Source organism: Alligator mississippiensis, chromosome 4 (genome assembly GCF_030867095.1).
Source record: "Alligator mississippiensis isolate rAllMis1 chromosome 4, rAllMis1, whole genome shotgun sequence".
In the NCBI taxonomy this organism is placed as follows: domain Eukaryota; kingdom Metazoa; phylum Chordata; order Crocodylia; family Alligatoridae; genus Alligator; species Alligator mississippiensis.
Window position 1 is genome coordinate 250,090,841 of NC_081827.1, and position 576,716 is coordinate 250,667,556.

General features: G+C 43.4%; 1 protein-coding gene across 1 annotated transcript; it reads left to right on the plus strand.

Annotated features, from left to right (window-relative positions):
• Positions 1–8,707: 8,707 nt before the first annotated feature.
• On the plus strand, positions 8,708–470,781 carry CNTNAP5 (contactin associated protein family member 5). Its single transcript, XM_019480590.2, has 24 exons — positions 8,708–8,999; positions 137,340–137,450; positions 149,955–150,148; positions 232,239–232,386; positions 249,138–249,341; positions 252,288–252,472; positions 258,723–258,866; positions 273,931–274,195; positions 276,139–276,288; positions 278,100–278,271; positions 301,498–301,604; positions 326,439–326,558; positions 346,198–346,398; positions 384,317–384,473; positions 391,258–391,385; positions 391,539–391,709; positions 394,004–394,222; positions 408,772–409,011; positions 411,442–411,666; positions 431,465–431,595; positions 433,384–433,468; positions 449,213–449,431; positions 457,147–457,218; positions 458,049–470,781. Exons 1-24 carry the CDS (start codon positions 8,918–8,920, stop codon positions 458,243–458,245), a joined length of 3,927 nt encoding a protein of 1,308 aa, XP_019336135.2. The 5' UTR covers positions 8,708–8,917; the 3' UTR covers positions 458,246–470,781.
• Positions 470,782–576,716: the final 105,935 nt, after the last annotated feature.

Consider the following 576,716-nt stretch of genomic DNA (forward strand, 5'->3'; position numbering starts at 1 on the left):
TCCTCTACCATGAGGGATCGCTGCTGCTGCTGATGGTTGAATGAATGCAAAAAACCTCAGTTTCCTGTTTCTTCTCTAAGTGCCCTTGCCACAGGGCTAAAAGGTAAGAAGGCCTCCCTCCTTTTCATCCAAACCATCCTTAGTCACATGTTATCTGTGACTAGCATTATGTAGCCAGGCTGCAGCCTTCTGTGTGTGCCCAGCAGGGAAGAGCAGGGCAGACAGAGCTACAGAGGGGCAGATAGAGTACAAAACGGGCCTGAACGCCAAAAATGCACTTACACGGCTCTGTAAACGTTCCTTAGGCACATAAAGGTGAAACTGGACTTGTTCTCAGGGACTCCCTCTGTGTCTCGGTTCTCCATCTGTAATGCAGAGATAACATTGCTCCTTTTCTCTTATCATTTGAGGTGACAAGGAGCTCAATCCAGGGACTGTCAAGTCAGCAGTGTTTGTATAGCAGCAAGCACAACGGTGGCCTCAGCAGGGCTGCGGTGCCCTAGGAATGCCAGAACCAAATGATACCATAATTGTAATCTCCCTAACAACACAGGGTGGATCTTTCTCTTATAGTACATTTGCCACTATAAAAAATAAATAAAAACATTGACATTCAATGCATCTTCTTGCTTAGGAAACGAGGAGACCGCTCATGCTGCTAGCATGCACTCCTTTTCCACAGAGGTACCTTGGATGAGTAGAATAAAGTCATTATTTCTGACCCGATTTAAAAACAATTAAGGTCAGGGGATGACTTTAAAGGAATTAGCACTTAAAACAATGTGAATGGGATTGGAATCAGGCCTGGCTCCCTTCTGTCTGCTCCCTGTTGGCATCTTAATAAATCTAGGCAGGGTGGGTGGCACCTTAGAGACTAACTGGTTCAGATGGACAAAACCTTGTGTAGGCAACAGCCTACTTTGATATAGACTATTGCCTATGAATGCTCATGCTTCTCTGAATCAATTAGTCTGAAGTCAGGGCAGTGTCTAACATAGCTAACTACACCTCTCTCAATCAAATCTTAAGAAGGGAGGAAGCTCTAATTACCCTCCACTGCACTGAGGGCTGCTGAAATCACCCAAGCCTTTCTCCCATCCCCACTTCATTTCCACCGCCTGCAACCTTTATATACATTTTTCTTTCCTTGTGGTTCTTCATGATGCATCTCTACATTGGGGAAGGTCAGAGGACTGCAGGGGAGGACATGCAGGACCTTGGGAGTCTTTCTTCTCTTTCCAGTTTCTCTCTCTCCTCCTAGCAATGCCATTTCCTAACGTGTATCTGAACAATACGCACTGTGTACAAGCGCCCGTAATGTCGGAAGGACTCTGTATCTGTGCCTCGACACTGACTTCACAAATTAACAAAGAGCTAGGATGGGATTTTATTTCCCTTTTTAAGAAAACCTAGACGGATTTGTTTGCTCCAGTTTAAATCTCTAGTATAAGAATTCATGGTAGTTCTTTTCTGTTTTTTGGTTTTTGTTTTTTTTAATCTTCTCTCCTATTGTGGTGGGGAAGAGCTTTCAAACTCGGGTAATTACATTTAAAAAGCAAACCACGGTGCCAAGATAAAAAAAAAAAAAATGAGACGGGATTATGTTGGTGGTGGTTGTTTTGAAATCCTCATGGAGGGGGGGATGCTTGTTTGAAGTCAAAACAAGAAAATTGAATGTGGGGGAGCACCACAACTGCCTACCGAGTGCCGAGCCACAGAGTGTTAACATTTTTCTCCTGTCAGTTGAGCTTTAACAAGTACAAGAAATTCATTAACCTGAGTGTAATCTTCAGACCAAACCGTGGCAGAGAGCTGCAGCCCCGATACACTTCAAGCCGGTTCTTGTCAGAGGTGACTGGAGTGGATCTAACTCAACTGTGGATGGATGTAATGAGTTGCATGTCACAGGACTGAAATCCCTTTATTCCCAAGAGGCAGGGCAATGACCACACGGGGCCATTTCATTATCATGTAAATTAATCTTATTCTCAGGGGAAACAATCTCTTTAAGGTCAGCAAGTATAAAGTAAACACCTCCTACAATGACAGTCAGTCTCTCTTGCCTAATTCCAGTTGGACTAGAAAAAACTTTTGTTCTTTATTTAAGGTTTGACTGTCCCTTCCAGCCCAGCCCTGCACAAGGAGGTGGGGCAAAGCCTGCATCACCCCATAAGTATGTCCAGGAGGTGCTGTGACTCCAATACCCCTCTGAGTCACACCTCCTCTTTTTGCTCCTGAGAGGAGTCATTCCTACCAGCAGCAAACTGACTTGCCACTTATATCAGAGCATGTGGGGCTTGATGCCGAGGCTCTGAAAATTAGCTGTTGGGGTAGGGTAGAATAAATGAGTGCTCAGAGCCTGCTTCTTTCTGCATGGCTAAACTGAAGCTCATAGAAAATGAGGGTGGGAAGGGACCTCAGGAGGTCACAATGTAGTCCAACCCCCTGCTCAAGGCAGGGCCATCCCCAACTACATCATTCCATCCCAATTTCAAAATTGAAATTTTGCATCTCCAACTGGAGCTGCACTCTGGTCAATGGGGAGCCAGGTCTTCTCGTGTCCTGCCATCATGTTTGTACCTGAATCTAAAACAGGCATATATGATTGCTTGATCTGTAATTTTCTCCTTCCTCTTTTCCTTCTCCTTCTTCTCTTTCTTCTTCTCCTTCCTCTTTAATCCCTTGCCCTCAAGGATGATTGTCTTCCATGACTGTCTTATTTATGGCTGATGAGGCCTATCCATAACTTTAGTTAGGTATTCAATGATGCATGGTTCCCCAATACATGAGCAGGCTACCTAGGTGGTCTGTAGTCTGAAAGCTTCCTCCACATTTGTACATGGTGTTTGCATCATTACAGTATCTCCCATGGTTGCATGTTAACCTTAGTCTTACTGACTCCTATTTGGAGATGGTTTGGGATTATCTATTTCACCCAGTCAAGCTATGACCTGAAGGAAGATATGTGTCCAGGCTAGAAAGTGAAGTATCATTGTCTCATGTGTCCAATAACTTGTGAATACTGAATACAAGTGGCTGAGTATATGGCCTGCCTTGTCTTTGGAAAAGTTTATCCCGAGTGTAATTCCATTAGCCCACAGCATTTTGTGGTATATGTAGGGACTTCAAGGGGAATAGAGCAGGGCCGTAGTAGGTTCAGGTCTAAACTATTTTACATCACTACCAGGGTTATTGCCCTATGCCACCAGAGAGCCACATTTAGCAGTGAATGGCACATGATATTTCTGAGGGAGACAAAACAAAGTTTTGAGAAGCAACAATGCCAGAAGATAGAGGGTTTAGTTGAGGATATACGCCCTGCATCTCCCAGAGATCCCTCTACTCTCTAATATAATGAATGTCAGGTCCTAGATATTTCAATTATACTCAACCATAAACATTAATGACCATTGAATTAGCCTCATGGCCATTGGCACAGAGGGTTAAAGCAGGGGTTGGCAACCTACAGCCCGTGTTGCATGGAGACGAGTAGTGGCAGCAGCCAGGTCCTTGCATGTGTCTACGTCTGACCTGGGGCCAGTCACTCCAGCCCACAAACAGAAAAGGTTGCCTATCCCTGGGATAAAGAGTTAAGCAATGCATCTGCCAGCTGCATGTGGGCCTGGCCAAGGATGACGAGTGTCTCCCATGAAGACTGATGGATATGCTCATTTCCCCACCTCCCCCTGGGATCAGGGTCGTCTGTGCCTGGTGAAGAGGCATTTCCTCCCATGCAGATCTGCAATTTTTTCTTAATAAATGAATTATTTTAATCTTGTAGGGGACATGCTCATCTTACCCCTCAAAAAATATTCCAGAAGGGGAGAATGACTTCAATAATTTCTGTCTTGGGTTTTTGAAAAGAAAGCACCATGTTTGCCAATCTGAACCATTGATTATCAGTAGTGGGGTGGGTGGTGAGAAGGGGGTTGTAGGATCCAAAGGAGTTACGTAGAGCTAAATCTCTAGTGACTTGCCCTAACCAAAACCTATGGAACTTGATATTGGCTTGTTGGGCTCTCTCCATAGTCTTGCAGTGAAGGGGTAATGTTGGGCTTGTACCCATGGCTTCCAAAAACTATTCACTCTACAACTGCATTCATCTAAACCACTGTTGACATGACATTGCTCCCAGGCTAAATTGATATTTCTTGTGGAATAACTTGACACGGCGATAATGCACCAGATGACACAAGAAAACAAGTCACCAATGAGATAAGCGCATTGAATATGCATTTAAAATAAGAGAGACGCTTGTTAACCTGATGGTATTGGCACTTAATATCCACTCTCACCATTGCCCTTTCCATTATGTACCCTTTCTCCCTCGTTCCAGGTTTCATGCTCGCTCTAGATTTGCAGTTTGATATTCATGAAACCTTCTGCTCTCATAGGGATCCCATTTGCCATGAGCAAGCCTCCACGTAGGGGCTGGCTTTAATGAGCAAGGGTAGTGTTGGGGAAGAAATTAATCTATGATGCTAAATTCTTGGGTGTGTTTTACTTGCTTCTTACAAATGATATCAACTGCTCTGAGATTTGACTCCTCTCTTTCTAAGACAAGCCTCCATGCCATGATGGGTCTGGTTGTAGAAGCTACATACCCTGTGCATTCAGATGTCACGGTGAAGAGAATGACATGACAACCTAGATAGAGAAAAATATAACACAGCTTCACATAGCATAGGTGGAATTTCATGCTACGTTTCACCATGATTTACATCTCTCTCCCTCATAAGTAAAGGAACTTTGCAGCCCCCATGACTGCAGTATCTTCACGGCATCTGTGACTTTACAGATGTTAATGAATGCATTCCCCGATCGTCCCTATGAGATAGGAAGGTATCGTTAACCCAGTGGGGAGACTGTGAGAAGGTCACAACATGTGGCAGAGCCAAGAACTGAAAAGCGATGTCTTAGCTCAGTGACTTAACCACACCACCAGCTTTTTGTTCACTTGTGGAGGACAGAGTATGGCTCAGAGTATATGGGGCCATTAAAAATAAGTCTGTGCTACACTCTTCACTGTACTGTAATTCATTTTGGATTTGCAGTCTGTTTAGTGGTATCCCTTGCATATCAATCTTGTTTTGATCTATGTCAATACTCAATCCACATGTGAATTTTCACCAAATCCAGGGTTGCATTAGTGCTGTATTTCCAGATAGGGCCCATCTCATTCTAAATAGCTTTAATGGTGATTAATAATTTTGCTGCTAATAAATCTTGTTGGCAAAAAGGCACTCAAAATATGTCATTATTTACATATTTGTCTGCAAGGAACAGCTGCTTGGGCCTCAACTGCAGTCATAACTTCATAATTGAGTATTCCTCTACCCAAACATTCACGCGTCTTTGGGCATGCGTCTGTGGCTCAAGATCCAAAGTTGCTTAGGGAGCAGGTACGCTGATAAGAAAACAGCAAGCTGTAAGTAGTATTTGAAAACTGATGTAAAAGCAGAGGTCCCAATCGGTCCTGATCCTGCAATCAAACTGGCCTTCGTGATGACTGAAACCCACCTGCAAGCCATCACAGAATTGGGTCCAAATTTACCAATAGTTCTTAATTAAACTGCACAGTTCAGTTCCACAGCTGCTTTCCTATAAACAACGCACTAATTAGTTCAGTGAGTCAGTTAAAACTTGTACCACATTGCCAGATAATTTAAAGGGAAATTATGAATTTTGAAATCCTTCCTCTGAAAGAAAAGAGCCATTTGGGTCGATTGTGTGCTTTGTCCCCTTGCTCACATCTTTGGGGTTATAATCACATTTTTTCTAATATATTTTTTCAAAGACTGAAACAACAGGGGAAACTGTCTCAGGTTTTAATGCTACATATATTTTCCTGTTGGCTTAACTTTGCTCACCGTGGGGATCCTGGCTGCTAGAAGCAAATGGGGTTATTCACCTAAGTAAAGTTCAGCCCATAAGAAAGTTTTGGCAGCATCTAGGTTTAGGGGACAGATCTAGACTCTGCAATGCATAAATTTGGGGTGCTTGTCTCCCCTCTCCCTGGAGTGCAGCCCAGAACCTCTCCCTGCCCATGGGGAGAATTGGAAGTCAATGAAATGGGTTCACAAACCCAGCCTGCTAAGCAGGGAGAAGTGTGGTGAGCCAGAAGTAAATGCTGGGCCCTGGGGGTTTCTTAAACTCCCCCTTTCAGGCATCTCTTGCTCCAAACCCTCTTCCAAGTGTAGGTCTTTGGAAAGCACTAAGCTTTCTCTCCAGGTGTAGCTGCTAGAAGGGGTGGCTATGGTACCCCCGGTTATATCATGGCCATCTGGGTTAGAGCACCTTCCCAGGAAATGGGAGACCCACACCTAATGCTCTGCCCAGTCTGAGGGGACTCAGACCCACAGGAGAGCATCCTAACCCCTGGATCAAAAGGTATTTTGGGTAGGGGCACCTTCCACCCTTCCTGCTCAAGCTCCGCAATGTGTAGAAAAGAATTTGAGTCACGGGGCCAAAGCAATCGCAACTTGCAGCCTTGCGCTATGTCTCCCTGTGAGGTGCAAAGGGAAAGGATGTTCAATTCAGGTTGCTTTTTGCATTTTGTTGAATGTCTGCTTAAGGCAAAATACAGGACAAGCTTTACTAGGGGATTTGAAGGCTGCCCTCCCCAGAACAACTGATATACTGGTGGAAAATGAGCTTCCTGGGGCATGGAAGAGGAGGTATGGGCTCCCTCGGGGAATGGAGAGAATTCGAGGCACTTCCTGGGCCGTGCATTTCCATCCCCCTGCCCTCTCCCTCTGGCTGTGCTTGAAAAAATAGCGCTGGCTAGAACTGGATGATGTGCTGGGCCCAGTCCTGCCAGCACTAGGCTTACTCCAGTACCTCCCAGACTGAGGCACTTCATGGTCTAGGCAAGGGAAGGCCCAGTAGGGCAGAGGTATAGGTGCTCAGCCCCACTAAGACTAGGGCACTTCTGAGTTTGTGTACAGGGGAGACGCCAGGGGCACATCTACACGTGCATTAATGTGCTTTATTTAATGTGCATTAAATCTAGTACCTCCATTGTGACGTCCTAACAAAATGTGCACTAGCACTTTTTATGCACGTCGACTAAAGAGTGCAGTTTTTAAGTGATGCTTCATGTGCATTAGCCTATATTAATGTGCATTAACTAAATAGCGCACTTTTTCAGGGACGATTTAATGTGCATTAAAATAGGCTACTGCACATTAAAGTGCACGTGTAGATGTGCCCCAGGTGTCTGGGGGTCGGGGCATTCGAGTGACAAGTGATGTAGTTGTGGAGTTAGTCACCTCCAGCCTTAAGCACCAGTTGAATGGGGGAACATTTTGGACTTAGGTGCCTCAGTTGCATCTGTACCCAAGCTTCAGGCATCAAGGCTTTTGTTGAAATCTGGCCTTAAATGACTGACCAAGGAGGAGATGAAAGGGATTGCACTCACTGCAAACAACAGGCATCATCTTCCCCCGCAAAAACCACTTTTAGCCATTTCAGCCTTCACATATACCAGACCTAGGTTAGAAATAAAAATGGAGAGGCAGTTTGATTTCCATTCTGTGGAGCTGACTGTCCCTGGGCAGCGGCACGTTCTGGTGGTGCTTTAATTGGATTTGGGGTCTTGGCCCTAAGCAAGGTGCCTTTCCTTCCACCTCCTTGCTTTGATAGGGTTTTGCAGTGTGCCACCAATTCAGAAAGGCAGTTCTCCCTTTGCAAATCCTCCGTGCTGTGGCAACTGGTCTAAACCCCCTCGTTGAGGAGCTGTTCAGGATAGCAATGAAGACCCCAGTGCTCCAGAGATGCTCCTGGAGGATTCAAGTGGGTCACTCGTGCAGCTGCGAGTCCACGGGGCTGTCAGGGCTCCTTCAGGTGAGCTTCTCCACTGGACATCAGTGCAAGCAGGGCTCTCGGCAGTGTCGGTTTGTGCCTCCTTTTAAGGCTGCTTGCCCTCCCACCCCCCCATGCACCGTGCTTTCTGCTTCTCGCCAAGCCAGATGCTCCCCTCCATCAATCCCTTGGGCAAGCAGCTGCACTTCCAAGAAGGGAGCTGATATCTGAGATTGCTGCCTCTGCCCTCCGGTTTGCTTTGGGGCTTGTTTCCACCTGCTTCCAGACCAGGACCGGAGCAGCTCCCACCCACCCAGTTCACTGCATCCCCCCCGCCACCCTCCAGCTCCCCAGCACCCAGCTCCCACCCGCTTTTTGTGCCTGTCTGCCCACTGACACAGGGAAATGCAGCCCAAGCCTCCTCCTCGGATCTTTTCCATGCAAAGCTGAGCATGCAAAGCTGCCTGAGGGAGGGCAAGGAGCAGGGCTCCCAGCCAGCCCCCGCAACAGCCTTGCTTGGCATTGCAGTGCAAGCCCAGCCAGCTTGGCATTGCAATGCAAGCCTGGGGTTAGGGATACCCACCTCTCTCTCTGTCTGCAGGGGAGAGGATGCACTAGATCTGTTTCCAGTCCCACCTCCCTTGGTGTTGGGTTTTTGGGGTTTTGTTTTGTTTTTTTGTTGCAGTGAGGGTGGTTTGCAAGCTGGTCCAGCCCTAGCAATGCCTGGGGAAGAGAGAGGGAGCGAGGACCTGCTCCAGGCGGCTGGTTTCCACTGTGCCTCTGATGCCCATCAGCAGATTGCAAGCAGGATCCACCCTGGCAGGCTGGAGGTGTGACTTCCAAGGGGGGCCGGGCGGAGGTGGGGAGCTGGCGCCTATAAGGAGCTGCCCAGCACCCGGCTGGCTGCTGGGGAAGCCGGATCGCAGGGGGGAGGCAGGCAGAGCCCGGCCCTGGCTCCTTTAAGAAGATCCGGGGAGGAGTGTCTGTGTCCCCAGCTTTTATCCGGAGCGTCTGGATGCTGGATGGAGTAAATGAGCGCAGGGAAGGGAAGGGAGGAGAGCCCTGAACCCGGGGCTGGGGGAGCCTGCTGCTGCCTGCCGGGGCTGGGAGGAAGATGGATGCTGCCCCCAAACTCTTCAGCGCTTTGACTTTGCTCCTGGTCGGCTCCTGGCACCTGGGATCGACAGCCAGCAACTGTAAGCAGCCCGCACCGGGGCAGGGGGAGGATGCTGCATCCCAGGGATGGAGGGATGCTGCTTCCCACGGGCTGGGGGGATGCTGCTTCCCACGGGTTAGGGGGATGCTGCTTCCCAGGGGCTGGAGGGATGCACGGGCTAGGGGGATGCTGCATCCCAGGAGCAGGAGGGATGCACAAGCTGGAGGGATGCTGCTTCCTACGGGCTAAGGGGATGCTGCATCCCACGGGCTGGAGGGATGCTGCATCCCACGGGTTAGGGGGATGCTGCATCCCACGGGCTGGAGGGATGCTGCATCCCACGGGCTAGGGGGATGCTGCATCCCATGGGCTAGGGGGATGCTGCATCCCACGGGTTAGGGGGATGCTGCATCCCACGGGCTGGAGGGATGCTGCATCCCACGGGCTAGGGGGATGCTGCATCCCACGGGCTGGAGGGATGCTGCATCCCACGGGCTAGGGGGATGCTGCATCCCACGGGCTGGAGGGATGCTGTGACCTCTAGGAAAGTTAGCCCTGTCGCTGGCTGCACACATGGAGCACTTGGTGCCCACGCAAACTTGCAGCAGGCTGGAGCTGGCTGGGCTGCGGGGGGCAGCTCGGCTCTGTCCAGCTGGTGCAGCTGCAAGGCTGCCTCGACTGGCATGGCACGGGCATCCCCATGGCAGTGGTGCTTCGGAGCCGGGTTGCATGGGCAGGGGGTTTTGTGTGCCCACCTGCCTGGAGTCTCCCCTGGGGCAACTCCGGCTGGGGCCCCTGAGCTACCCCTTGCCAGGCCAGACATGGCCAAACTTGCTCCCGCTTTTCCTTCCCAATCAGGGGTGAGGGGAGAACTGGAGGACTTGCCCAGCCCTCTTGCCATTTTCCAGCCCTGGAGAATCAATAATAATCATAATAATCGCCATCACTTTAATCTTAATAATAATCATAATAAGAATAGTCATCATCATCATCATCCATCAGAGCATCATCCCCTGAAAGTTGTTGGGTTTTTTTTCCTCTTCCATTCCCCCTTCTTTTATTCCCCCCTCATTACCCTTAAGGCACTGCTGTCTGCGACTGTCACTGCAGACTGTGAAACACATGCTTTGCAATGTCGCAATGAAAGGCCGTCCACATGCCGTGTGCTGGTATTATTCTAACCCCTTGGTGCAGGTCCCATTGGGAATATAGGACCTGATCTCCCTGGTAATGAGTAGGGGGGGAAAACGCGGGGGGTGTGCTTCTCCAGGGTGTCAACCTAGCAAGGCACAGTGGCAAGGATTCAGACAAATCCAGGCTAGCTGAGTCTTTGCGGCCCGTGCACAAGGCATCGCCTGGATTGTAACTGGGAGAAGTTCTGGCTGGTGTTGGAGGTCATTTGAGCAAGAGCTAGGAAAGATCTGGGAAATGTGGAATAAGTCAGTGAATTTCTGCAGCTCGGGAAGGGCTTGGTTAGGTTTGGAAATGGAGTTTCGTGCTGTAATCATGGTGGCTACCTAAGAGAGAGAGAGGGAGAAAAGAAATCTCCCCCGAATGAAAATTTTTGGTTATAGTAAATCAGAGGAATTCAATGTTGCCTGGATCTCGACATAGTTGTGGACGCTAGAGGTCAGTCTTGCCTTATTGATTCAGCGTTTTGGAAGGACATATTTCCACATGTTTACATAGCCGAAGCAATAGAAGAGTTTCAATAACCAGAGAAAACATCAATTTAATAAACCTCATAAAAACATTAGCAGGTGCATTGTTTCCGCCCTCCCACCCCTTTCTGGGGGGAAAGGGAAATTTGCTTTTAAGTAAACCCCAGTGCAAGAGGAAAGAGCTTTATTTATTTTTTTCCTTGGGGCTGAACGAATGATGGTGAATATGTTTTAATAATGTTCACCAATTGTAAGTGGCAAGCAATTTAAGACTGAGGCTTGCCATTACTGTTGCAGTAATAAAGTTAATTCCTAACACTTAAAAAGAAACTCTGTGTTAATGAGTTTACTATTTCACGGGTGACAGTTTAATTTCCCAATGCCAATAAACATTTCCATTGCATACACACTGCTTCCTAAATATTTAGGAGTCAATCTTTTTAAGGCATAATGATCAATGGTTTTATTATACAGTACAGATTTTACTTATTCATTGAGCAGTGAATTAGCATGGAGTAGGCTGTAAGTGTTTTTCCCAGGAGTTAAGCAAAGGAGTGTGTGAATCTGTAATAGCTTCAAGTTCCCTAGAAACCCAGTAAAAAAAAATCTCATATTAAGAAACTTACACACACACGCATGTGAGCCACAGACATTTTAACTATGAAAACTCCCCTTGTAAAAAATCTCTATACATTGGGTCACTGATTTCAGCGGGGCTTAGGTAGCTACACCACTTCAGAATCGGTCTCAGTAGTGAAAAACCAAAATAGTCATCTATATGTGCCTAGTAGAAGACACCTAAATCTATATATTTTTAGACATCTAAATACTTCTGGAGATGTTGGACCTGCTACTAAAGTCCCTGTGAGCCACACAGCCTCGGTGCTTCCAAAAACTGGGAAATTGGTGTTAAAAGATCACATGGATTTTGAAGCATTCACTTTTGAAGTTCCCAGGTCTTTTGTCCAAAGAACCGGCTTCTGGTATTGCTTACCTGGTATAATTCAGTAGTCTTCTATAAACCAGGAAAACCAGAAGAGAACAGAATCTCATGTTTTTAGTAGGAAAAAAAAAAGTATTTTGAGTAGGAAAAATCAGCCTCTCTTGTGCTGGCCTACATAGCATTAATCTATTTTTTGGTGTGATTAAATTAAGAGAATCTTTTTTTTTTCTTAATGTCTGTATCTCTTCTACCTCCCACTGTCGTCCCTTTCTTTTTAATGGGAAATCGTGGGGAAGTTAACGGTTGCTACACCTCCGGTTTGAGTTGTTGTTTGTTTCATGATTTCCTCTTAGGTATGCTGTGCAATTAAAGAGAGACCTGCTAAAAAATCTGCTTTGAAATGCAGCTACAGGCTAGGGGTCAGTAGACATCATTAGAGAGATCAGAATTACCTAATGCTAAAACAAGTTGAGAAATTCCTGAAGCTTACTTCATTGCAGTGCTTTATTACATTAAATAACTACAGGGGCAACAAGATTTCTCCCTGGGATACTAATTACTGGAAAATAGACACACGCAACATTGAAAGCCCTGTTGCATACATAGTCTTGTGGCATTTTAATTTGTGCGTTCATGAAGTGCTAAGGAGAGACCAAAAAAAAATTGCATGAAGTAAATTAAATGCATTTTTACATGGTTTTTGTTTGTTTGTTTGTTTGTTTGAGATGCTAGTTGGGGCTAAAATGTTTGGGAATATTATGTACATACATATTTCAAAAAAAGACTCCAAAAATAATGCAACCTAAGGGAGAGAAAAGACTTTATACTCCTTTCCTCTTGCTGTTAAGTTAGACCAGCCTATCAGTCACATCCCATCAGGTAGCTCTTTCTTCTGTACTGAAAAGCAAAGCACTGAAAGCTAAAACTTCATATTTATGGGTTAATTTAGCTCCATGCAGAGGCAGCAATTCTACCGTGGCGGTCATCTCTTCCATGCTGTGTAGTCTGTCCCCTGCCGGGTGGGTTTTGTGCTTTCTTTCCCCTCAAATGTGTATGGTTTACTTGACTGTGGTCTCCTTCATAGGTATGAAGGTTTGGGAGGTGAAGCACATCATTTTGGAAAGCGGGGTCCTTCCAATTCCCTTTGCAAAAAAATATTTTTGTAATATTGCCGCGTTTCCATTTCTGCACGCTTCCTCCTTCTGCAAGGTAATCGATCCATTAGCATACCTTGCCTGATCCTAAGAAATCCTAACAGACATCCCTTTCTCCCAGGCAATCTGAAGGGTATTCAACACCTCTTAATCAGGTCCTTAAACTAATATTGTGCAATGGATCCTGCTCTCCTTGAAATAAATTGCTAAACTCTCACTGACTACAGTGACTAAACCTGGCTCCATCAGAGGGTCTTGATATTTCTATTTAGCTCTAGTGTGCAATTAAAATGCGTTTATTCTGGATCAGTGGTGTGTGTTTGAATAAAACTGAATGAAGCATGAAAGATGAGTTTAGCCACAGGGAAACGTGAGAAAACCAAACATGTCTTGTAGAGTTTCTTCTGGGAGCCTATTCTAACCTGGCTTTGCAATGAATTGGAAGCACTGAGGTTGATGGAGATAGATTTAAAAGTGGTGCAAATCTAAGAGATTTTTGGATCTCTGAGGCCATTGAGACACATGGGATTAATTGGGACTTGTACCTGTATTGAGGAGAGCACGTTCTGCCTATTGATCAGCAAAGAAACAGCAGCAGAGGTGCCAAAGGACACATTTTTTCCCCTCTATAGGATTATAAGAAGAAAAAGCTTAGAGACCAGTTGAGTTGGGTAGTTTAATGATTCTCCAGTGGTGGCCTTTAGAGCATTTACTAGTAGATGATGTGATGAAGGATGGCTCTTCTTCTTCTGCTAGGTAAAAGAAACAAGCATTCATGGACACTTTCCCCCTCTTCTCAGTTACTGATGGAGTAACAGGAGAGGATATGGGATAGTAAAAGGAAGGGGAGGGTCTCAGTCACCAATGGGAGGGGATCACAGGCTCGCAAATACAAGGGTTTATATCGGTGGTCCATGCAGTGATTAAGTCAAAGACGCTTGCCCTTCAATACCTTGCATCATATCACTGCCACTACTATTAATGACTTAAAATTCAGTTGATTTTGCTTGTAAATCCAAGCCAAAGGAGGACACTGGGAGACTTTCCATTTACTATGATGGGCAGTGGACCTTGCTCACGCTGATCAGATGGCAGTGCTCGATGCACACGGACCAAAACAAGGGCGTTACTATCTCTGTATCATACGTGTTATGTGTCTCCACCTTTGCTGGTTTAATGTGACACACATTAGTAGGAAAACAAAATACCTTGAAAATGTGATCAGTTCTTGGATAATGTAAAATATTGACTTCAGAGCGGGACTCTGGCTATGCCACTCCTGACGGAGGCTGCCCATGCATAATGCAAGCGTACACTAATTTTATCTTACAAACATCCCCATTACGGAGATCGACTTCTACCATTTTCATTGTGTTAATGTGGAAACTGAGGTACCGACTCATACAGCAAGCAAGTTGGAAAGAGCAGCTGAGTCCAGGAGCTTGACTCTAATTTCAGTTGTGGCATTACGAGTAACTGCAGGAGGGTCAACTGAGTGACCTTGCTGTCAACTGAAACCATGTCCCCTCCTCTGTCCTGGAACCACATTCATCCTCTCCCTGATGTACATAGTCCTTTCCAAATCTGGATACTCTTTTTTCGCTGCTTGTAGATTTAAAAAAGTCTCATTGAAGATGACATTTAATCTGCATACTCTTCTTTCACTGCTTGTAGATTCAAAAAGTCCCACTGAAGATTGTATTTAAGGAAGCATAAATCAAGAGAGAGTACCAAAGGGAATGAGAGATGGGGGTACATGATGCACATGGGATGAAATCCTTATCTATATATTTACGCAAAGAACCTTGTCTCCATGTGTGTGTGTGTGTGTGTGTATATATATATATATATATATATATATATATATATATATATATAATATGTGTGTGTATATTTATTTACACGTGTGTGTGTGTATATATATATATATATTACGTGTCATATCACGTGTTATTTACACGTTATATATATATATAAAACGTGTCATATCTATGGGAAGAAAATAAGTTTCCATATATATATATATATATATATATATATATATATATATATATATATGTGGAAGTATGAAATGTGAAATATTATATCTATAAATATATATGCATATGTATGTATATGGAAAATGAGTTCCATATATATATATATATATATATATATATATATATATATATGGAACATAATATTATATGGAAACCTATTTTCTTTCCATGGATGTGACATGTTTCAGCTCATTTTAGCATATTTTAATGACCACCTTACACCCCAGCAGAGAAAAAGGAGAGGACTGGAAAACAGGGAGCTTTGGTCAGAGCTCTAGTTAAAAGTCTGTGGCTCTGCTACTTCTAATATTCATATTTTGTGTCCTCTGGAGTATCCCACGGTGCTGTAGAAAACAGCTGGGCTACGTATGAGACACCAAACTCACTAAAGGTACCCCAGTGTGTTTTTAAAGCTTGTCATTACTGTCACTTTGTTTTGCCACCGAGCTGTAGTCACTGCTCATGGGGGAAAAATGCACAGTGCTGTAAAATTACTTCGGTTTTACTGATGTGATATTCATAGTTGGCCTTGTATAGCGCATGGTACCTGGTGGAGAAAGTGTATAAAAGCTGCGTGTCTTAGTATGGAGGCATGAGCATCCTCTCATTTCCCCAGGTGTCATGAAAATGGTTAAGAAACAGCACAGTTTTGTGACCTTAACTCGGGTAAAACCTCCCATTGAATCCAAGGCTGAGAGTGGAGCACAACAGGGTTTAGACCTCATTATAATTAAGTTTTAAATTGACAGTTAATGTTCAGAGGCTTCAGCTGGATCAGTGGGTAAAGCAGGAAGCATGGTTGCAGTTATCATCCTGTCTGTCTGGTGTCAGAGGAACAGGAGAATTTTGGTACACAGTTCTGGTTTGATGTCATTGATAATTAATTTCCTTGTATTAATTTTGTCTCTGTATTTTTCTAATTGCCCTGTGCAGATTCTAGTGGGTTGATAATACCATCTGTTCGGTGGATCAGCAGAATTGATGGAGTTTTAAGTGATGACAACAGTGCAATATAGAATCCAGAGAAGAAAGTAGATGCCAAAACATTGATGTATTTTATTTTTAACTATCTACCCTTTTAGGCAGTAAAGAGAGAGCGAGGGAGAGCTTTCAGAATTGGAATAAGAAAATTGCCCTGACAGACAGATGTTCAGTAGGCGTCTCAATTCTCAGCCAGGATTTGCTGCAAAAATATAAGCATGTAATTTAGTAAAAGAGAATGCATGTAGCCATTTGTATTTTGTATGTGTCAGGAGGGACCTTGCCTAATATTTTTACCAGAAGTAAAGGAAAAAATTCCCTCTTGGCTCTAAGTGTTGCCTCTCTAAAATGCTACCATCTTTTCTCTAGCATTGCTAATGTACTGTAGAACATCATGGCATTTGGAAAATTCCCTGCAGAAACTCAAGCTCAGTGTATCTGGATAACATAATGAAATATCCTTCACCAACTCTACTTCCAGACTTAATATAGGTCGTCCATCACCTAATATGTCATCAGTGGGAATGAATTAATATCGCCAAAGCTAACACTACTCAGCCAGGGTAGTGAAGCACCCCAGTGTGCTGTGAGATCCTGAAGTGTGCCATGGGGTGATGCACAATATTAGCCGTGTTAGATGTGCAAACACCTACACATGATTCACAAGAGAAACCCAGATTTCCAAACAGAAAGCTATAGCATTAAAAATATTCTGAACTTTGGTACCTTTTCTGAGTTCTTTGGAATGACAGCACTCATATTTTTCCCCGTATTCAATATACACATGAATGCTAAGAGCTGGCACTTTCTGAGGGGTGCTTTGAGCCTATCATGGAGAGCCTTGGGTCTAAAGAGGTGGAGAACCATTGGCCTAATCAACTCTAGGAGTCAAAAGTCTAAGGAGATCTTCCTCATTATATGGGCAGAATGATCTTGGACTGCTGGGAATTGTGTGGATGTCTGAGCAAGGTGGAATGACTCAAACTTTTTGGGATCTGCTTTTCCTCTACGCTTAGCTGAGACGCTATAGATCTACCCTTGAAGGATTCCCAGGTCATGAGTACTGAATCTGTCCATCCGAATGTCCAAGAGGTCATAACAGAAGAAGTGCAGTTGAATGATTAGCACAGAGGACTGCGAGTCAGTCGAAGAAAGGTTTACCCAGTGCAAGCTCTTGGGAAATATCCCTTGTGAGAATGACTGAAGAATAACCGTTGCATTTGGTGGTGGACTTCGAAGTTTCCATTTGCATATTTTTTTGCATTTTCCATGCAAAAATGCATTTGCATTCTTATTTCTGTTCTGACAGAGAGACATTGCAAAAGAGTTCATGAGCAATGCTGTCCCAACTGGTCAATAGCCTAGTGGTTATCACTCACCTAGCATGTAGAAGCCACTAATTCTCAGCCCTCACTCAGCTATTTTGTGGTCACTTTTTTACTCTCTGGGACCTGAGACATGCCTTCAATGGGAAAATGGTTGGTTTGTTTGTAAGCTCTATCACACGACTTCTCTGTGCATCGTATTCGCTAGTTTTACAACCAGTCCTTTTTTTTTTTTCAGTAGCCTTCTGGGAAGATGGAAAGACATATACAGTTATAACATATTTGGTCAGAGATGGAAGTAAAAGTAGGATCCTATTCTATAAAGAGTTAGTACCTCATTTCAGATGTAAGGAGAAATCAGAGGTGGGGTTCAAGCTCAGATGTAGATGCCACAAGGCCTCACTAATGAGATTTCTGCCAACCTTGGGTCTAATCTAAAGTCGTTTTGGAGAACAGATGCTGGATGACTTTGTGATTTCTCAGTGGCACCAGGAGAATATAATGGCTGGTGAAAAAAACCCAGATGAAATGCAATGACTGCTGGATTTTCCTTTGGAGACTTCTAGGGGTGTTGTACCAGCTCTATTTGGGGAACCAGAAGTTTCTGTTTAGGGGTGTGGAAGGGAGACAATTAATTTTGTTAAATATGTTTTCGGGATGATCTGGGGGGAAAAGTAAAAAAAAAAACCAAAAAAACCCCAAACCTCAGAATTGCATCTTACTTGATGGGGACCTTTAATTCTATGTTTTTGCATCATTTAATTTTTGGACTTAAGACAGATGGTGCACTGTTGAACTGTTCTGTTTCTTAAAATTATTAATAGCAGCTCCTACTATTGCTAACAGAAACATCTAATGTTTTCTAGGTCAAAGTGTCTGTATAATCATAAAACAGTTTGCTTTGACACAGGAGTAAAAATATTTCAGCTATAATGTCACGTAATTACAACAACAACAAAAATAACAGCAGCCGAATGAAATACATTTTTAGTGTTGAAATCTTTCATTTTGGAGTCTGTCAAAATGAATATGAGTTTGATGAACAATCCCGCTTGTGTCAAAACTTAGTAAAAAAAAATAAAAAAGAGAGACCTATTTTTTGACAGAAAAAAATCCAACCGGATTCTCTCTCCGATAATAGATATGAATTTATGGATGTGAATTTTGAATGGATTTGGATTTGCAGGAAGTGTTTACATGGCCCCCTACAGAAAGATAGCTGCATTTTGTAACAGCGCTGTTAGGGATGCTGTCAAACTGATTTTTTGTCCTTTTTCCAGCCTTCTTTTCATTCGAAGTCATCAGAAAATTTCCACCGAACACAGGGAAAATGTCTGTTAATGACTCCAACACTAACCACCTCATATATGGAGGCTCACAGTAGCATATACAGGGAGACCATTTAACCATAGCCTCGTGGCTTTAGGTTCCTGTGTGCCACTCCCGGGCCATGTCAGTGGTCTCTGCTTTGCAACGTATCCTTCTGTCCTTCCAAAGAAACGAGGGCAGGATACCCCATGATAAGCAGAAAGCCTAGATCCCATCAGTGGGTCCCACCAATCTCGCCACGTTGTTCCATAAGACAGTGTTGTCTCTACTCTTATCATGCCTCCCTTGCTCGATGGTTGTCCCATAATACACAGAATTGCTGGATGTTTCCTATTCAAAGGCTGTTTCTGGATGTTTCCTTTTCAAAAGCTATTTTTCTTACTGGATGTGTAATGCCTGTATGGTCCTGTATGGTGTCTAAGTCCAATATTACTTATCCACAGCTTATTAATTGGCTGTTGTGCACAGCCTGCATGAGCCTTAGCAGTGAAGTGGGTGAACACTGCCAGTACCCATTTTTTCAGGATGAACCCAGCACTGGATACCTCTGGGAAGCCTAAGAGGGGAAAGCTTTCTCTTAGCCCCCAGTTGTTAGAGATTATCCTAATCTCAAAAGCATGATGTAAATTAGGGTTGTGTACAGAAGTGGAGTCTCCAAACAAAGATGTTTGGGGGGTTGGGATGTCCTGGAAATGTTCGCTCAAATGTATTCTTCTGAATATTCAGGAACCAAAGGATATTACCCTCCTGTTCATTATTCCTTTGTTCAAAGTTCTGGATATCCAATGAGGGAGTAGAAAGAATACCATGTGACTTAGGTTACCAACCACAGGCCAGTACTCAGCACTTGACTGTTCATTGACTTCTTCATGAGTCATGTGGGGGGGGCTCAGCTGGTCCCTGATCTGATATGAAGTAGGGTCCTTTTCCCGCTGTGGGTCTCCACACAGTAGTGGTGAAGACCTGCAGTCCCTGAGGTCACAAGGGCCCCTGACACATATTCAAGGTGAGATGGGATCCGATGCAGGATCCCAACAGCTGTGCTTCCTGTCATGCCACATGTGCATGGAAGGAGGTGCGATTGTAGGATCCCACTTTAGATCTTATTGTGCCATATTGCTGGTGCAGGGGGAGCCTGATGCCAGGGGAGCCTGATCCTGGGCTCCCTCTGCATCAGCAGGAAGCAAGCTTGGCAGAGCTGGGTGGGTGATTTGGGTGACCACCCAGGGCACTGTGGTTGGGGGGTGCCCCCTATGCACACACGGGCACTACGAGTGGCAGGTAGTGGTGCCAGCGTAGGGTGTTGCTCAGGGCCCTGTGCAACATCAGGTCAAGAGAAGGAAGGGGCCTTGGTGGGGCTTCCTGGGAGTCTGCATGGTGGGGCAGCGTGGTACAATGCACGTAGGGAGCCCCAGGCTGGGGCCAGCAGCCTGTGGAGGGGAGCAGGGGAGGGCTCCACTCAAGTTTCATCTGCATGCAGCCAGTTGTGTGTTGGGCTCTGGTGCCCTCATCTATACCAGCACTCACCACCCACTCATTGCAGGCTCCTGCTCCCCCCATTTTGGCTCTATGGGTTGCAGCTGGTGGTCCCTGCTGCAGGTGGATGCCCTGCCCAGCTCCCTGGCCCATGGGACACAGCCCTTCTGTAGCAGGGCAGCAGTGCCAGTGACTGGGGAGAGGGGGTGGCTGGGGGGAAGGCACTGGGGGGGCGCATTGGGGAGGGTGCCAAAATATAAGTTCACCTCGGGTGCCATTTTACCTAAGTCCGACTCTGAAGCTTGAGCACGTGGTATGTTCCCCAGGCTGGAAGCCAGGATCAACTGATGGGGTTTCTAGCCTAGGAAGCCCTGATCCTACCTCTGGAGCACATGAGAGGCTTGAGAGGCTCCATGCGCTGCTCCAAAGGTGGAAGAACAACCCAACCAGGTGGGAAGTCTGAGAACTGAAGAGAAACCGTGACCCTGGCTCATCCCTAGCCAAGTGCACTAAAGGAATATATCAGCACACTGAATGCAGGGAAGCTCCAAGGAAAAAAAAATCTGGTGGATTTCCCTTGCCACCCACATCCGCTGCTACTGGTAGTTTCACAGTGCTCTTAATAAAGGCCATTGTCTTCATGGCAGAAGTGAGCTGTGAGTGATTGTTTTATGAACAATACGCCTCTGTAGAAATCAGGATTGACTTGTAAGCAGGGTGAAAGGGCTAAACAGACAATGAAAAAATATACTTTTTTGGCAATGAATAATTCATCCAGCTTTTGCAACCACGAAAACAAAAACACTGTGCACATAAGAACTCATTAGGCCAGTTAATCCCACAAATGGCTGAACATGGAGAAAATCAGCTTTTATTTTAAAAGGCATATTTACTCAAATCTTCCCTAATTCGATTTGCTAGCGGGGTATAATTTAAGTCAAACAAGTCAGGAGCTTTACTGAATGGATGAAGGCCTAAATATTTAATAGAGGATGAGGACAACCTGTCACACTGGGGACAAAGCAAGGGAGAACTCATTTGCCAGAGCACTAATGGCAGAGGGTAAGAGACAAAGAATAAAAATAGTCAAGAAAACAGGATGTGAGCCCTAAATCACAGCAGGTGGTTTTCTGACTCAGGTCCTTGGAGTGCACCAGATATTACCCCAGCAGGGCCTGAGTGATATCCCCCTTGCTTAAGTACTTTGGTGGTCCCCATCTTCACAGAAATTCAGTGCTTCACAGTCTTTATGTGCTTTAAATATGTCTGTGATGTGGAATAGTGTTGCTGTGACAATGAGGCAGGGTCAACCAGAAGGGCAGCAGACTTGAGGAGCCCAGGTCCAATTCTTTCCGCTAATACGTTTCCCTCATGCAGTTGGTCCTATGGACAGAAAGCAAAGCAGTGGAAATGATGAGCAGCTTTCTTGCCTTGAGGGTAGGACGCATCCTGACTTAGGCTGTGAGAGGGAGACATCATTCCTCATGGAGAACGCTGCTTCAGGGATGCTATATCAGGGAAGGAGCAGACCTTTATTATATCTTTGCCTCTCTTCCCTTCATATCCCCTATCTTTAAAAAAAAATGCAACAGAAATGGAAACCTGGGTGCGTCAAATTTCTTCGAATCATATACCAGTAGGGCTGGGAGGTCATCTAGTCCACTCCTCGCTCAAGTCAGGATCATCCTATTTTTAATTTCCCATGCTGGCGTTTCACAGCCTCTCGAGGTAGTCTGCACCAGTGCTAAGCCAACCTCATAGTTAATCAAATTCACCCAAGGAACCTTGTCTGCCTGTGTCCTTAGACCAACACGGCTACAACCTACACCCCTGCAACCTCATACTCAGAAACTTCTTTCCAATATCCAATCTAAATTTTCCCTTCCTGCAATTCAAGAAGACTATGGCTTGCCATCTCCTCTGTGGTCATGGAGAATAGTCTATCGCCATCCTCTTCAGAACAACCTTTTTTTTCTCTATTTGAAGAAAATTTGAAGAAGAATTTCTATTTTCTATTTTTTTCCTATTTGATTTATTATAAAAATCTCAACTCAGCCTGTTTTTCTCTAGAGTAAATAATCCTAGTCCTTCCAACCTCTTATAAATCATGTTTTCTGGTTTTATAATCATTTCTGTTGCTCCCCATTGGATTTCTAATTTGTCCAAAATTTAAAAAAAAGGGGGGCCCCAAAATGGACAGAGTAGTCTAGATGAGGCCTCACCAGACATGGACAATACAATGGAAGAATCTCTTCTTTTCTTCTGACTTGAATGTGATACTCTGCTAATACGTTGTATTGTATTGACCTTTTTGTTGTTGTTGCAATGAGCATAGTATCAGCTCCTATTCATCTTATAGTCACTATAACTCCCAGGTCCTTCTCTGGCCTGTTGCAGCCTAGGCCAGTCATTCCCCAGTTTACATTTGCGCACGTGATTGTTTCATCCTAAATGTAGGGCTTTGCACTTCTTCATACTGAATTGCATTTGATTGATTTTTTCTGTGCGACTGTTTCTCCAGTTTAACAAGGTCATTCTGAGCCCTAATCTTATCTTCCAGAGTATCTTTTACATCACCCAGCTTGGTGTCATCTGCAAACTTGCTAAGTCTGCTCTCAATTTTGTCTTCCGAGTCACTCAAAAAGACAAAACAGTACTGGACCCAGGACAGATCTTTAAGGGCCAGGTACAGACATGACACTTTTACTGGTGTAAGTGATCATAATCTGGTTTATACCCATAACAACACACGAGTTTGGCACACATAAACTTCTTTAAAAATGGTAGAAACTGGTGTAAGGTATGCCCCCTCCCCCTGCCACCAAAGGGTGAACGTGTGTTGTGTTTGCTACCAGTCTAAACTATGCCTCTCACAGAATACCACATACTAAATTAACCTAGGACACCCCATTTGATACCTCTTTATGCAGTTTGCAAAAGATAGAGGTGATCTAAATTGAATACCTGATTCCAAGAATGTTTTTCATTTGGGTCTTCTATATTTTTAGTTCTCCTCGGGCCCGATTCAAAAACGACTTGAAGACAATGGAAAGGCTCCCATTGGGTTTTGGATGATCCTTCTGCCACAGTTTAATCTCTCCAGATGCAATTTGCATTATTACTTTATTGTCACTCTTCTTTGAATTCTTATTGGCTTATCAGTGCTTTTCTGATAAGGTCCAAATATTGCAATATTTCAGATGTGCTTACCACAGTCCATATCAAGAGAGGTCATTAACTAATCAATGCTGCTACTTTATGTATGCCACTTAAATTTGGCCAGGTTTCTTCTTGTTGATTTGTGTTTTGCTATATGGCATGTACTTAGCTTATTGTCTGACAGATATCCTTGGGAGAGACGCGGATATCTGAGCGGGTATCAGGTCTGCTCAGACCTGATGAAGAATGCCTTGCATTTGAAATCTTATGTAAGTCAATCCCAACTATTCAGTTGGTCCAACATAAGATATTACCTTCAGAAATCTTTCCTTCTAACATCATTCCTGGACTATCATGGTCACAACATCACTCTGACACTACCCTTTGGATATCTTGGGTCATTCTTAGCAGTTGCATGGATTCTTATATGCCTTCGTCCCACACTTGCTATAATGCCCTGCGTGAGGACGAAGACCCATTGTGAATGACACTATAGAAACACATAACAGCCACTTTCTATGCCGTAACGGAGCATCCACATAGAGTTTCCTCTCCTTTCCCTAAGATGCTTGCAGTGTGTTTACAATTTCCACACTGCAGACTCTATTAACCAGGCTTTCGCTGGGCTTTGTGCATATTCCAAGGGGAAATGTTGATAGGTATTCGTACAGATCACACACTAAGACTCTTAGTCGTTCTTATTTTTTTCCCCTACCCTTGTGTCTACACTGACCCCTTTGTCCAACGAAAACTACAAAGCTGCAAAATCATTTTACAGATGGATATAACTGGAAATCTGCTCAAGAGAGCAGTGAACGTGTGCCACAGCTCTGAGATCAGCAGCTGCAGGGAGGAACCGAGCACAGAGCCTAGCTGAGCTGTGCCTAGCTCTAGAGAGTGTTAGTCACCTTCCTGAGCACCACATTTCCCTTAAAGGACTGTAAGATTAGACGTTTTAACTATAACATTAGATTTGTTTGCAAATTATATACTGTTTTCCTACTGAAGTCTGCAGCTAGTAGCTGGTACAGGTCCCCAGGGCCTCCTTCAGCAAGGCTGCACATCAGCTGAAGTAATCTATTTACCGTATCATTATTGGTTCAGATTACAATATCCCTTACACACCCCCATTCATCAGTTAGTATCTGCAGAAGCCTGGGACCTTTCTTAAGAAACCAACAAAGAGGTGTTTTTTGTTTTTTTCTGTGGGAATCAGGGATCTTCACAGTACGTGTTCAACCTCCGTGGCTGAGGCCAATGGCAAGAACTGCACTGGCTTCAAGAGGGCAAGATTCAACAAGATGGGGGCAACTGGGTTTGTCTGAACAGCAAAAGATGGGCTGGCAAAAAGTATGTGTGTTTGTGTAGATATATATGTATATATATGCATGTATGTATGTATATATATGTGTATATATACATATGTGTGTATGTATGTATATATGTATGTATATATGTGTATATATACATATGTGTGTATGCATGTATATGTGTGTGTGTGTGTGTATGTATATCCATTAAACCTTTCACTGCCAACTTTGCTTCAACCTCTGTAACACCATCATGTACAATTTTTAGTTTGGCAACAATTGGGAATATTTCATCTTGCTTTCATAGGCTACATAGAGACATTCAAAAAGGCAGACTCAATCTAAGTCATGCGGTTTTCTATAAATGGCATAGTTTAAATCAGTATAGTGAATAGAACACACATTTGTCTTTGATAGGAGGGAGGAAATCTTAGACTGGATTTCACCATGTTTATACCAGTCTGTGTGTACCGAACTTCTGTTCTGTTACAGGTATAGATCAGTTTTGGGTGTTGAACTTCTGTTCTGTTACGGGTATAGACCAGTTTCCAGTCACTTATACAAGTAAAAGTGTCATGTCTGTACCTGGCTATGAAGTGTGAACCAAATCCACTGAAGTCAGAATCTTCCTATTGACTGCCAAGTGCTTAGGTTTACACCCACAGTGACTCAATGGGAATAAATCCCAGGAGTTCAGACTCTTATGGAAAGCCTGTAGCAGCTGAGGACTGTGCTAGGAAGTGCTGGAGTAGAGCTACCACATCCTCAAACAGATGTAATACAAGCACATTAATATGGCATGGGGCATATGCCCATGAGTTTATGGGCATGTGCCCAGCAAGTGAGTTTATGTCAACCACTGCACTAATATCATTACATTTCATCCTTTTAGGGAGATAACGTATGGAATGGGTACACCATGCTTCCCATGCAGCCAGTGTTGACATGCCCTTAGTTCCAGTTCTTAGTACAAGAAAAGACTGCAATTTGGGTTGGTTTTAATTGTCAGAACTGCCCCCCCCCCCACCCCCCACCAACCTATGACTATAGAAATGTGTGAATTCTGAGGCCTGTTTTATTTCAATATATTTATTTTCAATATAATCAGCAAAACATCAGGGACAGTTGCTGTTATATGTCCAGTTTGGACTAGGTTTTATGGTATTTATTAAGCATCTGAAGCTTCCTTGCAAGAATGTTGTGTGAGACTGTATCAAAAGCCTAGCTAAAGTCCAAGTATGTCATTTCCGCTGCTCTCCCCACACCCACAGAGCCAGTCATCTCATCATAGAAGGCAATCGGGTTGGTCAAACATGAATTGCCCTTATTGAATCCATGCTGTCTGTTCCTAATCACCTCCTTTTCCTCCAAGTGCTTAGAAATGGATTCCTTGAGGACTTGCTCCATGACTTTTCGAGGGATTGAAGTGAGGATGACTGGTCTGTAGTTCCCCAGATCATTCTTGTTCCCTTTTTTTTTTAATATGGGAACTATATTTGCCCTTTTCCAATCATCCAGGACCTCTCCTGATGACCATGAGTTTTCAAAGATGATGGCCAGTGGCTCTGCAATCACATCAGCCAACTCCCTCAGCACCCTCGGGTGCACCATGTCTGGCCCCATGGACTTGTACATGTCCAGGTTTTCTGCATAGTCCCTAAACTGTTCTTTCACCAATGTTGGCTGCTCACTTTCTCCCCAAACTGTGGTGCCTGGTGCAACAGTCTGAGAGTTGACCTTGCCTGTGAAGACTGAGGTGAAAAAGGCATTGAGTACTCCAGCTTTTTCCTCTTCATCTATCACTAGGTTGCCTCCCCCATTCAGTAAGGGACCCACGCTTTCCCTGATCTTCCTCTTGTTGCTGATATACTTGTAGAAACCCTTCTTGTTATGCTTCATGTCCTTTGCTAGCTGCAACTCCAAATGCACTTTGGCCTTCCTGACTTCACCCTTGCATGCCTGAGAAATACTTTTATACTCCTCCTCATTTGTCCAAATGTACCCTTCTTGTGAGCTTCCTTTTTCTGTTTTAGTGAACCAAAGAGTTCTCTGCTTAGCCAAACTGGTCCTCTTCCATACTTGCTAGTCTTTCTGCGCATCAGGATGGTTGATTCCTGTGCCCTCAGTAGGGTTTCTTGAAAATACAACCAGCTGCCATGGACTCCCTTCCTCCGAACGCTGGCCTCCCAGGGGATCCTGCCCATGAATTCCTTGAGTGAGTCCAAGTCTGCTTTTCAGAAGTCCAGGGTCCTTACCCTGCTGCTCTCCCTCCTTCCTTTCCTCAAGATCCTGAACTCAATCATCTCATGGTTGCTGCTTGCCAAGTTGTCATCTACTTATACATCCCCCACCAATTCTTCCCTGTTTGTGAGCAGCAGGTAGAGAAGAGCGTAGCCCCTAGTTGGCCTCTCCAATACTTGCACCAGGAAGTTGTCCTTAGCACTCTCCAAAACCTTCCTAGATTGTCTGTGCACTGCTGTATTGCCCTCCCAGCAGATGTCAGGGTGATTGAAGTCCCCCATGAGAGCCAGGGCCTGTGGTCAGGAAACTTCCACTAGCTATCTGAAGAAAGCCCCATTGGCAGGGGCCTGATCCTGAACAACAACCCTTGGGGTACTCCTCTGCAAACAGGGGAACCCCAGGGTTCCCTGCTTGCTGAAGCATGCTGGGGGATTGCAACTTGGGGCATGCCTCAGCAAATGGGCAAACCTGGGCGGGTGCTTCAGGGGCCCAATCTGCAAGTCTCAGGGATTTCTTCTGCAGAGGAATGCTCAGAGCACACAAGATTGAGCCTTGGGCTTAAGCCATGGGAGTGCCTGCATGGGCTGCTGGAGAGCGCTCGGCACTGCCCAGGCTCTCTGGCCTTAAAACAAACTGACACCCACCGTGAAATAGCAGCATGCATAGATACTACCATTTGTCAAGCCTCAGGTTTGGAGACCTGTGCCATGACAAAGGACATGGATGTCTGTTTGTTTTCACTTTGCACCACCATAACAATTTTTATGGCAGCACAAAAGCAACGTCTGTTTGCAGTCTTAGGTACTTAGTAGACAGAATAGGCTCTGTCCCTTAGATTTCAACTTTCCGGCAATGCTGAAAATATTCTCTTTGACAATTAACCTACAAAGATTGAAGTGATTAGGGGGAAGGCTCTGCAAGAACAAAGGTTATTTCATAGATTCATAGATTCATAGATGTTAGGGTCGGAAGGGACCTCAATAGATCATCGAGTCCGACCCCCTGCATAGGCAGGAAAGAGTGCTGGGTCTAGATGACCCCAGCTAGATGGTTATCTAACCTCCTCTTGAAGACCCCCAGGGTAGGGGAGAGCACCACCTCCCTTGGGAGCCCGTTCCAGACCTTGGCCACTCGAACTGTGAAGAAGTTCTTCCTAATGTCCAGTCTAAATCTGCTCTCTGCTAGCTTGTGGCCATTGTTTCTTGTAACCCCCGGGGGCGCCTTGGTGAATATTTCCTTTTGTTATTTCCTTTTGTATCCTGAATAAAAGAAAAATATAACCCTGGTCAGGACAAAACGTAGATCAAGGTTAAGAGCGAATGCTCAAAACAACCTTTGTAAATTTGAAGACTGGCATTTTATTTGCTGTTCCTGAGGGAAAGCAACCACACAAATGAAATTGTCTGTCCTTCCTCTTGCACGCAATGTAAGGAGCAAAGCCTTTTATTAAGAATGTTATATAGTTTTTTGAGAGAGCAAGGACTTTTTTTTTCTCCCTTCTTTTTGTGAGTGCCAAATCCAACAGGGTGATTGGAGCTTCTGAGCTCTGCTATAAAGTAAGTGCTGATCATCCTGGGGTCTCCAGGACCTCTTCTGGAATGGATGATCAGAAAACTGGATGAACTGTGGTTAGTGCTCCTTGATCTTTCCAAAAGTGCCTGTGACTCTGAGCAAGCGAGCCTTCACTGTCATGTTCTACCTTGATGAAAAGGAACAAGATCCCCCTTCACTGGCCTTCAGAGACTAATAACTCGAAGCCGTAAGGAATGAAAATCAGTCTGCTGGTAACTGCCTTAAGGAAAGAAACAGTAAACCTTATTCATACATAATTCTGAAAGTAGATAAGCATAAAAAGGCCTCCCCTATAATAGCAAAGCAATGACGACACATAGCCTCTACTCTAACTGGTGTTGTCGGCACTAAATGGAAAACTAAAACATTTGGGAATGTTTTGTCTCCCTTAATATGAACCCGAATTTGTCTCACACATCCTTTTAAAGCTGTACATTAGTTAATGAGGAGGTGCACTGATTTCACTGAAACTCCTCGTGGAGAAAGGTTGACATCATTTGAATTGGAAAGGTTGGACAGCTGAACTTGATATATCGTTTCAAGCAAAACTGCATGATATAAGTCTCTTACCTTTACAGAGAGAACTAATCCTTAAAACTATAAGACATCTCTGCCAGTAAGCAGGGCCTTGAAGGCAAGCTCCTAGTTAGCTGTGAGCTTGATACCCTTGTATTGCCCTGACACACACTGGGATGTGTTGTACTCCAGCCTTTTGCTTAACTTGCTGTGCTGTAAACAGCTGATGGCACCTAATATAGCATTCAGAGCATCGCGCCATCCATTGTAGTTAGCAAGCAGATCAAAAGGAAATGGGACAATTGTCAACTAAGAATAGCACATGCTCCCATTAAGTTAGTCATTTGGTTTTTAATTAAACTTCCCTGGGAAACAAAAATCTTTTAATTATAGAAGGGAAAATGTTCTATGAGGCTCCAGAAAATTTAGAACAAGTAGCTAGAGAGTCTGCAAAACTGAATAGCACCAAGTTTCTCTTTATATCTTTTCCCAGGGTGCTGTTTTAAGACTATAGAGTCAGCAGAATTAGTGCTGGCTGACACGAGAAGTACAGGTAGTATTGCCATATGCCATACTGTTGGGTTCCCACATGTTCCTGCTGAGACCAGAAAGCTATTGTTTTAAAGAATATCTCCCTATTATGAAATGAGATGCTTTCTTTTATTATTTTCATAGCTTAGGGCTGTCTAGAAAAGAGACTGCGCCTTACAGATGTGAAGACAGTGGCATAGGGAAAATAAGACATAATATTCTCTGGGGTAACAACTAGGTCTGTGTGAAGCTTTGGGTGGTGATTCAATTCGGAGATTTGGCCCAATTTGGTGGCCGAATCTCCGAACCTGAGTCGAATCAGGGGACCAGTTTAAAGGTCTGAATCAATTCAAAGCTGTCCGAATCTTCGGCAAAGATTTGGAGAGCTTTGATGATTCAGGCAGCCCCTGGTGGCTGCAGAAGGGAGCTGCAGCCAATCTGAGCTGATAAGTACTAGGGGTTGAGGGGGGGGCTGGGGGACGGGACCATGGGGGAACCCCTGCTAGCCCCCCTGACCCCCCCCTGCTCCCCCATGGGTGCCCCTGCCCGCCCCAGCTTGGTACTTAAAAAAAGAGCCCTGGTGCTCATTGGGTGCTGCTGGGCAGGGGGCAATCCCTGCTGCCCCCCACTGCCCCACGCTACATGGGGGGCTCTGCCATGAGCCCTCTGACCCCCTCACTCCCCCAGCCCCCTACAGGTGCCCTGCCCAGGCCAGCTCTGGCCTTTTTAGAAAAAAAAAAAAAGGAAAGCCCAGGACTCACTGGTACTGCAGTGACCTCGGGGCTTCAGGGGGCTCATGCAGAGCCCCCCACATGGCGCGGGGCAGTGGGGGGCAGTGGGGATAGCCCCCTGCCAACAGGGGTCTGGGGGTTTTTAGATTCTTTTTTCCTTAAAGGGCCAGAGCTGGCTTGGGCGGGGTACCCATGGGAGGGGCTGGGGGAGTGGGAAAGGGGTTAGGGGGTTCATGCAGAGTTCCCAGTGCAGCATGGGGAAGTGGGGGGATCGCCCCCCTGCTCGGCAGCACCCGCTGAGTTGGGGCTTTTTTTAACAAGTGCGGGAGCTGGGGAGGGCAGGGCAGCCATTGCTGGGCTGGGAGAGTGGGCGGGGGATGGGCCTGGCATCGCTGATTCGAGGATTCGGCAGCAGCCAAATCGCAGAATCAGACTTGGCCAAATCAATTTGGGACAGTGACTGGAATCACCAGATCGAATCACTGTCCCCCGAATCTGCCGAATCCGGATCCAAAGCGAATACTAGCCACTTCGCACAGGTCTAGTAACAACCTTCTCCAAATAGGACACTAAGACTACGAAAGATCTCCTATGTTATTGAATCCTATCACCAGCTATTATAGGTGACCACATAATATAGCCCCTTTTATAAACTGGTCAAGTTCCACCTTAGAGTTATTTATAATTTTTTTTTCCATTTATGTTTCTTGTTCCTATTCTTGTTCCCAGATAAAAAAAAAAAAAAAAATCCACTCCGAATTATGAAAGCACGGTCAAGTTCCCAGCTCTAATCCTATATGTGTCAAATGACTGAGATGCAGAATAGACCACTTAGAATATGGACCTGCATTTTTTTGCAGACCGAAGCAGCCTTTCATAGATTCATAGATTCATAGATGTTAGGGTCAGAAGGGACCTCAATAGATCATCGAGTCCGACCCCCTGCATAAGCAGGAAAGAGTGCTGGGTCTAGATAACCCCAGCCAGATACTCATCTAACCTCCTCTTGAAGACCCCCAGGGTAGGGGAGAGCACCACCTCCCTTGGGAGCCCGTTCCAGACCTTGGCCACTCGAACTGTGAAGAAGTTCTTCCTAATGTCCAATCTAAATCTGCTCTCTGCTAGCTTGTGGCCATTGTTTCTTGTAACCCCGGGGGCGCCTTGGTGAATAAATATTCACCAATTCCCTTCTGTGCCCCCGTGATGAACTTATAGGCAGCCACAAGGTCGCCTCTCAACCTTCTCTTGCGGAGGCTGAAAAGGTCCAGTTTCTCTAGTCTCTCCTCGTAGGGCTTGGTCTGCAGGCCCTTGACCATACGAGTGGCCCTTCTCTGGACCCTCTCCTTTCTTTTTGCTCCATGTCTTATAGAGACGATTGAATTAATTTTCAACTTATATTGGTGGATTTTTGACAAAATATGCCTTCTAAGAAGTGTTCAGAAAAGCTAAACTTTTTCAACGTACCAGATGTAGCCCAGCTGTGCCTAGGGTCTACAAAGGGCTTTTGACAACTTCACCTGTAATTCTGAGAGTATTTAATGAAATGCAATATTGCACGGATTTGTTCATGCTTCTTTGTTCCTTTAATGAAACAAACCATATCACTGGCAGGAACGGTCATCAAAGGAGCTGCGTTTTGACAAATCCTGAAAAAGATTAGCGTGGAGAGAATCTTGAATTACTAATAATTGGTAACCTATTCAAATCTAAATATTATGTTATTTTAATCAGGTAACACACATATACCCTCTGGCCTATGTGTGTAGCTAATCACGATAATGTCATAAAAAGTCTTGAAAAATATTGTGTCATTTTCCTCCAATGATGTCAGGGGCCTCTGATTTTTGTACAGACCTTCACCTACCTCTGCAGATAGGTGTGTAGCCCTGTTAACTTTTTTATACAGGGGAAAAAGTGAAGGTACATGTAACAGGCTACCAGATTAGGAGAAAGGTCTTGTTCGTATTGCAGAATCCTAAATGTATCATAGTCGTTTGGCCCTTTCCTGCCCTGGAATGAAATCTTAAATGTTGCTACTTTTAAAAGAAACCCTATTATTTGATTCCCCCCCACCCCTTTAAACTTCTCCTGACAATTAATAGTGAAAAAAAAAAATATCCTGTTTCATTTCAACATCTTATTATTCACTTCATTATAATCTTTCCTTGCAGTGGGGAAAACCATTTTCTAAGGGGTCTAAGATTGCTTCAGTATTCTGTTTAATCTGTCACCTAATACGTGTTCTTTTCCTGAGGATAAGTCATTAAGAGTTTGTTCCTAGCCTTTAGGAAGAGGCCTGTAATCCCTTCAGAATATGCCTCTAACCTTTGATTTTTTTTAACATCTTTTGTCTAATAATCACCTGTTAAATCTCCATTCCCCTGTAATACCAAGAAAAGCACATTGTGATGAGCTAGATAGTTTTTTTGGTGATAGAGATCCACAAACCTCTGTGTATAATTCATGGAAATCTTATGCGAAAAGGGGCTAAACCATTTGTACCGGATTGTGAACACATGGGACATTGCCCAAAAAGTGGGCTGGCACAGGTGCATTCTGCTTTTTCCACAAGTCTCACATAATTATTTCATTTCTTCCTTATAATTATTTTATTATCTGAGTTCTCTCACTAATGCTGCACCTGCTTTGGGAACCCTGTCCCAGTTCCTCACCGATCCTTTCCTCTGCTTGCTCCTTCTCTGGTTCTTTCCTCTCTGTTGACAAACTCATTTGAATTTCCTGCTCTTATTTCTTCCTTCTTAGCTACTTCAATGAGAAATGTTCAAATATTGCCTCTCTTTTCCCCATCTTCTAGCCAACCCTCATACCGGTGAAGCTGCTCTACTGATATGTTGCTTTCCTGCTTTGAGCTTAGATTTGCTGCCCTGATGTCTTCCCTTGCCTTTCCTTTGGCTTTCAGTCTGGTTTTTTAGGAGTAGTGATGCATCATAAAGCATAATGATGCATTCTTGACAATCTTCTCTAAGCATCTTATAGATTTCATAGACATTAGGGCTGGAAGGGACCTCGTGAGATCATCGGGTCCAGCCCCCTGCCCCAAGGGGCAGGAGGTCAGCTGGGGTCAGGACACCCCAGGAGGATAAGCATCCAAACATTTTTTGAAGGTATCCAGGTTGGTGCTTGTACCACTTCTGCGGAGAGTCCATTCCAGACTCTGGAGACTTGGATGGGAAAGAAGTTTTTCCTAATGTCCGGTCTAAAACGGTCTTCCAGCAATTTGTGACCATTAGACCTTGTCTTCCCTCAGGGTGCCCTGGTGAACAGACGTCTTGAATGGCTTCTTCTTAAATGGCTTTTCCTTCTGCCGTTCACCTACCCCCAGGACCCCATGTAATGCCTTCCCAGTTTCTCTTTCAAACCTTATTATCATCAGGTGACAACATCTGTCTTTAACAATATCCCTTATGCTCATTAATCTCTGCATCTCCATTTCGTATCCCATAGTTCTCCATCTAGCCTTGTTGTATCTTCCTGACACATTTTCCTGGATGGCTTGAGCTCAAAGAAGCACAAAATCAAGCTAGCTAGTAGAGATGTTTGGAAAGAGAAGAGTCTTTTTTTTTTTCCTGAAAGATTAATAATTTTTTTTCTTTTTGAATTTTCCCTAAAATTGAAGAGTCTCCACTGTAATGTCTTCCTTTTTTTTTTTTGCTTTTTGGTTTTGTTTTCTTTTCATTTCGCTACTGGAAAGAAAAAGAGGAAAGGAAAAATAAAAACACGAATGGAATGAGGGCTGAAATCCTGGTGTGGGGGGGAACAGCTTTTCAGGGGAGAAACGTTTTTTTTTTTTCTTTTTCCCTGGTGAAATCTCACAGTTTTATAGTTTCATAGATGTTAGGGTTGGAAGGGACCTATTAGATCATCGAGTCTGACCCCCTGCCCTGGGCAGGAATGAGTGCTGGAGTCAGGTGACCCTAGCCAGGTGTCTGTCCAATCTCCTTTTAAACACCTCTAAGGAAGGGGACAGGACTAACTCCCTTGGAAGCTTATTCCACATTTTGGCAACCCTCACTGTAAAGAATTTTTACCTGATGTCCAATCTGAATTTGCTCTCTTCCAGTTAGTGGCCATTATTTCTAGTTACCTCAAGAGGCACCCTGCTAAACATTGTATCCCCTATTTCTTGCTGGCCCCCCCAATGGGTTTGTAGGCGGCCATGAGATCACCTCTTAGCCACCTGTTGCGGAGGCTGAAGAGGTTCACGTCTCCCAATCGGTCCACATAGGATTTTTTCTGTAGGCCTCTAGCCAGACAAGTGGCCCTCCTCTGAACCCTCTCCAGGCCATCCACATCCCTCCTGAAGTGCGGTGCCCAAAACTGGATGCAGTACTCCAACTGCGGTCTGACCAGTGCTGCATAGAGGGGAAGTATCACCTCCCTGGACCTGTTTGTGATGCACCTATTTATACAAGAAAGGGTGCAGTTAGCTTTACTTATTACTTCATCACACTGGTGACTCATGTTCATTTTGGAGCCGACTACGACTCCGAGTTCCCTTTCCTCAGTTGTGCTATTTAGAGTGGTGCCTCCCAGGCTGTAGGAGTGCTGATGATTCTTCCTCCCCAGGTGCAACACATGGCACTTGTCTTTGTTAAACTGCATCCTATTCTGGTCGGCCCACTTCCCCAGCCTGTCCAAATCAGCCTCGATTCACTCCCTGCCGTCTAGTTTGTGTATCTCCCCCCATAGTTTGGTGTCATCAGCAAACTTGGACAAGGTGCTTTCTACTCCCTTGTCCAAGTCACTAATGAAGGTATTGAACAGTACCGGTCCCAGGACAGAGCCTTGGGGGACTCTGCTGCCCACATTCCTCCAGGTAGAAATCGACCCATCCACCAGCACTCTCTGGGTACGTCCCATAAGCCAATTTTCTACCCACCAGACTGTGTAATAATCTACATTGCAACAGTTTAGTTTATTTATAAGAATTGGGTGTGACACTCTCTCAAAGGTCTTTCTGAAATCCAAGTAAATAACATCTACCTCTATTCCTTCATCCAAGCATTTTGTGACCGAATGGTAAAATGAAACCAGGTTAGTCAGGCAGGATCTGCCTGCTGTGAACCCATGCTGATTGCCTCCTAGCATCATTTTACCTGCTGGTCCCCTACAAATGTGATCCTTAACAATTTTCTCAAAGGTCTTGCCCAGGATAGAGGTGAGACTAACTGGCGTATAGTTACCCAGGTCCTCCTTCCTCCCCTTCTTGAAAATAGGGAGCACACTGGCTCTTTTCCAATCCTTTGGGACCTGTCCTAAGCAGCACGAGTGCTCAAACAGTTGTGCCAGCGGCTCTGCTATGACTCCAGCTAATTCTCTAAGTACCCTCAGATGAAGATCATCAGGACCTGTTGACTTAAATACATTCAACCCCACCAGGTGCCTCTTTATTAGGTCAGCTCAAACAGTTGGTGGGCTGGTATCTATACTGGGCTTACCTAAGGCCCCCATGGGATGTGTATTTCTGTTCGTGTCCAGGAACACGGATGCAAAGACATCATTTAGAAGCTCTGCTTTGGCCATCCTATCTGTTACCAGTTGCCCTAGTTCATCCTGAAGGGTCCCTAAGTTACCCGGTACCTTCTTTTGCTTCCTATGTACTTAAATAATGACTTTTTGTTATCCTTAACTTTTGCTGCCAACCTAAGCTCCATTTCCGCTTTAGCTCTCCTCATTGTTTCCTGCAAGCTTGAGCCAAGCAGGTATACTCCTCCTTGGTGGCAGCCCCCTGCTTCCATAGCCTGTAGGCCTCTGTTTTTCCCTCTAGGCTCTCCTGGATTTCCCTGCTCAACCAAGAGGGTTTCTTGTTTTTTTTGCCCCCTTTTATGTGTCCTGGGATGGTCCTTTCCTGTGCTTGCAGGATTAGAAACATCCCTTGAGAAATGCTCACCCTTCCTGGACTCCCATCTCTCCAAGGCTTTTACCAGTCAGTCCCTCCCTAACCAATCTCCTGAGCTTGTTGAAGTTGGCCTTCCTGAAGTTTAGCACTTCTGCCCTACTAGTTATCTTCCCCACCTTTCTCTGCATAGTGAACCCTATCAATAGGTGGTCACTATCCCCTAGGGTGCCTTGCACCTGCAGATCCCCCACCAAGTCATCCCTCGTGGCCAGTACCAAGTCTAGTAAGGCACTTCTCCTAGTGGGAACACGTACCTCCTGTGATAGGTGAAGGTCCTGTAAGGAGGTTAGAAACTTTCATGAATGGGCAGACCTGACTGTACAGCCTGTAGCCCTCAATGTCCACTGCCCAGTCGTGGGTAGGATCCCACCAAGTTTCTGCTAGCCCAACCAGGTCGAATTCTTTGTTTTCAGGCAGGAGTGCAAGTTCCTTCTGCTTGTTCCCCGTGCTTCTAGCATTAGTATGGAGGCATCTAAGCCCCCCCCAATAGGTGCCTTTGCTACTTCCCCATCCTGATGCTTAGCAGGGCCCTTGGTCCTTAACTGAACTGTTCCAGCACCTGTGGAGGAAAAAAATGTCAGTTTTACTAAACCAGTCATGACAAATCCTTTCATGACATCTCATTTGTGGAGGAAAAAAATGTCAGTTTTACTAAACTAGTCATGACAAATCCTAGCATCTATGAATCTATGAAACTCTTTCTCTCATTTCAGCTACATCCTCTAAGCTACTTAAAATCCTGCTATCAAAACAATTTTCCTTTCTGCATGATCAGAGCATGTGTCTTTGCCCATTTGTTTCCCAAGTCATCTCCTTTGATTTCCATTTGACTTCCTATTGCTCACCTTACCTAGCTTAAACCTTTCATTCTTGCCTTTTGGGTGTGCCCCCTTACTGGCCTGCATCTTGTTTAATGTTTTCTCCTGTGCTTCTCCCCATGATTTGATCGACCAGCCTGATTATCCTCTGTAATTCCTTCAGCCACTCATATCTGTGTCTGCTTCCCTGTCATTTCCCTTAACACTCAATCCATCTTTTGTTCAAATCCTTCCTTCCAGATTGCAAGAGCTGATCTTTGCTGAATCCGAATCGAATGTCCTCCCCACATCACACTTACGTTAGTTGTAAGACGGGGCCCACACATATGAGGTCACTTACATTTTGAGCTGTCTCCATCTTACAGTGCAAGTCATCTTCTCTGGGTCTCCTTTTAGATGGAGGTGGGGCTTGTCCTCCATCTGTCGGTGTCTATTCTGCTGTCTCATCTCAAAAGTTCATTGGAAGCTCTGTGAGGAGGGCGTCTGTTTTGTGTCCATACAAGCTGCACCCTAATGGGATTGTGGTCCATGCCTATGGCTTCTAGGTGCTCGAGCAGTGGTTCTCAACTTGCGGCCCAATTAGCACACTGCTGCGGCCCATGTGACATCCTGTTAAATGGATACACAGGAAGTAAATTGTCTGGGTGTGGCCACATAACACATTGATTGCTGCAGGCATGGCCCACTATTGCAAATAGGTTGAGAACCACTGTGCTAGAGTAATATAAACATTTTAATGTTGTTTAGGTTAGCACGTTGTCCTATACGGATTCTGTGGAAAGCAAGGACAATGTCAAAGAAATTTGTTAAAGATGATCAGTTTCCAAAAAGGATTATTAAATGGAAAGTACATTGTTCTGACTGGATATGCAATTTATATTCCTGGTATGTCCCTTATTAAGAAAGGAGAAGGACTTGGCTTGGCAGAAACAACCAGGTTTCCTTTGCTGGCGTCTAGGTCTCATTGATCTTTCCTACATCCAGAGATGGTTGCCTGGGTCTTTAAAGCTGTTTCTGCTAAACACCAGGAGATCCCAAATCTTTCTAAAGCAAGTTGCTTTTGAAATTCATACTCACAATCCTCTGACCGATGGTCTACCTCTGTAATATGGCTCCTTTTCAGAAATGCATTCAAAGGCCTGATGAAATGCATGGAGCTCTTGCAGAAGAGACATTCCTTCCTTTATGCTGACCTTTTCCACTTCTCTTCTTTGGTTCCCAGAACAACCAAACAAAAGATTGCAAGCCTTCCAAGGGACATACAACCCTCAGATTCTTCACTGATGACATCTTGAGATACTGGGCCTTAAAATCATGGGGTTGTTGTGTTTAGCAAGACATCATTGATTCCAGATATTTAAAAATATGCTACTTGAACATTTCCCTTTGTTCTGAGGCATACCTAACTCTTTGTATACTGCAGAGCTGAGTAACTAAACTATTAGCATTATTAAAAATTGTGCTGAACATAGTTGAAAAGAAAGGATTCACTTTTTTGTTTAGCCTTGAGCATGAAGCCTATTCTCTGGGTGCTTCAGTCTGAGTGGGCCTTCCAAGTGGTTCCATAATCATTTTGTATCAAAATGCCAAATTGTTTTAAGTACATACCAACAAATGCCAAATTAATCAAAACCAATCTTTTTTTGTACAAGGCATTTGTTCAGGTTTCTTGGGAAAAAAATGATCAGGTCAAAATATTTTGATTGTCCTGAACCAAATTTGCCAGGAAATCGAAGATTTGAACTTTTCTTGTGATCTGGAATGGCCAACACTTCCAAACATTTCAAAGGTCCATGGGCTAGGAAATATTTTGCACCCAACTTTGAGTATACAATTCACTGTTTGTTTTTCTGTAAAGCATATATACACACACTATTTTTGTGTCATAACGTTTTTTTGGCACTCATATGGTGTCATCTGACTCACAAATGGAGAATGGTACCAGTAAACCTCTTACCCTCTCCTCCCATTTCCTGGCTTTCATCTAGGTGTATATCAATAGTAAGTTGCTTGATCTATCTTTGAAGTGCATTAATTAAGGAAAAGCATTTGGCCAGTTGATATGTCACGTTGTAAAATAAATAAAGGTTTGCCCCCCGCTCCCCCGTCTTTCATCTTCTGCCTGAATCATGGGAAATCAGTTATTTTTCTTGAGCGCACACATCGTGCATCATTGCCATACTCTACATAACACTGGAGAGCAAGCAGAAGCCCTAAAATAGCACGTTGAGATACCATGTCAAAGAGATTCCTGTCTCTACATCCACGTTGGCTGTAAATATCCCAAGGCTTTCTGTAGTCATTCTTATTGGCAAATACGTAGTTTACAGGAAATGATCCACATCTACCCTCCGGTCTGCCTCATGCTAGCTTTTCTGGGCTTAGCCAGTATTGTCTTTGTCATTGCTAACCTCATTACTTTGCATTTTCAACAGGGAAGTAACACAAGACTGTTATCTGCCAGTAAGACAAATCCACTATCGTCCGTCTGGTTTTGATCAGAGTGCTCTTTTTCCCCCAACACTACGTGTACATGTTTCAGCAAGAAAAACACCAGTATAGGATGAACTGGCACACACTTACATTTAGCATATAGCAGCTGCTTCCATTAATTCCACTTGTTATAGAATGCTTGCTGCTTCGTAAATCTGTCTTGTTGCATCATTTCCTGTTATGACCCTTCTGTTCCTTTATCATGTAATACACCAGAGAGACTCTGCAAGCAATGAATGAAAGGTATTGCGGTGACTTTTCTCTCTCAATTCCTGGCAAGGAAAACAGCAATGTTGCAGAGAATCTAAAATATTGTTTCTAATAAGTCAGCCAGCCAAATAGGAATCCCAAAGTAGGTCAGCTGTTTGCTATCTGAATTATGGAAGGCAATTACCGTGAAACCTGGAGTGCTGTTCCTTAGTACTTTATTTAACCTCTGCCTTCTGTGCTTTCATGATGAAAATCAAACTAATGTTGCAATATCTCTTCAGAACCGGGATGCCCTTGGAGGGATGGGAATCAACTCCTGTTAGAATAAAGCAAGCGGATTTGTTCAAACAAGAGGAGTAAAAATTACGGATGGCTCCCAGCTGCAGAATTCACATCTGGATTCTGAGCGGAGATTGCCCAAACGTTAGGAAATGTTCAGATCTCACCCATCATATAGTTAAGGAAAAGGTGTGAAGTGCTGCTCTGAATCTGAATTGGGATTTTATTCTGACCCAAAGCATTCCAAGGAAAACGACCTGAGGGATTTCAAGCCCCTACCTTGCATATGGAGGTACCTCCACAACCCCCAGAGAAGAGAAAGCAGCAAGGAAAGAAATAATATTTTCTTTAAACATGTAGTTAACACAGGCAGAGCCAAATTTTAAACAGTTTGTCTAGGTGTCTATTAGAGTCCACACACACACACACACACACACACACACACACACACACACACACACACTCTTATATAAATGGATGCTTGGAAGTTTGACTGCAAAAATTCCCACTGAAAAAAAATGGGGTTCCATGTGAAAACTGATGGAAATCAATTTGTCAATAGAAATATATATAGATGTTCTCATTTAATTTTCAACTGAAATTGTGTTTTCAGTTTTTAAAATGAAAAAGTCAGATTAAGCCTTTTTAACCCTCTCCTCCCCCTCCCACTCCCTTTTTGAGAACTGAATGCAAATAGTTTTTCACCTTCTGCTCTAAGTTTTCAAAAGTTAGAGCCTGAGTATGTGTGTGGGGCTGAGTGGTGAAAGGTGGTACTTAAACATTAATTTACTGAAAAAAAAGTAGATGGGAAGCTCACAGGTTTTTCTTGGAAACTTACAGGTGCTTTTTCATTTTACTTGAAATTCAGGTTGCAATGTCTCTTTCAAAAGCCGTTGTGAGACAGGAAAAATATTTTTGTTTTTCTTTTCTAATTCCCTCTTCTCTTCAACACCTCTTTTATCCCCACCCCTCCCATGCTTTATCCTGAACCATTAAAGTTAACAGGATTTTTGCCACTTAAAGTGCTAATAGCAGCAAAATCAGACCCCCTTTTCAGAGACGGAAAAAAATCTCATAAAAGGGACTACAATTCTAGCACAATCAAAGTTTCTATGATTAACATGTCAGCTTGATCAGGCACAGTCTTATGCTACTTTTCATTATCTTGCATGTCTTATCATTTGTGCTATTGGTTATAAATTGCCTCGAATGATGGGATTCAAAGCTATATTTCCAAATTCGAAGAAGCCGCTAAATTATGGGGAATAGTAAATAATGAGGCCCACAGACGTCTAAAGAGTATGGGATCTTGTGAGTACCTAAGGCTAACAGATACCTAATGAATGGCAAATGCAGCTCAGTGCAGCTAAATGTTGAATAATGAGATCTGAAACAAAGATGAAAGTGCGTATGTCTGATGAACAGAGAGTGGAACAGCGAGTGGGGAAGAAATGTGGGAGCTAATAAAGCAATATCTTTTCAAGCATTTCAGCAGCAATTTGGGTTTACAGTAAACAGCAGCTGCCAGAATATTTTGGCGAGGTAAGGACATTCAAGAAACCCGAGGCGGCATTGATCTGAGCGACGCGGTTTTCTGTACATGGCATAATGCGGATCAGTAACGAACAGAACACATATTTGGTGTAAAGGGGCAAATCTTAGACCAGGTTCTGCCATTTTATAAACCAGTCTATGCGTGTCGAACTTCTGTTCTGTTATGGGTATAAACCGTTTTACCATTACTTATACCAGTAAAAGTGAAATGTCTGTACCCGGCCATAATGCCAATCTAGAGGAAGGCAATCTAGACTATGGAGGATCTGTTTATTTAGATTTCTTCAGCCATGAATTAGGGACATTTTCCTTCCCTAGGTATACAAGATCCCATAAGTAAGAGACTAAGGAAATCTTTATTTACCTCCTTTAATTAAAGGTGTTCTAGGTCTAAGGATGAAAAGCAATGACCCCTTCATCTCACAAATGTGCATTATCCACTTATGCCCACACACACACATGCACACACGCACAGCGCTGCTTTGAGGAACAGATGTGCTGTTCTCCTATTTTATGAAGGAGAGTGAGCCACAGAAAAAAATTAAGTGATTCAAGATCATATAGAAAGGTGCGGCAGAGGTAGGAAATGAGCACTGGTCTCCTGTGTACCAGTCCAGTAAAGCGGAGAGAAGAATAACAAGTTCCCATGTGACAATGGAGTGACATCAAAAATAGAAGAAAATTCTGCACTGCACAGATCAAAAATGCAATCCTTCGAGAAAATATTGTAGAGACAAAACCACTGTAATGTCTTTTCCTTTGCTCAGATTAATGATTCTGTGATGCTGAAGTTTCTGTAAAAGAAATCATAATATAACATTGCATTTGATCCATGGGTTATCCATATCCTGCACAGTGTGCTTAAGGTTCGTTGGAATTTCATACTTCTTAGAAACTCATCTATTGCTTCATTCGATTAATTGATTATAGTCTCTGTGTTAGGGAAATTACAATGCAAATCTTCACCCCCAGGAAGGGATATGGCGGCGTGCTCTCTGTACTTTGGAAATTAGAGATATCAGAAATGGTGGTCCCATTTGAATCTGTATGCAGTGCCCTTAGAAACCTGACATAAGAAAACCAGAGTGGCTCTGGCTTTGCAAATCTCTTGCTTGTCTTCTAAATGAATGGACTGGGGCAGGGGGAAATACTATCTACCCCAAACATCATTTGCTCAGCATGACACTGTCTGTATAATTTAAGTTTCAGAAATGTTTGGGTAGGAAATGTTAAGCACTGATCAGATGCCCACTATTGCTGGGAGGGGAGACAGTCAGACCTGAACTGCACTTTAAACAGGCCCCAAAGGGCAGCGGAAGAAACCGAAGCTGTTGATGGCTCTATCCCTTCTGGCAATAGATTTCCTCCCGTGTCAACAGGATGCGATTAAGATGACAACACTTGGCAAAAGGGTACAGGCAGTCAGTCTTAGAGTAAAATGATTTTAAGTCCTTTTTATCTCTTATATTTAGCATTCCTTTGTGCATATCAAATTGCAGGTCATTTGCTCAATACAGTTTGAATTGTGTGTGAGGAGAGTCATGACATTGTTGGAGGGATGGCTTATATTTATCAATGCTGGGACAATATTTTGGCCAGTTGCGCTATGTATTCTAAAAATGCACGGCACATAAAATTATTGATCCTTCTAGGAGACCCAAATGATTTTACCGTAGCCTTAGGCTCTATTAGCAATGTGGAAAATTGAAAAGGGCTCTCAAGAAGGAGCCAGCATAAGATTGAAACTGTAACTGAAGGGCTGTCAAGAGGAGAAATACTGATGAATTATAATGAGCATCGTCTAAAGCACGCTCTAAAGATGGAATTACACATTGGGACTTCGATGAAATCCTCTCCGATACTGCTGGCCCAGCAAACTTCCCTAAAAAATGAAATAAATAAACAGAGTGAGGGCATGTATTGAGATGTGGTATACATGTACCACACAAGCTCACCAGGGGCTTCTGAAATGAGATTGCTCTGGACTGTGGGTGAACAGCTGAAGAAATGCTGAACTGAAGCACTAATCCAGGATACATTCTTCAATGGAAACTTTATTCATATGAGAATAGAGAAAAAAACCAACTTGTTACCTTTGAATACACAAATTAATTGTCCCCACCAAAATACCTCTGAATTTTATGTTCACTATGCTCAGTCCAGCTTGCATATGACATCCTAAGGACCCCTAATTTATATTCCTTAATGAAAGGACTACTATAAAAATATAGTTTGACCTCCTATATTCTATAGACCAAGGAAATTTACCCAGTATTTCCTCAAATATTTGTTCTTCTCAGAAGGGGTATACATGTATTCAGAGTGGTAGCAGTTAAATATGGCACCCGGGGCAAAGCTGGCAGCAGCAGCCTGCCCTTGACTCATGCACAGATTGGGGGGGGGGTCATATGCCCCCCCCATGCTTGCTCAGGAGTGCAGACATCGGCAGGAGCCACCCTTCCCCCATCCCTCTGCCCCTGTGGCCCCCCCTCCCCCCCCAAATGAGCCACTTGTGGCTCCATCCTGCACCCCGCCCTGGGCAGCTCCTGTTGGTGCACCTTTGCTTTGGCACCCAGGACGGTTGCCCTGCTCAACCCCCGCATCCTATGGCACCGCATGTATGCCAGATATTCTGAGTGGTTTTCATACAATACCTATTACACAAAAAAATACTGAGGCAGTAGATTTAGAAAAAAAGGGAAGGATTTCATTTGCCTTGGAGACCCAGAAAGAATAGCTTTCCCTCCGAATAAATAGGCGTGTCTACATGAGTCGCTTACTGCGCATTAGCCTAACACTGAGCAGTGGTGCATCACAGCACAAACCGTGCTAATAGCCTACGGCGCTGTGTTATTAGGCTAATGTGCAGTAAGCATCACTAAATAACCGTACGGCAGCACTACTGCAGAGTAACTCTAGGTACTGCTGATTTACTTTGTACTTTATTAAGTGAGTACTAAACTAAATGTGCAGTATTTAAGGCAATCGGGACTCGTATTAGAGATGATATCTTTTATTAGACCAACAATTACCTCAGAGTCCTGATTGCCTTTTTCTCTAGACCAATACGGCTACAACCTGTATACCTGACAGTATTTAAGATGCGTTAATGAACGTGTAGACGCGCCCAATAAGTGGTATTTTTAAATTGCTTCCATGTTGACAGAATGGATAAGAATTGCATAGAAAAGCAGGTGATTCAAAAAGTGTGATTAGGATCAAAAGAATGACTACCAAAGCAACAACCTCAGTCCCTATAATATCAGCCCCATGCACATCTTCCAAGTCATATCTGTTGCTGCCAAAAGACATTATTTCATTGTACTGTAGTCAGCAGTATAGAGAGGATGTAGTTAGAGAAGGACAAGCTATATTCTACTTGGCTTTCCATGCCATTAGCAACCCCTCCAGACACCTCACCACTGGCAATGAGGTATATACAAAACAGAAGAAGCCCAATCTTATTTTCAAATTCCAGTTTGACCTTGTTGTTGAGCTACCAAATATATGTATAAATATTCTCTTAACTTGTGAAATTCACTAAGGAAGAATAAATACAGAAAATGAAGACATCTTTATGATCTCTTATATCGGGGGGTCAGACTCAAGGATCTACTGAGGTCCCTTCTGACCCCAACATGTGTGAATCACTTTCCTGAGTGCATTTTGAGAGGTGAGCCAATAATCTACCTTTAATAGCTCTGTCTTACTTGGAGATAGTCCATTCCCCCTACTGCAAATACACACCCTCTTTGTGAGTGAGTAATAATACATGAACCCTTGATGCATCTATATTTAAACAGCTGTAAATCGAATTAACTGAAACATGATTGATTTACCCTTAGCCTGGATAAATGATATTACTAATTAAACTGTGAAACATTAGACGTGCTTTAAAGCAATGTTATTTCACACCGTGAAATATCTTAAGCCAAATTCCTAGCTGTGTTTGCTTACAGATGCTTGGAAATATATCCATATTCTTGATTATCCCTTTAAATTGTTTCATTTTCACGTTGGACTTATACATGGCCCAGATTGACAGGCTGTGCCTGAATGGAAGTTGTCCATTATGGAAGTGGTCCATTTAGAGCTAGACCTGGGTTGGAGAAGGATTCTTTTCCCACAGTGCAGGAGGATCTCAATCACTCTGCAACTACTGCAGCAGATGGCAGGAGCTCTCACATGGCAAAAAGGAGTTCAATTTGATTCCATTAGCCATTGTTTGGACAGAACTACTATATTTTGGTTGACGGGATTTTGTGCTTTATTGGTAACGCATGTTTCTCTCTCTAAACATTCAGAGACCAGAAAGCTGGTGTTGACTTGTGTGCATAGAAAGATATTTTGTTTTAAAATAAATATTTGGGTGGGAGTTTAATAACCAGCATCCCAGTGGGTGGAAATGAGAGGAATCAGGCATTTCATCTGCTTTATTTGAGAATGGTTCTGGCAGTTAGAAACAAATCTACCGCTATTCACTCCCACATTATATGGTACCCACAAGCCATGACATAATTTTATATACACACATAGAAACAAAATCAGTTAGAGATTGTTGGGGACTTTCTTAGATGACTGGCATTCTATACTTCTTGAGAAGTCCCTCGCAATCAAGAATAATTGTCTTCCGTGATTGTCTCATCTGTGGGTCCAAAGATGGCTCACAAGCCTGTTCCAGGATTGATAGATTGTGTTGCAACTCGGTATGTGTTTCCATGCAGGGTGGGGGGCTGCAGATTCTTGATTAAGCCATTACACACAGTTTCTGTCACTCCTGTTTTTCCAACTCCTGTTGTCATCATAAGGTTTCCAAGTACTGAAGTCCTCGCAGCGGACTCTTCCTCCACTTGGGGCAGTCCTGGGTGATAGTCTCCTATGAGTTGATGTTGCATTTTTTCAAGTTGGCCTTGAGGACATCCTTGAATTGCTTTCTCTGCCCTCTCTTGAGTGTACGCCTTGACTGAGCTGGGAGAATAAAACTTGCTTCGGGAGTCTGGTGTGGTCCTCCAGATGCTGTGTCTGCCGCAAAGAAGTTGATGTCATTGCTTTGACACTCACGGTGTTTGCTTGTGAGAGGATACTAATGCTGTCTGTCTTCCCACTGGATTCGAAAGGATCTTCCACAGACAGCACTGATAATACTGACTGCTCCACCAATGACTTGAGTTGTTTCCTGTACTTTGTCCATATTTCAACTCTGTACAGTAAGATGGGGATCACAGCTGCTTGATAAACCATGAGCTTGGTTTCGGATATGACGTCATGATCTTTGAACACCCATTTTCTCAGGTATCTGAAGGTTGCACCTGCACATTTGTAGTCATGTTGGATCTCTTCATCAGTGTCAGCCTTCTGTGAAAGATGGCTTCTGAGGTATAGGAACTACTCAATATTCTCCAATCTCACCATGAATCTGAATTACCGGAGCTGGGGACTTCTCATTAAGAGATTGTTGATGGAGGTCCTTAGTCTTCTGAACGTTAAATGCCGGTCCCATTTTCTTGTATGCTTCAGTAACGATGTTGGTAATTGCCAGAAGGTCTGCTTCTGAGCAAGCACACACTACAGCGTCATCAGTGTACTGGAGCTTGATGACTGAGGTTGGGGTGGTCTTGGGTTTGGCTCAAAGTCAGCTGAGATCAAGGTGCTTACCATCCATTCGGTAGTTTAGCTCTACACCTACTGGAAGCTTATTGGTGGTCAGCTGTAGCATTGCGGTAAGGAATATCAAGAAGAGTGTTGGAGCAATGATACCACCTTGTTTAACTGGCAATATTATTATTACTGAAATCCTTCTCTAAAATCCTAACAATACTCAAGTCTCATTGACTTGATTTCAGTGGTTTAAGTAAAGCCCTTGTTTTGTTTTGTTTTCTGAATTGTGAAAACCTTCTTTAAGTACTGCATTCACCAGCAGGATTTTTGTTTTCTTACATATTTCATCATACTCTGATATGTGTAAGTGCTGTTGCCCCAAAATGCATTGTCTGCTTTCAGAGGGCAACAAGAACCCCATCTCCTATTCACAGAGCTCAATAAAGCATCTTCTTCAGGCATTACAATCTACAGTAGGACATAATCTCAAGCTTTGGTAAGAATGAGGTCTTCTTGCCAGGTTCCGTCTTATCATTCAGGAAGCCTTTATCAGGGTAAATGGATAGCGTTGTAATTACATTTCTGAAACCTTTCCCCGACAGAAAATTATTTTTTCCTGATTAAGACCTGGTTCTCCTGATATAGGCTTGATGCTTAAAAGTAATTTTGAAACAGCTGCCAGCACTTGTATCATTTCATCTTTCATTTTCTGCCCATTTTAAATTGCGTGCACTTGTTAAGGGTTTTTCAATTCATTTTTATATTGTCTAAAACAATGAACTTCTCTATCTTGAATGATCAGCACTGAGGGCTTTCTCAGTGAACTTTTCTATACTGATAATGAGTTGCGTTTGTTCATTTTCTGTACATGCACAAAGCTGGGGGGACAGATATGGGCTAGATCTAAACAAAGCCTTCATGACCAACTATTAAATGAAGTAATGCTGTCTTTAGACTGTTGCATAATTAGATTCTATTCACTGTTGCTTTTACTAAGTCGCTGGCGAGACTTAGGCTTCAGTAGTATTTGCCATTCAAATATGACAGAAATGTGTAATGGAAGAATCACAGAAAATAGGGCTGGAAGGACTCTCAAAAAGTTATCTAGTCCAGGGGTGGCCAACCTGTGGTATGCATGCCATAAATGGCATATGTGTCTGTGTGTGGCGTGTGACAGATTGCGAAGAGGGCAGAGGATGCAATGGTAGATAGAGAAGGGAGCAGAAAGCACAGCAGCGGGTTGGGTAGAGAGCAGGAAGCAGAACAGCAGATCAGGTAGGAGAAGGGGATTGGAGTGGAGGCTTTGGGGCTAATTTGTGGCATGACCCCTAGTCGATTTAGTCTATCCTCTTGTCTCACATCAAGATGAACTATACCTAAACCGTTCCTACAAGATGTTATTGTAACCTACTCTTGAAAACCTCATGATAGAGATTTCACTGCCCGCTCAGGTAAGGAGTCCACAGGCTACTGCTTCACTGCATAGCTATCCTTACAGTTACTAAGTCTTATCCTGGTACTTAGTAGGGGTGTGCAAAGTGGGCAGTATCCTATTTGGATTTGGATTTGATCTGATTTGGGGGACAGTGATTCGATTAGCTGATTTGGATCACTCTCCCGATTCGATTCAGCCAAATCTGAATCTGAAGGTTCGATTCTAATTCAGAGAATCAGCGATTCAGCCATAGACACAGCTTTATATGTTTTTTCTATGTACCCTGAGGTACCAGGTGTGCTCGTGAACGCTGAGATGGTGGAACGGATGTGGCGTCCCACAGGAATGCAGAGGGGGTCCCCTGCATGCCCCTGGCTCAGTGATTGGCCATGGGTGGACTCTGGGTCCCCCCACCAGACCCATGAGGCACCAGTTGCTGAGCCAGGGGGCGAGGGGGGTAGGGGGTCCCCTGCATGCTCCACTGCAGACCCTGAAGTGTACCGAGAGTACTTCTGGTTCACTTCTGGATCCATCACCAAGTGCATGGGGGACCCCCCCACCACCCTCCCATGGGACGCCCCATCCACCCCACCATCTCAGCATTCATGAGCTGCCTGGTACCTCGAGGTACATAGAAAAAACATATAAAGCTGTGTCTATGGCCAAATTGTTGAATCTCTCTTCATTTGAAAGAACTGGATGCCTTTAAATCGGCAGGCCCGGATGGGCTCCATCCGAGGGTGCTGAAGGCACTGGCCGACATCATTGCAGAGCCACTGGAGGGAATATTCGAATGCTCGTGGCGCACGGGCCAAGTCCCAAAAGACAGGAAAAGGGCTAATGTGGTCCCCATTTTCAAAAAGGGGAGGAAGGAGGACACGGGCAACTATAGGCCAGTCAGTCTCACCTCCATCCTAGGCAAAGTCTTCGAAAAAATTATCAAGGCTCACATTTGTGAGAGCCCGGCAGGGCAAATTATGCAGAGGGGAAACCAGCATGGGTTTGTGGCAGGCAGATCGTGCCTGACCAAACTAGTCTCTTTCTATGACCAGGTTACAAAACGCCTGGACACAGGAGGAGGGGTGGATGTCGTATACTTAGACTTCAGGAAGGCCTTCGATACGGTATCCCACCCCATACTGGTGAACAAGCTAAGAGGCTGTGATGTGGATGACTGCACAGTCCGGTGGGTGGCGAATTGGCTAGAGGGTCGCACCCAAAGAGTCATGGTAGATGGGTCGGTCTCAACCTGGAAGGGTGTGGGCAGTGGGGTCCCGCAGGGTTCGGTCCTTGGACCGATACTCTTTAATGTCTTCATCAGCGACTTGGACGAGGGAGTCAAATGTACTTTGTCCAAGTTTGCAGATGACACAAAGCTATGGGGAGAAGTGGACACGCCGGAGGGCAGGGAACAGCTGCAGGCAGACCTGGATAGGCTGGACAAGTGGGCAGAAAACAACAGGATGCAGTTCAACAAGGAGAAACGCAAAGTGCTGCACCTAGGGAGGAAAAATGTCCAGCACACCTACAGCCTAGGGAATGACCTGCTGGGTGGCACGGAGGTGGAAAGGGATGTTGGAGTCCTAGTGGACTCCAAGATGAACATGAGTCGGCAGTGTGATGAAGCCATCAGAAAAGCCAATGGCACTTTATCGTGCATCAGCAGATGCATGACGAATAGGTCCAGGGAGGTGATACTTCCCCTCTATAGGGCGCTGGTCAGACCGCAGTTGGAGTACTGCATGCAATTCTGGGCGCCACACTTCAAGAAGGAGGCGGATAACCTGGAGAGGGTCCAGAGAAGGGCAGCTCGTATGGTCAAGGGCCTGCAGACCAAGCCCTACGAGGAGAGACTAGAGAAACTGGACCTGTTCAGCCTCCGCAAGAGAAGGTTGAGAGGCGACCTTGTGGCTGCCTATAAGTTCATCACGGGGGCACAGAAGGGAATTGGTGAGTATTTATTCACCAAGGCGCCCCCGGGGGTTACAAGAAATAATGGCCACAAGCTAGCAGAGAGCAGATTTAGACTGGACATTAGGAAGAACTTCTTCACAGTTCGAGTGGCCAAGGTCTGGAACGGGCTCCCAAGGGAGGTGGTGCTCTCCCCTACCCTGGGGGTCTTCAAGAGGAGGTTAGATGAGCATCTAGCTGGGGTCATCTAGACCCAGCACTCTTTCCTGCTTATGCAGGGGGTCGGACTCGATGATCTATTGAGGTCCCTTCCGACCCTAACATCTATGAATCTATGAATCAATTTAGAGGTTTCTGATTCAATTCAGAGTGATTAAAGGGTCTTCTGATTCAATTTGGATTCAGAGATTCGGCTGCCAAATCAGGCTGAATCTCCTCCGAATTGAATCAGCGACCGAAGTTTTGCACAGCCCTAGTACCCAGTCCAGATCTCATAGATTCATAGATTCATAGATGTTAGGGTCGGAAGGGACCTCAATAGATCATCGAGTCCGACCCCCTGCATAAGCAGGAAAGAGTGCTGGGTCTAGATGACCCCAGCTAGATACTCATCTAACCTCCTCTTGAAGACCCCCAGGGCAGGAGAGAGCACCACCTCCCTTGGGAGCCCGTTCCAGACCTTGGCCACTTGAACTGTGAAGAAGTTCTTCATAATGTCCAATCTGAATCTGCTCTCTGCTAGCTTGTGGCCATTGTTTCTTGTAACCCCCGGGGGCGCCTTGGTGAATAAATCCTCACCAATTCCCTTCTGTGCCCCCGTGATGAACTTATAGGCAGCCACAAGGTCGCCTCTCAACCTTCCCTTGCGGAGGCTGAAAAGGTCCAGTTTCTCTAGTCTCTCCTCGTAGGGCTTGGTCTGCAGGCCCTTGACCATATGAGTTGCCCTTCTCTGTACCCTCTCCAGGTTATCCGCATCCTTCTTGAAGTGTGGCGCCCAGAATTGCACGCAGTACTCCAACTGCGGTCTGACCAACGCCCTATAGAGGGGAAGTATCACCTCCCTGGACCTATTTGTCATGCATCTGCTGATGCACGATAAAGTGCCATTGGCTTTTCTGATGGCTGCGTCACACTGCCGGCTCATGTTCAACTTGGAGTCCACTAGGACTCCAAGATCCCTTTCCACCTCCGTGCCACCCAGCAGGTCATTCCCTAGGCTGTAGGTGTGCTGGACATTTTTCCTCCCTAGGTGCAGCACTTTGCATTTCTCCTTGTTGAACTGCACCCTGTTGTTTTCTGCCCACTTGTCCAACCTATCCAGATCTGCCTGCAGCTGTTCCCTGCCCTCCGGCGTGTCCATTTCTCCCCATAGCTTTGTGTCATCTGCAAACTTGGACAGAGTACATTTCACTCCCACGTCCAAGTCGCCGATGAAGACATTAAAGAGTATCGGTCCAATGACCGAACCCTGCGGGACCCCACTGCCCACACCCTTCCAGGTCGAGACCGACCCATCTACCACGACTCTTTGGGTGCGACCCTCTAGCCAATTTGCCACCCACCGGACTGTGTAGTCATCTACATCACAACCTCTTAACTTGTTCACCAGTATGGGGTGGGATACCGTATCGAAGGCCTTCCTGAAGTCCAGGTATACGACATCCTCCCCTCCTCCTGTGTCCAGGCGTTTCGTAACCTGGTCATAGAAAGAGACTAGGTTGGTCAGGCACGATCTGCCTGCCATGAACCCGTGCTGGTTTCCCCTCAGCATAACTTGTCCTGCCGGGCTCTCACAAATGTGAGCCTTGATAATTTTTTCAAATACTTTACCAAGGATGGAGGTGAGACTGACCGGCCTATAGTTGCCCGGGTCCTCCTTCCTCCCCTTTTTGAAAATGGGGACCACGTTAGCCCTTTTCCAGTCCCCCGGGACTTGGCCTGTGCGCCACGAGCATTCGAATATTCCCGCCAGTGGCTCTGCAATGACGTCGGCCAGTGCCTTCAGCACCCTCGGATGGAGCCCATCAGGGCCTGCCGACTTAAAGGCATCCAGTTCTTCCAAGTGACTCTGCATCACCTCAGGATCTACTCATGGCAGTCTGGCGCCTTGCTGCTGCCTCTCTACAACCCCAGTGAGAGACTTGTCGTGCCCCTCGCTTAGGAACACTGAGGCAAAGAACTCGTTGAGGAGTTCAGCCTTGTCCCCCCTGTCTGTCACCAATTGCTTCTGCCCATTTAGCAGGGGTCCTATTCCTCCCTGGGCCTTCCTTTTACTCCCTATGTATCTAAAAAACAATTTCTTGTTGTCCTTTACTTGGGTTGCCATCCTCAGCTCCATGGTAGCTTTGGCCCGCCTAACTGCCTCCCTACAAGCACGAGCAGAGGAGGTATATTCATCTTTAGTGATCTCACCCTGTTTCCACTTTTTATGTGCTCCCCTTTTGGCCCTTAGGCTGCCCTGGATTTCTCTGGTCAGCCATGGAAGCCTCCTGGCCCCTTTCCCTCTTTTGCCTCGCTCGGGGATCGTCTTGCTTTGTGCCCAAAGGATCGTTTCCTTTAGGCACAGCCACCCTTCTTGGGCACCCATCCCATCAAAACTCCTACTCTGCAGTGCTTCCTTGACTAATCGCCTGAGTGCAATGAGATCAGCTTTCCTAAAGTCTAGCACTTTCACCCTACTAGTTACCTTACCCACTTCCCGTCTTATGTTGAATTCTATTATTAGGTGATCACTGTCTCCCAGATAGTTACTGATCTGGAGGTCCCCTATCATGTCATCTCCCGTTGCCAATACCAGATCCAGTATGGCATTCCCCCTAGTGGGACCGTGCACCTCCTGTGTCAGGTGGAGGTCCTGTACACAAGTTAGAAACCTGCGTGAGCGATGGGACCTTGCTGTCTGCGTCTCCCAGCAGATGTCCGGGTAGTTTAGGTCCCCCATGACTACCGCCTCTTTAGCTTTTATGGTCTCTGAGAGTTGCCTCAGGAGCCCCGCATCTATTTCTTCCCCTTGGTGTGGGGGTCTGTGACAGACCCCTACCACCAAATCCCTTTCTCCTTGCCCCCCATGTAGCCTAACCCACAATCCTTCTACTTCCTCAGCCTCGGATTCTTTCTTGATGAGGGTTGATGTATATTGCTCACTGACATAAAGTGCAACCCCCCCCCCCCTTTCTTCCCCAACCTGTCCTTTCTATACAATCTATAGCCCTCAATATGTACCACCTAGTCATGGGATGAATCCCACCAGGTCTCTGTTAGCCCCACTAAGTCATAGGTGTTTAGTGCAAGCAGGAGCGCTAGTTCATCCTGCTTGTTCCCCATGCTCCTAGCATTAGTGTATAGGCACTTGAGCCTGCGACTGGCGCCTTTGCTGCCCCCCCGCTCCCAGTCCCATGGGGCCCATTGTTTCTTACCTTCTTGTTCCTTACCTGTTCTGTTGTGCTGGCCTCCCCATGGCTTTCATCTCCTATAGCTGTCCATTACTTCTTGTACCGTTTTTCATGTAGAAACGAAAGCCAGTTGCTACCTTTAATCTGTTCAGTAGATTTTTATATATTGAAGATTATCATCAGTATATTTCATATATTTGAAAATTATCATCTGTCCCCCCCCCCGCCTTATCTTCTTTAGAATAAAGTAGCCCAATTACTTCAATCTCATCTATTTTTGGCAAGGCGCTGTCTATTTCTATTTGTTCATGCACATATAAAATAAAGATTATGTCCTTATATCACAGTTCATCCCTGCAGCATCTGAAACACCCAACTTCTCCTAGCAGTGAAGAAAAGCTGACTGCCCTTTCTCATAATTAAGTGTTGTGACTGGCTTGTTGCTGTTTCTGCAATGGTCTCAATAAGCAAAATGTTGCTGTACAAATTGGTTGCTGCTAGACCCTTTAAGAATTTGCCATTTTCAAGCAATTAGCATTGCTTTGGTATTTAGAGAATACTATTTACCTAGCAACATACACCACAAGGTGATTAGTTAGCACCTGCGAGAGAAGACAAACTAAGAAAATTGTTATACATAGGGACACTTGTTGCAAGAAGGAATAAGTAGCTGCTGAAGGAAAAAACTGGAGACTGGAAAATGTATTTAGTTCTGAAAAATGAACTCCTGGGCTTTCAGTAAAGTGGGCCAATTGAACATCTTCATTTCTAATTAGAGATGTGCTCTCTAACGTGGTGCGCATGGTTCATAATGCACCTGGCAGGCCTGCAAATTGCTTTTCAAAGTAACTCGGTGGACTTAAACTTTAAAACGACATGCTAAAGTCAGAGGCTGAAGTGCTGCCAGGATTGGAAAGAAGTTTTAGGTCAGGGTTTAGACTTTAGAGAGGAGATCAAGTCGATACTCTAGTTGAATGCTTGGGCACGTGCGGCCACACAATTCACCTTGCATAGCATGGGGTGCGGGGGGAAACCACTAGAAAAATACGATTTCTGAGCTGCCACGGCAGCTATTCGCTTTTCTCTATTCTCCTTGGTTTGTCCTGGTCTACCTCTTCTCAGACACGGTTTGTTATTAAAGGGGAAGCTCACAGAAAAGAATACCGCCGCTGTTTGTACACCAGGTTTCACTGCAAAGGGTCTGCTCGCTCCGCAGATGCTAAGCCATTTCAACAACACCCTTTGATTTGTTGATAAGAAGGAAGCTCCCCTTTCCCCCATCCCGTATGCCTTACAAGGCTCCCATGAATGCGAAGGCTCCCATTAATGTGAAGAAGCATGTCATTTGGTTGAATTATAACTATAGGCTCTGTTCCTATAGCCGATTTTGCTTTCATGGACTTTCAAACCTTCCAAATTTCTTTCTTCAAAAGTGCCGCAATATCGAGAGGATTTATATTACACAGTTTCCATTTAATGGGATTTGAAACTGTTGGTACAGTACTCTTAAAATAGAGGTTGATATTGTGTGGTAGCAAAAATGCTTTTCTGGAAAACAGCTGCTGCTGAGATGTTCTTCTCCGAAACGCTTAAATCCCCGCATTGCAAATGATGGGGGGTGGGGGGAGTTGCAATGGATTTTGCTAATTTGTAAAGGCAAGAGGATAGCTGCTCTTCAGCTCTCGTTGCAATGCCTCAGCAAGTTCTTGGGGATGTTCAATCGAAAGGCTCATTAGGGGCCTAATCCATCTCTCATGCTGATGTTGTAATGAAAGTAAGAATTACAAGGACAATGTGATTTTCTTCATGTAGGGGAAAGAGGTGCAGCACTATTAAAGCACTCACCATCCTAATTAACTTGTGGAGAAAATATGGGCATAGCCTTCATGCCATTTACATTAATTGGACTTGGTCTGTGGCTAGTAATAACTGTTTCATTAATGAAAAAGCAATTGTAGAGAAATATTTAGTAGGTTTCTATCCTCTGGGAAACCCCAGCATCTTTCCTTTCCTTTCCTTTCCTTTCCTTTCCTTTCCTTTCCTTTCCTTTTCCTGATTATCAATAAACTTAAGTGTGTAAATGCAATTCAGAGACACTAATTTGATCCCAGTGGAAGTGACAGTGTCAAAAAGTACACGTTTTCTGTCTGATATTTACTGCACTGCAAAAAATTAATGGCTTTAGTTTATTGTTTTTAATATATATTTTTTCCAATTCTACAAAGAAGCCATTCAGTAAAAGGAGAAGACTGTGAATAAAGAACTAATCTTCAGCGTGGAGGTATTAATGGTTAAAAAGCCGGACAGAATTATCATTTATTTCCTTGCTTCCATTCAATTTAAGGACAAAAGCAATGACTTTCAGGGGAATCTTCAACTCAGAGGCATCAAATTTGACTTCGATCTCCATGTTTACGGGCTTTGAATCATTTGGTTATATGGTTGACAGTGATCTACAAGATTTTTTTTTCTTGAAGCCTTTGCTGCTAGACAAAAGAAGAATCAATTTATGAAGAAAGACTGCAAGTGTTAAATGCATGTCTGCTTCATCAAAGGGGCTGTAAATCCTTGCGCTAGGAAATTAGCAGTTAGTATTTTTAGAGCCTTTTCCTATATTCATTGTACTGCAAAGATGTCGGGAAGAAGGGGTGGCAGAAGAATTAAAGCATCTTGCTGTTGCTCTGGAGGCCGGCTCTGGACTCATGCCATAAACTGCCTCCCATGAGCCCAGCTGTACACGAATACTTGGCCATTTGGGCTGAAGGGTCAGATGCCATGTTGGCCACATGACTCTCGTGTGCCAGAAAGTTGCACACCTGAGAGACACACACTTATTTTGTGATCTGTTAGGCTTGGGAGATTTTTGGTCTTATTTATTTATTTCACTGTACAGGTATTGACAAATTATCACCCGGATTGTGAGAAAAACTGGTAAATACAATTCTACCCATTTTACAGAGGAGGAATTGAGGCAGAATGGTAAAATGCCCTCTTAGCACATCTGGGTTGGAGGTCGAATCACAACCAGGAATAGAGAATCCCAAGAAGCTAACACATGGGCAAGATAGTCCAAAAACCACTTTGACACCTGACTGCTCCCAATGAAGCAAAAATAACTCTGCCGTTGACTTCAGTGGATGGACGATCTCTCTTCTTTCTTGATTTTTGATATCGCTCAGTCCTAGACAAGGAGCATCCAGATGCAATCTGAGAGTATCCAGGCCAAATGGCAATGTGGTTCTTTGCAGCTCTGAGCATGCTTCGCTTTAGTTTTGCACTAGACCCTGAGCACATATACATGTTTCCTTCCCTCCTGGGTTCACAATTTAAGGGCTCAGGCCTTTAAAGCCTATGGCAGTGTTGTCCACTGAATTCCAGCTGATTTGCATCCAGCCCTCAGAGGACAAATAATCATCCCATTAGGAATGAATCCAAGAAGTGGACAGACAGATTAGCCCTCAGCTGGCCCTGGATCTTTCCAAGTTGCCTAGCTAGCTCCAGCTGAGCATGGCTGTGGCAGCCTGGATGTAACCAGCCACCTTCCACTATTCCTCGGCTACTCAATTGCTCCAGATGTGGTTCTCTGTATAGCCCCAAGGCTTGCTTGCCTCCCCTTGCTTGCCTAGTTCCTACCTGCACTTTTATCTTACCTAAACCTCTGCTTAGGTTGCCCTCTTGCCTACCCTGAACCCTGTCCAGAAGCCGTGGGTGTGAGGTCTCTTCCAATCCTATCATTATATGATTTATGACCCTTATAGCACCTCGCCGTGAACCCCCCCACATTTGGGTCATGCTTATGACATGCAATGGGGAAAAGGAAGGACGACTAGACAAAAAGAGAGTGCCAATATACATTTCTTGTTTGGTCGGATTTCTAGTCCTCCTTTCCCTCACAAGACTACCCATCACTTGGCAGGACATTTCTCAGCAGAAGGGTAGGAGGACACAGCGGTGGCATGACAGTGCCGCTCGCTCAGCTATAGCAAGCGACAATCTTTGCATGCAGTTCTGTGTTCGTCTCTTAAGGCAGCAATATGTTTGGGATCACTTCTGAAGCACACACCTGTTCTTTCAGCACAAGGAGCTCCTATCCCGTGAACAGATGGCTTATTTATTTTTTGTTCTGCTGTAGCCAGGCAATAAATATGACCCTGCTTTAGTAAGTGTTTGACTTGCTTATTTTTGAGGCACCTGCACAATCAAATCATTTGTCGATAAGTGCAATTCCCTCCTAATGAGTTCTTGAAAACTTCTCATCACCTGTAATTAAGAAAACCGATTAACAGGCACAATTGTTGCAACAGTCAGCCTATTAAGTGCAAAAAGACAGTACTCGGGGAGCATCTGGTTTCATTTCCCTTCCTAACTTTGTTGCAGAATGACACCAGCTCCCCATTCACTTCAGTGGGAGTCTGCATCGTTTTTAACAGGAGCAGTGTAAGGTAATGTACCCGGGAAGAGCAGATGGTGTTTCTAAAAGCTGCCGACATGACACAGTTAATTATAATTAAATAGAGAGGTCTCAGGAGGACAATGGGTTCACTCCTGGCCCTTCTATGGGTATCACGTGTTTAAGTTATGGAGTCAGTTGTCTGGAATGAAAATGATTGTGAACTGAACTCAGACAATTTGTTTTTATTGGTGAGGTTTGTGTTTGCTTTTTTTTTACTTTTTTCATCCCGAGAGGTAATTTAGGAACTGTGTAAAATATGCATTGTGATAGCGTCCATTCCTGGTGACATCAATGACCTTCTGCCTCATCTTGAGGATGGGTTATTAACATGGAAACTTTCCTCTTAAAGGCATAAACTTGAATGGATTCCACATTCACGGATGAAAATCTGGTTCCACAAGCTCTTCCAGACTCAGACAAACCCTTGCTTTCCACAGTGGCTACATATTCATTGCTAGGGGCTTCAACATGGAAGCAAATCAAATCAGCAGCCATCTTCCTGCACCATCAGGTGCAAAGGCAGAAGTCAACATTAATTATCCTTCCCTTTGCTCTTCTACCTAAGTATTACATGGTTAGATGCAATAATACCTTTGGGGACATGTTATGGAGCATGCCTGTAGGTCAGCCTCATTGTGTGTTACCTTGTGCACCATGTATGGCATATATTGTGGTAGGTGGCTTTTGCCCATTCCGGTATTTCTTCCTTGCTGATTCTATCAGTCCATTGTACTTTGACTATCACATGCAGACATAGCCATGAAAGCTGTTTGGAATAAATGGGAAAGATTTCTTACTTTTTCCAGGACTCTCCTTTCTACTTAAAGCAACATTTAAGATGTCAGTTCTAGTGATCTTATACTGGGTGTTCTCCCTCATCACACTGTGGACACATCTATGAGACAATTAATGCCCAGAAGACTAATTCTACTGTGCATTAGTGCAGCTGGCAAAAACCATGCTAATGCACAGCAGATTTAGTCTAATGCGCATTAATGTCACTTTAAAAATGTTCATCTGCGCTAATGCGCAGTAGTGCCAGTTACAGCACATTAAGTTAGCACTTGTTATTAAAGGCACTAAACTTAATGCACTGTACTTGTGGCTTATTAATGAACATATAGATATGCCTAGTGATTGTGGGCCCAAGCCTAATCCCTCAGAAATCCTGGCTTTTAAAAGGGATACCCCAAACTGTCACATGAAGTCCATGGAAGTCTTTCATGACTAATTTGGGCTCTGGATCCTACCTTAAACCTCTGTATACTGTTTTTTTTTTTTTTTTTTTCCTCCCATGTGAAAAGTGAGAAAAAAATTTCCTTGTCTGGCTAATTTGCATGACTTGTTTCCAAGAAGCCCCGAGGACTGTAGGAGGAAATTCATTCTATATGCATTCACTATTAGTCATAGTAGATTTTTCAAAAATCACTCCAAAATAGGTCGTAATTGTACACTATATGTTAACAAAATCATTAGCAAGAACGCTTTACCATCTCCCACCGGAGCTATATTTCACCTCTGTTTCTGTGCTAGAGTGGAAGCAGATCTAAACATAGTGTATCCATCCCTCAGGACCGCTGTTCTTCTGTATAAATGAGCCTCTGCCATAGCAGGATTGGTAAAAGTCAAAGAAACGTGGCATGTGAGTGAAGTGGGCATGGCCAGAGCCAAAGGGGTTGTGGACACAGCTCTTGATATCTGGCTTATCCCATACTGGGCCAGATAGTCTGCTGCACAGCATGGGACTGGTCAGGCGCACAGCTGGCCTAACATCAGGAAAGGCCAGAGGTGAGCCTTAAATGACAGTACCTACAGCCTAAGGCTTCAAGCTGAGTTTGCTGCAAAACTCTCAAGCAGTAAATTAGACTTGAAAAATGCTATTATTGCTGTTGAAAAATGCTGAGGGCTCCTGTTACTTGAAGGCAGAAGCAGCAGCAGGGAGGTCCTCAGGTGAGGGGGTGGCTGCTTAGGATGGGCTGGCTGCAGGGAAGTAGAGATCCAGGGACTCTTGCCCCTATGGTCCTACTGTTGGGTAGCTAGCCCAGCAATAGGCATCCAGGCAACAGACACCGTGACAGCAGCCAGGGTAGCAAGAGTCAGCTGCCCATTTGAATGAAAGAGATGCAGCTGTGCCAGGGCTAGTAAGCCACCTGATGGGAAGGCAGCAGGGCTTAAGAGGTATCTAAACTCAGGGCCTGAGCCTAAACAGTCAGTTTGGCCCTGCAGGTAGTAGGGAGAGGAGCTTCTGAACACGATGGCTACAGGAGAGGAATGGTAAGTAAGAGGCTTATAGCTTGCAGAGAGCAAAACCAAGCTCTAGCTGTTGGGCTTATGCTTTTTTTTAAGCTCTAGACTGGTGGCCCAGGTATGGTGTGGATATAAGGGGTAATGAGAAGGAGTGTCTGAGGGATGCACCATGTTTTAATCCTCAGTGGGGTATCTGAGGGGCACAACATGTGCATGTTGGTGCCTGAAGAGCATGCGTAGTTTTGGAGCCCTGCCAGGGGCTGGGGCTCAAGACCCAGCAGGCAGAAAGTAGAAAAGCTTGTAGGCCCAGAATGGGCCCACAGTCCAAGGTGGAGGCAAGACTGGGGCTGGAGCCTGGTAGCCCAGTCTGGCACAGTGGACCTAGCTGGAGAGGGCCCAGCTAAATAAACGGGGCCAAAGATGGGAAGAGAGAAGCCCCAACAAGGGCATAGAGGCTTGATGAGATTTGAACTGATACCTGGAAAGAGGCCATGAATAACCAACCCTTAAGGCAACATGTGCCCTTGGGCATGGACAGGACAGAAACACCTACCTAGTGCTTGAAGGGCACGACTGGGACCAGCAGGGTCCAGGAGGGCTCTGCTGGCCAACAGACAGATGAAAGCTCGCTATGGGACCCTAGAGCAGCCTCCATTTATTTATTTGTTTATTAACTTATTACAAATTAACTAATTGCATCAAAGCATGTCAGGCAAAAGAAAACGGAAGATACCCAAAGAGCCAGAGCCAGGTGGCTACCAGAGCATCACTGCCACACTGGGGGACTGAAGCTGCTACAGTTACCAGCAAAGAAGCAAGACAAATTACACAAATATAAGATACTTATCTCAAGTGTATTAACTGTGTTTTTATTTCAAGATGCAAGTGAATTCATTTTGAGTATCAACTGGGAAGGAACTTGATTTTTGTTTTGTGGTATGGCTCTAGAGTCGGGCAGGAGGAGTTGCACAGTTGAAGCTTGAACAGTTTTCCAGAGACTTCCTCTGTGCTGCTGTACCTGGAAGTGAGGGAGGGGGTACAAATGATACAAAATGAGAAACATGTTAGTAGGGCTTCCAGAGAAGAGCTATGCTATTTTGCAATGACTTCTGGATCTGGAACAGAAGTTCAATAAACTGATTGAACTTAAATCAGTTGAGTCTGGTGCATCCATCCAGGTTTATCTTGAACTGGTTTTGGCCATTTGGAAAGTTGTTTATATGCACCCAACTTCTGTTGTGTTACAGATTTGAACCAGTTTCCAATTATTTGTACTAGTTTGTGTAATTTCTGTTCCTAACCCTAAAGTTTCAGTGGAGCCAGGAATATACCAGCCCTGACAACTGAAGTCCATAGGTGCTCACGTACTGTGATGGATGCATAAAAATCTACCTTAGTGCCTTGCCACAAATGTAGTAATGCTTACTGTGATCTAAATAAAACATATACAAGTTAGATGGCTTTCAGAGCAGTGGTACAGTGACCCTTACTATAGTCCAATTTACAAATATCCTACGTGCTGGAGCCACTGTATCTGGTGCATTAGTGTGGTATGGGGGCTGGAACCAACAAACAGCTGTTTGTCGGTCCCAGCATCCACACTGCAACGAAGTCCCTTGATCGTATGAACTCTGTGGAGCAGTTGGTATTAGCTCAATGCACATTAGGTAGTATGATCTGGAGATACTCCCCATTGGAGAAGTCCTAACTTTACTATGCTACGATGGCACTTGGCACATCATTTTGCAGCTTGAACTTTGGGACACTAGTCTTTTAAATTATAGTTAATGTGTCCAACACGTGACAAGCCCCTTAGGTGCATTTATTACTGTCGTACAGCTTATCTCAGGAGCACAAGTTTCCTCCCGCCCCCCCCCCCCCCCCCATTGCTCTCCCAAACATTCAACCTCTGTCTGAGAATGAGTTTTTTCACCTTAGTGGTGTCTTCCTTCACCATAAGACTCCCATTATTTTACTTTTGACTACATTATTGACAATCCACCATAACCTCTGAAAAACCTATTGCTTGTGGGTAGAATTTGTTCAGGGAATTTTAAAATGGATCCATTTCATATAAGTCCATATGACAAGTGCTGTGGCAATCGCAATAAATCACTTGGCTGAGTAAATGGGACCCATTTCCAATGCTTCTCATGCTGGTGTTTCTTGGGAGCAATTACTGTCTGTCAAATGGTTCCACATGTATTCATGTTCTTTTGAATGCCTTGGATAAATTCCCACCATGGTTTTAGGAGGAACGAGCCCTTCTCTTACAGTTCTGTCAACCAATGTTGTTGTACTCCCAAGTCGAATAATGCATCACGTTAATTATTCACGTGTGGAGTGGCGTGTTGAAGGAGTGACAGATGAGCGCGTGACTGACTGACATAGCATGGAGCAGGAATATTTTGGGATTGCTGTACTAGTCATTGTTTGACCACTAGAATTCAGGAAGCATCTGCAAATTCACAATGCTTCAGTGTTTTGCTGGGTGTTATTTATGTTCACTCTTCAACAGTGAGACATCAAATAATGTGAAGGGGGAGATTGTATTGAGCATATCATGACACCAAGTGCACAAGGTCAATGTGAGCAATCCTTGACTGCAATTGGTCACCATGCCTCTTTTTCATCCGGTGCTTACAAATAATAAGTGTGCTACAAAAGATGTGTGAACCCCAAAGTCCTTCATTTTATTGGTTGCTTTTTTGTTTTAGAAATGTCTAAATGTTGTTTATTTTAACATAACTGCCTCAAAGGCCAGTACTCTGGTTGCATAACTAGTGGTAGAGGCAGGCCCACCAAAAGGATTAGAAAGTGGAAATGCATTGAAAGCACTTCACATCTTCTGCTTCTTCATGCACCATTTCTTGAAACTGTCATGAATTTTCAAGCCAAGTTCAATAACTAGCACCATGTGTGTTCATGCCTGGCACAAAGATGTTTTATTTTAAATGTATGTTATAGCCAAGCACATGAAGGAAGCTATGGGTACTAGCAGTTTCTTCCAATTTAAAAAAAAAAAAAAATATATATATATATATATATATATATATACTGATTTTTATCTTTTACAAATCAAACAACTTTAATTGCTTAAATAAGAAAAAAAGTGTGCTGCCATTTTTCTCTCTCAAAATTATTGGGTACAGAGATGCAACAGGGCAGCCTCACCTCACTAGTAGAGGAAACAGTGATGACTCTTGCCCTGCAAACTTCTAGATGAATGAATATAGTGATTCTCCTTTACAAAACCAGATCCATCCATACTGATGTGTAAAACAAACTGCCTACATGTGATGTACATCATATGCTGCCCTTTGAGTGTGTAACTAAAAGTGTTGTTTCACCTGATTTGCTTTTCTCTAAGCAAATGTCAGAACTGAGCATCAGTTCAATATGGTTAAGCTTGTTCTGAATTTTCCACTGAAGAAGAAGAAAAATTATGTACTGGGGGGGGGGGCAAAAATCAATTTAAGTGAAGCATCTCAGACTTTTTTTTCCTGCTGTCTAATGGTGACTCGGGAAATGCTTATTGGAACAGAAATCTAGAAAGTGGTCACATTATGCTGCCGCGCCTCTCCCCCCCATCATACTTTCCCGGTTGAGATTTATGAATGTATCCAAGGTAGGCAGTGATGGAGTCCAGATTGCATTACTAAACCGGGATCCTTACAAGTACGGTTTAGGAATAAAAATATTGTCTTCCAAACTCCGTTCCTAACCAGAATGTTGCCACAGTTTTATGGCTGCTGTTAGAAATTGCAGGGACAATTCGGCTCTCGGCTTTGTAAGTAGGGCTCCTTTTGACTTCACTTAGGTGATTTGGGCAGATGTACCGTCAACAGGGGGAAGAGTGAAGACAGTTGGAAATCCTAAATTACAGAACAATGTAGTTGGAAGGGGGAATTGACCACAATGATTATATTTGAGGTAAAGAAAATAATTGGATGATTTTAAAGCAGGTAGGGTGTAATCAAGTATCTATCTGGTAGGAGACGTGCAGCTGCATTATGAAGCTATATCTCTCAGGTTCACTGAGGAAGAACATAATGTGGGATTCTGGAGGTTGAAGAGGTACATAAAGCTTCCTGCATCACGGCTTCAGTGGAGCTGCTGAAATAAAATATCATGGCTGGTGTATAACTATTGCTTTGGTCTTTCCTGCACCCTATGAAACTCAGTGTAAGAAGTCATGTCCCACACCCCCATCCTGATTGCCAAGATTCAGAGATTAATAGTTTCCCCAATATGCATATAAATCCAGATGCATTTTAGGAGTCTTCTACCTCTGAAATGTCAACTGTTCATTAGTTAGGGATTTTGCACCTATAGGAACCCAATGTATTGACTTACCATCGTGCATCTAAATAATGTATCCCTACTGGCATCCTAGAAACCTGAGGATAATTGGGTGTTGATGCAGCCTGAAAGCTGAATAGCTGCATGTGTGAAGAAATACCTCGAAGGAAAAGTCAGAGATGGGGAACAGGGGTCATGCACTGAATTGGAAGTATTGTCACACAAAGAAAGAAGACTCCTAAAACTTAAACCAGTGGTTAGTCAACACTTTCCATCAAGCAAAATCCTGCATAAAGATCCTAGTTGTGAGTGGTAGGGGGACAACTATGGCAATTAGTAGTGTAACTGAGATGGAGTGACCAGGGCAGTAGCCCCAGGCACTGCCTCTGGGGGAGGATTGCAGAAATGACTGTCGCAGTTTGTGGCTAGCTGTGGTGTCATTGGTGGCAGTGCAAGAGTCACCACTGTTTCCTCCACCAATACTACCAGGGCATGAGGCTGCCCTGTTGTATTTCTGTATCCAATAACTTTGAGAGAGGAAAAATGGAGGCACACTTTATTTTCTTATTTAAGCAATTAAAAGGTTTTGTTTTTTTTTTTCCACATTTAACAAAAACCCAAAAAGAAATGTATATATTTATTTTTATTTTTTTTTACATCAGAAGAAACTGCTGGTATCCATGGCTTTCTTCAAATGCTTGGCTGTGTCATAAAATCTAAAATAAAATATCTTTTGTGCCAGGCATGGGCACACATGCTGCTAGTTATTGTACTTGGTTTGAAACCTCATGGCAGTCTTAAGAAACGGTGCATGAAGGAGCAGAAGTTATGTAGTGGTTTCAATGCATTCCCACTTTCCAATCCTTTCGTTAGTCAAGGTCCACATCTTTCTTTGGAGCAGGGAAGGGGGGAAAAGATTTCTTAACCAGACCCTCATTGTTTCCTGATTTACTGAACTGTTTCAGTTACTGTTTTGTTCCTTAGAAATCCTGCCAGGTAGTAGCACTCTTAGGGCAATTAGAGCTGGTTAGGAATTTAATGAAATGTTTTCAGTGGGAGTTGCAGTTTCTGCACATCCTAAATTTGCTTGAATTTTTAAAATACTTTAAAATTGAATAGAAACTTGAAATATTTAAAAGTCAGTTCTATATTGATCTGATTCTCCTTGAGATGCCCCGGGGCCTCATGGATGCTGGAAATCCAGGTTCCTCCTGCCCTCACTTTTTTTTTTTTTCTTCTTTTTGTGGCATAAGCTATTTGTCTAGACCAGAGCTCCCATGAGCCACTACATCTCTATTGAGGCTGAACCTCCACAGTGCATTACGGGAAACACCATTTGTACAGAAAGCATACCTTGGGGGACACTGAAAGTAAAGTACAAATTCTGTGAATGCCAAAGATGCTCCACTTCACTGCAAAGAGGATCAAAGATTATTTGTCCTTTTATAGTTTTTAAAAAAATTCTGAATATTTTTTTTTTTATGGAGGGGATGGGGGGGGAGGGGAGAAGATTGCTATTTTCACCTTGATTTAAGATGAAACAAGACATTTTGGCCATTTCAAGTATTTAAAAAAAAAAATTACAATGTGTTGACAGCTGTAACATTTTCCTCCCCAACAACAAATGGTAATGTGGGCTGTGTGCAGATGGAGAAGTAGGTGCTAGCCCGGGGAATGTAAGTGTACCAGAGGTGTGTGGGGGGCAGAAGGATGGAGAGACACATTTTCAAAATATGACTCTATACCCAGCATGTGTGAAGTCAAGGAGGAAGTGGGCGCATATTTGTTCATTTTGGGCAGTAAAAGCAGTAAATACGGAGCACTGGGTAAGACCCTGTGTTTCATATGGCAGTGTCCAAAGCATGAAGCAAGGGCTGTGCAAACAAGATGTAAAGGAGCAGAGGTGAGTGCGGCTGGATGTGGCATGTGGAGATGCAGATCTGGGTATACCATATAGGCAGCAGCTCATCAAAACATAATTATCAAAAAATACATCTCACATGCATGGTCCTATGTACCCAAAAACTCTTGAGGAAGAGGCAATATCTTTTATTAGGCCAACTGGTTAGGTGCCTGGTCCTATGTACTGAACTCCTTCCCCAGCAGGCAGCCATTTGCTATAGCACTGGCTCCACAGCCAAGATTTTTATTTAAAAAAAAAAAAAAAAAAAAAAAATGCTACCAGAGGGAAAGCTACAGCTAAAGAACTTCAAGACTGTTAATTGTATTGCTGATTACATTATCTGACCCCCCTGCCCCCCACCAACAGACCTTACCTCCTAACCCTCCACAATCCTGCAGGAGCCAAAAGCCCAGCTGCTCCCTTCCCACCTGCCTGAATATCCATTTTCCATTGTGATAACTTCTACGATACACTTATACATTGTTAATACAAAACCTCTGGCATGCTGAAAAGACAAGGCTGGCTTGTGCCTTGAAGCTCCATACCAGTGCTCTTGACAGAGTAAATTGCAGGGAGGCTGCACAGTTTGACACATGTAGAAGGGGTAAAAAATTAATACATTCACAAAAAAGGATATGTCGAGGTAGGGTGGTAGGTTGGAGAATAATGAAATGAGGCGTTGCAAACAGCAAAGAACAAGGCACGGTAGAGTTCAGCGGTGGGAAGCAGGCATCCCACACGAGCGCTCCAGAAGGGGTTAACGAAGGGCCTAATTACCTCCCGAGCTGCAAGGGAGCAGCCAAGTAGAAACAACTGCTGTAAAAGACTGCAGACAAAGCAGAACAGGGTAGCAGGTGGGAGACTGGGACCCGCTAGATGGTCTGAACACACTTGAGGCATGAGAAACGGGAGAGCAATGTGAGGACTGGGCATGCCAATGACGGCAGGTAGGAAAGAGTGGTAGCTATGCGGGGAAGTGATGAGAAATGAGAAGATGGTGCTGGGGCCTGTTGTCTAGGTTGCCCTTGCCCCCCACCCCTTTCTTTTGGAAGGGGAAGAGAAGACGATGAAAGGAAGTAAAGAAGCCAGGGGCTAATGAACCTATTTTTTGTAGAGGGAAAGAGGGTGTCCACTAGAGCCCAGAGTTGTACCATTTTGGCCTCCCATTCCTTGAGAGGGGTGAGTCCCAACTAGGCAGAAAGCATAAGGAAGGCCACACCTGGCCACAAAGAGGGGCCATAGACACTGCAAGAGCCTCTTGATGGCCTGATCTGTCAAAGACACTATTGTTCTCTGACTTTCTGAACAAACCAGCAGCACTTTGGCATCTACATCTGATCTGTGCACCCAAAAAGGTCATTGGGGCATGATGGTTATGAAGCTGCTATGGGCAGTAGTGGTATGGGTATGCAAATAACCTACCAGCAAGTTGCACCGTACCTGGCAGCCCCAGGCAAACTTTTAATATCAGAGGGCCCCGCTTTGCCAGAGATGATGATGATGATGATGATCATTACTTTCACCATTTTTTTTTTTTTTTGGGTCCCCTTTCTGTCCAGACCCCAGGCAGCCACTCAGTTTGCCTATGCCTGTGTCCAGGCCGGCCGGTAAGGTTGAGTTGATGCCCAAGAGTGAAGGGCTCTTTGTCTTTCCTGTATAAACACTGAGGTATAATAATGTATTGCTCTTTAAATAAAAGGCTGTGGGAAGTGCAAACAGGACAGCCACATGATGCGCTTCAGTAATGATATCCCACTACTTGAAAGACAACAGGGCAAGCTGTTAATTTAAGGCTCTAGGCCTTATGTTGCAGAAGTTGGGAGATCAAAAAAGCACTAAAGACTTAAAATGCCTTTCTTCAGGTGAAAAGGAAGGGTCTTTTCTCTGATGTTTTCTGGGGGACCTGCAGAGGATGGGAAGCCTTCAGGAACAGCTAGATAAACCTGCTGGTTTGTTGTGGTTTTTCTGACATACGTGCGCTCCAAATGATACTGGAAGAGGTTGCTTTGTTTCTGCCCTCACTGCAAAACGAACAGAAGTCTTGTATCTGCCCTATATTCACCAGAAATGTCCAACATTGAACTTAAAACTAAAATTATATATGTATTATTTTATTAATTGAATACAATAATGTTAATTATATATATGCAGGGGTGTAGGTTGTTTATATATACGAGCATTAATAATTAATTAACATTATTGTATTCAATTAATAAAATAATACATATGCATAAGAAGCTGTCTTTGCCAACATGTTTTCTTAACGCACGTGTGTCTCGATTTACTTTTGTTGCTCTTCTTCTACCGTTTTTCTTTCTTCCCCCCCCCGCTGCCCTAATAAAACAATGTAATACCTCTTTTTCTTTTCTCCTGTTCTCACTCCAAATCTCCTACTCTCATTATGAGCCTGATCCAAAACTGGGCTTGCTGAACTAATAACGGGTAATACATAAGGAACTGCAAGCCAGGGACCAATCTGAGAATTAGGGGATCAACAAGTGATGCCTCCAGACCTGATGCTCGGGAGGGCATTTCCTCAGGGAGATCAGGAGAGGTTAGGAGTGGTTCTGATGAGGTGTGAGAGCCTTGAAATATTTGGAGGAGCAGACTGTACCCCTGAAGTTTGGAGGCTAAGATACAGGGAAGCTGAACATTTGGACTTGAGAGGCGTGCTAAATGTCATGTGCAAGAGGCTGCGTACTGAAATAAAAATCACATGTCATAAGTAGAACAAAGTGGGGAGGGAATTGTGTGCTTTGCTGAGGCATTTGACAGCTTGTGATGGTGTGAGAGAGACTTCCTGTGTCTCAAAAGGCATTCAGGTTAGCTGGCTGTATTGGCTTGCAATGAACTTGGCTGCCCATTCAGTCTTGCGGTTGTGAAATGGTGGGCCCCATCATGTCACCCTCTGAGGGCCTTGAGAGAGGAGTGGACATAGCAGAAATAATGCCTGAGAAGACAAGTGAATTGCTTCTGGTAGCAAATAGTCTATGCTACTACCTTGAGCCGATGGGTGAGATGTGTGAATCATGGGAAAATCAATGGCTTGCGTTAGGTAGGAGGTCAGGCTGGATGATGACCTAGGCTGCTTTTTGTTTAAGCCAGAAAGGGCATTAAACATCAGGGAAATGAGCACCTATCAAACCCTTCCTGAGTCTGGGACCGATCTCAGATTAATGAAACTACGGTTGAAGAAAATAGGAGTCTTGCGTCATGGAGGAACGTGGGATAGGGCTGGTGAGTTGTTGCATAATCTGTGGCTTTCAGCATCTCCAGGAACTTATGAAGCTGTCAGGTTTATTCATAAAAGCTGTGAAGCGGGACTTGCCTACACGTAACAGGCACAGCAGTTGTGCCAGGACCCTGTGTTTGCAGATAACACCAGGCAATTTTGACTCTGCGCACCACAGGCTTCGTAAATTTATATTGCACCAAATATAGCAAGACCTTATTTCTCTCTGATAGCGTGGCATGAGCTTGGCACCCTGACTGCACTTCAATTTTGTCTGCTGCAGAGGGGCTGAGCTCTTTATGAAATGTTTAAATAATAAAATGCACTTTAAATATTTTAAATTGTTCAACCTGTCTTTCGTAATTACTCAGAGGCTGGGCGTGTATTTTGGTGATTGCAGGAAGAACAGCAGGTATTCTTTTGCCCCTGCATGTCACTCTTGCTTTTGATGTATGAATCTTACAAAGATTGAGGTGCAAGAACTACAGTCCAAGGAAGCTTGAAAAGTACAGTGCCACAAATAAAATAAAAGCACCAGGAGCATAGACTGGCAGGTGTTTGTTTTCTGCATACATTCTTATGCAGTGGCATGATGGGATAAATGTTGAAAAATAACCCCCTAGAAAGCATATGCCTGAGATGAACCAGAGTGTCTGGGGGTGGGAATGAAGGGAATTACAGAAGTATCAGCTTTTGATCATCCCACATGATAATTAGAAAGTGGGATGTATGGTTAAAGCAAGAAAGAAGTCTGATAAGATTTATTTTTTGTAGTAATTGTCAGTAAAAGTTGTGTAAAGATGATTAAAAAGGGAACCATTAGTTACTTGTGTGGAAGTTTTCTTTTAACAGAGATGGATCCAAGAGTGAGAAATGAGATGCCAAAAAAAAATTGGAAGGGGAGAGATGTGCTGACAATACTGGTCTGTAGCCTAGTGCCATTGCAGCTGTTTCTCTTGGATGACAAGATGGAGCTCGACTTAAATAGTTGGTGTCTAGCTGCACCTGTTACTAGTTTGCTAGCGCCAGTGCAAGGACCAGTGTTTGTTTGCTGGTCCTTGCTAGCTGGTTTGTTAGTATGGAGTCTGTGTTTCAAATACTTTAATGTAATGAAGCCCTTTAATTGACTCTCTTGCAAACAGGCTAGTTGCTAATGAGACTGATATTATGTAAATTTTGCCTCTCCAATGGGATTGTTCATTGCTTACATGGCTGTCTATGGATTCTTCTGAGAATTACCAGTCTCTTTCCTGTTGTTCAAAAACCTCAAATGTCAGCGTATTAGGGATCAGAACTCGTGGTAGAGGTGATATCTTTTATTAGATGAACTAGATTTATGCAACAAAAAAAAATATATCTTTAATTGCAAGCTTTTGGGTACAAACACCCTTCATCAGGCATTGGAGAGAAGTTTGTGAAAGTTTTCCTGGGTAGAAATGAAAGTTCATGTTTCATAAAAGAGTTGAAGGTGTGATAAAATCTCCTGTTTGGAACCGTTCATTTTATATGCAGATTATTAGGCTCAGAGAAAATTAGGGAGCATTGTGGCTGGCTAGTGCATACAGCATAATCAAGTCAGAGAGCCCTTTGCTTTGTGCCTTGCAAGGTTCTTCGAGTAGACCTCGCTGCAGTAGGTAGTAGACTGACCTCGACACACAGACGAGCCAAACCGTGGAGAACTGCATGAGATCCACTGGCATTGTTTTCAAAGGTGGTGATCGGGAGCTTCCTTTGCAGAGCACTTTAGTTTTTCCGTTGCAGCGTCAGAACAAGTCAATAAAGTTTTCATACATTTTTATCATAGATTGAAGACTGTGATTCTGAATCGGCAAATCATCTTGCCTTATCACTTGAACTTCCTAAAAATAAAATTAATCTTATCAAAACATTAGCTCTACTTCTAACAGAATACTGTAAAACTCACGACAATTGATTTGAGAGCTTCGGGGGTGGAGCGGGGGGGCATGGACCTATAGTTATGAGCAGGGATCCTTGCTTTTGTTGATTTTTAAAAAAGAAATTGCAAACGCTCTGATTTTTAACCCCCCATCCGTTATTTAAAATGGAAGGTTCCCCTCTGGCCCGCCCAGCCTTGCTGGAGGGGGCCCCCAGCTGCCAGGGCTGTGGGACCCAGGGACCCAGGTGCACAGCCCCCTGCCCCCAGCAGGACTTGGCAGCTGCTGCAGTGGAGTAGAGCCAAGCTTCCCGCCCTACTCCCTGCCTGCTGTGGGTTTGGGTTGGTGGAGGGTAGCTCCCCATTGCTGCATGCACTCCCAGGCGGGTAAGGGAGACCTGTCCCTTACAAATTTTTTGTACATGCACATGGCCCCAGACAGCCTGGAGAGCAGCTCCTCTGGGTAAGTGGTTGGGGGATTAAGGCCGCCGTAGGGAGGGAGTTGGGCAGGGATGGAGCTGGGGCTGCTGCCCAGCCGGGCAGTGTGAGGCTTGGGGCAGGGGGCTGCAATGCTTGGCCACAGGGTCCCAGCAGGAAGTGGAACTCCCATCCTGCATCTCCCCATCCCAGGGCCTCTGCAGCCTAGTGGGTGCAACCTGGCACTGCACCGCAGAGCAGAGCCATGCAAGAAAGCTGCTAGCTGCTGCAAGCTCCATTCTGCCCTGGTGACATGGACCCTGTGCACAACCCTGTGGCACTGCCATGCAGGGGGGGATGCATTGTCTGGGCAGTGCAGAGCTTGCAGTGAGAAGCTGCTTTCCTATGTGACCCCACTCTGCCCTGGAGCACTGGATCGCATCCACCGGACTGCGGAGGCCATGATGGAGGACAGCAATGTGTGGGAGCCCAAGCGTCGTGCACAATCTGGGGGGGCACAGGTCTCCCTTACCCGCCTGGGAGTGCATGCAGTTCTCGTGATCTGTTATTACTGTGTTCTTACTTTTACATGCATCCATGCATCCTTGAGGTTTGTTGTTTTTTTTCAGCTGCTGTTTTCTTACTCCCTTCTTTTGAATCGGTGTCTTTTTGCTCATAAGTTTGTTTTTATTTATTGAGTTTTTTGCTCTCTTAGGTTGTGGAGCAGTGTTCCCTCTAAGCTGCACAGTGTGTGGCCATGCAAGCACGCTCCTACTGCGCTGCCAAGCTCACCTGCACAGCCATGCATGCTGCGCATCTTGGAGGGAACACTGGTTATAAAGCCCATTCCTCCCAGGCCGCTTTTTGGCAACTTGGCGTACTATGGTTTAGCATCACCCACAGAAGCTACAAGAAAATTATTCAGTGTTCCCTACTTCTTTATCTTAAAAACAAAACAGTATTCCTTGTCTCCTTTTCTATTATTATTATACATTAATAAAATGGTTATTAATGATAACACTATAAAGCTGGAGAGCTTTTTAGGCAGTGGGCATATATGTACAGGACTTCAGCAGGATGATTCTTTAATGGTTAAAGCCAGCTAATGCTTCCAATAATTGAAGTTAAACCCTGCTACCATCTGTTCTGTTTCTAATGCAGTCAAATATGCTTGCAATAAGTCCACTAGGCTTCCCTGTCCGTGCCAGAACTTGAGTATTGGTAGGGATGTTGTCTGGATTTGGCAAAGTAATTCCTGCATCTGTCACCTCCTGAATGGATTATTGCAAATAGACCTGGACTGCAGGATGACTCCATGAGCATTTGCTGCCAGTGAACCCCATCTTGTACTGGGTTTTAATGTCCACAGCTCAGGACTAAACCAGAGTGAAACTGGAACAGTGCATTTGTTAAAAAGGGATGAAAAGTATTGAAAAACTGACCCCATCTCGGTGATCAGCGTTTTTCCTGGAAAAGGGGGTAGGGGGATGTCCAAAGACACTAAAGTTTGCCCTGACCACCACCTTTTTTTTTTTTTTTTTTGTTATTTGCAAGATGACATTTAAAAAAAAAAAAATTGTAGGTTTTTTTTTTTTGTTTTTTTTTAAATAACTTGCAACAATCAGGAAAACATATGTCAACTGTATATGTAAAACTGAACTGTAACAATAAGCAAAATAAGGGGGAGGGGGGGAGAAAGCGAAAAAGGGGCAGGGCTGGAAGAAGAAAAGTATGCAAGAATCAAGCTTCGGAAGTAATCCAAGATTTCCTTCCAACTTGCACTAAACTTTCCAAAGCGGTTAAGTCTGCTAACCACAACACTCTCCATAGTTGCCAGCTGCATCGTCTCATTGTGCCGGATTTCAACCTCTGGAGATGTCATACTTTTCCAATACAGCAATATAAGCCTGCAAGTCACTAGTAAGGCCCAGTGTAAGACTGCAATGTGGGAAGGATACAGGTTGTAGCTGTGTTGGTCTAAGGACACAGGCAAACAAGGTTCTTCAGGTAAATCCGATCTCTTTTATTATACCAGCTCAAATAGTTGGAAAAGGTCTTCCAGCTATTTTTCCTGCTATTTGAGTCAGTCTAATAAAAGATATTGGATTGACACAAAGAATCTTGTCTGTGATTTGGGAAGGATTCAGTTTGAACTCTTTGGGGAGTTCACAACATTTGCCACAGGTATCGGTGCTGTGTAGAAAACTGTTAAGTCTAGTTATGATTTCTTTCCCCAAAGAATTGAATAGGTCAGCGGTATCCAACCTTTTTGAATGGAGGGCCGGATCATGAACTTTCTATCACCCAGTGGGCCAGCGAGCCATATTCAAAGACCTCACAGGAAGTGGTATCACATCACCTTCCCACCCCCGAAACAAAAGTACAGTGTTTACTTTCGTTCCTCATCGCAGCACCTTGGGCCTCAGAAAACAGCTTGGCGGGCTGCATGACGGCCTGCAGGCCATATGTTGGACAAGCCTGGAATAAGGCATGACTAAAACATGTGATCAAGTATTGGCTGCAACGCTTCAGATCTCCAACATGTATCTACTGGGAGGATATTTAATTTTAATTTAGTTTTAATTTTAGAGGGAGCCCAGTGCAGATGAAAACTGATCTTTTGTTGTATAAGGTGAAGTGTAAGGTCAGCGGTCAATGTTCAAATATTATGAATTGAGGATGTCCCTCTATCATCTGGATAACTAGTTCTCCATTCCTAGAGACTAGAGAACTTGGACCTTTTCAGCCTCCGCAAGAGAAGGTTGAGAGGCGACCTTGTGGCTGCCTATAAGTTCATCACGGGGGCACAGAAGGGAATTGGTGAGGATTTATTCACCAAGGCACCCCCGGGGGTTACAAGAAACAATGGCCACAAGCTAGCAGAGAGCAGATTTAGACTGGACATTAGGAAGAACTTCTTCACAGTTCGAGTGGCCAAGGTCTGGAACGGGCTCCCAAGGGAGGTGGTGCTCTCCCCTGTCTCTAGTGGGTTATGGAATAGAGAAAATCCCACACAATTTACTGATTTGTTTTGATGCACTGGCTGGGGGAGTAGTTAGCTGATTGCACGATTTCACAATGATTGCACACTTAATTTATACAACACTATTTTATTTTAAAACTCTTTGCTACGTATATAACACTGCTTAGCTTTAAGAAACACCCCAAACATTAAGAACACAAGAACTACATATATCAGAAACAATGCTCCGAATGCACTTCCTTCCCAAACAATGCTATAAGAATTAGTATTACAAAAAACAACTACAATTACAACTAAAAGTTAAATTTGAATCAATACTATTATTTTCATAATATACTTAGAATCCTAGAATTCCGAGAAGCCAAATACCAAAATATGGTTTCATTTCTCAGTAGTACAATTTAATGGGTTGGCCTCAGTAGTACGGTTCAATGGGCTCTCCTCAGCAATACAATTCAACGAGCTGGGCTCAGCAGTGATAGGACTAAGTCCCCTTCCTTCAGTCCCTTTTGGGCGCTCTGCAGCTTCAGCGTGAACTAAGAGATTCGTGTTCACGGAGAGGGTGGTTCAGGTGATCAGTCTGATCCGGCCTACACTTGCGATTCTTCCTTCGTTGTTCTACAAGTATAGTCACCTCCAAATTGGGGCAGTAAGTTACAGTTTTTATTGAGTGAGCTGCCGTCTTGGGCCACTCCTACACAAGCCTGTCATTGCCCCCAAATTTGGGCTCGGATCTTACTCAACAGATTCTTTTGCTTAGTAATTAGTTTCTTTGGTTAATCATTTTACTTTGGGGAACTTCCATACCACTACAAGTGCCCTTTTCTTACCAATCTGTCAAAAGGCTCTAGGGTTTGATCTCTCCGAACGCAGGATATTTGCTCTTTGTAAAAGACTTCTAAAGATAAAATTCAAATTAAGACTTTAAGCAAAGTCAGGACCTTTTGCACGTAGTCCAAAACAATGAGCTAGATAAGGAGATGCATCTTATCTTCTTCCTGAAACTGGCTAATGGGCAACCGTTACAAACATTCAAACTATTTCATTCAATATGACATCCCCTACCCTGGGGGTCTTCAAGAGGAGGTTAAATAAGCATCTAGATGGGGTCATCTAGACCCAGCACTCTTTTCTGCCTATGCAGGGGGTCGGACTCGATGATCTATTGAGGTCCCTTCCGACCCTAGCATCTATGAATCTATGAATTCCATTTCAGTCTTAAATACCCTGTATCAGGTCTGTTTGTTAGCCCTTGACTGCATGCATCATCTCCCTAGTCGTTGGGTGCCAATCCAGTTGCTCATGGATCCTGTTACTCATTAGCCAGAGCAAGCAGGGAGCGAACACCAGCACGCGTTGCTCGCAACAGCTTTATTCAGAACAGAGAGAGCTTCAGACTAGCTCCCAACAAACTGGGGAGCTGCAGTGAACATTAGTTCTTTTCCCATCTTATACACCTTGGTTCATACAATTAACATTCACTCCACCTATGGCCCTTCTCTTATTCCACCCATACCTCCTCCTATCTTGAGCTCTGCCTCGGTTTACTGTTTACTTCATTAGCATGGAATTGCCTATTCATTTTATTCATTTACATGCCTCTCTGCTAAGAATGCATGCATATGACTTTGACCCCGGCTTCTTAATTGCTGGTTCTTTCTGCTTTTTTTGCTGACTCCTTCTTCATCTCCAAGGTCTTGCTTCTGTTTTATCTCCTGCCGATAGCTGGTGGGCTGCATCTTGTTCTTCTTGCACAATAAATCATGCATCCTGCACACTATCCCATTGTTAGAAAACTGTTTGCTTAAGCATTTGCAAAGTTACTGACTTTTCATATATCATCCTGCCTTGTGGTTAGCAACTTTTGCTGAGACACCAGATTAAAGCCTTGTTTCAGCTGCACATCCAGTGCTCCCCAAAATCCAAATATTGTCACCCTAACACTGGTATGTGATATTCATAGAGTGATGGCAAAGGATGGGGAAGAGAAGTGTATTTCAAGGTCAAAATAACATCGCTGGGGTATTTCCTGTACAAACTAGATGTTCAAAGTGAAGAGTTTCATTTGTAACTAGCATGTTGATTGGAGGAGGGGAGTGTGGTGTTTAACTCTCTCTTTCAATAGTAAACCTCTTATTTCAGGCTATTCATTCAACTCTAGTCAGGGCTCTGATGCACTAAGCTTAGCCTTTCTTTGGTGACTTGGTGAGAATGACTCATGCCAGTGGGACGAGAGAGCTAACAAAGCTGACGGTCAAATTCACAAAACTTTCCGTGCCATCCTTGTCTATACTGTTCTCTGTTGCGCATGCAAGAGTGCATGTGCCGCAACTCGGCCATATAGTCCTACAATCCCTTAGCAGGACTGTGATTCATGCATAAATACAATGTTTATCCTCGTTAACATGGCCACCTATCCTCTTCCTTTTGAAGAAGGAACTGAATAAAGCAGGGATGATTAGTAATGTCGAGGGCACTTCAGAATCATATTCAAATTTTGCACTTGTTTCATAGTAAGTCTCTGAATGTACAGACAGAAAGTGTCTTTAAACTTCAGCAAGCCTTGAGGACTTCACTATGTGAATCCCGTCTTGTAGTTCAACGCAACTGTTAAAAGTTTGTATTTGAATTCCCTTGGCCAAGACTTTTATTTAAGGCACCATTTTAAAATTGATTGGACTGCTAGAGCTGTTTGCAGCAAGGACTGATGTTTGATTAACTTTCTAATAGGATAATAGAAATTCTGGCTAGTCTAATCCAAATTAGTTCATATCTATTCACACATGCATGCATACTTATCCCCTTTTAATGGCACCGTCCATCTCTACCACTTAACATCTGTTGAGATTTTAACTTCTGTCAGATCATCAGAGGTGGAATAAGTTTCAGAAGAAGAGTCTGATTCGGGGGCAAACAGTTTACTGGCAACAGAGAAATGTGTATTGGTGTCTGGTGCTGCTGGAGTGATGCTGGAGCCTGATGGTCCAGGAACTATGCAAGAAGCAAGGGTTTTTGTGCAGTGATGTATTTTAAGGGACCAACTGTATAGTTGCGAGAGATCTTCGGCTAACTTCTTGGCACCACATACCCAGCAGACACCACTTGAGCTAAGCAATAGATAGAATAATGGCTTGTACATAACCCCATATGGAAAGAGAAACAGTCTGAGCAGAGTAGAGATGCATCTTATAGATGAACTGAATTGGAGTCTGTTTAACTACTGCTGATAAGTTCGCTTTGCTCCTATTTTACAGCCTCCTCCTTTCCTTTAAAGACCATTCAAGAGTGAAGAGGGTCATTATCACTTTAGGAATGCACGGAGATTATCCGAGATCTTAGGTAGACTGTAATGAGCTGTAAAGTCAAGGTCTGTGGTCCCTAGTTTTTGGTATCCAGTAAGGTTATGAATTTTTGTTTTGTTTGGGCGCTTCTTCTCAAGGTGTTTTGTAGATAAATTAATTTAAAAAATTTATTTACTTATCTTTTTACTATGAGGAAGAAATACTATCAATACTGTCATATTGATGGTAGGGTTGCAGTGTTGCCATTACCATGGCAGTCCAGGAACTGTATGAAGGGCAAAGATTTTCTATGATGTGTCTTCTTGGACCAGATGTATAGTTGGGGGAGCTTTGGGGCAAAATTTTGGGCACTGGACCCTAAAGAAAGGGCACATGATGTCTGAAGGCTTGTTCAACAGTCCCCGATATACAGCTGGGCCCAATAAAGGATATTGCAGAACATCTTGTCCCATAGGTGTCTGTCAGTCCCCAGCCAGAGCTGCTGCTTCAGTTATTCTGTCTTCCTTGCAAATTCTTGCCTACCTCTATAGGGCTGGGAGGACAGAAGACCCTGGATAGCTGTGATGTCTCCAATGTGAGGTTTATCTTTTGTATTTATGGGGAGTTAACAGCATGGTGTGGCCCTAGTTAACTCTCTTCTTTTACCTTTTCCTTCCACCTGTTGCAGCACTCTGCTCTTGTTGCTTCTGCAGTTTCTCTAATATGATGGAGTTGCACGTTGGTAGCAAACTAAGGCTAATGGCCAAGTTGAATACCTGTAGGTGGTTACCTGGAAAGAGCTATTTGACAGAGTTCAGTGCAGTGCAGATAACATAATGGTAACGCAAGCATAACTAGCAGCTCTCCTGAATTCTGATTTCTATCTGCATTTTTTTGTTTCAGAGCAAGCTCATGCTCTCTGGAGTATGCTCCAGTAGACAGAATCTGCTGTGTCAGATTTCCCTGCTCGTGCTCGGGCTGACCTCATGGAGGAATGGGGCTGCTTTTGTATTGCAGACTTAAATTGCATGCAAGGTATTGAGCAGATTTTCCAAGGAGTTAAGCAGTTTTCTCCCTACCATAATCAGCTGCTGATGTGAACAGTAAACATTCATTTTAACTTCACCTCTTAATTTCTGGCAGCTGCAAATGTGCTCACCCTGCATTGTTCATTAATAGTGCGTTTTGGCTACATTAAGGACTGGTTATTTAACCCTAATTGGCTCCAAACACCCAGTGACTTCACTCTACTTCCTCCCTTACACGCTGCAAAGTATAGTCCAAAGGCGCTATTGAGGCTGACATGTGTTGGAGTTCAAGAGAATGACATGTTAGTGCCTTATAACATTTTCTGAGCAGTGGCAAAAACTCCTTGGGAGGGGAGGACTGTATGGCATGCAAGAACACCAGCTCTGCCAACTCTATGATAAATCATCTACATTATTTTTGTGGATATAATCTGTGCTTATCACATGGAGCAAAGTAACAGCTCTGGTCAATGTGCACCTATCGGAGTGGTAAAGGTTTGCACGTCTATTCCTATCTAACCTACCTTCTCTTAGAGCTAAGGATGAGGAGATGGCTCATGAGTCCTTTAACCCCATTGGGGCAGTAGGACTGACCAGAACGAGACTACTTCACTGCCTGGCCACCTCAGTTTTGAAGCATGTTTTACATAGGAACAAAAGAAAAAACTTTTGAACATGTTTGTGGAAAAAGATGATGATATGTGTGTACATATGCATGAATTCATCTCCCAGGTTGGAAGGTGGATGGCAGGTTTAAGAGCTGCCTAACACAGCTACGCTACAGAGTGAGGAAGCGTAATCAAAACCAATCTAACTTCAACACATTTTGCTTGGTCAAAGGAAGACATGACAACCAACTTCACTGTACAGTTTCATAGGTGAACAATCCCACTAGCTTCTTTGAGAGAGATCCCCAAGCCCTCCTCCCCCTCCCCTCTCACTGCAATGAACTGGAAGCCAGTTAGCATGATCGTCACCTTTTTATGATCATATGAGACTTTTTTTTCTGCACAGCCTGAATCACCTTTTTCTTTTCTTTTCTTTTAATCAATGCATCAGGCAGCGGGAACATTACCTTTTTTCTGGTTGTCATGATTCATCCTTCCCTGCAAATTGAGGATACCCAGGGAAGTAATTGCATCATCTCTCTGGGCTCTCTCGTGCTGCCCTGTGTGTGTGTTGCAATTATCTTGCACCTCGTCTCCTGGTTGAAGTTCGAACAGGATGAGAAAGTATTTATCCAAGTGCAAATAGTGGTTCAGCTTTTTGAAACCATACCTTTACAATTCTGGAATTAATTTCATGGTTTAAATCAGAAGGAGGAAAAACTATCAGTTATTCACTCCACATGTTTTCTTGAGGGTAGTTTTTTTTTTCTTTCTGTTTTGTTCTCCTTGATGGTGATGATGTCTCTTCAAGACGAAACAAGCCGTACTCAGATGAGCTCCTGGCATGTGAAGAGATCTGTTCTACATTAGCCTGCTGCTAGTAATCATCTGGAAGTGCCAACGGTATGAGAGGATTTGGAGAGCTGCAGCTACTTATCTTTTGATGGAACGACTCTTCATTTGCTTTGCTCCTAAATGCCAGAGAGGCTTTATTATATTTTGGGGAATAAAAGCCTATATTCTGCTGAACTCACTCTGAATGCATTTGCAGCAAGCAGCTTGTTTGGAGCAGGAGGGGGCAATGAGGACCAGTCATTTTCAGGCGAATTTTAAAATATTCTGTATGTGTCATCTAATCATTGAACAAATCGACATGGCTTTCAGTGGCCTTTGGTTGGGGATTTTGAAGGCATAGCTACTGGTATGAAGTGCACTTCAGGACATGAAAACTGCATAAGAACAAGTTGCAAGTCACCTGTGAGTTCGTCTAAGCCTTTCCTCCCTGACTTCAACACTTTTGAAGCTCTTTGTTTTCTGGGTTTGTTAGGAAAATAATTATTTTAATATGACTTCCAGTCCAGCTTCCCCTCTGGACTCTGCTGCAAAATATGTATCTGGATATCAAAGAAGGCCCTGCAGAGATCACACATGTTTATGGTTTTGGTTACTGGGGAAGAGACTTTCTGATGGAGGCTTTTGCACCGCTGTCCTAATACATGGGTATGTCTGAGCTAGAGAGTGGTCTGGGCCCAGTTCTACCCAAAACCAATGCACAACTCTATACAACCTGGATGAAAACCTAAATAGGTAGGCTGTATAGCTCTGCTGTAAGCTGCTATTCATCCCCAATGCAGATAGACAAACCTGTCACTAAAGTGTTTTTAATCTGTATGGGACCAAACCCAGATGCAGAGTTTTCTGTGAATACAGGTCCTATTTCTTCTTCTTTTTCAGGATACAAGTAATCGCATCATCATTTTTTAGCATCTGGACCACACTTAGGTAGAACCTGGCTTGTTCTGAGGTTGAATCAAAGCCTGTATAATTGATGAGAAGCATTTTGGCTTAATTACATTAGCTCGGTCAGTGATGCCATTGTTTAATGAGGACGCTGCTGGTACCTGACCTTCATAATACAGAGTATTATGTTATCGTTCAGTTTAGTGCAATGTCTGGGACTCGAGAATGGACATTTCAGGAACTGCTTGATAGGAGAGACGGCATATGTAGTGTAAAGTTTAAAGTCCGTACAGAGTTGGTTTTATGTGCAAGCATGAAGGTACCATACCTTTTGATCATTTTGAATCTGGCTCTATCAAGCCAATGGTCTCAAGAAGCTGTTATCAACTTATTGAATCTCTAATTTATTAATAATACTTCTTTATTATGTATTGGTACATGGAAGTTTATGTAACTGTAGTGCTCTGGCCTACAGAATCATAAATGTGGGTGTAGATGCAGGACTGGATATCTTGACTGAAAACTGTGTGGTGGCCAACAGTTAACTAAGGTGTTTGAGGCCAATAAACTAAAAATATTAGCTAGGCAAGGTTTAAAGACTTATGTGATGCAAAATGCAGGGAGATTCTTCCGTGACTTACTGGTGATATATACAATAGAGTTAAAAAAAGAAATCACCACCAAATGAAAAATTGTAATGTATTGATAGTATAGTATGAGTATAATGAGCCCTATGGGTTACTAGATGTTGCCCTGCCTATGGGGTGTATACTACATTATGTACACTGTTTAGTTTAAAAGAATAACATGCTATGATCTTCATTAAAAGTGTTGTGTGTGAGATTTTAATGCAGTTGTTATACTATTTTCATTAAGGCAAATTGCATTTTACTCGTCTAGTCTACTGTAGTGTTTCATATATTTACATTAGAATGGTCTTGGCTCAGTTTCAGTAACTTCATATATGAAAAAAAAATAGGTTAAAATGTTATTGGGACATTGCTTTGATTTTAATCAGTTGGGTTTTTTTAGATTTGGTTATTCGTATTCCAAGTAATCCTGTGGTTCAGAGTTGGCCTTCCTGGGATCAGACTAAAACCCCTTGGCTGGCCAGGCTCTTATGGTAAAATCTGGTTGGTCTAATAAAATAAATCACCTCTCCCATAAGCCCTGATAACACCTCCTCAAAAGGCACTGAGTGAACATAGATTCATAGATGTTAGGGTCGGAAGGGACCTCAATAGATCATTGAGTCCGACCCCCTGCATAGGCAGGAAAGAGTGCTGGGTCTAGAGGACCCCAGCTAGATGCCTATCTAACCTCCTCTTGAAGACCCCCAGGGTAGGGGACAGCACCACCTCCCTTGGGAGCCCGTTCCAGACCTTGGCCACTCGAACTGTGAAGAAGTTCTTCCTAATGTCCAATCTAAATCTGCTCTCTGCTAGCTTGTGGCCATTGTTTCTTGTAACCCCCGGGGGCGCCTTGGTGAATAAATACTCACCAATTCCCTTCTGTGCCCCCGTGGTGAACTTATAGGCAGCCACAAGGTCGTCTCTCAACCTTCTCTTGCGGAGGCTGAAAAGGTCCAGTTTCTCTAGTCCCTCCTCGTAGGGCTTGGTCTGCAGGCCCTTGACCATACGAGTGGCCCTTCTCTGGACCCTCTCCAGGTTATCCGCATCCCTCTTGAATTGCGGCACCCAAAATTGCACGCAGTACTCCAACTGCGGTCTGACCAGAGCCCCATAGAGGGGAAATATCGCCTCCCTGGACCTATTCGTCATGCATCTGCTGATGCACAATAAAGTGCCATTGGCTTTTCTGATGGCTTCGTCACACTGCCGACTCATGTTCACCTTGGAGTCCACTAGGACTCCAAGATCCCTTTCCACTTCCGTGCCACCCAGCAGGTCATTCCCTAGGCTGTAGGTGTGCTGGACATTTTTCCTCCCTAGGTGCAGCACTTTGCATTTCTCCTTGTTGAACGGCATCCTGTTGTTTTCTGCCCACTTGTCCAACCTATCCAGGTCTGCCTGCAGCTGTTCCCTGCCCTCCGGCGTGTCCACTTCTCCCCATAGCTTTGTGTCATCTGCAAACTTGGACAGAGTACATTTGACTCCCACGTCCAAGTCGCTGATGAAGACATTAAAGAGTATCGGTCCGAGGACCGAGCCCTGTGGGACCCCACTGCCCACACCCTTCCAGGTCAAAACCGACCCATCCACCACGACTCTCTGGGTGCGACCCTCTAGCCAATTCGCCACCCACTGGACTGTGCAGTCATCCACATCACAGCCTCTTAACTTGTTCATCAGTATGGGGTGGGATACTGTATCGAAGGCCTTCCTGAAGTCCAAGTATACGACATCCACTTCTCCTCCTGTGTCCAGGTGTTTGAGATGTGTCCAGACATTTCAGACTCCAACCCAAATGTTGCCATGCTTATGCTCTGTTCATGGTTGTACACCATTAGTAGCATGTATAGACTTCTGAAGAGGCGATATAAAATCACGAGATACCCCTGCCCATGGTGGGTACGTGCTTGGGATTTTTGAGGTATTCTGTGGCCCTTGAGCAAATGGTGGTCTGGGACACCTGCCCCTCCTGTCTTCCCTATGTCTGTCCTTAAACATCATAGTTCTATATTTTAATAGACATATCATACCCATAATCCTGCATAATAACAGATCCCACAACTTGCATATCACTTTCAATGATATCTATACCAATGGGCAGGTCAATGCTTTTTACGCTTTGTAAGTCGAGAAGAACTTTTGTTTGGTTGTGCGTAACATTGCAGCACAAAGGGAGTTTCCCTCCAGGATGTGTATAAAGGAACTGTAACTTTGGTGCACATAAAAGAGAAAGCACCAATGAACTGCCGCAATCATAAATGTATATGCTTGATATAAATGGGTCAACAATAATATTTTCCTGCAAATTGCAGAGCACTGTGATAGGTGCTGAATATTTTAACTATATGGAAGTTATCTTTCGTGCATGCTAATTGCAATGGGTCTGAAGATAAATAAGTATATCAAAAAGCAAACGTACAAGGTGGCTGAGATTTCCTTAAATGTCTTTATGGTTTTTGCAGCCACAGATGCATCCTGTGTACCGTTGCATGGAAAAAAAAATAATGGTGGCAGTGGCCAATATCCTTGTTCTTAGCTGCCCTTTGTGACTTTAGAATAGTTTTTACTGAAAACAAGGGCACTTCTCATATCTTTCATGTGCCATTTCCCTAGCCATGGCAGACTCAATTATATCACTGTGTTTTTTTTTTTTTAATTAACTGAGAATATTCTGCTCCATATGATCTCTAACCTCTCATGGGTCCATAATTCAGTAATGGACAGTTAAGTCTATCTCAGTATAGGACATACTCCTTGTTCAGAGTTACCCAAAGGTCCAGGGGCAATTTTGCTAAATGTCAAATGAAAACTCTTAAGAAGCAGTTTTACAAATGACTCATTTATGTTGACTCCTCTGCCTTCATTAGCACCCTTCTGATTTTTGTCAGTGTTAGTTAAGAGGCTTATCTTAATGGAAGGAAGGGCTCTTGGTACGTGACTTGAGAACTCATCACTCCATGCTGAAGACCAAAAAAGTTTGGTTCTTTCTTGCAAATTGACCTTGGACAAACTGTAAATTCATGTAGCTGAATAAGGGAACTGGGATGGACAAGTGAATAGCCAAGAGGGACAAGGTGATTTATGGTACTCGTTAACAGAAGACAATCTTCTTCCTCTAGGTTACCAATTTAAAATTTTGTCCTTGCCATCTCAATGACAGCTTGAGGATCTAAAACTGTAATCTACCTTTTGGGCAATAAGAGAAAAGGGGAAAAATTGACTGCAATTCCATTGCATCTGGGGGAAAATGGACTAAACGGTTTTGCATGACCTTGAGTTTACAACAGGTCAGTAGTGACTATATGTGTATGCACATGTCTGTACTTTTGCAAACAAGAGCAGTCCCAACAATGTGAATAATATATGAATTTATTATTTATAATATATTTATTATTCAGATTGTCATTTAACCATACTCTCAAGTCTAGAAGCTGCAACCTTTGCAAACAAGAGCAGTCCCAACAATGTCCATGTTTTTGGGGGTTTTTTTGTTTTTTTTTTAAATGGGCAGCTGTAAGAATAATATAAGCCAGCAGCATACATGATACTTAATCTTTGGCCATAGACTCTAGTGATTCAGTATCACCTGGATACCAGATTCCCATCTCTTCTCAGCTTGAAACCTCCCTGCAAAGCAGTCTAAGTATGCTAGCAGGAATATTCAGTGTCTGTTTTTTCTCCTGCTCTCTTATGCTGCACTTCTTACAGTGATAAATAGTTTGAAAAAGTAGTAAACTACATCCCAAATAGCTTGTTTTCTGAGGACAGTATCTGTGTACTTTGCATTCACTCTCCTGGCATACTATTTCTGTTGTTTGAAAATGGCTGTCTAACAGCTGCTGGGAAGAGGTTTTTGTTGGCTTTTCATTGTAATAGCCTTTTTAAGTTCCTTTCCGTGAAATACTCTGCTAGATATGCCTCTTTATAGAGATTTTGAAAGTGGGGGCGGGGGGGGAGGGGGAGGACTTAGATTTTCCTCAAATCCTTATAGAAAACGGAATTGGGCGTATGTGTGAGTTTTTTTTTTGTTTTCAAAGACCACACAAATCCACAATGCTTTCATAGGAAAAAATAAATTTCTTTTTGATAAGATTATTTGCCATAGAAAAGTGGTGGAGGAAAAAATCAACTTGCTGTAGCTCTAGGTTTTTCTCCTATGTTTGTTACACTGTGCACACATCTACATGAGATGCTCAATGCGCAGAAGACTAAGTCTGCCGCACATTGGCGCGGCGGGCAAAACCCATGGTAATACACAGTAGAATAAATCTACTGCGCATTAACATCACCAAAAACCCATGCAACTGTGCTAATGTGCAGTAGCGCCAATTATGGCATATTAAATTCGTACGTGTCGTTAGAGGTACCAAACTTAATGTGCTGTAATTACGTAATAAATGTGTAGACTTGCCCACTATTATCAGGGCTAAGTCTTCAACTGTTTTGTGTGCAATGCCAATTTTAACAGGAGATTCTTAAATTTAAGGTAGCCTCTTAGAAATAATAATAATAAAAAAAAAAAAAAACAACACTCCACTTCTGCTGTAAACAGGGTCCTGTTCTGCTACACAAAACTAGTTAGAATTGAGAGGAACTTGGACTTCTGATGGTTTTTTATGCCCCCCCCCCCCCCCCCAATCTATTTTGGTCCTAAATCAAGATTAAGTTTTGTCCCTCTAACTTATTTTTTTAAATCATGAAAAAAAAAAATAAAATTAAATGGCACTATTATGAGTGATCAATTTGATATTCTTTGGTTTCTTTGGTCTGTTTTGTTTGTCTGAGACTTGCTGTCCCGTCAAAGCAGTTGGAAGGTATTGTGTAGCTTTCCTTTTGAGAACAAGGATTGTGAGGCCAGAGATAGAGTGGTCATTTTAACAAAGAAATCAACAGGGAGAAAATAGAATATTTCTAGTTCATATGGGAGTTTACTCCAGAGCTGAGTGAGGTGTATCTCATGGCGTAGGCATGTGTAGGACTATGAGAACTTTGCTGCGTTTCCCTTTTCTGGTGTGCTGCCTCACGTAGCTTATGGTCTGAGAGCCTGGGATTGGGCGTTTCCTCTGTAGACTTAGTTCTCCTAACAGTACGTACCTCTCATGAGTCACCCGCTCTTACGTGACTGTGTCATGAGACCCTTCTTGGATTGGTTGTCATAAGAGAATCTACGTCACATCGTAGGAGATGCAACTCTGCCAGGGAAAAACGGAGCCTGAATTAGAACTCCCAATATAACACAACAGGAAAAATTAGATTTGTGATTTGAGGCTTCTGTCTCTCTTGGACCAATGTATGGGTGAGAGTTATGTGCAACAAATTTGGGGGCATCAAGTGCCCTTTCGTGCATCTAGGAAACTAGAGTAAAAATTTTGAACACATTTTTATCTTGACTAAATTATGTTTAAAAAAAAAAAAATACTAGAATCACAGACAACGAGGGTTGGAAGGGATCTCAGGAGGTCACATCTAGTCCAACCCCCTGCTCAAAGCAGGTGCATTTGCAAATATATCTTCCCAGCCAAGGCATTGTCTACCTAGGTCTTGAAAAGCTCCAAGGATGGAGATTCCACCACATCTCTGGGTAACCTCTTCCAGTGCTTCACCACCCTCCTAGTGAGAGGATTTCCCTCCCCCCCCCCCCCCAATAGCCAACCAAATCTCCCTTTCTACAGCTTGAGCCCATTGCTCCTTGTTCTGTTATCTGCCCCCACTGAAAACAGTTCAGCTCCATCCTCTTTATTGTAAGTGATACCTTCTATTGGACCAACCATATAGTTGGGAGGGACATAGACCAGTGTACCATTCCTGAAAGCTTCCCTATGTCCCTCCCAATGATGAGAAGTTAGAGACCACAAAAATCTTTGCTTCTCACATTTTTGCTGGACCATCACAGCTACACCATCACTCCAGCACTACCAGAACATGGAGGATGTATAAAAGTTGGCCCCCTTCAAGAAAGCAAAATTCACCTGAAATTAAATAACGCTTTCATTTTTTCCAGAGAGAAAATGAGAATTTTAATTATAATTGTAATTCTCAGGTGCAGAAATTTTAATTTAGCAGATAGTGCATTTTTCAGGAGAAAATAACTCCAACAGAAAGCGTCCAGCCATGTCTAGAAAGGTTTGTAGAATGTGGCCACTAAAATATGCTATTACTATAGACTCTTTTAAATTACCTAAATGAAGCAAATCCAGATGATTAAAAAATCAATAAAATAAAACCTACTTGTATGTTACCAAACTTAATGTGCTGTTAATTATCTTCAGGCTTAATCACTTCCTTGATCCAGATGTAATGCACAAACTGGTTTAAGTGATTGGAAATCGGCTTAAACCTATAACAGAATGGAAGCTCAGTGCACATAAACCAGTTTCAAAATCAGTTTCAGCCATCTAAAATAAACCTGGCTGAATGTAGTATCAGACTTAACTTATTTGAGTCAAACTGGTTTATGAAACTTCTGTACCAGACCCCTTCCTGGCTCAAGTTAAATCATAGTCCCCCAGCATCCTAGTATGCTTTGCAGCTCTGGCATAGGCTGTGCTGTCTGCTTCAGAGAGCAGGGCTGGCCCTGCCCCTGTGCTCTCTACCTGGAGCATTGAGGGCTGGCTAACAATGGGGTGGGGGGGGGGGACACCAAGCCTGGCTGGGGATGTGATCTCATCTGCAAGTGGGGGACTGCCCCCCTCCTCACCCCCCCCAGAAAACCTGGGGCCAAGGAGAGGAGTTAAACACCACTGCCCTTGCTCAAATGTACTGCTGGCTGCAACTGTAGACTACAAATCCCAGAGGCACCTGCAAGCAGGAAGAGGAAGTGATGAGCAACCCAGCAGAGTCCTGCTGCTGTGATTCTGGACTGCAAATCCCAGAGACCTTGGGGGCACCAGGAAGAGGAAGTAAATACACAGCCAGATAGCTGTGCTCTAGCGGCTCATGGCTTCTGGCCTGAGCCACTGCAGGCATGTGGCTGCTTTTTCTGAATCAAAGGTAGATGTCTGTTCACTTCTGTTTCAATTTAAGCTGTGCAGCTTACACTAACCTACAAAGACTAAATCAATTTGGCCTCAGTCTTTCTGAGTGTCTGTATCTAGCCTAAGAGCAAAATCCATCATTAAATCCATTTAGTCTGACCTGCAGCTTATCCCACTTGGGCAAACCATGGGGTTATGGCTATTTTTTAGCTAGATCAGGATCTGTTCCATTGTGTAAGAAAAGAGAGAAGATCTTACTTTTAATGCACATATTTACAGATCATTTGTTCTTAGTTCATGCTGTTAACAGGTCCACATAGTAGCACACTTTTTTTGAAAGCAGTCAAAGAAATAATGGCCTTTGCATCTCGCTCTCACCTGTCCTGTACTTCCAGATCCAATAGAAACAATATCTTAAAAGGTCTTGAAAAAATCTTCTGTACTTGGTTGGGATAGGACCTAGTATTGTGGAAGTACTGTGACAGAACCTTTTTCTTGTGCACTTTCCAGCTTAGGCCAGACATCACAGAGATCTATGACTAATTTGTTCCTCTTGGCACACTTTATTTGCAGCCAGGGTGAAATTAAAGAAAAGCATAATGTAGGCCTTAAGTGAGACATAAACTGAGACTTTGTGGTTGTTCTGTACAAGGATAAATTTCAAGCTAGAGGAGTGTGGGGATAATAGTTACAAGGGCGAGGCCGGCAGTCTCACTGTTAGGCAACCTCTTATGTGAAAAGATTGCTCCAGAGCATTCCCAGGCCTGTTATTATAATTCTCCTTCAGCTGCACAAGAAAATTGCCACCAGAGAATTGCTCTTATAAGTACCTGGTTACAGTGCATAGTTAAACTTGCCCAAAAGCACCATTTCCGGCAGGCATTGAGTGAATGACTTTGGTGATTAAAACACTGCTTTTGAACTTGAATAAGATAAAGTAGTACGAATATGAAGCCAGACGAGCAGAAGGGAGAGTTTTTTATCCCAGGTTTCCTAAAGATAGAAGCACTCCAATTTCCCTTCTGCTAAAATCCCAACTCTCATGGCTTTTGAAGGATTAATAGAACTTCAATGCTGCCGTATAAATTTGACTTTTAGATCTCGACAGCTCGCTCAGTACCTTAGATTGGCTGTGCTCGTCTTCCCTACTCCCCCTTCTCCCCCCTTGAGGTCATGGGCTGTTATGGAATATTCATTTTGGATTTTCATCCAGAGCAGGTAGACTGTAGCAAAGAAATAAACTGAAATCCACCTCTCTGCCACTGATGTGATTTTAGGAGATGATATATTTATTGAGGAGCTTCACTGAGTTGTTTTTTTCTCTCTTATTCCTATATCAATAAAGACTGCAAGAAAACTAGTCCTTTTGTTTTTGTTTTTTTTTGTTTTTAAGTATTCTCCTCCTTTTTGTTGTTCACCAGTGGATGTAATTCTAATTCTGTCAGCATATGACATCATAGCATAACAGGCTCTGGGCACCGCTGTCCTCACCACTCCAGTGGCTGCAGCCAGTGTCTGCAGGGTCCCCCTTCCTCCTCTAGCTTTTGTTTCCTGAGGATGAAGTGGAAAGAGCCCCAAAACAAGTGGCTTTGGGGGAACGGGGACTGCATGCAATGTAGGGATGCCAGCATAATACAGTGGGGTGGCATGTGCTGGCATGAGTGGGAGCATATGGCACATCACACAGGGGTATTGGATGCACATACTGCAGCATGGCCTGGCATGTAGACCAAGCATCAAGTGCCTGGGGGCTTGCATCTCCCAGGTTCTCTACAGTTGGGCAGCTCAGAACTAAGTCACTTAAAATAATTGGAGGTTATGTGAGGAATTATAAAGTGAAAAACAGGTGCTAAAGAACAGAAGCCCAGAGACATGGTTGTATTGCTTATTGGATGTTGCTTAGTTGGATGTGCATATTTTAGCCTTATGTTTCAGTATTCCTGGGTTGGAAAGGGGGTAGTTTGGTCACCCCTGAGATTAAAGCAGTCTTAAAGATAGTCTAAAGTTCACCAGGATGCCCTCTATGCTCCTGGAACAATCTCTGTGCAGACTGAGACTAAGATTTACCTACCAAAGTCTGCTGAAAAGGACCTGGGGTTGACAGTGGACAAGAAGCTGAATATGAGTCAGCAGTCTGCCCTTGTTGCCAGAAAGGCCAACGGCATCCTGTTCTGCGTTGGTAGGAACATTGCCAGCATGTCAGGGGAAGTGTTCAATAGAGGGGAATAATCACTGGTGAGGCCACATCTGGAGTCCTGTGTCCAGTTTCAGGCCCCCCACTATAGAAAGGATGTGGACACATTGGAAAGAGTCCAGTAGATGGAAATGAAAATAGTTTGGGGACTGGGTCACATGACTGGTGAGGAGAGCCTGAGAGAACTGGGATTATTTAATCTGCAGAAGAGAGGACTGAGACGGGAGTTGATAGCAACCTGCAACCTCCCTGCAGGATGCTTGCAGAGAGGATGGAGCTGGACTGTTCTTAGTGGTGACAGAACACGGAGCAATGGGATCAAGTTGGAGCAAGGGAAGTTTAGGTTAGATATTGGGAAGAATTTTCTCACTAGGAAGATAGTAAAGCGGTGGAACAGGTTACTGAGAGAGGCAGTAGCATCTCCATCCTTGGAGGTTTCTAAGACCTAGGTAGACAAAGCCTTGTCTGGGATGATGTATTTGGGGATGGTCCTGACTTGAACAGGTAGTTAGACTAGATCACCTCCTGAAATCCCTTCCAATCTTAAGTTTCTGTGATTCTATGAACATCATTCTAAGTGAATCCCATATAACCAGTTGCACCAGCTTTCAGTGTCTTTTTCACTGCCAGGTGGGTGTGGAGCAGGTATAGGGCTGTGCAAAGATCTGACAGAACATTTCTAAAGGAGCTTCAGGAATGAGCCTCTAAAAGCAGACCCTTGCACTCATAAACAGCTTGCAGTTTATTTCATAGTTTCATAGTAGGTCGGGTCAGAAGGGACCTGAGCAGATCATCAAGTCTGACCCCCTGCCATGGGCAGGAAAGGATGCTGGGGTCAAATGACCCTGGCTAGGTGATTGTCTAGCCTACTTTTGAAGACCCCCAGGGTAGGAGCGAACACCACTTCCCTTGGAAGTTGGTTCCTAATCCTAGCTGCCCTGACTGTGAAGTAGCGCCTCCTGATCTATAGCCTGAATCTACTCTCAGTCAACTTATGGCTGTTATTCTTCGTTACTCCTGGTAGTGCTCAGGGGAACAAGGACTCTCCCATAGCCTGCTCATCCCCCTTGGCCAGTTTATAGATGATCACCAGGTCCACCCTCAGCCTTCTCTTGTGGAGGCTGAACAGGTTCAGGTCCCTTAGCCTCTCCTCGTAGGGCCTGCCCTGCTGCCCCCTGATGATGCAGGTGGCCCTCCTCTGGACACTCTCCATGCTGGCCACATCCCTATTGAAGTGCGGTGCCCAGAACTGGATGCAGTACTTCAACTGCGGCCTGACCAGTGTCGCACAGAGGGGGAGGATTACCGCCTTGGACCTGCTCAAGATGCACCTGTGGATGCATGACAAGGTGCAGCTGGCCTTCCTGACCGTGTCCCCACACTGTCGGCCTGTGTTCATTTTGGCATCAATAATGACTCCCAGATGCTTTTCTGCCTCTGCACTGACAAGAAGGGAGTTCCCCAGCCTGTAGGTGTGCTGCTGGTTCTTCCTCCCCAGGTCCAGCACCTTGCACTGGTCAGTGCTGAATCCCATCGTGTTCTCATCTGCCCACCCCTGTAACCTGTCTAGATCTAGTTACAGCCTGTCCCTCTCCTCCAGCGTGCCCATTTCTCCCCACATTTTAGTGTCATCCGCGAATTTGAAAAAGTTGCTTTCCACCCCCTCGCCCAAGTCGCTGATGAAGATGTTGAACAGCGCGGGCCTGAGGACCGAGCCCTGGGGAACCCCACTGCCTACATCCCTCCAGGTCGAAAAAGACCCGTCCACCACCACTCTCTGGGTGCGGCTCTCTATCCAATTTGCGACCCATCTGACTGTAGGCATCGACAACACAGTCGCCTAATTTCTTAATGAGAATGGGGTGTTTGCTTGTTAGATTTTTATATCAAGCACTTTCAAGTTGGGAAGTACCAGAGTTCACACCTCTCTGTCCCTTTTGCATGTATGGTTAATGGTAGGGTCTTTATTCATGTGTGAAACTGTCAACATCTAAAAAGTTTTGGTGTGAGTGAGTTGCCTGGCATCACAGAGGAAGTAAGTGGCAGAGCCATGGATAAATGCTTGCTTAGAGTGGCGTGGCCTTGAACATGAGACCACATGGCACAAGTTAAGGATGACGTGATTAAGGATACAGATACCTTCAGTGCACTGCTTTTAAAAAATGACATGGACATTAAAGCCAGCGTGAGCAATATTGATTATGCCATTTCCAAACTTTTTCACCTGCTTTGACTATACAACCTGTTGATCCTTTATTTCATGTTTATTTCTTGTATTTCCTTTTCTTAAAATAGCTTGAGGAATAGTCTTAACATTGTTAAATGAAGTTGAAATTTCTGGATGGTTGTGGGATTTTATAATTTAAAAACTAGCAAAACGCTTGTCATGAATGTGGGTCCAGCCCCACCTCCCCTCCCGCTGCCACTCTGGGTTCTGCCCCACTTCCTGTGCCGCTGCTGCCACTCCAGCTTCTGTCCTGATTTCCACCCCCCACACCCATCCTGCCACTGTTCTGGGTCATGATGCACTCCCCCTGCCACTCTTGGTCCAGCCCAGCTTCCCTCACCTCCCCACTGCTCTGTGCATGGGGGGTCATGGCATGTGGCCACAGCATGGGGAATGACCACAGGCTGTGCCTGCATGGCACAGGGATTGGCCCCAGGGTGTGGCACTGGGGGCAAGGTGCATGGCAGCGCCAGGTGGTGCGGTGCAGAAGGCATGGTGCATACTTCCTCAGGGTGTGGGGCATGGAGCAGAAAGTGGCTACAGTGCAAGGATGTGGAGAATGCTTGCTGGCTGTGGCCACATGGTATAAGCAATGGCCTTGGGATGTGGCCTTGGTATGCAGCCACAGGGCAGTGCATGAGGAGCAGCTGCAGGCTGTGCCTGTTTGGCACAGGGAGCAGCCCCATGGTGTGGCACAGGGCACATAGGGGGGTGGCATGGTGTGGGGGGGGCATGCCATGTTGGCTTGTAGAGGGGGTGGTGCACGGCTGCAGGGCATAGTTGAGGGAGCAGCCCCAGGCGTGGCATGGGGGTTGTGGAATGAGGCGGGGACATGCTATTTGGGTGTGTGGCCTCAGGGCATCATGCAGGGAATGTCTGCCAGTTGCGGCCACGTGGCACAAGGAGCAGCCCTGGGGTGTGGTATGAAGCATGTGGGTAGTGGGGTGGAACATACAGCTGGAAGTGGAGTGGCTAAGGTGGGGGGAGCACCTGCCAGCTGTATGGCATGGGATGGGGCCCTGGGGTATAGTGCAGGGTGGGCGTGAGGGAGGCATGCCACCCCCCCCCATGTGCCACCATGCCACCCCCACCATGTGCAGGGTGGGCATGGCTGCAGGGTGCCACATGGGAAGCGGGTGCAGCATGCTGCATCCAGTGGGAGCTCCCGTGCTGGTTTCCCATGCAGCACCTTGTGGCTGCCCTACGTGCCCTGTGGCTACAGCCCATGAGTGCTCCTTGTGTGGGGAGGCATGGTGCAGAGCCACGGGGTGCTGTGTGGGGAGCATGCCCTGCCCCATGTGCTACAGCTCCTCACATGGCATGGTGTGCTGGGCATGTGTGGGGCATGGCACGGCGCGTGGCCTCAGGGTGCCATGTGGGGGGTGTGCCACAGTCACGTGCAGCAGACAGTGGGTTCTCTGGTGCCTGCTCCCCGTGTGGCACTGTTCAGCCATGCACCATACCCAGTGCTCCCTGTGGTCACAGCTGGCAGTCCCTCCCTGTGGAGGAAGTGGGGGTGTGGCCCCAGGGTGCCACATGGGGAGTGGGTGTGGGAGGTGTGTGCCTCCCTACAGCCACATGCTGCAGCCAGCAGGGACTTCCTGTGTGGGGAGGGAGCGGGGTGTGGCATGCGGGCACAGAGTGCTGCATGGGGAGTGGTCGTGGGGGGGGGGTATGCTGCAGCCAGCGGGCAGTACTTGTAGCCGCCCCCTGTGGCATGCCCTCCTATGCGCCTTTACAGCTGTAGCCAGTGGGTGATCCCTGCATGGTGGGGGCATAGCACACAGGGTGTTGGGTCATGCAGGGACCAGGCACATGGGGTGCACCCCGCCGCGCTCCCTGGCCTCATGCTGAAGCTGAAGGGCTCTGCCTGTGCACCCCGTGCCTGCTCCTTGTGCAGTACCCTGCCACCACATGCCATGCTTCTCATGTGCCACGCTCCCACACAGCCATGCGCCATGCCCCATCTCCCCTCGCCTCCCCTTTCCTTGTGCTGCGGAGCCCCGACCGCTTCCACCTGTCTGTCTGTCCGCCTGTAAGGCTCCAGGCGGTGCATGCGCAGTTGGCCCGGAGTGTTATGGACAGACAGCCGGAAATGGCAAGACTTTTTTTATATTGGAGCAGACTGAAGGAAGGGTACAGTGGATGCATCTACATGTGACGCTATGTTGCTGTAGCAATGTGCTATGGCATCGTAGCATCGGCGGGCACAAACCGTGATGCCACAGTTATGTCACCATAGCAACGCACTCTTTTACTATAGCATGTTGCTGTGGTGATATGGCAGCTAAAATTAACCATGCATTGCCGGCATGGTGCGGTACGGGCTGTTACTGTGCTGTCATTTAGGACTTCCAAAAGGAAGTACTAAATGATGGTGCAGTAACAATGGCGCTGTAGGGGCATGTATTGACATACTCAGTAATATCCAAAAGCTTGTCCATGTTTATCCCAGTCATGCTGTTTTCCAATAAAAGGTATTCCCGACTAAAATGCTTGGCTTGCCTCTTGCACATTTCCTAGGCCATCTTGGCAACAATGGCACTTCAACACAACCAAAACAGAGTAAAAATAGCAAATTCATAGAATTTTCCATTTAAGGCACTTGCATGCTTCTTTTCTTTAATATATATTTCATCACCACTGTGGGGTTTTGTTTTTTTTTACTTCAAATTTCACCACTCAATACCTTGATTGCCATTCTACTGCAATTAATTAAATGAAACCATATAAAAAGATCCTCTGGGCTTCTATGAGTGAACAAGGTGATTTCTAAAGAGAACAAATAAAGTTTTGTAACTGCACAATGGACAAAGTTAAAAGGCTTTTTGATTTTTGAGTATACCTTTCATTGGTTACTGCAACATTGAACGATATATTAGGAACATAAACCTTTAAAATATAATCAGGTGTATGTGTGTGTTTTAAGACACAACTTTTCACACAAGCACTGGAAATATTCCATGTAGTTAATATGATGTTGTAGGAACTAACTTTTGTTAACTTGGTGATTCCAGTTGTATCTTGGCTCTTTAAATATTTAGCTGGTCGAGATTTCTTAGTTACTGTTGGCAATAACATTCATACCAGGAGTGTGCTACCTTAGTATTAGTGCTTCGTGTGTTCTCCGTTGAACAATAGTTATTATGTTCAGGACCACTTATCAGTATTTACTCTTGTATTTATGAAATCTGTGATAGAAATCTCTCATCTTTTTTGAAAAATCTCTTTTTCATATAATATCCCTCTCAAAGATCGGGGGCTATAATCTGAATATATAGGCTGAAAAGTGCTGTAATTTCTGCGTCTTTATTCTCAGGGAGCCATTTCAGAGGAAAGTAACGAACAATTTCCCTTGACAAAAGAAATAGTGTCACTGACCACAGTGAAAACCCAAAAGAAGCATTGCTGGAGCCCATCAAAATGGATTATGCTTTCATTAGAGGTTCTCCAGTGACCCTTCTTTGTCATGTAATGTTATGGTAGTGGGAGGCAGATCAGTTATCAAAGGTAAGCATTGCCATGGCAACTAAGGTAATAGTGAGTTTCCAAGTACACATGTGAGCAGGATGCAAGGAGTCACTGATGGTTTGCAATGTCACAATACAGCATAGTTTCATAGTTGTTAGCATATGTGAACTGTGTGCAAATAGGACCTTTTTTGGTATTCCTATCTTCTGAACCTTCCTTCAAGCCAAATGAGACTGTATATGTATATGCATATGTGTGTATATGTGTATAACTAAAAAATAATTGGCTAAAATTTGGTTCAGGTTCCCTGGGACTCGATCCATAAAAGTTAACGAGACACGGCATAAAACAGCAATTTTGGATGCCACCATGATTGGACTTGCTGATAGCTCTTGATAAAGTTGCTTGTTTTCTCTTAAAAACAGGTTACCAACTAATAGTAGGACTCTAGGCATTGAGGCCACAAAAGAAACTGCTTTGGCACTGCAAAGCTCTTTGACTGGTGTCGCAGGGCACTTCGGTGCTCCTGCTCCTAGAGAGGAGAAACTGCCAGGGAGCGCGCCCTGGCAGGACAATAACGAGCACAGCTGCGGGTTGCCGGGACAACTAAGGAGAGCCAGCTGCCTGTAGGAGGCAGGGCCTGGCCCTTATAAAGCCCAGGGCTGAGGCCAGGCTGGCAGTTCCCTGCCAGCAGCCGGAGGAGTTGGAGCTCCTGCAGTTAGGCTTCTCCTCGCATCCTAACAGCAAGTATAGCTCGCGAGAGCTCCAGAGGCTGGAGCAATGATTGAGTTACAGCCAGGAGGCTTATGTTGTTATGGCCCAGTGCCTTATGTTTGAGTTATAGCCAGGAGGCTCGAGTTTATTTGGCTTCGATATTACACCGGTGGTTTGGGTGAGGCTATAGGGGTTGGAGGAGGCCCCATAGGGACCCACAGGGGGTGGGGCCCTAGCGCCAGTGAGGGCGCAGTATTCTCAGGGGGAACCCCAGTGGTATGGGAACCCCAGCACCAGTGAAGGCGTAGCGCCAGTGAGGGCACAGCTTGCGGGGCATAGACCCCAGCCCCGGAGAGGGGTGGCTTTGAGAAGCCCCAGCGTGGGCACAACGAGCCCCAGAGAGGGGGCAGTGTTATTAGGAGCCCAGTAGGGGCACAGCAAGCCCCAGAGAGGGGGCAGTATTATTAGGAGGCCCAGTGCGGGCGCGGTGAACCACTGAAGAAGGGCTAGTGCTGCGACAAACTCCGGAGCAGGGTAGAGTGCTGTGGTTGCCCTGGCGAGAGGGGGGTAGTGGCGCGGTGAGCCCTGGGAGAAGAGGGCAGCAGCGCGGTGGGCCTGAGAGTCAGGGGGCATTGCCGAGAAGTCCCCAGAGTGGGCGCAGAGAGCCCCAGATGGGGGGCAGTATTTTAGAAGCCTGAGTTTGGGCGACATTGCAGGGAAAGCCCCAGGAGGGGCACTAATGTAAAGGCCCCAGACGGGGTGACACTATAGAGAAGGCCCCAGAAAGGGGCAACATTACAGGGAGGCCCCGAGTGGGCTCGGAGAGCTCAAGGGAGGGCAGTACAGCAGAGGAGGCCCCAAAAAGTGGGTGAGAGTACGTAGAGGAGGCCCTAGAGATGGGCAGTATATATATAGAGAGACATACCAGCGTCTATCCCATCAGCGAGGCTTGGGGCGTGGTATTAGGGGTTTGTAGGAGCCATGCGTAGCCCATAAGGCTAGGGTGCCTGGGGAGCACCCATCCTACCGGGAGACCCCCAGGGGGTCCGGGAACACACGGGGACAGAGGTCCCAGCTAACCGTGCCCAGGCAGTCGTTAGGCAGCCTCTCAACTTTATCTAACCATCAAAGACGTGGCGGGTGAGAATTTGAGGTTGCCCTTGGGCTGACTTGGCATGGTGAGGGGGCCGTAAGGAGATCCCGGTGACAACCGGGATTTGCTGTCGAGTTTCTGCCCATAATAAAATGCTTAGAGCAATATGAAAACCTCTGATAAATGGAAATGAACAGCAACAATGTAGACTTGGCCTTAATTTAATTATAAGGGTGCTGAAAAACAAATTCATTGCAAATTCATAGGCATGGCACTCTTGTAGTGCTACCTGTAAGGATGCCTTGATTCTTTCTTAACGATGATTCTGTACGGTTTTCAAGAGACCCCAAATTATACATCTTAATTCTTAAAATCCCTATCTCATGTTCTTATGGGCTTCTATTTAATCCTGCTATGGTAGGTCTTGGAAGAGAAAGAGAGAAGATGGGAATTACATAATTTAGCTGCACACTAAGTCAGTGGAGAGGCACCAATTTATGCTTTTCCTTTCTTGAAAATTTAGGAAGTTCAGAAAATTCCACAACTCCACTAATGCACAAGTGTGAAACTTCAGCACTGGCATTAGTGAATGAGCTCTGCAGAACTTGCATAGGCCACTCTAGCTATGCCATTGGTTAGAAACTTAGACTGACTGACTTTGTATTTCTCACTATGAACATTAATATTCTTGGGTCTATAAGTAAAGCATGTCCAGACTCCCAGGTTTGAAACTCAAACAGGCAAAAGTTGGTGGTAAGGATGATTTAGGTTGGCTGTAGATGTTACAATTACAGAATTACACAGTTACACCTCTATCTTCTTCTGGTCTCCATGTATGCACCTTGTGATTCATCCAAGGCCTTGTGTTTTTACATTTCCTAGGTTGGAAACTTGCCTTTCTCCTGCTCCTAGATTGAATCCTATAGTACTCTGTATCTAGACCACAATACTCTGTTAAGCCTGATCAGATTTGGTATCTGCAGTTCTTCCTTCAGAAGCTTGTAGCAGATGTGAAATACTTGTGTTGGGACAATTCTCTCAACACAGCATTGTTGTGATTAAACTGTAAGGGGAAAAGTCATTTGTCAAGTGCATGTAGATGCCATGTAGCCTTGCTGCTTCAGGTCCCATGGTGGGTATTGGTCCTTTGTTCCCCAAATGACTTCCTCAACAATTACATTGTTTTTGAGGGGAGGGGGTTCTTTTTAACGTTGTATAGTTCTTAGTCCCTGACACTGGCAAATGAGGTGTTTTTAATTTGGCTGGACTCCACAAGTTACGATCTATATAGCTAATAGCTCAAGTAGGATCTGATCCCTGCTCCCTAAGTGTGCAAGAAAACTTGTGTTACTGCCTTGCAGGCTGGTTGTGCATCCCCTGATACTAAACTAAAAATCCCTATGTTGTAAACATCCATTGTAACAGTCAAATATAGAGCGTATAGTAGTAGTCATAAGACAAAGTCAGTACACCTCCAGTCCCTTCAATAGGCTATGATGTTTTTCATTGATGCCAAGTGCCTTAATTGGAGTTTGCTGTGCTTAATTGGAGTTATAGATCCTAGTACTACCACTGTCTTCACTGAAGCTATTCTGACTTTCATCAGTCGATGATGAACCAGTCCTCGAGTTCTCTTGTGCTGCAGTAAACATTTGAATACTGCCATTGTGTGGGAGTTTGTGTGAAAGGTCTACCGTTTTTTTGAAAGCATGGGGCTATATTCAACCTGCATTCATCCTGTTGGCATTTTACTGTGCCCACTGTTGATGACAGTCTCTACTTGGCTTGTGCAGCAAAACTATGGAAGAGCATGCTTGGCAATTCAACTGGAATATTCCTGAAGGAAGGCAAGGAGGAGAGTTATTTCTGCAGCTGTTGTGGGGTTGCTAATTGCATCAGAGTGTAGATGACTTAAACAAACTTGAAGTCACTGGTCTTCCAAGGGCACCTTTAAAAGCTTTGCTATTCCCATTAGTGACCTGGTTACTGCTTTATCTATATTCCCTGAGATTCTGACTTCCCTGGGGTTGCCTAGGTTTAATTATCAACACAATTATGCCTGAAATCTACCCCCAAATGATGTCTGATCATATTCTCTTTAGTTGTCATTTGTGTAGGCAGGGTAGAAATGTGTTGCAAGTATTCTGGATGGTAATTTGAGAGACCTTTTTAAACAGGGTAGATTTGGAAGGTGTAACGGAGTATGGGTTGTACTCTGTTACTCACAAGGCCATAGGGCAGCAGCAAAGCAGCCTGCAAGCCCAATCAGGCACAACTGCCTGATTTAGGAACAGGTTCAGCTGTTCTCTATAAGAGCAGGGCTCTGAGCAGTAAGGCCAGCAGTTTGTTGCTAGCAGCCGGGAGAAGACCACCACCTGGCTGGAGCTGCTCATACCATCTTGGAGGTTCAAGGTGGGAGCTACGAGGAAGATGGAGGATCCTGGTCCTGGGGCATGACCTAAAACTACATTGTGCTAGGGTAGGATGGTGTGGTGGGGCAGTATCCAGGAAATACCACATCTGTGCCTCCTCAGTGAAGAACAAGTAAGGGGCACTGGAAAGCCTTGGTCCCTGCTACCTTGTGGGTGGCCCTATGGAGGGGAAGGGCTAGGGGAGCACACCCCTCAGAACAAAGAAGCAGCCCAGGTTCACAGTGAGTCCTGAGGCAGGGTCCAGGTCAGGAAAGGACCTGAGGCAGCTTTCAGGCTCACTGTGAGATCTGAGTGGCATTAAGGATTTGGATATGAGACTCCAGGGGAATGAGGCCCTAAGCCTAGGGAGTGAGATGTGAAGCTCCTCAGGCAAGGGGATTGTTGAGGACCAGTGTGGGGCACAGGGAATGAACTTGGGAATTGGGAAGCCCAGTGTGGGGCATGTGGGATGAGGCCCCAGAGTGTGGCAATAAGGGGACCAAAAGGGTCCTGAGCCAGGCTTGGAACCTGAGAAAAGGTAGGGGCTGATAGCCCTGAGTAGGTAGGGACTGGGAGCCCTGAGTGGGAGTGATTATGAGTCCCAGTGTGAAGGCATAGGGATCAAGAGTCCTGATTTAAGGCACTGGGATTGCAGGCTCCAGTACGAGGGCACAGGAGTGAAAGTCCTGATGTGTGACACTGGAGTGAGAGTGTGCGGGCACTGGAGTAATGTAGATGCTATCTGTGAGCCATGGGACATGGTATAGGGAGGGTCAGAGCTGTGTATATAGTCCCCTGGCATTAGGGCAAGTAAATGGACAGCCTCCTGCCTGGGTATCCTCTTCTGATCGGTATCATCTAGGCATGGCAGGAGAGGTAAGCAGGTGGTTAGCACTTAGGCAAGTGCAGGGCTAATGATTCGACCGGCCCCGGGACGCCCGCTTGTTACGGAAGGGTACTTAGCACTATATTAAAATTGGACTTCTTTATGATGCCTCAAACAGAATCCAGTAATTTATTTGTTGCTTTCAAAAAACCTTTTCAGGGCTGTTATATCGCTCAATTGCTAGCATAAAACCTCTTAAGTTTAATGTGACTTACATTAAACTACAAACTGGTAAAGCAAAACCTGTGTTAAGGTATGTGTCTCTCAAATTGATCTTCCCTGATCTAAAACAGCATATTAGTATTATGGTGACACTTAGAACCTCAACTAAGGTATATAATGTTGGGGTTTGTTTTGTTTTTTGGTTTGTTTTTTTTTTCTTTTCAGGGCACTATACAAATAAGTGACTAAAGACAGTCTCTCTCCAAGAGAGTCAATATACATCAGCTGAGTTTCAGGCCAAGGATTGGGACATCTGGTTTTATGATGAAGTTGCACGTTATACTTAGACCGTAATAAACCTGTGGAATATTAACTAGCATTAAAAAAGAAATTTTAAAGAAACCTTACGGAGGGCACAAGTACAAACCATCCTGATATGCGACCAGCCTGGCTTAATAGAGAACTCTTCAGTTCTCTATTACAAGAGAACAAAAGCTTACAAGAAGTGGAAGCTCAGACGGATAACTAGGGAGGAGTATAAGAATATTGCTTGGGCATGCAAGGATGAAGTCAGGAACAGTGCTGTAGCAAGGGGTGGGGTTGGGGGGGTTAGTTGGGTGAGCGGGGCTACTGTCCTGGATGCCAAAGTGAAGGGGCACCAGCAGGTGCTGCCCAGCCAGGGTCCCTTACTAAATGGGGGAGGCAACTCAGTGAGAGATGATGTGGAAAAGGCTGAAGTGCTCAATACCTTTTTTACCTTGGTCTTCACAAACAAGGTCAGCTTTCAGACTACTAGACTGGGCAGCATAATTTGGGGAGAAGCTGAGCAGCCCCCAGTGGGGAAAGAAAAGGTTAGGGACTACTTAGATATGCTGGATGTGTACAAGTACATGGGACTGGAGCACCCCCCCCCCCCCCCCCCCATACTCTGGGACCTAGTTGCGGGGTAGGGAGGCATTGCTGACCTGGCAATTATTGCCATTGATGCTGCCCCATTCAGTAGTATTGCCCTGGGAATGGAAGGGCCCAGATATGCCTCTGTTCTTGGGTGGCTGCCTCCACCTTCTTACTCCTTTCTTTTTCTCTCAATTGAGCATTGTAGTTTTCAGATAAACCACCCTCCACTCACGTTAATGTGGATAATTGGGAGTTGGTTGAACAAAAAGAAACTTTTTTTAAAAAAACTTTTCCCAAAGCAAATTTGAATGTTTCCATATTGAAGGGGTCTTGGAACCCAAGGGATCTTAAGCACTGACTTACTAGAGGTTTAGCAAGCAGGGTCATAGTTGGAAGCCCACACACCTGTGCTGTATCCCTGCTGTAAGTGGTGGTGAAGGGGCCTGGGATTGGTCCATGCTGGGATGGTAGATGACTGAAAGTTTGATCTCTGTGGAGCACAATGAAGTTACCCTAACACAAGTTGGGTAGCATGGTCCAGAGCAACCCTCACCTCAAGTGACTTAATTTTGGGATGCTCAGCTGGTACTTAAAATTTGTTAAGGGCACTCGCATGTTATGTGCCCTTATTATGGTATAGGCTTAACATTACACTTTACCCATAACCTCGTCCTGGCCTTGACCAAGCTGTCTGCCTGCCAGACCAGGAAGGAGGTACTATGGCTGGGAAGAACCTGAGCAGCCACATGTCCTTGCATGTCTCAGAGTGGAGATTCCCTGCATGGTGTCTGCAGTCTCCTTGGATATATTCAAGGGGCAGTGGGCAGCAGATTGAGGGAAATGGTTATTCCCCTCTATTCTTCAAGGGTGAGGGGCAGTGGGCACTCACTGGTTTTGTTTACTCGGTGTCCTCACTTGACCTGCCATTTGCAATCCCTTTACTGTTTTATCATCTTTTACTTTTTGTAATTGTTATATATTTTAGTGGCTCCATCTAGCCATTCAGGGAAATTTGTAGTTACTAGGCCTCTGTGAAGCGGTGAGTATTTGCTTTGGATTCAAATTCAGCCAATTCGGAGGGACAGTGATTTGATTTGGAGATTTGAACCTCTGTTCTGATTTGATTCAGCCAGAAAGGATCCAAAGATTTGGCGCTACTTCAGAGATTCAGCCATAGGCTAAACAGGCAGCAGTCCTCACCATGCTGGATGTAGCTGCCTCCAGCTAGTAAGTATGTGGTGGGAAGAGGCATGGGGGAGGGAGGGAGGGTTTGGGGCTGGAACTAGGACTGGGACAACCTGCCCAGGAAGGGCAGGGGGCGTGGGACTTGGAGAGGGGCACGGGGGTGGGGAGTGGGATGCAGGTGGGGCAGCGCTCGGAGTGGGGGCTGTACCTTGCTGCTGCTTGCCCAATCGGGGTGGAAGGGGGCAAGCAGCTGCAGGGCATAGCCCCCACTCAGCACTGCCATGCCTGCATCCGGAAGCCCCCTCTGCCACAGCTGGGCAAGTGGTGGCAGTGCCTGCCCCCCTGTGCTCTTCCACACTGCCCGGGCAAGCAGCAGCAGCAGCAACTGTCCCCCTGCGTGCTCCCACACCGACTGGGCAAACAGCGGCACGGCAGAGTCCCTGTTCCCAGCGCTGATGCCGAGGTGGAGGGTGGGGGTGGGATGTGTCTGGCAGCAATGGGAGCGGGGGCTACGGATGGACTAAAAATTATAACTCTGCTCCAAAGCTGTCATTAGATGTATGGCATTTTTATTGCAGTGGTTGGAAAAATGTTCTGTTCAGAAAGTATTGGTGCCCCAAAAATGCAGGCTTTATTTTTTTCATTTTGTACTTTTTTTTTTTTTTTCCATGTTCCTTTCTAGTTTGTCACTAGAAAAACAGGATTTTCATCTTTTATTTGCTGTGTCTTCACTGTAAAGTTCTGCTGGAACAAACAGCACGCAAAAAGGACCCACTCTTGACTTTTAATACCTTTGGGGAGGTCTAGAGAATGGGTTCTTTCCTAGGTGGCTGCTTCTATAGGCTATCTATGTTCTCGGACCATCACCTGTTCTCTCTCTGGGCATGGGCCTTACAGACCACAGATACTCTGGGGTCAAACAGTGGGTGCTATTGCAACAAAAGTGTCGTTGCATTGTGATATCTGGGTTTGAGCTGTACTTTGTGGCTAGAACTCAAATCAGAAGCCAGGTTGTTTGGTTGAAGTTACTTTTAAGTGAAGATCTGGTCACACAAGGTTGCATCTTTCTCTTGATGTCAGGGATTTTAGTTCAGAAACTGTATTTGATTTTTAAAATCTTGGTGGGGGGAGGGGGTTGAGTCTTGGTGTATTGAACAAACAAATACCATCCATGTGGAAGGGGAGGGGTACAGCTGTAAAAAGAATTAGCTCAGCCTCACATGACACATACACTGAGTTTTTATTTTTCTTCCCAAAATAGTAATGCAATACAATATCAACTCTATTAATATTAAACTCCTTCACCTTCTTGGCACCAGCTGTCCAGATCTCCTATACAAGTAGAAACATGAATGATTGCTGGGAGACCCTGACTTCTGTGGATGGTGTCTAGGAAGTATAATGAGATTCATGAAGATTTGCATTTTTTTCCCCCTCTTTCCATGAAAGATGTAAAGGGATGAATCACATATGAGCTGGTTCTTCTTGTCATCTTCTTATCAGGACTGCTTTACCTTTGCTCATTTACATAGCAATGTTCCTCGGAGCCGAGGCGGAATCTTTTAATAACACCTTTGTTCGTTGCTTTTGCAGGAAGGAACACTTTTCAGAACTGCCTTTAGGGAGGTAGCAACAGCCAGTGCTGACCCTGCAAATGTTCAGAGGCTAAAATAATGGCTGGGTTACAGCAATTCGCAGTACAGGAAGAAATACAAAATCATACATTAAAAACGTGCCTTATGCATAAAAAGTACCAATTTTTTTTCTGCATTGGTAATTTTGTTCTCTCCCTTTTAATTTCCTTTTCATTTAAAAAGTGAATGTAGGAGATTCCATTAGAAAGACAGAGTCAGACGGTCTCCATCGGAAAACAGGAGGTAGCCAAATGCAAGTTGTTGGCCTCAGTACAGTAGATCTGTGTTATGCAGGTCAGTTTAGACAATATAATAGATAGCATAGATTTCATAGACATTAGAACTGGAAGGGACCTCAGAAAATCAACAAGTCCAGCCCTCTGCCCCAAGGGCAGGAAGTCACTGAGGGTCAAAGGATCCCAGCAAGATTAGCATCCAAATGCTTCTTAAAGCAGTCCAGAGTAGGTGCCTGCACCACCTCTGGAGGCAGCCTATTCCAGACCTTGGGGGCTCAGACAGGAAAGAAGTTTTTCCTTATGTCCAGCCTAAAATGAATGGTCTTGGAGGAGTTTGTGGCCATTGGGCCTTGTCTTCCCCTGGGGTGCTTCTGGTGAGCAGTTGTTTCCCCAGATCCTGATGCACTTATAGGCTGCCACCAGGTCCCCCTTGAGCCTCTTCTTCATAAGGCCTGTTCTCCTGACCTCTGATCATGCACATGGCTCTCCTCTGGACTCTCTAAAGCTTCTTCACATCCTTCCTGAATTGTGGATGGTCTCTTGAATGGTCTCTTCTGGCATCAAAATGTATGGTTCCATCTGCAGAGCAGGCTGAGAAATGGGTTGTATCAATAGAAACGTATTTCTATATGGCTTAAATGATCAAAGAAGGCCTTCAGGATGAAGGAAGGTTGGAAAGCAGTTAGGCTCATTTAATCCTTCATATCCCAAATAATACGGGTAGTAATACTGTTTTTGTCTCATGGGCATTAGTGTGAGGGGTTGAGACCCTGCATATCTCTGTAATATCTTGTGTTTTCAGTTTGGGATTTTGTGAACCTGAATTCCTCCTGTAGTATCCTCTCTAGGAGCTCAGTAATAAGTCAACATCCTAGAGCGATCCTCTACATTTCAGGATGTCTGAAATGTATATATGCCGTGAAAAGGATCCTCTATACTTTAAAATTAAAAAGGGGAGGAGGTCATCTCTGGGAAATCTGGTGATCTGAGTTTCACGTTCCCTGCTACTAGAGTGGAAAGCCTTTCTAAAATTGAAGTCAGTTCTCTGGGGATAGAAAATATGGAAGACTTTAGATTGTATCTGTTCTTGATGTAATATTATATTATATTGGTGCAACTATATATTGGATTCAGCCAAACTGTGGAAAGGATGGCTAAATTACTTTCCCTTGGAGCTAAATTAATCACTGTGAGCCTCTTTATTTATTTATTTTTTACATGTTTAGTTTTTTGGATGATGTTGTAGAATGAATAGGTAGCCATAAACCTGAAAGCATAAGAGTGTATGGCTTAACCTATATATATTAAAATCAAGGGTCGTGTATAGACAAAACGAGGGGCATGTCTGCACAACACTTTAAAGTAGGCTAAATGCTTTTGCACCACTTGAATGGTGTCAGTGTTTGCATGCCTTGGCAGCGTGTTGCGCATTAATTCCAGTCCCTGTAGGAAACTTTGCTGCACCCCAAGTCATTTAAGGCTCATTGAGCTGCCAACTAAAACTCCTTCAAGGAGTTTTAGCTTGCTCCACGGCTGTAGGGGCAGCAAAGCACCGGGCTCTGTGCAGCTCCATGACTCTGCAGGAAGCCCATGCAGGCAGCCTGGGAGGAGCCTGGAAAGGCAGGCTCCACCCAAGAAAAGTGGCAAGTCTGATCTCTCTTTCTCCCCCCCCCCACCCTCCCCTGAGCCTGCCTGAGAGCTCTGTGTGTGTGTGTGTGTGTGTGTGTGTGTGTGCGCGTGCGTGCGTGCGTGTGGGGGGGGGCGGTGTTTCCCTTCGCAGCTGTGGTGCCCCCTGGGACCACCTGAGTTAGGTGCCTGCAGGTGGGTGCCACCTGCGGGGGGGGGGGAGGGGAGGTGGGTAACACACCACCCCCCCCTTCCCCTCAGCCCAGGGACCACTCTACTCACCTACAGCTAGCACTCCCCTACCTGCTGGAGAGGCAGGTAAGTCAGTGGGGCATGTGCACAACATGGGGATTTAAAGGGCCCTAAATTGAAGGGGTATTTTTAAAAACCCACTGGTTCAATTTGGGCCGCTGTTTCATCTACGCACGCCCAAGAGCTAGTTTTTTTTAGTTCTGCTAAAATCCTATGCTCTTTGGATTGGACACAAAGGAAAAATAATGCTCACTAACCAGCAGCTATCTAGCAATCATTACCAAACATTTGATTGCTAAATATGTCCTCATCCTGTATATAAACAGTACTCAAAGACTGGTGACAGAACTAGGACTGTAGCATAACACTTTGGCCGAAAAAGTGAGCAAGAAGTTTTTTGGTCCTGACTTAGCCAAGTGTATAAAGTTAAAACAACATGTTTTGTGGCTCCTTAAATGAGTGTCTACATAAACCCATTAAAAACTAGTCATAATGCAACCTCGTATCATCAAAATTGATATAGGTTTGGAGAATAAGAGAAATGAATAGAAACAAAGGCGCTGTACTCCAGACAACAGAAAACATGATGGGAGATATGGCTGGCCTATAAATACCTTCAAGATAACACCATATAAATGAGGGGAATTATTCACAGTCTTGGAAAATAGTAGGAACAATGGCTTGAAGCAAAGGAAAAGTGGAAGCTAATGAACACTTATTAAAGTTAAGACTCAACATGACCTGAAATAAGTACCTACACTTCAGGTATGTGAGAGCAGGCAAGATTATTCATTAATGGTAATGAAATATCATCCAATCTTACAGACTCTAAAAAGAGCTGTACAAATAATTTACCTTTTTTTTTTTTTTTGCTTTGGGAGTGAGATGTCTGTCATCTGCAAGACTAGTCTGTTTTACATCTCTCTTTTTTAAGATTGTCAAACAATCCTGTAAATGGCCCCAGGTTGTTCAAATTATTTACAACTAAAATGAAAAGTTTCGTACATGTGAGCGACAGCTTGTTTTCTAAATGAAAATAATTGAATGTATCGGCACTTTCCCATTTTCTGTGGTGATTTAAATACAGCTACAACCTTCTACAAAAATGTTCAAACATTTCTTTAAGCATTTTTTCCTCTTTTTTTGTTAAGGAATGGGGGAGTCTTAAATGCAAATGACTTGAAAGGAAATCAGTATAAGTTCGATTCAACCCTAGGCCCATTTGCAAAAGCTGGAAAACTGATCTCCTTGGACCCCTTCAATATAGAAACATACACATTTGTTTTGGCAAAAGTTAAAAAAAGTTCCTTTTTGTTCAACCGACTCCCAATTATCCACATTAACTTGAGGGGAGGGTGGTTCATCTGAAAACTACAATGCTTAATTGAGAGAGAAAGAAAGGAGTAAAAAGGTGGAAACAGTCGCCCAGGAACAGAGGCATACCTGGACCCTTCGTGCCCAGGGCAACCGTACTGCATGGGGCAGCATCAGTGGCAGTAGTGGCCATGTCAGCAATGCCTCCCTCCCCACAACTAGGTCCTGGGGTGGGGGGCTCCAGTCTCTCCACTGTGAGCCATGCTACCACCCAGGAATACAAAAAGAATTGATACAAAAAAACAAATCTCAAGAATGAAACTCATGGATGAACAGAAACTCAAGCATGAAACTAGCTATCAGCTTTATAATCAGATACTATATCTCTGTCCAGTGTATCCGTGATTCACTTGTTCTCAGAAGGAAAGTCTGAAACAACGAACCTTGCTGGAAATCCAATTGGAAACATGCTGCAAAAAATGTACCTTGTGAGGTTTCAGCTGCTGGTTGAAAATCTGATCGCGCTGAAGCCAATGGCAAAATTCCTATGCGGGGGTGGCCAGCCTGGAGCCACAAGCAGCTCTTCAGAAGCTAATATGCGTCTCCTTGAATATTTGCACAAGCACATGGTGACCAGCTTTCACTGTGTGCTCATGCAAAGATTCAAGGAGATGTATTTTAACTTCAGAGCCACATGCAGCTATTCAGGAGTCCCAGGTTGGCCACCTCCTGATGGTGGAAGTTCATGAACTCTTGGATCAGGGGTCATCTGGTCCACTTCCCTGCATGAATACAGGAATGCTTTTGCTAAATTATTCTCCAGCTTCTTTTTGAAAATCTCCAGTGAAGGAGTTTCTACAACTTTCCTGGGCAGTCTAGCCTTAATGTTCCAACAGGAAGGAAGTTTTTCCTGAAATGTAATCTTAATTTTACCCGCTATTTGATTAAAGGAGTATTATAAGTGAATTTACTTAGCTTTTATAACCTGGTTGTATTTTTGGGTTTGTTTTGTTTTTGTTTTGTGGCTAAACTCCAGCAAGGACTATTCTGGTGTGAAACCATGATTCAAGACTATGGACCTAATCCTGCAATGAGTTCTTCACAGGGCTGTGTTGAAATGACTGGAGCACAAGGCAGCACCATGGGTCTTCCTGCTTATAGTTCATAGCAGAAATTGGGGCCTGGGTGAACCTAGGTAGAAAACAGAACTGTACATTTCTGATTTACCTTACCTGGCAAACTCATGCTCAGTGCAGGCAAGCAGAACTAGATGAGCCAATGTATCTGGAAGGGGGAAGGAAGAGTAGAAACCAATGGTCTTAGCTCAGCAAAAGAATCTAACAGATAAAGAGGTCTTCAATAGAATTGGAAATAGTTGTATCTGACGCCTCAAGCAAATGGGCCTTTCAACCTATCTGACCATAAGTAGTCTTTGTGGCTGATCTGGTCCACATCTACGACTCTGTTGAAGCTTATGAAAGAAATGAAATATTTTAGGACCTAATCTTTTGCCTCCTCTTTACTACGGTAGCAACAGAAGTCACTTTCAAAACGTGGCCAGTGACCCACAATCGTTCGGAGCCTGGAAGAGTGGCTCGATGACACGGCGAATGGGAATCTGCTGCCTGAAGAAATAAATGAAACTCCTTTGACATAACCAGCAATGTTATGAGTTCTTCATGGTTAATTAATCTAGGAAACCTCAACTTTTTTTGTTTCTTTCAAAGGCAAGATGCAAGAAAAGTCAGAAAGCTGTCTCTTGTGGTAGATACATTAGTGGAAAGACCGGTGTAAAGGGACATGCAATTGCTTGAAAACCAAAAAATGGCCCACTGAATTTAACTTCCATATTGATTCAGGTGGCTGTAGGAACAGATCCCATATGAGACCTAATAGTAATATATGCTTTTCCTGCATATAAGAAGCCTGCAGCAGACTTGCGTATCCTGCCAAAGTCATGTTGAAATCGGTGCAGCTTTGTGCAGTTGCAAGAGTTTTTCTGGCAGCGTGTCACGGTTGGCTCACATCCTTAGTGAATTCAGAGCACATTGCTAAAGCTGTCTAAGGACCACCACAGTTATTAGGTGTTGTGTTTGCTGCTATGAATGACAAAGAGTGTAGCGGGTAGTGCAATGGATTGCATTTTCCCCAGTGAAGCATCCTGACTCTGCAATGTGTTCATAAACTTGAAGACATGCTTCTAATTTTATCTCTTCCATCAAATCTTCCAAATTTCAGACATTAATCTTCAGCAAATGGTTAAAAATGAAATGCTCCTTGGGAGAATGGAGACCTGTTTATGGGACTAATTCTAGTCATGGTCCAGATTGACAGAAGTAAGACACAGCAGGAACAGTCAGGAATTGGCTTTATTACAGCTTAAAAGGCTTGAGGCTATGAATCACCTGATCAACCAAAGTTGAGCACACATACCTAAATTAGCTTCCACTATGCCTCTCTGAAAGTGTCCACATTGCCTTAATCAAATGCTCCACTTAACTTGTAAATAGGGACTTATCAATTTACAAGATACAGTATTGCTGTGGTTTTTACTTCATTTCATACTAATTCTAGTATTTATTATTTCCTCTTGCCTTTCAGCGTGTCTGTAATCTTGCAAATCTTGATGCGTCCTGACAATTTATTTACTTTTTTTTTGCGCTGCTGTGAGGATGGCAGCATGCAATTAGAGTGGAGAAGATACAGGTAGCAGATGCTCTATAAGGCAGTCCAGGGCACTATCCTGGGATATGAGAGATCTAGGTACAGTTCAAAGCTTTGTATCTTGCTCTGCAACTTCTTTGATCTCCCCTCCATGCATCTTTTTTTTTTATTTTGTAACATGGAAATGAAACAACAGTTCCTTTCTTCCAGAGACTGAGCATTTGATGCCTGCCTCTTGCTACTTATTTATACAGCAGTGGGAGTCCTCTGTGGACTACAAATGGGAAAATGCCAGAGTTTCCACTAATTTTTTCCCCCCTTTTTCTTCTGGAATTTTTTTATGTTTAGGGCTAATATTCCCAGAAAAAACTACAATGTGAAAATTTTCCCTGGAGAAAGGCTTGTGTTACCAGGGAAATGTGGGATTGTGACTCTGAGCAGACCAGATTTAGGATGAGTTGGTTCATGACATAATGCCGTTACTTCCCCCACATGTTGAAGCACATTTTATTTTGCTTTTAAGTAACATTTAGGAAGTGAAACATGTACTGGCAGCCTGTTTCTTATTCATCCATTTGGCAACAACTGTGTTTTTTCCAGGCTATAGAACTGCTATTTTGTCCGACAATAAAAGATGTGCTGATGTGGTAACGGGAAGCTGGGATTGCAGCACAACTATACTCTTAATTCTGCTATTGTGGCTACCAGTACCATCGATGAAGATATTAAATTCAATATACGGATAACAAGCAGAAGCCCCGATGCTGTATCTTCATTACTCAGCCTAAAAAAAGCTTATGCATCCCTGATGTAGTCTATAAGGTGCATCTCTACCCTTCCTTCTGCCTGGCTTCAGACTAACATGGCTAACTACCTCTTTCTTCCCTGCTACTGTTATTTCTTTGAGCTAGATTAAGGCTAGCACAGGTTTACCTATCTGTGGTGTACCCATCCTATGGTTTTGCAGAACAATTCAGTTGCTTCTGATGGATGCCATTGTGCTTGAACCACTTAATGCTACACAGAGATTTGATTGTATAAAGCATAGCCCTTCATTGAGAAGGGATGGACCAGATGATATGCTACTGTGAATCCTGACCACTTCTGAGTTAGGATATCAAGCATTTTGATTATTATCCCGTGCAAGTTTATTCTGTCAACGGAGCTTTGATGCTAAGAGTTGAGTGTTTAAAACCGGTCCGTATAAATTGTGTTGGAACTGAGAAACGGTGAGGGTCTCTCGTTATTAGTTGTTGCTTGGATATGCAATGAGATATTTGGACTTCAGCAATCATTTCTGACGTGCTTTTCTTAACCCAATGTAAGAAACGACTTGCTCATTTTTAGAATGACGATTTGTACAGACGGGGAGAGCAGTCATGCTGGTGGTATGCAACTCCAGTGGCGGGACACCAGATGTGAGTGGCAGAATTAGCCAATACCATTCTGCTTCTAGGGGCATGTGGTTCCCATTGATGCTATGTAATTTAATTCAGGTTTGCAGTAATGAAAGCAAAACCAGGTTTAGTGGGTCCCACTCCCAGCCCATTGAAGCTTAGGAAATGATTCCTATCAGCTTGAGTTGGCACTGACTTATTTTCTCTGTGGTCAGGGTTGATGGTCCAACCAAAAATCACTTAAAGTCTTGGAGAAAGAAAGCATGAAATTGTGTTGTATAGGTCACTCCATAGCCTCTTGGATTTGAGAGGAGGAGTATGAGAGCTGCTTGTTACCTGTTCCTTTACTATCATTCTGGGTCAAAAGGAACAATTTGAAAAATGGGAATCGCCGACGTCACATCTATTATCTGCTTCAGATAACGCACTGAAGCTTCAGTGCGTTATGGATAGCATGGAATTGAATGGTTATTTTGGAATTTGCTTTCATTGTGCCTATATCCTCTCCCAGTGCATCTGTTTGGCCCAGGAGGAGAAACTCTAGGAGTGACAGGAACCTGAGTGAATGATTTGAACCAAATTATTTGGTTCAATTTTTACCCCTTCCTTACTCAATGTTAGGCTTTTACAGGGCAATCAATGGCTGAAATAAATGTACATGCTGAGTCCTAAATGTGCTTTGGCTATATGACATTTTTGTTTCTGATTTCTGCCCCTGTAATAGGCCAGTAGAAATATGTTTTTTAAAAGCTGCTTTCTCCTTGGATTTCATAAAACTGATATCATTAACTATTAGATTCTTGTTAACAGAATAGCAAGAGGTGTGCTATTTTCAACAAGCTTTACAGTCTCTATTAAGGACACAAGGTGCTGACGTAAGCATCTGCTTTGCTTAATTAAAATCTGAATTGATGCCTTTTACTACTTCTAGGTGAGGTGGATTGCCTCAGCTGGCCACTGTCTGGAGAGATCTCTGCCACCCTGGTGCTTTGTCTGGGAGCAGTAACATGAAGCATGCACCACTGATCTTCTTTCTTTTTTGCATGTGACAAATCCTGGGGAAAAAAAAAAAAAAAACTTGTTTAGGAGCACACTGGGCATATGCCAAGCAAACACCTTATTTCCTGTGTTCTGGAGCAGTGCTGCATTTTCAGAGTCATTTGCCCCTTGCATGAACTAAACTCTGTATGGGAACAAAGACTAAGGTGGGTTCCACGTAGGCAGTGAGCACAGGTAGCTAATGAACACGAAAGCTGTAATATTTTCAGTTGAGTACTAGAACAGCATGCCAGAAGATAGTAGATTGCTTAAGCCTTTCTGTTGGGTGGCATAAAAGACAAGGATGCCACCTGCAGAGTGTTGCTTGTGAGACGCCTAGAAATCATGTTTCCAGAGACTTCTTGGTAACACATATATTTTGGTCCCTTTTGATCAGTGCTGAAGCTGCCTGGTTGCTCCATTCAGGGGTATATATTCAAAAGGATATGCAGGGTTTCAGACCCTGGGACTCCATTAAATGTTAATGCACATTTTCAAGTGACAAGCCTCAAGGCTAGAGGCAACTCTTTGATCTTTAAAAGGCTTGCCAAGTAGGGGAGTATGTCTGAATGGTATACTTCTATGTGCAAACATTTGCAGGTAATTAGATTTTTGGTTTCAGGGCTGAGGGAGTTTGCAGAAATGATTCACATTTCAAAGGGCTCAAAATAAACACCGGTTCTTATTTACCTCCAGAGATTTAGAGGAGCATGAACTAAGCCATTAATGATTTGAACCAAGCTTTATTAATTGTTTAGCCAAGGAGCTAAATCCTGTGGGAGATCATGTTTTGAAATAGGATAAGGACTAGAGGTAAACCATGGAGGATCTGAAATTGTTCTAAAGAGACTGAAAAATAGACACAATTTAGGGTTTCATCAGTACTTTAAAGACTGTTACCCTACTGCAATTTTAAATGTTTTAAATAAGCATACATGATTCATCTATAGCATGATCATTAAACACAAACATTTTTGAGTGGAGAATAGAGGTTATGGGATCTTGTGACAGGACCCAGCCCCCAAGGGTGGCCATAACACCCTGGCAGCCACAGAGCCCCTGCCCTGCTCTGGCTGCTTAGAGTACTCTTCCTTTTTACTTCTCCTGCCATGCCTTAATGTTTCTTGTAGTATGCAGGGAGGCTGCCACCAGGGCCCTTAAGTGAGCCTCTGTTCCTCAACCAGATGGTCCTCCCCATTCCTAGCCAACCTCAGCCTTGCCCCTAGGATGCTAAGCTGTGGCCCTCTTGGCCCCATCACTGTACCTAGTCTCTTGGCGACCGTGGAGTAACTTTTAGTATTGGACCCCCCTTTGCCAGAGATAACAATATTAATAATACAAATTGCCCCCTTTCTGTCTGGGTCCCGGGCAGCCACCCAGTTTGCCCATGCCTGTGTCCAGCCCTGCTTGGCCCCATCAGTGCCTCGGGGCACCAGCTGCCTTGGAAGCTATATTCATGGTTTCTGTCCACCCCTTTAGCCATGCCCATGTTTCACTGATGTTACTCTTGCTCTGCACACCAGTTTGTACAGACTTCAGCCCTGTCAGTGTTGGTCCACTGGTTCCTCTAGCTGTGGACTGCTAAGCCTAGGCCCATTTGCACTGGCCTGCCTCGTCAGTCCTAGACTTGCTCTCCCAGGGCACAGGCTCTGGCTCTCTTGGCTGTTACCAAACACAAGCTCTGGGCCTGTTCCCCCACCTCTCACTAACCCTTTCTTCCTCCCAGAAGCTCCACTCCCTGTAACACACAGGACCAGGTTGCCTGCCTTGCTTCAGGCACTGGGTTTATATGCCCTGGAGCACTGCCCCTTCTAGCCAGGTGACTCCCTAGTCAGGCACTCTGGATCCGTTACACATCTGTCCATATCAAGTGACAAGCAATTGGGAAACCTGTAAGAAACAGTCTATTTGTCACACCTGAAAATTGTCTTGGAACAGTTTTGATAACTGGATAAACCCACCAGTCATTTACAAAAGATCTTGCCACAGCTTTGCAAAAGTGCTTTGGATAAATTTGACTTCATTATCTGTGCTAAAATGGAGCCCTTGAACTCATTTTCTGTATCACATTACTGGCCTAGGCAGACATTTTTTTTCACATAATTTTCTATTGAAAAATGGCCTCGTTTTTCAAAATTGTTTGGAGAAAATTTGGCTATCCATTTTCTGCTGCTTTTTCAATTTAAATTTTAATCATCATTGTAAATGGACACTATTTTTTTTTTTTTCCCCGCTAGCCTTTATTTTGCGCTGTTCTACCTTTCACTTCCTCCTTTTTAAAGTAAGGAATGCATGGTTACATTTAGTCCCATTTAAAACATGTCTTTGCTGTTTTGACGGCCCCCATATTGAGCATTGCAATCTTCTGGTACCTTGTCATCCATACTTTGAAATTTATTGCACGGCAATTGAACTTTTTGTGACCTTCTTCTAGCAGGATAGTCGCAAAGCAAAACCTGTGATCTTATTGCTGTAACCTTCATCCCTCCTGTACCTTCCTCTGTGTGTCTCATGTGTTATTTAGATTGCAAAGACTTGATTTGTTTCTCGGCATTTTTTGACTCCCGTTGCAATCAAAGAGCTTGCAGCTGCTTTGCCTCCCTGAAAAATCCAATGTAAGGTGTTTTGAGGCAGGGCGCATGTGAAGTTAGAAATGGTCAGGTTAGTCTGGTGATTGGAGGGTGAGTTGTGTTTGGGAGGTAGCAAATAGTGCTCTCTGAAGCTTTTGTCAGGTTTGGGCTAGTGTAATTGGTGCCCCACTCACAGTAAGTAGGAAACGGTGAATGGATGCATTGGCCTTGGAACTGCTAGACATTATGCTGCTTCCAAGGTTTTCAGTGATTTTTTTTTTTTCTTTTTTTTTTTTTTAATGTTTATAGTCAGGCCTGCAAACAAAAGCTCACTCATAAACGTTCATGGACACTAAATAAAGCAAGGCCATGAATGTGGAGGAAGGGAATGCATGCATTTTTGAACAATATCTTGTGGATGCTCTTTCTGTAATATGCATCTAGTTCTCTTCCTCTGGAAAGATGAACTGTTGTTTGGTTTTGCTGCTGCTTCTTGCAGGCTGTTTCATTTAGAGTCCCAGGGAAGCACATGGCTATTTTTTGGTTTTTGTGATACAGTGGTGCTTGCAATCCCCCAGATGATATTGGGACAAGTGATGTACATACCTAGAATTAAAGCCCCTACTTTAAAAAACCTCATATTCAAAGAGAAGAGGCCAGGAGTTCTCTTAGTTTTACAGGGGGTAGGAGGGAGAACATGGCACAGAGATCCTATAGGAACTGTTCTCAGAGCTGGTGTTGGGAACAGTGATTTCCCCAGCTGAGCAGCTGCACCATAAAGGCATCTTTTCTTTCTAGCTTGCATCTCAAATTAAGTGTGATGGTGACAGAAGCAGCAGTGTAGGGGAAGCTGGCAGTGCTATTGCCTCTAGCACGTTATCCTTCAACAAGGACAAATGCAAAGCCCTGCACTTGGGACAAAATGATTGGATGCACCGATTATAAATTGGGCAATGACTGATAGGCTGCAGTAGTGCAGAGAAGGATCTTGAGGTTGCAGTGGATCATAGGCTATCTAAGAGCCAATAGCATGCTCTTGTTGCAAAAAAGGACAAAAGTATATTGTATTAATAAGAGCATCACTTGCAGATCAAGAGACGTGATTCTTCCGTTCTATTCAGCATTGGTGAGGCTTCACCTGGAGTACTGTGTCCAGTTTTGGGCCCCATACTTCAAGAAGGATGTGGAGGTTGGAGACGGTTCAGCAGGTAGCAACAAATGATTAGAGACCTGGAAAGCAAGACTTATGAGGAGAGGCTGAAAGAGAGAGGGTTTAGTCTGGAGAAGAGAAGCCTGAGGAGAGAGTTGATAACCTTCTTCAAATCCCCTGAAGGTTGATTTACAGAGAGGATGGAGGTGGGCTTTTCTCCATAACTGCAGGGGACAAAACTAGGAGCAATGGCCTCAAGCTTCAGCAGAAGAAAGTTAGATTGGCAATTTAAGAGGACTTCTGGACTACGAGGGTTGTCAAGCATTAGAGAAATGCTGCCTAGAGGAATTGTGGAATCTCCATCCCTAGACATTTTTCAAGAGCATGTTAAACAGAGACTTGCTTGGGAGCTGCTCAGCTAGGGAGGATCCTGGTTTGAGTTGAGGGCTGGACTACATGACCTTGGGAGGTCCTTTCCTTTCCATCCCTGCCTTCCTTTGATCCTATATTTAGTTCCAGAGGGTCCTAAACAGCGCCATCCATTCTACATTTCTTCCAAAATATGCTACTAGTTGACACCGGCTTCAAGTCGGTGAGTGTGACGGTGTGAAGCAGCTTGAAGAGCTGGGTCCTAAGTCTCCCTTAAAAGATAAAATGCATCAATACAACTATTAAGATAATTAATAGTCAAATGAGGGGAGCAGGCTCTCTGCTTGAGGTTCTTAACATGACCTGGACAAGGAGACTGGAGTGTGATATGTTGTATTTCATAGCTTACTTAGGAGCAAAAACCAGCACATAGCATATTCCCATTGTTTGCCCCCAATCAACTTTGATCTTGTCTCAGTAATTACTAGTTGAGTGATTGGACTCAGAGGAAAGTAATCAATGGCTTGATGTCTCCCTAGACAAAGTCTTGTCTGGGATGAAGTATTTGAGGATGGTCCTGGTTTGAACAGGTGGTTGGACTAGGTGACCTGCTGAGGGCCCTTACAACCCTAATTTTCTATGATTTCAATGATCTGTGTTCATCAGCTCCTTTGCCTATTTGTCATCCCATTCATAGACTTTTTTTCTTTGTAGCTCTAAAGATGGCAAAGTGACAGAGACAGACAAAAAAGAGCACTCTGCCCTGAAAGTGCCTGGTGGACAACTTTTTTTTTTATTCTTTTTTTATTTCTTAAGGTGACATCAAAGTGGCATTAGCTTTAAGAACATTCCTAACATGTTTTTACTGTAATTCTGCTCCTTATCTAAACTATTAAATTACATAAGGTGGTTTAAAAAAATGGATTTTGGGGTGTAATAACTAAGGTGTTTTTGTTAGAAGTCACTGAGGCATAAAATGATTACTTATCCCTTGGAATGACATTACATTTAAATGCAATGGGACATGGGCACTTACCACTCCCTCCATCTCTGTTTAAACCTTGCTCGCAGGCTGCAAATTGAACAGTCTCTCAGTCTTCCTGGCTGCACAGAAACTCTGTCTAGATTATAATTGCTTTTCAATATGTCTTTCTACATGTTGTTTGATTTGAAAAGATTCCCTGCCAAATAGAAAATATTTAGTGAGTGCTGCACACTGCATTTCTCTATGTTTTTGTAATCTGCTTCATCCACGATTTGAGAGGCTGAGCAAAGCAGCCAAGAAAAGTGAAAATTGAACTCGTTTGACCATGATCAATTTGAAAATTCAGAGCATAACTCAGATTTCATTGATGGCTTTTAAATGACTGCACATAATACCTGGATGTGTCTGTAAAATGCCATAAGCACTCAGCATTTTTTTTTTTTTTTGCGATTTCCAATATTTGCTTAGGAGTGAGGGTGGTACATTTAGATGGGCAGGAAATAACTTGTTCTACCCTTCCCTCTTCAGATTGATACATTCATTATAGAGGCCTTTGCAGCATCTGTCTGAAGGAACTGAGATGTCCTTTCACAAAGGACTTGCAGGGAAAAGATCAGAGTTCAGGACTGAGAGGGTGGGAATCATCAATGGTACCCCACCAGAGAAACCAGTTCTCCATTGAAAGCTGTATTTTCCCTCCATATGTTGCTGCTACTACTTGCTACATGGTCAAAAAAAAACTTTGTTGAAGTTTTCCACTGACCTACTCCCAGCCATGGCACCAAGTTTTTCATATAAGAGATGATTTGAAGGTGTTGGTATATAAGTTTGTAAGTTCTGACTTAAAATGCCTGAATACCAGGTTCTCCATTGTTGTCACCTAAGGTATCTGTGTTACTGAAGTTTTGTAACAGGTTGGGGGAACCCTTCTGAAGCATGGCACTCCCCTGCTGTGTTCAGACACACAGTGCAGGGGGGCTGGCACCTGGTTGCCCCCCCCCCCCCCCAATGCAGAGGAACAGCAAAGGGTTGGGGGGGGGTGTTGGGCAAGCAACTAGGGATGGCCCCCGCTGGGCTGGGCTGGGCTCGACAATGGCCGGCAGGCTGGGAGGTGTGCTCAAGCACCCCTCACCTCCTGCCTGGGCCAATGCAAGCCTCTACCTGCATTTCATAGTTTGTAAGGGGCTGGAAGGGACCTTGCAAGATCATTGGGTCCAACCCCCATGCACTAGGCAGGAAAGACAACTGAGGTCAAATTTCCCACGTGAAAATTGAACATGAGTTCAGTTTGTCAATTGGTTTAATCTGCACAGCTTAGAGGAAACGGTTTACCAAAGGCCATGCTATATGGGGAACTGAGGATGGGGAAGTGTGACAGAGGGGCCCCATGCAAGCACTTCAAGGACTTTTTAAGAGGTCCTTATCTGCCGAGCATATTGACCACAAACTGTGGGAAACACGGGCTGCAGATCATGATGCCTGGTGGCTCCAAATCAAAAAGACAACCTTCTTTGAATGTCAGTGCAGAGCGAGCATCAAGGAGTTGGAGGATAGATGCACCCTCATCTAGTAGCTATCAGCCATACACATGTAACCATTGCAGCAGGATTCACATCTCTGCAATTGGTCACCACTAGGCCTGTAACTGGCATGGGAAATTATCTTCCTAACATCTTCAATTCTGAAGAGGAGAAAACTGCATAGATTGGATCTATTCTACCTCAAGCTTTATAACTATCTGAACTTAGTCTTAGAAAACACACGGTCTAGTATTGGATAATTTTGCTGGGGCACTCAGCTGTATTGCTATCTTTCCTCCTGAGTTGGAATACGTAGCGTAGACATCTTTTGGTGCCTGGATGGTACACCATGGCTGTATTTTCTGCCTGTCCTTTGTAGAGTTTGGAACTGCACCAGGTAAGGTCCAAGGGACACAGCTTCCAGTTATCAAGGCCAGCAGCAGAAGATTCATTGGTCTCAGAAGATTGAGCATCAATTGGGTTTATGCAAGTGGTGAGTGTGTGCTGGTGCCATTGTGGGAATTGCCTAGTTCTGAAATGCACACTGATACACTCGCATCATAGAAAAGATAAGAAAGAGAAATGCTTACAACTAATTTATGGATGATGCATGGCTGTGAGAAAGGGCACCTCGGGCTATGCTTCTCGCAACACAATAAAGGCTGCACCATGGTGATAAAAGCACGCTCCCTGTGCATTCTCTTATGGGGAGGCTGTGCCTCTGATATACTGTTGATCCATGAATTTAAAGAGAAAGAGCCTTATGTATTCTGCTCGCTAAACAATCCGGCAAATTTCAGAGCTAGAAGCTGTTTCATCTGCTGCTTCAGTTTTGATCTTAGATTGGATAAGGTTACTGATGAAGCCAAGGAGAGATCTAAAAGTGCAGCAGTGCCTTATAAACATGGATTGCAAAGACTATTAAGCCTGAAAGAACCTTTTTTTCATGAGGAAATTAGGAAGGTTTTGTGCAGCACCCTTGGTAATCTTGGGAACAAACAAGGACTTCATTGAGTTGCAACTGCAATCCAGTGGAGCTTCTGTTCCCCAGAACTTGGGAGCTGCCGGGGAGAACAGTCTCCTTTGACTATTTAGACGTGTCGTCTTGTCCCTGTAAGGATAATGAATGTGAATTCAGCAATTTAATGAAACTCAGATCTTGTTTTCATTCAACAGGTTGCGATGGTGGGTTACAGGTAGTTGGCACTGAGGTATTATATGAATTAGTTTTCTTTGGACTTCCATATGCTGGTTCAGGTGTTTGTCTTGAGTAGTGCTAACCATCCCAAACAAAATCAGGGCCCTATCATGCCAGGCTTGTACACACATAGTAAAGGGGAGTTTTTGATGGTGTAAGGGACCAAGAGAATGTTTATCATGTTTGTTTTACGAGATGAAGTTAATTGTCTGAGGCCACAAAACAAGTTTGGCACAGCTGGGAGCTGATGAAGACCACCCAAGACTCATCCTAGTACCTTACGTACAAGACTATCCTTTCTCTGGGTTTATAGGCCTTCCATGCTGCTTCAAAGCATTTGATCCTTTTTGCTCTTAAAAACCCAGTGCTTTTGCGTTGCTACTTGTGAGTAGTCCAAGGCCAAGATCCAGCTGAACAGCTTCAGTTTCTAAGAACATGCATCATGCAATAGCTGTCCCTCAACTTGACTGATGTGCCATTCTATGAATATTTTATTGACAACTGTAGTATTTTTGCAGCAAAATTAAGATAATTTCTAAATGAGACTACTTTGGGGAGGGGGCTCAGATGGCACCAGTCTTAGGCGTCTGACCATTTTTATAGAAATCACAGGAAATTAGTTTTGGAAGGGACCTTGGCATGTCATCTAGTCCAACCTCCTGCTCAAAGCAAGACCATCCCCAACTAGATCATCCCAGTCAAGGCTTTGTCTAGCTGGGCCTTAAAAAGCTCCAAAGATGGTGATTCCACAACCTCTAGGTATCCTGGTTCAGTGCCTCACCACCCTCCTACTGAGAGAGTTTTTCCTAATATCTAACCTAAATTTCCCTTGCTGCAACTTGATCCCATTGCTCCTTGTTCTGTCATCTGTCCCCACTGAGTGGTCCAGTTCCATCCTCTTTGCAACCCCCCTTCAGGTGGTTCAGAGCTACTGCTAAATCCCCCCCCACAGTCATCTCTTCTGCAGAGTCAAAGACTACATGGTGCAGATTTTGCTCATCATGAGTATGCTGATCCACAAAGAAGATGCTATGTGAACCTAACTGATTGAGTTACACAGACAATGGAAACATTGACACACAAGAAACACTTGTGCAATTCAAAGTCCTCTGGTAAGTCATCATGGCTAGCTAATTTTTGGCAGTTACCTGTGTGCTCATAAGGAGAAGAGGGAACGTGGCATTAGGTACGCTCACTATTGCCTTTATCTTGAAAAATGTGTTGTTCCTGTTCACGAACAGACTGATTATGCAGCTATGTCACTGTGGGCATCGCCAGTTTTTGGAAAAGGGATGGGATTTTATTGTAGGAAAATAGAACTTTTTTCCCTCTGATCCCTTAGCTATTTTTATTTATTTATTTATTTATTTATTTATTTTACTATGTTGAATAACAGAGGTGGATCCACTGAGGCACACTGTGGTGGGGAGTTCCCGGTGAGGGAAATAACAGGTCCTGTTTTCCAAGATGTTCCCATAAGATTTGTGTGTGTTCTGTATTTCTTGAGCCTCATTCCTTGAGTATGATGAAAGCTGCTTTTTTGCCTGCTTAGATGGCACTGTAGAGGTGGAGGGTCAATTTAAAGAGTAATATCTAGGTATTTATTTCCATTCTTTGCAAAGTGAAATTATAGGTACTGGGTGGGGGGGCAAATGAAACTAAAAGCATGAATTATTGCTTTTAAGCATTATTGTAGGCATTGCAAAAAACACATGCTTAATGTCTTTGAAACAAAGTGTGCCATTAAGTATGCAATGCTAAGAGCAAATTTATGTCACCTATAAATACAAGTGGATCTTTTCAACTTCATATCCCAGTATGGAGACAATTTACTGTTGCAATCAAAGTGATGTACACAATTTACCTTCAGTACCATCTGTAACTATATTGGTATTTTAATAATGAATAAAATCATGCTGGCAACACAATCCCAACTTCAGTCGGATACTTTTAAATCCCAGCCAGGATTTCCAAGAGGCAACTAGAAAGAATCGAAGGATCTCTCAGTTTTTAGGTTGATGCTTTAATTTTTCATTTCTGACGTCCTCTTAAGGATGTTAACAAGATCCTGCAAATGAAGGGCTTGATGCTATAAGGTACCAAGGGCCAGGCTCTATATTGTCCCTCTCAAAATGGGTGAAACCAAAGGGGGCTTTCGATTTGACTCTTGAGCCTTGGGAACTCTGGATCGGTCAAGGAGCTGGCATGGCTGCTTTTAGCTTATAACAGCTGACCTTATTGCTGTTAGGGGATTGCTTTACAGCTGAGCGGGGAAAGAGAGAAGATAAGAGAATATATCCTCAAATGCTTTGGACATGGTCCCTCTACCGCAGTTGCAGGGCAAGGTGGGTCAGTCAGTCAGCACGTGCATAATTGCCGAGACATGTGATAACATCCTTGGTGGCAGAGGAAGGGCACCTAGGCCTATGCAGTAAGTCCTCTGTTAGCAGGGCAACTCTTGTGGAGGTTTCCCTTGCGGGTATTTCTGCCTTCTCAATGGCCCCTAGATGAAATGCCAAGCATCTCAAAAGCCAAGGACATCATTGGTCTAATATGGGTGAGGCGTAGCAGTTACCCTCGACTCCCAACTGAGGTGACCAGGAACCTATTTATAGCTGGGTCAATGAGAGTTGGCCATTGGCACAAGGGCAGAATGGGACTCGTATCCATGTCCCTGGACCTGTAGTGAGATACCTTAGTTGATCTGCCACAGCAACATTAGAATGACATTAGAGGCATCCTTTATTTTCCCCTCTTTTTTTTAAGACATAAGGCAAGATTTAAGCCTACAAAACCCAGCCAGTTGAGTGAACCTATATGGTTGATGCCCCGTGACTAGTCTGTTCACCTTTTAATTTTCCCTCAACCTTTCTCCCCACTCTAACAAAAAAAAAAAAAAATGCTAAGAAAACTGGGTCCGCTCTTTGCTTTTTTTCATTGTTTGGCATTCAGTTGTCATTCTTTGCCCTCCGTCCTTTTGTTGCAATGCCTATTTCAAAGGGCTTACAGTCTGTATTTCACATTTCTCAGTCTCCGGTGTCAGTAGGATTCCATGTTTACTATTTATCACTATTGACAATGCAGCCATAGCATGGGCCACGGTCTTGCCACACAAACCCTATGTGACTTGCTTGACTCCCACCAGAATTAAGGTATTGGCAGAGCAAGGGCCTTGTTGCATGGTAATGTTGGGCACCTCCTGGAGTTCTTACCACATGGAGTGTCCCCAAATTAACACCTGAAACTAGTTTTAAACACTCATTATGTGGCTCGGTGATGCCACTCCAGGGCAGGGTTATCTTTTGATCTGTCATTCAGCTCATGTTATACTAAGGTGTAGCCACCTAGGCTACATCTCGGTGTAAATACCCCCCCTCTTCCAGTGACCCAGATCTGTCCTGCTGCCCCCCGCCACCTTACATGCTGTCTGTCTCAGGCAAGGAAAGGTTAACCTGCTGCACCACTGCTGCCCTCTGGGTCAGCTCAGCTCGGAGAAGAGCAGCAGACCGAAGAAGGCAGGTTAACTCTTCCCTTACTTGTGGCTGTCTGTCCCAGGGACACGGGAAGTGGAGTTGGGGGGAGCAGGGAAGGCAGAGGGAGCCCCAGCACGGGGGGGCAGGAGGGGAAGAGGAAAGCCCAGAATGGGAGGGACTGGTTACCCTTCAGTCCTCCAGGGCCCTGCTGACCTGAACATGTGACTGCTCCAAACTCAAACTAGCACTAACATCCATCAACGTTTGTGTGGCTCACAGTGTAAGGTGTGACAAGACCCTAAAAGACTATTGAGTGCACAAACAAAAGAGCAGGACCTTAACTAATGCAATTATCCTTTGTGCAGAAACGTCTTAGCATGACCATCCTATGCCACCCAACACTGACATCTGCAGTGTAACACCTGGTTAATGCATGTTAACCATATTGGACTGAAACTTTCACGTTGGGATCTGGAGTCAAGTATATTAGGGCTGTGTGACATTTCACCGGCTGTTTCATTTCAATGCTGTCTCAACTCATTTCGAGCTCAAAACAGTAAAATCAAAATGAAATGAAGGGCTTCAAAACATTTCAAAACTCAAGCAGGGTTTGCTTACAGGGAAACAAGGTAAGGGGGGAAGGACTGTTCTCATATTGACTGTATAGCTGGCTAGTGACTGTGGTCCTTCCCCGAGGTCCCTTCCAATCCCAGTGCTCTGGGGGAGGGATGGAAAAACAGCATAGAAGGCAGCATCATTTGAGCTGGCCTGCTTTCTATCACCCATGTCACAAGTTTTGCCTATCAGCAGCCTGAGGTTCAGTTTCCCAGAAACCCCTGCATCTATCTCCTTGAAACTTGGCAGGCTTCATGGCCTGAGAAAGAGCTACCCTCCCTGCAAGTTCCTTCCAAATCCAGAATGAACTGACAAAGTTATAGGCAGCTTCATGCTTCCCCACTATAGCCTATGGGCGAAACTTCGAAACAGTGTCAAAACAGGGCACCAGTTTCGACGAAATGAAACAGAACATTGGTTTCAAAATGGAACAAAACTTGAAACAAAACACTGTCCTGTCGAAACATCAAAATGGAAGTCGAAACAAAAAAGTTCTGTTTCGCACAGCCCTAAAATATATCGCCTGGGAGTACGTAACCAGCTATGCTTCAGAGGTTCTGTGTTCTTCTGAAGAACTGTGAATCCTGCTTGTCTAAATATGAGCCAGTTTCTCCCTTAGTGACTTTTTTTTTTGAAGGTCCAATAGATGCTGGAGGCCCATTTACAGCAAATTCATCACTGAAGTTTTGATTAAGGTTTGAATTAAGGTTCTAAATGGTGCTCTGGGTCTTTTACACATCTTATGCCAAGACTTCCGCTTTTGGCTAATACCAACTGGGATTTAAAAAAAAAAAAAAAAGGAGAATTTGCCAAGTTAGAGCCTCCCACCTTCATGATTTCTTTGTTTGAACACTTTTTTTTGTTTGTTTGTTTAAATGCCTTTTGGGTCAAACTGAAAACTTATGAAGAACATTTTTCAGTTTGGGGTGTTCTATTAAAAAATTAATCGATCAAAAACTATGCTTAAAGGAGAACCTTTTTTATTTTTGTTCGGTTTTCGTTTTGAAAACTTTGGACATCTGGTTTTTGAAAACCTTCACTAAGAAATGCAGAAAGAAGAACTAGAAAATGAAGAGCTTGAACTCATATTTTGGAGAATACTTCCATTGTTAGGAAGTATTAACAGTAACCTACCCCCACCCCCCACAAACTAGCTATAACGATGTTATCAGCCTGTCTGTGCTGTGCACAGTGGGCCAGGCTTTCACAGGCTCAACACTCTCAAATCAAGCATGCAGGGGGGAGAACTCTTTTGAAACTCTGACCTGTCATAACACCATCGGACCTATACATATGTCTACACCTGTGTGTTCTAGTTATGAAATAGGAAGCATATACCTAAAGTGTATTCACAAGTACAATGGGGGATCCTATTCTGCTAAATAAATCCATTACCGTCAGTTCTGGTCAGTGGGCAGGTTCAATGTGATTACTTTAAGGGCTTCTTCTTCTTCCTTCCTGTTAAATATACCAAGATATAACAGAGACTCCCAAGCTCTCTGTTACTTTAAGATAAAGGCAGCCCAGCCATGGAGCATGGCAGGGCAGGCAGGGCGCAGCAGCTGCCAGTTTGCCAGGGCAAGTGAGGCAGTCAGCAGACAACTGCAAGCGGTCAGCTGGCCAGGGCTCGGTGAGCATATAAGCCCAAGGCTGGGGTTGACAGGGGAGTCTCTCCCTGGCAGATGCCAGGGGAAGGAGCTCCTGCCCAGCAGAGAGACTTTGGGATGCTTGTCTGCTTTGCTCCCTGCAGGAATAGCGAGGCTGCCGGAGATCACAAGGTCCCCTGGCTGGGGGGCACGCTGTACTAGGGGTAAATTTGCCTTCTTAAAGGGGCAGAGGGCTGTTGTCATGGTTATTATTATGTTATAACCCAGGGTCTTATGTTTCTGTTGCTGTTTGTGCCAGAGGTTTGGGATGAGGCTGAAAGGGGAGGTTTGGACAGTGCCCCAGAGGGATATAATTGCCTTGAGCCCTGCCAGGGGCAGGCGCAAGGCTTTGGTGAGTATTGAGCTTGTAGTGGGCTGATGGTGCACGGTGCAGTCATGCTGGGGCCTGGCCAATGGTGCACAGTGGTCTAAGGTCATGGTAGACAGACCCTGATTGCTTAGGGGAAGAGTTCCTTTAAACAATGGAGTCTGGCAGCCGCAGGAATAAAGAACAGTAGGTCTGGAAAGACCTACTGCGAGATTTGCCATGAGAGGAACCTCCCTTACTCCTTCCCCTCCCTCTCATTGGGCAAGGTAAAGTATGGCCTGGAGTGGATGGAACAATGCCTGGGGTTCAACAAGTGTGAATTTTATTTCTAGCCCTGCCGCAGGGCCACTTAGTGGCCTTGAGCGATTTGCATAGCCACTCCAGTGCCCCCTCTGTACCATGGGAGCAATACTTGACCCTTTGCATTGAGTGCTCTGACATCTGCTGCTGAACAAAGCAGGGTATTATCATTTATTAATGGTAATTCATTAATAATGGTTATCATTATTATCAAACATTACCATTATTAATAGTTACTTTTTTAATAAAGGGGTCAAAGCCTGAGCTTTGAGATTCAGTCAGGGAAGCTCCCATTGAAGCTTTTTAATTTCTCGCTGAGGAACATCTACAAGAGAGTCTGGACCTTAATACTGTAATGGGGCTTCCATTGCCATAGCTGGATCACAGATGAGAGTGACTCCAGGGAGAGATGAGGGGAGTGGAAGTATAAACCAAGTGTTGTGTGGGAGGAGAAATCTGCCTCCAGATGAAGAATGGTTGCATTAGAAAGGGGTTGCTCAATGCACCAACTTGTTTGCCTTCGATTATGTCCGAAGCTAATAGTGGAGGGCCCGTAATGCTAAATATTGAAGAGATGAACACTATGACGATGACAGGCAAATGTGGTGAATCTGCTGAACAGCTATAAAGTGAGGAAGCTGGCATGGTAGTTGTGATAATGGTTGCTATTTGGGGTGTCTGATGCTTGTGGAGGAATGGGCCAGAGCCTTTATTGGGACAGAGCTAATGGTGCCTAGGGTTGTACACTCAAAGCACCATTAAATACTCGCACCTCTAGGCTACAGCATACTTTGGGAGCTACTGGAAGGGCTGGGACACCATAGCTCTGGGGACACTGCAAGGGGGCTGTGAATACACCTGCCCCCATGCAGCATTCAGTTCAGAATGTGCCAATAGAGAATAGGGCTTGTGAAGTGTGGAGGGAGAGGGTTGGGATCCATGTGGCCATTATCAGCCCAACAATCATTTAAATTGGCAAGGGAAGTACTTCACCTATTTGGCTACCACTCCTGTTTTTGCTCCTACATTGAATTCCATTCAGCCTCTGTTTTCCAATTATGCTGGATAAGGTGGATAATAATGACTTGAATATCTCCTGTTATAGAAAATCAGTATGCGTAACTGTGATATAATTTGGATATTTATGAGGTGCCAGGTTTTTATGTCTACACATATAGCGTAAACTATTGAGAACATTACCACGAGCTCTTGTCAACTGTGTTCTTGCCCTGCCCTATCCCAAGGTATTTTTCAGAGTTACTCCCTGAAGTTCATAACAAATGAAAGGTACCAGCGAATTCCTACTTATGCAGCCTTCGGACTTCAAGCAGATTTAAAAATGTAATTATACAGTACATTAAAAAAAAAAGAGTCTTTTCATTTCCTGTCCTTCAGTAGATTCTAAATTTAAATGATCTTGATTTTGAATTGCAACTGAAAGATGATTTTTTTTCCCCTTTCCTTCTATCTGCTAATCATGCAAATCAAGGTCAGGCTCTGAACCCCTCAGTGCTTCATTGGTAATAAAGGTCTTGTGACACTGCCAAATCTGTTAGTGACATTTTTGGCAGCTCTATTGCTACTGCTAGGTTTGGATGGGCAACTACCTGCTAGCATTTAGTAACAAGTCCTTTGACAAAGCAAAAAGTGCACTAGAATCCATCTTTGTCTTTGCTGTGTTGGCGCTGAAGAATTAACAGGAGTAAAAAAACCCAGTGATTTTGGTAAATGCATACCAATCTGTAGAACCAGGTGTTGTTTTTAAAAGAGGCCTATCCTGTAGAAGTCTGCAGTACTGCTTGTCTGGGGAAATCCTGTTGCAGTATCCTTAGGGTAGCACTTGCATGGAGTCGACCATTTTCTACTCCCCTGGAATACCACATGAAGCTTGCCGAGGTGTAGCTCCTACAGTGGATGAATCTTGGCTTCTTGGACTCTGAGGGCTCCTATACACATGCAGGGAAGCTGGTCCAATTCACTGTAATTATAGCATGTTGGACCACACTTGATTAATCCAGTCTGCTGGAGCGTGGTAATTACTGTGCTCCAGCAGACTCCAGCATCACATGCATCAGCATCTCCATGCTGAAAAATGGTGGCAGGGGTGCTTTAGTTGAAGTTTGTTGAATGAGCTTTAATTAAAGCACCTCTACCACCATTTTGCAGCATGGGGATGCTCTGGGTGCTTTAATTAGCCTGATTCCGAGAGTCGGGCTAATTAAAGTGCCTCCTCTCATCTCCCATAGCATGTCTATAAATGCCGAGACCCGGTCTTTTGGCTGTGACCCCAGGTAATCTATAGGCCACTTGGTGAGCTACCTTTTAGCTTAACTCCTGGGCTAGCAACAGAAATTACACACAAACTTGTATAAATGATAGGAAAGGAATTCAAATCTGTAATGCAATAGAAGTTCAGCCCACATTAACCGCTTTCAAAATGGCCAAAACTGGTTTAAAATAAACCTGGATGGATGTAGTATCAGACTTCACTGATTTAGTTTAAATCAGTTTGTTGAACTGCTGTCCCAGATCCCTTCCAGATTCAAGTTTAATTCACAGTCCCTCAGCATCCCAGGATGCTTTGTACCTCCCCTTCAAATCCCCCACTCCCCTCATAGGGTGGGTGGGTTAGCCTTGGCCCAAGTTGTCTGCTCCAGCCAAGCAGGGAGGCATGCTCTAATGCCCCTTGGCCCTGGCCTGGGCCACTGCAGGCATGTGGCTGCATTTCCAGAATCAAAAGTGAATGTCTGTTCACTTGCTTATTGGTTCAGTCTATGCAGTTTAGACTAACTGGTGAAGATTGAATCAATTCAGGCTTGGGATTTTTGATTATCTATACTTAGCCCTGAAGACACACTTTACTTCTTTGAAGGGATGTAGGACACATGAAATCACATGCAGCAAAAGCAATTAGTTCTGCTGAGGCTAAAATAGTGTGGTGCTATGAAAACTGGTTCATTGCTTGCTTGATGGCCCATTCTCGACTGGTAGAGCAGGTCACCAGGTTCCCAAAGGGTGCCTGTAGATACAGTTAAACCCTTTCTTTCCCCCATGTCCAAGCTAGTCAGAGAAACTGAAGCAAACACATTTTAATCCTGAAATATTATTAGCCAACATAATCTGTCACAACACCTTCCACTTTTGCAGGTGTTGACCCTCTAGAAAGAGGCAAGTGTGCACTGCTGAGTTACTTGGGTAGAGGCGTACCCTTCACAGGTAATGTTCTTGGAGGCATAGGGACAGGTTGTCTTTAAAGGAAGCATGGCTGAGTAATTGGAAGGGATGACCCCAAGGAGAAACTAAGTCAGACTTGAACTTCTATCTTGTGGATTTAATTTAATAAAACTGATAGCAAGGTAAGTAGGTAGGTGTTAAGTTTAGTGACAGAAGGTCTATTTGTTAGTGAACCTTTATGAAGGCAGGCACTTGGCTTTAGGAAACACAGCCAAATAATGCACTGGCTTAACGTACTTACATTTTGAGGTCTCTGTTTGAGACAATGAATTTAACAGTCTCATTCTAATTCACAAATTGTATTTTTTTTTTTTTTTAATCCAGAAGGAGCTATTATGATCAATTAATCTGACTTTATGTATAATGTTAAGCTGCACCTCACAGATAATTTCTGCATCAGATCCATAAGTTATGCTTGAGCCATAGCATATCTTTTGGAAAGATGTCCAGTCTCGATTTAAAGACTCCAAAGTACAGGTGAATGGATGTGTCCCTTGGTAAGATGTTCCAGTGTTTAATTACCTCACCCTTAAAACTCAGTGACTTGGGTCTAGTGTGAACATAGCTAACTATATCTTACAACCACTGGCTCTTATGTCTCTTTCTTCTGGAAATACATGTGGAAACTATATTGATTTTCATATACGGCCAATGCTATCCAGATTTCATATAGGATGAAGTAAAGTACATTATAGGATTCTAAATATATTTGATTAATAAAAATATCTAAAGCATAATTTGCTGGATTTTTTTTCCCCCTGAGATCTGTTCTCCACAAAGCCTTGTTGAGTAGTATTAATTATGCTACTATCTTCAAGTCTTTATTGAGTGTGCACGAGATCAGATCCGGGGTTGCTGACCTACATGGAATAACTTGCTCTGCTTACCATTTTAAAATGTTGCCCCAGTTTTAGCTTTTCTCCTGTTCTCTGGAGCTTCTCCAGTGCTCCAAGATATGTTTAAAATCTACATTAGTGATTCAGACATGTCCTTGGCCAATTATTTAAATGCACTTGTGTGCAGGTTATCAAACTCCACTGACTTAAAAAGTGTAATTATGGCTGTCTTAACATCCCCACCACCCTCCCCCCTAGTTCTGGTGGAATAGAAGGAGTTTCCTTATCACTTTAAGATATGATTGCATTATTTGGCTGCTTTCAGGCTATGTAGCAGAAATATTTCATGTCCTCCACTGTAATTGCCAGTTTTACTATCCCTTCTAATCCAATGTTTAAATCTATACCATTGTGAGGATATTGTGTGTTTGTGAAATACTTTCTCTTTTATTACCCTTAACCCTCTTGGTCTACATGTTTCATGGAGACCTTTATCAGCTGTTATCAATTATCTGCATTGCCTAACTGCCTTTTTATTTTGATGGCTATTGATTTTTGCCATTTTATGATATATGCTATTGTATCAGTTTTTAAAATGCTACTTTCCTCTTTTCACCAGGATTTTTTTTTTCCTTGCTTTAACAAATTAAGCCTTCCTGTGTAGTTATAGGATTGTATATTTTAGGGCATCTAACAAAGCTTTTTTTTTATGGCTCCAAATTAATATTCACATTTGCACATTTACAATGTTTGCTCAACTTTTGCTCAAACCAATTTTAATCTTTTGGCTAATTTAACGTTATGTTTAAACACTGGGAGTGGGTGGGAAGGTGGTGGTGTGTGTATTGTGCATATGAGATACAGAATAGTTATCGGAATAGTTTTTATTGCAACCAGGATTGAATGATGCACCGAGCTTTCGCATAGCCTCGTTCATCCATGTATCTCAACATACCTTAGGAGTTCAGCATCATTTATCCTCAATATGTGTATAGGGGAAGGGAGATGCAGAGAGAGAATGGCCCAAGGTAACCTGCCAAACTAGTGGCATAAATACAACCCAGGCAGACACGTTTCTTTGGGTATATCCTACATCTTTCATTAGACCAACTCAAAGAGTTGGAAAAACCCAGTTCTCCTGAGTCCCAGTCCAGTGCTCTGTGAACTAGGCCACATCACCTCATTACTCGTGGAGTAATGGCATGCTCACCTGCTGTTGAGCAGTCATGGATATACTTTGCAAAGTAATTTCATTAAAGCAAGGTACCCCAGGCTGAGTGTTGCACTGGGGGCAGGGAAGAGGGGCAGCCATGTCTGGCAGAGCAGAGAGATCCTGATTGCCAATCCTGACGTGAGGTTCTGATGGCTGTGATGGTGAAATTAGGATCAGGCTTGGTTCTCTATAGTAAGTACCTCGTCTTTTGACTTGAGCATGTCCCATTAGTTTCACTGCTCATTTCAAGCAGTTTTGAGGAAACGGTAAGGGTGATTTCTGGATCCTGCCGTTTTCACTTGGGCTACTGGAAGCAGGGTCTGTAACAGAAGCAGAGAACAGTATATGGAGTTTGTTCCTATATAGTGCAGTGAAGGCAGATGGTAACACCAGCATCACCCCTTTTAATCTCTGCTCGAAGAGTGCACCCCTCCTTCCTCTTCCTCCTTTAAACCTCTTAGGTCAGAAACCATTTTGCCACTGTAAATACTTTATGGGGGGTCTCAAAGCCCAAGCAAACAGGTGTTCATGTCCCTTGTCATGCCAGCTGTGCCCCAAAGTGGCAGTAGATATTACAAATTGTTGTGCCACTGTTTTGCAGAGAACATTTGTTGGCTTTATGTAGAGAGAGCATGAGCAGCCCGTAGATGCTTACTCTTCCTAGTCATTGTGAGATTTCTCAGGGCATGCAGGATTGGGCCCCTGAAGCCCTGCAAATACCTGCCCAGGTTCTCTGCTTTCAAAGGGGCTCCCCGGCATGTACCGTACCAGTGAGCCCGGAGTCAGTTTGCATCTGAAGCACCAGGAGTGGCAGGGGCCTGAACCTGTTGGACAACAAACAATGTCTGTGTGGCTCGGTGAAGCAAATCAGTTGTGCCAGGACACATCCTGGTATAGCTGATCCCATTCTAAGGATGATATCTGTTTCAAGCCTTACAGAAAAAAGTAACAACCACAACCTACTATTGGTTTCTAGTATAAAAGTGTGGTTTTCTTCTGAGATGAGAGGCTATGAGAATATAAATCTTGCCTACTAGAAAAAATGACTATTCTTTTGGAAGCTACCCTCTCGCTTACAAGGTTTGGACCAAAATCTGTGCCCCATTATACTGGCAGTATGGAGTTATTCCTGACTTACAGTGCTCTAAGAGCAGAATTCAACACTGTATCTACTTGTTACCAACAAGTTTCCACTTGCCTGACCTGCTGTTTAGGTGACACACTTCTACACATGCACTTTAATGCGCATTACCCTATTTTCATGTGCATTAAAGCATCACAAAAATGGTGCTCTTTTGGTAATGAGCATTAAAATAGATTAAGGCACCTTTTTCCAGTACCTTGCAGTGGCGGTACCAAATGTAATGTACGTTAGCAAAAGCGCATTAATGAACATGTAGACATGCCCAGTAAGTACATGTTAATAATTTAAATGAAACATGTAGACATGTCTCTGCATTTTAAATGCAATAATCTGCACTTACTTGATTTTTTTTATTTTATTTTTTTAACATCCACAGAGCTCTAGCGTTTAGGTTTGTACCTGAGCCTACTTAATACTGAAAGCAGGATAGCTTTGAGTTATATCTGTTTGTTGTATGCATGTGCATGAGATTTGGTTTATTTTATGTTATCTGTCTGTGGGGCATAAAGTCCTTGTTTTGGCGTGAATTGGGGACTGTTGTTTTTTTTCTTTGTGTCCTTAGCTACAAATTAAGGGTTGGGGGAGACTAGAGAAGAGCTCTATAACCCATTTAATGAAGTAGCGCTGGTGATAGCAAATAACTTGACTGCCTGAAGAGGCAATCGCCCATTGGACTTCCCCCTAGAAGTTAAGAGAAATCAAGAGGGATTCTGAGCACAGCAACAGCTGAGCCACCTGGAGGGGACAACGTTGTGTCCCAGGAATGGACCAGCAGCTCAGTACACACACACAATCCAACACTTCATAGACCTCAGTCGTGTATGAATCAACGCTAAACTTACAGTATGGCTGAGTTAACATTACTGTAACATTTGTTAATTCTTTCTTGGCTCTCATAACGTTAAAGCATCATTAACACGCTGTTTTGTTTCTTTTTTTTTTCTTGCAAAATGATATATTTATTCTAGGGATGTAGGACCCTTATGGAGTCCGAGATCTTGCTAACCTGCGCTACTTCTCTAGTAATTAGATTCCTTCCTGGGTGATTCAATTAAAAATGAATGGTTTTATGCTCCTAATGAAAGCTTTCACTGTATTCTTAGATCTGTATGTGACAGAATTGATGAAGAGCAAGCTTGCTTCATCTAATTTAACCCTTATTTGAACATTAGGGTCTCATAAGTTTAGTGTTATCACACTGAAGGTGTGATCCTTAGTTCTGTTTTATGGCATAGGATTCTCTTTTCAGTGCAAGAAGTTTTCATCCCCATGTCCAAGTCCCATTATTGTGCTCTATTAGTCTTCTGACTTGCACGGAGGTAAGGAGCTGTGTTGCTTAATCTTCCTGAAGACGCACGAATCTCGGAAATGCATCTTGCTAAAAGGGAAACCTAGTGTTGTCCTCTGTGTATTGGGCCAAAGACTGGAAGGGATGCTATGGTGTCCTGGTAGCCCTGCTCGGAGACTTCCTGCATTTCACGAGCTATGTTGGGGGTATTCTTGTTGCCTTTCCACAGAAAAAGGCCGTGTTTTGAGAAGTATTTGCATTGTTTGATATCTGAGCAAAACACGAAGGAGTTGCCTTCACACTATCCAGTACATCACGCTGGATTGATGGTGTTGGGGAGCCTGTTGGCAGTGTTTATCGTGGGTATTGTGCCCATCACCAACCAGCAGTAGTGTGTTCCTTACTAGCCAGTTGTCATCCATAGCAAGGTCGACGTGGAAGAAACCTGATCTCAAAATGCCCTACTTTTGCCCACTGTAGGGGACTGGCCCTGATAGTTTCATAGGTGCTGAATACCTGCCACTTCCATTGAGTTCTGGCTCTAACTGGACCTTGAAATAGAGGCCAATAAGGGGAAATAAAGCTTAGACAATTTGCTGCCTTTTAATATTTGTCTAACTGAAGTGACTGCTTGTTCACACTTTTCTAATCCCCTTGTCGATGTCCTGCTTACAACATGGATTCAGGTTATTAAATAGTGAGCATCAGGTTATTAAAGATCCTGCTGTTTTCCATGTTTAAAAAAAAAAAAATGCACAGAATCAACAGAGCAAAGTTCTTCCTGCTTCTTACGTGATTTTTTTCTCATGTTCTCTTTTGTTTCTCTTGTTTTTTTTAGATAATTGTGATGATGCGTTAGTATCTTCGTTACCTCCGACAGCTTTTGACAGCTCCTCAGAGTTCCTGAACGCTCACAGCCCCAGCTTTGCAAAGCTCAACAGAAGGGATGGTAAGATCGCTGGGTGAAATGCCCATGACAGTTTTTTATTACAGCTCTAATGAATAATTCATTTTGGTAGATGCCTGTGGAGTACTCAACAGCCTGACTAACTGAAAGCATCCCTTTATGCACCAGTGATGGTGCCAGTTCAAAACAGCTCATTACTTTATTGCAGAAAGGAGCGTGACATTTCATCATATTTGCACTGATCCTATAGTGGCCACCCAACTGGAAGGTCAAGTAGACCATATTGGTATCTCTTGCTTTCTACAGGAAATCCTGCAATTCCAGAATGAGTAGCCCATTAGCACTTCTGCTCTGGTGACAATTGGAAGCCAGCAGGAGCTAGGTTTCAAAAGCTCTGTTAGGTTTTTCAGTGCTGAAGAAGAACTTCACAGCTCTTCTCCTTGCAAGGGAGGCTTTCACTTCTGCTCTCTGACTTGTGAAAGAGGAAGCGAGGATTGTCTCAGATGTGGACAATGAGTCCATAGGGAAAAAGCCTGATGCTTGCGTGGACAAATTGGAGAGAGTCCAGTGGAGGGCAGCAGAAAAGGTGAGGGGGCTTATTTAGTCTACAGAAGAGAAGACTGGGGTGAGGGGATTTAATAGCAGGCTTCAACTCCCTGCAGGGGGTTGGAAAGAGGATGTAGCTGGACTGGTCTCAGTGGGGGCAGATGATAGGACAAGGAGCAATGGGCTCAAGTTGAAGCAAGGAAAGTTGAGGTTGGATATTAGGAAAAACTCTCTCACTTGGGGGTGGTGAAGCACTGGAAGAGGCTCCCCAGAGCGGTGGTGGCATCTCCATCCTTGGAGGTTTTTGAAGACCCAGGTAGACAAAGCCTTGGTTAGGATGATGTAGTTGGGAATGGTCCTGCTTTGAGCAGGGGGTTGGACTGGATGTGACCTCCTGAGGTCCCTTCAACCCTTACTTTCTATGCTTCTGGGCTGAAGGGCAGCGGTGGGGCATAGATTCTCCAATATGAGTTATTGTTGTCCATATCTTATGTTCATGCTGTGGGCTACTGCAACCCAACTGCCCATGGAGAGAAGGAAGAGCACTGATGTGTTTTGGGTTTTAATTTTGGGGGACTTAATCTTAGAACAGAACAGGTTTTTTTGTCAATGAAAGTAAATGCGTTATATTTTCCTCAGGGCTAGAAGAAAGTAAGAAAGAGGGAGGGAAAAAAAAATCACACCTCCGTTTCTTTTTCTCATTTAAAATGTTGAGCCTGAGATTTCTGACTTCTAGCAGATAATTAGCTGGCTGCATTCAGTTTAACTTGAAAGAGTGCTCTTCAGATTCACTGGATTCTTCGCAAGAAGCATTTTTGCAGTGTCGAGCACTCTTCGGAAATCGGAGAGGTGTCAGATGGAAGTTGAATATCTCGTCTTTTGACTTTGAGTCGGAGTCTTTCACTGAGCAGCCTGAAAAGGAGCCGGCATGGCAATTGCCCAACCCACGGAAGGTTGAAAAATGAACTCAGTTAAAAGACAACGGGATGACTCGAGTGTCGAGTAATTTATTACCTCAGTTATTCACGACCCGCTACTACTGTTACTTTAATCCAGGGCTCAGTTGTCACTATCTTTGCTTGGCCACTCTTACAAAAGTTAAGAAGTCCCCTTCTCCTTTCTTACCGTGTTCTTTCCAGATCCAGACTCTGGAAGGGGTGGGGAGAGCAAAGCCTAGTTACCTGACTTTTTTCAGGGATGAAAGCAAGCCTGGTTGGGAGTAGGATGAAAGGCATTGTGATGTGGGAGGCTCCTTATCTCCACTTCCCTTTCCCACTCACTAGCCAGAGTAAATGGCTATTTCCCAGGAGCACTGGGCAATAAGCAGGTCCATGTAATGCAGTGAAGTAGTGAACTGCTGCCCTGGCGCAAGAGGACAATGGGGTCGGGCTTGTTGGTCTCTTAGCTGTAAGCTTTTCTGATTTTTGCAGCTACACCAGAGCTGAGATTTTAAAGTTTATTTTCATAGATTGTAAGGGGCTGGAAGGGACCTTGGAAGATCATCGGGTCCAGTCCTCTGCACCAGGCAGGAAAGACAACTGGGGGTCAGGAGACCCCAGCAAGGTGGCCGTCCAGTCTTCTCTTGAAGATTTCCAGGGTAGGCGACTGCACCAGCTCTGGAAGGAGCTTATTCCACAGTCTGGACACTAACCGTGAAGAAGTTTTTCGTAATGTTGAGCCTGAATTGATCTTCCAGGAGTTTGTGGCCATTACTCCTGGTTTTCCCCTCAGGTGTCCTGGTGAACAGTTGCTCACCAAGCCCTTGATGTGCTCCCCTAGTGTAGTGGTGAGCTGCTACCAGGTCCCGTCTCAGCCTTCTTTTCCTCGGGTTGAAGAGTCCCAGATCCCTCAGCCTTTCCTCGTAAGGCTTGCCATGCAAGACTGATCATACGGGTAGCTCTTCTTTGGACTATTTCAAGCTTGTCCACGTCCTTGTTGAAGTGCAGCACCCAGGACTGGATGCAGTCCTCCAGCTGCGGTCTCACCAGTGCTGAGAAGAGCGGAAGAATCACCTCTTTGGCTTTGCTGGAGATGCATCGATTGATGAATGCCGGGGTATTGTTTGCCCCGTTGGCTACAGCATCGTACTGCCGGCTCATATTCATATTGTGGTCTATTATTACCCACAGGTCCCTTTCATTCATGGTGCTAGCCAGCTTGGTGCTGCCAAGGCTGTAGATAAGTTGGGGGTTGCTTGTCCTGAGGTGGAGCACTTTACATTTCCCGACGTTGAACTTCATAGTTTCATAGTTGGTCAGGTCGGAAGGGACCTGAGCAGATCATGAAGTCTGACCCCCTGCCATGGCAGGAAAAAGTACTGGGGTCAAATTATTTCATCAGGTTACAATCCACCCAACTTGCTAGCCTGTCCAAGCCTGCCTGTATCTGTAGCCTATCTCCAAGTCTGACCATGCATGACAATTTTAACAGTCTTTAAAAGAAGCTAACATGACTGGATAAAGTTTAAGGCAAGGAATATGTCTGTATTTAAAATATATGCTGAATGCTCATTAGCACAGTGTGCACCATAGCCTAGCATCACCAGAGTTACACTTCCTATTGGCGTGACTCTTGGTGACGGCAAGACGGGAAAAACGTGAAATTGGCTATTCGGTTGAAAAGGTGTTTGAAGCCAAGCAGAACTTCATCAGAGCCTCAAGTAAGACTTGAGAGTTAGGCCTTGAGCAATGTAGGGGTATGAATTGCACCCAAGCAGGACTGTAGAGACCGGTTTCTGTCCCTGAGTACATCTATGCTATTTCATTGATTTCCATGGGATTGAACTTGTTTAAATTCAAGGGCAAAATCTGGCAAAGAGACTGAACAAAATTCTCATTCTGTGATTAAAAAACTTTGGTGGAGTGGTAGGTGGGGAAACTTGTCCCACTGGTGCACAAAACTGCTGGATGCCATACAAAAATAGCAGTCACCATTAGGTATAATGGTATGAGCTCCAAATGTTGGGAGAGAACTTCACCTGGCGTAAACTGGTTTGGCTCCATCATAACTGGTGCTGAACTAACGTCAGCAGCCAATCTGGTTCCTGATACAGAGGACGGAGAGCTCTTTCTTCTGACATCTGAGCTACCTTGGGTGGTAACTTCTGGTGAAAGTTGTCTTTGCAGCAGTGACTACTGAAGTTATCTGTGAAGAGCAATACATGCCAACATTTCCTGGAGCTTTGAATAAATTGAATTTACCCTAAAATATCTTTTTTTTTGGTGAAACACATCTGTATTATAAAGGATTAAATGGACTTCTAATGCTTTTTCAGTTCTATAAAAAGAAGCGTTTGCACACACTTGAAAATACCAGGAAAGAACCGCACCTAGCTAGAAGTGGGCATATAGTAGCAGCTTGATGGCTGTATTTATTTGAGTACAAACCGGCATGCAACAGTTGATGACAAACTAATAAAGCACAACCCGTCTTCACCGGCAGACATTTCTTAACAGTTGTATGAATACTGTTAGTCAGAACAATAAACTAAAGGCTGCTGAAGATGCAGTGAAAGGTGGTTGTTAGAGATTTGCAAACCTCTAGATGATGATGATGGAGTTGGGGCTGTCCTGCTTGGGGCGGGGGGTTGGACTAGATGTGACCTCCTGACATCCCCTCCCACCGTCATTGTCTGTGATTCTAGGAACTGCAACTTGGAGTAAATATGGCTGAAAACATTTGGGCATAACCCACTGAAGGACTAGCTGAAAATGCTGCTACAACTACTCTGGATCTCCTAAAGAGGTCAATTGGATTCTGATTAAATACAACGCCAGTCAATCTGATCCTATTTACAGCAGTGATTTACCAAATTTAATTTTTGTTTCCTCTTTTTTTTTTTTTAATTTATGTATTTATAATGCTAATTGCTGTAATTAGATTATATTTTCTGGGCATTCTCTGATCCCCATTAACTCTCAGCCTGAGCAGTCAATATAGTTAATTGTGGCTTAGAAGAAACCTCTCTTTCTTTGTCAACTGCTATTTGTGCTATGGTACAAAAGTGTTTGATCTCTGCATTAAAGTATGGCATGCATTAGAGTGCAGCAGGGAAGCACTTGCTTTCAGCGGGAAGCCCAAGAGCTTGGAACATAAGATAAAGCCAACTGAGCTGCTAGCAAGATACTCGAGAGCGAGGGCAAGCATTTATATTATTTCATACTAACAAAACACAAACAAGCATAGGCATTTTCTGAACCCCTGTGCAATTTCAAAGCACGTTGATGGTACGACAGAGTTTCCTTAAGTGCTGTGTTTCACATGCATACAAAAAAGGGAAAAAAATGTGCATACATTTATAGAAAAGTGGCAGGGGGCAGGGATGAGTGGAAGGAGACAGGGTCAGGGAAGAAAAAATAAGAGGCACTTGATCATTTTTTCTCTTTCAGTTATTTTAGGGCATTCAACTTGGGAACCATATGCTCTTAGAGCCTTTAAGGCTCAAGCATTCCCACTGGTTGCCATGGAGAGATCAGCTCGCATATCAGTTACTCTGGGCACAGAGTCCAACAAGAGACCCTTTTCTCCCCTAACTAGCGTGACCCCCAACTTTCTACGACCTACCGAGACACAGCACCAGAACTAGGAGAAAATGCCAACCAAACTGAAATGCCACCTTTTTTTTTTTTTTTTTCTTCTTCGGCACAGAAGCATCGCACTCCCACGAATGCTAATAAGAGTTTGGCAGAAAGAATATACCCCTTAGACAATGTTTTAAACTATAAAGCACACAAAAATTTTATCAATTAGCTCCTCTCTCTAATTTTAATATAAGCAACTTGGTGACCATGCCCATATTTTACAACTTTATAGATTGTTTAGACTTTTTTTTTTTAATGACAGAACAGCTGTAATAAATGCCGTGTTCTCTCTGTTTTGTAATTACCCAACACTTATTAATGAGACAATCATCAAAACTGTTTTCCAGCACAGTTTACTCCTCTTTAGGCACGTCTACACATGCTTTTACATGTGCTTAAACTTAATGCACATTTGCCTAATGTGAATTAAAGTGATTTAGGCTACACATGCATGTGCTAAGGTACATTAATGTGGTGTGAGGATTGACTTGGGACTAAAGTTAGTCCTAAGTCAGTCGACCTACACAACATGAATGTGCCTTAGTGTGTCTACATGTGATTTAAGGTGGTTTCACTATTCCCACATACATTTGATACCTGCATTTGCTGGTATTAAATTTAGGCATGAATAGCCTAAAATTGCCATTTTTAAGGTGCATTAAGGGCAAGCACATGTAGACCCATAGTTTCATAGTAGGTAGGGTCAGAAGCAACCTGAGCAGGTCATCCAGTCCGAACCCCTGCCATGGCAAGAAAAAGTACCCATGCCCTTAATAAGCCTTAAAATGCACAGATGGCTAATGCACCTTAAATCAGCACATGTAGACACACCCTGTGTGGAGTTTTAATCTGCTTTCTGTGTGTGTGTATATGTGTGCATTTGTGTGTATATATCTCAATCTCTATGCTGCAGTGGAGGCTATACAATCTTCTGTACTGTTCCTGCCTGCAACTGCTGGTATATATTCCCAGGAGTGTACTTGTCCCAAGAGGGTAGTGAAACAGAGGGCAGAAGAAGATCCACACTCCAAAGCCTTATTCCTTACTTCTTTAAAATGGATTTTGAGGAGGGAGGAGAATGTGGGGAATCTACAGTAAATAATATGTGGGAATGGGTTGTCCATGTATAGACTTCCCAGCCATAAATGGATGCTTCTTTTCTGGATATTTAGCACCATTTGAACACATAAAATTCTTGCGCACAGAAAAAGGGGGGGAATGTACATTTTGTCAAGTATTGCAACAGCTTGCTGGTAAAGTTTCATAGATTTCATAGACATTAGGGCTGGAAGGGACCTCGGAAGATCTTCGAGTCCAGCCCCCTGCCCAAAGGGCAGGAAGTCAGCTGGGGTCATAGGATCCCAGCGAGATAAGCATCCAGTTTGCTCTTGAAGGTGTTCAATGTAGGTGCTTGAACGACCTCCGGTGGCAGGCTGTTCCAGACCTTGGGGGCTCGGACAGTAAAGAAATTCTTCCTTATGTCCAGCCTGAAATGATCTTGTAGTAGTTTATGAACGTTCGACCTAGTCATCATCCCTTGGGGCGCTCTGGTGAACAAACGTTCCCCCAGATACTGGTGGTCACCCCTGATAAACTTGTAGGTGGCCATCAGATCACCCTGAGCCTGCGCTTTTTCAGGCTAAAGAGCCCCAGGACTCTCAGCCTGTCATCATAGGGTCTGCTTCCCTGACCTCTGATCATGCACATGGCTCTTCTCTGGACTCTCTCAAGCTTCTCCACATCCTTTTTGAATTGTGGAGCCCAAAACTGGACGCAGTACTCCAGCTGCGGCCTCACTAGGGCCGAGTACAAGGGGAGAATGATGTCCCGGGATTTGCTTGAGAAGCATCTATGGATGCAAGCCAGTGTTTTGGTCGCTTTACTAGCCGCAACATCGCACTGCAGGCTCATGTTCATCTTGTGGTCAATGATGACCCCCAAGTCTCTTTCTTGAGTAGTGCTAGCCAACATAGCACTGCCAAGCCTATAAGGATGCTGCGGATTTTTCTTCCCAAGGTGGAGAACCTTGCATTTATCGGCGTTGAACACCATCAGATTCTCGTCCGCCCACTTGCTGAGCCTGTCCAGGTCAGCCTGGATCACCTGCCTGTCTTCTGGTGTGGATGCTTTGCCCCAAAGCTTGGTGTCATCGGCGAACTTGGCCAGTCCACTTCTGACTCCAGTGTCCACATCATTAATGAAGTTGTTGAACAGTATGGGTCCAAGGACAGAGCCTTGGGGGACCCCACTGCTCACAGGACACCATGATGAGTGACTTCCATCAATTACTACCCTCTGGGTCCGACCACGGAGCCAATTTGCCTGCCAGCGGATCGTGGAGGACCCAAGGCGACAATTGGCCAGTTTCTCCAAGAGGTGATCAAAAAAGCCTTTGATCTGGTTTCCCATGAAGTCAAGATATATGACATCAATCTCTTCTCCCTTGTCCAGGTGATAGGTCACCTGGTCGTAGAAGGAAATGAGATTGGTCAAGCAAGACCTACCCGCAACAAACCCGTGCTGGCTATCCCTTAAGATGTTGGCGTCGGCCAGTCCATTAAGGATGGCCTCTTTAATAAACTTTTCTAAGATCTTCCCCGGGATAGAAGTCAGGCTGATGGGCCTATAGTTAGCTGGATCCACATTCTGCCCTTTCTTGAAGATAGGCACCACATTGGCCTTCTTCCAGTCTTCAGGCACTACACCAGAGCGCCAAGAGTTTTCAAAGATCCGCGCTAGAGGCTGGGCTATGATGCTTGCCAGCTCCTTGAGTACCCTGGGGTGAAGATTGTCAGGGCCGGCTGACTTGAAGGTATCCAGCTTCTCAAGATGTTCCTTCACGAAGTCAGTATCAATGGAGGGCAGGGGATCGCCCTCACCTGGACTTCCCTGTCCTGTAGTGGGCATGGGCGTCCCATGGGGCTGATGAAAGACCGACGCAAAGTACCTATTTAATAGGTTGGCTTTTTCCTGGGCGTCAGTTGTCAGTTGCCCCATCTGGTTCAGCAGGGGTCCAACGTTGCCCCTGGTTTTCCTCCGGCTCCCCACGTATCTGAAAAAGGACTTTTTATTGTCCTTGATGCTCAAAGCTAGTTGGAGTTCAGTTGCAGCCTTGGCTTTCCTGGTCTGCTCCCTACAGAACCGGACCAGTGCAGAATAATCTTCCTTGGAGGTGACTCCCATCCCCCATCCTTTGTAGGCCTTTCTTTTTAGCCTCAGGAGGTCTGCAGAAGTTAAGCGATCCAGATTCAGACTGAAGCCATGCAGCAGTAAGCAGGTGCTGTGGGCATTGCAGTTTTCTCATTGGAGCAAGAGAATGGAAAGCAGTAAGGGAAAGTGTGGATCTCTGCCTCTAATTAACCAGATATTGCATTGGTAGAGAAGTGTCCTCATTTGTGCTGCTATAAGCCAATGGCAGCATGGCTGGAATGAGGGAGGGAACTGGGAAGGGATTCCTTTTCTAAGCTGTTCAGTAGCAAGACAGGATGCAGCTGCTGGGACCACTTTTGGATGTGATTAGAACAAGCTATAGAAAGCTGGAGCAGAGGGTGAGCTGTGATTGCTGTATCATGCTCTGTTTTAAATGCAAATAATGTAATTAGTAAATACAAGTTGCCTTTACCTTCTTCCAAAAACAGCAGAAGGTAGTGGGCAATGTAGACACTATTTGAAAGCGTTAGTTTGAGAGCTAAAGCCCATTGCAAACTTCCCCAACTGTCACTCCAAGTGCAAGGTGTCATTCCATACTAGCTTTCTCTACTATAAACACATAGTTGGGAATACAGATTAAATAGATTGCTAACCTTTCCAAAGAAAACTCTGCTGTGCTCTCAATTTTCCCCTGAGAAGTGGGTGGGAGAAAGAATGAACGCCGTATGATAGATATGAACACATTGTTAAATAAACTCTTGGGAAATGCTCAGTTATGATGATGCTTAGGGTAGTATAACAGTAGAAAGAATTGTGATTTCTATGAGGACAGCTCATCAACAAATGGTTGGGCTACCTCTGATTTGGCGTTATGTAGAGTGATCTACCCTAACGGCTGTCAGATAGATGGATTGATGAAGCCGTGAGGCTAAGGCAAGAGAAATCCAGCTTTAGTAATTTTTCACCAAAGGCAGACAGCACGAACCTCCTAGGATGGTGATGTCAGTGACATCATGCTACAAATGCAATGAATACCTTAAAATTGGATTTGCATTGTCCAACAGTCCCTGGGATTTCTCTACTACTTTTTTTTTTACTTTCTTGCTAATAAAAACTCAGGTGTTATTGCCTTCTGTTTTGGAATCTGATCTGTCAAAGTACGTTCAACTCTCAAATTGTTCAAAGGTCTTTTCCTCGTATCCCTTTAAGAGTTATTTTTTAAGTCTAGTGAAAGTATCTGATATCCATGCAAGGAACGGCTGACAGATATGAGACTCCAGCCTAGAAAAGAGAAGATTTTGGGGGGATTTGGTGTCAGCTTACAAATATATCGGGGGAGAGCATCAGGGGATAGGTGAACAACTATTCACCAAAGCACCGTAGGGAAAAAAAAAAAACAAAAACAGGAGCAATGGGCGTAAACTCCTAAAATAAGGTTTCAGAGTGGATATAAGGAAAAATGTCTTCACGGGTCGTGAGACCAGACTCTGGAATAGATGCCCAGCGGGGGTGGTGCAGGTGCCTACCCTGGAGATCTGCAAAAAGAGACTGGACGCACACCTTGCTGGGGTTATTTGACCCCAGCAGTCTTCCCTGCCCAGAGCAGGCAGGCTGGACCAAATGATGTTATGAGGTCCCTCCAGCCCTAAACTTCTGTGAATCTGTGATAAGGGGTAGAAAGGATATTTTTATTTATTTTTTAAAGATCTGGAGCACCAAAGAATATTACTTCTCAAATGGCTGAAAAAGTTATTGCCTGGAGAGACAGAAGACATGGGACAAATCTTAATTGAAAGGTGGGAGTCTTGTTGTTTTAGTTTCATAAGGCTCTTGCCTTGAGCAAGGAGATACCCCAATTAAAAAACAAGTGTTCAGAATAATAACTATTTTATTACAATGGAAAAGAAAGACAACACAAAGCAGGCCACAAACAAATTGTAAGCATCAGCTCAGTTACAATCTCTTTTTGTATGGTTCTTTGCAGAAAACTTGTTAAAAGTTTGCAAGTTTGCCTTACTCTATTGGGACTCTCTAGGTACCATATAGCCCAGGATATTATTCCCCAAATAAGCAGAAAGTCTTGATATAGTGAATCATTAATAAAAGAGCTTACAGGTAGGGAAAAGAAATTTGGTTTTGGTGAATTCTGTTTGTTTTATTCCAGATAACCAAAATAGTTCATAAACGGGTGGAGTGTCATGTCTTAGGAACCCAAGGGATTTGGGGAGTTGTTGGTTTTGTGTTTTTGTTTTTACATTTCTTTTTCAGTTACTCACTTAAAAACAAAATCAAGGACTACCTTAGTGTGTTGTTCATCCTTTATGGGCAAAAACAACTGCATCCAGTGTGGGGAGGGGAGGAAAGAAGTGGGAAAGGAGAAAAGGGGAAAGGAAGAAAAAAAGGGAAAGGGAAGAGAACAAAGTGGGGTGAGGGCTAGGTCACGTGAGTACGTAGGTGACTTAGAAGTCCAATGCTTGCCTTGAACAATTTGCTGCAGCAGGGGCAGGAGAGCAATGAGGACTGGATATGGGAGGTTTTCGTTTTCCTGGACTCGTGTTTCTTCATTGCTTCTGCCGTGCGTTGCTGTTCAAAGGTTGACGATCCATTCTGGATTTGGGACCTCCAGGATGGACGTTCGCAAGGAATTTGCTTCCATGACTGGGTTCATGCCAAAACTCTTTAGGGACACTTTTAGGGTTGTCCTTGTAAAGCTTCTTTGCACCGCGAAAGCGTACTGCGTTTGACAGCTCTCCGTAGAAGCCTTGCTTCGGGAGTCAAGTGTCAGGCATTCTTGAGAGGTGGCCGGCCCATCTTAGCTGAGCCAGGTTCAGCAGGGTATGAATACTGGGGAGAGTTGATTTTCCAAGCACCTTGGTGTCAGGAATCTTGTCCTGCCACTTGATCTTCGGCATCTTTCGCAGGCAGCACAGGTGGAAGTAATTTAGTTTCTTGGCACGATGCTGGTAAATGGTCCAGGTTTCACAGGCATCAAGGAGGGTCAGAAGGATGATGGCTTTGTAAAACTTCAGTTTTGTCGACGTTCTGATGCCTCTGCAGTCCCAGACTGACTTACAGGGTCTGCCGAAAGCACACTAGCTTTTCTAGTCTTAAAATGACCTTGTCATCTATGTGGACAGCATGGGAGAGCGTGCTGCCCAGCTAGGCAAACTTATCGACCATCAACAGTTGTTGGCCTTTAACTGAGATGTGTGGATCCTGGGGTGTTGTGCCTGGTGCAGGTTGAAACATCACTTCGGTCTTCTTCATGTTAATAGGGAGTCCGAAGTTGTCACAGGCTGATGAGAGTAGGTCCATGGATCGTTGCATGTCAGCCTGTGACCCTGCACATAATGCACTGTCATTAGTGAAGAGGAAGTCACAAAGCATGTCTGTCTGGACTTCAGAGCTTGCTCGGAGCCTGCACAGGTTGAAGATGCCTCCTTCAAAATGGTACCTGATCCGCATATCAAGGTCACCTTAGTACAGGCAGATTTAATGAACATTCAGTTTCTCAAACTCTAATTCACTGTTTCTCTCTTTATCAAGGTATAGAAATCTCCTCTGCAGGAATATGTTATCTGAATAAAACCAAAAAACAGGTGGTTAGCAGGAAAAGTGGTTTTGTGCCTCATTCACTATGGCATTTCAAGGAAAAATAAACCTAGTCCCTTGGCAGTTCTTTTGCAAACTGCATCTCGCCAACGGTGCTGAAATTTCACGGCTCTTGTTATGTTACAGAGGCATCACGGTGCTGAAAGCCTATTACTTTTCAATGTTGTCTTACGGCATCTTGCAATTAAAGACTCCTGTCAAATATTCTACACGGATCACAATAACGAGCACTTATAAGCATCTTTCAAAACATAACATAAAGGTGGTGGGGGAGGAGGGAGAAGGGTAAAGCAAAATAGAAGGTATAAAACTGCATCCCAGAATCTGTGCAAACAGATGTGGTGGTGATAAATATAGTTTTATAACAGAGAGCTTTCATCCTCTTTGATGTGTGCTTGTCAGTGGTTGGAAACAGAGATTTCCTTGGAATTTCTTTAATTAGATTGAACTTTTACTGTAATTAAATAAGCACAGACACCATAAGCTTGGGTGCTATTGTAATCTCCAAGCATCGCATGCATAAAAATACTCATAGGTATGTCTCCGTGTTTAATGAAGAGGAAGGCAAGTTTGCAGTAATTTATGATTCAAAGGATGTTTCTATCGATACTGAGAAATGCCCTCTTCAAGACCTTTTCTTTTTCCTGATCTCTCCTAGGCGCTGGTGGTTGGTCCCCACTGGAATCTAATCAGCAACAATGGCTCCAGATTGATTTGGGAGACAGACTGGAGATTGCAGGAGTTGCCACCCAAGGGAGGTATGGGAGCTCAGACTGGGTGACAAGCTACACTCTCATGTTCAGTGACACAGGACGCAATTGGAAGCAGTACAGACAAGAAGACAGCATCTGGGTAGGTGGTTGCTTTCCTCCAGATGGATTGCTATCATCACATTGTCAAGTTTGAGGAAGATGTAACTCCTGATGGTTCAGGCTCAGTCTGGGATTTGAATATGTGACTTTTGCTTTAACAAGTTCTTGTTCCAGAGAGAAGAGTAAGTAGCAGGGTCTGGTGGTCATCACCAAGAGCTCAACACAGAAAGACTCTTCCAGTCCCTATTATGGCATTGGTTCTGTGTGTAGCATGGGATGGGACACTGAGAAAGGATGTATTCCTTAAGTCACATGGCTACTTGGGCGGGGGGAGCCACACTTACACTGCAGAGCACAGTAGACTTGAGTTCAGGTGGGTTGGGGTGAATGGAGCTGCTACGTTGTAGGTTCCTTCCCTGAGAACTATGTGAAGCCTTGTTTCCATATCTCTTGTGCACTGGCTGGACAGTGCTGGAAGCCATTTATTCCTGCCGTTGGAGGAGGCAGGGGTGTCTTGGAGACAGTGCCTAGCAGGGTTACTCCTGAACTGGTTTGGGCACAGGATGCTTGGGCTGTGCCAAGCATGTTCAGAGCAGCCCCGAGATGGCAGGCTGATTTTCCACCCCCACAGACCATCTGTCATCCAGGACTTCACTGCCCTGGCTCAGCTTGCAGTGGTCCCAGCTGCACGTGCAAACACAGGAAGTGTATTGCTTTGAATTACTAGCATGTATATATGTGCCCACTGTGCTCAACATGCTTTCTCGAATATTTTCAATGCATTTTAAGATATTGATGAATGTTATTATGATTGCTGTTTTGATGCTACGGTTATATAAAGTACAGCCGGATCAGAAGTACAGTTATGAAGTAAAATGCCCATGGAAAAGTGTAGAACTCCCTTCCTGTTATATGAGTGTTTGTGCTGGACTGGCCATGTCTTCTTTTCCTCTGTTTATTATACTCTTCATAATGGGATGGATGGCCTGCATTGCAATTAATGTACTGTCATGTACTTGTGCGATGTGACTTGATAGTAGTAAATCTACTCTGGTTGAAAATAAGAGAACATAAGGATTCAGCTCCATGCTGAATGAACATCAGGGCCAGGTACAGACGTGACACCTTTTACTGGTATAAGCGGTCAGAAACCAGTCTATACTCATAACAGAAGTTCAGCACACACAGCCCACCAAAGGGCAAATGTGTGTTTTGTTCACTACTGATTTAAACTATGCCACTTACAGAAAACCATGTAACTTGGGTCAACTCCACCTTGGGCTTTTTGAATGTCCGTACCTAGCCCAGAAGTTCAAATATTTATCTTAACCTTGGAATATGTTGGTTCGAGGACCCTGTTGTAAATTTTAAACAGAAGTTTACCATGAGTTGTTTTTTTTTAACTTCAAGTTTATGATGAATATGACTGTGATAATGATAGCAGGTTTTCTGTGTTGCCCTTCCTCTGTGGTGTTCCCCAGTCAAATCTCAGGTCACCCAAAAAGGGGGAACAAACATTATTAAAGAGAGGGAGGAAGGATAATGAAACTGCCTTGCATTTCAGCCTCTGTGGTTATTTTACTATGTGGTAAAGTTGCTTAAAGTTTCTGTACTTTCAGTTAAACTGTATAGGAAAGTGATTTTGTCAAAAATCATGTGGTTTTCCTTGCACTCATAATGTCACGAATCAGGAGGTGTAAAAATGCTTTGAGTTCAAAATTAAATGCACAGAATGCTTGCAAAATCAGCTACACTGCAGAAATTGCCCTCTGGTAAATGAAAGCTAAACCCAAACCTCCTGCCCTATTACCATTGCTTGTATTTATTTGGGGATCATAGTAGAGGCTATTTTACACTTAACAATGATTTTTCAAACCATGATTCAGGACAGGGGTGGCCAACCTGTAGCACGGGTGCCACGAATGGCATGGGCAGCCCCTGTGTTCAAGAACAGAGAGTCAAAAAGCCCAAGGATGAATCAATTCAATTTTTGCAGGTTAGTCTAAGCTGTGTAGATTGAACCAATAAGCAAGTGAACAGACATTTACTTTTGATTCTAGAAACGCAGCCACATGCCTGCAGTGGCCCAGGCCAGGAGCCGGGGGGGGGGGGGGGTGCTAGAGCATGCCTCCCTGCTCAGCTGGAGTAGACAGGTTGGGCCAAGGCTAGTCCGCTCACCCTGTGCGGGAAGTGTAAAGCATCCTGGGAGGCAGGGGGACTGAGAGTTAACTTGAATCTGGAGGGGATCTGAGACAGTTTAATAAACCAATTTAACCTAAATCAGTTAAGTCTGAAACTACATCAGTCCAGGTTTATATCAAACCAGCTTCAGCCATTTTGAAAGTGATTTATGTGTACTGAACTTCTGTTATGTTAGAGATATGAAAAGGTTTCTGATCACTTATACTAATTTATGTATAATTTCTGTCCCTAACCTAAGTGTAGCACAAGCGACACAGTAGCAGGTAGGCCAGAAAGCAGAGCAATAGATGGGGCAGGGAGTATGGAGAAGGGTACAGAAAGCAAAGCAGCAGATTGGGTAGAGAAAGGGAATCAGGGTGGAACTTGGGGAAGGTATGAGTCTAATTTGTGTCCTGCCTGCCAAAAAAGATGGGCCTTGCTGATGGAGCCTATTTTTAGGACACCGATTTGCCACCCTTTCAATTTTTTTTAAACCTTTTTCTTCCCCTTTTTTTAAAGTTTACTTCTAAAAAGGGAACTTGAGAAGACAACTAGTAGAATTTACAGTAGCAAATCTTCATGCCCTAAGGATCCAATTTAGAGAGTTTCTGATCTGGCACCAAATATTGCACACAGCAGTGAGAATATGCCCAGCAGGCATTTAGCAGTGGATCAGGATTTATGAAGAAGCAGAACTCTCCTGCTTTACTACATAATCAGGCGTGAAGGTGCTTCAGGAAAAAGACCTTGTTGCAACTTCCAAAGCCTCAATAGATCTGGGGACTTCTTATTTGAAGGGTAATATTGTAAAGTTCTGTGATGCAAATGTGTCAGAATGAGCAGTATATTCTTTTTCTATGTAATGGAAAAGTGAAATAGAATTAGAGAGAGAAATTGAGTTGGGGGAATGATTTGGGTATACTGCTGCTGTGTGCAGAGTTGCTAAACTAGCGCGTTTCTGATGTGATGCAAGTAATGCAATTCCAACCTAGAAAAGGGCCTAGTAAGAAATTTAGGTTAGGCAGAAAAATGACTGGTTGTTACTGAGCATATTCTAACATGCCCTACAAAAAAAATCCAAACTTATTTGTTTTGACAGAGGTTGTATTTGTCTCAGAATAAACCACTTTGTCCTGGGACAAGATGCCGTCCTTCAGAGGTCCATGTCCATTGTCCTGGGATAAACCCCAAAAGGTTCATGGGTTTAGTTTATTCTGGGACATTGCAAAAGTCATCTAAATGGCCAGGGCCATTCCTGGGGGAGGGAAGGGGGGGAAATTGGGGTTACTGCCCCGGGCCCCCTGCTTTTTGGGGGTCCTGCAGAGCCAGGCTGGCTTCACGTCCAGCTGCTTGCCAGCCCTCACCCTTGCTGTGTCCAGGCCCTGCATAGGCTGATTTGCTCCGGGCCCCACACCCTGCTACGGTCGTCTCTGTGAATGACTATTTTAGGATGGCATGACTAAATCAGTGGCAGAAAAGTGGCAGTACATTGACCTGCTCACTAAACTCTGAATAGAAGGGAGATGTGTGTACGTGCCAATCCTGGGATATTTCTGTTCTGGGACAAACATGTGTACAACACATCCAGGAACATGTGCAATGTCTGTTCCTACTCTTATAGATCAGGCATTCAACCTTGGTTGGTTGAAAACCTTCATGAGAGTCAAGAACTTATGAAACAGTGAAAACCAGTGATATTTCTGTATAATTTTTTATTCGAGGTGAAGTGAAAATTGGTAATTAAGGTTGACTTTTCCTGGAGTTTAGGGGTTTTCTTAAATGAAAAGCTACAAAAAGAGCATAGAACTTATGCAGACTGGCGCCTGAGATGCTTACACATGTGTGAAATGGCACGTTCAAGTCTACACTGGGCGGAGGGAAGACACAGTTCAAACAGTATTTAAAGTGTTGTAGGCAAGCGAGAGTAGCTGGTTGCAGAAACCCAAAGCACCTAGCTTAATAAGTACAAGCAGGATGAAACTCTGCAGGAAAGAACAGCAGCCTTTTTTTCATTTAATAAAGCAGAAAGGGCTTGTTGTTGACCATAATGGTCAGTAAGGGAGTGCTCCCAACCCTCCTTCTTGAAGTCTATTGCACTGGTTTGACTTGTTTTTTTTTCCTTTCTGCCTAAATTATTTAGGTGCAACGTGATAGAAGCCTAATAGATCTCTCTTTCTGAATTTGTGCTAACAGTGCTCATGCTTTGCCTATTCTGTCAGTTAAAACATGTGAGCTGTAGTTGCGGTGAAGAGGAAGGAGAGAGACTTATTCCTGGGAGATTATAAGCAACACATCATTCATTATCAGTGGTTGCATTTCTAGTCCTATCAGGGTTTTTTCTTTCTACTTTGAGATCCTTTCTCTTCTTTTTTTTCCCCTGAACTTTACAGTGGTTGTAAAAACTGCAGTTTTCCTGACCCTAAAACATAAAAAAAAATCCATGTCAGATCCCCAAAGATTTCAGCCTTGTTTGTTTGGTTGGTTGGTTTTGGTTTTTGTTTTTTGGGGGGGCTTTTTTTATTTTTATTTTTTTTAAGCCATGGGTTTTAAACGGACCATCCACTTGAAGAGCTTGTTAGGAATTTTTCAACTACATTTTTTTGGCAAAAGCAAATTTATGCAAACTGCAATATTTTGCAGGAAGCTACTGGGATTGGTGAAAACTTTATTTGGGGAGGATTCTTCAAGGGCACATGGGAAATTGTGCTTGATATCAAAAAGAAGCACAGCTCTCTTTGTCCCTCTCCTCCCATAGTGTAAAAGATCAAATAGTTTAGTCACCAGATGTTTCAGACATAGAGCAGTTGGGTTCATGTCCCTGCTCTCAAACAAACAGAGCCAGGGATATCGTTAGTGGATGTCCAAGCCATCAAGTTGTTGGCAGTTACAGGTCAACCGGGCACTGGAGCTGGGTCTTAGGTGGTGAGGGCTTCGTCTGGGCTGCCCTGCAAATGGGCAGTTGGGTGGCTTGGAGCTTTCCCATGCTGTGCTTCAGACAGGCAGCAGCCAGGTCCTTTTGCTGACCCACCTAGGACCCAAGCTGTGCTGTTCTGGCCCACTGCCACAAAACGTTATTGCCCACTGGTGTCAAGTTATTGGTACAAAATGGGAAAGAAACATTGGAAACCTAAACATTTGCAGGATGGGAAAAAGTGTTTCCTGCCTTGCTGTAGTGTAATTCATAGCCTTTTCCCCCTTGTCTTCTCTTATTAGGGAGAGTTCATTTGTCAGTTCTTCTCTAGAACCACAAAGACTAGAAACCGACCTATGGTTCTCTCTTAAAGTTGCAATTTTCATGACTTTTGACTTTTTAAGGAAAAACATCAAGTATGGCAATGTTGGGCTTCGTCTCTCAATGGAGTGAATTCATTATTACACTGAAATGCTTGGGTGAAATGTTCTACATGAATGTAAAATATAGTTATGTATCAGACCTACTGAGTCTTGTGTTCAGCTCCCAGTTCAGTAAAACTGCCTAGAAGTCTGTGCTTTGTTATATGGGTATTACTGGTTGTCTTGGCAAAAAAAAAGCAGCAGCAGCAAAAAACAAAAACACCTGCTTATTGCTGACAACTGATAGCTCACTTATAGCTACCAGAAAATGGGAGTCTATTTTTGACTTTGAGTTTGATGGAACTTGGTGTTTGGTTGAATTTCTTTGTTCATGTAACTTTTTTCTATGAAATCTGTCTACTACCTAAAAGAAAGAACTACCTAAAAGAAAGGCAATACACTTAATTGGTGAGGAGGTGCAGTAAACCATTTTTCCCACTGGCATTCTGGAAATGCTTCTTTCTGAATGCAAAAAGCCTGGCTTTCTTGCCCCTGCCGTATTGCCCTTCACAGTTCTGAATGTATTTCTTCTCCTCACATCCCTGCTGGGTATAAAGGAGACATTAGCTATATTTTACAGATGTGGAAACTGTGGTTGAAGGAACCTAAGTAACTTGTCAAGGTTACATGGGACGATTGTAGTAAAACAGGGAGTTCATAGGATCATTGGAACGGAGGCCTGGAAGGGAGCTCATGAGGTCATCTAGTCTAGTCTCCTGCTCCAGGAAGGACCATCCCTGACCAAACCACCCCAGCCAAGTGTCTGTCTAACCTGCTTTTGCACATTTCTAGGCATGGTGATTTTCACAGCTTTTCCTGTTCCAATGCCTGATCACTCCCAAAGTTGGAAAGTCCCTCCTAATCTCCAGTCTAAATTTCCCCAGCTGCAGCTTGAGGATGTTGCTCCTAGTCCTCTCCCCTACCGCCACAGAAAGGAGCCCATCTCCATCCTCTCTATATTTGTCATTCAGGTATTTGAAGACTGTTACCAAATCCCCCTTCAGTCTTCTCTTTTCCACATTAAATAATACTAGTTCTTTCAGCCTTTCTTCCTAAGTCTTGTCTCCTAGGCCCATCATCATTTGTGTTGCCTGCACTGGACTCCCAGGTTCCAGAAAGTGCCCAATCACTGGACATCCCCTGCTTTTTTATCACACTAGAGAGGCACATAAAGGGACCTGGGGCCTTTCCCTTCTCTATATTTTGGGGCCATTGAGGTTGTTTTTTTTTAGTTTAGCCTCTTTGGATGAGCCTTAGGTTGCACAAAGCAGGTGCAATGCCACTCATTCCCACTACCCCATCCAAAATGACCTCCCTGATTTGAGTTGGGAGCAAAGGGGTAGTATAAAATGGGGCTGTCCAAAAACCAAGAATCCTAATTCACATAAAATTACGAGATTTCAGATCTTTTTTTTTCCCTTGTATTGGAATGAAAATGGGGCCTTCTGAAATTATTCACAAAAAAAATGGCAGACTCTCTTTTTTCACTGCTTTGCCCAGTTCAGAGGACTTGAAGCTGAGTCTCCTTTACATCCCAGGTGCATGACTTAGTGACCAGGGATTATCAGCTATATTTTGGTGGCTCTCCCTCCCTTTTGAAAAATCCCTATCCAGTTTATGATATCAAAAGGCATTTTTTAACCCTTTCCGAGTCTTTTTAATGGTTCCGGAGTGCATAACCATTTTTTAGCATATCTAAGCATTCAGCCCAAAGATATTTAGTAGCCCACTAAGACGACAGATGTTTATTTACTGGTATATGTATGACCACATCGCCAGTAAAATCCCTTTCTTTTCCTTGCAGTGATTAGAAGGTTTATTATTTTCCTCCCGAGCATGTGTGCAACTGCCATCCACTTTAACGATAATGAGAGAGCTGCAGAGACAGATCGCGAGGAGAATCAGAATACCTCGTCCATTTTCACTCAGCCCACATTTATGATGTTAGTAAATTTTACAGCTGGAGTTGAAGACAAGACAGATTAGCTATTTAAAACCAATTTTCCAATCCCATTTGTATTTAAATAATCTTGTTACAAAAGGACTCTGTGGTTCACAGGAAACTAGGTTTATAATTATATTTTCAGTATGGATAAATCAGCTGTGTGTGGACATACTTGCTATCGATTGGGAGACACAAAGCATAAATCTTATTGCTTGTAACTTGTAAATGATTTTTCAGTGTTTTAAATGTTGAATAATTCAGAATTTACTTTACCTGCATACACAACGCAGCTTGGGGCTGTCCAGATTGCATATATCGCTGGGACGAGAAGTGTGGGTGGCAATAGAGTACCACTTTATTTTTAGATGGTTTTATTTATATAATGTATATGGCAGTTTAGAAGGCTTTTAAAATACAATTATGCACATGTGCATAAAGAGTAGTGGGGGGAGAGAGTCATCCAGGCATTAGGAAGGGAGAAAACAGGTTTTTTTTATGTGAAATTTGAAAGAATATGGAGAGGTCATGTAGAAAAGAAATATGGGGAGTTTTGTTCCAGATGTAAGGGCTGAAAAGTAGAAAGTTCTTCAGAAGCTGGGACGTTTTGTAGAACTCATGAAAAACAGTGATAGAAATAGCAAGGAAGTGAATAGAGAGCTATTCAGATGGCAGTGGTATGCCCATAATAAAAATGAGCATGTGACTTTTCCATTGACTTGAAAGTTGTAGGATGCACAGCACTAAGGATGTGTGAAAGCCTTTGAAGAATGTGTGTCTTGCCAGTGTGGTCTTGAAGAGGGTCATTTTTTGAAGTGGCTTGCAAACCTAGTGGGATGCAGCATAATTTCCACTTCTACTCAAGCTGCTGATGCTTGTGGAAGAGTTTTAGTGAGTAAATTATAGTGAGCGTGTTCATAATCTTAATTTTACTGTTGGACTGATAATTGTGCTAATGTATGCTAAGGCTTTTTCTGCACCATGATTCTAAAACCTGCTTGACAAGGCCAGAAAGTAAGTCCACCTATAGTGAAAAAGAATTAGTCCTGAATTGCTTCAACGTATTTGCAGAATGAATTTTTACTTGGCTTGTCCTGGAGCTTCATGGCACTACACGTGCATTCAGATGTGCCAACCTACTTTGCATACAATAATTATTGCCAATTCAATGGGGTGACACAGGACCTATCTTTGGACTATCACCTTCGTCACCATGCTCCGGTGGGAAGGAGAGAAAGCTGAAAGTTTACAATTTCTCTATTTCTTGCTGGGATTGTAAGTCCAGTCCAGTTCTGATGTGACCATGACTATTGGGGCACCTTAGATGCCGTGCATTACTGGTAATTCTTTGGGCAGAATGACCTGGTGGCACCTATCTCCTTTCCAGGTATGGGTTGCTGTTGGCTGACAGGAAACACACCTGCACTTTAACAGGTGTTGATTTTAGTCCTGTTGGCTGTCCACACACCTGCCTGACACAGGATAGCCTAGGTGGGGACGTCGGTTTAGTTGCCAACAACACAACCATGGAACAGGCTGTACTGGTTAAATGGTACTAGATGTCAGGCCAGGCCTCTCGGTCTGATAGGGAGTGGGATTGCAGCTGCTAAACTATTCTTCACATGGGGTATGGCTTTTTTGAAGCTCCTAGGCTAATGCCTGTTGTATCCAGTATCACTTTTAGATGTGGCAACTTTAATTTAATTCTGGATAGCTGCATGATATGGGTCTGTTTCCATGTTGCTCTTTGACTTAGCTAATTAATTTCTAATGCAGATTCAGATTTGCAAGTCAACTATAAATGTGTCTTTCCTTTTGAACCTGTTTTTGGTAATGCTATGCCTCTTCTACTTATGGTTAGGGACTTTTTTGATTCATGATTTCATGGAGTTCATGGAAACTGCAAAATCTGGGATTGTCTGGTGAATCCTTAAAGTCCTCGAAATCAACCAGAACAAAAATGTAATAAAAATACAAGGCTGGTTCTCCAGTGGAAGACAGTTGTCCTCATTGATGCAAGGGGAAGGCACCATGAAGGGGTGGGGCAACATGAAGGGCAGCAGGCAAGATGGCAGGTACCCCTTCATCCCCCTGCCAGGGCCTCGCCACCAATCAGCACTGAGGGGTGGGGTGGCACAAAGGGTGGCCAGCAATCAAGATGGTAGCTTCCTCCTCCCCCTTCCACCAGGGGATGGGGTCAGTGCATAATGCCTGCAAAAATGGTTCAGCACACTGCAAATAGACCATGAAAAAACCTTTGTCTTGCTGCAATTTAAGTAGGTCCCTACTTATGGCTATGATGATTTTCCTGGGAAAGAAGTGACCTAAAATCCAAACCTTTCTTCATTTATAGTAAATTCCACATGGGACTACATAGGGTATGTCTACTGTTGAACCTGCAAGTAGTAGGTCACTGAACTTGCTTTAAACCAAGTTGTCAAGCTCATCTGGACCTATAGGTCTAGTCCATGGGCCAGACGAATGAGCCAGATCAAGCCCATGGGCTGTATGTTTGACACTTCAGCTTTAAACTACTTCGTTTTCCCAGCCACAGCAACATGGAGTTCAGTAAGCAGTAAGTTAAAGTATCCTTCACTGCCTTCACTGGAGCGATACCCCATGCCAAAGAGCTTGCTTGGGTATCTCTATGCAACACTCCAGTCTTCAGTTTCTGAAGTCATATCTGGATTGAAGCTGGTGTACTTGACATATTCTGCACATTGCCTCTGACAAGGGCTTTCTACATTTTACCCTATAATCAAGGTAGTGGTGCAGCCACAAAAAAAAAAAAAAAAAAAAGACAGCCGAAAAAACCTGCTCAACTGAGACAGCCCAAATCTCCTACTACAAATATCCCAGGCAGGCTGGAAATTCTTTATTTTTCCCTCCAGGCTCCTGTTGAGGAGTTAAAAAGTTGCATAAAAGATGCGGCTATACTAATTGGGGAACAATTATTTTCACTTTCCATATTATTATTATTATTATTATTATTATTATTATTACTATTATTTTCATATATCTATTTGTGGTCTGCATTTAAAGTCTGGCCCATGCATTATATAGTATGGCATGTAACACTGTGAATAGGCACCATTTATATTATAAATAAATACAGAACAAAATAGCCCTTCCACCCATTTGTAGTTTCACCCTTAGCGAGGAAATGACCGTTTGCAAATAGACTCAAATGAAAAAGCAGCATTGAGTAATGCACAAACTGTAAAACCATTTTGCTAGGGGAAAATGCATCATTAATTTTTTTGGTGCAAACACTTTACAAGGATTAGCCAAATAAAAATGTCCTAGGGCTAAGCACTAAAGTTGATCCGCCCACAGCTGAAAAACGTTTGGAAACAATAACAGTTGGATTGACTGCAGGGCAGTGGAGAGAAGTTACCTTAGGCAGTCTGCTCCGCAGATGGATTATAGAGGGATCAACCAGGAGTGAGGGGGAGGGAAGAAGGGACATTTGCAGCATATAAAATGCAAATATTTTCTTCTATGATTTTTCCCAGTGAAATTGGTATTAATTTGTATGGCTCTTCTGGGTCATGTTAATCTCTAGACCTAATGGCTTAGGTTTATAGATTTGAATGGGTAAGGACAAATGCTTGCAGTCTTGGGCATTGTTTTTCCAGGTGAAGGTTATGAGCCCTTGACAAAGCTCCATGCAGGAAGCTCAGAGCTCCTCTGGCCATGCTGTACATCTCCCCTGGGTAAAGGAAAGGCTTCAAATTCTGGTGCCGTTCCTGAATGTTGGATATACTAACTCCCCAGGATTTGATCTTTCAGGGACTTGCACAAAGCCCTGTTGACTTTGATGCAACTCAGTATCCTACTACCAAATCTCATCTGTAGGCTTGCGCAACAACCATTTCCATTGTGAAATCTTTTGGCATGACTGCTGATGAAAGCGAGCTTGTCTTTTCCATTGGGTTTTCTAATACTTTGGATTGCTTGAGCTCAGATGTGAAACATCCCAAATGTATTTGTTTTGGTGCAAGCAAATTTTGTCCCAAATCTTCAGCCAGTGTAAACTGGTATCATTCCACAGGGGTAAAAGATAAGGATCTTGCTGCTCCCTGTTACCTTCCATCATCCAGCCCTTGTCCCTTCTATTTAAAGATGCAAGATAATTAAACATTAGTTAGGGTTTGGCCCATACTATTGAATTTAATGTTCAAGTGAATAAAGGCTTAGAAGCAGAGTATTGCCAGGAGGGAATGCGCAGGGAAGGTCCCTTTGTGCAGGGGCATCCACATGTCCTTCAAGGCTGGTAGGCAACATGCTTGCTATCCTTTCCCAGAAACATAGAGACTATGGGTGAAGTTACATGTTACTTTTAGACTATACTAAGAGCACTTAAAATGAGAGTGTCTGCTTGTTAACTTTTGCTAAGTGCTCTCTGAGTGTCTCAAAGTTGCGCCATTTTAGGTGAGGGTTAACTCTGGGCCATACTGCCTAGTTTGTGTTAGAGTAACTTCAGTCTGCTCCATGGAGATAAAACAATGTGCAGTACTCCAGCATCCCAGGGTGCACTGCTTCCAGCCCCCTCTCTTCCACCCAAAGCAGAGAGAGACTGCCCAGGTGTGCTGGCTTTTAGCCATGCCCCTGCTCACCAGTCCTCTTAGGGCAAGAGAGCTATATGCAGGTAAGAAATGGTATCAACATTAATGTGTGACTGCTCACAGCATATTCTAATTTTTAACACTGTTTAAAATTGCACAGATTCAGTGTGGTCTAAGTACAGTGAGTAACGTCACCATACCAATGCTGCACTCCTTTGAAACCTTAGGATATGCTACTTTCTAAAGTGGTTGCCTTTCCTGGAAGATCATCCTCTCCAGTAATGCAGGTGGAAAGTAAGAGTTACAGTAGATTTGAAGGAGACTGAAGCCATAGCAAATGAGAATATAAAGGATATGTCAGTTTGTTAGGTACCTGGAGCCTGTAGGGAAATTACTAGCGGAAACCTTAAGGACCTATTATGTCAAACCATAATTTCCTCTTTTGATTGGGTAACTACTGTAATTTGGTGGATCCGGGGAATGCAATGGATGTAATATATCTGGATTTTACTAATGCTTTTGACAGCCCCATGGTCCGTTCTCACATTTACGCTAGAGTAATGTGGTGTCCAGGTAACTCCTTTCGTTAGGTGGGTACATAATTGTCTGAATAACCTCAAGCCGCAAGAGACTGTAAATGGATCAATGTCAGCCTGGCAGATGGTGCCAAGTAGAGGTCCACAGGAGTATGTTCTCGGTCCAGTGCTCGTATGACATTTTTGTTTCATAGTTTCATAGTTGGTAGGGTTGGAAGGGACCTAAGCAGGTCATCAATGGCCTGACCTAAGCAGGTCATCAATTGTTAATGGCTTGGATGCAGGGATAAAGATTGTATTGATCATATTTGCACATAAGATCAGCAACAACAGCTAAGGGTCCAGAGATAGACAGGAAAGATGGTAAGGGGGTAGAAAGTGACCCACGTGAGGAAATCATGAAGGAAGTAGGCTTGTGTAGTTTAAAGTTGATGGGAGGTGGGGGGAAAACGATAATAGTTTGATTCAAGAATGTGAAAAACTTTCTCCTCTCTTTCTACAAAGGACAGGCCACGTGCAAGTGCGTTGAGTTGCAGTGGCGCAAGTGTAGATTGGACCTCAGGGGAGGAAAAGAGCTCCTAACTGTAGAAAATAAAGGACAGTGGAGCACACCGTATAGGGAAATTGTGGAACCGCTTTCTGTGGAGGCTTTTGAAATGGACATCTCTCTGGGATAGTTTAAGAATCCTGTATCTGTTCAAGGGGTTGGATTCGATGGCCTTGCGGTCCTTCCCAGCAGCACGTTCCCAAGGTTAGCTTTCAGGAAGGTCACCTCAAACTGCTTCTCTGTAAACTACATTCTGTAAACTTCTCATTTTCCAGGAAGCTTTGTTGTTGTTGTTCTTTGATATTAAAATTGGAGTCTGGTTTGGTGGCACAAGGGGACAAAAATCCATGCAGGCAACTGAATGATTCATGGAGGTGCATCTGATGCATTAAAAACCTCATTTTCCTTAGTTCATTTGTCAAAAGATTACTTAGTGTGTATTTCACATAGAGCTACATAGGTATTCTGCTCCCATTCTCCTTTATGGCATGATCAAAAGCCCACTACGGTCATAGGGAGCCTTTCTGTTGTCTTTAATGAGCTCCACATCAGAACCATAAGGATAAAGACATTTTTCAGCTCAGGTCCACACATTATTCTTTCTTTTCCCCTCTTTTCCTCTACCTGCTCTGGTCTTCATTTTTTACTTACTTTTATGGCTTGCTACTCTTAATAGTAACATACAGATCTCCTTAAAGAGAATAAAAAAAAAAAAAAATCCAGCCAGTCAGCCAGTTAAAATGCATCATTTACATCATCCCAGATCCTCACAGGAGGTGAGAGGTTCCAGATCAGCTATGAACTGCCTGCCCAGAGGAGTTTTCCATCTGTTGACTCCTGTGAAATCCTATGGAAGATGAACTTTCATTTCTCCCCAGGAGAACTTTCACAATCTTTTCTCCAATACCTGATGAAGGGGGTTTGTGCCCGTAAGCTTCCAATTAAAGAATTTTTTATTGTGAAAATCTTGTTATCTTTTATTAGAGCAACATCTCTACTACGACTTCTGAACAGTGATATTTTGTTCTCCTTGTCTCTTAAAAAATTAGGGCTGGAAGGGACCTCTGGAGGTTGTTTAGTTGAACCTCCTGCTCAAACCAGGACCAACCCCAACTGGATCATCCCAGACAAGGCTTTGTCCAGCCGGGTCTTTAAAAACCTCCAAGGATGGCGATGCCACCTCTCTGGGGAGCCTAGTCCAGTGCTTTACTGCCTTCCAGTGAGAGTTTTTCCTAATATTTAATCTAAACTTCCCTTGCTGCAGCTTGAGCCCATTGCTCCTTGTCCCGTCGTCTGCCCCCACTGAGAACAGCCCAGCTCCATCCTCTTTGCAGCCCCCCTGCAGGGAGATGAAGGCTGATGTTCAATCCCCCTCGGTCTTCTTCTCTGGACTCAATCAGCCAACTTCCCTTGGCCTCTCCTCATAAGACATGTGCCCAAGCCCACCAGCCATTGTTGTTCCCTCCACTGGATTTCTCCACATCCTTTCTGTATTGGGCATGGGGCAAAACCAGACACACTACTCCAAATATGGCTTCAACAGTGCTGAATAGAGGGGAATAATGACTTCCCTCAATCTGCTGCTGGCAACGCTTCCTCAAGTGCAGCCCAGGATGCCATTAGCCTTCTTGGCACCAAGGGCACACTGCTGGCTCCTGTTCAGCTTCTTGTCCCCTGTCACCTCCAGGTCCTTTTCTGCAGAGCTGCTGCACAGCCAGCTAGCTGCCAGCCTGTACAGGTACATGGGATTGTTCCCTCCTAAGTGCAAGATTTTGCACTTGTCCTTATTGACCCTCATGAGATTTCTTTTGGCCCAAACCTCCGATTTGTCGAGGTCACTCTGAATCCTAGTCCTGCCCTCCCATGTATCTACTACTCCCCATAGCTTGGTGTCATCTTCAAACTTGCTGAGGGTGCACTGCATCCCACGTTCCAGGTTGTTGATGAAGATATTGAACAAAACTGACCCGAGGCACTCCACTTGAGATCAACTTCCAGCAACACATCAAGCTACTGATTACTACTTGTTGAGTCTGACAATCCAGCCAGTTTCATGTCCACCTTGCAGTCCATTCATCCAGCCCATACTTCCATAGCTTGCTTGCAAGAGTGTTGTGGGCGACCACATCAAAAGCCTTGCTAAAGTCAAGGTACATCATGTCTGTTGCTCTCCCCGCATCCACAGACCCAGTCATCTCATCATACAAAGCTATCAGGTTGGCCAGGCATGACTTACAGGTGAATCCATGCTGACTGTTCCTAATCACCTTTTTCTCCTCCAAGTGCTTAGAAATGGATTCCTTAAGGATCTGCTCCATAATTTTTCCAGGGACTGAGGTGAGACTGACTGGTCTGCAGTTCCCTGGATCCCTTTTCTTCCCTTCCTTAAAGATGGGCTCTACATTTGCCCTTTTCCAAACATCCAGGACCTCTCCTGACTGCCATGAGTTTTCAAAGACAGTGGCCAGTGGCTATGCAATCATATCTGCCAACTCCCTCAGCACCCTCGGGTGCATCACATCTGGCCCCATGGACCTGTACGTGTGCTGGCTGCTCACCTCCTTCTCAAGCTGTGCCAGCAGGTGCAGGAGTCTGGGAGCTGACCTTTCCTGTGAAGAGTACAAGCATTGAGCACTTCACCCTTTTCCACATTATCTGTCACAACGTTGCCTCCCCCATTCAGTAAGGGATCCATACTTTCCCCGAGCCTCCTCTTGTTGCTGCAGAAGGGTTTCTGCTTGTAAAAATCCTTCTTGTTACCCGTCATGTCCCTTGCTAGCTGCAATTTCGTTGTCCTTTGGCTTTCCCGATTTCATCCCTGCATGCCCAAGCAATACTCTTATACTCCTCCCTAGTCGCTTGTCCAAGTGTCCACTGCTTGTAAGCTTCTTTTTTTTAATGTTTTAGCTCAGTGAAGCATTCCCTGCTAAGCTAAGCTGGTCTTCTGCCATACTTGCTACTCTTCCTGTCCATTGGGATGGTTTGTTCCTGCACCTGTAAAATTTCCTTAAAATACAGCCAGCTCTCCTGGACTCCATTCCCCCGCAAACAGAAAAAATGGTTCTTGCAAGCAGTGGATGCTTGGACAGTGGACTAGGGAGGAGTATAAGAGTATTGCTTGGGCAGTACTTGGGAGAAGGCCGCCCCTGTTGCCCCTTCTAGCTCACCTGCTTCCCCACTTACCTCAGGGCTTTGGTGCCCATCCTCCAACTTAGTTTAAAGCCCTCCTCAGTGGGTTAGCCTGCCTGCAAAGATGCTCTTTCCTGTTTTTGTCACGTGGATCTCATCTCTTCCTAGCAATCCTTCTTGGAACAACCTCCCATAGTCAAAGAAGCCAAAGCCCCTACTGGTGCCACCATCTGTGTAGCCATGCACTGATCTGCAGGAAGAGCCTGCTCCTGCCTGGGCCCTTCCCCTTGACTGGAAGGATTGAGGAGAACACCGCCTGAGCCCCTGTCCCCTTCACCCTTGCACTGAGAGCTCCTGGTTGGGGTCACCCCTGGCAGCATCACTGGTGTCCACATGGGGTAGTTGTCAGAGGGCCAGATGAGTCTTGGTAATCCTTTCATGAATAGGGATCTCCAGAATTCACTCTAGAAGTGCACGGTGTGACGGCTTCTTTAAATTTGGAGTTCCCCCATTTGCTCCCCCACCACCAATTGGCAGAGGAGTCCTGTTGCTCTCTGCTAGCCACCCATGTATGATGGTGCGGTTTTCACCTCCTGGTCATCGGGCACATGTGGTGAGCAATGTGTCCCCTCCGCCAATCAGTGGCAAGGGGTGGCACGTGGGGGAAACTCCAGTATTAAAGAAGCGGCCATGCCATGCAGTTCTGGCGTGAATTCAGGAGATCCCTATCCATGACATAATGGACTGAGGCTCTGGGCAAGCAGGAGACCTCCTGAGACAACAGGTCTCTGTCATGGATGTCTCTGTCCCTGCAGAAGGGAGTCTGCAACTACCACCACCCATCGCTTCCTTTTGGTGGTAGTGGTCTCTATCCTTTCCTTGGGGATGCCTGCCTGGCCTCTTCCAACGATGGAATATGCTTCTCCTTCTCTGTTGCTAGGACTCCATATCTATCTTCTAGGCAATCTGCTGCAGGTGGAGATGAAGACTTCCGTTTACCGCTAGAGGTCCATCTTCCACCTTCCTGGGAGTCCGCATCCTCTTCCTTCTCTAGCACTGCCTCCGGCAGCCCTTCCTCGGCAGTCCTAGAGGGCTCCTCCAGCATCTAATCAATTAAGTCCTTATGGCGGAGGATGCTTCAGAGCAATGCCACCTCCTCCAGCTCTTTTGCTTGCTCCCTGAGGGGCACCACGAGGAGGCACCGGTCACACTGCAGGCACCCCCTGCCCCCCAGCTGTCACTGGAAGAAGCCTGCAAGCCGCAACCTCCACAGAGCCAAACCAGGAACTGAGTGCAAGCCTCGATGGGGAGCGGTCCTGCCCGGATAGACACCTGCACTGGATAGATGCAAGCAGAGGCAGAGCTGGCAGTGGCGGTGGCTCTGGCACTGTGACATCCTCCAGCCATTTCTCTGGGCCTCTTAAGCCACCGTCTCTCTCTCTCTTCCTGCCCCTGTTTCCAAGCAGTCCTTCCCTAGCAAACTCCCCTGTAAGCTGCCAAGTTCATTGCTCCTTGGTCCCAAAAGTTCCCTTTTCCCTGCTAACCTGCTCCCTCTCACCCAGGCTTACGGTGAAAGAAGGCGAAAGAGAGTTTCCAGGCAAACTCCCTAGCAAACTCCCCCTCACGCTTAAGGGGACTTAAACAAGGGGCTTAAGTCTTTGTCTAACTGTGGAGTTTTATCGATTTTTAGGTTAAATATATTAATCATTATTTATATTATAAAATATGAGGTGATACTCTCTCCTACCTTGGGGGTCTTCAAGAGGAGGCTGGACAGATATTTGGCTGGGCTAATACGATCCTGACACCTGTTTCTGCCTGGGGCAGGGTGTCAGACCTCATAATCTGTTTAGGTCTCTTCTGACCCTAAGTACTATGATACGTGGGTTAGTTGCTTTTAATTTAAGAAGTTACCTTAAAGGCTCTCCTTCAAAGAGAGGGACTTATGACCAGCTTGTAAATTGTTTGCTCCCCCTGTTCACTTGCTTCCTGGTCGGGGAGTCTCCTTTTATACCCTCTTGATGGATATTGATGGGCCTGGACTGGATCCGCCCCCTTGTTAGGGCTTTTATCAGATGCAGGCAGCAGTTATACAGGACCAGCAATCACTCAGCTAGCAGCATGCCCAGCTGCTCAGATCACGGGTCTTCTGCATTCATGAATTAGGACAGCATTTTGTTTGCCATTTTAAAATCGCATCTACTTCTTATTTTTTTTTTTTTCAAGCTTCAGCATGATATGGATTTATTATTCAATTGAGGGAGGACATTTTAACTTGTGGAACAGGGCTTTAAAATTATTTACTGTTCTCATTATCATCAAGAAGTATTTTTTTTCCAGATCTTTTTAATAATCTAAGACTCTAATATTCCAGCTTTTGAAATATTTTACAGACTAAAAAGTAGTCAAACGATCCAGATAACAGGACATATTTAATAATGCTCCTGTCTGCACAAAAAAGTTAAGGGCACTGAAATATATATATTTTTAAATAAATGCAAATATTATGCTTAGTGCAAAGGACATTGGGTTTTTTGATATGCAGTCTCTACCAAGAGGAATTATCTGTACTCAATGGCTTCTGAATTTATGTAGCATGAAATTTTAAAATAAAAGTCTAGCCATTCACCTTGAGGATCATTGTTCTGATTTTAAGCTTTAAGTGTTATTTTTGCGCAGGCAAAAAGTTCTGCACGTTAAGAAAAAAGAACAAAAAGGAGGGAGGGGGTAGAAAAAAGGAAGAAAAGGCATCAGCCAAACGGATAAACCTGTCAGTGCCTCTTTTGGAACGTAACACGTCTCCTAGTTTGTCACTGAACTGTGAAGTTTTAATATGCATCTGACACATTTGGAAGAGCTAGACATATCAGTCTTTCAGGTTTCAGCTCAGATTTCCAGAGTGATTAATCAAGTTGTGGAGAGGGTGACCAGAACGGTATGAATTGGGTGTAGCGTAAATGCTGATGTTGCATTGTTTGCAAGGAGCTTCCTCGGTTATAGACTACGTTTTCACTGTGGAGGGTGGTGGAAAAAAAAGGCCGATTAAAAGGTTCTGTATATACATTTACGTTCCAGCTCTGAGAGACTGGGGAGAGCCTTGCCTCACTAAGCTACCTCTGCTCAGGAATAAAAACTTGTCAAGCTTTTGAGCCCAGGGAGTGCTTAATGCAAGTTACTTATTTTCACTTTAAAATATGCAGGCTCCCAGGCCAGCTGTGAGAGCAGACAAGGTTTCCCTGGAGAAGGTTCTTGCTTTCCTCAGAGTGAAGCTTGTGGGCTTTGGAGAATTTATGGAGGAAGATTGAATGCTGCTGAGTATTTCACGATGAGGTTCAGTTCTCAAAAATAATGATTTCTTTTACGAGGGGATCAGTTTGGAAATTAGACCTATCAATTTAAAATATGCCTTATGCCTACCTCAAGGGGTCCACGCTCAGTGCTGAAGTCACAAAGGCATCTAAAGCTGGGTTGCATCATTTAACATGGGAGGTCTGAAGACCCCCCCCTCCCCGAGAGTTGTTTTGAGGACTGAAGCAGGTGGCTGGAAAACTGGCAATCTGCCTTAATAAATCCCTCCAAACTCAAGGGCTGAAGTCGGACGTAATGCAAGTTGTTGAAACAACACTGGCAGCAGGTGCTTGTGTCAAGTCTGAATATGGCCTATTAAAGCCTATCTTTTTGTGATGGAGGGTGGGAATGAAAACATCCTTTTGGAGCAGAGATGTAGGACAAAAGCAAAGTCAGAGAAGTGTGAGCCTATGTGTGTGCAAACAAGTAAGTGTATTTACTAGGCCCACTCCGGCACATCAATTCATGGTTTCTTTCTTCATCCTTTCTGCCTCCAATCTACTCTAGTGGACTGTTTAGGGGAAAGACAGATCCCTCAACCAGTATAAAGTCTGAAGACTGGGGAGACAAGAATGGCAAGGTTCTTTGGGTAGATGTGATATCTTTTATTAGACCAACTGAGTAGTTGGAAAAAAGGTTCACAGGCCTCTTGGAAAGTAGTTGCTTTGATTCTATTCCTGTATCAAATATATATAATTATGTATATTTGCAACTGCATAGATTCATAGATTGTCAGGGGCTGGAGAGGACCTTGCAGATCATCGGGTCCAGCCTCCCCTGCTTTAGGCAGGAAGACAACGGGGGTTAGGTGACCCCAGAGAGGTGACTGTCCAGTCTCCTCTTGAAAACCTCCAGGGTAGGTGACTGCACCACCTTTGGAGGGAGTTTATTCCACAGCGTGGACACCCTGATTCTGAAGGAGTTTTTCCTGGTATTTATCCTGAAGTGGCCTTCCAGAAGTTTGTACCCATTGGTCCTGGTTTTCCCTGGGGTGCCCTAGTGAACAGCTGTTCACCGAGCTTCTGATGCACTCCTCTGATATAGCAGTAAGTGCTATCAAGTCCCCTCTTAACCTTCTCTTCTTTAGTCTAAAGAGCCCCAGGTCCCTCAGCCTCTCCTCGTATGTCTTGCCTTGCAAGTCCTGGATCATACGGGGGGGCTCTTCTCTGGACCCTCTCCAGTTTTTCCATATCCTTATTCAAGTGTGTTGCCCAGAACTGGATGCTGTACTCCAGCTGTGGTGTCAACCATGCTGAGTACAGCGGGAGTATCACTTCCTTAGTTTTACGTGAGATACATCGGTTGATGCATGCCAGTGTGTTGTTTGCCCTGCTGACCACCACCTCACACTGGCTCATTCATACGATGGTCAATCATTATCCCTAGGTCCCTTTCAGCCATAGTGCAGGTCAGGCTGTCACCACCAAGCCTGTATGTATGTTGAGGGTTGTTTGCCCCCAGATGGAGCACCTAACACTTGGAAGTATTAAACTTCATCTGGTTCTGGTCTGCCCAACTTTCAAGCCCATCCAGGTCCACCTGTATCTGCAACCTATCTCCTAGTATGGCCACACTGCCCCATAACTTGGTGTCATCCGCGAACTTGGACAGAGAGCTTTTCACTCCCACATCTAAACCATTGATAAAGATGTTGAAAAGCATCGGTCCAAGCACAGACCCCTGAGGGGGACACCGCTTGCCCCTGGCCAGTTCTTTTTTTCCAACTACTTGGTCTACTCAGTCAAGAATGAAATTATTTTACAAAGTCAAGAATGAAATTCTTTCACAAAGAGAAGTTTTAAGGGCAGGATCTGATTCAGAGTTACCTCCCAAACCTGGAGTGTCCCCATGTGTCCTTGGGAAGAAGCATGAGGTCTAGAGAGGTCACCTCCCTAGCCCTAATTGATGCAAATACAGTATGCTTTTCCTCCTTTACCCTTATTTCCAAGAGTGTTGAGGAAAATAAACAGGATAATATTCAAATGAGCCTCATAGTTTACCCACCAATATGAATCTTCAGATTTTCTACAGATGGGCAATTTCTGATTTTATAACTTTGCCACGTTCAAAGAAAATCATCTTCTTTATGCTTGGCTTTATACTTCTAAGCCCTGCCTTGCTGTGTTGTGTAGTATGGATGCTTTCAGGTTGACCCCTAAGGACAACTGACATGTTCCAGAAGTGCAGAAAATCCTACTATAAAACACCAAGTCGTCCACTACAGAAGCACATTTCAGTAAATTAAAATGTTTTTCACTTAGTCCGGAGAAAGGAGCTGAGATCTGACTAAGTCCCCTATTCTGTTCATTCTGAATCATTTTCCGCCATCAAAAAAAGGCAAAGAAAAACTCGGGTTTCTCCCACAACTCCATCAAAGTCTAATTAGTAGCAATTTTGGCCTGCTGCCAACTCGTTCAGTATTTTCTAAACAAACCATTCATATGTTTCTGAAGGGTTGGAGACTAGCCGTTCTGCTGGTAAAAGTCTTCTCCTGTGAGCTCTAAGCTGTATTTTTTCCTTTAACGGAACTGCCATTTAGGTTGATGGCACGTTCGCAACAGCATCATGGAAATCTGCTGTCTAGTTGTTATCTTGGTTCGTAGGATAAACACAGATGGTAGATCCAGGCCCTTATGGGATAATTCCCCAACTAATGCAAATATTTTAGATTCAAATACTTTCTTTTATTAGTGTAGCCTAAGTGAGACCATATCTCCAATTTGGTTTAAATTGGTTTCAGGTTGCCTGAATCCAATCGCATCCAGTGACAATTATCCAGTGACAATATTTCTTTCAAGACTCCATTCATTGTTGGGAACCCAAACTTCAGGCCTTTTGGATTTTATGAACTGAGCAAGACGCAACCCTTTCACAAGTCTTCTAGATTATTTGTCAGTGCAGGATGAGTTGAAGTGAATAGTGGATCACTTTCAAATAGCACATGATTTAGAGCCATCAAACTGGATCAAGGCTCATTCAACTACAGCAGTGGTTTTCAACCTTTTTTTCATTTGTGGACTAACAAAAAAAAATTGAATGGAGGTGTAGATCCCTTTGGACATATCAAATGATGGTGTTAGACCCCTCTGAATTGTAAATGTGGTTATTTTCATACTTTTGATCACAATCCTCTTTCACGGACCCCTTGGACATACTCTATAGACTGCCAGGGGTCCGGGCCCACAGGTTGAAAACCACTGAACTAGAGCACTAGTAGTGTATTCTAGTAGACATTCATTTAGTGAAAATTGTACAGTGACTATATGGTGGAAGATTCACACATTTCATGAATCGCAGTTCATTAGAGGCAGCCTCAAGATTGGAGCTAAATTAGGGAGTGTTTCTTCATTTCTTTGCTTTTTATCCAGGTGAACTTCCAGTCCACTCTTGTCCCATGTGTGGAGTTGAACTTGTAGTTAAATGACATGAGTGGGATCTTTGCCCTACCATGCTTAACCCTCCATGTCTTCACCTGTGATCCCTGGCATCTGCATTCATGGTACCAAAATTGCTGCGTGATGATTGTGGCCACTTTGCATTTCATGCCGTGAGGAGGGGAATGGCAGCCATGTAGGGCTCCTATTGGACTCTAAGTCTCTAATGTACCCTGGTAGTAAATCTGGACCCTGTTTGTAGTAAGTGGGATTCACTGCCCAGACTATAGCAAAGAAAAATGGTACCTGTGAGGCAAGTGACCCTTCTTCTGTTGTTATGAAGTTGCTTATCTATTCATTCTTGTACTGTAGCATTTAGCATTGCTGCATGGGAAAATAGTTCTCATATTTATAAGCACTGCTACTTGTTTCTTCTTCCCAATTCTTTTTTCCCCCTCTCCTTTCTTGTCCCTAGATTCATCTCTCTCATAACTTTTTGTTTACTTCAGTACCTCTCATATGATAGCATCTCTCATGTGCACCGGTTAGACACCTTTCCATTGAGCTAGAGAGAAAACTGAAGAGCTTCAAGGTGAAAGGGGAGCTCATGCTGTACATGCATTCTTTCAGGCTTTCTGAAGATTTGGGGCGGTACCATTCTCTTGCTTTATACTTATTTTATACAGAGAAGGTTTTCTTTATAATCTTAAATGCTAACATGTTTGTTTTTTTAAAGATTAAAGATTGCAGAATCTGTATATGCGGTGATGTCCACTTCAATACATGAAGTAGATCATAGAGGTCACTGGTTTAGGCCATACGTATGACTTTAAACTTAAATTTAAATGCAGCTGCCTTTTTCAGGAAGAGGAAAATGAAGGGACGAATGCAGCTGAAGAGTGAAGATCCTGATTTCTCGAAATGAAGGGTAGGAAGGAAATAGGCTTAGTCATCAATCAAGCTAAGTGTCAGGGAGAGAAGTTCACAAATGTTGAGTTAGCTTTAAATAAAATCCAAAACCAAGCCAGCCCACATTAAGTACAAGTGATGGGCATAGACATCCTATACAACTGGAAGAAAAGGAAATAGAGAAACAGGCTTTCTCAACATCTTCCTTTTGTTCCAGGTGGCTGAACACAGGCCCTTGTGCTGATGGCGAGGATAAACTTCAACATGATGATATAATGCTTTCTTTCAGTACCCTCATCCAAGCCATCCATGATAGTATTAAATTGACTCAGTATTAATGGGCTGTGACTATACCTCCTCAGTGGTACAGAGAATTGCATGACCTAATGTCAATAAAGGAGATTAACCATGAAAAGCATAAAGGAGGATGGAAAATAAGCAGGCTTCTGAAGAGATAAGCAGAAAAGAAAAGAGCAGAAAGCATGACTATCATGCCAGGATGTTAGGTCAAGGAGTAGCAATATGTACCAACTTCCCTAGTGATGAAACTCTCCTGGTAGGGTCATTTAATCTAATGGTATTGGAAACAAACTCTGTGCGAGAAGAGACATGTTTTTTTCCCCCTTCTGTCATATGCCCATGCATGGCATCAAAGCTTCCATAGCATAGAGATCTTCCCTAATATGTTGGGGACACCCCTAGAAGAGGGGAATCAAATAAAGTCCCACTTTTCACTTATCTCTAGATTTGAGAGAGACTGTAATGAAGAGAAGGATGTCAATAGGCATGAATTGCGAGTGGGCCAACTTTCAGAGAATAGTTTCTGCTCCATATTTAACACTTCTCAAATGGAAAAGGCATCTACCCATCATCCCATATAGGCTTTAGAAAGCTGTTGCTACCCTTTTATCATCATTACAATTTCTGTTCATTTTTTTGCCATAATGTAGGACCTTATTGTGTAAGATTTTCCTGACCCAAAATATTTAGGTGCTTAGGTTGACCTCAGTGTGGCCACACCATGTTTCAAGGGTGGGGCCAACAAAGTCTTTGGGAATAAGGGGGATGAATTCTTTACTCCAATGAAGCCCATAGCAAAACTTGTGTATGACTTTCATGCAGCTAGGTTTTCACCCTAGGTGCCTTCCTGTATGTAAGAACATAGCATGCTTAGATGATGGTTGTTCATATAAATAAATAGTAGTAACTGCTAGATGGGGGTGGGAGGGGTAGATCATAGATTAGGTTCTGCTATTTTTAAACCAGTCTGTGAGCTGAACTTCTGTTATGGGTATAGACTGGTTTCCAATCACTTATACCAGTAAAAGTGTAATGTCTGTACCTGGCCTACTTGTGCATCTCTTCCTCTAAGTTCTCTGGCATCTTCTTGAGGAGTGTGTCCGTTTCTTCTCCCTGTTTCATGCCTGGCCAAATTTATCTTGAAACATTATATTCATAAATCAGTTGAAGAGAACTGCAAGCATCCACCCACGTGGCTGATTTAAGAACATCATGACTTAACGCTTCAACGACCCCCATCTTCCTACGCCTTTACTTTAGTACATCATCCAAATCCAATGGCCAGGCCTTAGGGCTCAGCATTAGGAGCTGGCTAAAAGCTTATGGTCATCTATCATTCATTAAGCTGTTTTGCTTTTGATATTGTGAAAGTATGAGTGTGCCCTTCCAGCAGGGGAACGATACCGTTATGCCATGGGGCAGTTCGTTAGGAAGGCTCAGCAACACAAGTGATGACCTGCAGGGAATATTGTTGTCCGATTAAAGACTATCTATGAGATAACTGAAAAAGTTAGCTGTGAACACAGAGGTGTGGGTAATACATGTCTGATACAGTAGGGGAAAGGGAACTGAATTTCAGGATGCTTTAGAACAGCCGTGGCGGAGAAGACAGTGACGACGATGATGATTTATAATTACGGTGATGGAAAATAATGATGATTCTGCTGCCACATTTTACCACAGCCTCAGGGGTATCTTATAAGCAATTATGCTATGATCAGTTGATTCTAGGTATTCACAAATTTAGCTATTTATCATAATTGGCTTAGATCCTTGGATTTATTCCAGGCTATTATTTCACGTGGTTGACTATACAATGGAAAATGCAAGCAAGCAAACCTGCCTCCCAGAACCAGGTGCCAGTTCTTGGTCTGTCTAGGCAATGTCAGTTGTGTTGTAATCTATAGTTCACTGTTCAGTGTGATGTTCATTTTTTTTTTCTTTCAATTAAAAAAGAAATTATGTGGAGTACCTCTAAACATTGGCTCCAGGCACCCTACTAGCCATCAAGGTTTTCAGTTGGGTGCCTTGGTTTAGACTCCAGAATACAAGTCTCATTTTTCAGATTTAAACACTCAGCAGCTCCCATGTGAGATGTTTTGGACTGAAGCTGAATAAAGACCTCAAGCAAATCAACTGAGTGGCTATAGACTTTGGTATCATACCCCATCCCAGATCATTTTTTTTTCTTACAGACCTGTTTCATATATAACAGTTCAAATGGAAAAGGGATCTGCCTATCATCCCATATAGGCATCCTTTTTCTAAAAGGATCTTTAAATGTATTCCACAGACCTTTGAAAGAAGCTGATTAAAAAATAATCAGTTTTTATTTTGAAGGTGAGGACAGGGAAATATTTTTTTGCAATGATTTTTAATGAATAATGCCACCATTTTTTTTTTTTTCTGGATTCTATCAAATTGTTAACAGAGTGATATGGCACTGCTCAGTACTTTGTGTGGTCACTTGCACCTCTTCAGATGGGTTAAAAAAATCCAAAATGTAGTGTCATATTCCCCATTCACTTATGTTTTATATCTTTGGCTGGCTCCATTACAGTCGGTCGTTGTATCAGATTGACAGTAGGGTAAGGGAATGAGCCAGGCCTAAAACTTTCCGAACTTACTGCGTGATGAGTATCGTGTTCTCATTTTACAGGGTGAAATCTGAGTTGATAGTGATTTATGGCAGCTGATCGCTCGGCGATTCAGCAGAGGTCAGAAGCCTTGGCTGTGAGGGTTTCTGCTGTTATCAGAGGAACGGTGGTACACGTAGGCGCAATCCTGATCGTGTTACGCAAACGCGAGTCCCATGGATACCAGGGCTTCCAAGGACTTTCTTATTTTTCAGTGCAGATTTATCTTGGACCATGCTTTGTTCTTGCCAAGTAGCAGCTGGCACATTGTTTCTTCTTTCTAAACCATGAAGTAATTGGCATTGAACTAGGTAGGGAGAAAGAAGCACCTAGGGAGAACTAGAGGTTGTCTGTACACGGGAGCTAAATTCTTGAGGAGCGTTACATAATTGCATTTAAACTGTGGATTGATTTATTCTTTCTCTTTTTGTTTTCTGTCGCGTTAGCGTATACAGTTGCTAGCGTGTCAAGTAGGTAAAACAAACATTGTGTTCAAGATTAGCCACGAACAATTTTCCTGCAAGTCCCACCCACAGCAAATTCTCAGGACTTTTATTTTATTGTTTTTCATTCTCCTTATTTTACAGTGCTGGTGGATTAAAACCCCTATCAGCGTGACTTAGATTGCAACTGTGTGTTGCAGTGTTTTGGTGATGGGAAATGGAAGAAAGGCAGCAAATCAGTACGGTTCTAAGACAAGTCCTAAATTTATGACAATGAGGGCAAAAGCATTGCAGTGTGATGAATATTGACACAAACTCACCATGCACTTAATGTAACCATGGTCCTTTTACTTCCCTTTTTACTCCCCTCGAGTAATCCAGAAGTCAACGAGTGGAAAAATGGCTTTAAGCTACCTCGATTTCCCTTATCACTGATGCAAGGGGCTGCATCTCTACAGCACACAGCATATCAGCTCACCCAGTGTCCTGCTTGAAAGCTTTTGCACACTTTAGGAGAAACGTTAAGAAATTCCTATCACCAAAACGCTGCAATACACAACTGCAGTATAAATCCAGGGCTGTGGGCAGGCCCCAGACACCTGTCACAGAGCCTGGGTTGCTCACAGCAGGAAGCCATGAGCGTGCACGTGGCTGCTCCAGGGTCTGGAGCTTGTTGCCGACCGTGGCTGCATGTGCGCTTAGGGGAGCGTGGCAGGAAAGGGGCCAGGGCTGCCGTGCACCCTGCGGTGCATGCAACCACTACCACCACGGAGCCAGGCCACGGTGCAGCTGTTTGCAGCCTCCCTGCCACTTGCTGTGAGCAGCCCAGTCTCCACAGCCAGTGGCAGCTTCCCAGAGCCCGGGGCAGCTGTGGCACGCCAAGCACAATGTCCTTGTGGGCTATGCCGTGGTACACGTGCTGGGGTTTGCTGACCCTGCTCTAGGGGTTTTCCCTGGCTGCTAATCCGGTTGGTGGGGTCTGTATTTAAGACTGAGTGTCCAGATTCTATATTTATACATTACAAAAAAAAATCTCCGGATTAATAATCGAAATAATAAAATCAGACCTGGAAGAGAAGGACATACTCTAGAACAACCCTCCATCCCCATGCGAGAGAGTGTCCTAAGCGATAGGCTACCCAGTGCCATGCCTCTTCTTCCACTATCAGCTGACTTGCATCCCTTTTTGTGCAGTATAGCAGCTCCAGTGAGTGGGAGAGAGGATGTGTCCTCACCTCTAGCCTGGTGGTTGGGACACTTTTTAGAAAGGTTGGGGAGATGTAGGATGATACTATCATGCTGCAGAAGGTACTGAGTCTGGGGCTGCTTCCTGGATGAAGAAACCTCTACCTCTAACTGCCAGGCTGTGACTGAACTGGTAGACACCACCTCCTCCTTCAAAGGCTGGACTCAGTAAAGGAAACATATATTCATTTTGTATAGGGCCCAGGTTCGCCGGTTGACATGCAGTGTGATGAGAGCACTCCTACCACCTGGGGAGTTAGTCCAAGTGGTGCCGACTCACCTACAGGTTTGGGGCATTTCCACGTTCAGGAAACAGCTGAGCATGGGGTTGGGGGTCATTTGTTTTTAATCGTGACTTTGGGCCTAGGCACTTAAATTCCACCTTCGTCCTGCTCTAGGCCCCTTCGTCCTTATTTTGATCTAACCCGGCGACTGCTGAAATGGCAGGGCAGTGATGAAAGGGGCTCTGTGGCTCCCTATTTCACTGTGAGTGAAGCCTAATGAAATGGTTCGTAGGTGCCAGCAGATCGATATTGCTTTTCTGTACAGTTTTGAAAACCAGAGTTCCAGCAGAAAAGCCAACTATTGCAGTACTGTTTAATTTATTTAGCGATAGGGTACATTGATTGATATTGTCATAAATAACAAAGAGCCTCATCTAGCCCTTCTCATTACCCAATAATATTATGCATACAAGGTGGGGGAAAAAAAGAAAGCCCAGACCCTCTCAAGTCTCAAGCTAACAAGCTTTATTGATTGCACTTGTCATGAGTAATCTAAAGCTAAAGGATAGAAACCCTTAGGAGTCGTATACAACCCCCTGGACCAGGCACGAGTCCACAACGTTTTCAGTATGGATAATGCCTGTAGAAGCAGTGCTGATTACTAAGCAGCTGATGTGTTTGCTCTTGGTTTCCAGTAAAACAAAAGGAGCCTTGTATTCTGAAGCAATGATTGGCAGAATCAATCTTAATTAGGCTCCCCATATTCAAGGTTGTTTCTAAACCCAAACCTTTTTGTTGATCTCTCCTAATTATGCATGCAAATCAAAATGACATCGAGGGCTACTTATCCTTTAGCCAACTTTGCTAAATACACCAGGTCGTTTGTCATCTGAGCAAATGCATCAGTCCCAGCCCAACTTGGGTGAAAAACCTCACGGCCGGGCAGACTGCGGTGCAATCCTTCAAACTTGTATTTTCAAGAGTCCTCTGGGGTATTTCTAACAGGAATTATAAATCCTAGGTGGGTAGAGCATACCTGGGCTGTGTGCTGGACAGTGGCATTTTCCCTGTTACATCCCATGAGCTTTTTATAAATATAAATTTTGGTATGTTTTTGAAGGCTGACTTCTCTACAGGGTCCTAATTCTGTCCTCGGTTCTGAGTACTTGCTTGTGATTTGGGCTCTAACCTACCCAAGGAAACAAGAATTTTCCCCTGATGTGGACTTTGGGGCTACAGATCTGGTATAGGAGCAAGGGAAGCTACTTACTCCCTAGGTTTCTGCCAGAGGACCTGTGGGGTAGACTTTCCTGGCTTTGAGGCAATGAATCCCTTAAAACACTTCCTGTCAGATAAAATCAACTCCAAATGCAGCTCAGTCCTTATGCAGATGCAAGGTGGAAGGAAGAGCAGGCTGCAAAGGATGGGGTTTCTATTTCTTCATTAATACACCCTAATTACTGTGCATTTAGTTCAGTACTTCCTCAATGAAGTACTAACTGAATGTGCAATAACTACATTTACCGTGCAGTAGTGCTGGCACACAGGGTTTTTTAATGTTTAGGGCACATTAGCCTAATAACACTGTGCAGTAGGCTATTAGCATGGTTTTTTACCACCACACTACTGCACAGTGTTATTAAGCTAATGCTCAGTAAGTGTCTTGTGTAGACGCACCCCTTGAGTGGGGGTTTCCTTATCTCCTCACCACCCCACTAGGGTATAAAGAATATGGCGGGGAAAGGCAAGAGTAGGAGGAGTGACAAAGGTTCAGCAAAATGGATATCAGTGGGGGGACAGGGCGGACGGGGCAGAGAGCCCCGCATGTCCCAAACCAGGCCCTACGTGTGACATAGAAGAGGATGAGTTTCCCTTCTCATTGCCCTTTGAGCACTGTAAAGCATGCTGTTTTGAAACAACATTCATAGCATCTGTTTCCTTGGCATTGAGCAACTAAATATTATCATACAAAAATGATCTCATGCTACCAACAGCAAGAAGCAATGGCAGTCCTGTGCTATCAAGGTATATTGTGCAACTACCTCGAATTAAAACAGGAGCAACAACCTGTACTCTAATGCAATGCTCAGTAAATGCATCCCATTTTGTGTTCTGAAAAGCCATCCTATTCTGGAGCTGATGGGTTGCTCTAGGAGTTGGGCACCTTTTGAGAGAGTTTTTCATTTTCCCTTTGACTCCAGAAACAGACTAATGCTTCTGCCAAACCAATGGTCTTACAAATTAAGTTGTACATAAGGCAATTTTTAAATGAGAATTTAAGGCCTGATTCAGTGCCCACTAAAATAAGGTTGCCACTGTTTCATTGGGTATTGAGCTTGGGCCTTTTGCACCTTGGAGCTTTCTAGGAATATTTGGAGTAGTTGCAGACCCATTTGACTTGAGCAGGGGAAAAACAGAGAATTTGGAAAGTCATGCCATATGCTAGCTTCATTTATTACCATGTGATGTTTGGCCCAAGAACCAGCTCCGTTTTCCTTGAAATAGCTATCTGAAAGTTGTAATTGCCTCTTTAACCCATCAGTACCATTCTGGTCTCAGTTACTATTCACATTCATCAATACTGGATGAGTAATGGGCACCTTTAAGGCATGTTGTGACTTTTATCTTTCTGGGATCGTTTGACCCCAGCAGACTTCCTGCCCCTTGGGCCGGGGGAGGGGGGGGGGGGGCAGGACCCGATGATCTTGCAAGGTCCCTTCCAGCCCTAACGTCTATGAAATTTATGAATGCAATTTGGGGTTGCTGGTCATTTCTACATTTTAGCAACTGGAACATGAGCAGATGCAACCATCACCCAGAACCTTGTTTCAAGAATAAAAAGATGATGAGTGAGAGCTGGGAACTGAGAGTCGGGAGAGGGGGAGCATAGTCCTGACTCCAGCAATATGGTTGTGCCTTTATTGGCTCTGAATGGTTTTGGACGCTGCCACTGAGCAAATAAGCTCGTCCCATCCACTCATGTTTGTGATCCTAAAAGGCAAATGTTTCATGGTGCAGGGGCACATGGTGCAGCGGGGACATCTGGGTGGCTTGTATGTCTACACTGGCTACCCTGTATGAATTTAAAAATGTCTCTCAATACACCCGTTCCAAGCATTTTCCTATCTAAAGCTGAAGTTTATATAATGCAATATATTGATTTCAGACCCCCTGGTGCAAAATGTTAGGATTGGATTGTTCATGGTTTCCAGAAATAAATTCAGCCCTGTACATTTAGAAAATCCTGCTAAAGAGATGACCTCTTAACCACTCCTACTTTCTTTACAACATGTGCTCTTTGAAAATGCGTGCATGCATGTAATCCCTTACATGTGCATTAATTCATGTTAAGTCCAGAACCACACTTTGGTCCCATTTTTTTGAATGTATATGCTACCTGATTGCTGTTTATTTTTGGGTGGCAAATCCTTCAGGCATATGTTTAATTTAAAAGTACAGATGTTTTCACTGTAATTAAAAGTGGAATAAAACAAGAATGTATTGGATTATACTTAATCTTTTTTTTTTTTTTTCTACTAAACAGATTAACTAAAATGGGAGATGGAAGGTCCTAAATTATCCAGGGGAGGAGGGGGGGGGGCAGGGAGGGAAGAAGTGAGGAGGTCATCTTTTGAACACCATACTATAGTACTGACCATCCCTTTGTTTTTAACCCTTCTACTCTAGTAGTCAATTATGAATAAAACATTTAAGATGATATTTTATTATCCCCTAGGGAAAATGAATAATGTCAACTATGCTATTAGGATAGCAAAAGAAACCTTTACTTTTCTGATCTGTCATTTTCTTCCAGTTCTTGTATCCTTAGGCTAAATTTTAACTTCTCTTGGAGTGCACAAAAATGAAACAGTTTTCTGCTTTTTGGGCAAAACTATGACCTTCAGCTTCCTTGCATCACTGCTGGCAAATCATTGACTTTCAAGTTAATATTCTTCTATACAAGTGATTACTGCAGTGTGACTTCACAAAGGCTGCTTGAATTTTAGCCCAGACTTATGCAGATCGAGATTTATAATGCATTATTATCAAGCTGTCCAAGACAAATATGTTGCCTCTCTCAGGCTGGCAGGCATCTTCAGAAGTAACATTCACTATCTGTGATATTATTTTTAGTTTTCACGATCAAGCTGCCCTGGAGACGCTCCAGAATGAATAATAATATTTGGGATCGGGGCTGGTATTTAACCTTTCAGTACCCAGGACACAAAGATTGTATAACCTTTTGGCATAACTCACCATAAAAACTGCTGAGGGTTAGCACTGATGTGAGCTATTCCATCCTGAAAAAATAGCCTTGTTTTGGTAGAAGGTCTGTCTTACTAAATTACTAGGACTTTTCCCTCTCTTAAGGTCTTTCCTTCTTCCCATGCCCAAGTCACACTAATCAATCCAGACATTGTCCATAGTTTTAAAAGAATAACTTGCTTAAAGCATTGTAGTTTCTCTTAGACTCAATAGCCAAGCTCTTTCACATATTGGCTTTCTCTTCTTCTTGGGTAGCACCCCATTACCATTTTTTAAAGCGCCACAATTCAGCTTTCGGAGATGATGCTTCTTTTTCTGGGTTGCAGAGATTTGAATCTTTGAAGGAATACAAATCTTCTCATTCAATCTGATATTAATATTAGTAATTTGAGGTCCAGTTTTGCTTTATTGACGCTGCCAATACCAACTCCAGGATCAGAACCCAGGAATTTTACTTCTCAGTACTATACTTGTCAGATAATATGGCCTTGTTGATACCAGCACTATTTCAGTGTTTTTTTTGGTTTCATTGGAAGAGATGCAAAAGAGACTTAGATGTAGGCAAATATTGGCACACAAATGCTTCATCAGGACCTGAAGGAGGAAGGTTCTTTTAGCAATTATGACCGGTAACTTTAAATGTGCCTGCTCCTCCTTGCAGGCTAACGTGTGTGTAGCAAGCTATAAAATCATGCATAAAATTTATGACAATGAAATACGACATTGACATAACACAAAAGTTTGATTTGTTTCAGCAACTGACTGATTCATCGGTGCTTTATGTAAATTGAATGATTTGTTTTCTCTCTGAGACAGTAGAAACAAGACTTAATGATCCAGATAAAATATTCACACATGCAAAAAAATTGCTCATATGGTTTATTTTCTCTCTCTCTCTTTCTCTTTTTGGAGTCCAAACTGAAGGTGATAAAACCAGAAGAATATGCAACCTCTTCCCCCCTCACCAAAAAAACGTGTATCATGTGACTGTTGACTTATGTCAATACTACTGTGTTGGTGTATAATACTGGTTAATAGCATAGCACTGGGGTTGGCAACCTATGGCGCACAGCACAAAAAGAGGTTGGTTTTGGCCCATGGGAACAGGAATCAGCAGCATGGGGCAGTAATGATGATTCTTTATCTCATTAAAGAACAGACAGAGTTTGAGACCAGTTCTTTCACTATAATGAAGTCACCTGACTTTGCAATGGGTGGAATCAATGTGCTCGTCGCTATGTCTTTGAATGAAAGCAAGTCAAATGATAGGTACCTTTACACAATCCCATCTCCCCTCCATAACCCTGTTGTCAGCGGATTATAGTCTCACTGGGCACATTTGCACATACACAATTACTGCGCAGTAACCAAAATTATTGCACAGTAACTGAGAATTATTGCACAGTATGGGTGGCGTCTAAATGTGCACGCCCATACTGAGCAGTAAATATGCTGTTTTGCGCATAAATTTGATACCGGCATTTTGCTGGTATCACATTTATGCCTTATTAGTTACTGTGCGGTAATGCACATGTAGACACCTTACTGCGCAGTAACAGTGTGGGTGTGGACTAATTTGGGACTAGCTTTAGTCCCATGTCAGTCCACACACAACATTACTGTGCTTTAATGCCTGCATGTGGCGATAACCTGCTTACTGCAAAGTAAATTACTGTGCAGTAAATTTAATCAGGGCCAGATTAACACATAGGTAAAGTAGACACGTGCCTAGGGCCTTGGGCTGCAGGAGACCCTGGGCCTTCCCTCTGTGGTGGCAGCACGGATGGGCCCATCTGCCTCCCTTCCCCTCACTTCCCCTCCCCTCCGCTGGCCTCACCACTGCCTTGGCCACCCTGCGCCCTATGGGTGGCAGCACCAGGGTGGGGATGGGGTCTCAACTGGCCCAAGGCCCACAAGTTTGTTTGCCTAGGGACCACTAAGGGATCTGAGTTTAATGAGCAGTAAATACACATGTAGACACTCCCACTGTGGTTCAAATAGTCTGACATGTTGAATAAACTTAGGAAGGAAACCAAACCTTAATTCATTTGAGATATGCTGAGGATTTTGGACTGTCCTCTAAGTAGCAGGATGCCATGACTTCAGTTAAGCCAGAGTGGGCAAATTGTACCACTGGGTGGTAGCAGACACTCCTGAAGTCTTGGACCTAATAGGACTTTTCTGTCTTAAATCAGGGCATGGATCAATTAGAAATAATTATCAGATCTCAGCCACATCTCGGGAGTCTTGCCCGGTTCTCAGCCACAACTCAAGGGTCTGGGTTGGGAACAGGCTAAAAATGGGTGCCTTTTGTTAGGACTGAAGTACAATTGCACCACTAATCATTTTGTACCCTGGGCTTTGAATCAGGCCCGTGGGAAGACTTCATTGGATTTTGGCATACTTTATTTAGGCCCTTTGAGAGAAAGAGTGACATGAACTGTAGGCTTTCCTGCTCTGTCAATTTGCTGAGTGAAAGAGTAAGTGAGCACTCCCCTAGTTGGCATTGCAACAATAATTATTACGTGCCCACACTCCCAAGCTATCTTAAAGGAATGACTTCTGAGGCTGAAAATCCAGCAAGAAGTTAACACAAGTCAGAAGTAACAATGCCTGAGCAGTTATTCCCTCTCCTTTGCATTTAAGCATTTTGGACCTGTCTTTAATCATCTCTATTTCGAATGGAAACCAAGTATGCAAATGGTCCGTTCCAAACTTTGGCAGAGTTTGACAAAAGTTTTAGCAACTGAAAAGAGGGTCTTATAATGGAAAATGTCAGGCAACTGTAATAGTAGACAGTGCTCCTAGCACCACCTGCACTAACCTTCATCTTTCCTGCATAAGAGAATAAAAGGTCAGGATCCACTAGCTACAACCTTCACATTCGATTTAGCTCTTCCTCCATGCTTTATATATATAATATATTATAATGAGTCCTCAGAGACAGTGAGGAAAGAAAACAGACCTCATCAATTTCTCTAATGATTCCTCTGAAAGATACTTTTTTTGGTTTGTATTTTTAGATCATTTTAACAACACCTCTATTACTGGATTGTCAGAAGCCTCATACATAGAATTTATGGTGGCTTTCATAAAGAAAAATTAGATACCATCTCAAGGACAGGGTCTGTGTTTAATGTCATTAAAATTAAATGAGAAATCTTTGATATTTGCCCAGGGACACCAAGTGGAGGCAGGTGGAAAAATACTGGGTGATAAGGAAGACGTGATAGTTTTATCTGCCCACTGTCGAGTAGAAGCAATTTATTAGCATCATACAGGGCTCCTTTTTTAAATGTGTATGAAACCCCTGTACAGCATCTGATTTTATTTATCCAAAGGAAAAGTGTGCTGCAATGTAGAGGAGATATGGACTCCAGTTGGGATATTCTGTATTGCTGCACACATGCAGGATTCAATAGGTGGTTGTGGTTGTTAACAGACCTGCTCAGTAGCTTCTTCTGAAGCTATATAAGAAGGTGTCAATGGGGACAATGTGTCTAGCAGGCCACATCTGGTCATTCTCCAGGTCATGAACTATTGAGAACTAGGGGAAAAGGTTCTATATGTAGGTGTTAAAGATATCCTGGTTGACTCAAGGACTGATCAGCAGGGATCCTGGTTTTCTCTGATTAAAAAAAAAAAAATCACCAATTTTGAGTTAAAAAATGTAACCTCAAATCCACATTTTTCCATAATTAAAATGAAACATCACTAATAGAGATATCTATCTATCTATCTATCTATCTATCTATCTATCTATCTATCTATCTATCTGAGAGATGTGTATATATAAATATATATATCTAGATCTCTCTCTCTCTCTCTCTCTCTCTCTAACACACACACACACACACACACACACACACACACACACACACACACACACACAGAGTTATCCCAAATCTACATTTTTTCATGATTAAAATGAAACATCACTATTGGAGATAGATAGATAGATCTAGATTCTCTCTCTCTCTGGATATATAAATATAGCTCTCTCTTTCTATATCTATATACCTATATATCTATGTCTAGATATATCAATATACCTATATGTAGATTGATCTCTCTCTCTCTAATATATATAGGTATATAGAAGTATCTAGATATAGATATATAGAGATCTAGATATAGATATATAGAGATCTAGATCTATATATCTAGAGAGAGAGAGAGAATCTAGATCTATCTATCACTGATAGTGATGTTTCATTTTAATCATGAAAAAATGTAGATTTGGGATAACTTTTTTAAAAATGAAAATTGGGGATTGTTTTTAAATTGGAGAAAAGCAGGATCCCTCCTTATCAGTGTGGAACCAAGAGAGGTCTGCAATGAGGGATGGAGTCCTAATTCATATACCACGCTGAAGAGAGATGAATGCTCTTCCAGCCGTACTTCTTAGGGAAGCCATTCGTGAATATAGTGTTTTTGAGCCATATTGTTTTCTACAGCTACAGGCAGGTCTTGGGGCCAGAGGAGAGGTAGTGCTTGTTACCACTAGTGCCAAAAACAGTCCTTGGGACTTAGATTTCTTCTGTAAATTCTGTCTGTAGAAGAGGCAAAAGGAGCAAGGAGTGAGACCTTGTATATTCTTATGGACTTAGCAAGGCCTGTAGGAAAAAAGATAGTCCCCTTTAGAGTTGAAGCATTATAGCACTCCAGAATATAGATGCCTTTTATTCTGATCCTAACGTTTTGGGCACATCTATATGTCACCCTATGTCACCATACCATGCGCTATGGCATCATAGCAATGAAGTGAGCCTATACGTAACCAGCAGCTACATTTCCGTAGCAGTGCACTGCCCCATTTTAGTGCACCGTTATAACCATGTAGCAGCTAAAACTAACTGTTCATCACGTACGTGTCCTAGTATGGGTAGTTAATGTGACGTGCTTTAGTACTTCTAAAAGGGAGTACTAAAGCACAGCACAGTAACAAGGTTGCCATGGGGCGATGTGTCGACGTGCCCTTTGAAGCTGATAATTGTTTCGTCAGCAATTTGAGCACCTGTCAGATATGAAATCCAAGCATGGGAATGCGGCTGTGAGAGGATTTTCAAGCTGTTTAATTGACTTCTCAAGTATTTTGGAGGAAAAAAAAAGCCCTAAAATGCTAAGATTTTCCTGAATGTTATGGCCCTGGTGTAAAGATTAAGACATCTTTGAAAGAAGAGGGCAACATGTTTATGAGTGTGTGCTGAAGTATTAATGTTACTGCATGCCCTCGATTCCAAGATGAGGTTTCTTCCCCCATTTAACATCGGGGGGGGGGAGCCCCTCACTTTAGAATCGAGTACAAGGGGGGTGGAGCATGGGTAGCTGCTGTGTCTCAAGCTGTAGCCCCTGCCTGCGGTTAGGGCCCTAGCTGCAGCTGCTGCCTGCATCTCTTCCTCTCCTCCCCACTGCCTCTGCACCCCCCACCCCATCTCCCTCCTACCTGTAACCATGACAGGCAGCCCACACAGCTGCTACCAGGCCAGGGTGGGGTCATGCTCACTGCCCAAGGCTATAAGAGGTGTGGGACCTGCCTGCACAGAGCAAATGCAGAGGGGAAGGAGGAGCGGAGGTGGCAGGGGGGTAGGCACAAGTAGAGGGAAAGCTGCTTGACTTCCCTACACCACTACAGCAGTGGGAAGGATAACTTAAAGAGGACCCTGCAATAATTAAATTATATACATAGAAAATGATAACAAATATATACATTTTCCATGTATAATTTACTTATTGGGGGTTGTCTTAAATTCAGGGTCATCTTAGATTCTAGCAGATATGTTGTATCAGGATGTTTTATTGAAACATTGCAGGCAAAAGAATGGTAATGTGTTTGAGGCTGTGAACTTGTGCCCTCAGAAGTCCACAAAGAGCCAGAATTAAGGTTTCCTCTGCAACATAAATTTGATCTCCTTGAGTATCCATTTCCAGAGTGTTTAATTACAGGATTACATGTTGTTCCTCAGCTCTCTTGCTTTATTCAATGCACAGGATGGATGGTGCTCCATTAGCAAGCTGCTATTCAGTATTTTGTCTTCTTTCCTTTGCTCATTATGCAGCCCCACATCTTATTTAGTGCACACTATTCAAACCCTGCTCTGAAGATAGGTTATTAATTTCCACATGGATTTTCTATGGCTCCATAAATATTACTGACTTTATTTTTACAGCCCCTTTGCAAGATGAAGAGTTATCCTCCTCCCCATTTTATAAGTGGTGAACCAGGGCAGAAAGATATTAGAGTCAAAAGTATCCACTAATTTTGGGAGCCCAATTTAAGATGCTTAGGGCCTTGGGATTTTTTTTCAGAATACTTAGCATCATGCAGCACTGAATTTGTTCAAAGCACAGCTTCTGGTGTTCAATCAGTTGCAGTTGTGACTGCTGTGCAAATCAGACCACAGGATCAGGGCTCCAACAGTGTCGGCTGAAAAACAATAATTGTTTGACATTATTTTTGGCTTTGGAATTTTGTTTTCCATTCCTGTGAAGAAAAAGAAATGAAGATAAATATATTTTATTTTATTTTATTTTTTTTTTTTTTGTGAGAGGGGAATAGCTTTGAGCCAGAAGATGTGAAGAGTCTTGATTCAGTATCTACACAATTAGTTGGCCAACTCTTAAGTTGTCCAACAACTTATCCAGCATCACATAGGGGTTCTAGGACAGACCTAGGGATAGATTCCAGGGCCTTAACCATGAAATCATCCTTTCTGTTCTTGTAATCTTCTGTCTTACTTATACTACATCTTCCAACTTCAGCAGCAAATGAGGAAGAGGTCTTATAGACAGCAGCCTTCTTTACTGCACCGCTTCCATGGATCCTCAGAGCACCTCCCTCCTGCATCCTAAATGAAGGAGAGGTCTTGTGGGGAAAAAACCCCCAATGCAGTCATCGTATGAGAAGCCAACAATGCTTACACTCAATGGATCAAATTAAGGTTGCTGAGGGAATCTTAATTACAACATTTTCTAACTTTTGAGTGTCCGGCACTGCAACCTTAAGAAATGTACAGAGATCATTATCACTGTATTTTTCTTGCATATAGTGTGCTCCTGAATAATATACACACATTGTTTTTGAATGAACAAAAACATGATAATTTCTTGAAAACAGTGGTAAGTAGAAGTAAGTAACTGAGTAGCAGCAGCTAGGGAACCCAACATGCTAATTGTGCTATTCCCCACGGAGCATGTTCACTGTTAACCTGCGAGAAGTTTAAACTGCAAAAATGGCCGTTACGTTATTCCCTTGCTTATAACACATCTCCCAATTTTCAGGAGTTTTGTGGGACAGAGGTTCGTGTTGCATGGCAAAAAACTATGATACGTGCAAACTCTTCTAGGGTGTCTGGAAAAGATCCTGTGGAACAACCGCACAGACCTTACTTGAGAGGTATAACTGATAGAGGTATATCGGTAGAGGTATAACCGATAGCACTAGTATATTGCTGTCATCGGTGGAGCACCACACCAGGTAGAAGAAATGCTTTGTAGGTAGGTTTCTCAGTAGAAGAATAGCAAGACCTCAAAAGTGGCTGTGAAATGTCATTGTCTTCCTCTGACCGCTTGGGTGGGCATTCTCTGTCATCAGCTAGTTGGATAAGCCATTGAAACAACCTGATCAATGTGCTATCCGTGTCCTTCCCATCCTCCCTGGAGAATCTGACCTGAGGGAGTGCTACTTCTCTGAGATCACCCTTTTATCCTCCATGAAGAATATGCTTTCATAATTAAATTGCATTATATGGGGTGAGAATTAAGTGTTTTTGGCAGAGAATAAAGATTCAGCATGCTAATTGCTACTAATTTTCCTTTCAATCAATAGTGCACAGAGTGCCAATGAAAGAGAATAATGACAGTCTTTAAGTGGGCTCTGGTTTACAGTGAAGTCCTCTGAAACAGAGCACTCAAACTTATGTCAGCATTTCTCTTTTAAAGCCCTGGGATCAGGGGGGCTATAGGGCCACTGAGAGAAATTTGGCTCAAAGAATAAATTTGGTATATGAAGATCCAGCCCAGTGCCGTTAAGAGGGGACAGATGAAAACTAGGTTTGAAATATGTCTTAAAAAAAACAAACCAAACATTTTGATGGGAGATGATCTGGAGCTGAAAGTGCCTGCTTTGCCCACCAAATGTGCATCCTATGCAGGAGAGTGCAGTTCAGATCTTAACCTTCGATATTTCCGGTTATTGGAAGATGTTAATATTAAAGCAATGAGACTTGCTAGGCAGGTGCATAAACTATGAGGTTTATTGAAGGCACATCTGAACTGCATAAAGGTTAATTTGCCACCGTTTTAATTCCCAGTGTGCCTTGTTACCATGTATTGGGCACATTGGATTTTTGGGAAGTGTGTTTTGCTGTGTTTTCTCAATTTTTTTATCGGGAAAAGGACAGAGGAGCTCTGTAGCACTGCAATTAATGACATGGCCAGTTCCCCCCGCTCCATTCTTCCAGTTTGTCTCGCTGCACAAATCCATTCCTACTCAAAACATCATTCAGACTCGTGCTTAATTTACAGTACTTGAGGACTTCAGTGAATCTGGTCAAAAGGCTTGATTCAGCTCCAACTGGAAGCAACTGGAGACTGTTGTTGACCTTACTGGAGATTGTAAAGGGCTCTGTGAGATCAGTTGTAACTATGAGCACATGGAGGATGATAGATTGCACAGGTTACCCTCGAAGCAGTTGTGTCTTGAAGCAATCCCTGCTCTTTGCTGCACCTTCAAGAAGAAAAGCAGCCTAAGCTGGAGTGCTGGTGCCATTGGATCGAGGTGACTGTTGATGTACATCTGCTTCCCCTGGAGCCTTTCACCGCTTCAGGATTCGGTACAGGAAACTTTGCAAGGATATGAAATATTTATTATTTTCTGCTCTGCTTAATTCCTCCCTCTCATGATGTGGTAGTAAATAACCCATGTCCTCTCTGCAGTGCCATGGGCACACATTTGCTATTAGCTTCAGTATTGCTGAAAGACCCTGAATCACCCCCCAAAGGCCTCATCTATAAACAGAATATATGACAATCAAGCCCATGCTGAAGTGAAAGATATTCTTTGCTAATTAAAAATCACTTTTCAAACCAAAATATGCTCAGCACATAAACTTCCACTTATCATCCTTTTATGCCTTTTCCATTTTAACATCCCCCAACCATTCCAGCTGCTTATTCTTTTATTCTTACATTATCTGTTGTTGTTGTTGCATGTTGGGACAATATTTGCATATGTTAAACATTAATTTTAGATTACTTTATTGCATAATACTGCCTGTTATGCAAGGATCGCAAGTTTCTAACTGTGTATAATTAGTGAAGATTGCTTGGCAGCCTATGGTTACCAACAGTCCTCTGAGAGGTAAATGTTATCTATTTTTTACATTCTTTAAAGTGCGTGTTATTGCAGTAACATTTAAAAAGTCCTCATTTGAAGTAAAGCTGGGCTGTGCTAGTCACAACCCATATCCATAGAGACAGTCTGTTCTGCAAAGAATTTGTAAGAAAAGTAGCCAGGACAGAAAAAAAAGTGCTATAACTATTTTATAAGAGGAGAGCCGTGGCAGAGGGAAATTCTGATTTGCTCTTTTAAGACATTTGTTTCAAACCTAAGGGACTGTCTTCACCCTGATGCCCCTCATCTCGATCCCTAAGGCTAGCTGAGAATGACCACCTACAAGTACCATCCATGAACTGAGTCTACAGTGAAAGCACATAGGAAATCATCCTCAGTAGTCATTCCTCAGCTTTGATATAACCTCCTTGAGGCCTTCTAGGACCTGAGCCTGACCGTCTTCTGGAAGCATTGTAAGACCTTCTTATTTGGGGAGGAGTTTGGAAAGCACAAAGCTAAGTTGGGATATCACTTAGGGAGTTTATAACACATATTCTACCTGTTTTTATCATTTTTTTTTCCATATTGTAAGCTACCCAGAGCCTTTGTTGGCAAGGACAGCATATACATATAATAAATAAATATATAGATATCAATTCAGATCCCCTAAACCCAAGCTAAGTCCTCAGACCTTTAAGGCATCCAAGGGCCCAGTATTGAACACATGCTGTAAAAGGCACAGCTAAGGATGGAAAAAAATATGGCAATAAAAGATGTGCAATACAGCCTAGCTGGCAGTTTTTTTTAATTTTGATAATAGGGGTAGAACCACCAGGGAAAGATGCTTTTTCATGGTGTGATTTAAAATCAATTAATTCAAAAAGGAAAAAAAAAAATGGGAGAGAAGATAATTCCATCACATACAACAGTAAGATTCTCCCATCTGTGCCCATAGCAAAGATTGAGTTTGGATCTTCAGAAATTCAAGAGATAGCTAACACTTGAGCTAAATGCATACATGTTTTTTTTCATATGGACCAACCCTGATCTAACCTACTTTTCCAGGTAGCTACACATTGGTTTACTAGACAGCAATAAAACACTGAGAATCAGGATCCTCAGGTTGTATTCTTGATGCTTGCTGTGATCTGGTGGCTGGAATAGTGGCTACCGACTGAATAGCCAAAACTATTTGCTATCTGAAAGGCATCGTAGTTGAGTATGTGAGCCTTATCCATGGCCTTCCCTCCTTCTACAGTTGGGGAAGCTCAGAGAAATAGTCCTAATGACTCACAAGGGGTTTCATTTCTACAGGAACATAATGCATCGTTTGTAAGAGCAAGTCTGGTCTAGCATCTCTCCAGGAAACAGAGACCTAGCTTCTGTTCCCCCTTCCACTGCTGGCATTGGCAAGTTACTCAGGGCCTGGTTTTTAGAGGTGCTTAGTACCCACAGATCCCAAGTAATCTGCTTTGGTGCCCATAATCAAGATGCCAGTTATGAAAATATATCTGCCAGTCTCTTGGCCAAGGTCAAGCACATGAAGTTTGTGGGACAGGTTGGTAGAGAACTCCAGTATTCTGTATATTAAGATTTCTGTGTTTGATCTCACAAGGCTTCCTTCCACTCGTATTGTGAGCCAACACAGATGTCTACCAATGTCAGCTTAATACAATAGATGAGTCTGATTTTCTTATACACCATTTAAAAGGAAATTGGAAGTAATTATGAAAGGGTGTATTAGCAGCCTGCCTTTCTATTCATGCTTTAAGAGAATCATTCGATCTAACCGGAATATCATTTTTTTTTTTTTTTTAATTTGCTCTCCGTCTAACAAACCCATCTGTCTGTTTCTAATGTTCCCATCATCACAGTATCTAAGATCAGTTTTAACCGGTATTGTCATTGCTTTTATTAAAATAGAATCCAAAAGCACCTCTCTACTCTTGAGTTATGCAAGATATGTGCTCTGATTAGGAGCTACTTAATTGCAATACCATTTCTTAGGCAGCATGCTACTCTAACCACAAATGTCATGGATAAACTTAATGATTGCAACTGAAGTAGTTCTCTGCCTCTGCTGAATTAATGAGGGGAAAACAGAAATGCTTCGGTGAAAGTTGAGCAAGTCTTTATTTTGCTTTCCTGATGCATGCACAAACTGTCTCAGGAGCATTTTGTGCACCGTGCCAGTCCTCCAGTTTAAGGTCATGCCAAAAATTGAATTAAACTTCTTTCAGTTAAATAAGAGGTTTCTTAATGGAATCCAAAATATGGGGCTTGCAAGGACCCCGTTCTCATTGTATCGGTTATGTTACACAATAATTAATATTTTTGTATCGCAGACTTATCAAAAGTGTCAGATTCCATAGTTTTTATTCCTTCAATTATAGCATGTTAGACAGTGATAGCACTATCGGTAAACAGAATTTTGTTTATAGCTACATTGAGTATGTAGAGAAAGACAGAATCAGGCTGCTGGATATAGGATAACTGGAGCTTTTACTCCGCAGGAAGGTTTGGGACTTTAGAACCAGAAAGATGGCTGCAATCTCTTGAGAGCTGGAAAATAAAAAGTTGATCCTTTCAGGCCTGGGTGAGGTTAGAGATGCCATTTAAAAAGGTTCTGTTCTGCACAAACATCAGCTTGGAAATTGCAATCATTTAAACGCATGGAATTTTACCCAGGTGAACAAGGGTTACATACATGGGTACAAATATGCATGTGGTTTCTTGCTGGGAGCTCTCAAGTCAGTGAGCCGTGGCCTTTTCTTGGGGAGCTTGGAATCTAAAGTCAAGACCTGTCAGGGTAATGTATTTTACCGTGGAGGGGAATCAAAGTAGGAGGGTGGCTGAGTTGCTCCACAATGAGAACAACTTGCTCATTCCAGGGTTAATAAAACTCCTTCTGACTAGTGTACATGGGGTGTTTAGAATGGCTCAGATGCTGAAAACGTCCTAACCCTGGGTGAATCTACATGTGCACTTTGCTTTGGAGTTGAATAATTAGCTCCACAGTAAAATGTCACTGTCTATGCATGCTCCCCTATTAGGGTGCAATAAATTAACTCTGCTGTAGGATAGGAGTCTGGGACAAAAGTGTGATCCTACAGAGGAGTAGTTACAAAATGCATGTGTAGACTGTACTGGGGCTAGTTGTGGCACGAGTGTGCTACAGTATAGGGGTGGCCTGCCGGCTAGCCCCTCGCTGTTGCACCCTCATACCCCAGTCATTCCCCCACAGTGCCTGTTGAATTGGGATAGAGCATCTCTGGGCTGGGAGGCTGACCTCCCAGACCTCTGCCAGCCCAGGGCTGCACTGCTTTATTTCAATGTGCTGCGGTCCCAGGCGCATGTGTAAACACAGTGCCCTGGAGAATAAAGTCCGGTGCACACTGCGTTGGAGTTTATTACTAGATGCCAACTGAACTTGTAGGTGCATCCCCTGAGAAGTAGTTTACTAGGGAACAAGGTGCTATGAACAATGGATATGAGTATTGTGGCAGAAGGCCATCTCTGTCTCTCCCCCAAAACTCTGCTCTGTGACAATTTGGTTAACATGGGCCCTGCAGAGGGCAGACATCCCATCTCTTTAGGTAACCTGAGTTGGATACATTTCTGAGGGAGGGGGGAAACCTCCTTCCTCTGCCTACATGACTGGCATCACACACCTGGATGAGGGGCTTATGCTCCCTATTCTTCTAAGCAAGGCCAACCTGACTGGGAGGGGGCTAGAGACCCTGCCAGTCTACCTGGCAACCAGTGATGCATTTCAGATTGGTTGGCTGGCAGCTGGTGCTGGCCTCCATTGGACCAGGTAAATGAGGTCAGAAGGGCTATATAAGTTAAGGACTGCCCAGAAGGAGGGGCAGTAGCCATGATGAAAACTCATAGAGAGAAGCAGAACCATCTGAAACTTGCTCTCTCACTTGAAACTCAGGATCAATGAACTGCCTGCCTCCAGAGGGACTTTCCACCTGACTTTGGATGATACTCATGAGTAAGCTACCTGAGATCTAACTAGGTATATAGCTTTCAGTAACTCAGATGCGTGATCAAAGGCTACCCAGCCACCCTGTGTGCTCTGTGGGATTTTTCTGATGTTGCTCTACCCTGGACCTATTCCAAACCTACTCCTTGTAACCAATAAAGTTCTCCTTTGTACCTACCATGGGAGACTTATTGGGAATGGGTCTAGATTATGCTTTGTGGTCCCCTTAGTTCGGCTGACTAAGGGAGACCATTATTTGTGCTTCAGACTGAGGGAAGCACCCTAAGTTCTTGAAGTGGGTTGACTACCCTCAAGGACTACTAGGCCTGTGTTTCCCAGTGGGCATAGAGCCAGGATCACTCTAGACCTTGGGTGGTGGCAGCGATAACCCCAGGCTAGTGGGTGTGCTCCAGGAAGGGGGTCAGCCAGATGTGAGGTGCCCCAAGGGAGGCACTCAGGGCCTGGAAGGTGGTCAGGTGCAGTGAGGTGGGTGGCCCAATGCAGGAGCTCTCCCTACTGGCCTGCCACAAGTATGAGGGTAATGGGTTCCACTACAGGACATGTATAGTGATAGTGGCCTTGATCCAAAGCCCTTTGAAACCAGTGGAAAATTTAATTTTGCTCAGTGTCGTTTCATGTCAAATTAATTTCCTAATAGGTACTTTGTCACTTCAAATTCCAGGTCAGTGGAGGCTCCAGAGATCTAATATGGATGATATTGCATACCCTGATACGACTAAAATAAATATTAGTCTTCAGCTTCTGGCTTTACATGGCTTTGAGCTACAGCTTGCCTTATTGGTTTCATCTGCTCAGTCCCAGATATCACTAGCTCCCTCTGCAGCAGTAAATACCATCATTAACACGTGCAGCCAATTTAAGTGGAGTACTAGCATTCTGGAAGCTGTAGCTACTAATGGTGCAGTGAACATCAGCCATGTAAATAGAAAACAAACAGCTCCTGGGAGCTGAGAATACAAGAAAGGCTCCCTTTATTTTCTCTAACTGTAGCAGTCTATTCAAATGTCAATTTAATTGAAGTTCATTTACATCTCCCAAGATTTATTATATACATAGCAATGTCATTCCTTGGATTCTCGCTGAGTTGAGATTGAGAGCGAACTTTTTCCATCTGGCCACCCCACAGAGCCTTGTAGCATTGTCTTTTCTCTCTGGCAACAAGAGTGGAGGACTTGCACTTAGCTCTTCCCAAGAGAGGCAAGTTGGCTCTCTCCTTTTCCAGAATGCATAGTTCTGAGTGTCAAATGCTTCCCCGAAACCATGCTGTAGTATGTGTTAAAACATGGTTTTCAGGTCAGGCTCTAGACACGAGACTTGAAAACATGGGGCACTTCTAAGTCTTGGCATAAACTTCCTTTATAGCCTTAGGCAACACTTATTTTCTTGTGCTTTAGCTCCTAGCTGTAAAATGAGGATGCTAAGTCTTTCTCCCCTCATTTTGTTAGCTAGTCTTTGTGGACTCTGAGTACTTGGGGGTGTGGATGGTCCCTGCATGTATGTATAACAATTGATGCAAAGCCCTGACCTTAACTGAGGCTTCTGGGTCCTACAATACAAATGGCTAACAATAATATAGCTTTTCATTTTCATTCAGAATCAGCAACTGGGTTGCTATGTACACGTGCTGCTGTTTTCCCTACATAAAATCCCTATATTTCTTATTGATTTCTGATTTCCTTTGTTCAAGATTTATACCTCCCAATTATTTAAACAAAATGAACCCAGTCAACTTCCCCTACCAGTTAACCTAACACGGGGGTTTTCAACCTTTTGGGGTCATTGTACCCCTACTGCCTGGTCAAGAAGGCAGGAGTCCCCCAGAGGCCAGACAAGCTGGGGGGGGGTCCCCCCAGCAGCCTATCGGCAACCCAGGGGAGCAAGGGGGTCCCACAGCAGCCAATCAGTGAGTGGGAGGAGTCCCCAATGGCTGATCAGTGAGTGTGGGACTGGCACAGAAGCAGAAGTGCTGGTGGTGACACCTACTGCTGACTATCCCCTGAGGCCATCAGAAGTACCCCCAGTTGAAAACAACTGATGAGCACAATCAAATATCTTTGTATAGCATAAGATATAAGTATCAGGCACAATTCTACACAGCATGACCTCATGCTACATATTTGACTTATCCTGGAACCAGATTGCTTTTTTTTCCTGTCAGGGGGCTTGAAGGAAGAAAGGATATGAATATGGTGGCAACTAAATCCCGTCTTCTGGCACTGGTTGTCAGATACTATGTGTGATACAAAGTTGCAGAATAGAAAGCTGCTCAGAATTGTATAACAACCCAATATAACTTCCCATTTTTTCTCGTGGCCATCGGAAATTAGAAAGTTAAAGTAGAGGTTGAAAGGGAGAGCAAAGAATCATGTTGCTCTTAGTGTGTTACTTGCTCAGTTTGGTTTCCTGTGGGCCAACACAGTTTGGGGACCACTGACCTAGAAGCTAGGGACAGCATAAGCATAACAAGGGGAACATGCAATCAAAAGAATAAGGCTATTTTGAAAATGTGAATACAACACAGACCTAGAGGGAGCACAAGGAAAAAGTGAGGCTGGACTTCTGATTTGCATGAAAGCTGTTAATCGGAGCAAGGCAGCTATCTAACCAGAAACATCAGTTAACTTCAGTAGGAACACTCAAGCATATCTTTTGGATACATGGGAGATTCTGCTAGGATAACTTTGTGATGGGATGACACTGCAGATAGCATCTGAATATCTCCATTGATTAAGTCGAGTAAGTATGTAGGGAATGTATTTGATTTTATTCAGTGAGGAAGAAAGACAACTAGATAGCTTTTATTTTGAGATCCAAAATGAAAGCCCGTTTGTTATGGAAAAGAAATATATTTCATACTACAGCTGGGTAGTAATCACTTTTAGTGATGTTATAGCTTAAAACTAAAGCCATTTTTCATGAAGATCAGTCACAGAAAAAGATTAGCTATCTATTCAGAATCATTTGCAGAGTACTTCAATACTGGTGTCCAAAGTACAATTTTTCTAGGAGCTCTATAAGTCTTGTTCTAAAACCTTTGGGGTTTCTAGCTTTTGGAAGAAACTTCAGCTGCCCTATACGTTATGGGTAGCTGGGAACACACCGGCCGTTTTTAGTGTCAAAATAGGCTATTTGTCTGTAATCGACTTGGCTGCGAGTTATGGCGGAATCCATTCATCCTAATGGCAGAATGTCATTATTTAAAATAAGGTGGATTTCAAAATTAAATACAGGTTTCCCTCACTTTATGAAGGTTTGTGGGAATTCACTCTTATGCAATGACCCTTTTAATACCAAAAATTCGTTATATGCTGGATAAATTCACTGTTATGCAATCAGTGTGGTGGAAGCCTGCAGTCAGCTGCTGTGTGTGGTGCATTGTGGGAGTGACGTACACCAAAATATAGTCTCCTGTGTGGATCTGTGCTCCTCACTCATTGTCTGTGATGTGTTTCTGTAGTTGCCATCCTCATTATGGTAACATTTACCACCACCTTGTGCTTGTGTGTACTGTTGGTGAGTACCAAAATTGTCTTGTAAAAATGGTAGAAATGAGTCTGGGTGTCAGGACAGTCGAGGTATTGGAACGTGTCCTTATTTGTTACATTGTAAAGTGGGTTCCCTTTATGCAAATTCAAGTTATGCACCGTTTTCCAGGAACGCACATACAGCATAAAATGAGGGAAACCTGTAACCCTTTTTCAATCCGCTGCATTTAGCCAGTTGGAGTATGAAGTAGGTGCATTAGTAAATCATCAACCAAATACATAAAAAATATGCCAAGCAACAGTTTTTCAAGAATGGTGAGCCTTTCTCTTACACACATCCTGAGTGAAAAGTGATTAGCTTAATATCTGGAAAGTTACTGGAGCATATCATAAGGAATCATCTAGACAAGGAAAAGCTGATCATGACCAGCCAGCATGGATTTGGGATGAACAAATTGTGCCAAATGGACTCAATCTCCTTTGACAAGATAATTAGTTGGGTGGATGAAGAGGATGCAGTGGACATAGTGTATCTGGACATCAGTGGGGCTTTTAACGAAGTCCCGCATGACCTTACCAGAAATAAATTGGAGAAATGTGGTAGAAGCTAAAATACTACAAGGTGGATAGACAGCTGGCTCAGTAGCCACTAGCCAGAGGTAAATAGATGGATCTATGTCAAATGTCTGGAGGTTTTAAATGGAGTTCCATGAGGGTCTGTCTTGGGCCCTTTACTGTTCAACATGTTTGAATGCTGCAATCGAGCTTCTTGCAAAAATTTGCAAATGGCACAAAACTGAGAAGACTTGCAAACATACTGGAAATTAGGAGTACAATTGAGAAGGAGCTTGATGGATTGGAACACTGGGCTGGATTTAAGAGGATGAAGTTCAGTGCCAACCCAATGCAAGGTCTCACACCTTGGGAAGAATAATCAGACTCAAATAAACAATGGGTGACATCTCAGTGGATGGCGGCACCATGGAAAAGGATCTAGGAATCTTGGTGGATAATGGTGGACTTAATATGAATCTGCAGTGTGACACAGCCCCACAAAAGCAAATGCGGCTGTGGGCTCCATCAGTAGGAGCATTAGGGATAAGACATGGGAGGTAAAAGTACCTCTCTACTTGGCACTGGTTAGGCTTCATCTACAGCACTGTGTGAAATTTTAGGCTCCAGGTTTTTTTTTTAAAGGACAAGGAGAAGCTGGAAGAGGTCCAGAGGAGAGTAATGCAGATAAAGAGCTTGGAAGGCAGGCCATATGAAGAGAGGTTGAAAGAAGTTGGCATGTTCAGCTTGTGGAAAAGGTGATTAAGAAGGGAACACGGTAGCTGACTTCAAATGTCTGAAGGGCTGCCATTAAGAAGAATTATTTCTGTACAGGTCATGGCTTTCATTTTTTTTGTTTTTTGTTTTATTAATTATTATTTATTTATGTATTTGTCTTTCTCAGAAGCATTGGCAATTGACTGCAGTGAAGGCTGGGGATTTTGGCTGGGGTATGCCAGTGCTCCTACTTGGACTAAAATTTGGAGGTTCCTGAGTAAAGGTCTTACCCCTCTGCTCAGGGTCAGACAAGTCACCACATTTGGGGGCAGGAAAGAGTTTTACCCCCCCTGGTGATACTGGTAAGTGGTTTTGCTTTCCTGTGGAGTGGGGGGAATAGCCCTCTTCCTTGCATCTCCCAAGCATATTTTAGCAACCTCTTCAGCATCAGGACATTGACTGCCATTGTCCCCCTGCTTTACCTGTAGCTAAGTCAGGGTGCTACACCTTGTCATTGTGTGATAGGATCTATTGTGTTGTTTAAGTAATAGGTTAGACAAGGACTTTTATGGGATGGATTGGATAGGGATGATCCTGCCTCTAGCAGGAGCTTGGATTGGATGACCTCTACAGGTGCATTTCAGCCCTATTTTTCTCTGATTCTATTCTATTATTCTGTTTCTGCCTGGTTTATATGGTGATAAGCAACATTTGTTTCATTTGAGGGGGTTTGAGAAGTAACCCATAAACAGCCAGATCCTCTGCAGCCTGATAATGGGCATCAATGCAAAATGCAGGTGCATGAGGCATGCATAATTAGGACCAGAGTTTGTAAACTGCTTGCAAGAAAACAATGGGACGCTCATCAAAAATGATACATATTGTTGTTCACGCTTCTTGTTTTGTTTATGAAATGAGTCTTGAAACCCTTCTGGAGCCAGGTGTTGCTGGTTGATTGCATGCAAGAGAGAGAGATTAAATGTATCCTTAATGGATGATTTTGCATTTTATGTGTACCTTAAGATTCACTTTTAGATCAGCTGAATACAAGTCAAGTAGGAAAGAACAGCCTGTTGAAAATGCTCTTTCCATTAAGAAAGTCAAGTGTTGACTTGGCAGCTCAAATAAAAATAATGCAACATGCTGATTTAGCATTTAAGAATGGCCTATTGGGGGCGGCGCGGTCCAGGTGTTGAGGTTGTTACAAAACTCCAACGTCAAAATGATGCTCAAAGGTGTTTACATAGGAAACAATGGTTGTTGCCCAGAGAAACTGCACATCCTGTTCATTTAACAAGGGAGACTCCATCATGTACATTTCTTTTCTCAAAATCTCTTTTTTTTCCTATAGTTAACATTCAGTTTTCAGCTGCTCCTTGTTGTAAATCTGAATGGAGGGGAAAGTGCACTGTGAATCCTTTATTGAGTTATTTAGGGCTTTGTATAGCATTCAAAAAGCAATACAAAAAATCAAACTAAAAAAATAAAGTGTTCTCTTTAAAACGGCCTTCAGCCTACCTCTTTCTTGTTCGCAATGCTGTAGGAAGCAGGTTGGTTCACTCTTTAAGGCAGCAGGTCAGCGTAGGAGACATTTAACAAGGCTCATATGACTTTGACGAAGGGCCTTGTTACAGGGGAATTCAGGGTGGCTCCTGGAGCTTTTAACACCTGGATTATCCACACATTAACACCTGAGGCTGGTTTTTAAATCCTTGTTAGCCAGCTCAACATGATGCTGCTCCAGGGCAGGATTCTCTCTGATCTGTGCTACACAGTTTGTGTTACATGAAGGTGTAGGCACTCTAGCCACCCCCTCTGGCCTGGATCAGGCCCACTGCCCCACTTGCCCTCCCCAGCACCCTAGATCTCCATTCACTGTCCCTCTCCCCATTCCCCCGACCCCCACTTACCTATGGCTGCCCATGCTGTCCATTCCAGAGGAGCAGGCAGGGAAGGGTTAACCTGCCTGCCAGGCCACTGCTGGCTCAGCCCAGAGAAGAGCAGCAGCCTGGCAGCGGTGGCAACTGGTGGTGTTACCAGATTTGCCCATCACTTTGGGGTGTGCTCATTTATTACGGATACATTTCTAGGGTCTTTGTAATTCTATCAATGTGCTGCTTGTATTACTTGTGTTTCTATATGGAGCTGTATCTCTCCCTTCTGCAAGTCCTCACCCCCCATGGAGCTATCTTGCAGGACTCGGTTTCATTGGGGCTGGGTTCCTCCAGCCACTGAATCAGTCAAATACATACAAACTCACACAGATTAATGTGATGCCTGACTCAGCCAGACTGATCGGCATGGACAGGCTGACACCCTCATATGCCAGGAATTGGTTCATTAAGGTAACAATAAAATGCAGGCAGACACAATACCTCTGAATCCGGCTGGGTGTCCAGCTGACACCCTCACAGGCCATCTGAGCCAAACTGGGTCAACCAGCCTGTACATGCTGATCCCCTTATGCGTCATCCTAATCTTTTGCCCTAACTGTCCTAGTAGTGGTAGCCTCTTGATGAGCAAACCCACAGTATTTCTGGCCTTCACAGGGATCTTTGGCTTATGTAAAAGAAGCGTTGTTGCAGAGCAAGTGGGGAAGGAGAAGTAGAGAAGGAAAAATACACCTGGTTACCACCAGTGTGACTATAAAAGTTATTTATTGCTAAGTATATTAAATGTATAATGGTACTAGTAGTAATAGCCATGCAAGGGAAAACAAACAAAACGATTACAATATTACCCTGGTTTCACTGAGTATTTGAGGAAACCTAGCTCAAGTTTAACTAATACAATTCAGGTTCAGAAATCTATGCCTAGAGAGAAAAGGAAAAGAGAGCGAGAAAGAGAGAGAGTGAGAGCTGGGATCTCGCCGTTCCTAGGCACTCGGGTGATTTGTTGACAAGCCAGGTTCTCAGCACGATCCTTGAAGGTTAAACAGATGATGGAAAGAGATGATCTGTTCCTTCCAGCTTCTCGAGAACAACAGCGGATGGTGTCTGAGAGATTTCTCCCTCTTGAAGCACACTGTTTGTGGCTTTTACAGCTTTTTATACCCTTAGTCCAGCTTCTTCAAAGCATTATTTTAATTGTGTAGATAATTATGTTTTCTGTTGACAAGGGGCTACCTGGTTTGGACAGCTCAAGAAACTGATTAACAACCAGGAAAAACATACAGTTTGAAGGAGTAACCAGACACTTAGGAGCCAGCTGGAAATTCTTATGAATAGAAGATATACTGGATGGGATATCACATTGTTTCTTTTCAGATGGTTTAGCTATGCTTGCAGCATCAAGGTTTTGTATTTTTACCTGTTGTGAAGAAGCCTCAGTTTAGCATGACTTCCAGATCTTACTTAAAGGGATTGATTACTTGGAGTGTTCATAAACTTTGTGGGGAGGACTTCCATCAGTCAACCTGGGAAAAGTATGACAGCATTTGTGGTCAGGGCTCCAATGGGTTGGACATTGTGATGAACCCTTAAACGCTGTTCGAATGTTGCCCATACCCGCTCTGACTCTGTTTCTTGCCTCAGCATTCCCTAACCCGGCAACCGAGTTTTAGTCGATCGAGTTTAAATAGGCCTCCCATAGTGGGACTGGGGAATGTATGGCCTGAGATGCCTATTAAACTTTTCTTCTGCTTAATTCTGGTTAGATGAAGTATTTGGGCAGGGTGGGGTGGGGGGAATAGAAAAAGTCCATTGTAAATCCAGCAAACTGGGTGCCAGGCCTCCCTCAGGGACACAGTGCTGACAGGTAACAGTGGGCAATTAGGTTAACCCTTCCTTGCTTGCTCCCCTGGGATAGACAGCTCAGACAGCCACATGTAAGTGGTGGGGGGGGGCAGGAGGGAGCCCCTGGAGATGGGGGTGGGGAACCAGAGGAGACCTGGGGGGGGAAGGGGCAATTCTTACCTTTCAGTCCTCCAGGTCCCTTTTGGCCTGAACATGTGACCGCTCCAAACTCAAGCTACCCCTAACACCCATCAAAGCTTGTGAGACTCGCAGTGTAATGTGAAGCAAGGCCCTAAGAATCCCAAGTTGGGTCAGCCTAGAATTTCAGACCATGTCGACCAAACCAGTCAGTAGGGCTTCTGCCCCTTTCTTTCTTGCCCAGCATCCTTTTGCTTTGTTTTGCAGTTGGGCTCCATACGGCACCACAAGCTGACATCCTAAAAAACCAGGCCTGACACCTGTCCTCTTCAGCATCTGCTGAAGTCTGAAGACATTATCCTGAAAAATGTAATTTTTCTCCTACAATTTAGGTGGCTCCAGGTGAAGCCCAGGCTTGCTGTATTACCCCACTAGTTTTCAAGTCTGCTACCTTATATATATATTTTGTTTCCCTAAGTGTCTGATAGCAGCAAAGTAGTGAAATAACTGTATGTCTTTTTAAACCGTGTATTGTCTAGGTGATCCTGAGTGGATCTAAACAGCTCTTGTTAACATAACATAAAGTCACGTCTGAACAAGAAGTAGAGAATGTAATCAAAAGTAATGGGGGTACAACAGAGAGAGATGAGATGAAACCAGTGAAAGGAAAACTGAAGGTGAGTATCAAGAAAATCACTCCAAGCACAAGGAATGGAAGGGTTTCAAGTCCCCACATCATTGACATAGTTTGTTTTGAAGTCTAAATCCAGTGAGCCCAAACTGGATCCACTCGGTATCTGTGTGAAGAAATGAGGAGCCAAACAGGAGAATAAAGATTTGTGGAAAGAAAGGAGCTTTACTCTCTCAGCCAAGCCTGGTGCCCTGCACACTGTAAACCTTGGCCTAGGGTAGTAGGAGATTTTGTTTCATTATCAAACCTTTACACCGTCTCCCTTTCTGGAGGAAGGACATTTATGAAAGGCCCAAGAGAAGCCTGGGGAGTTCTGATTCAGATGAGAGCTATGACCAGACTAGAGGAGATGTCTATGCCCAGTTATGCATTTCAGTTAATTTTCTGAATGCTGTATTGTATTTCAATCTCCGTTTTTAAATGGAGCCCTTGGTATGGCTTTGAACATCTGTTTTGTAGAAGAAGAAAATCCTTAAGGATTTTGTTGTCCTCAAATCTGTGACATGAGGCTTGTGTATATGGGACTGGGGATAAGAAATTACTCCTGCTTCTTGCTTTGGTGCCATGTGTCACTAGAAACCAGAGCTCCCCATAGCAAAGGGGATACTTGGCAGGAAACAGGATATAAAAAACTTCATGGGTAGGAAGCGGCGGTATTGTCTTTGGGTCTATGTACTCCGACAGGGTCATCCCACTGCTCCAGAAGGATGCGAGATATGGGGTCCTCATCTAGAAATGCTCTTGAGTAACCCAGAACTAGGAACAGGGGTTAATCACTGTCTGCATCCAGGGGATTTAGAAGGATGTGGGATTCAGTGACGGATCTCATTCCTATATTTCCCAGCATATAAAATGCATTGCCCAAAATAAGATCGAATTCGGGGGGGGTCGGGGGGGAATAACACAAATTTGATTGTTTTGTTCCACTTTTATTCTAGTGATTCTCATAATTTTTTGTTATGTAGCTTCACTGCCTAGGACCTGCAATCATTTTTGACATTTTGGAGGGAAGAAAAAACATATCCTATATGCTAGAAAATATCTTAGGCCAGAAGAGAGAAGCTGTAACTTATACAGCTCTAAAGGAAACTGGATGCATGTTGAGAGTCATTTATATGTTCTTGCCTTGACCTCTTTTGGCCACTTCAGGACTCTTGGAAGATGGGGAGCTGAAGGTCATACTTGCTGTCACCTCTACCCTCATACACAGATTTTCTACTCTGGCCCTGTTTCCACTGGCTTCCTCAGTGAGAGTGAATCAAAGCCAGGAGCTGGCAGACCTGAGGATAAAAGCAGAACATTTCCCTTGATATCTGTTCCCATCTGTTTGGAACTGGGATTGCAAACAGCATTTGGAACATGCACCTTGGGCAAGGAAATGAAAATGTCTGAACAGTAAATCCCTGAGAACAGGTCTTGTTTCTTGTGGCTGTTATGAAGCTCTCTGGTTTTTCAGTGACAGAGGGAGGATAAATAAGTGATCTTCATGGGTGAGATGCAGTCCAACACATTTCACCATGGCTAAGCAATGGCAGCAAGATAAAGAAATTAGAGACGTGCCATAAAGGAGTTGCGTTAATGGTTTTGAAAAAACTTTTGGGGACCATAATAAAGCCTTAAGTCCTAGATTTTGTTACCAGGTCTTTAAAAAATTAACACACACGTGCACATGCACACACACACACACACACACACACACACACACACAGAAACAGTGCCTCTTCTCTTCTGTCCAATAATTTCCACATCAAATCATTTAATACTTTCCTGCATAGTGGTGTAGAAAGGAGAAGTTCTCAGCAGAATCACGAGCGTCGTCAGAGAATTTATAGGAGTTGTTGAGAGGAGTTGCTAGATACCAGAGTTTGGCAGTTTCATTTCTTCTTCTTCTCATGTCTGTACGCCACATGTGACAGTTTTGTTACACATGTGCTCATTTATTGTACTTTGCGAGATCTTTCATTGTACATGTGCCTTCAAGCAGCAGACATTATAGCAGGTGGTGCATAGTCTGAGGCTCTGTGCCACAGTCGCAGGTGGTTGAACCAATGGTGTAGCCCCACTTCTTCATTAGTTCCTTGGAGCATTAAACTCTGGTATATAGGCAGTTGAGACATCGCCACTGGGGGTGTGCGAAATGGGCCATATTCGATTCGGATTTGGCCTGAATCGGGGACAGTGATTCGATTTGTTCATTCGACTCAGGACAGCGATCTCATTCGGCCAAATCCAAATCTGAAGATTCGATGCTGATTTGCAAAATCAGCGATTCGGCCTTAGACACAGCTTTAAATGTTTTTTCTACATACCTCGAGGTACTAGCACAGCTTATGAATGCTGCGATGCTGAGGCAGATGGAGTGTCCCACCGGAGCATGGGGGTGCCCCCTGCATGCTTGGCGGCAAACACAGAAGTGGACCAGAAGTACTTCCGGTCCACTTCCGGGCCCACCACTGAGCGTGCAGAGGGCCCCCCCGATCCCCTCAGCGATCAGATGCAGGGGGACCCCGGGTGCCCCCCCCCGGTCCAGGAGGCATCAGTCACTGAGCCAGAGGGGTGAGGGGGGACCCCCCCTTTGCACATTCCTGGTGGACCCTGAAGTGGACTGACAGTGCTTCTGGTCCACTTCTGGGTCTGCTGCTGAGCCCCCGTGCTCCTGCGGGATGCTTCGTCTGCCCCAGCATCTTAGTGTTCATGAGCCATCTGCTACCTACAGGTATGTAGAAAAAATGTTTAAAGCTGTGTCTATGTCCAAATCATCGAATCTTTCTGACTCTCTGAATCGACTTGGAGGATTCCAATGTGATTTAAAGAGATTAAAGGATGTCCTGATTCACTTTGGATTTGGAGATTTGGCCACCTAATCAGGCCTGGTCTCCACCAAATCATATCAGCGACCGAAGCTTCACACAGCCCTAGTCACCGCTTGTGCTATGGTTCATCAGCCCCTGGTGGTAAGGACTCGGATACTGGAATGTCCATTTTTTCACTGTCAGGTATTTTCTTCAGCTTCTCCTTCCACATCTGTAGTCATGTCTCCTTGGGTGTGGTATCAAGAGGTTGGGTCCTGGTGAGGAACCGCCTTGTGACTTAAGACATTTATGTGGCTGTGGGACGGTCATACAGCAGGTGTTTTATATCTTCAGTTTGTCTCAATCACTCTGTGCTGTTGGCCACTGCTCTTCTGACGCTAGGAGAGGCAATGCCAGCCAGCAGGTCCACGCTCTTCAGGGTGGTAGGCTTCAGGTATCCTGTGGTACATTGGCAGCTATCATTCAGTATGGGGTCAGGGCACGTAGCATGTATGGTTCTCTCCCATGCAGGACATGAATGCTTGGCAGAGGAGAAGCTAAGGGCTAGAGCAGTGGTTTGGATGGGTGACGGGCTAGCTCCCCATTTTGAGTTGGCGAGCTTATATAGGAGGTTTATATGAGTGCTCACCTTTGCTTTGTCTTCATGATGTGTTCTTTGTATGAGAGGATTTGATCAAGGGTGAGTCCAAGGTAAACTGGATTTGGACAGTGGGATAGTGGGATCCTGGACCATGTAATATTGAGTGGGCGCTTGGCTTTATGGTATTTCAGATGAAAGGCACGTATTTGTGTTTTTGCTGGGTTGGCACTTAATTGGTTTTCAATGTAATATAAGGTTAGGCCAACTAGTACCTTGCTTAGGGTTTTTTCAACATGGTCAAAGTCAAGTTTTTCGGCTGTTATGCACAGGTTATCTGCATAGATGAAATGTTTTGTTTCCAGATTGATTGGTTGGTCATTCATGTAGATGTTATGTTACAGTGGTGCAAGTATGCTTCCTTGGGCCATTAATGTGTCACCTTCATCTGCTTCACTTTCCATCCAGTTTGACAAAAATCTGTCTGTCTGTTTTCAAGTAGGGTTTCATAGTAGGTGGAGTCAGAAGGGACCTGAGCAGATCATTACGTCCGACCACCAGCCATGGCAAGAAAGAGTACTGGGATCAAACGACTCCGGCTAGATGATTATCTAGCCTCCTTTTGAAGACCCCCAGGGTAGGAGTTGGCACCACTTCCCTTGGAACTTGGTTCCAGATCCTAGCCACCCTGACTGTGAAGTAGCGCCTCCTGATATCTAGCCTGCATCTAATTTTGGTCAACTTATGGCCATTATTCCTCGTTACTCCCGGTAGTGCTTCGGAGGGTGGGGGGGGACAGGGACTCTCCCGTAGCCTGCTGGTCCCCCTTGGCCAGCTTGTAGATGGCCATCAGATCCCCTCTCAGCCTTCTCTTGTGGAGGCTGAACAGGTTCAGGTCTTGTAGCCTCTCCTCGTAGGGCTTGCCCTGCTGCCCCCTGATCATGTGGGTGCCCTCCTCTGGACCCTCTCGATGCTGGCCACATCCCTCTTGAAGTGCGGTGCCCAGAACTGGATGCAGTACTCCAACTGCGGCCTGACCAGTGTCGCATAGAGGGGGAGGATCACCTCCTTGGACCTGCTTGAGATGCATCTGTGGATGCATGACAAGGTGTGGTTAGCCTTCCTGACCATGTCCCCACATTGGCAACCCATGTTCATTTTGGAATTGATAATGACACCAAGATCCTTTTCTGCCTCTGTGCTGATGAGAAGGGAGTTCCCCAGCCTGTAGGTCTGCTGCTGGTCCTTCCTCCCTAGGTGCACTACCTTGCACTTGTCAGTATTGAATCCCATCCTGTTCTCATCCGCCCATCCCTGTAATCTGTCTAGATCTAGTTGCAGCCTGTCCCTCTCCTTTAGTGTGCCCACTTCTCCCCACATCTTAGTGTCATCTGCGAATTTGAACAGGGTGCTTTTCACCCCTTCGTCCAAGTCGCCGATGAAGATGTTGAACATTGCGGGCCCGAGGACTGAGTCCTGGGGGACCCCACTGTCCACATCCCTCCAGGTCAAAAAAGACCCATCCACCACCACTCTCTGGGTGTGGCCCTCCAGCCAATTTGCGACCCATCTGATTGTGTAGGCATCGACACCACAGTCGCCTAATTTCTTAATGAGAATGGGGTGAGAGACGGTGTCGGAGGCCTTCCTAAAATCCAGAAAGACTACATCCATTGCGACACCTGCATCCAAGGATTTTGTGACCTGGTCGTAAAAGTCCACTAGGTTTGTCTGACAGGACCTGCCTTGAATGAATACATGTTGGTTGCCCCTAAGCATGATCTCTCCTGCTCCTCCCTTGCAGATGTGTTCCTGGATAATTTTCTCAAAGAGCTTCCCCAGGACCGAGGTAAGACTAATGGGCCTCTACTTTCCTGGGTCCTCCTTCCTCCCTTTCTTGAAAATGGGGACCTCATTGTGGTTCCACAATGGGGACCACAAATGGGGATCATATAACCTCTGTAAGGTATAGATCTTTTGTCTTTCCAGGGTCTTGTGAAGGAGTTGTCGGTGCTTTACTGTATTGTATTGTATTGTAGGTGGCTGTTAGGTTGACGAACACAGCTCCAGTGATTTGTCCGCTGAGCAGTTCCATGCAGAAATGTTGCTCTTGAGGGAGCATAATAGTTTGGGAAAGAATTACATTAAGGCCTGATGTGCAAAATGTATATCTGGATTCCAAACCATTTGGTATTGAGTATCATTTTTTCCTACTTAAGCTGTTTGCTTTAAAAGATTTCCTGCTGAAAAATGGGTTCTGTCATAAACAAGATTTTTTGCTGGATGAATGATGCCATTTTTGATAAAAAAAAAAAATTTCAGTGGGGAGGATTGAAATGAAAATAAAATTTTCATTTGGTTTCATTTCGGTTGTCAAAAATCAAAGCAATGCAAAGGGGGTTTTATCAGAATTGAAATGAATTTTCGTTTAGTTCAGTGAAAAAATAAAAATAAAATCAAATAAATTTCTGTTAGAGGAGAGTTTTATTTTATCAAGGGAGGGATGATTTTGCAACTACTTCTGTTCTGTAAAGCTCAGGAACACTAAATAATTAGTGAGGTATATGCACATTATTTGTGTATAACTAATTGATGAGATTTCTTTCTCATGGTAGAGAGAGAAGATATCAGCAAAATTTGGCTTGGGGTTTGGGTTACCCCTAGAATCTGGGGTAAAGGCTCTCAGTTTTTTCATCCTGAAAATTGAACTTCCAAGTGCTTAAGTCATTTAACTCTGATGACAATCATAGAATTACAGAAAATTAGGGTTGGAAGGGACCTCAGCAGGTTATCTCATCCAAGCACCCATTCAAACCAGGACCGTCCTCAAATACCTGGCTTCTTTACTTTTCATTCCATCCAGGAAGAGCACACACCAACTGCTGAAACTTCCTTAGCCTGACGAAGGGTTTTTGAACTCGAAAGCTTGCTTAATAACTATTCTCCAACTATTTGGGTTGGTCTAATAAAAGATATCAAATTCACCCAAGGAACCTTGTCTGCCTATCATACCAAACAAGGCTTTGTCTAGGGAGACATGGAGCCATTGATTACTACCCTCTGAGCCCAGTTGCTCAAATAGTAAATAATGACACAAGACCAAAGTTGATTTAGGGGCAAACAATGGCCATTGGTGCTTGTATTTTGGCTCTTTTCCCTAGAATTGGTGCCTGCTTCCAAACCAGGTAGAAAGGTGAACTGGAGAGGGTGCTGTGCTCCCAAGCAGAAGACCCATGTTCAATTCCTTTTTCAGCTATTGGTTTCCTTTTTGACGTAGGACAGCTGACTTTGGTCTTATTATCCCCTGCAACAGTGCTCTCAGATGTGAGGCACTGTAGCTGGGGATGGAGTCATTGCTTTGTCATTCCCTAGAGCTACTTAGCCACGTCTGCATAGCTCCTTGAGTGGGCTACTCTGCTTCTCATTTAGGACAACATGCAGCCTGCTTGAGGGGGCAATAGCTGGGGATGGTATGTTTACCATGTAGACATGGCTTGTATACACCCTGTTTCTCATCTGTAAAGTGAGAAGTTTGAAATGGTGCTATAAGAATGAATAAACGACTGATTGTGAGGTTCCCAGGACTTCACTGACGAGGGCTACGTAATGGCCTAGATAAATTGAAGCAACACCTCCTGGGACTAATAACCTGTAAGCAGCAGTCTGTTGTGGAGGCCTGGAAGTTGACAGACACACTACATGTTCTTGCAGCCAGATTGTGCCATCTGTTTGTTCAGGATACTGTAAACAAATGCCTTCTCGCTGCGATGTTGTCTCTGTATTGACGCCAGTTGCTTCCAAGTGTATGCTAATACTATTATGCTGAAAGCCTAATGACTGTGAGCATGCATCAGACCTGCGTACTGATACCAGATGTCCACGGCAGTTTGTCAATACCACTTATTGTTAGCAGGTGAATACTTCTGTTTTGATGGATACTAAAAGAATTCATCCTTAGCAAGTATTGAACAATGGACAAATAACATGATACCATTTCTTTGTTCTCAAGGTCTACTATATGCTTAAGCCTTGAGGCGAGACCATATAATAGATTAGTTGAACTCTCTATGGGTCATGTTATCAAAGAAATGTAGTGCCTCCAACCATCACTTTCCAAGAGACACTTACTCGTAGAGCATTCAGACGGGCTCCTAAAGGCATTTCCTTCATCCTTTAGGAGTGTAGGTTGTAGCCGTGTTGGTCTAAGGGCATAAGCAGACAAGGTTCTTTGGGTAAATCTGATATCTTTTATTTCACCAACTCAAATCTTTTCAACTATTAGAGTTGGTCTAATAAAAGATATGGGGTTTACCCAAAGAGCCGTGTCTGTCTTTACTTCATCCTGACATTTTCTTCAAATCTTATGCGTGCCTACACTTTCCTTTCTAAATCACACGTTATCTGTGGGCCCACTTCAAGAGTCCCGTCTCTCACTTGCACTTAGAAAAGTAATGAGATGTGGACGAAAGAGTCCTCGGTGCCAGTCGTCACACCTGAGGAGACAGGCTTGTTAAGGACCTATTGATTTTTTTTTTTCTTCCTCCATTCATTTCCTGTATTTAAATAGAAAGTATTGACACCTGTGGATAAGCTTCTCAAGAGGCTTCTGGCTGTTAAGTCTTTGCTTTGTTGTGACTTAAGGTAAAACTTGATGGAATGGAAAAAAGAAACTAGAGCTTAAAAATAAATCTGTCTGATACCAAAACTCTCTGAGGAAGGAGAGTCTCCAATTAAATAGTATAAGAAGAACTTAATTAAAGTTACTGACATAGTATTTTAAGATATATTAATATATTTCACTGGCATCCTGATTTTTAATGTGGGTTTTTATTTTTTACACGTGTTAATATAAGTTTCAGACTGTGTTACCATATAAGAATGTGAAGGGAATTAATCATAGGATCATAGAAAATGAGGGCTGAAAGGGACCTCAGGAGGTCACATCTAGCCCAGCCCCTGCTCAAAGCAGGACCAGCCCCAACTACATCATCCCAGCCAAAGCTTTGTCTATCCGGGTCTTAAAAACCCACCAAGGATGGAGATTGCACCACCTCTGTGGGTAACCCATTCCAGTGCTTTACTACCCTCCTCGTGAGAGTTTTTCCTAATATTTAACGTGTGTTGGTGCCTGTTGTACCTATACTTGGGGTGCTTGGTAACTAAAGAGCAAGTGACAGAGATCAGGGGAAAAGGCAGTAGGGATGCGGCAATAGCAAAGAAACGGGTTTGCAGGCAGAGGGGAGCTCAAGACGGTTGGAGCCACAGGAGCATGGGACAGGTGCTGGAGGTGGCGGTAAGCCAGAAGCAGGAGAGGGAGAAATGAGACAGAAATTAGAGGGGCGAGGAGCAGAGATTGGTGCAGGGCTGGAACCGTAGTAAGGCAAAACCCAACTCAGGGTCTCAAATACCAGTTTTATTAAATGAACACTATATGGTACAAGCTTGGTTCCTGCACACACTCACACGAGCACAATGGCAGCAGGAGAAAGAGACTCAGTGGAAGGGTTGGAGACCAGGTAGGGAAATAGAGTCCAAGTCCTTGATTGAAGAGAGGATATGGGCAATAGCTACCTATCCAGGCTGGGAGGGGGTCCTCGATAGCCAGTCGGGGGTCTTTCTCCAGTAGGTGTTATCCAGATGGGGGTCGCTGGTGGGGCCTCTGGTTTGATAGGCAGTGTGACGTGGAGCAGGTGTGGTCCAGGTGAAAATGGCATCCCAAGGAGTCAGTCTTCACTACCCCTTTTTATGGGGCAGATTACCTCTGATCTCCTCTGGGGAGGGCCTGCCCAGGCAAGGTCAGCCCTGCTCCAGAGGGCTCCAGATGTTCATACTGAGCATGTGCACCTTGGCACAATGGTGGGTTGCCTCGTCTTTTGTGTCTTGAATGCGGAGGGTGGTTTCAATGGCTGGGTTGTTCGTCCAGGTATTGGTTTTGATGGTGGGGTGATATAGTAGGGGATCCTGCTATCATTGTGTTGCACTCATCCATTCACTCTTTTGCTTCAGGCATTCAAGGAAAACCATTTTACATCAGAGAGGTCACAGACTTAAATGTGAATCATAATTGCAGCATACTTACACAACAGGGCATAGGGATAAGATGGGAACAAGACAGGAACTCATCACTCATGCCAACCCACAGGCCTAAATCATACAATGTTAATATGAAACAATAAAAATCAATGGACAAATGATGGGAATACAATATAATACAATATAAATCAATAATAATCAATACAAATGTAACAGAACACTATTTACAATATAAAAAAGGCTATTACAGTAATAGCATACAAGAACTTAGCTTACCTAGTACTACTTGTAATCACTTACAAGGGATAGAGAGGGCAAAGAGAAAGTCAGAAATGGTTGGGGAAGGGGAGTGAATGTATTTTTAAATTTAAAAAAAGAAAAACTAGGGGTTTTGCTACATATTCATCTATCTTAGTCATGCACCTGGTCAAATAAAAGATATCACCCACAAAAATCCTTGCCTCAAGGGAATTAAGGATGTTCCCAGTAACCCTGTTCAGGCCACGTGCCCTTTAGGTTTTGGCATTCAAAGGTTAGAAGATGGCATCTTATTTGTTGCTCCTCACCGAGTAGATTGAAAGGGATAGATGGGGCTTGTGTTCAGCATCTCAAATAGTTTAGGGAAATAATAACTTGAGAGAGCCAATGCACTTCCCTCCTGGAGGACAGCGTAAGCAGGGAGGGATTAATTTTTCAGGCCAAATTTGGAGTGATTAATGAATCTAGGTACCTAAGCATTTTTTGCTGGTGCTGACCAGGGTTTAATAGGATCCCTTTTTGTGACTTAGGCACTGAGGTTCTCCCTATGTGCCCTTGACGTAGGTTAGCATCTGCTTCTAATTATTTACAGAAATATAGACATTTATGTTCTCTTGTTCTTGGACCACTCTTGTAACAGTAAGAGAGGTTGTATGACCATCCCCAGTAGTAAACAGGACAGTTTTATATTTCTTTTCAAATGTCTTCTTATAATTAACAGTCCAGAATTCCCCCACTTTCCTGGTGTTTTTTTGTGGCATATCTATTTTCAGATATATACAACAAGCAAGGATTTTTTTCGGTTATATCTTTTATTGGACCAACTGCAAACCTGGGATAGACTTGGATGAGTTTTCAGATATAATGCATCATTTTTCAGGTCTGAGGGGGGGAGAAAAAAAAAGTAGGCACAGTGAAAGATTTAAAAAACTTTTGGAGTTGCAGAGGCAATAAACAGGGGAAAAGGCTTCTTTCAAAGGATGATAGACAAATCCTAATGAGAAAAATAAAAAGAGCACAAACTCTTGCAAATCAAATATAAAACCATAATATGACAAGCTAAGAAAGAGAATTTTGACCTTTAATGTCTCTAGCAAAGTTTCTCCTCAAATCCTAAGTACATTAGAAGCTGAAGACATGTCAGGTAGTCAGTTTGGCCTTTGGGTGGTCAGGGTATAAAAGGGGCACTAAAGGATGACAAGGTCATTGCCAAGAGACTAAATGCATTCTTTGCACCTGTCTTCACGGTGTAAGATTTTAGGGAGATTTCCTCACCAGATCCACTCCTCTCCAGGGACAGTCAGTGGAAATGCCCCAAGCTGAGGTTTTAGTAGATGAGATTGAAGAGGTAATTGATAAACTTAATTGATAAACTAAACGGTAGCCATATTGATTCCTCCCTAGGAAGTCGTGTTCATCCATAGGCTGAACAATTCAGTGTAGGGAAGTGTAAAGTGATGCACATGGGCAAAAATAACCCAAACTGTACCTATACTATGATGGTCTCTACATTAGCTGTTACCATACAGGAAAGGGATCGTTGCGAGCAGTTTGCTAAGCCAGCACCTCAGTGCTCAGCGGCTGCCAAAAATGCAAAGAATATGTTAGAAATTATTAAGAAGGGGATTTTAAACAAAATCAAAAGTATCATTATGCCCCTTTATAAACCCATGGTGCATTCACACCTTGAGTCCTGCGCACAGTTTCGGTCCCCACACCTCAAAAAGGGTGTAAAAGAACTAGAAAAGGTTCAGAGAAGGGCAACAAGGCCGATTAGTGATATGGAGGGGCTTCCATGTAAAGAGACCGGGTCTATTAAGTTTAGAAAAGAGATTCTTGCGGGGTACATGATAAAGATTTACAAATTCTAAATGGTGAAGAAAAAGTAAATACAGATTTATTACTTACTGTCTGTCACCTGACAAGAGCTAGGGATCACACAATGAAACTAGTTAAGTTTAGAACTAATAAAAAGCAGGATTTTTTTTTTTCCACATAAGTAATTAAAGCGTGCAACTCATTCCCACAAGACGTTGTGGAAGCTGACAGTGTAGCCAGATTCAAAAAGGGATTGCACACATTTTTGGGGGAAAGGTTGGTCAGTAGCTATTGAGTGTCAATTAGGGGTACAGCCCCTGATTCTGGAGGCTACAACCCTAAATTCTGGAGGCTAAAAGTGAGAGAGGAACAGTGGAAAAAAACATTGTTTGTTCTCCCTTTCAGCATCCCCTCTCTAAGACCACTGTGAGACACGGGAATCTGGTCAAGATGGACCCGTGGTCTGACCCAGTCAATGGCAGTTATGTGCTTAAATGTTTGCAAGTGCTTCAGGGCTGCAGAGAAGAGAGAAACTCCCAGGGGTGGCAGACAAGTCAATGACAGAAGAAAAGTTTGTTTGATTAGTGGAAAATCAAGAGGGAAAGCAGGCCATTATCATTTGGAGGGCAAAGAGAGATTATCTGGAGTCAAGTAGATTGTAGTATGCTATGAAGTCAATAGTGTTCAGTCCTTGGTTCTTAGTGTTAAGCTAGCTCATGAACTTTTATTTGCAGGCTTGCCTTTTGAAGATTTTTTTTTTTTTTTTTTAATTTCCATGGGGTATGATGCAACATGATGATTGTGAGGTCAGAAAGTCACGTTTGTTCGGAGAACCCGATTCTCCTCCACGTGTCTCTGTGTTTCTGTCTTTAATTTTTTTGTGATCATTCTGGTGTGCCGTTTTAGCCTGGATTCACCCATATAGTCATGAAGGCATTTGATGTACTATATTGGGGTGGGAAAAATGCGGCCCGTGGGCCAGATGTGGCCCGCCAGGCCATTCTATCTGGCCTGCAGAGCCCCTAAAAAATTTAGAAAATTAATATATATCTGCCCCTGGCTGCCTGTCATGCGGCCCTTAATGGCTTGCCAAAGCTCAGTAAGCGGCCCTTCACCCAAAATAATTGCCTGCCCCTGTGCTATATGAAGTGTATCACATTTTTGGCATGGGTGTGTGTAGGATCCATGGATTCTGATTGGTTCATGTAGAGAACATTGATTGTGGTAGCTGTGATGTGCTTTTCCTCAGATCTGAAGAAGGATGAATTACATTCAAAGCTCATTTAATCTGTCCTAACCATGCAGTTGGTCCAATAAAAGATATCACCCACAACCTTCCTTGCCCCTCACTTATTTCCTGGATCCTAATTGCTACATCGCTACAGCATGACTTATTTCCGGATATACACATTTCAATTGAGGGGCTAAAATATTTAAAACTATTTACCGCATAACTGGCACCTTTTTGGATCTAAAACAGTTCTTTCAGCAGAGAAGCAGAAGATATCGTTCATCCATGAGCAAGATGCTTTGATCTTCCAGCTGGCTGAAACATTCAGATCTAATGTAGCGCACTGAAATAAAAAAGCATGTCCATAGCTTCCTAATGAATGAATGAGGAGACAGACTTTTACTATCATAGTCTTAATCCCTAGCTTGGTACACTTTGTATCAATACTTGAGTTTTCAAAATTTTGTGCTTATATTTTTAGTAGTAGTAGATAGTAGTATGCTTGATATAGTAATATAGTCATGGTAGATGGGTCGGTCTCGACCTGGAAGGGTGTGGGCAGTGGGGTCCCACAGAGTATCAGTCCAAGGACCGATCCCTTTAATGTCTTCATCAGCGACTTGGACGAGGGAGTCAAATGTACTCTGTCCAAGTTTGCAGATGACACAAAGCTATGGGGAGAAGTGGACATGCCGGAAGGCAGGGAACAGCTGCAGGCAGACCTGGATAGGTTGCACAAGTGGGCAGAAAACAACAGGATGCAGTTCAACAAGGAGAAATGCAAAGTGCTGCACCTAGGGAGGAAAAATGTCCAGCACACCTACAGCCTAGGGAATGACCTGCTGGGTGGCACGGAGGTGGAAAGGGATGTTGGAGTCCTAGTGGACTCCAAGATGAACATGAGCCGGCAGTGTGGTGAAGACATCAGAAAACCCAATGGCACTTTATCGTGCATCAGCAGATGCATGACGAATAGGTCCAAGGAGGTGATACTTCCCCTCTATCGGGCGCTGGTCAGACCGCAGTTGGAGTACTGCGTGCAATTCTGGGCGCCGCACTTCAAGAAGGATGCGGATAATCTGGAGAGGGTACAGAGAAGGGCAACTCGTATGGTCAAGGGCCTGCAGACCAAGCCCTACGAGGAGAGACTAGAGAAACTGGACCTTTTCAGCCTCCGCAAGAGAAGGTTGAGAGGCGACCTTGTGGCTGCCTATAAGTTCATCACGGGGGCACAGAAGGGAATTGGTGAGGATTTATTCACCAAGGCGCCCCCGGGGGTTACAAGAAACAATGGCCACAAGCTAGCAGAGAGCAGATTCAGACTGGACATTAGGAAGAACTTCTTCACAGTTCGAGTGGCCAAGGTCTGGAACGGGCTCCCAAGGGAGGTGGTGCTCTCCCCTACCCTGGGGGTCTTCAAGAGGAGGTTAGACGAGTATCTAGCTGGGGTCATCTAGACCCAGCACTCTTTCCTGCTTGTGCAGGGGGTCAGACTTGATGATCTATTGAGGTCCCTTCCGACCCTAACATCTATGAATCTATGAATAAGAAATGTGGTTGAGACTGAAGGATGAAGCCTATATTTCAAAAAAGATGTCCACATTTCCTCTGGCATACTGCAAAACTTGTTTATACTATCTTAGGGTCAGGAAAAGTGGTTTATTCAAGATGCTTTTGTGTTTAAAAGGATGATTTGATCAGTGTGGAAAATGCAATCATTAAAGGATAGAACTGAATGCGAAAACCTGCAAGCTTTTCAGTAAGTCTCTTAGGAAAGAACTGAATAAAAAAAGATAAGTCCTTGATTTAGCTATTGTGTTTTCAAGACAATACCCTAGGAAACTGAAAGGACCAAATCTTCAACTGGCTCTGTTGACTTCACTGGAGCAACATATAGTTACCTAGCTCAGCCCATAGCATTAGTAACACAGCGTTTTCCATTGTGAATAGAAAAGGAAGATTTTTCCTCAATAGAGAGAGTTCTGAGTAAGTAAAAAGTGTCATTTTTTTAATGTTTTTTTTTTTCCTATTTCATTACCTTGATTAAACACTTACACTGTTTTTACAACCTTTATTAAGAATTGACCAGGTTTCACTATCCTCCTTTGTCACAGTAACAATGTGTGTATGGGATTATGTGTTCTGTGATAAAATTTCAGGGGAAATTTAAACAATGTAGTAAGGGCAGTCTTCAGCATATGCTTGTCATGTTCTGGGTTGAATTGTCTACTTTTTATGTTCTGAGCAAAGTTTGCAAAGTTCTGTTGGATAAAAATGGATTTTCTTTTCACTCTTTTGTGAAAGCATTGGAGAAAATTAAGTCTACCTATCCGTCCCTTTCCATAGGACATTATTGTGTGTCTCCAAATGGAAATGCTGTCAGACTATAAAAGAAGGAAATAATGTAAGATAATGAAGTCAAATATTCATTTAAGGTCACTCTTGCATGGAATAACTAACACCTCTCTGGTGTCATCATGCTGGATATGGCTGGCAAATTATAATCAGAGAGAGAGTTACCAAGAGCACAGAGCTAGCTATTTAAACTCACTTTGATGCAGCTAAATGTGGGGAGGCTTGCAAGAGTTGCCCAACATTACTAGATATAAACACATTCACTGCATTGTTAATCCCACTAATTCAATACAAAGCATGCAAGTCTCCAGGAGATTTATGCAAAAGAACAGCTGAAGTGTGTGATTAATGTTGGCAATGGAAAGAGATGTTGCAGTCTATTGAGTAAGGTTAATCTAGTCAAGGTTCTAGGGAAATATTTCTCCTTTGATGTGATGAAGCTTAAAATACCAATATAGAGAGTACTATAATACATCTATATATATGCATTTTTTTTAAAAATAATGTATAGGATATTGAACAGAAACCCAAATTAGTTGCTAACGTTTGCCTTGTATTTTACAATTTTAGCTTTGCTGTAGGCTAAGCTTCCATTATTGTTGTAATTATATTATAATTACGGTTTTCTTTATTATGCCCCATATTCACAGAATGTATCTTTTCATGTACAGAGTACAGTGGGTTGTGGATGGTGACACCATGCTTGCTCACTTGCAGAGAGAAATTTGGGGGTCGTCCATAGGAATACAGTGTTTTTGGATAAACGGGATATTTTGCTCCATTTCCAAATGTTCTTTCCAGTCAACACTGCTGTAACTTCATTCAGTGGCACCATGCTCACTTTGTGAAGTGCCAGAGCACCTTCACTTTTGTAGCCAGGTCAGTGGTACCCGGTTATCTTCTCTTGTGATCAGACATCCTGGTTTTCTCTGATTAAAAAAAAAAAATCCCCAATTTTTGGTTTAAATAAAGCAACTCCAAATCCATCTTTTTGTGATTAAAATGAAACACCACTATCTATCTATCTATCTATCTATCTATCTATCTATCTATCTATCTATCTATCTATCTATCTATCTATACATTAGTGGTATTTCATTGAAATCATGGCAAAATGTAGATTCCAGGTGACCTTTTTTTAACCAAAAATTGGGGAATTTTTAAATCGGAGAAAACCAGGATCCCTGCTTATGATGACTACACATTGTCATCTACATGGGGCGGCAGCATTTGAGTCAAGCTGTCCTGGTCTTCCTTGTGCACAGTGGTGCTGTTTAGTTGGTTATGGGCAGAACTTGATACGTGTTTGTTGTTGTATCCCAATAATAATTGGTTTTGCTATTAGTAATATTACCAGAAATGATAATATTCTATAATCCCATCACTCAAAAAACTCTACAGTTTAAGTTAGTATTAAGCCTGGATGTAGTTATTCCTATAACTGAAATGCAGTTCTGTGTGGGGTGGGCTATTGCATTTATCTGGGTGTATAATGAAAATACACAGACTCTTACTATAGGATTAAAGAAAAAAAAATACTATATCCATTTAAGACTGTTAAGAGAGTGAAAGGAGACGGCAGGTTGGGCAAGACACTGGAGTGAGCAAGGCTTTCTTAACAGCTTCCCTTCTTCCCTTTTCATCATAGTGCCTTCTTCCTGGCTGGCTCTTATTCTTGGAATAGTTTCCCGCGAGGGTGCAAAGTGATACCTTTCCCCCTACTCAAATTGCTTTTTTAAACTACGCTTCATATGAGAAGCATTTCAGTAGCAATCCACCAAAAAGAAAGCAATTATGAGAAATGGATAAATGTACCAGTATAATTTGATCAGCTGTGCATTTTCGGGGCCCGTATTGAAGCATCTGCTTAATATAGTGCCTTCTGCTGCTCCTGCCTTCTGTGGCAAAATTCCCTTTTAACCAAAGGGGCCTGTGAAGTCCTGTGGGAGTTACTCCATTGACTTCATTGGCCTTTGCATCTGTGCCCTGGCTTTGAACACTTGGCTAGTGGGGAAAGAACAAAACAATGGTACTTGCACAGGGATTCCCTCAGGAGTTGATAAACCATCTTTCATGAGATTTAGCTTTGTCTGTTCCTGGAAGGTTCACGTCTGTGATCTACTACTAGCATCCAATACATCTAGATGATTACAATTCCACATAATTTGGTAGATATGCAGACTTTTCAACATTTGTTTTTGACTCAACATTCGAAAAAGTCAAATCTTCAAATACTTTCCTTGTGGAATAGAAATGCTTGGTGTGGGGTGGGGGGAGGGAGGGAACTCATTCGGAAGTGCCAGATTCCTGGTGTGGGAATTTTCTATCTAAATGAGGCATTTCAAGACCCCTGACATCAAAATGCTTTCTTTTATCTTATTTAAAGCTTCATCTTTAGTCAGGTCAATATTAAACTATTGATTCTTTTGTCATATGGGAACTATAGGTCTGGCCTCCATGTGAATTAAAACTTTCACAATGCAATTGGGATTAAACTGACAGAGTTACGGTACTCTTGAGTTATGTCGGTCATGAGTCATGTTGAGGTATAATCCAGGCAAGGAGCATTATAGCCATATTCCCTGCCTAAAGCAGTGGATTTATAAGGAATGAGGTCAATTTAATACAACTAAACAAACCAATTCAAGTAGAACTAATGCCAAACAAAATATATTACTTTAGATTTTTTTCCTGATGGACGTTCTGACATTTTTTGGGTGGAATTAAAATTTCCCTGGAAAATATTTTAACTTTTATTTAAAAATAAATAAATAAAGCCTCGATGTTTCTATTGGAAAAGCATTGTGTTGGAGAATCCTCAAACAGCTGTACTAAACCAAGTCTAATATTATATTTTTATCATAAGGATAATAGATAATGGACTAAAACAGATGACTGTCTGAGACCGAATCCAATCATCTGAGGCTAATTAGATTGTTACCCGTGTTTTTGCTCATGTTTGGAAGGCCACTAACAAAAGGTGGTACGCACAGTCCAATGGGGCAGATCAAATGCATGTCACCTTCTCGCTTGAGCAGATTATGCAATTAATAATGGGCAAAGGTGGAGAGCATGCTACTGGATCCTTTCCCCACTTCACTGCTCCGTATCTTGTGCTTCTGTGCAAAAACTGTCACTACTTGGGATATGGAGGGAGAGAGAACTGAATCAGACACTGCATTATTGAAACAGTCTGCCTTGTATCTCAATAAAAAACAAATGTAATTCCTAGCAATGGACCCAGGGCTCATTACCAAGTGCTGGAGAGATTCATTTTAATCCATGTTGTATGCTAAAATTCAGTTCGTTTTTGGAGCTTTGCATCATATTTTTCCCCCCTCTCTTTTTATATTTGCAAGTGGAGGGAGAGTCTCGTCTTCCTGCATGCAGTATGGGATAGATCATTTTAATTTAGGTCAGGTGGGTGGCAAGTTGGCCTAGGGGTCGCATCCAGAGAGTGGTGGTGGATGGGTCAGTATTGACTTGGAAAGATGTGGGTAGTGGGGTCCCGCAGGGCTCGGTCCTTGCACCAGTGCTATTCAAGGTCGTCTGACCCCAGCGCTCTTTCCTGCCTAGGGCAGGGGGTCAGACTCGATGACCTCCTGAGGTCCCTTCTGACCCTAACATCTATGAATCTATTAATTTTGACAGCCCTCTTTCTTCCCCTCGCCCCAACAGAAAAACAGGCAAGATGCCAGGCCACATGCTGTCTTTACTCCTTGAAGGACAAACACTTTGCAGAAAAATAAAATAGAAGTTATTAGTAAACTGCAGGAAAAAAAAAATGGGGGTGGAGGGAGGCACAGACAAAGGAAGAAACCTGCTCCAGGTCACACAGTAGCAAGAAATAATGCTAGATTCCCTAGACTCCCACATGGTTGCCATTAATGATGGTAGCACACTTCTTCTCTGGCCCCTTGAGCCTGATCCAAGTGCATTGAAATCAATAGAGCAGCCTGTTCTTGACTCCAAAGGGCTTTAGCCACATGGCTAGTGAGAACAAATATCACAACCACCAATCTTTCATCAGCCAAGCAGTCCCCCATTGCTCTGTCTGCCCATTTGAGGTGCAAAGAGATGCTTTTATGATCTTATGCGGAGAGGAGAGGCACCTTCAGGACTTGTTCCTGCCATACCCTCCATGCACATGAAATGCTACCCCCAAGGAGGGTCCAAGTGAAGGCAGAGCTCCTTGTGAAATTGGGGTTTAAATTTGAAGGGTTAAACATTGTGCAGATGGGCTAACTTTATTTATTTATTTTTTTGTAGCTGGGGCAGTTTTGTCTGCTGTAGACACGTGAACAAAGAATTGCTTTTAGCTGTTGCTAAACACACACAGAAGTAGGAGCCCAGAAAAATGCTTGCCCAACAAATCTCCATCTCGACACTTTCCAATACTATCACTATGTGATACTGGGGAAACACCTTTACTTAACTGTCTCCTAAATGTCTCTACTGAAAGATTGTTCCCATCTAAAACTCTTCATAAAATCCCTAAAATTGCCAAAGGTTGCCTATTTTTCCTTGCTCAGATTAAAGGATCTTGTGGTGTGTTCATTGTTAGAAAAGGACCTAGGGGCTGCTGAACACCTGTTCAAATTTATCCTGTCAATAGAAGGCACGGGTGCAATGATAACCATTGCAGGGCAAAGCGGCACTGGCGGGGAGGCGGAGATCCAGCACAGCGTGAATGGGATTTCACGCCTTTCAGCCCATTGCAATCACTATAGATATTGGGAACAGAATCCCAGGACAGCTTTGTTTTGGCCAGTGACTTCTAAAAACTTGACAACCCTTTTCTAGCTTAAAAGAAACCTCTGCCACTTGATTGAATTAAAACTCTAGTTAACTGAAACTTGAGCATGACTGAAGCTTAGCTATATCTCTCTTGATGATGGAGCTATTTCAGGATCAAAGCATCTTTCAGCCTAGACGATCTAAAAGAGACTGGCCGACATTCTTTCCGCTATATATCCAGGGTTGTTTTATGGACTTTTGGGTTCGTTAACAAAAAGCTGCAACTTGAAAGCCATCTTCATCCAGTGATTTCACAAGTTTCCATGAGATGTTTAGATGATGTTCTGAATCATGGCAGCTTTCACTTGTACAGATCGTGATCTTTCCCAGACTAATAGCATAGTTTGAAAGAAAGGGAAAGCACTGTATGCTGCTGCTTTGGTGCTTATGAAGTTGACTTAAATCTTTTTCATTCTCTTAGGTCTAGCTACTAGTTATTTTGAATGAGTCTGCCTTTGTTTGCTTCCTGTTTCTCTTTCTTTGCATGTTAGCGGCGGTCCATAAGAATGACACAGGCAAGATCTTTAAGGGAGAGAGATGCTTCCCTGCCTGCAGTGCCTTAAATTAAGGTCACTGTAATGTAAATTGCAAACATCTGTGTTGAAGGCCCCTGCACGTTCATAATTTGATTTTTAGCTCGGTTCATCAGAGCGGCTTAAGCAGGAAAGAAAGCATTAGACACGTCTGGAAATAACTCCCCTGGAAGACAGTTAACCCCAGGTCTGGCCATGCACCAGGCAGAGTTGATTGGGTCAACACTTCTCTTTCCATTCACAGTTTGAACCCACCTCATTACCTGCTTAATAAAGTGGGAGAGCACATAATCATCAGAGTCATTATGGGAGTCGGCTTCTATAGATTGGTAAATAAGTTGCTGTTTGTGGTCCTGAGTGTGTGTCAGGGGAGGCAGAGGCACAGTCTTGACCTGGTCCTGTCTCTTTAGTTTATTAGGCTTTGATGAATAGACATGTTTTTCTAAGCAAACTTCTTTTCATCATTTCAGATCCAGGAGCAGCTATCACGTTCTCTCTCAATCTTATAGCAAGATGATATAAAAGGATGTTGCATCGGATTTCATATGGTGTAAATCAGCATAGTTATGTCGGCATTAACTGAGCTATTTCAGTTTACTCCGGATTCACAGATGTTCTTTTAATGGAAAGCTCCTCTTAGTTGTTTGTTTGGCTGGGGTTTTCAAAGGGATCTGATGGAGTTATACAGTCAAATCATGGTGATTTCCAATGAGATTTGGGATACTAATGTTCTTTACCCTCACCCCTAATAGGTTTCTTAGCACTAATCTACTGAAGCAAAGGCAGTTCTTTTCTTTTTTCTGGGGAGTTTCATTCTAGCTCAATATAACTCATCAAACTGTTAATGCAAATGCTATTTTGGATAAAATCAACCTGTGTTGAAAGACCACTGCTACATTATGTGGGGAGCCGGAGGAAAAGCAAGGGCAGCATTGGACCCCTGCTAAACTAGATGGGACAACTGACAACCAATGCCCAGGAAAAAGGCAACTTGCTAAATGGGTACTTTGCGTCGGTTTTTCACCAGTCCCATGGGACACCCCTGCCCATTATGGGAAAGGGAGGCTTGCTACATTATGCAAAGGGAAGAATGTAGGGTAGTCTGGCACTGCTATATGAAGGGAGGAAATACATGCCAAACACCCAAATCATAGAATCATAGAAAATGAAAGGACCTCAGGAGGTCATATTTAGTCCAACCTCCTACTTAAAGCGAGACCATCCCCAACTAGATCATCCCAGCCAAAGCTTTTGTCTATCTGGGTCTTGAAAACCTCCAAGGATGGAGATTGCACCACATCTCTGGGTAAAACCTGTTCTAGTGTTTCACTACCCCCATAGTGAGAAAATTCTTCCTAATATCTAACCTAAACTTCCCTTGCTTGAGACTGTTGTTCCTTGGTCTGTCATCTGCCCCCACTGAGAACAGCCCAGCTCCATCCTCAAATGTTACGGCAGGATGGTACATATCACAGCATTATCACATTCCAATGCACGCATAAGGTTGGTTTGAAAGTCATACATTGGGGTTGACACCTTGTCTTCCATTTTCCATTTGCCTTGTATAAATGTAGATAAAATACTCAGTTTTGCCCACAGAAGGGTGGTTAGCCATGTTAGTCTGAAGTCCGATAGAAGGCAGGGCAGGGTGGCACCTTAGAGCCTATCTGGTTCTGAAAGGCATGAGATTTCGTAGGCAACAACCTACCTCCTTCATCAGATGCTACAAATTGGCCTGTTGCCTACAAAATCTCCCTTCATTGACAGTAGGCAGCACACGCCAGTGTAACCGGTGACATGCCACTGTGCATCCAGTGACTCTGGCTTGGGACCTGTTTGATCCCCAGTGGTATTAGAACAATCATTCCCCCAGTGTTTGCCATCTAAGAGTCTCTAAGGAACCAAAGATGCCTAGTTGTGTGCTTCTTCCCAGAGATCAACTGTGTTACACAGGAAATAGCAACTGGGTGTGTTGTTGTTTTCTGCATTGTTTTCTTTGTTTTATTCCTGAGGATTAATCCCAATCAATAACCTGTTGTAATAGTAGCACTTTCTCAAACAGAGCTATTTCTGCCTCCCTCCCTAAGTTTAGTATTGATCAATATTTTAAGCCGTGGGGCTAAGGAATCTGCTGCTACATCCTTATTTCATTTTCTTTAAAGCATTAATTATTTCTTTGCACCTACAGCTGGAAGAGATCAATTAACTGCTGATGACTATGGGGAAAATGCCAGGCTTTTCCTTATGTTTTAGTTTCAGCCTGCAGAGCTGAAGACATTTTCTTTGTGGGAAGGACAGTTCTGTTGTTCAGCATGGAATTAGGAGTCAGATGATTTGGAGTCTGGATTTTGAGTCTGAACAATCCTCCTGTATTGATACTGCAATGCCACTAATGCTAAAAGTTTCAAAGTTGGGTGCTGAAGGGTGGAATCCTAAATCTATACTCGGGAACCTGCAGACAAAAACAACCACCCTGCCTCTCTATCCCCTATACTTCTCCCTCTGTTTTCTACAGTTTGAGTATAAATTCATTAAGGCAAGGCCTGCCTTGCCTTTACAATGCCAAGCACACAGTTGGCTCCGCTTCCAGCTGCTAACTGCATGCACTCCAGTAATAACAAGTGTGCTGTGACTGAAATATGTGGATCTTTTTCTTGAAACCACAGCCAATGATTTGAACAAGAAATAGATGGTATTTGTGAGTAGCTTAGTTTTCAGAACATGCCAGGAGATCATTTCTGCTCTTGACTGTATCTTGTTTCTGGGATTTTTCTTTGTGTGTCTTTCTTAAAAAAATGTCTTTGAAAATATTCATCCAGAAAGCAGTTATTATGTGATGGAAAGTATAGTATTACCAACCCTATACTTTCTAGAATTATAAGTAAAGCACCAAAGTAATCCTGAAATTTCTTTAAAAACATGGATGGAAAAAATGGGGTTCTTTTTTTGTTAGCTTCTGATTATTATACTTTTTTTTTAAGTCTTTTGATTGCTTTCATATCTCGCCAACCGTGATGACTGGAAATGTTTTATTTAAAGGTGACCAACATCATTATGCCATCACAGGATTCCAGGAGGTGGAATTTTGGGGTGGGGGGGGAACAGCAATATCATATTTAACGTTAGAACTGAATTTGAGACTTAGCCTTTGATAGCTTCAAGTGCACAGAAGAGGAAGATAACTTCATTTGCTACAGGGGGAAAAGGAATCTAATATTATCCTCCACTGAATTGGACTTTCCATGCCCAGTGAGATTACAGCATGCCTTAGGCAATTGTTATTACAGGTGCAGAATGTCTTGAAGGCTAGGGACAGACATTAAAAAAGCTTGAGCCTGAATTGATTCGATCTTTACAGGTTAGTCTAACCTGCAAAGCTTGAACCGATTTGGAGATGGAAAGACATTCCCTTTTCATTCCAGAAATGCTGGCACATGCTTGCAGTGGCTCAGGCTAGATGCCAGGGGTGCTAGCACAGCTGTCCCTTCCCTTCCACAGTGCTGAGCTGGGGGGGGGGGAGGGGCATGGTCAGGCCCCAACAGGATTCTCTGAATAGGGAGGGGTTCCCCCACCCCAAGCAGCCCAGCAGGGATGTGATAACACAGTGTTTATCACCCCTAATTCAGTGTTTATCAGACCATCAGAAAAAAAAAACAAAAACAACTCTTTCCATTAGTTCAAGCTCTTCTTAGACAGCTTTTCCATGGAAGGAATGGAGGGACATTACCAGCTACCTGTTGATTAGCTCCAAAAAGCCCTAAGCCGACACTTTCCTGTCTGCCTTTATCATGCCTGCCACAGCCCAGACCATAGCCAGCATGTGGTCTGCTAGCTAATGCTGAGAGGTGTCTCTGTAAGGCAGAGGGGAAGGGAGAGTCCCTGCTTAGCAGTGAGTGGGGAGGGGGAAGCAGGAAGAAGCCAGGCAGACCCTGCTGTGTGTGCAGTCTGTGCCGGAGCTGCAGCCAGGGAACAGAGGGGAAGGGCCAGCTCAGCTCTTTGGAGAAGACAGCCCCACCCAGCGCAGAGAGCATGCTGGGATGCTGGGGAACTCTGATTTAATTTAAACCAGATGGGGTATGGGAGAGACATTGCATAAACCAGTCAGACCCAAATCAGTTAAGATTGATACTACATTCAACCACGTTTATGTGCACTGAACATCTGTTCTGTTACAGGTTTAAAACCATTTTCTGATCACTTAAACCGGTTTATGTGTAATGTCTGTTCCTAGCTGAATGGTCACATGAGGTGCTCTTCAAACTGTGGCCCACTTCCCAAGCTGGAAAGCAGTCCCCTGGTGACTTTTGGTCACTACTTTCTTGACCTAGCTTTGAAACTGGGAGCAACCCCACTCCCCACATACTGAAGGGCTTTAATTACCAAAGAGAGATCATGTTCAGAAGGGTTAATCATTCAGGGAATTGTTTTGTGGGAGGAAAACAAGATCTGTGGTATGTAGAGGTCCAGGACAAGAGGTGAGGGGTGAGTCTGCCTCAAGAACATCCTAGAAGGGCTACTGGAAAGTGGGCTTGTGGCTATGGAGGGCTGTGACCTGCCTCAATATTTGGAGTCCTTGCTGAACATAGCTATGTTCAGAGCGAGCACGGGTTGTAACACACTGCCCTAAGGCACCCTGGGGCTGCCTGACCCACTGCCCCTTTGGCCCACCTCTGCTGGACCTCCACCACCACTACTGCCAGACCTTTGCCACCAACCCCAGGCTGCCACTAGCTCCATGGATCTGGTCCAGGAGGATCCCCATTGTTCTGGATCTTGGTGTAACTTTGACACCCATTTCTTAGAGAGTCCCATGTTTATTCTGCCCGTGATACTTTCTGAACCTATTTGATAAAGCACCCCTGTCCTCATCACATGCCAGTAAACCATCCCGAGAGAATGAGCATTGATTACCAAGGGTCCAGATATTATTTTTTCATGTTGGCCTCATTTATGTAATGGGACACTAATTTGGGTAAAATAGCAACTTTCTGAAAGGGAACTTTCACACAATTGTATCTAGAGTTGGGCTATACCCTCTGGATAAAAATGCAGTTCCTGTTCTGGGGATACCAGTAGCACTCACAAATATCCGTGCCCATATTTTCTGCCCACCCACCCAAAAATAAAAAATAAAAACCCAAAGCCTATATCAGAATTTCCAGGGGTGCCGGCTCTGAGCCCTGTGTCCACATTTGCAGTGTGAGCTCATATTGCACCCAGCATTGAACAGGAGAGCTGTGAAAATCAGATGGAAACAGGGACGGATCCAGGGGGGATGTATGGATGCACTTGCACTCCCCTTTGATTCTTGCTTCACCCAAGGTTTAAAACCAACCGCGCGGCAGTGGCAGCAGCATTTCTAGTCAGGCAGTGCTGAGGGAGTCAATTGACTCCCTGGCTCATTATAATCTACCTGATTCCTTCTAAACTCTTCATTCCAGAGGTGTTAATGAACTGTATTTCTTTTTAATGGTTTTGATGTTCCACCAGTTAAGCTATTCTTTATTCTGCAATTCTGCTGTCTGTTATCTGCTCCTGGCAATGAAACTCCTATTTCACAGCCCTGCAGACTATTTTTAACTCATCCCAATGAAGTTATGTTTTTCTTCAATCTGAAACTGAATAATACAACCATATGCCCCTAGCATAATTGGAAAACTTCTAGTTCATTTTTTAACTGGAGAAAAATAAGTGCTGTTTTATGTGAGAGTCTCCTCTTTTGCATATGTGGCCCTTTTTGAGATTTTTTTTTTTTTTAAGTATCAAACTTTTCATTTTCATTTTCATTTTTGCACAACTTTTTGCTGCAAGTCCCAGTCTTGGATGAGAGAGGAAATTTGCTGGAATACTTGACTAATAATGGAACACTGGAGGAAGAGGGAATGCTACAATATTCCCAGCCCAGACTTGGGAGATGGAGATAATTTGGAGATGCTCCAATTAGGTCCTAAAATCTCGGATGATGACCTCCCCTGAGCCAGGTCTTTGAAATGTTGTAGTCTTTGCTTAGATTATGTTCCTTTACCAGATGAGCTTCACCACTCACTCATGATGACTTTCTTTCCTGGCAGGTCTTCATAGGGAATACCAATGCAGACAGTGTTGTGGAGCACAAATTTCTGCACTCGATGAAGGCCCGCTTTCTGCGCTTCATCCCTCTGAAGTGGAATCCCAATGGAAGAATAGGGCTGAGAGTTGAAGTCTATGGCTGCTCATACAGTAAGTATCCAACATTTCACCCACATTTTGTCAGAAACCATTGTCAGTTTACCAAGATTCTGTGGGAAATGTGTCTAGTAAAATATGTCTTTTAATTTTACATGAACACTCGTGACCCTAATTTCTTCAAGTGTCATCTGCATGTTCCCACATGTGAGATGCCCTGATTGCCACAGCTCAGATGAAGGATCTTTCTCATATCAGTTCCTGTTAGAGCAGCGGTTAAATATGGCCCGTGGGCTGGATCCAGCTTGCCAATTGATTGTATTTGGCCTATGGCTGCCCCGGTGATGCTCTGCATGGGGCCAAGTCTGTCCTGCTTCTGCCCAGGGCAGTCTGCACTGTGCTTCAGCCCACACTCACCCCATACCTGGCCAGCACACACAACTTCCCAGAGGGGCTGATCCACCTGCCGCTGCAGCCTTCTGGGTAGTCCTTGGCTCCCCCCACCTCCAAAAGGTGCCTCCTCCTTTTCCTCCTGCCCCTACTGCACTACTCCAGGCAGCCAGTAGCAGAAGGAAGTGCTGGTGAAAGTGGGGGCACATGCCAAGCACCACATACCCAGCTAGGAGCTCTGGCTCCTGGGTGTCTTGCACCAACTTGGTGACCTGGCACGAAGAGCAGCTGAGTGGGTGTAAGGTGCCTGGAGTGGCACAGCAGGGGCAGGAGAAGCTGCTGGAGATGGGGAGAGCTGAGTAGTACCTGGGGGGCAGTGGGGTGCTGAACAGTACTTGTGTGCACTGACCAGGGCAAGGTGGGTATGGGCGAGAGCATGGTGCTGGCTGCACTGGGCAGGAGTAGGTGGGACTTAGCCCCATGCAGAGCTCTGTGGGGGCAGCCTCAGGCCAGATGGGGGTGGTGGACAACACCTGCAACAGCCCCACACCGCCCAGGTGAGCTCTGCTGCAAGTGCCCCTCTGTCCCCACTCCTTCTCCCCCTTACCCCCACCTCTCACCTGCTTTCGGGACCTAGCCTCCCCCACACTCAAGTTCATGCCCAGCCCCTACATACTCACCCACCCTCCCTCGCACACACACACAATATCCAAGAGTAAGACTTTATTTTGAGCCATTATGCAATCACCTCTATATGCACCAGTCATAAAACATAAATTATTACCAAATTTACTTTTTGCAGTACAATTAAAATATGCTATAGTAGATGTTTGATTTTTAGACTATGGTTTGGTTTTTTTATCTATAGTTTTTTTTTTTAATGAGATCTTCTCAAAGATGTTATGTGTGCGGCCCTCGACAGCTCGCCAAAACTCATTAAGTGGCCTGCCAGCCACTGTAATTGCCCAACCTTGTGTTAGAGCACTCCATCATTGTCATACCCCCTTTGAAGACAAGGGTATAAAAAGTGGCCGAGCAACCTTTTCCATCCCAGTTCCTTTCGGCTACAACATAAATCAAACACGGACCACTTCAGATCCTTTGGACCAATTCTTCAAAGATTAACTGTAATATTGTAGCTTAAGGCTGGGTTATTATTTCATAGTCACTGTTATGCTATTGTAATTTGGCTATTATGGTATGCTTAGAAAAACAGTATAGTTTATACAGATAGATCTTCAGCAACATGGTACAGCAACAGTGGTATGGATCTGCTTATAAGGCATGCCTCTTGTTCAGTGACCCTCCATGCTTCTGTGCCCATACGAAATACTTGATGTGCCCCAATAAGGGCTCCTGAGATGCTAAACCTGCAATACTCATAAACTATGGGTAAGCAAGAAACATTAGAACAGTTCACAAAAAGGTATTGCTTCAACAAGCTTTTGCTAAAAGTGTGGAGGATCTGGCACCATTGAAGGATCTCATTGTCAGGAAAAAAGGCTGGTATTGCTTCTGGTACTTAATAAAAAAAAAACCAAAAACAACACAGGATGCCCTAATTTTGGATCTAGGATCTGTTTCCAGACTACTTGCATTCAGTTCTGAGATCTTTAGACCTGGCTTTGCAGCACTTGCACAGATGCCCATGATCACACTCAATCTTCAAGGAAAGCCAGCGGATCTGCCTGCCCCAGCATTGAAGAAAGGACTATGGGATTGAAATACTTCTGCCATTAAAACTGAACTGGCATCCAGGAGATTCCTTAAGCCTCTCAGACTAAAGCAGATGAGTGGATCTTAATTTCCTTCTTCCCCCCAGCTCACAAGGTCATGCTCGATTCGAAGAAAGATCCAGATCTCCTTGCAACTCCATCATTAGTATGCTCAGCTTCTGATGTCACAGGATTGGTTCCCATGCACCCTTGATCGTATCATTTCTTGGATCTCTAAGACGCATTACCTTGCAGGGAGGCAAAACAGCACTCCGAGGGTCATCCTTTTCATTTATTTCACCTATGGGAACTGCTGTGAGAAATGAAGAAGTTGCACAGACTTGTCCCACCTTTCTCTAAATCAGTGCTTCCTGCACATTTCCTCAGCATAACCCCATTTATGGCATGGTGCCTGGCTTCCCACCCCCCCAACCCCTGTCTTCCCTTACCTCGTGGGCAGCATGGCCAAAACGGACCCATGCAGGGGGAGGACGTGGTCTGTCTGCTGTGGGCTTGGGGCTCCCCACCCTGCTGCCCTTCCCCTGAGCCTCTACAGCCCTGGCAGGACTTGGCACAGCGCTTTCTCCCATGCCACAACCCCATCCGCTGATGTTGTCGCCTTATTTGGGATCGCAACCCATCGTTTGGGAAGCGCTGCTCTAAATGCTTCTCTCAGCCTCGTTTGGCCACCCTCAGATAATTGGAGACTTTACAGAACCAGCCACCTGAAGATCAAAGAGGAGCAAAACAGTTTTATAAGGGAGTCCATAAAATTGGTTTCTGTCTCTTTGTTCTTCAAATGACAGGTTCTATTCGTTCTCTGGTTGTGAATCTGCAATCAAAATTACAGACACCTCTCCAAGATTTCAGTCTCAGAAGGAAATTTATACAACTGCTTTTTGGGTACACAGATAATCCCATCTTGATTGATTCTTAGCCTGTGACATGATTGGCAGGATCTAGGCTGAGCCAAGTATCTGTATCTATTACCTAGGCATCTTTCTTGGCTTCCTTTGGAGGATAAGAGAAACAATTTTACCTTCGATTCACAACTTCTGCATCATGCCACTGGGTGCATACACACACGCACAAACTTTCTGACAGTCAAGTCAAATTAATTTATTAAGTAGAATTAATTATCAGAGCATACACAAGTATGTGGGACACAGTCAACTTAAATGTGGTGCAAGATAATACACTTCTAAGGTGTATTATTTGGAATTGCATCAGTTAAGTCAGCTCTACTGGAGGAGAGGGCTGTCACCATGTCAAGGAGCTGTAAGTGTGTACGCTCTGACATAGGCTTAACTTAAGGCGATTTAGTTACGGCAACTTATTTTAAGTCACCTAAGACATGGGCATGCATCCAGTGTGCCTAACTTCAGAAAGCATCCTTTCTCTGCTTCAGGGAGCATCCTTTCTCTCTAGTGCCTGACTCTCTTTCAGGAGGGGAGATGCAAGTGAAGTCTGTGGTCCAAATAAAATATAAGGAGATAGAGCTATAAATGAGAGCTGAAATGTCTTCAGATGAAAATACTGGTGTTTCTGCTATTTCTTGCTTTGCAATTCTGCAGTCTTGTACTTTCATCAGTCACTTTGAAGGAAACGTCTCACCTTGGATATTAATATTTTGTGTCCCGCTTCAAAGAATAAAGCGTCTCTCCTGAGTACAGAGGAACTTTGTCAACTTCCAAAACAGTCCGGTGTAGTGCTTGTTAAGAAATTGCAAAAATAAATACATAAATAAAAAGGTTGATGCTTTGTTGATGATGAATCCTATACCACATGAGGGATTATCCTACTTTCACAAACATCCATATTCCAGTTCATTAGTTGCAGCACCACTCCAGAGACGGTAATCTTATTCCGCTGCCCTTCTGACAAGGAGAGTAAAAAAAAAAAAGAGACAATCAGAAAAAAAAATCTTTTTCTCCTGCAAAAAAAAAATTGCTTTTGGTTAAGTAAACACTTCCCAAGGAACAAAGTTGGACAGTTTTTTGGCAGCTAAAGACGGGAGTGGAAGAACATGCTTCCAGAGCTTCCTTTTATGCTATAGAGGTAGCAGTGAAACTGGTTCAATCTGTCCTAACATTTCTCAGACATGCATGTTTGAGGTTGCTCCACTTCCTTCTGAAACCAAGCCTAAAGTAGAAGACCTCCCTTGTGAATAGGGCAGGCAGAGAAAGATAATAATATATTGGAAAAGGTCACTGGTTCTTGTTCAATATTCTAGGAGAGCTTTATCATTAATCACACTGGAGGGGAAGTGTTATCCATCAAGCTCATATCTTCCCTATTTCATGCCAAGAGTAAAATAACACTGGTCATCATAGACAACCTGATGACAAGCAGGAGGAGCCTCCCTCTTTTCGGCTGCACAAGAAAGCAACTGAGTTATGGGATGCCTATATTCAGCACAATGTCTATCTAATTGCTTTGCACCTTAGGGGCCAGAACAAAAGCATCGCAGGTCAGATCAGCAGAGCTCTTGCACAGTTACACGAATGCTCACTAAAGGAGTCAGTGATACTAAACTTCCTTGGCCTGTAGGGGTTTGCAGATACAGATCTCTGCCAGCATATGTCATGTAGAAAAGTGTCTCCTCTTTTTTTTTTTTTTTTGAGAGCAGGGCAAAAAACAGCTTGCCCATATAAGGCACTTTTCAATTGAATGAGAGGACAGGTCCATTCCAGGTCTTTCCACAATTTTTTTTTTCTCATACACATGATGATAAAGATAATGCAAGATGTGGCCAGGATAAATTAATTATCCCAACATGGCCAAGGCAAGAGTCATATACAAACTGTCATTTTCTCTCCTAGGAAATCCACAGGCTTCTTCCAATATTACTAAACCTATTATCTGTAGTGTGTGGCATTATTTATGATTCAAGACCCTTATTTTTTTTGTTACTAACCTCCGCTGCTCTAGGATTTTTTAACAGGATTTGAAAAATCTTGTCCTTTCAAAGGTGCAGAAGGCTTTGATTGACCCAAGAAAACAATTGATGTGATTGTTTGTATTTAATAATGATTTGGTATTTTTGTACAGAGGTATAGGTTGTAGCTGTGTTGGTCTATATATATATATATTTATATATTAGGGCTGTGAGAAGCTTTAGCTGCTGATTTGAATTGGAGGAGATTCGGCCCGATTCAGTCAGGAGATCTGACTTTTCAAAAAAGGGAGGAAGGAGGACCCAGGGAACTATAGGCCAGATAGTCTTACCTCGACCCTGGGTAAGCTTTTTGAGAGAATTATCCTGGCGCATGTCTGTGAGGGGCCGGCAGGGGAGATCATGCTTAGGGGCAACCAACACGGGTTCATTTGAGGCAGGTCCTGTCAAACCGACTTGGTGGCCTTCTATGACCAGGTTACAAAATCCTTAGACGCAGGTGTCGTAGTGAACGTAGTCTTTCTGGACTTCAGGAAGGCCTTCGACACCGTCTCTCACCCCATTCTCATTAAAATACTAGGGGACTGTGGCATTGACACCTACATAGTCAGATGGGTCGCTAACTGGCTGGAGGTGCTCTCTTGCTCTGTATATAGAGAGGAGTGAGAGAGAGCACCTTGGTGTATTTGTAAACACTTACTTTATTTAGGCCTTTCAGGTCTTTTTTTTTGTCCCTCTGAGAATATAGCTAGCAGTTAGGGCAGCATATTGTGTCTTCATAGAAACTAAACCATACTTTGCACAATATATAGTTAACAAAGCTTTGCTACCTAATGTCCCTCAATAAAGGACTTATTTGCACCATGGGACATCAGTTTAGTCTTAGTGAAGCTCATGAGTGCTCCATCAGAGCCCAGGGCACATCTTCCTTGTTCTGTTTGATTGCTGAGACAAGACTGATTAGTAACCGTAACATCAGCCAGGTGAGTAACTCATGCCCTAATGGCAGACCCCTCATTCACTGTGTTTCATACAGAGAGGGCAAGGTTTCCACCTAACCCTAGACTCCTTTCCAAGGGATAGCTATACTCTGCATGACTCATACAACAAAGTTGTTAGGTTTTTCTCCTTCCATTTCACACGTCACAAAAAAAATCAAAACAACTAATTTTAGATGCAAACCGAGCTTCCTGTTTGGATTGGATTAAAGAATTTCAGCAGTCTCCTGAATGCTTTGTTTCATGTGTTGTCAGCTATAAATACGATGCTTGTTCCTCAGCTGTTATTGGAGTGAGTTGGATTTGTTTCAGAATATCATTAATTCTTTCCTGCACAAAGGTTGGGGACATGCTAGTAAAGCAATGGCTATATTTTTAGGCTACCAACAGCATCCCAGTTGTCAAGATCTGTGAGCCTACACATAGACCTCCAAGCATAACTTCACAAAACATGTAGATCTGGCCTTAAGATCAGAATCTTGTTGAGTAGGGAAGTACATCTTCTTAAATTTCATCTTTATTGATTTACCTCAATCATGTCTGCAACTGCTGAGCTAGATTCTGAATGGCTGTCAATCAGCATGTCTCCATTGACCTCCTTGGTGATCCAGAGGTGAATATCAGCAAAAGATCTGCCTTTATTTCTGCACTAGGAATATAACAGTGGAATAAAGTGAGTTACAAGAATGGCAGTGATAAGGAGGGGGCTGGAGGGATTGATCTGAATGAAGATTAAAGGGCCATGATGTGTAGCTGTCTTATGAGATGACTGTGCATGTGCATCACAAGCACAAGGAGGGAAGGTGGTTTTGGAGGGACAATACTGTAATGAAGATGTACAAATACATTACATGTGAGGCTGAAGAAGAGCTATATAGTATGTTCTAACTAAGCAAAATGGGAGTGAAAGTAAGGAAAATGTAATGTCTGTAGAGAACCCCATAGCAAACCCGATGGATGGGACCCCTGAGAGGGAAAAACAAGAATCAATGTGCATCCCTTTGCCCCCATTTTCCATATGCTAGATAGGTATATCAGGGGAGATCCAGTCCCAGATCCTTCAGGACCGTGCCTGTGCTTGTGGAGAGGGCACAGGGAATAGCAGATGGAGGTTTCCCATTCAAAAAGGAGTCGTCTTCAGCGTAATTCAGCTCTAACCCCATGCAGCATTGGAAAATGAGACATTTTCATCCCACTCAAATTTCGTCCTTTCCCAAGTGAGGTGACTGGCCTGATGGTGGGTTTAGCATCATTGATTAAGACAGTGAGATACATTACAGTGAGATATAGTGATACTTACCTTCTGCATAGTGCTTTTTAGCAGTAGATAAGAAAGCACTCTCCCAAGGACATCAGTCTAACCATCCCTATTTTACCATCATCCCTTAGAAATATTAAAATCAATGGATGAATGCATTAACAATTAATTGTTTGGGACATTCCTGCCTATTGTGTATGGATGACCTGGAGAACCTCCCACAGGTGAATTTTACTATGCAGCGGAGCCAAGATTTCTCCTGTGATTTTATCATTTGAAGTGAATCCATCCATGTTCACTTCTCCCCCCATAATTTTGTAGGTTACTGCCTGATGTTTCCAGTGCCACATGAACAGGCTTCTCCTTTCTGTTTTTCAAGAGGATGGTGACCTACCATTTACATGAAAACACACCTTGTGTATACTTCCCATACTTAAAAGCATCTTGTCAGCCAGTCTTAATCCAATAGTACATGTGAACACTGAGTCTTTTATGCAGTGGAGATGCTAGTAATACATAACAATAATACTTTCAGCAATTCTTCTCAGCACCCATCAGATATGGGGGTGTCTGTCTCCAGAAGTTGATCTTGCTGAGCATCACTTATGTGACCGGAAGGGAACCAAGTCAAATGTGAACTGTACACCTCGGCGTAGATGCGTAAAATATGAATTGCAACACAACTAGAGGGATAGTGATTACCACTCCCTGCTGTCACATATGAGGTCATTGTGGTATATTCTGTATACTACAGTCAAGGAGCAAGAGTTAGAGATGAAGGATTCAAGACAGAAGGAAAAGGAAGTCATATGACTTCCTGTTCCATTTTCACTAAAAAATAAAGCCTACAATCCACTTGAAAACTATATTTTGAGCTTGCAGTCACCCATGAGAGCAACTGTGTGAATCAAATGAAAAGGAGAATGCTATTTTAGCACAGGAAAGCCAATAACTTTCACTAGTTCACCCTACCTAACATGCACATTAAAACTTAATTGGCAACAGTTTATAGGGTCAGTTAGATAAGTCCGTATGAAGGAAAAGGGACAAATACTTAAGTCTAGACTTCTGAGGAAAAACCTGAAAACCAAGATCTCCTGATTTCCCTGCTGGTTCTGTGTCCAGATTGTCCTGTTGTCCTGGAAAATGTTCTTTATATTTTCTTCAGGATACCTGTTACAAGAGTACTCAAAGCCTATATATAAAGTCATAGGTTAACAAGATAACCTTAGACCACAAGACCTGCCACGCCTGTAGTCAAAGCCCACCGCCCATGTAGTCTTACTCTGTCCTCTTCTCACTTCCCTCAGACCATCTCTGGTGGCTTTTTTCAAGTCTCTGGACAGCTTCATCTCCCTTTTGGCCTATGCCTGCTCCTCTCCCCATCGCTTCTCCACCATTGCCCCATGCATATAAATCTCTGCCCTTCCTAATGTACTAAATGTTTTCATATGCTTTCCACCCACACATTTTAAAACTGTCTTTGATGTTCCCCATCACTGACCTTATTCAGCAGTGGTGTTGTTAATAGCCTGTTGTATGGGGCTTCTAAAAGAGAGAAGTCCCCTGGATTTCCCAGGATGTATGCGATGTTTTCACTCTTTAGCAGTCATCCTAAAATCTTAAAATTGCCAACAGGTGCCAGCTGTAGTTTCTAAAATACCAGAAGTATTTACTATCCCATGCACAAGGTGATACTGTGCATTTAAAGTGCCGCTGCGGGCTTCATCTTATAGGCAAAACATGTTGCCCATACAAGGCCTCATTTTCACTTGCATTAATCTTGCAGTGGGAAGGGGCTGTGACTTAAAGGACTGATGCTGAATTCCACCAAGGCCCCTTTTTATTGCCAAAATGATGTAAAGCAGGGGTGCGAAACAGGCCAGATCCAAGTGGTGTAACCATTCCTGGAAGATCAAGGGTGTGGACCTCAGTGGACGTGGCCCCAGATATAGCCTGCAAGAAGCCCAGGAAGTCAGGATCTAGCCCACAGTCCATGGTGAGGTTGACCTCTCTAACCTGAAGGAATCGTCAAGGTGCACAAGACTCAAGGGTCTGTTCCCAGACCCACTGAAGTTAGTAGGAAACTTTCTGCTTGATTTTAATAAGTTTTGGGTGTCTAGCTCATAGGCAGAGGATACAGGGCAACCAGGTGAATAGGAAACACGGGGCTCATCTTGCACTAACGGGGCTGCCAATTCACTTCCACCTCATGGCTTAGGAGTGCAGCCAGGGAAGGGAGCATGTACCTTGTGAGATTCCCATAAGGCCTGTGGTTTGTCAGGGCATCTCTCCTTCCCTCTGCTTCTTTTTGACCCCCTCCATGGTTAAGAGAAAGAGAAGAGCAGCTACACAAGTGGCTTGAAAGTCATTGCTCCTTAGAGGCTGTATCAATAGCATAGTTAGACAGCTAATCTGAAGAGTGTCACTCTTCTTGCACTTTTATGCTGCACTTGAGCTCCATGCTTTACATTTTGAAGAGCTTCCAGGACCAAGTCTTTTTTATTGTAGCTGCTGGCAAAGGTCTTCTTTCAATGGTGACCACTGTGTAGGCCATAAATTGGAGGAGGCAGTAATTCTAGATCATTTGGTGTTGCCCTTCAGCAGGGTCAGAGATGGCGAAAGGGGTGTTTCACTGTGTTACTTGGTCTATCTATCCATCGTTCTATTGTTCCATCTTTTGCTCTATCGTTCTATCTATTGTTCCATCGTTCTAGCTAATTAAACAATGTATTTCCATTAGGAGAGAAGGGAAGGATGAGTGAATTTAGAGGACAGACACACTTCTGAGAGATGGATGTATAGCTGCTCTTGGCGGGAAAGCAGGGGGTTGGGAAGAGCCCCCCTGGCCCTGAAACAGGGGAGTGGTAATGAGTAGGGATCAGAGAGAATATGGTAGGAGAAGATTGTTTTCTTTTCTGGTGGTACCGAATATAGCTTGGGAAGCAAGGTTGGATTGACCTAAAGGAGATATTGTCTTTAGTCAGAAGCAGGGGAGTAGTTGGGTGAGGATTGCTTTGAAATTTTGATTTTTTTTTAGGGGGTTGTTTTGTTGTACTTATTTTAATATTTAGATTTAATTTGGTTTTGTTTTCCATCTTTGTGTCTGTCTATCTTATTGTAAACTGCCCAGAAGCTTTTCTGAGAATGCCAGCATAGAAAGCTAATATATCAATAAATAAAATGGCCAGTGCTTAGACAATGCCATTTTACCAGGGCTGAAAACAAATATTACATAGAAGTGAAATGGACAGTGGCTGTCCCTGATAAGCCAATATTAATTAAAAATTAGCACTTGATTCTGAGAGCTGTCCTATTAATGCATCATGCTGGTCTTTTCAATGGTGACCAGTGTGCCGCCTTAATTATTATTACCGAGTATGTTTTTAGCATTATGAAATTTGCACAGATAAGTCTACATCTAACAAGCAAACCACTTATCAAACATTTTAAATATAGCTAAGGATCCTTTGTTTTATGTCCTTTTAAATACTGTGAGCACTCAGGGTGCTGATTTTTGCTGGTCCTTTAAAATATCATACAATGAAGTTTATATAGATAGATATAGATACAGATCTCTCTCTCTCTCTCTCTATCTATCTATATCTATATAGGTATATATAAATATCTATACCTATATAGATATTTATAGATAGAGATCTATCTATATCTATCTATCTATCGAGAGAGAGAGAGAGAGAGATTGATCTCTGGAAAATAAATTAGGCTTAAATCACTGGAGCTGTGGAAACTCAAGAACGTGCTCACGTCCTCCTCTCAATGGTACCTGTTTTACCGCTTTCAGAAGGCTGCAAAATCAGGTTAGAATTAATAAATAATACATAAAAGCTGTAAATAGACATCACATTTGACCCAGTCCTGATTGTCTCAAGTTTTGACCCAGATTAAACAAGAACGACAGTGGTTTATACACATAGCCCTTGCAAGGTCCAGTGCTTCTCTTCCACCTGTAGGTGACCAATGAGAGCACCCAGCTGGGCCAGGTTATTAGGGGATGACCCTCAAAAACTTTCCAGGTGCACCCCATGACATTTCACATACTTTGTCAGGACTCAGGGTGGGACACTCGTCTTGTAACATCTGTAGGGTCATCATGAGACAAAATGCTTTTTCTCGAGACAAATACAGCATCTCTTTGCAACTTCAGATGCTTTCTTCTCTTCAAACACACACATGCACACAAACTTTAATGCAAAGAAATTTCTCCTCCTGTTATCTAAAAATAGATGAAGAGACATTTTTACCCAGCATCCTCAGCACCATAATGAAGAAATGACCCAGTTCTGAAGACTGCTGTAAAGTTTCCAGCCTACATAGGAAATGTCACAAGTTAAATGGAAATTTCAATGCTTTGGGGATTATCATGTAAACTCTCATGGACATACTGTTACTAAATCCTTAAGAGTTTTGTGGTTATAACAAACAGCTGTAGTTGTGGCAGGAGACATGTAGACAAATGGTAACTTGATTGTTTGGGATGTTGAGAGGAAAATAGGGGTATCGGTATATTTGAGAAAAGGCGTATTAGGTTAACGTAGGGGAATCCTGCTGAACCATGTATTTCATAGGATAAGATTTATGGTTGCATCGACAACACTGATCAAATTCTACAAAATGGGAAATAGCAAAAAGGCATCGGCAACATGAGCAACAAATTCAGCTAACAGGCCAGGAAGCCATGAGAGAAATGGTATTGGGATGTGAGCCTCCTCTCCTCCTTGGGAGTGACGGTTCCTGTAGTTCAAGGGTCTGTTTTCTCATTTTCAGCAGACAGAGCTGCTGGGAATACAATGGAATATTGTGTTTCTGGAGGCAATTACAATACAAGCCCTTTGCCATACCCTTTTCTTTTAATGCTTTTTTCTTCCTTTATTTTCATTCCTTTGCACCGAGATAAAATTAATGCATCAAAGAGAACAGCCCATGAAGTAAGATGGGGATCGCAGGATTGCTCGGAAATGTTCCTAGCAGTGAACAAAGAGAAATGGCCAAATTATTGCTCCTTAAGAGATGGAGCTCTACTGGTGATGGGGATGAAGCATGTTATCGGAGCACGGGGTTAGGGTAGTGTTCAGATAAATTCATTGTTTGACCTGTGAGCAAGGAAACCTCAAAGGGAATGAGGGAGGAGGCATGTCTGTCCTACAGACCCTTTCTCTCCTGAAGTGTGTGGAGACAACTGGTTTTGCAAAAATGTTGGAGGAAGAGGAAAACCAGAGAAGCCAGCCAGGAGATGAGACTATTGAGAACTGCTGTACTCTGTATTTGAAAGGGTTTGGTGAAGTCACCAAAGGATAAAATTGTTCATCTCCCTGTCCTTATGTGGTGAATGCTTTGTAGATGCTTCTGCAAGATGATGGGGTTGCAAGCCCTCTTTTGTTGGGGATGGACCTTATCATATATGCATTGGAGTTGAAAGGGAGTCTCCTTAAAAAAAGATGTAGTATTTGTCCTCTTCCCTGAACATGGCTGCCTTTGCGCTCTGTACTCTGGAAGGAGAGGTTACTCTTCCCCTAGGTTGGACATCTCTGCTCTAGGCTGGTCAGCGTGTTTGGCACCGCAAGCTGGCAAATCAAATATACTAGTGTGCCGGCAGAAGGATAGTTGTGCATTCTGGGTGCTTTCCCAGTGGAAAATAATCCTTTCTTCAAACTATTCTTCGTGCCAGATGTGGAGTTGCTTTAGTGTTTGAATGCATGATTAGCGCTGAGCAAGCTGATTTAAGGGGGAATAACAGAAAGTCCAGTCCTTGGGCCACAACCTGTACTGAACTACAAAGCTGGGCACATTTTTACTATGTTCATATTTCTTCTGGGTCTGGGACCAGAAACACGTACAGATCACAGCAAAGGAGACTCCTGCCATATTTCCAAGCCAAGAGCAGGAACAATATGTAAGGATTCTTGCAAAAGAAGGTATGGCTTCATTCCAGTTTTGCAGATGGGGATATCTGGAAGGTATGGAAAAGTATGCAGGTGAGCAAGCAACTTGGAGGAGCACAAACTCTACAGTCTTTGAGATTAGCAATCCCTTGTCTAACATGCATGCACCCACAGGCATATGCATAAATCCATGAAGACTCTCTTCTGTCTCAAAGGAAAGGGACTGCCCTTTTGAAGTAAGGCTATCATGTTGGATACTCTTTTCTCTGCCCAGTGTGTGGGGCTAGGAGTAGTGGCCACAAAGTGCAGCAGAGAAAAGTTTGGTCGGAGATGAGGAACCACGTTCTAGCCATGATGGTGGTCGGGCATTGGAATAGGCTACTCGGAGAAGCTGTGAAATCTCCCTCCCTAGAAGTTTTCAAGAGCAGGTTGGACTGACACACAACACACATGGATTTCATAGACATTAGGGACATGGTTTAGTCAGGGTGATCCTGCCTTGAGCAGGTCACTAAATTAAACGACCTCATCGGTTCCCTTCCAGCGCTACTTTTCTAGGATCTTGTGTTGTATTAATATCCATCAATATTTTATAGAGGTCATTAAGAACAAAAAAAGTGTAATCTAATCTATTCAATTGGAGGCCATACCCAATTATTTCCTACATAGTGCTTTTGACTTGTTTCGTTCTAAAGATCTCTTGGTCAAATGCTCTCAAATTCCTGGTCCTTGACTTCCAAATAGATTCTGTGTGTTCCTTATTCCTTAAAAAAGGCAAAGAAACCCACCCACAAACCCTGGAGAAATAATCTTCAAGTGGGTTTTTAGAGTCCCTGCAGAGTTTCTGTGCATCTTGTTATATGTAAATGGTAAGCCAGTGATTTGCTGTCATGCAGACTGCCACTAATGACTTCTGCATGTCAGAGCGTTAGCCTGTATAAGTCACGTTTGTCTTTCATTCTTTATTCCCAAAAAATCTTCGGTTCTTTCATCACTGAGGCAAAGTTTCACTGGACTCACTTTTTTTGCTACTGTGCTTTGCCAATGCCGACACTAGGGAGAAACTGCAAATAGTGGCTAATGCCATTACCTAGTGCAGGCAGTGACTAATGTATGATCCTTAAAAAGGTGAGAGGCATGACAAGTGTTTAAAACTTGGGATGTCTGTCTGAATACCCTTTATTCATCAGAAACCCTTGCACTTAAGCAGTGTCATTGTTTCTTTCTATACTCGCTGTGAAATGCGGTACAAGGTTATGGTAGGATACACAATAGATCCTCCGCTTCATCGATATCTTTTGGATGATCCAGACTCATGTCTGTTCTGTGCTCATCATTTATGATTAGAGATGGTGGGAAAATGTTCATGAATGCAGTGTTAATTTGAAAATATTAATTCAATAAATTTTTTCTTTGTGGAAAGCTGATTTCAGTAGCAATTAGTGTGGGGAAACATTTGTTTTAAAAAAAAAATCAAAACAGTCATTCGTAGTATTGACATGTATTTTTCTACTTTGTATTTATTTTGCATTATTTCATGGTGCCTCTGCAGTTGTAGTGCATAATATTCTCGGTGCCTACTCAAATGTCATCCGTGACATGAAGGCTGAATAGTTTATTTTTATTCTGTCTTAAAATCGGTAAGGGTTGTACTTTGTACTGCTTGAGTAGTGTATTTCTAGAGAAACACATCTTCTGTTTGTAGTGTAATGATACAGTTTGACACCAAGTGTCAAAGTATCAAACTGGTGTAATAAGGCACAAAACTTCGAGTCAGTACCAGCCTCTTCCCTTAAAAGTTTAAATCAAATTTTGTAGGGGTGGTGATGTTGCAGCCATGATGCCCCAGGGATATAAGAGAAGAAATGAAGTGATGACTTTTGTCAGACCAGTTTGTTTAGTTGGGGGAAACAAGAGGCCAGCTTTCGGGCTTCAGTCCTCTTTGAAAAATAAAATTTTGAGTTCCCTAAACCAGATGTTAAAATTCTGAAATAGAATTTGTATAAAACCTGGATTTTCTGTTTCATGAGTTTTTTTTTAAAAAAAATATGGCTTACAATGTCAACATTTCTCATAAAGCAGACATTTTGAGTTCTGTGTGCACAGTATGAAGCATTTATCTGAATGCCTGTTGTTCTACATTTATATAAACCGTGTTGTTTTGACATCCAGAAGTCATCTCTGTTAGTTTCCATGAGAACAAATCCTTGATTTCTATTTTATTTTCAACTTATAATAACTTTTAAAGGCAGGCCTTTTAAAATGTTGGGAGGTAGTTCAGAAACACTCGTGTTTATCTTCTGTAAAGAGGAGACAACATAGATTGCAATAATAGTTAAATAATGTCAACATAATTCCAAATAGAGTCTTTGTGATGGGTAGGTGGATTGATTTGCAAACATATAAATCCTTTGGTACTTTTTGATAAGCAGGAAAGTACACAATATACTCTTACATCTATTCAAATACCTATACAGGTAAACATGCACTTAATTCAGATTCTGAACATTTACATCGTAATGTCCGGGCAATCAGGACTCGTAGTAGAGATGACATCTTTTATTAGACCAAGATTTTTTTCAAAAACATTTTCTTAATTTAAAAAAAAAAAAATCATCTTTGTGTCAGAAAGAGACATTCATTATTTTTGATATTATAGGATAATGTTTTTGTTTTCTCAGGATTTGTGCCAACTTGCATTTGAAAGGGGATTAGAAGTCAATTAAAAATGTGCAGAACCAGCAGTTTTAACTTGCTGGTTTGAAATTTAATTTAAATTTAATTTGAAATTGAATGTTAAATGCATCTAATATGTTAAATAAAACCAGCTTTTTTGGATTTGCACTTAAAGCAACTTTACTGAGCAACAGAAGTATTAACTGTAGTTACTGAAATGACAGATTGGTTTTGGTCATCATGGGACAGATTTGCAATGACCTGAGTATCTAAAAATGGGATTTTCAAGGATACAAAATCGGGTTAGATACCTTAAGTGCCACTGAAATCCCTTTGAAGCTGTTTGAGCTAGAACTAAAATGACTCAGCCAACAATTAGCTTGTGACAGCATGATAGATAAGGTGATTTGAAACCACCATTTAGGTTTGGGTAATATGATACCTATTTGAATGCAATGGTTGATTGATGGAGATGCCATTTGAGTGTCTCCATATAGGACTTACATCTCTATATCTATCTATCTCTATATAAGACCTTATAGGAACTTTTGAATGGGATACAAGAACTAAGGTTGTTTATACATAACAGTGACTAATGTCTTGAGAAGGCTTAGAACAAAAAACAACGGTCAAGAAAAAGGATACGCTCCTGGTGGGGTTGGGAGTCTGATAGGGTTGAAGAAGTAGAGAAATGGAAGCATACAAAAGCTCTATGGCAGGTAAAGGAAAGAAAACTACAAGAGACCAATGAGCTCATCTTGGACACGTTTGGTATCCAAAATGGGATGAAAACTGATGGAAAAAAACAATTATTTGGAAGGCCATGAGTGTAATGTCTGATGGCAGTTATTAGTTTTCTTAGGTGTTTTATCCTCTTAACTTCCAGTGAAATCAAGGAAGACTTTAACATTATTGCACCATTAAAATTCTCCTTTGTCAAACCATTTTCTTTTCCACCTCCCCACCTAGAATCGGATATAGCGGATTTTGATGGCAGGAGTTCCTTACTGTACAGATTCAATCAAAAACTGATGAGCACCTTCAAAGATGTGGTTTCCCTGAAGTTCAAGAGCATGCAGGGAGATGGAGTCCTATTCCATGGAGAAGGACAGCGTGGAGACTACATTACTCTGGAGTTGCAGAAAGGGAAACTCTCCTTACATATTAACCTGGGTAAGACCTGTTTGTGTTTTCTAATATTGTTGTGTTGAGAGTTGTATTTTATTTCTTGGCTTAGTTGCACGTTGTTATTTTTATTAGGGCAGTGTCTAGGAAGCCCAACTGATACCGTAGTAGTTATCCAAATACAAAAAGCCTGTTGGGACCTTTTTTAGTGTATTGCAGTATATTTGCTTCTAGGGTTTGGTTAGAACCAGGAAAAGAAGAGACCCCATCATTGCATGCTCATGAAGGGTGCAGGCATAAGAGAAAGTTTGGCTCGGTTCCTCTTTAGTGGATACCTGCTATACATCTTCATTTGGCTGGAAGAACTATAGCATTGCCTATAAGGAGGTATTATGCACTGCAAAGCAGATCGCCAGCGTGAATAGTCTTCCTCTGTGCAGTATAGGAGCAAGAATAGAAGATAAATGGACTTTCCTTTAACTAGCAGCAGTCAAAACTTGTGGGCAGTTCTACACAGGGGCATCTCTAGCTAAGAGAGAGATTTCCCTAATTTTCAATCTCTCTTTTTGGCTCTACTTCACTGTTTCAATTTTTGCTTGAACAACCCAGTGGCGCCAAGTAATAATTGGGTATTCGTGGGTTTTTTTAACGCTTGCAGTTAAACAGTTTCGTTTGGCAGCGTGTTGGACAATTTCACCTGTGCGCTCTTTCTCAGAGGAAAAAGAGGTGCCTCTAGGATGATGATCTCTTTGGTGGGATGTCAGTATGGACTTTGCCAGCTAAAAGCATGAGCACATACTGGCTGAACAATACCCGTTAACCGAAAGCAGCAACTATAACAAACCTGCCATTCAAACCAACCATTAGAGGGGCCTAAAGACCTAGTGTGAACATGCTTTCCTGTCTGACTTCAGACTAATACAGCTAACTACCTTCTGCTTTGGGTTTTATTGTTCTAAATTCCCCATCACCACTACTCCTGAAGGTAGCAATAAGGTCAGCAGTTGTTTATTTCTCCCCGATGCATTTACTCGATAGTGCTAGAAGCTGATGGTGCCTGTTGTCCTCTGTAGCTTCCAATTTCAGTTGGCAAAGTAGAAAGAGGGGACATATTAGTAAAACTCCCTCGTGCAGACAAAGCCAGTGAGAAATGAAGCGGCATCCTCTGTTTATGTCTGTAGGAATTAGCACTCAGTCATCAGTCGGGACCAACTGAAAGTACTAAAACAGAAGTTGTTAATAAGTCCTTCTGTGTTTCTCCCTTCATGCTTAATTGTGTTTGTGTGAAGTGCCAATAACAATTTTCCACAGCTCCTTGGGATTTTTTATGTAAACTCGTTTTGTAGTTTAAGAGTAGAAGGGATCATCCTGCATTTCTGTTGGTTGTTATTTAAAAAGGCATTGCACATGCTAGTAGCCATTTCACGATGGAGCTGTGAATGCTGGATTCTCCGGTACCGTTGGTTTCTCCTCGTCCTTCAGAGGATACTCAAAATACAGACACCCAACATGCTTATACTGGTATAATCTGATTTTATGCCAGTGTAAGAGGTGGTATACAACCTTATATTACTATAAATATACAGACTTAGCTTAGTGAAAGTCATTGCAATCTGTCACTGTGAAATTTCACGTTGGAAAACCGGTAGTCATGATGCAGTTTTGAGTGACATCAGTGGATGTAGTGTGTGCACCCCAGCTCTAGTTAACTGCAGCTGACTTTTTGGGAATGGCTTTTCGGGAAAATGATGACCTGTTTCTCTGCCACCTACAGTCAAGGTATTATAATGGCAGACTGCTACTCTAAGACAAGCTGATTATCTCACCGCAGACCCTAGTGCAGTTGACATCTGTGAACAAAATCAGTGCAAACTACACAGGTGACCAAATCAATGCAAAAGCAATTCACACTATACTGGTGACCAAGAATTGCCTGTCTGCACCCTCAGGTTTTTACCTTGGGATAGGGACTTGACACCATAGTTATATATTTTGTTTGATTTTTATTTATTTATTTTTTTTTTGGTGAGTAGTTACCTGATTGCTGAGTCTCAAAGATAAAATATTTCATTCAGCAATGCATCTGTGCTGCGAGATTGGAATCTGGATTTCAGCCATCACAAATTTTATGAATGTGTACGTCAGGACCGGGTGTATTTGGAGGCACAGATTTGAATTTATAGGCAGTGTAATTAATCATTTTGGAATGTGCATCATTCCATTGCCATGGAAACTCTGAAGTATTAAGGCATGCGGCTAGTGGGGAAATAGAAGAGGTTTTAGCTCTTTGAGAGCTGAGCTTGATTCTTCTATCATTGGAGTTTTTAGGTGAAGTGGGGTTACTTTACTCACGTTGGTAGCGTTAGTACAGGTATTTTCCAGTGCAGTGAAGACCGAAATCTGGCCCTATCTAAGGATCAGTTTTTGTTTAGATGCATTGGAATTACCTTGCTGAAAATACTCGTGTTCATGGCCGTTGCTTGGCTTGTTGTGTTTTTACTGCAGAGGCTTAGGTATATTTTGTTTGCCAAAATGCAAAAAGTGAGCAGTAAGAACTGAAATGTCAGGGTAATCTGCTACGCTAAAGGGCAGCAGATTGTTATGCAGTCTGGACTGAGCTGTTAAAATGTTAGGTTCTCAAATGCCCGTCCAGGTTAACGGTGATTTTCCTAGCAGTGGTGTAGAGGGCAGTGCGCGCAGTATCCTGGGGCACTTCTTGTTGCCCTTCTTGTTGTCCCTTCTTATTCCTGATCAAGAAGTTTGCAATGCAACTTCACCCCTCAAAAAAATAAAAAAATAAAAAAAAATAAAATAAAAAATGAAGTAGCTACCAAAAATCCAACATGGGTTTTTTGCTGGGTCTGGTTTATTGGGGTGTGAGTGTAAAAGGCTGTTTGGTAGCTCATAAACGATGAGCACTATTGAACCTTCAGCGCTTCCGTTCAAGATCTCTGGACTCATGACAGTGTCCTCTGCCTGTCTCTGCCCCTTCAGGAGATGCCAAGCTGCGTTTCAGCAACAGCCACACGTCCGTCACCCTGGGCAGCCTCCTGGACGACCAGCATTGGCACTCTGTTCTGATTGAGCGATTCAACAAGCAGGTGAACTTCACGGTAGACAAGCACACTCAGCATTTCCGAACCAAGGGGGACTCGGATCACCTGGACATCGACTATGAGGTGCGTCAGGTCTCTTGGGTTATGCCCTCGCAGGAGAGTCTGAGCTTAGGCAAACATACTTGAGCTTCCCCAGCAGCAGAAATCTCTTCTGAGCATGGTTCCCCTTGCCCATAAAACTTCCCTTCATTTTTAACCAGCTCAGGTCGTATCACATCTTTTACCCTGTGAGCATTGCATTAGATCCCAGCTGCAGTCCCAGCTGAGGGTACATCCACACAGCCTCCTGCCGTATCTTTTTTTTTTCTGCATGCACCAAATCCTGAAAATTGGGCAATATAACTGCTTTAGAGAAGTCCTGAGCAAATGGCAATAAGCAGGACTAAGTCTGAGAGCAGGCTTGGATGCATGCTCATATCCAGGATTTGGCACATGCGTCTTGGCAGCTCTCCTTGGCTTGGCCCAGAGGTGTCATACAGCGTTCCAGGAAGAGGAGCGATGCTACAGCAAAATCACCTACATCAGTGGCAGATCTCCAAGGGCCAGGTCCTATTCCAGCTATTAGGCACGTGAGCGGACTTATGCACCTACACGTGATTTGATTCTCTCCTGATCCAGTCCTGAAAATCTATGAGTGCATCAGTGTTTGTACATAGGCAAACAAGGTTCCTTGGGCAAATTTGACATCTTTTATTAGACCAACCCAAATAGTTGGAGAATATTTATTAAGCAAGCTTTCGGGTTCAAACAACACACTCATCTGACCCTTAAGACTGAGTCGCACACAAAAAAAAGCAGGGGACCCACACACCTTTTGCATGAACTGTTTTTCAGGGTTTGACACAGTGGGCAATAGTCTCACCTAGTTGACTACGGCCACTTACACACGTAAGGGGTGGGATAGAATCTGGTTCAACTCCAATGGGTAAATTATTAGTTTTCTTTGTTCCTAACAGGCTCTTTGTGCTCATGGTCCTGCTTTTAATCCACCTTGCCACTGACTGGCAGGTCTGTAGCTGTCCCCAGCTTGAAGATAAAGGCAAGCAACCTTCTCTGTAGAGGCGGCAGGTGTAGGGAACCAGCGAAGCAAAGACCCAAGACAGGGTTTTATCAGGCAGAAACATCCTCTGATGCCCGGTTTGCACTCCATTGTTGAGAATTTCCCTTCCAAGGCAAGAAGCCAGGCTGGCAAAAAAAAGTGTAAATTAGGGATCTTCAATCATCTTCCGTGATGGAGACAGGAAAACTTTGTCAAAACATGCAGCGTGGTCCGAAGAGGTTGGTAGGTGGTTAGAAGTTGAAGCTAAAAAATAGAAATGCTAGCTGGCTCTCAAACAAGCCAACCTAATGGTGAAATGCAATATTTTCTAACTTGCGGGGGGGTCACCTTTGTAGAGAAGAACCATTGGAAAACTAGGAGAATGTCCTTGAAATGAGGAGGGATTGTAAGGATTCGCCCCTCGGTGACTGAGAGATGAACGACCTGGATATTCAGCCCTGCGATTTTCTCACTTTCAGCAAAAATGTGACCCATTACTTCCTGTTGTGCTGTTGATGTTGGAACGGGGTTTTTTTGTTTGTTTTGGGTTTTTTTTTTCGATTTCCTAGGTGGTCTAATAAAAGGTATCATTTCTGACCCAAGAGTTCTAGATTTGTGCATTAATTGATGTTGGAAGGTATTTGTATAAAGTAACACTGATGCTTCAGTGCAGTTTGAGGAAGTGTTGTTAGCTCACACTTTCCAAAAATGTGTCTCACTGAAGATTATGGAAGCTAGTTAGCCTCAGCTGGTACAGATCAGTATACCATCACCTACCTCAATCAGGCACTCCAGTTTACACCAACCAAGGATCTGCCCCCCCCCTCCCCGGCTCAACACTTCCCAGGGTTTGTTTTTTCAATTCACGTTTGAATGACTCAAGCATTTCAAACCTAACATTAGAGACAATGAAGTCTAATGAAAGTTTATCTCAGCACACTTAAGGGATTAAAGATCTAGCTAAGGGTAATAAGACCATTAGTTTGGTAATTACAATTATTACTGATCACTAAGGAAACTGTTTTCTCAATAATGCAGCAGTATAATTGATATTGATTTTTTTTTCCCCTGCTTTCTTTTTTTTTTTTAAACCCAGCGCAATGTCCCTAAGCAGGAGACTTAAAAGAACAGAAAATGAAGGAAAAAGAATGCCAAGTGATTTAAGCAAGAACTAACAATTCTCAGCTCGAAATCAGCTTTGCTATTGCGTGACCCCTTGTGTCAATAACAAACTTGCAAGCGATGTGGTGTTGAAAACGGTTTCCCTCTTTATTGCCATGTAATGATCAATTAATCCAACAGAGGCACAAGTTCGTCAAGTCTCCTTCATTAAGGTTTCATCTTCAAAGCAGGGCTGACGGTTTTATCTCTGCAGTTTCCTTTTATTTATTTTTTGCTTTATTTACTCTGGTCTTACACACGTACACACACACACACAGAGAGTCTTCTCACACCATTGCAGCAATGGGTTTAGACAAACCTTTTAGATAGAAACTGGAATTGCTAAGGGGGGAAAAAAAAGGTTTAAATAGCTTCTAGTATTTCTGCAATGTTAAACAGCCATCCCTTGGTGACCTCGCATCAGTTGTTCTTGTGCAGGACGCAGCACCCTCTGTGCCTTCTATATGTTGTATATTTTTTACATGGCTGTTGACATTGATAAAAGGGGGAAAAAATAAAGTGTGGGGGGAGATGGAAACCTGGAAAGGAAAAAAAACCCCCAAAAACCCACCAAAGCCCCAAAATAGCAACAATAGGAATTTCTTTGTCAAAAAGGCCCACGTAAATGAAGCTTGATTTGGATTTTACACCTACAAATTGAGTATAAGATTTTGAAAATTAACATTTAGTCATAGATTTGAGCTATAAATACCATCTCTGAAAGATTTTTTTTTTAAATTGCATTCCTTAATTCTTTTTTCCTTTGATGTGTCATGTGCAACAGCTTATAGTTGGCATAGATGGCTCAGTTGAAGGTACATTCTCTTGGTATTTTAAGACTGACAGTTTAAAGCAAACCAGCAAAATGATGTCTTCTATTGTTATTAAGTGGTATCATGTATTTATATCACTGCTGTCCAATGAATGTCATTAGAATTGCTGAATGATCTTCTATCCTGTTCTCTGAGCAATGCATTATAGTCAATATTGCTCAGAAAAAGCAGGGATATTCCTTAAGCATATACCATATGGATCATCATTTAGGAGCAGAAAGATATGAGTTCTCCCTTTTCATTGCTCTGAAATTCTGTGGTGCCTTGGTTTATAGCTTGAGGAAAGCAATGGCCATGGACTGGACTTAAAGTTATGATTTTTAGGCTCTAAGGTATCCCAGATGCAGCCTTGCAACCAGGGGTTGGGATACATGGAAGCCCTCAATTGTCATACAAAATAGGGCTGTGCAAATTTTGGTCCCCGATTCAATTCGGTGGAGATTCGGTCCAATTCGGTGGCCGAATCTCTGAATCTGAATCGAATCAGAGGACCCTTCAATCCCTCCGAATTGAATCAGATCCCTCCGAATCGATTCGGAGAGATTCAGAAAGATTCAGTGATTCAGACATAGACACAGCTTTAAATGTTTTTTCTACGTACCTCTAGGTAGCAGGGGCTCGTGAATGCTGCGATGCTGGGGCACGTGGAGTGTCCCACAGGAGCGCGGGGGGCTGCCCAGTGCACTCAGCAGACCTGGAAGTGAACCAGAAGCACTTCTGGGTCTGCTGGGGAGCACGCAGGTAGCCACTCTCCGTACCCCCCTGGGTTGGTGACTGGTGCCTCCTGGGTCTGAAAAGGCACCTGGGGTCCCCCTGTTGCCTATTGCCAAGTTGGGGGGACATGGGGGGACCCCTGTGCACTCCCTGGCATACCCCTAAGCGGACTGGAAGTAGTTCCAGTCCACTTCCAGGTTCACCGCTGAGCACGTGGACGACCCCCACCTCCTGTGGGACGCTCCATGCACCCCAACATCACAACATTCATAAGCTTGCCTGCTACCTTGAGGTATGCAGAAAAAACTTTTAAAGCTGTATCTGGGTCCGAAACACTGATTCTCCGAATCGGCATCGAATCTTCAGGTTCGTATTCGGCCAAAGCGAATCAGGGACAGTGATCTAAATCAACGAATCCAATCAGTGTCCCTGATTCAGGCTGAATCTGAATCCAAATTGAATAGAGCCCACTTTGCATGCCCTTAATACAAAAGCTTTTATCAAATGAACCCACAATGTTATAGTTGCGACTCCAGAATAACCTTTATGTTTCTCATTTTGGCAAACATTTTGGGGAAGTTTTGTATAATTTTGGAGCTGAAAGATCCACCTCCTTCTCCATAGTCTAAAAAAATGTAGCCAGCATTGTACTTGTTCTTAATAGGAACTGTGCCTAAATATTAAGGCAATATCATTTAACAAACCCTGTAGTCCTCCCAGTAAATTATACATTGAACAGTAAAAATTCTAGTGATTTCTAGTTTGCTTGTTTGTTTAAATATATTATGTTAAATGTTTTCTTCTGTGCTCTTTGCACAGAAGACATTGTTATACATTATATTATATATTAGACAATATAATACTATATGTTTATACATATATTATATTATGTTAAATGTTTTCTTCTATGCTTTTTGCTTGTTTGTTTAAATATATTATGTTTTCTGCCTTAACACAACGTAGTGCTTTGTGTGTTGAGGGCAATTTTTCCTCTCAGACCTATTCTTGTGTACTCTGGAGTTTATAATGACTTCAGTGAACAGAGGTCTAGAGAGTTGTTGGCGCTTTGAACTCATGTGGTTCATTTCCATCAGGAATCTCAGTGTACTGCACTATCAAAATGTTTTATGTACCCACTATATGCATGCCACAGAGCCAGAAGAGCATCTCCAAATTAATTGTGAATCTCCAGGCCCAACTTATTTCTGAACTCCCCTGCAGGTAGGGATAATATATGCATTACAGCATCCCTACAGACTGCATCTGAGCCAGCCTGGGGGTGGCTAAAACCTTGCTCTTCCTCCCCTCCATGCTTCCTTTCTGTCTTTTGAGACATTTGTTTCACAGAAGCACTAATATGGAGCAGTCCTTGCAGTTGTGTTTGCCTCCTTGCAAGGATAAATGTCCTCCTGCTCACAAAGTAGCGTAATGCCTTAATGGAGTTAGTCTCACAACGTCCCAGGAATACATTATTATTTACATTCAACACATGCAGAGGAGCCCCTCCAACAACTGCCAATAGCAAAGATATAGACCTTGAGATGATGGTCTAACTGCTAGGTGTGGTACATACAGGTGGTGAGAACCATAGAGTCATAGAAAACGAGGGTTGAAGGGAGCTCAGGAGGTCACATCCAGTGCAACCCCATGCTCAGAGCAGGACCATCCCCAACTACATCATCCCAACCAAGGCTTTGTCTAGCCAGTTCTTAAAAAACCTCCAAGGTAGGAGATGCCACCAGCTCTCTGGGTAACCTGTTCCACTGCTTTACTACCCTGCTAGTGAGAATTTTTTTTCCTAATATCCAACTTTCCTGACTGCAACTTAAATCATCTTGCCTTGATCAGCTCACAGTCTAAATAGATGAGACTAATAAAGGAAAGAGGGGAATCAGAGGTGAAGTGATATGGCCAAGGCTGCAGAGCAGAACAGTGGCAGAGCCAGGCATTAAACCTGGGTTTCAGAGAATCAGAGAAAATGAGGGTTGAAGGGACCTCAGGAGGTCACATCTAGTCCAACCCCCTGCTCCAAGCAGGACCAGCCCCAACTACATCATCCCAGTCAGGGCTTTGTCAAGCCGGGTCTTAAAGACCTCCAAGGATGGAGAGTCCACCACCTCTCTGGGGAGCCTGCTCCAGTGCTTCACCATCCTCTGAGTGAGGAAGTTATTCCTAATATCCAACCTCAACTTCCCTTGCTGCAACTTGAGCCCATTGCTCCTTGTCTGTCATCTGCCCCCACTGAGACCAGTCCAGCTCCATCCTCTTTGCAACCCCCCTGCAGGGAGGTGAAGGCTTCTGTTCAATCCCCCTCGGTCTTCTCTTCTGCAAACTAAATCAACCCAGTTCCCTCAGCCTTTCCTTACAAATCCTGTTCCTCAGCCCCCAAATCATTTCCATTGCCCTGCGCAGGACCTGCCAGCACATAGTACAGCTCTGTCCACTTCCCTACGTGGCAGCCTCCCTTCGCCCAGTCTGACTCCGACCCCATGCTCCACGTGCTGTGCTCATTTCTTTCCCCAACGTGTTTGTCATAACTGAGTGTTGTCTTTGTTCTTTCCCAAAGCTCAGTTTTGGAGGGATCCCGGTCCCAGGAAAGCCAGGAACCTTTCTGAAGAAAAATTTCCATGGATGCACTGAGAACCTGTATTACAACGGCGTCAATATAATTGATCTTGCAAAAAGGCGCAAACCGCAGATCTACACCGTGGTAAGGATTTAATAGTCTGTTTTTCTTCATTTGATTAATTAGCTTCCTATCTGTGCTGTTTACAGGCACTGCCATCATGATCGGTAAACGCACCTCCAATTAACGAGTGCTGCAGGTAGTTAACTGGTTAACAAGATATTTGCTGATGCTCATGTGCTTTCAGCTGAGTCATTAAAAGGTGCAGGTACAACTAAGCAAACTTCACTGATTTTCCACTGGATTGAATCAGTAACTTGTAGCTGAGGCATGCTTAGTTTGGGCAAAACTTTTACCTTCTACTGAGCAAAAATTCCTGGATCTCTGAATAGACTCTCACAGAACATCGAATGCTGTTACTGATGCTGTTTAGGTGTAGGTTTAGATTTATATCCTGCCCTATCCAGGAAAGCTCAGCACGGATTACAATAACAGGCAAACAAATCTGATGATACAAAACAATGCAAATGCTACAGCTAACTCTGATAATCTTCCTGACCTGGAATAAAATCTATTATCTTGGTATCCCCCCACAAGTACTTGGGGTGAATAAAGGTCTCTAAATGTGGCCCTTAGCTTGGGTTTGCATGAAAACTGAGGGGGAAATGCCACAGATTTTTCAAATAATGCTTTCCATTGGTCTCCCCTTCAATTCTCCAAATTCAGAGTATTGGAAATGTATTTGAATAACTCTAACTGGTTGGAAGCAATGGGGAAAAGAAATGCTGTCAACCTTTCATCAAACTTGTGCTTCTTTTTTTTAACTGAAACACTTTACGTGAACTTTTTCAAACATGAAACTTCAGTGAAAATTTCATCTAGATCTGGTTAGTTTTTCTCAGCCAAAAAACTAAGAATATACTTGTGTGCACATACATATGTACATTATATTTATATAATATGCATACATACATATATGCATGCGCATATACACACACACATACATACACACATATATACACATACGTGTATGTGTATATATGTGTGTATGTATGTGTGTGTATATATGTATACATGCATGTATATGTATATAAATGTGTGTGTATATATAAAATAGGGGTGTTTACACATTTTATATATAAAGTTATAGATGTATAACATTGTGTGCATGTGTATACACACACATAGAGTGTGTGTGCGTGTGTGTGTGTGTGTGTGTGCGCGTGCACGCATGCATGCATGCAGATATGAGTGTTGAGTGGGTGGCATGAAGCTTTTTATAAACAGAACGGGAAACCTTGACTTCAGGAGGAAAATGCTGGTGCATTGCATTACAGTATCCAAGATTTAAAAGACCCATTGCACTTGTTTTATATCCTTGCAGATTAGACATGCAGCATATTTAGGTTTCCATTTTTGAAAGAAATGTTGGCCGATTAGAATTCGTAGGACTTTTTACTGTATGTAAAACCATGTATGACCAGCTCCGCACACTGTATGCAGCACACAATTGTGTTGCACGTGACACGTGGGGCTGATCTGAGACCTGCAGGCAGCACCAGGGGCCAAATCATAGGTCTCTGCATGCCGGATCTGATCCATGGGCTGTATCTTTGCCACCCCAACTGTATGTCATTGTAAAAATAGGGCCAGTCATTGAAATAAAACTGCTCTTGATCCCTATATCAGTTTGTGGAGTTTGGTGGCAAAAGATATATTCACCCCATAGTCAGTCCAAATGGAAAAACTCTGCCTTGCTAACTGTGTGCTGACTCAGAGCTCTGGGGTCACAGCTTTAGGAAGTGCTTTAGACTGACTTTGTTCCAATGAAATGTCATTTAGGATTTCACCTAATGCCTCAGATCAAAATAACCTATTCAAGGCTCATATTCATTGTGGTTTCATACATGCCCATAGCATGTTTTTCTCCAGCCCCTCTTGAATACTGTGTGTCAGTAATACAGTCCCAGCCATCAAAAGAGACATTTGTTTGTTCTGGCATTAGGAGGTGATCAGAAGTTGCAATGTTTAGGCCCCTTGAAAGAAGAGGATGTCTCCTCCACTCCTTATTCTTCCACCTACCTGCACCCATTTTCAAAAGCTGGTTCCTAAAGAGCCTCTTGCAAGACTTGCGCTCTTGTGCCATGCATATGTCTGGCAGTTGCACACGTCAAGTATATACCAGTAGTTGGGGTCCATCGTGTGCTGTATTTCAGCTTGCACTGTGCAGACATCCTTGGATAGCCATCTTTTTGTACATGCTTGCATGTGTGCACAGGTCTAACAGTCCCTTGCAGAAGCGTTTCTCCCTCCACCTCTTCTGCTACAGGCTCCCAAGGGTTCCCTCCCCATCTCAATACCTTAGATAACTCCAGGAGTCATCATTTCTCTTGGAGACGCAGTTAAACTAGCCACTGTACTGTGAAAGGTCCTGTGGGACAAAAAGGCGGGTTCTCCAAGCCCATTGATGTTTTCAAGTGATGCTCTCATGCTACCAGGGAGTCGAAAGCTTGCTCCAACTGCTGTCTACCTCCTCAGGCCCACCTGGGTTCTGCTTTGTCCGACTGCTCTTTATGAGATAGTGCTGAAAGGGAAAACTGGATGAAAGGATGTACAAAAGCACACAATGAAGTACATCAAGAAGTTTGACTTTCCACTTCATACAGTCCATTGCCTACTTAATACCTTTTAAAGTTCACACCTGCAGAGGCAATGCTGATAGCATGGTATAAAAAACCCTTCTCTTGGTTCTCCAGGTTACTTCCCCTGCAGTGAGTCGGTCTGCATAGCCACACACGCTGGCCAACAAACAGAAAAGAAATGGCTTTTCCAAGCGACAATAACTCTGTGGCCTCATGCAGGCAGTTTTCATTTGAGTTGAAGTTGAGTCCTGAAGTCATTCGAATGACAAATGTCTGTCTCTTAACCAAAAATCTTAGCCCAGATCCACGTTTTACGCTGGGAAAGCCATAATTCATGAGGGAAACAGCTTGTAGCTCCAGAGCAGAGAGAAATCTCCATGTTATCTTCTACCAAATGACATTAAGTCTGGAGAACAATGTGACATCCAGAAACCTGCACTTAGGGTCTCTCCACAGCCTTTGCAATAGGCAGAGTGATGATATTTCAACTTCAGAAGCACGGGCCTCTGCTGCGGAGGATAGGAAAAAGCCTGCTCCGAGTAATGACCTTAGATGTACTACATTTACAGCAGAGAAGAGACCCTGCAGGTGGGCAGTATTAATGTTTCATCTGCATAGTCTCCTTGCCAGGTGCATTTTAGTATCATTTGACATCTTTGTTTTTCTAACTCTTTTTTTCAGTGCTTAGACATGTAGGAAACCCCCATACAATGATGAGACCTGTCTGTTTTACACTGTTTTGTCTTCAAATGTCATTCCTTCTTCTGCCTAACAGATAGCTGTACTGCCAGCTCTCATCCAATATTTTCATCCAACTTTTTCTCTGAGTTTCCACCCCCACCCCTTTCCATGCTTCTTGAGCATGCCAAACATTGTGTAAGACTCCAGCATTTCCCCTCATCAGCGTGTTGACCAGTTTTGTAGCACAGGGTTGCAAAATATTCTCAAAAATTCATAGCAAGCCTCACCATTGTTCTGCTTGGTGTCTTATTTTCCCCCGAAGTCCCTGGGGGATCTTTTTGAACACTTATACCAAATCTTTCAGTCTCTTCAAATCCATGATGAGACTCTCTGAAGCAGATTGTTCTGCTCTGTTCTCATTTCCTTGATCTTGCTTAGGTAACACAAAAGATGCCAAGATGGATCGGTGTGCATGGGGAGTTTACTGCAAGCAAGGAGCTCATTTCCTCACATGAGTGACTGGGCCCATTGCAAGAGGCTCATGGATAGGGCATAATGCTGTTTTCAGGCCATTCCTACTAGGTGAAGAGTTTGCTTAGTGAACAGCTGGCACAGGGGAAGGTACTCAAGGGTCAGGAAGCTTTAACGCACTCCTGACAGTCCCTGTCTGCTTCATCCAGGAGAAGCCAAAAGAGGATTTGACCTCCTGGCTTCGACTCTGATATTTTTGGCCTAAGGCTCAACATTTAATGAGAAGGTTTTGACCTCTCTGAGCTATGCCCAACACCTCCAGTCATTACATGCCTCTGGGATTTGAAGTATCCACAGCTGTGATCATTACAGAGAAAAGAAGCCGGTGATTAGGGGTAAAAGAAGAGATCCCAGAGAGGCCGACACTTAATGTTTCTTTCACCCTACCGTTGCTTTTATTCACTTAAAATAGGGAGTATTCCTCTCCCCTCCCCTGAGTCTCATAAATATTTGAATTGTATTATTAAATAGCTGAGAGAGGCCTGTGTCTATATGAGATCTGAGAGGAAAGCGTCAGGACTTTCGGCTTCCCATTCTCCGGCAGGTGTTGTCAACCCTTGAACGTGCTGGAAATGCCGTGAAGAATCAGGGAGTGACAGTGCAGCACAATGAGGGACATGATGACATGTAAATGCATCACTGTACTGCCTTGGGAAAATAACCAATTGCCAGCATCAAAAGAGTGAAGAAAGATACGGAGTGACAGGAGAATGTAAACTAATAACCCATTCCCTTTATAGGGAGTGCAAACATGCTATTTTATTTAGTTGATTTGAGGCGCCTTCATCTTGGGAAGAATCTGCTTGTCTACACACGTCATTTAACCAAAGTCTTATCGGAAGCATGGATTGCTACTTCTGAAAGTCAGACTGGTTATTTACAGGGGTAAAGTTTACAAGCCAGGGAGTTAGAAGATACAATATATTTACATATAAACTGAGGAAAACATTGCCTGGGACCATTGAGGGAAAGTCAACGTTGAGTCCCATCATCGTAGCCTGAGCAGCGATCTGTTCGGAATCCCAAGTGCATTGTGCAGAAACGTATGGAGCCATTGGGACGTATTCTGGAGCTGTATCCTGGCTTACCTCAATGCCTGCTGTTATGTATAATTAAGCCATGGCTTCTCCATCATGGTTTTCCATTTGTATTTCTTTCTCTGCATCATCTTTCCAACTCTTTTCACAACCACTTGTAGACTAAATGTGAACAAATAAATGTCTGAGTCAAATGGTGAGTCCCAGAGTATTTAGATGAATAGAAATAAGGCAAAATGAGTCCAGTGACCCTTATGGGTAGCACTCAGAATTTACCTGCAAATTTTGGCTGGGTACCATAAGACTTTTATTCTTTTGCTGTGCTGTCTCCAGTTTCTGGGTCTCATTCATAACCATACACCTGTTCCATACAGCCACCACTTTGAAGTATAAAGGGGCCTTAGATTTGGTATAAATTACCCTTACCTCCATTTTAAAGGCTGATCTTACATAGCCAGAGTCAAGTATTGCATCCTTTGTGTAGTCATTCATGAGACACACTGTACTGACTGACTATTGAAAGACCTGATGCAAAGTGCATTGCCATGAATGAAAACTTGGCCTTAAATACTCAAGGTAATGGAAAAAAAAAAAAAAACCCAAAAAACCACCCTCCTGTTTTATGATATGACCATACCCTTTCTATTTTAAGGTTTCATCCAAATGGCCTGTCTTGTTCTCCATGTATCTGCTGCCAGACCTAAGAGATGAAGTTTATTCTATTCATATTTGAGGTTTAGGCTTCTCATCTTTTCTGTTTGGCTGTACAGGCATCATATTTCTACTGTGAGAATCCCTACTCGGCCAGTAGAAAAATACTAGCAGACAAGCATTTATTTAGTTTCTCCCAAGGAAATCATGTCCCTTCTGGGAGAGGATCTTACCTTCTTCTCCTCTTGAGGCATGTACAAGAATTATATGGAGGATGTAGTTACATCTTACAGTGAGCACGTGCTACTTTTAATTGGTGTTCAAGATAGCACGTGCTTTTTAGGAGTCGCATATTAAGGGTTAATACCCCCTGTCATGTGCACTGTTCCGACCTGCCCTTAAAGTGCTGATGAGCTGGGATATGTCTAGTCTAACCTGCTTGCCTGCTCTCTGGGGTTGGGTAGGTGGCCCATATTGCAGGCAGTCAGGGGCTGGTAGGGTCCCATCAGGCCTTCCAGCTCCTGCCTTGCCTACTAGGCACCTGTTGCCTGGATTGCCTCCACCAGCTTGGATTGCTGCCCCCCCCCCCCCCATGGTCCCCCTGCTTCCCGGGGCTCCCCACCTGTCCTTTGGGAAGCTTCACTGCCCCCCTCATTCCCCTACCCTCAGGGCTCCCCTGGATGCTTTTTGGGGGGGGTCTTTTTCTACCCCCCCACCCCAGGACTCATGGCTTGCCCATGCCTCTTACATTCTCCAGCTCACTTGCAGCTCCCAGCACTTCCCAAGGAAGCAAGCAGGGAAGGGGAATCTGCCTGCCACCACTGCTGTTCTCTGGGCTGGGCTTGGCTAGGAGAGCAGCAGTGGCTAGACAGGTGGGTTCCCCTTCCCTGCTGGCTCCCTTGGGACAGTGCCAGGAGCTGCAGGTGAGCCAGGGGACATGGAGGCAAGGGGAAGCCACGAGGGCCGGTGGGGAAGGGAGGAGAGGATTGGGATCAGGGAGCATGGGCAGGAGAACTTGCACTGGAGATAAGGAGGATGGGAGATACCCCGAGGGGCAGAGGGAGGTGGAGGAGTCCCTCCCAAGGGGTAGGGGGAGGAGGGTATTTTCACATTTAGGTGCTCCTGGCCCCTGCTGTCAGTGTGGGGTAAGATAACATGGCTGAAAGCAGTGTCTCCTGGGATGCTAATGGACCACTCCCATCTGGCTTGGGACATGTGGAGCAATCACATAATACAAGCTGCCCAAAACCAATTAGTGGTAATCCTCGATGAAAGAGGATTACCTCTAAGCCACTCAAAGGGCCCTTAGCATGTGCTTTCATTCCCTAACGTGTGGACACTCCTCGTTTAAGGGCCCTTCACTCATATTTAAGTTACTGTGTAACAACACCCTTAGATCGGCTTAACTGAGGGTAGGTTGATCTAAATGGCTGGTCATGCAAGCGTTCAGAGGGCTTAAATTTCTCTGAATATGGTGCACCTGATCTGAAGTGCGTTCACTTCAGAGGTGAATGTCTGTACATGTTCACAGCACTGCCGTGGGGCCAGGAAAGTGCAGCCACTTGCCACAGCCCCAGCGCTGTGCTGACTACCCCATCCCAATACTGACTGGGCTGACTCCCACCTCCCCGACCTCCCCTGGACTCTCCAGCTTCCCCTGCGAAGTCGCTAGCCCCTTTCCCCAAGATAAAGTATCTGCTCAAAATTAAACCAGGTCCTGTGAGTGTTTTTCTTACCCCTAAAGTGCTGCATGGAGGGGGATACCCTGTTCCCTCCCCCAGCACAGCCCTTTCAAAGCTGGCATCTGCAGCCCACCTACTTTCCCCCAATATGTAGAAGAAGCTGCTGTCCACCTTCAATCCCCAAACCAAGGGTCTGGGAAGTGGGCAGTGGGCTTTGCCTTGCTACTCCAGTCTTCTGGGAGCGGGAGGAGTGGAGCTGGGGCAGGTTGATCCCCAGTCTGGGGAAGCGGTGGAGAGCAGTGGGGAAGGGGCAGCTGAGTGCTTGTACTGCTCCCTCTCCCAGGAAGATTATTAGTGGTGGAAATTTCTCGGAGATACCCATGTCCAGAAACAAGAGCCCATTCAAGACCTTAGATAAATATGCGGATGATTGGACTTTAAAGGCAAAAAATGCAATAAACAAAACTAATATATATATATATATAAAAAAAGAAAAGTTGATCAGAATTGCTTTGCACGCACTATCTGTTTCCAGGTAGATAGAGCTGTGTCTCAATAGAATTAAAAAAAAAAAAAAAAAATCTCTTGGCCATTATTCCAGAGAATAAAATGATTAAGCCTCAGACCAATTTCCTTGAATTGGAAGGAAACACAGAGTGGCTTTCTGCTAATTCTCCAGTTCCAGTGAACTCATCCATCTGGTTCACTCCTGGCAAGGTGAATTTGAAGAGTGGATTCACCCTCCTCTTTCTGTTCATAACAGGGGGAGCTATGAAGCAGCCTGTATTTTGTTTGTATTTTTCCTTGCTGTTTCTTTTTCCCCTTCGCTTACCGTGCCTCCCTTTCCTTGAAGAAATGATTTATGATTTTTCAAATTAGCTTTATAGCTGCTCCCATCTTTCACAGCAGAGTCTCAGCCATTGTACCGCATAATGGAGTGATAATGTTCAGTAACTGCAAATGTAAAGGCTGTAAAATCTTTCGTTACGATATCGGCCAGTGACCTAAAGCTCAGGAGGCTGAGGTAAAGAAAACTCAGAAATGTTTAGTGAAGCATATAATCCCCTGAGTCTCTCGCAGGGATAATGCTGCAGTCTATTGAACACTTTATTTGTATTAAATGAGAGTTTTCCTTGGAGGAGCAGAGTCTTAAAATAAATAAATAAAGCCATTCACTTGTACCCCTTTAGAAGCAGGATGCTGGAAACAGGGTGGACATTTTTTTTTAAGAAGGAAAATGCTGATTGTTTGAAACGTAACTCGGCTAATACCTTATAACCCAGGCTCCTCGCTCCCCATGTGAATGCCCTGACCCCAAAGCCATTGGCTATTTTCTCTTATTTTTCATGAAAATCTCTGAGTGGTCTTGGTTTTGTCTCTTTATGCAAAAGAAAAATGACTTCTGTTCAGAAAAATCTCACTTTTGTGGGCTGGAAACCATGTTTCACATCAACTCCCAGTTTCTTAGGCTTAGGTAGTCTAAACTCCGTTTAGGAACAGAGGGCTTTTGGGATCACTGAGTCCAGTCCCCTGCCGTCACGGGCAACTATGCATCCATGAAGGGTGTCCTAGAACCGAGCTGATAGCGAGAAACCTTCTTCAGATTTTCAAGCTAAATTTATTTGGAGCTAGCTTATATCCATTTGTTCTTGTGTCAATATTGTCATACATTTCACTTAGCCTGCCTTCCGAAATCTCCCCATCTAACTCTCTGCAGACAGACCACATCCCTTCTTTATCAGATACTCTCTACAGAGTGATTCATGAGCAGAACTGGAATTCTTTGCAATGCTGTCCCTGCAGGGGAGTTGATAGCTCCAAAATATGTGTCTGTTCGAACTATTCAAGCTGTGGTCTTGGATGTTGGTGGTTTAAATGATAAACAATGGTTCTCAGTTTTTTTTAGGGTTGCGTCCCCCCCTATTTAATTTTGCATTATTGCTGTGTGCATCTATAATTCTGTTTTCTGAAGAATAAAAAGTAACATTTTACATCACCTCAACAGCACTATACCTTTCCTAATAGCATGGGGTCCCTAGCACATGTTACATTTATGGTACACTTAATGGCTAAGTACAGACAGTCAAAAAGCCCAAGGCTAAATTGATTCAATCTTTGTATGTTAGTCTCTGCTGCATAGATTGAACCGATTGGCAAGTGAACAAACATTCACTTTTGATTCTGGAAATGCAACCACATGCCTGCAATGGCCCAGGCCAGAAGCTGGGGGCGCTAGAGCATGCCTCCTTGCTGGGCTGGATTAGACAGTTTGTGGCAAGGCTAGCTTGCCCATCCTGCAAAGCATCCTGGGATGCTGGTAGACTGTGAGTTAAGGATTTTTGTCTGTACTGAACAGCTTTCCTAGGGATGTCACGTTCCCATGATTTGTATCCTATTGACAGATCAGAGCAGAGGGGATTTAACTGGATCTGGTCCTCTATCCCCATGTCTTATCCTAATATTGCTGTAGCAGTTTCCTTTGTCTTCAAAAGCACTTAAGATCATATAAATGCCAAGAAAAAGCTGAATGGTCCATTAAAATATGTTCTTACCGGGTTTATTTAATACCTACAAAAGTAATTGGAAAGAACCCAGTGGGGCTTTGGATAAGGTGTATAGCCGTTGGGAATCATCTTGTAGAGTGTATGCTATTACACTATCACTTTTTTATCACCATCTATTTAGCCACTATATTCTCAAGTCCCTTCTCTCAGGAAAAAAATGTCCCAACTCTTTCCTGAGTTGCTTCCAAATGCTGTTATCCACTACAATTTCCACTATTCATTCAGTACCTTGCTCAGATTAAGGCAACTTCTACCATTTTTTACTTCTGAAAATAGAAGGTAATAGGACACTTCTCTAAAGGGTGAGGAAGAGGAGAGCCTCTTGGAAATTTTTAAATCTCTTTTTTTTTTTTTTTTTTTCCCCACTATAGCTTTAGAGACTTTCTCCAATCACAAATCAGTCTGGAGGTCTTGGATTCGATGGCATTCTCAAATGCCCCCTGATGGTTAGCTGGAGTTTCTAGCTGCTGTACACAGCTGATCTCCTTCTCCCTCTAGAGACTATAATCATTTTATCACATTTCCCAGCCAGTGGGCATTTACGTTTTAGTTAAACTGGGTCCAAATGTAAAATCAGCTGTTAGCCAAAGGTTTTGTAGGGTCTCTGAGTTCCTGAACTTAAAGTAAAATGCTTCTGACCCAACGCAGCTGTACTGGGAGCTGCTTACTCTTCTGACTAGACCTGGTGAAATACTTCACTGCATTCAATCAGTACAAATTTGACCCCTGTATTATGTCTGTGCATTTCTTTTCCTTTTAGCAAGCATAAGTGTTACCTAATTGTGTGTACTGCCATTATATCATTTCAAATACTAATCTAGGAGGCTAAGGAGGGTTGCTTTGGGTTAATACATGGAAGGAGACTTCAGACAAAATAAGCTGCTATACTTTTTTAAGGCAATAACTATTTTTTTTTTTTTTGCTGTTTTTTTCAGTTGATCCTTCGCCTTAGCCTGCTGCTGCAGGGTGCTCTTCTTTCTTATCAGAGCCAAAATTACACTTGAACCCACTTAAGCTATCCATAACGTGCTTTTCAAAATAAAATGAATTAAGTTAGATTACAAATTGAATAAGAATCGTCCTTTAAATTATTTTAGTGAAATAATGTTTGGTAATCATGCAACAGGTACAGGCTGGGGACTGACTGGCTAAACAGCAGCTCTGCAGAAAAAGGACCTGGGGGTGACAGAAGACAATAAGCTGGATATGAGCCAGCAGCATGCCCTTGTTGCCAAGAAGGCTAACGGCATCCTGGCTGTATCGGTAGGAGCATTGCAAGTAGATTGAGGGAAGTGGTTTTTTCCCTCTATTCAGCACTGATGTGGCCACAGCTGGAGTCCTGTGTCCAGCTGTGGCCCCACACCACAGAAAGGATGTGGACACATTGGAGAGAGTCTAGTGGAGGGCAATGAAAATGGTTGTGGGGCTGGGGGACAGGACTGGTGAGGAGAGGCTGAGGGAAATGGGCTGATTTAGTCTGCAGAAAAGAAAACCGAGGGGGATTGACTAGCAGCCTTCACCTCCCTGCAGGGGGGTTGCAAAGAGGATGGAGCTGGACTGGTCTCAGTGCAGGGCAAACAACAGGTCAAGGAGCAATGGGCTCAAGCTGCAGGAAGGGAAGTTTAAGTTGGATATTAGGAAAAACTTACTCACTTCGAGGGTAGGAAACCACTGGAACAGGCTGCCCAGATAGGTGGTGGGATCTCCATCTTCGGAGGTTTTTAAGACCCAGATAGACAACGCTTTCTCCGGGCTGATCCTGCTTGGAGCAGGGGGTTGGACTATATGTGGCCTTCTGAGGTCCCTTCAACCCTCATTGTCTCTGTTTCTATGATCCTGTGCTCTATGGGGGCAAACATTTCACTGTTGAATGTAGGTGAAAAAACATTGGTGGTAACGAGCCTGCAGTGCTTCATGTTCAAGGTCATTTTGGTGCATCGTGAGCATTTGCTGTGCATTGAGATGCCCTTGCCCTATTTCAGCAACCTGGCATGTTCTAACTCAGTGGTTCTCAACCCTTTTTTGTACCAGGAGCTACTTGTAAACATCGATGGCCAGTCCCAAACTAATCAATAGTTTAAGGAGACAGCCTCCTGCTAGATTGGTTTCTCACATTTTTCACCTTTACAGGAGAAAATCTGTGATTTTTTTCAGATTTTTCTGCACCATGCTGCAGACTCCCCCAGCACTGCAGGCTCCTGTGCCACCCCACCCAGGCATCTGGGGCAGAGGCAGGATGTGACAGCGAGAGAAGGGAAGGGGAGACCGGAGACCCTGGCTGCAACTGCAGCTGGCAGGATGAAAGGGTAGTGGACAGGAGGTGCCGCAAGGCCCGGTCCTAAGTGCATGACATGAGCTCAATGTACTGTCCAGCTACTTACTCATTTGGGACAAAATCTTATCTAAACCTTGTACCCAGTAGGAAATTAAATCTGTCTCTCTGCATGTTCCAGCATGTAAAACTGAGCATTCTTGTATTACCTCTAATGAAGGGGAAATATAGCGTTCTCATTACAAACAGGAATTTAATCTTGGGTAAGATGTGAAAAGCACTGAACCCCCCCCCCCCCCCCCCCAAGTTTAAGCCGATGCATTTTTGGCTGGGGGAAGAGGTGTTGTTAAAGTCTGGCTGGCTTTCTTTTTGCAGAACTGGTTGAAATGATTCAAACATCAGAAATGTCAACAATGGATTTTATTCCCAGTTTTGAGTTGAAAAAAGATTAGAAGGAAAACCACGTTCCCCTTGCCATCGTTAAATCCACTTTATGTATTTGTTCTTGCAATTTTTCACCTTTCTCTTTTTATTCCTCGTGGTTTTGGCTGCAATCAGAACCGGAAATAGCAAAAGAAAAAGCCGTCTTTGTAGTGTCTGCTACTCAGATAAATGTAGGACATAGCAGTAACATTACAAGGTTAGAGGCAAGTTTCCATCCCAGCTTCCAAGTGACTGAGGTTCAGATGAAGTTTCAGATAAGAATATCTAGGTCCTTTTTCCAGAATGACATCCCTTCTGATCCCTTTTCCCTTTGCTAATTCTCATTTATATTGTTTTTGTATCTTGGAAGAAAAACCCATCAAGGTTTATGGTACCCAGTAGGAAATTAAATCCCTCTTTCTGGCACTTCATTTAATTCCTATTTTAAAATAAAGACTAGAAAGGCATTTGAAGATGCTAGGGAGCGGTCCCATCAAGTGCCTTATCACTTCAGTTAGGGATTTCCCCAAGCACCATACAACTTCCTACACATCCATCATCTGTTGTTCATTATAATTATTCTGTTAGAGTGAGATATCATTTCTAATGAAAGACTGAACTGTGAAGAAAGCCTTTCACTTGAATGGTTTCTATCAGATTTAGGTTGTTGGGGGGTTTTTGTGTGTGTGTTTTGCTTTTTTTTTCTTTTTTTAGAGAGCATCTGAGTTCAAAGCAAACCAACTGCATCTTTTCCTGGAGTGCGTTTTGCAGGAAATGTGATATGGTGAACATGTCTCAGCTTCATCCATTGTTAGGCTTTTGTTATCAGGCTCAAATAACCTGGCTGGATAATGCAAAACAGAATATGCCTGAACAAAACATTAGAGAATATCTTCTCTTGCAGGCTACAATAAGATCTTAGATAGCGTTCAGAAAGGGAGAGATCCAGGCGCAATAACTCAAGTACAACAGCGCCTTGCTTCTCAAATAGCACCACTGATTTCAGTGAGACTGCTGCACCAGTGAAGTGCTAATCAGCTTAAGTACACCATTGAAAATGTGTTTGATTTCAGCTTGGTTCTCATCACTTTCTTGTAAATGCAGCATTTTGCTAATTCCCTAGAAACGGTATCTGTTTAGGAAGCAGTGGGAAATAACTCTGGTCACTTCAGGATTATGTTCCCAAAATATTTTCCTTCCCATTGGAAAGTGTCAATGCATTGCAATAGATGTTGTTTGCAGGAGAAGGTTGCATTTTAGCAATTTCTCATTCAAAGAAAATTGGAAAAGCTAAGGTTTCGCTATTCTTGAAACACTTGTTTTGATATTTTTTTAACACACAAAAACCTGGTTTTGATTCAAAATGATTTTTCATTTCCCACACACACATCCCTCCCCATCCCAACATACTTATTTTATTTTTTTTCCCCTCGCTACAGTTGCTTTAAAAACCAAAATCAAACCAAAGAGTTTGGAATTATTTCAGGGCAATGTTTAGAGGGACCCACAGAGCAGTTTTCTTTCAGGTTATTGAAGGCTGTTCCAAAATGATATTTTATTTTTTTTTTTTATCCCAATTTGGGAAGCAGAGAAAACATTTGAAATCTTTTAAGTTTTCCAGGATGGAAAAATAATTAATTTCCACACCAGTGCTTCAGGGGTAATTTCCCAGCCACCTGCTGCACACTACAAATCAACACATGGTGAATATAAACTGGAATAGATTTTATTCACAGGTGGTCAAGCTAACTGAGGGAGGAAATAGGTGTAAGGTGTAGATTCCCCAAGTCTTCCAAAATCATGCATCTCCTATGATTATATTATCCTTGAATCACCCAGCCACAAGTCAATATACATCCAATTGCATAGGTAGATTTTTCTCATTATGCATTTACAAGCCAAAGTATTCCCTGCTTACCAAGTCTGCATCTTTCTCACAGCTAAACCCTTTTCACCTGTGGCTTTTCCATACATCATTAATCGGCTTTGTTTGTTACATTCCTGGATTATCTCGTTTGGTACTGACTCAACCAGATGCACATTAATTAGTTCTTGGCAATTTAATTCCTTTGTGCCACTACAGTGCATGGCATAGCACATTGTATATCAGCGGTGGGGAAAATGCGGCCCACCAGACCACTCTATCCGGCCCCTGGGGCCCCTAAAAAATTTAGAAAAGTAATATTTATCTGCCCCTGGCTGCCTGTCATGCGGCCCTCAATAGTTTGTCAAAACTCAGTAAGCGGCCCTGCACCAAAAATAATTGATGCACTGGAAGTTTGGTTCAGCAATTCAGCTATTGCCTGAATTTTCAGTGCTTTCGGAAGTTAATCCTTTGCAGCATTTTCATTAGGCCTCAGCTTCTAACTTAGCCAACAAGGAAAGGGCATGGCTAAGACTGCTCCTCACCCTGACGAAGGGTATTTGTACCCGAAAGCTTGCAAATATTTTTTTTTCCAACTATTTGAGTTGGTCTAAGAAAAGATAATGGACTTACCCGAAGAACCTTGTCTGCCTATGTCTGTAGACCAACATGGCTACAACCTACACCCTTGTGCTATTCCCCACAGCCGTTGAATAGCAGAATGGGGTTATCCAACCATTCATGGATTTGGAGTCTTCAGCTGAATACGGTCCTCATAAGTTTGCTTCTCATTTCTTTCAGGGCAATGTGACTTTCTCCTGTTCTGAACCACAAATCGTTCCCATCACCTTTGTCAGTTCCAGCAGCAGCTATTTGCTGTTACCCGGCACTCCCCAAATCGACGGGCTGTCGGTCAGCTTCCAGTTTCGAACGTGGAACAAAGACGGCCTGCTCCTATCCACCATGCTGTCTGAAGGGTCTGGAACTCTCCTGCTGTCCCTCCACGACGGCAGATTGATGCTCGTCATTCAGAAAGCGTCCGAAACCTTGGTGGAGATCAATGAAGGTACCCTACTTTAGTTGGCGTCTCTCACCTGTGTCTGTTTTCAAGCTCAGGAGAATGTAGCATGCAAGAAAAAATATCGACATAAAGGAGGATGAGGTCTTCTTTGCCTTATTGAATTGGACTTTTAGCTTGCAACAGCTAAAAAGATGTAAAAAATCCAAAGAAACTTGGATCCAGAGGGGTTAGGTCTAATTCTCCTCAACTTTAAAAAAAAAAAAAATCAGACTCAAGTTGCTTTAGAAACTCAGAGAACAGTAGAAATCCTGTTCTTTGAGTTATTAAAATGGACTGAACCTTTGGTCTAAGCAAACCTCATTCCTCAGTGGACTTAATGGGGCTGGGCAAAGCTGATTTTGCACCACATGAAAGCTTTCCCAACAGCACATGCGCATCGATGCACCAGTGCAGAAGCCATCTCGGAGCCGTTTCAGCTCCTCTCACAACTTAAAGCAGCCTGAGGGCTGCTCTGATTTGTATTTGTCTGTCCCTAAAGACATGCCCTTTCCCCGGTGTCACACCCAACTACCTCTCCTTCATGGAGAGCATTGGAGAGGGAGGTTTTAACCAACAGAAGAGTCTGGGAGGGTCCACTTTAACCAACTTGAAATCTGCTTTCCACAACTGGAATGGTAAAATGCCAATTTAATACAGCTACACCCCTCTCCTAGACTTAAGAATAAAATATACATAAAAGAGAATGCATTGGACAGCTCTTCACTCGCTCCTGTGGCTATGTACTATGCCTTTTCAATTGTCCTCTTAAAATAAAGAGTGGCTAGATAAAAACCATGCAGACTTCTCATGTCTAACCTTGTTTAATCATGATGCGGAGCATCCTACTTGATGTTCTGGGTCATCCCGTTTTGTTCAGTTGCTTTTTATGCTTCTGAAATCCTTAACCTGCGCTCAGTGCTTGGCATTAGCCAAAACAATGCTGAAATGACAGGTTTCTCATGAAAACATGCCAAAAATAAAATTTCATGCACCCTCTACAAAGGGACCTGTGCTCAGAAATGCACCCATGACAAATGGAGGAACTATATTATCTCAATCTTGATTTCCCACCCCCCCGACCTTAGCATCATTTCTCACTAGAAAATAGTCCTATTCTTTGTTGAAAATTGGTCCATTTCCCCAGCAAATTGGCCTGTTTTCCTACGAAAAAAGAGGAAGCTTTTGTGGAAATGGTCTAATTTTGGGGTTCATAATGAAAAGATTTCACACATACATCCAGATGAAGCGTTTGCATTTCATTTTGCACAGATAGTGTGCCCCTTTGTGTCACTAAGTGCTTTTGATTTCCTCTGAAAGCGGTGTTAATGCAAAATTCCCATTAGAGAGGGTAAATATAAAATACCTGACTCGGGACTCACCTGTATGAGTTTCATTCATATCAGAATGAAACTCATATGTCAAGTCTAATGATACGCGCTGCCATGAGTCATATTAGAGCCATGCCCAGGGACTTGGGTATCTCAGAAGAGGTCTCGTGGAGTTTAAGACTGTATTTGGGTAGTGCCATTTAAAGAATCATATCCAACACATGCTTAGAGCAAAGCGGTAAAGGGTCATGTTAGTCCCAGCCTTGCACAGGGATGCAAAAGGGAGAGGCGATACTAACAGCGCAACCCCTTCCCCTCCCCTGAGTTTTCTTTATAGGTGGAACAAAGGAACAAAAGTCCCAGTAAAAGCCAATAGATACTGTGCTTCCTTTACAAGCTCTTGGAAATGTTTTCCCTTTTGTCCCACTGTCTTTTCTATTGCCAGCTGCTTCCAGAGGTAGTAAGCATGTACCAGACTCCAATGCAGATCGTTGCATTTTGGTGTCCTCCAGGTGGTTTTGATGTTCTCTTAAATCAGAGATTGGATCCCATGGACATTTGATAAATGCCCTCACTTTCCTGTCCCTCTCTTCTCTTCCAACATTCGTGTTTGATTTCTAGGCAGCAATCTCCATGATGGGCTGTGGCATTCAGTTAACATCAACGCCAGACGAAATCGCATTACCCTGATGCTGGATAATGATGTTGCTTCTGCGACCCATGCAACCACGGCCTCTCCGATCTTTTCTGGGGACAGCTACTACTTTGGAGGTAGGTGGCTTCAGACTGAAACAAGACGGGTTTCTATGATCCAGCCTGCTGCAGACTGAACTTTGAAAAGATAATTTACCCCTACTTGAAGGAGTCCATGGAGGGGACTGCTGGCAAGTCGATATGGCATGCAACAGCACTGATACTTTGAACTAGCTCCACCTTCAGACCCAGGAGCAGTATAGTGGCATTTGCATTGAATTGGCCAGGGCAGCGTACACACCATTATAGTCTTGAATTGCTTGTTATAGCAAAGAGTTACATTAAAATGCATAAACAGGCTTGGAAAAATGAGACCAAAATCCCAGGTGCCCTCTCCCTGTATCACTGAGCCACAAAGTCATGCTCAAGTTTACTTGCCCCCATGCCTCATACATGCGTGTGCACGCACAGCAGCGTAGTCCCAAAGGAAGGTGTGGAGCGTGCCCCCACACCCAGTCTGTAGCAGCCGATTGGGGCACTCTCCTGGGAAGTGGAATATAAACCCTCAGGCTGAGGAAGGTGTAGACCCAACATGTCCCATTTCATGGAAGATTGCTTTACAGAAAGTGAGAATCACGTTCATCATTGCCAGTCAGAGCTTATGTGAATAAGGTAGGGTGAAACATGTTTTGTTTGGGTTTTTTTTTTTCCTACTGGCTAAGAGCCTTTCTGGGGACTTAGGTGCACATCTGTTTGAATCCCTCTGAGCTTGTGCCTCCAGGACTTGATCATCCAAAATGGAAGTGACAAATACATGTATGCACTTACAAGCTTTGGAGTTGCTGACGTAAGACTCATTTAAGCCTCATTAAGGACTGAGTTGTGCCCTAAGTCAACACTAAGGCTCCTAAATCCCTTAATCATGTTTTGGAAGTATTCATAGAAATCATAGAAAATTCGGGTTGGAAGGGATCTCGGGAGGTCACACCTAGTCCAACCTCCTGCTCCAAGTAGGACCAGCCCCAACTACATCATCCCAGACAAGGCTTTGTCTACCTGGGTCTTCAAAATCTCCAAGGATGGAGACTCCACCTCTTCTCTGGGGAGCCTGTTGCAGTCATCTGCCCCCACTGAGACCAGCCCAGCTCCATCCTCTTTGCAGCCCCCCTGCAGGGAGATGAAGGCTGCATCCAATCCCCCTCAGTTTTCTCTTCTGCAGACTGAATAAGCCCAGTGCCCTCAGCCTCTCCTCATAAGTCATGTACCCCAGGCCCAAACCATGTTTATTACGCTTTGCTGGACTCTCTCCAACTTGTCCACATCCTTCCTGTATTGCCTGATGTCTTTTTGTATTGTAAGCTGTTTGGAAGAGGGACTATTAACTACTGTGCCTCCATAACTCTTGTTTCCTGACATGTTTTAATTCTCCAGTCAAAACAGTAATACAGTAGTCATCCATCTAGACTGTCCAAAACCGGGTGAAACAAGAAGAGACTAATATTTTCCTTCCAAGTGGCCATGGGATTACATCCACGTGCCTATGGGTGTAGACCCAGCAGGATTTTAGCCATTCTGATTTACAATTTGCACAGCTTTTAGTCTGGACAAAACAGCTCCTGCCTGTTGATTTTAAAGAAGATGAAAGTAATTTTACTTTGCTTATCACACCCAAAGTCCTTGCACCTAATTTGCTTCATGGCTTCTCTCCCTTTCGTGATTACTGTGGGATTTATAACACATGGGCTTAAGCAGTAAAAGGAATGAAAACACTAGGAATAATTAGGCCTTAATGTCTTCCTTCAAGAAGTCCCAACAGAAACAAATGATCATCTCAATATTATTCCTCATCTCTCTCTTTTTTTTTTCCCCCTCTCTCCTTTATCCCACAGGGTGCACTGACAATTTCACTGATTCCCAATGTTTAAATCCCATTACTGCGTTTCAAGGCTGCATGAGACTCATCTTTATTGATAACCAGCCCAAGGACCTCATTTTGGTTCAGCAAGGTTCCCTGGGGAATTTCAGTGATTTACACATTGATCTGTGTGGCATCAAAGACAGGTAATTATTGTCTCGCTTTTCTTGTGTTTGTGGGGTGGTTTTTTTTTTCCTGCTGTAGCAGTTTGTAAATACAGGTTGTATTAAGTGAAAATGTTAATCTCCCAACATTATAGATATTAAGCATAATGGAGCTACTAATAGAAAATATTACAGCAAAAATGCAGGGACTGGAGGGGAAATAGTTTAAATTACATGAGGCTCTCTTCACATTGACTCGCAGGAAATAGAGTATGCAAATTCAATCAAACTGCAGATTGGTGAAAGGATTAAATTTTATGCATAAACAACAGTTGATTGCTTTGAAGCATAAAAGGAAAGAGAAGGAGAAGGAGAAATTATTTGATTCATCAAAACATGTCATCTCCTTAATACACTCTGTGTTTTGTTTTAATAGATCGTTTACAGTTTTCGTGTTAGCCTGTACATCACAACACATTTATAAGAGAGATGAGGTACATAGCACCAGTGTATTGCTAATGCTGCAAGACAAAATAATGATAAAATGTCTACATCTGCCAAAGATGGACCTGGACTGAAATGCTGATATGAATCCTTTGTAAGGTGGGATGGGAATCTAGGGTGAATATATATTTAAATAAATAATTAATTAATAATTAAATTATTAATTTAATTTAATGTAATAATTAAATTATTAATTAAATTATTAAATTATTAATTTAATACATAATTACATTAAAAACTATATATATATATATAGTTCCTTTAGTGGTTTTTAATTTTTTTCTAAATGTTGCAAATACTAAACCTGCTCATCAAATTGTTACCATGCTATTAAGCAACATTAGGTGTTTATACATGTGCTCTGAGGTGGGAGGGGGGTGCTTTAATTTGTGCGGCTCTGATAGGCACTCTAATTAAAGTGCCCACCGCGTCATGTGTATTCAGCATCCTGCACTTCAAATGGCAGTGGGGGCACTTTAAAGCTTATTTGACAAACTTCAGTTAAAGCACCCCCGCTGCCATTTTGAAGCACAGGGGTGCTGAAGAGACATGACGCAGAGACGGCTGGAGCATGCTAATTATCATGCTTTAGCAGACTCGATTAATCAAATTTGCTCAAATGCATGCTAATTAGGTACCTAAGTGTCTAGGTGCCATTATTTGGCAACTTGTGGGGTGCCAAAGAGTGATTACCAACCGAGTGTCTAGATGCCCATTATGGCAACGTGTGGGGTGCCAAATAGTGGTTACCAACTGCAGCATATGACTTTCACAGATGCTATAGGGCTACAAAAGGTAGGAAACAAGTGGTTGAGAGAAAATAAAATAATGAAAAGCAAGAATGCTTCTAAAAAAAAAAGCTTCATTTTAAGCTAAGGTGCTAAAAGGAAGGATGTGGAGTTTACAACAACAGATTCTCCATATTGAAATGGATCCTTTCATGAAAGGTTGCTTACGAGAGAAGTAGAGGAGAACTTTGATACCTTGGATAGTTGCTTAGTGTCCAAGGACACAGCTGTACCCGTGGTAAAGCTGTTCTTGGTGCTTTGGTTGTCTGATGGCTATGCCAAAGAATTATTCATGCAGGTTGAATAGGTTAGACCAGGCCTGTAGCATGCATGGATGCTGTAAGTGGCATGGGCAGCCTCTATGTGTGGCATGTGGCAGCCTGGCAAGGCTACAGGCAGCACAGTGGCAGATGGGCAGGAGCAAAGGCCCACCAGCAGAAAGCAGAGCAATCGATCAGGCAGGAAAGCAAAAGGCAGAGAGCAGAAAGTGGAATAGCGGATTGGACAGAGGAAGGGGATCAGGGTGGCATTCAGGGTGGTGTGTGACTAAATGAGGCATGCTTGCCAAGAAGGTTGGAGATGCATGTATAAGATGGTTTAGATAGGAGTGATCCTCTCTAGAGCAGGCTGTTGGACTAGATGACCTCCTGAGGTCCCTTCTGGCCCTACTTTACTATGATTTTGTGCTCTCAACCCATGTTTATCAGCTGCTTTTCTTTCTAACATTGACCATCCTATTCTGAATTCCTTCATTTCTCTCTCTCTCCTGTCCTCCTCCACTTGTCCTCCCCCTTTTTTTTCTTCTTCCACTTCCTTCTAAAATATGACTTTACTAGTGGTTTTTCATCGCCCATTCTTAGCAGATAACCTCTTTACCTCCATCCTCTGCCTTTGATTCTAAAATAATACATTTTTTATTTCTTACTTGGGCCTGCCTTCATGATATCACAGTATTGGTCAGCAAACTTGCAAAATTCATTTGTGGCATCAGTATAGAAAAAAACTGTCTTCTTCCCAAGATTTTTTTTTGCTTTCTTCCAGCTTTTGCTGCCACATAGCCATGCTGATTTTACCTTGCTGCTGAGCAGTTTAATTTTCATTCCAAAGCTGTGCTGCTTTGACCTCCAAATGTTGTTCTGTTGCATAAACAATTGCTCTTGCCTTTTATATATGGTTCTGCATATCTTCATCTGCTCCTTCTGTTTTACTGATTTTTTTTTTTTTATTTAATTTATTTTTTTGCTCCCAGGTACACAAATTTGTCTACTGCTAATGGGCAGTGTTTACAAGTGATTGGTTCTGCTGAGCCTCTGTTAATTCTCATTGTTTGCATTTTCTTGGCATTGATTACTTGTTGTATACACTCTGCAGTCATACTCAGACTATTTCTGTTGCATGTGTGCTTTGCTGTGGGTGAAACGGCAGATACCATCAGCAAAAGCTAATTCTTCCAAATCAGCCACTGCAGTCCTTTCAGGCCCGTGCTTTGCTTCCCTTTAGCAGTTTTGCTTATTATTTACTTTATTGCAAGGCTTCCTTGCTTGATGTCTGCTAAAGCTTTGAAGAAAAGTGATAATTTTCCACCAGCTGTTACACTATAACTGAATCCATGATGCACGGTCCTAATAGTGTCCATTGGTTTATCAGAATTTTTGTAGCTCCACAGTATTTTCTCAAGTGCTTCCCAGATACAGAATCAAAGGTCATTTAAAAGTCTATGAAGATGAGGAATGACATGGAGTCCTTTGTCCTGTTCTGTTTCTAAATGTACAAATTTGATCAGTGCATCCTTTTCCATCTGAATGTTGCAAGCTGTTTTCAATGCCACCATTGTCATTGAGACACAGTCACAATGATAAACTGGTCTTAATCACACCAGCAGTTTCTGTTCATCTTCAGTGCCCAAAAAATGGCAAAGATCAATCTGCTATCATGGCATAAAAAACAATTGAAAAAGCAAAGATGCAAACATGGTCAGAAAGTGTGCAGCTTTTTTGTTTTTGTGTTTTGTTGCTAACATTGCCTTTGACATACCACAAACTCAGCAATTTCAAAAGAAAGGATCGATGAGCTTTTTCTTGGTATACTTAAATTTGTGGACCATTACCAGATGCTACAGGTGAAAGATTAAAAGATGAAAAGGAGGAGGAAAAGAATGATAATTGATCATTAATTCATGATGACTGGTAACACATGAGAGATGCCCCCTTAATGACTACCACTGTCTACAGAGAAAAGAAAAACAACCTTATTTAAGGATATTTAATACTAATGATTAGAACAGGAAAGACAATTAGATAAATGGCATCCAGATTGCTGAAGACACTTTCCAAGATCATAGCAAACGTTATTTGAGGTGTTCTTTGCCATTGACATAGACAATGGAAAATCAGGAGAAAAATTTAGGTGGGGTTATTTTATTTTTCTAAATTATGCTTGTACAGCACCCCATTAATCTCTTTGAGCAAATAAAAGACACATACTGACAAAGTCTTGAAGTTCTTCATGGAAGTTGAGCAATTTTTCTGTATCACTATCAGCAGCATGGGAAGAAGGCTGATAGAGCCACATGGTTGATACAGGTTTCCAGTTTAGTGGAACTCATATTAAGATCGTCTCTCTCTCTTTGTGAGTGCAGCTACTTCAGTAATTGTACTGAAATTTGTCCTGAGGAAGACTTTGATCAGAACTGGAGCCCACGTTTTATGCAACGGAGAGAGACAAAACTTACAAAATCAATTGCAGGTAATTGCAAAAGGACTTGACAGATTGTAGGATGAGAGCGTGGCTGTGGTAGCGTCAGTTGAAATCTGGGATGATCTTATTAACAACGGAGAATTGGAAACCCAGAAAGACAAAATTGAAAAATGATTCAGATAAGCAGCAGACCCTTTCTGTTACTTAGCCGACGCGATTGATCCGGAAGACAAATGCCATAGGTCAAGCCTTGACACGAGAGCTAGCAGGATGGATTGAAATGTGGCTGATGGAACATAATCTTGCATCCTTTCCACTGTTAAAGCAATGAAGATTTCAATCCTGAAAAGAGATGTTGTGTCACTGTTGCTTGCACCAAACTGTGGACAGGAAATCAGTGAAAACAGGAAGATGAAACTCCGAATTTTATCAAATTTAGATGATCCATACTGTAGTCCAGCTAGCACAGCATCAGCTGAGTATGTTTTTAGCACGTTCAAATGGACTGGCTTGCTTTGTAGTCCTTTTGGTACCCCACCCAACACAAATGAATTTGGTGTAATCGTTATAAGAGTGCAGGAGTCTTGCAACCTAGTTAGATAGGTGAATTGAGGAGTGAATAATTACCCCACTGTTGCATTTTTTCTTAAAGAAAGAGAAGTTGTAGATCACTGTCAGGTCTGCATTTTGTGTTTAATTTCAAAATTCCCATTCTTGTATGTGTTTGCTTTGTGCGTGTGTGTGTTGAGGGGGCTTGTTTTCTGTTGGCCTTTTTCATTTCCAAGGAAGAGGCCACCTATGTCAGGATAGTCCGATTATAAAAGTCCTACCTGGATCCCCATTTCTTGTCAGCCCCAAGGTCAGGACTGTGTTACATCTGGATCTGAACTGCAGGGGAGTTTGGGTTTGGCTCTGTATATTGGAACTATATATTTTGGGGGCTGCTTATTTTGTGTCTAATAATAAGATGTAAGTTAAAATGCTGTAATCTCGTCTTGTCTCTGAAAAAAATGATCATCTTATTCTTAATTATAAGAAGTATTGCTGCACGCACTGTAAAGCACGTGTTTTTTCGTAATTTTTAACACATGTGGGAATTGTGCAAGTTAATTAACATGTAAATGGGACATTTGTCTTAGTTATCTAGGCAAAAGCCTCTTCTGAAGAAGATGCCTCTATTTAGAAAGCAATTTATTTGCTATAGGCTTGTAAGCTGGTCTCATTCATTCCTGGGTTCTGGAAACGGGAGACAAACAACTCATTTGTGATAGGGTGAGATCTCTTAGAAAGAGAGTTTCTACACTAAAGTCTAGGAGTGGACTAGCAGGGAATGATGCTCCTTGGTCCATATTTCAGAGTAGCATTTGGTGCTTTGGGATGAGCGTGTTAAAGACTCACCGGGCTAGATCTTCAGGTTGGGCTAAATAGTTTGACTCCATTTATGTCAGGGTGGCCTCTAGGGGAGTGGTCCACAGTCCCATATGTGTGAGGTAGTGGGGGCATCTACATGTGTGCTTTACTGTGGTGTTGACTAAGTAGCTCCACAGTAAAGCATCTCCATTTACATGTGCTATTAGACTGCAGTAAACTAATGAACTCTGCTGTAGGATAGTCCTGCCCAACACAAGTACTATCCTGCAAATGGAGTTATCTAATACACTGCAACACACATGTAGACGGTGGCTGGGGATGCCTGGTGCACAAGGGTGCTGCATTGTGGGGGGCTGCCAGCCAGCTAGCCCCTCCCTGGAGCACCCCCATGCTCCAGCCAGCCCCTCTGCAGCACATTGAGCTGATGCAGAGCAGCTCTGGGCTTGGGACCTCCTGCCAGCTGGGGCTGCTCCAACCCAGCTCAACATGCTGCAGTCCTGGGTACACGTGTAAACATAGCACCCAGGAGCAATAAACTCCAGAGCGAGCTGTGCCAGAGTTTACTGCAGAGCACTAATTCCACACATAGGTGCAACCAGTGTGTTATAAAGTGCTAGTTTAGTTTAGAGATTCTTCTTTAGTCCTGTGGGTTTTGAAATCAGGATCTGGGTTTTATCCCTAATGCTGCCTACATGCATTTAGCTGGTTGATGATCGTTTCTGTTGCCTGCCATACATGAATTTGCTGTAACTGTTCAACTGCAGAGAGCACAGGGATCTCCACAAGTCCTTCTCTATCTATAGTACATATGATATAGCTATGACTAGTACACTGTTGACACTAGTACATAGCGTTTTCCCCTCTTTGAAATTTCTGCTTGGCTAGGAATGCCTGTGTACATCAGGGGATATTTGTCTCATTTTGCAGTGAACAAATGCATTTTCTTGGTCAGTCCAGCCCCACTCTGCTATATGGCATGGAAGGGAGTTTGGGAAAAGGGGGTATAGCAACTGAACTTCATGTCCATCTCTAACTTTCAGAAACCCTAGAATGGTGTTCAGAGTAGGGTTGGGAGAGAGGGAGCTGCCTGCACGTACTTGTTTGCAGAAGAGAGAGATCATTTTGGAGCAGCATTCTCATTGACCCCAAAAGCTTTGAGGTGAAAATACAGCACAGCATATAATGCTGATAGAGGTATCATGACCTCATGGTCTCCAGCCCCTGGTGAGTTTTGACCTCAGCAGGAATAGCAGTGTCTAGAGTTGGAGGAGAGAGAAGAAGGCAGAAAAGGTATACTCCTGGCAGACACCTTAAATTGGGATGGATCTCGATGGTGCAGGGGCTCTGCAGTCTCTTGGTTGCATTGCAAGGTTTCACCCAAATGAAGGTGCATTGGGAGCTCCATGAAGCCTTCTCTGAGTTTTCCTACCCCGTAAGGAAAGAACGTTTAGCTCTTGGACCTAAAGACATTTTAACAGTCATCTGACTCATACACTGTGGCCTTTAGTAATGCCTTCATGCGGCTTATGAAGGATTCTTGACCCTGCCCGTTGATCTGCTGGAAAGGGCTCAGAGGGGTCAGAAAGTCGATAATAGAAACTTCTAACTCAGCAAGATGAGAAATTGCAGCAGCGTCTAGCACAGCAGTAACTCAACTGTGGACCCAGAGGCAGTGGCTGGAGTGACAGGCAGACCTCTCCTTTCATCTTTCTTAACGCTGATGAATGTCATTGGATTGACATCCTCTGGGGGAGTTGGAGACATTTTCTTCTCCAGTGAGCAGTAGAGACAGTTGAAGGTTGTCCTTTGCACTTGCACCTTTTCTGACCCCCGGTCTCCGGCCTGTTCTCCCCTAGGTACCTCAGTCAGCTGTTTTGATTGTTATGACGGGCTCTGGGCTAACTCACCTGGGCCACGGATGTGTGGTGGCCTATATTAAAATGGTTTCCAATCTTCTCAGGCATACAGCCTCCCTCTTGACTGGCATGGTTGTGTATCCTAATAATAATAATGCAATGCCTCCTGCTTCTTGGGGCTTATCTGTGCTAGGCGCTGCACAAAGAACGTACAATCTTGCTTTATGACAAGCTGCAATCTATGGATATCACGGTGAAGTAATGAGTGAGTTGTGCACTGGAGCAAGAGTTGGCAGGCATGTAGTCCTCTGAGCTCCTGTTCTCCACACAACGTTTGCAGCACGAAGGGCTAAAGAAAAAGTTCCTTTAAATGCTTAATTGCCTGGATAGGCAAAAACATGCATAAGAAGCAGATTGCTATGACTTAGCTAGCTGCGTAGCTTGCTGTTGTTTTGGGGGGACTAAAATATGATGACATTTGAAAGCAGAGGAGAGGAAGATGTCAGGCTTAGGTTACAGCTCTTGCAGAAAGTCTGCTGAGAATTGTTGCATCTGACATCCGTGAGAAAGCTCATTGGTAAAATGCATCTTGGTCACTGCCGGGAAGTGTTATGGCCGTGGGGCAGACACCAGCCAGCTCGAGCTTGTTCCCTTGATTTCATGCTCATACCTGGTGGGTCTGGTGGTGGGGGCAGCTCGGAGACCACTGAGATTCTGCTTTTTCACTCGCATGTTTAATCAACTCTGCTGTTTTCCTGACTTGCCTCTGCATTATAAACTCTCCATTTCTACACATGCGATACAAGCCTCATGCTGATCCCTCGGCTGCCTGGATTCAAAAGGCTGCAGGATGAAGTGCACATCCAGTTAGATGTGCTCACTGGCCTGACTGATTCCTTCCAGGTTAATTCCTCAACCGGTCATTAAGATCGGGGATAGAAGTTCAATAAACTAATAACCTAAATCAGTTCAGTCTGATACTACATCTATCCAGATGCATCTTAAACCTGTTCCAGCCATTTTGAAAGCAGTTTATATGCACTGAACTTCTCTTGTGTTAGAGATTTGAACTGGTTTCTGATCACCTATACCGGTTTATGTGTAACTTCTGTCCCTGGCATAAGAGGCAGCTAGGCCTGCTGGACTCAGTTCCTATCCCAGCTACTGACTTTGGGAGCGTCATGAACCTAAGCTGTGCTGGCTGCACGCCTGGCAGATTAGGCGCCTCCATCTTCGGTTATTAAGGACATGCTTTGAGTTTCTGAGAAGGAAAACTCTATATTAGTCAGTATTATTGCCCTCGGTTCCCCTTTACTGACACCAGGAACATTTTTGTTCACATTTTTATGGGAGTGGGAGTTAAAATGTTTTGATGTCTTGAAATGGTGTCGTTTAGAAAAGAATCAGAGTGTAATCAAGAAGGAGCATTTCTCAGTGATTAGTCGAGGTATTGAACTGCGTATCAGGTGCCCTGAGTCCTTGAACTTGGGATGCACCCCGCTGACTTTGTAAATTTGCATTGCTCTCTGTGCCTCAGTTTCCCACCCACCGGGTGTGGGCAGTGATATTTAAGCACATCAGAAAATAATTGCTTTGGGAGTGCTGTTTAAAAGTATCTGTGTAAATGCCAATTTTTTTTTCCCCCCTTATGCATTCCCTTCTCTCACACTGGGGAGCGGGGGAGGAGTGCAGGTGTGCGAGTGCAAACACTGTTGTCCCTTTCTACAGCAGAGACTGAGGCAAATCCAGGCAACTGCTTATTAAAAAATTATAAAATGGCTAGAAAGATAAATATGCAGTGGATGAGAACTTGGCCATACTGCTGAGGAGCTTTGGGATTTCCTCCTCAGCGATTGGCTGGCAGTGCCAGCTAAGGGGACTAGAAACACTAGCATTAGGCCGGAGATGAAGCTGGCCGGCTGCCGCAGCTGGCACCGGATGCAGAGAATCGATGCAGGGATGCGGGCACGGGAGAGGTTGCTGCTGAAGGGTTGCCATGGCTATCCAGAAACCGTGCCATAAAACAGCAAACTTTGGCTCAGAGACGCTGCATCTCTGCAGCCCGGTTGCACATGGTGTGGATGCTCCCTTTAGGATGGGGAAGACCCTATCGGCTCAGACAGTAGATGGACCTTTTGGAAGCCAGGACCGTGGTGCTGCCTGCTGTGCAGATGCACGTGTAGATGAAGGTGGGCAGTTCCCCGTGCCTCTCCTCTTGGACTGACTCAGGGCCAGTGTTACTGGGGAAATTATTGAGCAAAGGACAAACCCTGGCAACTTGAGCACAGAGAGGAATGGGTGGAAGTCGGCAAGGTCTGGAGGTCTCTGCATGGATCCTCTTGCCCTATCCTGCATAACTAAAGCTGAATCCTTAGCTGCTGCTAAAGGCTGGTCTTCATGGGTCTATCCTCTTCACACCCACACTTCAATGGGAAAGCTGCCTAAGAAGTGCTAGAGTCAGCAAATTTAAGTGGCATTTCTTATGTTTCATTGGGATATTTGGCTGGGCATTACTCTGGCTTAGCACCTCCAGGGGTGAATGGCTTCTTCTGACTTGTGCTAGTATTATGGTTGCCAAGCCTGGCTCTGAATGAGGGATTTGCCCCCTGATACAGGATGATGGTGATAACACTCATTTTAAATAGCTTTAAATGGCTTCTTCTGACTTGTGCTAGCATTATGGTTGCCAGGCCTGGCTCTGAATGAGGGATTTGCCCCCTAATACAGGATGATGGTGATAACACTCATTTTAAATAGCTTTAAATGGCTACTTCTGACTTGTGCTAGCATTATGGTTGCCAGGCCTGGCTCTGAATGAGGGATTTGCCCCCTAATACAGGATGATGGTGATAACACTTATTTTAAATGGCTTTTTCTGACTTGTGCTAGCATTATGGTTGCCAGGCCAGGCTCTGAATGAGGGGTTTGCCCCCTGAAACAGGATGATGGTGATAACACTCATTTTAAATAGCTTTGAACCACCCCAGCTTCCAGACATCCTGCCATGATGGGTTGGTTGAGATCAGAGAGGATGTCCATGTTGACTGCTGGCAAAGTCAACTTCATTTCAGGACCGCAGGGCTGCCAGGGGCAACAGATAAATTATGCAGGTCAAAGACTGTGCAAGAGAACTAGTTGTTTGCAGGATGTCTCAGGAGTCCTAGCACCCCCGAGCCTTGTGATCAGAGTAGATGCATCTTCACTTGCCATGTTATCCCTCCTAGTCTTATTAACAAGTCCATCATATTGGTGCTCTGGTATCTTGCTCTGTCGGGCGGCCAGGAAGCTGAAATGAATGTTGCCCTTTTTGTTGAATCAAGGTTTATTTGCACATTGCCCGTCGCCTCACGTATACAAATGGAGACAGCTGTGTGCGGTATAAATAGTACCCAGTGTGATGGAATCGGAGCTAACAGCTTAACTCATTAAGGATGCCCGTGCAGAGCTGATTCATGGGCCCAACTTCCTTCTGCTACTCAGAAGTCCTGCACTAATAAGTGAAAATAAATAGTGTACTCATCCTCCTACCCTCTTCACAAGCTGTTTATTCTCTCTCCCCATCCAAACATCTCACTTCTGTTTTGGAATTTCATTTCCGACTCCCTTCCCCCACCCCCTTCCTCTTTGTGGTGCTGAATTCGTGTTGATTGCATGCATCATCCTGCAAAAAAACAGACCTTGGGGAAATTAGTTGCTACTGCAGGTAAAGGGGATTTAGGAAAAGCTATTAAAAACACAACCCTCTGTACTTTTGTTAAGTCTTCTATAAAATGTAATGTGTGGCCTAAAGCGGGTTCCAAATTGGATGGGGTGTTTGCACTATTATTCTTTTTGTTTCACGTGGCCGTGCAAAGAAGGGAGGAAGGGTCTGGTTAAGTATGCCCAGTGAGTTTTTGCTTTGGAGTGAATTCAGATCCCTGGCTGAGACCTGAAAATGCAAACACTTCATAGTTGATTCACCCGCTCCATAAGTAACTTATGGTGTTTATATGGCATTTAAAAAGGAATCCCATGTGGCATCCACTCTTCTTCTCTGCGGGGTTGTTATGTTCAGAGGTAAGATTATTTTCCAGGTGATGATGTTTCATAGGAGTTAGGGGCTGGAAGGGACCTCCCACATAATCAGGTCCAGCCCCCTGCATGTGGGCAGGAAAGACCGCTGGGATCAGATGACCCCAGCAAGATGAGCGTCAAGACGTTTTTTGAAGATCACCAACATTGGTTGCTTTGTGCTCTGGACTTTTTTTTTCCCCCTCAAGAAAACCCCTTTAACATTATCGCCACTTGTTTTCAATGTTGTTAGTCGGTCCTGTGTAAAACATAACCCTTTAAGATAGGTGTGTGCCTTGCTTCAAATCTGCCTGTTCTTTGAAACGGTACAAATCTGGGTCTGAACAATATAGCTGACCCTCAACCCATGTTGTAAGCAGGACCCACAATCCTGGAGTTGAGCACTCTCAAGCTATGTCCTGTTTAGATCTGGCTGTAGGATGTGCTTCATTTTAAATGTTTTGCAATTTCAACTGAGGTTGCTCTAGCACTGGACCGAGTCAGAAATTCTGGATTGTATTCCTAGCTCTGCTACAGGTTGACTTTGTCACCGTGGGCAAGTCACTTCACCTCTTTGTGCTACTGTTGCCCATCACTTCTGTTGTTTGTCTTGCCTGCTTACATAGTAAACTCTTTGGGAGCAAGGAAGGGGCTGGCTGTGTACGTGTAGCACTTAGCACAAAGGAGCTTGGGAGCTTTAGAGGCTGCTGTAATTCAGCTGAATTGAAAGGATTGTCAACATCTGGTAAATGTGCATTTTTTAAATAATGTTTGTGTTTTAAATGTTTCTAGAATAACTGATTTTTATTTTTTTAATGTTTTTTAAGGGTTGTTTTTTTTTTTTAAATAAAACATTTATGGCTTTATTCTTTTTCCTATTGTTCCAATACTTCTCACCTCTCTTTTGCCCAGTTTTCATTTTTTCCACTGAAAAGGCAGGAGCAAAGGTGAGAAAAATTCAGAAACAAAAAGAAACAAAACAGCATCTGAAGTATTTTAAGTTGGGAATGAAAAAAAATCCAATAACGTTGAAAATGAGATTTTTGTTGACATTTTTATTTGTATTAAAAAGGCCCATTTTCAGCCCTTTAGACTGTGTTCTGCAATAGCTGGTAGCTGGGTTAGTACAATTTAGGACGGCTCTTTTTAAGTCTTGTGAAATAATAGAGACTGACAACCATTTGGTTCCAGCCCTTTCTTCATGAAGACTGCCCTAGAAAAAAGTAGATGGCCCCATGTGGCAGCAGGAATGAAGGAGAAGAAAACTCATTCATTTCTCCCTCTGAACTTGGAAATTCAAGCTCAGCTTTTATTTGCAGCCCTGTGGTTCAGAAGGCCAGACCTACTGTCTTCATCATGTCTACTGTAATATTTAAAACTGGCTTGATAACACAGCTAATGCTCGTGCTGCTCTGTCTGACAACTCAGGGGCTGCCTGGCAAGGAAGCATGATGAAACCCAGTCAAAGCACTGCCAGCTGTTGCAACATTATGGGCTCCTTCTGTGATAATCATTCAGCAAAAATATGTTTGCTTGTAAGAGTAAGGGCACAAAAATTAGACAGCCTGTGCCCCTGCGGCTGAGCTGGGTGAGGAGCAGTCTACTTTTTATCCCCCTCGACACATGAATTGAGGGTGACGTTTGAGTGTCTTTAGGGCATTGCTTGGTTTCTCCACCAAGTCCCTATAGGGTGAATAGCACTTTATATTATTCCTGCCTTTGCTTTATGCAAACACCACAGACATCTAGAGCAGTGACCAAGGACAGTGTATATTGCAATAGTGTATAGCCGTGATTTCAAATGGTATTTCACAGTAGCAGCAGAAACATGCCTTAAAAAACGGTCTGGATCAGGTGGGCTCTTGGTGGCTGGAGAAAGCCCTACCACATGGATGCTGCACAGCTGGATTGGTCCTCTGTCAGGCAGATGTCATGCGGCTGGATCAGCACATTGGCTCTGTGAAGCTAAATGTGTCCTCCACCAGGGTTCAAATTACAGGGACGCTTGAGGTGCTGAGCCCCACCATAAGAGACAACAACCTACCCATAAAAGATGAAAACCATCCCACGGGCCGGTCAGCACCCCCTTCCCCCTCTTCCCTTGCAACAGACTGCAGCCAGTGCTCCACCACGCATACCCCCCATCCTGCCCCGTGCCTTTCTAAGCAGCCCATGCGATGGTAGTGGCAGTGGCTCCTTCTGGCTGATGCCAGCCCTGTGGTACTCATGGGGACCCATGCGCACATCCCTTACCCCGGCCAATTTTTTTGAATACCCCCCTACAAGAGTCGAAGTGTAATTCGAATCCTGTCCCCCACCAAGTGGGTTCCACGTGGAGAGATCAGGCCCCATCTGGGCTAGCACTGTCCATGGGATCAGGCCCATGGACCAGATCTGGCTTGCGATGAGTGAATAAAGAGTACTGCCAGTTTTAATCAAGAAAAAAAAAAAGTCTTCGCCTGTTATCAAAAGTTTGGGAAACACTGGTCTATAGAAATAGTTTAATTCAGAGCAGAATAAAGTCAGGTATTATTACAGCCGAAAATGTCCTGTTCAGGCTTTTAGGCTGCACTTGCATATCACAGTGGTATCTAGACCCCAGCCTGGTTTTTCAACTTTTGTAACAGCCATTGTATTTACCAGACAGATTGGTGGTATATGTCTAATCTGAAGCAAGCAAGATGAATCAATTTACCAAACATAAGGTAGGCAAGGTCCATGCTAGGCTCATGATGACATCTGCTTAACACTTGCTTCTATGGATTATATCCCAGCAGTAGTGTGAACAGAGTGAGCTCCTCCCCAAATTTCATGAACTGGAGACAATTGCATCTCTCTGCTTCTAGTAAGCTTGAGAAGTCAAAGCTGCCCACCTTTTATCATTGGGGAGAAGGTGGAAAGGCCTTCTGAGAGCTACCAACACTTTTACCTCCAAGTGAGGTCCCTGTAGAGAAGGGGCAATGTTGGGAGATCCTAGGACAAACAAATATCACCTTTTTATCAGGACTGATTAATGTTGTGAATGTGTTGGTCAAAGACTGATAGAATCCCAGAGTTAGAAGGGACCTCATTGGTCAGGTAGTCCAACCCCCTGCACAAATGCAGCATACAAAACCATGCCTAACAACTGGCATTAGAGCACTTGAAAACTTCCAATGAAGGAGATTTGATATAAAGCAGTAAAAGTTTCAGAGCTAGGTGGGGACATTTGAACATAAGAGCCATTGACCGACCAACGTTGTTAGCTAGCTTTTCTTCCATCAGTCTTCAGGTGCAAATCAAGATGGCAATTGGCAGCACAGCCTCATGCTAACTAGCAATAGCCCATACTGTTAGCATGCCTTGCAAAGACAATGAGTTCTGGTTGCTGAGAATCGTGTAGTATGGGTAAAATGGCCAGAGCTGGCAATACTAAAGGCCTTGGCAAGTGTGGTTGAGGCAGGAGGCCAAAATCTATCTGCATTGGCCGCAACATGAACTCTGCAAGTATTACAAATGGCACCTTCAGCAAAGGCTTCAAATTAATTAACAGACCCAGCCAAGTAAATGGCAAAGTCCACCATTTAGATAAGCAAGAAAAGGCATAACAGGAAACAGCTTGTTAAAAGGCCTTGCCCTAGACTTTAATTATTAATGGATTATTGGGAAGCCACCAAAATAGTATACAGATTGTAACAGGGCATGCTGTAACTTTAGTTTTACTACTGGTAATTACTGAATTATGTGACCTGGCATGGTTTCTCCATTGCTATAGTGCAACTGTGTGCTTAAATTAAGTTTCCTCAGCCAAACCATTAGAAACTTTAGAAGCAGAGAAGATGGTTGCTTGGTTAGCGTGATAACGAATTAAAGAAAGGAGAACAGGAAAGCCATAAGGAGACGTTCCAGATGCTTAAGAGAGAAACAATCCTCCTTCTCGGAAATGGCAATCTCACAAATACTCTTTTTGTAGTTAGTGGAAACATTTCAGGATCACTGAGGAACTTGCTTTATCTGGTTCTCCCTAAAATTGAATCTAGCCAATCAGAAGAGGCTTTATTAGCTTTAACAGTACACGTATGTGAGCTTAATCAAGGGGTATGGAGGAGAACACAGCAAGCACCAGAATGGACCATTGGCTAATATAGCCACGTCTCCCCCGTGTCAGCTGGCCCTAGCAGGCATACGGGCAAGAACTTGTGCTACTGGGAAGCGAAATAGGCACCGGGATAAATGTTCATCTTGTGCTTTAGACATGAATAATGGAAGTTTGAACTGTAGACCTGTCTCCTCTCCTCTTATCAACAGCCAACCAGTTGGTATACAGGTTTCCCTCGCTTTATGCAGGTTCTGTATGCAAGAATTCACTCGTATGCAATGCCTTTTTATATACCAACAATTCGTTATATTCAAGGTCAATTCACACTGATGAGATCAGTGTGGTGGAAGCCTGAACTCATCTGCTTTGTGTGGTGCATTGTGGGAGCGACGTGCACCAAAATATAGTCTCCTGTGTGAATCTGTGCTCCTCGTTCGTTGTCTGTGACATGTTTCTATAGTTGCCATCCCCATTAGGATAGTGCCCTGTGCTTGCGTGTACTGTTGGTGAGTACCAAAATAGTCTTGTAAAAGAGGTAGAAATGGGTCTGGGAGTCAGGACAGTCAAGGTCTTGGAACGTATCCCTATTTGTTACATTGTAAAGTGGGTTCCCTTTTTGCAAATTTGAGTTGTGCGCCATTTTCCAGGAGTGCATGTACACCGTAAAGCGAGGGATACCTGTACCTATAATCCAGGTAAGAGAAGTAAGTGCTAGAGTGTTTTCATCTGACATTTTCCCAATGCTGTTGCTGGGGATCACTGCAATACTTCCTGAACTCGGTGTTTTCAGGGGCCAGATTCGAGAGGGAATTGGGTGATGTTCCCTTCACCATTCAGCGTTCACGTAAGAAGTCACTTTATGGTATACTGATGACTGCCTATATAGAGATGCCTGTGGTTGTAATAGCCTCAGCTTTCTGCTTAGTGGTTTGATCTTTGCAGATGGATTTGCTGCTTGAGACTGTGTGGAATCGTGAATTCTAATTTAAGTATCCAGCTGGACACTCAATGGTTTATTTATCTTTATCTATTTATTGATGCGACTTCCTTCCCACTGGTGCCCATCGCAAACACTTGGAACATTTACCTCTATTAAAAATGCAAGTAGTTTAACAACAAAGCAATTAAAACTTAAATCCTTGTTTCCCAGCTAATGGGTTGGGTTCCTTTCAACAACACCAGTCCCAGGATGGCCCCATCCCACTACTGTGCCTTAGCAGTCATGATCTACTTGCAGATCACCTGCTTTGTCAACAGAGGTGCCAAGGGTCCTCAATACAATAATGTATAGTAGACAGACAGGTGAGGGTAGAAACTAGAACTAGTTAACAAATGGGAATAACAATCTGATAAAAACATTTCAAAGTTCATGTTTTCTAACCTTTTTCTGACATATATATATTTAATGGTATAAATGCCATTTTTCATTCTTTTATACCAAATGATTTATTTATTTCCATTAAAAATTAAACAGAATAATGATATCCAAGATGGGAATTCACTTATCGTCTCCTGCCTTCCTGTTATTTTACAGATTGTATTGGAAGGAAAAATTCCCAGGTTTTGTTTTAAGCTTTTTTTCCCCCTCCCCTTTTTCATTTTTCTCCTTTGTAACCTCTCACCTGTTGCTGCCCTGCAGCTTTTCAAGATTTCCTCACCTTTTATAAAGTCACAGAGTACCAGAGGTACATTTTCGTTCTGTCTCTGTAAATTGTACTGACCTACCTCCCAAGCATTGTTGGGGGCTTTTGACTCAGAAATGTTTGGGAGCTAATCTAAAATCTGTGGATGGGATAGGATAGAGGAGGAGAAGATTTTTATGTGATGTCCTTTGGCCTAGGTCTGTTGACTTCAATGGAATCACATTAGTTTGTCCCATCTTAGGGATGGCTTGCAATATATACCGATAAACATGGTTACATCTGTGCGGGTGGGTGAGCAAGCTCATGCATACACCAGCTGGTATTAATATTAGTATGCTATATACCAACCTATCAATGAAAAGTCTCTTTCTATATTTTTTTATAATGTGTATATAGTCGTGCTCTTTCTAAACTTGTATATAACATAATATAATTTAAACTACTCTGATTTGGGGTATATTTAACTTCAGGTTTACATTATTCTTCTCAGGTGATTTATATATATGTAGCGGTCAGTGAGTCACTGATTTTAAGCATCTCAAAGTGGTAAGAATCAGTGGAGTCTTTATATTGTGCTGTTCTCTTTCTCCCTATCCATCTTTCTTTTTTATTTGGTTTCCCCCTACAGCTAGGAAAGATGAGAGACCTGTGTGCATGTGATGTGCTGCGATGACTATGGGACACCAACCAGAGCCCATGAAATGCTTAATGAAAGCACTGAACTTATTTCATGCCAAACCTCACATCAAACATGTAGCTCTTCTTCTGCCTTTCCATTCAAGTCATTTTATCTTTGTTATTTTTTGATCACTGATCATTACTATCAAAGGACCACAGCCTGCGCTTAGATGTGTGTGTACTTCTTCCTTTGAAGTCAAAGGGATGAACGCACGTGCGTCTGTACAGCGGGATGTTTCATCCAAAGATGGCGATGGCTTTTGTTTGGGCTCTGCCTGAGGCTCATTCAGATGACTGTATTCCAGCTTGGCTTTTCTTTATGAGGTGCTTCTAAAAAAGGGAAATTGGACCTAGCTAATATGTCACTGTTATAATCAATTGTTATGGGATATGCGATTGTTCAAGAGAGTGGGCCGGTATTTCAGAGCTCAGCGTTCGGTTCCCAGCCCTCTCAAGGACTCCCATAGGTGAGTCACTAGGTATCAACCTATCCCAAGACCTCATGGAAAAAGAAAATCTTTCTTTTGTCTATTTAAATTACAGATGATCTGTGGCAGGACTTGTCTGCTACGATGTACAGTGCCTAGTGCAATGGGATTGTGGTTGGAATTTTAATAATACTAATGATGCTAATACTACTAATAAACAAAGTAATTTAAACCAGGGATCCAGGACATTCATGGACTTAGGCATCCCATAATTTACCCATCTCTTGATTAATTTTCATCATAGCTGTTTCTTAATATTGGCTTTGACAGCAATTAGGATAAATTAAACCTTTAATGAGCACACAACTGCTGGGCTACAATGGGATTATGGTAATTGTCAGAGTGGAGTTGTACACGAATTGGTTTCACAGGCTTTTAGAAGTGTTAGTTATCTGACCAAAAAATGAGATCAATGAAGTTGGTGATAATTAAAACAAATAGTAAGGAATAAAAATGGTCTAATTTTGAATTTATGAAGGTCGTTAAGAGCTTACATGGATAATTTTGCTGGCACTAGGAGCATTATTGGGGGGGTGGTCATGGGGAAATATGTGTTTGGAAAATAAATAGAAACAAGAACTGACCTTCATCTTTCCAGGTCATTTAAAGGAAAGCTGTTTTAATGGAATAAGGGCACCTAAGCATCATTTGTGGACCTTTGCTAACCTCTGATCATTAGTAATTATCTTCATTGCATGGGTTAATTAATAAGAGGTAATTCATAAATAGGTGAAGAACATATCCATCCACTAATGGGATTAATGCTGTGAGTGATGATAATAACACAGTGCAGTGAGTGACAATTTACCTCTTCTAAAAGCTGTTCAAACATCAAGCATTTATTCGCTCCAAGTCCCCTTTGAATTAGGTATAGTTGTGCCTACTTCACCGGTGTCATAACTGAAGCATAGGCCTATGAAATGGGAAGGGGCGCAGGGCATATTCTGGCACAATGGCAAAGGGGGTAGGCTGTATCAAGTGTGGGAGGAGCCATGGCAAAGCAAACCTGATCCCCAACAAAGCTAAACCTCTGCAAGCCCAATAGGAGACATGGAAGCAGTCCTGACATGTAGGATGACCTAAAGGCTGCTCTAGCTTGTGCCAGGGGGCTACACCAGGTCCCAGTGGGAAATAGGAAATGAGGTAAGGCAAGGTATATTTATCTTTATCATTACACCAATGCAGGGCTTAATCTGGCACAGAGATGTTAAGTGTCTTCCATATTTCACATAGATGTTTAAAGTCCCATGGTGATGACTTAAGCATTTGGCATGAACTTAGTGTACTTGGGTAGAGACAGCACTGAAAACACCTGTGCCTCATTCCCAGGTGAAACATATGACCTGGCATGACTTTGAGAAAGACTTGACTTCCTTGGGCTTCAGTTTATTTGCCTGCACATAAGCCATAATGGCCCAGATGGAGGAGTTGCGTGTGTGAAATATTGTTCAAGTGCTTGAAATCTTTCTGGCCAAGGGAACTTGATAAATGCAAAAGTGGCAGCATTGGGTTCTGCCCAAGTCCACCTGGACTAGCCCTGTCAAAGGGATTGGAGGGTGAAAGTCAGATTCTCTTGGTGTTTGGGGTCAACTTTTCCATAATGTTGAAATAAAGTCATCAGATTGGCTTAGGCCCTGTTGACATACGTTATCCATCATCTCTCTTAGGATTTGCCCTGAAAGGGGAGTGAAGTGGTTTGCTCTCTAGAGGCACCGATGGATATCAAGAGATCTGTTGAGTTGCATGGCCTGCTTCCCAAATTTTCTGTGCCTCCTCTATTTCCTACTTCTCCACATTCACCCCTTACGTAGTCTTTTAGCAGTACAATTCCTGCAGTCACTACATGCACTCAGTATTGCCAGCTCTCATGAAGTTTGGCGTTGTTCTTAAAGTCTCCGCTTTGGGAATGTGAAAACTTAGCTTATACCCCAAAGCGTAACTTTAAGAACAACACCAAACATCATGAAAGTTGGCGACACTTTATATTGCTTGGTTCTCCTGAATGCACCGTAAGAGGTATGTTGGCACTGGATTAGGACCCAGCACCTATACTTGTTCTGGGCAGGCACAAATCTCAGACCGACCATGACATCTGCCAGTCGATAAAAGGCGAATTTACTGATACAGAGTAAGAACAAAAAACAGCAATACAAACAATCGAGCAAATCTATATCTACCAATCCTAGGGCTGTTATGAGTTAAAGTACATTTGGTCAGGATGCAGGCTTTACTCTGAGGCTCTCTCTTAGATGTTAGCAGTGTGAAGGTGGGATGCCAAGGCCCACAGCCCCCCTCCAGTGGGGTGTATGAGACAGGCTACTGGTATGCCCTCAGTCCATGGCGATCTCGGGGACCCTTCCTGGCGGGACCCCTCTCAGGGAGCAAAACGGGGAAGGATGAGAGGAAACAGGGAGGAACAGGAGGAATGGACAAGACAAAGGGAGGGATCCTTTCTTACTCCCAAGTCTCTTCTTTTATATTCTCCTCCCCCCTTGATGACTCCTGATGACTCTTCATCCATGGCTATCTCTGATTGGTTGTGTCTCTGTGGTCACATGTCCACGTAGCCTTCTGGGCCATCTCCTAATTTGGTCTCTTCCCCCAAAACCGGGACTTAGGCCCCCCTGCTCTCTGAGGTCTAGTTGCTGGTGTCGCTTATCTCATGTTATTGGACAGTATGGTACATACTTCTTTGGTTCCCAGGCTGTTTCCTAGACTGTGTGTCCTTGTTGGTCTTGTTGTGCTAGACAGCCCATCTATTTCCAGGACTGCGATCTCGTGTTATGGCATGCCCCACTTCATTCTCAGTCTGTGTCCATTTGTTGGCCTTGTTGTGCTGGACAGCCCATCTGTTCTCAGGGCCATGAGAAGTTGTGTGCTTCTCCTAATTTCTTTAGAAATCCAATTAACCCTTGCTGTCCATCTTGACCCCTTAAAATACATATATCTATACCTATAAGCCAATTCCCAACAAACAGAACTTTAAATACCATTTGTAAGCCAACAAGGTACAGCATTGAAGTGTTTGAAGGAGGCAGCATGGTGGACACAGGTTAGTGGAACAACCTTACATAAAGCAGCTGGCCTCACTGCCCCATTCTCTCCTCAATCCTGGGATTGAGTCCTTTGACTTGGGCATCACAAACCCTCCAGGGGACATGTGATGTCAGGCAAGGAGCTTATTGACACAGTTTCTCCCCCTGCATCCAAATGTGGCTTCATGTCACAGAAGTGAAGTGGAGCAGCTTATAGTTCCTTGTTCTTACAGGAAACCGTACATTGGGCCTGGCCTTACTGTTAAGTAGAGCAGTCCAGAGGCTGCTCTAACATATATCCATTCTGCCATTTACCCAATATCAATAGGAAGTTGAAGGGCATTGCTGATTCCCCTTGTTTCATGCCAGCAGGGAATTCTGATCCATGAGAGAAACCACTAACCAGAACCTGAGCTTTTCTTGGACAAGGCTTTTGGGGCTAAGCAAAAGCAAGAATGTGTCCTGCAGTCTTTTCTTTTCTTTTCTTTTCTTTTCTTTTCTTTTCTTTTCTTTTCTTTTCTTTCCAACAGTCACTTAATTCACATAAATGATGCCTTCTGCAAGCACATTAAAAACTTGGGCTTCAGCCAATACTTACCTATTCATTCTCCCCATTGTTGATGAGCTTTAGCATAGCTCAAACCTTACGTTGCGGTTTTCCTTGTGAAACAATGCCCTTGTGCACTAATGCAAAAATGTTTCCACCTAAAAGCTGCCCTTGTAGCTGAGCGAGAGAGTAGTTCTCCCATTTCCAAAAAAAATCTGTACAGGCTGTCACTGCTTGGCAGCTTCCAGTGGCCTTGAACTCGATAAGGGTTGACAGAAACATCAGAGGTGGGGCAGTGTAGATCACAGAGACAGCTGCTGTAGGTCTCCTGCAAGATTTTGCATCTGCTACTTCTATGCTTAATGAGACCCTTGCCAGGCTATGAGCGTACTTGTCAGAGTCCTAGAGCAAGCAAGATTCAGGAGTGCCTCCAACGTGTAGAACGAAATAAAGAATAATGTTGGGATATTAAGTACCTGATGCAAATAAAAGGAAAATGTAGGGCTGGGTCTTCAGATTGGGTACATCTATGGAGAACCATTGGCTTTGGTGCAGATTTGTATCAGCTGAGGGTTAGGGCCAGAGAAATGATTTGAAGCTGGGGAATTATACAAAGGAACTGACAGTGTGGCATGGGTGCACTTGAAGTGGATGCTTTGTCCTGCTGTCCCATCCTCCTACCGCTGCACAACTCACTCTGTATCAACAGGGCCTTGATTTCAAAACCAAGCATACAACATAAGAGAGATGATCTAGGATGTGGTAGGAATAAATACATCAGGGAAGGCTCTGCTTTCTGTTACACTGGGGTAACTCCATTCAAGTCTCTGGAACAACTGTGGATTTACAGCCGTGTAGCTGAGATGAGAATTTAGACTGCTGCACTTTCGATTGGATTTGTCTCCCACAGCTTCTGCTGTTACTCACTTTCCTTGTTGCATGCTGTTATGCCTCTTTCTTCTTTTAATGATTCTTGAGCAATAATACTTTGGAGGAACAGCAACTAAAAGAAGAGAATACAGAATACATAATCAGATTTTTTTTTTCCCCCTTTGCTTTGAGGCTTGCATGTTGTTTGTGCTATCGCAGCTGAAGTACAGCTTGATTTTCTTTTTACAGTAGCAATCCAGAGTTTACCAAAGGAGAAAGTCATATTTTTTTGTGTGCAAGTCTTCTCTTTTGAAACAAGATCTTCTATAGCTTTTTTTCCCCCACCTAGTATGTGGCCTCTTTGACTAAGATGTGAATGAAAAGGATATTTTAATTCCTTAGGCACAGGAGACAAGGTGAGTGTTTTCTATTATTAAGGACTTCCCTATACCACCCAGAATGAATTCATAAGTTTTTATTTTAAATGCTTTTGTTTCAAGTGGATACGAGATCAGAGGAAGAAAATAGTCTTTCAGTCGTTGTGCGGTGATGCAGCCACAGGAAACTGTTGGCTTGGGGAAGGGGGCGGAGAATTTAACATTTCCTTGCATATATTACCTCTACCGAAACACTGACAATTATTTTTTTAATCTTTCCAATTAGATGTTTGCCAAACTACTGTGAACATGGAGGGAAATGCTCTCAGTCCTGGACCACCTTTTACTGTGATTGTAGTGAAACGGGTTACATGGGAGCTACCTGCCATAACTGTAAGTAAACCTGCTAAGGATACTCTGATACAGCCAGTCTATAGGAAATCCAAGTGCAAAAGCAAAACGTGCATGCTGCAAGGAGCCATCTGCTTTACTGGATGCAATAGGCTGCTCTCAGACAGGATAGCAATGGGTCAGCACCTAGACTATTACTAGCAAAGGAGTCTATTGCACAAGCACACAAGTCTCTTGACACACTTAAAGAAGAGTTTCTGGAGCTGAATTAAAAGTCAAAGGACTTTCTCTTGTCCAGCTTTATTGCATTTTCGTATCTCCTCCTTTTCTGCAGCATCCATCAAATTGCATCCCTTTATCTTGAAGCTTCTGGATTTTTCATAAACAATGTGCTCAGCCAGAAGTTTTCCTATAGTAAAACAGACCTTAGTGTTTTTTGGAGTTGCAGTGGTCACTATCACAACTATATCAAATACCCATAATTATAAGCGTGGGGGTGAAGCTGGTGTGTTAAAGAATGATTCTGGAGCATGGTCTATAGTAGTAGTATTGTATGTCTGTGGGCATGTCTACATGAGACACTTATCATGAGGAAGGGGGAAGAAAGGGGGGGAGACGCAGACAGCAAGGTCCCATCGCTCACGCAGGTTTCTAACCTGTGTACAGGAGCTCCACCTGACACAGGAGGTGCATGGTCCCACTAGGGGGAATGCCATACTGGATCTGGTATTGGCAACGGGAGATGACATGATAGGGGACCTCCAGATCGGTAGCCATCTGGGGGACAGTGATCACCTTATAATAGAATTCACCATAAGACGGCGAGTGGGTACGGTAACTAGTAGGGTGAAAGTGCTAGACTTTAGGAAAGCTGATCTCAATGCACTCAGGCGATTAGTCAAGGAAGCACTGCAGAGTAGGAGATTTGAAGGGATGGGAGCCCAAGAAGGGTGGCTGTGCCTAAAGAAAACGATCCTTTGGGCACAAAGCAAGACGATCCCTGAGCGAGGCAAAAGAGGGAAAGGGGCCAGGAGGCTTCCTTGGCTGACCACAGAAATCCAGGGCAGCCTAAGGGCCAAAAGGGGAGCACATAAAAAGTGGAAACAGGGTGAGATCACTAAAGATGAATATACCTCCTCTGCTCGTGCCTTTAGGGAGGCAGTTAGGCGGGACAAAGCTACCATGGAGCTGAGGATGGCAACCCAAGTAAAGGACAACAAGAAATAGTTTTTTAGATATATAGGGAGTAAAAGGAAGGCCCAGGGAGGAATAGGACCGCTGCTAAATGGGCAGAAACAATTGGTGACAGATAGGGGGGACAAGGCTGAACTCCTCAACGAGTTCTTTGCCTCGGTGTTCCTAAGCGAGGGGCACGACAAGTCTCTCACTGGGGTTGTAGAGAGGCAGCAGCAAGGCGCCGGACTTCCATACGTAGATCCTGAGGTGGTGCAGAGTCACTTGGAAGAACTGGATGCCTTTAAGTCGGCAGGCCCGGATGGGCTCCATCCGAGGGTGCTGAAGGCACTGGCCGACATCATTGCAGAGCCACTGGCGGGAATATTCGAACGTTCGTGGTGCACGGGCCAAGTCCCAGAGGACTGGAAAAGGGCTAACGTGGTCCCCATTTTCAAAAAGGGGAGGAAGGAGGACCCGGGCAACTATAGGCCGGTCAGTCTCACCTCCATCCTTGGTAAAGTCTTTGAAAAAATTATCAAGGCTCACATTTGTGAGAGCCCGGCAGGGCAAATTATGCTGAGGGGAAACCAGCATGGGTTTGTGGCGGGCAGATCGTGCCTGACCAACCTAGTCTCTTTCTATGACCAGGTTACGAAACACCTGGACACAAGAGGAGGGGTGGATATCGTATACTTAGACTTCAGGAAGGCCTTCGATACGGTATCCCACCCCATACTGGTGAACAAGTTAAGAGGCTGTGATGTGGATGACTGCACAGTCCGGTGGGTGGCGAATTGGCTAGAGGGTCGCACCTAAAGAGTCGTGGTGGATGGGTCGGTCTCGACCTGGAAGGGTGTGGGCAGTGGGGTCCCGCAGGGCTCGGTCCTTGGACCGATACTCTTTAATGTCTTCATCAGCGACTTGGACGAGGGAGTGAAATGTACTCTGTCCAAGTTTGCAGATGACACAAAGCTATGGGGAGAAGTGGACACGCCGGAGGGCAGGGAACAGCTGCAGGCAGACCTGGACAGGTTGGACAAGTGGGCAGAAAACAACAGGATGCAGTTCAACAAGGAGAAATGCAAAGTGCTGCACCTAGGGAGGAGAAATGTCCAGCACACCTACAGCCTAGGGAATGACCTGCTGGGTGGCACAGAGGTGAAAAGGGATCTTGGAGTCCTAGTGGACTCCAAGATGAACGTGAGCCGGCAGTGTGACGAAGCCATCAGAAAAGCCAATGGCACTTTATCGTGCATCAGCAGATGCATGACAAATAGGTCCAGGGAGGTGATATTTCCCCTCTATAGGGCGCTGGTCAGACCGCAGTTGGAGTACTGTGTGCAATTCTGGGCGCAACACTTCAAGAAGGATGCGGATAACCTGGAGAGGGTCCAGAGAAGGGCAACTCGTACGGTTAAGGGCCTGCAGACCAAGCCCTACGAGGAGAGACTAGAGAAACTGGACCTGTTCAGCCTCCGCAAGAGAAGGTTGAGAGGCGACCTTGTGGCTGCCTATAAGTTCATCACGGGGGCACAGAAGGGAATTGGTGAGGATTTATTCACCAAGGCGCCCCCGGGGGTTACAAGAAACAATGGCCACAAGCTAGCAGAGAGCAGATTTAGACTGGACATTAGGAAGAACTTCTTCACAGTTCGAGTGGCCAAGGTCTGGAACGGGCTCCCAAGGGAGGTGGTGCTCTCCCCTACCCTGGGGGTCTTCAAGAGGAGGTTAGACGAGTATCTAGCTGGGGTCATCTAGACCCAGCACTCTTTCCTGCTTATGCAGGGGGTCGGACTTGATGATCTATTGAGGTCCCTTCCGACCCTAACATCTATGAATCTATGAGCTGCTGAAGTCGCTCCACAGTAAATATCTCGGTGTCTACACATGCAGCCCTATTCAGCTGCAGGAAACTAATAAACACAGCAGGGGAGTTCTTGCATTTATATGTGTAGACACTGATGGGGCTGGCTGGGGTACAAGAGTGCTTCCATGTGAGGCTGCCTGCCGGCTGGCCCCACACAAAAGCACCCTCATGTCCCAACCAGCCCCTTTGCAGCATATTGATCTGGGTCAGAGCAGCCCCGGGCTGGCAGGTTGACCCCTGGAGCCCCCTGCCAGCTGGGGCTACTCTGCACAGCTCAACTCAGCATGCTGGGATCGTGGGCACACAGTCAAACAGCACACCTGGGAGCAGTAAACTTTGGTTTAATAAGTGCTGAAGTTTATTGTTCCACATTAATTGCGTGTGTGGATGCGCCCTGTGAGGTATAAAATATATGTGCTATTAATTTTGTCAAATTGGGTCTGATATATATAAAACAGGGAGAGGTCAGCTTCTTCTTTTAAAGTTATCCTACTTTAACTGCAATAATATCCTGGTTTCAGTTTCATAGAGGTTTGACAAACTCAGTATTTTGGCTGAAGTTTTTTGTGCTGGGGGTTGCCCACATCTGTGCATATGCAAGTGTTATTTGCATTTCTCCTACAATTCATAGATTCATAGATGTTAGGGTTGGAAGAGTCCTTCGTAGATCATTGAGTCCAACCCCCCTGCCCTGGGCAGGAAAGAGTGCTGGGGTCGTTGTTTTGGTGTTTCTAAAAACAAGGCTGAGGGAGGAGAGACGGGGTTGAAGGTGTTGGCTTTTGACAAGGTTTAGTACTTTCTAAAAGGGACTTCTTGATGGTGTAAGGTATGTGTGTTTTGTTGCACATATGATAATCTCCCCAGGTTTTTCACAGTTATAGGGCAAATTATTAGGGCTGTGCAAAACTTCAGTCCCTAATTTGATTCGGCCCAATTCGGTGGCCGAATCTCTGAATCCGAAGCAAATCAGAGGACCCAAATCGAAACCCTCCAAATCGATTCAGAAAGATTCGGAGATGTGGACATAGTTACAGCTTAAATGTTTTTTCTATATACCTCTAGGTACCAGGTGGCTCGCGAATAATGCTATACTGGGGTGCATGTAGCATCCCACAGGAGCACAGGGGGCTCCCCAGTGCGCTCAGCAGCAGACCCGGAAGTGGACCAGAAGCACTTCCAGTTCACTTCCAGGTCCACTGGGGAGTGCGCCGGGGGACGCCCCACACCCCCACCCCCCGGCTCAGCAACGGGTGCCTCCTGGGTCTGGGGTGGCATTTGGGGTCCCCCTGAAGCTAATCACTGTGCTGGGAGGGGCTCAGGGGGCCCCCCAGCATGCTGCCTGGTGGACCCAGAAGTGGACCGGAAAAGTTTCCGGTCCATTTCTGGGTTCACTGCTAAGCGTGTGGGGGTGCCCCCCGCTCTCCTGTGGGATGCTCTATCTGCCCCAGCATCGCAGCGTTCACAAGCCACGCCTGGTACCTCGAGGTATGTAGAAAAAACATTTAAAGCTGTGTCTGTGGCTGAATCGCTGATTCTCCGAATCAGCATCAAATCTTCAGATCTGGATTCAGCCGAATTGAATTGGAGACAGTGATCCAAATCAACTAATCAAATCTCTATCCCCAATTCAGGGCAAATCTAAATCAATTAGGGCCCATTCTGCACACCTCTACAAGTTATATGCCTCTACAGTCACACGTGCTCAATAGTGCCAGGGCTTGAAATCTCAGAAGTCCATATTCACTGCTATTGCATACCTGTTTTTACCCAGAATGCAGTTCATAGGATCAGTGGTCAGCCTAGTAAAACTCATGGCAAGGAAAGGGAGTCTTATTAACAGGCAAACAAAGCAGCCCCTAGAAACAGAGCAAATAGGCAGTTTGTAAGGACTCCGGGTACTGGGAATGACAAAAAGCCTTGCACAAGCATGAAAGCAAAGGAAGCAGTTTGAGTCTGTGTACAGAGATGACCATGGGGAAAAAAGATGAGGAAATGATTGTAAAGGATATTTTTTTCATACCCTCATGTAGGGGAAAGAAGGATGATAAGTGAGAGAGAGGCTGATGTCGGGAATAAAGTCAAGAACACTAAAACATCCATTAAAGGTGTCTGATGAGTATTGTGACTCCATATATGAGACTGTATGGATGTCGAAGTAAAAGATGGTGGTGTTTTGTTTATTTTAATCCAAAACCAAGAAGCAGAAGAGGCAATAGCTACTTAGGTTCAGCTGAAGACTTTGCCACCCCCACATCATTTGGGAGACTTTAATGATTCCCTAATTAAAGACAAGGGCATTTGTGGGATGTGAGGTTCCCATTTGCAGGAGAGAGAGAAAGAGAGGGATCCGTCTATGGAGAAATAGCAAGGGCACCAGAAAAGTTCAGGTAAAAACCTGAAACAAATAGCAGCCAGCATTGAGGAACAAATGCACAGTGTCCAGCTAAAGAAACTCAGGACACAGGACAGATTGAGAGAGATATCTGCAAGCTGATGCCGAAGTATCTCAGTATACAAATAATAAAAAAGGCAGCTGCTGGCTGCTCACTTGCTCTATTTGCAAGTAGGGGGGTTTCAACAATGAATTTAATTTTAGCTGGATGAAAGAGCTAGCAGCTTACCTTCAAGCATAGTGATAAACAGTGATATTAGACTGGAGAAATATGGAAATGTACTGGTGTGATGTACAGTAGGGCTATGCAAAGCTTCAGGTGCTGATTCGATTCGGAGCAGATTCGGCTCGATTTGGTGGCCAAACCTCCAAAACCGAATCGAATCAGGAGACCAATTCAAAGGTCTGAATCAATTTGAATCTCTCTGAATCGGGGTGGGGGGCAGTGGGGATTACCCCCTGCCTGGCAGGAGCTGGTGAACAAAGGCTTTTCTTTTTTTTAAGGGCCGGGAGCTGGGGTGGGCAGGGCAGCCAAGGGGTGTGGGGCTAGGAAAGCAGGTGGGGGTCAGGGGACTCATGGCACAGCCCCCCACGTAGCATGGGGCCGTGGGGATTGCCCCCCTGCCTAGCAGCAGTTGGTGAATGTAGGCTTCTTTTAAAGAGCCAGGAGCTGAAAGAGTGGGTGGGGCAGCCATTGAGAGCGGGCAGGGGATGATGCCGATTCAGAGATTCGGCTGTGGCTAAATCTCCAAATCAGATTCAGCCAAATCAATTCGGGACAGTGATTCGAATCACCAAATCAAATCACCATCACCCAAATCAGCCGAATCTGAATCCGAAGTGAATACTAGCTGCTTTGAACAGGCCTAATGTGCACAGTCTTTAGCACAAAGAGTTGTTCTGTAGCCAGTGGGCCCATGTACCTGTTGATAAGAATCCCGTGAAACAAGAGACATTATTGCTTGTAGTTGATAACAGTTGACACAGTTTCCTGTAGCAAGACACTGAAAGCCATTAAGTCAGTTGTAGTATAACTTCTGCGGAAGAGCAGGTCCTCCATTGGCATAATTCAGCATTGCTCCTTTAAAGTGAAAATATATATTTGTAATGTTTAGCGCATGGTTAAAACAGAACCTGATTTTCACAGGACCTGTGAAGCTGACAGGCCTTTAATTATCTTACCCCACTTCAGAAATGTTTTTTTCTTGTATTGAACTGCACTCCTGATGTTGGAAACGTGCAATACATCCGCATCAAGGTTGAACAGATCTAATTTGCAACCTGCCCAGAGTCATAGTTGAGACTAGTTGGCTTCATGCTGGGCCAGACCTCACAAGGATGAATGTCATTTCTTCCTCCTGTGCTGCTTCTGGGCACCTCTACCCCATTTTCACAGGCAATCAAGTCTGTGACAATGTAGGAGAGAGCTGTTTTCTGAAGCTGAGGTTGGAGCCCTTGTCTAGCATTTCAAGGTTTGAGACCTTGCCTGTAAAATTCCCTGTCTTTGCGGTTGTGGTGAAAAGAACCAGAACAAGTCAGGCTAATATTGTGTCTGCAGTGTTTGTCTGTCCACGACTGAGAAAACTGAAGGTGCAACTCTAGATGACCCTAGCTCAGGCGTGGGCAAAGTTCGGGCTATGGGCTGGATTGGGCCCACAATAGACTCCCATTTCCCAGCAGCCCCTGCCCGTGCCACTTGGGCTGGTCTTCATAGAGACCCCATGAGCGACAGGGCCATGACAGCCCCATGTTCCCGGGGTCTTCATGGAGCCCATGGCACCGGAAGGGCACCATTTGGGTCGGTCTCTGTAGAGACCCTGAGAACATGCACGGGGCTGTTGCAGCCCTCCGCTGTCGCGGCTCCCACCACTCCTGGGGTCTGCATGTAGACCAGTCCAAGAGGTATAGGCAGGGGCTGCTGGGAAATGGATTCCAGACACTGGCCAGATCTGTCGTTTTGCCCACCTCTGCCCTAACTTATACTTATTATTTGTATTATGGGCAGTGCATAAGAGACCCATCCTAGGACCCTAATATACCTAGATGTAGCTAATTAAAAAAACCCAACAAAATAAACAAACACCCAAAACACCTTGTATCCTTGGGCCCTCCAGTTCAAGAAGGATGTGGACAGTTTGGAAAGAGTCCAGTGCAGGGAAACAAAAATATTCAGAGGCTTGAGAGATGAGACTTATGAGGAAAGGATAAAAGAACTAGAGCTATTTTGTCTGGAGAAGAAAAGACTAAGTTGGGGGCAGGGGCTGGATTTGATGAGTCTTCAAGTATCTGAAAGGTGATTATAGAGAGCATGGAGATGGACTTTTCTGTGTGGCTATAAGGGACAGGACTAGAAGCAATGACTTCAAGCTGCACCAGAGGAAATTTAGGCTGGAGATTAGTAGGAACTTCTTGACTCGGGGGTGTTCATGCATTGAAACAGGCTCCCTAGAGGAGTAGCAGATTCTCCATGCCTGGACGTTTTCAAGAGCAGATTGGACAGACACTTGGCTAGGAAGGTTTAGTTAGGGATGATCCTGCCTTGAGCAGGGAGCTGGATGACATAACCCTGTGAGCTCCCTTCCAACCCTAGTTTTCTATGTTTCTATTCCCCATGTAAAGGCATGGACAGATGAACATAAACCCCAGTGTCATTTGTATCTGTAAGCATACTAATACAAATGATATTAGGAGGAGAAAAGGACGGGCAGGCAGCTACCCTGGGTTAGCTCACACAATAACCAGCTATTACTGCCCTTCACTGCTAGGCAGCAATGGGAGCCAATGAAACAAGCAAATTGCAAACCAGTTTTCAAAGGGTTAACTCACAACTTTGTCAGGAACTGGCTTAGAGCAATAAATACAGTGAGAATAAAACCTAATGGCACTTTCCAGTTTTCAGATCCTGTCTGTGCTTTCCAGGCAGGCTGCTGCTTCCCTACGCAGCTTGCTGCCCACCCCCCTGGTTCACTTACCCATGTCCTACCTGCTAGCCTCAGGCATATGCTGCTATACACCATCTTACCAAAGCCTCCGACCCCGCTTTGCCATTGGCCATTGAGCCTGCTTCTTTTTGTTCTAGCTCCTGTTATTCAGTGCAGATCATGTCTCCTGCCAGATACTCAATCGCATGCTATTGATCCATGGCTCTGCTGGCACTAGCGTGGGCAGCCGTGCAGTTCCCCAGCAGCACGTGTGCTGAGAAGCCTTGCACTTACGTGTTCGCACTAAGTGCACTTGCATTTCTAAAGCTGGTGCCCCTGTCCCCAAGGCACTGCTTTGTGGAAGGAGCCCCAGCCTTGTTAGTAACCCTTGGACTGAATTGAGAGCTGTTCTTGTGTGCTCTTGAGCTGTCATCTTATGGGTATTTTTCATTTCTTTCCAGTGGTAGTTGCAGGTAATCCGTGCCTCTGTAAATCAGGTCATTTACAGCATTTCTGTCGGTTTGAATTTCCCCAGCTCTTTACTAAGGACAGGACAGATCTTGCAGAGGCACTGGGAGGTGTGATTGCTTCAGGTCTATGCACTTCTTAGACAGGTAGGGCTGTATCAAGTCTACAGCACAGGGATCTAGAGCTAAATTGGCTGGTATAATCATACCTGCCTATCTCAGAACAAGAATTTGGATGTATGTTGTATGTAGCCTGGCCTGAAAGATAGAAACAGAGAGCCCTGTCTGCAAACTACCGGGTAATTTAATCTCAGTTATTCGGCTATTCTTTCACAGCTCTATTTTGTGGCTTATGCTAAAGCTGGAAAATGCCTATTTTTAGTGTTTCTTTTAAAGAAATGAGCTTTGCGGAAGCCTTTTGTGAACTATTTAAACATAGTTTCCAAGCTGTTTCCAGTGTGTGCGGTATAGAGGGTGTGAAATGGATGTTTAGCTTAATGAGTCATTGGGACAGTGTCTTATGAAATTTTGCCTATCGTCATGTCTGCTTTCCTTGTGTAGGTGTTATGGATGTGCTGTCAGTGTTGAAGTCTCAGGAACCATAGTGCCACCAAAAAGATGTAGCCATCAGATTCCCAATGCCATTTTTCCTCTTTGAGAATGCCACAGGTTTGGTTTGGTAGCAAAGTTTGAGCCAGGTTTAGTATCTAAAAGCACAGCCCTAATATTTTGGCCTAACAAGTATATTGGACCAGGTGTTAATGCATTTATGGCCGTGACGAGGTGTTTGGCACCTCCTTTAGGCCACTACAATTCCCATCATTTTCAACCTTCCTCTTCTGCAACGATTAAAACAAATTACATATTGCATTACACCCGTATTTTGAATATCTTAAGCCATCCTGTACCATGGGCTCTTGATTCACATCCTGATCCGGGTGTTCCCATTCCATCCTTATCCTGGTACTGGACCATCCTACACCTTGTACAGTCGTCTCCCCTTCCCATCTTCTGGTAGGAGCGCACATCTGGCCCACATGCCAAGTTGTGTTTCTGCAAGGGGTTCAGGCATTGCTCAGGTTAGCTGGTAAGGTCTCTGCTTTAACACAGCCTTGTATGAGCCGTATATATTGATCAATGTTTCCGCAACATTGCCGACAGATGGGAGGAGGGCACCCATGATGAAGTATCATTTGTGGATCATGGGATGAATAAATCAGCAAAGTAATGCCTCTGCCATTTGCTTCTTGCTTTTCCAAATAGATGCACTGATGTTGCTAAACAGCTTGGGGAAGGCAAGGAGGGAAAATCCCACTGCATTCTGTATATCTGCTTAGATTAACCATTTTTTTTTTTTTATTACAAGTATTCAGTATGAATCCCTTACATTCCTGTATATCATAGCTTTCACAAAGTCTGTAGTGGTCTTTCTGCAGAGCACTGAATCTGGATGTAAAAGATCATGCAAAATGTCAGAAATGGCTCCATTCTCCTTATTCTGGAGATGGCAACATGTCTAAATGTTCTGGGAGGACATACATTACATTTTGTTAATTATTTCTTGATATTTTCTTCAGTACATGAGCAATCTTGCACATAGAGACTGTCTCATAATGGCCTTTGCAGTTGCAAGAGGGATGATCCCTTCAATGGTGGAAATGTCATATAGCTCTCAGTATAATGTAAATGTAATGTAAGTGAATGGGTGGAAAGAAGATTTTTTTTTTTTGTATTAATAGCCCAGTTACTACTTGTCACACTTTTGATCGGCTATTCTCGACATGCTTAATATGCTTGTAGCCAGTTACACTGCAGCTATATCAATTTAGACCGCTGTGGTCTGGCCCAGTCCCATTAGGGAGTTTAAATAACCTGCCTAATGTTTTACAATATGTCTGATGGAAAAGCTGGAAGCACAGCATACCAACTCCCTGCTTTACCTGCTACATCATGTTGCCCTAGAAGACCCCAGCAGTCTTTCCCACCCAAGCACGGTGGGTTGGACTTGATGATCTCCAGAGGTCCCTTCCTGCCCCTAACATCTATGAAAAAAGAGCATTCTGAAATGCATTGTTAAATATTTGGCCATTTATACTGGAAGTTCAAGATTTAACAGATATTCAAAATCAAGCTTACAATTCTGAAATTACTGTTTTTTGTGTACTTCTCCCCCCATGCCATCTTTCCTATACATGGATTTCCTTTGTCTTTCTGCATCTTAAGTCTGAATCTCATGTTCAGGTAGCATAAAAAATCTAATCGAAACAAAAAAATCCCAAAACCCCTTCTCCCCCACCTAAAAAAAACCCAGCAAACTGCAAGAATTGTTGACACTGGATTTGGACCCAGCACCTGTACCTTTGTTCCGGGTGGGCACAACCCTCCGACTGACCACAACACCTCCCAGTCGATAATAGGCTAATTTACTGATACAAAGTAACAACAAAAAAGCAACAATACAAACAATCAAACAATTTTATATCTACCAATCCTAGAGCTGTCATCAGAGTCGAAGTACATCTGGTCAGGATGCAGGCTCCACTCTGAGGCTCTCTCTTTTAGGTGTCAGCAGTCTGGAGGTGGGGTGCCGAGGCCCACAGCCCCACTCCAGTGGGGTGTATGACACAGACTACTGGTATGCCCTCGGTCCATGGTGACCTCGGGGACCCTTCCCAGGGGACAGGGATGGAGATGGGGACCCCTCTCAGGGAGCAAAACGAGAAGGGACTGGACAAAGAGAGGAACAGCAAAGAAGGATGAAAAGGAACAGGGAGGGACGGGAGGGAAGGACAAGACAAAGGGAGGGACGGGACAAAAGGAGGGACCCTTTGTTACTCTTACGTCTCTTCTTTTATATTCTCCTTCCTCCTTGATGACTCCTGATGACTCTTCATCCATGGCTATCTCTGGTTGGTTGTCTCTCTGTGGTCACATGTCCACGTAGCCTTTCAGGCCTTCTCCTAATTTGGTCTGTTCCCCCAAAACCAGGACTCGGGACCCCTGCTCTCTGAAGTCTTGTTGCTGGTGTCGCTTATCTCATGTTATCGGACAGTATGGTACATACTTCCTTTGGTTCCTAAGCTGTTTCCTAGACTGTGTCCTTGTTGTTCTTGTTGTGTTAGACAGCCCGTCTGCCTTGAAGGCTATACATGTGTCCCAAGCTCTTTAGAAATCCCTTTAACCCCTGCTGCCCATCTTGACCCCTTATAATACATATATCTATACCTATAAGCCAATTCCCAAAAAACAGACCTTTAAATACCATTTTTAAGCCAATAGAACAACTCCTATTCTAATAACACTAATGTGATTCTTTGCATCCTCTTATTCTTTTATCCCTCCTAAATAAAGCAACAGCTTTTTGTATGCAGGTTACTGCTTCTGGTGTTCTAGACCAGAACAAGTAGAGGACTGACTCACTATGCCATTAAAAATATATATTTAATTTAATCTTCCTCTAGATGTTCTACATACCTGCCTCTACCTCTAGCCAGCTAATATGCAGTGCTCCAAAGAACAGCACCCATGTGCTTTGACAAAATGCAAAGGTCCCATATCTCCCCAAATGGCCTTCTCCTTCCTCTTCCTTTACTTCCTCCTTTTCTTGCTCTTCAGCATTGCTCCTGACAGAAACAGGTTAGACCTCCCCTGGTCCCCATTTGCTCTATCTGTGGGGGCCTGCTTATGATCCCAGCCCTAACACAGAGTGCAAGACCGTCTTCAGGCAAGTGATGGACTGTCCTGTTCCCACCATCAATGTGGAATCAACAAAGCAGGATTGGTTGACATGGACATGTCTGTTGACATGGACATGGCAGAGGTCAAGCTTCAATTGTAGGGAATTTGTGTAATCCTAGAGTGTAATAAAAGGATGGCTTGTGAACATCCGTTTATATGACATTGTGGTGAGAACCATTTTAAAGTTCTCCGTGGAAATAACACATTCCTTATCAGATCGGTAAATACATATTTTAAGAACGGAAAATAAGCCATCTGTCAGCGGGCACATCATAGCCAAGGCTACATTAGTCTGTCAACAGCAGAACTGTCAAGCCCAGTTTTCAGGAGTGCAGATTTCATTTTCTGGCATTTAACATGACAATTGTATTATAAGGGTGAGAATGACAGTCGTTCCCAGAGTTCATTGCCTACACTAATTCTGGTGCCGTGAAAGCAAGGACAGGAGAGGAATCTTCCCATTGCATATTGCTTTTATTTGTTGTTTTTTTAAAGGTACTTGATAATTCTGAGTCTGCAAGAGAAAATCTGTCAGACCTGCTATATAGAAGTGCTGGGTTTAAAAAAAAAAAGTCATTTTGAATAGTCATCCTGGGAGCTCAAAGCATTTTAATGAGAATACTTAATTTGTTCTGAGGTAGGTGTAGATATTAAGGTGAATTGGCTTGTACAAGGTCAGTGGCAGAGCTGGAAAGAGGACCCCTGGGAGCTGAAGCCCAATCTACCATTATGGCCACTAGCCATTTTATAATGCTATTTGTTTATTTGCTTTTTTCCTTCTGGAGAGAACATGCAAAAGATCAGAAAGTTATTAAATGAGCCAGAAAGGTTGTAGCTATGTCTCTCAAGCAGCATTTGGCATGCATACACAATTGATTTGTATCAACAACAATCTGTTCAGTTAGGTCGTCTTCACTTTATAGCAGTGCTTTTCAACTTTTCATTTGTAGACTCCTATAAAGTTTCAAATGGAGGTGAGGATCCCTTTGGAAATTTTGAATGGAGGTGCAGACTTTGAATTGTAGGTTTGTGCATTCACATACTTTTGATTCATCATAGTTATCTTTTGCGGACCCCTTAGGCATAGTCTGTAGCCCCCCAGAGATCCACGGGCCACAGGTTGAAAACCACTGCTCTATACCCATCCACTAAGTTTTATAGATTCATAGATGTTAGGGTCGGAAGGGACCTCAATAGATCATCGAGTCTGACCCCCTGCATAAGCAGGAAAGAGTGCTGGGTCTAGATGACCCCAGCTAGATACTCATCTAACCTCCTCTTGAAGACCCCCAGGGTAGGGGAGAGCACCACCTCCCTTGGGAGCCCGTTCCAGACCTTGGCCACTCGAACTGTGAAGAAGTTCTTCCTAATGTCCAATCTAAATCTGCTCTCTGCTAGCTTGTGGCCATTGTTTCTTGTAACCCCCGGGGGCGCCTTGGTGAATAAATACTCACCAATTCCCTTCTGTGCCCCCATGATGAACTTATAGGCAGCCACAAGGTCGTCTCTCAACCTTCTCTTGCGGAGGCTGAAAAGGTCCAGGTTCTCTAGTCTCTCCTCGTAGGGCTTGGCCTGCAAGCCCTTAACCATATGAGTGGCCCTTCTCTGGACCCTCTCCAGGTTATCCGCATCCCTCTTGAAGTGCAGTGCCCAGAATTGCACGCAGTACTCCAACTGCGGTCTGACCAGTGCCCGATAGAGGGGAAGTATCACCTCCTTGGATCTGTTCGTCATGCATCTGCTGATGCACGATAAAGTGCCATTGGCTTTTCTGATGGCTTCGTCACACTGCCGACTCATGTTCATCTTGGAGTCCGCTAGGACTCCAAGATCCCTTTCCGCTTCCATGCCTAGGTAATTTTCTAGGCAGTAGGTGTGCTGGACATTTTTCCTCCCTAGGTGCAGCACTTTGCATTTCTCCTTGTTGAATTGCATTCTGTTGCTTTCTGCCCACTTGTCCAACCTGTCCAGGTCTGCTTGCAGTTGTTCCCTGCCCTCTGGCATGTCCACTTCTCCCCATAGCTTTGTGACATACGCAAACTTGGACAGAGTACACTTCACTCCCTTGTCCGTGTAGCTGATGAAGACATTAAAGAGCACGGGTCCAAGGACTGAGCCCTGTGGGACCCCACTGCCCACACCCTTCCAGGTCGAAACCGACCCATCCACCACAACTCTCTGGGTGCAACCCTTTAGCCAATTTGCCACCCACCGGACTGTGTAGTCATCCAAGTCACAATCTCTTAACTTGTTCACCAGTATGGGGTGGGATACCGTATCAAAGGCCTTCCTAAAGTCTTAGTAAAAGAATTATATCTTGGCAATGCCATTGCACTCCATTAAAAGAATGAGTTAATGGATGTTAGATTCCTTTAGTCTCTGTCACATGACCATAAAGTCTTCCCTTTCTTTGAAAAAAACTAAAATTCTCAGAAGCGGGGATTTTTGTCGGTAATATCTTTAATTGAACTAACTGCATGGTTAGGAGAGACCTAGATAAGCTCAGCCAATTTTGTCTGATTATAGGAAGTTCATGCATCCAGCGAGGGAGAAGGAACAATCTTGATAACTGATCTCACCCCTCGCAAGCAAACAACACAGCTTACATTTTGAATTCACAGGGAGTGAATATTTACAATGAACAGGTTTTGTGTTTTTGTTTGGTTTTTTTTTTTTTTTTGTATTGGTTCACAAAGTAACTGTAAATGTGCAGGGAAACATGCCTTAGAAGTCTGAATGACATTTTAAAAAGTGGATGAATTTGAATAAATGATATGACCACAGTTGCCTATAAAAAGGTGATGGATCATATAAGTCACATCAAACTCTCATGAGGGGCAATGAGGAGCCCATTGTTGTGGTGTATATTGATACCAAGGACAGGTGCCAAGACCAGGAGGATCACTTTAGATTACTAGAAGAATAATTAAAGTCTAGGATTCTCTTGCAGCCTTCTCTGCACTGAGAACAGTTCACCATGGAGCACTGGCTGACCAGTGTTGGCACTGGATTTCTGACCCAGATACCTTGTCCTGTATGAACCCAAACCCTCAGACTGTCCACAACCTCTCCATTCAATGATAGGTGAATTTTATTGATACACAGTGATAAGAGATAAGAATAATGCAAACAATTCTATATCTACCAGTCCCAGGGCTGTCATCAGAGAGAAGGTACATCTGGCCAGTACACAAGCTTCACTCTGAGATTATATCTTGAAAGTCAGATGTCATCAGCCTGGAGACTGAAAGCCAAGACCTACATCCCTTCACCATCTCCAGTGTGGTTCGTCAGATGGGCTGGTCGTATGCCCTCTGTCCATGGTGTCCTTAGGTTCCCCTCTCAGGGATCTTTGCTGCTCTGAAATCCCTCCTTTTGTATTCTTTCCTCTCTTATGATGACTCTTCATCTTTGGGCACCATTGATTGGTTTCCCTATGGTCATCATACTGTCCATGTTCTGTCCTGTCAGCATATTACTTTGTTTCACAAACCCATCACACGCACACATCCTAATTTGGGCTTTCCTGGTTTTCTCCTAATTTGGTCTGTTTCCCAAAACCAGAAATCCCAAAGGCCCTACAGTTGGGCACTGTGACAAGGCCAATGTGCCAGAGTCCTTTATCTCATGTCATGGAACAATGTGGTACATGTCTTCACTTTCCCAGCCTCTGTGTGCGCTTGATGCTTGCTTGTGTCAGACACAGTAGACCTTGAAGGAAACTGTCACAAACAGGCTTTTAGAAATCCGTTAACCCTAGCTGTTGGCCTGGACCATTGTTCTAATACCTATCTACTTTACCTACAAGCCAAATCTCAAAAGCAAACCTCTAAATATCATTTTTAGCCATCAACCAGAGGAAGTAATTTCCATGCTGTAAACTACAGATAAGATGATGGTGCAAAGAGAAGAGGCATTAGTTGCTGAAAAAATGGCTGTAGCTGTTAATGCCTCTGCAGAAGACATAACTTCCCCTTTAAGAATAGTGGAATTACAGTGTGAGCAGAGAAATTAAAATGATTTGGGGCAGATTATTTGAACACAAAGTTTGGAAAAAGGTTGGCAGGCATGAAGATGATGCTGGTAAAAGTCAGATAAAAAAAAAAAAAGATTAGTAAAACCATGAACAATCACAAAGATGAAAACATTTGAACTCAGTTTTATAAACGGTTTTTGATATGCTTAATTATTTCTTCTTAGCTATAAAGAGCACAGCCAGAGCAGATCCAGATGGAGCATGGTGGCATGGTAGCACCCCACTTTGGCTATGATGCACAGGAGCTCTTAGTTTGGGCTTTGGCTGGCACCCTTACTGTTACACCTCTGGAGCCTGGGGTGAGGGGTAAGTGTTGCCACCTCTGTTCATTCCTTCCTTTCTTCATCTGCTGAATTCAGTGGGGATGAAGAGGGAGAGGAATAACAGCAGTATTTACACCATGGCCTCCAGAACCATGCAAATGCTCGGGGTCCAGCCAGACTTTGCTCTGATCTATTAGCGAGCTCAGACCTCACTGTTCATGTGGACTCCAGGTAGAAACCTATACTAATTAGACAGTTTGATCAAAGCTCTATGACCTATGTGTGATTGGCATTATTGGCAGGTGGCTGCCGTATTACCTCTCTTTCTGTGTGCCAGCAGCTGTGAGAACTGCTGGCTCCCACCGGGGAGCTAGCATTTTATTTTCAATATTTTTTTTTTTCTGGTGATTTTGCTGAAAATTGCAGGGAATGCTCCTTTTTTTGCAGAAATCGCATCAAATTGTGTTTTTTGTAAAAAATGGAAAATCACAATTTGAGTAGGTCCCTACATAAAAGATCATAATCTAACCTTGAAATCTAGATTGATAACCTAGGCTGTGATTCATTAGAGGATGTCTTAAATTTCTGTGCAATTAGCTATAGACTCATCTTTGTCGAGTCAAGTGCCTGTCTAACCCGATCCTTAAAACTTCCATCATTTTCATGATTCCCCGTCCTTGGAAGTTTTTAAGAGCAAATACAACAGGCATATCAGGCATCCTTAAGTCAGTAGGATCCTGACTTAAGCGGGGTTTCACCAGTTGGCCTCCCAAGGTCCCTTCGAACCCTACATTTCTATGATTCTATGTTCTTAAAGGGAAAAGCAAAAAACCTAAGGAAACATGTACATGGACCAAAGCCTCACGTGCTGTGACTGCACCTGTATTCATTTCACTGTGGATTGAGAGACATAAGGGAAAATTTAGAATTGGTTCAAGCTACAATGATTGAAGGGCACAGAATATAGAAGTGTGGGGAAGGGCTTGAAAAACAACCATTTCTGAAGCTCACAGAAAGATGAGAATAAGGAACAAAAGGGAGGAGATGGACACTGTGATCAAAAAATGCTGTTCAAAATGAGAACTCTAGTAGAAAATCAAGTTGTTGAACTGAAAAGCGAGTTTATTTTGAGATACGTTAGGCTGAGAGGGGTACCTGAAGGAGAAACGTGGATATATGCGTTTCACAGAGGATTATGAAGGGGCTGGAGGAGGCATCATTTTGAACTCCGTCAATATTGTGCACATTTAAACTCTGTCAGCACCGCTCATCCTATCCTTGAGAACTGCAGTCGGGGAAGCGCCTCTGCAGTGCTTGGGGAAACAAACGGCTCTCAGAATGAAGGATGCAGCTCTTCGGCTATGTCAGTTTAAGTAGCAGAGGGCTAGAAAGATTTTAAATGTCTCAATGAAACACAGCAGCATCCTTTAAAAACTTCCTTGCAGCGCACTCTCTTATTCCGACTGCAAAAAAGTACCCTTCTCCGGCTCTGTGTTTGTTTAAAAATGGATCTCAATAAAATTTTCTCAGTGCAGAGGTGAAATACATGCTTCTGATATCTGTCTTGACCAACTCAACCTGGAATTTCCAAGTCTCAATATATTCCTACCTCGAAAGTGGATTGTTCTCAGTATCAAAGATTCTTCAAGAGAAATTAGTCTGAAAGCTCGAACGATGCTGTGCTAGTCTACTTTCAGATTCTGCCCTCAGTGATGTGCAGTCATGTTCCGTTAAAGGGAATACACAAATATAACGGGTAGCCAAATTTGCCCTACAAGTGGAATGTAATGAGCATGTCTGATGCCTAAGCCCAGCTCACTCTCCAGTGATCTCACAGAGCTCATGGGAAAATAAAATAGTAAACACTGATTTACCACAGAAGTGAGCAAGTATGATGTGAGCATCGAGACACTCAGTGGATATAAATCGATATTGCCATTGAAACCAATGGAGGGATGTTGATTTATGCCAGGGGATGTCCTAGCTTTAGAATAAGAGACAGTCCAAAGAACAAAACAAAACCAGACAAAAAAAGTTGAGCTACTCTAAAAATGAAGGGCTGGTTTTCCAAAACAAATTAAATGAATCTTTAACCTCAACATTTAGAGTTTGCTTTCAGTTTTTAAAGAATTGAAAGAGTCACATTTGTGTGTGCGCAAAAGGTTTAACAACTTTTTTTTCTTTCAATTAAAAAAAAAAACAACTTGTTTTGGGGAAAAAAAATTGTTTTTTTTTTTTCCCTTGCTAAGAAGCAAGCTTTCAACCATTGAAACATTTAGAAATTGTTCCTGATAATAATTTATCATAGCTGGCTTCACTTTTCAAGAATAAGGTCACTTTTCTGTTCCTCAAAGAGTGAAAATGCAAGCAATGCCAATGATGATTCACCGAAATCTTACCACAAAATAGCCTGTTTTAATGAGAAAAAAAAAATGATTGAAAAAATGTTGGCAACCTCTGAAAAGTTGCATTCTGTTCAGTAAAAAAGGCTCAGTTTTTCAAACAGTGGCTAATGTGAAGATGTCAGCATTGATTGACAGTTACATAGCTGCAGTCGTCATTTTGTTTTCGGTACGGTGCTACTGCATAATTAACATTTGGGAAACGGTAACTATTAATGCCCGCTACAGTAATAATTTCCTACTGGATTCAAATTGGTTGAATTGCACTCCTTGTCAGTGAAGTTTGGAACTGTGGTTTTTGAGGGCCCAGTGCCTTATCCTGTACGGTTGGCTGTTGGCCTGTTTTCTGCTTTCACGGGGCTTTTTTGTAACTGTGTAGGTAGAAGAATGAGTATGGAGAGATTTACCATTTAGTCAGTTGTAGAAGAATAGAGAGGGATGTAAACAGCTGGTCTGGACACAAGCATGGGCAAACCGGGCAGCTATCCAGGGCCAGGACAAAAAGAGGGCCTAAAAATGGTAATTTAAAAATTATTATTATCATTATCTCTGGCAAAGCGGGGGCTGATGCTAACAGTTCACCCGGGGCCACCAGGAGTCTGGGTACGGTGCTGGTAAACAGCTTCAGCTCGTAACATCTTCATATATAGATGGCTTCAGTTTGTGAGAGACAATGTTAAGTGGCCTGATCATGACCGCCTAGGAGAAATGTTGAGCAAACATGGCAGACCAATGGAGGAGTCAAAAGACAACCTCTAAAGGTGATCTGCAAACAACAATAAGCTTCGGTGTTTTCTGCCCTTTTCGGGTTTCTAATAATCTATAATCCATCAAATCCTCTCTCTAAACAATGGGAAGGAACTGGTTCTCTTTTGAGCACCTCTCCCCACTCATGTTAAGCCATAATTTCCACCAATGTAGACCTAGGAACTCCTCTTATTTCCCCTATATCACAATGCTAGGAAGATGACCTCTTTGACTTTGTCCTTTCCTATTATGCTCTTCTTTATGATTAAAGTCCATATTACAGATTTGTATTATAACCAAAAGCAAATCACCCTAAAACAGGTTCTCATTCAAAACAAATTAGCATAGCTTGAGCAAAACCAGCGCAGCTATGCTGAGTACTTGGTTTAACGACTGGCTCTTCAGAAGGCGATTTAAAAACTGTGACAGCAGTGTCATCTAGAAGTGAGCAAGCTCTTTCTGTTCGTGGATGCCCACATTACTAGTGGGTCTTCACATCTTCCCTTGTTTTAATTTGGAGAAGAGTCGTCCAGTCTTAAGCCAATGTAGTAGTTGGGATTAAACTAACCACCAAGAGACCTTGTGTGGACAAGGACTTCTTAGCAGCACCAGAGTTGTACCAAGACACAAGAGTTTATCTCTGCTCCTTGCAGCATCTTCTGTACATAAAAAAGTGCAATGGATACAATCAATGCGGTCCCTAATGAGCCAAGATGAATTGTCCTGTAATGATGATGACAGCAAATTCACTAAATGAGCTGCAGTTTTGAGAACCTTGTGTATTCATCAAGGCACGGCTATTTGACCGGTTACTTAATGGCCTGTTATGGTCTCTCCTCCTGCTCCCCCGTGCCCTGGTTGCCTTTGTCAGCAGCAACAGTAATTGAAAGACTCCCAGAAGCCTTTAAAACTGTAAATACATGAGGAATATGGTGTAGCTGATTCGGATATTTTTTTTTTAAATTTGTGCATGTGGTTTGTTATCAGAGAGTGGGTTCTCAGCACTTCTCGGTTCCTACAGTTCATTATACATCAGGATAAAAAGGCACAGGAAGAGATAAGATTAGTCATGTTTTATGGTAGGGTGAACATTAAATATAGGTTTAATCCTGCCGCATGCTGAGCACCTTGAACCACCTCTGAACTCTGGGAATCCTACTCTGAGCATTTGGCTCCTACCAGCCAGCTACCCTAGAGTACGATTTCATCAGACACAAGTGAAGTCCAGTTAGTGAAGGCCAGATCAGAGATCTCAAAGTGGAGGGGGGAAATATCTATCTATCTATCTATCTATCTATCTATCTATCTATCTATCTATCTATCTATCTATCTATCTATCTATCTATCTATCTATCTATCTATCTATCTATCTATCTATCTATCTATCTATCTATCTATCTAACTAGATGTCCCATATTGCTGTAGATATATCTATTTATCTGTCTATCTAGATATAGATGTATCTATATATATTCCCCCCACTTTTGATAGATAGATAGATAGATAAATAGATATAGTCATAGAAAACTAAAAAAAACCACAGTCTGGATGCTAGACCATTTGTGACTGCTGATCTTTTCCATAGCATTTTGGGGAATGCTAGTAGTGGTTGTCTGGTTTTTTATCCAGCCTGTGCTGGCTATTTAATTTTTTCCCCAAGCTTCATTAACTGGAGAAAACATTTTTTTCCCCTTCCCCTGGCAGAGGGGAACCCATATGATCTTGATGATACAGAATTGTTGCAGTGGTCCATGTGACAGGAGAGGGGAGCATGTGGAGGTGACAAGGAGGAGAACTCTTTTGATTTGGGCTGCAGTGCACCTTGAGAGGATGCTGGATGAAAGGCACTATGAACATTGAAGCTTTATTTACAACCTCCACACAGCAAACATTATAGTATATCAAACTTAATGGTATGACTCTGATGGCTGAAAAGTAGTAGGGATTCATGAAGAAATTTATAAAGACTAACAAATGGGATACTTGCATGTTCCCCTGAGTCTTTCTCAATCTATATATGTCCCATATTGCTGTATAATGATCTGTTTGTGTGTGAATAGCTGTTAAATGTGCACATAAAATCAAGGGGCAAGAAAAAGACAGATTTGACCTTGCAGCAGCCAAAGGAGATGCCCAAATATATTGCTGTGTGTTCTGCTATTGTTATCACTAATGAGCTCACTCATTGCAAGGACATTGGTTTTGCAAGGGTATTGCTCTGTTCATTCCCATTTCCAGATCTACCATACCTTCCAAATATTTGCGACTCTTAGAAAAAAATAATAATAATAAAAAACCTCACGAGTCCTGGCCCTTGTGCCAAATGTGGTTAAGAGAAACAGAATATATAAAATCAGTTAATAATAAACAGACCGTTATGGTTAATAAACTCAAATCAATATAACCTGGGAACGGCTTACGTGGAAACAAGATCAATTCCTCTTACAGTGGGAAAAGAAAGCACAGCTAGTCAGAATCCCAGTCGGAAGACGTTCGTCTACGTGACCTTGTGTTACCGCTTAGCTGTCTGTTTCCCGAGAGGTTTCCCCTTTGTCTCCGTCTCATATCGATTTGGGGTATCTCTCTTTTTCTTGTACAATAAGAGCACTAACAATTGTCAACCATAAACCTGAATCTATGACAAGTCCATGTGTGTTTAAACAATTGAACAGATCCCATCATTGCTTCCATCAGATATTTTGGGGTGTAGTTTCCATTCTGAGTCCCCTCCATTACTTCAGGTTTTGCTTTGGGTTGTCTGCCACCATGCTTGCTTCATAAAATCTACTAGTGGCTGCATCTACAGGAAGGGAAGACTACATAGTTGTTACTGCACAGTCATTTAGTACTTGCATAACCAAGTGCTAAATGACTGCTCAGTAACCAGTGTTACTGTGCAGTAGCATCCCTGCACGTTTTTTTTTTCCTGACGGTACTGAGCTGTTTCGACAACCTGCCGTGCAGTAGCTCGTTACTACTGCGCAGTACCGTTGCATCATGGTTACCTCCCCCCAAGGCTACTGAGCAGTAGCAATAGGTCATTGCTACTGCACAGTAGCGTCTAGTATAGACACGGCCACAGTATGGGTTAATGCCATCTCCTGGATGTCGAGGGAGCCTTTTGCAGCTTGTTTAGTGAATTGTAGGGATACTTTTGCATCGGCTGTTTTAAGGAAACTGTCTGGTAAGCACAATAACACACAAAAGCTTTAGCACTTTGGAAGTACACGCGCGTGTGTGTACATAGATAAACATATGTGCATATATGACAAATTTAATGGTGACAAGGTCAATACTAGTGGTAATATAGCACCTAAGGGAAGCATTAGCTATTGAAATTGTGGTGTCTTGCCTGAGGATGTCTATAATCAAAAGAACTGCTTTTACCCTTGGGCAGGTTTTTTCCTGCTTTCTTGTTATTCAGGGTGTCAGTCACAGCTTGTTTTATTAACCCCTTGAATATTTACATTTCAAAGCTTTTTCATGGGCATGAGTTCTTCAGCAAAGGAAAATGTGCAGAAAAAATAAGAGCTCTGTGCATGAAAACAGGATAACCAGCTGGCATAAATCCATGTCTCCCATATAAAGGGAGCTCACTAGTTAGCTCACACCTGCATCTGGGTTGGTACGAGACATTGGAAGAGGCACCAGTCACCTCTTTTCCTTAGGAGAACTCATTAGTTGCTGTAATAATAATAATGGCATCCATTCATCAGCAAGTGACAGTGGATATTACAGCTATTCTACTACTGGTGGTGCATTTTCTCCTATGGTTATAGAGACTGATGTTAGGCTTGCCATAGTGGCCACAGGTATACATAGCATTAGAGGCTACTGTACTGAGAGACTGTTTCCTTTGGCCACATTTCTGTTGTAATTCAAGTAACCATTTCTCATCTTGATGTTGGACTCCATGATTGAGGAGGGAGCACCACATTGCCCTGCCTCCTGCTAAGGCCTCCCAAAGGTTTGGGTCAATTCCAAAAGTTTTCATGTCCTGCTTGCAGATGTCTTTCAAGTGCAATTTTAGGTAACCTACTCTTCTCTCCTCACCTGCAATTTGCCCATATAGGATGTCCTTTGGGATCTGCCCATCTTCCATCCTGCAGAGATGGGCAAGCCAGTGTAGGTGCCACTGTTTGAGTAGTGCAGTGATGGTTGGCTTTGGTGATGACCTCTGTGTTGGTAATTCTGTCTTGCCACTTGATGTCGAGGATGCGGTGTGAGTAGTGTAGGTGGTCACCGGACTGAGTAGGTATCTCCATAACCCTGCCTTCGCCAGGAGGTAACCACGTTAAGCCATGCACCAAATGAATCCTGCTCTTATGACAACCATACTCCTTCTTCAGACCTTAGTCTTACCCTTCAGTTCTTGCCCCTAGTTCCTGCCTCCCCCAGTGCCCTGCCCAGGGTCTTATTTAGCTTTATTTCCAGTTTCCTGAATCCAGTGTGGACTTAGCTCCTGACCTTCAGCTCAACTTTTGGACTTGGATTCTGGTGGCAAACCCACTTGAACTAGTAATCCAGACTAACTCTACCTTGGGTATAGCTGTTGGGCCGGGGAAGGCATACAATAACCATGCTCTGTGATGACCAGCCTTTTGCAGATGTTCATGGAATAAACTGTGTTAAACGGTGCTCTCTAACAAGTGCTGCAATTTCACACATCTAAGGTCGTATCAGCCTTTAAAAGTGTTTACTTAGCTTAGTCAGGAAAATGCCAGCAAATGCTTAAGTATCATTTCCTGAATTGGAGCCTAAAATAAAACCCAGAAATAATCAATGGCAATACATTTGTTTATACAAAAAGGTCTGTCTTTGCCCTCTCTCATACACATGTAATAAGGTGAATCTTTCCTTATTCCAGCCATCTATGAGCAATCCTGTGAAGGCTATCGGCACAAAGGAAAGACATCTGGTTTCTTCCACATTGATTCTGATGGAAGTGGACCACTTGGACCTCTCTGGGTTTACTGCAATATAACAGGTGAGAGCACTGCATAGTCCTTCATGGTGAGCATTATCTCTACATATCTTTTATGAAATATGTTCTGTATTTGTTAGCCACAGAAGAACCGTGGGGTCTGGTGTTGGAAAAAGGCAAAGTTAGCATGCATAATCAATTCTAAAAGATTTGTGTCTATGATTCCTATGACTCAGTTCTGTGATTCTCATGATAGTATGAAACAGTCATCCAAATTTCTGCTAGAGCTAAAAGAGCAAATCGTGTGTCATGGGAGGCTGCTGTCAATATATTCTTCACCAGCATTATACTTTCTGATTCACTCTTCATTATTTTTTACTAAGAATTCAGAAGTTGAAGTTCAAATACATTTGTTAACTCAGTTGCTTCTCTGGTACATTTGTATGTTCATTGATTACTCTAGTGTTCAACTCTGTTTCTGGAGAGAGAGTTACTTAAAACCAGTGGCACCCAACCTTCTGGCCCCGTGGTGCAGGGTCAGTCTATGGGGAGGATCCTTCCCGGGGTTGCCACATGGAATTGGTTCATGTGTACGATCCGGTGCACCCTCCTCCATGTCATGCTCCATCTGGCCACACTCCAGCACTACCTAGCGTTCAGAGCCATGTTATCTAGCCCGTGGGACTCTCCACAGGTTTGGAAATTTGGCAGGAGGGGAATGGAAATTAATGCTGCCTCTCTTTCCCTGCTGTCAGATTTTCAAATCTATGTGGAGCCCCATTGGCTGGATGACATTGCTCCATTGTCTGGGTCTAGGCCTCGAGCTAGAGGTTGAGCACCCCTGTTTTACGTAGATACTCAGCCACACATTTCAGGACAGTCTCTGCTGGCAATATGATCTTGCCTTTATGCAAGCAGTACCTTTGGAAGACGTAGAACAACTCAAAACCTTGCAAAATTAGAACCTCGGGTTGTATGAAAATGCTCTTTCCCATCAAGGACAGACGGACAGTGGCATATTTTAACGTGAGATGAGTGATAGACCACTGTTGAGGCAGGTCACTCTATACCACCACAACCTTTATTCTACTGGGCCAATAAAATGCTCTGCTAATATGGGGAATCCTGAGGACATAGGATATGGGCCAAGAAAAGCTCTATAACTCACTGTCCTTTGACCATTAACCTCCAAGCCTTATGCTTACTGCAAACCATCCCCTGTGACCAAGCCTTCTGACAATGGGACTTTCACTGAGCACTACCATGTATATTTAGAAATTATTTAAAACATTGAAAAATAAGATCCCAAATCTTTCCTTATGCTAACAGGAAAGGGAAGGAGAGAGATCCTTATTATCTCTAATTCTAGAGTCAGCACAGGAACCCAGAACATGGAACATTTCATTTTGACTGCTCAAATGTATATGCTTTTCAAATAAAATGAGACTTTTACATGAAGATCTGGCCAGCAAAGTTTCCCTGCAGACATGTGAAAGACACTCCCAAGAGTTATCCATCTAAACCATATTCTAGAAAGGACCCGGTTAAAAAGGAGAGGAACGGATACCGTGGCCATACTCTTTCCCATTCCAATGGCAATGTTTGCTGGTCAGATACAGAAGAGGTAGCCAGCAATATCCTCTGCTAGGCTGACTGCCAGGCTGAATAAGCCTTGCTGCACATCCCTCCCTACACCTCCCTGAACACCGCAAGCTCCAAACGAGCCTTAGTGCTATTTCCTTAATCTGCTCGAAGCGTTCCAAATTACATTTTCATTTTGGCCTAATTGGACAGCCATTGCATTAATTAAATACACAGCAGTTAAATATTAAGGTTTTTTTTTTTAATTCAGGTGTAACAAATATTTAATAAGAGACGTCTGGCCCTACCGTTGTTGAATCTCCCCAGTACCAAGGTGGAAATTTACCGTTTTCACGTGGATTCCAATATGGAGATGTTACAATTGATATATTTGGTTATTTCACGATAGCTTCTATGCTTTCAAGCTGTATGAAGTGTTTGGATGACACGGTGGAAGCCATTGTTTTTGCATCAATCTAAATAACCAAGAAAAGAAAGGGGTAGGGGAAAAGAGTTGATAAAACCTAAACCTCATCAATGCTGTTTTTTTTTTTTTTAAAGAACAGTCATTTTGGCTAAACTATTTCTACAAAGGGCTTTTAATCAAGGGGAGGAATCCAGAAACCGAAACACCAATTTTCTTAAGGTTTTGATATCTGGGAGAAGCAGGGGCTGGGGGAGGTAGGAAGGACAGCATCTGCTTTTTATGTTCTCTGTTTTTCAACAAAAAACTGAATTGTTGTATGGGGAAATGAAACCATTGTCCATCCATCTCATAATATTCACATTTTTGCGAATGGGGTAGTGAGACCCAAAGTAAAAATAACATTTTATTTTATTTTTAATGATGTGAAGAGCACAAATCCAATTTGGGAAATAAATTTGAATCAATGGAAGTCTACACCACTACCCTAATGGCACGTTTTCACTTTTTGATACTGTTAGCATAGTACTGCTGATAAGCAGACACTTCATATCCTCAGTCTGGAAGATTTAGAAGTGCCATGCAGCCATGGCACATCCAGGTAAAAGAATAGCATGTCTCGTGTAGTAACTAACTACTTGTGGGTCTTACTATGGATTTAACTACTTAACAAGGGCTTTGAATGACAAGAGACTAACCACTGGAGAACTCTGCTGTTAAACATAAAGAACAGAAGTTTTCCCTAGTATTGACCTGGCAATAGTAATAGCTATAACTAACTGCATCTTTTTAGCATAACCAGATTGGGGTCCATAGCCAATGAATTATTAGGACTGAATTATAATAGTTTGACCACATTTGGGTTTCTTATTTGTTAAAAACCCCTTTCAATGCAGGAAGCAGATGGCAAAACTACTAACATGATGCAGCCACAAAGGCAGCAAGTGGGAACTCAGGATGTATCCACTGAGATATTTCTACTAGAGAGGGACGTATTAATGTCATTGTAGAGAGCTTGGGTGTGATCTGCTCTGAAATATTGCATTCCCCAAATATTCTGGTTCCCCATATTTGAGAAAATGAAGTGGAAGAGGTACGGGGAAGAAGGATGAGGATGAGCAAGATGATGGAGAGTCTGTCATATGAGAAGAGACTACAAGTGTGTGGGTTCAGAATACTGAAGGAAAGATAAATGTAAGGGGGAAAGAATTATTTCAGCTAAAATACGATGTTGGCACAAGGGCAAAGAGTATGAACTGGCCAGGAATTAGCTCAGTCTGGGAATTAAAGGAGCAAGTTTTGTGTTGGGGAGCATGTGGGGCATGGCTAGGCATCTGAGAAAAAAATGAGGAGTAAAAAGTTAAGGTCAGGTTTCAACAGAGCAAGTAATTAACAACAGGGTGCCTGTTGGTGCCACCTGAAGCTTAAGTTGTTTTAGTCTATTAATTATTTCTAGAAGAAGCTGAACAGTGCGGTAGCAAAAATGTAGTTGGCACACTCTTACTTAAGTTAGTCAAGAGCTATTTTGAATGGCTTGCAGTGAAGGTTGTATAATTTCTAGTGACTGTTAAAAAAAAAAAAAAGATAATGTTTCAAATAAATGCCATTTAGAAACATCCATATAGTGTATGTGTATACACCATGTCTCTGCAGGTTTACACATACATACATATACACATGGTATATTCTCCTTTGCTCCAGGTCTTAAATTGACTGGCAGGTTAGGAAGAAACTTCCCCTTGAGATGTCATTCAATAATTATCCATTATTACATTCCCTTGGACAATCTCCTGAAGCAGATCCTAAAAGCCACTGTCAGAAACTGGCGAATGAATGAGATGGACTAGTGGATGGGTGCAGTAGTCCGTGTGTTCCTGTGGGCTTGTCTATGCAACAGTGACAGCGAGTCCTAGCATTGAGGGAACCGAGCATCCCTTACCCATGTTACACTTCATGTCGCTCTAAACCCACAGTGACATCAGTGAGGTCAGTACAGTGATAGTAATTATAGAAAAATGAGGGTTGCAAGCGACCTCAGGAAGTCACATTTAGTCCAATCCCCTTCTTAAAGCAAGACCATCCCCGACTACATCAGCCCAGTCAAGGCTTTGCCTAGAAGGGTCTTTAAAACCTCCAAGGATGGAGATGCCACCACCTCTCTGGGTAACCTGTTCCAGTGCTTCACCACCCTCCTAATGGGAAAGTTTTTCCTAATATCCAACCTCAGTGTCCCTTGCTGCAACTTGAGCCCATTGCTCCTTGTCCTGTCGTCTGCCCCCACTGAGAACAGCCCAGCTCCATCCTCTTTGCAACCCCCCTGCAGGTGGTCTAAGGCTGCTATTAAATCTTCCCTCAGTCTTTTCTTCTGCAGACTAAAGAAGCCCAGTTTCCTCAACCTCTCCTCATAAGTCATATGCTTCAGCCCCTCAGCCATTTTTGTTGCTCTCCATTGGACTCTCTCCAATTTGTTCACATCCATTCTGTAGTGGGGGGCTCAAAACTGGATGCAGGACTCCAGATGTGGCCTCCCCAGTGCTGAATAGAGAGGAAGAATTACTTCCCTTGATCTACTGGCAATGCTCCTACCAGTGCAGCCCAGGATGCCGTTAGCCTTCTTGGCAACAAGGGAACACTGCTGGCTCATGTCTGGTTTATTGTCCACTGTCACCCCCAGGTCCTTCTCTGCAGAGCTGCTGCTTTTCCAATTGGTCCCCATCCTGTACAGGTACATGGGATTGTTCCATCCTAAGTGCAGGACTTTGCACATGTCCTTATTGAACCTCATGAGATATCTTTTGGTTCAATCCTCCAATTTGTCTTGGTCACTCTGAATCCTAGCCCTACCATCCCGTATATTTACTACTGCCCCCAGCTCAGTGTCATCTGCAGAAATGCTGAGGGCAGTGGCGTACTGAGGGTCCCCGGCAGCCAGGGACCAATGCCTGCATTTGTACACCCCCAGGATGATCTGAGCATGGTACAGGGCCTGAGGAAAATCAGCCTGTGTGGGGCCCCACAGCATGTCCACAGCAGAATTACCAGCGCGGCACGCTGGCAGCAGGGGAGGGGAGCCGGCTGAAATTTCCAGCTGGAATGGCTGAAGAACACCAAAACCCACCAGGCAGGTGTGTGGACCACACGCAAAATGAGGGAGGTGCTCCGGCCTCTCCGGTCAGTGCCCCCCACCGGCTGGCACTCAGGGGCCATGGTCCCCCTCCCGCCCCCCTGGGCCACCCTTTGATATGCCACTGGCTGAGGATGCACTCTAGTCTCACCTCACTGTCCCTGCTCTCAAGCCCGTACTCTCTGGTGTGCCTGGGAGTGGTAGCCAGACACAAGACCAGGACAGCCTTGTTGTATACTCCTGAGTTTGCATCATAATTGGGCTTTTCAGTGAGCAGGACATGCTTGGTAGCCTCAATGCCAGACTTACTCTTCCTCTTTCTGTGCTGGAATCTCTTAGTTTCACAGTAGGTAGGGTCAGAAGGGACCTGAGCAGATCATCAAGCCTGACCCCCTGCCATGGGCAGGAAAGGATGCTGGGATCAAATGATCCCGGCTAGGTGATTGTCTAGCCTCCTTTTGAAGACCCCCAGGGTAGGAGCCAGCACCGCTTCCCTTGGAAGTTGGTTCCAGCTTCTAGCCACCCTGACAGTGAAGTAGCGCCTCCTTATGTCTAGCCTGAATCTACTCTCCGTCAACTTATGCCCATTATTCCTCGTTACTCCCAGTAGTGCTTGGGGGGAACAAGGACTCTCCCGTAGCCTGCTGGTCCCCCTTGGCCAACTTCTAGATGGCCACCAGAGCCCCTCTCAGCCTTCTCTTGTGGAGGCTGAACAGGTTCAGGTCCCATAGCCTCCGCTTGTAGGGCCTGCCCTGCTGCCCCTGATCATGCAAGTGGCCCTCCTCTGGACCCTCTTGATGCTGTCCACATCCCTCCTGAAGTGCGGCGCCCAAAATTGGACGCCGTACTCCAACTGCAGCCTGACCAGTGTCGCATAGAGGGGGAGGATCACCTCCTTGGACCTGCTTATGATGCATCTGTAGATGCTCGACAAGGTGCTGTTAGCCTTCCTGACCGCCTCCCCACATTGGCGGCCCATGTTCATCTTGGAGTCTGTAATGACTCCAAGATCCTTTTCTGCCTCTGCACTGATGAGAAGGGAGTTCCCCAGCCTGTAGGTCTGCTGCTGGTTCTTCCTCCCCAGGTGCAGCACCTTGCACTTGTCAGTGTTGAAACCCATCCTGTTCTCATCTGCCCGCTCCTGTAACCTGTCTAGATTTAATTGCAGCCTGTCCCTCTCCTCCAGCGTGCCCACTTCTCCCCACATTTCAGTGTCATCAGCAAATTTGAACAAGGTGCTTTTCACCGCCTCATCCAAGTCGCTGATGAAGATGTTGAACAGTGCAGGCCTGAAGACCAAGCCCTGGGGGACCCCACTGCCCACATCCCTTCAGGTCGAAAAAGACCCATCCACCACCACTATCTGGGTGCGGCCCTCCAGCCAATTTGTGACCCATCTGACTGTGTAGGCATTGACACCACAGTCACCTAATTTCTTAATGAGAATGGGGTGATAGACAGTGTTGAAGGCATTCCTGAAGTCCAGAAAGACTACGTCCACCGTGACACCTGCGTCCAGGGATGTGACCTGGTCATAAAAAGCCACCAGGTTGGTCTGACAGGACCTGCCTCGAATAAATCCATGTTGGTTGCCCCTAAGCATGATCTCCCCTGCTGGCCCCTTGCAGATGTGCTCCTGGATAATTTTCTCAAAGAGCTTCCCCAGGACTGAGATAAGACTAATGGGCCTGTAGTTTCCTGGATCCTCCTTCCTCCCTTTTTTGAAAATGGGGATCACATTGGCCCTTTTCCAGTCCTCCGGCACCTCACCAGTGCACCATGAGTTCTTGTAAAGCTGTGCCAGGGTCCCGCAATGACCTCTGCTAATTCCCTCAGCACCCTGGTGTGGAGATCGTCAGGACCTGCTGACTTGAACACGTCTAGACCCAGCAGAAGTTACCTGACTAGGTCCTCACTGACTCTGGGCCTGGCAGTGCCTCCCCTGGGTCCACTGGGGATCCCAGTGAAGAGGATGTCCTGGTCCCTGCTCAAGAAGATGGAGGCAACGAAATTGTTAAAGAGATTAGCTTTGTTATCTGGTGTGACCACTAGATTTCCTAGAGGATCCTGCAAAGGCCCTACGTTACCCAGTACCTTCTTTTTACCCCCTATGTATTTAAAAAAGGCCTTCTTATTGGCCTTGATCCGGGTTGCTAGTCCCAGTTCCATATCCATCTTGGCTATCCTAACAGCCCGCCTACAATCTCAGGCGTTGCAGGTATAATCCTCCTTGGTTATGGCCCCTCCCTTCCATTGGGTGTACACCTCCTTTTTAGATTTGAGATGTTTGTGGATGTTTTTGGTGAGCTGTGGGGGCTTTTGAGCACTCCTGCCCCCTTTGATCCCAACTCCCCTTCACTCTGGGACCTCAGTCCCTCCCTGACTAGTCTCTTTATCTCATTGAAATCCGCCCCCTTGAAGTCTAGGGCTGTTGCCTTGCTGCAGGTCTTTGACACCCTGCGCTGGATGGTGAATTCCAGTAGGCAATGATCACTGTCACCCAGGTGGTCGAAAACCCACAGACCCCTCACCAGGTCATCGCCCGTAGCCAGGACTAGGTCCAACAAGGAATTTCCCCTGGTGGGACTGTGCACCTCCTGGGTTAGATGGAGGTCCTGTAACTCAGCTAGGAACCTATGTGAGCGGTCAGACCTGACTGACTGCTCTTCCCAGCAGATATCTGGATAGTTTAGGTCACCCATGATGACCACGTCCCTTGGTGAGCCTAGTTTAAAGCCCACTGGAGTGGATCGGCCAACCTGAAAAAGAACACATGCTTACCTTTGGGGGAGAGGTGGAGCCCATCCCACCCAAGCATAACTCTTGTCCTGAAGTATGGGTCATGGTTCAAAAAGCCAAAGCCCGCCTTGAGACACCATTTACGAAGCCACAGGTTGACCTCCCTGATGCAGGACTCATGGCATCGTCTGCATCTGCTGACTGGAAGGACAGATGAGAAGACCATCTAAGTCCCTATCTCCTTCAGCTTGGTCCCCAGGGCTTGGTAGTCCATCAGGTGATCAGGGCTGCTCCTGGCCGCATCATTAGTGCCTATGTATTAGGACCATGGGGTAGTAATCGGTGGGCCAGATAATGGCCGGGATCATCTCCGTCACATTCTGAATCCTCACTCCAGACAGACAGTAGACCTCATGTGACATGGGATCCTGGCGACAGATGAGACCCTCTGTACCTCTCAGGATGGAGTCACCTTTGACGAGCACCCGGCGTCTCTTCTTCTGGGTCAGCTTGCCTCCTTCAGCCTGTTCTGCGCGTAGACTGGCCCCCTCTCCAGAGGTGTCCTCCTCTCCTTCCTATTCCTCCAATGCCACCAGGGCCTCATACCAATTCCCCAGCTGGACTGAGAGAACTGGTACTGCACCGCTGTGAGCAGCCCTGGCTCTGGAGGGAACCGTCTGCCAGTCCGCTGTAGAGGGCACCTTCTGGGGCTCTTCTCCCTTTGGTGCTTGGCCCTGCAGGGAAAGGAAATTCCCATCAATTTCATCCTCTGCTTCTCTGATCCCCCTCAGCCAGCTAACCTCTTCCTGGAGCTCCCTCACCTGCCCCTCCAAGGCCCTAAGACAGGCGCCTGCAGAACAGGTCTGGGGCCTCCCATCCCCTGCCCACCCAGCCCCACTGGGCATCCTCTGCAGGCCAGGGGGCAGGGTGACACCAGCCCCCCGGTGGGCTTCATCTGGGTGGAGGCCTCAGAGAAGCCCCAGGTGGGTAGCACCCCCCTGGCAGGGGCCCTAGCTATACTCCATGTCCACGCCATTTTTTTTTTTGGGGTGCAGTGCCTTCACCTTACCCTTGCCGAAGTCTTTCTCTTTTCCTCTCCTACTTGCCTGCCTGCGTGAACGATGGTGCAAACACTGGGGCACTTTGTTCATGCACGGCTCGGGAGAGCAGCTCCCTGCCAGCTCAACTAAAAGGGATCCAGGGAGCTTCCCCTCCAGATCTGCCCCAGCTGCGCCGGTCCCTCTCCCACTTACCTTAGCGGGATCAGCTGCTGCTGCCCCCGCTGCTGGCTCTTGATCTTTCTCAAGTACAGCATTGATCCCGTCTTGATAATATCCAGTACAAAGTCTGTAGATATACGACCCACAGCTAGGTACTTGTCTGGCTGCTTTATGACAGAGTGTGTTTTAAATGACCTTTTCACACCTCTTAGGGAGTCCATTTTAACCTGAGTATCTGAGAGATTGGTTACAATACAGAGATATTCCACTGTTTTATTTCTTGAGTGATGTGGTTTTCTTGTATGCAGTGTCAAAACCATCAAAATCAATAACACTTAGGAGCTGGTATGACAAGATCAATGCTTAATTTTATCATGGCCATGTATTTATCAATTATTCAAAGCTTTCCTTATTTTTTTGTACCATTTCAGAGCAAGGAGAGATGGTTCTCCTAGCTTTCCCAGACCAGCCCTCTTTTTGCACATTGGATTTTGCAATGCAAATATTGACTCACTTATTGAGAAAAGAAAAATGAAGTTTGTTTGGGTTTTTTTTGCCAGTTGGCTTGTTTTTAGTAAGTCTGTGTGTATCCCACAAACCGAAGTACAGTATTGAAGCCACACGCATGATCAGGGATTGTGAAAGGAGCTTACAAGAAGTTGCTCTTAGGCATTTAAAGTATCAGTGTGAAATTTGTGATTCTTTATGAAGACAATTCTGACCTTTTTTTAGCATTCTTCTGACACCACATTCATGCAACAGATCTATTGACCTGTGCCCCAAGATAGCATATATACAGCTGCACAAAGAAAATAAGGCCTTGATCAAGAAAAGCACTTAATGCATGCATGTTTCAGTATCTGAACAGTTGCTTCATCTTTCCTAAGTATATTTAATTAATTTTAGAAACCAGAGTTTAGACGTCAGTGGCAAGATTTTTAGGGTGCCTATAAATGTGCTCATTCACATTGTTATTAGAAAGAGTCGGGGCAGATTCAATTAACTTGTCTGCTCCCATTCCACCGTTGCCTCACCATCACATATATTAAGCCCCTGCATGTTTCAAAATGGCCATGGGGCCACTTTATCTAAACCTAGTTGAATGAGCTTTAGATGGAGCATCCTACAGCTATTTTGAAAGGCACAGGGGCTTAACACACATGGCAGTGAGGTGTTTCAATTAGAGTAGCTGTCCAGGAAACACTCTAATTAAAAGGCCACCCCCTCCCCAGAACAAATTTGGCAGCCTTATTGACTTAAATAGCAACAGAATTAGACCTTAAGAGTTAATATTTTGCTTGAGGAATTTCCGATAGGCATATTTTTCTCTAGACGCTTATCAGCTTTGTATCTAAGAGTGATTCACTTTTCCTTGATATTGATAGTAAAGACTGTGACCCTGAAATATTTCGCCATTATTTAGCATCTTTCATAATAAAAGTGATTTGCAGCAGTTTGAGGCTTGATTTCCACTCTAGACTTTGGATACCATACCAATTCTGATAATGTATTAACTTGTCCTGTGGATTGTCACTAAATACCCAAGATTCTTATTAGAAGGAAAAAAAATACTGCTTGTATGAGGTTTTATGTCAAAATGATTCAGTCGTCAACAGCCGTGTTACAAGTTTTAAGTAATAATAGTTGATAACAAGTCCGGTCTCTTTTGGGGCATTTTTTTCAGGGCGTGCTTAATGCAGGGCATCTGCTACTATGTATATAAGATTTCTTGAGCAAATGATTATTTCTGCAAAGTACAACTTCCTCTTTATATTTTTTCCTCTAACGATCAAGACTTGGGGGTAAAACTATTGTTGTTCTTTTTTTAAAGTTATTCCAGATGTTTCACTCTAGAAATCTGCTGGGGGGAGAGGGGACAGGTTAAGTATCAGGAGTGTAGTGACTGTGTACAGACAGGAGGAACCATTGTTATGCACATAGACAGAGCAGTTGAAAGGGTAATGGTTTGTCATCTCTATGTCATTTCTAAGGGCCAGATTCTAAGTGAGTGACAGGCAGGCTTACAAGAAACAGCTCTTCTCTCAACAGGCAAGAGCAGATCATAATACTTGTTCCCAGGTACAGTAATGGCTTGGAACAAGTCTTCAACTTCATGGAACAGACTGCCTCTGGCATTAGCATAGGAAGCATTGCAAATGCACTGGGGAAAACCTGCCTCAGTTGCCCTAATGATGGCACATTCCTGGTGCCACCCAGTCAAAGTTGGGAGAGATTCAGCTTTGTGTGCATCTCATTGCCTCTCCAGGGAGTTTAAAGCCCCAGGTACTCTCCTGTCAAGTATCACCAGTGAACAGGATCCCTTCGGGGCAGGGTGAAGGATTGCTCCCACTCCAAATTGTTTCCAGGGAAATGAACTGTGATGCACAAACTCTGGCTGGGAGTGTCACCAAGTGAAGCAGGGAGGAGGAGGAGAATGGAGAAAGCTGCTCAGACCCCCACACAGATCATGGCAGTGTGGGGAACATGGAGGCAGAAAAATAACATGCTAGTTTAATAGTGAGTTAGGAAAAAAAAAAGATTTTAAAGCTGAATAACTTGAGGCTGGGATCCTTTTCTATTCTTTCGATAGATAGATAGATAGATAGATAGATAGATAGATAGATAGATAGATAGATAGATAGATAGATAGATAGATAGATAGATAGATAGATAGATAGATAGATAGATAGATAGATAGATAGATAGATAGATAGATAGATAGATAGATAGATAGATAGATAGATAGATAGATAGATAGGCATTAATCTAAATAACCAAGAATAGCAAGGGGTTGGGGAAAAGAGTTGATAAAATAGTGCTCACCTATATATCTATATAGATATAGAGAGAGAGAGATCCCCAAAGGATATAAAAGGACCCCAGCCTCAAGTCATTCATCTTTAAAATTGATTTTTGTTTAAACTCTGGAATATTAGATATGAGTTGAGGCTGAGTTTGTGTGTGTGTGTGTGTGTGTGTGTGTATATATATATATATACCCAAAGAATGTAAAAGGACCCCAGCCTCAAGTCCTATATAATATTTCACAGTTTAACCAGAGCCATAGCTAAAAACAATACTGTATCAAATGGCCAGAGCCTGTTCTTCAGTGTATTCATGTTACTCCTGTAGCTGCAGGTACAGTTGTAAGGGCAAACTTTGGCATTTGTTAAGGGCCACCATGAAACAAATGCATCATATGAGCTCCCAGAGCAATTTTTCTCTTGCTCATGTAACATTTACCGTATGTTTGGCTTGTTGGCAATTTAATCAGTCTGAATAATCTTGTTTTGTGACAAACGTTCTAAATCACAGAGGAGTGATTCAGTTTCCATGGGTGAAATGTGTTCCACGGAGATATTTCAAGCTGAGGAATAAAAATGAGAATTAGACAATACAGAACTCATTGGAAAGCAGTTTTCCAGCTGCTCTAATTCCCCCAATTTAATTTGTGTGCCGTCAAAGGCAACTTGGAGCCTTCCAGCAAGATGATGGAGCTATAGGTGAAACTAGATAGAGGGCCTGAAATGTGCTGAATGCATCGAAGTCCTGTGCTGTAAAAACATCTCCGAGGACTGAATACAGACAGCATAATATCCTAGTAAATTGGACCATTAAATAAAACGGCTAAGTCATAAAGCTGTAGCATTACCCTGAAATTAAAGCATTGTCACCTTTGCATTATGGAACAGTTTAACAAGCATTTAGGAAATCTGCTTTTGAAGACTGAATTTAGCTTTTCCAGGTTATACAGCAGAAGTCGTAGCTACAGTCTAGGAGAGCTTTTATGCCTTTCAGCTTGAGCCTGATACAGATTGTGACTGAGAGGAAAAACAGAATACTATACTAAAGCTGGAAAATGTTAGCAGGGAGGAGGAGGAACAGCAAACTTTGCCAGAAAAGTGGGTGTCTTATTCCCTCGCTTAACCCCAAGCTGAAGAGAGCATCTTAGCGAAATCAGTAGAGGAAAGAAAGATGCAATAAGGACACAAAAGAGATAACGATCATCTGTGTTTGAAGTAAAGGAACAAGAGATGTGTTTACCTACCACAATCTTCTCCACTCATGTGGATGATAGAGGTGAAAAGGTGATAGTCTTCTTAATCTGCACCTATAATTACAGACCAGCTGAATGTTTCTCCTAACACGGTGAGAACATGAGCAGTGTCATACTGGGTCAGAGCAATGAAACATCCAGCTCAGTATTTTGTTTTTGGAAGTGACAGTAATAGATGCTTTAGAGGGAGAGCATCTGAGCAGGGCATATCTAGAGTGACCCGTCCCCTGTCATACCCTTCCTGAGGTTCACCACCATTGGCTTAGGGATGTCAGAGGACACATTCCTACTGTTAGTGGACCTGTCTTCCATGAATTTGTCTAACTCTTTTTTGAGCCTGGCTATACTATCTGCCTCTACAACCTCCTGCGGCAGTGAGTTCCACAAGTTAACTACACATTGCATGAGACATATTTTTGCTTGTTTGATTTGAACCTGTCTCCTGATCATTTCAGTGTGTTTCTACTTCTGCTATTCGGGGACGGGGTAAACAACAGTTCCTGTTCACTTTGTCCACACCCTTCATAACTGTATAGAGCTCTATCATATATACTCTCATCCTACTCTTTTCCAAACTGAAAAGTCCTAGCCTTCTTAGTCTCTCCTGGTATGGCAGATGCTACATGCCCAGGCTCATCTTTGTTGCCGTTTACTTTTTCTAATTCTGCCACAACCTGTTTGAGATGCAGAGACCAAAACTACACATCATCAATTATAGCAAAAGGAAGTGAAGTAGCTCCAGTCGTGGTGATTATAGCCATATTTTAAAAAGACATGGATCTTTGCAGAAGTGTGCCAATGCTAAGTTAAGGAGCTGCATCCAGAACTGCTCCACCTGTATATCCAGATAAGTGTAGAGAGTGGCACACATTTTCACATGTGGAAATCAAACCTCACCGCACCCCCATGCCCACTCTTCCCTTTGGCTTTGTGTCCTCTGAAAAGGAGGTTTTCAAATTGCCATCATGGCTAAATACAGACATTCAAAAAGCCTGAGCCTGAATTGATTCAATGTTTGCAGGTTAGTTTAACCTGCAGAGATTGAACCGATTTGCAAGTGAATAGACATTCACTTTTGATTCAGAAAATACAAGAACATACCTGTAGTGGCTCAGGCTAGAAGCAGTGAGCTGAGGGGTTCGGGGGCATGGCCAGGCCCTGGCAGGCCACTATGGTTAAGGAGGGGTTTAAACCCCGACCCTGGCCTACATGGTTCCCAGCTGGGGTGTGCCTGGAGGGGGAGCCAGGCTTTTCCCCCACTCGCTGCTTGGGGGGAGGGACTTGCCAGACCCCAGTCCCTGGCTAGCACTCTGAGACAAAGGGGCAGGTAGGGAGGAGCTGCTTGTGTGGACTGCATACATCTGTTGATGATACTGGACGAGCATTTCAATCTCCCTCCCTGTTTCTTCATACTGTCTGCAGCTGTGGACAGGAAGCGAGTGGCACCAAAGTGAGAGGCACTCTCCGAAGTGCCTCTGCTGTCTTGTTCTTTGGGGTGTGCGCCGCCATTTCCCGAAGAGTTGATGAGGGCAATGTGACAGTGTGAAGTCATTTGTTCCAGGCAGATCTTCCGCCACCTTCTTATTATCCTGCTAGCTGGTGCTTCATATTTGCCTGAATCTCAAACTGATAGGTCCTTTATGTTGCAAACCAGGTAATTTCTCACACCTCTCTCTGTCCCCTGTTGAACACTGACAGATGCGGGGACTGGCAAGCTGCACTCTCACCAGGCTCAGTAATGGATGTGCAGAAGCCATCACCAGCATGAATTGCTGCATAATGAGACTTCATTTGATATTAGGGTTTCAGGGTGGGGGATGAATTTGGGATGCCTGCACAGTGATGGCTTTGAAGCAAGCCAGCAGAGAACACAAAGCTTATCAGCCCACACTGAGATGCAGGGGACTTTGATTTTTTTTAACAAGGAAGGGGTCTGGAACAGAAGTTCTTTAAACCACATTGACCTGAATCAGTTAAGTCTGATACTACATTCAACCAGGTTTATATTAAACTAGTTTCGGCCATTTTGAAACTGGTGGATATGCACTGAACTTCTGTTCTGGTACAGGTTAAAGTCAGTTTCTAATCACCTGAACTGGTTTATGTGCAACTTCTGTCCCTAGCTCATTAGATTTCAGAATAAGCATTTTGCCTCACTCTGATAGTCATTTTTTGTTCAAGCAGACAGCACTCTTTGCTAAGGTGTGTTTGGAAAGCCAAAGCTGTAGTTATGAAAGAGAGCAAGCTTTTAAAAATAATAATAGTCAAGTTTGAATTGTTCAGGAGCAACCAGGGCAAATAGGTGAGTGTGAGAACAACACACTGTTGCAGAGGGCTAGATATCAAAAGGGGTTAGTCTCATCTACCTGTTTCCTAAATGTCATTGAGAAACCATTGGGTATGTCCTTATGTCAACCTCAAGCCAGATCTATTCCTAACTTCAGACTCCTTAATGTTTCAAAGACATGTCCCTTTATTGATTGCCATTGAATAAGGGTGAAGTTACACTCTACACTTACACCACGCTAAATCTGTGGAAAATTAAGTGGCGTTCAAATTAGAATGTGCTGGGTGCAGTCACGCACTAAGGGTTAATAATGCCTGCACAGCTCTGATGCGGCACTAGAGGTTTCTGGCAAGCAGGGGCATGGCTAGGAGCTAGGACACCTGGGTTCCCTCCCTTCTCTGGCTAGCGGAGGGGTGGTGGGCTCAGAGTGTTGCATCCTGGGATGCTGGAGGGGAGAGCAAATTGTGTATTTTATATCCATGGAGCAGATTCAAGTTTCCCTAATGCAAGCTAGGTAGCCTGGGCCAGAATTAACTGGGGTTGCTTGGAGATGTTCAGAAGGAACCTAGCAGAAGTTAACAAGCTTTCATGTGTGCTTTTTAAATGCCCTTAGCATGGTCTAAATGTAACGTGTAATTTTACTTTAAGACTTCAAGTAAGTCCTCTTGGAGGACTATGACATTATGTGTAAGAGGATGCATGGGATAATTGGCAGGGCACTGGACAAAGGACAGCACCCTGCTTTGTCCCAGATTTCCTATGTGATGCTGCCTCTTTCGGTCTCACTTCTTCATCTACTAGAAACTATAGTATCCCTAACAAAACCCTCTGGTGCAGAGAGAGAGACATTTCAAGATGCTCAGAGACGGGAGCAAGAGCCATTCCCTCCCCGCAAAGCTGTTTCCACCGGGTCTTTTAGCACACATCTGCGGCGTGTCGGAAATGCCCTTCCAGGCTTTCACATAGAATCCACACTTTTTAAAGCCTCTCTTAGCATTTCTTTTTTGCAAAAGGAAGACGAAAAAGGAAGAAACGTAAGTGTATAAAGCCTCATCTGCGGCCTGCTACAGATGCTTTGCAAATACCTCATCAACATACAGCATGAAAACAAGTCCGGGAAATGTTACTGTTGGGTGCTGGTAGGATGCTGCGTTTCATGCCCATCCATAAACACGGTTGCCCCTGTAGCGTGCTTGTTCTTCATCAGTGCCCAGGCCGTCGGCATGTATTTTATGAGCTGTTTTGTGACAAAGAACATGGTGAATATCTGTAATTCCAGCACCACAGTGATCTTGGAAATGTCACAGCAAGGCACAGCTCCTGTTGCTCCAGCATTGAATGGAATAAGAGGAACATTAGCAGACATCTTAAAAGTGAGCGTAATCTCCTCTCTCTCCTCCCCCACGCCCCTTCTTCCTTTCTCTCCCCATTTCTCTCCCTTTCATCTTCTCTAAGGCACAGTGCTGTCAGGCTTGCTGGGTTTTTTTTTTTTTCCCTCTGATCAGAGTATCTGATAGAAAACTAGTGGTTAACTTGCCATATCGTACACATCACAGAGGGACAAGGGAAGGCCTTGGACATCAAAGGTCAGATCTTGGGGGAATAGCTCAGGACAGCTACAGTAATAACAATCCCAATGAGAATTAATGAACACCCGCAAAGGAAGATAAGGGAGAGACCTGCCAGGTCGTCCGTTCAATACACCTGTCAGTGCAGGTTTGTTCCCTGCGGTATGCTCACTCGTGCTTTGTCCCATCTCATTTCAAATGTCTCAGTTGATGGCAATGGCTCCACTTTGTTTCAGAGCGCGCTTTGGAAGCTTTTCCCTGGACTTTTCTTAATTTTTTTTAAACGTGTTACTACTAATTTACCAGTTACCCACAGAGCACAGGGTACGGTGTCACAAAGGTCTGAAAGCCAAGTGATGTTAGCCTGGGCAAATAATGGCTCTCTACATATCGCATTATTATTACCGTTACAATACACATTGTTTTTATTGTCTTTTTATTACACTTGGCTAATGGCTTCCAATCTGTTGTGCTTCTTCTTGCCCAGGCTTCACCACCCAGTAGTTCCCTCCTGTCATAATAGCTCTTTAACATAAATAGCAACATTGCAGGAATAGTCACGGGCATTTCAAAGATAATCAATGCCAATACAACACCATAGGCAATTAAGGCAAATGTACAACTTCCATTGCCTTCAAGTGGAGCAGAGGTAGGTGAGTGCTCAGCTGCTTCTGAAAATCCCCTTTTTGCCTTGTTAGTTTTGGAGACTATGGAGGAAAATCTGAGAGAGACTGGCTGCTATGGATGACTACCTTGAGATGCACCATGAGTATTTTATGACATTTCTCGAGTCTTAGGGTATTATGTTGTATTGCTGCCTTGAATCTGGTCACATGCTTTCTCTCCAACATTAGGGGTCATTTCTGGAAAACACTTAAATTTGTAGCAGCTCTTGCAGCTATAATGTATGTTTTGTTTGTTGCACATTACACTGAAATTTTGATCATTAAAGTTCAAATTCAGCCTCAAGGTTTGGAAAGTAATATCCACAATTCTCTAAGAACCCCTGAATTGAATTAGAGATTTACAAGCAAAACTCTCCCTATCTATCATCAAAGAAATGACCAGAGCCTTCTGAATCATTGTTTGAACTGTTGAATGCTAACTCTTCTTAGACTTTCAGCATTTGAAGGTCTTTCCATTTTGTTGGGAGAGTAATTTCTCCTATACTTGCAATGGGGTTTTGGAATTGACATTCTGCACAACTTCTCCATCACCAGGTATTCATGATTATCTGTCTGTCATCTGAGTGTCTTTGGACAGATAATATTCAAGAGAAGAAAGCTTCCATCCCGTTATGAATATATTTTGCAGAAGTCTTTCTAATCCATCCAGTTATGAATATATTTTGCAGAAATCTCTCTAATCTGTCTTGAATGTATTACAGTTGTTTTTAGTAGCCATAGAGTTGTTAGGCTTGAAGTGTAAATTAGGAGAAGTAACTGCAAAAGTATCATGAATTACAATCAATTTGTAAAGCACCAAATGCAGCCTCAGCCTCGGGTTTCTCTGCATCTATATCTATATATCTATGGCTATGGCTATAGCTATATAGCTATAACTATATCAAAATGGGATACAGCTAAAGCTATAGCTGTATCTATAGCTATCTATACACATACACATTGAAGTATTCTTGATCCTCCTCACAGTTCTCACCTCTCTCAATTACCACGCTCACATTTCTGCAAATAAGACTGAAAATGTACAATTCTTTAGAAATATTAGAACTCGCTAATTTTTTACAGCTTATCCATCAGACTTGCACTGCAATGCATGGGTGACACTCTCTCTATTCAGCAAAGAAGGCATCTACTGCATGGGTGTTAATAAATGTATAGCACAAGGTTGATTTTGCAAATGGCTCGTTCCAGACCTGAGTGTGCCATCCCATTCACATTAATGTGGCATCATGCACAATGCCTAGCAGAAACGTTTGCACGGTTGGTTCCACAGGTTGCACACGTATAAGGCCAGATTTTTAAGTACATGCTTGCTCAGTAGGGAGTTTCAGCAATGAAAAATGGGGTGATTTTCAAGGGGTCCTGATGGACAAAAACTCTTCAATATAAGATTGAGTATAGGTATGTGTGTTGGTACTACCTTGAGCAGGGACTGTTGCAAGGTACCACTTGAGATCAGTGCAGAAGAATGTGAACACTGGGAAATAAAATGCATATTCTGATTTCCTGGAAACACCCACTTGTGTAACACAGCACTATGAATTTCATCTTCATGTTAACCTTCCTGGTGAGCTGGCGGTTTGTGTCAGGTGGTTTGGATAAGTAGCTCAGCAGCGGTTCATTTATTATTATAAAATGACTAGTGCGCTCTCAAATCAAGATACGTTTGCAAAAGGAAGATATTATCACCCCTAGGCCTTACAATGTGCATCCTCCAGTGAGGCCAAAGACTGCTGAAATGCATCTGAATTACTCCAGGTCCCTGGCAAGAGACATCCCTCCGGACCTCCTGCCGTTCCAGAGGCGCTGATGGTTTTTATCTCTGACTCTGCAGGCGGGTTGGTCTGTAACTTGGCAAGGGAGCTTCTAATGTCAATCCAATCCACCTTTTATCACATTTCCAGATCTTGGGTTTTGCTAATTCTATAGGCAACGTAGCAAATACAGTTACTTCTCTGTCCTTTATTGCCTCTTGTTTCTGCTGAGATACCCATTTTGATCGCTCCCTTCCTTTAACAGAAGATAAGATCTGGACTGCAGTGCAACACAACAACACCGAGCTCAACCGAGTCCATGGAGCCAATCCTGAGAAGCCGTATACCATGTATTTAAGCTACAACGGCAGCATGGAGCAGCTTGAAGCCATGATCAACAGTGCCGAACACTGCGAGCAGGAGGCGGCTTACTACTGCAAAAAGTCACGTTTGCTGAACACCCCAAGTAAGTACCACGAACTGAAATCTTTTCTTGTTAACTGTTATTGATTACAGAGTAGACACAGCCCGCACTGCAACTGAAGTGAGAAAAAAATCCAGTTGTGCAGTGCAAAGAGTTTTTTGCTAGCATTTCACAAAGAGTAAGCTCACCTATGAGGCAGAGCACTGTACACTTGTATTCTCCTGTGCACATGCGTACACACACGTGCAAAGAAAAGCTTGACATCCCATTTCTGGAATGCAGGATACCTCTTTTAAATCGCACCAGCTTTTAATTGCTTTTAAATGCATCCCCCTTGAATGTATTTGTGGACCATAACTCAGAATAGAAATTCATTGAACTGTGTGTCCAAGTATTGGAGTGCTTCTAGAGAAGAAGTTTGTAGCCTTTTTGAGTAGCAAAGCCAGCCCTGAAGCACAAGGGACAGGAGTGGCTCTTGGAGGCAAAACTCAGTTCCTTTCCTGGTAGAAGGATCTGATTTCCTAGCCTGATTTATATAGTGGCAGCCAGATGTAGGGCTCAACTTGCCCTTGTAATTGCAAGTCCCTGGAGGATATCCTTCCCACAGACATCCTGTTGTATTCAAGCAGTCACGCTCACTTAGCCAAGGCAAATGAACAGGAATAAGGGTGACTGTTGGAGTCCGTGAAAATTAACTTTTAGTTATTTGCTATACTTGCGATACCCGGTGCTTTGATTTGACTCATTGGATGCCAACAAGAGCAACTCTGTCGACTTGCCAGGTTGCAAAAGCTAATCTAATGGACATGCTGGCAGTGTCTTAAAGGGGCTTCATGTTAAATATGTGCAGAATCATGGGAGGAGATGGCATGGATTTGAAATACTAGATCTGCTCCCACAGGGTTGCCTGCAATGCAGAATACCCACGGGTCCCCTCTTCAGATCACTTGGCTATGAGATGTTTTTAAAAGCTATGAGTTGCTACTTTTGGTTTCAGGGGGAATTTTATAACCAAAAAATGATCTGCTTTTGGTTACGAAAAAAAAAAAGTTGAGGTAAGTATTCAGCACACAAAGTAAGGCACGAAGGAGAAAAAAAAAGCACATAAAGGATATCAGGAAAGAGAAAAATGTGTGGTCTATTTTAGCTGTAGGTTGGATTGTAAGAGGGAAATACAGCTTAAAATAGACATGTAGTGATTTCACAGTGCTGTGTGTGGGCACCGCTCCTGATCTGTTATCAACACATCAGTTAGTGATCTTTTTTTTTAAGTGGCATGCAAGCCGCTATGTGTATGTGCATGTGCAAAGACCTCTGTGTATCTTGACCAATTGTCCATATATTAGATGGGTTTCCTTCTGCAAAAGGAGCCCTATTTTTAATGAACCTATGTAGCTTAACTGTAGAAGATGAACCGTCATGTTTCAAGTCATACACCAGCCATGTACAGACCAGGGTAGGAAGACAATTTACAATAGGCATGTTTTGCTGTGTTTGTCGACAGACTGATTTGCGACATCTATGGGGTACCTGATTTGAGGGGTGGGATTTGGGTGGAAGTGGCATTCAGTAGTGTGGCTGATTTAATGGGGGGCAGGTATCATGGTGAAGGTCATCATCTCTTTGGGACAGCAGACTGTGCAACAGTTGCATTGGCTCATAGTGCTTTAATACAGCTGGGGTCAATGAATCAGAAAAACTGCAGAGCCTGGAAGATAGAGCATGGAGGAGTGGATGTTGCCAGCTTTCTATTCCTTTCCCTTCCCCCCCCCCCTCTGTTTTTTAATTATGTCTGGCATTTGTCATCCTGAGCTTTGTTCATTGCCTAAGGCAGCAACTTTAGCACGATGTGAAACATGAACACAAATAAAATGTGTGAGCTCTCGAAGTGACAGCGTTGCAGGGATAGCCTCTTCTGGCTGCATGCTTGTCAATAATGCAAAAGCAAACCCTGGCTTTCCATAAGCCCCAAATGACCACACATCTGTGGTAGCTGAAGCTCCCTCTGTTGCAAAAATCTCTCTGTTGTTGGTTACGGTGATCATCTGTACTGCAGTGGTATTGCAAGACCATGATTAGGGCTCAGCTCCTGTCATTCTCTTCATTTTACAAATACGATGGGGAGCGGTTGTCCCCATCTCAGACAGCTTCCAGTTTCCATAAATTCAACTCATACACTTTGGGAATGACCTATATATGCCTACAAGTACAAGCGGTACTTGAGCATGTGCCAGCCCATTCTCACATGTCCCAGAAGATCCTTGTCTCTGTAATTTATACTCAGAAGTATTCAGAGTGCACGGTCTTGTGATTAGGGCAAAGCACTGGGAATTAGGACTTGTGCAGTTCTGTTGCTTGCCTCTGCCTAAGTTGCATGACTTTTGGGAGGAACAGGGCTTCTGGCTGTTGCAAAGATGTCGTGAGGCTTAGTTAAGGTTTACAAAACAATTTGAGCTCCTTTCCTACAATACAATCTGTAAATTCAGAGGCCTTCGTTGATAATAGCCCCATTAATAATTGGGTAGATTTGAAGACAGGAAGCCTGCACCCTTCATATTTCTTCTAGTTACCCCTTTTCTCACCATCCAGCAAAACATTTTTTTTCTAGAACAGGGTTTGCAAAATGTCTGTGCCCAATTCAACTCTCATCCTGGTCATTTTTCCTTCTGCACCCCCTCTTTTAAGAGACAGTTCACATAATTAGCATGGTTCATTGATTGCCATTAAAGAAAAGCTGTAGTTTATGTCTCTAAATTCTGGCCTGTTTACAGAGGAGCAATGAGGAGATTTCTCTCTTGCTTTTTGCTTTTACCACTTCACTCAGTGGTGATAATACATGCTGTGGCTTGAAAACCCATTCGTCTAATGCCGAGGCAGTGGTTGCACTAGAAAAGCAGAGCTTGCTAGATTGCATCAGATAGAAACCAAGGGAGACACTTTCCTTCTTTGCAATTCCTCCAGTCTATATCAAGACATTTCTTTTTCTGTTCTCCCCACTCCCTCGCCCTCCTGTGCATGGAGACAAACACTTAGTTGGTGTAACTTGGTGCAAACCTGCCGATTTCAATGGAACCAGTTTTCATCCATTGAGAATGAGACCCACAGTCTGGTGGTTAGTGTATGAGCTTTGTTCTGTCCAGCTCCTATATCCATTCCAGCTCTGTATCATGTTAAGGTGTAGCTGATTATTCATCTTTGACAGCAAGAAATGCATTTCCCATTATTGTATGATTTGCCTGTCTGTGCCACTGGCTTTGATTTCAAGCAGTCTGCGTGCTTCAGAATGGTGTGTATTCATCAAGGAACAACTGATTTTTCACGGTGTTGGACAGAATTAAAACTCATAATTGTTGACCAACAACTGTGACTCCCTTGTGGCTGTTGGTTGGTCTGTGGCAGAGGAATCTAAGTCACAAGAGCCAGCATGATAATTAGTCTTAATTAGTAAAGCCCTTGATAGTCCTAGCAAAGCAATGACACTGGAGACTGAGATGCATTGAGCTAAAGGTTAAGATATGTTACTAAGGCAATGGGGAAGGGGTGATGTTTAATACTCTGTCACGAGCCAAGTTGCTTAGAGAGATAATAGCACCTTTATTCATTTCAAGAGGAGTCTGGACAAATTCATGGAGGAAATGTCCATCCATCATGATAGATAGAGGTGCAGCCTTTGACTTACAACTTCTTAAATGTGTCAACACTGAAAACTGCAATGGTAGAGGAGCAAGGGGTGGAAAATAACGGGCAGGTCTGGTTCACGTCCTCCCTCAGCTTCCACCCTGCCATTGTGTGAGACGGGATACTGGGCTAGATGGGGACAGCCCAGTAAATGGCTGCTTTTATGTTCTGGATGTGCCCTCAGCTTGTTCTCGCTCTATTCAAATTTCTGGAAGCAGAAAATTTCAAAACGGACATGCTTAGAGACTTCCATACATTGCATTGTGGCAGCACTATAGTTCCTGCTAAACTTGTATCTGGATAGCTAACACTGCAACACTTCGGTGGACATTTCTCCAGTGCCAGCATATTCCTTTGTGCCAACTTGTTAGCATATTCCAACATATCCCCATGTTTTAGTGGGAATTGGCTTGTAGGTAAAATAGATATGCATTAGAATAATGATCCAGAGCAGCAGCAAGAGTTAATTGATTTCTAAAAGCCTGGGTCTCGCACAGTTGCATAGCCTTCAAGGCAGGCAGGGTGTCTAACCCACGCAAGGAAAAAGGCCAATGGATATACACATAGTCTGGGAAATTGTGGGCATGTACCACACTGTTCCATAATATGAGATAAAGTGACACCAGCTCACAAGGCCCAAGGGTGGGGGGCCTGAGGGGGTGGGGGGGAGCAGACCAAATTAAGAGAAGACCCAGCAAGCCCAAATTAGGAGGTATGCATGTGATGGGTTTGTGAAACAAAGGAATATGCTGACAGGTTGGTCCATTGCCAGCGCTCACAGCATGCTTACATAGGCTGTGATTTTACAAAGGATCTGTCACAGGGAGCAAAGAATAAAGTTGCAGTTGTGTCTCCTGTCTGCTTCTTCTTGTCTTTCCCTCCTTTGATTTTCCCTTTCATTGACAATGGCTTCTGGTCTTTAGCAAATTAATATCTCTCCTAGGGTAAGTAACCAGGATGGTAGGTGCCTGTTCCAAATGCGGAGGAGAAGTTGCTGATCCAAAAGTGCTTAGTTACTGTGGGGAACAACATTACTTCTTGGATCTCTCTCAGTGTAGACAGATGTTTCATTTCAAGCTGGTGCTGTCTGCCTTAGCACAGTACTCGGATCTACCTTGATTATCCCCTGCGCCCTCCAATTTCAAATGCCTCCACACTCAGTGTCACAGTCTCATGCAATGACCCCTTCAGACTGCACTTCTTCCTCAGATGCAGTCTCTAGGTTCACCTTCATGTGCTCCTCCAGCACTCTTCTGTGACCCTCACTGATGCCCCCTTGTTCCTCCAGCTACATTTCATCGTTCCCACATTTAGTCCTTATTTTTCTGTTTGGTTTTCTTTCTCTAACCCTCATGTTTAGCAGCAGTTTGTGCAAAGCTCTCCAAGTGGAACTCAAATCCAGACTTGACTTCTGTTCCTGAGGCAACGGGTGGGTATTTTTAGCTAGGCACCAGCATTGCTTTAGCTGCTTTTTCAGCTCTTCTAGCCTTTGTCTAATTCCAAAGTAAGTCTTCAATGTCATCGATCTGAGAAGAGAAGCAGGCACCAAACTGGGATCCAACCAACTTTTAACACAAATGTAACAGGAGGCAACGTGAAAAGACCAATAACAAGAAAGCAGCAATTTGCCATCAAGTCTTCCCTCACTATTATCCCTTCCCCTTCACAGATAATTTCCATGTTGCCATTCCAGGTACTTTACATTGTTATTGTGTTATCAAGTGACAGTTTGTCATTGTACCAAACAACGGAGAGCAGGGGAGCCCACACTCGAAGAACGGCTCCTTTTACAGAGAGTGCCTGATGGGTGTCAGGTATAGATTGCATGGTGTAATTATTACTGGGTAATTAGAATCTTCTTCATGGGAATGATTGATTAGCCATCTGTGCAATCCACCATCCCATCTCGTCTCTCCACTCCAGAGTGGCAGTGCTGACAGCCCCTCACAAGCATTGCTCTAAATAAGCCAAGTTATATTTAGAGCATCTGGAACACAGTTCACAGTAGAAATATAGTGTGGAGGTTATCGGCCCCAGAGAGAGATCTGGGGGCCATTTTAAAAAAGATTTTCCATTGTGATCAGCATGCAGGTAGTGAAATGCAAGGAGTCTGCCCGTACCAAGAATAACTGGCGTTGTTGGGATGGTGGATATAAAACATCCTCCCTCTGAAAACCTTGAGGTTCTGTCATATACATGTGACTTAAGCATCATTGCCATTAGCCATCTTTTCACAGTGGGAAGGGTTGGGGCTCACAGAGGTGAATTTCCTTGCAGAAGGTCACACATGGCACTGCTGACTTCAGACGCTTCCTCTGCCTGAAGAAGGGCGTTTGTACCCGAAAGCTTGCAAAGAAGAATTTTTTCTAACTATTTTAGTTGGTCTAATAAAAGAGATCGGATTTACCCAAAGAACCCTTTCTGCCAGAGGCATGAATTCATTCATCCTTCATTCTCTCTCTCCTTCCACCCAGCCACCATCTTTCCTCACCCTTTGGTTTCACAACCACCTCCTTTCCATCAGGCCTTTTCCCTAAGTGTCTGGTTTCCTGCCCACTCCAAACTCTTCCTTCCTTTGAACTTGGCCTCCCCTGGCCCTGTCTACCATGTGACCAATATACACAACATGTTTCTGTCCTCAGTCTTATCCCCTCCATTAGATGCCTGACTCCTTCAGTCATGCATGCTCCCTGTCTTCTGTCTTGGGCGGCAGGGTAGAATAAGTGCCTCCCATTCTTGTCCTAGCCACTGATTTCCCTTTTGAGCTTCACTGTGAGTTACAGAAGCAGCTGTGAGGAAGCATGGGGAGCAGCTGGAAAAAAATAGCCAGGAGAAGAAAGGAAAAGGGAAAGAACTTGATATCTTTGCCTCCTGGCCGGCAGTAGCAGGTCTGCTGGGAAAAGCGACAATGCATCAGCTGTACCCCTGGGGTGGTGGTTTGGCAGGATCTGTGATGCTATGCAGCACCAACTCTGTTGTGGATACTGGTGGGGCATTGTAGTTTACATGAGCACTAGATGGATGTATTACCCAAGGGCACATAAGAAAGTGCCTCCAAAGGCTGTGTTTTCAAAGGCTGGTGAGGAAGGGCTTTTTGGAAGGTTTGGGGGTGTGCCTGTTTGCTCGCTAAGCAAAGCCTCTGGAAAGCATCCTTCATTCCTTTGCAGTGACCGAAGATCCTGCTGCAAAGGTCTCATTTTCTTTTCCTGGTCAATAGTCTCTTCTGGCTTTAAAGATCACTCCAGGGCCCCATGGCTACCTGCTTTGTCCCCTTGCAGCAGATGCTGGAAGAGAGATGCTTCCTTGGTCTGGAATCCATGAGATATTAGGGATTTTGTTCCCAATACCTCTCTCATTCAGAGCCCCTGGCACTCTGTGCCGCTTGTGCCCTGCTACCAGTCATGCGAAACCAATGGGACAATGCAACATTGTGCAGCTTAGCAATCAAGCAGCAGCAAGTACAGCAAGCTAAAAATAGCCATTTGAAAATTGATGGCTTGCGTTGGACAACAATTGCATAAATACACCAGGCAACTAATTTATAAATATGCCAGGCACCCCACCCCCCCCCACCACCCCCATCCTCCTCCCTGTCCTTCCTATTAATGCATCTCTCCTGAGTGACCCAAGTGGGTACTAAGATCGACATGATAAACAGGATATTTTTTGTAATGTCTCTTTCTGCGACTGTTCCTGAATATCATGGTTCTGGCTGTCTTCTAAGTTATAAGCTTTCTTCATAACTGCATATTGTGCAGTACTGAGCACATTGTGAGTCAGGAATGAACAATTAGAAACAAACAGCTAATCCACTGCTTGTTAGAATAGTGCATAATTAGTTATGACAACAACCCACCCGTTGCTCAACAAAGAAATATTCTGAGCTTAAGGGGGAATTATCTCTCTTCCTCACAAGAGCTACGGGGGTGAGGAGAGCATGGGATGGATAATGAACGTATTTGGTGACTGCATGCAGGAGCCCTACTGTGAGTGTCTTGGGCTCATTGAAGTCTGTGTCTGGTCTGCCCCAAACTGGAGAGTTGACAGGTGACATTGGAAGACCCAATGATTAATGAGGCTTATATTTTACAGCTCCATCAACATGTACATTAGACTGCAGTAGGCTCAGTTAGGCTCCATTAGATTCACACCCATTGGCCAGCATTGAGCTGATTCTCCTTAATGGGTCAACTCTGAATTTGGCCACCTGCATTGGTTGAAATATACCCACTCAGGGGGGCCAAATGAAGGTGTAAATTGCAACGGCAAAAATGCCCTCTGATTCACTTCTGAATTTGGCTGGAGAAGCAAAAAAACTGCTGGCGGCACCCGTGAAACAGAAGTGCTCTTCCAAAGCAAATGTGGTGTGACTATAGCAATATTAATGTGCAACTCTGTATCCTCTTTATCAGGCCTTGTCAGACTTCACCCTGTAAAATAAAGAAATTATAATCCCCTCGGTGCAGTTTGATTTAGTGGAGCAGTCTCATGGGCAGCAAAAAACCTGCTCTGACTGCCCCTCACCTGCACAGCTGTGACTTGCCACTCGAGGCCTGGTGAGCAGGGGCAGGACTAAGAGGTAGGGGAAAGGAGCGTCTCACTCTCCCCGCTGAGCAGAGCAAGTGTTGCAGCCCCATGCTGCCACGTGAACAGGCTCTGCTCCCGGTGAGGCTCCGTGTCCTGGATTCTCAGCTCACCCACTGTCTCCTGGGATGCTGGAGGACTTGAACTTGGGCAGAAAAACAGTGGAGAGTGGCCACAAGTTAATGGAACAGGAGCAAAATTAGGCAGATTAAAGATAATCCTACTCTGGAGTGGGGTAACATTAAGCTGAATATGGAGTGCTTTAAGCTACTTCAAAGGTGTTAACATCCAGCCAGTCCAGGGGTCAAGAGCTCCAGAAGCTACCTAAAGTTACCATGTAACAAGGCCCTGAGGGCTTCAGAGGAGTTTAGGTTAATTAATGTTTCCAAGTCTCTCAACCTCTTTATGAGGTTGGTGAGTTTAATCCCTATTTTTAGGGTGGGGGAATTAAGGCGCAAGCATCTGAATACATTTGTCCAGGGGGTGGAGCCCACACACCCTCTGTTGTTGTGACCTCAAGAGCTATCTTCTCTGTAGGAAGCCAGAGCTGTATTTAAGGTGCTTGGAGAAGGTATACAAGGCCATGAACAATGTGATCATCTATTTCCATAGTGAAGCTAGGAGAACCAAAAAGCACTTAGGGCACAGATAACAAAGTGTGGGTCTGACTCCTAGCAGAATTACCTCAGACCAAATTCATCCCTGATCTAATTCTTGAAGACAATGCATTTGACTTGATGTGACCATAAAGAAGGAGTTTCCTATTCTTGCAAGTTGGAAGACTGAGAGAAGAGGGGAAAAAACCCATAAAACCCTACAAAGACCGATAGAGAGATTGTGCTTGCAGATATTTTTGTGGTTTTCAAACAGCAGTAAACTAAGAGGCTTCCTTGACAATTATATGGCTCAGAGTTTTGTTTTTCTGGGACCAATCTAGAAAGAGCCCAAAAGCAATTCTTTTAAGTTGTTCTTTTTTAATATTTGAGGGTAAGCGAACATGGAGACAGTGCCTCTGAGCACTTTTTGAAAACTTGTTGAGTTTTCATTTTTTCTTTTCCTTTCAAGCAGCATCGAAAGAGCAATAGACAAATTGCTTGTCCACAGATTGATTTGGGGATATGATCTGATGGAGACCTGTCAAGGAGGTAAAAAAGACTTGGTGAGCTGAAAGAAAACAAGTCTTCTAAACATTTCCTTGGAGAGGCTGTTTAATGTCTGCAATGCTAGGCAGATTGAGCATGCAAGAGAAAATTAAAGCGTTTGAGTTTGTTTGTTCCAAAATGCTTTGAATCAAAGAGGGCTCGCACACTAATGGAGAAAGGTTTCACCACGGGGTGGCCCATCCTGAATTACTTGCCTTTTGCTATGCAAGTCAGAAGTCCCCAAAACAAAACCACCCAGGTTCATCACTTTCCCCAACTCCCTCGAAATATATAATATAGGTGCCTTTTTCAATTAGCAGTTTACAAAGGTTATCTAATTATTCCATACGGTATCCCTATGGGCCCCTCTACATGTTACAGGTATTAGGGCTGTTCTCAGCTTCAGTCCCTGATTTGATTTGGCAGAGATTCGGCCCAATTCGGTGGCCGAATCTCTGAATTCAAATCGAATCCAAATCGAATCTGAACCCTCCAAATCGATTCAGAGCGATTTGGAAAGATTCAGAGATTTGGACATAGACACAGCTTTAAATGTGTTTTGTATGTTTTTTCTACATACCTCTAGGTAACAGGCAGCTTGTGAATGCTCGGTGACTTTCTCCTGGGTCTGGGGTAGGGGGGCACCCAGGGTCCCCCTGTGGCTGATTGCCGAGCTGGGGGGACATAGGGGCCCCCCAGTGTGCTCCCCAGCAGACCTGGAAGAGGATCGGAAGTACTTCCGGTACTTTTTAAAGCTATGTCTGTGTCCAAATCGCTGATTCTCCAAATCAGCATCGAATCTTCAGATTTGGATTCAGTCAAATCAAATTGGGGACAGTGATCTGAATTACCTAATCAAATCACCGTCCCTGATTTGGGCCAAATCTAAATCCAAACTGAATAAGGCCCAGTTCACACACCCCTAACAGGTATCACACAATTAACTGGTTAATTGTGAAATTAACTTAAGACCAGCTACAGATGCAAAGTAACTATCATGTTATTAAAAGCTCCAGCCAGCTATAAAGTTAGACCTTGAAAATGTGTACTAGCTCAATGGCTGGTTGCTATTGAGCTTTAATTTGTATAATAATTTGTATAATAATTTGAGTTATTTAATTTGGGACCCTTGTCAGCTGGCTATGCCCAACCACAGGGATGCATCATGCCCAGCCGGAGGTAGAAGCCCTACAGCTGAGGGGACTCTTAGCCCCAGCAGCTACCGACTGGGTCCCAGCAGCTGGTAGCTGCTCCAGGGATGTGTGAAACACCTGGGAGTTTGTGGCAGCTGTGATCTCCCAGGCTCGGATATGCGTAAAAATCCTGGGTCTGGGGCATCACAAATTCTGTTATCTCCCAGGTTTTGGGGGTGCATGAAACCCCAAGCCTGGGGCATAGCACCATCCCTCAGCCCCAGGGGTTTCATGCACACCCCAGCCTGGGAGATCGCAGCTGCTGCAATCTCCCAGACCCAGGTTTGTGGGAAACTGGGAGCCTCGCAACTGAGGAGGCTGCCAGCCATGCAAGTTTGCTCCTTGCTGGTGTGGAGGGAGCTTGGGATTAGTTCCCCCTGCACTGGCAATAAAACTCAATGGGATCTAATGTGCAATGGTGTGGATCACACATAAGATCCCACCATGTCTTTACCTGCATGCATAGAGGGGGCTGTGAGCCAGCTTCAGCTTTAGGATGCCCATTTTACAAAGAGGAGATCTGAAAGAGAAAATCATAGAAATTTTCAGTTGAAGAGGAGAATGGATGAGCAGCAAAATGAATACTCCTTAATTCAAAGGGGAGTGGAGTGAGACATCTGTGCCTTCTGGAAAGTGCCATGTTCATACCTACCCCATGTGTCCATCAGTCCAGATAGGGACATTCCTGAACATGCCTTGCCTATTGTCTCCTGCTTGTATGTCAAACTCCACCATAATTGAAAGAAGCCCAGGAGGGTGCCCCAGATTAGCTTCACCGACACATTTTTTGTGTTTGCTGCCAGTAAACAGAGCACTCTTTGGAGCGTTCCTACCTGAACATGCCAAAGATGCAGCACCTAAACATCTCGCCCAAGTTTACACACTGAGCCAATGCCTGTCCCAGAATAAAAACTCATTCTTCCAGATGCCCATCTTTCTTCTGAGACCTTTCTTATATAAAAAAAAAAAAAATCCCCAAAAATAGCCTATCCATGCCCCTACACACAGAGCAGGTGACTGTTAATTTACTTCAGTGTGAGGTTATGAGACCCCCGATGCTCATCTTGGTAATTAAGCAGTCTGAGGCCATCAAGAGAAAATTATCCCAGTGGGACTGTGTGACTGACTTTTTGGGGGAATTAGAAGGAGTAAGAGTGCATAAGTTCTTGAGAGATGATTTCTGCAGGGTGCTACTGCAACGTGGCTTACCACATCCATCCTTGCTCTACTATGGGAGGAGGCCTAACGGTAAAGATAGAGTAGTAGGAGCTTCATTACAAGGTGGCAATTAGCGTCTCTATCCAAGGTCTCCAGCTAGTTTGGACATCCCATTCTAAAGCATAGGTCACCACAGGTTCCTGGTTATTGTTCCTCTGACTTTAAAGCACAGCTATCACTTCCTCTGAGGGGGATCACACCTGGCATTGCAGTGTAGACACACCTCAAGACACCCAGTAATGAATCTGGCATGATTATTACGCAGTGGTCATCAAAATGTCTGAGTTAGTACCTAATGGATTGAAATCTGCTGAGCAGTAAAACATCTACAGCAGATGGAGCACACTGCCATCACCTTGTCCACCAGTGTCCTTTGCCCATGAACTGGAGAAGAACATCTTCAAGGGCAAGGATGAGACTCTCTCTCTCCAAGGTCCATTCAAAGCTCAGGTTCCTCATTGTGACTCGTTTTCTGTGCGCGTGACATTGTGATGGTGGTTGATTTGTTGTGTGTGTTGGTGTTTTTTTTTTGTTTTTTGTTTGTTTTTTGCTTTTGCTTTGTTTTTGGTTTGTGGTTTTTGTTTTTATTTGTAGCGGGTTGAATCTTCCCTGCCAACCCAGATCATTCATTGGATGTTTTCTTTTCTATGGATTTAGAGAGATACATGCACATTCTGCCTATAGGTTCTGACCCAAAGTCCGTACAAGTCTTTCTGTTGACTCTAATAGCCATCAAATTGGGCTCAGAGGCTCCACTATTCCTCCTATTGTTTTGAGGACTCATTCAGATTTGGAAAGCGATGATAAATACTTGCACACAAAGGGCTGCTTCCTCCCTCCTAGGAAATATTAAAGCCCACAACAATAAAGGAAGGGCAGCATGATAAATTCAGAAAAAATATACCCCTCCACATCAGGCAGCAACAAGTAATCTTTCACAGGCCTGTGCTAGCCCTGCTGAGGGCTATGATGGATTGGCTTTCTTCAAAGAGCTTTCTGGTCTGAGCTTTTTTGCTACCTGCTTCTCTTTTCTCTTATTTGGGATTTTAATTTTTCATCCTCATGGTACCTAACCCTCTCGTTTGCCTAAAAGTTAAAAATGATGTGTCTAATTTATAAGATCCAGCAATTTCATTACATCATCATTAATAGTGCATGGATAAAGTGTTCCCAGTCACTTAGTCTGCAGTCAGTAGCTTTTCTGCATCCTTCTTTTTATTCAGGCTTTGTCATTTAATTAGACCAAAATGTTGGCAGTGGCACTGGGGAGATAGAACAGAGAAGGTGATAATTGTTCCTAGTTGCCCCTTTTCCTCAATTTTCTGTTACTAATCATAGTTTCATAGTTGGTAGGGTCAGAAGGGACCTGAGCAGATCATCAAGTCCAACCCCCTGCCATGGCAGGAAAAAGTACTGGGGTCAAATAACCCCAGCAAGGTTTTCGTCTAACCTCCTCTTAATCCTAATGCAGCTCTGGTAAGTTTGTTTTGCTAATGAATTCAAAACCTGGGGCAGGATGTGTTCAGAAATGTAGAGAGAATGGAGGTATAGTGGGGAAGAAAAGGCTTGAATGGTATGTAAGGGTGCATTTTAAATGCCAACTTTTTTCTTTTTGTCCCTTATTTTAATTGTGATTTTGAGAAAGGGACAGAAGCCTATGAAGAATAAATGCACCTCACTGATGAGGACAAACTGATCATTCAGTCCACTAGCAGGACAGAGCCACTTCTCAATTGGCATCTTCTTTGTCAAGACTGTGTTTTTCAGACACTTCCATTCAGTTATCTCTGATCGGTAATACTATGAATTATTGAAGCGAGGCATCCAGATTTTTTCCATTGTTCGCTTGTCAGGATCCTGATGACCATTCCTCCTTTGTGATGCCATTGCCATCAAGTGCTGTTGTCTTAATGGAGCATGGGATGGTAGGGTATGTTGCCAGATCCATGTAGTTGGGTACACAGTGGCCTTCTCTTGGCCCTTTGCATCATTTTACCATCCATACCTGAACTTACTAGGGCCTCTTGTCCATTAGTATCATATAGAGACAGTTTGTTAACCATGTTGCTGCAGCTGCTTCCGATTTCTGGGTATTTCATTCCCAGGGAACATGTAAATCCTCAATTCTGGCAAAGGGAATCAATGTTGCGTTCCATTTACTACATGTACAAGACAGACTGGGGGCTCCAGTCAGTCAGCAGAACAATAGGAGTCTCTGCTAAATAGACCAGGATTTTATTGACTGAATAATCGCCTCCTCTTCTTGGCAGAGTAATCGCTTTATCCACGACTGATGCCTCCAGAGGGGAGATATGTTCCTCCCAAAATGCCACCATGGGCCATTCATCTCACTTCTCTACAAGGCTCAGAGATGTGTCTAGTCATGTTGTACTAAAAAATGATATGTTTTCAAAGGATGAAATTTATATTCCATGAAACGCACCATTGTCAGAATGAATAGATAAAGGAACGAAGTGAAACAGCCCATTAGTCCCATTGTAATACTGTAGTAATTGGGTTGTGGCACGAAAAGAGAAACTAATGGATAAACATAACGGCATAACAATGACATGAGCTGTTATCGATGTGTAGTGTACAACTGTGGTTACTCAAATGAAACCCGTAAACCACAATAAGGTATGATTCAGCACATACAGCCGTTGCAAATAATCTTGATGAAGACAAAACTTTCTTGGGTTGGTTTGAGCTCAAGTGAAGTGATAAACAGCAACAAATTATAGCTCAACTCCATGGGAATCTTTTGAGTGCATTATAAATGGTGTTACTTCAGATAAAGACTTGTGTTTTTTTCTTCCATGGGGAATTTCTGAGAGTGAAAAATAGATGCGAGCGAACATTTCAAAAACTCTATTTCTGGACATTTCGCTGAAAATAAAAGTTCATTTTCACTTTAATGGCAGTCGCAGCCCTCTCTGAACAGTGTTCGTGGACAATCGGAGGAGGGCTATATATGTGTATATGTGTGTGTGTCAAATCCTGTTCATGGATATATATTTGCAGAAGTAGCCAGGGATCTTTCACTTTCTAGGAACCTCTTTAATACGTTATTTATATAATTCATTTAGAAAAAGCATATCATTTGTATGTCTGTGTTATTACAAATGTGTGATTTAAAAAAAATAATATTATGTAATACAGATTTGATATATTAAAGGGCTTCCTGGAAACTGAGAGGTACCTGAACACTTATGCAAAATGGTATCCATGCACAATTAGAGAGGGAAATGCTCAAAGGATGGCAGATCGAGCCTTTGAGGTGTTTCTTTCTATTGTTAATCATCTAATACAAATCAGAGGTGGTGCTTTAGGATCATAGGGACGTAGGGCTGGATGGGACCTCACAAAGTCACCGAGTCAGTCCCCTGCTGAAGGCAGATTAAGTTTCTTATTTTAAGTTACTATTCAAACAACCAGAGCCAAAATAGTTGAAATAGTTCACAGGTGTCATTATGTGTGTATAAATGAATTAAGCAGTTTCAGATAGCTAACATGCTCACTTAGGCCAGTGCTCCATGAAGACTGTAGGATGAGAAGTATATAATGAAATGGTATTAAACTGAAGATTAAATGCTGAACCACATGAAGTGCATTGTGCAGCAAGGAAACAGATGGAGCTAGTGGCTCAGCAATGACTGAATACTGTGCTTACCACCAGAGTTTAAAGACTGGAGCACTCCAGGAATCAAAAGTCCAAAGCCCCAGTGCTCAAGTACATCAGAGAAGTACAGATGAAGGAATGATGGATGCAAAGGTTTCTTTAAAACTGGGATCATCAAGCTGTGGGGGCCAATCCAGTAAATGTGGGACTAGCCAGCTGGAATGGCCTACGGATGCAAGGAGCTGGCATTTGGGAAAGAAATAGTGCATCAGCTTCTAAAACATCTCAACAGCACCTAAGGATTTTCTCTTGCCTGTGGATTCCCTTAGTGCCTGACTAAAATGGATTTAGGGCCAACGCATGTGAGAAACACTAACATTTCTTGGACTCCAGTTGAATTGTTTCTGAAAATATACAGCAGTACGCTTCACTCCGGTAGTCAACTGTAAATGCTAATTGCAGAACTGAAATGTCAAACCTAAAGAAAACCCACAGTCAGCAAACAGAATTTGCACTTGAATGTTTAGTTATCTAAATAAATTGGTTTCATATATCCACACAATTGTGGAACAACCAGCTGGGGTTACAATCAAAGCGGTAAATGTTGGAAAGTTGGCGCAAGAGTTGATTCCTCTGGATGTGTGTTTTATTTTGGGTTTGTGAGTGGGTGCATGTGCATGTCATTTAATTTGGCCTAATTAATTTGCACCTGTAATTTCAAAAGAGTGGCTTGTTAAGACATGACATTACTAGAGGTAATGTAACCCTTTGCAAAAGGGTGAAAACTTGCATGTTCTAAGTGCAGAATTAAGTGACTGGTTGAGCAGTAATAATAATATATTGCCTAACCTAAAGAAAAGTCATTACCTTTAAATAATGGACCGCATCACAGAATTAATTATCCCAAGGAAGGCAGTGGGTGCTTCATGCAGACAAGGTCAATTAGCTTATCGAGAAGAGCCCATTTGAAGTGTGTTATGAATAATTCACAGACGGAGAAAGGAGCTTTGAAAAAAGTGTCCAGCTATAACGTGGTGAAAGCCTTCAATTCCATTCTTAATGTATTTAAGAGAATACCCAGAGGACAATTATGGCTGCTTAACCGCAACATTAATTAAATGACAGGAAATGACAATTGTCTGATCAAAACAGCACAAATGTGTGTTGTTTTTTTTTTTATATGAAAGCATCATTGTCTGCATCCCTATCTCGGAGGAGGGCTATATGCTAACGTTTGTCCTCTTTATGGCAGTTTCTGTTTCTGGCCAGTGTTCTCCATAGGTTTCCTTTGGTCATTGTTTGACCAACTGCTTTCGTCCTCTCCACTGCTGGGAAAGCTAACTATGACAAAGACTATACATTTCTAATATCTTTAGATCTTTCCATGTTGAACATTCCCTTTTAAGGGAAATACGCTCATTAACTCCAACAGGTTTCGAGCAAGGCCCTTGCTGCCGTTGATGTTATGGTTTCACCTAGAGACTCCTGCCAAGAGTGCAGCCTTTTTGGCTAGGTAGAGACATTGCACAGAAACTGGTCTAAGTGATCAGAAACCAGTCTAAACCTGTAACAGAGCAGAAGTTCAGCGCACATAGACAGATTTCAAAACCGTGGAGCCCAGTCAGTCTAAGATAAACCTGGATGTAGTATTAGACTTAATTGGTTTAGATTAGAGCAGTATATTGAATGTCTGTCCCAGATCCCAGGGTTTGATTTTTGTCCAGAGGCATTTCTTACTCTGAAGATATAATCTTACTGAAGATATAATCTTACTGAACAGGGGGAACCGAAGTAAAGTATGTTGCTAACCAAGCACGTGAGGTTGGTACTGGATAGGGTCTCCTGGATTTTGTTTAGCCCCCTATCCGCTATTACACCTAGATTTTTTTTTGGTCACTCTGCCTCCGTGTTTTAAACCTGGTTTAGAGACAGATGTTCTGCCAGGACTTCAGTCAATCTCACTTTAGGGAAAAACACCCCAAAACTTAACTTTTCCTGTTAAGAATTGCTTAAAGTGTGTGTGTATGCATATGTGTGTGCACACGTGTGGGGGGGGGTGTGTGTGTGTGTGTCTGTTTGACAGAGAGAGATGCCTCATGCAATTGCAATGCAAGCTGCTTACTTTGGGGAAGACAGTTTCTTCTCTATTTATTTCTTAGATTTGTATGCTGCCACCCCCAACAGGCTTAGGGAAGCTCACTTTAAAAGACAAAATAACTCATAAAGCCGTATGCTTCAAGAAGGAAAGCAGAAGTGTTAATAGGTGATGGGCACAGGGTAAAAACCGGCATAAAATGGAATAAGAGCAAATGGAAATGACAAGTTATGAAGGGCGGTTGTGCCCGGGAGCTTGCTAAGAAGAATTTTTCCAACTATTCGAGTTGCTTTAATAAAAGATATCACATTTACCCAAAGAACCTGGTCTGTCAAGTTATGAACTTAACTCTCCAGTTACAGTGTGAATGGGAATGTGAGCAAGGGTGATTTCTCTTTTCCTTTCCTATGTTTGCCAGCTTATTTGGAGGTGTCAAGATACGTTGAAATGGGGATGATACCACCATGCCAGCGGGATCAGATTTCTCTAAAACTACTAGAGAAATCCCACAGTACCGCACACTTTGTCCTGTGCCAACTTCAGCTGGATCAAGAAATTGGTTCTGTTGAGTTAACCTGTCCTTTTGGAGTAGACAGGACATATTAATCCCATTTATTTTTCAGATAGAGAAGTTGAGGTCCTGAGAGATTTTAACGGACTTAAATAATTTCCAAGTTTATAACAGAGTTAGGAACAAAACACAAATTTATTTTCTAGCCTGTGCCTTAATTGGTAGACTCTCTCTCTTCTAGGAGTGCTAAATCATACGGCTGGAAATAGGAACTGAAACAATCAAGGAGCGTTTAGGACTTGGACTAGAATGGCGACATGAGCGGTGCTGCAGAAGAACATATTCAATTGACATCTTGTGACCTTAGCTGTGAATTATAAAAACAATAAAGTTGCAAGTCTGGGGAATAATATGCTTTTTCAGCATATTTGGACTTCACACAGAAAACAATAACCTTAGCTTTCTCTTTTTGACTTTGCAATGAGCACGGCTGGCCAAAGGAAATCTCTCAGGGTTGCATTTTTTTTTTATGGATGCCTTTGGAAGAAAGGGCTAATTCGTCAGGTACCTTGGTTTAAGTGTCCACCTTTAATAGTGACATTTCATGGCTTTTGAGTTTACCTGCTGTATTTGCTCAAAAGGGAAAGTTCAGCAGAATCAGAGAAGGTGCTGTAGCTGTGCATCTAATGAGCAAGCCTAATCCTTCACCTATTTGAATCAAAGTCAAGGCTCACCGTGACTCCAGCAGGCTCTACCTAGTACTTCAAAAAAGCAATCAAGTGAGGAAGAAGGAAATCAGCCCGGTAGCCCTTCAAATAACAAGACATAAAAATATGGGGCTTGAGCGAAAGCGGTTGCAAAGAGACAGGCGGGGGGAGCTGAAACATGCAAATTAAATGTGTTTATTTGACATTTTAAAGCTTTTTCCTAGTACCATTTCTCAAGGAAATGTAAAGATATTTTTTTTCCCCCACCTTGTTGTTAGCCTCTTGCCTCAGTGGCACTGGGAAAACTTGATAAAGATTAATCTGAGCCTGAGAGACTTACTAGTGGATGTATTTATTTGCATGCATGAATGTGAACAGATGTTTACATGGTAGCAGTCAGGGGGCCAGCTGTTTGAAAAAAAAATCATTACTTTTATTTAAAAGTAAAGCTGTACACTTGAAACCACATAGGTCTCTGATGCAACACGGATGAAAAGTCAGGCAAGTGTGTTTTCCCAGGTATCTTTCTTTCTTTTTTTTTTTTTTTCATAGTTATCTTTCGAGCAGTTTGCTGAGTGTGTTTTTTGCCTTATGCAGCTGTATCCCACCTGAATTCCTGGGCATCTTGACTTGTTCTTGATTATGCTTAGAAGGGAGCAGATAGTAAACACTACAATTTCACTATAAATTAAGAATAAATGCAAAACCTAGAAAGAACAAAGAAATGTTGACCGTTGAGAGCAGATGCTGTCTCGCCTATTAGGCACCTCAGGGGATTTAGGTGCCTAATTGGGATTCTGTTCCACCCTGATCAGGTCCTTACAATCTATATCCACTTGTGTGACACACATCCATCTTACCCTTCAGACTGAGTCACCAAGAAGCAGCAAGCGTGCCCACCCACCTTTTCCATTAACAAGTCTTCAGGGACTCAAGCACAGGGAAAAGCATCACACTTGCACACCTGCAAGGTTGGGATCGAAGCTGGCCCTGTGTTTTGCTATCGATTTCATGTGCCTGGTGGTTTTTAGCGGTCTGTTCTGGGATGCAAGCAGAAATCAGGAGAGTGTCTGCATTTGTATGCATTCGTTTTACTCTTCAAATGCAAAGGGAAAACAGAACGTATCTACAGTCACGCATGTCCTTGCTTTTATAATATATATGCAAATGTAAAAAATTGTGTATACTGTTTAATGTAAATGATGGACTCAAGCGTGTGTGTACATACAAACGCATATACACACATTCAGGGGAAAGCTCACAGCACACGCGGAGCTGTGCTGGCAGGCAGGGAGCTCCGAGGGCTCCCTGGCATTTAGGATCACAGCGAGAAGTTGAGCCCTCACCCTGTTCAGCTGTGTTGCACCTGTAAAATGAGCAGTCTTCACAGCTTATGCACCATGCAGCTGACAGGAGTGGGGCCAAATCCCCATCACTACAACCCTGGATCTGCCCATGCATTGCAACAGTTCATAGACGCACACGCACACTCTCTCTCTCTCTCTCCTTTTAATCACGGTACATCTAAAAACCCAACAGCAATTCAATAATATAAAAATAAATAATGGTTTTAAAGCTGCAAAACTCGTTGCTCACTGAGTGAGAAAAAGAGCTCAACGTTGATTAAGATGCTTCTTAAAGAAGACGGATTATTGCCACCCTGACCTTTAAAGCTGGTCAGGATGAATCACTAGGAGTCTTTTGAGTACAGTTCTCTATGAATTTTCTCATTTATATTCTTGAGGTTGTTTTTTTTTTTTTTTTTTCCACCCCCCCCTTACATGCTGGCTTATAGCCAGGTCATTTCATGGTGTTGCCTATACATATGTTCTGCTACAGCTGCATTTTTTCCCAAACAGCCCAGTTTCACAGCACTCCAGCATTGCTTAGGATGACAAACGATGCCCCTGCTGCTTTGACCAATGGAGATATAATTGCAGTCTGAGAACAGGACAGCTGAGGCAACACAGAGCTGCAGTTTGTGTACATCTTTAAGTTAAAATTGACTGCATTTGTCTACTGTAGCATAGTTTCCCATTCCACTACTTAGGGCATTAACTGCTGACATTAATTGTTACAGTCAGGGAGGCAGAATTGCTCAGGAGTTGAGAGCAGTGTTGAATCAGCAATCATTTATTTACTGTTGTAGTTTAATGTATTTTAACATTTTGGACTCTAAAGAAGTTTAACATGTGGCATTAATGCTCCTGGTGGCTCGGATAGTGAGACTCAGGTTTATTAGGATGTGTGATGGAAAGCTTGTAGTCGGCTATTTGACGCGTTCTCCGCTCCCAGCACTGGACACCATGGATGGGTGGTGTTTGGGCACAGGAGGCAAAAGTCACTGAGGTGTTTCAGTTGATTTGCCTGCTTTAGTAGCAAGGAGCGATCACACTTCCAGCTTCAATGAGATGGAGAAATTTTGCTTTCAGAGGAGGCTGAGGGTGGAGCAGGAGGACTGGCCAATGCACCTATGCTCACTACTGATCCTCAGCTGCAGTCCGCTATTAGTGAAGGAAGGAGAGAGCAACCTCTGGAAGTAAAAGGGGTCATAGCCATGCCATTGCAAATAGCCCTGTCTTTGCACACTACATATTTAGGCTTCTGTTGTGAGCAAAATACAGTGCCTGTTTGCTCAAAGGAAATATCAAAGCAGGGACTGGTTGCTTCACCTTTCCATTACATTCCTAATTCTTGTACAGCCGCTGTCAGTTGCTTGCAAGTGGATCTGCGGTAACGTTTCCAAGGTCCTTGCCGGGCATTCGGGTAAAGGAGTGATAGGATTGAATGCAAGATCCCCACCAGTGTGCTTTCCACCGTGCCACGTATGCAACAGGTGGGATCCTGCATCAGATCCAGTCACACTGTATTGACAGTAAAGGGGGAGCCCAGGATCATAACTGCCAGGGGCAGATGGTGTCCCTGTCAGCTGACAGGGCTCCCAGCCGTGGGGGAGCCCCTGGCCACACGTTCAGTTAATGACATGATAGGAACAAACCACAACATTACTACACATTGTCTGTGGAATAACTTTGTGGCTTATTCCTCATTTTATCATGCTGTTAATTATCAAAGAGTCACAGACAATGAAGGTTGAAGGGACCTCAGGAGGTCACATTGAGTCCAACCTCCTGCTCAAAGCAGGACCAGCCCAAACTACATCATCCCAGCCAGGGCTTTTGTCTAGCTGGGTCTTAAACACCTCCAAGGATGGAGACTCCACCACCTCTATGGGTAACCTTTTACTACCCTCCTAGTGAGGATTTTTTTTTCTTAATATCCAACCTCAACTTCCCTTGCTGCAGCTTGAGCCCATTGCTCCTTCTGGCATCTGCCCCCCCTGAGACCAGTCCAGCTCCATCCTCTTTGCAGCCCCTCTGCAGGGAGGTGAAGGCTTCATTCAATCGCTCTTGATCATCTCTTCTGCAGACTAAATCAGCGCAGGTCCCTCAACCTCTCCTCACCAGTCTTCCCCTATATGCCTATAGTATTTTCCCATCCTCCTCTTGGGTTCAGAGAGGAGACCATATTTATTCCTGTCTGCAGTGTTTGGCTTCTCCTTGTAATATATTGCAAAATCATTCAGAGCCCTGAATAGATCCTTTCAGCTATTTAATACGTATGAGTAAATAATGTGGAATTTTGATTATTTTTGTAAAGGTTTCGGAGAAAAAAAATGCTCCATTCCTCTCCAACAGAAGGAAGATCATTTGCATCAATTAACATTGTTAATACTATTCTATTTCTATATCTCAGTTCCCACAGGATATTGTCATAGGTATATACACACCATGCCAAAAACAAATTTAGGTTATATAATAACTTTTTTGTCGTGTGCCCTTATTCATTTAATTGGAGATTTTTGCATAAAAATACTGATAATACTAACTCACTGTTACCCTAATAATACTGGTTTATCCGCATCCCTTATTTCTGATGCCACATATACATGTTATTTATGCACTACTGCTAATTTGTGCTTCTATTCATATATATTTTTTATTCCAGTCCAGAAATAGAGCATATCTAATCATGATATATTTAGATTTCTGAAAAACCAGTCTTTGGCACAAAAGTCACTGGCTTTTTAAAAAAAAAAAACATCCATTTGGAGAAATTGTGCAGTTGTACTCTGAAAAAGAGGTGGTAGAAATGACATTGTCTCAATGACTTCCTGATCATTTTTGCCCAGTAAATAAATAGTTTTTGTCTGCCAGCCCTGCAAAATCAACTTAGAAGCAGAAAGTCAAGGTGTGTCATAGCATGTATTTTCAAGAGCACAATAGAAATGGAGTTAATCATTCTTTTTGTGATACCAAGCGAGGAGAAAAATCCAACTCCCACTGCCACAGCTAAGTTCCTGCAGTGGAAGCAGGAGGAATAAATTAGTAAAAAGCACACTTCTGGTATTATTAACAGCAGAAAAAGGTCTTTAGGCAGAAGGAGCAATTCTGTTCTACAATATGAATTTATTTCTATATATACCTCTTTGGAGTAAAAACAGGAAGGACTTTTCTTGGGCTATATAATTTCTCTCAAGGGCCAGCTGTATTTACTGGCTTATTGCTGAGATTATATTTTGTAGTAACTTGTCCAGTCTTTTGTAAGCGACTTGTAGTATTTACCTGTGATGTAGTGTTTCTCATTAGGAAGTGTTTCCTGATATTAAGTAAGTTTTCCCCTACATTTGTCCAGTTGCTCCTTGTTATGGGCATGTAGGAGTGACTATTATTGACCCCATCATTCACTCGGACCAAAACTAACACTGTGCTGCTTATAACTTTCAAATACTTGCATTTAATTACTTTTTTTCTCTTTCTTCCCATCTAGCGTTAAGCCAAGCTATGCATATAATATCTAGTTCTTATCAGTAGCAAGATACTGAAGAAAAGAGGGATTCCCCCCATCCCAACTCTGTCTTGTTGATTCTGAAGGAAAGATGACATGAAAAGAGATGGACTTCTTTTCACGGCTGTGTATAGCACGCTACTGGTTAAATGCAACAAAATGATGCAATGGCCATATCAGGAAAAGAGTTTATTTAACATCTGGATTGCTGTATTTATTTTAGTTTCAGTTATATAGACATCTATTGGTAATTCAAGTTTATTTAAGCAGAAGCATCAAGTGCAGAGCGAGTCATGTGGCAGTGGATAGGTACTATGGTAGAGAGTTAAAGCAATAATGGTTTTATTATCCACCAGACATGATGATTCCTTTTTGCTTACAGAAAGCCAGATCCAAGGTTTAAGTTAGCAACACCCTATTTCTGTTGCTGGGGCCAAGGCTTTTTTTCAGACACTAAAACTGGGCTCAAATTTTCACGTGTGCCAGTCCATAGAAGTCACCAGCACTGTGGGCTGGCGTCTACACATGCATTTATGCTGGCTTAAATTTACTGTGCAGTAATTTACTGCTCAATGAGCAGGAATAGGCTGCTATCTACACATGGAGGCATTAAAGCTAGCCCCAAGTCAGTCCACACACAGTGTTACTGCACAGTAAGGCATCTACACATGTGTTACTGTGCAGTAACTAATTGGGTGTAAATTTGATACCTGCGTGATGCAGGTATCAAATTTATGCTCAAGTTGGCATAAGTCACCATATTTACTGCACAGTACAGGTGTAAGTGTATAGACATGCACCCATACTGCACACTAATTTCAGTTATTGCGCAGTAAATGCGCATGTGTAGATGCACTCTGTGAGGTTGAAAATGAGATTGCTACAGGGGAGAAAAGGATACTAGGAGAAAGGTCAAGCACCCACATCCATGTTTATGAATATCCCTCCAAAAATTGAATCATGAGGCCAGTAAGTAAACAGAAAACTGGACTTCGGATGTCTTCCTGGGGGAACAGTGCAACCCTTGTGCAGTTTGAAGTTCATCTCCACAGTGGGCACCTGCAAACCATACACAAGCCATGGAGAGGATCATAGTCAGAACAGATTAAAGGCCATTTATTGGCAGTGTCATTATTCCAAGATACCATATACACATGGAGTGCATGAGGATATCTTCCCGCTTCCTTCTCCATATGTACTGTATGGACATTAAAAGTATGTGGGCTGCAGATCTTCTACAGAACTATTGAAGACTTGTAATTCCCTTCCTGACTCTCCTTTAAAAGAAAAGAAAAGAAAAAAGCACTTTGTATCACTGATTCCTCTCCTCCATATCTGAAAATACTATGTATGCATTGCTCTCAACAGAAGTGGAAAGGGATCTTGGAGTCCTAGTGGACTCCAAGATGAACATGAGTCGGCAGCGTGACAAAGCCATCAGAAAAGCCAATTGCACTTTATCATGCATCAGCAGATGCATGACGAACAGGTCCAAGGAGGTGATACTTCCCCTCTATCGGGCGCTGGTCAGACCGCAGTTGGAGTACTGCGTGCAATTCTGGGCGCCGCACTTCAAGAGGGATACAGATAACCTGGAGAGGGTCCAGAGAAGGGCAACTCGTATGGTCAAGGGCCTGCAGACCAAGCCCTACGAGGAGAGACTAGAGAAACTGGACCTCTTCAACCTCTGCAAGAGAAGGTTGAGAGGTGACCTTGTGGCTGCCTATAAGTTCATCACGGGGGCACAGAAGGGAATTGGTGAGTATTTATTCACCAAGGCGCCCCCGGGGGTTACAAGAAATAATGGCCACAAGCTAGCAGAGAGCAGATTTAGACTGGACATTAGGAAGAACTTCTTCACAGTTCGAGTGGCCAAGGTCTGGAACGGGCTCCCAAGGGAGGTGGTGCTCTCCCCTACCCTGGGGGTCTTCAAGAGGAGGTCAGATGAGCATCTAGCTGGGGTCATCTAGACCCAGCACTCTTTCCTGCCTATGCAGGGGGTTGGACTCAATGATCTATTGAGGTCCCTTCCGACCCTAACATCTATGAATCTATGAAGCCATATATTCCTTGAAGAGCCCCTATAAGGCAATGAGCCAAATGCTCAGCTAGCATAAATCAGCACAGCTACACAGATTTGAAAGTAGTCAATTTATGCCAGCTGTGTTCTGGCCTTTTATATCCCTAGAACTGGCCTTCATGGAAGATTTTCTTTGAATACCTCAAATATAAAATGTTTCTGGTCCACGGTTTGTTGTAGGGCACTTGTTCATGATATGGAGAGGGAAGTTGGCAGGGTTTTTCTTTTTTTTTTTTTAATAATGGCCCTGAGACCTTTTAAGTCTATAGGTTATTTGGTATTCTGGATTCAGTCCAGTCTATTCAGTAGAAAGGTGAAGTCTTAAAGTTTCTGTCACTTTATAATTTTCTCCAATTGAGTCTATTTTGTGTTCCCACCACCTCGGACCTGTGGGGACATGGAACGGGTCCCAGAGGAAAGCACTTGCAACTTGGTTATGTCTTCTCCAGCACGCACTTCTGCCAGCCCTGAACAATTGCCGCGGGCATACGTGATAGCAGGGGTGGTCACCCTGTGGCTTGTGTGGCAGGCGAGGGAGGAGACAGTCAGCATGGTGGCAGATAAGGTAGGAAGCAGAAAGCAAAGCAGCAGATTGAGCAGTGAGCACAGGGCAGGGAGCAGAAAGCAGAGCAGCAGATTGGACCAAGATCAGAGTGGTACTTGGGGAGGGTATGGGGCTAATTTGTGGCTCCTACTGCACTATAGTGTCAGCATGCCTTTTCCTCTTCGGTCTGTATCTGTGGCTTCACCTGTTTTCAAAACGTGACATCCCAGCCAGCTGGTCTAAAACTCTTGGTGTTATGCAGCTGGAATGAGGGCTTTAGCTGGTTTTCTTTGGGCTTGTTCCTACTTGCTCAGAGGAGGCTTCATCACTCTCCTTAAGCCTTTTTGCTTATTTTCCATGCAAGGGTCTTTGCCTTTCACCTCTTAAGATGATCTTCATGTTCTGCTTGAGTTTCCTTCATGCCTGTTTCCATTTATTCTTGCCTTACCCAATTTAAACTTAATGTAACTCTATCTCTGGGATAAGCACAAAAATGCCCTTGTTGCCAAGAAGGCAACAGTATATTGAGCTGCGTTGGTAGGAGGGTTGCCAGGAGGTCAAGGGAAGTGATTCTTCCCCTCTATTCAGCACTGGGGAGGCCACATCTGGAGTCCTGTGTCTGGTTTTGGGCCCCCACTATAGAAAAGATATGGACAAATTGGAGATAGTTCAGCGGAGGGCAGTGAAAATGGTTAGGGGTTGGGGGACAGGACTTGTCAGGAAAGGCTGAGGGAACTGGTCTGATTTAGTCTGCAAAAGAGAAGACCGAGGGGGATTGAATAGCAGCCTTCACCTCCATCCAGGAGGGTTGCAAAGAGGATGGAGCTGGGCTCTTCTCAGTGGGGGCAGATGACAGGAGAAGGAGCAATGGGCTCAAGCTGCAGCAAGGGATATTGAGGTTAGAGATTAGGAAAAACTGCCTTACTAGGATGGTGGTGAAGCACTGGAACAGGTTATCCAGAGATGTGGTGGTATGTCCATTCTGGGAGGTTTTGAAGACTTGGCTAGACAAAGCCTTGGCTGGGCTGACGTATTTGGGGCTGGTCCTGCTGGGAGCAGGGAGTTAAACTAGATGTGAGCTCCTGAGGTCCCTTCAACCCTCATTGTCTGTGACTCTATGAAAGTATTCCCCTAACACAACACCTCCACACCCCGTCTTCTGTTTACGTGCAGGCAGTCTCTAGACATGTGCCACATCTCAGTGAAGTTGGTGTGGGGGGGGAGGGGGGTCTCGTCTTTTGAAGATAGACTATTTAAGAAAGGATAAGCTACAAGGAAAGAAAAAGGGAGGGGAAAAGGTCTGTGACAGGTGTGAAGACCCCTTGGGAAGCAGAGGGGAGAGTTGGAGCCAAACAGCAATTACCATCCGGCACAGAAAGTCCAGTCCAAGCTATAGTGACCTCTCTGAAGGTCTGAATGTCCCCCGCTTCTTCAGTTGCTCCTACTTACTGCACTCATCACTGCAGTTTCCCCATGGAGTCGCATGGCATGAAAAAGAGGTGAAATGCACCCATATGATCCCTGGCAAGAAATGCTGCTCTGCATTTCATGCTGCAGAGGAATGAGAAAAGGAAAGAACGAGCTATGCCTGATCAGCCTGACCAGAAGAGGGAAGGAGAACAGCTTAAGTTTAAAAAGAAGAAGGGAAAAACACAGGGGAAACTTTGAAGCACAGAAGTAATTAACTATGATATATCTGTATTTAGAAATCTTACTGTGCACCATCAGCAAGGTCAAAAAACCTCTCACTACTAGCCACCTCCCTTGCATGCCAGCAGCCCACACACTGCAATCAAGCCTTCTTTCAGTCACCCCATGGGGATACCAGCAAATTGAACACTTCAGGCCTCATATCACAGGCTTTCATTTCCAGCTCTAGGAGTCATACAATACCTTCCATGAGCTTATTAAATGCCACCTTGAAACAAATTAGGTTCCTTGCCCTTGCTACCCCAAAATTGGAAAGCTGGTTTGAAACTTCACTCCTCAGCTGGGTAGAAACCTTCTCTCAATTTCCTGTCTAAAGTTGGTCATAACTAGCTTATGCCCATTTGATCTTGTCCCGATGCATTTAACTTAAAGAGTTCTCCTATCTGCCCTGCAAGTGTATTGACCCAGCCCTGTTTGTATTAGGCTAAACAAGTCAAGCTCTTGCAATCTCCTGCCAATCTTTCTTGTAGCCCTTCTTTGCAGTTTAAATTACTCCTTTTTTTTTTAACTTAGGTGACCTGAAGAGTACCCAGTATTCCACATGAGGTCTTACCAATGCTTTGTACCAGTGCCCCATCTCTTCTGAAAATGCATTGCCTGATATATATCATTCACCTGTTTCATGGCTACATCTCGTGGGCAGGTCCTGGGAACTGTATTGACACCCGGTTCCCTGTCACCCTCCATCACCTTCAGTGGATGACCCCCAAACTGGGGGAGAAAGTTCTTGGTCTAAGTCACTAAGTGCGAGACTTTGCAGTCTGAATTTTTACATTTCATCTTGTGTTTATTTCTCCACTCTACAAGGTCACCTCCATCTCCTTGTGTGATAGTCTAGCCCTCCTCTGTATCGACAGCATTTCCCAAGCAACCTTATATAATTGGTCCTGTGAAGTCAATGGAACTTGAATGCAGACTGCAGTTGGCAAAGCATTTTTGGCGTGCTCCTGGACAGAAGCCTCTATAAAAATGTGTGATATCTTTGAAAGATTTCTGTATCGACAATATTTCCCAAATTACAGAATTGAGATGCAAACTTTTGTCTTTTAGTTGAGCCTCTGAGAGAGGCCATCCCAGATGATTCAGATCTGTATTTTATTTACTACCCTATCTCTAGCATTATAATATCATGCAACACTTACTGCAGAGCTTCCTAATTAGCTTTGCAGCCAACACCGCAGCATCTATACTTGCGGTTGTATTAGACCACAGTAAAATAATAAACTCCACAGCAGGGTAGTATTTGTAAATGCAAGTACTAGCCTGCCGCACATTTTTTTTAGTGCACAGCAGTGCACGTGTACATGCTGACAGGGCTGGCTGAGACATGAGGATGCTTCAGTTTGGGGGCTGCCTGCTTGCTACCACCCTTGTGCCCCAGCCAGCCCCTCCGTAGCAGGTTAAACCCCCCCAGACCTTCTGTCAACCTGGGCTGCTCTGACCCGGTTCAATGTGCTGCAGTCCCGGGCGCGCATTCAAACGGCGCGCCCGGGAACACGATAAGCACCAGAGTTCCTTGCTTTGTATTAATTGCACGTGTAGATGTGCCCGCTAATGATTTCATTTTCAACAGAGCACTTTGGGCAGCACAGCACATGTTTTCGATTGTCAAACAACTCATCTGTTCTGCTTATTAGGCTGCTCTCAAGCCTAGAAGCGGCAAAGGTCTTGCATTTATTTGCCTTAATTCGGGCCACTCTCTTCTGGGATAATGACATGTTAACAGCTACTACAGTAAGAACAAAGCACTTTGTGATTATAGCTAATCCAGAGGGACATGCACTTTCTCTGCAAAAGAGATAAGTACACAAACAAGCATTAATTCTGTGTATGTTTATCCTCTTTTTTTTTTGTTGTTTTAATGAACAAGATTATTCCAACCTGAGAATATATGTGGCAGGCTTGTCTCTTGTCAGCAAAGCAGGATAATTATACAGATACTATCAGCAAATTAGTATCTCCTTCCCACCCCCTTCCCTTAAAACTGTTTTGATATTGTCAAAAAAATGTTAAAGCTATGGCTAGAGTTTGCTGCTATTGCGCTGAATAGTATCTTGCTCTGTGAATAGCTCCACTGAGATGGCTAGTAGCACTTGTGAATAAAATGCTGCTTCCTGGAAGTAAGGACAGCAGAACCTCACCAGACTTGAAATCAAATTGCCCGGGCACCTTAATAGTGTTGGTAAGCAGCATCATAATGCAAAATATCATTTTGGAGCATCTGCCATTCCTGATGAAGTCAGCGTTGATTATCTCTAAAAATGATGGTGTCGATGTGCATTGTATTTTCAAGGGTGTAGTTTGTAGCCACGTTGGTCTAAAGACATTGACAGGCAAGGTTCTTTGAGTCAATCCAATTTCTTTTATTAGACCCACTCATATAGTTGGAAAAATTCTTCTTAGCAAGCTTTTGGGCACAAATACCCCTCGTCAGGCTGAGGAAGCGTCTGCAGATGGTCCGTGCTCTTCCTCTATTAGTAAAACATACACTGGAATAAGGTACGAGTGCTGTGAAAGAACATGGATTATGGGGCAATTATGCGACCATCAAATGGTTATTATATATATATTTTTTAAAAGGTATAAAGTAGCATAATGTGAAGGAAAATGAGTTGAATAATTTAAATTTTGGCTATTAAAACCACCTTATTTTGTTAAAAGGGACCACACTCTTAGTGATATTTCTTTTCATATTTCAAATTAGTTGTTTTTTTTTTTTGTTTTTTTTTCCAGGACAAGAATGCACTTTGGTTTTTACAAAACTTGTTTCTTGGTGAGGGAACAGCAACTAGGATGTCACATGAGAAATCAGTGTAGCTCTGCCAGCATGACTGGAGACTGGTAATTAGAAGCTTATGCATCTCTGAGCTCGTTAGTCTAAAGTGCAAATTTACCCTGCCTTCAACACGAATGGAGAAAGTCTAGCTGAGGAACTGCCCGCAGAAGTTTCTCCGTTGGGCTGCAGTACTGCCTATGCAGTGTTAGAAGCACAGAAGAGCATCCTTCTTTCTTGTTATACCGCATCATTGACCCCAAGCGGAAAAAAACCAACACCCCCCCAAAAAACAGACATTGGCTAATACAGGAAAATACAGAAAAGCCTAATATTATATTGGTTCTGTTGTTCCTTAAAAGATCTGCCTTGTCATTTAAACCCATAAAAAAAACCACTTGCCCAATACTATACAGCTGGTTGAAATACATATATGTGCAAATAGCAGTGCCATTAAAAATGGCTTTCTTAAAAATGTATCTTTCCTAAAAAGTTGTTGAGAGGATAAGCATTCTCCATGTCATCTCCTTCAATCTCTTTACTGTAACTGTTATTAAAAAATGCAGATATTTTTGTTTTCTGAAAGTTGCCTTTTTCTAACTGAAAGTTGAGATTTGGTGAACAGAAAGTTGCAAAAAGAGTAATTGGGTTTAAAAATAAAAAGCAAAGCAAAACAAAACTTTGGCTAAAAATCTCTCTCTCTCCTCCCCCCACCACAGGCCTATACCCATCTTAACTACAACCATGCATCTTCTCCCCATCTTAAGCACTCTTGTCACGTCTTCACCTTTTCCTTCTAGATCCATTTTTGTGTTATCTTCCCATTCTTGCTTTGGTCTGCCTCGAGGCCTGATACCCATCACTTCAACTTCTAAAATCTGCCTCACATGCCTTCTCTCATCACTTCTTGCGATATGCCCTGCCCGTTTTATTCTCTGCACTCTGACCTTCCTCAAGACATCAGGTCCACCAGCTCTTGATTATGCCTTCTCCAAACTCCATTTTCTTGCAGTGCACCAAAAATATCCTGTAGCACTTTGTTTTCAAATGCTTGCAGCTTTTTTTCCCTTTTTCTGTGTCCTGGATTTGCATCCCTAGCAAAGGACTGGTCGAGCAATTGTACTGTAAAATAGTATATAAAAGAAAGCATTAAAAACTTGGAAAATAAGTCCACGTGAAACCTTGAGGAACAGAGAGAAAGTTGAAATTTCGCAAAATGGTTTCCTGTTTTTGAAGTAGTCGCACAGATTAACTGAACTGAATTTGGCCTCTGGATTCAAGGACGATGCTGTCGCATGTGTTAAAGCATACCAGCTGTTAAATGGCAGCATTGCTCTGTTTTAGCACTTCCTATTCTCTGTAACATCTGGGGGGGTCAGGTGGGTCTTCTCCAGGATTTGATATTGTGTGTTAAAGGTATTAGTAGAAACAGATGTTTTTCAGTGCTTGTCTCTGTACTTTGGCTCAGAATCAGCCCGGTTTGCTTTCTCCAGTTCCAAGATCAGTGTTTCTTATTTGTAGTGTCTATTCTGATACGTGGTCTTCTTATTTAAGTAAGAGAAAAATAATGTAGATTTAAGATATTCTCCTCCCTACCACTTTTTCTTTTTCTTTTTTTTTTTGGATCTTTTTGTTGTATAAGAAATATATATATATATATATATATATATATATATATATATATATATATAGTGTGGTAAGCAGGATGGTGCCTCCTTACTCCTCCCTTCTGGATCCTTTGCCAAAGATCCAGTGGGACCCCAGGATCCACTTCCTCCAGGTCAATGCCACTATTAATTACTCTACTTTTGTTCATTATCAGAACACTGTAATGAAACAAATGCCAGGACAGCATTGTTTCAATGTAGACAGGTCCCCATGTTTGAAAAGACTGCTAATAATAAATTGGCTTTCTGCATTGGTTGGAAGGACCTTTAATTGCTTTCTTCCCATTAATGCAGATAGCCTAGAAGCCTGCCTTTTGTTAACCGTGTACAATTATTGAAGACAAAAAATAGGTTTGAACAGATCAGGAATTTAATGCTGGATTCCATTTATCTTGCTCTGCTTCTATCATTACACTTTGCTTGTAATAGCAATGAGGCGCCCTGACAAATGATGGAAACAAAGCTTGACAAATGTAATACTGTTAAAACTATGTGGCTTCAGTTTAACTCTAGCAGAACAGCCCTAAAAACTGAAGGTAAATTTCTGCCATGGTAAATCTGGTGCTGTTCCATATAAAGCACTCAGATTTACACACATGATAATTTTCCTCTAAATCCAGATGAAATACTCGTTGTTTTTAAGTGAATTTCTGATTGCCTGTAAATGTAATTGCATCAACTGTTTAGTAACTCAGGGCATCTTTAAAGGAAATTCTTGCATTTATATTTGCATAGATACTGGCTGTTGCACCAAATCTGAGTGAACTGTCTATACTTGAGATTTGACCTGACAGAGGCTTTCCTGTAAGCTGATTGTATGGGCATAGGACATGTGTGAAGCCGTTATTATTTCCCAGAAGTACTCCTCCACAAAGAGCCTTTGGGTAACAGTTCACTATCCTACCGAATACATCTCTGTGCTCATCCCTACCCAGGGGTGATTGAAAAGATGCTCCACAGAGCTCTTTTCTATGGTTGGCATCTCCTCCCATTGGCCTCTCTGGCCACGTCCAGACAAGCGTGGACACACAGTATGTGGCACTGCTGACCCATCTACGTGCCACACGCTGCACATGCAGACATTTTCCATACTGCTACCTTGCAGCACGGGGGGGTGGGTGGTTGACCCTGAGAGATCAAAAAAACCCACACCAAAAATAGTAGGGTGGTGCATGTGGCAACGGTGCACACCAACCAAAACCAGTCTGGCCACCTGGAGCCATGCTCCAGCTGCAGGAGCACCATGACTGCATCTCCATGAGGCCCTCAGGACCCCAAATAAAGCTACTGGAGCCAGCGCAGTTGCTGGTCCCAGCCTCCCCTATGCCATCCGGGGTAACCTGCCACATGCCAGAGGGCACGAGGCACAGGTGTTCCCCGGGGACAAGTAGCAGCAGTGCACCTTGTACCGCTGCTGCTGGTCCCCGGGGAAGCAAACGTTTGTGCTCATATGGACACAGCCTCCGTGGCCTGAACTCAGGATTTTTGCCATTTGACTTCTGCTGGCACTGATTTAGTATGGAGAGCTCAGCAGGTAGCAGGTGAGCAACCTCAGTTAGCTCCACCTTGCAATGAGGTGTTGGTCATCCAACCCATAGCAGGCTTGAAGTGGTAGCTGATTGCTCCCAGTAGCTTGCACGCTGCAGAACTAACTGGTATATACAACTGCACGTGCCATGACATTTTGTGGTGGGTTGGTGCATGCTTGCTCATGAGCCTTCAGCCTGTTCTTCCTTTATTCAGGACCATGCTTGGATTTAAATTCACTTTTTGCCATGCAAGTGCTCAACATTTTTCTCTGTTTGAAGATTTGCTACCGTGGGTAAAAACGATAACATAAATCAGACAGCTGTTGGTTAAGGCTCCCAGACAAGAGAAATACAGGCAGGGTTATAGTTACTGCCAGTGCTTTGCTGGAAATGGAAAATCATTGCTTTTTAATGGATTTGTTTAAGCTATGAAGAAAGGGGAGTTGTGCAGATAGTGAAACAGGCTTTTGGAGGAAATTCAATCTCACGCTCCTCTGTTGGTTTTGGTCTTATATTTACTGTCTCCTTCCCATGCTTCTGTTTTTGCCTTCAGCATTACCTATGACAAGAAGCCTTTAATGTGTGCAACATGAGTGAATTCTGTCAGTTATAACCTGAGAAAAAAATGTATTCAGTGCAATACATTTTTTTGTGCAATATGCTTTTGTCCTCTGTTCTGGACTCGGTAAATGCACTACGGAAGTACTGAACGGAGGACTGGTGGTGCTCTGGGGTGAGTAGACTTTTACTCATGAAAATTTAAAGTGGAATTCTGCTCAGCAATGAAACCACAGGCCTGCAGGGACAAATTCATCCCAGGAATAGCACCGTTGGCCTCAGTAGCTGCACCGCAGGAAAGTATTTAGCGTGGTGTTTGCACTGTGTTGAGGGGAGAGATTTGGAGGCTGCTTTTATTATACTAATATACTGTAGACAATAAAGGTGCAATGACTAGGTAATACATGACAGTTATACCACTATGGATATTGAAGCATGGCATTGAAAAAATAATATTTTTGTTACACCTACAGCTAGCTAATCTTTAACCAAGGATGTTTTAGAATGGATTAGAAACGTGTTAAGGTCAGAAACGGCCATGGCCAAAGGAGAGGCTTCATTCTGTCACTGTTGTTGATCATTCATATTCTTGTAAGGCCAAAGGCCCCTGGTCAGCCAAGTTCTTGCTTAAATCCTGTGGACTTAAATGAAGTATAACCACCCACTTAAGTACTGTGTAGAATAGTGTTTTGATTATTCTCATGATTAATATTAGGATTATGCTGAAGGGTTTTGCTAAACTGGGACCTAGAGTTCAGTGCGACTGATGTCTTCTGATCCTGCAATTGACTTTAAAGGGAATACCCCTAAAGTAAATTGTTGTTCATCTTGAACGAGGATACGAGCCCATAAACAGAAAATTTGAAAAGATACTGTGTTTTATAATCCATTCCCTTGCCAATCCCAGAGCGTTTCCTGCAATATATTATGTAGTGCTTAATTTAGTCTACTTTTAAATGACTCAAGCTATGATGTGTCTACCACTTTGAGAGTCTACATCATAAATCTTTTTTTGTTTGGTTGGCTTAGTTCAATAAAATAAATATAGTAGAATGTGAAGAAGATGTTATAAAAATGTTCATTCTTAATGCCCACGGATGGCTGTTTATCACACTATTATGTCTTAGTTTAATGGTACCAGCCAACAAGCAATAAGACACAGATTGACTTTGATTAATGCATACCATTATCTGTTGAAAGCCCAGAGGATTTATTTGTATCTAAATATTTTTTTCCCAGAATGAGCACTTTTTTTTTTTAATTAGATGTAGTACTTCTCTGTGATGTCTGCTTCAGTTGTTAGTCAAATTATCCTTTTATTGAATAAGCATCCCTCTACAAAGCTGTACCAAGTAATTTCCCAGCACACTGGTGGTAGTCCTTTGTCACCTACAATAACTATATCAGCTGTTGTAACATTGTCTAGTTATTATCCAGATTTTCCTAAACCACCTCACCACCAATAACAGAGAGAATCCAAGATGCAAGCTGAAATATGTTGGCAAGAATATATGAGCGCTAAATTAAGTATACACCTTTTAGTAGGATACATCCTCCTCCAATCTTGAGTTTTGTTTTTTTTATAATTAGCACCACTGGGTATTGGTCAAAGTTCTCAGGTCCTGAATGATGGTGTCATGAGACTGGAACTACTCTTGTTAGGTGTTTTTGTTTTTTTTTATTTCCAAGAGTTTACAGTATGCTAGTTGGAGGTTGAGAGAAAAACAAATATGAGTTCAATTTTGCCGACTTAATCTTAAACTTATTTTAATTAGGCCCTAACGTTCTGTAATTAACCTTGGTTGCATTTCATGTTCTGGATGTTCTTGCTTGCATAATTAGGAAAGACTTTATTAATATTTTCATTGAAAGAGAAGAACAGACTAATTTTTCATATTAGTACTGAAGCTTATAATTCCTGAGCTCAGAAGGTTAGGAACACGGTGCTGTTTTTCTAACTTCTGCCATCTACCATTATTTGTAGCTGATTACATTTCTTAATTTAAGGATTAAGAAGTCGACAAAAAGTTGCCTGAGCTGAAAGGCAGGATAATCTCCGGAAGTTTTTAATCCACTGATTTTGTGATGCCTGAATCTTGTTACTGAATCCATTAATACCTAATATTTGATATGTAAAATATGATTAATTTTAAACAAATATAATCTTAGTTTTACCTAGAAAAAATGAGCACAGAGCTCCTTTGGGTAAAAAATATAACTGCACAGAATGAAATTTAGGCTTACTGGAGGATCTTTTCTACAATTTGTATACCGCTTGGTTCCTTACTTAGGGGTTTTCAGTATCTTATGAAGTCTTGCATGGGAACATGTTGCCCATATATAATATATGTAGCTTAATTCTGTTCCATATGGAAGTTGATAGGATTGTTTCTTTTAACTTCAGTAGGAGCAGGATCAAACCCACAACAAGAAGAAACGGCAGATTGAGTGCACTTTCTAGAAGCTTGAATCATCCATTGTTAAGAACTCAGATTTGCTGTATATGGGATGAAATCAGTGTTGCTTTAACTGACCAAAAACTAGTCCATTAGTACAATTGTGCACTGTTACTTATGGTGAGGAAATGTCATCACACCGTTAGTGAACACACCTTATTTTTGATGTAGTGGAACAGTGCTTCCAAAGCTCTTTGGCCCAACAGACCTTTGTCAACCCTCAAAATGTATTGTGAACCACCCTGTTCATCAAACTTTAATTGAAAAGGGGGTGGGGAGCAAAGCAACCTGTAGACTGCTTCCCATAACCTCACTGGCCTCCAATAGGCCCTGAACAAACGTGTACAAACCACTGCCATGGACTATATTAACCTATTGTAATGATGTTCCCACTAACAAGGGAAGCACATGGCTCTATAATTTGAGAAGCAACTGGAACCGTAACTATCTAGCTAACCTGTCATCTTTCCCTCAAACCATTAAGCAAGATCATAAAATGTCCATTTTCTGGTTGTGCTCGGTGTCAGCTTGAGCAAACAGGAAATGAAGTAAGGAGGGCAGCAAAATAAAATAAGTGTATATAGTTCATTTGGCTGTGTCTATCCTACCAAGTATTCTGCAGAAAAGAATAGAGTTACAGCCTTGTTTGTTGAATTTTGTGTAACTTGCATCTTAGTAGAGGGTACCATATGGGGCATTTGGTTACATTTTAACATGGCCACCTGTAGAAACAGGACTTATATTCCTGCTTTGATTCAGTACTGCAGGGGTGACTAACCTGCGACACTGATGCCACAAGTAACATGGGGAGCCTCTGCAGGTGGCATACAGTAGGTTGGGGTGGGAGCAGAAAGCAGGGAGCACAGGGCTGGGAGAAGAAAGCAGAGCAGAAGATCAGGCAGGGGAAGGGGATCAGAATGGCACTTGGGGAGGATGTGGTGCTAATTTATGGCACACCTGCCAAAAAGGTTGACTCCCACTACAATACTATTGGCTTCTCTATGTAATTGCAGTTCTCTTGTCTTTCCTTCTCCCACATTTCATCCAGATGGGATCCCATTTGCTTGGTGGGTTGGCCGTGCCAACATGAAGCATTTTTACTGGGGAGGTTCTCTCCCTGAAGTCCAGCAGTGCGCCTGTGGACTGGAAGAAAGTTGTCTGGATATGAGATATTTTTGCAACTGTGATGCAGATAAAGAAGAATGGTAATTATGTTAATATATGTATAATTGGGTAGATGGGAATAGCGGGAGGAGCAAGAGACATTTGTTGAACTGAAATCTATGTTCCCTGGTACTTTTTGCAGCCTTGTTGGCTTCAGTGCAGTTGAATGGGGTGGAAGTAAGTGCAGGTTTCTGCAATAAAAGTAGAACCCAGTGCAAAATGTTGCTTCTTGTTGTATCTATGTGGCTTCACTGTAATCATCGGGCCAAACCCTGAAGTTTCACTTGTTCTGGCTCCCACTGACTTCTTTTGGAGAATTGCCCATATTAAAACTTAGCGTTTGGTTCACTGGGTATAACTGGGCATGTCTACACGTGCATTTATACCGGCTTAAATTTACTGTGCAGTAAATGGGAATAGGCCAGCGTCTACAGGTACAGGCATTAAAGTGCATTAACACTGTATGTGGACTGACTTGAGACTAAAGTTAGCCCCAAGTCAGCCCACGCACACAGTGTTACTGTGCAATAAGACATCTACATGTGAATTACTGCACAGTAACTAATTGGGAGTAAATTTTAAGCCTGAATGAGGCAGATATTAAATTTACGCTCAAGTTAGAACAAGTTGCCATATTTACTGCACAGTACAGGTATGCACGTGTATCTGTGAGCCCATACTGCACAGTAATTTTGCTTACAGTAAATGCGCACATCCAGTCGCATCCCCGAGAAGTAAAATCAGGTTTTAGTATTCTTAGAATAGGTAGGAGCATCAAGATCATCCTATAAAAGGTGACTGTTTCCTTACAAGCTTATCATTGACATTTGTATAAGTGAGAGGCAAAGCTCATTGAAGCTGGTGGAAAGGTTCCCTTTGACTTCAACAAGCTTTGGCCGCAGTGTTGTATGGGGTTTTATACGTATCCATCTAACATTTTTGTAAACCTTTGTTTTCAGTTTACTGAGGGTACATCCACCCTGCAGACTATACTATAGCACGCTAATACCTGAACCAAGCTGGGTAGTAGGAGCAGTTTAGCTGCAATTGCATAGAGCTCAGAGCAAAACCTACTAGAGAAGGCAGGTAAATCAACGGGCATTGAATACAATAACCTAGGAGGCAATAACAAGACAAAAATCATATAAGCTTGATCAAACATCCTGGAAAAAAAATCTCAAATGAAACTAGAACAGAAATGGAAGGACAAAGGAAGTTTATGAATCAGAATTGTTGAGTTCAATAAGTTTCTGCTGGGTTTGTCTTCCCTGCTTCTTTACATTCAGGGTCAGGTTTTAAAAAAAGATTGTGTGTGAACTATGCAAAAATAGTGCAAAAACAGAAGTATGTATTAAGGCCAAGGTGGAGAAAAATGAAATTTTCCCAAGTTAAATTTGCAAGTTTGAAAGTCCCAAGAATGATTCCTTATATACAGCCTTGGAATAAGTTATATGATCATTCTTTACCATGAAGTTACCATTACTCTTATACATTATTCATCCATTATTTTATTATCCATTCTTTACTGAAGTTACCATTATAACTGAACAACTGCCTAGCTCATCTTTTTTTATTGTTATTGTTTATCACATTTTCAAAGGGGAAAAATGTGTTATGTGAACCTAATGTTTATGATTTCCACTCATTATCAAGAAGGGGTTTTGAGTCGTCAAGAACACTAGCAAGCTAGAAACAAGGGCATAATAAGAATCCACTTTTATTAAGTGCCTGTCCCTTGAATAGTTGAACCGGCACTTAGCTCAGTCATTCGCAGCTCAGATTGTAAGCGGCTGGTGTTTCTTTCCAAGGCCATCTTGGTGATGTTCTGGGATTGCTCATTATATGGGGCTTTGCATGACAACATGTCTTGAGGTTGCACTAGGCAGAACAACGAGAAAATAAGATTCAGACTGAGAAATTGTTTTGATCATGGAAAAGAAACTTTTTTTTTTTTTTCCCCAACCTAATTTCAGTGCAGCAGCCAGGGTAAATGTATACATTTCCAAGGTTAAAGCATGCATTGCTTTTTATCTGCTGGAAAATTGGAGCACATGTCCTGCTCTGAACCCTTCTAAATTAATGTTGCCTGTTTAAGAGCTAAAAGGGCCCTGAGTTTTGCAAAGAGTTTCTGAACACTGGAAATTTCCTGTCTCTTAAAGATTGCTTTTGTACTTCCCCTGACCCCTGATACATAATGAGCATTTGAATCTGAAACCCACCAGGGTCTGAACGGTGAATCGAGCTTCTTGCACATTATGTTGGAAAGGGGACACAGCCTGAGATGCATTTCTTTGCCTTAGCATGACATTAAATGGGAGCTACAAAGTAGAAAGTTGTTCTTGTTCCCTTCAGTTAAACCAGATTCCTGACTTCAGCTTAGGCTTAGAAACCAGCCAAGACTACTATTGTTTCCTTTCAGAAACCAAGCAGGTTTTTTGTTTTGGGTTTTCTTTTTTTCCTCCTTAGCCTCAGGTCTTCACAGTCAAGTAACCTAATGGTTTATCAGAGCAGAGAAACAGAAAGTGAGAGGAAAGGGACATGAAGGAGAATGAAAGCCAAGTGATTGGCAGAAAAAGAATGCTTGCTTTCAGACATGGTGATTTTAAATAATATCCAGCCAGACATCCAAGATAATTGCAACCTCTGGTCTTCTTCTTGACAGTATGCCAAGTTTGTCTCCCTGCTGCTACCCTAGCCAGGTGAACAACTTTGTAATTATGAGTGTCCTGCATTCAGGAGAGCTATTATTTTTCTAACTTCAGCAAGTCACTCTAGAAAGAGGTTTCAGCTACGTTCCAGGCTTTCCACCCCACCGCTGCTGCGGCTATACCATGACAACAGGCAGTCATAGGTTGCTTTCCATCACATTTTCTGAATACAGAACTAACTTCATGGTACTTATGGGGGAATAAAAGAAGCAGATCTCTGCTGGAATGGCAGATTCACAAGCCAGTGTCATCTAGTGATGATAATGACCCAAACCGGTGACCTCAAACCTAGACAATGGATTTATTAAGAGGTTAAAAACATGTGGTCAAACTCAGCCGATTGGATAGATGGATGGATGGATGGAGGGACAGATATTATCATCATTATTATTATTAGCATTAATAATAATAATGTTTTGATTTCATATTAATAATAATAATGATGATGAAGATAAGGATAATTAATCCCTGAAAGAATGTACATTGGAATAGGGTGAATATCCTACCACTTGAAGTCTTTGAAATCCAAACAGGAGATTGTTCTTTACAATATATCCTAACTGACCTAGAAGTCACAAACTTGATGCAGAAACTGGCAGGCAAAATTTATAAATTGAGGTACAGAGAAAAAACATGTTTGAAATTCAGGGTTGTATTCATTTTAGGTTGTTTCTAAGTGCCTTCTTCCTATAATGAATCCATCATGGCCCTACCTGACAATAAATCTGCTGGTTCTCTTTCACTTCAGGATGCCATCCAAAATCATGTCCCATTATATCTCAGAGCCAGTCCAGTTTATTGGAATGCATTCTAGTTATCTCAGCAAAGATATCAATGTAGATGCAGGGATATGTTTTTGTAAGAAGCTGTGATTATCACTGCTGGAGTCTATTTATTACCTCAGTTTCTCTCTGACTAAAATGTCTTTTAAAGCACAACTACAGTCTCCAGGTTAAAACCACTCAAGCAAATGAAGCATTGGGGTCTACATTTCAGAACTTGTTCTCCCCACACTGCTTTGAATTAGGAATGCCTTACTGCTCCCATTTTATGGAGGAGAAAAGTAGGCTAAGGTTATACAGGAAGCCTACAGTAGACTAGCCATAACACCTAGGACATTGGCCAGTGTCTTAGCTCTAAGGCCACCGTTATTTTTCTTTCCACAGTCTTGTTATTTTTGTGCAAGAGCCACCTTCTCTGCTGCCAATGCTATCTTATGCAGCCTTCCTCACAATAGGACCAGGCTCGTGTGACAGTGAGCACTATCAGTGCCTGTTGACAGTACTGAGAACTCGAGCATCTTCTGAATCCTCTGCCCCGTTGTATCAGATCTGATCCAGTTCCTTGTATTTCCTTTCAAATTTCAGCTCTGAATATAACCATTGCATCCAGGCTTCTCCTATTAAATCTGACCTGATTTTTTTCTTCAAATTCCATACTTTTTTTTCAAATTCCATATTACTGTATTTGGAAAAGCATTTTTGATTATTGCTGGTAAGAAAGAAACTAGTTGAGATGTACTTCATCGGATTATTAAACATGGTCCCAGCACTGAGCTCAAAACTTTCTCCGATGAAAATCCATTTTACAGGTTTTTTTCCCTGTGCTGTTTGTGACATCTGCTGATGATAACCCTCTTTTCCCTAACCACACCATATTTATGAAAAACTGCACTGCTTATCGGTATATCTTAAAATAAAAAATAAAAATATATCTTAGGAAGCTTTCAGGTTGAAAAATCCTTTGTGAGACTGAGGAAGTATGTGCAGTTGGTGCATCTCCTGGTCCTGGATGGAAAGGATAGTAAAGAAGCCAAAGGCTGGCCTGGCATGCAATCCAGGCAAGAAAGCCAGTCAGTGAAAATGGAAATGGAGGTATCAGGGGGTGAGGGACAGACTGGGGTGGGCGGAGGTTGTGTAAAAGGAGATGTAGCAGCGCTTTTCCCTGCATTGCGTGCCAGGCTAGCCTCTGGCTTCCTTACTATTCCTTCCACCCAGGACCAGGAGACACACCAACTGCACGTACTTCCTCAGTCTGACAAAGGGTTTTTCAACTCGAAAGCTTCCTAAGAGAGATTTTTCTAACTATTCCTTTTTTTTTTCATAATAAACATATCAGCATAAAAACACAAGATAAGCCATCACCCCACGAGTATCATAGATCCAACACAACATCTTTACTTCTTGCTGTCAATTCCTTTATAAAAAGGAAGACTCTGTGACAGTCCTGTCTGGTACCTTTGAGGCTGCTGGTGCTGTTGGTGTTGAGCCAGCTAAATTATTTTGACCTGCCGTTGTTTACAGTGGTAGACCGGGATGAGGCTGTAGGGAAGGAGGAGGCCTCATGGGAGCACGCTGCTGTGTTGTGCAGAGGTGCCAGCAACAGGAAGGGTGCACCTGAACACACACGCAGTCCCACCAGCGTCCATGTCATGCGTTTTGCCTGCCTGCGGCCAGAGGTGCAGGGCCCCAGGACCCAGACTCCCCTTGCACTGATCTCCTGGACAGCTGGCAGGCTTTGTGGATGAAGCAGGCCCTAGCAGCCCTGCAGTTTTCACCCCCCTGTGCCTTAACACACACACTGTCCCCTATGTCATGAGTTTTGCTTGTCAGCAGTTTGAGGTGCATTTTCCCAGAAACCCCTGTTCCTATCTCCTTGAAACTTGGGAGGCGTGTGACCTCATCAAGAGCTACCGTCCCTGCAGTTTTCATCCCATTGTGGCTTCACACACACACACACACACACACACACACACACACGTGACACAAGTTTTGCTTTCAAGAATTTGGGGTGCAGTTTCCCAGAATCCCCTGTACATATCTCCTTGAAACTTGGCAGGCTTTACGGCCGCAGAAAGAGCTACCATCCCTGCAGTTTTCACCCCACTGGGCTTAACACACACACGTCATGAGTTTTACTTTCAGGAATTTGAGGTGCAGTTTCCCAGAAACCCCTGCACCTATCATCTTGAAACATGGCAGGCTTCATGCCCTCAGCAGAGGCTACCACCCTACAAGTTTCATCCAAATCAGCCAAAAAACAACAAACCTATAGCTATTTCATTGATTCCCCATTATGCTGTAAGGCCGAATCTCTGAAGCTTTCCGAATCGGCTTCAAATCTTTTCTGAATCGATTCGGCCAAATCAAATCAGAAAAGCGATTCAAATCTCTGAATCAGCTGAACCCAAATCAAGTAGTTGCCTATTCGCACAGGCCTACTTATTGGGCATATTCAAATCCCACCAAAGTTTTCATTAATATACATGTAGAAAACATGCCAATAGGGGACCATGTGAAAAGTAATTATACCTAATGGCACCACTGCTCCACCATCTGTTAGAAAAAAAGTGGGTAGTATTACCTTGAGATTACCATTTTATGATGGTTCAGGCTGTTGAGAGACCACAGAATGAGATTTCTGTGAGTAGCCTTTTATTAGTATACAGAAAGGAGAAAAATGATCCCGTAATGTTACCATCAAACTAGCTCTTTGTCATTTATAGGTAAGGCAAAGCTACACTCCGCTTTAAAAACTCTGCTGGAATACCAATAGAGCAGGGATGCTGGGACCCCAAGGCCATATGGACTGTAGGACTCGTGAGCTCGATTGAGTCTTTGGAACGGAGGTGGCCGCCATGTCCACCGTGGCGCTGGCATTGGGAGGTCCTGGCTGCTACTTCTGTTTTTTTTTATTTATTTAGGGGTTTTTTTTAATTCCATCCCAGGATGTACAGGGTACCTGACAGACAGGGAGTGAAATCCTGGCTTCATTAAAATTCATTAAAGGTACATATCTATCCTGCTTCCTTCCATTAAAATCAACAGTAGCTCACCATGATTTCTGTGGGATCATAGTTTTATTCTGAAGTCTCTGCTCCAGAAAGTTTCCAATATGATGGTCTTCTACAACTTGCCCTGCAGTTAACTGTGGCTGCAGGTGCTAAACATTTCTGAGAATTAGATGTAAAGTTTTAGAAAAGTATAATGAGTACCAAGTATTGTACCAAAGCCATTTGAAGATATCTATCTATCTATCTATCTATCTATCTATCTATCTATCTATCTATCTATCTATCTATCTATCTATCTATCTATCTATCTATCTATCTATCTAGGGCCAACGACACCGGCCTCCTTTCCTTCAAAGACCATTTGCCTGTAACTCAGATAGTGATCACTGACACGAACCGGTCAGATTCTGAGGCTGTCTGGAGAATCGGTCCACTGCGTTGTCATGGAGACAGTGAGTACTACCTCCTCTTGATTTCTATAGGTGCACAGTGTCCCGTCTCTCTTTCTCTCTCTCTCCATTCTTTAGCAAAGCTTCTTTGCATGAGCTACTGTCTCTCTCTGCCCTGTGCCAATTAACTATGGAGAAGGGTGTTGTTTTTTGCAGGGCAGTTCTGGAACGCTGCATCCTTCAACACGGAGGCCTCCTACCTGCTCTTCCCCCCGTTCCATGCCGAGTTCAGTGCAGACATTTCCTTCTTCTTCAAAACCACGGCTGTAGCTGGCGTCTTCTTGGAAAACCTTGGGATTAAAGACTTCATTCGAGTTGAAATAAACTGTAAGTGTTGACACTGGAAATCCATGATATTCATTGCATGCTGTTGGTTTGGTAGGGAGTGGGACAGTCAGACAAATTCATCCTTACGTCTTAGTTCTCTAGTGTGATGGCACACAGGGGATAGATGGGAAATTAGAAATCTCTTATGACCTTGGCTGAAATACTTAATATCATTGATTCTCAGTTCCCCAGGTGCAAAAAGGTGATAATACTTGTTTTCTGAAAGCCTTACCTTTTTAAGAGGAGTAGGACACTTCTTCCTTTTAAATCAGTGCCAGTAACACAACATGTTTTCAACTCTTGAATTCAATCTCTTAATGGGTGAGAATTAATTAGATGAGCTCTAATTTTATATCTATATATCTATATCTATATGGATATATCTGTATGGATAGAGATATATGGATAGAGATAGATAGATAGATAGATATTTATACCTATATCTATATAGATATCTCTATCTATAGATATATATGTATATTTATACCTATATCTATATAGCTATATATACAGCTATAGCTATAGATCTATCTTATAGATATCTATATCTAGATATATCAGTTAGCTAATTGTTGCCCACAAGTGACATAAAATTGCCTGGGACAGTGAGAGATCCTGTTGAAGCAGCTGATGCCTTGGGAGGTGAAGACCTACAAAGGCTTTGATGAGAGTCATTAATGGTCCTAGTAGGTCTTGTGAAAATCACAGAGCCGGCGAAGTGGCAAAATTGCAATTACAGCTCAATGCATAAAGAGGGGGGAGGAGAACTAATTGGCAGGTTTAACCTCTCTCTTATTCTGATGATTTAGGCTATTAATATGAGAAAACTGTTTTGGCATTGAAGTGAAATAAGGACCCCTCTGTTCCAAATTGTGTCAGGCTGAGAAAATTCAGAATTGAGTGCTGTCCATTTTATAATATGGTTATAATAACCTCAACATAAAATTTAATAAAATAAGGCCCCAAGGCCCTTCGATTCATTAAACCAGTGGTAAATGTCATGGTGCATTATCACAAGGTAATGAGGTATGATTTAGTGTTAATTGCACATCAAAGTCCAATTTGGTTGTACTTCAATGTACTGCATTTCATTCTCAGGGAATGTTAAAAAAAAATGGCAGTTTGACATTAAGGAGGGCAACATACCGCAAGCTGCGGAGAGGACTATAGCATGTGTTTCAGACAGCGTGGTCCAAAGCGTGTCCTTGCAAAGTAACTAGTTATTTAGTAACTGGTAAAACTTGGAGTGTGTCTTCCCTTTTTCACTTGAGCGTCTCATTATTAGCATCTTGTTGTGCATCTTCCTGCCAGATGGAATTTGCTGCCTAAAGGGCTTATATCAAGGAAGCTCCACAGGCCAGCTGCTTGCAAAGGAAATGGTCTTCTAGCAGATGCAGCGGCTCAGAATAGATTTTTGTCTATCCCCACGGAACATTTCCTATCTTAACTATCTGAGAAACAGCTTCCAAAGGCAGACCTATCCAATTTGTTGGGTTTGAAACAACAGGTTTCTATGACTTTTCAAGCCGTTACCTTCTGATTGGCGTGCAGGCTGGAAAGCCAGTTCTTACAATCTCTGGTGTATGCAGTGTTGTAAGGAGAGGGATATATTCAGTAGCAATAATGTCAGATTCTGCCCCGATCCTGTCTCCACTGGAGTCACTGGGGCTTTATCCTCCCACCACAGCAGTCAACCCCTTTGTGTGACTTTCTTTTCCCATTCTGCTTTTCTCCTTAGGAGCTTTTTGTGTCTCTGACAGGACAGGAGTCAATAACTCTGGTCCGTCACCTCTTTCCTATTGCCAGGATTGAGAATTATGCCTCTGACCACATGTTTTTGGGAACCACCCCACCACGCACAGCCACTCTCTCTTCTGTGCCTATATTCACAAGCACGTCTTTTATAGATTCAGCTGGAAAGGTCACCTTGGCCCTTTTTTAGCTTTCTACCCACACAGGAGAGAAGCTTTAATTGCCAAATCCACACTTATGTGCAATGCTTGACATTCATATGGCTAACCCTCCACAGAGGAGCAAACTCATTTTTCTTGGGTACAGTCAATAATGTAGCAAAAAAGCACGGGTATCCTCAACCATTCATACTCACCACGGGGAGTAAAGCCTGAGCTGTGAGATCAGATTTACATCTAGGCTGCCACGTGGGAGACAGGAGGTCAATGAAGCCATGTTATTTGCTAGCCTAAAAGTTAAAGTTCATTTAGATAACACTTTGATGCCCAAATGAGATATTTAATGACATCTTTTTTTCTTCTTCACACCGTTTTCTATTCCAGCTCCTAAGGAGATCACCTTCTCTATAGATGTTGGAAATGGTCCTACTGGGATCACTGTGCAGTCTCCCACTGCTCTGAATGATAACCAGTGGCACTATGTCCGAGCGGAGAGGAACCTCAAGCAAACGTCTCTTCAAGTAGACAACCTTCCTAAGAAGATTCTTGATGCACCTGCAGGGGGAAATTTCCGTTTGCAGCTCAACAGCCAATTATTTGTAGGTAGGGACCCATCCAGAAATTTTTCAATGTTGGCAATGTTTTTTTTCTGCCGTAAAATAGTCATGTCGTGGTCCCATCCTTGGCCTTTGTTAGCACTGGGCATCTCTGGGTGAAGAGGCTGTGTCACATCATGTCAGGCAATCTGTGCTCTAGGAATTAAGGTGTCCTCAAACATATTTGATGCTGCATTTATCTGTTGAAGGATGTCTGGACATGCTTCCTATGCTGCAGCTCTTGTGGGCAGAAGTCTCTGATGATTAGTGTTTGACCTGTGACCTCTTCGAATTGGACACACAAGTGTCTTGGCATGTTTGTTAAGCCCTATTGGGCAAAGCATAATTCTTTGATGTGCATTTCTGGTGCAGATACTTGCAATTGCAAGTAATCTGGAGTATTTACTCCAAATCTGCTCTTTTTTTTATAGAATAGCCATGTTTTAGGCTTAATATCAGGAAAAAGTCCTTCACAGTCAGGGTGTCCAGACTGTGGAATAAATTCCCTCCAAAGGTGGTGCAGTCAACTGCCCTGAAGGCTTTCAAGAGGAGACTGGACAGTCACCTCACTGGGATCACCTAACCAATGTTGTCTTCCCGCCCGTGTACAGAGGGACTGGACCCACTGATTTGCAAGGTCCCTTCCAGCCCCTATGAATCTATGCAGTTACGAATATATATGTGCTGATATATATTTGATATATGACGACAATGAAAGCAACTACTTTCCAAGAGGCGATCAAATGATTTTTTTGGCAATATGTTTTCTGTTTTTCCACCTCGAATAGATTTCATAGACATTAGGGCTGGAAGGGACCTCGGAAGATCATCGAGTCCAGCCCCCCGCCCAAAGGGCAGGAAGTCAGCTGGGGTCATAGGATTCCAGCAAGATAAGCATCCGGTTTCATCTTGAACGTGTTCAATGAAGGCGCTTGAACCACCTCCGGCGGCAGGCTGTTCCAGACCTTGGGGGCTAGGACAGTAAAGAAATTCTTCCTTATGTCCAGCCTGAAACGATCTTGTAGTAGTTTGTGACTATTCGACCTTGTCATCCCTTGGGGCGCTCTGGTGAACAAACGTTCCCCCAGATACTGGTGGTCACCCCTGATAAACTTGTAGGTGGCCATCAGATCACCCCTGAGCCTGCGCTTTTCCAGGCTAAAGAGCCCCAGGGCTCTCAGCCTGTCATCGTAGGGTCTGCTTCCCTGACCTCTGATCATGCGCGTGGCTCTTCTCTGGACTCTCTCAAGCTTCTCCACATCCTTTTTGAATTGTGGAGCCCAAAACTGGATGCAGTACTCCAGGTGCGGCCTCACTAAGGCCGAGTACAGGGGGAGAATGACGTCCCGGGATTTGCTTGAGAAGCATCTATGGATGCAAGCCAGCGTTTTGGTCGCTTTACTAGCCACAGCATCGCATTGTAGGCTTATGTTCATCTTGTGGTCAATGATGACCCCCAAGTCTCTTTCTTGCATAGTGCTAGCCAGCATAGCACTGCCGAGCCTATAAGGATGCTGCAGGTTTTTTTTCCCAATGTGGAGAACCTTGCATTTATCGGCGTTGAACACCATCCGATTCTCATCCGCCCACTTGCTGAGCCTGTCCAGGTCAGCCTGGATCACCCGCCTGTCTTCTGGTGTGGATGCTTTGCCCCAAAGTTTGGTGTCATCGGCGAACTTGGCCAGTCCACTTCTGACTCCAGTGTCCACATCATTAATGAAGATGTTGAACAGTATGGGTCCAAGGACAGAGCCCTGGGGGACCCCACTGGTCACAGGACACCACGATGAGTGACTTCCATCAATTACTACCCTCTGGGTCCGACCCCGGAGCCAATTTTCCAGCCAGTGGATCGTGGGGGACCCAAGGCGACAATTGGCCAGTTTCTCCAAGAGGCGATCATGGGACACCAGATCGAAGGCTTTTTTGAAGTCAAGATATATGACATCAATCTCATCTCCTTGTCCAGGTGATAGGTCACCTGGTCGTAGAAGGAAATGAGATTGGTCAAGCAAGACCTACCCGCAACAAACCTGTGCTGGCTGTCCCTTAAGATGTTGGCGTCAGCCAGTCCATTAAGGATGGCCTCCTTAATAAACTTTTCTAAGATCTTCCCCGGGATAGAAGTCAGGCTGATGGGCCTATAGTTAGCCGGATCCACTTTCCTCCCTTTCTTGAAGATAGGCACCACATTGGCCTTCTTCCAGTCTTCGGGCACTACACCAGAGTGCCAAGAGTTTTCAAAGATCCGTGCTAGAGGCTGGGCTATGATGCTCGCCAGCTCCTTGAGTACCCTGGGGTGAAGATTGTCAGGGCTGGTTGACTTGAAGGTATCCAGCTTCTCAAGATGTTCCTTCACGAAGTCAGCATTAATGGAGGGCAGGGGATCACCCTCACAAAGGGTTTTGTGTGAACCCCTAATTTTGGCCACATTGGCTCAGAATACAAGGAAACCCCCTCCTTTTCTATCTGTTTTGCAACAACCAGGTCCTAACCCACACCGAGTTCTCTTGTTGGATGAGATGGCTGCATCTGTGTGTGAACGATGAAGTCTTTCCCTTTGAAAAATTATTTTTATCTGAAAGGCCCTGACATCCCTCAGCCTGGGCAAGAGGATATTCTTGGTCTCCTCAAATATAGGAACTTTCAATTTTAAGCAGATTTTGAGTGTCCCCGGTAATATTTATATTTCTGCTTGGATGGAAGGTGTTATAGGGGGGAAAAAAAAACCCAACAACAAACCACACTGTCATCACTCTGCCAGTGTGATTCGGCCTTTATAAGTGTCAGCTCATATCTATGCCAGGCCATGATAGCATTCAATGTTGCGGAGAATTCATTTGAGAACACAGGGCCTATCATGGGGTGGGATGAGTTGGGCTTAGCAATTTCAAGTCAGCTTCCTCCCAGGTGCTCAAAGAAGACACATGCTAAACTCTTTAGGAAGAAAGTAGGCTCCTATCAGATGTCTGGGGTCATGGAAGAGAACCCATTGAATGTGCAACTTCCAGGCAGATGGAAATTTGAGGGTATATGCTTGTTGGGAGTAGAGAATCTTCCTCGGAAGGCTTTAAATACAGTGAACTTATGTTAAACGGTTTTATTTTCAAAAAATAAAACTTCAATCCTAAAGAAAATGGACCAAGGACTTGATACTGATGGGAATGTGGTTTTTGGCTGACCTACAAAAAATCTCACTCAACACCTCTTTGGTCCACCTTGTGAGCTCAAGGTCTGCAGGTTTGTTTCTTGGGCCGTCCTACATAGGGAGATATGCATCACCAGACTAGATCAGGTCTGTGGTCTACCTACCTGAGTATCTTGGGCTGATAATAGCCATCCCCAGGTGCTTCATAGAAAAATACAAGAAACCTTTCAGTAGACCCATATGGGATGATCTGTCTCCTGAGACGGTCTCATCCTAATGCCTGGTAGTTATAGACAGATTTAAGGCTTGGAGCATGTGGAATGAATTTCATCCCATCTGAGAAACAAATTCATAAACAACATTGATTGCAAATGGCAAGAAGCAAAAAAACATCATAATTTCTGCCCCTCTTGTAACCTGCAACAGATTTGTTTCTTCATTTGCAGTGCTCCGCAGGCTGCTGATTAAGGGGCTGCCATGCTTAGTATGTACACGCTTAATTAATAATCCATATCACTGATGTGATTTGGTGTTTAAAAATGTTCCAAATACTTTTAATTGAATCTCCCTATTTTATTCCATTTAAACACAGAACTTCATTGTCATGATGCAGACAGCCAGTCATCAAGATTTAATATGTTATTCCCCCCTTCCTTCAGAATCAATTCTAGTATTTTGCAATTCTCATAAATAAGATTCAATGTCAAAATTTAATTTAGTTTATTTATCTTCTAGGGGGATTTATGGATCCTTCTGGATAGAAGGGGTTATATTAGATAAGATACTATTATGATGATTATCAAAATGGAGATTCAGTGTAGCTTTCAAAATGAAATTTTTCCTGTACTGTTGAAGGTGTTAACAAAGACAAGGACAAATGACACAGCCTTCTGCCTCAATATGTTCAGGTTCAAATGCAGATCACACAAGTAGAATGAGTTTTGATGTCAAAAATGAGTTTCTAATGACTTTGAGAGGATGCATTTGAAAAATGTTGGCAATGGAGAGATACTTGCACAAATATGTTTAATTTCAATGGAGGGGTGCTTACACCTGATCACATTAGCATGTGAATAGCTATTAATGTTAGAAGTTGGATGTGCTCTTACACCTGGTGAACCTGATGGATCTGGCATTGTTAGTAATGGCTGTCAGGGTTGTTGACTTCAGATCAAAGTTATCCGTTACCTCACACTAGTACTCTAACTGTGTTTTCATGGCAATGTGGAGTTGAAGCTGATATCAGAAATGTTAACTAAGTGGCTACAGGGATTTTAACCCTTTGGTTATGCGCCCTACGTACTGCTGCTCTGTTGGCACCGTCTTGTTCTGCAGAACGGACCTTTTAAGACCCAACCAAACTAAAACCAAGTCAGAAAATCATTACATATCTAACCTTTGGATGGAGAAAACCTCCACGCTGCAAGCCAATACAAGGCCATTTTGCCAAGAAAAGTGAACGTTCCCTGTGCGTTCTGATACAGCATCGGCTCTGGAGAATAATGATGACAACCTGCATGTCAACATTGTCAAATGTTTCGCTGATTAAAATCCCCATTAAAAATCCATCCAGGAAGAGCGTAGACCAACTGCAGATGCTTCCTCAGCCTGGCAAAGGGGGTTTGTACCCAAAAGCTTGCAAAGAAGTAGTTTCCAACTATTTGCAATGGTCAAATAAAAGATAACCGGATTGACCCAAAGAACCTTTCCCACGGAAAATCCAGTCACACTGAGATTGTGGGAAGGGAATAACCATTACCATTTATTTTCCATCCCGACTCTTTTTTGCTTTGCATAGTGTCAAACTCCAACCCGTTCATGAGATCTTTAGGGTAGAACTTAACTATCGGCTGCTTTTTGGTAATAAAACAAGTAAAGCTCACTCTTCAAGGCTGTGGCATATATATATGACCACTGGATTTCTCTCATGCCACCCCAGTATTTGGGGTGGCAAGGTAAGATGACTGTAGGCCAACTTTGTGTGTTTAATCTACACCATTGCCTGTCCAACCCTTAAGGCTGCCTCTATGGTTCTGTATAGAAGCAGAAAATAGCCATAATTCAGTAGGAGCCAACAGAAGATGGAAGCTTTATAACTGGGAAGACTTTTTGCCCAGAGGACATACACAAGCAGATATTTCTGACTACTTGTAGACCCTGTCTATGCCCTCAACTCTTTAAAGGGCATTTGGGAGTGATATCACATATTGTAAGTGTTGTAATGTTGTTGTAACCGTGCCAGCACAGGGAACAGGTGGGAAGCAAGATTTATTTGGTAATATCTTACACCCTGCTCTTTACTTAGCCTGTAGCTATTTATCTTTGCTCCACACATTTACTGCCTCCTTTTTAAGCGGTTGGTTTCATTGGTATAATGGATTTAAACTAAACGAATGGTTTTACCTAGCATTTAGCGTAGGCTCTATCCTCTTGTTCCCCAGACCTGATGAAGGGCATTTAGGACCCAAGAACATGTCTACCATCTCTCCCAACTATATAAAAGATATGGCCAAACAATTCTTGCTGCTTGTGTATGACAGGCACGGGTAGAGTTAGGGTTTAGGCAGCAATTCTTCCTTGCCACTTGTCCTCAGTTCAGCTCAGGCCTGTCACCCACCTTTTTGGTCTTTGGTCCTCATGAGCTCATGCAGCTCACCAAAGTGATGTGTGGCAGGAATTCCCTGGGTGCTTCCTTGCGTGTCCTCAGGGGCAATAGTATATATGCATTTGCTTGTCCTGTGAAATATGAAACATCTTAACGAGAAAGAAGCAAAATTCAACATCCTGCTTGCTACCAGAAACCTTTGAGGCAAAAAGACATCTCCAACTTTTATCCGAGACTAATTTGCATAAAATGCACTTCCACCCAGGAGAACGTATACCACCCTCCAGCTCTCGTGTGCAATATGAAGTTTCATTTCATATTGCAATCTTTGCATTCTCCTTTGCCTGAGGAAGGGTGCATGTCCTTGAAAGCTTGCAGATAAAGATTTTTTTTCTTTTTTTTTACAACTATGTAGTTGGTGTAATAAAAGATATTGTCTGTATGACACTGGCTGTTTTCGCTCTATTGGAAATTCCATTCTCACCTATTTCATTTGGCTTTTTGGTGCCTAATGCTGCCCCATGATCTCAGAAAAGCAGCCCCTTTACTCAGAATGAAAAAGAACAGTGTCCAAATGAATGACTGAGCAAAAGGGCAATGCAGAGCTGCTATCATCTGAGAGATGGACCACAGACAGGGGCTAGTTTCAAAGCAAGCTTAAATAAGGTATAATGGTTTGAATTGGAAAATAAATCTGAACTTGCTGCAAATTTGAGACATTTTTGAGTAGGCTTTTTGCTCCCTGTCATGTTCCTGTTCAGGCTGCTGGCGCTTGTGTGCTCCAGGAGGCCGATGCTAGCAAGATGCCTTCTCAAGGTCAGCTGCAACATAGAAGGAATGACTCAAATCCATGATTGTGGGCAAAAGGCTCAGAAAAGGTTTCTTGTCACTTAACAGTGTGCTATCCAGTCTGCTTAGCAGTCAGCCCAACTCCGTATAAATGCCTGGAAGAGTAATAGCAATGCTATGCATGAGGGACACCTCCCCAGGTCACTACAAAAAGCAAGCCTTGCAGCACATCCATATTTATATCCCAAATACCCAAGTTTTCATGCCAAGGTTTATCTGTCCTTTTGCCAAGATATCCATTTCTATTTGTCTCTTTGCCAAGTTCATACCTAACCCTTCAGCTCTTTTTTTTTAATCTCAGCACCTGTCCTCATTAATTTTACTTCACTCTTAATACTCCCGTCTTGTACCAGCCCTCCCCTTGCCACCACCCTCACACACACTCATTGCTGTGTTCTCATTTTTCTATGTCTCTCACCAAGTCAGTCAAAGGTCAATGAGACCTGCTCTTCACAAGGTCCATCTCAATGCCTTAGCACTACTGCAGAACTGGAAGTCCTACACGCACTATAAGGTTGCTGAAATACAGGCTGGGGACTGACTGGATGCACAACAGCTCTGCAGGAAAGGACATGGGCGTGACAGTGGACAAGAAGATGGAGATGAGCCAGCAGTGTACCCTTGGTGCCAAGAAGGTGAATGGCATCCTGGGTTGCATTGGCAGAACCATTGCCAGCAGATCAAGGGAAGTGATTCTTGCCTCTATTCAGCTCTGGTGAGGCCACATCTGTAGTCCTGTGTCCAGCTGTGGACCCCCCACTACAGAAAGGATCTGGACACATTGGAGAGAGTTCAGTGGAGGGTAAGAAAAATGGTTGTGGGGCTGGGGGACAGGACTGGTGAGGAGAGGCAGAGGGAACTGGGCTGATTTAGTCTGCAGAAGAGAAGACCGAGGGGGATTGAATAGCAGCCTTTACCTCCCTGCAGGGGGGCTGCAAAGAGGATGGAGCTGGACTGATCTTAGTGTGAGCAGATGACAGGACAAGGAGCAATGGGCTCAAGTTGCAGCAAGGGAAGTTGAGATTGGATATTAAGAAAAAAGTTCTCACTAGCAGGGTAGTAAAGCACTGGAACAGGCTCCCCAGAGAGGTGGTGGAAGCTCCATCCTTTAGCGTGTTTAAGACCGGGGTAGACAAAATCTTGTATGGGATGTTGTAGTTGGGGCCAGTCCTGCTTTGAGCAGGGGGTTGGACTAGATGTGACCTCCTGAGGTCCCTTCAATCCTCATTTTGTATGATTCTGTGAAATCTTAAGTGCTCTCCTGATGTAGTGTTGGATGCATCCAAAATGGAAATGGCAAACAAATCATAGGGGAGCAGTATTCAAATCTAACCACAATCCTGCTCCCTTACATGGATGTTGAAAGGGTTCAGGTTTGCAGTGTGGGACTTATGTCATACACAGTCTGATGAGGTGCCAGGTGTCTTGCTGCAATACTCTGCACTCAGCTGTAGTTCCTTTGCCATAGGACAACATTTCTTTCAGTTATGTGTACCTGGTGAGATTCGAGGGTGTGAATCTAAACACATGTACGTAGTTACATAGCTTATAAAATCTAATACTGCGCCTTTAGTTTACTCCTTTCTTAATAAAGCACTAACTAAATGAGCAGTACCTAAAGTTACTGTGCAGTAGCACTGATGCATAGTTATTTAGTGATGCTTACTATACATTAGCCTAATAACATTGTGCAGTAACCTGTTAGCATGGTTTTTGCCATGACATGCAGTGTTATTCGGCCAACGAGCAGTAATCATCTCATGTAGATGTGCCCAGTGATCCCTGCTGCACCTGTATATTTGTTTCCTTTTCCTTTTCCGTATGACAATACAGTGCACTGGAGTCATAGTTCACATTGGACAGAGCTGAGCCAGGATTGTGATGGGTTATTGAGCTGGGATTGACGAGAGCCACTTCCATGTAGTGATTGCTGGTAACGTCTCTGATGGCCAAAAGCTCCCGAATCGACAAAAATGCCAAAGTGCACAAAGATACGTTTCATTAAATTGGAGAGATAACTAGGATAAAGAAAGAGCAAGCCTGCATGCCATACTGCACATACTCACCCAGCCGGGCTCCAACGGCCCAACGGGATGACCCTAGTGTAGAGGAAGGTGTCATTCATTTTGAGGTACAACCCCTTCCTAATAGTCAACATACTGTCCGTTTCCATTGTAGTAATCTCTTCTCTCTGGTCTAACCAACTATCTCTTCTGGGCAGTATTAAGGCAGATTGCTTCTGGGGTAGTTGGTGCCTGATGTGGGATTGAAGTCCTGCTTCACTCTGTGGCATAGAGACAACGAACACGGTGTTCACTTGCCCATGATGCACAAGCAACAGGAAGGCCCTTGCACACCCACACACAGGCCGCTCTCTTGCTTTATAACATTGAAGAGGCAAACTAGGAAGCCTGAGAAGTTACTGTCCTATATGAGGATCTCCCAGACCCCTCTTGCACTGCTATTTCAGGAGAGAAACCCAGCACAGTATAGCCAGGAAATGGCAGAAGGCAAAGATGTGTCATTTGCTCCTCCATGTAGAGCCATTTTTTGGCTTTGCCACCATTTGTGGGGAACTTTTTACACCCTAGCCTCCTATGTTTCTGCTTTGGTTACATGTTGGGATGGCCTCCCAGGGTGGAAGGACAGCCTTTGATTTGGTTGCTCTAGGGCAATCTGGAGACATGTTGCGAGGGGATGAGGGTGGGGGTTGTTTATTTTTCGGGCCTAATTCATGGTGCCTCTTCACTGCTTCTTGAATATGCTGCTTAGAGGTTTGCAGCTCTTTTACATAATGTACTTTTTCCCCCCCCTCCTGGGGCTCTTAAGTCCTCCTGTAACTGAGTCATGATAAAAGCCAGGGCAATTTAGAGAGGTATAAGCTTTCACAAGCAACAGCTTGATTCATCAGGTGTGACAAAGCAAGCTGTTACTTATGAAAGCTTATGCCTCTATCAATTAGTCTATAAGGTGTCACTCTGGCATGTCTCTTGCCTAACTTCAAGCTAACACGGCTAACTACCTCTCTCTGAATAATGCTAATCACCCTTGCACATGCATACACACTCGCACACTTTCCTCTTCTATGTATTTTATTTTTAAAAGAGAGATGCAATCCCTGATGGTCCTCCCCTCTACCCCACCTCCCTCACGAAGACAACCTCCATTTGTTTTTTGTTCAAAATCCCAAGTAGCTTCTTGAAAGAATGGAAGTAATTTTGCCCGTTGTGCCACTCAGATCCAGTATTGGTTTGTGTGATAATATTTCTTTTCTGAGTTGTTCCCACTAGTTCCCTCCCATCCTGAAGGCTTCTTTCCCTGCCTGTCTCTGAGCTGCTCAGAAAAAGTCAGCTGCAGAAACCTGTTGTTGTGAACAAAATCACTCATTTGGCCAGCACGTCCTTCAGCAAAGTTTTCCCCCAGGCCTTACTGTTGGATGGCTTGACGTGCATCTTCATATCTTCATCTCTGAAAAAAGATTCAGGTTGTAACACAGGGTCATTCATATCCAATCGCTTCTTAGGATGAGAATAACTTGGAAACTCTTATCTACCTAAGGTTTTATTTGTTGTTGGGTTGTTTTTGTTTTTTTTTCCAGAGGCTCTAACTAATTTTCCCTAACACCCACGAGCATATTGGGAGGTTAATATGAGCCAATTGGATAAAAAACAAATAACAAACAAAACCTTCAGATATTCCTCTGGCTCTGTTTATCTGAGGGTCACATTGCTCCTTTCAGCTAAACACTTAACTCTCCAAATTTCAGAGGCAAAAAAAAAAAAAAAAAATCAGAACTTGATTTTATAGAGCACCTCTCACATGCCAGCTCCCCAAAGCACTTTATAAAGTAATTACAATACGAGCAATGCAGTAAACATGACAGCTGTTCTGCTGCTGGCAGAAGCTTGCAATCGCTCTTTGGATAGTAGAAGAACCTGTGCGTGCGTGCGTGTGTGTGTACGTGGTGTGTGTATGAGCACGAAGATGTGCAATAGCATCCCATCTTCCAATGGTGCCCGACTGATCAGTTTGGTGCTAGGGCAACTTCAACGCGTGAGCAGATTGAAGGAGGTGAGTTCTTTCACCGTTTTCAGCTCACCGATCTTCTCATATTTGAGAACCATATTTGACCATCTTGTTGCACATGCTTGTGTTTGTTCGTTGGATTTTGCAAGATCTTTTGTTGGACATGTGCCTCTGAGCAGAGGGCATTGCAGCGGGTGTATTGTCTGAGGCTCTGTGCCACAGTCACCGTATAACCTCTCTTCTTCATTACTTCCTGGGAACGTTCGATTCTGGAACGGAGGTAGTTGAGACATTGCCACCTTTACCATGGTTTGTCAGCCCCTGGCAGCAAGGACTTGGCTGTTGGAATATGCATTTGGTGTTTTCTTCAGCCTCTCATTCCACATCTGTATTCATTTCTCCTTGAGTGTGGCATCGAGAGATTGGGTCCTGGTGAGGAACCTCCTCATGGCTTCAGGTGTTTGTGAGCTGCGGGATGGTCATACAGCAAGCGTTTCACATCTTCAGTTTGTCTTGATCAAACTATCCTGCTGGCCACTGCTCCTCTGATGTTAGGAGGAGCGATGCCAGCCAACAGGTACACACTCTTTAGGCTGGTAGGCTTCAGACAGCCTGTGACGCTTCGGCACCGATCATTCAGAACGGGGATCAATGCACTTAGCATGTACAGATCTCTCCCATACCAGGCATGCATACTGGGCAGAGGAAAAGCTAAGAGCCAGAGCAATGGTTTGGATGGGTTGAGGAACTAGCTCCCCATTTTGAGCTGGTGAGCTTATATAGGATGTTGTTACAAGTGCTCACTTTGGCTTTTGTCTTCACGATGTGCTCTTTGTATGAAAGGGTTTGATCGAGGGTGAGTCCAAGACCAACTAGATTTGGACAGTGAGAAAGTGGGGTCCTATACCATGTCATGTTGAGTTGGTGGTTGACCTAATGATTTTTCAGATGGAAAGCACATACTTGTGTTTTTGCTGGGTTGGTGCATAATTGGTTTTCCATGTAGTATGAGGTTAGGCCAATTAGTGCCTCACTTAGGGATTTTTCAGTGTGTTTGGAGCTGTTTCACACAGGTCATCTACATAGGTGAAATATTTTGTTTCAAAATCAATTGTTTGGTCATTCATATAGATGTTATGTAACCGCGGTGCAAGTACGCTGCCTTGCGGGAGGCCATTCATCTGTCACCTCCATCTGATTTGCTTCCCATCCAGTTTGACAACAAAAAAAATCTGTTTTCAAGCAGGGTTTGTATCAGCTCTGTAAGGTGTAGATGATTTTTGTCATTCGCAGGGTCCTGCAGCCGAGCCATAAGTGATTAACTGTATTGTAGGTGGCTGTTAGGTTGAGGAACACAACTCCAGTGATTTGGCCTCTTTCAAAGCCATCCTCAATATGTTGAGTTTGATTGAACAGCTGGCTCACTGTTGGTTTTCCAGGGTGAAAGCCATCCTGCTCAGGGATTAGGTGCCTATCCACGTATGGGACAAGCTGCTCCAGTATTTTGTTTGTACAATTTGTATGTGCAGCATAACAGAAAGATAAGTCTGAAGCTCTTGGGTCAGATGGATCTTTCTCTGGCTTTACAAGTGTCACTACCTGAGCATGTCTCCATATCTTACGAATTGTCAGACTGGCTGTGCATGAGTTGTGCAGGCAGAGGAGCCATTCTCGAGTCTGGGGTCCAAAAAAGTATGTCATTAAGGCCAGCTGCTTTTCTTGTCTTCAGTGCATTAATGCCAGCATTCAGCTCCATCATTGAGAAGGGGCTTGTAAAACAGAGGTCTTTGGGATGCTTGTACCTTTCCAGTCTCAGGGTATTTTTATTTGTGTTTGGTTCTTGGGTTTTTTTTCCCATTGAGAAGCATTTAGTGGGCAATTTGGCTAGGGGTGACATTATGATGTTTATCTGTCTTTTGTGGGTTGTCACTTAGTTTACATATGGTTGCTCATGTCTTTTTACTATTGTGTGTCATATTGGTTGACTCAATCAGGGTCTGCCAGGATGTTCTGCATTCTTCTTTGATGGTTAATTTGAGCTCCTCACCCATAGCAATTCTTCTTTCATATGACAGAAATGGTGTCCATATCTTAATTTTTGTGTGCTTTGGCATTTTTGTTAATTTGGGAGCTCTTGGCCATCAGAGACATTACCAGAGATCACTACATGGAACTGGCTGTCGTCGATCCCTGCCTGTAGCAATCACGTTTGCAGAAAAGGGGTCTATCGCCTGTAGTCGTCGTATAGGCCAGTGGTTTGTAGAGTGAAGCCTGGGATGTAATTTTTGTGGCAGCCCCACAGGATGTTCTTTCTTGCAGATTTTTGTGCAGTTTTTATGAATTGGTCATAGATCTCAGGCAATGCTTTGATGGTCTTGACCGTGGCATCAAGGTGTTCTGAAAAGCCTTTCCAATTTGCCTTTTAAAGGTTGAGGTGTGGGCAAAATGGCACTGTTATAAGTATTACTGTGGTTCTGATCTGAATGCCAATTGGTTGATGTTGGGAATGTGCAATGGGGTCTAATACCATTTTATTACTTAACTGAGCAATGGTGTTGCTAATGAATATAAGGTCTGGGTCGTATCCTCGTTTCCAGTGGCTGCTGTTGAATGATTTCAATAGCTTTGGGTCACGAATCAAACTCAGCTGGCATGCGTGCAGATCACAGATGAATTGTCATTTTGCTTTTGAACCAGAATCAGAGGTCAAAGTTTAGGCAAATTGCAGAAGTTTCATGAACAAAACATTGGCAATTATCAAAGAAAGCCCTAGATAATAAATGCAGCGGTATTTTTGAACCATTCTTACCACTGTTGTTGATGATTATTTTCTCAATCCAATTCCAAGGGGATAGATATTTTCATTGCAAATAAGGGTAATTTCAGAGAAATCAAATATTAAGTAGACCATAAAAACTAAACTATCATCTAACTCCCCAGAGCTTGTCTTCACCAAGAAATGTATCCATATTATCAAGATTAAATATGATTACGTTCCTTAGGAAAGACTGGACCAGAAAAGGGGTCCCTTTCGTTCATGAAAAAGACATTTGCAGGCATTTGCACGCATGGGAAGATCCAGGATTTTATAAAGGGGGTATGAGAGCAGCATCCAGCACCATAGGGGTGGCTGCACCCTTGCTCCCAGCTTTCCCCACCCCACCAGAATTGGGAGACTATGCTGCAAGAACCAGTAGCCAGGGACTTTTTTAAAGTCCCCAATCGGGTAAGAATCCCCGCCAACTCTCAGCATCCCCTGCCTTCCCCTCTCTGCTCAATGGCACATCCCTTTGCCTCCCCTCCTACCACTGCCACTGTCTCCAGCTGCCCTTGGGGCAGGAGGAGCTGCAGAGGTTTTCCCATCCTGCTCCAGCCAGGTTGCATGGGAAGCCAGGGAGAAGGTAGCAGTGGCCTAGTACATCACTACCATGAAGCTGGGCTGAGGCTGGATCCTAGTGCAGCCTGGCAGGAATGGCTCTGAAGAGCTGGAGACAGTGGGGACAGGAGAAGTGGTGGAAGGGGAAGGGATGTGCCACTGATCATTGAGGGGGAAAGGAGGGAGGTGTAATTGTTACCTGACTTAGAGATTGAAAAAGTCCCTGGCTGCTGCTCCCATCGCATGGTCTGAAAGTGGAAGGGGACACAATTGTGCAACTGCACCTGCTCTGGATCCATCCCGTCTGCATGGGATTGCCATAGATGATTTGGTTTGAGTCCGGCAGATACACCACAAACTGCAGCCTCCGGTCCTGAAAATCTGGCCCTGTTTGCTACTCCAATAACATACTATAGTATATTATTGCTCTGTGATATATTTTTGGTAGGATCGTCACTGTGTATTGTTAATTGACCTGCTGTTTACATTCATTTTCCAGACTCATCACTGAAAGCAAGTCCTCTGTACTTTCTCTCTCTCTCTCTCTTTCAGGGGCCAGAGCTTCCAGACAAAGGGGCTTTCTAGGTTGCATCCGGTCATTACATTTAAATGGGCAAAAACTTGACCTTGAAGAGAGGGCAAAAATAACCCCTGGTGTCACACCCGGGTGCCCGGGGCACTGCAGCAGTTATGGTAACCTCTGCCACAATGGAGGCAAATGCGTGGAGAAGTACAATGGTTCGTCCTGTGACTGCACCAACTCTGCTTATGAAGGACCTTTCTGCAAGGAAGGTGGGTTGCACGCTTTTGTTTTACTCTCATTCCTTGTCAGCCTCAGGATTTCTGTCTTCCAGCCCCATCACATTTCTCCTTGTGGCCCCTGTATCACAAGGACATCTCTCTACATCAATTCCCATGGCTCAACTTGAGATGTTTTTGCCTCATTTGTAAACGAGGGATCATCTCATTTGTGGACTTCACTAAGGGCCTCGGAAAATATAAGCAGAGCAGCTAACGTGCTTTACACTTGTCATTATTAGACCCCGTTTTAAACTGTTTACATCTATGCCCAACATGAAAACTATGGACTGAAATGTTCAGGTGTGGTGCCTGCCTCAGGTTGAATATTTTGGGAAAATTTCAGCGAGAGCAAGTTAGCCGCTTCTGAGAACAAGGACAGGAAAAATGGGTTTAAAAGTATCGCTTGAAATCTTTTCTTTACACAGCTGTAGGGCCTGATGCTTTGGAACAGGTGCTGGAGATGTAACAGGAAGAGTGGCTTTTTGTGTATTTTATCGTCTCTTTGCAACCAAAATAATACGCCTTTTGTGTGCAGTGCAGATTTGCCACTGAGACCGCTGTAGGTACAATGAGGCAATAAGGGGAAAATAGATTTCAGGGGAGTGTCGGCAAGAAGCTCTTCTCCAGCTCTTGGCAGCTGTTGCCGACTCAATAAAAGGAACAGGAAAAATAGAGGATGTCTCTCTTAGATGAAGTGTTCTTTGGGGAAGGAGGAACGAATAGCTAATATTCACCCTAAGTTTGCTCTAGTTGTAGATCATATACAGGTTCACAGAAGCACATCGCTGCTCCTCTTGGGTTGCGGACGCCACGCCAGTTATCCATGGGGTGGATCATCTGCTGCTAGAGACTCTCCTTGTTCTGTTGGGAGTCAGAATGAAGTTAAATCAACAGAGGAATTGGCATTAATATCACAATGGGTGCTTTGAATATATCCTTGTAATCTATTAGAAAGGGGTTAGAGCTACTAAAGATAGGAGTGTCCTATGGAATCAACATTAACCGGTACCTATAGCCTAGGTTCATGGTATGGACCCTTATATGGCAGTATGGACCCTTATATGGCAGTACCTATAGCCTAGGTTCATGCTATGGACCCTTATATGGCAGTACCTATAGCCTAGGTCCATGCTATGGACCACTTAAGGGTCCATAGCATGAACCTTTGTAGATGTAACCACTAGCTTGGTCAGCAAAATAAAGCAAGCCATTCATATGTCTAACTAAACCACTAATGAGATGCAATTAAACAAATCACAAGGCCTGAAAGGAGAGGTTATAAAGGAAGACCATACATTGAATAATCCAGATACACTTTATGATAGATGTATCTTAAAATACTAGTAGCAGTGATTGATGTAACCGAATGCATTACCTGTTATTTTGCTATATAGATATATTTCTTGTTAAGATCCTGAGATAATTTGTAAAAATAAAACAGCCTTGTCCGACAAGATCATAAGCTAAGGTAAGGAAGAACCAGGCCAGTGGTAAATGGCATTCTACAATGGGGAAGGATAGGAGACAAGGATACAAATCCCAACTAATTGACAGACACCTTCCAAATCCACAAGAGAGGTGGTTCACTCCAGCTCCAAAAGTTTCAGTGAAAAAAAATAAATAAATAAAACCAATCAGAAATCATTTACTAGAATGAGTCATCTATAAATATTGGATATAAGCGGGAGAGAAATTTGGAGAATTGAGTACATTCAAAAAGACCTGCTGCTCATGTATTGTACATACCACCCTCCTCTCACCTCTCAAGTCTCTCCAGTTAGTACGGGTGAGAATCTATGTTGTTCTTTCACGGTTACCCAGATAAACTTTGGGATAAATGTTAGTTTTTGTGTTTTAAAGCGCAAGCAAACAAAAGGTCAGGCTGCAGACCTGTTTCTGCCTCTTTTATTAGGAGCTGCAAAGTTACCCGTAATGTGGGTAATGGAATCACTATAGTTATGATGTGACTACTGGTTAAAGTCATCATAATTAACTATTTTCTCTACCCTAGGCAGTTTGAGAAGGGAAAAATCTCGCTCTAACTGTCTAGGAACAGTCAACATAGAGCAGCCCATTCAAGAAATGTTTTGCTGAATTTTCCCTTCTGGCATATGCTCTTTTGAGGTGGTTTGCCTGCATCTGCCGTGCCCAGGGAGAAGGGCTCCAGCTTCTATACTTGGTTATCTTCTGTGGGTCCATACAGATCTGACCCCTTCCTTACCTAGTGTTTCTTGCAGATGGAAAGACGTGATGTAGCTCACTCCAATAAGATGGACTCAGCGAAGGTCAGATCCAAGACTAGACTTGATTCTGCACTTTTTCTCCAAAGATTTTCCCACATTGAGTTCAGGCCTACATCTAATAGAAAGATTTGTAAATGCAGCATCTGAAATGGATCTCTTGGTTTATATCTGTTTTCAGAGGTTTCGGCGCTGTTTGAAGCTGGCACCTCCATTACCTATGTTTTCCAAGAACCTTATCCAGTGACAAAAAATGCAAGCACTTCATCTTCCGCCATTTATGCAGATGCGGTTATGTCGAAGGAAAACATTGCGCTTAGCTTCCTGACAGCACATGCACCAAGCCTTCTGCTGTACATCAACACCTACTTTCATGAATACTTGGCTGTGATTCTCTCAAAAAATGGTAAGCTCTTATGACATACATCTGGGCTGAGGCCAAGATCACTATCTTGAGAGTTACCAGGGGGATGATAGAGGTTTTGGGTGTAATTTCAGTTGGGCTTTTTTACTGCAACTTTAACAGGTTCCTTGCATTCGATTCATGTAAGTGGCCATCACTCTTGTTTATGTCCCTTTATTTTGTATGCAGCACGGTATTTGCTTATTTGGGCCTTGAATAATCATGTTGCTTGATCTTACCAGCCTCCTGACTTTTGTTTGGCAGGACCATATAGTAGCAATTCCTCACTATTTATTCACGCTGAAATCCATTAGGTGTACAGGATTAAAAAGATGGGAAATTCGATGAAGGTAGATGAATGCCTGGCCCAGGAATATAATATTCTCTTCCACCTCTTTTGTTGGTGTGCGTATAGTTTTTTGGGAGAGGGATGCAGTGCCAGAGAAGATGTGCGAGTTCAAGCGCTGCTCTAGCACTTGGGCACCTGAGGCTTATTTTATTTTTTTAATGCCATCCTAGCTAAATATCACAAGCAAGCAAATGGCATCTTTGGCGTTATACACAGTGAGTTTTGGTACTGGCACATTGAAACTGGTGACTATGTATATTGGTTATTCATTGCTTCCCTGCCTTATCCATGGGTTCCCTTGTTGCTGTGTGATATATGTCATGTGTATACAGTATAGAGGAATAGGACTTTAATGCCATAAGGTTGAAAATATTTATCTAAGCAAATAATCCAGACTGGTTGGATGCTTTGTAAGTTCACATAGAGATTGCTCAGCCCAAACCAGTTTGGGCTCTGATTCTCAGTTAAGTAATTCCCTTTCTTCTACATGGGTCTTACAGTGAATATAGATTTAAATTTCACCTATTTAAGCTCTCCTTTATGCTGCCACGGTGATGGTAAAACCTGTGTTAGTTTAACAAGTCAAGCCTTTGCTCTTCATGAAATGTAGGATTCTGTAGCTTTTATTTTCAGGTCATTAATTTAGGAAAGGAGGGACTATTTTGTAGTGGCTGGAGAAATGAACTGGGTTCATTATCTTTCTCTTTTCTTGTGGTTTTCAGGACAGCATTCTCCAAAGCAGCCTCTCATTTGAGGATGCCTGTCCACCAACAAATCCTATTTGCTCCACTCAGGGTTAGAGATACTCGGTGCCTTTGAAAATTGGGATTGAGGTACCTCAGATTGTGGGCCCAAAAATGCAGACACCAAAATAAGAAGTCAGTTTTGCAAACCCTGTTCATAATCTCACAGTACCTTGGTGTTATTCTTATTCTATCAATGAGTAAACTATTACCCAAGGGACCTGAGACTTAACCGCTCTACTACTCGGATGTAAAACATGGCAATATATGCCATACATTAGCGAGAGAGTTGGTATCATTGACCTTGATCACTCTCTGTCAAGGCCTGTTCACTTTCCCTATTAAATACTTTCTCCTTTACCTCCTCTGGCTCTTATGCCTTATTTCATCAGTTTTTAATTTCATATCCCCCTTTTTTAAGTCTTGTTGAAACTGAAATTATTCCAATGAAAATAATATTCAGATATGTTGCTCTTCCCTCATGCAGGACATTTATGCTTGCTATAAAGCTACTGGACCTATGAATAATAATGCCCTTTGCAGCCATAAAAGTGAATGTGGCTACTTGTATGTTATTGGTTCTTTCTCTGGGCTATTTGCTGAGCACAGCACCATTTGCTAAAACCCTAGGTTGGTAACTGGTGGGTAGATTATTGGTTAAATAACTGTCATGGTCTTTGGTGAGGAGGGAGTGGTCATCTTAAGTGTGACTGAACCATAATGCTCTGGATTTGCAGTAGTCTTTGCACCTGTTAAGAAAGTCATGTATTGGAAGAAAAAATGTGCATATTTAACAGTTCAAAACAATTGCAGTCAATATTTCCAACCTCTCTAGGCTACTGCTAGCTTATCTTGATAGTCTCCATATTCCATAAAATGGCCAGTCAAATCTCTGACCAATAAATATAATGTTATGACAAAAAAGCTGATGATAATTAAGGTGTCCCTGGGGTAGATGTACATTCAAAATAGCTAAAGTATCCAAAAAGGTTGTGGATGCTTATCTGCTATTGAAAGAGATTTTAGGGAGGTTGAACCTGAGTAGATATCATTGGACCAAATCCTATCAAACGTACAGTGTTCGCTGCAGAATCAATGGAATAATTAAAAAAATATATATTCCTAACTACACATCTAGAAAGGAGGTCAGCTACATTCATTAGCATGTAATGATATTGGTATTATTATTACTGACAACAAAATTGGTAGGCTCAGGGAAGCGAAGTGATGTGTCCAAGAATATTCAGTAGACCCGTGTCAGAGCTGGGCGTATAATTTAGGCCTTATTAAGTCTGGTCCAGTGGTCTGTCCATTATCTGACTTTGCCTTCCCCTGGTAAGATCATACTAATGATCAGAATGTAACAAGAAGAGGTACTTAACGAGTAAATTAAAGTTACACGACAGGCTAGGCACCATCTGCAATCAAACACATAGAAATCACCATTCTAGATCACACCAGAGATCTGTCTCTTCCAGTACCTTGTCTCCAGTAGTGGCCAGCACCAAATGCTTCAGTGGAAGGTACCCACAATCCTCAAATAAAAAAATATAGAATAAATTGCTACATTTATATAAAAGGCTTCTTTTTCACCTTTGTCAGTCATTGGCATAGATCCTGAAGCATAAGAGCTTATGCATAAAGTTCATAAAGAAATTGAAGTGACCCAAAAGTTCAAATCACTAATGTGATGCTGTAGTCAACAGAGCTAATAGCATACTGGGATGCATTAGCCGATGCGTCACCAGCATGGCTAAGGAAGTGATACTTGGCGTTGGTGACATGCCAGCTGGAGTATTATATCTAGTTCTGGGCAGTGCAGTTCAAAAAAAATGTGGATAATCTTGAAAGGGTTCAGAGGAGGGCCACAGGAATGATTAAGGGCCTGGAGGACAAACCTTATGTGGAAAGACTAAGAGATCTGGGACTGCTCAGCCTGGAGAAGAAAAGACTGAGGAGGGGCTTGGTGGCTGTCTATAAGTGTGTAAGAGGTGAATATCAGGAGCTAGGAGAAAAACTGTTCACTAGAGCAGCCCAGGGAAGGACAAGGAGAAATGACCATACACTGTTAGAGGATGGTTTCAGGTTGAATGTAAGGAAGAACTTCTTTACCATAAGGGTGACCAGAAAGACTAGACTTCCCAAGGAGGTAGTGCAGTGCCCAACCTTGGGAGTCTTCAAGAGGACACTGGACAGACACCTAGCTGGGATCATTTGATCTCAGCAGCAGTATTCCTACCCAGAGCGGGAGGTTCAACTTGATCTTTTGAGGTCCCTTCCAGCCCTTAATTTTTATGATTCGATGATCGCATTTTCAAAAGTGAGTGTGGAAATTCAGATGCTGCATAATGTGAATTAAAACTTTGGTTTCTAAGTCACATAGGCTCTTTTGGAAGTAGTACATAATGGCTAAGTACAAACAGTCAAAAAGCCCAAGGCTGAATTGATTCAATCTTCGTAGGTTAGTCTAAGCAGCATAGACTGAACTGATAAGCAAGTGAACAGACATTCACTTTTCATTCTGAGGATGCAGCCACCTCCCTACAGTGGCCCAGGCTAGAAGCTGGGGGGCGCTAGAACACGCTTCCCTACTTGGCTGGAGCAGACAGCTTGGGCCAAGGCTAGCCCACCCACTCTGCAAGGGGGTAGGGTGGGGGGTTGCAGGGAAGGCGCAAAGCATCCTGGGATGCAGGGAGACTGTGAGTTTCCTTGAATCTGGAGGGGATCTGGGACAGTTCACTAAACCAATTTCACCTAAATCAGTGAAATCTGATACTACATCCATCCAGGTTTTATCTTAAAATGGGTTTGGCCATTTTAAAAGTGGTTTATGTGCACCGAACTTCTGCTGTGTTCTAGATCTGAACTGGTTTCCAATCACACCAGTTTATGTGTAATTTCTGTCCCTAGCCTATATCTCCTTGTCCTTGCCAACTCAAAAGTCTGTATGATGTAGCTGTGGATATTTTCCCATATTTTTCCCCACATTCTATATAATTTGGTGCATTCCACAATGCAGAATATATAAAAAATAATCTATCCCCTGTGTGTATGTTACTAAGCTCTTGGAATCATTATCTGGGTATCATAGTAAACTTAGTATCTTAGTAATTAGTAACATTGCAGTTGCAATCATCTCAAAGATCACCTTTATTTGGTGATTTTCCAAGGCCTGATTTTTTCAAGCATCTACATTTTGAGACATAAATATGGGAATCAAATAGCAAAATTCCTACCTTAGAAAATGTTAGTGCCTTAGTACAAGTGACAAAATCCAGGCACCACAAATTTATTCTGTTTTATTACGGTATCAAAATCTCTCCTTTGCCTTCCAGAGATCAGATGCATGATCTTTTGACTTTAGGGGAAATTAGGCAATTAGGTTATATTGTTCTGAGAAAGTTTCAGTGTGATTAAATGCATAAGGGCTATTGCTGTAATAGAAGGAAAACAGGCTTACTGATTTTTTTTTCTAACTTCTTCTGTCAGTTTATAAAAAGAGTCATTTATTTAGCTGCAGGGACCATCTTAAAACGAAAACCTATTTCTTGAATCCAGGTCCAAATTTATGATGTAACTTTCTTCTGCAAATTTCAGTGATTTTTATTAAGTAATCATGGCTCTGTGCCCTCCCCTTACTGACAAAACCACTCACTTCAAACAGTTGATGGGGAATAAAAAATGACATAGCCAAAGATTAATTCTGTCAATTCGCTCCCTGAAAAGTGAATTAATAAATATGGTGAAAGTTATTTTAGGAAATGATTTTCCAAACCTTTGATTTCCAATGTCTTTGGCTTTCTCCGTGGGCACTGTGTGATTTCTAATCCAGAAAGACAGCAGATAACTGGCATCAAAGCAAATAGATTTCAAGCTTTCCTAGAATGCCAGAAACTTTATCTGAATCTGTTATCTCATCTCATGAGAAACTAAACAATTTGAGGGGGGGTTCAGCCTATTCTGTACCTTTTGCCTCATAGGGAGTTCTCTTCTCAATTCCTCTTTTAGCAGAAGAGACTCTGAAATTGCACGGGAAAGATTAAAGATAGAAACATATGCCAGTTAAAAGCAGAAGTACAAATGAAACCAACTTGAGTCATTCTCCTACTGGGCCTTTGATTTCCAACTTCCAGCAGCAGTAACTAGGTGAACCCAGCTATCCTGTTGTCTTGGGTCTTGAAATCTGCCAGTCTTTTCAATAAATGCGTAACAAAAGACCAAATCCACAGTAGGAATAGGATAAATTAGCATGCCGTGAAAAAAAGTTTAGGAGATACAAAGCAGACAGTTCACAGGTGAGGTTTTTTTTTTAATATATATATAAATGAATAATCCAGTACAATCTCCCTCCATCTCAGTCAGAGGGAGGCTTTCTATGTGGAGCATTTTAATAGTACCTGTTGCTCTTGCTTGGGAAACATATTCATTTGAACCTGAAATACCCATTCCTCAGTTGGAAGCACAGACTTTTTTCACTTTAAAGCCAGACAAAGACAATAATTTAGAGGGAAAACTCTTTGGAGACAGGTGGTGTCTCCTGAGTCTGTGCTTACACTGTACACGGTGCCCGTTGCTTTCTGTTCACTTGCCACAGTGTAGTCCTAAGCCATGATGGGGGCTTCTTAGGTGGTGCTAGTGGTGGAGATGATGATGCTTATAATAAATCAAAGGCAAGGGTATAATAAGCAATACAAAAGAAAATAATCACCAAAACATATTTACACAGTCCATTAAGCCTTCCTTTTGTGTATATGACCTCAATCCTCTGTTCATATATTAAAGAGCATAGTAATCATATCTAACTGTGAGCCATGAGGTATCATGCCACTGAGGTCTGGTGCCACATGAACGATTGTGCTGTTACGTGACTAATACAGGATGCTTACATTTCTATAGTCTCTGAAAGTTTGGAGTATTGCATTGGTCTTTACAAATGAGGTATGAAGCACTCTTTACCTACCATTGGGATACAGCGTAGGGACATACGTCACTGGGTGCATCTATATGACGCGCTAAGTGTGCAGTAGTGTGCTGGGTGAAACCCCTGCCAATATGCTATTGCACAGTAGTATTAGGCTTCTGCGCAGTAAGCATCTGTAAAAACCCATGCACCAGTGCTACTATGCAAGAGCACCATTTTCTGCGCATTTATATAGTACTGATTTATCCTAGTACTAAACCTAATGTACGGTAACTACGGCACATTAATGAACATGTAGACACAACAAGTGGCATGCAAGTCGGGGACAGAACCACACGGAAGAGGTTGTGTTTAACAGGTGAGCAGTAGGGGAAAGAGGTCAAACCTGGGACTAGGAGGTAAGAATTGGTCTAGGGCAATGGTTCTCAGATAATATCCAGAGGATTTCTGAAGAGCGCTTGCTGGTTTTTCATAGAGAACTGGCTATTCATGGGGCTCTGACTCCTCTTCCTTATTTCTGCCTGCTCTGATGTACGGCATTTGTGAATATTTATCAAATACTGTTTTTGCTGACAAGGGATTGCTGACATTTAGCATGAGGGCTATCACAGGAGGCAGCCAATGCAATTCTCTTTGCAAGGTGAGGTGGTTGATAACGAATGGAAATGCAGGGGAAAAGGACTTCTAAAGCCAGAGATCCACTAGCCAATCTCTCTGCATAAATTTGGTCCATACTGTGAGAAAGCTTAAGTTAGAAAAAGTCTCCCAGCAGCTCAGAGGTTTCCTTATCAAAAAATGGTGGCGTAACATGGAGCTTGTCACGGTAGCTCAGAGAATGACCTTGCATGGGCGAAGAAAATGGAGGAGCTGACGAGGATTTTCTGTTCAAATCCAGCTGTAAAACGTCTTTGAGGCAGTAGGTGGACTCAGCTAGCAGGCATCCAAATGGGCTTTGCTTTAGCATACAGTATGCCAAGCCTCTAGGTCTGAAAGACTTTTTCGGAAGGCGAAACAGCCACAGATGCTCCGCCAAGGACTCTCTTTGGCAGATTTCTTTATCTGCTCTTAAAGGAAGAAACAGAAAGGGCAGGTTCATTAGCTCAATCACAGAGATTTTTATACTCACCGAGAGCACTGCAGGTTACCGGAGGCTCAAGAGATGCACAGGAGACTCAAAAGTGAGCAGATAGGGGAGTGTAATTGGATTTTATAGAGCAGGAAAGGCAGAGCAAGCAGTTTGTAACTGATCTGTGCGCTGCACACACAGACTAACTTTGAACATCTTGGCATCTGAGATAAAACCCAGGTCCGCTGGCTGCAAATAAATAGGCCTCTACCTCTTGAGCTAAAATGAGAATCTTCATTAGCTCCTCCTAAACTTGGCTTTTATCTTCTGGAAATCAGTAGAGGGCAGGTTCCTGCCCACTTCCTGCCCGCTACCAGTAGAGGGCAGCTTCCTGCCCACTTCCTGCCCGCTTCCAGTAGAGGGCAGCTTCCTGCCCACACCCTCCAGCTAACATGTTGCCAATGACAGACCGTTTTTCATCTTGTTCCTAAATTCTTGACGAGTCAACCTCTGCAGGCAGTGCAAAAGCGGTGGTGTGAAAGCTATTATCTTTAAAGTGAAATTCCAGATTTTTTGCAATCTTTCATACTTTGTTATTGGGGGAGTGGTTTGGGAGGGGTTGTTTGTTCTTTTTTTTCCTGAAGAAGAACAAAGCCCTGTGGCTTTGCACCAACATCTTTGTTGCAGAAAACAATAGCTATGCTTTGTGCTTGCTAAAAATAACAAATTCTTAAAACAGATAAGTGCAGTTTGCAAAAATGACTAATTTGGCGGGGGTTGGGTGAGCAATTCTGATGGTCACAAGATCTACTCTGGGGGAGGACATGTACAAGGTGGAGAGAAATGGAAATATTTCCACTAAAGCTATATTGGCATATACTTTTGCTCCAGAACTGTTGTAATAATGAAACCAGTGTATGACTGGCACACTATTATCACTACCTGAAGCCTTCTTAGTCTTGTTATCACTATTAGTCATAGTCTCCCTTAAAAATCATGAGCAAATTATTTTTTGTATGCAATAGATTTGCTATTCTCTGTGAAACTCATACTTCCCCTGAGGCTTCACTAAATATCTGATCTCTGAAAATCAAGATCTGGGCCAGTATTACTGTTGTGAGAATCAACATTTTCCAAGCATGGGAGCCATCAAAGCCAATGAAACATTAGGTAATGATTAGAAGGACCTAACGACAAGAGGAAGAAGGCCTTTCCAGGGGATTAATGACCAGCTGGGCATTGTTGATGGACCATGACACCAGCAAAGACCATTAACCTCAGGCAGTCATTAATCTCCAGGCAGTGTTCTGCACAAAGGTCTTTATTATAAACAAAGACTAAGTGGGAAGTTACAGAAAATAGGCATACAATTTTTTATTTATTTTTTTTTTATTTAAATTTTTTTTTAAAGAAAGACACTTCATTTCTTCTCTCGGCCTAGAGACATAATGCCCTGTACAAATTGGCTGTATCATTTTGCCAACCCACTCAGATCATATTCCATCATGGTCTCATTTTGGAATATTACAGTTATTTGTTAGGGCCGTGTGAGAGACGTCCCTGGTTGAACTAGTAAGTGTCCTTCGGAGCCTGAAACTACACTGGATGAAAGATAATAGAACAAATGTGGAAACAACAGCCCAGAGCCTCAGCTAGGATCATTTGGCATCATTCCTTGAAGGTATTATAGATGAGGAGCTTTTCCCATCTCCCCAAAATTATTCAAAAACAGCGAGTGATAATGCCTAATTTGGGAAATCATGAAAAACTTGAGGAAAGCTTGATTCTCTGTTTGTGTGGAAGACAATGGCGATTCCGCTCGCAAATTTGGCTCCTGTTCAAGAGTCAAAGTTTGAATTTCTGTCTAAGGTCAAAACCCTGCAAGTGGATACCTCTATATGCAAAACTGTGGTAACCCATGAGGGGCAGATATAATTCCAGGTACAGCCCACAGAAGGATTTACTGAATTCAGTATGCGTTCCAAGCAAGTAAGACCATTATATTTTTCTTTTAAACAAAAGGCCATAAATGCAATAAAAAACTTCCCCTAAAGAACGTGCCAATGGAAAGCAGTTGGCTGACGGAGCGTTAGACTTAATCTAAATCACTCCCATTAAGTGCAAGGATGATTCAGTGGTTCCAGAGAGCTTTTACTGGTGAAGCTAATGCCCTCTGTCCTCTTCTGCCTCATCAGACCGAGTCTCCTGCAGGGCAGCATCATTAACGTAGCATCCCTATCTGAGAGCAACAACAGCCCCATTCATTCTTTGGAGAGAAATGGAGAGAGCCGTAGCAATTCAAATATCACCCAGCTTTGTAGAGAGCATTTCATCCATAAATCTTAAAATACTTAATAAAGGATAATATTGCTCTTCTTATTTTACCAATGCATGGGGAAAACGGAGGGGCAGAGGAGCAGGGCATCAATGTGACTTGTTTGATATCATCCAGCAGGTCAGTTGAGAGCTGAAACTAGAATCCAGACCTCAGCTCCTACAAGTAATCTATGCAAGTTATAACACAGCCTCCCCTTGTACTTATGCACACATACGCCTATGCTAAATAGGAGACACGTGATAAAAGTTTATCATCTATTTGCAACTTACCTCCTGTGTCTACCCTCACTCCCTGTCTCTGAACATATTGATCCATCTCCTAGGATTTATTTATTCCAAGTTCCAAGCATGTATTTGACTTGGTCCATGAGTCCAATTGTGCAAGTGTATATAAGCAACTTCACATATGCGGGGGTGGATCTGGGGGGGAGAAGTGGTGTGGTGCACCCCCCCCCCCACCATCCCCCTTCCTTCCCCACCCATTTCCTCCTTGCTTCACCCAAATTTTAAAAGAAACTACCTGGCAGTGGCAGCAGCATTTCTAATCAGACAGCAGCGAGGGAGCAACTTGACTTCATGGCTCATTATAATCTGCTTCAAGCCTTCTGAACTCTTCATTGCACAGGTGTTAATGACCTTTTTAAGGGTCTTACTTTTCCACTATTTAAGCTATTCTTTCTTTTTGCAGTTCTGCTGTCTGTTAGCTACTCCTGGTAATGTAGCTCCCATTTCACACCATTCAGACTTTTTTTTTGGTAACTAGCACTGAATCAAGATGCTCAAGGAGGCTTGATTTTGTTTTCTGGATCTGAAAGAGAGGTATATTTGATTCAAATGACAGCAGGACTAAAGAACCAGCATCTTTTGAATAGTTTTGCCTGGCTTGTTGTCTTGTTAATATATAATATAGCAAACCACATACAGCAAATCAATGCACAGTCCAATAAAATTATATTTATTTTTGCTTCAATCTTAAACTGAATACTATAGTCCTATGCCCCTAGCATATTACTAACACTTCTAGTTTCTTTTTACCTGGGGAAAATATGTATTGTGTTTTATGTGATGGTTCAGCCCACTGTCTTCACCCACTGTTTCAAAATCCTAGACCCATCCATGCACACGTGTAAATACTTTTATTGAAATGGGTAGAGTTGCCCATGTGAAGAATGTCACTTAGTCTTTGCAGGTTGGACTCTGTGGGTGTGATCTATCCAAATGGGGGGTAAAGGGAATATTATTTGGATTCTAGGTTCTTTGCTTACTTATTTTCCAGCTTTGGAGTATGAAGCAACTCCTAGTCCATTCACCCCTCCCCCCCGCATGTGGTAGCATTTTTAATCGGCTAAGATACCTTGGATCCATTGTTTTTTCAATAGAAGCTAGATGCCTATACAGTCTAGGGCTTTTGTAAATCCCAGAAACATCTAAATAACTTTGTCGAAGTGGCTCAAGCTTCAGGATTGTAAGACCGTAGCCTGAATTGGACCCCCTGAGCCTCCTTAGATACTACAGCACAAAATACACATAAGAACGGTGCATTGACATTAGTTTGATAAAATCACCCTAGTCTTTGAGCTGGGTTCATTCAAATAAGGATCCAAGTTCTCCAACTGCATTATTAGTAGCTTCTCTCAATGTAGCTACCTTAAGGTTTAATAAACTGTGTTTTCTTTAAAAATGGTGGAACCCAAGCTAGAGCCCCGCACGGGACAGTGAATTTATTCCTCTTTCTGTCTTACTCTATAAAAGCCCTTTCTGCTTGCGCATCTCTTTTTTTTCTTTATTTCATCCCACTTCCACCTGCTGCAAATTCAGTCCCATTCTGGAAGGGACTTAAGTAAATTAAATAACTAAACAAAGTCTACCCCTGCAAATCTCTGCACCTCAGTTTTTCATGTTCAAAATCTCACTGTAACCAAATATATTTCTCCTATACCTGCAAAGTGGTGGCATGTCCTATGGGTTATGCCAGGGGATTAACTTGGACAAGATAAATAGCTGAGCAATAACTACAGAATAGAACTGGGAAACAGAACTGACTTTTTCTTCTTTCCATTTTTATTTTCTGTGCATAAAACAATCAGCAATACTCATCCTGCTTTGCCCGACAATAATAATAATAATAAAAATAACAAAAAAAACATGATGCAAACACTTTCTTAGTTAAAAGCCACTGGACATTTAATAAGATGCGGCCTGTTGTTTCACAATGCCAGCTGCACTTCCTCTGTAGAGTAAATTTACTGAGTAAATGTCCCTAGGGAGAAGCTGTTAATTAAGGAGCAGGTTTCCTAGCCAGCTGTTACAAATGGTGAGGTAGCTCATTTTTAAATATCCAGGCTATAAAGGAGAGGGACCGTAGCACCAAAGCTGTGCAAGCTGCCAGGGAGATATTTTGTGGTGAACCCTACCCAAAACCAGTCCTCCAGCACTGTGTGACCTGGAACGAAGAGACCAAAACTATCACCTAAATCATTACACGGGGCTTTCTTGGCACCGTGGTTTATAGCTGATGTTGAGAGCACGGTATTATTAATTGCTTCACTAATGTTCTTCTCCCCTTGTTTAATCAACACCTTCCCTAATTATTTTCTCCTCTAACTACCATTTGTGTGTGCTGTGGAAATATTGAGCCACTGTGGTTCCTGTTTTAATGATCTGCCAAATGTGTTCACTTGTAAATGGTTTGTGTCCAGGGAGGGCATGTCAGTATTTTCACACCTTGCCTTTCTGGGAGACAGCAAAGATGACCGATTTAAGCCAGTGGTTCTCCAATCAACCTTATGGCTGGCTCTGCCACCTAATCCTACTCGGTCATGGAAGAACCATGGCTGTCTAGGGGAAGGCAAGAAATAATGGGCACCAAGTGATTGAAAATTGATTCAGACTAAGTGTAAGGAAAAACTTCTTTGCAAGCTGGAGGGACTGGATGTATATAAATCAGCTGGTCCTGACGATCTCCACCCCAGGGTGCTGAGGGAATTGGCAGAGGTCATTGCGGGACCCCTGGCACAGCTTGACGAGCACTCGTGGTGCTCTGGTGTGGTGCCAGAGGACTGGAAAAGGGCCAATGTGGGTCCCATTTTCAAAAAAGGGAGGAAGGAGGACCCAGGAAACTATAGGCCAGTTAGTCTTACCTCGATCCTGGGTAAGCTTTTTGAGAGAGTTATCCTGGCACATGTCCACGAGGGGCCAGCAGGGGAAGTTATACCAGGGGCAACCAACACGGGTTCATTAGAGGCAGGTCCTGTCAGACCAACCTGGTGGCCTGCTATGACCAGGTCACATCCTTGGACACAGGTGTCGCAGTAGATGTAGTCTTTCTGGACTTTAGGAAGGCCTTCGACACTGTCTCTCACCCTATCCTCATTAAAAAACTAGGGGACTGTGGCGTTGACACCTACACAGTCAGATGGGTCACTAACTGGCTGGTGGGCCACACCCAGAGAGTGGTGGTGGACAGGTCCTATTCGACCTGGAGGGACGTGGGCAGTGGGGTCTCCCAGGGCTCGGTCCTCAGACCTGCACTGTTCAACATCTTCATCAGTGACTTGGACGAGGGGGTAAAAAGCACCCTGTTCAAATTCACAGATGACACTAAGATGTGGGGGGATGCGGGCACGTTAGAAGGGAGAAATAGGCTGCAATTGGACCTGGACAGGTTACAGGGGTGGGCAGATGAGAACAGGCTGGGTTTCAACACTGACAAGTGCAAGGTGCTGCACCTGGGGAGCAAGAACCAGCAGCAGACCTACAGGCTGGGGAACTCCCTTCTCGTCAGAGGCGGAAAAGGATCTGGGAGTCATTACTGATGCCAAAATGAACACGGGCCGACAGTGTGGGGACGCGGTCAGGAAGGCCAACCACACCTTGTCATGCATCCACAGATGCATCTCAAGCAGGTCCAAGGAGGTGATCCTCCCCCTCTACGCGACACTGGTCAGGCCGCAGTTGGAGTACTGCGTCCAGTTCTGGGCGCCGCACTTCAGGAGGGATGTGGCCAGCATGGAGAGGGTCCAGAGGAGGGCCACCCGCATGATCGGGGGGCAGCAGGGCAGGGCCTACGAGGAGAGGCGACGGGACCTGAACCTGTTCAGCCTCCACAAGAGAAGGCTGAGGGGAGATCTAGTAGCCATTTACAAACTGATCAGAGAGGACCAGCAGGCATTGGGGGCGCCCCTGTTCCCCTGAGCACTACCGGGAGTGACTAGAAATAACGGTCACAAGCTGGCAAGGGATAGATTCGGACTAGATATCAGGCGGTGCTACTTCACTGTCAGGGCAGTGAGGATCTGGAACCAACTTCCAAGAGAAGTGGTGCTGGCTCCTACCCTGGGGGTCTTTAAGAGGAGGTTAGATAATCACCTTGCTGGGGTCGTTTGACCTCAGTACTTTTTCCTGCCATGGCAGGGGGTCGGACTTGATTATCTGCTTGGGTCCCTTCCTACCCTACCAACTAGGAAACTACCAAGGGGTTGGAACAGGCTCCCCGCAGAGGCAATACAGTCACCACCTTGGTGATCTTCAAAAAACGTCTTGACATCCACATTGCTGGGGTCATCTGATCCCAGCAGGTTTTCCTGCCCAAGTGCAGGGGGCGCTCAACCCGATGATCTGTAAGGTCCCTTCCACCCCTAACAGCTATGAAACTCTGAAACTCTGCTTGCCATAGTGGGTAAATGCAAGAGTTTCCAGCTTTAAGTAGCACACATTTAAAGACCAAGTTAAGGCTCTTTCCAGAGCCTTGCATTCTAGTAGGACCTCATCCTTTCCATATAGTTCAGCGAGCGAGTGAGTGAGTGAGTGAATGAGGAGACCTTAAAAACAAAGGCATGGTTTTAAGACTGCATGAAGTTAGACACTTGGAGCATGTCTAGGGTGCAGATTTACCAACTCTAGCAATAATCTCAAATATGTCATGCTGCTCTGCATGCTCTACCTCTCAAATTGGGTGCAGTGTATATGAGCCTGAGCGCTGCTGAGGGAGGACTAATTCTCACCGATTCCCAGCAGGCTCTGGTGCCACCGCTCCCTTGTGCCTCTACTCAGTGCAGAACCAGAGGTGAGGGTTGGTTTTAAGCCACTGTTACTTTTCCTCCAGTTTTTTGGGCTGTCTGATGCTGTCCCCAGCACAGACTGGAGTCATTCCAGGGGGTCAGGTGTAAGGACACTGGTCTCATCCCCTTTCCCATTGCTACCTACAGGTGTCAGGTATCCTGTACAGGTGTCAGTAAGAGATGGCATAAATGCAGCTGTGCTGGGTCTGGGCTCTCTCCTAGTACAAGAGGCATCCCCCCCAGAATCACTTGAGCCAGTTCTATGGGACCTTTGTACAGATGTAAACTAGCCTTTAATGGGCAAACTGCAGCTTAGTGGTTAAGTTAACTTTAAGCTATGTCACATACCAAATCTAACAGTCACAGCAAAGAGCTCCACAGAGGCTAATTTATCTTGATGAAAAGCAAGGTAAATTAAACCATGGGGAGCTCCATGCTGCCATGGCTGGCCTGTTTCCCATACCTATGCTAGCTCGTTTAAAGCTAGCTCAAGCATTTCAACGTGCCATCTCCTGCAATTTAGACATAGGTTGAAAGGCCAGATGAAGCCCTGAAGATCATTAAGTCTAACATCTCCTGCTACACAGACTATCACCAGTAATCTTCATCAACCAGAGGCAAGAATCTGGCATATAAGACAGAACTGTCCCTTCACTGCATGTAGTTAATAACGGTGGTCTTCGGGAACTCAACATAATTGGCAGTACATTGCTTGAGCACTGTTACAAGTCTGGTGTGCAGTCCCAGGCACTAAGGCTAGGTACAGATATTCAAGAAGCCCAAGGAAGAATCAGTCTAAGTTATGTGGTTTTCTGTAAGCGGCACAGTTAAGATCGGTAGTGAACAGAGCACACATTTGCCCTTTGCAGAGAGAGGGCAAATCTTAGACTGGGTTCTCCCATTTTTAAACCAGTCTATATGTGCCAAACTTCTGTTCTGTTACAGATATAGACCAGTTTCTGATCACTTCTGCTGGTAAAAGTGTCAAGTCTATACCTGGCCTAAGTGAAGACAGGATGGCAGATTGCCCATGAGCATAGTACAGCTCCCAGAAACATAGTACCGTTGGTACATGAATGCCTATGATCAAAAATAAATGATGCAAACATTTCAGAAAATGTAGATTGTTCCCAGGCATTTGTTTGTGGCTGGTGACACGAGCATAATGTGACAAAAGACTCCAACCAACCAGCTAATCCAAATTCAAAGATACACAAAGGACTTCTCAACAAACATCATTAACACTCTATTTCTTTCTTTGTCCTGCTTTTATATAGAACAAAACAATTTGATCAGTGTGGAAAGAATTGGTGCTGAATATGGGCTGAATTCTGCTCTCAGTTCAACGGGTGAAAATCCTAAAGTCACTTTATCAAGATTGGGAAAATGGCTTCAGATGGATATTAGTGTAATTTTCGCCTGAAGCAAAAATGCTTTAGTTTATTCCATTAGTTTTGAGTAGCTGATTTCAAATACCAATCATCTTTCTTATCATCTTTGGAAGCTGGACAGGTATTTTGATAGACAAGGGAATTAAGTGTCTCATCCAAATAAATGGTGTGGCCATGCATAGAAGTTGTGATGTATCCCAGCTCTAATGTCTAGCTCTAATGAGTCTTTCCAGTAGCTCCGTTAGGGCTGTCACAGAGGAACCAGGAGTGGTGGGGTCATTCCCATCTCTGCCGTTGTGTCAACCTGGGTACCACTATATGCCTCTGCGTTGCCTCCCCTGAATTGCTTCCCCTAATGAAATTAGAAGTGTTTTTTTTTTTGTTTTTTGTTTCAAACAGGAATGGTTTTTTTTCTGCATCATCTCTGTAGCCCTCAGTGTAGTAGGTCCATGACCTTTCAGGGGCCCTGGGCAATGGGCATTATGAGAATTACAGAGTTACCATGATCATACAATAATGCCATGATAGTAACGTTCTTGCTTGGTGTCCCATTATAACCTGTGCTCAGCCGTAACTTCATCTTAATGCATGTTTTGACAAAAAATATAAATAATGAATAATAATATCCATTAGAAAGACTGGGAGGGATTGTAGAATAAGGCTCTCTTCAGTGGTAGGTCCAGTACTGACCTACATCTATACACACATTCCCCTCTTAAATTAATGAAACATTTAATGAAAGCAACTTAAATGATTAGGTGCCTCTTAGTTCCTTTATTTTCTCCTTATGGTGAAACCTCAGGTGACTGTGTAGGCCTATGAAATGATCAAAGGCCAGTTCCCGACTCCTTTCTCATTTTTCCTACGCATCTTTGGGAGCTCTGCTAACTCCGAGAAGCTAATCTTCTACTCACACACCCTGGAAAATTAGGAAAATGGCTTACTTTCATTGCAATTCCTTTTTGAAAACTTTTTGGGTTCTGCCATAAAAAGAGACTGAAACTCTCCCTCATGAAGGAGGCACATGTCAGATGCCTGCACCACTTTAAACCTAACTGTAAAGGTGAGTGAGATTGTACTGGGGAATAGGACATCTGCTCAAGGGGGCATTTCATCCAAGGAGAATTTAGATTAATAAATCCATAGATTGTAGGGCTGGAAGGGACCTCAAAAAATCATCGGGTCCAGCCCCCTGCACGAGGCAGGAAAGACAACTGGGGTCAGGCGACCCCAGCAAGGTGACCGTCCAGTCTCCTCTTGCAGATTTCCAGGGCAGGCGATTGTACCACCTCTGGAGGAAGCTTATTCGACAGTCTGGACACCCTCATTGTGAAGTAGTTTTTCCTAATGTTGAGCCTGAATCGGTCTTCCAGCTGTTTGTGGGCATTACTCCCGGTTTTCCCCTCAAGCGCCCTGGTGAACAGTTGCTCACCGAGCCCTTGATGTACTCTAGGGTAGCGATGAGCTGCTACCAGGTCCCCTCTCAGCCTTCTCTTCCTCAGGCTGAAGCATCCCAGATCCCTCAGCCTTTCCTCATATGGTTTGCCATGCAAGACAGTGATCATACAGGTGGCTCTTCTCTGGACCCTCTCAAGCTTGTCCATGTCCTTGTTAAAGTGCAGCACCCAGAACTGGATGTAACGCTCAAGTCTCACCAGTGCTGAGTACAGCGGATGAATTACCTCCTTGGTTTTGCTGGAGATGCGTTGATTGATGCATGCCAGGGTATTATTTGCCCTATTGGCTACAGCATCTCACTGATGGCTCATATTCATACTGTGGCCAGTTATTACCCCCAGGGCCCTTTCATTCACGGTGCTGGTCAGGTTGTCATTGCAAAGCGTGTAGGTGTGTTGGGGGTTGCTCATCCCAAGGTGGAGCACTTTACATTTCTCGATGTTGAACTTCATCTGGTTCTGGTCCACCCAACTTGCTAGCCTGTCTAGGTCCACCTGTATCTCCAGCCTATCTTCAAGTGTGACCACACTTCCCTATAACTTGGTGTTGTCCACGAACTTGGCCAGTGAGCTCTTCACCCCCCCATCCAAATCATTGATGAAGATGTTGAATAGCACTGGACCAAGCACCAACCCCTGCGGGACATCACTGCTCACTTCTTGCCAGGACAACACAGATCCGTTCATTAGGGCTCTCTGGGTCCTACCCCACAGCTAGCATGCCACCCAACTGATTGCCTCGTAGTTAAGCCCACAGTCCTCCCAACTTTCTCATGAGGACATCATGGGATGCTAGATCAAAAGCTTTTTGGAAGTGAAAGTATACAATGTCAACCTCTTCTCTGTTATCCAGGTAGCAAGTTACCTGGTCACAGAAGGAGATGAGGTTGGTAAGACAAGACCTGCCTGCGACAAAGCCATGCTGACCGTCATTCAGAGTCCTACTTTCTGCAAGCGTACCGCACATAGACTCCTTAATGATTTCTTCCAGGATTCTCCCTGGGATAGAAGTTAGGCTAACTGGCCTATAGTTACCCAGGTCCTCCCTCCTCCCCTTCTTGAAGATGGGCACTTGCAAGATTGGGAATGATATCTGCAAATGAGGAAACAAAGCCTAGAAATATAGCAGTGGGAAAACAAATCCCCTAGTGACCATCACTTCCCTACAGTTCAGTGTAGGTACTGTCTGTCTATTAGACTCTCCAAATCAAGGGAGGTTTGAAATTAGCTCAAACAGGAGGAAGGAAGGGCATAGGCATTGCACTGTGTTTTGCTGTAAATAGCAGGAAAAGCATAATGAAGAATTATTGCTCCATAGATTGCAGGATTATGTATGCATTTCTTATCTCCTTTGAGATTCTCATTTAGCGAATGTAACAAAATAGCTTTGCAAAGGCTTTTTAAATGAGTTGAACCAGAATTATTCAGCCTGTTTCCGTTACCGACCTGTAAAAGAGCCCCAGGAGTTCTCGAGAGTTTTGTTTTGTGTACGTGTCATTTCCCCGCATGACGATCTAGCCAGGTTTGTTCTTCTGTGGTCAAAATGTAAGTTTATAAGATCTGCCAATGTCTTTTGTCCCCAAATTTTTCTATTTATATATTTTTTTTTTTCTTTTGGCACACGCTAAAGGATTAACTCTGTTAACCGTTCCCTTTCTTTCTTTGTGCCCTCACAGCTTTGTCACTGTATTGTTGTTTCTTGCAAGCTCAAAGCAGCCACAGCTGATGTTTTGTTATAAAAGAGCATTGAAAGCATCTGCTTTTGTGTGTGACAGAGAGAATTATATAGATTTTTGCAAGCAGGCTAGAAAAGCAAGGTCAAACGATGGTTCTAGCTTCATTTACAATTTATCTTTGACATATGGAGTGTAAATCATAATGTGTTTCTGAAGATACCTGCGACAAAATCATATTTTGAAAAAGAAAAGCCATGACCATTCTCATTTCAAACAATATCCAATATACCATCATCTACATTGGCCATTATATTTTACTTGACTGGCTTCTTGAAGAGCACTAATAAAACCCACAATTATTACTCTTCCAAAACGGTGCTAGATCTGCAGATCTGCATGCCCTCTGGTGGAAATAACCATTCATACAGAATTTAATATCTATCAAATAATGTGCTTCTGTTAAAATGCCGGACCCATGGGTAGACACGCGTTCCTCTAAGACAGCTATTTGCCCAGTTGTTTAAGGTAGGTATCTGGGGACTGGAGTCTGTCCGCTCATGTGAAAAACTTCCAACAAATTAATTTTTCATGCAGTGGTAGCGTTAAAATGATGTTGTAGCCATGATGGTCCATTCTGCTCATTCAAGTTTGATGCTTTCTTATTTCTTCTCAACTTCTCTCTCTTGTACGTGTTACGCTGCTTTTCTAAACGCAATGAATGTCTCATACTGTGTAAACCTATTGAACAGAGCCTCATTACGGACACAAGTCTTATAGCTGGAAATGTGCTCTACTTTTAAGGAAGTTTACAGGTCCGATACAGGCTGAGTAAAGACGGACTCCTCATTTTCACCATTGACTCTGGAAATTTTGCCAATCGAGAAATGCACCATGTGAAGATCAACAGAGAAGGAAAGGAGCTTGTCATCCAGGTATCAGACCTACCCATCACGGCGACCTACATCGCAGCTCAGATTCAGTTGTCCATGCTCAATATTAATTAGTGCTTTTCCATACAGTCAGTCCCCTTGATTTTAGTGGGCCACCTTGTGTTCCTGTTTGCTCGCTAGTGCAAGGTCCCGTGTGTGCAAGACTGACACAAAATCGCTCTTAGCAGAATGATCGTTTACTATGCTTTTTACTCATCGGTGCACTGCCAAGGGCTGGGCTGAGTAGAGATGCAGGAGTCTCATTGTATTCGTGTGTCTGTCCCGAGGCAGAATGTGACCATAGTTGGATAATCCAGGGGGAAGAGGGCTACATTTTGTACTGTCCCATGCAGTGATGAGTACTTGGACACACTGTCTCATTCAAGTCAGCAGGACAGTGGGAATAGGTCTTTATCTTTGCAGAGACCAAAGAACGTAGTCGTTGGTGTGCACGCATCCCATCAACTGTGATCATATTCCACCCGAAGATGAGAACGCCACAGGCTCTTTATTGCGTGCTTTCCAACTACATCGTTCCTGCTGTCTCTTTGAGAAACAATGCTCCATCTAGGACCTGTTCAATTGCTGAGGGGCTAACTAGAAACCTTTTGCTCTCCTGCTTGTCGAAGCCAGGAAGGGGCATGCACTCACAGCTTCCCCTTTTGGTTTCATTCCTAAGGGAATTGTACCAGCTTTTTGGCAAGCATCTGCTTATTTGCAAAGAGTGAGATTTTGTGACAGTTATTAATTAGCATAGGGAGACAGCAGAGGAGGAGTGTGCTTTGAAATATGCAGGATGAAAGAGAGAGTTTTGCACTGCACGTGCATGTTTTGTTTTAACTTCAGGTTTCTTAGCACAGAAGTCTATACAGATGTGGCCAAAAATGAATACAGCACTTAATAGAGGTGTGTCTGAGCCTGCAGCAAGCAAGTGATATGACCAGTAAGGAGGAGTTATCCCATATGATGATCTTATCTTATTGCCCAATTAGGGGTGTAGTTACACTTAGATCATACTAAATCTGTGGGATGCTAAGCAGCGTTAAAGCTAGAACGAGCAGTGAGCAGCTGCACATTAAGGATTAGTACCATTCATTGTCTGCCTTTCTACTAGAGGGCTAGCAAGCAGGGACATGGATAGGAGCATGGATACCTGGGCTCTTTTGGTCTGGGTAAGGAATGGGAGATGGTGCATTCGGGGATGTTGGAGGACTGCAAATTGCTCATTTTATCTCTGAAGTGATCAGACTGAAGTGACCCTAACACAAGCTAAGTAGTCCCACCCAGAGTTAGCCCTCGCTTGAAATGGCATAACTTTGAGACACTCAGAAGGCACTTAGCATGAGTAAATGAGCTTTAATGTGCGGACTCTCAAATTTGAAGTATGGTCTAAGTATAACGTGCAACCCCCCAATCACTTCCCCCATGCGGCACTGATCCTTGGCCATCCATTTACAGCCAGGCTTCATTTGGTTACCGCAGTAGAAGATGAGTAGGCGAGAACTCTCTGGCAGGACATAAGCACTTTGCAAATATTTTATACTTGCAGAAAAGGTTTCTTAAAAGTCCTGTTATATGAAGACTCTGATGCACCTTTTAGCTTCTCCTACCAAATTCATGCACATTCCTCATGCCATGCTTAGAAATATAAGCCCAGTTGAAACCAAGTATTATTTGCTTTTGGCAAGTAGCTCTATAGAGGCTAAATTCTTCCCCAAGCTGGCTCTGTAATGTGTTTTGGAGAGGCTGTGCATGCTGTCGTAATGGACTTATTTTATTGACCTATTTCAGGTGGATCAAGTTCTCAAAGTCAAGCACAACTTCTCGGAGATTGACTTCAGGGCCATCAAATCACTCAGCTTGGGCAAGGTCACCGGTAAGTTCCACTTATGGTTTCTTAAGTTGTCCTTGATTACATGATAAAGCCTCCATAATTATCTGCACAGAGCAGTGTGTGTGTGCGTGTTTGTGTGTTTTCAGTCTGCAAGGGCTGACCTTAAAATAGCACAGCTGTTACTTATACCAGTGCAAAAGCAAAATTAAAGTCTTGTTAGTGGGATTGTCAGCGATGTTGTTTATTTGCACTGATAGCAATATTAACCTCTCTCCTTGCTCGCTGCAGCGTAGGATGCTGGGGTTTCACAAGGCACCTTTCTTTGAAGGCTCGTAGGCACAGTGTCGCTGCAGTTCGTTCACCATTTCCCAGTATGCACCCATGTGTCTAGCCAGACCTGCCCTCTCATACTGGGGGAGGACAGAGACATGCCCCCCTCATCCCTTCTTCTACCCCCTCCCCATTCCGGTTGAGTACTGCAGGACACGAACCTTAAACTCTCATATGATGAAGGGCTTACAGTTATGCCTGCTGTGCATACAGGCCAGTCATTTTTAACATGGCTTCCCTCCCACATTGCATGGCCATCTCAAAGCCAGAATCAATCTGTCAGCAATTTAGAGAGCATCCCCCACAAACACACACTTTTTTATTCCCCGGTAGTCAAAATAGTCTCCCTTTGTTCTTTAAGTGCTCCATTCATTCCCGCTAAGAGATGAAGTGCCTATTTATTATGACAAAAGAACAGGGAGAATACTATTGCTGATCCCATATTAGAACTGGACATTCAAACGAAGTGTGCCATCTGGGAGGCACTTACAGTGTAAGCCTGTTTTATTGCTGCAATTCAAATGCTTCCTTAATGGAACCCAAAGCCTGTGCATCTGAAAGCTGTTTTGCCAGACCTGGACAATAGATGCCCACTAGTGTCCACTTATGAGCTATTAATTATACCTAATAGCATCAGTGCACTTTGCATCCTTCTTTGCTAAACAGCACATGAAAAGGTCCAGCTTCTGCCCCCAACTCAAATTTGCTATTATAAAGAGCCTTCCAAGAGCAACCCCAGTCTCTTGGGCACTGGTGTGTCAGTACTTGGCACTTTCCCATCCAAGTCAAGACTGAGATAATGTCCCAATTAATTCAAGGGCCTGTTGGGTTGCTGACACTGTCTGCTTCAGGCCATGTTATAGAATAGAGTTCTTCACCGTGAGCAGTCCCTGAGGAGCTTCATGCATTTGTTACAAGAACGATGGTTTCAGACAGCTGGTAATGGGCAAATCCCTCTTCTCTTTATCTCAATTGCCTTGTAGTTGTAGTTTGATAAGACTGCTCTACAGTGCCGCTATTGCTAGAAAACTTCTTACCCCTGTGGTGAAGAAGAGATCACTGTATGCAGAATATACTGGATTTGGACCGTGGCACCCTAAAAGTCAGTGAGACTAAAGGATCTCTAAATTATCGTTTTTAACCTACCTATCCCTTCTGTTTTAGTAATATGTGTCGATGCACTTCACTTCATGTCCTAAAATAGCTGAATAATGAGTGTTACTGGGCACTGTTAAACAGCTGCCCTGTTTCTTGCTGGAGGTAGCTACATTTCAGCAGGGATAACAGAAGGTGCAGCCTTAATCCTATCGGCATTCATTAGAAAGTTTGCCTCCGTGAATTTTCCAATGTCAGGCCTTGTATGAATCACAAAACCATTATTATAATTATAGGAATGGCATACACATATTTATGTGCTCATTTAATGGTAATCTACCAATGGATGAACACTTTTGCACCACAATAATGACCTCCAAAGTATTTTTTTTCCTCTCCTATTATTTGCATGTGTTTGGTCGGTCTTATTTATCAGCGGCCAGATTTCCGAAGAGGAACCAATTGCTCATAAGTAGTCTTTGATTGTCAAAAGGGATCAAGCTCATATTTTTAAAGGATTAAGGTTTTGATTTCAATGGGGCCAAGATACCTTTACAGGTCTGGGCTTTAGTTATGAACAGAAGCAGCCAGATGTTTGGAAGAGTTTGTTGCCGTCCTTGTCTAGTTAATTAAGACTACACCAGTGCCTGGATGGAGACGGGGCCCTTCAAAACATCTGCCCATTCTCTGATTCTGCAAAACTACCTCCTCACCTGTCCTGCTTTTCTGCCCAGTCTTAACCTTTCATTTCATCCCAACTCTTTTCCAGCTTTCTGATCCTCTGATGCATCAGCAGGAACTTATGTCCCCTCTCTTTTCTTAGGCCCTTCACTCAGCTCCTCTTAGCATGGCCATCTCGATGAGAGCTGTCAGGAGAATGTCATAAAAGAATAAAGCAATCTTCTTGTCAGATTCCCTTCTGATAACCAGATAAACACAGCTATAACTCTGAGAAATAACCGTTTTGTGGAAGAACAGATTTTTTTAAATGACAGTGCATCTTCTCCAGATGCACGTTCTTTACTTTAAAGCTGCTTAGGATTATTGATTTCTGTATTGCTCTCACATGCATTGGCTTCCCGTAGCTTTGGTCTTGTATTCTCTGCAGGAAACTGTCCCTATTTAAGTCAAAGGGTGCTATTTTGGGCCCGAAAAGGCTGGGGTTCAGTTCCTGGCTTTACCACAGACTTCTTGTGTGGCCATGAGCAAGTCAAATAAGCCCAGCGCTGTAAGGTATGTAAATGCCTACCTTCAAATGAGATCAATCTAAGCCTTGGTCTTTGTGGGCCCTTGTACACGATGTGTATTGTTTAGATGCATGTTACGAAACAGCCCCAAAAATCCCTGTTTTGCTAGGTCAGTCGACTATTTTCATGTTGATTTTTTTTTTTTCTCGTGGTAGGTTTCGATTTATCGTGGCAAGTTAAACCACCTCCGACAAGTTTTGTTTTAACCGTGGCTAATTGTTCCACCGGGTTTAATTTTATCGTGAAACTTTTGCTACGGATATTCTCGCACACCGCTAAAATCGCCATTTTCCCTGTTCTGACACGATTTGCCCACCAGGTGCCCTCTAGCATTTTTTTTTTTTTTTACTAGTTATAGCACATTCATCAATTATGAGCATTTAACTTGTTACATGCAAAATAATAACGGGAGTCATCGTGGTACATTGCCAGAGTGAAATAAACCTAGAGATGATCTTTAGCTAGAAAAAGCCAGCGTTGTGTACGGGCGCCCTGTATCCCTGTTCCACCATGGGGGTTAGGAATAATAGCCTTTTCCTACATTGCAGGAGTTGTGTGATGATAAATGCATTAAAGCTTGTGAGACACTCAGACCTGACTGTAGTGGGGGCTGTGTAAGTATCTGAGATGGATCTAAATTTAAACTTATCTTTCAAGGAGAGAAAATACAGTGGAGAACTAGTCAAGTGCCTCCCAAACATCTATTGAATTTATCCTCACAGAATCCCTCTGCTGAAGGGAAGTGTTGTTATTTCTACATTTCATTGTATCATTTACAGACACAAGGCTGAAGTTACAGGAGGACCCAGATGAATCATACTGATGTCCGTAAAAGTCCCTTCATATCTACTGTATTCAGATCCCAAGCAGCTTGCGCATAGGGTCACAGAGGAGGGTCTTTGGCAAAGAGTTGAACATAAATCAGTTCTCCCTCCGGCTTAGTGCCTTATAAACGGCACCGCCTCTCTTGGTGCTCGTGCCCTGGTGCTTTTAACTAGATCACATGCATTGCAGTTTGCATAGAGTCTCTATAGAGTAACCCTAAGCATAAGTGCATGCATACAGGTCCATCTATAAAGGGATGATACCATGCAGCCCAGTGGAAGATGTTGAATTGATTTGCTTGGGTTGGTTTTGACCTTACCATTTTACACATCTCTAAATATATTTTGTTTTCATCCATGCAATGCCTGGTCTTTTCCTGGTAGCTGCTTCAATTTCATTTAACAGACTTATGAAAATTCTTCATTCATTCCCAGAAAACCCTAGTCCTTGTGCTCATATTTATTGTCAATGCATCTGACTTATTGGGATAACAGCATCTAGCTTCCTACTTATCGCTTCTTTGGAGACAGGCATGGTAGCAGTGGTAGAGTGGTACCAGAGTAGGGAAAAAATGTTTAGGGGCTTAAGACTTTCTTGAGGATGCATAGCATAAAGCTTTTTTTGACCTCTAATTTACATGTGTCTTCTCCAGTCATGAGTAATCAGAGTGTCCTGGATTTGGGCTAGAAAAATCTATACCCAATACTACATCTTCATGGACCACCTTCTTTCCATGAAAGCTTGGTCCAGACACATTAGAGTCTCTCCACTTACCTCCATGATGGAGGAATCAGGCCACATATGTGTAATACATTGAAAAATACGTTTATTGGGAAAGCATTGTACAGAGAGAAAATGTATACAGTGCTGTAACTAAACAGTAAAACATAGATCTTGTGCTAGAAATGATAAATGTGCCCACCCTCAAACCATTACAGACTAATACATAAAAGTATGATATTGGTGGGGAAAATACATCAGGTTTATTTCAGGTATCGTCAATGGGAGGAAGGGTGTAGGGAAGCTGCACTAAAGGCATGCCTCTTTAAGGAGAGGTTTGAAGCAGAAGATGGAGTAAGAGGAGGAGTGAAGTCAACATTATGTATGAGATATCACCTTTTCTGTAATGTAATAGGTTTCCTACTGAATGAAAAGCTTCAGTCATTGCATATGAACTTACAGCTTTTAAAGACCAAACAGAACGGTGACTCCATCACTTGCCCCGTCAGCCACCACTCCCCTGCCTCCATCTATTTATTTGTCATGTTGTCACCTCTTCAAAACTGCCCTTGTTACTTTATTCCCTCCCTCTTCTGCTTTCTCAACCTCCTTAGATGGGCCACGACCACCAGGACAAACAGATCTCCAGGGTGCAACTTATGCACATGCTCTGGGGTTTGGGGGGTGGAGGGGGTGTTATAATTAGAGCAACTCCCAGACAGCTGCTCTAATTAAAACACTGCAGTGCCACATTTATTCAGCATCCCATTTTTCCAAATGGTCACAGGGTGGTTTAGCTAAAGTTTGTTCGACAAGTTTTAGTTAAAGCGCCCCTGCCACCCTTTTGAAATGTGGGGCACTGAATACATTGAGATGGTGAGACACGGTGGGGCATTAATCAGTCTAATCAAGATTAGATTAATCAGGTCTGCTCTGGTTCACTCTAATTAGAAAGTGTTGGAGCATACGTATAGGCACCTGAAGCTGCTTTGCTCCAAGCAAAGTATCTTTGGTGATGATGCTAAGAGACTAGGTAGGAGAGGGGAGGAGAAGGTGATTTCCTACAGGTTACACCTGTGGTTCTGCAACGGATAATTCAAGGGTTGACACAAGTTATCTATTGTTGCCGATGTTTTATATATAATCCTGAAAGCGAATCTTTCTGTTTCCCTAAATATAGAACTGCCCAAAAGAAGGGTCTGCAGATAATTTCCTGCTCTCCATCATCTTTTATCTAGGAGCTTTATTTTTACTCTGAGTAGTTGCTACTTGAATTGATTGCAGCTGTCTCTTTTCAAAAGAACCCATGTATTCTTCTTTTATCGGCTATATCTCTTTATTTTTCTTGCATCAATTGCATCTTATAGTATGACTGTATTGTACTGTATAATGTACTGTATTGTGAGCGCTGGTAGAAATCAAACAGGGGTGGCTGTGTTATGACATGTTAGGATTCACGTCACAGAGCTTCTGACACCTAACATATGTCACAATGCAACCTGAAGCAAAGTCTGCTTTTAGCTGATAGATGATCTTTGGAGTGAGGAGGGGGCCATGTGTAAAATTAGCTTGAGTGACTCAGAATGAGCTCAGGGGTGTACTATGGGGACTTTTTACCATCTTGTAGCATCTGTGCTTTTCCCAGAGCCTGATGAAGGAACTTTGAGCCTGAAAGCTTGCAGAAAAGGATTTTTTTTTGCAATTTCCCATTTGGTCTAATAAAAGGTATCATTTTGGAACCAAGAGTTCTACTTCTTCATATGTCATAATGAGCTCAGTCCTCAAGTATTTCACATTATATGAAATGATCTGTAATTTTGCCACAATGGAAGATGTAGCATGTCCATCTGTGTCCCAGAAGAGCTTGGGAATACATGTCTTTTAGTCCTATCTGCCACTCCTCTCCCACACCAGTATCCAAGGGCTCCTCTAAACTACACAGAGGGAGCATCTATATGAGACATTTATTGCAGAGCTGCTAATTAGTGCCACACTAAAGTCATAGCATCTATACATGTGACCCTATTAGGCCATAGAAAACTAATTAACTCTACCGTAGGTTAGTACTTGTAAACACAAGTCCTGTCTTTTGGTGTCGTTCTTTATTGTGCAGCAACACACGTGTAGACATTTGCAGGGCTGACTGTGGCACAGGGATGCTGCCAGCCAGCTAGCCCCTCACTGGAGTACCCTGGTGCCCCAGCCAGCACCTCCAAAGCACAGTAAGCTGGGTCGGAGCAGCCCCAGGATGGCAGGCAGACTCCCCAGACTCCCTGCCAGCTAGAGCTCAAAATGCTGCATTCCCAGATGCACTTGCAAACACAGTGCCTAGGAGCAATATGCACCAGAGCTTATTGCTCCATGCTAATAGCATGTGTAGATGCAGCTAGAGTACCTTGCATTCTCCATAGGAGAAACTAGACTAGGTGGCATAGGAGCCGCTGTAGTGGAGCTGTACCATCCCAGGGCAAACTTGAGCAAGAGAAATCCTGACAAGGTCCAGGGCTTCATCTGTTGGCTTTGGGATATATTTGTGCTAGGAACCCAGGCATGCCCGAAGCTGCCCTAATGCACATCAGGAATCAGCTTCACGTGTGCCTTCTGTTTCTTCCCACTTATAGCTCAGAAGCAGCAAAGCGTCTCAGTTTTGTGGCAGGTTGCAGCCGGATATTGATGCGGTGAGCTAGAAAGTTTGGTGGTCAACTCTGCATTTCAATAATAGATGCAGAACTGAGACTGAAAGAGTCTTTTACTTCTAGGTCACTAAATCAAAGCCAGCCCCTGGTTTACTGGCCAAAAAATAACCATGCAAGGTTGTCTAGCCACTTTGGGATGTTTCTAGTTTGTCTGTCAGGCTTAGTAAAGAACCCAACCATTGCTTCTGCTGGGGGATTACACCCTTGCTGCATCCTAGCAGCGGTCCGTTTAAAAGAGAGATAAATGGCAACACGGAAACACTTAACGGGTACTGCATCTTCTCCCAATGAAATTGGTGTCCCCAGCAGTAAAGTCTATGGCAGGTCTTCCGGCGCTGTCATGTTGATGTTTGTCAGGAGCATGAAATAGACTTTTAAACGTAGCTTGGGAGGAAAAGGAGGACGCTGGAGAACATCCATGGTTGAGATTTCCCTTAGTCTCACCTTCAAAAGAGAGTCCCTTTGATCCAGCATCTCCCCCTCGCTAACAGCGTGAGGTGTGAGAGAGGAAGGATTCCAGCCTTTCAAAGGGACAGAGAATAAATGGGGAAACTTTTCAAGTCTTTAAAGATTGCCGTAGCCCTTTGAATATTGTTATTTTAGCCGGTAAAGCAAGATAAATCAGCCTCTTAGCTTCTGAAGTGCAGTTTGTAATTGCAGGTGTATTTCTGGCAAGGCTTTGAGAGCCCGCTTCTCCATTTTCGAGTGCCTCGGCTAGGAAACGGGCACGCCTGGGTGTGCTGTTTTGCCTGTCTTCGGTGCCAAAACGTACTGCCAATTCCTCCGCTATTCACTTGTGTCCAAGCAGTGATAGTGTCAGGCAGGGCTCTGCAAGTCTAAATGTAAGAAGATGGGTGTGAAGCCTTCCTGTTTGTGGTTATTAATTTGTCTGACCATAGGAGCGCTGGCCCGACTGTACTAAGCCCGGCACAACCCAGACATCCCCCACTGCAAAGATGATTCAGCTTTTGCAACAAACTGGGTGAAAGGCCCCATCAGCAAGCTCGGTGCTTTTTAATACGAGAAATCATGAATTGCCTTGAGAATTGCCAGCCCAGACAGATGTTTCTGATCAACTTGTTTGCAATATTTCTGCAGTTTTCCTCCTGCCTACAGAGCTGCTGCTGTCAGATTAAGTCCCGTTCAGCTTCACCAGAGACTGGGAAGTAGGAAGAGTCGAAAGGGACCCCAAGTGTCTCTGATTGGATTCAAGTGTCCCCACAGCTTTCCCAAAAGCCTCACCATAAACCTTGGGGAATGCATTAAGGGCCATTATGGGCTGCCTGCTCTGTGATATCACAGAGGCGTCGTTTCTAATGCTCTCCCTCCTGTGATACTGTTTGCATACTGAACAGTACTTTAACAAAGTCAGCAGAAACCAGCTGGAAACTGCCACATTTTGACAAGCATCTAGAAGAAAAGGCAGGTTTTCCCTTTCAGTGAGTCAAGAACGGCTGAATCACTTGTAGAAATTAAGAGAATTGTACAGATGATATAAAAGTGACCCTGATTTGACTTGGCTCCACCACTTTCAGGCCATAGAAAGACAGTGATGTTGGGCTCATTGGATGATTGGTTAGGAGGCCAGGGTATAAAACCCAAGAGTCTTGGACAAGTGATGCTGGTGACTTAGGAAGTGGAATTTATACCCCCCCGAGTCCAAGTTAGGATAATACTCCTGCCTAATGCTGCAGGAGATGTGATTTCTACTTTAATGCTAAGAAGCCAAGCCCTAAAAATGTGGTCATTTAGGACACTCCACTGTCAAAGTTCAGATCAATAATCTCAGTGTCCCACTGAAATGCTCATTGCATAATCAGCTTACACCTGCAAAGCTCCCACAGGTATTTTCAATTAGCCATAATATTCATATTGTCCTGTATTGCTTTTTAATTTGCTTTGCACTGAGAAGCAGCTCAGACGTTGTACCCTACAGGTGACTGGATTTCACTTACAGGTAAAGTGACCCCCATCATGGAGGCATTTGGACTTCAAACTGCTTTGTATATTGAAGGGGTGTAGGCTGTAGCCATGTTGGTCGAACAACATAGGCAGATAAGGTTCTGTGGGTGAATCTCATATCTCTTATTAGACCAACTTAAAAAGTTGGAAAAAAAAATTTTAGGAAGCTTTCAGGATTAAAAACCTTTCGTTAGGCTGAGGAAGTCTCTGCAGTTGGTGTGTGCACTTCCTATTTCGGGTTTTACTTCAGGTGGGTAATACGCGGAAGGAACGTACAAAGCGGCTGCTTTGTTATAATGCAGATGAAAATGCAAATCGTGTATGGTTCGGCACATAAAAGGTGCTGAAATCATTGTAAGAATCCTAAAAATCAGTAACTGAATATTAAAAGCAAATCCCCAGTTTCAAAGGAAGTCCTTGTAAATACACAGAAGTCAGAATGGCAAGAGAGCAAGAACAACACGAGCTTATGGGAGCGGCGAATTGCTGAATTGCGTTCAAAGAGTGAACACCAGGATCCAGCTAGAAGCCAGCCACTTTAATCCATAATCAGAAGAACGAATGCACAGACCAACTAATGTGCAAGCCAACAAAAATTGCGCATTTTAAATGTAAGGGACAAGTCAAGTTGATGAGAGAGAACAGCCAAGTTACTTATAAGCTGAGCAAGGCAAATCGAAGATGAACATCTCTTCCTCCTCTACCCCCCGACTCAGGAGTCGTACCGCACGACTTAATTTGAGGGCCTGAGAACAAATGTGCAGCACAGGAATGGCAGAAGACGAGAATGGAGCGCTGCGTTCGGATGGGCATAATTTACCGAATCAAACAAATGCTTTGAAGGATTCACAGATTTTAAGGTCAGAAGGGGCAGTTTTAATCCTGTCATCTGAAGTCCCCCATTGCACAAGCCTTAGTATTATAGAGTAATTGAGTCTAGTAACTTTTGCTGGAATGTCCTTTAGCAAGCCAGCTGTTCCTGATTTCAAGTGGTGGAGAGTCCATTGCAACCCTCAATCAGCTGTGTTCATAGCTAAATACCTTGACTGTGTGCATATGTGCTGGGCTGGATCTAAAGTGAGCGCAGGGGCATGACCAGACTGCCGCATTTTGGAGCATGGGAGCAGCATCGGGGACTTTAAGTCCCCGAAGCAAATTAACTGCCCCCCTCCCCTTTGAAATTCATATGAATTTCAAAATAAGTAATAAACCTGCCATGTAGCATCTCCTAAGTTTTTCAAGTTACCATGAAAAAGAAATTTTGGGTTATCCCTTTGATACCAGGGAAACGAAGTAAACACACTGACTATTTTGGTGCTGAAAGATAAGATATATCCATCTCCTACGTCAGAGGCGGTAAAGAAGCAAGAAACGCTAAAGTTGGCAATTTTACTGAGGGGTTTTTTCTGACTTCTGCGAAGGTGGAAAATGCTCTGAATCAATATTTCTCTATTTCTTTTGGAAGTTTTCTTCAGAAGTATCAAACCAGTGCTGTATTTTGTTAACGACCTACCTTGTTTAATTCCTTCATCTTCCGGATCTCTTTCTGCACACGGACGGTTTCAGAAAGGCCAGAGTCCGTTCCCGAAGGCCAGGCGTGTTTCCAGCATTGAAGACGAACATGCTTCCCTTGAGAACTCCTTTCCCAATCCTTTTTTGGAGAAAAATACTAGCATTTTCAGGTGTGAGAGCCTGAAAGCTGGAAGAAAAAGACAGGTTTTGGGGGGGTGGGGGTTGCTATTTCTTAGTTGGTTTAATAAAAGGTATCATCTTTGAACCAAGAGTTCTAGATTTTTGCATATACTTTTTCTTGGTGATTATGACTAAGTTTTACATATGCTTGTTTTTGCACCTATAGTTTGGCCACGTGACAATTGCTATAGTGGCACCCTTTACAGATTGAGCCGTTATGGCATGCTTCCTTCCAGCAAAGCCCTCCGAGTGAGATCTCACACTTACACATGGAGTTGCTAAGAAACAGCCACAGTTAGGTGTCATGTGTTCTCAAGCAGAAACTCAAAAGCTAATTACTAAGCTTTTCTCCTCAAAATCCATCTTTGACTGGCATGCAATGATCGGCATCCATAAGTGCCAAATGGTAACATGGGATGTATCTGGTAGCTGTGTTGGTCTGAGACAAAATGAAATGCAAAACTCTGTAACTCTTGCTTCAGAGATGATACCATTACTTAGACCAACTAATAAATCATACCAAAAAAATTGTTTCTTTGCAAGCTATTGGGCATATGCACCCTTCCTCAGGCTCAGGGAAAAGTAAAGATAGTTAAAAAGTCCCCATAGGTAGAAAAGAAACTTGATTTTGTACAAGGTAATGTGGAATTCAGTTTTGAGCCATTTCAACTCTGTAGTAAACCAAAAAAAATGCATACTTAAAAACTTCATCAAAATGTTTTTAGGTAGCATACTCAAGTGCATAAAATTAAGAGACATTAGATTGACCCTTGCCACTGGAACAGATTCTGTCACCTTTTTCTTCCATCCTCGGTACTAAATGAGGGGGTTTTTTTTCTGGAAACAATAATGTGAGATGGTGAAATTAAAGCCACCTCATAATACACGTACATAAGAATATATCATCCTATAAAGAAGTGCTTTTTATCAATGGCTAATATTAAACTTTGTTGACCACAAGAATTTGGGCAATTCAACTCGTTGCAAATCGTGCACAATAGCATCTAATGTTCAAGAGCCAAACACGTTGAGATGATGACTTCCCAGACTTCCACTCAGTGTTGTTTTATAAGCTCTCAGACATTTTCACGACATGTGTATAAAACAGGAGAGTGCAAAAACGAGGAAGGGATCAATATTTTCCTACTCACTACTCGCAGTCACTGGTTCAGTCACTTGGGGATCCATAACTGATTCAAGGAGGCTTTCCCAATAATGTATCTCTTCCAGTCTGATTAGGAAGGACTTTCAACACCTTCTAGGGTGACTAGAAAGGGGGCTCGCAGTGAGGAGAGGGAGAATGGGGGTCCCCGGTTGATCAAGCTAGCTATGACTGAGGGAGGTTGACCCCAGAAGATTTTCATAGGAGTTCACAGCAAGATTTCCACAGCCCTATAAGGTTTCTGGATGTAGGGTATGGATTTTATCAGTTTTGTTTTACCATACTCTGTTGTCAAAGCATTTGATCACTTTTGCTTTTTGATACCCTTTGCCATTTTTATACCATGTTTCCTTTTCCTTTTTTTTTTTCTGTTTAATACCATTTTCTTTTTTATACCATATTTCCTTGTAATACAGAATTGCCTTTTATTTAGACCCAATTTCCTTTGATTCTTCTGCTGTTTGGCCAAACTGTCTGTGGCAAATCATAATTTCTGGGCAAGTTAATAACCCGGGTGAACCCATTCAACAGAGTCAGGGGTCAGTAGGCTTGCACAAACTCAGGGTGTGCATCTGAGAGCACCATTTTGTCACACAGCTGTCTTACAATTTGAATGTGTCATAATTTGCCTTGCAATTCGAATGCATCATAACAAACTGGAGAACAGGGAAAGAATCCAGATTTCCAGTGCTATAAAACATGAGTTTCTAACTGCCTGCAGGTAAGATTTCTAACCTTGAACAATCATTGGGCCTTTGCTCAACAACTATTTTTGCTCTTCTTTGCTTTGTTTCTGATTTACCTTGATATATGAAGTATATACTGAGTCACAGACCTCTAAGCAGAGTGAACTGCAGCGCTTGGAAAGTAAACAAAAAGGGAATCCAAGAAAGAGAACGCAGCTTCGCTATTCTTCACTGATTTTCTGAAATGCCCCCGAGCCTCCCTGCATTGTGTGACTTTGTGTAGACTTTGAACTGCCTTTTTCTGACTAAAGTTTAAACAGAAATGCATGGATTAGTTGAGTTATTTCTCCTGCAGCTTGAGAAAGAGCACAGAAATTGATATCTCACTTGTAGATACCTCAGCGGCTCTCAGATAGGTGGTGCAGCTCCCAGGACAGTGGAGCCTAGGCCCCCTGACCTGAGCTTTTAGGAATAACCAATAAAACAAACAATAATGGTGATATGTGAGTAGGTTGAACAACCTCCTAGACTGTAGAAGCATTGTCTAATGGTAGTGTTAGAAGCTCAAGCATGCAAAATAGTCAACATGAGATGATACAACGTATTAAATAATATACATTAGGGGATAAGTCACTGTTGGATCAGTAAGCAGAGCAGATGATCTAATAGGTCTTGTGCATTTTTGTCAAACTGAACACTGCTGGCAAAATATATTGTAAGTAATAAGAATTTTTAAAATTGTATATAAGGACATAAAAAATGACCATATTGCACCAGATCATAGGCCCATGTAGCACAGTCTTCTCGTTTTCACAGTGGCAGAGTGGATGTTAATGGGATAATATTTAAGTAGGGTATATCCAGGATGATTTATTCCCTGCCCCTCTCTTCCTACAGCTTCCAGCAGTCAGGACCCTATGGTAAGCATCATTGCTCAACTATTACTCACGGTGTTTTTAGTTGCTTCCCAGATAGGCAAGAAAAAATGGTAGGAGGAAGGAGAAGGAAGCAATTTATGCATGAGCCAACTTCATTCATTATTCAGTGAGACCCTAAGGGACCGTGACCACAGGGAGAGGGGAGTTCAAGAAGAGTGGTTGCTCCTCAAGGGAGCGATCCTCAATGAACAAACTAAGTCTATTCCATCTCGGAGGAAAGGCAGCAAGAGGGCACAGCAGTCCCCCTGGTTCTCTAGGGACCTAGCAGACCTCCTGAGGCTAAAAAGAAAGGCCTACAAAGGATGGAGGATGGGAGTAACCTCCAAGGAGGATTTTCTGCACTGGTCCGGTCCTGTAGGGAGCTGACCAGGAAAGCCAAGGCTGCAACTGAACTCCAACTAGCTTTGAGCATCAAGGACAATAAAAAGTCCTTTTTCAGATATGTGGGGAGCCGGAGGAAAAGCAGGGGCAACATTGGACCCCTGCTAAACCAGATGGGGCAACTGACAACTGACGCCCAGGAAAAAGCCAACCTATTAAATAGGTACTTCGTGTCAGTCTTTCATCAGCCCCATGGGATGCCCATGCCCGCTACAGGGCCAGGAAGTCCAGGTGAGGGTGATCCCCTGCCCTCCATTAATGCTGACTTTCTGAAGGAACATCTTGAGAAGCTGGATACCTTCAAGTCAGCCGGCCCTGACAATCTTCACCCCAGGGTACTCAAGGAGCTGGCGAGCATCATAGCCCAGCCTCTAGCGCGGATCTTTGAAAACTCTTGGCGCTCTGGTGTAGTGCCCGAAGACTGGAAGAAGGCCAATGTGGTGCCTATCTTCAAGAAAGGGAGGATTGTGGATCCGGCTAACTATAGGCCCATCAGCCTGACTTCTATCCCGGGGAAGATCTTAGAAAAGTTTATTAAGGAGGCCATCCTTAATGGACTGGCCGACGCCAACATCTTAAGGGATAGCCAGCACGGGTTTGTTGCGGGTAGGTCTTGCTTGACCAATCTCATTTCCTTCTACGACCAGGTGACCTATCACCTAGACAAGGGAGAAGAGATTGATATCACATATCTTGACTTCAAAAAAGCCTTCGATCTGGTGTCCTATGATCGTCTCTTGGAGAAACTGGCCAATTGTCGTCTTGGGTCCCCCACGATCCACTGGCTGGAAAATTGGCTCCGGGGTCAGACCCAGAGGGTAGTAATTGATGGAAGTCACTCATCGTGGTGTCCTGTGACCAGTGGGGTCCCCCAGGGCTCTGTCCTTGGACCCATACTGTTCAACATCTTCATTAATGATGTGGACACTGGAGTCAGAAGCGGACTGGCCAAGTTCGCCGATGACACCAAACTTTGGGGCAAAGCATCCACACCAGAAGACAGGCGGGTGATCCAGGCTGACCAGGACAGGCTCAGCAAGTGGGCGGATGAGAATCTGATGGTGTTCAACGCCGATAAATGCAAGGTTCTCCACCTTGGGAAGAAAAACCCGCAGCATCCTTATAGGCTCGGCAGTGCTATGTTGGCTGCCACTATGGAAGAAAGAGACTTGGGGGTCATCATTGACCACAAGATGAACATGAGCCTGCAATGCGATGCTGCAGCTAGTAAAGCGACCAAAACGCTGGCTTGCATCTATAGATGCTTCTCAAGCAAATCCTGGGCTGTCATTCTCCCCCTGTACTCGGCCTTAGTGAGGCCGCAGCTGGAGTACTGCGTCCAGTTTTGGGCTCCACAATTCAAAAAGGATGTGGAGAAGCTTGAGAGAGTCCAGAGAAGAGCCACGCGCATGATCAGAGGTCAGGGAAGCAGACCCTACGATGACAGGCTGAGAGCCCTGGGGCTCTTTAGCCTGGAAAAGCACAGGCTCAGGGGTGATCTGATGGCCACCTACAAGTTTATCAGGGGTGATCACCAGTATCTGGGGGAACGTTTGTTCACCAGAGCCGCCCCAAGGGATGATGAGGTAGAATGGTCACAAACTATTTCAAGATCATTTCAGGCTGGACATGAGGAAGAATTTCTTTACTGTCCGAGCCCCCAAGGTCTGGAACAGCCTGCCACCGGAGGTGGTTCAAGCGCCTTCATTGAACACCTTCAAGATGAAACTGGATGCTTATCTTGCTGGGATCCTATGACCCCAGCTGACTTCCTGCCCTTTGGGCAGGGGGCTGGACTCGATGATCTTCCGAGGTCCCTTCCAGCCCTAATGTCTATGAAATCTATGAAATTATAAGCAATGTAGGTGCTGTGGGCAAGGTGGGGCACTCGATGGATGAGCTCAAAGCAAGTGTCTCCCTCTTCAAGAGCTGAGAAAAAGAGCAAATAGATGTGAATGAGTGAGATGAGTTGGGTGGGAACATCTGGAAGAGACTAAAAACTCTCAAAGAGCCACATTTGAACCTCACTTCTTGTTATGTGGTATGTTGCAGATAGTCTGGGACTCGATTCTGACATCTCAAAGGCAAACTCCTATGGCTTTATTGGATGCCTGTCATCTGTCCGGTACAATCATATAGCTCCCCTGAAGGCCGCCTTGAGACATCCCAGCGTCGCTCCTGTGACTGTCAAGGGCACCTTGACTGAATCCAGTTGTAGATCCATAATAGAGGCTGATGTGAACACAGTCACGACAGTATACTCTTCATCAGGTAAGTCCCTGCAAAAAGTTAGTCTTTGGGTTTAATCTTTATTTCAGAGGTCAGCATCTGTTCCACCTCCTGCACTTAATGTAATTATGATAGTGGAAAACAAGGTTGATTTGGAAGTTGCCTTCTCTCTGTTATAATAACCAGATATGTGGGTTGTATTAACAGAAGGGTTGTAAACAGGTCATGAGAAATAAATATTCCTCTCTGTTTAGCATTGGCCTAACCTGAAGCACCGTGTCCAGTTGTGGGCACCACACTTCAGGAAAGATGTGGACAAATGGCAAAGAGCCCAGAGGAGAGCAATGAAAATGATTCGAGATCTAGAAAAGATGAGATAGCAGGAGAGGTTGGGAGATCTTGGATGATTTAGTCTGGAGATGAGAAGACTGAGGAAGGGTTTGGTGATGCTCCACAAATACAAAAAGAGTTGTTATAAAGAGGATCGTGATCAACTATTCTCTGCGTCTGTCGGGGAAAGGATAAGCAGTAATGGCCTGAAATTGCAACAAGAGAGATTTAGGCTGGATGTTAGGAAGAGCTTTCTATATATGAGGGGTTTTGAGCACTGGAACAGATGGAGAGGAGGTATATCTTCATCTTTGGAAGTTTTTACATTCAGGTTCGACTTGGCTGGGATGGTTCAGTGGGGGATGATCCTGTTTTGAGCAGAGGTTGATTAAGGTAGTCCCTTGCAGCCCCCCTTGTCGTGCCCGGGCTCTGAGGTCCCTTGCAGCCCCCCTTGTCTTCCACCCATGATGCTGTGAATATACAACTAATGTCTCTCCAGTTGCACATCGCCCAGGCACCTAAAGCAAATGTTTAATTTCCTGCATTGCCTGAAAATAGAGATACGTGACATTATAGGAGAACAAAGCCTGAGTCCCAAAGGTTGAGTCCAAGCTGCATTTCCAAAACGCGGGAAATTGCCATGACAAGCAATCCATCCGGTGTGGCACTATGGTTCAATGGTTTTCAACCTCTTTTCATTTGGAAACCCCTAAAAAAAAGGTTGAATGGAGGGGCCAGACCCCTTTGAAGTGTAATTGTGGATATTCACATACTTTTGATTGATCATAGCCATTTTTCGTAGACCCCTTCAACATAGTCTGTGGACCTCTGGAGGTCTGCAGACCACAGGTTGACAACCACTGGAGCAGCATATGCTCCAAAGCCAGATGCTACTAACCATGCCACTTACTAACCACAGTTCTGCCCTAAGTAGTAGAAATGCATGGGTGTTTCTGGTAGAAACTTCTTATCTGTGTGTGTCTTTGGCTGGATATTTGTATCATATGCCCTCTGGTTAAATGGGAGGCATGTCACTGGAATGATCCTGGCAGATGATCCCAGCAGTTCATTCATCCCTTGCAATCGTGAAGCTGCCCTCTGAGAATTTTAAGTGGGTTGTGTGTGTGTGTTTGTATGCAGGGAATGAGGAGAGAGCAGCTGGTAGTTCAGTCAGTGAAGATAGGGACACACTTGCTGCTGCTTTAGTCGCTAGTAGATATAGAGAAATCCTAATGACCAGAAAGGGGTATTAAACAGAATGGGTTGTGTTTCGTTTTGTTTTTTAATCTTCCTCAAACCATGAATTCACTTTCTCTCCCCTTTGGGTAACTAATAAAGCTTCCGGTGTTTTATATCCTAATACCATTTCCATGACATATGCACTGGCATCAAATCCCCATTTCCTTCAGCTTCCACCCATGGTGTTCAACAGAAAACAAATGATGCCATTAGAGCTTGGCATTGTGAAAAGGAATGATGATTGCTCTCTATATGGGAAATGGATTCCAATTTATGTGCACTTCACCCGCCCTCCCCCTGCCCTTAAATTATCTCATGCCTCTGTGAGGTAGGGAAGAAGCATGACTTCTTCACAGCAAAATGCTAGGCGTGTATGGTTATGAGAGTACACACATTCTTTCTCCATTCCTCCTTTGGTTTGGTAGCCGATTTTTGCTCTCATCTATCCCTGCCATCCATAGAAGATGACAGTCTAGGGAAAACCCTGGGTCTCAAGAAGGGAGTTCAAACCATAAGACAGAACGGAATAGGATTTGCCCATTTAAACTTTGCAGTTAAGTAGACGCAATGAAAAGTTAAGGTTAATCAGGCACAGTGATATCTGGAAATCCAGGACCGTGGGGAAAGCATTATACTGGGTCTGCAATTTTGTGCTTAAAAAGGTGTCACCTTTTTCTTAATGCCGGATTAATCAACACTTAATAAAATCTCCATATTCAAAACAAGCGTTTTTTATAGATCTTGCCAAGACTTATGCATTTTTACCCAATGACTCTTTAAATGCCAGATACAGTGATGTATCTATTTGGGGGTCGTGGCATGTAAGCCGAGGTGCTATTCTGAATCGCATATTGAAGACCAAGAGAGAGAACGGGTCCACCAGAGTTGCATCAATGTAAGCTGAAGGGGACTCTGACCTGCAGTGCCCAGAGTGGTCTGAACACCTGCTCATAGCGTGTCCATTGCACCCTCTTGTGTAAGCCGGTGTGTGGGGAGAGGTGGCACAGGAGAGATTTGCAAGTCTTGAGTCACAAAGTCGGTGTCCCATAAGATGCAGTGTGCTAGGCAGAAGCCTGGAGAAGGCAGAGCGCTGGATGCATGGAGCGCTTTATTTTTTCTCAAAGGAAAATCAGAAACTTTGGAGTTGGCTATGAGCAATCTACCATGCTGGCTTTTCCCCTGTCCAAACACAAGCCCACAGGCTTTCCTGTTAGACCCATTGGGTTGTGTCTATAGTGTAATAAGGACTACCTCTCTGAAGCTTTCCAAATAGCGTAGTCTGGGCAAGCATCCCAGAGCTGGGAATTTCAAGTAGGTGAAGAAGCATTATGGAAAAGACTCTTGCTTTCTGCCTCCAGTGCTATTGATGCAGTTTTATCAATGACTCTGCCATGCAAAATGCACAAACAACCAGGAATGAATGCAAGGACTTGCATCCAAAATAGGAACTACTTACTTGAACCACAGGGTCAGGTTTCTTGTTTGTTTGCCTTCTCTCTATTGCTTTCCTTTTTGGCTTCGTAGTGGCCTTGCTTCAATAGGAAGGTGCTTTCAGTGCTGCCTTGTAGGTGGTTGTGTTAGTGCTGCATGATGTGGGAGATCAGGCTTCAAATCCCCCGGGGTAGGGAGAGGTTAGTTTATAACCTGGATGCCCCATGTGTCTCCTGTCCTAGATAGCAGGTCTGCCTGCTGGGTCACTGGGTACCAACAGCCCTTGCCCCTATCTCAGTTCAACATCAAATATATGCTAGTCAGGGTTTATACCCACCTGCAGTTGCAGGGGCTGTGCAGCATTTCTGTGTCCACAGTGCAACTGAATTGCAATGGAGCAAAGTGCACGTCGATTTTTCCAGGGCATTCGTGAATTATTCTCAGTGTGAGCAGCAGGACAAGCTTGGGTAGGTAGGGTAAAAAAGTAGCTGCTTAAGGTCAGCTGTGTACACATGCTTCAGACCATTACATAAGGCAAAGTAGAATAATATTAGATGAAAACACCTGAAAACTACATGTCACACACTTAAGCAGTAAAATAAATGATTGCTCTGTATGTCTTGTTGTATAAGTAATGTGTACCTTGCTCTGTAAGATGCTGCACTTTGCTTTACCTTATATTTTGTTTTAATTTACATATAGATTATCCTGATTTGGGAAAAGACTATTTTTGAAGCCATCACAGGGAAATAGAAATAAGGCTGACCATTCGACTTTGCTATTAATCTCTCAATTTATCAGTTCTAAATTTATCATCTCTGCACATCTGAGCAGAAAAAAAATCAAATGCAGAAGTCAGTTGCCCATGCATCTGCCCATTTTCTTCTGCTCAGCTACATCAAAGCAACCTGCTGGGAAATCTGACTTTATTTAAGTGTTTTTTTCTCTTAAAAAAAAAAAAAAAAAAAGGGGGGGGGGGGGGCTCAGTGATCATAACATCAGAAAAACTGAATCACTTTTCTTCAAACTTGGAACATTTATTAGATCTCTAGGTAAGTTTCTTAACAAGCCAAACTTGTTCAAAATCCATTTAGATAAACTTGAGTTATTCGTGCATGCATTTTATGGTTAAACTATTTGATATGGGATTTTGATGTTTTATGGTGTTCCACAGATCAGTCATTCCTCGCATGCTGAGATTGATAAACACACACAGTAGTTGCCATTGCAAAATGTACTTTGATGTTTGACTTTACTGTGTCAGTTCTATTAAGCTGCTACAAACATCACAGTATGATCACATATTGTTTTACAGAAAGTGTTGGGTTTTTGGGGTTGTTTATTTTTTACAGCGTTTGCCCACATCCTCAGCCAGTTGACACCAGCTGAGGATCTGGGTCTTGTGTATTTAAACTGTGCATGCTGAAGACTATCATAATGCAAAAGCTACATAATCTATATGTAAATAATCGATCGGTACAAAAATATGTTACTTCTGGAAGGCATATGAGACATGGCACGTCCCCATTCTGCTGAGGTGCCCTCTGGTGCCAGTTGTCTTCATACCATAGTCTCAGGGGTCATATCTAAAAGGCACAGAACATCCTATTAAAGTCTCATATGAGACACGGTGTTGTTTTTTCTTGGCTTCAGAATTTACTGTGATCCCGCTGGGGAAGGTTGTGCTGTCACTTGCCATCTGCTTCTCTGCAACAAACACCTCCTCGCCCTGGATCCTCATTTTAGTTCTTGGGCAAAACATAATTCTTCGAAACTTTTAAGGTCTGTCGACCTGCATGCTGAAGTAGATAAAGTTGCATTAAACAAATGCAAGAAACTCAAAGTTACCTCTAAGTCCCCAACAGCTTGCTTTGGTTTTCTTCAGGTAACTGGCCAAAAAGCAAATTATTCACGGCTTTTGGAGTAAAATATGTTCACGTGTTGTGCTGCTTCAGTGAGCAGATGCCCGTGTCCTATGTGCCATTAACACATCCTAAGTGTAATGTGTGACCTGGCCGCGAGTTGTTGTCGTTTTGTAAAGTTTACTGACTTCAGCAACCAAGAAGGTGTGCAAAGTTAGCTGAAGCAGGTACTCCTGTATCTAGAAACCAGCTATTTCTAATCAATAAAAGATCAGAGTTTTCCAAGTTCTCCTGCGAGTGAGAGATGGTGTATCTAGATGCCCAATCTCTGGGCAAGTGAAGAGAGGGTAGTTGCAAGGAAGACATGGTAGTTTCCACTTGGTATGCCCTAGCCCCAAAATGGGTGACTTACCCTTATGTGACCTTTCCTTCTGTTGGTACACACTTCCATAAGTCATCCCATACATCCTTTCCATGATCGTTTCCATCCTGAATATCAGCCAACTGCAGAACTGCAGGTTCCCCAATATTACTGGGTTGCAAATGCCTGTTTAGAAGAGGGGAGATTGATTCCTCTATAAAATGGACTCCTGGTCCAGAAACTTCCTGGACCTCCTTACCCATTTGCACTGCAATGTGCACAGCCATTTACACCAGTGCAAATGGGTTATAAATAGTAACCACTGCATTCAAGTTGCACTGGCGTGACCGACTAAATGCACAGGCCATAACAGAATTGAGTACTTTATGGACACAGACAGTGAAAACCAATGTAGCTAAAGGCACAAACTCATCACGGTCCAAACACACAGATAGCCAAAGGATCTATAGCTGTCTGAATGAAAAATGTCATTCAGCAACGAGGTGCCATTTAACTACCGAGCCAGTCTCTGCAGCAATTTGCATTTCTTGTTTAGGTCTCCATATCTCACACTTGAAAAGAGCAACCTGACAATGCAATAAAACATGTACCTGATATAGTCAGACCTAACTCCTGAGTGAGACGTATATGAAGTAACTTGAAGGCTTAAAATAAGCAAACCACAGCTTTGTAATGGAAACCTCAGTAGAGAAAAGGCTGAGGTGAGTCTGAAGTCATGACAGGATGGTAAAGGAGGGCTGGAGGTTTCACATACAGAGCTAATGGTAGACGTGAAACGCACAGCTTGTGTGATTTATCATAGCTCCACTGACAGGGTTCATCTCATAAGCTGGATTTGAATTTGAATTCATATTTTCATTTCTACCTAGGAGAACTTTTACAATCTCTGCTCTCTCCTATGCCTGATGAAGGGTGTGTGTGCCCAAAAGCTTGCAGATAAATACAATAATTTGTTAATTTAAAGGTATTATGTCAAGCAAGGATTCAACCACCATCCTCCCCTGTAGACAGGCACCTCTTCCAAACTCATCCCACTCTCACTCAGCTACTGCCTCTCCCTACCGAATCTGATCTGCACATCCTGTATTCATCTCATTTATTTTTCTTGCTGGTTCTTGCTATGGTTGTTTTATCATCATAAAATTGTAAGAGCTGAGACCAGCTATCAATAGACTTCTTGAATCACGTATCTTCCTACCATCCTCCATGGGTACATCGAGTAGCCCTCTACAATGTTGGTTTTAAGTATTCAAGGCCTTGTTACATATTCATTTTAGGCCTGTCCTGGAGCTCTTAACCCCTGGACTCTCCACACATTAACACCTGAAACTAGTTTTAAGCACACTTTAGGTGGCTTAAAGTTACGCCACTCTGGGGCAGGTTTATCTCTGATCCATGTTACCCAGTTTATGGTCCGTTGATGTGTGGGCACTCTCCACAGAGGAGCCACCCAAGCTATAGTCCATGAGCATCCCAGGGTGTAGCGTCCCCTTTCCCACCCTCCTGTTGTGTGTGAACAAACTGTCCACCTCCAGACCTCTACTACCCAGGGGGTAGTTTTGACATGAAGCCAACTCCCCTTCCCACCCCTGGGAATATGAGCTTCCCACTCCCAGGGGTACAACCCCATGAAAACAACCTGCAGAGCACATGCCAGCTATCCAGGTTTCAGGGCAGGGAAGGGTCCGGGACTGGGGTTTAGTGGGGGAGAACAAGTTAGGGGGCCAGATTGGGTCCCCATGAGATGGGGTTTCCTTCCCAGGGCAGGGGCAGGAGCTCCTCCAAAAGTACCTTCCCTCACCACATTCACCTCCCAGCCACCTTAGAAAGCACAACCAGCACCCCTCATACCCTAACACCAAATCCCAATTTATTAAAGCATGAGACCACCTTTCATTTACTGCCTCTTCATTTCTTTTTAATTTAACTTATTTTTGTATTATCCTTAAGTGGCTGGCTGACTTCCTTTTACCACCTTTGCCCCACTCCTGTTTCCTTTCCACCTCCTATTTCATTATCAGCCCCCATCCCATTAACTCTCTACCCCCCAGCTTCGTGCTCCCTCTCCCCCTCAACCCATCTCTCATACCTCCGCACCTAGAGCGCAGCAACTCACAAGTGTAACTCCTAATCAGGCCCCTGCTTGCCAGCCTTCTCATAGCAAGTCACAGCTGTGCAGGTGGGGAAAGTTTGAGAACGTTTTTAACCTTAATGTGTGACTGCTCCAAACTCAAGCTAGCACTAGTACTTAATATTTCAGTGTTCTGGCATTTTGCAACAAAGCCCTTAGTTCTCTTTTATCCATGTTTCACATAGCTTAGTCCTTGAAAAGGCATAAGGATCTCATTCTGTGATCACCAGCTTTTAAGGGGACTGATCAAATGCTCTAATCCCACGCCATGTATTTTGAAGGTTGACCACAACTCATGGCGGATACCTTCTTTCAAAGTACAGAAGAAAATCCAGCATCTTGATTATAGAAAATGGTTTGTTTTGTGCTTAATCATTTGCAGATCCCTTTGGGAAGACAGATGAGAGGGAACCACTTACCAATGCAGTCAGAAGTGACTCTGCTGTGATTGGAGGTAACCTTTATTTTTTTTTTTAATGCTATAATTTAAACAAATTTTAACCACAACATGTATATGGGGTATTTCCAGTGAAGACTCAGCAGCATAGTCTGCTCATTCTTTTTTACTATATTTTAGCAGAATCCCAAGGTTCGACTCGGAATCAAAATGCAACATAGCTAGGGACTGGATAAAATGAATAAAGATCGTCTACACTGAAGAATTTAAAAATGTTTTAATGAAATACAAAAGAACACCTGTCCTTCTGAGACATAGCTACACTATAAATGTTTGTATAACTCTGTGATTAGTACTGTACCATGGAGGTCAGGGCTCATCTGTCTTCTGGCCTCTTTCTCCTTTTTGGTGTCTGTGATGGAATTCCTCAGACCATATGAAGACTCGCTAATAAACCACATCACCTGTTGCCTCATGAGTGGTCCTAATGCCTCCGTAGATTGTTTTCTATGTTTATTTGACAGTCTGGTCAGATGATTCAACCCAGCATATTATACCTGATGCTTGTTTTTTGTGGCAACTGGAGCTTGGCAAACACCTGCATCCTGCAGCTCAAATCTATGCAAGTTATATGAAAATGCTATTTAATAAGAAGGAAGTCCAGCAAAGGGGGAACTAGCAGGTGCATAAAGCATGGGGTCTGGAGAACGTGGGATTCACCGAGTTCTCACTGGAGACAGTAGTTAACTTTATAATGCTTCCTTCTTTTGAAAATCCCACCACAAGAGGATAAATACAGACCTACCTGATCTATTTGCCAGTCAACACTAGTGAAATCTTTTTTTGTTTTCCCTTCAAATTCTTATTTACCTTTCCTCTCCCCCCAGGTGTAATAGCAGTAGTGATATTCATCATCTTTTGCATCGTTGCCATCATGAGTCGATTCCTCTACCAGCACAAACAGACGCATCGAAGTAACCAGGCAAAAGAGAAAGAGTACCCAGAAAACCTTGACCGCTCCTTTAAGACTGATATTGACTTGCAGAATACAGTGAGCGAGTGCAAACGGGAATATTTCATCTGATGGACTCTCCCGATCCTTTGACACATTTTCCTCCCCTGTCCCTCTTTTCTTTCTGTCTTTCCTTCTTTCTTTTTTTTTTAAAACACGCTCATTTCTGCAAGCTTTATTTCTTACGGAAAGAGACCACCCTGCACAGGAGAGATTGGCAGCAACGACAGTGCCTCGTTCTCCTCACAAAAACCTGTCACAGTTGCACTTAAACTCAAGAGACCTGCTGTTCTACTCTAGACAGAATAAGATCCACATGTACGCATGGTTGCCTGTTTTAAATTCCTGGATTTCTCAAGTCTTATGTTGGGGTTGTTGGTTTTTTGTTGGGTTTTTTTTGAGCCATTTCCTCCATCACTTTGCATCTGACCTGAGCGATATAAACTAGAGGTCAAGTAGCTAAATAAGTAGCACTACAGCTATTGGGGTAGGGTAGAGGGAACGAACGAGAACATTTCCAGGTGCATTTCTACCAGTCATAAAGCACCAGCTATATCTTCAACAGATATAAATTGACATAACTCCATGGATTCCAGTAGTGTTATGACAATTTATACCAGCTGAGGGTCTGGAATGGCATTAAAAGCATTGTTTTCTTTCTCTTTAGGCTACTTCCCCTACCCTGCTGTCCTTTTACTGTAACTTTAAGGCTTAAAAATGTTTTAAAAATAGGAATATGGATAACACCCTTGGCCAGAATGCCATTCCAGTGCACCTTGTACACCACTGTTTCATAAGGCTGGCTATTTCGAACCAGCGTACTCTAGCATAAATTTAGATGAAGCATGGAAAATTGTAGCTTGACTCTTCAAGGGTTTTAGGAAGCTGCTAGAAGTTAGGTGCTCTATAAATTTCTCTGACTCGTCTGTAACTTTAGAAGTACAGCATACACCAGTTAACATTATATAGAGGGTGATCATGTATTGAAGTCAACCATTTAACCTATTGGGGCAAAACACAACCAAATTAAGAAGGAAACTAACAGCACTCCAATCATCTGACCTAAATCGTGCTGATTTCTGGTTAAGAAGCCAGCCCAAACTGTTATTAAATTGCTTTAAAAACTGCATGATAGAAAGGACAGTGGTTCCTGTCTGTAGAAACCAAGATGTTTGCCCCAAAGCTATGTTTAAGGAAAAGGCTTGAAGTGGCTTCTATAAAGCCACTTTAGCAAACTCACAAGGAAAAGTCTTAAGGGAACGTGTCAAAAGGTCTGAATTTTGATTGATTGATTTTCTTCTCTCTTGTTTTCCAAAGATTTCTTTTCTATCCTGTTAGGGATACTGGGCAAAACAAATCGTCAGGGCTCCATTATGGCCAGCTTTACTCTTCCTCAGTGCGTGCATCTACACATGCAGTTTAATGTGTATTAGCCTATTTTTATTTTCATTAGTGTCACAAATGCTGTGCTCTTTAGCTAATGTACATTAAAATAGGCTAATGCATATTTTTTCTAGTACCTCACAATGGAGGTACTATATTTAATGCACGTTACATAAAATGCATTAATTGAATGTGTAGATGCTCCTGATGCCTAAGCATGGTGTTAAATCCCTACGTTGCTTGCATAATGTGACAAGGGAAAATGCTGCACCTGCAGAAGTATTTTGTTTTTGCTTGCTCATTTGTTTTTCTAAACCCAGCATCCATTTGCATGGTGCCCACACTTCCTTTATTATTGCTAAGAGACAGTGACAGTGTGATTGGAGCCTGAGGAACGCGTCAGTGGAAAGTTCTGCTCCAATCCTCACATAAAATGGGAATCTTCCTCTTGTCGTCTTTGAGCTTTGGAGAAGACTCAAAAGATTCAACCCCATGCGAGGATCTATTCCCGCTAAGTCGCAAACCATTACCAAGCCACATACAGTTTTCTTTAGGACCACAGGGATTTAAACTCATGAAATGAGTAGGATCAAAACTTATGACAAAGAGTAGATTGAAATGTAGATGCACAAAGCATTTGGGCTAAGTATGGACAGTCAAAAAGTGCAAGGCTGAATTGATTCAGTCTTTGTGGGTTAGTCTAAACTGTGTAGACTGAACCGATAAGCAAGTGAACAGACATTCACTTTTCATTCCAGAAATGCAGCCACATGCCTGCAGTGGCCCAGGGCAGAAGCTGGAGGGTGCTAGAGCATGCCTCCCTGCTCAGCTGGAGCAGACAATGTGGGCCAAAGCTAGCCTACCAACCCTGTAAGGGGGCGACTAGCAGGGGAGGGACAAAGCATCCTGGGATGCTCGGGGACTGTGACTGAACTTTAATCTGGAGGGGATTTGGGACAGTAGTTCAATAAACTCACTGAAACTAAATCAGTTAAGTCTGATACTGTATCCATCCAGGTTTATCTTAAACCTGTTTTGGCCTATTTGAAAGTGGTTTATGTGCAGCGAACTTCTGTTGTGTTACAGATTTGAACCAATTTCTGATCACTTATACCGGTTTATGTGTAACTTCTGTCCCTAGCCTAGGAGGCTGGAACTTGCACAGATCACATAGATGTGCAGTAGGGTTTTTTGGGAGGGATAAAACCATTTTATTAATGCCCCTTAGCTTAATGATGCTTTATGATTATCCTCAGAGAAGAAGTTAGGTTAGAGAAGGAATGTGAGACCCTTTTGGCTTGATATTCAACTCTCTAAATTGCACTGTAATCATCTTTGGCTGGCTGGCTATCCTTTGAGGTGAGAGTTAAAATTAAAACCTGGCCAACACAATGAACAGCAGATTGACCCATCTGCTTTACAGTGTGGGACCATTTCAAAGTAGTGATGAGGCTACTTTTCCCCATTCCTGACAGCAGCGGCTATCATGTCTTATGGTGGCTGTTTGTATAATGCTTGAATATTCAAGATTCCCTTTGCATTTCATAACTCATAATGACCTGTTCATTAACTGCATCCCTTCTTGAAACTTAATTTTTCTACCAAGAAGATCCTTGGCAAATGGCTTCTCTCATAGATAAAGTATTTTTTTGTAGAGAAAAACAAACAGGAACAAATTGTGTTTTTCTGTTTCTCTGGACTCCAGATTTCCCCTCATTATTTTCAGCAAGATTTTGTCCCAGTCATCTCATTTAAATGATCTTAGCAAGAGGGTGCTTTTAATTTATAACATGGTTAATTGCTTCTGTGAAGAATAATGGAGAGAGGAGGAGGACATCCACATGTTAGTCAGATAAATTATTTTTCCCACAAATTACTGTACTGTGCATTTTTTCCTGGTCAACACAACGGATATAAATCATCCTTGTGCTCTGCTACATTCTCTTTTTCTTTTCATGACATAAAAGTCACAAGGAAATGTAGTGAGCCTAGCCCCAAGCAGACCCAGTGATAAAATGGATGGGAAAGGGAAAGTTTGAGTAATAAAGCAAAATCATCTCATTATTCAAGTCTCTGAGAAGACATGTCTATTTTTCCTGTCCTAGAATTGGGACCTATAACATGCTGATCATATTCAACTAAGATCAAGATGAGGGGCATTTCTGGCACTGTATGCACACACATTCATTTACACACCTTGCACCCTCATGTATGTATAATATACACACCAGTTTCATGACAATTTGGCAGGAGTATTGCAATACAGGATGCATGTGTATATTTATGGAATTGCAAAGGGAAAGAACCAGTGAGTCCCCATCTCAGCACAGGATGCAAGGCTATTTGTACCTAGTAAACATTGCTAGCCCAAGATATTTATCTGTGTGAGTAGATTTATATGCATATAAGCCCAGACTCAGAAATGTAATCTCCTGTTTTTGACTTCAATAACATTATTTAAATGCTTAAAGTTAGAGACATGCTTAAGTACTTTGCTGGATCGTGACCTTAATCAGCATCAAAACATGTTAGTTGTGTTGGTTTGTATTTATTATTTTATTTGTGGGGTTTATGTTGTTCATAGGATCGTAAAAAAGTAGGGCTGGAAGGGACCTCATAAGGTTATCTAGTCCAACCACCTTGTTCAACCCCTAATGAAACCATTCCACACAAGTGTCTGTCCAACCTGCTCTTGAGATTTTCCAAGGATGGAGGTTGCACAACTTCTCTAGACAGCCTGTTATGATGCTTGACCATCCTCATAGTCAGAAAGTTCCTCCTGATCTTCAGCCTAAATTTATCTTGCTATAGCTTGAGGCCGTTGCTCCTAGACCTGTCCCCTACAGCCACCAATAAAAATTTATCTCCAGCCTCTCTATAATTGCCCTTCAGGTATTTGAAGACTACTATCAAATCTCCCCCTCAGTCTTCTCTTCTCCAGACTAAATAACTCTAGTTCTTTCAGTCTTTCCCTATAAGTCTTTACCTTGATCACTTTCCCTGATTTGCAGGTGACACGGTTATCAATACAACCCAGGATGCTGTTGACTTTTTTGAACTCTGTTGGCTCATGTTCATCATATAGTCCACTGTAATCCCCAGATCCTTCTCTGCAGTGTTGCAGTCTAGCCATTCATTCCCTAGTCTGTATTTGCACAAGCAATTATTCTATCCCAGATTCAACATGACAAATTTTAAATTTTGCATCTCATCTGATTGATTGCAGACCATTTTCCCAGTCTATCCAGGTTGTTCTCAATCCTAGCCCTACCCTGCTGGGTGTCTGCAACTCCACCCACCTTGGTGCCACCTGCAAATGCGCTAAGCACACACTCAATTCCATCATCCAAATTATAAATAAGGATATTAAACAATATCATAGGACAGACCCCTGGGGAATTCCACTTGATACTTCCTCCCAACTACATATTGAGCCACTGACTACTCATTGAGCATAATGATCCAACCAGTTACGCATCCACATTACAATATTTTTGCCTCATCTGTGTTTCCTTAGCTTGCTAATGAGTATGTCGCAGGAAACAGTATCAAAAGCTTTTGTAAAGTTCAGGCACATCACATCCACTGCTCTACACCCACCCGTACAGCCTATCGAAATCAGGTTGGTCAGGCATGACTTGTTCTTGGTGAACCCATGCTGGCTGCTCTTTATCATCTTGTTGTCCTCTATCTTTCACAGAAGATTCCTTGAGGACCTGTTGCTGCTGGTTTGCTTTTGTTTGCTTGTTTTCAATTTTTTTTAAATCCAATTAGTTTGCTTATTATCTTCGTTTAACCTTATGATAAAGGACAGATAAATAGGCCCAGGTAGTCATATAAGGCAGGGTGGAACCTCAGGAAGTCATCTAGCATATTCACCCACTCCGAGGCAGGATCATGTCTGATGTTTATCTAACCGGTCCTTGAAAACGTGCAATGATGCGAATACCCAAACCTCCCTCGGTAGTCTACACCAGTTCCTCTCCAATCAAAATCCCTCTTGCTGCCATTTATTCCCATTACTTTTTGTCTTTTCCTGAGGGGACATGGAAAACAATTTATAACCCACCTCTTCAGGAACGTGTTACATATTTAAAGATCATCTCAGCCCCCCCCCCCCCACTTCCCTTTTCTTTTTTTTCCCCTAAATTAAACAAGGGCAGTTCTTTTAGTCTTTCCTCATGAATCACGTTTTCTAGACTCCACTCATCTTTGTTCTTCTCATCTCTGGACTTTCTCCAATTGGCCCACATCTTCCTAAGTTCAGTGCCCAAAATTGGACATAGTGACTCTAGCTGAGGTCTTAGTACTGCTTAGCATGACGACATAGCGATCAGGTGGACCTATACATGATCAATAGCTACGGCAATATAGTGGTGTTTCCCCCCGGTATAGCACACCGCTATGATGACGTAGCAGCAAAATCTAACCATGTACCACATGCACAGTGCAGTAACCGCTCATACTGCACCATGCTTGAGTACTTCTAACAGGAGTAATAAAGCATATGGCCATGTGTAGACATGCCTTTAGATACTTTTTTTTATAACAATGTGACATTTCTTTAAATTCATTTTCAGTTTTTTATCCACAAAAACACCTAGATCCTTTTCTGTAGAACTGCTGTTAGCTAGTCATCTTCCATTTTGCATTTGCACAGTTAAGTGTTCCTACCTTAGTGCATTTTGTACTTGTCCTTATTGAACTGCACCCTATTAATTTCTGACCAGTTCTCCAATTTGTCAAGAATGTGTTTAGTTCATGTAGGACTATATAATGCTTGATACCTATATTTGTACATATAGATCTAATTAATATAAAACATATACTACTACACCTAAAGACCCCTGCTTAGGAAAGTTGACACATTTTTGTATGCACTATACACTCAAAATTATATTTTGTACATTATGGTATTATATTCTTTTAAAAAGAAACAAGTTAAAAGACACATTTCAAATCCCCAGAAAATCAAAATATGCTTCATCAAATATAAGAGGCAAACTTCACAGTTAATTCCCCCCTTTTCTTGCTTTAGATGCGTCTTCCTTCCTTGCAGTTAGCATCCACTTTACTAATATGTCAATCAGAGCTGGTCAAAAAGTGGGGGAGTAATTTTGTAAACCCTTTTAAAAAAATGTTCCCATTGTTCAGGGTTCAAGATAGACCTATTTTCCATTCATCACAAGAGTTTTTCTGCTTTTCCCAAACTGTTATGAAAAAAATGGTTTTTCATTGTTTTATTTACCCAAACAGGAATTTTCAGTAGTAAACCACATCTTTTGTGAATAAAAACATACCTTTTTAAGAATATTGATTTAAAAAAAAAATCACAGATGGTTTTTTGGAAACTACTACCCTGGTCACATTTTTTTAAAGAAAAAAATTGTGATTTAGAAAAAGACAATATTCAGCAACAACAATAACAACATCACCCAGGTTGTATACCCGGACTGGGCTAATTGAATCTGTGGCCAAAACGTTCACCACCAAGTGAACAATGAAGCATCTAGTCAGCCTTTCAGTCCACACTTCCACATACCTCCAAACTCTGTTCTTATCTGGACTCCCTTACTGGAAAGGTATGCTGCTGCCCACCTTAAATGGCAGCCCACACTCCCTCCTGCTCCTCCAGAAAGGATGCTGTATCACAGGAAGTATGAGTGCTTTAAAACTTAAAACAAAAACAGTGGTGAAGGTCACCATTCAAAAACATCATATTGAAGCAACTCATCTCTTCCTAAAAACACTCTCCCTTTATTTTGTACAAAGATGTTTAACCCTTCTCCGAAGGATTAATTAGATTCTGATCTTGGGCAGGGCAATGAGCATCCTTCTGTCATAGATGAAGTGAGCTCAAATCCCATTTTGAAGACATTGGCCAGGGTCTCAAATCTTAATTCAGCCAAAACATCCCCATTGATTTCAATGATATGTTGCAACTGGGAGAAAAGGGTGGCTTCCCCTTTCATCTCATGGATTTATTTTTAGGACAGTCACCTGGGAGATAGGAGACCCAAGTCCCAATCCCTCCTACAAATTGGGAAGGGAATGAGTAACCATGGCCTGGAAGACCATATCCTAGGCAAGTGTTTGAACCATTGAGAGACTGGGTGTAAGGCAAAAGGCACCACAACCACCATCTCCTCTGCTTAATGATTGTTTTTGCATGACTATGACTACAGGTCTTGCAGATAAAATAGGCAAAGTAACATCTCCTCAATGGCCCCAGATGCAGTTGAGATGTGACGCAAGGTTTTGTGCAGCTTTAGCATCTGGATTTGATGTGGTTTTATGCATCGCCTCTGGGAGACATTTAGGCATTTGAGGGGAAGTTGCTGGTGAAAAGCTTAGCATAGACAGCATCATCTGGGCAGAAGTTTTTTTGTTTGTTTGGGATTTTTGGTTTTTAGAACATCAGGTTTCCAAATCAGTTAAGTAGGGCTAAATACACAGAGGACTTAGCCACTGAGTCCCATTTTGAGAAGTGACTTAATTATTAAGGACCTTGGTTTTAAAGATCTTGAAGCACAGAAGATGCAGATAGATATGTAAAGGGCTTGTCAAAAGTGTGTGGGCAACTCACTTTTATTTATATTTTGTTTTATTTGCGTTTATATCCCTCTTGAAATTGGTACTATTTTGTAGGACTGACACCAGTGTAACTGGGTTAACATGTCTGCACCCCCTCCTCTCCCCCCCGCCCCCAATTCCTTTTAGGAACCTGTGTCATATTGATTTTCAAAGTTATTTAGGTGCCAGACAATATAGATCAATGCCTACTAGGGTTTTCAGAAATGCCCAAAATGAGACAACAAACTCTGAATGATTTTACTGGAAGTTATGCAGCTAAACTGGCTGGGAGGTGCCTTTGAGAGTCCCTGTGGATATCTGTGTGAATCTTGGGTACTCCCATACCTTTGAAATTTTGGCCCAAAGTTACTTCCAAAACGATCTTAGTCAGATGGGGGATTTCGAACATTTCATCTGCTACATTAAAACCATATAAAATGGATCAAAAGAAGCCCTAAATTGAATAGAATATATCAAAAGTACATGGGACCTCACAGGAAAGACACAGCAGTTTATAGTATAGAGGCAAGTGTGAGTGTTGCACCGGGCACCGGGCGGCTTAGATTAAGCTAATGAAAGTGTATATTGAATGTGACATCTCCAGATGCAAGAATTGCTGTGTTGCTTTCTCTTTGTTTTTACATGAAAATTCAATCTTCTTTTCATTAGAGCTAAAAGGGCTGGATTTTTTAAAATATAATTCAGAAAGTTACGCTTCTTTTTCTTGGCCATAGAGGGTATGTCTACACCTAGAGATACAGTGTGTTGTGAACTTGAGTGGGTGTAACGACTAGTCACTGGGATAGCAAATGTCAAACAAAACTGCAGTTAAGACAAAGTAATTTGAGTTTTAAATTGGATTATGAGTTTGAGTTTAACCCCAGACACATCTCTTAGCTTGAGTTCTGGCAGCACATCCAAATTTACGTCCACATTGTTTTCCCTTCATTGTTACTGTCAACCAAGTTCAGAAAACTGCTGTTTTTGCAGTGTAGACATGCCTTAGTTTAGTTAGATGTTTAGGTTTGTTAATGTGTAGATTCTGCCTTATAAACACCCCTCTTGGGTATCTAACGTGTGGCTCAGTCTTCTCCTGGTAAAGTCATTGGGAGCATGGATATTTAGTCTTACTGGGCATCAAACTAATGCTTGAAAATTGCCGTCATTTTACACCTTTTTGTTTGCTTCTTTCTTCCCTGGTTGCATCAAATGACCAGTCTTCAGATCAAAGCCTCCTTTCCCCTCCACCAATGCCGGCAGATGGAGGGAAGTGATTATTCCTCTCTATTCAATAGTGGTGAGGCCACATCTGGAGTACCGTGTCCAGTATGCCTGCCCTCCCAACCCCTACAGAAATTGGGGAGAGTCCAGCAGAGAGCAATGAAAGTGGTTTTGGGGCTGAGGCACATGACTTGTGAGGAGAGACTGAAGGAACTGGGCTGATTTAGTCTGAAGAAGAGAAGACCAAGGGGCATTGAATAGCAACCTTCAGCTCCCTGCAGGGGGGTTGCAAAGAGCATGGAGCTCTGGGCTGTTCTCAGTGGGAGCAGATGGCAGGACAAGGAGCAATTGGGTTCAAGTTGCAGCAAAGGAAGTTTGGGTTAGACTACCCTCACGAGGTGGGTAATAAAGCACTGGAAGGGGTTAACCAGAGAGGTGGTGGAGTCTCCATTCTTAGAGGTTTTTAAGCCCTGGCTAGACAAAGCCCTGGCTGGGTTGATGTCATTGGGGCTGGTCCTGCTTTGGGCCGGAGGTTGGACTAGATGTGACCCCTGAGACCCCTTCCGACCCTCATTCTCTATGATTCTACAAAACCTGTAATAACCTTCTTGAAGTCAGTACTGTTTTGTAGGACTGCCACCAGTATAACGGGGTTAACATGCATCCCCCCGCCCCTGCTTGCCCTTTTTGCATCCATCTTTTATTCCCAGTGCTGTCTGAGATGCATCAATATTAACTTAGATAAAACTTCCTAGGGTTGCTATGCCATGCAAGCTAACTTCATGCAGAGATGCCTCATGCCCTTTGTTCTTATTCGAGCTCTTAAAGCAAGTTTATAACAAAGCTATAAGGCTTAAATCTGTGGTTCATTTCATTTCGTTTTGGGCTTTCTTGTGTTTTCTTGAAGCCAATGACAAGAACTCAGACACCCAATGCAGTCTGCGTGTCCTCTCTCCTGTGTATGTTTGATACGTGAAGTTCTAAACATACTTTTCTTTCAAGCTGGGAAATATCATGGGAAATATCAGGCTGGAAGGCAGGGTGGCTTCCCTCCCCGCCCCACCCCCACGTCCTCCCTTCTGCTCAGTTGGAGCCATGCCTATAGGAGTTTTAATAGTTCTATGTATTGGTATTTATTTTTGTGAGCTTTTGCACTAAATTATTCTGAGAACAAAAACAACAAAAAAGCACACTTTCTGGTGAACTATTGTAATTTGTAAGCTCGTCGTTCGTCTTTTGTAATGTACTAAGTCTACAAAGTGGCCACAAGCAGAGCTAAGGAAGGATTAAGGCAACATTTTGCTTTGATGTTCTCACTACACATCCACTTTGGGGATTTTTTGGGGGTGGGAGGGTGCTTTGGTTTGCTTTCTTTTATTGCTACTTTGTTGATATTTGGGGAACTCAAATCAGGAGGGTGGAAAGTAAGGGGAATATTGTTTAGGGAACCAGTAATGAAATCAGTATGTCTTTTTGCCAAGGGCCGGCACTTTGTTCCTTGCTAAATAAGACACACGTACATGGTGTTGTAAATCAGGGTCTCTCAGCTGAAGTCATTGAAGATGTGCCACATCCCCAATGAACTTACAGTCTATACAGACAATAAGTGATCAAGATAATGGTGTTGACTTAGCCATGTTTCTGCATGGCTTTCATGCCCTGCCCACTCACTCTTGCTCCAGGGATGCCAATTCCCCAAACTGAGCCATTGGGGGCACCTTAAGATAGTGCTGAGTATGTGCCCAGCACCACTTTTACACAATCCACTGTGCTTTTGGCATATGCTCAGGGCCAGCTTATGGGACCTCATCCCTGGGATTCAGCCCATGTGAAGCTGAAGTACGTGGGCAATGAATGGTCCAGGGTCATGCTCACAGGTGCATGAAGATGATGTGTAGACACTCCTCTGGAGGGTCTCCTCTGTATTTTATTTCTCTCTTTTATTTCCCTCACTTAGGGGTGGTGGCTGTTCCTGTTCACATACTCAGAACAGCTGCTTCCTACTGTGCTAATCATTGCCCTTTGGGCTGTACTTAACATCACGTTCCTACAGGGTTTCCATTCAGTGCCAATGATATTCTGCATGGGAAATGATTTTCTTACATCTGCATGCCAGCTTTAGACCTTTCGCCCCTTCCTGCTTGCATCATTAAGGCAAGAAATTTTCAGATGTACTTTTTGTCATTGCACACCTGCCATACATTAAAGGGGTCTTGTCTCTATCGAGGTGAAGTATAGACAAAAACAATAGCAGCCACTCATACAGCTCAAGATGCAGTGAGTTAATCAGGCACCCAAGCTCCTTCCATTAACATTCAGAGTTAAAACCAACAAACAGGCTTGTTGATTCAGGCATCCAGCCACACACGGTTGCCTCTGAGAGTCTTGCAATGAATTATTCATATAGTCTCTTTTATCTCAATGATAGCAAGAGACCAAGCTTCATATTCACTTCCTGTCTTGAAATCTGCGTGGAACCCACCAAGCTAGATGCACTCCTGATGCTAAGTTTGCTGAAGTCAATTGAGCTCCATAGGGATGAATTTGCCTTGTGATTTAGTCTCTGATAGCCCATGGCAAGGGTAATGCTGGATTTCTTTGAGGTGGTCCTGACAACTGCGAGTTCAAGTCAAGACCTTACATTTCTCAATCATGACTATGGCCAACATTAGCTGCATTCGGTGCAATAGGACATTGCTCCTAAGGGCATTGGGGGTGAAATTCTCAACAATTAGTGAAATACACAGAACGTATAACCCCCTTGAAGCCCTTTACGTAGATTTTAAACTGCCTTTGGGAATTTGTGGAGGCTCAGGCCTGATCCAAAATGTATAGACATCTGTGGGAGTTTGTCTTTGTGTTTCATGGGATTCAGTCCCCGAGGGTGCTGTGGTGAATTGCATCTTACATGGAAAATGAATCCACACTGAACAGGAAAACTTCCTTCTTTGGTAAGACAAAGAGCGGCCAAGCAAAGGAAAAGTGGTTATATATGTCAGAAGTTATATTAATGGGTTTTTCTAGATAGATATGGAGCCATCCTCATTCTTTTTTTTTTTTCTTTGCTCTACTCAAATGATACCAAAATCCTTTGAAATGATGGTCAGTTTAAATAGCAAGGCAAGAAAGGTCTATTAAGAGTAATTCAAGAGTCTCTGAGTTACAGTAAAAAGAAAAAAGAGGAGGTCTAGTTTCCCCCTTCCACTGTTTGGTTTTCTAAAGACAATGCCACAGGACGTTGCCTCAGTCCAAGACAGTTTTGTAGACCATGTAACATGTCTTAATACACTGTATGGGGAATTTAAAAAAAAGATAGCCTTAGCTTCTTTTGTTTTTATGGTTACTGTTGTACAGAAGAAAGACTTAAACTGTAAATAATGTATATTTAATAAAAAAAAAGAGCTTTTTGTATGATTTTGTGTGGAAGACAAGAGCCTACTGCTGTGTTTTTTTCTTAGATAAATGGGCATTTAAAATGCTAATCATGGGATTTTGCATTTTCGTTCATTTTTGTTATTAACATCACTGACAACAGGCTTAGCCTGGATGCTAGTAAAATATGAAACTCCCACTACTCCGATCTATCAATTTTAAGCATTGCTAAAAGTGCTGTCACAGGATGTCTCATCACTGCTCAACATCCCTGACTGTTAATTAAAGCTGGTTTGCAACATCTGCCTCTGAAATGCATGAGGGCAAACGTGTCTAGTGGACAAAAGGCACGTGTGGAGATATTCAGGTTACAAAGCACCTTTGAAGACAGCTTTCTAGTCATCTATACTCTGTGTGCCAATACTTTGACTCACCATTTTTATCCTTAATTTCTCATGCAATGACACATTATGGAGGTAACAAGGATTCAGCGGCATACGCTGTCATCATCACATACATCTATAATGTGAGCTTTATGAGCTGATCAGATGCTGAGCAGATCAGACTCAATAATTCCAGCGGTGAGTCTAAGGAAGTTAGGCAACCAGTCTCATTGGCTTTGCATGGAGCCTGAGCCTCTAAATCTCTTAGGCTCCTTTGAGCCTAATTAGGCTTTGTTGGACAGTTTTCCACAAGGTTCAGAGGCTGAGATCAGCTCAGGTGGATGCGTGTACCACCACTGAGAAACTAGTTATGCCCACTAGCCCCTGTTCTTCATGCACCACATACTAAACACGTACATGTGGTCACTGTTACAGCAGTGCCAGGCATGCACAGTGTCATGTCCAAGCCTCTGACTCCAAAAGCATCTCTGGGCCTACACCAAAAAGCAGCTACACAATGTTTTTTGGCAACCAGCCCGTGCAGCCTCAGAATAAATGGTCAGAATTCATTCTTCTGTGACAGTCTTAGGATGCCCAAGGACATGGCATGCAAGTATCCCCAAATTATCATTGCCCACCCAGAGTCTACTTGATTTGTCCAAAGCCTCTTAGCACTAGAGATAGGCAGAGGACCTCTCTAGTGCAAGATCTAGAGGATTCACAGCCACATCCAAAAAGACACGTGATGGCAGGGGATGGCCTGAGTTATCATCTGAAAGTTCCCAGTGGTTAACACAATTGTAGAAGAAGGTTCAAGGTTTTATGGCCCATTCAGCTGGAAAGCAGCTCCTAAGTCCCTGTGGAAATCTGGCCCTTAGGCACCTCACTCCATGTAGGTGCCACCAACATCCTCAACATCCCACCACTCAGTGACCACTTAACGCTTCTACCCAGAGATCGTACAAAGAGCAACCCACATGCATGCTGACACTGCTCCATAGCCAAGCTGCTCAGAGCCCCACCTCAATGCCAAGGACATTTGTAGATGCATCATGGGCATATGACTTGGATGGTAGGTTGCCCAGCAGTGAGAGCCTACAATGCTGAAGATACCTATAAAAACTTAGTCCTTATGCATTGGTATCAGGGGGCAAACATGCTTAAGGGGTGGGCCTTCCTTACTAGCACCTGCTTTCTATTTAACTAGCTGTCCTTCCCTTCTCCCCTCCCAATTTCCACTGAAGGAAAACCACATCCGTGGTTCCTGCATTAATAGAAGTTATCATTTACAGGGGCTCCCTAATAGGAAGCTGGGAATTAGCAGATGGTCCTTCACTTAGGAAGCAGTTCGTTTGTTAATTAGAAAGACCAAGGGTCTGCAGAGCTTTCCTACTGCTCCACATTGTTTAGGACTTCTTATTTATGTATGCCTATATTTATTGAACCTGGTGATCTCTACAGTTCCCACAATGTGCTAGGTGCTGCACAAGCCACATCCACGTCTCCCAACCTGAATTTTCACCACAGAAAGACACCATATAGACACCGTATACCATGGGGAGGAAGGGGTGGTTGAGGTACAAAAGCCTGGTTTCAAATACCCATTATTCCTCCGACACTTACCAATTCTGGAGAACAATTGAGGCGATCATACACCATGGTGGTGGGCGGGGAGGGGTTTTGGGTGGTGGGGGTCAAGGAACCTAGCAGGATGATAAGCTTTCTGTGAGACATGTTAAAGAAATGGGTACCATCTCAGGAGCAGCCTCCAAGACTTCGTGTGACAGCAAGGGTTTGTCTACGTTGCTTCCCTGCCAACTCTGGGGGTGCCCCACCAAGCTTGATGCCCACCTATTCCCTCCTTCTCCAGGTGCACCAAATCACAGTAATGAAGCAATTTGGCCACATTATACCAGTACATCAGAGACAGAGAGATGGAAAGCGGCTCTGGGTAAGTGCTTGACCCCTCTCCAAAATCTATACATTGCTTCATTTCCAGAATTTGGCAGTGCATGGCACAAGCAAGAGGGGGCTTGGCTTAGTGGTAGTGCAAACATGGCCAGAAAATCACTTCTGCCTCAGAGCTTCCTTCCAGCAGTAATAATAGCTCATGGTGGCTCAATGACTTGCAGGAAAGCAAGGATGGGACAGATTACCTCTCAAGACTCTTCCCTCCCTGCCTGGTCTCTTCAGTAATCAGAGCGATTTGCTTTTGGTAGCTCAGGTAAGAGGAGTACTACAAGTCACAAGCCATTCCTGAGGAATCAACTTCACACCACAGTTCACAGACTGGAAAAGGCTTTAAACCAATATTAATCTGTCTTTTTATTTTTTTACTTCAATATCTCTATAGGCCATTTTGCTTAGGATATATTCCTCCTCTTTCTTCCTGAGCCATCAATAACTGAGTTTCAACCATTATTAAAGGGAACTGTATTAAATAATTATAGTTGTATAATGAAAACACATATTTCTATTTGATGGCCTGGAAAGAGCCATTGATTTTCATTCAGGGATGGTCAACCATGTTTGGAAGAGAGGTCAAAATGTTGCACCATGCAACAAGTATGTAGCTGTAGAGCCAAAGATACCATCCTTCAGCCTGTGCCAGTTTTTATTTATTTTTTGTTGTACAAGATAATGAGCTGCAGCCATATGAGCATCATATGGGATCTCTCTCTCTCTCTATCTCTCTACTGCTTTAACTAATAATTCCTCATTGGCAAGAGCGTTAAAGGCAAATAAAAAAGTGTCACTTCACCACTTTTCCAGTTCATAAATGGCTTGTATTAATGCTCCCTGATAGAGTCATTGCTCACCTATTTCAGCCATAGAGCTGACTAAAATCAATGGTTGCCATTCAGTTGAAATATTTTCTTCTCATTCTGTTTTGTTTTGGTTTTATTTTATTTTTTTTCAGTCCAAATTGCAATAGGGTTTTTGTTTGTTTGTTTGAATTTCTGCAAATGGGAAGTTTCCCAGACCCTGCAGCTGTGCACATCCTTGTCCGTTTGGAGATGAAAGTGACAAGAATGTCAATTTCACTGAACAGCTGTCTGGGGTTCCCTCACCAAGGCAATCCCATCAGGGACCTGCAGGCCAGGATTGTCCACGTCCAGCATCCAGAGCCCTGGGACAGACTCACTCATTGTCACTACCCTGGGGTTATGTGCCCCACAGCTTTCAACCTTCCTGCTCACACAGAGAAGGGCAACAACATCGATAAAAGTTGTGGAAGGCAAGTCATATGAGGAGAGGCTGAAGGAACTAGGCATGTTCAGCTTGCAGAAAAGATGCTTAAGAGGGGACATGAAAGCAGTCTTCAAATACTTGAAGGGCTGTCAGAAAGAAGAGAGGAAAACACCTTTTCTCTCTCCCTGCAGAGAGCAAAACCTGTACCAATGGCTTGAAGTTGCAGAAAGTAGATTGAGCTTGGATATCAGGAAAAGAATACTTTTTTTTTTTTTACAACAGTGAGGCATGTTTGGCCTAACACTATAGTCATTGTATTCTTCCCTTAGTCCCATCCAATGATTTGCCTTTCGTGGGTCTGCTTGGCTGAGGCCACCCTGTAGAAATAATTATACTACAACTGTCCATCAGCTCAGCTCCCCTTCTTCTAGAGAGAACCTTTAATGACCAAGGAATAATCAGCTTAAAGAAAAGAAAACTTATTCCTCATCATGCAATTTCTCAGGGTGTCTGAATTCATAGTAGCATGAATATATCACAGAGGGTTGAACAGGTTTTTCTTGGGGCTGTTTCCAGCAGCCCAAGGTGTCTTTCCTACAGCAGGAGATTGCTGGAGCACATAAGCAATGTGGCTATCTCAGTGACCAGCCTCCTTGTGAGCATAGCACCTATCTTGGAGGTTACAAACAGAATAACTTTGAGTGTCTACACTCAATCTGTGCCAAATGAACTTATCCAAAGCATGGAAATCTTCAACTGCCCAGGGTTACAGTCCATTTGCATCACTACAATGGTACAGAAGGTCTTCCAGGGAATCAAGCATCTATCTCCAAACTTCTCCACTTGGGTGTGATTTACAGCCATCTTGCATATAACAGAACAACACAGTGGGGCAGAGAGGATGCTGGGCCCATTAGCACATAGTCTCTAATGTACTGCAGCAACGCCAATTAGTGCAATGAAATTAGTGGAACATGATATAGCAGTTTTTGGTTGCCAAGCTTCTCCAAGAGCAGAACCACAACTTAGAAGAAAATCTGCACTGTGAGGGGGTAAGCGTAGCTTTTTTAAGGAGATTGCTGGCATTTCTGGGAGTGGGTTTTGTTATGTGCCTCATTGGGTATAGAAAAGATCTGATGGAAAGAGTGGCCGTTTGATAGTTACTTAATCCTCTAGGTTCTTCCTATGTACATGCCATGAGAAGCCACTATCTTGCCTGAGCTGAGCATCTAAAGGCATATCTCACCCCTCAGTTTACTTGGGATTCATAAACTAGGCAAGATTGAAGGTACATCCCCTTAGGACACTCCCAGGAGAATGCCCTAGCTACTGGGTTAAGGACTAAGCAGGACAGGGTTACTCTCCATCTATTTTATTGAAGCTCTGCCACTACGAGAATGCACCATTCCTAAAGCCAAAAAGAGATAATAAGCAAGAAGAAACAAGACTCTGCACCTGGGAACAAAGCTTTTGCTTTGTGCTGCCCCATGTTGCACACAGAGCTGATGCATTTTGTGTTAAAAGGCACTACATAAAAATCACAAATCGTTCTGGGAATAGGGCCTGGATCAGGGACTTTTCCCTGCTCCTAGAGACAGGCATTGCAAGGTTGCAGCCATGCTTCATCTTGTTTACACTCATTGCCCATTTCCAGAGGGATAACTTATGTAAGAGGAAGGAGTTTATCCAAAATGTACCTCTTTCTGGAGTGAGGTACCTGCCTGCAGCCCTCAGTTAGACACTGCAGAACTCCCCCCTGCACTATCTTAAGTGTCCACTCACTCGTGGCACTGTCTATCGTGAATCCTGTGCTCGTGTACCTCACTCAGTATGCCCACACACTGTATAAGCAACTCAGGTTTGTGTATGCCACTACTGGAGCTATGTACCTATCATTGGGGCCTGGGAAAACTCAACATCCTTTCACCAAAGTCCCTTTGTGACTTTTGCCCAAAGTGACACGCATGGTCTATCTAAGAAGACTATGGCCAAAAAAAGAAACCAGACCTCCAAAGCAGTATATTAAGCAGTATCACTGCTGGGTCTTCCTCCTTTTCCATGCAAAAAGAGTGAAGATAAATTTTCGTTTTTGAGCCATGCAAGGCTGCAGTGCTCACAATACCCACCGACTTGGGGGAGACTTCCTTTGTGCCCCTATTCCTGCTCCCTTCCCCCAGTCCACAAAGCCAGCTCAGGACCACAGCTCTTGCTTTGACTGCAAATCAGAACAATTTGAATGGCACTAAAACACCCTCCCAGCAGCTGGGCTATAGATTAAACCTCAGGAAGCCTGCTGCAACCACGAGATCTTTGTAGGACAAGAGATCAGCATGTCAGGTGGGGCTACCTACAAGAAGAGGGCATTGCAGTTCAGGCCTGGGGCATTTTAATAGCCCTCACTTGCATACACTATTTAATGACCTCGGTGAAAGACAATGGGAAGCGGTGATGCACAACCTATTAGATATGTTGCACCTGGGTCTAATTTAAAAATATCTTTGACAAGATAATCAGTGCGATGTCTTCCTATGGCCGATGTGTATGCTTTGCCATATGACTGATAACTTTGCAGACAACGACGGCATTCGAAAAGCTCCCCTGACCCAGCACCAGGGCACTCTGTGGACTAGATTGGAATAATTTTTCTCAGCCTTTGCATTCAGTCATGATAAGACGTATCAAGAGGCTACTTCTTCCTCAACATGCATCTGTCCCTTGGCTGGCAGGAATACCTTGTTTTGTGTGAATCATAGAATTATTAAAAACAAGAGTTGAAGGGACCTCAGGAGGTCACATCTGGTCTGACCCCCTGCTCCAAGCAGGACCAGCCCCAACTACATCATCCCAGCGAAGGCTTTGTCTACCCAGGTCTTAAAAAACCTCCAAGGATGGAGATTGCATCGCCTCTCTGGCTAACCCGTTTCACTGCTTTACGACCTTCCTCATGAGAAAGGTTTTTTCCTAATATGCAACCTCAACTTCCCTTGCTGCAACTTGAGACTGTTGCTCCTTGGTCTGTCTTCTGCCCCCACTGAGAATGAGGTGATACACCCCTTAGCTTCCAAAAGAGGTTTAAATGATATGTGGACCCCCCCACCCCCCCTCCCGGCCGCCACTGTGACTACTGGAAAAGTAGAGCAAACTCATAATATTAAAACATCATGAAATCACCCCCATTCTTCACGTGCCATTCCTTAGGAGGCATTACGGGTGTATCCCTAGCATACACAAGGGAGCAATAGCGCAGTCCGGTTGAAACATTAAGATGGAACACTTTTCTCCTTCTAGTGTCAGCCGTGTTTCATGAGAGTGTCCCCAGGCATGTGCTCACTAAGCTGCAACCCATCTCTTCCCATCCATTTTTTGGGAAGAAGAAAGGAGCCTTCCTGGCTCCCCTTAAATCACAGGGCTTGCTACAGTGAAAGCACTTATCTTGGCTGAAGAAGAAAAGACTTATCTGGCAAGGTTCCTGTGCAGGCCAGCACAATCCAGGCCAGCTGGTTCTCACAATCAGCTAATGAAAGAAGCTCCATAGTTAGAGCTGAAAAAGGGTATCTGGGTACAATCCATCTGCCTGGAAGGGCAGGAAACACGAGTGAGGAGTGAAGAGCTGAAGCCCATTATAGTGACTGGAGAATCCCTCCTTCCCTAGTGCAGAGATCTTGTATCAATGGCCTCTAGGCTACACAATTAAACTTAGTCCCATGGAGTGAGGAGATTTCCATTTCCAATTAACACAAATGGAAAGCCTAGGAATTCCTGATTCCAACTTATGGAATTCATCTTTGGACAACAGAGACAGACAAACTGAGTTTGAAAGAAGTAAAAATGGACACAAGATTCGTTAACCCTAAGCTGGTATGTGGACACTTGCCTCTCTTTGAGAGGTTGATAGCAAATTCATTTCAGGACTGAGGCCTCTGTGGTGGGTCATTCTGGGTCTGATACAAAGAGCAGGGATGTCGGGGAAAAAATCCCATTGACTGGATGGTTTGGAAGAGACCCTTATGACCGTACAGTGCCTTGTGCACAAGAGGATCCTGACATGGATTGGAGACAGAGGGCTCATCTGTATCATCTCTATACAGACTCAGGACTACCTCTATGAAGCATACCCTACACCCAAAGGGGGTAATGGAACCACCTTAGAGTGGCTTTGAGCATGTGCCCAGAATCCCTTCCATGCCATCTGCCACAGACACGTTCGCTGGCATCTGTATTGCATTATTACCCAAATCTTGCACCCGCAGAGTAAGATGAAGTGGCCAACATGTGCTTCTTGGCAATGATCCCCAGGACAGCATAGAGATGATGTAGACAGCCCCAAGTGTTCTTCAAAGACCAGTAGTCCTAGAACATGCCTCCACTATGGCATATGGGTGCAGAGAAGAGAAAGCAGCCAATGAATCAATGTCATCATGAAGTGGCCAACAGTTGCCAGGCAGATAATAAATATACTCTATCAGGCATTGTTTTTATTATTATTATTGTTATTATTATTGTTGTTAATATACGTCTGCCAAACATGTAGCACAGTGAAGCCCTGGTCTATAGCTGGGGACCTTGTGGGTTACTTCCATACAAATTAACAGTAACCAGTAATTATTAATTAACAGGGCTTATATGAAGCAGCACTACTAAACAGAAATGTCCCGAGTGCTGTAGAGAAGCCTAAATTTCTGGCCCAGGGAATAGGGGAGAGTGCAGAATCTACATTTGGAGTAGACAAAGCAAGCAGTGCGCTGCAAATAATAGTGACAGGGGATGTCATCAGTTTTAGATTATTCATGAATTGTCTCTTCCATTTCAGGATGCAGATACAATGCTTAGAGCAGAGAATCAGCAGGTCCCAGCGAACACCTCAAAGATGATCCAAAAAGTAGGTTCCCTTGGCAAGCCCAGGCAGGGAGCCCTGCAGTATTTCACTCAGGAATTATAAAGCATTTTGTTGAATTGAGACACCTCATCATCTGACATGGCCAAGTAGCAAGTAGGACTCCTGTAATAAAGGCCCAATCTAGCACCCTGGCCTTTCTGGGTCAGGCAATATTAAAGCTTTGAGATACCATCACTTTCCTATGATCCTGAGATGGCACCGAGACCTTGGCTGTGACTGGAGGTGACTGGAGCCCTTCATGTGGTTCTACCCCACCAAAGATTTCCCAAGAGATACGACTATCAAGGCAAGCTCATGAAGATGTACCTGTTACTCTAAATATACTATAGACCAGCTCCCAGTCCACCTATAAGACACCTAAGGGTGATTTCACTCCACCCTGATCAAGTCTCTTCAAATCCATAGAAGTATCTATTTATGCTAAAGGCTGTTATCTTAGCCTTAAGACTAAGTACCAAAAAAGAAGTGAGGAGGAGGAGCATCCACCTACCTTTTGATTCAGGTCCAAACCTGTCACCTTTAAGGTTTTTGGCTCTCACTTACTGCCACTACCTGCACTAGAAGGAATATGAGCTAAAAACTCTAAAATGGGATGAAATGTCATATACAGACAATAGCTCCAGTATGAGTTGTAGACCTGTTGTGTTACAGTGCTGGTTATATCCCTAGCATGCAGCACTTCTGGAGGGGACGAGGAAATACAGCCTCTTTAGACGTGAAGATTTTCTATATTATTGGTATCACCTGTCTTGACAAATCTAATGAAACTATATATTAATCAAAGACTGGATGCAATGTTTATGCATGTTTTCATAGCCATAAGACCTCACCACACATGTTATGTCTCACTGCTCAGCTGTTACTGTGTAGTCAGTACTTGCGTAAGTACTACTAAAGGACTAGACGGTAACTGATGTTACTGCACAGTACCATCGTCGCAGGGTTTTTGCCCAATGCTACTGTGCAGTAGCTCGTTACTACTACACAGTGTCATCACTGCACAGTTAGTGCCTGGGAACACTACTGCAGGGTAGCACTGAGCTACAGCACGGTTGCTCATTGCTACTGCACTGTAGCATCTTGTGTAGATGTGCCTAGTAGGCCTATGTGAAGCAGCTATTTTTTGCTTTGGATTCAGATTTGGCTGACTTGGGGGACAGTGATTCGAATTGGTGATTTGAATCACTGTCCTGAATCGAATCGGTTGAATCTGATTCTGAGATTTGGCTGCTGCCAAATCTCCGAATCTCTGAATCAGCCAGACCCATCCCACCCAGCCCAGCAATGGCTGCCCGGCCCACCCCAGCTCCCAACTCTTTGAGGAAAGAAAGTCCTGGCTCACTGGATGCTGCCAGGATGGGGAGAGGGGCAATCCCCAGTGCCCCCCACTGCCCCACGCTGCATGGGGGGGATCTACATTAGCCAGCCCCCCAAGCCCCCTCACTCCCCCAGCCCCCCCCCACGGGTGCCCTACCTGAGCCAGCTCCAGCCCTTTAAGAAAAAAAAAAACCTGAGAAAAGCCCCACACTCGAGGTTCCTGCAGGTGGGGGGTGATCCCCACTGCTCCCCACTGGCCCACACCATGTGGGGGGCCCTGCATGAGCCCCCAAAGCCCCAAGACCTCTGTAGGAGTGGTGAGTCCCAGGGCTTTTCTAGGTTTTTTTCTTAAAGGCCTGGAACTGGCCCAAGTGGGGCCCATGCAGCGTGGGGCAGTGGAGAGCAGTGGGGATCACGCCCCCCACCCAGCAGCATCTGATGAGCACCAGGGCTTTTCTTTAAAGCACTGGGAGCTGGAGTGGGGGAGGGTCAAGGGGGGGTGGCAAGGGTCTCCCCATGGTCCCCTCTCCCACTCCTAGTACTTACCAGCTCCAAGTCCAGCTGCAGCTCCGTGCTGCAGCCACCGGGGACTGCCCGAATCTCCAAAGTTCTCCAAATCTTTTTTGAAGATTTGGAGAGCTTTGAATCGATTCAAACCTTTTAATTGGTCCCCTGATTTGAGGATTCAGAGGATTGGCCAATGAATTGAGTCGAATCTCCTCTGAGTTGAATCACCTCCTGAAGCTTTGCATAGCCCTAGTGCCCAGTGAAACTTTAGTCTGATGGGCAGAGAAAAGTAGTTAGATTTGGTAGGCTGAAATCAGGCAGAAGGCAGTGCAGAATGGCACTTTAGGGTACCTATCCATGTGCTCTGACCTGTTCTGATTAGAATGCATCAGATGAGGCTCAATTAATTGAGTCTACTCCATGTTCTAGAACGCTCCCGCATCACCTCATCGTCACGTGTATTAAGCCCCTGTGCATTTCAAAATGGCTGTGGGGGCTGCTTTATCCAAACCTCATTGAATGAGCTTTACATAAAACATGCCATGGCTATTTTGAAACACATGGGGACTTAATACATGTGATGGTGAAGCGTTCTAATTAGAAAGGTTCTCCAGGAACCACTCTAATGAACTCCTCCCCACTCCGAGAATGTGTATAGGCAGCCTCGTATAGGGAAAAAAATAACCTTCTTACAATGAAAAAAGCACAGAAAGCAAGAAAACAGGAGCATAGCTCAAGCCATGCATTCAAGAGAGAATCACAACAAAGAATTAAAGGAGCAAAAATCTGGAACAGAAGATGGGGTAGAAGGAAAATGGCAGGGTCTATTATCATATGGGTATGCAGAATGCCTAAAATGTCCTGGAAATTCAGAGGCACTGCAAACTCTCACCATGTCTCTTTCTGACACACACACACGTGTGCACCCATGCAAAGCGCACACTTCATACAGGCATGCAACACACAATAATATACCCTAGCACATGTACTCAAGCAGCTGTTTCAGAGACAGGCCTTTCCACAAACACCCACATCTCATCAGCATTTTGACATTCATTGCAATGAAACCCTGCCTTTGCAATACACAGAATTTGGGGTGCGGGGGGGAGTTGCTATTACTCCTTTAGGAGCAAGACCTCCGAATCAAGTTGGCTGTTCCTTGGCTCATCAGCAAAGAAAGTCAAAGAGAAAAACATAGGGCATATGTACGGCATCCTCGGCTCCCCAGCAGAAATGCATTTCAAAAGGGAACTGCCCGAAGGGAGATTTCTCAGAGGCACTGCGATAAGGGAGTAGGTCAGGTTTAGAGAAGCACTGAACTGAAAATAATCCTGATAGTCGAGAAATAGGGAACATCTGTTTTTCATAGCTGCTATTCACCACATTCTGCCTGGAAACATTACCGAGTAATTGACATTTAAGTGAAATCATTTATTACGCCACTGATCAAGAAGACTCGAATTGGGCATCTCAGGACACGCTGACATTTGTTGTGAGAAAGTCCTCTCTTACACCCACCTCAAAACAGGGCTAAGATATGAGTTTTAAGCAATTACTGACCCAAAGCTTAGGAAGATTGATAGGATCCTTCCTATTGGGTCCAGCAGGCTCTGGGCCAGACCAAACGTCCTAATCAAGATCTGTTTTTCCTTCCTAATCAAGAACTGTATATATCACGTCACCCAGCTCACCTCTTTCTACGTTGTCTCTATCTTTGCATGATTTTCCCCTCCATTTGGTGTGGCTGGACTAGATGTAAAAACAAAATCACCATCATCAATCAAGTGCCTTAGCATTCAATAAGCAGCCAACAGAGGGTTTCCACTCATTTGCATTGTCTAATAATCTATGCTGAATAACTACCTTGGGCCAGATTCACAACAGATGCCTATGATTGCAACTCTTTTACTGGCACTGTAACTGCACCTGTTTAAAATCACCCAGGGACTATACAGCTGACTGACAACACTTGCACCAAAGTTTCATAACGTTATAGGTGGGGCAAACTGACCTCCCCCTTACCGTGGTAGCAAGCATATATTGAAAACACTGCAGCAAAATCCAAACGGTGCCATTCAGGGAAGAATCAGCTCCATGGTTAACATCTATTGTTATGATTTGTCTTACCCCCAAAAACCTTTCAGTAAAGATGATTTTTCGCCTGCATGTATCTATCTAAACATCCCCTGGGAGTTTGAAGGATTACGGGGTTTTTTTTCCCTAAATCCCTAAAGTATTAATTATGTGCTTATATTTTTTCTTAACCAAATAATAGACATTGACGCAGGTTACCGATCCAATTACGGCATTTGCCCCAGAACTAGCATCCCTTGTTATTAATATACAGCTCCCCTGGGATGGCAATCACAACATCTCCTTCTAAACTAAGTCATTTTTGCCTTAATTACTGGGGAAACTTAGAGTAACTCACCAGCCTCTCCCATGAGACTTCCTTCACTTGTCCATAGGGTTGGTTTTAAAGGGTTATTATCCTTACTGCTTTGATTTAGGCTCCTGGGTTTGCTGACTTATGTATCATTTATTAGAGGAAAAACAAGACAATTTCTCTCCCCATGACACCCTTGTTTCCTTCCTTCTTTTGACTATCCTCTGTCCATTCCCCCCAAAAGACTTGCTTCCTGGCTCTAGACATTCAGTAATTTATCTGTCATGGATATATATTTATCCCCGTCCTCCATGCAGGCTGGATTCTGAAGTCCTTACCTATTACTTTGTTAAGACAACTGCATTTTGGCAAAGAGCTGAATAAAAACAAAGGACTTACAGATGTGACTTTACTTACCTAGCTATCAGCAAAGAACTGTTGTTGAACTCGGGACATAAAAGAGGTCAAGCTGGATGATCTAATGGTCCCTTCTAGCTTTAAACTCTGTGACTATCAAGAGAGCACCATCCATCATGACTCCCAAAATCTATTTCCATCTCTGCTGTTGACTTGCTGTGTTACAGAGGGCAACTCACTTAGGGTCTAACCCAACAAACTCTGAAGCCAAGAGAAGTATTTACAATGATTTAACACGCAATGGATAAGCCGTTTAAACTTTCTGAGACTGAGTTTGGGCCTGAAACATGGACAGATTCCCACTGATTTCAAACAGCTTTGCATCTATCCCATTTGCCTCTGCAGAATGAAACTAGACCAGTACTGATTAGCTTCACATGTGCTGGCTGCAAGTTTTCACTGGTTTATCTTTAAAGTTGCCTGCAGGAGGTGTCCTATGAAGGACAAAATACTCTTCCATAGAAAAATGCTGATTTAATAGAGCATAAATATTTCACAGGCATAGGAAGTTATTGAAATAAAATGTCATTTTTATGAGGTTGTAAATTTTGTTTTCAGTGTAATATATATTATGTCATAGTATCTTGGACCAGCTGAGAAAAACAATAGTCAAAACAAGACTTTCCAACCTTCTCGAAACAAAATGTTTTCTCTTTCCTAAGGCAAAAGGGTTTGATAAGGTTGTTTCAATCATTCCAATACAACAACTTTTAGCATTTTTGTTTCACAACAAGTTTACTTTTTTTTACTTTTCTCCTGATTAGGAACAAGAAAATGTGTTGGGACATCAGAAATCCCTGTGGAATGGGAACACCGGACATAACTAAACGTACATTAATGCACCATAATGACAGCACATTGCGTTTAGTGCCTGTAATAAGAGGTACTAACTTAATGTGCCGTCATTGGTGCTACAGTGCAGTCTTGTTCGCATCACTTTTTTGTGATGCTAATGGGCAATACACTAATTCTCTTGTGCATTCGCATGGTTTTTGCCTGCCATGCAAATACGCAGTAGAATTAGTCTACTGCTCATTTAGCATCTCACGTAGACGCGCCCACTGAGTTTCAACCAGCATTCATGGAAAATATCATCAGAATGTGTCACATATACTATGGTATATTATGTGCTTTGATTTGCAGTTCTGAGATCTCTTGTGAATGAGCTCGTTTTTGTGCCAATTTTTCATCAATTCTCTCCCCACTTTCTCTCACGTACACTCTGTCCAAATTTTGTTTCCTATCCAGAGTTGCTTGTATCGAGTTACAAGTCACACACTGTACCCAATGGTCTTAAAACATAAATTAGCCTGTTTTCTTTTCTTTAATTACCTAGCCTGTAGAAACCATTATTTTCTGCCCCAGGAAAATAGCATAGTGACTGATTCCCTGGTAGCCACTCAGAACACTATATCTTAAACTTTCTTTCTTAATTTTACTCATGAGAACTTTAGGGACATGTCAAAAAATAATGAAACCTTCCCCACATTTCAGGTGTCCAGATATGTAGGGTTGAACAACTAGTAAAGTGAAGCGGATATCCTGGGATTTCCTTTACAGGATTCCACAATTGCTTCAACAGACTCCACTGTGCTAGCACTACATATATTCATCGTAAGCGAGAGTTCAGCAATTACAGCTTAAATAGCTGAAAAAAAAAAGAAGAGGATGATCATTCTAGTTTTACCAATGCAGGAACTGAAGCACAGACAAAATAACTCATTCAGGACATTTTTGCCAGGGGAAAAAACAAGCCAGTTTCCAAAACCAATGACTGTCTTAGCAAGACTATCTAAAGCCAGTAAATGGACCTCATATTCCTAGCAGGATAACCTTATCCCTAAAGAGACATAGTTCATATTGCAATTTGATCAAGCAAGACAAGAGTTACACTTGGTACTACAGGCTTTTGCAATAGGGTTTACCTCCTATGGATTATGCTTGCATCCTTGAAATTATCCTAGGAGGACAATTTCAGTGCGGTTGAAGTGTTGTTGTCGTCGTGATGGTCCACAAAATACACGAGCAGCAAGGGTTTTTTGTGATAACTTTTAACGGGCCGAGTATATATTTGGGAGATCTTCTAGACAAGCATTTGGGCATGTAGTGTCCTTCCTCAGGTCACCCAAGGACCTCACAAAAATCCTGTCCCCATGGCCTTTTGATCCCAATAATTCAAAACAAAAACTCCAACCGGTTGGCTTAAAAATTATCAAAACACAACTTTTCAACTTTCTCAGTTGTTGCTACTTTTTTTTTTGTCAGCCACATGCACGCACCAAAATTGCTTTAAAACTCTTAAGAAGTTGGTTAACTATGAAACATCTTTTTTTCAGTGAATTCACTACCAATAAATAAACAAATGAAATGCTGCTCCCCATTCTTCACAACTACTTCATCTCCCACAACTTCCTCTCTTACAGCTGCATAAGAGTTCTGCATGGTTGGACGAGGACTAGTTTTTTTCAGTTGCTTATAATGAATGATGTAATGAGTAGGGACTTGAAACCGCACCCATTGGGGTCCACAATAAACCTCCCTTTTCCTGGAAATGACCAGGCACTGAGTGGTTGGAAAGTTCTCATTACTGGAGAAGAAGGATGGCCTTGAAATTAGGGGTAGTCTGTCTGATGAAGGTTTTCTAGTAGGGCTCCAAGTTTTGCCATCAAAACTTTGAGTGCGTCCACATGCAAAGCTACTTTGTGGTGGCAGTGCCAGTTATACCACCAAGACTTCTCCCACAGCCTGGCAGTTTGTGCCTGTAAACTCACCTGCATGCATTTTCTACCACCTGCCATGCTCACTTTCAGCAGATGATCCTCTGCCAGAGGGAACTTCACACAACAGGGCCACACCAAACCACCAGGAGCTCATGGATGTGAATGCACCTTGGTGGTGGGGGTGGCTTCAGCAGTGAGGGGAAGGATAGACAGGGTCTATGACACTGACTCAAGACTCAAGAGATGATGGTTTCAGTTCCATCTCTCATAGGTGCCCTGCTTGACCATCTTTCCAGCCCCATGGAAGGGTCTTAAAAACATTTCCTATCCATGTCATGAAGACGGTAAGTTCTGCAGGGCAGTCACTCATTTTGACAATGCCTACATCCTGTGCCTCACACATTGAGGCCCTAGTATTATATTGTTATAACTAATGCATGTTAGAAGGTATAAGCCGCAAGGAGGTAATATTAAAATCCTTCTTTCTCTGCTCCTTGCACACATTAAACACCACTGCCAATATCACAATGGGTGCATCTGCACGCTCATTAATGTGCTGTAGTTGCTCCACATTACATTTAGTACTTGCATAATCAAGTATTAAACCAATATGCAATCATTGGTGCTATGGTGCAGTAGCAGACAGGCAAGGGTTTTGCTCATCATGATACTGTGCAGTCTTATTAGGCTACTGTGCAGTTAGCATCTCACGTAGAAGCGCCCAGTGATAACAGAAATGCATTTTAATATTGAAAACATATATCCCTCACACAATTGCCATCTCCTTTCTTTCAGCAGTCAGTAAGATGCACAGGAGAGAAACCGAGGCATAGTCATTGACTTCCTGCATTAGCTCCCTAATCCTACAATCCTGAAAAATAAAGGAAGACACAACTTCAAGTGGAATAATGCCTCTGAGAGCTCAGTGGATGCTTTTTTTAGTATACTTTCTGCCAGAGGAAGTGTGGGATGAAAGGTAAAATGGTAGAAGCCCTTAGCACAAAAAGAGATCAGATAAGGTTTGTCTTCAGGTAAATGAGATTATATAGATAAAACTTGCTCTGACAAGAGCAAAGAGAGGTTTGCTGTTAACTTCCCTGAGATTCAAAAAAAAAAAAAAAAAAAAGATAACAAACTGATTTTAATTGTCTTATCTCCAAGTATCTCTTTTTTTTCCTCTCTCTTTTTCATCTTTGGAATGACTGAGATGACAAGTTGAGGATCAGGCAATGTCTTCTTCCAGCCAAGCCGAGCCTGCAACAAAAGTAGCAGCTACTTCATTGCACAGTCAAAACCTTTAAATCCCAGCTCCGCCATCCGTATGGCCAAGACATGTAGTATGTACAACGGGGCCTGCCTCGTTACAGTTGTGCCAAGTATCGAAGCACCTGGACCCCAGATTGTACACAGTTCAGGGTATCTTTACAGTCAGACTAAATTATGTGTGGGGTGCTGACACCTCTAAGTACTCTACAGGTCAAAGAGCCTGTGGAAAGAAGGTAAGATGATAATGCTAGTCAATATATTCAGCTTTTTGTTAATTATTTTTTTCAATTCTCTGTGGAAATTACCATTTGCAGGAGAGAAAACCAAATACAAAAATGTTTTATACATAAAGCAAAATCTGCCCAGTTTGGATTTACTGCAGCTTTGCCTCAGGGGACTTTTAGTTAAAGCTTCACTTTTTTGTTGTGTAAGAGCTTTGGTGGAAATGTTTCAAAAATCTCTACAAGGCAGTAGAAGCGATTACATGTGTATTACCCTGAACCAAACTCCAGTTCCATCTTAAGGTCTGAAGCTTTAGATCTCATGATAACGTCCCTTTTCCCAGCCATTGCAACCTTTGGGAGCATCTATAGGAGATACTAAATGTGCAGTAGCCTAATTCTACTGTTCATTACTGTGTCATGGTAAAAGCCATGCTATTGTACTAATGCACAGTAGAATTAGTCTAGTGAGCATTAGCATCACTAAAAAAAGTGTGCCAGCATTACAGCACAGTAGCACTAGTTACTGCATAATCAGTGAGTACCTCTTATTACAGATACTAACCGTAATGCACTATAACTAAGGTGCATTAATGCATGTGTAGACATGCCCTCTGAGACTGAACCGAGCTTTGATCCTGAGGATGCCATTCATTCGTTCTTTTCCATCAGCATTGCTTTTTACCTTATATTCCCAGTTCCTTTTTACCTTTCCTGAGAGCTAATTCTGATGTCTGTGGAGGACAGCTCTACACTGCAACCAACCACGTGACCATAGTGCCTCTAGCTAGATCCACACTACTGCTAAATCAGCCACCTTGGGGGCTGATGAAAGTACAGCAGCCTGGAGCTCAGCATGAGTGGCCACCTGAGAATATGTTCACAGTTCAGGGAATAAGAACATTTACTGGGTCAGACCATAGGTTCCTCTAACTTGTAGCCTCCAGAATTGAAGGTCTAGGAAGTCCTGAATCAGAGGCCATGCCCCTCACTCCCATGCTCGATAGACACTGATAGCCCTTTTGTCCAAGACTTTGTTCAATCCCTTCTTTGAAACTGGCTAAAAGGCTTTGCCATTTATATTGAGCTCCATGCTCTCATGGCTACATTGCTATTGGCACCCAAGCTAGCTATTTACAAGCTGACAATCCCATATGAGCTGCAGGAACCCCATCAGCTACAGTGTAGACATGCATTTAGAGGCTCATTTTTGGTGCAGACTTAGTTCTTCCTTGTGGTAGACTAGCTGCTCTATGCCTGACTATGTTGTACTGATTGGTGTCCATAAAACATAGTTGATCCTTAATTCAGCAACTTAATGAGGAAATGACATTGTAATTTATGTAACTAACCCTTTCCATCTCCAGACAGCTGCATGGGCATTAGCTAATTAATTCTTGTACTCCTTTTCAAGAAAAAAAGTATTTTATCCTATCCTCACGGGGACCAGTGATTTATGAGGAGTTCGAATGACCTGGAAAAGGGGTAACTGTTTCCTGGGAGACAATAAAGCCCTTCCCCCAAAATGCTTTTAATTAAAAGCTTTGATTTTTCTGGTTAAATTCTTGCTAAAAGTGAATATTGGATTTGCAGATTTCTGAGGGTTTCTTTCTGCTTCCCCTTTTTACTGGCAAATCTGAGAAATGAAGGAAAGAGGAAAAAATGACTCCCCAGCTTTAGGGGGGAGTCATAGAAATGGAAAAATTTAAAAGAAAAAAATATATTTCTCCCACAAAAAAAATCATTTTCAAATGGAAATGCTGGATGAAATACTCTGCTCAGCTCTACTAAATGTTAAACAGCTAGTTATTAGCAGAACTCATGAGAATGTAGGAGGCCCTATCATGCAGTCCCCTGACTAATCTACTCTTTATTGGTCCTAAGATCTCTGATATATATGACCTGAAGCTTCCCGTTCTTTCAAGGGATGTACCTGTGGGTGCCTCTACTCATGAAATTAATTTGATGCAATAAACTCCAGTGCCATTTGCGCTGGGGTTTATTGCTCCCGGGTGCAGCATTTGCACATGTGCCTGGGACCACAGTACATTGAGCTGGGTCAGAGCAGCCCCAGCTGGCAGGGAGCTCTGGGAAGTCAGCCTGGCAATCTGGAGCTGCTCTGCCTCTGCTCAATGTGCTTCAGAGGGGCTGCCTGGGGCATGAGACTGCCACAGTATAGGGCTAGCTGGATGGCAGCCCCTGCTGTAGCACCCTCATGCCCCAGCTAGCCCTTGTCATCATCTACATGTGCATTGGAGTGGAGTAAATAACTCCACCATAGGATAGTACTTGGGTTGCCCAGTACTATCCCATGATGGAATTAATTAGTTTACCCTGGCCTAATAGCACTGCATGTGTAGACACTGACACTTTACTGTGGAGGTAATTAGTCAGGTCTGCAGTAAATATCTCATGAGGATGCCCCATGTAACAATTCTTAAGGACACTAGCCTGATGTTCCGCCTCATTAACCCTCTTTAAACCTTAATGAACTTAACTTTTATTTGTCCTTATCTGTTTAATCCATGGCCCATTATCACTTTCACAACAGTATGGGAATAAGTTAGTTTTTTAATTAGCTATTCCTAATTAAAAAGCTGGGTGCTGGATGAGAAAACACAAAGCACACATGGAAATACACAGAGCAGCTATATTGTTCCAAGTAACAGTGCAATGAAAAACTTTATCTCCCATAAGCAATGCCTCTGAATTGAGGGTGTCTTTGAATAGTTCTGAAACATATCGCTGTCACAGAAGATGCACTGTCCAGCCCATTGGTCACCCTTCTTCCTATGTCTTCTAAATTGTTTTGTAAATGGAAAAAAAAAATGATATATGGAATGCTTCAGATGATCAAAAAAAAAAAAAAATCAAGGATCTCTAGGGTGGAAAATGGTGTATATTCAGCAGCACATAGCAATTAACTATTTAACAGCTTAAAAGAAGAAAATAAAAAAAATGCAATATCTAACTGAAATATATAGACAGATAAGGAGACTGAATTAATTAAAGAAGCTGAAAAATAAGCAGAATCCAGGAGAACTAGCTCAGTCTAATCAGACCAGATACAAGGCATTTGGGGCTATAAATAGGTGACATTTGGCAATGTCCATTGGGACCAGGGATGTATCAGAGGATTTCTTTACCCTTCTTAATAAGAGCCAGTATAGCAGGGTTCTGCTAGCTCAATTTCCTTGCCCCAATTCCACCCCAACCTTGGAGTGTTTTAAACACAATGTTGTTTTGGACCCAGCAAACAGGCTATGTATCCATTTCTCACTGGTTACTATTTGAATATATGGTTTTCTTTTATATGTACTTATTCCTCCACTTTAATACAGATGCCAGTGGTTTCCAGGTGCCTAACAGATATGTAGCATCAAAATAGAATTGAGATGCTTATGTATCTTTGTGGATCTAGGCTTAATTTATATAAGGAAATGAAATTCCTCCCATGAAAATACTTGTAATTGATATACTATTATATAATCCCAAAACATTGCCTTTGTATTATATTGTGGTTTATAAGGCACACTCTGTCCTTTCTTTTCAATATTTCAACAAAATCTTCATTTTGTTTTTTAGAAGCTGATCCATAACCCTTCCACTGGACTCCACTGGAATCCATAGAAGGACTCCCATAGACTGCTGTGGGCTTTGGATCTAGCCCGTAGCAACACTACTTGTTTCTGTTATTGAGACCTAGAAAGAACGATCACTTTGCTAAAGATACTCATGATTTAGAGCCCTCCTCCTGAGGACACTACATTACATAAGCATTTTTCCCCTTTGTCTGCATGCCACTTCGGCTTGCAGTTTTAATTACACTTTTTTCCCTCCAGCATGTTAAGTTAATGGAAAGGGGATGTTGCTAGAAAGAGCACATGAATGTATGTGTTTGCATCAGACAGAAAGAAGCAGAGGTCAACATATATGCATATAGATTTTGAATAGATTAGAATCATAGGAAATGAGGGTTGAAGGGACCTCAGGAGGTCACATCTAATCCAACCCCCTGCTCCAAGCAGGACCAGCCCCAACTGCATCGTCTCAGCCAAGGTTTTGTTTAGCCGAGTCTTAAAGACCTGCAAGGGTGGAGAATCCACCACCTCCCTGAGTAACCTGTTCCAGTACTTAACTACCTTTCTTGAAACTTCTCTTGCTGCAACTTGAGCCCATTGCTCCTTGTTCTGTCATCTGCCCCAACTGAGATCAATCCAGCTCCATCCTCTTTGCAACCCCCCTGCAGGGAGTTGAAGGCTGCTATTAAATCCCCTCTCAGTCTTCTCTTTTCTAAACTAAATGTAGTGGGCATGCCGGTAGCAGCCTGACTTGCTGGCTCAGAAGAGTTTTGAGCCATTAGTGGGACTTTCCTACCAATCAGGAGGTGATGGAGGAGAGGCTGCCCTGCCCCTGCCAGAGGGAGGGGAGGAGGGCAAAGAGCCCTGGACCTGATTGAGAACCACACCTTGCAGGTCCAGCAGACTTTGGGAGTGGAGCCTCCACAGAGAATAAAAGGACACGCAGGGCAGACGTGTCAAAGGACTCAAGAAGAGCGGGGTCCTGAAGAGCTGGGGAGAGCTGCCCAGTGGGAGATCACACAAAAGATCCCATGAAGATTCAAGGGGCAGGATGCTCCTACGGTGCACAGACCGGTGAATGGAGCCTCAGCCCTGGGAGCCACGTAAGGCGGTTCAGGCCTGGGATCCCAGCATGAGGCTGGGCAGCTGGAGCCTGCAGCATAGTTTGGCATATCTAAAAGAGCCCTTGGGTACCCAAAGTAGGGCCCGGGGAAGTGCCAGTGTGAGGCCAGATGGCCAGAGTGAGCGGCAGCATAGCCACTGGAGCATAGCCAGTGGAGCCCTCGGTGCCCAGAGCAGGGCATAAGGCCTGGGAGAGAAGGCAACCTCCAGCACGAGGCTGGATAGCTGGGGGAGGAGCAGGGCACCAGGCCACAAGAGAAGCAGGAAGCACCACTGGAGAGAGGCCATGGGAAGCTAGCATTCAGGGGACGAGCCCCAACTGCTCTGGTGAATGGGAGGGTGAATTTCTGGGAAGTGGCTCCCACACGGGAGGGTCCCCTGTAGGAGCTAGTTATATAGGGTCCCGGGTTGTGGGTATTGAATGCGCCTCATATTTTGTGATTGATATAATGCTAATGTAAATATAATTGTGGGTACTCTTTAAGATGTTCATATTGAGTTACCTGGTTGCTGCCTGTATATGCTTACTGAAATGGTATCTTGACTTGCCTGTGTTTATTTGCTTTGTTGTCTGTATGTGCCAACTGTATTGTTACCTGACTTACCTGTTCTTACCTACTGGGTTGCCTGTATATGTTTACTGAAGTGGTACCTTAACCTACCCATGCTTAACTATTGCAGGATCCCTCACTCCTTTGTGCCTAGGGGGGCTAGGGGACTCATCTTGCTTGTTGCTTATAGGGTTTCCCTATCAGGTGTTGGTGCTGGGTGTGACACCCCAGAGGAGGGTCAGTTCCAAGACCATCAACTAGTTTGGAGTATTGTTTATTGTCTATCATTTGTAAATATTTATTTTCATATGCCAGGTGTATTTTATATTTATATTATGAATAAATAAACTGTATATAGTTAAGTAATATCTGCCTGAGCTGGCTGTATAGAACACAGAGTGATCTGAACCCAAGTGACAGCCTCCCTCTCACAGCACTATTGGCTGTCCACCTATCCCATCCAATTGAGGATGGGGCACACCCTTGGGTGTACCCAGGCTACATAAATAAGACCAGTTCCCTCAGCCTTTCCTCACAAGTCACATGCCCCAGGCCCTGAACCATTTTCATTGCTCATAGCTGGACTATCTCCAAGTTGTCCACAACCTTTTTGTTGTGGGGGGTTCAAAGCTGGACCCAGGACTCCAGATGTGACCTCCCCAGTGCCAAATAGAGGGAAAGAATCACTTCACTTGATCTGCTGGCAACACTCCTACGAATGCAGCCCAATATGCCATTAGCCTTCTTGGCTGTTACAGGGTGGACTTGATTCCTCAATACTTCAACAAGCAGACTCTGTCCCGAAAACTCATAATCTATATAGATAAGATAGACAAATGACATGGTGGGAAAGACAGCAAAACAACTCTTCTAAGGTTGAGAGGGGATCTGGTGGCCATTTACAACTCACCAGGGGGAAGAGCGGGACTTGGGAGAGGCTCTGTTCCCCCGTGCACCACTGGGGGTTATTAGGAATAACAGCCACAAATTGTTAGGAAGAAGGTTTAGGCTGGACATCAGGAAGCATTACTTTGAAGCATTACTTTATGGTTAGGGCTGCCAGGCTCTGGAATGGACTCCTAAGGGAGGTGGTGCTCCTCCTTACCTTGGGGGCCTTCAAGAGGAGGCTGGACAGATATTTGGCTGGGGTGTTATGACCCCAGCACTCGTTCCTGCCCGGGTCAGGGGGTTGGACCTGATGATCTGTTTAGGTCCCTTCCAATGCTAAGCACTATGAAACTATGAAATTATGAGGTGGTGTACATACAAAGCCAATGGAAGAACTAAGAATAGAAATCCAGAATGGAGAGATGAGCTCTGTTTCAAAACCCTACCTACTAGTTTGTACTGCCTCTATACTGTGAGGATGATTATACCACATCCTCTATCTCAGGGCCAGACTGAGATCTTTATTTAAAGATTTTAAAATGTTTAAACATGAAAATGGCAATGGTAGCATTGGGTTATATTGCAGCCATAATAGTCACGAAAAATGGCCTAAAGAAGTGTACAGTGGTACTTGAAAGCTTGTCTATATCCCTCCCAACTATACAGCTGGTCCAATGAATGATATCACTCATAAGAATCCTTACCTCGCAAGGGCTATGAAATTTAGTATTGCCAACTTTCATGGTTTTTATTTGCAAGTCATATAATATTTGGGGTGTTTCCTAAAATGCCATCTCCCAGAGCTAAATGATTATGTGAGATTTTCAGGTTTTACTTTTGTTTAAGAAAAAGTTTTAAGTGTCACCCAGCGTGCCACAAACACTCAGAAACTGTAAGATACCTTTAAAAAGAAAAAGAAAAAGTGCCTATGATTTTTAAGGCCCCAGTCATGTTTTTTGAATGCTAATAATTGGTGCCACTGTATCTGACTATAATACAGCTGTAGTATAAGGTGATAAATGGAACTGATTTTTCTTCTTCCATGGAGAATTACAATATTTCAAAGTTTAATTTCATCCTGAATCAAGACAAAACGTTGAAGTAACTTTCTTTTTTCTCCTGTCAAATGGAGGAACACTTTAATTTTAAGAAAGCTGCCTTTTCTATTGGGAGGGGGTGGAGAGAAATGAATGGAAAATTCCCAAGAAGTTCTAGTATAAGCTAACAGATGTGTAGCACAGCCGTGTACCTCCTGCCAGGAGCAAAACACATTCTGACTGAGACATTTCAGTGCACATTTCAAAGTTTTGTGCAGTGCTTTATCCATAGGGTTTCTCCTGTTGTAAAGGGAACCATGCTGCTAAAGTACTCCAAACCCTTTGGAAAACTAACCTTTTTTTTTTGTGAAATAAAGGCTGAGAAGGGAAAAAAAAAATCTTTATACTAAGAAGATTTGGACAAAGAAATGGAGGCCCAGAGATGAAGCCCAAGTGTCCTTGCTGTAGAGAGTCATAGTTTAAGACACATGGAAGAAAGTTAGGCCATAATTCTCCTTTCCCTCGGTTTATGCTACTGTGGAACATGGTTCACTGTAAGAAGTGGCATCTGAATCTCCAAAGAGCCCATGAATTCAAGGGTCTTGCTCAATACCACAGAGAGTTATAATCCAGGGGCACCTGTACACAAGTGCAGAGCCTGCTCCAATGTGGTGTGATTACCGTGCATTGGAGCCAACTCGATCAGTTGAGTCTGCTGAAGCGTGGTCAATACCATGCTTCAGCAGCCTCCTGTGTCTCGTGTTTCAGTGCCCCCACACTTCAAAATGGCAGTGGGGGTGCTTGAACTAAAGTTTGTTTGATAAGCTTTAGTTCAAGTGCATCTGCCGCCATTTTGAAGTGTAGGGATGCTGATATATGAGACATTGTGGTGCTTTAATTAAAGAGGCTCTCAGAACTTCTCTAGTCGAGGCACTGTCCTCCCACCTCTGGAGCATGTGTAAAAGGGCCCCAGGAGTCCTGATTCCTGCTTTAATGAAATCATTCAATAAAGCCAACCAAACAAATCACTGCCTAACACCTGCAGGAAATAAATCCATCTAGGATTCTATATCATCCAGGAGTAGGACAGCCTACTATACTTCATCATGTTGTATTGCACCATGGTGGGTATAGGACCTTTGGTGAACTGGTGGATTGTAGCGTCTCCACTGCAAAATGCCCAAGCTACAGCCAATGATTTGCCACATCACAGCAGGCAGAGCAAAATCTTTTGTATGCGCTGCATTCCCAGCTGGCAAAAGCCTTCTGGGCAGATGTCTACCAGTAATGAAATTGGGACATCACCTTTTGTGTTGTAAAAATCTCAACTCAATCAGAGGAGGCACCTTTGCTGTGCTGAGTCCAAGCTCTGTTCGGCACTGTCTGTCGGGGCAGCAAAGCGGTAGTGTTATGCATCAGGAGCTTCCATGCCTCCATTTCAGTCACAAGGCTTTCAAAGTGCTATTCTTTATGTCTGGGCCTAGTGGTAAATGATAACCTTCTCTTTAGGAAACCTAGCAATTTGAGGAGCTTTGCTGATCTTTGCTCTTAGTTAAGTACACAAAATCCCTCACTTTCCAGAATACTTGCTGTTTAGCATTCATTAGCGACAGATTACATAGATATATTTTATAACTTCCTTTTTCCTTGGGTGACTTCAGGGTGGGGGAAAGGTGTCAGACTGACAGCTGATGAATGACAATGGAGAGGAGATAGTTGTTACTGTTATTATTATGTGCCAAATGGGAACAGCCATAAACAGAAAAGGTCAAAGTGGGGATGCTTATTCTTTTGGATATTTTTAGATATTTCAAAATCGATTTTGTTTTGCAGGGATTAAAATGGGGCCATTTTTCATTTGGATTTTCTCAGGTATCAGGTCAGGGACCTAAAGGAGGAGGTGGTTTGGTCCGGAAGTATCTGTAAGCACAAGTCCCTTAATGACTTGATTTACAAAGAGACCTCCAGTATCATGAAAAAGGGACACCCAGAGTAAGCTTTGAAAGACACAGAAGACACAAATTCACTTGAGTTGCAGGGGAGACCAAGCCATGCATCCATAGGGAAGGGAGGATCAAGACCACCACTATCAAGAGGAAGCAACACTTGGTCCCTCCTGCAGGGCACAGAGGCATCCATCTGTCAGCCTGACCTGTTGGCTCAGAAAGTCTCCTGCCTCCATGAACCTGCTTCAGAGATATCTGATGAAGAGGTTCCCAGACTCATCTGGCCCTCTGACTACTATTATAGGCAGTTCATATATGTGGGCACTAATGATACTGCAAGAGTTGATCTTGAGCTAATCAAAAGTGCCTACCTGGCTCTGGGTTCAAGGGTGAAGGGGGCATGAGCCCAGGTGGTGTTCTCATCAATCCTTTCAGTCAAGGGTAAAGGCCTGGCTAGAAGAAGATGCATACTAGAGATTAACACATGGCTACCTACATAAATGGTGTCACCAGCAGGACTTGGGTTTCTTCAACCGTGGAGTGGTGCTCCAAAAAGATGGATGGCTTGGAAGAAGTGGCATCCATCTGACAAAGAGAAGGAAGAGTGTTTTTGCATATAGGTTTACTAACTTAATGAGGAGGATTTAGATTAATAGATGTTAGGGTCAGAAGGGACCTCAACAGATCATCGAGCCTGACCCCCTGCCCAGGGCAGGAAAGAGTGCTAGGGTCAGATGACCCCAGCCAGATGCCTATCCAGCCTTTCCTTAAATACTCTCAAGTTAGGGGAGAGCACCACCTCCCTTAGAAGCCCATTCCAAATTCTGGCCACCCTTACCATGAAAAAGTTCTTCCTGATATCCAACCTAAATCTGCTCTCTGTTAGTTTGTGACCTTTGTTCCTTGTTACTTTAAACTAGGTTCACCAGGAGAGAGAGAAACAAGGCCAGAGGTAAATAAGGAGTGTGGGGATCTGGATGAAAGCTTAGTAAAGAGAAGCAATGGTCTCACTAATGTTCTCAGGGCGAGGACAGAAGATTCAGTTAGATACCAGATATATTACACAGACAGATGGGTCGCAAATTGGCTGGAGGGCCGCACCCAGAAAGTGGTAGTGGATGGGTCATTTTCAGCCTGGAGGGATGTGGGCAGTGGGGTTCCCCAGGACTTGGTCCTTGGGCCCGCACTGTTCAACATCTTCATCAATGACTTGGATGAGGGGTTGAAAAGCACCCTGTTCAAATTTGCGGATGACACTAAGATAGGGGGGGAGAAGTGGGCACGCTGGAGGAAAAGGACAGGCTGCAACTAGATCTAGACAGGTTACAGGGGTGGGCGGATGAGAACAGGATGGGTTTCAACACTGACAAGTGCAAGGTGCTGCACCTGGGGAGGAAGAACCAGCAGCAGACCTACAGGCTGGGGAACGTCCTTCTCATCAGCACAGAGTCAGAAAAGGATCTGGGAGTCATTATTGATTCCAAAATGAACATGGGCCAACAGTGTGAGGACGCGGTCAGGAAGGCCAACCACACCTTGTCATGCATCCATAGATGCATCATGAGCAGGCCCAAGGAGGTGATCCTCCCCCTCTATGCAACACTGGTCAGGCCGCAGCTGGAGTACTGTGTCCAGTTCTGGGTGCCGCACTTCAGGAGGGATGTGGCCATCATGGAGAGGGACCAGAGGATGGCCACCCGCATGGTCTGGGGGCAGCAGTACAGGCCCTATGAGGAGAGGCGACAGGACCTGAACCTGTTCAGCCTCCACAAGAGAAGGCTGAGGGGGGATCTAGTGGCCATTTACAAACTGGCCAAGGGGGACCAACAGGCAATGGGAGAGTCCCTGTTCCCCCGAGCACTACCCGGAGTAACAAGGAATAACGGCCATAAATTGATGAAGAGTAGATTCAGACTAGACATCAGGGTGCACTACTTCACTGTCAGGGTGGCTAGGATCTGGAACCAACTTTCAAGAGAAGTGGTGCTGGCTCCTACCCTGGGGGTCTTCAAAAGAAGGCTAGATGAACACCTTGCCGGGGTCGTTTGACCCCAGTACTCTTTCCTGCCGTGGCAGGGGGTCGGACTCGATGATCTTCTCAGGTCCCTTCTGATCCTACCTACTATGAAACTGAAACTATGAAACTATATTTATATGCTAATTCAAGAAGTTAGGGGAACAAACAGGAAGAATTGGTGCTCCTTGTACTCTCACAGAATTATGATACAATTTGGGATTATGGAGACATGGTGGATACCTCATAAGACTGATGTATGGTCATGGATGGGCAGAGCTTGTTCAGAAAGGATAGGCAGTGGAAAAAAGGGGGAGGTCTTGTCCTATATATACAGGTGATGTCTATGTGTTCGGAGGTGCAGGTTGAAGTGGAAGAGAGGCCTGTTGAAAGTTTCTGTCTTTTATAGGAGAGAGTAGCAGGGGGGGATATCATGCTAGGTGTCTGCTACCAGGAGGAGGAGGTGAATGATGCTTTCTTTAAACAACAGAGAAAAGCTTTTAAATTTCAGAACTTGGTTCTCATGGGGTGTGGGGGGGGGAGTGCTTTAATTATCTGGACATCTTCTGGGAGGGAAATACAGAAGCACATAAGCAGACCAGCAAATTCCTGGATTATATAAGCCAACAAGGTACAGTAATAATAGGTACCTGTAATAACAGGTACTAAACTTAATGCGACCTAATTGGTGCTACTGCACAGTAGTGCTGACAGAGACTTTTTGTGAAGTTAATGCACAGTAGACTAATTGTACTGCACATTAGCATGGTTTTTGTCTGCTTCGCTAATGCACAGCAGAATTAGTCTACTAGACATTTAGCATCTCGTGTAGACATGATGTGTTACCCAAATCCTTAGAAACCCTGGAATTAAAGAAAATCAATAGAAGTAAGTGTATTAACTGGGTACTTAGGTGGAAATGCGCGTTCAGCTACAAAACCAACTACTGGCATGGCAGGGTGCAGTCATGAAGTTTATATTCTTTGATTGCCTTGCTTTTACAAAAAGCACAAATACTCCCTATCCAAACATCAGTTTTGTTAGGAAGTCTATTGCCTGCCAGATAATTTATGGGTATACAGCTTTCAAGTGTTTAATTGGAAATATCTCCTCTTTTGCTGTCATTACAGCATGTTGGATACAGAAGCTTAATACCAAACACTTTCCATGAAAAAGATTTCTAAATCAAATTATTTTTAATGCTGTGGGTTTTTTGCACATGAATAAATCTCTCAATTGAGATGCATAAAACCAATTAGGCCCCTATTTATCTCTGCTTAGCAACTTGGTTCCACTCATTTCTTTGGTCATTGTGCTTTATAGTAGAACTCAATGTGCTTCTGCATTTTGATTACTGAAGTCCCTGAATCTTTCCAATATTTATTTTAAAATATAAGCATTTGAGTCACCTTCTTTCCCTTTATCTGATCTTGAAACCAGCCCAAGATCCTTGCATGAAGATCAGCAGATGCTATAAAGAGGCAAAAATTCCTACCTATTCGTTGTTTGCAAAGCTCACAGACTGATACAGCAAGCTTCCATTAATCTTCAGGTGTGGTGAAATTTTACTGTCACTCTCAGTATATTCTGTGACACTTCTTAATCCTGTAAAACTTTTCATTCTCTTTCCAAATAGTCCAGGTTGCTCTGGGTCCTTCCTTACAACCCGTAGCCCATAATCTAATGATTGTGCGAGCCAACCATGTTTCACTGGGCTCCGTCTTGCACTCTGTCACACAGCATCTTCATATTCTCGATGAACCATTCTGCTTTGACACTTCCTGCATGGTCCACTGCCCAGTCCAGGCCAAAAAAAAGATGCAGTGGGCAGCTTCAAGTATCCTCTTCACTGTCACATTAGTGACTGTTTCTGGTTAAAAGTCAGCATTCTGATTTTAGGAGGGGTTCACCTGGTCAAGACCTGATTCCCATCATCCCCATCTCCAGAAACAGCCAATGTTGGCATTGCATCATGATTTCCACACTATTCAGTTGATTTCCTTTAATGCCCCAGCTGATAGACTCCCCATTAATTTTCTCATCCTTGGTGTTGTGGAAAGGGTCTTGTTAATGTGATCTGAATGTACCCAAATATTTTAGAAGCCAAAAGCAATTAAACAGAACACAATGTCCATTATTTTAAAAAGTCCCCCAATTTTTAAACTCGTCTCCTGATTTTCATAGCTCTACTCATGCATTTTGAACACTTGCAGTTGGTAAAATACTGCTTTGGTATTTATTTATGGATATGTCTTCACCAGTGGTTCCCAACCTCTTTATAGATTCATAGATTCATAGATGTTAGGGTCGGAAGGACCTCAATAGATCGAGTCTGACCCCTTGCATAGGCAGGAAAGAGTGCTGGGTCTAGATGACCCCAGCTAGATGCTTACCTAACCTCCTTTAGATTTAAGGCATCCCACAATGGACCCAACATGCCCCTCACTAGACTCAAGCACCCCTTGGAAAATGTCAGCTCTTAGTTTTCATTTTATTTTTAACTACAGAAAAATAATAGAGCAAGTCTTCTGTTGCAAAGAACTCAGACAGACCCCAATATGTCAGAATGTTTTAAACACTATAGATTCCTATTTGAAATCTCTGGGTTTCCCTTTTGATACATGTTTGCGCACCTAACATTGAAGCACCCCTGAAATGATCTTGTGGCACCCTGGTTGAGATTCATTGGTCTGTTATTTTGCTAACCTTCCTTGGGGTGCTGCTTTCAAGTACTGTCCACTTACCAGCTTTGCACGCAGCAACCCTAGAAATCAGGTTGGGAAACCATGTTGAGAGCATCCCTGCCATTGCCCTTGAGCTCTTTGTCTCCACTGGAGGAAAAGTACCCCCAGAGTCATGAATATCTTGGTCAAACTTTATAAGAAGAAATAAACACATTTTTTTATAGACAATTAGGCTTCTGGGTCCCATTGATTGAACTCAAGGATAACTAGGCACTTACGGGGCATGCCTACATGTGCAATTAATGCGCCTGAATTTTTTATGTGGAAAATTCAGGCACATTAAACTGGGACCCTGCACATATATGAACGTGCACCCATTGGGAGCAGATTTGCACCTGACAGGAGCAGCTCAGTTTAGGGCTGCTCCTGACCTGCTCTTCTTCCCCACCCACCCCTATAGAGCCAGAGGGAGCTCCAGACTCCTTCAGGTGCCAATCTTGGCCTGGCATGGGCCATAGGGGCTGGTCTTGATCTCCACAATGTAGGGAAGGGCTGTCTCAGCTTGACCAGGATTTGGCCTCCCAACAACATGGAGATAGGGACCCATCCAAATCTCTACAGGCTAGGTGAGATTTCCCATATGCCAGGCAGCTGCCTCCCAGTCTTGCAGAAATCAGGACCTGTCCCAATTTTCATGTGGTTGGGACAGCTGTCCTGGCTGCTGGGCAGCTGGGCAGCTGTGATAGTTTTCCCAGCTCAGTGGAGATTGGGACCTATCCTGATCTCCATGGGGTCAGGAGGCACCTGCCTGGCAGCTGGGACAGCTCTCCCAGCCATGTGGAGATTGGGAAGCTCTCCCTGCTCACTGTGTTCCCCCGCTGCCTAGGCTGACCAGGAGCAATTTGCTCCCAGTCAGAGTCTACATGTGTACTTTGATGCATTAGTTTAATGCACCAATTGCTAGTATGTGTATCTAAAGGCACTAGAAAACAGCACATTAGACTAATCTACTTCACAGTAATTGCTGTACATGTGTAGATGCTGATACTTTAATGTGTATTAGATTAGTCTAATGAGCAGTAAAGCATATCATGTAGATGTACCCACGGGTCTTTAAAAGCTGCAGCCTTGAATATTAATCCTATGACCTTTAATTTCACTGGGCACTCCAGGAAAAGCCATTAGAGTGCACAATACACAATGGCAACATAGCAGGGTACTACCCTCTTGATGCCTGATGTGGTTCAGAAAACAGCAATTGCATTCTGGACCAGATAAAGCAATTTTGTAATATTATATAGACACTCTGAACTACAGTGAACTGATTTTGCTCATTCCACCAGCTCCAAGTAGATATCTATTTGTAGTCAGGCCTGTGCTTAAGAAGATGCCTCACAAAGCCTTGGCTAGTTGGGAATATAAAAGCACTTGAGTATGCTTTATTCGCTACAGTTTTATGCAGCAAAAGCAGGAAAACATTTTGTCTGTAAATAAATCTGCCGCAATTACCGTCATCCAGTCAAGAAAACGGACCACCTTATATGCTATATAACTGGACACCATGATGAGTTATAATGAACTTTGAGGGATGTGTCAGCTGTTACACAAATGATTCACTTACAGAAGACTGCAAAGGCAAACAGCAAGTGGAGCAAGTCTAGAACCATGTTCATTTTAGGACTCAGGGGCTGCATCTACATGAGCCGCCCACTGCACAGTTGTTACTGCTTAGTCATTTTGTACTTTCATAACCAAGTACAAAATGAGTTACTGTGCAGTAGTGTCCCTGCACAGTTTTTTTCTGATACTACTGTCACATCAGTGTTAGTGCCCCCCAATGCTACTGAGCAATAGGAACAAGTTAAAGGACAGCAGCTTATTGCTACTGTGCAGTAGTGTCTTGTGTAAACATGGCCAGTGATAACCTAAATAAGATCAGTTCTGCTTCATTATGGGGGAACTAAATAATTGGCTATACAGTCTCCATAGAAAGACAACTAATAGCTGTGCTGTTGGCACCAGTCTCTCCTAAAACACGCATCTAGTGAAACTTCTGTGAAACAACAGTGGAAACAAGGCTATTGCTTGCTAACTGTGCTGTTTATTAAAATGGTTTAGTTAGCTTATTGCAGCCAAGGGTATTTAAAGTTATATTTCATATGAAGTGCTAGTGTTCTGAGGTCAGATTTGGAAACCCCACAGTCTTGAGGTCTTGTCTTGGTTTAAATGCTCTGGGCCAATACTCAACTGCTGTGAGCCACTGTAGCCTATTGAAGTCAACAGAGCTATGCTGATTTGCAGCTGAGGACTTGGCCTACTGACTCTAAAGGGAGTTAAAAATACCCAGCTTCTCCATGATCACCAGTCCCCCTCGCCAGCTTCTCTGTACTTAATGCTGAACTTAAACGCAAGAAGCATTAGGGCATTTTAATAGCACAGGAAGCAGGAGGTACATGAATTGCTTCCCTTCGGCACTGTGTCGAATTTCAGCAAAGCTCATTCCCAATCCTTATTAAAAAGTTCTTTAGAATGATTGCAGTGGAACTATTTGCATGGTTAAAATGAAGCCTGTGCCTAAGTTATTTGATAAACTGTGGGGTTTAATGGCAACTAAATCGATGATTATAAGGCTCCATAGAAATGATTTCAAAGACCTACAGAGAATGACTTTCTTTGTCTAGCATGTTTTTTAAAATGGTTCTGTAGGTCTCTATACCATGGAGATCATCTTGTATTACATTCTGTGTGAGTGTTCAAATAAGCACAGGAACATTGTCATTTTTTAGTAACTTTTGGAGGAATTCTCAGAGGGAAAATGTTGCCCCAGTGTTTGCCCTAGACCAGAACCAGAGCTCCGAGTTCAACAATTAAGTCGTCATTTGAAACCTGCTTGCACATGCAGTCTCTTGCAGCAGGCTGGATGCCAAAACACTTTAGAGAGTTCTCGCCAGGGAACAAGCACCCCCAATTGCTTTACAAACAAAATGAGGTATGTCAAGTCATCTCACGACAAACAGCCTGAAATTACTGTACAGGCAAGTTTGTGCTTTCTTTGCTTTTTTTTTCCCCCTAGCCATTTGTGAAATGGAAAAAGGAGGAAAATGCTGTTTGAATATTAAAAAGGAATGGGAATGTGAAAGGTAATATAGATATTTTACATACAGTGGGGGTGGGTTGAAATAAATGACTTCCCAAAGTCCATCCCAGCCCTATTTTCTATGATACCATATCCTCTCTGAATTACACCAACAAGGAGCTCATCATTATTTAGATCACAGTAATACTTATTGAGTTCAGAGTCCCATTGTGCTAGGGAAATGCTGGTTCAACTTTCAAAGGAACTTAACATTAGCCCAACTCTGTTGTTTCACTGTTGACTTCAACAGAAGCAAAATTAGGCAGGCACCAGGGTGCTTCAGGAAATTCTACCATGCACAGACGTGTAGTGAGAGACCATTACTCCTCTAAGGTGGTTGGTTGTAGTTGTGCTGGTCGAAGGCAGGGGTTCTCAAACTTTTTGATACCGTGACCCCGAGTACTGGGTGGCGGTGGCAGGAAACAGGGAGCTCACATGCACCAACTGTCGCCATCCACCACACTGTGCCACCGCCACGCCGCTTCCCCGCACCACCGCACGTATCCCTTAGAAAGTCTGTGGTCCCTCTTAAGTTGCTCGCAACCCAGCGGTGGGTCGTGACACACAGTTTGAGAGCCCCTGGTCTAAGGAGAGCACACAAAGACCATCAAACTCTCCCTATGCCTGAAGAAGGGCGTTTGGGTCCAAAAGCTTCCAAAGAACAATTTTTCCAACTATTTGAGCTAAAAAAAGATATCACATCTACCCAAAGAACCTTGTCTACCTCATTACTGCTCTAAAGAATGTACTTTCTAAATAGAAAAGGTGCATACAGCATGAGAAGATGCAAAGTGACTTGCCAAGGGTAGGGTCAGTCAGGAGGAGAACCCAGCTGTCCTCATGTCTAGGCCAACAGTGAAGTCAAACAAATGTTCTCCAAATAGCAGAAATAACTGACTTATTTCAGTGAAAGCATTTGCAATGGAGGCTTGACTTAGAAGGGAAGCTCTCCAGTCTACAGACCTAATCCTACTTTCATTAAAGTCAATGGATAAAAAGTCAATTCTAATCATGCCCCTTAATACCCACTTGCAATAGGCTCAGTTATGATGGCTGGACTAGTGAAAACAGAATAAAACAGACTCAGAATAGGACTGGACCAGGTGGGTCTTCAAAGCTTAATTAGGATACAGTTATAATGTCAAGGTGGGCACTGCTTGACGCTCAGAAAACTGCACTTTACCAGGACTCAGGCCATCTGGGCTGAAGTCCTGGTTCAATCGCTGACTCCCTGCGTGTCCCTGGGCACAGTTTCTTTGGGGCTCTGTTCTTTGTCCCTCTATTTCATGATACCTTACCTCTGGGTAGTCTCTTAAGTGAACACAAATTCATCTACAGACTCCACACATTTCTACCTCCGTCTTCCAGACCTGACTTTGTCCAAACAAGAGTCATGGTCTATCTCTCTGACAACCAGTCATGGATGACAGGCTGTCATTGCAGGCTTTACATGGCAAAAGCAGAGTTTTAAAACTTTAATTCCTACCTCTCACACACGCCATCTCCACTTTCCCTTTTTTTGATGACTCCTGATAGCCGTTGACAAAGCCATCATCCCACCTGTCACTCAAGCCTGTGAGCTGAGCATTACTTTGACTCAGGCCTCTCTGTGGGTTTTCAACTCTGGGCTATCTTTAAGTTCTGCAGATGCTTTATGCATAATATCTTTAGAGATATGTCTTTCTTCTGCATCCACTCAGTTAAAATTCTCACCTAGGCTCTTACCATCTTGAATCTTGTTTACAGCCTTTTCTCGGACTTGAATGCAATCGTGCCTCATTAATAGCCACCCAGGATGTGACAGCAAAGATCAGTATCTTAGCTAGACGTGCTGACTCTGTCACTCCCATCCTGACATCCCTCCACCACGCTCCCTTCTGTATCATCAAATTTAAGACACTGCTCTCGCTTGAAAATACTCCTCATGGCCTGTCTCCACCATCCTCTTCATCTCATTCTATATCAGAAGATGAGCTCCCACCTTTGTGCTTTCTTCCTGCTGCCCCTCAGACTTGGATGGAGATTCAACATCTCCAGAAATACCTTTTTATCTTCCTTAGAATTCAACTTTATCATGCTGCCTAGAAGAAACTGGACAATATTTAGGCTGTTGATGTAATGATGTAATGATGACCACTGCCTATCACACTGGCCAACATTGCTTCACTTTTCCCTTGCACACCCTCCTCAGACTATATCCATTTGTTGCTCCTTGCCTTACATTCAAATTTTAAGCTCTTTGAGATAGGGACTGACTTATATTTCTGTGTTTAATAATACAATAATTATTATTGCCTACTGAGATCACAAGGTCTTTGGGGAAGGAGCTATTCACACATATACGGGCCATGTTAAATGCAATGGGATCCAGATTGTAACTGAAAATCTATGTGCTACTGCAATACAAATGATGCTAAGACACGCTTCGGTGGTGTCCAGATCTGAATAAGTAATGAAAGAAAACAAGAAAGATTAGCAAGGATTTCAAATTTTTCCCTATTTAAAGGGAAAAGCTGAAGCATTTTCCCTATCCCTCAGACTGCCTGGATAATTTAGTCCAACAATGATACCAGATTAATTAGAAAGAGCAAAACAATGCAGTCACATTTTATAAACTGCCTCATTTTGGCCACTGTCATATCTTGCTACAGTATTTTCTGTTGCGGTTTGGTAATAAGGGAAAGTTTATCTTGGAACCTCACGGAGGCTAGCGAATTTACTATAACTGCCACAGACAAGTGGCCATGAAAAATGATCAATTCCTAAAAGCTTTTAAAGCTGCGGTGTTTGTCCTTCTTGGCTTTATGAAGGTCATAAGTCTCTCCGGTATGATCTTAGAAGCACTATAACAAGGCTTTTTTCAGGGGTCCTGGGCTCACTTAAATGTGGCCACGTCCTGAAGCTCTGCTAAGAGAGAGGAAATTCCTTTTCAGAAACATTCACTCAACATTTATCTCCGGTAGCCTGTACTTTGCAGCAGACTTGTTTAGAGATGCTGCCAACTCCAAACCACGAACCATCGACAGAATGATATATGGGGCATTTCATGTCTGGGAAGTACTGTCTGCAGCTCACATCATCCCATCGTCCTTATTCACTGTTCACTGGGCTTCACCATCCCTGTGCTATTGCTTGGCTGCCTTTCTTGATTTCATAGTGTCTGGTTATTTTTCGAGCGTCTGTGTGGCACCTTCAAGCCAGGCCAGCACAGGGGTCTTCCACTTCTGGAGCAAAGCTATGAATAAGCTGTAACCCATCTTTGCGTCTTGGGGGAAGATGACAGGACCGACTCTCTTCCTGGTTTGCATCCTTCTCCCTCTTTCCTGGTCCAGCTGCATGAACCAGCCCATTTTGGGAGAGGGAAAATTGAACCTATGTCCATTCCCTTTCATTGCAGCTTTTTGCAGTTGACCATTAGGAATTGATCCTAAAAGAGTCCTAGTGATTCCTGAATGCTGGCAAAGAGCATCCTCATCTACTGTAGATGCACACCTTTGGATCCTGGGTTGATCCTTCCACCAAAATGTGACAACACGGGTTTGGGTCTGAGCTCCCTAGCTCAGATTCAACAAGAAACCCAATGGCCTTCCTGGGCCAGGGAAGAGGGGTCAAAAAGAGGATTGCTATTTCCCCTCCCGTGCACATGAATTTGAACTCCAACACCTTAGCATGCCAGGCAATGATCTCTGCAGAGGTGTAGCTGGCCAGGACCATGCTTGGGACAGTCTCCCTTTCCCTTTCTGGCTTCGGTAGTAGGCAACGGTACAGGAGGATTGGCTGGCCTTGGCTGCTGATGAAGGGAGTTGCCACCGCATTGTTTTGTCTGCAGACGCCCATGATGAGCTCCCAAACAGCTCCTGTTTTCGATGCCATCTCCTCCTAACAGCAGTGAACTTCAGCAGGACTACATTTATCGGCATGCACTTCACTTGCTTGCATGCATTGACACCATTGACAAAAGGTGAATGAGCTATATCAGCATCTCCTCAGTGTACACCTGCTCGGCAATGTATACTTCCCCATCAGCTTGAGAGGGCTCTGGATCAGGTCCTCAGATCTTAACTATTTATAGACCTAGCTTGCTGCTGGGGCTAGAGCTCGGAAGTGCAGGGGGAGTGAGAGATGGGAGAAGGTGAGACACACCTTGTTCCTTTCTGTTAAGCCCATCTTAGACAGTGCCCAGGGCTCATGCCCCGCTCATCCACCCATCTGTAGGCTAGATGGAGCAGCAAGGGGGCCTGTACGACTCAGTGAACTGTGGACAATATTAAGCATTATGGGTGAGTTTGATCAGTGGCAACCTGGAGCTCATCAGACTTGAAGACTTTAAGCCAGAATGGTGAGGTGCTGCCTGAATAAAGCCTGGACTGGGTGCAGAGCCAACACATGGGTAGAGTAGGCTAAGAGCATGGAGAGTGCAAAAACAGCAGGGATCTGTATAAAGTCTGACAAGAAAGCATCTCATTTTCCATCCTCCTTTCTTATCAAATAAGCATTTTTTAAAAGCAGTACCCAAAAAGTTTGACAAAAGGTGAATGATTTATATAATTTATCTCCCTAGCATATACCTCCCCATCAGCTTTGGAGAGCTCTGGATCGGGTCCTCAGAATTCAACTGACTATTTATAGACCTGTCAGTCCCCTGGAATAAAATACTATTTATTCAATCATGAATAATTATATGGGCTTGACCTTTCAAAATAATATGAAAAACAGTTCTTCTTATCACCTACCACTTTTATACCAGTCGTTAAGCTGAATTTTGGAGCTGGGAAGTGCGTTATGTAGACCCGAGCAAAGTTTGACAATTAACCTTTGGAAAGAGCACTGTAAGAAAAAGCCCCTGGGAAATGGAACAAGGACAATTCATTATGGACAACTCACTTTATCTGATTTGCTCAGGATTTAAGAATCCAGGGTAGTTCATTGCTGCTGAAATATTAATTGGCTTCGCTCCATTTTGGTTTTCATTTAAAGCTACAGCATCTCGTTATCATCAGCCATTTGGATGTCTACATGCTTATCCCCAAATGTATCAGATATCATTATAAATGCCATGACTAGCTCATACTTATAATTATAACTAAGGTCCAGGTCAATAAAGCCTTGGCTGGGATGATGTACTTGGTGCTGGTCCTGCTTTGAGCAAGGGTTGGACTAGATGTGACCTCCTGAGGTCCCTTCAACCCTCACTTTCTATGATTCTGTGATAATACATTACATACAATTATCCAGGACCATAAGGCTCAAATAAAGACTATTCCCACTTTCCAAATATAGAAACCAAGGCAGGCAGCTATGGCATGTCTAAGAACCAGCACTGGAGTTTTTAGTTTTGGCTCCTTCATTATGGACGTTTAGAGATTTGGACTCAAACGGGCGTCTGTGTATTTGGCACCATGCAAATACAATCTTTCCTTTTTTATTCCCTTCTACACTCTATATCAAGGGTATAAAATCTCAGTGGGAACTTGCAACCAAATCCAAAACACAATAACACTCACAGTTAGCTTGGGGGAAGTGTGAGAAACAAGAAAAATCACACTTTCTGACAAGTATGGATTCACAAATCAATGGAGACGGGAAAGCAAGCAGCCCCACGATCATGCTAGAAATTCTTGGAGTAATTTGACAAGGAGCGGGTTAGCTTGTTATTTATCCAACCCTCCAGCTACATTCATCTCCCAGGGACCAGAGATTCATTGGATATGTAAAGTGCTGCTGCAGCTGGCTTTGTAAAAAATCACTTGAAATGGTAAGTACGCTAGCAGAGCCCGGTTGCAGCTGATCATGTACAGCTTTGTAGAGAGACCAGCTAAGAATTCAAAGAGCTGCCCCCACAGTCGTGCCCCCATGCCAGGGTCAATGGCCCTGCCACTGCTAGACTTGGCAAAGGAGCTGAGCACGGTTAAGTTCAATGTATTGATCCCTGAATAACAGCCCTGAGCACATTTGTGGAATGAAGGGCTTGATTTTTGCCTCCCTTATGCACCATTGCCTCCAGTGTCACTACATACAGAATAAACCCCTGCTAGAGTAGCTGAAGGCATGCTGGGCCAATGTCCCCTGGCCAGCATTCAGTCTAGCTACTGTAATTGTTCCTTCTGGCCTTAAAATATATGAGTAAAATCCCAGCTGAATAAAGGACAATGAGGGCTTTTCTATAGATATCAATAGAGTTAGGATTTCACTTTGAGTATGGAAATAAGAATAATTTATCACAAGGCAAAAGAAGAAAGAGCTTTACTGCACATCAGTGGTTCTGTGTTAACTGCCCATGTTCACATTCTTACCCACATTATACAGAAACTAATTCATGGTAGCTTAGTCCTTAGTTAGAGGAATAAACTACCATGGGTTAGCTCCTGTATTTCACAGGGCAGGATCACGCATGTGGACAGGTATCGTGGGATAACAGCATGCACTTGGGCAGCTACAGCTACCATGATGCAGCTGAGAGGTAGGTTGTGAAGCCCCCTCCTCTTTTACCCCATGCTAATTTGTTCCTAAGTTCATCTCTCCTCTGTCTTCAATCTGGCCATCCCAAAAAAAAAAGTTGAGAAGTACTTATTGGTAAAAGTGATCTCAATGATTTTAGTGGTCTCTCTCTTATGTTCAACCACTGCTCAGTGTAAGTTAAGTGCTTTGCAGAACAGGGCCTGCAAATATTAAAGCAGCTACATTGGAGAAAGGACGACTTATGTGGACAAAGTCAAAGAGCCTGATCCCATCCTCAGTTGTCTGGATCTAACTCCAACCAAAGCCAATGAAAACTGAGTCACAAGTCTATACAGAGATTTGACCATGAGGACAGTGAAAACCAGATTATTTAACTACATCTTTAGGATGGTGGAGAGGGGAACCAAGTATTTGAGAAAGAACGTGAAATTACATGGTCATAATTAAATCCTGTGTTATAACAAGTGAGGCACCATAATGGTCACACGGCAATTGTACTGTTACGGTTGTCCCAGGGCATTATTATTATTATTATTATTATTATTATTATTATTATTATTATTATTATTATTATATCAAGCAACGTAACAAAACCATAAAACGCCTAAAACACCAAACTCATAATTATCCATCACCTCCCCACAAATAAATCCCAAACCATAACCTTACATCTATCATCTATTTCAGACACGCGTTTGTCCCAGGGCATTAATACATCAACGGCTCCAGCCACAATTGTGGAAAACAGTGCTGCCCAATCAGCAAGCACAGAATTTCTTATGAACATAAAGCAAAACTATATATTCATTGGCCTTAGCAAATTCAACAGAAAATAACTTTAGATTCACAACTGCAGATTCAATATATTCACATATCTCACACCAACTTACCTCTGAGGACTTCAAGTTCTTCATGTTCTCTCGAGATTGTAATTTCAAGGGAAGGCAAGGGACATTAGGTAGATCCAGGATTTTGTTAAATGGAGTGTGGGAGCAGTGACTGATGCTGTAGGGGTGGCTGAATCCTCACTCCCAAAGTAGAGGGGTAAATTTCTAAATACTTTAAGGACTTAAAATCCTTGTTTGCTTCTCCTGCAGCATGTTTCAAAAGGGATGTGCAACCATAGCATGCACCCGCTCTGGCTCTTCCCTTGTAAGCAACCCAAACTCCTATGGTACTTCAGTGGGACATGGGCACCTAACCTTTTGGGGCTCATCTGAAAATCCCAAACTTAATGTGGTTTCTTTGCTGGAACAATGAAAATAGTGGAGAGTTTTCATTTAAACTAGATACACAGCAAAACAAGTCAGCTACCTGAATGCTACGATCTTAACAGCAGCAAAATGCCGACAGTCAGATGATTAGGTTGCACTGAGTGTTACTGCAGCAAATGCCAGATACAACCATGGGAAAACATTTGAATATGAGACATAAAGTTCTGACCTGAGTCATAAATTATATTCAGAGAACAGTAAATACGCCTTAACTTTAGCCTTTGTATCGTTGGCATACTTCGGTGTTAATACGGAGATGTAAATAGCTTGAGCAGTTTTGGTTTTTTTCCTTTGAAAGAGAAGAGTAATAAAATTAATGATCTCTGAAAAATACTCTTCCCTTCCATATATAGACGTAATCAAAGTTACAAGAATAATAATTAAAAAAAACAACAAACCCAAGTAAGATTCTATTTCTGACTATCCGGAGGGCAGGGCAATTAGGGAGCAACAATTTGGACTCAAAAGGGAATCTCACAAGGATGATGATAAATAAATCAGTTGCTTAATTTATACTTGTTATAACATGACAGGTGTTCAATGTTGCATGTGGGTGCACACATTCACACACACAGACATGTACACACACGTCCCAAAATACAAGTTGCAATAAAAAAAGGAAAATGATCATTTTCTTCCAAAGAAACTCACTATTTCCCACTGGGGAGATAAAATAACTCAGAGCATACAGGACACCAAATGAGCTCTTGAATCACTCTACAATCACCACTGAAACAACTTCCTGAAGCGCTGAGCCATACCTGGCCAGCCAAGTGCTTTCTTGCTTTTAAAATCAAGGGGAAAAATGCTACCATACAAACATACGTTGCAAAAGTTTGCATTGGTTGACTCTTCAGTTTACAAGGGAAAGATCTGCAGCAGAAGAGAAGCACATATTTAGAATGAAGGGCACCTGACATTGTATAGAGGAGAAAAATCAGTCCCTAATGACACCGGCATTTCACTTCCATTCATCTTTTCTGAGAAAGCAAATAATAAAGATGGCTGATACCATTTCTATTAACCATCACCAAAAAAAATTGTACTGCATTGAAAGAATGTACTTTAGCATTTGAGTTATTCCCTGTAACAAGATGATGAACAGGAAATACTTCCAGAGCTGCAGAGCAGGTGATTCTTATGGCATGGGGAAAATTGATGGGCCAGGTTCTCAGTGGAGCAATGTCATTTTATGCCAGCTGGGGATGTGGTTTCAAGTTATCTTGTTTAGCAGCAGCTTTCACATTGGTCCTTCTTCAAGGGGTCTGAAAGCAGTTCCTGCCATAAGTCCCAGACTGATGGGGACAGATCCAGGAGTACCAGTCAAGGCACAGTGGCTGCATCTCATGAGATGCTGACTGAGCAGTTGTTACTGTGCAGTCATTTAGCATACATGTATATGTCCTATTGAATGAAATAGCTTGAATGTTTGTAATAGTTGCCCATTAGCCAGTTTAGGAAGAAGACAAGATTTATCTCCTTATCTAGGCCATTGTTTTGGTCTATGTGCGGAAGGTCCTGACTTTGCTCAAAGTCTTAACTTTTGAATTTTATCTTTAGAGGCCTTTAACAAAGAGAACCTAAAAATGACCCTTAAGCAAATATCCCAAATTCCGAGAGCTCAAACCCTAGAGCCTTTTAAAAAATTGGAAAGAAAAGGTCACTTGCAGTGGTATGGAAGTTCCCCAAAGTAATTAGAATGGTCAAGAAAGAAACTGATTACCAAGCAAAAAAATCTGTTAAGTAAGATCCATGCCCAAATTTGGGAGTAGTGACAGGTTTGGGTAGGAGGGGCCCAGGACGGCAGCTCACTCAATAAAGACTGTAACCTACTCTTCCAGTTTGGAGATGACTACACTTGCAGAACAACGAAGGAAGAATCGCAAGTGTAGGCCAGATCAGACTGATCACCTGAACCACCCTCTCCATGAACACCAATCTCTTAGTTCATGCTGAAGCTGCAGAGCGCCCGAAAGGGACTGAAGGAAGGGGACTTAGTCCTATCACTGCTGAGGCCAGCCCATTGAATCGTATTGCTGAGGCGAGCCCATTGAACTGTACTACTGAGGCCAACCCATTAAATTGTACTACTGAGGAATGAAACCATATTTAGGTGTTTGGCTTCTCAGAATTCTAGGATTGTAAGTATATTATGAAAAATAATAGTATTGATTCAAATGTAACTTTTAGTTGTAATTGTAGTTGTTTTTGTAATACTAATTCTTATAGCATTGTTTGGGAAGGAAGTACATTTGGCTTAATGTTTGTGGTATTTCTTAAAGCTAAGCAGTGTTATATGTGTAGCAAAGAATTTTAAAATAAAATTGTGTTGTATGAATTAAGTGTGTAATCATTGTGAAATCGTGCAAGTAGCTAAAAATTTCCCCAGCCAGTGCATCAAACGAATCAGTAAGTTGTGTGGGATTTTCTCTATTCCATAACCCACTAGAGACAGTACACACAAGTACTGAAGGAATTACTGCACAGTAGCATCCCAGAAAAGCTTTTTGGTGGTGCTGACTGTACAGTATCGTGTTACTACTGTGCAGTAGCATCACATCTTGCTTCGTGCCATGTGACACTATTGCACGGTAGTAACAAGCTACTGCACAGTCAGCATTTTGTATAGATGAGGCCACAGACTAGAAGATTAGGACTGTATCCTCAATGGTGTAAGGAACACATTAGAAGGCTTCCTGTAAGTGTCTCCACCTTGTATATAACCCCCACTGTATGAAGACTGGGACTGCATGCTCTTGCTATAAATATGTAATTAAATAGAAATTCTGGGTTAAGCGCAGAAAGCCTGTTTCTGAGGGTAGGGATAGAAACTATACATAAAACAGTATAAGTAATCAGAAACTGGTTCAAATCTGGTTCAAACACAGCAGACTTTCAGTGCACACAAAACACTTTTAAAACGGCCAAAACTGGTTTAAGATAATAGGCTGGATGGCTGGATGTAGTATGAGAATTAAATGATTTGGGTTAAACTGGTTTATTGAACTTCTGTCCCAGATCTCCTCCAGATTCAGGTTAACTCACAGTCTCCCAGCATCCCAGAATGCTTTGCAGTGTGGGCGGGCTAGCCTTTGCCCAAGCTGTCTGCTTCAGCCAAGCAGGGTGGTGTGGTCTAGCGCCTCCCGGCTTCTGTCCTGGGCCACTGCAGGCATGTAGCTGCATTTCTGGAATCAAAAAGTGAATGACTGTTCCCTTGCTTATCGGTTTAATCTACACAGTTTAGACCAACCTGAGAAGACTGAATTGATTCAGCCTCAGGCTTTTTCATTGTCTATACTTACCTGTGTGACTGCAACATGAGCCTATGTGGACAATTAGCCTGGTCAGCAAAGGAAAGAAAGCCGTTAACATGTCCAACTGAATCAGATCAGATTAAACAGAGTACAAGGCTTTAAATTAGATAATCTAGACATACTATATCATACTTTATCTACGTTAGTAGAAATAATTGATGTAACTAAATGTATTAGATGCCATTTAGTATTAATAGATGTATTTGTGTTAGGTTTCTTAAGCTGGAAACACAAAGCAGCTTTGTCATTGAACAAAATGAATACGGTAACATGGAAACAAGCTGGTGGTACTTCGCAGTCCATCCTGGCAAGGAAGAAGACATGAATTCCTTCCTTCCAGAAATGTAACTGTCATAGAAACTTGGGGCATTTTTACATGTGCTCTAGGAGGCATGAGGGGGCACTTTAATTAGTGAGTGTGCTAATAAAAAATGCCTGAGCATCACTTGTATCAGTGCCCCATGCTGAAAAATGGCACTGGGGTACTTTGAACTACTTTGAACTAAAGCTCATTGAACGAGCTTTAATTCAAAAGACCCCCCCACACACACCATGGGGACACCACCATGGGGACACCCTCAGCATGGGGACACTGATACACATGCCAGTAGAGTCTGAATACACCCAATCAAAGTGCAGATACTTGCATATCATTAATGATTGTATATCTGTGGTTGTAAACCTGGGGAGTTTAGGGAATACCAGACCTGAGTTGTTGGGGGAGTTGAACAACTAACAAGAGCTCAGAGATCCTGGGGTCAGGCCTAGACCCATCTTCCCAGGTGTAAGCATGTTTTTGCATTTCCATTGCCTGATCTGAATGCTAGTTAAATTTAGGTTTAGCTTTCCAATAAAAGGGATTCTCTTGAGAAGAGACATTTGTGATCTCTCTTTATTCCAGGACCCTGTTTGACAAAATAAGCTCCTTTTGTCCCAATAGGGGATAAAGGGCTTGCCTTCATATAGGAGGACTTGAACCTTATGATTTTCAGAAGTGTTTGACTCCCCAGTGTTCCCTTTGGGAGGGACGGCAGCTGCCTGGTGGGACCTGAGCTTTTCTAAAACTCTGCCTCCAACTGGGACCCAAAAAAGGTGGATTAGGAGTTACCCCAGCATCTGCTTTGGGGTGATGTCCATGCTAAGTACCCAGCAAAAAGGCCATTCCTCTCAACCTCATTTCTATTGATGAGGGACATGGATGAGAAAGCTTTCTGTCTCCCATGATTGTATTTTACATGACTTCAGTATTAAGGAATGACTGCAGGTGATATTCTGCTGAAACTCCATCATGTGCTCCCTGCCACACTTCCTGCTTCAATGATAAATATAAATTAGCATCCAATCGTGCACAAGTGCGTATTAATGCTCTTGACATTTTGAGGAACGCATCTCATTTTTCCTCCCTGGATCCTTTGTTTAAGTGCAGGCAAAATGATCACTCCCCTCCCCAATTTGGGTCTGGCTCATGCACATGAAATAAAGCATTGCCACAACCTTGTTAATCCAAAAGGATGAGGTCATTTAAATCTCAAAGTGGCCAAAAGGCCATGCTTGTTGCAGCTGAGTTATGTGCAGTGCTCACCACAAGACGTGGGAAAATGTCTTTTTCTAGATAGTTCTTTGTCCACCATTGAGCATGTCCTAGTCTTTAAGAGCCCTTGGGAGTTCAGGCATGATTTTTAGCTTCACTTTGTACTTAGAAACATAGGCCTAGTAAACACCTCAATCATCAAGTCATTCTCATTTTATCATCCCTTTTGCAAAGAGTTCAGACTCCATTTCAAACCAGGTAGGTTGCTTTCCCTTACCAATTTTTTGGGGGAGGCTGTTGCAGAATTTTAATTCTCTGATGGATAAAGACCTCCTTCTGGTTTCCTAAATATATTCATGGCTGGTACATAGCCAACCAATGGCTATTCTACCTGCCTGAAGTGCAAACTCTTCACATATATATAATATTTTATTTTGCTCGGCTAAATAAGCTAAGCTCTTATATTCATAGAATAAGCTAAATAAGCTCTTTTATTCTTAGAGTCATAACAAATAATAGGGCTTGAAGAGACCTCAGAAGGTCACATCTAGTCCAGCCCCCTGCTCAAAGTAGGACCAGCCCCATCTACATTATCTCAGCTGAGGCTTTGTTTAGCCAGGTCTTAAAAACTTCCAAGGATGGAGAGTCCACCAACTCTCTGGGCAACCTGTTCCAGTGCTTCACCACCTTCCTAGTGGGAAAGTTTTTCTTAATATCTAACCCAAACCTCCCTTGCTGCAGCTTGAGTCCATTACTCTTTGTCCTGTCATCTGCCCCCACTGAGGACAATCCATCTCCATCCTCTTTACAACCCCCCTGCAGGGAGCTGAAGGTTGCTATTCAATCCCCCCTCAGTCTTATCTTCTTCAAACTAAATCAGCCCAGTTCCCTCAGCCTCTCCTCACAAGTTGTGCCCCAGCCCCTAACAATTTTTGTTGCCCTCTGTTGCAAGATAAGCTCAATGTTCTCACTTATTCTAGTGGCAAGGAACTGAGATCCAGAGAACCTGAGGGTTTGTCGGTGGTACTCCTCATGTAGAAAAAGGGATATCTCAATTGTGCCTGGCCCACCAGAATTTGCTGATGCTCTCCAAAGCCAGCTCATTTACGACGTTTTTCCAGACTCACTCTCCAGAAGTGAGGGCTGATGCAAACAAATTGGCTGATGCAAACGAGAAGGTCTAAGAGCAGCCACTGGGAACAAGTCTGGAGCATATCAGAGGAGAGAGGAGCAGGTTATGCTCAGTACCATCCTCCTCCACTGCTGACCTCATACAGACAGGCTCTAAATGACCTGCCCAGGGCCAAACAAAAAAACTGTGCCATTGCAAGGACTTGAATGTGGGGTTCCCAAGTCCCCAGCTAGTATTCTAGAAACAGATCTGGCTCCTTGGTTTATTAAAATCTCAAATGAAACCATGCTTGGAGAAAGTTCATAAATATGTCTCAAACTTCTTATGTGAAGTTGAAGCTGTGTGTGTGTCTGTGTGTGTGCATGGACACATGCTTGTTTGAGAAACCTTAAATCCAGGTGGGATTTGTTATTTGTTCAGAATTAACAAAAAATCATTTTAATTAGCACCATCAATTTAAAGGACCCTAAGATTCAATCAGAGCAGAAATTTACTTTGGGGGTCTCACCTCACTCAAGTAAAACCCCAGACAATCATATTCTTGCATTAATCTAAAGAAACACAGAGCTGGAGAGGAGGGCTAATGCCTTCTTGTTAAGGCACTCTCTCTGCCCATTCATTCTCTGTGTGTTAAAATTTTGGATAGCAATATTTACTGCTGTCTGCTTGCTGGTCTTTTCTCTGCATTGTAACCTCCCCAAGACAAGAGAGTAGAGCACTTAGCAGAAGGAGTCCTTGCTCCTGCTTATGGATTGCAGTTAGTACCATGATACCATTGCTAATAATGTCTTAGCAGAGGGTAATAGGTTGGGGTGTGGGATCTAATAATCAGAGATCTGGGTTTTCCATTTCCCATGGAAAAATGGACAAAATTGTGGATTTTACCTTTTACTGGAGGCAAACGTGGATTTCTTATTTTACCAGAGAAACCCATGGATTTTGCAGGTTTGCAACAAGCTTTCTGCAGGCTGGCAGCGTTCTGGCTTGCAAGGGGCTGGGAGGGGGCAGGAGGAGGATGGTCAGGGAGGAGGCGCCATGTGCATGTATATGCACACGGCTCCAGGCAGCCAGGAGAGTAGCTCCCGTGTGTAAGCAGGGGTGGGATTGAGGCCTGCATAGGCAGGGAGGGAGGGAGTTGAGCAGGGCAGAGGCTGGGGATACTGCCCAGCTGGGCAGTGCCTGCAGCTTGGGGCCCAGGGCTGCAATGCACAGCTGGGAGTGTCCCCAGCGGGGAGTGGGATGGGGCTATGGGTGGCTCATCCAGGGGTGGAGGGTGTGACTGGCTTCCCACTGCTGCACACAGTCCAGGGGAGCAGGGGGAGGCCATGCCCCTGAGATCTGTGTGCAGGGTGGGGGCAAGCTGTGCTGCCCACTTCAGGCTTGGACAGAGGCAGGGGGGAGCTCCCTGCCACAGTGCACAATCCTTGGAAGCAGGGGGACCTGTGCCCCCCAGATCTGTGTCCTTATGGGGGCTGCATGCTTCCTGCTGTGGGCTCCCACCCTGCTGCCCTCCCCTGGTACCTCCACAGCCCCATGTGTGTGTCCTGGCACGGCAAAGAACAACAGAGCCATGCAGGAAAGCTACTTGTCACTTCAAGCTCCACATTCCCTTGGCAATGTATCCTCTCTGTGCACAACACCGTGCCACTGCCCACACTGCAGCCATGTGCACAGGGGATGTGTTGCCAGCTCAGTGTGGAGCTCACAGAGGCAAGTAGCTTTCCTGCGTGGCCCGGCTGTTTTCTGCAGTGCTGGGTCACACAGTCTGGGTTGTGGAGGCACCAGGTGAGGCCAGCAGGGTGGATGCCTGAGCTCACAGAAAGCAGCATACAGCCTCCACCCCACACAGAGATCTGGGGGGCACAGGTCCCCCTGCCCCCCAGGAGTGTGCTTCGCTCTGGTGCAGCAGCTTCCACCACCTGCCAGGGACAGGAGGTTGCAGACCTCATAGCCCTGGCAGCTGGGGCCCCCTCCAGCAGGGCTGGGGGAAAAGGGGCTGTGGGTGGGGGGCAAGGGGCACCACAGGGCTGTGGTAGGGGGGAGGAGTGAGGGGCATGAGCAGGGCCAGGGGGCTGTGGATGGGAGTGAGGGGCATGAACAAGGCCAGGGGGCTGTGGGGTGGAGTGATGGGCATCAGCAGGGCTAAGGGCTGTGGGGGGCAGTGAGGATACCAGTAGGGCCTGGGGAGCTGTGGGGGCTTTTCATTTTAATCATGAAATTGAGGGTTTTATCAATGAATTTGTCATTTTTTTTTAATCAGGGAAAACTAGGGTCCCTGCTAATGATAATTCATTCTTTGCCTCACTAAATATATTTTCTGCACCCTGGGTGCATCTATACATGCAATTAATTCGAAGCAATAAGCTCTGGAGCAACTTGAGCTGGAGTAAACTACTCCCAGGCACAATGTCTGTACATGCTCCTGGAACAGCAGCAGTTTGAGCTGGGGTGGAGCAGTTTTTGCTAGGGCTACTCCTACCCTGTTCAGCCTGGGCTGGCAGGGGACACTGGAGTCAGCACCATGCTCTGGGTGGTGGTGTTGGGCGGTAGAAGGGCTGGCTGGGGCACAAGCATGCTGAAAGTGCAGGGCCATGTGACAAGACAGCAGGCAGGAGTCTAGTCCCCTGCTGGCTGGGCTGACCAGGTGCAATTTATGCCCATGGTCAGCATCTACACATGCATTTAATCGCAGTTAATTATCCTGCCATAAGATAGTACTGTCCTTGACAGCACTATTTTACAGCAGGGTTGATTAGTTTACTGTGGCCTAATAGCATCACATTTATAGAAGGTGACACTTTACTCCACAGATAATTAATCTACCCTGCAAGTTAAGCGCACATGTAGATGCACCCCCTGAGAAATAGCTTAGACGTCAGTTCTTGTTCTCTGATCCCTGTATTTCTTTTAACTTCTGAATGTAACAGAGACTCTCTGAATTAAAGCTGGAGAGCAAAGTGACTTGGAGGTCAATATGGCCTAAAAGAGCTGAGTCTTAGGTTGCCCCAAACTGATACTGAAATAGGGATATTCTTGTATTTGAACACCCTAGAGTACCAGAGAGGAAGAAATTGTTTCATGAGCAGATCCCAACCAACCCTTTAGACAGGGGAGCAGGACAAATACCAGATCACCCCAATGGGATGTAGGACCATTGTCCAAGAGCCACCTTCCAAACCATGCAGACAGATGGCTATGAGAGGACAGAGACAACCACTGGGGCAGCAGAAATAAGCACTAGTTGACATACAGGATTTTCTATTGTGATAACTTTGCTGGTTTAGCTACTCACATGGTTAAATCAATGCAGCCTCTGAGCTTGCGTGCAGTAACACTAGGAGAGAGGTCTGTAAAGGAATAAGCTAAAATGATATGAGGAAGATTTACACCCATATAACTCTGTTCACCCTGGGGGATTTTCTTGCTTTAACTGTCATTTTCCAGGCAGCAATAGTCACCGCAGTATAAAAATTGTATGTAAACCTGCCATACAAACTTCTTGGATAATCCCTACTTGATTCCAAGCTACCTATCCATCCATCCATCCATCCATCCATCCATCCATCCATCCATCATAAAATGATCTAGCCAGATCTTTATTATTATTATTTGTATTGCAGTAGCACATGGGTCCTCAGTCATAAACCAGGATCCCATCATGGGTTAAGGGCCTAAATTCTGTACCAATGCATAAGCCCCCATCCCAAAGTGCTCACAGTCTGTGTTATACCTTGCCCATCATCATAGCGTCTGAACGCTTTTCATTTTATCCTATTACTAGTTAAATCAAAACCTGCGTATCCCTGTGCATCAGAAGAAATGGAGTGAAGCAAAACAGATATATTACTTCAGTAAAAAAAAAAAAAGGGTTGGTTTAAAAAAGAATAAGGTTATTAGATTCAGAGAGTTAGGGAACAAATAAAACAAAACAAAAACAAGCCAGAAAAGAAAACCATTTATCCAGCCATGCCCAGTCCTGCAACAAAAAGGTAAAATTCTGAAACGGCATTAATTCCACAGCTATATTATTATCCCTAAAATACATCACGGCAATTTGGACATATAAAATGTTCTCCTACAAGCTTCAAGAGTAACACGTTGACAAAGAAACATGCGTTATTAGTTTGAGCCGCCGGGTCACCCACGGGACAGTGATACAAACAACCTAGCTAATTTAGCCAAAAAATAAGCAAGCAGCTCAGACTGTAGGCAGAGCAGGAAAGAAAAAAAAATCACTACTGTAATGAAGAAGGACAGAAAATGAATACCAGGGTGAGAAGAAACATGTGCATGGAATAGGTATGTCAGGAGAGATAGCTGCATAGTTCATCTAAGCGACAATACAAATGCTCCTTCCTCCAGTGCTATTTCTTTTTCTGTCTTTTGTTGCTGTTGTTGCTTATAGCGAGCTGCTAGAAGGAAAACTGTACAAACTAATGATTAGTATCTCACTAGCCTTTTAAGACTTGAGACTTCTTCTCTCTAGAGGAACCCCGGAAAGGATAAGTAATCAGCTGGTGCCATTCCCCGAGTGGTAGAAAGAAAAACACAGGGTTTTTTTGCTGGATTCTTTTGTGTTCACCTCTTTCTAATGAATGTATCACTTGAAAAAAAAAATAAAACCTACATCCATTGGTTTATAGTGCCCGTCTTTATGTTTATGAGATGTGACCAGTTTATTACTGGGCTCGTTATTTCACTGGGGCTCTCACATGCACGAAAGCAGTTTTTCACATCCAATTTGAGCCTGGTGGAACTGTCTTCCATATGGATCATCTCTACACTAATGACTGCCTTAGCATTTTCCAAGGCCAGACCCTCAGTGCAAATCAAAGTATCTGGGTGCATTTCAGCATTCATTTATACCAGCCAAGGATACTGTCCAAGGTGCCCTGTGCCTTTAGGTACTGATAGATGAATCAGAGCAATGTGATGCTGCAGAAGCGGTGGCGGTGTTTACATTTTTAGCGACGTGCCTTAATGCATATGCCAGACAATTTAGTTATCAGACGGCAATGTCAGCGTTGTGGGGCACGTGCTGCACGTGCCCATCTAGCAGTTGTGGAAACCAGAGTGAATCTTTGTAAGGTGCATTAGTCTGCTTAAAGAGAATTTGAATGAAAACTGATTGTACCTCAATGCTCTCAAAAGTAGCGAGTTATATTTACCCGGGTTGGGTGAAATAGGGAGATGGATCAGTATCAACACTAGATATATTAACAGAAATTAGGAGATATTATATGCAGGCAGAAAATTAGGAAAAGGAGGGGCTTAATGAGTAGAGCTTAGAGAAGTGGCCAGTAGCACACAGAGACAATGTAGGATTTCTTGATGGCGTACCAGGTTGCCTAATGCTGCACTGTTTAGAGACACACAGCCAAATCTCTTGAGGGCTTTACATGGCTTTTCTACAGCCTCCACTGAGCCTTACCTAGAAGAGTGCAAGGGACTTTCCCTGACAGAGAGCTGAATGAAATCTCATGGTCTGGCCTTATGACAATAAGGTGGGGATTTTTTGCAACATTTGCTATGGATCTAACCCAGCTCTTGTGGATTTTGGTGGGATGTGACTTAAAACGAGCACTGAGTGATTTTGAAAATGCCACTGCAAAAGTTAACTTAATCGTAAAGTCTATCTCTGGAGTGTAACACATGTCTTCCCTGCGCAAGTCAAGTCAGTCCTGAGGCTGCTGCAATCATTAGGGGACCTTAGATGCTGTAACAACCTTCTTCACGCTGATGAAGTCAGCCGAGTGGCTTTACATCGTTAGTGATTTTTTGGGTAGAGTGACCTGCTGGTGCTCATCTGCTCTCCAGGTATGGATGGCTATTGGCTTCCAGGGAGCTTGTCCACTATTTGACAGGTCTTGTTTTAAGTCTTGCTGGGTGTCCACACACCCTCCTCACCCCGGCTGTCCCAGGTTGGGGTGCCGGTTTAGTCGCCAACAACTCAACCATGGAACAGGCCATACTGGTTTATAAGGTACCAGATAGCAGACCAAGAGAGGCCTGGCCTGACAAGGCTTCTCTGTACAGTCTAAGTTAAAATGACTCAAGTAAGAAAACCATTGCCTCACCCCTTCCGAGACTCTTCCACAGTCTAATAAACTCTCCCACTAGGAAAAATGTCCTTATATTCAACCTGGTTTGGTTTGGTTTTCCTTGCTCAGCTTTCTCCCTAGCTACAGTCCATTGTCTTCCTTTTGGTGCTTATATATCTGCTAGGTATTTAAAAATAGTCATCACCCCTCTCCCAATCCTAGCTGTTATAATACATTATTGTAAAATAGTGTTCTCCACATTTTGAAATATTGTTCTTCACAAACACAATCCCTTCCCCAGGGGAGCACGCAAGTTCAATCTGACATGACACTATAACACTAAGGTAGTTAGCTAAGAAGGGGCTTAGATGGTATAAGGGAACAGAACAAGGTAACATTATAAAATGATTCATCCGCAGCAATTTCTTTTCTTTATATCCCCTAGTTAGTGACATGAAGACCATGGTAACAATGGCCAATCTTACCCAGTGGCTTTTAGGAAGAGAAAGATGGTGATTTACTAGTATTCCTCCTTGACTTTTGCTTGTTTTTAGGTCGATGGCCCTGCATTTGCTTCTTTTCTGCTGTCCCTTTTCCTTTATCTCATTTTTCACCAAACAAGACAAAAAAGATCTGAGTGCCTTTACAATTTCTGTATTACATGCCTGCTGGGAAGTAGTAACCTTACATAGGAAAGTTTACATTTACAGCTTTGAAGAGAAAGAAAAACAGCCCAGTGTGACAAGTCAGCATAGACATAGAGTTAAAAAATAAAAAAAAAATAAAACAGTTGTAAAGCAATTGTGATCATAGGCTTGCCTGCTAACACTCAAAGCTGGCACACATTAAAAGCAATGGCTGGACAAGTTCAGATCCAATATAGCACCTATATGCACAGACTTTTGTCCAAATACAGCAAGAATCAACCCATCTTTTTTCTGAGAATCTGACAGTTTTTTTCTTCCTCAGTTACTTTTAATTTCCTGTGCTGATTTTACTCATCCAGAATAGGCAATGTGGTTTTAAAAATAGCACTGCCATCATACCTAGGGACATCCGTACTGAAATAAGTCCAGTGGTCCTTAGAGAACCTTATCCTTTCATTCTCAGCGACAGGCAGTGCATACTTCAGCGGAAGGCATGAGGAAGCCATGAAGAAAATAGTTATGGAAAAATCTGCCCAGAGAGAGAATTTTCTACCTTGCCATGATCAAAGGTAGCCTCTTTCTGATGAATGTGGATTTTCCAGCTGTTTTACCTTTAAACTTTTCTCTGAATACTTCCGTGGCACCTATGACTGCCCTATTCTTTTTGCAAACCTTTTATTGGCCCAATGATGCCAGGAGACAACGAGTTCCCAAAATTAAGGGGCAGACTCTATTCCACCTATTAAATGGCAAAAATCACACTTAGGATCCTAATGGTGATTCTACTCCATCCTGTTCCAGTCTTGAATATCCATTAATGCATCTACTTTTGAAACACTTTTAAAATTAAGCCAGAAAAAAGCAGTGAGGAGAAGAAGGACCCACCCACCCTAAATCTGTATTAATAGGTTTTCAGGGGTGCAAGCAGGGTGGAGTAGAATAACACTTAGGTGTCTACACAAGATGCTAAAGGTGTGGCAGACTAATTAGCGTTGGTGGTGAAAACCATGCTAGTGCACTAATGAGCAGCAGAATTAGTCTACCATGCATTAGCATCATGAAAAAAGTGCGCGCTGGGGCTACTGTGCAGTAGCACTGATTACGGCACATTCAATTAATTCCTGTAATTACAGATGCTAAACTTAATGCACTGTAATTATGGTGCATCGATAAATATGTAGATGTACCCAGGGTCATGTCACACATGGCTTACCGGGTACATCTACATGTGCTATTTAAGTGACACGATAAACTCTGGTGCAGTTTGCAACAGAGTCAGCTGCTTCTGGGCACAGCATCTACACGTGTGCACAGGACCACAGCTGTTTGAGCTGAGATGGAGCAGTTTTGGTCTGGCAGGTGGCATGGAGGTCAGTTCTGGGCTCCAGGTAGTGGTGTCAGACTGGCTGGGGGGCCAGGGTGCTACAATGCAAGGCCTAGCAGCAGGCAGCCCCTGATATTTAGCACCCTCATGCCCCAGCCAGCCCCTGCCACCATCTACATGTGTGTTTCAGCACATGTAATTACTCCACCTGTAGGATAGTACTGTTCCTGACAGTATAATCCTATGGCAGAGTTAATTAATTTCCTGTGCCCTAGTACCAGTGCACATGTAGATTGTGACACTTTGCTGCAAAGCTGATTAGTCAACTATGCAGTAAAGCATACATGTAGATGCATCCAGTAGGTGTTAAATGTGCTTAAAACTCAAACAACTGTGTGTTCAAGCAGTAAAACACATGCTAAGCGAACTCATATCATAGCAAAGTCATTACTTTTTGCCCAAGGGCTATCTCCAGACTGTATTATCTAATGCATGTTCAGCTATCATTGGACTGCTTCATGGAGATAACATGAGCAATCTGCAGTCCTCACCCACAGTCTTTAACCAGGGATCCCTCTGCTGTATTAAACCCCTAGGTGGAATTAGGAAAACCACACATCAGGAAGAAAGCTCCTTGATCAAGTTGAAAGCCAGGTGCCCACAGCCCCAGAGGGTCCTGACACTCAGACTGACACCCCCCTTATGGTTGCTCCCAGCCTCAGAACTGCATATTGGCTGGTTCAAGACTCTGGTGCAATGCCAGGGCTGGGACAGCCAATCAGTGAGCTGTGCATGTTAGGGATCATTAGTAAAAATGATGGCGAGATTGCTCAGAACACAGTCCAACTTAATACCACACTGACTTAACATGTACTTAGTGTCCCATGTGACAAGGATCATAGACAACTAAGTCTACTAAAGCCCCTACTGAGTGAAATACCATCTGGCCCTAAACGTGTATGGTTCCTTCCTCCCTTCCATCTTTTCTTCTGTCTGTCCATCCATCTTTCCATCTGTCTGTCCATCCTTCCTGCCATCCTTTCTTCCTTCCTTCTGTCCTTTTGCTAGAAAATCTGGGGTTTCTGATGTGAATTGAAACAAGAAATCTTGCAGGGGCCTCAGTTATGTAGCAAGGAGATTTAGATCAGCTTCACTAGGGCACTACCTGCAAGGAAAAAAGAAGGGACTGAATTTGCTTTTTTCTGACATTTTTGCCATTCCAATTTTGAATTCCACTTGCAGCCTGTTAAGAACATGGCTCTCCCTTTATGATTATGGCTGTGCTTCACCAGGAGTATCAGAGCCCCATTTTACATAGCCAGTCACTATCCAGGACAGAGTCTCTATTCTGAAGAGCTTGCCGTTGAAGACAAAACCAACCCAAATCAGCAAATCTCTTTGGGACGTGCTTAATTTTTAGCATGAGTTTACATCTCATCGACTTTAGAGTGAGGGTCGTGCTTAGGTGTTTTGCTAATATAAAACACCAAACACAAGAGTATTAGCAAGACAGAAGAGGGGAAGGAAGGATGACAGCAGCTACTAGACCTAGTGGCTATATAGTCTGGCTATAAGCAAGATTTGACAGCATGAAAAGAACTAAAGTGGGTCAGGGGGAGGCTCCATACAGTCAATGGGTGGATCTAGAATTTTTTAAAGGGGGGTGCACATGGTGAGGTGCATCATCACATAGAAAACAACACATGTTTTTCTCCAGTTAAAAATAAGCTAGAAGCTTTATGCTACGGGCATAGGGCTGTATTACTCAGTTTAAGATTGAACCAAATACAAATATAACTTCATTGGAATGAGTTAAAAATGATATTGCAGGAGCTTTATCCCCAGGAGTATCTAAAGGACAGAAGAATTACAGAACAAAGGATAGTTCAATGGGTGGAGCATGAAGACCATTGAAAAGAAGAGAGGGGCATTAACACCTGTGGAATGAAGAGTTTAGGAGGGATCTGGTTGGCTATGAAGTTAACTGATTCCCTGGGCACTGCCACTTCCATTCATTTGGTTTTAAACTTTGAGTAGAGCAGGAATCAAAGGATGGGGGTCCCAGTGCATCCCCCTGGATCCACCCCTGAATACATTAGACTGCACATTCCCAGAAAGAGGCTCTAAATCAATAGCAGGAAAGCGCTGACCAGTCACTGTATCAGACACAGCACAGAGAACAGGGCAACATTCAGCGATCCCTGAGAGAGATCAAACAGGGCAGCTGACATCCAACGCCCAAGAAAAGGCCAATCTCCTAAATGACTTTTTCACATCAGTTTTTTACCCTCCCAAAGGGATCACACTGTCAGAAAGGACACAAACAGGCCTGGGAGTGGGTGATGAGCCCAAAATTGATGTGGATCAGGTGAGGGAACATCTTGAGAAACTGCATATCTACAAATCCATGGGCCCAGTCAGATGCAACCGAGAGTCTTGAAAGAACTGGCAGACATCATTGCACCCGTGCTGGTAAAGATATTTGAAAATTCATGGTGCTCAAGTCCCAGAGGTCCCAGAAGACTGGAAAAGAGCCAATGTGGTCCATATCTTCAAGAAAGGGAGGAGGGATGACCTGGAGAATTATAGACCAATCAGTCTGACATCCATCCCTCGCAAAATCCTGGAGAAAATTGTCAGGGGATCCATGCACACCAGGCTAACAGAAGGCAAGCTTCTGAAGGTCAACTAACATGGCTTTGTAACTGGCAGGTCTTGCCTGACCAACCTCATCTCCTTCTATGACCAGGTGACATGAGTCCTGGACAAGGGAGATAATGTGGATGTTGTATCTGGATTTCAAGGAAGTCTTTGACCTAGTTCCCCACCATGTCCTCATGGCTAATTTGGGGAACTGTGGCCTTGATTATCTTACGGTCCAATGGCTAGGTAACTGGCTATGGGGTCGGACCCAAAGAGTACCAGTTGACGGGAGCAAATCAACGTGGCACAGGGTGATCAGTGGAGCCCCTCGGGGCTTGGTACTTGGGCCGGTACTTTTTAACATCTTCATTAATGATCTCGAGTTGGGAGTCAAATGCGAACTGGCAAAGTTCATGGATGACACCAAGTTATGGGAGGGAGGGCGGTCACACCGCAGGACAGGCTGGAGATACCGACTGACTTGGCCATGCTCTCAAGGTGGGCCGACCAAAACCTGATGGCCTTCAATGTAGAGAAATGTATGGTGATGCACCTCAGTAGGAAGAAATCTCAACGTGCTTACCAGCTCAGCAGTGCTACCCTTGCTAGCACCATGATCAAAATAAACTTGGGGGGTCTTGATTGACCACAAGATGAATATGACCCACCAATGCGATGCTGTGGCTGGCAAAGCAAAGCAAACCCTGGCGTGAATCTACTGATGCATTTCAAGCAAAACCAGGGATGTCATCCTCCTGCTTTACTTGGCCTTGCTGAGTCTGCAGCTGGAGTACTGCATCCACTTCAGGAGGGATGTGGAAAAGCTTGAGAAAGTCCAGAGAAGACTTGTATGATCCAAGGCTTGGAGGGACTCTTCAGTCTGGAGAAGAGAAGGCTCATGGGGGACTTGGTGGCAGCCTACAATGACATAAGAGGGGTACATCAGGACCTGGGAGAACACCTGTTCACTACAGCTCCCCAAGGGATAACAAGGTCTAACGGCCATAAACTCCAGGAAGGCCGATTTAGACTAGACATAAGAAAATTTTTTTTTACGGTGTGAATGTCCAGGGTCTGGAACAAACTCCCCCCAGAGGTGGTACAAACACCTATGCTGGACTCTTTCAAAAAACATCTGGATATTTTTCTTGCTGGGATCACTTAATTCCAGCTGACTTCCTGCCTATGGTGTAGGGGCTGGACTCAATGATCTCATAAGGTCCCTTCCAGCCCCTAATGTCTATGAAATCTATGAGATAAAACCTACCTCGGATGTTACTCTGTATTTCCCAGTGAGCTGGACTGTTCTCAGTGATGACAGATGACAGGACAAGGAGCAATGCTCTCAAGTTGCAGCAGGGGAGGTTTAGGTTGGATATGAAGAAAAACTTTCTCACTAGGAGGGTGGTGAAACATGGGAACATATTACTGAAGGAGCTGGTGGAGTCTTCATTCTTGGAGGTTTTTAAGGCCTAGCTTGACAAAACCTTGACTGGGGTGACCTAATTGGGGCTGGTCCTGCATTGAGCAGGGGGTTAGACTAGATGTGACCTGCTGAGGTCCCTTCAGCCCTCATTTTCTATGAGTCTATGAACCAGATCTGAATCTACTGAGGTTCCCCATGATAAGTGAAGCATCAGGGCACAACACCAGCCCATTCATACTGCCATGCTTTCAACTGGCCATGTAAACATTGTGTTCTCTTTCAAATGACTTTTAAAACATTTCTTTGCCTTTTAATCCAATGCATGGTATGGACTAGGAATGAACTGGAAAGCAGGGCTGAGGAATTGCTGTAGAGGATTTTTTCCCCGCTTTGTTTGCAAGCTGTTGACAGCAAACAGCAACTCTATTAAGTCTGTGCCTAATTTGATTTTCAAGATGTAAGAGGCCAAGAGCATCAGCGTAGCAAGTTCTGTCAGTGCCTAGGGATGTTTTTGGCCAAGGGACTAAATTAACTCTGTCTTTTCTTCCACGCCATCATGAACAGTGTGTCTGCCTATGTATGTGTCTGTCTGTGTGTCATGGGGGTGGGAGGTCCCGGGCAAAGAAAGCCTTGAAGAACCAGGGATATTTAAACAGAGAATAATCCCTTCATCTCTAATCCTAGCAGCAAGGAGCCTGAAAGCATGGGGGCATAAGCAATCTTGTGGAATAAAGGGTTAGGCGTGTATCCAAGTCTGCAGGGAATCCAGAACAAGGGCCAAGACCACACCCAAGGGGTCAAAACCAGGTAGTCAGAGTCATGTTCCTTATTTGAAATGATAGGGAGTAGATTTGGGGTGGGGGCAAAGACCCGACCACATCCCGCTTTTGGATTGGCCCACGCAGTGGGGCTTTTTAAAGCCCTTAAAACAGTCCCTTCCCATCCATGCTCAGAAGCACATCACTTCCCTTCCTTTTCCCCTCCTTCCTTGCCTGCTACCACTGCTGCTTTCCCTGATGTCCTGGGAGCAAGGGATGCTCCAGAGTCACTCTTGTCCATGCCAGCTGGGCTGCGTGGAGGCTGGCAACAGCTGGGGGCAGCAGCAGCAGCAGGAGTACACCAGGGGCAAGCTTTGGGAGAGGGAACCCCCCACCTATTCCTGCTCCTACTATCGCCAGCTGAGTCCAGTCCAGTGCTTGAGTGGGCATAAGTCGCTTTGGAGCATCCCTCACTCCAGGGAGAGCAGAGAAAGCAGCAGCTGCAGGCAGGGGAGAGATCACACCTCTGAGCATAGAGTATGGAGGGGGATTCTTACATGTTTTGGGGACCAAAAGTCACTGGAGGCTCCCATGGCATCACTGGGGAGGGATGGGGAAGAGGAGGAGGCTGGGAGCAGCAGGGTGCAGCCACCCCTGCAGTGCCAGGTGCTGCTCCCATGACCCACCAAAATCCTGGATTTGCCCCTGGAAGCAATATCTATGTTTGCAATCCACATCAGGCCAAAGGTCAGGAGCTGGGGAGCCCAGATGCACAACGGGATAAGCAGGGGTGAGGTACTAGAGGTCCAAGGCTGCTGCAGGGTGTAAGGCACTCATCACCCAGCCTAAATGCAGGGCCTGGTCTTATCTACTCAGCCCATCCGGTTCTGCAGCCAATCAGCTCTGGGCTCTGGGGCCAGGTGGCCATGCTGAGAAGGCAGATTGCCTTGGCATAAGATGTTGGGGGGGGGGGGATGGAAAAGACACTAAGCCGAGTTGTTTTGCTGGATTCCTGCTCCTAAAGAATTTTGCTGGAATTGCAACCCCTAAATCATCACTTGCAAAACCCTTGCTTAGAGACATATAAATAAGTAAATAAATAAATAAATAAATAGCCAAGGCCTGGCTGTGTTGTTTCCGCTGAGAAGCAAACCCTGCAATCTGAAGTGCTATAGTTAGCTGTATTTCAATAACATAAAGAGCCGCGAAGCTCGTAGGTATTACTCAAAGAGATATACCGAACCCTTGGATACCTGCGTAAGCCAAAGATATTTCATAAGCAATGCCAGACATACTGTACCGTATGGCAGGCACAATAGTCAATTTTGGCTTTGGCTGAACATCTTATTCTGCATGCTGTTGTGTACAGAGCTCCCTATTCAACATACACGAATAATAATGGTGCAATGGTAGCCATTACTAAGCCAGCGTCTGCCAACTGATACCCCAGTTCTGTCCTGCTGGAAGTCGATAAGAAAAATTATAGTAGTTCACGTGCAGCTATGTATGCCGCACCCGATACAAACCCTTGAGTAGAGAGAGGGGGTTGTTCATGCAGAGAAAAGGTGAGGCAGCGACTGGCATTCAAGAAACCCAGCTTGAATTTCCAGCTTTTCCACCAATTTTTTTGCTTGTGTGACATTCGGCAGATGGCTTTGTTGTCAATTCAGCTGCTCACGAGCTCAGCTTTCAACTGGGACTCATCTCAGCTCTGTTTGGCAAAGCATTTAAGCACGCCTCTCCATTTAAGCAAGCACTTAAGTTCTCCCGACGTTAGTGGCATATAAACATATGCTTAAATATTCTGTACAAGGATGAGATTACTGGTTTTCTTAAAACTGAGCTTGCCTTTCAGTGCCTATTGATTTTGTCAGAATTTTAAAGGCACCTTCATCCCATTGATTTGAAAGAGACTTAGCTGAATCCCTTTAAAAGTCTCCGTCATGAGCTGAATAATGTAAGGTACATAAATGATTCATTTTAAGCACACAAGCAATCTTCATTTTGCCTGTGCATCTTTAAAAATGGGAGTATCCTTTGCTCCTTCTAGTTGCCAACTCTCCATCTCAAAACCAGGGACAGTTATATATTTGATCTCCTGCCCTTGATCAGTTAGATAGTAATCTCTTTAAGGCAAGGATTTCCTCTTGCTTTGCATTTGGACAGTGCCCAGAACAATGTTGATATTTTGAGATGCTACTGGCATATGCACAGAGCTGAACCGGAAATTTCCATCAGGAGGATTTTTTTGAGTTTTGTGCAAAATCAAACATTTTGGGGGGGAAGTTTGAATTTGGCCTAGATGCATGAATTGCACTGGCAGTTCCTGGCAGCTATCTCACAGCACCTGGGAGCTGCTGCAGAGCCCAGGCTCCCTGGCTGCTCAGACCTATGGTTTGCAGGGCTCCCGGGCTCACCTGAAGACCCTGCTCCCAAGCTCCTAAATTCTTGCCTTTATACCTGGCAGTCTGCTGAGGGTCCAGGCACCTCTGAGTATCTTGGGAAATTTTCATCAGCATCAATACAAAATATGAGTCTGACTGCTCTTTGTTCTATCTGTTATTTAGCAAAAGCTCTTCTTACCAAGACCTAAAGAAGGGGATTTATCTAATATCCCTCCCCCTTTTTTTTAAAATAAAATTCAAGGGTCTCATTTTTCAGGAATTTTCTCAATTTCATTTCATTTCTCATTCCAGTTAATAGGAATGAGAGTTTGGAGCCAGCTCTAAATACAGATATTAGATTGTTGTCTGGGTGATCAAAACTGTTCCCAGGATGGAAAAAAATACATTGGGTCTTACGTAGAACTGCTGTTGGTACAGTTTTATTTTTATTTGATTCAAGAAAGAGGACAAAAAAAGAGAGGAACTGATGGAGGATTTTTTTTCAGATAAAATGGGTTTATCCACAACTGAAAAGCCCAACGGGGTAAAGCAAACAGAGCAAAACCAGTGTTCAAAAAGTCATGATTTCAGTAGTAAGCAAGACTTCCGTGTTATCTATGGAAATGTAGTGCTGATTTCTTCAGCCAGTTGTCTGGGTTACAACATCCTGTTTGATCCTGGTGTCATTCAATATAGGTAAGTGAGCTGGCATATGAGCGATGCCCCTGGTTTTTTGGGAGGAAGCTTAGTTGTGTGATAATAGCAAGGACAGGGAAACACAAGTTCTGTGTTGGCAATCTCACTGTCCCTTTTTGCATCTCTAAAAGAGATAAGAGTAGCTACACACATGCAAGTGATCTGTACATAGAAGACCCTGGCTATATATGCTATAGTGGGTGCATCTAACTGCGCAGTAGCCTAATGACACAGAGCAGTAGCATGCTGGGCAAAACCTGTGCTAATACGCTACTGCGCAGTAGTATTAGGCTACTGCACAGTTAACATCTGAAAAAACCCTTTTGCACTGGCATGACTGCGCAGCAGCACACATTACTGAGCATTGATTTAGTACTTGGTTATCCAAGTACTAAACTTAATGCACAGTCTGATTAAGGGTGTTTGTGCCCAAAAGCTTGCAATTAAAAAAAATATTTTTGGAAAAATCTTCTTGGTCTAATACAGAGGTCGGCACCCCCCAACACACATGCTGAGCATGGCATGTGAGGCATTTTCCTCTGCACACGTTGGGGCCAGGGCCAGGGTGGGGAGGCACCAGCTGTTTGCAGCTGCAGCCAGGGGCTTTGGATGTGGGGCAAGGGGCACAAGCAGGGCATCCTGCCATGTACCCCTTGCCTTTGTTTTATTTTTCTGGCATACTGGCACTCTGGCACCTTCCAAGGTAGGCATTGTGGGTTTTTCCTGCACTCTGGCCAAAAACTGTTTATTAGACTCCTAGTCTAATAAAAGATATCACCTCTACCATGAGCCCTGATTGCCAGTAATTATGGTGAATTAATGAGTGTGCAGACACACCCAGTATTTCAGAGTCCGATCTCTTGTGTGTCTACCTCTTAAAGACTTATGCACACATTATGTGCGAGTACCCCCATTGGTTTCCATAATACTCCATACCGGAGTAAAGTGTAATCTTTGTTTGCAGGGCAGGGGCCTTAATCACTAAGCCTGTGAAAACTAAACATCTGGCCTAGTGCTGCTGAAAGGGAAGGTTGAAGATGAAGAGGAAAATTCTCCTTCTGACACAAAGGGTCACTAATTGCTGAAAAGAATAAGCCTCAGACATTTCATCGAAGGTGCACCTGCAGATGCGGCCCTTTGCTTCTATCATTAGGTTTCCAGGGATTACACGGGGGTGATGAAGCTGTTTGGAGGGTACTGACCTTGCAACACAGATAAGGGTTGACAAGCCCTCTATGCTCCAAGCCCTCCACTTGTTTAAAGGAGATGAATCAAGCCCTTTACATCAAAACCAAGACCCAGGCAGAGTTCAGTTTTGTCTGGGAAGGGAAATACATTCCCTGTGTACTTGCACCTGAGCAGGACACCTAACAAAATCCACTTGGTTTCCACTACTAATTAAATAAGGTTCAGCCTACGTTCTTTCATGCGCAGTAAACCTCAGGCACCAGCATTTAACTCCGTGCTCCTTGCTAGACCTGTCTTGAAGTCGCCATATGAATTTGCCCCAGTCCAACACCTGGGTCTTCTCTCCTATTATCTTATCGTCCCCTTAACTGGATGTTATAGAGCAAGGGGTCCTCTTCCCATACAGAACAAGGAGAGCAAAGAGGAGCTTTCTGCATAGTTTTAACAGTGCTAGTCAAGGCGTAGAGGGTCATCTGCTCTTCTGGAACAGCAACCCCTCCCTCCACCCTGCAACCCCTCTTCCTTTATGCCTGCTTCCTTTTTCACCCCCTCTACTCATGGTAGAGGTACCAACCTCCCCTGTCAATCTCAACCCAGGCCCAAGAGGTTTTTTTGGTGGGAGGTTTTTCTCACTGCAGCAGCTGCTGTCTGAATAAAAAAGCCTTCCCTTTCCAAAATCTCTCTCTCTCTTGGCTTTAAAATCAGCCATCATTGAGTTATCCCACAGGGACTCCCCTCTCATTTCACACTTCAGGCTAAAAAAGTCCCCATACATTGTCTCTCTCCTTTGCACCTCTTTCATTACTCTCCCCCTTCAGCATCTTCTTTAATTTTAATGCCTTTTGCTCATTTTAATGCCTCTCACTAGACATCTTAGCAAGGGGATCCCTGAGAAATATTGACACCTTGCAATACCTTCTAGGTAAAAAACTTCCATTTCCTTCCATCGGCACAACCTCCCCGCAGTACAAAATCCATCAAAAAGATCCATCACTTCTTTTTCCCATCCATCCAGCCCATGCTTGTTATTCTCAGTCTTGTGGTATGTCTGCATGGCAGAGATAATGAGAAGGGTGGTACAAATCAGCCCAGACAGAGCTCCTTGTAGCTCTGCTGGGACTGCTTCTGGTCTCCAAGCTAGTTTGAGTACAGCTAGTTCAGGTATCACTATACAACACTGTAGGCACCCCCTAAACTATTCTGCTTACCCATTCTAGTGGTGCTTCTTAAATGTCCCCTTCTGGGTAAATGCCAGTAGCAGCATCAGACCTGTCACTTCTGAATCTTAACATATGCACCTTTAGGGCCAGTATCTAGCAGCTTGGTCTATAGCAAGCTCATTAAGCTCTCTAAGTGGTCTTGCCACCACTGATACAGAACAGAATCAATGTGAGTTAAATTATCAATTGCACTCAATGGCCCTAGGATTTCTATGGGCTGTAAAAGCTGTGGTTTGTCTTGGGGCTCACTAAGCACCTCTATTAAAAGATATCCCAAGTATCTCTTCTTCTTGTGTTCATTGCCACAGCGAACAGGCCTTCTCCTGTACAACAAGCTTTACAAGATAAGGGTTATATTTTCAAAGTAGCAATACAGGTAAGATTATCAAATGCCAAAATGATATGTGGAATGTGGGCCTGAGCTTTCCAAAACTGCCTAAGCAATTTGGATATACAAGTCCCAGACCCATACAGCAAAACTCCACAGAGAGATTTGGTGACTTAACGATCTTGGATGATCTACTCTAGTCAACAGGAATCTTTTCCTTGACTTCTATGGAGGATAGATTGTGTTGTAGGGAGGGTAATAAAAGCAAAAATAATTGTTAGGCACCCCTTGAAAGCAACAAACTCTGGATTACAGGCTCTCCTTTTTCGTGCTGTTGGATAAAAGCAATCCCTACTGCACGGGAAACCCACAGATTCACAGAATATACTCCAAATGTAAAGGCTGCTGGGTTTTTCTAGCATCCTATGAGTGATGGAGAAAGTGATGAGGACAAAAGTTGTACATCCTAATGTAATAAAGGGCTTACAGTCTGTCTGTCTGTCCATAACACTTTTGTCCAACTGCGTGTGCATCGCCAAGAGGGTGGGTGATGATTGACTGCGTGGGCCCAAGCTGTGTAGACCCACATTTGAGCCACTGCCGGGGAAGTTTGTGGTGACAGTGAACATACCCCAGCTGCCTGAGCAGCAGGACTTCCCCATGCCTTCCCACCTGAGGGCAAAGTGGGGTGGGTCCTGGGGGCAGTGCCCTCCTGCCACATATCCCTGATGCCCCCCCAGAACAGCCAGGAGGGAGGGAGGGAGGGAGGGGAGCGAGGTGGGGGGAAGTGAAGCGGGGGGTCACGGTGGTGGCTCTTGTCGGAGCCAGGTGGCAGGGAGGGAGGGGAGAACGAAGGGGGCCTTGACAACAGCTGGCAGGGAAGGGGAGGAAGTGGGGAGGGTGGGAGGCTGCACAGGCCTGGGTGGGCACAGGGCAGGGGGAGGTGAAGGGGAGGGTCATGGTGGTGCCTGTTGTTGGGGCTGGGTGGCAGGGAAGGAAGGAAGGGAAGGAAGCGGGGAGGGCAAGGATGGGGAGGGAGGTCATGGTGGTGGCGCCCTCACCCTCACCCCACCACTCAGCCCCGACAACAGCTGGCAGGGAGGGTGAGGTGGTGGGAGGGAGGGAAGGAGGGGCGTGGGGAAGGGAGGGGAGGTGGAGGGAAGCCCCACTGTGAGGCAGAGGTGGGCAGGGTTGGGGAAGCCCCTGCACCAGAGGCTGGAGGAGGAGGCAGCGGGGGCAACAAGAGTCTTTACATGGCCAGCCCCGAAGGGTGAGCGGAGGTTGGGGGGGGCAAGTAAACACTCTCTGAAATCTGTCATTCTTGATGTGCAATCATCTAGTCTGTTTATAAACCTGTAAGGAAGGAATGAAGTTCTGGAAGCCTGATTTTCAACCAGGGTGTTGCCTGAAGTGCCACAAAATCCTTTTATGGGTGCCAGAGGGCACAGTGCAATATTAGCATTGTTAGGTATGAAAACACCTACATGTGATTCACAAGATAAACCCAGAGATTTCACATAGGAATTCATGGTGTCAAAACCATTCTTACCTGTTGTGCTCTTTCTGAATTCTTTTCACAACAAGAATTGCTCTATTATTTTTCTTAAGTCAAGAAACAAGAGAAAGCCAAGAGCTGGCATTTTCTGAGGAGTGCCTTGAGTCTAATAAGGGTGCTTCGAGTCTAAAAAAATTGAGAAACACGGTTCTAGAATGTAACAGACTGACTGGGAATGTTTATGGTTCCTTACAGAAAACAGACAATTAAAATACCATTCATTTGAGTTTAAACAAATCAAATGAAAAAAAAAAATGAAAGCTTCCAAAGCTTGACTGTAAAAGGGGCATCAGAACATAAGGTAACTGTATAGTGAACTGGCTTTGCCTACAGTGAACTGCTAAAATGAACTAAGAGTCTATTTGAGGCAGTTCCTTCCCTCCCTAGGGATGTCTAGAGTAAAAAAAAAAAAATCACTCACTTGAAGATTAACAAAAAAGTCAGGTTTGTAAGTGATTGATTTCTGCCTGACCCCCCCATTGAGTATTTTCACCTGTCAATCTCTCTCTTTCACTCTCCTTCCTATGAGAGATTCTTATGTATTACCACAGTTGGTTCAGTGTATTGCCTCTCCTAACACCAATGCTAGCCTAAAATGTTGATTTAACACTTCTGGACAACTTAGGGCTGGAAGTTAGAAAACCTATTTTGTCACTTGAGCCAGAGAATTGTGAGCAGGATCTGTTCACAAGTTTCCATCGAAGTGTGCTTTTTTTTTTAATGGAAATTTGAATTATAAAGCAATTTTTGGCTTTCAAAGGCAAATTTCATTTTTTTTGAAAAAGATAAATATCTGAAAATCCAAATATTTCTCCCCCAAACCAAACTGTTTCAATTTGGATATCCTGCTGTGACATATTGCAGAGATTATAATTTAGTTGATCATGTCCTGAAGGGGCTAGGGCCCCAGGACTGACAATTTGTTACATGACTCAGCTCCCAGGCAGTGCGCAGTGCCCTCCTGAGCCATGCTGTACCTGCGCTGTGAGGCAGTTGCTGCGCAGGTGCTATGAGGCAGAGTCAATCCCCACTACCCCCACTGCCTTATGCTGCACAGGGAGGGGTGGGGCTCTGCAACGAGGCCCCAGAGGCCCTGATCACCGCTGCCAGATCTGGTGAGTATAGAGCTTTTTTTTTTGCTTTTTTTTTTAAGTTCTGGCAGAAGGCTAGGCTGGGTGTGGGATGGGGCTGGGCTTCTCCCATGGCTCCTCCAGCTGTGCCTGTTTCTTCCCTGGCGGAGGGAGCCACGAAGGCTCAGCCCTGCTGCCACTTGCCCAGCCAGTACAGGGGGTGGGGGGTGTGATGCAGGTGCGGCTCACTCTGGGTGGCAGCAGGTCATAGCCCCTGCTTCCAGTGCTGCTCCACCCACATCAGCATTGAGAGTGGGGGCTCTGGCTTGCCGCCACTTGCCAGCCAGCGTGGGAGGTGTGGGATGCAGGCACGGCAGCGCTGGGAGTGGGTGCTATGCCCTGCTGCTGCTTGCCCCCTTCCAGCTGGAGTGAGCCATGCCCACATCATGCCCCCAACCCCCGGCTGGCAAGCAGCAGCAGGGCAGAGGCCCCACTCCCAGTATTGCTGTGCCTCCATCCTGCCCCCCCTGCCACCCTCCCCAAGTAACATGCCCCCCGCCCCAGCTGGGCAGCTTGTCTCAGCCCCAATCCCTTCCTCTCCCCCATGCCCCTTTCTTCTCTCCTTCCCTAACCCCAACAGACTTACTAGCTGGAGGCAGTTGTGTCATCTGTCTGTTAAGTCTATGGCCAAGTCTCCCAAAGGTTTTCTGAATTGATTCAGATGCTTCAAATCAATTCAAAGCTTTTAATTGGTTTCTTGATTTGATTAGGATTCAGAGATTTGGTCCCTGAATCAGATCAAATTTCCTCCGAATCGAATCAGCTACCAAAGCCTCACACGGCCCTAATAGTCACCCTGCAATAAATTACAGCCAACTGGATTCAGATTACAGGTTTCTGAAACCTTCAGTCCCAAAAAGCTATCCATGCATTTCTTTCGTATTAAACAATGAGGTCCGGGGAACCTCTGCTTGAGGTTGATTCAGAATAAAAACACCCAGAACAGCCTTCAACATCCTTGGGGGCGGAGGGGGGAGACCTGAAAACAAAATAAACCAACTGAGAAAAGTGTAAGTCAGAGATTTGATAGATGCTGGGGACAAACACTGCAACATGCTGATTGTCAAGTGATAAGCAGGGTTGGGGGGGAGGTGGTTCTCCTCTTTCATACATTGTCATTCTAACCTCAAGTACCAAATCTACAAAGTCAATACAAATCCTTAACACAAAAAAGAGGGGATGGAAGGAGCGGGGGCAGAGGAAGGAGAAGAAAAATAACTATATTTCAGAGATGGGGATTTTGTTTGTTTTCAATGTCTGGCAATTTGGGGCACAGAGAATTTTCATTTCACAACAAAACTCTCATGTTCCTGCTGATACCAAAAGACAAAGACAAAGGGAACAATGCAGAGATGGTTTTATTGTAATCTGATAAAAGCTCCATCTGCAGGTACAATAGATGCATATTTAACTTCATAAGTGCAATTGCCAAGAAATGCAAAGACTTCCTGTTAATACAACAGAAGAGAGAACAAAAGAATGTATTGTGACTGGACCTCATCCTGTCACACAGCGTGTATGGCCCAAGAGATGCTGTGACAGATGACATTAAGCAGAGTTCAAGATATGCTAATTTGGTTACAAGATCTGGCCTATTGTTTGGAAAATCCATGTGGGTTCCCAGTTCATATTATAATAAAATGATGTTACAGGTTGATATCATTTCTCATAGAACATGCTCTATTATTATGTACCTATTGAGGGTTTAAAAATCAAGAATACTGAAAGCTGTCTTCCAGCCTATGTACAATTTATGCTTTGTGACTGCATGGCTGGAAGCAGAAAATAACATATAGCAAAGAATGCACTTCCTATATGAAGTTTCTTGACGATGAAATGTTTCTGCCATAGTTAGTATAACTTTGGGGATTCACATACATTTTCATATCTACCTAGTGGCTACCTGAAGATTTGTGGAAAACAAATTTGAGTTCCCTGACTTGAGCAAACCAAAGTCATTAATTTTATTTAGGAAGTATTTGTAAATCAGAGTTTTTTCCTCCCCATTCAATCAGCTCTAGGTAACAAAATGATTAAGTCTAGAGATGAGTCAATCAGTCTGGGAAAGAATCAGAAATCTACTAAGCCTTTTTCCATTGCTACAACCAAATATATTCCAAATGTTGTAATTAAAAAATAAAAAAAATCCAATGTGTTTTATTAAAACATTTCTTTTTAAACACTGATTTGATTATAGACTCTGACAAAATACCATAAGAATAATGGTACAGAACTTTTGGACTAAATTGAAAAGTATTAAAAATATCATGAGAAAACTTGTTCTCACGTTTTTTCACAAATTGGACAACTCAAGGGGTTTGGTAAACTGACTTTGTTACTATCAATATTAAATGATGGCCTTCCTTGAGTTTCCAACTCAGATCAGTTCCCCATTGTACCAAGTAGTGCACATAGAAAAAGATAGTCTTTACGACAAAGAATTTAGAGAATAAATAGAAAAGCTACCGAAACCATTCATGGGGCAACTAAGTCACAGGGCATGTCTACACAAGTATTTACTGCACACTAAGCGAGTCACAGGGCATGTCTACATATGTATTTACTGCATACTAAGCTACTGCACAATAAGGGCAGTAAAGGGATTTACACTGTTGTCTACATGTGCAGGTGTTTTAGCACTGTAACACACTGTGTAGACTGACTTGGAACTAAAGTTAGTCCCAAGTCAGTCCACACACACAGTGTTACTGTGTAGTGTGGCATCTACACATTCATTACTGTGCAGTAACTAATCGGGAGTAAACTGGATACCTGCATGATGCAGGTATCAAATTCATGGATAAGTTGGTATAAATCACCATATTTACTGTGCAGTATGGGCTTGCACATGTAGATGCCACCCATACTGTGCAATAATTTTTGGTTACTGTGCAGTAAATGTGCACATGTAGATGTGCCCACAGAGAGGTAAAATCCCCTTACCCAGTGGCTCCTCAATAACTATGGGAAGTCTAGGAAAGTCCACTTGCTGTAGCCCTATGCATGTACTTCATTGTTGGCATAGGATCCATATGCATGTAGAAGGGTGTACCAGATTTTGAATGGGGGGGCTGCTTAAAAAGATAGGAGAGGATTCAGACTTCAACACCAATGATGGTGTGGAGGACAAGAGAGCAGATGAAATGATAGCTGATACAAAGCAAGGGCATATGAAACCTGCATTTGTTTGCCTCCGCTTTTCAGCCCAAACACAATAATCACCAACTCTCTGCCCTTATAGTCAAAACACAGTTAGTGAAAATGCCAATTATTCATAAATTGCTCACAGCAGACAGTATTGATAGCAAGACATCAAGTGAATTGGGGAAGAAAACCCCTCATGCCCGTAACAAAACTTTGTACCCCCTAAGGTTGTACCTGTTTTTAAGGCAAAGGCTTTCCCTGAGGAAATTACTCGTACAACAATAAATGGCAGGGGGTCAAGGGAATCCAACAGTTTCCTTTGCATATGCCTATTCACACTACACACTAAGCATTGTAATTTAATCATAATTCTCCATCCTCGGTAGAGACACCTTTATTCCTGAATAAACTGCACATCTGCAGCCTCTTTATAAAAGGACTTTCTCATGTGGTTTTTTTTTTTTCACTTCCTAGCATAAATGAAAATCTACTTTTAATTACAGAATATCTCTTATTTCTTTTTGATGACATTCAAGTACCTATTCCAAATTTAAAGAGCATTAGAGCAACTGCCATGGTATTTTCATATGGAGAAGGATGACCTTTTTAATATGATTTCATGGAAAAGAAGGATTTATATTCTTCTTATTCTATAGAACGTCACTGCCGCTTTTTCATACATTCCACATTCAATTCACAGTGACATTTGATTGGAGATGTAGAAATGTCAGTAAATTCAGTCTCTTCATCTATCTCGCATAATAAGGTTTTATTTTCCCTCCTTTTCACCATACTGTCTGTTGTTCCTTCATTTAGGTTTCCTTCAAGTAGCTTATTAAATATGCACGATCTTCATTTTGCAATTGGGAGCTGAATAATGTAAGATTAACCCAAAGGCCTTGCAAAGGATTTTTAGAAGTATTAATATTAATAGTATGTGCTGCATATATATTTTTGTACTTTGCAAACCCAAATGTCAATAGGGTGGATAACTGGCTTTTTTTCTTCTTCTTCCTCTTCTTCAAAGAGCTGATGACATTCAATTTCAGTGGAACAAAATGCTGCAGTCTTATGGCAAAATCCAACTGTTTCCCAACAGAGCTACCCAGAAAGCGGTAAAGGTGGGGATGATGCTGTGAATGAAGTCTTACTCTGTAGCTGATGTGAGTGCTTGCATATTCTTTTAAGGAAGGGTTGTGGTAAGGTGGGATGGGAGGATGGGGTAATGAAAAAAGCACTAGCCTCAGACTTGAGAGACCTGGGCTTCATATCTTATCCTTCCATATACTCCTTCTATGATCCATAGCAAATTACTTTAAGATAAGTCCAATGAAAGACACGAGTATCTAAAAGGCAGGTACTGTAGGCCTCTGGAGTGGAATAAAAAACTCTGCATTAGGTAATTAGGCTCTTTAAATATTCATGACATGACAGAAGAAAGAAGAAGTACATAACTGTTTAGATTATCATTCTCGAAAAGCAGTCATCAATGGCTCAATATCTATTTGGGAGAACATACAGAGTGGCATTTCCTGTGGGTCTGTCTGAGTTCAGTATTGTTCAACATCTTCATTAATGATTTGGATAATAGGATTGAGTTCATGCTTAGGAAATTTTTGGATGACACCAAGCTAGGAAGAGTTACAGACACCCTGGAGGGTAGGACTAGGATCCAGAATAACCTGAATACATTTATCAAAGCATCCATAATCAATCAATTGAGATTCAAAAAGGACAAGTGCAAAGCTCACAAAGTACACAGACTGAGGAAGGACTGGATAGGCTGCAGTACTGCAAAGGAGGATCTTGGGGTTACAGTAGACAAAAAGCTGAATATGAGCCAACAGTGTGCTCTTGTTGCAAAAATAGCCAACAGCACCCTGGATTTTATTAACAAGAGTGTCACTTGCAGATCAAAGGGCATGATTCTTCTACTCTATTCAGCACTAGTGAGGTCTCACCTAGAGTACGGTGTCCAGTTTTGGGACCCACACTTCAGAAGGATTTGCATAGATTGTAGAGAGTCCAGCAGGGAGGCCTACTACTCGAGGCCTAGAAGGCAAGACATATGTGGAAAAGCTGAAAGAGCTAGCGTAATTTAATCTGTAGAAGAGAAAACTGAAGGGGGAGTTGATAGCAGCATTCAAATATGTGAAGAGTTATTACAGAGGGGATGGAGATGGGCTTTTCTGGTGGTAAGGGACAGGACTAGAAGAAATGGCCTTAAGATATAGCACAGGAAATTTAGGTTGGAGATTAGGAGGAACTTTCTATGAGGGTGGTCAAGCCCTATGTCATGGAATGGGGTGGGCCATGCAGGCCATGACCTGACCAACTTTTAGCATTTTTATTTACATAGCTGTGCAGTTAAAAAAATAGCTATACAGTTTTAACCTAATGACAATTTTGCATTTGTGGGTTATATAAATTAACATGCTAAAAGTTGGTCAGGCTATGGCCCAGGTGGCTCACCCCATTCCACGGCCTATGGGTCAAGCACTGAAGCAGACTACCGAGAGAAGTTGTGGAATCTGTATCCTTGGAAATTAATACTTGGCTGGGGCAGTTTTATCAGGGATGATCCTGTCTTGAGCAGGGAGCTATACTAGATGATTTTGTAAGGTCCCTTTCAGTCCTTCTTTCCTATGATCCTATGACATGTCTACATGGTGACTTGGTGGTGGTGGTGCTTTCATGTCTCACTGCTCCATATGGAAACCAGAAGCAGTGCAGCCCCATCCATACAATCCACACGGAGCAAGCAAGCTCCTATAATCCAGTGTTTGGCACTTTACTGGAGAGCAGTATCTTGTGTTCTGGTCCCTATTCCAAGTAGTCTGCATGCATTTTATATTAATCAGGCATTGGATAAAATACAGAAGCTGTTCTTCCAAAAAAAGCTAAAATCCAGGTCTCCGTCCTTCCCTCTCATGCCCTCTTTCTGGCCCAACAAGTCTCATTTTTTTTTTCTACTTCATGGAACATCTTCTACTGGAGGCATGGAAAAAGCTTACTCCTTGAATAGCTAATTGCCTATATCCTGCCAGCTCTGTATTTTCCCAGTTGGAAGCTGGTACTGGTTTGAACACCCTGGAGGAGAATTTGACCCCTAAACTATTCCTGGAGAAAGTAACCACCTCCTCTTCCAGTTATGCCTCAAGAGAAAGTGGTAGCTACAGCTCTGTTTAATCAGGACCCTCCTTTTACATATGTTAATTAAACATGCATAGAGATGAAAACCCATGATAAGAAGGTTTTGAGATGCTCAGTAATGATGCCCAAATGATTGCCCTGGTAGAGGTCATTTTCCACGTATAGTCAATCTTATATATGGCCTCTGGAAATGGTAAGGTAATAAATATGTATATTAATGCGCAAACACACACATATATAATAATATGAAATAAATATATATAAATATATGATATACATAAATATATGATATATAATAATATGAAATAAATAACATAATTTAAGCAATGTTTATTAATAATAATATGAACAATGCATTTTAAGTAAGTATATGTATACATTAAATGCATGTGTGCATGCTCTATCTATCTATCTATCTATCTATCTATCTATCTATCTATCTATCTATCTATCATTTTTATGTGATTTTTTTGGGGAAAGTATCAGGGTATGGGTTTGCGTGTGTTTCTTTTGTTGAATCAAACTTTCCAACATCCTTTCTTGGGGGTTTTGACTTAAAAAAAAATGGTTTGAAAAACCTTTTCAAGTTTCAAAAAATATGCCAAGTAAAAACAGTTGGTTTCCAGTAGTAAGTTTAGCTATTTTTTGGTTTTCATTTTCTGTTATACATTTTCCCAGTGAAAAAAATAATAAAAGGAAAAAAACATAGTTTAGCATGGGTGAGTGACTGCACCTCAGACACGTTGATTGGAAGAGTGGATAACTACTAGGTAGAAAAACCCTACTAAAATGTTTTGATATTAGAGACCTAGTCACAATTCCATATTTCAAGTCACAACAATACACCTTTCCCTTCACACACCAATGCTATTTAGCAATAACATATTTATATATTTTAAGGTGAAAAAAACCCCCCAAACAATGAAATCTTCCATGCTAGTGGTTCTCAACGTTTTTAGATTCCCGGCACCCCTCCAGGACTTCTGTTAATTGAGTGGCACCTAATTTAAAAAAAAAACAGTTTATTATTATTCTGTTCCAGTGTTTACCTCCTGGCAGAATAGCCAGGCAGTGGGGAAAGGAAGAGCAGAAGGCCATGGACTCACATATTCACATGGGAGGTGGATGGTGGTGGGAAGAGAGAAATGGGGTTAGGCAGGGACAGCCTGAGCTAACTTCCTAGGAATGTGGCAGGGAAGTGGGAGGGTTGAGAGGAGAAGTGGTTGGGCAGGGACGAGCCTGCACTTACCTCCCTGCACAGAGGCCAGACAGTTGTGGGGCGAAGATGGAGACCAGCTAGGCATGGATGAACTTCCATTCCCATTCCCCACATCACCCTTCAAAGGATATCCCACACCCCATGGTGCCTTGCTATCCCAGGTGAGAGCCACTGCTTTATGCTAACCTCCAACATAGCACAGGACAAAGATTTATGCCCCCAAGAACTTCTTATTTACTCTTTCTGGCTTTCAATGGGGTTTAGAGCCAGGAGCGTTAAATGGTGAAGGAAAAAACAACCCTACAAAGAGAGTAATCATTCTGGAAATATTTGTGCCATGATCAGAAGCAAACATACAGAAAACGTGGAGAAAGCTTATTGGAGTGACATTTCCAGCTGTGCTTTTCAGTCTCAAGAAAACCATGCAAACTTCTGGGCTCTGATCCAAAAGAAACCCAGGCTCAAAAGCCTAGTGAGGGTCACCAAGCACTATGAAAGGGACAGGGGGGACTGGTCCAAAGATCACTGAACCCAGCGGGAGTCTTTCTATTGACTCCAGTGGATTTTGAATCAAGCGTTAAGTGAGTGAACAATGAAAGGTGTGTGTTCTGTAATGACTATTATAAGAGCATGATGTTTATGCACATACAAACAAATTAATCTGAGTTCTACGACTGACTCGATAAAACTGAAATCAATCAGATTTATAAGCATCTTGTGACCTTTACTCAATCCCGGGAAGAGAAACAGAATGAAGACAATTGTACCTTCAGCTTTCGTAGTCTCGTCTGGGGTTTGATAGGGATCTGACTGGGAAATGATACAGACAGAGAGATAACAAGAAAACTCATTTATCACTGTGACAGGTATTCGGTTTTAGACGAGTTTAAATTTCCAGTGATGGAGTGGGGTTGTCTTTCTTTCATCTCAACCTCATAACCAATGTTTAGACTCAACTAAAGTTCCCATTTCATAGTAATCAAGTTACACGGAGCCAAATTGTTATTCATGAATTCAAGAAAGGTGAAGACTTGAGATTCATTAATGCGATGTTGTCAGCAAACAGCGAGGAGGTCCATGACTAGAACAGAGTTGTAATTGGTAAATCTCAATGCTGGGTGGTTAATGGCTGTTTATTAGCCTCTAATACGTTCTGTGTTATTTAGTTTTACAAGATTTGACACCAGATACATCTACCGAGTCACAACACTCCAGCAGTTCACCGTCCTTGTAAATTGGTAAACATGTGCCACTGTTTAACTCTGCTATTGAGCAAAAGAAATAAAAAATCACCATCCTTCCTTCAGGCCCAGCCCTGTGGCACTGTCTCCACGATTCTGTGCCTCAGGGACACCAGTAGCATTTCAGCACAGGAGCCTGGAGCACCGCGCAGAGTAAATAACGTTAGCTAACAACGTTGCCCTCTTCCTTGTTTGCAGATTAGTGTCATGCACATGTCGAGGCTTACAATTTGTTTGCCATTAGTGAGCACAACTCATTGACATTCAGTTCCCGACTGTCTGCAAGGTTTTGATTTTTTCTTATTAGTCACCCATCTGCTCAGACCTCTCAGAACTAAAGGGCTTTCCTGAGTGAACCAAATGGTCACGTCCTGTCTCAGGAAAATTATTAGAACACATGGGAATTTGCTACTTGAGTAGTGGCCAAACATTGCATTTATGTGGATTTTCTCCACTGAAAATAAGTTCTATTTTGGTGGCCTTCTTAAGACCTAAACAGCGTGTCTTTTGGATGTTTCATGACACTACTGAGAGTTTTGGGCCTGTAGTTCTCAGACAAAACTCAGACAGTTATGACAGACGTCTTTCTCAAGTACTTGAGTCATAAATGGGGTTGATACTATGGGGCCCAAAAAGAATGAGTTGGGTTCACGGTATGACACCTAGCTGAGCTAGAAATAGGTGTGGAAGGGACCCGGTGGGCCATGAAGATCGTTTCCTACTATCACAAGTGGCCATGCCAGGTAATCCTTTTTGTAAACTTCTCAAGCTCTATTTTCTCCATTTCCAAATGTTTTTACCACTACCACTAAAAAAAGGAAAGAATGAAAAGCTGTGCCAGCACTTCGTTTTTATGATAGCTAGAAGTTTCCGTCTAATTTGCAACCTAAGCTTATTCATGGCTAAGCATACACATTGTTCTTGTACCAACACTACACATGATCTGAGCCTTCAAGAGGCTGAGAAGTGACTATTAAACTATTAAACTTTAATAGTTCCCCTCTTTTGTATATACTTATGGACAGAAATTAAGAATATCAGCCTTTTTTGTAGATGAAGGGGGCAAGCTCTTTCAGTGTCCCCTCAAATAATAGAATCTCTCTCCCCCTGATTATCCTAGTACCCCTTCTCATCACTTGTCTTGTTTGAGTTCATCTTCTTGAATATAGGTGATGAGAATGGTGCGTCTATTTTTTATATGAAGTCTCACTGTTGCCTTGTATAAGAGCAGTCACACCTAAGGCTGCACCACATCAGCATTGCATAGTCATCTTGTGGTCAGCTGGTAAATGAAGGTCCTTTTCCTCCTTGGTCATTGCCCATTGATGATCTCCCAGTTCATAAGAAATTTCTTGTTGTTAGTCCCTATGCACATGACATTGTGCATCAGACTAATAAAATCCATACCCTTTTGTTCACTGCAGTCCTTGGTTTAGCTGATTTTGATTTGCTTCTGCATGGAAGATGCCACAAAACGTTGTGGTGTCAGCACACTCCCACATTTTACGTTAAGGTTGTTAATGAACATTAAACAAGATCAGTCCTAAAATTGATCTTTGAGGAACTTCACCAGCAACATCCCTCCAGCCTGAGACTTCCCCTTTCAAACACTACTGATCGCCATCTCCGCGTTAGCCAGATGTTTACCATTGTTCTGCCAATTCTCTCCTCCTCCAATTTAATTAATAATTTCCCATGTGGTACCCTATCAAATGCCTTACTCAAATTCAGATCAGATCTGGTGGAAAGCATGAAACATGAGAGAGTTTTGTGATGGCATAGTGCCAGTTTAATGCTTTTTTCATTAGTGCTGAACAAAATCTCCAATGAAACCTGTAACTGTTGGAAGCTCACCTGCTTTCATGATATACCACACACGCTGAACTCCAGGCAGGTTCATCACAGAGCTGCAAGCATGTATGCAAAATTCAAAGACGGGCATAGTCTTGACAAGAAGAGAAGCAACTAAGAGTTCCAACTAAGTTTTACTTTAATTTTTCATATCAGCTGTTCAAACCGAGAGCCCAGTCAAAGCTCTGGTGGCACACATCCCAAGGAAGGTTAATTGATTTTTTTTTTTCCCCAAGGAAACCTTGTAGTGAGATTGAAGAGGTTCACATTGTTCTAAATCCAGCAACGAGGAAAATGGTTCTTATTTATGCTAATAAGCTGAATTGCTCCATGTGAAGCACATGTAGCAAAGGTAGTATGCATATAAATTAACATTTCAAAAGAATGATCACATCTTAACAATATGAAGTTTTGCCCATAAAAAGGCATCAAGATTTATTGATTTTTTTTTCTTTTTACTCTTAAATTGTACAAGCATCAAAAGAACAAAAACAAACCAATCCAGACTTGATAGGTTTCATATTGTGATGCACTGCCATGCATATTAATCACCGTAATGAAACTTATCCTATATAATTCACATGCAGCATAAACAGCTTTGTAAAATGATGCATTTAATTTTTTGGCAAGAACACATTGTTCAGATCTGAGGCAATTAGAGCAAAAACTGTGTCTTTGTACCATTTTCCTTGAACTGATTAATTTTCTCCTAACAAATAACAGGTTTAATAGAATCTAAAGATAGACCCCAAGGAAATAATACACAATCCACTTCTTGTTTCCCAGTAAGCAATATGCTAATATATAGAAGAATGCAGGACCCTCACAAAAACTCCCACACATCAGAAGCTGTTGAATTATTCCAAAATAATAGAAGCAACTTCTTCTGGTGTATGTATAGAAGTAGTATAGACAATGAAGGTAAAACAATTGCCTTAACTTAATAGCATCATTATATGATCTGTAACATTATTAGCAGCAACAGTTCAAGTACAGAAGGCAAGCTGTTAAGTATAATCAGTGTAAGACAAATGCTGGAAAATTGTGAATAATCTGCCATTTATATCATGTGGCCTTGTATTAAAGTCACAGCTGTCATACATGGTGGCAGGCTGCAGTATTGGGAAGACAGCAGTGGGCACGTCTACACATGCACGTTTACTGTTCAGTAACCAAAAATGACTGGGCGCACATCTATGTGTGCATGCCCATACTGTGCAGTAAATATGGTGACTTATGCTGACTTGAGCATATATTCAATAGCTGCATCATGCAGGTATCAAATTTAAGCCCGATTAGTTACTGTGCAATAACACATGTGTAGATGGCTTACTGCGCAGTAACACTGTGTGTGTGGGCTGACTTGAAACTAACTTTAATCCCAAGTCAGTCTACAGAAAGCGTTACTGCGCTTTAACGGCTGCACATGTAAACACCAGCCTAAAAACTGCTTACTAAGCAGTAAGTAACTTATTGCACAGTCAATTTAATGCACAGTAAAGGTACATGTAGATATGCCGAGTGTTGTTCAGAAGCACCTTCAGCAAAGTATGATTAATTCAATGTCATTATTATTTATATTGCAGTAGCTCTTAAAGCCCCCACTGAGTATCAGGTTTCCATTGATCTATGATGCACACATGCATATGACAGAAAGCATTTGCCTCAAAGAACCAATAACCTAATAAAATGTAATGTTTTGGGGTTTTTTGCTGAACAGGAATTGATTTAAAAACCTGCTTAATTTTAGCAAGTGCTTAAGTGTTTTCTGAATCTGCCTATTAGGTTGTAAGCTCTTCAAGGAAAATATCATCTTATTCCAGGTATGCAGAGCACCCAGTAAATGGAGCCTCAGTTCTGAGGGGATTCTTTAGATCCTGCTCTAATACAAACATGAAGGCCTTCTCAGTTTTGAAAGTCCATCAATTTCAGACAAATGGATCTGGATTTGGGGTTTTTTTAGACCAAAAAGGCTATAACATGTGGCTCATTGTTATCAAACATTTATCTACTACTGATTATAAGAAATGAAGAAGTGATGATTTCTGGCAATTGCTTTCCTCAAGCATTATAGTGTGTTCTGCCGCTCTGAAGTCTAGACTCAGAATCTGGCAAAGAAAAGATCAAAGAGACCATGCTTGTTAGATCTCTCATGTTCTCTTTGAGATTAAAGGCTGAGTGAGCCACATTCTGACCCATTACACCCATAAGTCAGTTTCACAGGAAGTGTACCATTCCCAGTTACACCAGGTCTCAATTTGGTCCATTTTTTAAAGTATTCTTGACGTGTTCGTAGTCCTCACATTTAGAACAATGAATGCAGAGAAGTGAGTAAATTCAGCAAGTCATTCAGATTCCTCTTTGCTTCCGAAGGGGAATATACATATCTTGTAAAAATCATCTTTCCTCTTGTGTGATGCTGATAATGACACTTAGCACTTCCATTAAGCATTTCATCATCACTTATCCTCACCATGCGCCTTTAAGTGAAGCAGGGGGTGTGCAGATGAACAAAGTGAATGGCAATGTAGTACAAGGCACAGCCATGCAAAAAAATATTCTAACGTAGTTGTGAATGTATGAGTTCCCAAAATGGGATTTCCACAGCATAGGGTAGAGTACTTGTGGAGGCAGCTAAGCTAGGTGCCTGCTCCAGGCTTGAAAGTAGCATAGCCTTTGGATTTAAAGGCAGCACTACACTAAGGACTCATACAGGTATTTACTTTCTTCTGGAACAGTCACTGCCTTCCCAGAAGAAACCGTGAGTGTATATATGTTCAAGCTATTTTTTCCCAGGGCAAAAATGGCCTTTCCAGAATAAAAAACAACTTGGGAATGACCAGGTTTAAATCACCCAGGCATGAGTGACTACTGCCTCCTGAATCTGCAGGGGGCAGCCACAGAAGCCACCGATGGTGGCAGCCCTGTCAGGGTGGGCACCAGCATCAGTGTCAGCCATCAGGGGGCCACTGGCCCCATTGGGGGGGTGCATGCACCCCGTGCACCCCCTGCTAGTCGCTTATACACCCAGGAGAGCAAATATCTGTACACACCACAGCTTATGTTAGGGATTTTCAACCTTTTTTAACATGTACCCCTTCTGTTTCAAAGTTTCAGCTGATGTACACCTTTATATTTTTTTCTTGTTTTTAATGTTACAAATTATGTGATATAAGGCAGGCTACACTAATTAACATTAAATGCATTACTAATATCATGCATTTAATGTTAATTAATATAACAGTGGGGTGAGGTAGGAAGGCAGCAGGGGCTGCTGGGCAGGGAGGGTGGCTGAGGTGGGGAAGTGGCCCTACTTTGGTGGGAACCTCATGGGGAGGTGTGCAGGGCTTCAAGTGCAGGCGGCCATGCCTGACAGTTCCTCAAACTACAGCAGTGCTGGGCACAGATGTTGCATATTGTGGAGCCACATCTCCCACATGTATCCTGTCTCGGCCAGGCTGAACCGACTCGAGGTGATTTAGAAATTGCTCGTTTGTCAGGGCGGGCTGGTGAATGGAGAGGCAGACGAGGTTTAATGGTTGTAAAAACTTTACTTACGTCGCGGGCGGTTGCGACGGAAACGGTCCGGTCATCTGAACAACAATGTAAGTTGCTCCAGCTGGCGAGGCCAAAGCCAGCAAATCCATCCGTAACTTAAGCTGGCGGGAAAAGGGTACGTCTGGGATTGTGCTTGGCGATGGGAAGAAGGATCGATAGGTGATCAGCCTATCGACCAGCTAGCCGCAAGTCGGATCTCTAAGAGGCACTCTGCAGCGTGCTCAAAGTTCTTCGACTTGGGCGGAAGTCACGCTAATTTTTAAACGGCCTGCAAGCCAATTACCGGCCGCCACGTGTGAATAATTTAGCACTAGCCAATTGCGGAACACAAATTTGCATTCGAATAGCGGGAACTCTTTGCACCATGCATTTCTGTGCTGCAAAGGGAAAAATGCATCCTGCAAAGACAGCTGCAAATTGGCGGGAACTCTCTCCTGCACGCGGGTTCTTTATGCAGCAAAAACCCTCGCTGTGCAAGAGGTCTCATGTGACAAGAAAATTCCATAGTGCCGAGGCACCAAAATCACTGGGTCGTGACATATCCATGAATCCTGGTACAGCTGTGCCCTGCACATCAGCAGGAGTGCCAGCACTGCTGGGCAGGCTGGACCTGGGGCCAGGCTGTCTGAGCTGCCATTGCACACACTCATTTTCCCACACACGCATGCACACACACATGGTGCAGGAGATGCAGCCTCCCTTCCCTCCTAGCTTGCTTGTGCAAATCACCAATTAACCCAGGCCCCACCATGCTTTCCCTGCTACCCAAGGGTCTGCGTCCCTGTGCAGGGCAAGATAAGTCAGGATTGGCCCTGGACCTCAGACACCCATTTCTCCCCCAGCTGGGCGACAGTGCAGTGCTGCAAGCAGCCTGCTTTTGGTGTCAGCTCTTGGCTTGTGGTTAATGGCAGAAGGAAAAACAGAAATATTTTTTATCCTCCCCCAATTTTTTTTAATTTTATTTTTTTAAATGATGCCATGAAGCCCACTCGGCCCTGTGCCCCTGCGAGCACCTACCATGCAGGGTGTGTTTGCACACCCCGAGCACAGTAAACAGCCCTCCTGGGAGTTGAGAAACCCCAAGCAGGGCAGAGCTAAGTGGGGTGGTCAGGAGCATGAGTAAAAGGCTTCATCTTCTGCTTGTCAAATCCTGAAGCAAATTAGCCTCTAAAATATGCCCCTTAGCCTCCAAATACATGCCCAGGGGCACAGGGCTGGCCACTTGGCTATAGCAGGGCTGGCCACTGGAGAGGGGCAGGAGCTGGCCCCTCACCTGTGAGCTGTGACCATGCTCTTGGCAGGAGGAGATCACACTGCAGCCAGCCCCATGGTGCCCCCCTCACCTACCTGTGCCCTCACCCCCATAGGCCTGGGGGAGCTGGGAAGTGCAAGGTCTTTCTTTGTAGTGCTACTCTGCCCTGCTGGGCACAATCCCCGAGGAGCAGTTTGCTCAGAGCATCCCCGTGCAGGCGGGGCATGGAATCGGCAGCCCGGAGAATGGGGTTGTTCATGGCAACAAAAACCCTGCACTCACCTGCGTCTCCATGCAGGCGCCTTTCTCCAGTCCCTGCATTCACTAGGCAAAGGCAGAGCAGCTGCCTGGGACAGGGGCTGCATGCTAATGGCAAGGCTTTACCTGCAACACAACCAAAGCAGCTCCAGAGGTCAGCAGGAGCTTCAAAGGCACCAAACCCTGCAGCCACTGCCAGGAGTCTCTGTGAGTTTGGCCATTTGGGAATGGAGGCTCTTGGGCTCTCCTCACATCTGGTTAAAAGGTCCCGGGGGAGGGGGTGCTCTGCCATGTGCCCCCAGCAGCCCTGAGCCTCACCTCTGTGGGGGCCCAGGCTGCTGCTTCCCCACACTCCCCGGGGTCCCCTGGTCCCTTTCCACCCTGCCAGGCACTGTTATCCCTCAGTGAGGTGCAAGGGGAAAATGCCTGTCATGGGACATGGCTGCTGCCCAGGATGGGCAGATGGCTGTGGGCTGGAGGCAGGTGAAGCCACCAACAGAGCAGCCAGGTGGCAATGCTTCCCCTATGGGCTGTGCTCAGCTTGTTCTGTGTACCCCCTATGACCTATTTCAGTACCCCCAGGGGTATGCATACCCCTGGTTGACCACAACTGGCTTACTTCATCAGAGAATGTAGTCCTCCAATTTCCCCACTCCCTTCTTCCCTGCCTCTGCCAGGGCGACAGTGTGTTGCTCATTGGACTCTGCTGCTCCAGCAGAGAGCAGAACACAATCCCCACATTGTGTTGCAGAGAAACAGGGTGACCATGGGCAATCTGGGTCAGCCAATCAGAGCTCCCGTATTCACTGCTGCTATCTGTCACCAGGCAGACTAAGGAAACCTGCAGAGTATGCTAAAGTATGTGCCAGCAACTCTCCCTTCCCACCCCTCAGCTGCACAGTACCAGCAATGCAAACTCTCCACTCTTCAGGTCCTCAGCATTTGAATGTCTGTACACACCTGGGTAAGCTTCTCTATCAGGAGAACAAATCTGGGAGAATTCCCTTCAGTTATCTGAATGTGTGTATCAGCCTAAGGCAGTTCGAATTCTGGACTAGCAGGAGCAGAGCTTGCTTGGGTATCTCTGCCTGATGCTGTCCTATGCAGTGGAGATGAGACATGCATGCACAGGGACAGAGAGTCCCATGTGTCCACGATAAATGTACCATTCTCCGGAGCAGCATCCTCAAGCACACCGAGCTGCTCCGGACTCATGCAATGCCTCAGGGGTGCTAAATAGCTCTGATAAGAAGCAAGTCCAATTAACTTGTCTATGGCGCTTCACAAATATGGCTACCTTGCTTCCATTTTAGAAAGCAACCTGCTTGGAGCAGCAGAGACTGGGTAACAGACCCTATCGTTATATGCCCCAATGATCTTCACAAAAACTGCACCTCTACAGCTGAAGCTGTGAGGATGGGTTTGCACACATGCCTATTGGTATGAAGGTAAATCTTTTATAGCCATTAGCAGCAAATGTGTGTGAGCACAATTCCTTGAAACTAAGTCAGCCTTCCTGAATAATAGGCCAAAGAGCTCTGTAGAAGAACTAGACTTTTATAAATCATTCTCGTGTTCTTTTTTGTATCCTGTTGCTTACATTAATATGGGAGCACCTGAAATTTTCATAGGATAACCCCTTATTCAAACACTTCTGTGGTGTGAATGATGGTGTATTGATATGAACTGCATTTATCCAAGGAGCCCTCTAGTGTTGCTACAGTGATGGATTAAATGTACAGACTTGTCTATATTTTAGGATAATTTGAGAATCTGAGGCAGTCTGGGAGGGGGTGACAATACTGCAGGAAGAGACGGGTTAATTTTAATGAGAAGTTATAACATTGGAGATCACTGTTATTTGCTGAAGATATTTTTTTTTTTTCCACAAGGGAACCTATATTGAACTAAACTGCAAAAATTAATCAGAGAAATATTACCATAAAACTGGATAAGGTAGCAAATCCCTCTTCAAGAAAATAAATAAAACATCAGGTTTTATCTCTCTTCTCTAATTAACACCACAACTTTTCTATTCCTTTCTCAAGCCTCCAGGGCAAATTAGCAGGTGGGGTCATGAGCTGAACACCCTGCCTGAGAAGAGAGGCAGCCGGGTGGTTGTGAAGGCTTAATTCTTTCTAAATGCAGTTTTCTCTGGAACACAACTCACACCTTTAATAATAAATTAAGTAACACGTGCTGACAATATGTCACTTTTAGACATTAAAATCTTCAAATGTCTGCAGTGCCACTGTACACTTCAACTCATGCCAAAGTGTAGAAAAGGCAAAGGAAATATGGGTAAGTGGAGGACTCTGGCTTCAAACAGAGGTCAGCAACCGGTGGCCCCTGGGATGGATATAGCCTGCAGTCATTTGTTCTGGCCTGTGGATATGGAGCTTTGGTAGCATTCGGCGGTGGAGGACTCCAACGGCAGGCATTTTCCCATGTCGCTGTGGGGAAAATCAGTGGTGGTGGCTGTGTCCTGTCACTCACCCACCTGCCTACCTTTGGTGCAGATTGGGTTGTTCTAGCCTGCAGCTTAAAAAGTTTACCGACTCTTGGCTTAGGTTATGAGATTTTAGGGCCTACATTACGGAGGAGGTTAGGCAGGATTATCATAAGCATTCCTTCTCACATTCTCACCCTATGAATCTCTGAATCCATCCATCAAAGTAATGAATGGCACATAACTACTATAAATTATGCAGGTAGGCACAGGTCCTTCCATCAGTCAGATGACCTACCAAGGCCAGAGGAGGTAGGTAATGGCTCTGAGTCATCATTCTCTGGCCACTATTTAGCAGGTCGTGTGGAACAATTTTGGTGATCTCAGCCTAGTTCCTACCAGGATACACCATCACAGCAGGCAGTAATTGTTCCATGGGCACTAATTTGGGCATGGTGGTGCAAGGCTTAAGGACCTGTTGATCCCAGAGCAAATCTTTCTAGTGATTTCAATGGGATGAAATTCAATGGGATTACTGGGTTGGATTCTGGTCTTGCACAATGACACTCTGGCTGAGAAGTTACCAATATACATATTTTGGAGTCTTCTAGTGGACCTTCCTTTCTTCTGATGCAGAAGCCATCAGAACCTAACAAATGGATATGAAAAAGTGTTTAAAATGTTCTTGTGTTTGGGGAAAATGGATTCAAGGACAATGGACTAAGGGACAGGCCAACTGTATCAAGAGACTGGACCCAGGTAAAACAGTTATGAGTAAGAGGTAATAGTTTTACTGTGGATTACAGGGACTAAAATTTATAGTTTGCTGGGAAAATTACCAATTCCCATTAAGATGGCAGCTGGTTCAGTGAGATTATGGAAATTCTTCAAAATCACCTGTCCCCAAAGCCATTGATGACTGCTGAACAATTCCTGTTGTACAGGTGGAATCAAAAGGAAAATGAAACAACTCCTGAATATGCAGATTAAGGAAATTAACAGAGCATTACTGGTTTGGGGAGATTTTAAATGATGCAGTAAGAAATCAGTTCACATGTAAGTTGCAAAATGGAGCAATTCAAATGCAGTTCTTAACTGATGCTGATTTGACCCTAAAACACATACTAGAGATTGTTGTTTCAGTGGGGAACTCTGCTAAAGATGGCAGAGATAGAACAGCATTGTGAAATATTTGCAGCACATGAGCCAGTAGAAAGCACATTTTGTATAACACTTTGTTATGGGTTACAGTTTCCTAGTACAAAGTACTGCCTGTTGAATGACAAACCATGTAAAGACTCCACAAAATTAGACCACACACACAGGTCAGCATAAAAAGCACACAATTCCTTCCTTTAATAGGGTAATTTCAGAGAATTTGAGGTGCATCAGCTTGCAGACAACGACATGGAGTCCATGGAGAATACTGTAGTGTTGCTAAAACTGTTTAATTTAGAAGGCAATAAACAAAGCATTACTTGACCTGCTTCACCAGTGGAAGAAGTAGGACTTCAAATGAAGCTTCATCCAAGATGTGATCTTGGTGTAATTTATTCAGGTGGAAGTTTCAGGAAAACCGCAAGATATGTCACAATTACACTCCTCTCTGGAAATAATCGATTATTAGCAGAAGGTCCCACTTGACATTATGACATTATGATGTATGTACCATGACTGAATTGTTACACAATGGATAAAAATCATTTTGGTTAACACAACATATTAATATTTTACATGGAGCAGAGGCACCTTTACACATTATATTGCATCTTCACTTACTAATTTAGTATGTGAGACTTCCTCATGAGAACTAGGAACAATGGGAATATATGCACATACATTTTTCTGCTCCGACATGCCGGGGATCTGGTGCATTGGAGCAAATTAATCGAGTGTGCTCCACAAGTGAGCTGACACGCCCAGTGCTGCATTGCATGCATTTGTATAAATGGCGAAATGCACATCTGTGCTGAGAAAATGGCGGTAGTACATTTTTGAAATACAAGACCTTCAATATTTCACATGTAACGGAAAATCATGATGAAGGACCTATGGTTTTCTTTCTAGATCTCTTATCTTAGAAGAACATAACTGCCCCCATTGAAGCAGAAATCTGGGGCATTATAATTTCAGCAGTATCCCCATGGAAAACGATGTATTCTGGTTACAGATTATTCCATCGCTACTTTCATTTTTTAATTCAAAGGAAGGAGCTCTGGCAATGGCTGTGACATGGGTACAGAGAATAGCCATATTTCTCAGTGGTCACTCATACTATTGAGTTCAAAATTGCCAATTGACTTGCTAATCCAGATGGCTTGTCATACCTGCCAATCGAAGTGACACACAGAGAAACTAAGGTGTAATCTGAGGCAGTGCCAAATGCCTTGATGCAATGAAAAGTGAAACATGATCCAGTGCTGACTAACAGGTATGACATTAGGATGAGCAGGTAAACTCACACATACTAATAACTGTGTCCATATTTCTTTGCTTGAAAAGGACAGTTAAGTAAATATTACTGATGCCTTATGTGCAATACCAGGATGTTTCTTTGTCTAAGATGCACAGCCAGAATTTGCATGCAATCATCAGGGATGGCAAAACAATACCAAGGTTGTTCATACATGCAACACATGACTAAACATACCCGGGTGAACCCTTGGGAACAGCCAGCCACTCTATGGAAGTAAATTCACCAAGACTATTCTGGCCATTTATGAAATACATGATTTGATTGCAGAAGATGACCTTTCTAAATCACCCGAGCTATCCTACACGAATTCAACTTGTTCAACACAAGTATTAGGAGTTTTAAGACTGATTTTCAAGGATAGAAAGTTCTGAATAGATTATAAGTAACAAAGCAAGTCGATTCACGTCCAAAGAATGTGTTAAAAGAAATGGTATCAAACACATCATGTCGCATGACCCTTGCCATGCTACCACACCCCAAATGGATCAGTGGAGAAATTTATTCAGACATAACAGCCAATCATTCATGAAACAACTGTGGAAAATGGTAGCTTAAACTAGACCTGGCTGGAAATTTCCAAATGAGAAAAAGACTTAACTGAAAACGTCTTTTTGGTTCATAGGATCTGGGTTTAACAAACTTTCATCATATCCTGGGTAATGTCTCCTGGATTCCTGATTGGCCTGTTTCAAATGAATGCCAGTTTCACTGAGAAGGTGCTGAGTTCACTGGAAATGTAGGGAAAAAAAATGTTTTCATTCTAATTTGAACAGAAACCAAATAATAAAAATCAAATCCAGTGAACTGTAAAGCCTTGGTTTTGGCCAGCTTCACTAATAACACAAGACTGCAAATTTCCTGTGTTCTCTTGACATTCAGGAACACAATATGTGCTGCAACAAATCACCCATCAGAAATGATGTTTATGGGTAGCAATTTAAGGTCTCACCCAGACTTATTAGAACCTGACATTCAGAAAAAGACCCAATGCAACAATGTGACCAAACAGCCAGAAATGTTCATGCAGTTTTCAAAAGGCTGAAATTAATAACACCAGTGCCATATTGGGTCAGATTGATGGTCTATTTAGCCAAGTTTCAGGCCTCTGACAGCAGTAGGAGTGAATACTTTATAGGGCACTAAATGGGATATATCTAGAGAGGTCTATCCCATTTATTACCCTCTCTTGTCTCAACCATCATTTGGTTAGATATGTATGAGGAAACATTTGTGGCTGTTCTGTAAAATAAGTATTAATGGATTGATTATCCATGTATTTGCCTAGTCCCTTTTTGGACCTGGCTATACTCTCTACAACCTCTTGTGGCAATGAGGTCCATAAGTTGATTTCATGCTGCATAGAAAAGTACTTTCTTTTGCTAGTTTTATACCTGTCTCCTACTACTTTAAGTTGGTACTCCCTAGTTCTAGTATTCTTTGACTTGGTAAATAAAAGGTCCCTATTCATTTTAATTCCTATTATATCCTCCTAAGCCTTCTCCTTTCCAAACTGGCCTGTCCCGGCATGGCAACTGCTCCATACCCTTGATCATTTTGGTTGCCCTTCTCTGTACTTTTTTGACTTCTACTACATTGCTTTTGAGATTCTCACAAGAAATTCTCAGAGGAAAATATTCTTACGAGATACAACTGAGGTCATACACGAAAACTTGGAATGAGTATGTTGCAGAATTCTGGACTTTAGAAAGGCCTTCGACATTGTCTCTCACCCCATTCTTGTTAAAAAACTAGGACTGGGGTGTTGACACCTACACAGTCAAATGGATCACTAACTGGCTGGACAGCTGCACTCAGAGAGTGGTTGTGGATGGGTCATTTTCGACCTGGAGGGATGTGGGCAGTGGGGTCCCCCAGGGCTTGGTCCTTGGACCCGCGCTGTTCAACATCTTCATCGGTGACTTGGACGAGGGGGTAAAAAGCACCCTGTTCAAATTTGCAGATGACACTAAGATGTGGGGGGATGTGGGCATGATAGAAGGGAGGAATAGGCTGCAATCGAACCTAGACAGGTTACAGGGGTGGGTGGTTGAGAAAAGGATGGGTTTCAACCCTGACAAGTGCAAGGTGCTGCACCTGTGGAGTAAGAACCAGCAGCATACCTACAGGCTGGGGAACTCCCTTCTCATCACTGCAGAGGCAGGAAAGGATCTGGGAGTCATTACTGATGCCAAAATGAACATGGGCCAACAGTCTGGGGACGTGGTCAGGAAGGCCAACCGCACCTTGTCATGCATCCACAGATGCATCTTGAGCAGGTCCAAGGAGGTGATCCTCCCCCTCTACGCGACACTGGCCAGGCCACAGTTGGAGTACTGCGTCCAGTTCTGGGTGCCGCACTTCAGGAGGGATGTGGACAACTTGCAGAGGGCCCAGAAGAGCACCACTCACATGATCAGGGGTCAGCAGGGCAGGCCCTACGAAGAGAGGCTAAGAGACCTGAACTTGTTCAGCCTCCACAAAAGAAGGCTGAGGGGGGATCTAGTGGCCTGTTACAAACTATTCAGGGGGACCAGCAGGCATTGGGGGGTCCCTGTTCCCCCAAGCACTACCAGGAGTGACAAGCAATAACGGTCAGAAGCTGGCAGAGGGTAGATTCAGATGAGATATCAGGCGGTGCTACTTCACTGTCAGGGCAGCTAGGATCTGGAACCAACTTCCAAGAGAAGTGGTGCTGGCTTCTGCCCTGGGGGTCTTTAAGAGGAGGTTAGACAACAAGAGAAGTGGTGCTGGCTCCTACCCTGGGGGTCTTTAAGAGGAGGTTAGACAAACACCTTGCTGGGGTCGTTTGACCCCAGTACTTTTTCCTGCCATGGCAGGGGGTCAGACTTGATGATCTGCTCAGGTCCCTTCTTACTCTACCTACTATGAAACTATGAAAGGTCCCATATCCTACTTGGTAAAAATAAAACCCAACATGTGGAAAAGACATGTAAACCAGCTTCTGAGCACATGAGCATTATAGTTCATATTGGCTATATCTAGTGAAAATACCAAATCTATAATATAGTCACAGAACACAACTTTTGGGGCAGCACAAATGGCTGTGGCCCTGGTTCTGCAACCCTTACGCTACAGAACAAAATGTTGATATGGACACTGTTTTAGATACTCTTATGATTCCTACAAAATACTATGAAGAGAGAAACTATAAACTTGTTTTGCAGCATGTTGTTGAAGGTTTTGGGATCAAAAGCTGGCCAAAATATACTACTACTACTACTACTACCACTATGTTGGAAATAATATAAAAGTTTTCATATATCTATTTTATTTCTCAGAAGCATTGGAAAAAGTGAGACTTCACTTATTTCTAAGCATCCCATTGTGAGTTAAGAACTAGGAGAACTCCCAAACAAGACTTTTCTAGCAGGTGGCTGGTGATCAGAAGCCAGAACCTGGAGTAAATTTGTTGGGTTTACACTGGATTTAGACTAGTTTAATGGAGGAAGCAAGGGAAGGATTCACAATTCAGCATTTTTTGTTGTGAACAAATGACCAAAGCTCAGCCACACACTAATCCTGTCTGGAAACAGCAACATAATCGCAAGCTCAAGAACGATCATTTTGGTGTAGAGCAACAACAGCCGAAGCCACAAGGATCAATAGATTTTGGCAGGATGATGGAAGGGCCAATGAAATAATTTGGACAGTAAAATATATGACTCATTGAAAGGGCCATATTGATGCATGGCTGAGTGCCAACATTGTCATTTAATACGTATGTAATTTTAGGTATTCTGATTGTAATCAATATCCTCTTGCTTTCTGTAAAAGAGATTAAGCTGTAGTGATAGATGACTACTTTTTAACCATATGCACTGGGACCTGCAACATGACTGCTGCTCTTCCATTTTCAGTAGGCAATACCAGGGAAATGATATAGTTTTCTAATGACCACTCATTTTAGAAGGTTTCAAAGCACTGATTCAATAAATTCTGTAGGTCTCGTTATTATCCTTATATTCTCACTGGAGGAGCCAAGCCCACCAAGCTTGGCCCTAGCTGGGTAAACTGACCCAGGAATCTGCATGGATTAAAGAATCTGGCCTTTATGAACCATCTGGCCTTGGCTACAAAAATCTGTGGGTCAGGGCCCAACCATTCAGAACAGAGGACAGGTTCCAAAAATCAGGGAGATGCTGGTTACAACCAACACCAAGTGGTAGTTGTTGGTTTACGTACTGTCTATTGCTGAAATACAATAATTTAGTTCTTTTCCTTTAAATACAGTGTCTGTACTTTAGTAGGAATGACACACAACCTACAAGCTTGGCTTTATTTATTAACTCAAATATTTCTTCCATGCCCATTGCTCTAGCTTTTGGATGCCTTTTAACAAATACAGATAAAACAAGTATGTGAATCCTCAGGCAATTCACACAGCCGAACCGTTATCACATGGGCTTGTTAACAGCCACCTACCACAAGGAGCCTGTCATCCCTGACAACATCTAGCAGGAGAAGCGTGCCTTGCATAACAACACAGAGGAGTTATGTAGTGTTATTTAATATTTATTGAGTGTCATGAGTGCATCTGGTTCAGTGCCAAACATAAAAGATACAAAAATGTAAAGGAACACCTGGTCCTTGCCATCGGGAGTTTACAATCTCAGGACAAGCAGTGGTGTGTGACAGTTGTTAGCTACTGTCTTAGTCAAAAGTCCTTTGAGTTCTCTCATGCTATCGGCACTAGAGAAGCTTTGGATGAATGCACTCAGACCTCTTTTATGTGATCATATTATTTGCTGGTTTTTTTATGTAACAAAATCCTACTATAGACCAAGTGCAAGTACGGTCTATCAAAGCAAACCTATGGATAGAGCTAAAACCAGCGTGAGTGCTACCCCCTGCTGTGCTACTGATCCATGATGTAGTCACTGATGAGTGTCTTCTGCCAAAAGTTTCAAGCATAGGTACCTAAAATTAGGTATGTAAATATACAAAAAGCAGCCTGATTTTGAGAGGCACTTACTACCCAGGACTGCCCGTTACATCATTACAATACAAAGCAAAGTGTTTTTAGCAGTCTAGCCAACGACTGAAACCAGACATGACTGCCTATCTAAAGTCAATCACAACAATATCATGTCTTTTTGATCAGGGACAGAAGTTCATAAACTGATTGAACCTAAATCAGTTAAATCTGATTCTACATCACTCTAGATTTATCTTAAACTGGTTTTGCACATTTTGAAAGCAGTTTAGATACACTGGACTTCTGTTATGTTACAGGTTTGAACCAGTTTCCAATCATTTATATTGGTTTATATATCATTTCTGTCCTTAGCCTTTAAGGTTCACTAGAGCATGGAAACAGTCCCAAAGAGAGGTGGTAGTTGCCACCTCCATCTTTCATCAAGTTTGGTATTGTGTTTTTGACAGGGCTGTCTTCTAGGATGTAAGGAATTGGCACAATCTCAAAATAACTTTGGAAGTGAAGCAATGCCATTTAACCTCATTACACAACTACAGCAACCTGCAGCATGGGCAACTAGTGCCTCTTGAGTCTGGGGGTCACCCATAGAAGCTGGAGTTGGTGTCAGCAGCAGTAATGGGGTTGATGAGCACCCATAGCAGCTGCCAGGGGCTTCAGTGGTGGGGACAGGGCTGGCGAGCACCCACAGAAGCTGCCAGCAGCGGTGGTGGTGGTGGGAATGGCCCTGTTGGGTGGACATGTGCCCCGCCTTGCCCTTTCTACCAGTTGCCTATGACCTGCAGAACAAATAGTTCAGGAAATGGAAGAAAATGTCAGGTGGTGGATTTAAGAGAGTGCACAGAAAAAAAATAGACTTCAAGAAGTCACAGAAGTGACTAGACTGTGGAATAAACTCCCTCCAAAGGTGGTGCAGTCACCTACCCTGGAGGTTTTCAGGAGGAGACTGAACAGTCATCTCACTGGGCTCATTTGATCCCAGTTGACTTCCTGCCTAGAGCAGGGGGGCTGGACCCAATGATCTGCAAGGTCCCTTCCAGCCACTAACAATCTATTAATCTATGAATTTATGAATAAGTGACTTTCCTAATAAGATAGTTATTTCAAATAATAAGCATTCAAAAGTTTTAGATAGACTTTGAATTAGAACTTGGGTTTTCTAGTTCTAATGCAGGAAAAGGAATTTATCTGCATTATTGATGTCTTGATTTCTCATCTGAAAACTAATACAAGAGATTAGTTCTAAAATTGTGACATTATCATTTGTTTAAGGTTTGATCAATATTTAACAGTCTCAAATTTTACTTCCGTGACACTGAATGGTTTTTGCTGGAACTGAAAACCCCCCACAAATGTCTGTATCAGTGACTTTGAAAGGCAAAACTGACAGGTACTGGCACAGCATGAGTTTGATAAAGTTTATTATAGTCAGCAGTTATGGCAGGGTCTGTCACAAGAGTGCAAGTGACAACTTATTATGAAAAATAAATAGGTGGAAGACAGCATAAAGACTTAAGTGCCATAGCTCTTGAGAGAAGTTTTCTGTCTGCCTGCCTGAATCTTATTTTTTGTGTTGCTGTTTACTCTTATTCGTTAGAAGGATGAATTTAACAAACATAATATGAAGATAGTGTCTAACACAAGGCTAGATGCTGATCTGTTGTGAAACAGGGATGTGACTTTTCTCCCTCTTCCAATGTTATCATGGTAACTGTATCACATACTTCATTGTGCATCTGTTAAGGCCCCAGTTTCTGCAGGCATGAGACTGAGACCAGGTGAGAAACAGAGCACTCTCTCTCTCTCTCTTTCTCTTTCTAAAAGAAATGTATTTAAAAAAAACACACCTCATGACAACATGAGTGGATCTGGAATTTTGAAAAGGTGCATGCTCACATATAAAACAACAGACATTTTTCTCCACATAAAAATAAATTAAGAGTTTTACAAATATACTAGACACTTAGGGCCATATTAAACAGTTTAAGATTGAAGCAAAAGCAAAGATAACTTCATTAGAATGAATTGAAAACAATCTGCAGGACTGTGAAATAGGAGTTGCATTACCAGGAGCAGTTAATCCACAGTAGAATTGCAGAACAAAGGATAACTTGATTGGTGGGACATCAAGACCATTAAAAAAGAAGAGAGGGTCATCAACACCTGTGGAATAAGTAGTTTAGAAAGGATCAGTTAGATTATAATGAGCTATGAAGTTGCTAAACTCCCTCAAAACTGACCTGGATTTTAGAGGTTTTTTAAAAAGAAAAACAGTGTGGGACTTTGAGGCAAATCTTGAGCCAGGAAGTAATAGCAAGGTACAAGGTACTCAGTGATAAATTACATATTAATACAGGCAAATAACAGAACAGAAAATTGAATTAACAAGACACATTCATTGATTTTAAGGCTAGAAGAGACCATTATGTTTGTTCGGTCTCACCTACTGCATGGTGCACACCAAGTAACTTTACCCAGCAAGTTCTGTATCAACTTCTAGTTTCTTTTGAGCTGAAGCCTGTCTTTGGAAAGATTTCCAGTATCAAAGACTTCAAGTGATAGACAATTCCTTGTCTCCTTCATTTAGCAACTCCAGTGTTTAATTATATTCTTCGTTAGAAGCTTGCACTTCTTTTCTAGTTTGAATTTGTCTCACTTCTAAAAACTGTGAAGTATTATTTTCATTAAAGTATTGTCCGCTGTCAGAAATCTCTTCCCCACAAAGTTATTTGTGGACCATGGTTATGTCTTTTCATCCATACCCTAAAAGAGACAGAGTGTCTTAAGCTTGCTGCTCTAAGACAGACCTGATCATCCTTGTGCCTCTTTTCTGAGCTCCTTCCAGTTTTCAAAAACATCTTTTTTTAAAATGAAAAGACAAAAATTAAATACAACCTTGTAGTAGCAGAGGGCAGATCTACCTGAAATGCTTTGAGCATGGTAGATTGATTCTGTTGCACTCATGGCAGGTAAAACCCATGCTAATGCACAAATGCATAGTAGAATTAGTCTACTGCACATTAGCATCACCTAAAATGCATGCGTTGGAACTACTCGATAGTAGTGGCGGTTACTGTGCATTTAGTTAGTACCTGTTATTAAAGGTTACAGGTATTACAGGCTATTATTACAGGTACTAAACTACATGCGCAGTAACCACTGTGTAGTAATGCATATGTAGATGTGCCCAGGATCAACTCTTCAATGTGCTATTGCCTTGCTTATATATCAGCCCTCTTGACTATAGTATCATCCAGAGTCTAATGCAATCTTTTCCCCATTTTAATTCCTTCCTTTGCTTTATTTTCTTAGTTTATTATCTTATTGGGCCAAACACTGTCTTCCTATCTGCCTGTGCCACAAACAGCCAACATTTGGCTTCTATTGGAACTGGATACATTTTTTTCAAGTCCAAAATTTCCCTATGAGATATTGGGGGGGGGGGGGATTTACCTTTTTATCAAAATGTGTCATGAAAAGCTATCCTTTTATTTCAATCAGCTGTAGCAATATTGGTTATTTTCTTCCTAAGATCAACAATATAGATTTTGATGGTAAAGTTTTGTCCAGTTTAGGTCTTACTGGGTGCATCTACATGAGACGCTAACTGAGCAGTAGCATGCAAGGCAAAACCTGTACTAATACACTACTGCTCAGTAGTATTAGGCTACTGCACAGTTAGTTTCTGTAAAAACCCATGTGCCGTCACTACTGTGCAGTACTGCCAGTTATTGTGCACTGATTTAGTACTTGGTTATCCAAGTAGTAAACTTAATGTCTTGTAACTACGGCATGTTAATAAATGAGTAGACACACCTAGAGTATTAGAAATAGCATTCTTAAGGAAGCAGTAAAGTTTAAAGTACCACTGCTGTAAAGATGCTACTTGGGTAGATCTACCAGCCTTGGAGTAGTTTTGCCCAGAAAAAAAATAAATAAAAAAAAAATAACAAAATCTTGCTTATTTCCATAGGAAACCTCACCCCCTCTGCTTCCCCCCTCCAAATTAGATGTTGTAAACATGTTTGATAGATATTTGCTCACACCCTTGTGCAAAATTTGTTTTCTTGCAATGGGTATTACTTTTTGAATCAGTGTTTAGGTGGTATATATATAGTTCCCAGAAGAGTTGTAACATTAATAAAAAGAAATGGAAAAATGGCTGCATTGTCCTCTTTTTCCCTTTGGTATTTCTTTCTCATTTTAACAATGTATATTTGCTACAGCTCTCTGTTATGCTCAATATGTTCTTAGGCCCTAATGCTGCATTGGGATATGCTAACATGTAGTAGTCCCATTTCCAGTGACAGCGGAGGGGAAGATGCACAGATGGAGGGGTCTCTCGTAGGAGACTGAAATGTGGAACTGGAATTTTAGCTTACAGTATTGGATCAAACCATGCTTGTCTAATATAAGTACCAACAAATATATTTGGTACTCTGATCCACCATAAAATAACCACCCACAAAATAAGGAAAGGGAAGGTATCAGTATTTCCCTTCTTCCCCTGCTTCCAACTCCTGCATTTTAAAAAGAAAATAGGCTTTAAACATTGATATGTAATAAAAACACAGGCCCAGTCCTGCAAATACTTTGTGTCTTTTAATGCATTAAAAAAAAAAAAAAAGTGAAGTAACATTACTTTCAATTAGGGTGATGCAGATCGAATATAATATAAAAGATTTGTCACACCTGACTACAATACATGAGAGCGGCTTGAAATTCAAAATGCTTCACAAGTCCTGCTTCTTTAATTCTCACAATGCCGTTGTGATGCAGATCAGTAAGTTTAACTATTCTGGTTCTGGGGATGGGATAAATTGATTCTTCATCATGATTTGTATGTAGTATTGCCTAGTGACCTTTTGAGGGTCCATTGCACTGGACTCTGTCCTTACCCATGGTATGGGAAAGTCTCAAGACAAAGGAAGAGTGGGAGGAGACGAGGGTAGTGTTCAGCCCAATGAAGATATAGTTTGCAGTCCTATGTGCTCCAGAATTTTCCTAGTCAAATGACTCAGTTCTTAAGGCACTCCCATCTCTTTTCACAGTTTCATCATTTCATAGATGTAAGGGGTAGTAGGGACCTTACAGATAATCGGGTCCAGCCCCCCTGCACTTGGGCAGGAAAGACCACTGGGGTCAGATGACCCCAGCAAGATGGGCATCATTGATCAAAGATATCCAGGATTTGGGACACAATCCAAAACCCACTGACGTTCACAGAAGTTTCTAATGGTGAAGTCACACACTACACGTAGACCATACTAAAAGCACTTGAAATGCAAACTTGCACATTAAAGCTCATCACCTTGTGCTAAATCCTCTCTGAGCTTCTCGAAGTTACCGATTTCAGATGAGTGTTAACTCTGGGCCATGCTACCTAGTTCATATTATGGTAAATTCAGTCTTCTCCAATGAGATAAAACAAGCAATTTGCAGTCCTCCAGCATCCCAGGATGCACTCCTCCCAGCACCCCTCCACCCTGGGACAGAATCCAGATGTCCTGGCTTTTAACCGTACCCTTATTCACCAGTCTTCTAGTGACACATCAGAGCTGTGCAGGCAAGAAATAGTATTAACCCTTAACATGTGACTGCTCACAACACCTGCTAACATTAACACCACTTAACCGTCCATGGATTTAGCGTGGTCTAAAGGTAACCTGTAACTTCACTCTAATTTAATTTTTATGGGCTTCAGTTCAGTCCCAAACTACCCATGGTAGTGGGTAAACAATCAGCATGTTCTACTAGAGTCATACAGAAAAAATGGGGTGGCACAGATGTCTGAAAGGAGTGACAGATGCCTCCTTGCTGAGTTAGTGAACCTAAAGCACATTAGAGAATATATCAGAGGGGACAATCTTTTATTTCTTGAGAAAATGACCTAATGGATTGTCTATTTAGAGAATTATTCCACTCTACCATAATGAATTATTCATCTTTGCAGTTTCAAAACAAAAATAAGGAAAATGTTCAAGTTAAGAAAGAAAAATGGTCTATTGAAAGAAAAAATCCAGTCTTATTATAAGCATCCCAAATGTTAGAGCTGTTCCATTTGTCTCATCTATTTTGTGTCCATCTATTGATCATCATGATCATAAAACACCAAGAAAACTATTTAACCTAACAATAACAAGTGATGGGATGTGTTTTTCCAAACCTCTCTGATCTTGTAATATACCTGCATTCAGCATTTCTGGGACTGGATGATAAGGCAATACACATACTGTTATTTTTCAGATTATCAAAAATCCCTAACATTTTGGAACACAAACCTATCGGATGTATGTTACTAAATCCCAGGAAGATCATACACCAACTGCAGGTGATACCTCAGCGCGAGGAAGGGTATTTGTACCCAAAAGCTTGCAAAGAAGCATTTTTCCAATTTGAGTTGGTCTAATAAAAGAGATCAGATTTACCCAAAAAACCTTGTCTGACTAAATCCCATAGACATTTTTGAAATTTTCCTTCTTTTTCACCCTCTGTAATATTTCCTTAGCATCCAATGCACCTTATGCCAAAGTCACTGACATTCTTTCCATGTTCCCCATTGGGAACAAAGCCTTTCATCTACAGCAAGATTCATCTGTCTCAACACTACCTACAGAAATCTCATACATTCCTAAATCATACTTGAGCCCATTTAGCTACAAATGCTCCTTTTATACAAATGTTGGTTTGAACCTGATAAAAGGCCCCTTGAAATCACTGAGTAATTACTGCAGGATCGAGCTTTTTGTTTCTGACAGCAACATCAGGTGTCTGATAATCTGTTTGACCTGTTTTGATACCAGTAAACACAGACCTCTGATACCGGCTGGATTGATGCCAGGTTTCACAGCACAGTTCCCTGGCTCCTACATACCGCTCTTACAGAGAGTCTTAGCAACAGACACATCATGGTAGGCTAAAAGCAAAGCTCTTATCTCCCATGGCCTTAGGCACTGAAATTTCTTTTCAATCTGTGCTGGTCATTCTTACTGCCATTGCTTGCAAAGGGAATAATTGATTTCATTCTCTTCACACTTGTGTGTGTGTGTGTTTTCATGCTAATACATAGTGTGGAGATGATTAGGAAGGAGCCAACAAGAGAGAGGCTCATTTACATAGTGCATCCAAAAGGCTCTCCCTTCCCTCTCCTTGCAAATCCTTCACAGACAGCAGAGATGTGAGCTAAATACAAATTGAAAATGCATTTCTACATTATTTTCTATAATTACCAGAACAGCATAAGGGATATGTATTTGGGGGGTGTCTAGGTAATATGTTAGCCAGATGGGCGCAGTATAAGTACCTACCTTTGGCTTTTTCCCCGCCCTCATTCCCACCCCCCTTCCCTTCTCTACCTTTTGCTTTCCTAATTTCCAGCTATTTTCATTCTCACTGACATCCTGCCACACCTTTAGCTTCTTTCATTCCTTAGAGATCTTGGAACAGCAAAGACTCCCACTGCCCAAATAAGTGTGACCGCACCGGAAAACTTGCAAAGAACTTTTTTCCAACTCCTCAGTTGGTCTGATAAAAGATATCACATCTACCCAAAGAACCTTACTTGCCTTGGTATCTGTAATAAATAAGTATTTTAAAATATTGCCTTAGCATTAGTGAGTTGTAGCCAGTTGCTAATTGTTATACTTTGAAAACAATTAGAAGAAACTTCAATAGATAGCAAAGACTATTAAGCCTTGGTAGTGTTTTTAACTCTATATCTCAAAGCACTTTTCAATCCAAAATCTCAGTGACTTTTACAAAAGAAATGTTACCTTAACTTCCTTTTTTAGGTAGGAGAACAGGCAGAAAGGTAGCTAAGCAATTTACTCAAGGCTATTAAGAAGACTCTTTTTGTTCATACCTATTATTTATCCCCCTGCCCGCTCCCCCGCCACTCCCCTTTCAATGCCTCCTTTGAAATGTTAGGTGCATCATGAGTCTCCTTACTTTGGAATATTCCTTTCAGCTGAGTTCTGGCTCTGCTAGGGGGGGGAAAAAAAGGTTTTTTTTTTCCCCCTCATTCTTGCAAAAAAACCAAAACAAAACCAAAAAAACAAGAAATCTAAAAAATCTATAAACCTGTGAGGCAAGGATTTTTGTGGGTGACATCTTTTTTCGACCAGCTGTATAGCTGGAAAGGATTAAGACAAGCACCACCCAGAACATCAGCATTATGAAACTATCACAACACTCCCCATCCCACTCTGAAATATCCGTAGGCTCCAAAGGCCTGAACTTCTGCCCACATAAATAACCTGGTAAGATTATTGTTAGGGTAACATTATGTGGATTTTCAGGGAGCACTGAATCTGCAGCTGAATAAAGGCATGACCTGTGGCCTAGCAGAGCTGCTGACCACAAGGCAAAATGATATCTAAGCCGGCCATTTGCTTATGCTAAGTAACCATCTTAACTGTGTCAAACATTTTCTGAGGAAAAAGCAGCAAGTGAATCTGTGTGAGTCAGTGTGCTGTGAATGAGGTGACATTTTAGGAATGTGGAAGATAGTACAACTGGGACAGAAACACAGAGTGGACTGTGGAAAACAACACATAATGGGTAACAGAATCTGAGATGAACGTATGTGAAAAGGTGAATGGTTGTCCCAGCCGCCAGCGGAGGGTTCCAGATTGACAGTGTGGTTGGGAGTAACAGGCAAGAAAGGTTTATTGATTTAACAAAAACATAACTACGCATAGTAACAAGACAACAATGACAGACAATAACAATTCACATCGGCAACTTATCAGCAGTCCCCTCTGATGCCTGATGTACAACAAGTTCCTCTCCTATAAAGCTCAGCGAAGTCAGGCGTCCTCAAACAGTGCTGTCAGAGGGGTACCGGGAAGGACCCTGGTAGTTAGTCCTCGGGCTCCTCGAGATCCATTGGCCCACTGAATTCAGGTCAGCAGCTAATCTTAAGTTAGTAGCTTCTCTCACAGAGCTGCATCTTCCTTCTGATAATTTCCGGGTGTGCTAGCCAATTTATAACTTCTGAGCTACACTGATAACTTACAGCTATCCAGATTTTCCCATTATAACTATTCTTAGGATTGACCAATAGCAGTACAAGCCTTTGCATTCTTCTGATAAGCTCAATTTTAACTGTGCCACAAGGCCTACTACTACTTCTACAAGGCCTTGCTCAATTTACTAGGCCTCACAAGGCCTCACTAATCTTTGACTTTAATTAGGTTCTTAGCGGCAACATACAGCTCAATATCTAAACAAGCAACACAAAAGCACCTGGTCTAATCCTCACAGAACTTCAGCAAGCACCTTTATTACACAGACATAATTTTCAGCTGTCACAAATGATGATTGATGAAGAAGCCTCCAGAAGCTTCCAGGTTTTGGTCAAAGTCCACCCATTGACAGAAGAGAAGTCAAGGTCTTAGACATACACTCATAACAAAAAAGGCATGTAAATGAGTAAAATACATAGGCAATTCCATGCTAATGAAGCAAACTGTAAACAGAGGTGGAGCTTAAGATGGGAGGAAAAATGGGTGGAACATAGGAGGAGCGAGGGTAGAATGAATGGTAATGAGCATAAACCAAAGTGCATAAATGTGGAAAAAAACTATTGTTCACTGCAGGTCCCCTGGTTCATGGGCTGTGTGTCTGTGAGGGACCCTTGTCTGAAGCTGTCTCCATTCTGAATAAAGCTGTTGTGAGCCATGTGTGTTGGTGTTTGTTCCCTGCTTGCTCTGGCTAACGAGTAACAGGATCCATGGGCAATTGAATCTTTGTCTCCCTAGTCATTGGGAGCCACATGGAGTTGGGGTATAACCATGATACATGGAAAATTGGAAGAATTGTTCCACAATTCTATATCTCTCCCCATTCATACACTTGGTCCAAAAAAAAAGATATAGTTCACACAAATTCTTGCCCCGCACACTTTTCCGGGACCATCACAGCTACACCACCACCGCAATTCTACAAAAATATCTAGTAACTTGTTTCTAGACATCTAGTCAAATACTGGCCTTTTTCAAAGACAATTCCTTGTGTGAGACAGTGTATGTGACCCAGTGAGATGGGCACTGCCCTGGCAAGACAAGAGTGGTTGCATTGCTGATTATCCAATTTCCCCAATGAGTATTCAATCCTGACACAACACTATAGGGAGGGGAATGGAACAAATGCTGGGACCATCCTCTTTTCCAGAGTAACATCTGTCTCAATAAGCCAAGCACCCTCTGATTTGCTCTGGTGTCACAAATCTTCCCCACTTTGATGTCCACTAAGCCAGCTTCAGCAAGAGGGGCCCTGTCTAACCCATGGCCTGGTGGTTAGGATACATTGCTAGGAATGATGAGAAGTAGATCCAGAGTCTCTTTGGAGGGGAAGGGAGTAGAATATGAGTCTTCATGCCCTGTGGCTGTGTAAATGCTTCTTGGCCATCTAAAAGAAGAGTTGGCTTTAGGCTAATGCGTCTAAGTGTGATCACCCTGCTTGAGGCCTTAAAAAACTGTTACAGCATCTAATTTAGTAACGTGACTTTATCTTATTGCAACCCTTCTGCCAGGCTCTGGTTGGCAGCAAAATGAGCCGGGTTTACATATGGGGTACACAATAAACTATACCAGTGGCTTGAGTCCCCACTCAGACATCTCAGAAAATTACATTTTCTGGGGCATCCCGTATAGACAAAAAAACCCTCCTCTCAAGCAGTGTGAACAAAAAACTGAAATTTATTACAAAGAATAAAAAACAAAAAATGAAAGAAAATATTAAAAATAATTTTCAAAACACTATTAACTACAAAGCAAATCTATAGGTGGCACCCTCTTGGGGGAGGCTGCGCCCATACCCAGGCAGTCTCAGACTTGGGGCTGCCCAGTGGGTAGTTCCAGGGGCCTGCACCCCTGTACCTCCCCTTTAGAAATTAGCTGGAGAAGGAGGGCCCACACCAGAGTCCTGAGCTGCTCTTTGGGTTCACTGTGCCATAGGGAGCTGCTCAAGATTGTGGGCCCTTTTGCATTTCAAGGGGCTCTGTTGCTCTAGAGACATGGTGGACAGATGGCTTCCACTTCCTCATGGTGGCTTTGAGGCGTTAACTGCAACTTTGGTCAGCAAACTGCACCCTGCAATTCCTAGTCACAATCCCAGCTTTGC

What these genes read in the sequence shown, in the direction of transcription:
- CNTNAP5 (XM_019480590.2), top strand. Translation starts at nt 8,918, where the DNA reads ATGGATGCTGCCCCCAAACTCTTCAGCGCTTTGACTTTGCTCCTGGTC. An exon ending in CTGTGTGGCATCAAAGACAG is followed by an intron (nt 278,272 to 301,497) that starts GTAATTATTGTC and finishes CTTTCCAATTAG; the next exon opens with ATGTTTGCCAAACTACTGTG. An exon ending in ACGTTTGCTGAACACCCCAA is followed by an intron (nt 346,399 to 384,316) that starts GTAAGTACCACG and finishes CATTTCATCCAG; the next exon opens with ATGGGATCCCATTTGCTTGG.